The sequence below is a fragment of the Chionomys nivalis genome, chromosome 9 (assembly GCF_950005125.1).
Source record: "Chionomys nivalis chromosome 9, mChiNiv1.1, whole genome shotgun sequence".
Taxonomy (NCBI): domain Eukaryota; kingdom Metazoa; phylum Chordata; class Mammalia; order Rodentia; family Cricetidae; genus Chionomys; species Chionomys nivalis.
Genome location: NC_080094.1, coordinates 2,048,506 through 2,560,000, shown reverse-complemented (window position 1 = coordinate 2,560,000; position 511,495 = coordinate 2,048,506). Strand labels below are relative to the sequence as shown.

General features: G+C 50.2%; 1 protein-coding gene and 1 pseudogene across 2 annotated transcripts; both read left to right on the top strand.

Moving 5' to 3' along the window:
* The first annotated feature begins 40,479 nt into the window (after positions 1 to 40,479).
* Positions 40,480 to 508,489, top strand: Cdh4 (cadherin 4). 2 transcript variants are annotated; one of them, XM_057781837.1, is made up of 16 exons: positions 40,480 to 40,726; positions 42,645 to 42,756; positions 381,350 to 381,576; positions 403,301 to 403,471; positions 450,918 to 451,073; positions 454,438 to 454,582; positions 468,638 to 468,810; positions 482,612 to 482,749; positions 489,789 to 489,974; positions 493,354 to 493,607; positions 494,209 to 494,351; positions 498,259 to 498,492; positions 499,006 to 499,239; positions 501,598 to 501,737; positions 502,257 to 502,421; positions 507,855 to 508,489. In XM_057781837.1, exons 1-16 carry the CDS (start codon positions 40,670 to 40,672, stop codon positions 507,897 to 507,899), a joined length of 2,580 nt encoding a protein of 859 aa, XP_057637820.1. In that variant the 5' UTR covers positions 40,480 to 40,669; the 3' UTR covers positions 507,900 to 508,489. The 2 variants fall into 2 exon arrangements, with proteins under 2 accessions (XP_057637820.1, XP_057637819.1); XM_057781836.1 differs by having other exon boundaries at positions 504,991 to 508,489.
* Positions 400,842 to 402,164, top strand: LOC130881085 (pancreatic progenitor cell differentiation and proliferation factor-like; annotated as a pseudogene).
* Positions 508,490 to 511,495: the final 3,006 nt, after the last annotated feature.

Sequence of the window (511,495 nt, the reverse complement as noted above, 5' to 3'; positions counted from 1 at the left end):
TAGTTGACTCAGTCCTGCAACAGCCCATTTGTGAATGTCTCAACAGCAAGTCTCCTCTTTTTCTCCATTAATGAAGGAACCATCAAGGTTCCAATAAGATACTCAGTGGTCCTCTGCATCCTGGGAGTCTTCCTGAGTTCTGGTGTATGTAAAGGGCCTCAGAGACCCCTCAAAGCTTGGCCAGATATCTGCAGAAAGACAAGTGGAGATGGATCTGGGACATCTGCTTCCAGAATTTTCTCTAAATGCTGTGGGAAAAATTACACCAAGGGTGGACATTATGTTGATTGGAAAAATTACACCAAGGGTGGACATTACGTTGATTGGAACTAGAGGGAGAGCCAATTAAGCGAACAGCCACAGGTCCAAGGTGATGCCAAAAACACGGAGTCCCTGTGAAGGTTTAGAAAGCATCTGGGTGCACCAATGGGACGGGAGATCTGTGAGCCTCAGGTTCTAAGACCGCAGGTGACATGCTGGATAATAGGAAAGCTAGATCTGCAATCTGCACAGTAGGGGGCTGGCTGTTCCACCCCATCCCAGTGACAAGGTGACAAGACGTCAGTGCTGGGAAGCAGCCAGCCCTGTGAGTCTCATCATAGACATGGGGAGTGTGCAGATGCATCACCATCAAGGTCAAGGTGACGAAACGCATCCCTCGTGACCCCACCCACCCTGTGCCTGGACTTGGCTGAACTCACCATTGGGCATCATGGCCTTGAGTATCTCAGCAAAATGAAGGTTTGAGCAGAGGGAAACCCTGTTATTTCTTCAACCTTCAAGTTCTGTGCAGGTGTGAAATTGTGAACCTGCTTCAAGAGGACAAGAAACTGGCATTTAAATACTCCATACAGGATCTTCCCCATCCTGTGCACAAACCAGGGTTCTCCACAGGGACAGAGCAGATAGAAGGGATTAATTGGCTTGACTTTCCTGATTCAGGCTGATGAGTCCAACAATGGCTGTCTGTACATGGGAGAGGCTCCGGACTGGGTAGCTGTTCAGTCCATGAGGCTGGATGCCTCCGGAACCTCTATCTGGTGTGGAAGGCCTGGAGGATTCCTGTAGAGATGCCTCTTAGTCCATGTTGGAAGGCCTGGTGCCATTGAAGGGTGGCAGGCATGGCAGCAGCATAGCAGATATGCTCACCAACAATAGGGGAAGGCTGACAGGTAAAACAGCAACTGTTCCTGCAGACCCCAACAGAAACTTCCATCTACTCTGGGCAGGATCTTCTCCCTTAAGTAAATCCTTCTGGAAAATACTCTCAATAGACACACTCAGAGGCACGTCTCTTAGTGGATTCCAGAGTCACCTGACATCCAAGATGAACCATCACATCACGTTCTCCTGTCCTAGTCCTTATAAGCTAAGTTTTAACGAATTTCTTCCCATATCCATTACAGCATTCATGGGACATGTGTGCCAATGTTTCCAGCCACTTAACTACATGCTGAGACTTTCTCACACTAAATGAACGGTAGGAGCCTGTGAGCAGTATGGGCAGTGTGGGCAGTGTGAGCAGTGTGAGCCTGTGAGCAGTGTGAGCCTGTGAGCAGTGTGAACCTGTGAGCAGTGTGAGCAGTGTGAGCCTATGAGCAGTGTGAACCTGTGAGCAGTGTGAGCAGTGTGAGCCTGTGAGCAGTGTGAACCTGTGAGCAGTGTGAGCCCGTGGGCAGTGTGAGCAGTGTGAGCCCGTGGGCAGTGTGAACAGTGTGAGTAGTGTGAGCAGTGTGAGCCCATGGGCAGTGTGAACAGTGTGAGCAGTATGAGCCTGTGAGCAGTGTGAACCTGTGAGCAGTGTGAGCCCGTGGGCAGTGTGAGCAGTGTGATCAGTGTGAGCAGTGTGAACCTATGAATGGCAGTTACCCTTTGTGACAGGAATTCTGCAGCTGTCCATCACCCACAAGAGGCACAGTGCAGAGGACTTTGTCACTCAATGAATGTTTCCAAAAATGTCACTTAGAACTTAGCACTTATTTTCCATGGAAAAGAATGAGTGTGCACTTTTTCCCTGCTGGAAATTACTATGCCTCTATTCTGTTTCACCGATAACACCTCTGGGCTCTTGGAAACATATTCACTCAGAGATCAAGCCATTGTTCTCATTTGTCCCAATAGAAAACCATAAACTGCCATTGGGTCTGCAGAGCCCCAGCTCAGACAACACTGTTGTCCAGACAACAATGGCAGCCACCAAACTGCCACCCGGACAGCCTGGTCTCTGCTCATACATTTTGGCAGAGGCACTGCCCTCAAATGGGAAGCTTGTCTTGCACCCCCTCCCCCTCCCTCTCCCTCATCCCCACCACCTTCTCATCCTCCCTCCCTCTCTCCCACCTCCCCCCCCCCGTTGTCTCTTACTCTTTCTTTTGCAGACTAATTTACATTCTTTATTTTCCTGCTCCCCAAACACACTCTTGCTTATAGCTTTTCAGCTCCTTCTAATAAACACCAGGTTCACTACTAGGCTTTCAACCTGGTCACGTTTGATTTGGACAGTGGAAAGTGTGGTTCATGGGATGGTATATCAGCCTTTAGCCTGGGACAGTCGTTTAAAACTACCAAGCAGAGCCAGAGGAGGTCATCAAACCACCCCAATCAACGCACAGACACATGGGAAATCAGGACTGTGTGCGTGTGTATGTTGTGTACCTATCCCTATGAAGGAGCACACGTAAAGGCAGATGTATGTGCCTCTGTGTGCACATGTGTATACAGTTCAGACATTGGGTATCTTCCTTGGTTGCTTTCCCATCCCCTATTTTGAAGCAAAGTCCCTCACTGAATCTGGGGCCTGACAGTTCAGCTAAACTGAATGGCAGGAAGTCCATAAGAACTCACACCACCACACCTGTTGGTTTTTTTTTCCTCTAAAATTCCTAAGAGGTTGAACTCAGATCCTCAAGTCCACACAGCCTCCAGGAGCTAATTTTCACGTGCAGCTGAGATTTTGGTGGTCACTTGTTTGTGGCAACAGCAAGTGAAGACAACCTTCCCTGCCACTCACCCTCGGAGGCATGCATTTGCCAATGAGCACGGGTGGTGTGAACCCTAGCCAAGCATGCATGCCGCAGATAAAATGCCCTCCATTTTTCCAAATGGTAATCCGATGCCTGGTCCTAGGTTCTATCTACTCAAACATGAAGAACAGCGTCTCCGCCATTTAATGTATACTCAGTACTGAGGTTACAGTTAAACACATACAAAGAAGATGGCAGTGAGCCGGTGAAGGCCTCTAGACAGCCCGTCGCCAAGACAGTCCACTACCGAGAACCCTTTCTCCAACTGTGACCTAGAGACCCTCCCTGCTCCCGCGCTTAAGTCTCTAGCCATGGCCTGTGACCTCAGGAATTTGGCAGTGTCCCCTCTCAGCACCACATCTCCTAGCCTCACAAGAACAGTTAGGTCCTCTCTGCTCTGGGACCCAGCATGCTCTGGGCTTTGGCTGCCTGTCCTGGTGGTTCACCCATGAAGCAGGGGCGGGTCATTTCTCTAGCCCCCGCAGTGCGTCCTCCCTGGATGGGTCACTCTCACCTCTCCAGCCTCCAGGAGGACCACCAGGTGGGGTCTCACTCTCTTCTCACACCTGCTGTCTGCCCGGAGGTTTGAACTATCCTGTCCAACAGTACCTGAAACGGGGCATGGAGGTTAAGAAAGAACGAGACAGAAGACAGAAGATAGAACCAAGGGCTCTCAGTGAGTACTGCAGCACTGGATTTATTTCTCATCGCCCTTTTATACCCAAAACAGAAGGGGGGAGGGCAAAAGACATCCTTACCATGGTCCAAGGAGCAAACAAGTGTAATCCCTCCCTAATTCTCAGAACACCTAGTAACCAGGCCTTTGGTCAAACATCCTGTTATTTCTCCTTGAGGAGCACAACATCTAGTAGCCACACCTTTGGTCAGACATCCTATTATTTGACCTTGAGGAACAAGAACAAGCTTAAACTTTCTGACCATAAGTCAAGATGGAATGGAGTTCCATGGGCTCCTGCAGAAAACAAAGCCAGAATAAACATCGGTGTCCTCAAGTTCTAGTGTGAGCATTCTCACAGAGAAGTGCCACTGAGTGCTTGAAAGATCTTCACGGGGCAGAGGTGGCACTTTCTAACTCACCCCTGAGACCAGCGTGGCTGGCTCAAAGCCTGACCACAGCACAAGGAAAAAGCTCAGCATGCAGCTTTCTCATGAAGGGTCTTCATGCTGTACATAATACACCAGCCCAACGCAAATGAACCCAGAGGTGCCATGTACGGAAAGGACCAGACACTGTGAGCAGCCAGGCCATCCCTGGAACTCATGGCTGGTTTTGTTTCTGAAGATCAACTATTGAAACACATCAAACCAGTAGGGTGGAAAACCCACAAATCTGTAAGATCATCTCAGTTAACACGGATGCGTCCACCAAGATTTAGCCATCGTGATGAGAACACGCTAGGAAGTAGGAACGGAATGACTCTTCCCTGGCTTGGTAAAGGGCTTCTCAGCCAGTGAGGCTCATTAGGAACCCTGTGAAGGGGACTGAGGCAGCCGCCCTCTGCCCTTACAGCTTCTCCCCATCCTGCACTGGAATATGATGCCAAAGCGATCGAACAAGAAGACCAAATGCGTGACTTGTAGATTGGGAAAAAAATCTCTTCTGGAAGATAACTTAAATTGTATATTCAAATCTTAAGAAACCAAAAATAATAAGAATAATATATAATCCAGTATATATAAAATATAAACTCAGCACCAGACATATATTGCTTTTTATGCAATAATAATAAACACATCAACAGAAAAGTGAGAAAATGTTTCCGTGCTTAATAGCACTGGACTAGTAAAAGACACAAAAATATACTTTACCAAAATCTTTGGATATAAGCATTATGAGTACAACAGAACATTATCAGAAGAAACCAAGATGACCAAGTGAGTAGACCCTTCAATCCCAGATTTGCAGGCTCGCCTTTGCTAGGATGCTGTTGTTCCCAGCACACCAGCTACCAGACTCTAATTCTTTTTTCCTTTAAAACTTGACACTAAAACACAGATGGTCAATTGAGGTACCCAGAATTACCAAGAAAAAACTGTTCTTTTTGAGACAGATAGGAAGTTGAGTGCTTAAGTGGTTACAGTAGATGCTAGACAACCTTAAAACCTGAGCTGGATTCCAGGAAACAGAATGAAGTATGAGGTGAGGTGGTGCCTATCTACAGCTTCCGCGCCCGTGACTGATCACCCACCCAGAAGCTAGTGGGCCAGCTGTCATGCAGGAAACACAAAATGGAAGCAGGACAGGGGACATAAACCTACTCCCAAAACTGTCCTCTGACCTTCCCATGCTCTCTCTCTCTCCCTCTCCCTCTCTCCCTCTCTTACCCCCTCTTTCTCTCTCTCTCTCTCTCACACACACGTGTGCGCACACACACACATGCACGCACACACGCACACATGCACACACTAAATCAGAAAGCTGATAGTGGTCAGCAGAGCCCAGGAGAGTGGTGTAGGACAGAGAAGAAAGGGCATCCTTGGCAAGCATCGCATTTGGCTAGAGGTAGGCTGTGTCCAATAGTAGAGTGGGTTCCACATAGCTAATGGTTGCTCCAAAACCAGTTGAAAAGAAGAAGACAAAGATGGAGGACTCACACTCTCCCCTGTCACAGTTTGGTCCAGAGCTGCAGTCGTCAGGACAGTCAGCACCAGCATTGGGCAGGTTTGCTGGTGGCTCTAGCCCTGCCACAATAGCCAGTTCCCTCCCAGCAGGAGAGTTCAGTGAACAGAACTAAGACAGTACTAAGACAACTGGACACCTGTGCAGGAGAATACATCTGGACTTTTCCATACAATGTATTAAAACATAACTAAATATACAAATTGAAACTGCAAAACCCTGAGGGGAAAAAAGTGGAAATCCTCATAACTTACTCTAGACAGTGATTTCTCAGATTTGATGCAGGAGGAAAAGAAAATTGACAAGAGGAGGCATGAATAAACCCCACATCAAAAACACCCCAAAATTATGCACCAAATGACTACAAGGAAATTGGAAAGGTTGAGAGAGAGAAAGAGAGAGAGAGAGAGATCATGTGTAAGCTGGGACTTGCATCTAGATGATACAAAGAGCTATTATAACTCAATAATAAAAAGGCAAATGATTCAATTTAGAAACTGGCAAACGATATGAATAGACAGATTCTCGAGAGAAGACACATGAATGGGCAACAGCCCATGAAAAGACTCTCGGTGTCTTCAGCCACTAGGGAAATGCCAGTCAACCTCTCAGACAGACGCCAGGTACGCGCAGAGCAGAAGCTAATGAGGAAGACACAAACCTTCGCACAATACTGGTGGGGACTTAAAGCAACAGCCATGGAGAAAGTAGTCCATTTGGCCACTCAAATGGTCAGCCATAGACTTATCATATGAACCAGCCTAATAAGTCCACCCCTAGATACCATATGCAGACATGGGAATGAGAACATTTACCAGTGCAGAGGTGTCCTGTGTTCAGGGCAGTGCTTCTCACGTCAGACAAAAAGTCGGAACAAGAAAACGAAGGAATAAATGGTGTGGGAGGGCCTTCTGTCTATGTGCTGCTTTTATTGGTTAATGAATAAAGAACTAGCTTGGTCTATAGCATGGGAGGAGGAAGGCAGAGACAGAGGAAGAAGCCACAGAGCGGCAAGAGACAGACACTGAGAATTTTACCCGGTAAGCCACAGCCATGTGACGATATACAGATTAATAGAAATGGGTTAAATTAATATGAGTTAGCCAATAAGAAGCTAGAGCTAATGGGCCAAGCAGTGATTTAAATAATACAGTTTCTGTGTGATTATTTCAGGGCTAAGCAGCCAGGAACTAACTAGCGGCCTCCTCCAACAAATAAATCCTAATATAGTCACACGGTATGATAGTCCACGATAAAGGGAGTGAAGAACATATGCCTGCTGCCACACACATGACCTGCCTCAATGTTGCTGTATGACCACATGCATGAAATCTTAAGGAAAGGTTTACCTATTGAAACAAAAAGGGAAGAGGTGTGCCAGAGAGCTGGCGAGCTGTTAGAGCATGCTCTGCTCCTGCACAGGACACAAGTTCAGTTCCCAGCACCATGCTGGAAGGCTAAAATCCCCCATAACTGTAGCTCCAGGATATCCATTGCCCTCTGCTGGTCTCCTTGGGCACTGCACTTAGATACACACACACATGAACAGATATATACACCAATGCACACACACACAAATGTGCACACACTCACACACACACACTTTAAAAATAAAATTCACCTTTAAAAAAGACCGAAGATAGAGTGATGACTGCTGAAGGTTCGGCTTTGGAGCTGCAAAGATGGAAGATGAAGGCTAAAGGGATGTGTAAGTCCTTGAGATAATAAAGCATTTAAAATTGACTATAATGTTGAACTGGAGCTCTAAATCAATTAAAACCACGGAGCTGTACCAGGTAAGTAGGCAGTGTGCTACACCTCGAGGACACTAGAAAAGAGAGATGGGGGCTGTGCTGATATCTGCAGTGGAAGAACTGTGTTGGTATCTAGAATGGAGACCATGTTGCTCTCTCCAGTGAGGACAATGTAGATATCAGGAGTTGGGCTGTGTTGATATCAAGAGTGGGGGCTATGTTGATATCAAGAGTGGGAACTGTGTTGATATCAGGAGTGGGGACTGTGTTGATATCAGGAGTGGGGGCTGTGTTGATATCAGGAGTATGGGCTATGTTGATATCAGGAGGGGGCCTGTGTTGATATCAGGAATGGGGGGGCTATGTTGATATCAGGAGTGGGGTTTATGTTGATATCAGGAGTGGGGACTATGTTGATATCAGGAGTGGGGGCTGTGTTGATATCAGGAGTGGAGGCTGTGTTGATATCAGAAGAGTGGGGACCTAGCTGCTATCATCAATGCTGTTCTTGTCAGTGAGTGTGTACAGCCAATGAGTAGCTTAGTCACCCCTACTTAGCTCCATTTTTCGCTGCTGAAGGATGGAGACCATGGGGATCAAACATGAAGACAGAAGTGGAGCTCATGCCAGCCCCAGCAGTGCCTGTGGGCTCTGAGGCAACGCCATCAACACGGTGGGGTCAGTAGGGCAGGGGTGTCAGTTTATTTATTCATTTTTATGGAACATATGTTCCAGTTTAACAACAACACCCAGACAAATAAAAAAAGCAATTAATAAGTTTAATTGGCCAAATTTCTCTACAGCTCATCCTGATCTCAGATGGAGATTTTAATTAACTAATTAGAAGTGCCATGTGCCATAGTTTTATTAGCAGCCTCTTTAATGAGAAGGCTAACATGGTCCTTGTTACATTTGCTCGTTTGTTTCACTCATCCATCTCAATGCTATTCATTGATAACCACAGAACTCTTAACAGCCGAGTCTTGAATTCATGGGACATTTGAGAAACAAAGAGGATGCAGGGACTCCACCGAGGAACAAGCACGTGGCCAGGTGTATGAGTACAGCCTTCGCTTCACACAGAACATGCCTTCAAGGCAGAGAATGCAGAGCAAGTCGCTGGTGCTAGGAGATCCCTAAAGGATTCGCCTGAGGACTGATAATCCCATAGTGCTAAAAGGGCAGCCCAGAAAGGGCAGCTGGAGCAGAGATGGGTACTGGTCCAGGGCAGGGAGCAGGAGCACCCACTCCAGCCCACTTGGAGGAGTTAGTAATTCGGGGGGTGCTGAGCGAGGTGTACAAATTTAAGGTCGATTTTGTTACACCGTGTATATGTATTTCAACTCTTGTTCAAGGTATTATGTTTATGTAACTCATTTAAAAATGCAATGCATAATAAAGAAATGCAGATTAATGGACAGTCATCTATAATAATCAAACTGTAGTCCATGTTATTTAGGTTTTCTAAATATACAGAGATATATTTCAGTGAGATAATCTTCAACACTTCAAGGACTTACAGAATATGGCATTAAAATGTTTTAAGAACTGAGATTTTTCTTGACAGTGAGACATGTCTGCTTCTGCCAGCACCAATTACTTCAGAGAGGTTGATGGGCACTGAAGAACCTCATTATGGAATTTACCTTCAATGTGACAAAGATAGCCATTTGGGCAAGAAACTGCTCTTGCCTGGACTGTTTGATGGTATGTTAACTTAGGTAATATTATAGCCTTCTGGAATCTTTGATGGAGTTGAAGAATAGATAGTTATAATTTTCCTTAGTTATGATAAAAGATAAATTAAATATAAACTTTAGACTCACAAAGATAGGATAGATGATATTTTCCTTAATTTGCCAAAAGTAAATGCACTAAATATTGTAACTATAATTCTTGCTTGAAACCTGTTTCCTTATATATAACTTTACTAGATTAAAGTTAAAAACCTTCCTTTTTATTTAGACAGAAAAAGGGAGATAATGTTGGATGTACTTTTGTATATGTGCTGCTTTTACTGGTTGATGAACAAAGCTGTTTCGGCCAATGGCTTAGCGGAGAAAAGTCTGTCAGAAAATCTGAACAGAAATATAGAGAGAGTAGGCATAGTCAGAGAGACACCATGTAACTGCGGAAGGAGACAGATACCAGCCAGAACCTTACCCAGTAAACCACAGGCTTGTGGCGATACACAGATTAATAGAAATGGGTTAATTCAGCCGGGCGGTGGTGGCGCACGCCTTTAATCCCAGCACTTGGGAGGCAGAGGCAGGCGGATCTCTGTGAGTTCGAGACCAGCCTGGTCTACAAGAGCTAGTTCCAGGACAGGCTCCAAAACCACAGAGAAACCCTGTCTCGAAAAACCAAAAAAAAAAAAAAAAAAAAGAAATGGGTTAATTCAAGATGTAAGAGCTAGCTAGAAATATGCCTGAGTCATTGGCCAAACAGTGTTGTAATTAATATAGTCTCTGTGTGATTATTAGCCACTAAATGAACATGTACAATTAATTGGCCACCTCCAGCGAGGTGTTCAGGAAGGCATGGTGGAATAAGAGAAAGCTGGTGAACTGAGCACTGCTATGTATCCACAGAAGGCATTCTAAAGATAAAACTTAAAGAAACAGACACGTCTCCCAGTAGCTACAATGCATCTTAGAAAACCTGTTTGAAAACACTTCAGGTTTTTAAGAACATAAAACACAGAGGACTCAAGCGATCACGGGGACTGTCTAGATGAAGCTGATGCAGGGGAATGTCTTGCATTAACTGATGTGGGAAAATCCAGCTTGAAAGTGGGTGGCTCATTCCCCGATTTGGGGCTCTGGATTGCACAGGTGAGGGCCAGCATACACGCACTCATGTATTCATTTTAGATGTGACAGGATTACCTAAAGCCCCTGCCTCAGCGACTTCACTAAAATGATGGGCTATGGCCTGAAAATGTGAGTTAAGATGAACCCTCTCTCCCCTAAGTCAGGGCAGCAGAAGAGAAACCAGGATACCTGGAACTGTGGAGTGAGTTCTTCCCTCAACCATCACATTAGCTTCCTTTGTGTGCACTGGGAACTTCGTCTAAGAGTGTGTCCTTCTTTGTTTTCTGTTGCTGTAACAAGACACTGATCAAAACAAACTTGGAGAAGAAATGGGTTTATTTGGCTTACTTCCAGGTCATGGTCCATCACTATATAAACAAGGGCAGGAATCTGAGAAACTGAAGAGGGACCATGGAGGAAGGGTGCTTACCAGCTTGTCCCTCATGGCTTGCTCAGCTTGCTCTCTTGTACAACCCAAAACCACCATCCCAGGGGTGGCACTGCCCACAGTGGGCTGGGCCCTCCCACATAAATCATCAGTCAAGGAAATACCCCCAGAGACTCCTCAGTTGATGGTTACTCTTCCCAGGCACTCCCTCCTTGTCAAGCAGATAAAACCTAGCCAGCACAGAACTTCCCACTGTTTTTTGGAAGGGACGTGATTCCACTTTGCTTCAGCAGTGGTCAGAATAGCGCTAGCAGGGACAGGTCAAAACCATGTGTGAGGCTGCGGCTGGCAGACAGCCATGCATGCTCAGCCCGCAGTGCTGAAGTTGGGGGTCACAGATACCCAGGGCACGTTTTCCCTCGCAGACCCTCCTCTAAGTCTGACTGGACCAGTTCACTGTTCAGTCCCCTGGAGACTCAGAACTTACTTCACCTAGTGTGGAGGTGGGCGCTATTCAGAGGGAAGTGGCTGTTGGGCTTTTACCACTGTGGAAAGGTTCTGAGTTCCAGCCTTTCTTGCCTGTTCCGGCCACTGCTCTGGGTTCCCAGCAGCCATCGGTGCTGTCATCCAAGGAGAGCTTACTTTCTCCCCGGGAATCATGCATTTTAAAGGAGTGCTTTTCTCATAGACATCTGTGGCTGCTTTTCGTACAGTTTGTCATATCTCGCCCATCACTGCCAGAGGCATCCTTTCTAATAGCTGCATAAAATTCCACATTATAAATGTCCCAATTTTTAATCCTTGATGGATAGATACTCAGTTTGTTTCTGGACTGTTTTGTTTTCTTTTTATACATACTGAAAGCATCTTGGGCATGCATATTCATGAGTCTGTGCTCTCGTTTCTGAAGGATCAGTTCAGATATCAGAACGTCTGCCTCCTGGTTCACATCCACACCCACGTATGTTTTAAGAAGCCACTTACACAGGTATATAGACACGTGGTATCTGACAGCCTCCAGATTTACCCCTCATTTCTACACTTTTTACTTATAAAATCTTATACTTACACACTAGTTGCAAAATGGATACACTACACACTTGAGTACACATGGAGATAGGTACAATGCACATACACACAAACACACACACATAAATACATAGGCACACCCATGTGTACACATGGAAGCACATAAAACATGCATGGACACATTTGTGTGCACACAAACAGACATGCATGTACACACACAAACACATGCAAGCGCACAAAAAGGCACATGTGTACACACACATATGTGCACATTTACACACTATCTCAATGAGCTATTGGGTTACTTCACTGTTAAGCATATTGATGATCAGATCCTTAAAAGCAGACATCCCTGGGTGGGGTGGGTAAGATGTTAAAGCACTTGCCATACAAGTGTGAGGAACAGAGTTCAAATCCCCACCACACCCCCTCAGAAACCTGTGTAGATATCCTGGATAGGTGTGCTGACTTGGCCTCAGAAGGGGAATACGGGATCCCCAAGACAAACTGGCTAATAAGAGTCAGCCTATAGGTTAGAACTAGGTTTGACTGAGAGACCCTGAGCAATCAACAATGTTCTCTCTCTCTCTTCTCTCTCTCTCTCTCTCTCTCTCTCTCTCTCTCTCTCTCTCTCTCTCTCTCACACACACACACACACACACACACACACACACACGAAAAACAGAGGGAAAAAAACAAGCAACCTCTTCTTGCCTAATGGCAACACCATGTAACTCGCTGTGCTTGCCCCCCGTTGACGGTTTGAAGACCTGATCCTATGATCTGAAATGAATTACATAGTCAATTCTTCCAATTGTCTCAATAATTCTTTTTATAACTGTTTTAATTTTTAATCCAGGAAAAAATTCAGGGTAATTAAGGATCAGAAATTCTTTTGGTTGCAAGATTCCTTTAATCCCCTCGAATCCGGAATAGCTCCCTAGACCTCATTTGTATTTCCCGACAAGGCACTGATCTCCTGGTACATCTGAGTAATTAATTTGCAGAGGACCCCTCGATTGTACTTATGTGATCCGATCCTGGACAATCATTTCTCACCATGCAGTGTCCCCTTTGCTGGGCAGCACATTGGGTTTGTGATGCCATCGTGGCCTTTGTTCGTCTCTGAGGCTTGATCAGCGCACTCAGAAGCGTCTGCCTCCCCGCTCATTAAGCTCCCCTTTGCCCTCAGTAATTCGTAAGTGATCCATGACACAGGAGCTCTCTGTGCTGTGGACAACATCTTCAGCAGGCTCCTTCATCCCGTGCTGCGAGCGTCCACTGATGTCCGCGCCTCAGTCAGTTCTGATCACTGTAGCTAGGAAGTGACAACTTAAGATGTATTTCATTCCTCTCCTTCAGTGGCTAATGATTCAAAATTAAAAAGAAAAGAGGTTTTTCATGTTCCTGACTTCAAACTCCTGTTTATTTGAGTGATTAGGAGTTGGCTGGTGGACTGGCTGGCTGAGTGCAGATTATGCTCACAGAAAGTCTTCCCCTATTGATGGAGTCAATACTCACCTTCCTTTCCATGCTAAAACAGCCTTGGGCCTGAATCACTGCCGTCTCAGGAAGAACCCTGCTGTCCCATTGTCCTTCCCCTGTTTCCAGCACTCCCAGTTTGGGAATACACTATCTGCTCCCATGCCCTCTGGGTCTTCCTGCTCTTGCTTTGCAGTCTGGGGATCTCCTGAGTGGGTAACTCCTTTTGGTGTGGAAAGGCTCGTGTGGCCAGCGTATGGTCTTTCTGTAAATCATTCTTCCCTTGACTTGAATGACTGCATCCCACAGACCCTCTCCCGCATTAGGCTGGGTGTGGGCCTCTTCTTGCTCCTGTCTGACTTGCCCGGCACAGTAACAATCCTCTTCTAGCTTCTTGTTCTGGGGTAACTTCACTCACCCCAGTTTCTGGGACAGTAAGGTGATTCCCAAACCAGCACCCAGCCTCCCAGCCTTGCGATGTCACCTTCCTTCTCTGACACCTGATATCTCTATCAAGTCACTGAATTCTGCCCAACTTGACCCACAAATGTCTGGAGAGTGTGCTTTCCTCTCCACCTGCCTCTGCTGACACCAGCACCAGATCTCGTCTCCACAACGGTCCGACATCATACTAGAGTTACCTCTCCAGAAGGCATGAGTCTACAGGTCTGTCCCTTGGGCGCACCACTTTTGCCCATGCGATTGGAACAGCATAGCACCTGCCCAGCTGTCCATGTTCTCTCAAGAGAGCAAGCCGAACCGTCATGTTGATTCCATGGGGGTGGAGAGACCCCTTCAAGGCTCTGTCATGCTTTTTATCATCTTTCAGACAAGACTGAGGCTCCACAGTCTTAGAGGCAGAGTGCTGAGCTGGTAGGCATGAAGAAGAGCCAAACTCTGGAAAGACTACTGTGGGCTCCTTCTCCCTGGGAGATACAAACTTGAATCTTGTCTAACCCACCGTAGATCCCAGCTGCCACCACACAGCACAAGGAAAGTCCCTCTGAGAAGCAGTGGGAATCGTGCTGTGAGTCCGTGTGAATGAAGATGGGTGACATTTTCCCTGCTCACTGGAACTCGCAAGTCCACTAGTCAGTGAGCTCCTGCATCCCCTGGACCAGCCACACTGGGCACCCACAGGACACAGCGTAAGTACTCACATAAGTAAGACACCCATTGCGGGTGTGTGTCTTTGGGACCTTTAACTAATGACTTCCACGTGCCTAATACCAACTGCATGAAGTCACACTTCCTTTATTTAGTCTGGGCTGATTTTCTTTACATTGTACGCAGTGCCTTCCAGACTTGAGGGCTGGGACTTAGAGAATAAACTCTTCCCCCTCCCTTGGTGCCTTCTTGGCTCAGTATATAAAATTCACATCCTCTTCACCTGTTCTGGAAACAGCTCATGTGAGTTTGTCTCCCATGAAGTCATCTGTCTGTTCCATTTCAGATGGTCAGTGGGGCTGATTATGGTGTCCTGTACCGCACTGGGCAGCACCCAAAGTTGCCAGCATTCTAGCAGAATGCTTAGCCAACCCCGGCACTGGCACTTCCGGGTTCCATGACTGCGCATGCGCCATCAAGCGTTCAAGTGTTCAGGCAACTTACATAGCCACCCATGGTCCTCACACCCTATGTGATCTATATGCAGCGTGGTCACATGACTTACGTGTGCGTGGCTATGTAAGCCCCTGTGCGCATGCACTAAACGTCCTTTAAACGCTGGCTGGACACGCCCACTCCATGGTCTCTTCCACCACATTATAGACAAGTGGGCTCCGCTGTGTATCTTGTGATCCACCTGGTAATTTCAGCGGGTATGTAGCTGAAGAGTACATCTCACTCCCTGATATCGACAGAAGTGGAAAGGACACGGGAGACTTATAATGACATCACTCCTCAGATGTATAGAGACTTGTGTATTTACTCTTTTGAACAACCTAGGTTTTCTTAGATCTCTGCCAGTCCTAAGTGCTTACTTGTACATTTAAAGACCAGCCTTAAGAGGCTAGGCAAACTCCCAGCATGCCACTGCTGTGCTGCTCATGGTCACTGAGACAGCACTGGAGGCTTCCTCTGGTCTAGCCAGTATTTTCCCAATTCTATAGTACTTCTGAACCCAGATTCTATAGTACTTCTCACCAGAGAGTAACGCGCACAGCCCAAGGCTTGTTAGAGAAGAGAGACTTCGCTTACCTCCTGTGTTAGAGGCAAAATGCACCGCCTGCAAGCTTGCCCACTCAACAGCCGCCACTGGACACATAAACCATCCCACTGAACACACATAAACGCCAGTGTGGAAGCCCTGGCGGGTGATGAGTCCCTACCTGTTCCCAAGATTTACATTCTAGGTGTGAAAGTCAATAAAAACTAATTAGATGTTTACCTCATTTCCTTGGTAATGACCCTTACATGCCACTAATTGTCAAATTGAATCTATATGCAGACGTTACCTCTACAGGGTCAGGGCTAATTTCTGCATACACAAAGAAACATCACCGTGGTTATTTATACCTGTGGCCAGCCTGCTCTGCGCAGATGCTCGGGAGCTCATTTCCATAGGAGGAGGAGCCGCAGCCGGGCAGGGGAATTAGGTATGCAGCAACCCCTCACAATAATGAGAGCTATGCACCTAATTCCCGGCATCGCTTTAGAATTTGTTTTATTAAATAACGCTGTAATGTTATGTTAAGTAACATTGGCTTCAGCCTCATTAAATAATCCCCTTAACTATCACACTGGAAAGCTAGTATCATTAGACAAACTCCATTTGTCACGGGCTATGATGTGATGGCTACAGAGGACTCTGTGCCGAGGAATTAATAAATAAGGTATCACCACTCCAGCGCCACTGGAGGGGCACAAGACAGCAAGGCAGAGGCTCAAAAATACTCATTCAGAGGGTGCTGTGGTCATTACAGTCGGAAACATCCAAGCAAGCCCAAAGGGGTCGGGTATAAACACGACCTTGCTTCTTGGCAGCTGGCTGAGAAGCCTTGACAGAAGCAACCTGGGGGAGGAAGGGTTTGTCTGAGCTCAGGGTTTGAGGAGATCTCTGTCTGTCATGGTGCGTCATGGCAGCAGGAATGTGTGGCAGACCTGCTCGTTTCATGGTGAAGCAGGAGACAGAGAGATGGGACCAGAGCAAAGTGAGGCCTTCAAAGGCCTGCCTCCCGTGGTCCACTAGCTAGGCCCCATGCCCCAAAAGTTCCATAACCCCAAACAGCACCACTGTCTGGATGTCAAATATCCAAACATGTGAGCCTGGGAGAAAGAGCCCAGGTATAAATCATGACGTTTGACCCTGGCACCATAGGTATATGGCCATCTCATAATGGAAAACACATTCAGTCAGACTGCACAAACCCCTATATTCTGCCCTAACACTGTTCAATGGTGCAACATTGCTTCTGAGAATCAAGGCAAACTCTTCAGTGTGAAGTTCTACAGAATAAAAAAAAAAATCAGTTACAACCCTACCAGTACAGAGTAAACAAGAGGAAAGCAGGAACGGTGGGGTCAAAGCAAGACCCCAAAGGGCAAACATGGACACCTTTAGCTCCGCATCCAATAGTCAGTGTGGAGGAGCAGCCAAGGAACTATTTTCAGCCTTGCCCCTATAACCTCGCTCTTTGAGGCAACTTAGCTCCTCTCAGGCTGCCTTTACTTGGTGCCCTACAGCTTTCCCAACAGACGACCCTCATTCCTAGCATCTCCACCATCCTGGCATCTCCACTGCAACCTAAAGCTTTACCCTGAAAGGTCCACACAACTGCCACTTTGTAAGGAACCCAACCCTGTTATGCATTGACTGCCTCTTCAGTGTTCTTTCTGGAACTTGGTGCAGCCCTCTCTGACCCTGTAAATCTTGTATTCCTGAATAGCCAGTGCCTGGGGGAAATGCCAATTATTTTGCATTCTCAAGAAGCATCCAGAGCCCTCCACATCACTACAGTGGAACAATGATGGTCTCTGCCCTTCACATCACTACAGAGGAGTAGTGACGGTCTCTGCCCTTCGTTTCTCTATGGTGGAGTAGTGTTGGTCTCTGAGTGTCCAGGCAGCTGAACCAAGAAAAGCAATTCACTGCATGGCCCTGTTTGAGCAGAGCCCCCAGAGGCTCTTTCTGTCCACGAATTCCTCTCTCAGGCACTATCCTTTTTAACTTAAGTTTCTCCACTAATGTGTCTGCATTTTATACCTTGGGGCCTCCCGTGTGAAGTGTCTCGCTCTTCTAGAACATTTTCTACTGATCCAGAGCAAAGTGCTGTTTATCTTAATGGTGCTAATTTTCTTTCACATTGACTCTCATTTCGTCCACACCTACCTTGTTCACAGCTGGTATGCTGGTGTGCCTTTACACACGATACATGGTTTCCACATCCTTGTGCTCCTGTCTTGTTCAGAATTATCAGTGTAAATGTGTCTAAAATCAATCAGCAACATCCATGTCACGATCTGGATGCGATGCTGCCTTGAAATTTCTTCTGCCAATCAAAATAACCCAATACTTTTGAATGTCATTAAAAGTTTCAAAACACAGGGAGAATGTAGCCTGATTATTTTGCCAGAATGCTACATGAATGACCTCTGGTCAAATTCTCATCCGAGTCCTTGTTCCCATCCAGAACCTCAAGAGAATAGCCTTTACTCTTCTCCTGCCTCTCTGCACCTGGTCTTCTTCTCAAGTCTCGTCAGAATTGCCTGTTAATCTCTGCTTAAGTACTGTAGAGCCCCCCTAGCCTGTAGCTCCAGACTTTCACAAATTCTTCTCACAAACCATTTCTAACAGTCTCAGAACCACACGGCCAGGTTATTCTTAAGAATGCCCCACTCTTGGTACCAAGAAGCCGTGTAACTTCTCTTGTCATTGACAAGATACTTCACAGCAGCAATTTAAGGAAGGTTTATCTTAGCGGGTGAGCTCCATCAAGCACTGTGGGGAAACCACGGTGATGCTATGATAGCAGAGGCATGGGGATATGGGATGTGTTTGCATGTGTTTGTAGACAAGCTCACCCTTGTATACACACAGAGAAGCCAGAGATCAACCCCAGCTGTCTTCCCCAATTGCTCTCCACTTGTTTTTCAAGATAGAGCCTCCCAGTGAACTTGGAATTCACCGATTTCTAAGCTGGCCGATCACTGAGCGACATATACCCTCCTGTTTCCACCACCTAAGCACTGAGATTTCAGAAGCATGCCACTATACCCAACTCTCTTATGTAAGTGCTGGGGTGCACACTACAGGAGGGTGGGCCTCCCTCCTGCTTCCGAGCATGCTCAAACTGATCTCAAATGACTCCCTTTCTTCACCTTCCTTTTGAGCAAATGATTGTGTGATTTTAGAGAGGCAAACTGGATGCCTAGTTGCTTAAATATGAGTTCAGACCTACCCACCAAGACTGCTTTAGAGTAGAATTTAAACACAGCCAGTCTTTCACCCCACAGCCCAGTTTGAGGGTCACTGAGTTTTAGCATGCCCCCATCAGTTAAAGGTGAGAGTCATCTAAAGCGTGGGAAACTTACTTTGAACTTTTATGCGTCTTGCCTGATCCCTCTTAAAGGGTCTTGTAAAAAGGGACTCAATGTGAGATTGTTCCGCTCCCCAGATGACTGTCCCAGAAGGAAAGATTTTGCTGCCTAAGCGTGAGGGCCTGCGTTTGGTCCCCCAGAACTTACAGCAAAGCAGAGCACCATGGTCTGTGGATCCCAGTTCATCGAGTGTTCTTGGAAGGCCTTATGTGTGTTCACACATGTGTGCACCAGCGTGTACTGTGCATGCATGGTGAGTCTCAGCAGCTATGTGCTTATTACATGATGCAACATGAAAACACACAATTTATGGAAATTGATCTATTCAATAGAACTTTCTAGAATGAAGGTAATGTTCCCTGTCTACCTATGCCAGTATGGTAGTCTCTAGTAATCACACTGGCTAGTGTGGTTGACTTAAATTCAGTCAGTCATAACTGTAAATTAAATTTCATGTAAATTCAAGTGTCCGCTGTGGTTCTTGTGCTAGAGACACGGACTGTAGACTCACATGTGGTCCTGATGCTGGGAGGTCCCTGGTCATGTGGAATGGTCAGTTTTCAGATCGGTTCATCCCAGCCTCCAGGATCTAGAAGAAGAATCCTTCTGTATGAAAATGTGTGTGCCATCCATCATCCTGTCATTTTTTAAAAAGACCTTTAGTCTGGATGTCTTGTATCTGTCACTGGGTACGGTACCTGTCAATTTGTATTACACGGTGTGCCTTCTGCAAGATCCTGCCCCAGGGTAACCAGTCTTGGTGCCTTTTTATTGCACACACAAAATTAGTACAGTGTTAATCACTGTTATCAACTAAAAACATAGTTCACAATAAAAAGGACCTTTGAATGCTTTAGAGCTTACAGCCCCACGTGCAGACAAACGCTGAGGAGCTCCTGCCCAAATTTTCCTCGCCCAAGTGTCACTCTTGGGACCCTGGGAAGAAAGGGCCGCCCGGCACTGTCACCTTAACATGATGAAGACCCTTGAGACATACATTTTCAACTTCGCTTTGGCAGTCACGAACACCCCCAGATACATCAATGCCATAATCTAGGCCAAACGACAGTTTCAGAGGAGGGAGATGAGGTGTATAGATCCATTGACCAATCTCAGCGCTGTGGTCCTCAACCTGATACGCGCACATTTGACAGGTGTTATTTAGAATACTGTCTGGGTTTCTGGGTAGAAGACAGCCATGATTCTCTGCCTGGCTGCGCCACCACTGAAATTAGCCACTCTCGTCCCCGTCCCCCCCCCCCCCCCGCTCCATGTGAGGTCATGGTTTCTGCTCTGGGTACGTATGGGTCCTACTCCAACACCTGCTACGATGTTATTTTATCATTCTCCCAGAGTCAGGGTTGCTGTTGAAATGTAATCTCTCCAAGCGAGCCCCACACGCACAGTGCAGGAGGCTCTTAAATGTTTGCTCAGTTAAGGCTGCGACTGTGCTCCAAGCCAGCTAAAGGGCACAGGGTAAACACAGCAGGCCCTGCACACACACTCCCAGAGGTATCAGGAGCTAGCCTGGGATGCTGCTGTGTGGGGAACAGGAAGCACGTTCTGAGTGGCTGTGTGAGTCAATATTTATTTTGTGGTGAGACTGAGAAGCCAAAGCAACCAGCACTGCCACAAGCTGTGTGCACCTAAGTTCCTAACGAGTGCCCTCCAGAGTCTCCTGGGGGATCGCATCGGGCTCTTTGTGTGTGTCTCCAACGCGCTCCTGCACAAACCACGAGCCATGACACCCTCTGACAGATGTGAGTGCAGGCCAATTGAGGTGGTTCTTCAGCCGGGGTTCCTCTTCTCAAGTAATTCTAGGGTGTGGGTTGTGTCAAGTTGAGAATAAAAACTAGCTAGGACACTGTGTATCAGTCCCAAATGAATTTAAATTATGAACACCAGAGGGTAAGCGAAGGATAGCAACCTTTGGCTTGTCCCTTCTCGGGGATGCTTTGACCTCACGTACCTGGGAACTTGCATGTGGGCCCAGCATGGCAGGGCTGTGGGAAGGGAATGAGGGGGAAGCCAGGGGTTCTGACCCAGGGGCTTAATGGAGTCTCTGCTTTTGAACACCGCCTTGCCTCACCCAAGTCTGTGACGTCTTCAGGGAATCGGAGCAGGACCCTGTGACAAGCAATTCACACTGCAGAGACAGCAGTGCCAGCCAGTCAGGCTGGTTCCCGTCATTCTTCCTGCCCGCCTGTCCTCACATAACGTGTCCCGCAGCCCCTCTTCTCAAGTTCCGCCTGAAAGGCGACACTGGTTCTAGCTTAGTAGGGGTTCATCTTTCTGACGCCGTGGCCGTTCCTGCTGTTTGCTGCTCAGAACATGTTTGGGACCCATGCATCAATTTCAGCCTCAAACTCTGTCTCACACGTACACCGGTAAAATTAAATCAGATCAAGCAGAAATTGCCTTAAAGGGAGTTAATATTCTGACCAAACTCCTGTTCAGCGTGGTCATGCTAACCGGGTCTGCCACGCTTAGCCTATTATCTGGGTCAGACAAACGAACAAGTCAGGCATCCCTTGGGTGTCTTTGGGGGACCGGCCCTAGGAAATCCCATTTACCTTATGGCTCTGGGTTTCAATTTACGGTGGGGTTAGCAGATGCCAAAACAATGAAAGAATAGTGAACGATTTTGAATGGGTGGATGGGTTTAGGAAATTGTCTGTTCGAAATGTGAAAACTGTAGACTGTGCTTGAAGCATTTGAAATGGAGGCCACTGATTTATAGCTAGAAAGTGAGAAACACTCCAAAACCAATAGGAAGGGGTTTGGAGGCGGATTATGAAAATGGGATGGGTGTAAAATTGCTGTTGGAAAGGCAATTGTCGGCTCATGCAGACACCACATGTTAGCTGTGGGGTGGGCTAAATGGTCAGCAGAATAATCCCCTCAAGTAGCATATGTCAATAAAAGTCATGAATATCATACCTTGCATGGCAAAAGGGACTTGCAGGTATAGTTAAGAACCTTGAGGTATGGTATGGGGACATAACTCCATTGGTAAAGATCTTAATGTACGAGCTAGAGGACTCCATTTTATCCCCTGAAGCCACATACGAAAGCCAGGTGTGGGCAATGCTTCTGTAATCCCAGCACCATGAAAGTGGGGAGAGGAGGGCCCCTGGGGCTCACTGGCCAGCCAGACCTGCGCTGTTCAGTGAACCCCAAATCAATGAGAGAACCTATCTCATAAAATGAGGTGGAAAGCTCCTGAGATTGACTTCTATCTTCCTCAGGAGGGGCACATAATCCTCAGGACCGAAGGCTACTCTGTGATATGGGATTCCCCTCTGTATGCTGTGAACACTACTGGCTAATAAAGAAACTGCCTTGGCCTGTTGATAGGGCAAAAGAGTAGAACTAGGCGGGGGGGGACTAAACTGAATGCTGGGAGAAAGGAAGCAAAGTCAGGAGAAGCCATGTAACCCCCACCAAAGAGCTTTACCCAGTAAGCCATAGCCACGTGGCAATACACAGATTAATAGAGATGGGTTCATTTAAGATATGAGTTAGCCAGAAATATGCTTAAACTATAGGCCAAACAGCATTGCAAATAATTTGGTTTCTTTGTGATTATTTCTGCACTGAGCAGCCGGGAACAAACAAGCAGCCTCTGACAGCAACTCTGTCCTCTTCAGGACCATGCAGCAGGAGACCCTGCTGCAGACCCCATCTCTGTTCTGACTTTCTCTCCAGACCTTCTTTGCTTTCTCGCTTTGTTTTTGCTTGTCAGACTATCTCCTTTTGTAAAATGGGGTCTCATACAGCCTAAGCTGGCTTTGAACGATTCTCCTTCTTCTACCTTCCAAGTACTAAGTTTACAGAGCTGTACTACAATATTCTGCTTCTATTTGTGTGTGTGTGTGTGTGTGTGTGAGAGAGAGAGAGAGAGAGAGAGAGAGAGAGAGAGAGAGAGAGAGAGATGAGGGAGCACCCTGGGGCACTTGGGGCTGAGTAACTCCTGTGGTGTGTGTGTGTGTGTGTGTGTGTGTGTGTGTGTGTGTGTGTGTGTGTGTGTGTGTGAAAGAGGGAGAATCCCGGGGCACTTGGGGCTGGGTGACTCCTGTGGTGTGTGTGGGTGTGTGTGTGTGACAGAGAGATGAGGGAGCATCCTGGAGCACCTGGGGCTGGGTGACTCCTGCAGTGTGTGTGTGGGCACACCCTGTGTGCTGTATGAGACACAACAGCAACCTTGGCTTCTACTCCAAGCAACAGGAACATCTACCCTGCGATGGTTAATATTCTCAATTTGACAGGATTTAGAGTCACCCAGGAGACAAGTTTCTAAGCACTCCTGTGAGGAAGTTTCTAGATTGGATTAACAGAGATGAGAAGAACCACCTTAACTGTGAGCGACATCATACCAAGGGCTAGGGTCTTTACACCTTAACTATGGGTGACATCATACCAAGGGCTAGGGTCTTTACACCTTAACTGTGGGTGACATCATACCAAGGGCTAGGGTCTTTACACCTTAACTGTGGGTGACATCATACCAAGGACTAGAATCTTTACACCTTAACTGTGGGTGACATCATACCAAGGGCTAGGGTCTTTACACCTTAACTGTGGGTGACATCATACCGAGGGCTACTGTCCTGACACCTTACCTGTGGGTGACATCATGCCAAAGGCTAGGGTCCTACAATGAATAACAAGGAGAAAACAAGCTGAGTCCCTGCCTTCAGTGTTCTCTACTTCCTGACTGTGGACATGCTGTGACTGCTGCCTCAAGTTCCTGCTGCGGTGATGGACTGTATCTTTCAACTGTGAGCCAAAATGTGTCTCTTCACAGGAGCAAGATAAGTAGCTAATATCCACAGCCCCCAAACAGAACCGGCTCCCTGCAGGCTATCTGCAGCTGCCCTCTACTCTCTAAGTCCTGAATCTTCCTGCATCTGTGCGGGCTGAAGTTGGCCGTGTGAGACCTCAAAGCATCAAGTCCAAACTGAGTGTTGTCACTGTGTGTGGGACACAGCTATAGCTTCTCTGCCCCCTGCTGCCCACCACATCCGAGGGTGTCAGCACTGTCAGGGGCCCCAGCCTGTAGGGAGGGGAGCTGGCTCTCCGTCTGCATATTCTGCGAGTCTCAGAAAGGCCAGACAAGCAAAACAGCTGGACCACGGCCGTGCCATGCCTGCCCAGGCCTGGGATCCTCATCTGAGCCCCTGGGCAGCTTCACTGGAGTGCTTCAGGTACATTAGTCCCACATGCCTGCTGGGACCCTGAACCTTTCCACGCCCAGCACCATCTACTTCTGGCTGTTTCTGGAACCAGGTGTGGTCTAAAGCAGGTTTTCATCTAGGAAGCCTCTCCAGGGTGTACCTAAAAAGTGCAGAACCTGAAGTAATGCCAAGCCTACACAAGCTGGTCATGACATCCCCACCTAGTTCAACCTGGCTCTACCAGGCCAGTATAGCCAAGCCTGGTAGCCTTGTCTAAAGCAGGCTACTATATGTCAACCCAGGACAATGGTCCCACTCAGGCTATACCTGAAACATGAATGTGTCAGCCCAGGACCAACAAGACTAACCCAAATCCACCCAGGTCAGCCCCAAGCCATAGTCCCAACACCTCAAGCCAGGCAGATCAAACCATACCAACTTGCTTGACAGGTCCTTAGCAACAGTATTACCTCATCCCAGGGGTGAGACACCCCAAAGACACAAGCAACCCATCATAATGGTGTGTACGGTCTTGAGTTTCTTATAGCCCATTCTGAGGTGAGGAACACCCAGCTCTCCTAAAGCAAAGGCCCACCAGGCTCCCCGCAAGCTGTCAACTATTTGACAGCCACACTCGCGAGATCATTGTGCTGCCAGCTGCTTGACATGGCTTTCAAACCACCGCTTCATTTCAATAATTATAAAGTTGTCTGGCCTCTGACAAACAAGGAGGAGGCTTTCCCTCAGCAGCCAAGCCTGGGAGGAGGTGACCGGAGTCAAGCCTCGCCCTCCTCTGTGTTTCTACTCCTCCTAATTTGTGTTTGCCCAGAGAGATTGAAATGGGGAGCTCGCAGGCCTGGTGCTCACGCTCCACCCTGTCAATCACAGTGAGGTTCTACACGATTGGATGTGAGTCGAGGTGAATTACTCGGGTTCTGTACTTTGATGGGGAGACACCCGTGGGGAATATAGACCTCCTCTGCGTGTGTGTGCTCACATACATGTTCCCGGAAAGCAGACACTGGCTCCAGCACCCCAGGCCCACAGCCTCTGACTTGTTTTCTGCAGGGCTCTTGAGGCTGCCCTATCAACAGCTGGACACTGGAATTAAAGCCGATGTCTACCTGGGCCTCAAATGGCTACTCTGTAAATGTCAGTAATGACAGCAGGGCCAAGGGGTGGCACGACTCTCGTTATCCCAGCGTGGGATACCTGCTCACCTGGACTTCAGAGCACTGGGTAAATGGCAACACGCCTCGTTCTATCATGGAACAGACCCTACTACATACTGCCGGTGACACACGTGTTCAAGGAGCATGACCTAAGGGGCCTCAAGCTCCTGCTCACACCCTGCCCGGTCCCCTACCGCCGGAGCACCCTTCTATCTACACAATAGGACATAACGGGCTCTGGACCTGCTCTTCTTCACTGCGGACCATCTGGGAGATATGACCAATGACACTGCATGGGTACTGTTCCTCTGTGCCCAGGATAAGGCCTTGTCTGGGGGACCGCTGACCTCAGAGAGCACACTGGGCATCTCTGTCTTTGAAAGGCTCCATCCTGAGGTAGATTCTGTTTCCCAGCTTCCCCTGCTTGTAGGTTTATTTACTAACTAACCACCTGTTCCAGACAGTTGCTTCACTTCCTGTTTGCATAACCCCTGGGGTGGCTAGGGAGTTGGCCAAGGGCCATAGAAGGTGAGAAGGTTCCCAGGGGAGGGGGCTGCTCTTGTCCTGAGGGGAGTTAGGTTCAGCAAGTGCCTCGTGTGATTAATTCCATTTATAACAGAACCAATAACTCATACATTCAAGGCATTCTGTCATGCATACCTGTAAATAGATTGAAAGTTTACTGAAGCATGCTGGGTAAACAAGGTTCGAGTGTCTGCATACCTCCCGGAGGACCTCCAAATTCTTTAGATTTGGGCGATATTTTTTATAATGTATATGAATTGGTGCTACGGAGACCACCTTGCCACCCTGGCCCCCGCCCCCATCACCCCTGAAATTCCATTTACTTTCAATGGCTCTGTGTGACCCGTGCCTGTGAAGGGAAGCACAGGGCCATCGCTCTCCACTGATTTAGTGTCCCCTCCCTGTGGCATACTCCTGTCACATCTATGCAGTGACCTGAGGAGATACTGCTTGGTTCTGCACAAGGTGAGGACCTGAGATGAGGTCACCCTGGCTGAGCAGAAGGGTTCATCCCTAGGAGCACAAAGAATCAAGGGAGAGCTTCCCGCACTGACAATCAGGGTGCGTAAAGGTCCCAGGAAGGAGCCTGAAACTTGAGTCTCATGAGAATAGCAAGTCTTTCATTTCTCTCCCCTTCCCTTCCCTCCCCTTCCCTTTCCTCCCTTTTCCTTCTCTTTCCTTCCCTTCTTCTCCTCTTTCTTTGGATTTATTTTACTTAATGAATAAGAATTTTTTGCCTGCATGTATGTAAGTGCAGTGCAGTGTGTGCGTGCATGCGTGTGTGTGTGTGTGTGTGTTACCTGCAGAAGCCGTAAACAGACATCAGATTGTCCTGGAGCTGGAGTTATAGACAGTCATGAGCCACCAGGTGGGTGCCGATAACTGAACCCGGGTCCTCTGCAAGAGCAGCTAGTGTCCTTAACCACCGATCCTTCTCTCTAGTTCAGTTTTCTTTGAAGGCCTCATCAGTAAGAATGCAAATGGGATACCCTGCACCATTGTGTGCCTTCTGCTGTCAGCTCTGTCTTTCAGACTGTGTCCTGCAGATTCTCTCTCAAGCAACCTATTTGGGAGTTCCCTGAGCTGTTGAAGCAGGACCCCAGGCTCCAGTCTGGGAGCTGAAGTGCTCTAACCCCTTCCACGAGTGCACAGGGCTCTTCCTTCCCAGCTGCTCCTCTCCCAGGTAAGAGACTCTTGGTCTTCTCCTGGGAACTGTACTCCTGGGTGAGTATGATTCGATCAACCAACTCCATCAAACCTCTGGCTGTCTCCCTAGCCTGGCCACACACAACTCTGAATGATCGATCCATTCACTGGTGTAGCAAGGACGGTGGCATCCAGGGAAGCTCCTCTCTAGAACTTTTGCCAAAGCAATTGAATAATCTCTGCTCGCCAGCCATGGGGCTGCTGGGAATGCAGTGCCTAAATGTACAGCTGCAGGTGACCTTCCTGCTACCAGGAGGCAGCCTCATGAAGAACAGAGTCATTACACCCAAGTGCCGAAGGAGTTGAAGCCTACAGGTCAAGAGCAAACAATTGAGTACCAGTTCCAGCCATTCCTGAAGTATAGGCTTGCCTTCACTTTTGGGTTGCCTAAAGTCAATATAGATCTTGGCATTTGAGATACCTAAGCTAAAATGTGTTCTTTCAAAAGCTGGAATGAGTTCGGGTTCACGGTCTTCTGATTGAAAAGCAGTATCATAGTGATGCACCCCAGAGCCCGAATCCCAAGCCTTAGCCAGGCCTTGCCAATCCTTCTGACAATTGCCATGGTTTCCCTGCAAGCCCAAGAGTCAAATTCTAAATTAGTGGTGGGGTTTTTTGTTTTGTTTTTAATTCCCTTGGGTGTTACCCTTAATAAAAAGCAGCCACTCCAAATCAGAGCACTCACTGATCTGGCCATGTGGAGGAAGGATGTCATTTAAAATAAAAGGTTAAGCCTGACATGGTGGCCCACACTTGTAATCTCAAAACTTCAGGAAGATGAGACAGGAGTATTACCTGGAGCTTAACGTGCACCTAGACTGCACAGTGGGTTTCAGGCCAAGTCGAACTACAGAGTTACAAAGCGATACACTGTCTCAAAAGAAAATATAATAAGAGAAATGAAATAAAAACACGGAGGCACCTCCCACCCTATGGGCTTCTCTTTTCGCAGTGATTCCTGCCCAGTGTTTCAGGCCTTCCCTCACCTCGTTTCTCCACAGCTGGCAGAGCTGCCCCTTGGAGCCAGCGAACAAGGTAGTCCACCAACCTTCTGCACCATGGTGCCCTGGGCTTTCTCACCCTTGGCCTTGAATAATATGTGTGAATACACTTGGCTTAGGCTGAGCTATTAATTTTATTTGATTTTACATACCCAAGTCAATGGTATTTTGAACACAACAGGAAAAATCGATATCCATGAATATACATGATTATGTAAACAGCCATGCAAATAGGAGCCTCTGGGGCCTCTGGCCTGCGTTCTGACTATTGGAGACCTCAGGGAAAATAGGAAGGCAGGTTTTAGGCGGCAGTGAAAAATAAAGATGGGCTCTACCCCCTCCCCGTCCCCCTGTGCACAATGCCTGATTACAGTTAAACACCAAAGATCCTGTCTTTATTTACATTACTGTGGCTAGGCTTTCTGCCCACTCTCTACTCATACCAGGTACTCCCGGGCCTTCCCTTTGCTGACTCTGGGCTCCATGTATTCTTTTTCTAGCCCTCCCCTGTGGAGTGGTCACCTTTTCTGCCCCCTTCATCTCGGTGCATTGTGTTTCGTCTCCACCGAGATATTTTCTTATTGCCTTTTTCATCTCTCCCTTGACCCTCCACTGTCCCAGGCTGCCGTTTCTCTGTGAGTTTTCCAGGACTTCTGGGTTTGTCCCATTGTAATAGGAAAAAAGAAACCTCAAAAAGCTCCACGTTTGGGAACTACTCTGCAGAAAGTCCCAGACTCACTTGAGGAAAACCCAGATCTCTGGCAGCCTGTTCCCCACAACCAGTATATGCAACCAGCCCAGTGTCTATTGCCAGGCGGAAGATGATGTGGTCTAGAAACGAGCCTTGGAGACCATGCTAAGTGAAGTAAGCCCACTACTGCCTGATTCTATATGGAGAGCCTACCGGGGGCAGGCTCAGGAGACTGGAAACTAATTGGTGGAGACAAGGCACTGGTGGGGGAGGGGGAGAAGGCAGGTTCAGCAGCAAGTCTAGACTGTGCTAGGTGAGCAAACTCCGCAGACCCACTGTGTGGCTCAGTGCATTTGCCTAGTCTGTGAGCACACAGACCTCTTGCTGTTCCCTGTTCTGACAGACAGGCTGCAGTCATGAAAACCTGTAAGATCATCTCAAAAGGAAGAGACAGAGAGGGTGTGAGGCCATCTAAGGGTGGGCAGCGAGGAGCAGGTACTGACCACACCCCTAGAACTCTGTGCTCAGGAGACATTGTTAGAACATTGCAAACACACTCAGTAGAAGGCCCTGCTCTGCTTGGGCCATATGGTACCTCAATTCACACAATCAGATCACTTCCCACTCTGACAACTTGAGAATGGTTGCACAAAGGATGTGGAACTCCTCTGCCTCTTGTTCTCGCTCTCATTATCTTTCTCTCCCCTTCTGAGCTCAGCCCACACACAGCCACGGAGCTGCCTGAAGTGAGAAGGCTGGACTGAACTGGGCTGGGTAGGCAGCCTGTGCTGAGGAGCGGCAACATGTCCTCTCCAGCACAGAGGGTCCCTCCTAGACCATCCATCCTGGACCTACCTTCTGGGCAGAAGCAGGCACGTTTCTCCCGATCAAGCCTCCTCTTCCCACTGCCTCCACTGTTCAGTGGTTTCTGGGAATGTGACTTATCTGGGTGGCACTTCACTGAAGAGACAACCCCAGAGAGACCCTCCTGGAGTCTGGGATTCTCTCAGTGAGTCAAGACCAAGTGCCTACCTCAAAAGGAAGAACGGGGATAAGGCGAATGGAGCCACTGCACACTCACCAACCCAGTAAGGGGCAGATCATCTCTTCCTTCCCTAAAGCTTATGCTGACTGAAATATTCCAGTCTATTGCACCTCTTGGGTGCTTCAGACCAAGTGAATTGTGCTGGATTTTTTTCTCCCAGTGTTTCATAGTGCTCCCCAGATCACCAAACTACATTTGAACTGGGTAGGGAGGACCATGTTGGTGTGGGAAGTCCTTCTGTATATGTCTTACTTTTATTGGCTAATGAATAAAGAAACTGATTGGACCTGTGGCAGGGCAGAATAGAGCGAAACAGGAATTCCAAGCAGAGATAGAGGAAAAAAGAAGGCAGAGTCAGGGAGATGCCGTGTAGCTGCTGAAGGAGACAGGTGCTGGAACTTTACCAGTAAACCACGGGCCTCGTGGTAAAATACAAAATATAGGAATGGGTTAATTTAAGATGTAAGACTTAGTTAATAAGAAGCCTGAGCTAATAGGCCGAGCAGTGTTTTAATTAATAGAGTTTCTGTGTGATTATTTGCATGTGGGCAGCCGGGAATGAATGAGCAGTCTCCATCAACACCATGTCACACCTCTGAAGTCATTATTGGTAAGAACAAAGTGTGTTTACCTAGAATATGACTTCCTGACAATGATTTACAAATGACAGAGAAAAGTACCTACTGTAGTTGGACACCCAGGAGGGAGGGGACTAACCTGGATGCAGAGCGCTTCATCTGTGCTGACTCTGCAGCTGAATTTCTCAAGTGGGAAAGGTGGGGGTGATCTTGTTTGTTGGTGGCTGAAGCACCATCTTATGAAAGATGTTTTCCAGGACTTGTTGGGGCTCAAGAGACTTGTTGGGGTTTTCGGGGTTCATAGAAGTTCATGGGGGCTCACAGCACAGAGGTGCTCTTTCTTAGTAGGTACCAGGCAGCTTGCTCATCAGTCAGAATTGCTCACCACCAATCTATCTGGCAAGGCAAGAAGCAGAAACTGCACTGAGAAGGTAATAAGCCAGCATTTTATCTGAAGTTTAGATAAAGTAGGGGAGTCTGCATCCCCGAATCCTACTACATCTGTGTTGTGGACTATTAGCCAATCATAGAAAGGAGCCATCAAGCTGTGAAGACATGAAATAAACTCAGATTTGTTTTGCTATGTGAAGGAAGGCAATCAGAAAAGGCTCCACAATCCCATTCCAGCCATATGACATGCTGGAGAGGGGAAATGGCCGAGTCAGCAGAGAGGTCAGAAATTTCCAGGGTTAGGCTAGAAGGAAGCACAAGGATGCTTAGCCAGGGAAACTTAACCTGAGTGATACTATCAGAGTGGCCATACTGTATCCATTCAAATATGGGAGCTCCCTTGTAAAGCCCAGATCTCAGTAACAGTGTAGCCACACTGGTTCCTCTTTTGTTGCAATCTTAATACAGCATGGGAGAGGTTAGTGCTGGGAGGCAGGTTTCACTGGTGAGTGCCCCAGGGCACACCTATGTGAATCCTGGGTAGGGTAGCCAGTCTAATCTCCATACTTTCCAATGATCTTTCTGTAAACCTAAAGCAACTCTAAAAAATAAAGCCTTTGGGAAACACTTTAAAATTATTATTATTTATTTTATGTGCCTGTGTGTATATGCGTGGCACACACACCACATCTCATGTGTGTAGTTCAATGAACAACTTGCAGAAGTCAGTCCTCTTGTTCAGGTCCTCAAAAACCTTTGCCCACTGAGCCGTCTTGCCAGCCCCTTCTGATCTGCCTGCTTCTACCTCCCAAGTACTGGGATTATGAGCATGTTCCACCAGATCCAATTTATGTGGAGCTGGAGATGGAACCTAGGACCTTGGGCATGCAGGGCAAACATCCTACGAATCGAGCTACACCACGGTGGACAGCCTGGGTACTGAGACACACACAGAGACTACGGCGAGTGCCCCGCTCTGTCTGGATCAACCCTGCTTTTCATTCTTTTTCCTTGGTCCTGCAAAGGGTCCAGAATAAGTCACGCTTGTTATGATGCCCTCTGCTGGGACCTTTCCAGGGATGGGGGGGGGCACTCTTCTGTAGTTGTGGAAGTCACCTGGTGTTGGAGACTGCAGACCACCAGACCCTGAATGTCTTGTAAACAACTTGTTTTCCTCTGCTCTGAGCAGCCTGCAGCTGCTCTGAGCACGAGACCTTGATGGCAGGAGAGTGGTTTCTGGTGGGCCTGTGACTGAAAGATCCCGAGAGCTGGGGTGTGGCCAGAGCCCTATATAGACTGCCCCTGAGAACAATAAAGTTGGCATTCTTGTATCAAGGATGATCTCTCTCTCTCTCTCTCTCTCTCTCTCTCTCTCTCTCTGTGTGTGTGTGTGTGTGTGTGTGTGTGTGTGTGTGTGTGTGTGTGTGTGTGTTTAAGTCCCCAGCCTAGTTCCCAGCTCAGGGACCACAGAGCATAGAGCAGACGTTGTGTTTTTACAATCTGGTACCCTCTTACCTGATCCCAACGCCCAGCTCTCTACATAGTGTATCCAGAGCTTGTTGCCTCCCTCACAAATGGTGTGTGTGTGTGTAGGTATACTCGCATGAGCATGTGGGTAGGTGTGGGTGCACATGTGTCCACATATATTAGAAGTCCAGAGGTGACTTCCCATCTTACCTTTTATGACAAGGTGTTCTAGTTTTCTTTCTGTTGCTATGATAAACACCATGGCTAAAAGTAACACAGAGAGAGAAAGGTTTATTTCAACACACAGGTTATAGTCCCATACTGGAGGAAGTCAGGAACTCAAGGAGGAGCTTGAATCAAAAACCATGAAGGAATGCTGCTGCTTTGACGATTCACGCTCAGCTAGCTTTCTTACATAGCCCAGGCCCACCTGCCTAGGGGTGGCGCTGCCCACAGTGGACTGGGTCCTTTGCACCAATTAACAGTCAAAGCCAATCCCCACAGATCAGTTTGATCCCAGATAGTCCCTTCTCAGGTGATTTTAGGTTGTGTCGAGTTGACAGTAAAAGTCATCTGGGACACGGGTCTCTCACTAAAGCTGAAACTCACAGATTCTGCTAGACTAGCTAATCAACATGCCTCCCCGGTGCTGGGATTGCAGGTGTACACCATCACAATGGGCTCCACATGCTGAGTGCTCTAACATGTTCTGGGATTGCAGGTGTACACCATCATGACAGGCTCCACATGCTGGGGTGCTGTAACATGCACTGGGATTGCAGGTGTACACCATCACAATGGGCTCCACATGCTGGGTGCTGTAACATGCTCTGGGATTGCAGGTGTACACCATCACAATGGGCTCCGCATGTTGGGTGCTGTAACATGCTCTGGGATTGCAGGTGTACACCATCACAATGGGCTCCACATGCTGGGTGCTGTAACATGCTCTGGGATTGCAGACGTACACCATCACAATGGGCTCTTCCATGCTGGGTGCTGTAACATGCTGGGATTGCAGGTGTACACCATCACGACGGGCTCCGCATGTTGGGTGCTGTAACATGCTCTGGGATTGCAGGTGTACACCATCATGATGGGCTCTGCGTGCTGGGGCACTGTAACATCCACTGGGATTGCAGGCATACACCATCATGATGGGCTCTGCAACATGCTCTGGGATTGCAGGTGTACACCATCACAGCTGGTTCTACATGCTGGAGCACTGTAACATGCTGGAATTGCAGGTGTACACCATCATGATGGGCTCTGCGTGCTGGGGCGCTATAACATGCTCTGGGATTGCAGGCATACACCATCATGACAGGCTCTGCATGCTGGGGCGCTGTAACATGCACTGGGATTGCAGGCGTACAACATCATGATGGGCTCTGCGTGCTGGGGCGCTGTAACATGCTCTGGGATTGCAGGCATACACCATCATGACAGGCTCTGCATGCTGGGGTGCTGTAACATGCTCTGGGTTTGCAGGTGTACACCATCACAATGGGCCCTTCCATGCTGGGCGCTGTAACACGCACTTCCCTCTGACCACGCTTCCTTCATCATTGTGTGTCTGTGCTGGCTACTCTTATGTCAACTTGACATAAACTAGAGTCACTGGAAAGGAGGAAACCTCAAATGAGAAAATGCCTCCATATGATCTGGCTGTAGGCATTTTCCTAGTTAGTGATTGATGGGGGAGGGGCGAGCCCATTATGAGTCGTGCCATCCCTGGGCTGGAGGTCCCAGGTTCTATCTGAAATCAGGCTGAGTAAACCAAAGGAAGCAATGCAAGCAGCAGCACCCTCTGTGGCATCTGCATCAGTTCCTCCCTCCAGGTTCCTTTCCTGTCTGAGCGCCTGTTGTGACCTCCTTTGGTGAAGAACAGTGGGATGGCAATGTGAACCAAATAACCCTTTCCTCCCTAACCTGCTGTTTGGTCATGGTGTTTCGTCCAGGCTGCAGAAACCCTAACTAAGTCAGTATCTTTCTGCCTTCTGTAGCAAGCATGGCAGACGGCATTGCTTCTTCCATGCTGAGGCAGTGGGATTCTCTAGAGGTCATTATTCTCAGGATGGTGTCAGCTGGTATCGGCTACCTTGGGACATGGCTTGGACTGACAGCCCTTGGGGCTAGGCTCATTCCCCACACTCACCATGAGAGACTGGCTTGGTGCACTGACACCCACCCTTCACTGCTCTCCCCCAGGGATGGTCTCCAGAGCCGGCTGAGGAGGAGCCTCATTACCTCTCCGCCTGCACAGATCTTCTCCATTGCAGTTACTGCAGACCCAGGAAGTGACAGACTCTGGGCAGCTGTTGGGACACTCCTCCCGGAACAGGGTGGCATGACCCAGGCTGAGAATACCTGTGGCTCAGGGCTTCAGTCCTTCCTTGCTGCATAGGATTCATGTTTGAGAGAGGACAAGAATGATCCCAAGTCCAGTAACAAACCTGCTTACAGATATCATGGAGGACTCGTCCCTGCCCCACTGGGAGGACTCACCCCTGCCCCCGCTGGGAGGACTCACCCCTGCCCCGCTGCCTGCCAGTGATGGCTGTGTCCTCTGGCCTTCCTGGGGCTGTAGAAGTCAAGGCGTATCTTTTCAGGCCAGGCCACTTCCACATCCTTTCCATTTTCTCCGTGTCTCGGTTTTTATGGCCACTCTGTCTGCTCGTAATCCTAGCTTCCCCATATTCTTCCTCCCTTTAAATCTGATATCATCCACTTTACTGTTTAATTTCATTTCCTCTCCTTGGATGCTTGTTTTTAATCTTCTCCCTCCCTCACTGTCTCTGGGGTCCCATCCCGCTAGCATTACCAGGAGTCCACCCACCCCATCACTGCAAGGCTCTTTCTTCCAGCCCCTGATTGTGGTTCTTTCGGAAAGGTGCGGTCACACCACCCTTCCCCCACTCCAGGCTGCCTTGCTGACTCCACCTCCTCTCTCAGCTCTTCCTCCAGAACTTAGTCAGATAGGTACTGAGCACTTGCAAGGGGATGCTGCTGAGGACAGCACCGAAGCCTGCAGATAGATGGCCCCACTAGAGACACACGAGAGTGTCCCGGCTGTGTGGGGTGTGTCTCACGGCCTGGCCAGAAGTCCTTGGGCCTTAGATGGTCAGCAGGGAACCTGGATAGAATGTCCAGGCAAGCCAGGGCCAGCGCAGGTCCTGGCGAACAGTAAGGGTGGCCATAGGGTACGGTGACGGAGTGAAAACCTGCCAGAGACCAGGTGTCACAGCACCCCGTGGGCTGTAGAGAAATCATCAAGACCCTAAAGGGACCATCTGCAACAAGACCACCTCAGATCTAGCCTCTCAGCTGACCCCGAAGGAAAGCTGCAGGGATCCAGGGCAGGCAGAGATGACTCCAGTCACTGGCCAGACAGGGCAGAAAGAATTGGAGTGGACTGTAGGGAAAAATCTGACGAGAAAAGATCCGTTTAAAACATTAGAAGTCAGTCATCAACCCACTGAGGGGCTGGAATCTGGGTCACCAACAGCACCGAACCCAAGAAAGACACAACTCTATCCACACAGGAGGCTGGGAGTGGGAGACGGGGTCTAATCCCACAGGGCAGTGTGATAGTACTCTCCACCAGTGACTCCACCCTGGGTCCTCGCCTCCTGCTGAGTGCATCTATACACCAGAAAGGGACTAGCAGACAGAATACAAGGTCACAAGTGAGTGCCCTGGGACATGTGTGTGTCACCATCTCACTGCTGGAACCCCCTTTTCTAACAGCAGACATAAACCTAACAAAGCATGCCCGCGACTCAGGTCACATGGGAGTGACATGTCTCTCCCCGGCAGACCTGTCCACTCTGACATCTGCTCACTCGGACAGCTTTCTTCTGATTTTTTCCCTGTTGAGTTGTCCGCATCCCTTCCCACAGCCCAGCAAACACCACAGCGCTGTGGATAACAGCGTGAGAGTGGACTGAAACATCATGGGGTCCCGGTTCAGGCTCCTTCGCTAGTTCAGTCTTCTGTTTCCTTCTGTGCAAAATGGAATACTGAGGCATGTGTCACGGGGACACAGACACGTTACATCACTGGGAGTGTCGGCCAGGTGGGGATCTGGACTGTCTGAGGAGCGGGTGAGCTCCCTGTGTCTCTCTCCTCTGCGCTCAGATGATGTCGTCTGCAGTGCACAGGAAGGGGCAGGTGTGATAGCCTAGAGCCTGCCAGACACTTTCCTGCCCCAGGGAACTATCGCAGCCAGAATGAGGGTGCTGAGGGGCAGCGTGTAACTTAGGATGGCTTCTGAACTTGTAACTGACTGTAGTCAGGCTGAGTGTGGGGTCGAAGGGAGAGAAGACAGGAACCAGGACTTGCCCACCTTCCCTTTGACTCCTTCAATCTCTGGACCAGGATGGGTCCTGGCTGCTAAGCACCAGACTTTAATCCCACTGCTTCTGGTTGTAGAACTCAGCATGGAACTGGGTGTAGTGGTTCAAATCTGTAATCCCAGCACTGGAGAGGTTAGGCAGGAGGATTGCTGGAAGTTGGAAATGAGTGAGAGAAGATCTGACAACTGCCCATGGTAGGCATGTCCAAGTATTTTTCCTATTGTGGGGCACCAGAATTGCATGAGGTCTCAATTCCAGGCTCGCACAGCAAGGCTAAGCAGGCTGTAAGTGACAATGGATGCTGAAGGGGAAAGAGCGGGCTGAAATATGAAAGCTCAAACAGTACAAGGATGCCTCCTCTCTCTTATTCCCAGGGAAGCTTGGCCAGACAGGTAAGTGATACTACACTTGCAGGCAGAGAGCTACTTATGCTATGCTCACTCCCTCCCCCCTCCCTCTCCATCTCTCTCTTGCTCCTTCCCTTAAGAGTCTTCTGTCCTCTGGGTAAAGAGGTTTTCAGTAGTAGCAGGTAGATTCCATCCCTTCCCATCCTGCCTCAAATATTCTTAACACCATCCCCCAAGGACCTGGCTTTATTTTATGAACACAATTGTTGCTAACTCTGCCTTCCTTACAAGATAGTTTTTTCATTTACCATGGAGGTGCCTAAAAGATGATGGTAAATGCAGGATGGATGAGAAGATGGCTCAGTCATTAGCGTGCTCGCCACAAAAGCTGAGGACCTGTGACTGGATCCCCAGCACCTGCTTAAAAAGACGCCCATGGCAGTATACATCTGTCACCCAGCACTAGAGAGAGGAGACAGGAGGACACCTGTGACTGGCTGGACAGACGGCCTAGCTGAATCACTGAGCGCCAGGTTCCGCCAGAAACCCTGGAGATATCAGCAAAGTGGAAGGCAACTGGGAAAGACACCAGAGCCAACCTCTGTCTCGACACATATGCACCCTCTCACACCTTCTTATACACGTACAAACACCTGCATAAATACGTATGTGTGTATGCGCGTGCGTGCACACACGTGTGCATGTGTGTGCGCGAACACACACAGAGGGAGAGAGACAGAGACAGAGACAGGGAGTGCAAAACGATGAATACAGGTGAAATCAGAGATCTGTGAGCATTTGACTTGCAGAAGCTGAAGCCCTTGCCATACACCCAACAGGTGGGAGATGAAGACGACCCTGCTTGGAAACATCAACAGATTCACAGGCCTTGAAAGCATTCACTCCCACACCCCCTCCCTGAAGTCTTTCCTAAGCTCTCTTAGGAATAAACGTGCACTTCCTAGTAGGGCCCTTTACCCAGGTTCTGAGGTCGCAGTGGCTTCCCCATGCAGGATAGGTAGGCAGTTGCTAGTCAGAACCACACCTTTTACCCACAGAGCTCCAGACAATGGATCCGAGGCCAAGGAAACAGCATCCCAAGGTCTTTGGTCCAGGGCCTTCCACAGAAAGCAACGTCTCTGATTCAAATGTAAGCGTGTGTTGCTGTCCAAGAGGGTGGCTGCTAAATGAGAGGTCTGAGGGTCTAAGATCCTGTTCCCTGGGCAGCACTGGCAGTGCCAGGATCTTCACTCTTTCTCTGCATGCAACAAAGGAAGAGTATTTAGAGTTTTTACTATAGATTTTAGTATGCGCATTAAGAGGAGGAGACGAGCTTATGGGAAAAGATCAGATTGGCTTGCCCCTGCAATTCCCACACTCAGGAGGCTGAGGCAGGAGGATTGCTGCCAGTTTGAATCCAACCTGGGCCTTAAAATAGAAAAAGAAAGGAAAGGAAGAATGGAGGGAGAGAGGGAGGAAAAAGGCAGTGTTGTTGCCCTGTTGCAGACTGAGCCTGGAGAATATGCATTTCCGCTGGGAATCTGCATATTGCCTCTGAAGTAGATAACTTTCCAGTTGGGAGGTGTGTGTGTGTGTGTGCGTGTGTGTGTGTGTGTGTGTGTGTTATCCTGTGGATTTCAGTAGGGAGTACTGGGTGAGGGGTCCAAGAACCTATATTTTTAAGCAAGCTTGTCGTGTGGTCGGCCAGACTGCAAGTGACAGACTAGGCAGGTCCCCGGGAAGAGCTGCTTCCTGTTCACTCTGTCTTAGCATGCCCTCTTCGCTTCACTCAGAACAAGTCTGACAAAGCAATGCTCTCTGCTGGACTCGTACGGGTTACTGCAACGCTTCTGAGCCATGTTCTTGGAAACGTGGGTTCCCACAAGATGCCTCAGCCGACTCCTTGAATAAGCAAGCACATGCCAGGGGTCCTCAGGTCTGCCTGCGAAGGCTGGTAGCCAGCTCCAGTCCATGAACTCGCTAGGCTTCCTTCAGCCTGGCTATAAAATGGGGACCTTTACAACTGCACCGTGGGGTAGACAAATTCATATACGGCTCCTGATTCACAGCAGGGTTGGCTAACTCTGTCAGGAAGTCACGTGCTTGTCTGGAGGACAGAAGCTCTCTGATGCTTAACCATAGGCAAGAGTGAGACGTGCTAAGTCCAGCATTTGAACCTCAGGACCCAGCTGCTTCCTCCAGCCTGCCCTACATTCTTGTCTGCCCAGAACATAAGCTGGAGAGATCAGGGGCTCTTACAGGTGATTGCCTGTTGCTTTGTACCTAGGTTACTGAGAACACAGAGTGGCCCCCAAGATGACATCTCAAGACAACACAGAAAAGAGAAAGGTCAACAAACTGCTCACCTTGGCAGGATGAAGTGTGTTCAGGAAGAAGGCGTGTCTTTAAGGGACAAGTGCACTGGCTACAGAATGGAATTCTCCCATCTCTTCCTGACTGCATTGGGTCTGCATTGGGTAGCTATCCCTCCAGGTCACTGTGTTCCTGCAAGTAACCCCAATAAGCTTACTGGCTCACCAGGCTACACTCAGGTCTTTCTTTGGTCTAGGTACCTCTCTATCTGGGGTGAATGTTTTTTTGTCTCCCCAGCAAAGGCCACAGAGCAGTCTGGACACTACAAGGCTGGCCTCTTTGTGCCCTCACAGGCTAACACTGGCATAAGCTGTGGAGCAGGTCCAGCCTGGCATAGATTGTGCTCTGATACTTGGTGGTACAGCCAAACCCAGCTTCATACCCTTGAACAGAGACTTTCTCATGACCATGAATGTTAGCCAGTAGGCCAGCCAACAGCTTAGGGTAGCAAACACCATTTGGGCGTGGGGAGGAGAGGCGAGGAAGAAAAGATCTAGATCTCCATCCAAGGTGACTCTGACTTTGGGGCAATTTCACCCACTCTTCTCAAGCCAGAACTGTTGTATTCTGGACACAAATTCCCTCAGAAGAAAGACAAGGAACATCTGAACTATCTGAGCAAGCATTCTACTTTTCTCTTCACCGCTCAGCCAAGGGAGGAGTGGGAAAGCCTTCACTCACATTCCAAGCTGCCCTTATTTTTCAATGGGAGCGATATGATCCTTTAAATAAACAAATAAATAAATAACCCGCTGTAAGGGCTGGAAACTGCCCATGCGAAGCAAATGGAGCTGGCCTTCCCAGGAAGTTGACAGGTCTGACAGCCCTGCCTGTTGGAGTGCCTTCCTTTGCGGGGCCTCTGAATTTCTTTCTAGCTTCCTCAGACCTTACTGCATTTTGGCGCACAAACAGGAATGAGGAGGGACCCTTCCAAATCTTGTTGAGTACCTACAGTCAGGCCCACACTCTCAGTTTCCTCTTGGGTTGAAGGGTCAGAGGTGCCCCATCAGCTGGAGAATGACGCCCTCCCTTCTCCTTTCTGTTCGGACTTGTTGGGTGGCCTGGGGGACATCACAAAGGCCTGTGTTGGGGAAGTTAGAAGAGGCAAGGGTTGAGGAAAGTGTCCACTCTCCAGCGTAGGCTCTAGAAAGAAGCTGACCTAAGATCACGGGGCAATCGCAAGGAAATCCCACAATCTACAAAGAACATCTAACTTGGGGACAGAGACCTCAGTACCCTCTTCAGTCCACACAGTCTTTGCTCTTAGAGACCGAGTGTCCTTGGCGACTTCTGCCCAAACGGAGCTCCGGTGTCCCGCGAGACAGAGACCAGAGGGGCAAAGACCAACCAGGCTCGAAGGTTGTTGAGCGAGTGGGCGCGGGAGCGGCTCCTTTAAGGCCCGCGTCAGGCCCGGCCGGAGGGGCGGGGCCTCGGCGGGGCGGCCGCGCGGCTTCACCTGCAGTTCCGAGCGCGCGGAACAGAGGCGCGGGCGGCTGCGAGGCCAGCGGACGCACTGGCCAGAGGGAGCGCGCCGCCGGCCCACTTGGCCTGGCTCCCGGAGCCCGGGCGGCGAGCGCGGGGAGCAGCAGGGCGGGCGCGGGCGGAGCGTTGCCGCGGCGGGGGAAGCCCGGCACCGGGAGAGCGCCAGGGCGGCGCGGCGCAGCGGGGACGATGACCACGGGCTCGGTGCTGCCGCTGCTTCTACTCGGGCTCTCGGGCGCGCTCCGGGTAAGTTGACGCCTCCCTGCTCGCGGGCGGTCCGGGAATCGGTGGGTCTGGCTTGGCTACCCCGGCTTTCTCATCCCGCCGCCCGCGCTGCACGAAGCAGCCTGCGATCGGAGCTAGGAGCTGCGGGGTGGAGCGGGAGGGACCCGGGATGCCATCTCGCTGCCCGATCTGCGCTCCGGGGACGCCCTCCGTGGCATGGAGCTCGCCTCCATCGCCCGGCAGCAGCGCATCCCGAGTTCCAGCCGCACGCCGGGGTCGGGTTCGCTGCGCGGAGCGCTCACCCCGGGTCCCGTGGGTGCCACGGAGCGCGACTGCGGTGGGAGGCGGAGGCGACTACGGGCACGGGGCTGTAGCCGTGGTGTCTGACGGGTCCTCCCGACTTAGAGAGGGACCGGGAAGAGGGCGCAGCGGGAGCGCGAGGCAAGAAGCCCGGGGACCCGAGCTGGATACCCGCGCTATCCCCACAGTGTCTCTGCGCGATCCCCAGCCGACTCGGCTAGGTGGCTAAAGCTCGCTGCGGGGCCTCTTCATGGCTCAGCATCAGCTCCCGCGGCGACCCTGGGCGGAGACCAAGTGGCCCGAACCCCCTCTCGTGGCCGATCGGTCCGGTGGCTTGCTAGCAGCTATGCCGAGGTAATCTCGGCAATGAACCTGGGCCGGGGACCGCCTGCTACGAGGCCACCGGACCAGCGCTGTGCGCGGGGAACACGCCCCGGGGGGACAGAAACTTTCCCGGCCGACTTTTGCCTCCCGCGGGCTGCAAGTGCATTTCGGAGCCGCAATCCCCTGGAATCGATCGCGATTCTGAGTTTTGACCCGAGGAAGATCCATAACCCGCCCAATCTTCTCCCAGCCTCCGGGGCCGGGTTCCGAGCCCGAGCTACAGGCTGCGGGCTGCGGATAGCCTCTTTAGCCGAACCCGGGTGGGCGCCGTTGCGCGCAGCTGGAGGACTCGGCGGGCAGGGAGCTGCGTTCCGCTCCGGTGGCCGGCGAAGCCGAGACTGCAGGATGCCGGTGTGCCCGCGGCTCCCAAAGCTCCATCACCAGGGACAGGGTGCCTGGTGCGTCTTCTCGTCTTCGTAGCGGACTAGATTGGTGGAGACATATGCTTTATCTCCTTTGGTTCCTGGCAGCTTGGGTGGAACCCCCTGCCCACTGTCTTCCGCTCCCTACAGATTGAGAGACTTCCAGAGGAGTGAAAAGCAAACCCTTCTGATTAGTTAGGGGAACCGTCTCTCCTGACTCGGCTTGAAACAGGGGCTTCAGAGAGAACGAGAGTTCACGACATTGGGCGGGTGAACTTACACACACACACACACACACACACACACACACACACAGGAGCACCTTGCAGCCTGGTGGCAGAAGTGGTCACTCCCTTTGCTCAGCTTGGTAACAGCCCTGGAATCTCTTTCATTTTGTCAGCTCCCTTTCTTGGAACCCCACCCCTGTGGCCAGCGGAGGGAGGCCTCAGCTCTCACCTAGCCTAAGGGCAGAGACCTAGCTCTGCAGCCCAGAGAGATGCTCCCCCTCCCTCTCCAGCGGCTTGGCTTTGCCTGTGCTTGAGTGAACTGCTGGTAAAGCCTGCTGTTGCTTGCCCACCTCTCCTCCCTGGCACCTCCTCCTTCCCCTGCCCCCTGTCATATGCCCAAAAGGCCCCTCTAGGCCTCAGTTGACCCTGTGGTTCCCACGGAAGTCAGTGCAGCTGTCTGTCCAGTGTGGGAAGATCACTCCAGCCTGCGCCAAGACATCCTGAAGTCCCCCCAGAGACCTGAGGATCCCAATACCACCTCTGGGTGGAGATGGTGGTTTATCTGCACTTCTCAGTCAGAGGCTTGTGAAGTGGCCGTGACAAATGTGGGCTGGATTAAATTTCTGTGAACTTATTTTGGTTTCACACCTTCCTTTCCATCCCCAGGCCCACCATGAGGATCTTACAATCAGGGAGGCTTGCAAGGCCGGCTTCTCCGAAGAAGACTACACTGCGTTGATCTCCCCGAATGTCCTGGAAGGAGAGAAACTACTCAGAGGTAGAAGAGGGTGTGTCTGTCTGTCTGTCTGTCGTGCGGGGGGTGGGGGGGGCGGTATGAAATGCAAGGCTTGGCTTGCCTTGGAGTCCTGCTCTTTTGCAAAGAGATGGTTGTGAGATCAACGAGTATCCAGTGGGCCAGTTGAGAGGCTCCTTGCAAGTGGTGAATGATCCGGAAGCCTGCCTGTCATTTTGAACTGAGGTGACTCATGTCCTGGGCAACAAATGAGAATTCAGGTGGATCGTTGTCACCCAACGCTGTGCAGGGAGACTTCCTTACCGAGTATTTTTATGTATGAAATGCAAGACTCTTAAATTATCCCCACTTTGAAATACGTGACAAAGCAGATGATGTTGTTGGGAGTGTGGTAAATAAGCCCATAGACGTTCTGCTCACAAATGTGGCATATGGCTTTCACGACTGCCCCTCCGACGACAGGAAAACACACACTGCAGGGAGGGGCATCAGCAAGCTTCTGGAACTGAGGTGTGCAAGGGGCAGAGGGAGATGGCTGGAAAACTCATTGCAAATCTGTTTCCCGTTTCCAGACAAACTAAACTTTCTGTTTGCACAGAGTGGGAGGTAAGAGTCTGGACTCTGAGGTTTTGGTCTTGGAGCCTTTGCTCTTGGACTCAGTCTCCCAGAAGTTTGACCTGACATCATAGAGACAGGAAAAGCGGGCTTTCAGAAAGGGTGTCAAAACCTAATTTCCATGTTAGCTCTGAGGTCTTAAGGTTTTTTATTTCTCCTGGTGTGTTTGTGTTATAGGAAATAGAACAGCTATCTATGAACAGGTGTGCACAGGTGTGTGGAAGCCCTCACCTGCACAGAGTGCTGTTCTAGGCATGTCTGTATGTACTCAAAAGCAGCTGTAAGTTCACTTAAACATAAAATCCTAGACTTAGAACTGCGAGGTTTTTTTTTTCCTTTGTGGAGGAGGAGTTGTGTGGTTCTCAGGTGTGAACCTCGCAGGTGACAGTGCCATCCCATTACCCCATCACAGTGTCAGAAGGTTGCTCCCACCTGCTGGACGTGGCCCCTTCCAGCAGGAGTCAGCCACACTTTATTCCTTACAAATTATGAGCATTCAACTTTTCTGATGTTTTTCATTTTACAAATTGTGAAGCCAAAGCCACTGACTGTTGCTGATCATAAGAAAGAAGGAAGGGAGGGAGGGAGGGAAGAAGGGAAAGAGGGAGGGATGGAGGGAGGGAGGAGGAGGGAAGAAACCCCTTCAGAAGCAGGCTGAGGACTGGAATGGATGTCCGCAATGAGAAACTGTGTTCAGGACATTCCAAGAGCTCTGTGAGTGGTTTGATTCAGAGTTTGATGGGTCCTTTTCCCATGTCCAGCATGGCTCATCCCTACCATGGCTGCATTCTAGACTGTAGCATGAGTAATAAAAACCCAGAGACAGATATTGGGGTTCAACCTGAAGATCAGAAAAGCAAAGCAGGCAAGCCACTAGAGAGCTCTTACCTCCATGAAATCTTCAGACTGAAAGAGAGCAAGTTCCCATCTCCTCCCATCTTACACTCTCTAGTGCTAGGACTAAAGGCGAGCACCACCACCACCCGGCCTCTATGGCTAACTATTGTGGCTGCTGGGATTAAAGGTGTGTGCCACCACTGCCCAGCCTGTATGACTGACTAGTATGGCTGTTTTGAGTTCTGGTCTTCAGGCAAGCTTTATTTATTAAAATACCAATGAAATATCACTACACTGGACTCCACCAGGCTGACATTGAGGCCTGAGGCCTCCCGGGGCTCCTAAGAAACACAAGGAGATCTTGCCACACCCAGTGGCCTACAGTTGAGAGAAAAATGCTATTTGGTAACAAGGAGTGTCTACAACAGGAAAGAAATCTCCATATTTTCACCATGCTTCTCACTGCCGTCATGACTGTGCGCATAGCTAGGCCCTACTCTGTGCTCTGGTCCTCTTAGGTACGGGGGTAATGGCCTGGGTTCACCTAGTGCATCCTGGGTGAATTTCCTACAGCTCAGACCTAGCTCGGGAGAAGTCTGGGGTCTGCGCTCCTTTGCTCCTCCCTGGGGATGGACTGCAGCCGTGGTCACATCACTTCTCCCTCCCTCACACCCTCTCCTCTCTCCCTCTCTTTTTCTCTTTGAGCTTGAGGTGTGAGCTATCCTGAGCAAAGATGTTTTTACATTTTAGAAATCATTTTGCACACGCAGAGGTGAAAACAGAGGCTGGCAATGCACTCCAGCTAGGACAGGCAGCCGTGGCCGGGTGTGCAGAAAACTTTACCACTCTGAGAACACAGTGAGAGTGACTGTCAGGCTCAGAGCTCTGAGCTTCTGGTAGGTGCCGTGCTAAAGAGATAATGACTGCTGATAATTGAGTTATTCCGAGGGAGAGAGCTTAACCTTACTTAATTTGACAAGCAGAGCTTCCCAGTCGTGGTTTTACGGTGAGCACGCCATGAGCTATTATAGGCCGCCCCGTGGCTTCCTCTCGAAGGCTGAGTCAGCTCACAGGCAGTCCTGGACCTCTGTATTCCAGCAGGGGAGATTTGTTACACAGTAATTAACTTGTTTGTGATAAATGGGTGGAGGAAATGTCGTGGCATTTTGTTTTATGTCTAAATGAAAAGCATTTGCATTCTAAAAAAATCCTGCTAATTAGGCTTAAAATAGTTTCCCCCAACAGGGTAACAAGTCCCACGTATAGCAACCCTTTGGAGATGCAGAACAACCATGGACCAAAAGCTGAGTGCTCCTTGGACCCCCACTGTTCCAGGTCTACTTGGCCTTGCGTTTCTCTGATGCCTCTGCTGGTGAACATTGAGTGTTGCCCGCAGTGCAGCCGTGGCTCTGGTTTTTTGTTTTGTTTTCTTTTTTTTTTTTAGAATGATTTGCTTATGATCACTGATGCATGTTAATATCTAAATATGACAGTCGGGTTCCAAGGACTCTCAAGCAGCCTGCTTCACGCCCTGCTTTAGGCTGGGGCAAGTACTTAAGTTAGTGTCTCTTTCTCTGCTCCATGAATTATTAATGGCCAACCTGCCCAGGGAAGCTGTAGGCCGGTGTGATGCCCATGTTGTCCCCCCACGAGAAGGGCAGACTCTGGGTCCCCCCTGCCCAGTCTCACAGTGGAGAACCCCGTGCGTGGGGGAAAGTTTCAGGTGTCTCGGGAGAATAAAGGATGTGTGGATTGGGTCTCCACCACAATCTTGGAGAAAAGTGACTTGGAAGAGCCCCTGTTTGCTATGTAGCAGTAGAACTGGGATCGGTTGGTCATCTGAGTGGGGGGGTCGCTGTGCTGAGTTCAAAGAAGTTAGAAAGAAGGGCTTTGCTGTTAGTGCCACATTTGAAGATTTCCTCCTGGTCTCCATCTCAGCAATATGTGTACCGGCCACACTTGTTCCTTGTCAACCAACTGTCTCTTGATGTGGGATGTCCTTCTGTATATGTGTTGCTTTTATTGGCTAATCAATAAAGCTGTTTCAGCCAATGGTTTGGCAGAACAATGCCAGGTGAGAAATTAGAACAGAGTAGGCAGAATCAAGGGGACACCATGTGACTGCTGAAGGGGAAAGATGCTGGAACCTTACTGGTAGACCACAGTCTCATGGTGATACACAGATTACTAGAAATGGGTTAATTGAAGATGTAAGAGCTAGTCAGGAATATGTCTGAGCTATTGGCCAAACAGTGTTGTAATTAATATAGTTTCTATGTGATTATTTGGGTCTGGTTGGCCAGGAAACAAAAGAACAGTCTCTGCCTTCAGTCTGTCTTACATAGACCTTGATGGCTGCAGAGTTTCCTGGCCTGCCATTCAGTTCTTAATCATGTTTATTATTCCAGCGTGCTTGACCAACAAGCCAAGACCTAGTTGACAGACCCTTCAGTAGATGGGGTCAATTCTACTCATACTACAGTGAGTGCTGAAGCAGGGTCAGGGGCTGGGGCAGTGGATCAGATCCACGCCTATCGCAAGCCTAATCTTTATTCTCATCACACTGCCATCTGATTTGTCAGTTTATTGTCACGTCACCATAGATCAGTTGCTGTGGCTCCGCGTGTTGCATCTGAGTTCAGGGCAGAAGGAAGACACAGAAGGCGCCTCTGCTTCTTTTTCTAGTCTCGGGGAAACTTTTCTTGTAATCCCCGCAAGGGTTCTCATTGGCTACCACCAGATCACGAGGTGTTCTGAGCTGCACGGATTGCACTGTTGTGCCTGATACATGCCCCACAGGACCGACTTGCTGGATGGGCAGCCAACCGGTCTTCTCAGGACAGAGTTGAGAGTCCTGTTTTAGGAAGGAGGAGGGAAAAGATGCTGTGTAAACAGCATGCATTGCCCTGTCGATGGCACTACCCCAGCGCTGGGATCTGTGCCTGAAAAGGAAGTCAGCCCACGAATTATTTGCTGTTTCTCCTCCCCCCCCCCCCCCCCGGTCTGGTCCTCATGTAGCCCAGCGTTGCCTCCAACTCACCATGTAGCTAGGAATGACTCCATCTCTCCCTTCCTCCATCTCCTCCCCTCAAATGCTGAGGACTATGCCTGACCCTTGGCCCATATGCTTATGAGAGGACACCTGGGCAAAGGTCAGGGAAGGTACCTGGGGTCAGTGCCCAAGACACATTGAAGCCTAGCAAACTCAGCCTTTGAGAGGTGCTGTCTTCCTGAGTGGTTTTTAAAGATTTGTGTTTTAAGTGTGTGTGTGTGTGTGTGTGTGTGTGTGTGTGTGTGTGTGTGTGTACTAGGTGCATGCAGTACCTGTGGAGGCCAGAAGAGGGTGTTAGATTCCCTGGAACTGGAGTAAGGACCATTATGAGCCATCATCTGGGTGCTGAGCGCTGAGCCTAGATCTTCTGAAGGAGCAGCAAGTGTTCCTAGCAACTGAGTCATCTCTCCCCAGCCCCTATCTTTCTTTTATAATTCATCAGGAAGTGTCTCTTTGCCCATGTGGTTTGTGGGACCCAACTCACAGTCCACGTGATCCTGACAGGGCAGAAGGCTTGGGCAGGTATGAATGTGCCCACTGCAGGTCCTTTCTGTGCTGAGCCTCTTCAGGAAGCTGAACCTTGCAGGAAGTGAAGGACCTGAAAGTGGCATTCTTGGTCCACACCGCGCAGAGCAGGAGCTGCTAGGGAGGCTGAAATCAAGGCACTGATGGTATGCCTGGAACCCTCGGGCCCCACAGGCTGCCAGGCCACGGCCCTCCTCACCCAGTCTCTGTACTGGCCTAGTTTGCTGACTGTAGGCCCCACTGAAAATATCTATATAGGCTTTCACACCCACATGGCAATGTGGCCTCTTTCTGGTCAGTGGTATTTAATTAGGTTAGGCTTCTGGGAAGGCTAGACTTTTTCATTTTTTTTTTCTGACAAAGGAGAAAAGACTAAACTGGCCAGAAAGTCCCTCTCCTCTCTGGAACACAGACATGGTCTTTGTGGTTGAGTAGCTGTTTTGTGACTGTCAGGGTGGCAGAGCTGACCTGGGCACAGATGCACCGTTGAACCTTGGCAAAGGTGAGACAGGTAAGGTGGAAGGGCCACAGCTGAGTGACTAAGAGCAGTGACTAAGAGCAGCCCCACCCGTGGGCTGACAATAGCGATGGGCACAGGTCATTCAGCCACTCTCTGAGCTGCTGTCCTTGGTTCCTCCACCCAGCTGGAGGCCTGGGCCTCTGCTCCTTTGTGCATTGGGGCTTCCTCCTGGCATATTGGGGTGCAGGAAACACGTTGGGCACACTGATAAATATTTGTTTAAAGAGTGAAACAAATAGCTACCCCTTCTGACTCTTTCTCTAGCCGGAACAGACCCATTAAATGTGTCAGGTCAGGGTCTTCACCCAAGCCCCAGGAGATGCTGGCTCCAGGGGTGTCCTTGGCACCCTGCAGATGCAGAGGCCACATTGGGTGTCTTCCCTGCACACATGAGTTTCTCAACACACCACAGCCCTGACAAGAACAGAGGAGCTGAGGCTGAGGGGACACGGCTCTGAACACCAGGCTGGGCGTGCTGCTCCTGCGGCTTGGGGGAATGTGTCGCTGGCTGCTTCTCTTGGCTGCCACTTCAGGGGTCTCCCCAGAATGTCCGCACTGTCTTTGGGGACAGTCTCAGCAACAGAGTTATTGATTTTCCAACAGCTTTTCTCTGACTCGTGTCTTAAACAAGGCTGTCGTGCAGAATGGGCAGTGGCGCTCTGTAGGAGGTAAAGTATGAGGAACACTGCTTATCCCCGAGTGTGCGGTTCACAGAGCGAGGGTCCTAGCAGCCGAGGAAACAGTACACACACTATCCCATGTATTCTGCCATCAGTCCCTGGCCCTGGGAGATGAATCCCAGAGTCCCACTGCCTGCCAGGAAATAAAGGCTTGATCACGGGAGTGTGGCTCTTTACAACATTCCACACCATGGACAGCGGTTCCCTCCACGCTTTCCTCTTGTCCTCTATCCCTGTGACATGCCGATGTCAGGAGATTGCCATTCTTTGTGACTTCTCAAATCAGCACACCAGTTCTAGGTGGGAAGTGGGGGCATAATGAAGACTGTGTCTTCAGAGCCTGCATTTTGATCCAACCTGAAGATGAAGGACCTTGAGACTTTGTGTCTTAGCAATGCAGTGACTTCAGCTTCTGAGCAGCCTCTGCGTATAGCTTATTAAGTCTCCAGAGAAGCCTATGGCTAGCTAATCATCAACAGAGGATCAGTGAGGCCGATTGGCGGAGTGACTCCTCTTCTCATTTGTCCAGCCCTGTGCTCCTAGCTGCATCTGCTTTCCCTATGACGTCAGAGCAGATGGCATAGGCAGCCCCGAAATGGATGCACAGTCATTTCCCCCATATGTTCAGAAGCCACTGGTAGAATTGACGGTAACCAAGAGATGGTGATTGTCCCTCTGTTCAGACAGCTGCATCATGGAGACTCGGTGTCCAAAGCCCTCAGCAGCCGTCACTCGTGCTCAGACCTCCTCCTACAGTGTGTCCTAACCCTGTCGACCTCTGGACTTGCACAAACAGCTCTGGCTTTGGAAGGTTGGGGTTCGACAATTCTGGGATTCTGGGCAGGTGTCAGACAGTCCTGGAAAGGGGTCTCCCCTGGCTTTCAGATTGTCTTAGCATACAGCATGGAAGGATCTGGGGACATACGTTCCTCATCTCCCACTTGTGTGTCCTTTCTGCTGGGACATTGGGTCCTAGCTGTATATTGACTCCTTCTGTCCTTGTCTCCAGTGTGATCTGAATCATCGTATGGCTCTAGGGTCCGGGTTCTTCCTCTGGTTCCTCCAGGCCCTCCTTGTGTTCCTCAGTGTGAATTTCCTCCATGGTGCCCTCTCTAGCCAATGGCACATATTTTTTTTTTACTTAAAAATATATTTACTTTTATGTGCACGGCTGTTTGTCCTACATGTATGTCTGTGTACCATGTGCATGCCTGATGCCTGCGGAGTCTAGAAGAGAGTGTCAGACCCCCCGGGACTGGAGTTGTAGATAGATGTAAGCCCATGTGGGTGCTAGGAATTGAACCATGGTCCTCTGCAAGAGCTGCCCATGCTCTTAATCTCTGAGCCATCTCTCCGGCCCATGATTTGTGTATCAGCTGCCAAGACATTCAAGGTTTTGTTTTGTTTTGTTCCAGAAATAGTGATTTTCCAATTCTGCCCTGTTGGGTTTGTGAATTTTGCTAAAAGATCACAATGAACTTCGTGCTATCATCTAAATGAACCGTGTGTGATGTACAGGCACCTGCGGTTTCCTCATGATCCTTCATGATCTTAATTTCAGAATGTGGAAATCCCATGAATTCCCCAAATTCGCAAGTGGATATGGGTTAAAAGTGAGGATGGGGTGCCCCTCCCTTTCTCTTTCTTTTTCCCCTTGGAAGTGTGGTTAAGTAAATGGCAGAACTAATCATGAGGTGAGAGCAAGCAGGCAGGCATTCATCTTTCCCAAGAATGTGCCTATTATTCTGACTTCTTGAAGGAGCAATTTTTCCTGTGAGTGAATTTCACTATAAAAAAAAATGCCATGAGCCTAGAGAAGCTTCTGTCTGTGGAGGTGATGAAGTTCTCCCCAGTGCCCTCATGGTATCTGCTTGCTGCTTTATCCCCAGAGGGGCTCTGGCCTACATTGCAAGCCCAGTTTTTTGTTGAAAGGATTTTGCCCAGGCTCTGGGCTGCCCTCTTTCTGCTGCCTCCAGTACTGTCCTGGGGATTCTGCATCCCTCAAGTCCCCTCTTCCAGGCAGCCTGTTACTGGGTGTTTGTTTGTGTGACTTAGTGGGCAGATTTGGTTTTGTAAGCTTCTCATGTTCTTCCACCCCCAGGAGCCCCATTCTTTTTCTATGTCACATGTTCTGTGACCTCATCTCTTCTTCATGATCTCCCCTCTGCTTTCATGGCCTCTGCCCCACTTCACACAGCACACACACACACACACACACACACACTCACAGTAATTAAAAGCTAAGATCTGCATGTAAGAGGGAACTTAAGGTTTTTGCCTGTCTGAAAACAAGCCACCTCACTTAACATAATAATTTCCAAATTCATCGGTTTCTCTGAAATTTTCGTGGTTTCATTTTTCTTTATGGTTGAATAAAATCCCATGGATCATATGTACCACACCTGCCTTGTCTGTTCTTCTATTGATGAACATCTGAGTTGACTTCACTTCCTTGATATCATGAACAGAGAAGCCATGAACATGGATGTGGAAGCACCTCTATGGTAGGATATAGACCATGTGTATATGATGTAGATCCTAGGGTACATGATATAGACCTTCAGGTATGTGGATGTGGATGTGGACCCTTGAGTATATGGATGTAGACCCTTAGGTATATGGATGTAGGCCCTTGAGTATATGATGTATACCCTTGAGTATATGGATGTAGATCCTTGGGTATATGATGTAGACCCTTGGGTATATGATGTAGACCCTTGAGTATATGATGTAGACCCTTAAGTATATGGATGTAGACCCTTGGGTAAATGATGTAGACCCCTGAGTATATGGATGTAGACCCTTGGGTATATGGTGTAGACCCTTGGGTATATGATGTAGACCCTTGGGTATATGATGTAGACCCTTGGGTATAGTTGGGACATAAGTCTATTTTTAGTTTTGTTTTTTTTCTTGAGACCCCCCCCCCCATCTTGGTTGGCATAGTGACTACATCAGTTTGCATTGCCACCAACAGTGAATAAGGGATCCTCTTTTCTTATCTCCTCACCAGCATTTATTTGTTGTCTTTTGTGTTCTTATCCAAACCATAACAGGGGTAGGGCAGGGCAGGGCAGGCTGGGGTGAAGATTCAGTGATCAGTAGTGCTTGCTTCTCTTCCAGAGGTCCCAGGTAGTGCCATTCCTAGCACCCATGTTGGGTGATGCCTTTGTTACTGTTCTATTGCTATGAAGACACACCATGACCAAGGCAGCTAATATAAGAGAAAGCACTCAATTGGAGACTTGCTTACAGTGTCAGAGATTTAGTCCGTTATCATCATGACAGGGAGTATGGTGGCAAAGAGACAGGCACTGGAGCTGAGAGTTACATCCTGATCCATAGGCAGAGAGAGGAAGACAATGGACCTGGCTTGGGCTTTTGAAACCTCAAAGCCCCACACCCATTGACACACTTCCTCCAGCAAAGCCACACCTCCGAATCCTTCTAACCCTATCAAAGGGTACCATTCCTTGGTGTTAAGCATTCAAATATATGAGCCATGGGGGCCGTTCTTATTCGGACTGTTACAGGTGGCTCACAAGCACCCATAACTCCAGCTCCTGCTCCTCTTCTGGTTCCTGAGGGATCTGTACTTATATGCACACACATGCGTGTGAACACACACACACACACACATATATAAGAATAAACAGAATTTTTTTTTTTTTTTGGTTTTTCGAAACAGAGTTTCTCTGTGGTTTTGGAGCCTGTCCTGGAACTAGCTCTTGTAGACCAGGCTGGTCTTGAACTCACAGAGATCCGCCTGCCTCTGCCTCCCAAGTGCTGGGATTAAAGGCGTGTGCCACCACTGCCCAGCTTAAACAGAAATTTTTAAAGAGCACAAAAGACTAGGGATGTAGCTCAGTGGGAAAGCATTTGGCTATCATTGAAAAATGCCCCATGTTCCAGCAGCAACAGTGGCTGAACAAAACACTTATCCAGGCTGTTACCTACAAAGGCCATTTTCTTCCAATGCTTCAGAAGGGGTCAAAGGTGAGGGAAGCCCCTGGTGTCTGGAGAGTGTGCCTTGTGCCTGTATGTCTCCTTGTGTGATTCTGCTTTGCTACCCAGAGATTTCATGTGGTACTACGGGGTACTCAGGTCACAGGCCACAGAATCAGGCTCTGTAGATTTTCTCATTTTACAGATTACATAATTATTATTGTAAGATGATTGGCATGAACATAGAGTTTATTTGCCAGCACTTCTGAGTGTCAGGAGGCAGTCACGGGTCTCAGTGGGCTGAAATGGAGGTGTAGTGGTGGCAGACCGGCTCCTTCTGAAGGCTCCAAGGGAGGATTTTCCAGCTGACAGTGGCCACCGTACCCTCCATCCCCAGCCGGCCAGGTGTCATGTCTGCTCCTGCCATGCTTTGGTCTGCTCCACCCCTCATCTGGTCTAGGACCATCTATGATGACAATGGCCACCAGCATAATGTATGATCATCTCCAACTCCAAAGCCTTTCATTTAGCCAACTGTAAAAGCTCCTTTTACTCCATTAGTGCCCCATGTGGAGGGCCAGGGACCCATAACAATGGCACAACAGCCAGTTCTAGAAGTCTCTCTGGCTGTCACACGTGAGGTCTTGCTGAGCTCCCTGCCCTGGGCAACGGTCCATGTTGACATGCCTGTGGAGGAGACTGAGCCTCTGAAGCCGCCACTGTTGGGAGGCTCTGGGAAAGGCGAGCTCCAGCTTTTACAGCTGCCTGTTTCCTCTGGTCCATCTTCCCCTGGACACCCACAACCAGTCCATATCCTGTGTCCATAGTTAATACTCAGAAGGACAGCTGCATCCCGGTCGCCGGCTGAGAGAGAGAGAGCTGTCACCGAGAGTGTCTCAAGGAAGACCTTGCTCAAAAGTGAAGGACTTCCCACATAATGGCTTTAACTTGGTTCAGATTTGCTGTGTTTTCTTGCTGACAGCGCATGGGGATTTAGGGAGGATTAAGGTAAGCCTTTAGGAACAGATGAATATCCACAGGCTCTTGAGGACTGCCTGTCCCTCACTAATAGTCAGCTGGTCCTTGTGGGGCTTGGGTGCTTTCTGTTTAGGAGAGTGTCACAGGTGAGCCATAGGCATGAGAGGTGGGGAGGTGTTCTTGTCCCCTCGTGGGTGCCTGTTCCATTTGGAATACAAGCTAGTTAACCTCCAGCCCTAGAATACAGGCATTTTGTTGTCCAGAGCATGCACCTGGCTCCTGGGGTCTCTGAGCATTCCAAAGGGAACAGGGCTTGGTTCTGGATTGTTCTAGGAGCCCGTGAATGTGCTCGCGTGTCAGACTGGAGGTGTCGGGTTTCTCGTTCGTGTTACCCAGATGTAAGTTTGAGTAGCACCTGTATGAGTGACTTTTCCAATACTTGGAGACAGTCTACCTTAATAGAGGAAGGGATCATTCTGGCTCGCAGGGGAAGCCTGCCATGCAGCGACATGATGGCGAGAGTAGCTTGGTCCATCATGCTGATGAGGAAGTAGAGACAGAAGAAGGCCAGTGCTCAGCTGTTTTCTCCTGCTCTCCTTTTGTGTGTTACCCCATCCCTACAGACCCATCTGAGGGTGAGCCTGGTGAATGCCCCAGGTCTTTTCCTACCCAATCAAGTCGTTAATCAAAATTAACTTTCCCAAGTCCACCCTTTTGTCAACTTGACACTAAAACTACATCACTTTATGAAATAATATTCCTTCTCTGGTTCCCACAGGCTGGTAGCCATCTCCTACCCCAGGGGGCATCCATTATAGAGTCTAAAACTCCATGGTCTTCCATAGAAGATTTAGCAGCTTAAAGCTTCAGCCTAAAGTCTCTTGAAAAATCAAGGCTGTCTCTCAACTGTGGACCACTAAAGCTTAAACAATCAAACACCAGTTACGCATTTCAAACACATGCACAGAGTAAATGTTCCCACTCTAAAAGGGACGGAAGAGAGCCCAGCAAGGAAAGGGAAGCAAAGAAGGCGAAACACAGGAGGGGAAACACCAAAACATGAAGCTCTGTGTTGGGCATCTGGAGATCATGGCGATCACCTGGGTACCTGCAGACTGGAAAGCCCCACCGCTCCATTTCTGACACCGTCAGCACATGTAGCCACTTTTCTAGTCGGAGAGCTGGACTCACTCCTTGCCTGCAGCTTCCATCCACTGACATCTCATGCTCCTTACATTTCTACCACAGCCATTGTAGCCTAGGCTGCATTTCACCTTCACAGATCCCCAGAACACCCTCTCAGTTTTCACCAGGGAACCCAACCTTGCCACACACTGCATGATGTTGGAAGCTTTCTCAAACATTGTTGCAACCTTCTGTGACCCTGTAACTTTTGCATTTTGCATGTCTGCAAAGCCATCACCATGTGGGCAGTGCTGTTACATTCTGCTGCCTCTGATCCCACAGATAGAGTGGCCCCTGTGTGCCTCCGTGGCTGAACCCTGGAAAACACCTCCTTAGGCAATTGCTTTCAGGCAGGGAGCCCCTTCAACTGATTTGCAGTTCAGGCTTTCTACTTTAAAATTACTCCATTTCCACAGGCTGGAACCTTTGATGGATGGAAGGTTGCCTTGAAGGCACCTTGCCTATTTTTTCAGTACAAAGTGAAGGTTATTTATTGGTTTATTTTTTTGTGTGACAGGTGCTTATGTGTGTTAGTCTGTGTGTTGTACACATACACATTCTTGTGGCAAAAAAATAGAGGGAGCTCTGGAGGTCATAGGGTTAGGTGTCTTCTTCAGTCAGTCTCTATTTTTAATTTCTTTTTTTCTTCCTTCCTTTTTTCTTTTCTTCCTTCAGTCACTCCTTCCTTCCTTTCTCTCTTCTTTTGAGACTGTTTTCCAGTCTGTCTTAGAACTCACTATGTAGAACAAACTGGCCTTTAACTTACAGAGATCCTCCTGACTTCTATAATTAAGGGCATGCACCATTCTGTCCAGCATAAATGTGAAATACTTTTCTTACTGATAAACACTTCAAAAATTTACTGAGGCAGGATCTCACTGTTTAGCCCTGACTGTCCTGGAATTCACTCTGTAGACCAGGTTAGCATTGAACTCACAGAGATCCACCTGCTCCTGCCTCCTGAGTGCTGGGATTAAAGGTGTGTGCTCTTCATTTTATTTTTTGAGATGGAGTCTCTCACTAATTTGGTTGACTGAGAGTGAGCTCCAGGAACCTACCTGTCTCCACCCCTCCTATAGATGGAAGTTTCTGTCCTACCCAGTCCCACAGCTGTTCAATCCCAAAGAAACACACAGAGGCTTATATTACTTATAAATTGTTTGGTCTATTAGCTCGGGCTTATTATTAACTAGCTCTTACAACTTAAATTAACCCATAATTCTTATCAATGTTTAGCCATGTGGCTTGGTACCTTTTCTCAGTAAGTCATTCTCATCTTGCTTCCTCTATGTCTGGCTGGTGACTGCATCTCTCCTTTACTCTTCCCAGAACTCTCCTAGTCTGGTCACCCCACCTATACTTCTTGCCTGGCTACTGACCAATCAATGTTTTATTACACTAATACAAGTGATAAATCTATACAGTGTACAGGAACATTGTCCCACAGCACCCTACCCTGAGTGTTAGGATCATGGGTGTATGCTGTACCCAGCTTTTGTACAAGTGTTGAGAGTCTTGACTGAGGTTTTGTGTGGTGAGCACCTCTCTGATGAGCCATCTCCCGGATCTGAAAGGTTTCTTTTTGGTCACACTAATCTCATTAACAATTATAGTTGCTTTTTCCACATCTGCCTTGGCTGCACCTTTGAATTTGCTCCTGCTCTTCTGCACCAAATTTAACAGTTCCCCTTTTGTCATGTCTTTCTGTTCTCCCCCATTATAGATCTGGCCAAGGGCAGTGAGCAGTAGCTGTGCCGTGTTTCCTCTGCCGAATACTCACGGCCGTTGCTCTTGAACCTAGTGTCACTCAGCTTCTGAGGATGGAAAGACTATAGCTAGATTCTGTGTCAGAATGGCCACCAGCCCAGCCTAGACAGACTCCCCGTTCTCTGAAGCCTTGTGAGCCTACCCTCTTCTGTGTGCCTTTCTCTCAAGTCTGTTCTTCAGAATTCCCACCACAGTGGACCACCAAGCTGTACTTACAGAACGCCATGGTTTCTGGAACCCACAGCTCTGCACTTCTCCAAATTTCCACAAACCAGTTTTGAAGGCCAATGAGCCCTGTGGTCAGAGCACCCGACTTCTTGATCCCTATTTTTTCTATCTTTTTTGCTTTTCTCATAATTTTGGCCAGATTCCCAACAAAAAGCAACTAAAAGGAAAGTTTTGCTTGGGCTCACTTTCAGAGGAATGCAGTCTATTGTAAGGGGAATCAGGACAGGGTTGGGACAGGATTGGGACAGGGACAGTTTAGGTCATAGAAGCAGAAGCTGGCAAAGGCCAATGTCCATCTTGCATTCTCCCTTTCTCCTCTTTATTTGGCTCAGAACCCCAGCCCATGTGCTAGAATCTTACACATACATGCATAGAGATGTATGTGTATGCATGCATATATGTGTGTATATATGTTCCCTGCCCATCATCTTCCTTTGTCACAGGAGACCCTTGAGATAGATATCATGTGATACTGTATTCAGGAATGAACTGTATTCAGGAATGAACTGCTGGGCAAGGCCAAGGCACACTCCCTCTGCTGCTACCTCGTGGAGGTGTGCAGGAGGAAGTATTCATGAAACAAGATTTTTCTCTCCCCAGAATGCTCTACCGTGGAGAAGCAGAAAGGCCTCACTGATGGATGCAGGTTCTTGTTCCTCAGGTCACAGCAGCTGCTCTGGCTGTCTCTGCTCTCCTCCCCTAGAGGAAGAAGCTTAGCCTGGTGGCTGGAGGGAACAGCCACACTGCTTGGGTTCTGGGGACTCAGAGCCAGGAGCAGGGGCAGAGCAGGCAGGGCCCCCTGGTGATGTCAGAGCCAGGAGCAGGGGCAGAGCAGGCAGGGCCCATTGGTGAGCTCAGAGCCAGGAGCAGGGGCAGAGCAGGCAGGGCCCATTGGTGAGCTCAGAGCCAGGAGCAGGGGCAGAGCAGGCAGGGCCCACTGGTGAGCTCAGAGCCAGGAGCAGGGGCAGAGCAGGCAGGGCCCCCTGGTGATGTCAGAGCCAGGTGTGCAGGAACTTATCTCATTTTCCAAGCCATCACCTTGGCATGAAGGGGGAGATGCCTTCTTCCCCTTTTTCTCCCTCAGTGAGGTGTCCACAGACATGCTGGTGGCTCATTGTTGGGGATTCCCTTTGGTGTTTGCTGAAGGAAAACTTTCCCACCCTTTATCACCCCATGCCAGCACCCCTGAGGGATGGGGAGCACAGCTCTGTAGTTCTTTCCCACTGAACTGATCCTCTCACAGCAACTGGGTTGCACCGCCTTCTCCACAGGCAATAGATACCTTATAAACTAGAGTGCAGGACTCGGGTGTGTGTGGATAGACATCCTGGAAGAGCTAGGTTTGAAGTGAGGCCTAGCCTCCACCCCTGCTCTGTGCATGGCTTCAGAACTAGGCTGCTTCCTGCCTGGGGACTGTGGTTCTGACCTCAGGTATTGGCCACACAGTAGCATCTATGTCTCAGCTTTGTGGACCCTCTATGGGGTAGGGTGGCAGGTCCCCTTCTCTGGTTTAAGAATGTGACAAGGTAATACCCGATGCCGTGTGGCGATGTACCTGACCCATGGAAACAGAATTGTACAGGCCTCGTCCTTGTCGCCATTGTCTGTGCAATGCGCAAGTCCTGCCTGATGAATAAGTACTGTTGGACTCTCCTCTCTGTCCAGCAGAATGTCATCCCCTCCCCTGTCTCAGCCCCAGCCTCCATCTTCAAAGTCCCCAAAGTCCCCAGAGCGTTCTCAAAGAGTTCAACTCACTCCCAGATAAGAGAGAGGACACTCGCAGACTGGGAGCCCTTCCCTTCCGTTCTTCCCAGTTGTCTATGGAGGACCCCAAACTCCCACCACAAGCCCACTCTGGAACCTGGGCTCCACACGTGGGCAGATGTCGTCGGAGATGGGCGTTGGCTCATTCTCAGGAGCTCTGTGGTTCTCCTTGAAGACTTTCTCCTTAATGGTCTTTATATGCTCACGTGTGGCCACAGACCTGTTTGGCAAAGGTGTGTTTTTAAAGTTGAATAGATTATGGAGTGACTTATTTAAAGCTCTGCTGCGGGGTTGTGGGTGGGAGAGGCATGTAAGCATTGGTTGCTCACGCCCACTGTTTATAAATAGGACACTGGGATCCCTGAATTGTGTCACGGTTAATTCTGAAGTGCTCAAGGAGCTTGTGGGGTTGGAAGCAAGTTACTACAGAGATCGCCCTACTGTGGGCCCCTGGCTGTTAGCCCCACTGTGAGCCCTTGACTATTTAAAACTAGGCTTTTTCGTTCTTATCTTCCCCCAGTTAACAAAGAAAGGATTATAAAACTTACCTTATCTGATTCTTATATTTTAAGATAAAAACGGAGTGCCATGCAGGCTGAGGGGCATAAAACTGTGATTAGAAGTCTGTAAAATTGTAAGTTATATTTTCTTGAGGAGAGAAAGGTGGTTTCAGTGACTTTCTTTTTCCTTCCTGAAGGAACTAGATAGCTTAAAGGATTGAGCCCCTCAGGAGTGTAAGATATACTTCCATGTGGGGAGAATGGAGTCACAGGCCTGAAAGGTTAATGGGTGGTAAACGCCGATTTTCTACAATCCTGGCTAATAAAAGTAGCTTACAAGACATAAAATGTCATACCGCCAAAAGTATAGAGGACTTGGAGATCCATTCTGAAGCATTGCACCCTTTGAAATCGGTGCACGGAGCATTGATCGTCTTCTGTACGTGGTTGAGGGCTGACACCTCTGGGGGAAGGACCCATCTTCCATAGTGGGGTACACATATGTCTCTGCGGAAATGTAATAGAATCTCTGGATCTCTGGACCTCGAGAATGCATCATGGTGGATCTGGCCACCCGCTTCACCCAGGCTGTCCCAGGTGTCTCTCATGAGCCCCAGGGAGGAGGGTGTTTAAAAGCCCCAGTGTGATCTTGGCAAATTTCAGTTTTTCAATATGATGGCAATAAGAGACTACTGTTGCACTGTACACCACACAGAAAGGAGTCGTTTAGACTGTAATGCCCACATAGACATTCTAGACCTTCCTGGAGGATTTGTATTGATTGGTCTGTGTGCGTGCGCATGTGCACACTCATGTGTGGGTATGTACACGCGCCTGCGTGTACACATACAAAGGTCAGAGGACTGCTCTGTGAAGTCAGTGCTCTCCCTCCACCTTCACGCAGGCTCTGGGCATTGAACTCAGGCCTCCAGGCTTGCGTGTCAAGTGCCTTCCTCGCTGATCCATTTTGCCAGCCCGAGGGTTTAAAGGAAAGCCAGAGAGCGGGAGACTCAAATCCTTTGCCTGTTATTTCCAGGACCTTCATGCCCGTGACTTGTTGGCTTTAATACGGGATTCAAGTTTGAGTGGTCTGAGCAAAGGCCTTTGCATCTTGAGGATATACAAAGAGCCCAGCTAAAAATTAATTGCTCTCTGTGCTAATTTCCGAGAGCCCTCTGGGTCCAGTATCTTCTGCTATATTAAATCGAGCCCATTGACAACAGAGTTCTCTCCAAGTGATGGAAGATGGCCTCTGCATCCAGCTTGCTGAATCAGCGTAACCGGCAGGCCAGTGGGCTGTCTTTGTAATTTCTTTGTGAGCAGGATTAAATTACCCTGCAGGCTGGCATGGAGCCACAGGCCCTGGCTCTGCTGTCTTGGACTAGGAGGAGCCAGCCCAGAAGCACACGTGTCCACTTTTAAATTCTGACAATCTCCTGTGCTCACCTGATGTTGCATCTGTGGCTGTGGCTGCCATCTCCTCTTGTGGTGCTCAAGGCCGCACGAACATAAAATAAGAATTAGATTTTTCGGCACTCTCAAACCGGAGGCCGTGCCTTTCCTTGGATGGGAGAAAAGGAGCCACTAATGAGATGGTTCTGTCACAACTTGGGGGAATTCTGATGTTGCCTTTTCATGACTGAAAATGAAGATGAAGTGTGAGTGACAGCTGTGCTCTGTGCCAAGGTTTGCTTCTGGGGATGGGGTGGGAAGTCAGACTGACCCATTTCTATTTGTATGTGCTGCGCTCAAATAAGGTGGCTCATCTGAGAGAAAGGCTGGGCCAGCTAATGGTTGGCACCAGAACAGGCGCTGGGGAACAGCCAGAAAGAGCAGGACCTTCCCCCTAAAACCATGCCGCTCGTGGCTCTTCCTTGACAGAAGACATCGCGAGAAGAGACCTCTCTCTGGGAGCCTCGGCCCTCTTAGCAGCCGTGGTTGGCCAGCCCGCCAGCACTCAGGATTCTCAAAGCCTTGCCCGTTGTTGGGTTCTGAAAGGAGGAATCCGGAAGGGTATCATTGTCTGGCACTCACGTGGAGCGTTCCCCGGCAGTTTTCTAAGGTTGCACTTCAAGGAGGCACCAATTAATCACTTCTCCCAGCCCCAGAGGAGCCACCGGGCTGCTCCCGCGATAAGGAGGCAGCAGCCACCCTCCGTCTATCCGTTCTTGCCCGCCAGGCAGAAAATCACATTGTCTCCTCCCTTTGAAAGGTACTTATTTTATCAGGAAGGCACCCCCTCCACACAGTTATTGAGGTGTTCTTAGTGTGCCCCCCCTTATCAGGTTTTAGGTAATTTCCTTCCCTCATGCTTAAATGCCAAGTGGGTCAAGCATTTGTCATTGGAAAATGGCATCTTGAATAAGTGTATTGTTTATTGTAGGTGTCCCCAGTCACCCCCAGGAATGGTAAATGCCGATGTTGAGAATCGGCGCGACTCAGGACCCTTGTCTGCGTGTTTTGGATGGAATCCCTGTTCTGAACATCAGCAGGATGGAAGATAAAGACTTATCTATTTATTTCCTAACATATTGCACTGCTAATCTCAACTGCAGTCTCTCTGTGGAACTGCTCTTGGTGAGACTGTGGCCTCTCTTCAGGAAGTTATTTGATTTTTGATGTAAGAAAAAGGATTAATACGGATGGATTTTGATAAGGCTGGCTGTTTGGCATGGCTCAGATACTCTCATCCCGTCCGTATCGCTGACAGTTGGTTCGTTATGCTGGAGCACTGCAGAGTGGCGATACAGGACATGCAGAGATAATTGTAGTTTTGCTATTTAAAAAAATAAGTGTAGTGCTCTACAGTGTTAAAATGATAACCTGTTTAGGGAAACTCTCAGCGCCTGTCCTTTGGTGAAGAAAGGCCTCTTCTAGAAGCTTCACTGGGATCCCATTAATCTATTTTTATTTTTCTGAATGTAATCTCGAGTGCCATTGCTGTCTGAACTCCTAAGCAAGGAGGCCAGAGCGTCTGTGTGTACTTGAGAGATGAATGCACCCACAGAGGTTCCCTGCCTTAGCTTTGTGGTGACCTCAAGCTTTGAACTCAGACGCAGGTGGCTAGACTTGGCACGGGTGGCCTGACCTGTGGTGGACATTTCTTCTTGGTGGTTTCCTCATGTTGGGAGATGGAAGATTTGAGAGTCTCCGAGTGAGCCCTAAGGAAATGTCATTCCATCTTTTCTGCTAACTCCATACCCCCTCCAGGAAGTAAGTGCCATGCTCAGGAAACACATATTCTTCAGAGGCTGGTGTCCCATGAGTCTCTGGTGGGAAATGATGCTACTTCCTTAATTTCCAAGTCAGTTATTTTGATGGGAGAAGCATCCTCAGAGGTTCTGTTGTTTCTGGGATAGCGGTTATACCCGCTAGTCTGTGACAGAAGCACCAAGGTGGACACAGGGCAGGGGCTGTTGGGCAGGAGGAGATGGAGAATTAACAAGTGCACAATATTCACGGAGACATACTTTTCTTTTGTTGTTGTTTATCTTTAGGGTTTTACTGAATAGATGCCCAAGAGTACTAGGAGTTTCTGGATATCAAAGGAATTTCCCTCTGCTAACTAGGAAGTCCACAGACTCTTAGATACTCTACACTCCCACAGATTAAGACCCAAATTCTGTGTTTCAAGACCTTCATGGGGTGTTTCCACACCCTCTCCTTTCTGGTAGGCACTGCCCACTGCCTTCTAGGCACCATCCCTTCACTGTCTGATGAGATAGCTAGGACTTGCTACTTCTTCCCTGTAGTGTTCCTTTGCTTAAAAGATGATTTCTTTACCTGTATTTTTCTTATGTGAATGTTTTCCTGCATTGTATGCATATGAACCATGCATGTGTCTGGTACCCATAGAGGCCAGAAGAGCACATAGGATACCCTGGAACTGGAGTTACAAACAGTTGTAAGGATATCACATGAACGCTAAGAACTGGATCCTCTACAAGAACAGAAAGTGTCTTAACCCTTCAGCCATCTCTCCATTCCCTATCCCACTGTGTTTGCTTCCCCAGTGTGTGTGTGTGTGTGTGTGTGTGTGTGTGTGTGTGTGCGTGTGTGTATACCTTCTGGAGGCCTCTAACTCACGTACCACTTGATTTTGATATTCTGTCTTACTGACTTCCCTTCCCATCTGCCTAAAATAAGTCAATGTATTTTCACCTCTGTTTCCTCATGGTTTTATTAGGTGTGTGATGGTGGAATTTTCTATGCCCGACTTCATGTCTTCCCAAATCGTGGTCTTGCTATTATTTTGCATATGCAGTGTGCACACATGTATGCATTCTGGAAGCAGCTACAGAAGGAGTGTGTGTGTGTGTGTGTGTGTGTGTGTGTGAGAGAGAGAGAGAGAGAGAGAGAGAGAGAGAGAGAGAGAGAGAGAGAGAGAGAGAAGGGAGACAGATGTTCCACTGCACCCACATAAAGCCAAACCATCTTCCCATAAAGGAATCTTTGTGATAATGTAGATGAGCTTTCTCCCACCTCTAGGAATGGGGAGAAGCTGAACTGACAAGCAAGGAAATACGAAAGCATGATAATTGAAGAACGTTGGATGTAAGATGGCCAAGTGAAGTATTTTTCACTTCGCACCTGTATATTAGGGCTTACCAAGTTTATTTATTAAGCTATTATCAAAGCAAAGTAAGATAAGTGGGTCTTAATCTAATGAAATGCCCCTTCGTGGGCGCTGCTATCTTCAGCTATCCGAAGCATAATTGGATAACAGTGACGACGTTTGCATCGAGAGCTTCGGGACTGGGCAGCCCTTCCTCTGTGCGCCTTCTGCATATTGCTGCTCATCCTGAGGCAGGGAAAGGGCCGACTCTCCAAACAGCGGGGTGAGTGCTGGCCCAGGCTGACAGCCCCACCTTCCAGCCCTGCCCACGGCTCTCCTATTCCAGCTAGAGATGCAAGCTCTCTGAAAAAGCACTTCTCTTGCCATTTGGTAAAAACAAACAAAAACAAACAAACAAACACATTTCCTCCATGGCTATTGGCCTGTTTCAAGAACCTGTACTCCAGGCAATCACTCTCCTCGGGGCCATGCAGCCAAGGAGACCCACCTCTAAATGTCTATCTTGTTTATGGTGTTTAACTTATTACCCCTTCCTCGACTCCACCCCGCCTCCTCGGTGGTGCTGTCTTCATTTCCCTCCCGAGTTTCATTTCCCTCCCGAGCATTGGGTGCCTCCACAAAACTGTACTGACCAGCAGGAGCTGAGGCATACACGTGCCCACGCACTTAAATGTCCAGGAGCCAAGCTGCTAAGCTGATAACCTATTATCGATTCATCCCCTCCCTCCTCTCCACTGAGCCAGTTCTCCCTAGCGAGGTAGTGATGTGTTGGTACTGACCGTGGCATAGATGTCCTCGCTGTGGATATCGAAGTGATGTGTTTGTGGGCCAGGGATATTGATTATCGTCATGACCCTCCAGGCTGCATCTTGCATGGCTGGGTGATTTGGGAAACTTCTTTGAGAACCTCTTACTTGATTTGCTGTGCCTCCCCCTCCCACCCCCACCCAGCTTAGCCTCCCTCTAAAGCCTTTTTTAAAAGTGTGTACAATAATTGCACTAAATGAGAATGTGCAAAATGAAAGATAAATTGAGGACATTTGCAAGGAAAATTTGGAGAAAATGGAAGTTCCTGTAAAGCATGTTTCCTTTCTCCGGAGAGCAGTTGAAACCACAGTCTCCTGTCTGATAAACAAGCCCATGGATGCCAAGGGCTCAGAGGAGAATAACACCATCCTGCAGTTCTCCCTGCATGGGCTGGAAATGTTACCTGGAGGGTGCTGCTTTGAGAAAATCGATTTCTTAAGTAAGTTCTACCTTTGGAGCTTTGTGGCCAGAATTCTTTATTTGGTGAGAATCAAGATTTGCTTTTGAAGCCTCTGCCTGTGCAGGCGTGAATTGCTGAAGGGTGGTGGGTATGTGGGAAGGGAGGCAAACTTTCTGAGAGCTTAGGGCACAGACTGGTCCCCATTCTTCCCCTAAATTGTTTCCCATGTCCCTTTGTTGCTGGCGAGGGGGAGTCCCTGGTTCACAACTTACTACTCAGAGCCGCCTGTTGTCTCTTCAGCCTCTTGTCACAGATGTAACTGAATGGTGACCAGAAAACGTTTCACATGAGGACTGAGCACAGGAGATGTGGTGAGGCGTGCTATCCTTCCTGAACAGCTGTTGGCAGAAGCCTTCCCCAATCCTCCCATCCTCTCCACTCTCCCTTTCCCACCAGGGTGAGCTTTGTGCACAGAAGCCCAGTGGGGTCCTGGCACTTGTAGTGACCAGCAAGCTGTGCGTGAACCCCATCCCCTTTCACAAATCCCAGCCACCCATCCTCTCGTTTCTCATCTCTCCTGGTGTTTGCAGTTGACCTGGGGCTGCTGGTGGGGTCCTGTCTTTGGCTTGAGAGCATCTGCTTGTGTTCCTTGCTGTTGTGTAACTGGGAGATCTCCAGGGAGATCTTGCCACACCTCCTAGTCCCTCCCATCCTTTCACACCAGCCTATGGAGAGCCCCTATCCACCCAGAGCTGCTGCTCCTCTGTCCTACGTCGATCCTTACCTGTTGATATGGTAGGGTCTGTGAGCATGCAGCCCATGACTTCAGGCTTGGGGACTAGAGCAGGTGGCTGCAGAGGCTCACCCAGGACTTGGATCCATGTCCTTTCTCTGCTATAAACCCTCCCATTATAGTCCACAGAGGACAATGGAAGGTGATGGCACCTCTTCATCCTGCTGAGTTTGTTCCTTCTGAGCGTGACAGCTCATTTCCAGGGGTTGACTAAGTTCCCCTCCTGGTCCTTCTTGCCTTTGCTTGGTTAGTTTATACTTTCTTCCTGGACATCACTCTTTCCCTGTGAGCTTGGACCCCTGATACAACTATGATGTCAAGAGTCGCTCCCGGGGTCTGAGATTATCTGTTTCTGTCTATTTAGAGCCCTGGAAGTCAGGGGCAAGATCTGTTCCCCCAGAGCCCGCTGGTGCCATTTACTGGAGCTGCTGGTTCCCTGGGTGAAAGTTCTTGGACCCCAGATCTAGTGCAGATTCTTCACAATGTCTCCAGAGTTAGGTTTCAGATGAGGGGTGAGCAGGTAGATGTAAGGTGTGAACTTGCACTGGGAACCTCCTTTCCTGCTAGGATAGCGACTGCCCCTACCCCTGCGGCTGCAATTCCCGGGGATTATAGGTTTGACCTCCCTTCCAGTTCCAAAGAGACATGGGCAGCCTGGCCCTCCGTCTGGAATGTCTCCATCTGTAAGAGTCCCTGAGCTATGCTGTCATGTAGCCCGCCATGAAGGCATAATGACTACATGGAAGCCAATGTTACCACGTGCTTTTGGTGCCTCCTGGAAGGAGCATCGGGAGAGAATGGGACGTCTTAGTCTGAGCCTGGTGTCACAGGGAAGTTGTCCTCTTCCAGTGGGTGACACCAGGCACAGAATAGCACTTGATAGGAGTCAGCCAGGTGGAGAGGGATGGACAGGGGTGCTGCAGGCCTCTGAGGAAGGACTGGAGCATCTACTCCCCTCTGCTGACAGGATTCTCTAGGTGTTGCTTTCCTTGGCTGTGCTGAGTGAGGCTCTCTGGTGAACCCTGGATGGTGGGCAGGATGGGTTCCCAGCAGATGTGTGAAGTGTAACACACAGGGGACAGATGGGTAATGATCAGGAGGACAGCTTGACCTTGAATACTCAATGATGGTGGAATGGAGGATTTGGGACATATTTGGTTTGAATGTAGGCTGTCAGAGTCAGAAGCTATCCAAAACATTTGGCTAATCTCTTCACTTTTCCAAGTAAATACCATGACCCATGCAGAATACAATAGATACCATCATGGCATACACACGACTCTCAACCTGCAGAAAGAGAAAACGTGAGAGCCTTTCTCTCCCTTCCCATGTCCAGGTTAGTGCCAGTGTCTTGGCTCCTGAATGTCCCCTTTCCCAAAAGCAAGCCCTGTTTGAAATAAGGGTATCATTCTGTTTACTGGGCTGTTCCTCAGCACAGTGTTGAAGCGGTGTGTTTCAGCCCTGGGTTATTAACGTGTGGAAAGGTGGAGGTTTCCCCCGATGTGCTCCTGGGGGAGGTAACTAGACAGGCTCTACACAAATGAAGACAGATTCAGGATAGTTGGGCGTCTGGCTTCACCCCAAACACAGCATTGCTGTCTGCTCAGCCCGCCACCCCTGAGCACTTCAGCCATGCCTAAGCTCTTCCTATGATCCAGGTGCATTCTTAAGGCTCGGCCCCTCATTGCTTAGCATGTGAGCAGCATGGCAGGGTTGTCTATGTGTGTGGTTGCTGGAATCTGTTTTTATTTGAAAGGGAATGGAAGCTTCTGAGGCTTGGAACTGAGGATTCCTTGGGACCAGGTAGCCACCCTCTAGAGCCGAGATTGGCATGAGTTTCCATAAAGGGCCAGAGAGTAAGGACCATGGGCTTGTCGGACCAGGTAGGATGGGGCCACTCAGCTCTACAAAGGATGCCACAGAGAATAGATGGTGCATGAGTGACACGGAGGGGGGCCAAGTCTGTGGCAATTGGCCCTGTATCCCACCCTTGAGCTGCTGTTTGTCTCTGAGGATGGAGGGCCTCTCACCGCAGACCTCTTCTGTCCCTCAGCCTTGCGGCTGCTGCTTTCTGTATGTTTGGAGGATGTGGACTCTGAGTGCTAGTACCATTCTGTGCACAGTGCCCCCTCAGTCCTCAGCACAAGTTTGTGAGAGATGCAGAGCAGAGGTCGGAGTGTCCGATGGCACAGTTCAGAGGCAGAACGGACGTTGACCCCTGCCACCCAATAATGGCACTGCCCATTGAAGTTCAGAAGTGGAGCCAGAGGCTGTGGTGCCTGCCGGTGAGCCACAGCTCGGTCAGTGCCATCGGCCTCAGAAGCAGAGGAGGCCAGGACTCGGAACACAGCAGAGAGGCATGCCCAGAGCTGCCCCGCTGATCCCTGCCATGGGAACACTTTCCACAGAGTAGAAGATAATGGTGACACCATGCCAGTGGCCACAGTAATGAGAGATAAAGGAAATGAAACACTGGGAGCCGCTGATGGATAGCGTCTTCCGTCTGCAGTTTAATGATCTGTGAGTGCAAATCTGTAGTTAAGAATGAGCCAATTGCTCACTTCCTCTCTGCTCTGTTCATCCCAGATAAGGAAATGAAGGAAGGCTCCACAGACATGGAGCCCAAAGGTCTCAGATGTCACTGTCCCACCTTATTAGAGGGAGGGATGCCAAGGCCCCGAGAAGTCCATGAGGTTCTGGTGATGTCAACCCCGCCTGCCACCATGACAGTGAGGTGTCACTCTCAGGTACACATGTTTGAACACTTGGTCCCCAGCTGGTGGCACTGTTTTAGGAGGCCCAGGAGCCATTGCAAGTTGGGATACAGCAGGAAGAAATGGATTCCCCAGGGAGTTATGGCCTTGTTTCTGGCGGCTCTGTGTCTCCTGATTCACCCAGATGTGAGCAAGCACCCTCACACTCCTGCTGCAACAGAGACCCCACCCCACCACCTTCCCCTCCATGATGGACGGGACCCCCAGAGAGTAAACTCGAGCAAACTGTTCCTCCCTTCAAGCACCGCTTGTCACAGTTGGGCAGAGCGATGAAGAAGTGATACTCCTGCTCAAGGCGCTGGGCACACTGAGAGCTGATCCCATCTCTGGGCCTCGGTGGGCAGGGAGGTGACTTGGGACCAGTCTCCAGCTGGGGCCAGGTGCCCTGCAAGTGAGTTCTTCCTCCCATGAATGTATACTGTTTTCCTCTCCAGTGCTCCATTTTGTTTCTGTCTCAACCTAGGGCCACATGCATCTTGTTGGCAGGTATGCACAGCTGTGCACTTGTAAGGAAGGGATTCTGGGTGGTAGATGTTGTCCTGACTCAATGGCAGCTGCTTCTAGTGAGGTACGAGTAGACAGAGGGAGACTCTCCCAATTGCAAGTGAACTAACAGATTGGCTCACCCACCCAACCCGCAACCCCTGAGGTCGGTGCTACTCAGATATCCAGATCCAGCCTTATCAAACCAACAGGAAACATCACACCATGGTTACTCTGTTCAGAGCCAGGCCGACCTCCAGTAATTATATCAAGTGCCCAAGAACAAGGTGCAGATGAGGCTGTGGGCCGACTTGTGTGCCCCAGAGGGGTGGGTAGGTGCAGCCCACTTGTGCAATCATCTATACACGCGACTCTATAGAGTCTTCCAGATTGAACGACTCCAAGTTCTACCTACGTGTTCTTGGAATAAGGCTGGGGTGGGTGCAGGGGCATGCCAGTGGTGGTTCGGAGACCAAGAGGGGTCGCCCAGGCCCCCTTGCTCAAGATGGGAAATTACGAGCGAGCAAGCGAGCAAACGTGTCTGCTCGGCAACTTTGGGGAAGCCAGCATATGACAGTGAAGAGCTTTTTAACAGCCCTGCATATTGGTCTGGTTCACAAGGCATTGAAAACCGAAAATAAAACAATGAGGAAGGATGTGTGCCAGCTTGCGGGAAGATCCTTGAATAGCTGATGGGTTCATTTTTGCCTGTTTATGGGTAGATTTCAGAGTCACATCTGCTACTTCTTTGTGAGCTTCGAGACATCCTCCGGGTTGTTTGCTTTTTCAGCTTTCTTTCTTTCTTTCTTTTTATTTTTTGGGTGCTTTGAGATTGGCGTTGGCCTGAGGTTGGGCATCAAGGAGGCCCATTGAAAGAGTGACTAGGTTAACTCCAGGCAATCAGTGGCTTCCAAGAGACCTGTCTCCTGTATGATTTCCTCACGGTACTTGTGAAACATTTGCTCTGCGGAGTGGCCACCCGAGGTGGGGTCACTGATCCCCAGATGTGCAGAGGAACCAACACACTCATGGGCTCCCAGTGCCTCCTCCATCTTGCTTCCTGGCCCCAAAGACATGTACCATCTGTGAGCCTCAACCTTCCCGTCAGCAGACTGGGTGTGTGGCTCATCTAGTACCCAGGTCGCCGAACTTCCACATTGGGCACTCTTCAGGATACCTGGTTGGTGCCCACCATTTGATCTGTGCCAGCCACTTTCTAAAAGAAGGGCACTGCTGGGTTCTGTGGGCCTCTCCAAGCCCAGTTTATTTCTCATGGTAGAATGGCACCATTGGGTGAGTGTACCCCCGCATCAGTCCAGGTGTGGTCGTAGCTGGCACCGGTGGTTCCCCGAAACTGAAGAACTCATCTTACCAGTGAGGTGTGCGGCTCACCTGGGGCCCCTGGTGGCTGCTGAGATGGGGACCCGAGGCACTTCACCCTGTGGGGTGAATATTGGGCAAAGCCCACATAAGGCCTCCCCTGAGAGAAGACTGTGTCTGACTGTGACCTCTGCATTGACTAAGAAGGAGAATCCAGACATCAGAGGTCAGTCCAGGTTCCCAGCAGAAACCTCAGCCCCACGTTGCATAGTTAGGAAGCCATTACTTTCTCGACCTTCTGAGCACAGTGGAGATACGTTTTCCCATGAAATACAAATTTCACACAAAGGAAGAAAATGTTCAGCCACTTGGGTTTCAGAGGAGAATTTTCTGCCTCTATGAATCACTGTATTTGGCTAGGAATAGTGGTTTATCCCTGTCATCCCAAGCATTGAGTAAGCTGAGGCAGAAGGATTGCTGTGAGTTTGAGGCCAGCTTGGACTACATAATAAGTTCCAATTGAGTCTGGACCAGAGTGAGGCCCTGTCTCAAAACAACAACACACAACCATTCTGTTTCCCCAGATACACCTGGTGAAAAGCTCTCTTGTGTTTCATACACACACTGGTTTTACCAAGCACAGTGTGTTCCTGGAGTATTCACTGATGGCATCCAGGAATATCTTCCCATGAAAAATCCCTTTTCATGGGACTGGTCCTATTTTCTGGATGAACTGTACAAATGGGGATTTCTTAGTCTCGTGGTCAAACCCCTGAAGTCCATCTGTGTAATATGCTTTAGCTGAAAAAAATCCGATTGCTTGCTCATACAGCTAACAACTGCACACACTTGGCAGATCATCTTTGGGACTGTGGCTGTTGGCTGCAGAGTGGCCTGCTGTCCACATTTGGGCTGGTCTGGGTCTGGACAGGATTGTCCAGTGGGTGCTGGCAGTAAAGAGCATGGGAGTCAGAGCAGGGAGCATGCGGAACAATCCCTGATCAACAAGGCCATTTGTTCAGCAGCTTCCTGCTATCTGCAGAGACCGCAGACCCTGGTAGCTCGCACCTGGCATCATCGTGCAAAATCTGGCTTTCTGAGGCCGCCGAAGCAGCATCAGACTCAAGTGCAGTGCAGATGAAGGCGCCTGCTCCCGGAGCACGCACGCCCAGCCCCGACTTTTCGGGTGCTTGGAACAATACAAATATAAGCAGTTTCTGCTTTTATCTGTGTCGGAAGGTTCAAGGGTATTCATCGTCCGCAGACAATAATAAAATCATCGTGTTCTCCGGCGGAAGTCACAGGCACTCGCTCCTGGAAAGTAAACTGGGGCAAGGAGCACAGTGGCATACAGAGATCCTATTAGGGAGGACAAAGCCGTTCCTCTTGGAGTGGTTGTGATGGAAAAGGCCTCGGAGCACAGGTCTTCAGGAGGTGCCAGGCAGTTTTGCTCCACAGTCAAATGTGAAGTTTGAAGACTCCACTCCAGCCAATTCGGTCCCTGTCCCCCGACCAGAGTGGTTTTGTCGTGCCTGAGGACAACGGTTGTGTGCCTGGAGCACCTCCCTGGTGCCAGGGGACCATGGGGAAGGCCACTTCCCAAAGACTGACTGGACCTGTCACTCCAGGCTTTATGGAAGCCCTACACTGCCCCCACTGTCCCCAACCACAGAGCTTGCCCCAGGTATAGTAGCCAAGGGATCATGTGGCTATGGCTTTGGGGAGTGCTGTAACCACATATACAGTCTGGACGCCTCCTTGGAAAATGGTAGGCAATCAGTGTGAGTATCCTTACACACGTGGCCTAAGCCTGTGAGACTTGAGATAGATGCCCTCAGGGCTGCACTGGGGAAACTGAGTCTCAAGGACCTCCACCGTGAGGAACAGCTTAGGCATCAGGGCACACGCGAGCCTCAGCCTTGACATCAACTCTGGCTGGAACATTAGGTACAGCTCACTGGGGCCCCAAGTAGATCATCTGTACACTAGAGTGGCCACGGTGTTTTCCAGGAAAATAATGGAGAATGAGCCCGAGATGCCCTCTCTAGGGAGAGACAGCAGGCTTCCTGGAGTGTATCCTGCATGCTATGGTGTGAGAAGCTTCTCTGGCCACTCCACTAGGGTGGTGCCTCTGTGCAGGTGTGACATAATGCAATGTAATCGCTAGTGTGTTTGCACGTATTGATCGTTTGATGAATGGACTGTTACAGGGGTGCGAGGAAGCTACTTCGTTTTCTAAGATGCAATTAAAGCCTTGTTCTGCTCGTGGAAAGGGTTTTAATTTGGTTGTGGGTGGGGTGTGTTTATGGACGTTTCAAGCACAGGCAGTGGAGTCCTTGAGCTGGGTGAAGGGGGTTGAATCCCAAGCTGGCAGCCTGAGACAGTGTGAGGGACCAGTCATATCACAGCAACTGCCTGCTCACCAGGTGTCCACCACCATACGCCTGAGAACCAGCACACGTGACCCTTGACATTCCTTGTCTCCTTAGCGGCGGTCATGAATGCTTTCCTGAGGTGTTGTCCCACAACACCCTGTGGGCTGTGGACCAATCAGAGACCAGAGCTGAGGGATAAAGCATTATGTCATTGGTGCTTGGGCACTATAGAACCATGTGGGAGAGAGCCCAGCCAGAAGAGGTGGAAAACTTGGGAAAACAGAACCAGAGGCTTAGATGAGGCTGAGGGACAAGAAGGAACTGTGTGAGCAAAGCAGGGGGCATTTAAGGTTCAGAGTATACAGGACTGTCACAGCATGTTTAGGATTAGATGGAAAATTTATCTCAACTAGTAAGTGTGCATGTGTGCATGCATGCATGCATGTGTAATGTATGTGTGTGTGTGGCCTTCCATGTGCTAGTCTGCAGTCACTGTTCTCATGGAACTTGCCATTCAAACAGCACGTGTCCTACCCAGGGCTGCCTCTCAACATCTTCTGATCATGAGATTGTAAACTAAACACCCCAATACTGCACACCATAATACCAAAACACAGCAGAAATAAGCGTTACCGCATAGCCCTGGGATCTCTAGTTCATGCCACATGGTTAAAGTGGGTATTTTCACATTGCTTAATTTCTTAAATAGAAAATTCTTTACTGCTGCCAGCTTCAGCAGTGCCGATCATGTGAATGGAAGGCCAGATCCCAAGGGGGCATTTGAGAATGACTTAGAGTGAGTGGAGGAAGATGGTGTACCCTAAACTTCAGGGTACAGACCAAGTCGGGTACGTGGATGGGTGAGTGGATGGTAGAGGGATGGATGATTGAAGGCTTAAGTCACAAACAATCCCACACCAGTTTGGAATTATGCTTAATAGAATGGTTATTTTTTTAAGGGGGAAAAACTTACAGATCACCGTCCCAGACAACAGTCCTCTGCGCAATCAGAAAGGGAGCCTAGTCGCCGGAAGCGGAGCCGGAAGCCAGAGAGCAAGTGGAGGGCAGTGGCAGCTTTTTTAAAGAGAGAGAGACCATGCCCCAATGGGCTGGTATCTCAGCAGCTATTGGCTGAAGGAGCGGAAGGAGCTCCCTCAACAGATGATGAACAGATGGATGATGGGTAGATGATATATGGTTGATGGATATATGGATGATGGGTAGATGATATATGGTTGATGGATATATGGATGATGGATAGATAGATATATGGTTGATGGATATATGGATGATGGGTAGATGATATATGGATGATGGGTAGCTAGGTGGATGATAGAGGGATGGATGATGGACAGATGGATGTATGGATAATGGGTAGATGGTATATGAAGTATGGGTAGGTAGGTGGTGGCTGTTGGATGGATGAAGGGAGAGAAGATAGATGTATACATGTGTGTGTGTATGGGTGGATAGGTAGTTGGACGGTGGGTAGGTAAATGCGGGAGTTTGGGTCAAGGACTGGGTGGGTAGGTGACCCAGTAAAAATGTGAGGACACAGAAGAGGCTGTGTGGATAGATGATGGTGGGCGGATGATGGCTAGAGAGAGGATGGACGCAAAGACATTGATCTGATGGAAGAGACAAAGAGGGGAGTGAGGGGACAGCGGAGGGTGGGTGAGCTTCTTCTTCATATTCTCACTCGGCAAGTTTTCTGAGGCTGTGGGGCAAAAAACAGAGATCAGGACCCTAGATAGTCAGTAAGTCTCTCTCTCTCTCTCTCTCTCTCTCTCTCTCTCTCTCTCTCTCTCTCAACAGAGTCCTACTATTTGGCCTCAACTCTTGGCCTTAAGGTATCCTTCTGCCTCTGAGTATTTGGGCCGCAGTTGGGCACCATTCCATCCAGGGAGATTCATCTTTTTCAAGATTTTTAAATTATGAATATGGAAGTTTTACCTGCCCACGTCTTGCAGCACATGCGTGCATGAGGCTCAGAGGTCAGAAGATAGAGTTGGAACCCCTGGAACTGGAGATGTGGGTGGTTGTGAGCCACCATGTGGGTGCTGGGAGCCAAACACGGGTACTCTGCAAGAGCAGCCAGGGTTTTTAACCACAAAGCATTGCCCCTGTGGCGTGAACAGCCAGCATCATGTACGCATGAAGAAAGGCGTTGCATGGTGAAAGGCATCCCTTCTTAGGTGACTGAGATACCTGCTACGCACTGCAGCTGTATGCATGGCAGACCACTAACTAGCAGGGCCCACTGGCAGGCAAGGGCCAGGCTTCTGCCTGCCCCTTAGCGGCCTTTCCTGGTACCAAGGACAGCGCCTGGCACACAGGTAGACACTGTGTAAAGAAGCAGGCACCTCCTCTTAGATGAGTTCCAGCAGCCCAGAGGGCTCTCCCTGTCCGCCCCCAAAGTGTGATAGAGACATCAGTGCACGTCAGACCCTTTGCTTGGGATTCCCATTTTTTCAGCTTGCTCCGTTAATCTAATAAGTACACGCCCTTGGCTGAACTTTTCACCCGTCCACGGGGACCTGGAATGAATGCATTCTGCGGTGTGGAGGGAATGACAATCAGAAGGCGTCTTGGCTCGTGTTAAAGTATTCTCGCTCTTCTCCTGGGCTGCTGAGTCTGGGCTGGTTCAGGGGCCTGTTTCCGAGACAGGGATGGTTGTGGGTGTCCTAGGAAGCTGCTGTCACTGAGTATTGGCTTCTCTTTCAATGTATGTATGTATGTATGTATGTATGTATGTATGTATGTATGTATATGTCTGTATAAGTGTCTGCCATGTTTGTACAGGTACCCACAGAGGCCAAAAGAGAGTGTCAGAGACCCTGGAACCCGAGTTTACTGGCAGTTGTGAGATGCCAGATGTGGGTGCTGGGAACTGAATTCCAATTCAGAAGAACAGGAAGTGCTCTTACTGCTGAGCCGTCTCTCACACCCCTGGGCGATTTGAGTCCCTAACTGGTACTCGTCAGTGTCAGAAGAGCCGTGTTGCCTCAGGGTGATCTAGGGGAGACAGTTTCCTGTGTCTGTCCAGAGACCACCCAGCTATGTTCACTCAGCGACTCAGCCCTTGTCAACTGTAGGTGTGTTGAGTTCTGCACATATAAGGATTTAAGTAAGCTGAGTGTGTAAAGTGTGAGGATTAAGACATGGGTCTTGGAGCTCGGAGACCTGGGTGCTCAGCAGTCCCTCAGAGATCTGCAGCCCACAGCTCAGCAAGAGGCCGGGCTTCTCCACAGCCCTCTCTCCTGGATCTGTTTTCCAGAAGGTTTTCATGGGTCACATCCTGCTTAGACCCCAGGAAAACAAGGACCACACACCTTTGTGCTTCTTCAGCCCTACTCTGCTAGGTGCCCACGGGTCCCATATTTCATTTGAGAAATAAAACATGGCATCTGACACACTGAGACTTCTGGCACCCGGCACTCTGATTTTATTCTGATCATCACCCTTTCCTCCTGCCAAAATATATTAAAAATAATCTTAACAGTACACAAAGCAAAGAGAATATTTTCCAAGTCAAGCTGCAGCATGGCCTGAAACTGATCGCTGGTGAGAGCCTCCTTTTTTCCTAGTTACGAGAAAAGCAAGTGTGTTTTGTGTGTCTCTGTGTGATAAACAGGGCGGCTTGATGAGATTTGGAAGCTGAAAGAAGAGAGTTCGCTTCTGAAAGAGGCACGCCGCGGCCGAGGTGGCCCTACTTTTCCTGGGAGCATTTTTTAGTGTGACAGCTGAGCTGTTTGTAGCAGAACCCAGAGCCTCTGAACATGACCTTGTTTGGGAGAACAGGACCTCTTTAATGAATCAAGTTCAAGACGAGGCTGGCAGGGTGGACGCTAGAGACAGAGCAAGGAACTCCAAGGTTACCCTCGGGCACCAGGCACTGGGAGAGGCAGGGGAGCCTTCTAGAGCTTTGGGAGGAGCTGGGGTCTGTTGTCTAAGTTGCTGGTTTGTAGCCGTGTCTTACTGGACATGGAGAGGTGAGTCGCTGAAGGAATGGCAATTTCACAATCCGTGAAACAAAGTGTCTCCCACTTCCAACATGCCGCCAACACTGCTAGCAAAGATGTGAATGGAGGGGGTCTGCCCACTACCATCTGCAATGCCAGGGTTGGTACCGGTACCCAGGGGCTCTTACAAGGACATCTTGACATTGTGACCCTCAGGATGAGAGCCAGCTGGGCACACTCACAGCCTCTTGCTCAGGGAGTGAAGACAGAGCTGAGGAAGGCAAGTTCACCAAGCACTGCGGGTTCAGTTAGATTACCTGCAGACTGACTGGCACTGTCTTCCATGACGGCTCCAGATGAAGTCATGAGATGTGATCGAATGTGGGATGAGTTCACACAAAAGGCTGTTTGCTGTTCAGGAAATGTGTTTGTTTATTCCCTCAGCAAACGCTGAGGTGGCTCTCTCGACTGATGAGCATTGGTACAGTACATAGTGGAGATGTTAACCTGGGTGGAGTTCAGGATTACCAGTAGAGTGCAAGACACATGGTTACATATTTGTGAGTGCCCACGGCCAAGGATAGTGCCTCAAAGACAGCTAACAGGACAGGTACTCAGGATGCATGGTCACAGGCTGGGCACCAGGCAGCAGCTATGACTTGAAAGGAATAGCTGAAGAAAAGAGCCACCTGAGGATGGGAAGGGACAGTGGACAGAGGACAGCATGTGCAAACTCCACAGAGTGACCAAGAGTCTTGATGGCATGGGCCACAACTGGGCTCTGGCCTTGTCCGGTGTCTGCAGACTCCAGCTCTGGGTTGGAAGGAGGCTGCCTGTTTTCTCTGAAAGCCACCAGTGGCCCCAGCCACTCACTACCCGTCTCCCTTCCCAGCTGCCCTCTGCCTCCTTCTGTGCTGCTGCCTTCTCTCAATGTGTCTTGTCTACACTCATCCGTGTTAGCCTTTAACTCTTCTCTCCGCATGCCTTGTCTATGCTCATCCGTGTTAGCCTGTATCCCTTCTCTCCGCATGCCTTGTCTATGCTCATCCGTGTTAGCCTGTATCCCGTCTCTCCACGTGCCTTGTCTACACTCATCTGTGTTAGCCTGTATCCCTTCTCTCCATGTGCCTTGTCTATGCTCATCCGTGTTAGCCTGTATCCCTTCTTTCCACGTTCCTTGTCTATGCTCATCCGTGCTAACCTGTATCCCTTCTCTCCACGTGCCTTGTCTATGCTCATCCGTGCTAACCTGCAAGCCCTGCCTCTATCTGCTGCCCCTCTCTGCTCTGCAGCATGCCTGGGCCCACTGCCTAGGTTTTCTCTTGCTCCCCCAGGCTCGGGGTCCTCTGCAAGACTGTGGCAGCCTCCCCCCCCCACCTCCCAGGATGCCATCCCATTTAGATGAGAGAAGAAGGATTTCTGATACAGTCGTTAGAAGGCAGGTACTCGGGAAACAAGCCTGCTTCTTGTGCCGCACTTTGATTAAGATCTTGAACGTTTCTGGGCTGAAAGTCTGTTGTGCAAGTGTAAGGACCTGGGTATAAAGCTGATCGTGGTGGTTATGGTAGTGTGTGCCTGGATCCCCAGCTTGGGGATCAGGTTAAGTTGAGTCCAGCACATCCTTGAAGCTCATTGGCCAGAACAGAAAAATAGATGTGCTTTGGGTTCAGTGACAAACCCTGCCTCAGAAAATGAAGGTGAAGGATCGGACAGTCAGCATCTGGTCTCATTTCCATAGAAACAATACGTAGACAACAGAGACTCACAGATATACATATATACACTCCACACACACAGACAGACAGATACACACACACACATCTATACTAGTCCAAGCCCCAGCAAAGCCAAGGTGCATCTGTAGTTGCTAACTGCCCACTACAGTGGACAACAGGACCCTCCCCCTACTCACATAAGTCTTACGAAAGGCATGGATTTACCCCAACATTGAACTCTAGTAGCCTTCAAAGAAAGGCCCAATATGAGAACAACGTAGCTCCCTGGCTCCCTGGATGGTGGTGTGTCTGTGTGGGTTTCAAAGCACACAGTGGGTGTGTCAGTTTTGGAACTCTGTACTCCAAGCTGGGCCATGGCCACCCTCACCCAAAGAGAAAGAACAGATGTGCACCCAATGGACCCCTAACAGGCCTTACAGGCTCTTCTCTCTGGAGTGAAGGGGACAGCAGTCCCGGCCCTCACATGTTTTCATGGGTGCAGCATTGACCCCTCAATACACACTGATGGACATCTGGGAACAAAGCAGCCACACTGGAAACAAAGGTCCCTTCGGTTTTGGGGAAGTGACCACCAAGGCCGTGCTGTGCCTGGGTAGGTGCCTTCCTTTGTATTTGTGGCACACCTGCCCTGCTGCCTTCCTGCTGGCCTGTCGTGCCCTGCCTCAGCCCCAGACCTCCCGAGAGTTTCCTGCATTTCAAGTTGTTTCCAGCAATTATTCTCAGGCAATAAAATTCATCTCTAAAAATAGGTCGCATAAAGGCCTCGGCTTCTCTTCTAATTAGTGTAAGGATTTATTGAATATACATCATACGTATAGGTCATAATATTATTAAAATTACTATTAAGACTTTACTCATCAAAATCTTTCAGGCAGTGGGGAGACCGGGAGCCCGATGGACCCCGGGAATCGTATCTGCATTAGCAAGATAAAGGACAATTTAGAACGATTACAAAAGCAATGATTTAGGGTACAACATAAAACTCAGCTGAGAACTAATTCGTAATGCCAGCTGCTGCTAAGCTTCTTAATCTTTATCTAGTTCAATTAAAATCTGAATGTTTGGGATTTTCATTAACAACTGGGGGTTTGGAAATCACACACGCTTTTACACTATGCTCTGTTGCTGACTTATGGTGTCCAAAGGTAGAATTAGGTATTATTGAAACTTAGGTCCTTTAAGGATATGACAAGAGAAAGACGAGCTTCTTCAGGTCCCCAGTCAGATCCAATTGACAAAGAAAAGACGCACTTTAAGCAGTGCTGAGGAGTGAGACCTGTGGAGGGCTAGTTTTACAGGGAGCTGTGCTAGGATCTTTCCTTCTGGGGACCTGGTCACATCCCTGAGGGGGCCACCTCAGGGTAGTCTGATCAAGGTAGACCTGATCAAGTCTTCACCAGCAGTATTTGTTGCTTTGCGTGTGGTTGGCCAGAAAGTCAAAAGGATGTGTACCACATATTTTTCCTTGACCTGGGAGGCTGTCTGTTGGCTCAAGCTTTATTCCAGGGAGTAGGAGGGTGCCTTCGCCTCATTGGGAAGTTCTGATGGAAACATATTTTCATGCTTCTCTGTTCATGCCATCCTGAGCTCCAGGTCATACCTGAAGGTAGAGGTAAGAAGCCTGGGCCTGCATGAGGCTCACACACGTCATGGTCTCGATGTGGCCCTTCAATGTAGGGGCCTGAGTGGTGTCCCCCATGATGCCCGTGCCCTGTGACTGTGCCGTCATAAATAGCAGCAGGGACATCTGCAGATGGGGTGAAAGTCGCGGACACTGAGATGCGACACTGTGCTAGTTGTCCCTGTAATGTCCCAAGTCTACTTGCAAAGGCAAGTAGGAAGATCGGAGTTGTAATTGGAACTTAGGAGTCCGTGTTGCCTCTGCACAGACGTCAGTGAGCAGAGAAAGGACTTGGCTCACCCATGCACACTGTGTGAGCATGTGTAGAGGGGAAGTTGCACTCGCCTGTGCACGTTTGCCTGACAGACAAAGGCCAACACCGGGAGTTCTCCCCAACCACTCTCTACCTCATACTGAGGGTCTCTCACTGAAACTGGAGCTCCCTGTCTCAGCCAGGCCGACTGGCAAGCAAGCCCCTGACATGGCCCAGTCTCCTCCTCCCCGAGCTGGAGTTGCAAGCACCTACTTCCATTCCCAGCTTTCACTTAGGTGCAGGGGATCCAAACACAGGTTCCATAATTGAGCGTCAAGCTCCTTATCATCCACTGAGCCATCTTCCCAACTCAGATTGAATCTAAGATGTACTTTATTCAGAGAATGTGGAATCTGAGAAAGCTCCCAGTTAGCACCCCACAAGCAAGCCACCTCCTTTCTTATCTACACCCTGGGGCTTCATAGAGACCAGAATAGAGGTCTACTCGTTCCAGAGGGCGGTTCATTCGGTACCCATCATTCCAAAGTTCCTCAGGTTTTCAGTGTCTGAGCATGGCTTTCCGTAGCCACAGAGGAAGATGTCACTCCTGTCTACACACCATCCTAAAGGCCCATCTTGTTCTTAGTGGCCAGGGTTTATAGGGACATGATAGACGGCTTGCGGTTGTACAAAGATTCCTTCCCTTGTAACCATCCAAGTGTGTGCTCCGTCATTCTACTCCTGGCTTCCCAGGTCCCAACTTGCTGTTCTCCACCGGTGTCTACTGCTCAGGGTATGCAATTCTCCCTTCCAGAGCAGAGGTCTGGGAGCACAGGAGGCCTGTCTTGCCATACATATTCTCTGTGTCTGTTACATGTATATATACACTACACGTGTCTGTGAAATGTGCTTATTAGATGTATATTTATACAACATGAATGTGCTCTATATATTATATGTGTATGTGTGCCTGGTATGCCACGTGCATTATATATACATGGATTGTGCATCTGTGTGTTACATATATATATCACATGTGTGGTGTTGGGTGTATTGTATATATATATATTGGTCATGTATTAAATATGTCTAAGTCATGCATGTATGCTGTGGGTGATACATATGTATGTGTCTCACATGCAGTATCCTATCTGTTCTTCATAAGCTTAGGTGGCATAAGTGTATATGTGTTGTCACATGTTGTATGCTATGTGAGCTGTGTGTTATATATACATATGTATGGTGTGGTACTCTGTGGTGTCTGTATGTTGTTGAATGCTGTGTGTGCCTTATGTGGTATGCATTTTTTATCAGCATCCTCTATTCTGGCCCTGCCAATCTCTGAGCATGACTTACCTGGCTCCACTGAGAAATCTGTTCATCCTGTGACTGCTGTCTCTATGTCCCAGGGAAGGGATGCAGCTTATGAGATACCAAGCGTGGCGTGTCTCTGGGGTCACACCGTGAGGCTGAAGAAGTGCTGCTCCTGAGTGAGAGGGTCTGGGGGTGTGTGTGTGGAAGCCTGCACCTCTGCAGATTCCAGAGATGACGTCACCACCATGCAGGTTCTGGGAGTGGTGTGCACCTTCGAGCTTAGGTAACTACTGGTCACTGTGACTTGGAGCTTGTCACACTGACTTGGGAAGGGGAAGAGAGAAAGAAATGAATGAAAAGGTGCTTCCATGTCCCCAGCAGCTATGACAATGTTTCAGCAAAGGTGTGGGGACCTCAGAGCTGAGGGTCTGATTCCTATCTGTGGACTTGGTCTCTGATCTGAAAATCTGGGCCATGGATTGATCCCCTCACTAGTAAACGCCCTGCCTGTAATTACTTTGAGCTTCACAAGCCTCCTAATATCACCCTTCCTTCTTTCTCAGTTTAATATTTTATGATAGAGCCAGGCACTCTAGTGCAATCCAAAGTCCCAAGACGGGCTGTGCGCTTTAGATCTTGGCTGTCCTTCCAGAACATTCTGAGTGCCGCCCTCCCCCGCTGCTTTGCCACATAGGCTTTCTTCCTCATCTGCTAATTTTGAGTCTTTCAAGGTTGTTCAAAGAATGATTATTGTGGACTTTGACATGACAGATGACATTAGGATCTTACAGGCAGGACGCTCTAGAAGCCTTTAGAGTGTACACGTCAAGTGGCTGGCGAGGCGGTCTGAAGCCTTTGGGAACTCTTCACGGACATGTGAGCACACATCTGAGTGTCCATGGTGGTTCATGATATACAGAACCTGCCCGTGGCACCAGCTCCAGTCAAGCAGGGAGCAGACACTTCCTCTTCGTATCAGTTACCTTTTTCCCACAATGGCAAAATAGCTGACCAGAGCAGCTTAGGAAGGAGAGGAGGCGATGCTGCCCCCTTGACAGGGGAGGCATGGGAGCAGGTGTGGAAGGGGCTGGTGGCATTGTCTCCACAGACGGAATGCAAAGAGCCATGAATGCTGACTCTCAGCTCACTTTCTTCTTCCTATTCAGCCTTGGACTCCAGCCTGTAAGATGGAGCTGTCCATGCTCAGGGTTGAGTCTTTCCACCTCGGTTAACCTGATCCAGATAATCCTTCACAGATGTGCCCAGAGGTTCACCTCCTCCATGGTTCTAGATCCTGCCAAGTTGGCAGTGTTACCATCGCACCTCTCCAGTGGGCCCATGATGGATGGGCTTCACTGTGACTGATGGGCTTCACCATTTTGAATGTTGTGGAGATGGCCCCCACTCACTCTGCATAGGGTTTGTAGCTCAGGCTTGGTAAATCCTCCTTCCCTCTGTGCCAGCGGTTTCCATCTGTGGCTGCACCAGGCTGGGTTTATCCGTGGGCTCTCTGATGAAGGATACTTTGTTGCTGGATGCCTGCTTTCACCCATGGCAGTGTAAATGGGAGCCTCCCACTCAGTGGCCACCCACGAAACTCAGTAGTGGCCCGGTTGAAGATCAGTGCTCCTTGTGGAAATGAAATTAACAGAATTCCAGAAACCTGAGAAAAGGTGGGCACTAGGGTGTGTCCTGTAGACTCTGTGGCCTGGGGAAGACCCAGATATTCTGTATCTTTCCAGGTGACTTGGAGTCTGTGGAGCTCAGTCCCATTCCACATGCTCACGCCATATTGGGTCTGGATCCTAAGTCCTTTGTAGGGAGAGGGAGGCCTGGAGCTGTGAAGCCAGACCTCATCCTTCTCAAAGCACTGAGCAGGCAAGTGTGCCAGCAATTCATCTGTGCCCACCTGCAAACTGGCAAAAACCAGACGGTCAACACAGAAGGCTCTGGAGTTCTTCTGCTGAGTCAGCTACTTCATTACTCGTTGTGCTGAGGATGGCGTAGAATGGAATGAGATGGGCTCTGCGGTGTCATGATTCACACGAGATGTCTTTATATGCAGATGCCACCAGCTCAGGTTCCTTGAGAGTCAGGTGTGGACAGTGAAGTGATGGCTGCAGGTGACAGAGAGGCAGGGTGCTGAGATTTGGGGTTTTGAACTTTGCGGCCAGCATCCCGCCTGGTCCTTAGGTGTCCCTTGCCTGTGTGTGGGAATCTGCTCTGGGTCTTTGGGAAGGCTGAGTCCCAGGAATTAAGGCTTCCTATGCCCCATGTGGAGCAAAAGCCTCGTTGGAATGCTCTCAGGTCTGTCTCTTCCCAGCAGAGTTGACCTCAGCTGGGGTGGCTGTGGATTTTCAGGTCCAGAACACATTTGTGCAGTCTCAAGATGGCGGTGACAGGATATGACATCTGTGGGCGTGAGCCCGTGAGTGCAAGCCTCTGAATCCTCCCCTGGGTAGGCTTGTGAGAGCAGCAGATCAGCCCTCACAGGGCCAGCTGGTGATGGATGCACTCCACTGTGATCTCTATGGAGAGAGGCCTGAGATCAATGACTGAGCTCTGGAGTTGTGGGGGGACACAGGAGTTGAGGTGCACTGGTGATCCGGCAAGAGCCCCAAGTAGAGTGTCACTGTGGGTCCCCCTGGACTCCACCGTGGATCTATGCTCTGTTCAGCTGCCCTCTATGGGGAGGTGGCCTCACCGTCCTCACCCCCACATCGCTGGCAATGCTGCTGAAAAGGCAGGGGCTTGAAAGCAAAGATATTTTTATTTAAAATAAATTAATAAGCAAACAAATAAAAAGTAAGAAAGAGGAAAACAATGAGCAGAATCAGCTTGGGAGTGGAGGAAGAAAAATGACTTGTGACATGAAACAGCCCCAGGTACTTGGCTCCTTTCCTGTTGCTGTCTGAAGGAACATTATGGACTCCATTGTAGCATGGAATTTGGACAGGATGAGGAGGAATCTGTAGATGCTGTTGTTCATTCTCCAGCTCTCTCTTGCATTCTGAGAGCCAGGGCTAGGTATGCTGGGAATAGCAGGGGGAAAAGTCTGTCGTGGCAGACTTGTTATTTGGAGTCACAAGTTTGAGCATGGCTAACATCTGTCTGCCGCAGCTTTAAAAGTCCATGCAGGGACTAGTGAGGTGTCTCAGTGAGTGAGGGCACTTGCTGCCTAGCCTGGTGACTTGAGTTCGATTCCTGGAACCCACATGGTGAAAGGAGAGATTGACTCCTGCTAGACACTTTCTGACCTCGACATGCACCCACGCTGTGGCAAGTTCACACACCACCCCAACATGAGAAAAGACACAAAATAAATAAATATCATAAAATTGTAACAAGATGTTTACTTAAAGTTCATGGGGGAGAAGACTCGGAGGATCTTATGGCTAGAACTGTGTGTCCTCTCTGTCCCTAGCTTGGCTGTCTGCTGCAGGACAAAGGCTTTTGCAAGTTCTCTCTTCCTCGTTCACACAGATTGTCCTGCACGGACCCCAGGACTGGCACTCATGGTCTGAAGGTTCAGATGGCTTGCCCATCTCTAGCTCCAGACCAATCTCAGAGCATCTAGGGGCAAGGCGATGGGCTAGCTGGACCTCTTTTGCCAGCAGGCTCTTTGCTAGAGCCAGGGTGAGGTTTGGATGTACCCATCAAGCCCCCGAGACAGCTCAGATCAGGACCCAGTGAAAGAATTGGTGCCGGGCATCCTGAGTAACAGAAGGAATCCCAGACAGGAATTATCTGTTATCTCACAACACTGGGGACAGAATTTAAGACCTCGGGCTTTCTAGGCAACCACAGTGGAGTGATACCCCACACCGTACCTGGGTTGGAACACACACAGTCAAGTAACCCTCAGGGTCCTGTGTGCTGGGTGAGTCATGTGACTTGCTGAATTCTGAAAGGCTTGAGGTTAGCCCACTAAACACATACCCACATGTGTGTGCACTGTATGTTTAGATGTGCCTGTGTGCATGTCCATGGTAGGTGGGTGGGTTCATATGGAACGTGTGAGGGTCATGTTGTGCGTGGTATGTAGTGGTGTCTGTGTGAGATACATGTGTGTGTATCCTTGTGGGTTCATTCCTCTGTGTGAGCCCAGGAGGACATGCAGAATAAAGCCATACCAAGCAACTGGGCATGGGTGCCTGACTGGTCAGCTGGCTCTTGGAGGCCCCTTTTCCATCTCTTGACCCATCTTAGTGTACTCCCACATGCAACTTCGCTGTGTCTGGAAATTCCCAGCACCGGGTTCTGCTCATCTTTTGTCCAGTTCTGCTTAGAGTCTCTTTCTTTTCTCACAGTACAGTTGGCTCCCTGGCCTGTCACATCCTGTCCTTGTTCATATCACCTTTTAGCCACCCTAAGTGCTGGAGAACACTGAAGTCAGGATCTATGTTTCCTTCCCCAGCTCTCTGTGTTCCACGAAGTTCATTCCGTGTGATGATGTTTACCATCCAAGGTGGAAATGAGCTGCCCCCCCCACAGCGTGTGGGATGGGCAGTGTGCAGGCCTCTCACAACCCCCTCTCCCCCACCCAATGCTGAGTAACACCCACTGGACTGCAGAACTTCTCAGTCCACGTTCTGTTCACACAGCCCTATCCCTTAGGTGATTAGGCCTCCATGCTGGGGCTGGGGTGAGCTAGAAACTTCAGTGTCTGCAGCCCCTCCCCCAGACCCAGAGGCATTTCCTCTCCCTGGGTTTTCCAGAGAAGGCCTTAGTAATGCCATAAAGATGCCTATTTCATTCTGGCTCCACTCCAGCAAGGCTTTCTTGTTTGGATTATGGCAGCCCACCGGTGTTTAAAATCCCATTTGTGCCGTCACTTCTCAATCTCGTGTACTACATGAGCCTGGTTAGCCGTGTCTGATAAGCCAAGCCCCGGTGGTTGACGATACTTTGCGCTGAATTTCCAGCCACTCTGAAGGCAGAGTCCAGCAAATGTTTCGCCAGGAGCAGGCGCACCACCTGCTGAACCACTGGATGTCTTCACTGAGAGGCCCTGTCTCCTTCTTGTGCCCTGGACACTCTTTCCAACCCCGCTTCTCCTGTGGCATAAACCTCTTTAAGGAGCTCCCAAGCCAAGTGAGCAGAGAGGGCTGCTGATTGCAAACTCAGAATGACAAAATGACACAGGCAGAGCAAAGGCTGTCCACTCCAGAAGGGCTTTGCTGAGATGCAGTCAACAAATAAAGATCCTATACATCAGGCCAGGAAGGTGGCTCCGTCCCTGAAAGGTGTTCCGTGCAAATATGAGGGACTAAGGTTGATCCTCAAGACCCGCACTGGGGTAGTGACACACACTGAACCTAGTGCTGTAGAGATGGAGACAGGAGGACACCTGGGCTGAGGTAGAGGTATTGGTAGCCAACAGCAGGCCATCCAGACACCTTGTCACAAAAAACAAGGTGTATAGTAACTCCTGGGGAGGATATGAGGTTATCCTCTGGCCTGCATACGTGTGTGTGCGCACGCACACATGCACATACACACACATATGCACATACATATAATGATATTTGCCTGAATATCAGAAGGGCAAAACTAAGCCACTAGAGGTCAGGCAGTGGTGGCACACACCTTTATTTAATCCCAGGATTTGGGAGACACCGTCAGATGGATCTCTGTGATTTTAAGGCTACCTTGGGCTACACAAGATCAATGCAGAAACAAACCCAGGTGATGGTGCCTCACACCTTTAATCCCAACACTAGGGAGTCACAGGCCTTTAATCCCAGCACTAGAGGGAATATAAAATGGGAAGAGAGAGAGGCTCAGGGCCCAGTCTGCGGTCGCCCAGCCTTGGTAGAGGTAAGACTTCGCTAGTGTCTTGACTACTTTGCTTTTCTGGTTTTCGGGCTGAACCCCAATATCTGACTCTGGGTTTTTATTATTTGTGTGTGCTACACATCCCCAGAAGTGCTAAGTGATGATGGCCCCACCTGAGAAGTTGATAGATCTATGCGATATGGAATAAATGACCTCTTCCACCAAGCTGGCATAGCTTTCATGTTGTTCCCTTGTACGTGTGAGGAGAACATGGAGGCGTGTGGAGAGCATGACATTCTCGCCCAGTCTCCACCTCTTACATCCAAACTCCTCACCCCTCTAGCCGTCGTCCCTCCATTCCCTGCCCCACACCGTGTGACTGCTCCTGCTTCATGGACTTTGACTTGTTGAGATTACACCTGTGGGTGGCATCATGTAGTATCTTTCTCTGTCCTGTTTCACTTAGCATGTCTTCCAGGTTCGTGGTGTCGCTGCAAATAACAGGCTTTCCTTGGTAAAAGGCTGAATACTGTTCCATTGTGATCAGTGAACTTCATCCATCCTCAGGCACCTATGTGGACTCCCTATCTTTGTTTCTTCAGCGGGCATGGGGGTGCACAGGCATCCGAGGTTGGAATTTAATCTCCTTGGAGTATCACCAGTGCTGGGGTCGCGGCTCACACCGAGGAGTGCTGTTTTTAATTTCTGTGGGAAGCTGTATGTCGTTCTCCATAATAACCATGCTACTTTCCATTCCCACCAACCTGTCGTTGCTCAGCTCTTATCTTTTTGATAACAGGCATCCTAACAGGTGTGAGATGAGAGATCTTTGTGTTTTTAATTTGCATTTCCCTGTTAATTAGTGATGCTGAACACTCCCCCTTCCCCCGTGAACTGGTTGGCCATTTCCACATTTTTTTGTTTTGTTTTGTTTTTTGAGAGGCATCTCTTCTGGTTCTTTGCCCATTTTTTAATTGGGTTGTTTGTTCGCTTGCTTGACTCGTTTGCATCTCTCACAAGTGAAAGACTTGACAGTTTCCACTTGCAGCTGAGTGGTGTGCACGGGGCACTTCCCTGGCCCGTGTGCATGGGGGAGCAGACCCCACCTCTTCCAGGAGCACCTCTTCTTCCTGAAGCAGGAGCAGGATGAGGAGAGTAGAGCCTGTGACCCAGATCTAGCGATGGGTCTCCTCAGCTGGCAGGAAGCTCCCTCAGGAGAAGACCCTCTGCAGTGTTGCTGTGCTGGGATAGGAAGCTCAGAGTGGAGGGAGCTACAATGGGGAGGGGGTCAGGGAGACATGCCCTGCCCAAGGCTGGCAGCATGTTCCTGACACTATGGCTGGAAGGTGGGCTCTGTCCACGTGGAGCTGGGGGACACTCACACCCCAGTGAAGATGTCCCTCCATTGTTCCTTTCAACCCCTCCATCTTCCCTTCCTCTCCTGTTCAGAGGACTTGACTGTTGTTTGGGTTGGGATTAGACTGTGTCAGGGAAATTCGGTAAGCAAGATCTGGAAGCTCACTTCCCAAGTAGCACAGGGCTTTCAGGGACCACGGGGATGACTCAGAAGTGCTTGTCACACAAGTGTGACACCCTCCCTTTGATTCCCAGAACACGTGTAGAAGGTGAGTGGTGGGTGAATAGTTCATGTCTTTAATCCCAGAACTAGGGAGGAGGAGGAAGGCAGATCTTCTGAAGTGGAAACTGGCCTGCTCTATATATTATCATAATCCAAGCTGAGCCAAATCTGTGAGCCCCAGGTCAATGCGAGACCCTGTCTCCAAAGAAACAAAATAGAACAACCAAGCTCCGGAGGAACAATAGCTCCACACTAGCATGCATTTATATGCATCGGAACCTACACACACGCTCACACACACACACATACATGTATGTGCACATGTGCATGTACACAGCTGCACACACACATGCATTCAATCTATACAAGCACATAAAAGCACACATATGACATACATGCACATTCACACATGCATGTGCACACAGGTGCACATACACACATGTGCATGCATGTGCACGTGCACGCACACACACACACATCCTGGCAAGAAGGATGCTTTCAGATAGACTTTAGATGGGTCCACATTTTTTAAAACCCACTTTATCAGAAGCTAAGGAAAGGGCAACTGTTTCCTCCATCCTCGCAGTTGGGAAGGGCTCCAGCCCTTGCCGGTGAAGCCTGCCTCTGGGAAGTTTTGTAAGCCAGAGTCTCCGACAAGTTTTAAAGCAGTTTGTCCCCCTTCATCAGGTTCAGGCTGCAGAACAAATGTGCTGCTCCAGCAAAGACAATAGAGGTGGAATAAACCTCTGGCTGGAGGAGGAATGACGCTGTCAGCTCCTTCTTATCGGTTTCCATCTCTCTCCCTTCCCTGCCCACCATCTGCTCGGACTCCGAGCAGGAACCGCTTTGCTTGTTAAAGGGAAAGAGTTGCTTTTCGGCACAATTAATTAAGTAGGCCACCAGTGTTGCTGGCTGATGGGAGTGAGGTTTGATCAAACAGATCAGCTAATTGGTAGCGAAGACACGCTGACCATGTGAAAAAGGCTGCGAGAGGAACTGGCCCACACTGGCTTCAAAGTGCCCAGGTTCCTCTTTGGTGGGGCGTGGGTGGGTCCCGTCCATATCCTTACCTGCAGCCAAGGAACATCCAGCTGTTTGTCTCCTGTTCTGTACAGATGTTGGTCAGATAAGGGCCCTTCTAACTGGAACCAGGCTCCCAAATAACTTATTTTGCAGCCGGGATCCATAGGGCTGGACTGACCAGCCCTGAGCATCATGGGATGCAGCCTTACCTCTCTTCAATTTCCCCTGGGATTTCTGCTTTGATTGACTTAAAAACTGTAAGCATGTGAAAATGAACTTAACCAATCTGTTTCCTCTTCATCTTTTATCTCACAGGAGCATTTTGACGGTCTCCTAGGGAAACCTTGCCCACCGACAGTTTTATTTAGATCATGAATCTGGGTGGCTGGATGCCTGTTGTGGGTTTGCACTCCAGGAAAAAGCAGACAGACGCACACTTGCTTTCTACCCAGGAGGACTTGGGATCCATAGATTCTAACAGGGTGTCTGCCTCGTCTACAGCACAGGCTGGGGGTTTATGAGCTCCAGGAGGGCAAGGGAAGTGTGTGTGACTCGTTTGGGTCTACACCACTAACACCGAGTGCTAGCCATTTGCAAACCTGGTATGCTCCTTCATTTACGTGTCCTTTTCCTTTTCGGTCATTCTTTTGACAAGGACCAGCTCTTCTAGTCTACACAGGCTTGAGGTGGAGGGCTGGACTGAAAGGTCCCTTCCCCCAACCTCCAGCAATGCCATTGAGTGTCTTCACCATGACTGGTTATGGTCAAGGCTGGTCCCACACAGGAATGTAGAGGTACATGAATGTCACACACACACACACACACACACACACACACACACGCACAAGGGGTAGGTCACTACCAGTCCAGAGCTGCTTTGACTGAGCACTGGGCTACACACTTGAAAGCTGTCGATCAAGAGGCTGAGCCTCCTGTCAAATGCTCTTCCTGGGATAACTTTTAAGAAAATGCCTGTGCACCAGCCCTGGGCTCCCTGAGCAAGATATGCTCCTTGGTGCCACCTGGGGTGGGGCTCAGTTTCCACTGAGCCCTGGGAGTGTGCATCTTCCTCTCGCTGCTCTGCCTTGTTCTGAGCACACACCTGCCTCTTCTGCTGACATCCCGAGCATCTCTCATGAGTCACGGTTGGGCCAGGTGCAGGGAATAACTCAGCAGTCTGCATCTTCAGGAGCGGGAGTCCACGCTGGAGGTGCTGAGCAGGCAGCCTCCAAGGAGCACCCAGGTCTGGTTAGGCAGTGACTACAACTGCTTCCATGGGTGTCCCCTGAACCAGAGGCTCTCTACCAAACACTTCTGTCCCCACTACACCCACTCCAAACCAGGGCACACCTGGTGGGGTCCACTTGTCATAAGTGGGTCAGTCTTGCCAGTAACATCTAGCAACGGTCTTAGACAGGGAAAAACCAAACCTCATGTTCTTCATGATGCAGGGGCTCAGAAAGCCTGGGTTCAGCTGCATCTGAACAGGATTGGGAACCAACCAGATGGAGAGGGAGAAAATTGGTCCACGTGAAGGGGGCAGTTTGTAAAAAGGGGCGGTGCTAGGAAATACAGAGGAAGAAAGGGGAACTGAGGAGTCAATGGAAGAAGAGAGGGGGCGGGACCACGATGTTGACACCGCACACAAGGAGGGTGGTGGCGGAGGCACAGGCCCTTGTTACCTTGGTGGCAACAAGAGAAGATGTCTTTCTGCCCTTCTCAGAGACATGTCCTGTGTTCCATGCTCTGTGATCAATTTGACAGCATGCCCTGACTGACTCTCCCCTGACATTTGAGCTCTCTGTGGGGCCTCTGTAAGCACCTGGTTTTACCTTGCATAGATATAAGGTAAACTTTCACAGGGCAGGGGCGGGTGGAGGAGGGGGGCGGGCTCCATGGTCTCATTAGTGGTTGATGGAGGTCAGAGTGCTCCGGCATTTATTTAACTCTGCAAATTAGATCAGTTCATTTCCTGGGAAATAAATGTAGTCTTCTCATTGATCCACGGAGTTGCCCGCTCTACCTAGGAGTGGGGGTAGGGGTAGCTAGCCTTGTTCTGCTGATTCCTATGGCGAGGTCACCTTTTAACAACAGAGAAAGCCTTGATCCTCTCTGCTCTTCTAATGTCCTTAAAACATGGACCTTGGAATGTTAATCTGTTAAATGTCTCCCTAATTAAAAAAATGCAAATTGCATGTTTGTGTGAGCAATAAAGAGAGAGATCGTGGGGGCTCTCCTATGGGGCAGAGTGTGAGAAGACCCACCCGTCGGCCCAGCTGCCACCTGAGGCTTCTTGGAGACTTGGCTTTACCCAACCCAGGGGTGGGGGCCACCATGAAACAGACTAGGTCTTCAGAATATCCCATGAAAGTGCTGCACACCCGTCCCAATTATCAGAGACCCCAGCGAGGCCATGCAGGACAGAGAGAGCAAGCCAACTGTCCTCCATGAGGCAGAGCTGAAATTCCAGTGGTACTCAGGGTTGTTCTAAGCCCACCCACCTGTGCTACACTGCTAACACACCATGCCCACCTCCCCAAATGCTGGCAATGAGAGTTCCAAGGACGGTGCCGCTTTCCACACAGCTTTGACCTCCCTGAAGATCAACCCCATGTCTGTCCCATGTCTTCTCCTCAGTAGGTGTCCTCACTGACTGTCTGCAGCCTGGTAACCCAAGTAGACAGCAAAGGCCAACTCCTGCCCCTCATTCTGACGTCTGCTCAAAGGATTGCACACCTGTCTACCTGCTATGATGGACCCTCCCCTCCCAATCCCTTTCTCTCTTGACTTTTGACGGCAAAGTTCATCCCAAGGAGCATCAGAACACTGAACACAGAATGACACACGATACACGTCATTGGGAGGCTGCCTCTAGTAACTGCCAGTGACTGATGCCCTGGGTCATAGCTTCGGCTGACAACTTGACACAAACGTATAGCCACCTGGGAAGAGAGACCCTCAACTGAAACATTGCCCCCATCAGATTGACATGTGATGTCTCTGGGGCATTTTCTTAATCTCTGACTGATGTAGGAGAGCCAAGCCCACTGTGGGCAATGCCATCCCTAAGCAGATGGGCCTGGTATATATGTGCGTGTGTGTGTGTGTGTATGCCACATTTTGTGTGACACAGAGGCAGGAATGGTTTCCTGTTTTTCCTGGGCTGAGTTCATTCCGAGTGCAGTCAGCAGTACTGGAGACTCTGGGGTCTCTCGATGTCAGGCTAATGAGAACCAGGTCTTGGGAGACATCAGAATGGGAGACTTGTTTGGGGCAAGAGGGAGTTTGGGGCACAAAGGACCCTGGGCCTCCTTGGGTGTTTGTGAGTCGCAGTCTTGGAGTGGCATTGGTACTTTGGGGGGTGGGTGCAGAACAGGCTTTCAGGCAAGACTGGCAAATGACGGCAAAGGGTCCCAGGGAAGTGAGGTCACCATCACTGTTGCAGTAGGTGTGCTGGAGGTCTCTCACTTAGGATCCCCTCCTTCCCGCAGCCATCCCCTCTGCTGTCACCCATTTGTTTTAGGAGGACTATTCCAAGCTCGGACTCTGTGAATGTGGATTGAACAAGTAGACGTCTGTCTGTGTTAATCCATGGGTAGGGCCCAGCATGCAGAGCGGAGGAGCTGCTTAGGGAAGACGTGATTCCTAGGAAATGCCTAGCAGTCGCTCTGATAAATCCAGTGATTTCGGAGCCTGCTGGGATCCCACAGACTGCCTGACCTGGTTTAAGGAGGTCAGTATGGGCTTGTCAGGTACTGGGGAGTCTGACCTCGGACACAGCACCTAATGTGAAGTGGGCGAGCATTTCAAAGATTTCTGGTGTAAAAGAAGCAAAACTCAAGAGGACTGTATGAGATTAAACTCCCTCCAGGAGGCTTCCGGGCATTCAGGGAGTCACTGAGACTCTGCAGTTACCATGACTACTTGGATAAACTGCCACCTGCTATGGGCTGGAGGACCCGGATTAGACCCTTCAGGACAGCTTTTGCTGTGCTGGCTCATAAGAGAGAGTCATAAAAATGACTTGTCTCCATTTCCCTGGAGGAAAGATTCTATTTGATCTCAAGTGGAGCGAAGTCCCAGGTAAATATGAGGCATGTAACTTCTTATGACCCTCATCTCAGTCATCTCTGAGCATTGCCAGGCTCGGATAGAGTGGCCTTGAGGCACAGTGGGAGAGAGGAAAGAGAGAGACGCTTCTGCTTGCCTAAAATGTCATCTCCACAGCACCTGGGTGCCAGGGGCAGGTTTAGTGGCTCTGTGGGCTGGAGGTCCCTCAGCAGCCACGCTCCAGTGGACTTCAGTGGACTCCACACCTCCTAATAGAGCAATTCCACATCAAGGGGAGAGATGAAGGGTGACCTTGGGCTTCTGAGGAGTCGTTTACAGTGATCTTCTAGAAGCAAATGGTTACTTTGAACTCTCATGTCTTCCCTGGAAAATTCATGTGCTCATAAGCCTTAGAAGAAAAGGCAGAATATTTGACTCCATAAAAATTAAAGGCACTGTTGGTCAAAAACATACGATTTAATTTTTACAGAAAGAAAGGGTAACTTAGTGGGAAACATTTAATGTATTTTAAAGTTTCCTTAATAAATAAAGAGTCCTTCCAAAATAAATGAGAACAAGACTAACCATTTAGTTTGTTTGGGGCAGGATGTTAAACAGTGGCTAAGTGATACAGAGCAGAAGGAAAGAAAGGGGGATTTAGGTGATGTATGCCGAAAATTCAAAAATCATACCCGGCATGCTCTTTTACCTATCAGAGTGACAATGGTTATAGTTACAGCCTGAGGTCCTGAGGGGGCAACAGAGATGTGTACATGCAGGTACTCAGTTAAAAAGGTGTGTGTGTGTGTGTGCGTGCTTGTGGAAACAGGGAACACACGCATGGTGAGCATGTGCTCAGAAGACAACCTTAGATGCTGATCCTCAGGCACCTCCACATTGTGTTTGAGGCAGGGTCTCTCCCCATCCTGGAATTTTGCCAGATGGAATAAGCTGACTGGCTTCCAGGCATCTCCCTGTCATTGTTCCCCTGAGCCCCTGCTGGGTCCCGGTGCATGCACAGAAAAGGAGAGCACTGTTTTCTTGGGTGACATAGAGCTTTATTGGTAATGTCCTGTGGGAAAAAACAAGGTCCCCAGACAACACCCACTAGGACCATTTGTGGGCAGCTGGGCATGCTGGGCATGCTGTGCGTGCGTGGGCACAGCTCTTTGCAGAAGACAGTTCACAAGGTTGCTCAGCTCTTCTGTAGTGGGGAGCAGGACGTGAGAGCCTTTTGTTGCTGTTGAGGATTTCGTCTCGTGGGTGGGCCGGCGTGGTGATATTTTGTTTGTGATCTAACAAATAAAGCTTGCCTGAAGATCAGAGTGCAGAGCTAAGCCACTGGTTAGCCATAGAGGCCTGGCAGTGGTGGCACACACCTTTAATCCCACTACCCGGCAGGGGGGCAGGGAAGGCAGCTGGATCTCTGTAAATTTAAGGCCACTCTGGGCTGCATGATATAGATCCAGTCTAAAAGAGAAGCAGAGCCAGGCGGTGACGGCTCACATCTTTAACCCCAGTACTTGAGAGACACACACCTTTAATCCCAGCACTAGGGAGGTGGAGACAGGAAGGGATATGGCTGGACGGAGAGAGGAATACAAGGCAGGAGGAGACAGAGTGCAGGGCATTCAATCTGAGGATTCGTGGAGAAAGAATCTTGCCCACTTTTGTCTGAGGATTCAGTAGAGGTAAAAGGTCTCTCTAGTGGCTGGCTCCTTTACTTCTCTGATCTTTCAGCATCTACCCCGATGTCTGACTCTGGGTTTTTACCATTAAGACCAATTAGAATTTACGTTACAGGTGGGGTTTACCTTTTAACAACTGCTAATACTGGTGGCACTGAAGGAAGACACTTAGCCTTGTCCATGGGGCATGAACTTTTATCAGGACACCTGTCTGGCCTTAGAGAGAGCAAAGCACCTTGATTCTTATAATTCTACAACAGTGAGTACTGCTCCCAGGACGCCTACCTTAGGCTAGAGGAGTGGGTCCCTGAATCCTGGCTCCGTTCCATCCATCTCCTTACAGATGGGAGTTGGGTATGCTGTTGGCTCTGAGAGCCTGCTCCGCCCTTGCTTTGCCATTTCTAAGTGAGAAGAGAAGCCTCTCTCCCCCCACTGCTTTCTTCTTTCCTTCATCCTGTCTTAACTGACAGTTCTCCCCACGGCACAGGGAGCTAAGCTTATATGCTGTCAGAGGACTCTTCTGCCCACATTTCACTGACATGGGCTGCCTTTTGGGGGAGCTGATAGCCCCCAGAGCAGCCTGCCCTTCAGCTGAGGGTGCTTCAAGCTGTGGTGGGCAACTCACTCCAAGAATACTGTGTATCTGGCTTTGGCTGCCTGGAGCTTGCTTCTGGCTCCAAATGGCCATACTTGAAAGTGGTAGACCCTGCCAAGGGACTGAGCAGCACTGCCTGGACTTGTTCACATGTGCCTGAAGACAAAGATGCCTCTAAGGAGCTTTTTGCCCTCTTCTGCCCCAGAAAAACGCCTCCTATTCCCACCATGATCATAGCATAGGCCCCAGCTTGCAAACTTGGTTTTTCTCATGGGAGGCTAGCTATGGAAGTTAACCTGACCCTGAGATGGTGGTCAGGCTCTCATAGCCTCCTGTGATTCAGCAGCTTCTTGGTCTCCTGTGACAAGGATCTTCCGCACTTGTTTGGAACCGTTCCCCAGGGACAACGCAATGAGTGTTCCAACTTCCCTAGAGAGTTCTGGGGTACCTCGGAACACATCTGTAGATCAAGTTTCGAGAAGAAAGGCACACGCATTTCTCAGGATGGTGGGTGCTGTCGAATGCCCAGAGGATGTGCTTCCACGATGTTTTGGGGCCCACATCCTGTAGAGGCAAGTCTTTTGCCAGTGTTCCAACCCAACTGCTTACACAGTGGAGGGTCTTACTGGCCACATGACACCATGTCCTGAGCCCACACAAGCACTTGCCTCACCCTGGTATCCTTTCCATGTGGAGCATGGTAAGAGGAACAAGGTGATGCCTGGGCATCCATGGTTATGTGCCCAGCCAACTAAGCTGGGCTATTATCCTGAAACCGGAAAGTCTCCTAAGTTGCAGGCCAGACTGTGTCCCCAGAAACAGGAATGCACCCTCCTTCTGCCTTGAATACATACAAGAATCCAGTGTTGGTGTGGCTCACCCAGCATGTGAGCATGTGCAAAGCCCCGGGTTCAGTCTCCAGCACCACATGGAATCTGTTATCTTGGGAAGTAAGAAGTGAGAGGGTCACCCAGGAGGCTTCTGATAAGGTGGGGCAGGCCCCAGGGACCTCTTCTTCCCAGGAGGGTGCTTAACTTCGCCTTCCTGCTTGGCTAAGGGATAAAGTTGGATTCTCTCTACATTCTTTTCGGTCTCTCCGTGCTCAGCCACCAGGGCTGCAGCTCCCGCAAGCCTGTCTGGTACAGGGCAGGCAGGCACAGCTTCGCCTCTCTTGCCTGCCCTAGAGGAGGTGGTTTGTAGTTGTTTAGCAGTCACTGGACTCTGACCTGCTACCCATGCCCACTGGGGCTGAGCTCTTCCTTGCTTAGACCCTTAGCTCTACTACTTCTCTCAGGTTGGACTTGCCCTGCTTGTGGGTGTTCCTGTCCCGGTCAAGGGTGTGGATGCATGCAGCATGTCTTCTGTCTTCTTATGTAAGCAGACCACAAGCTATCTCAGGCCTGGGGTCACACAGCTGCCTCCAGGAAGCCTCTCTGCTCAGCCCCTGGAAGCCTCATCCCTTTACAGACGAGTGTCCTGAAGTGTGTGACTCTACACAGAGCCCCTCCTACTCTGAGCTGTGGTGACCCCTGTTGTTGGTTGTTTCTGCTCTTTTGGGGTAGCCCGCCACCAAGTTCTCAAATAAATCATACACAGGCGCTCATTATTTCTTATAAATGCCTGGCCTTAGCTTGGCTTATTTCCAGCCAGCTTTCCTTAACTTAAATTATCCTGACTACCTTTTGCCTCTGGGCTTTTCCCTTTTCTTACTTCTGTGTATCTTACTTTCACTCTTACTGCCATAGCTGGCTGGGTGGCTGGCCCCTAGCATCCTCCTCTCCTTGTTCTCTCTCGCTCATCTTCCTTGTTTCTCCTGTTTATACTCTCTGCCAGCCAGCCCCACCTATCCTTGCTCCTGCCTCACTATTGACAGTGCAGCTCTTTATTAGGACTATCAGGTGTTTCAGACAGGCAAGGAATCACAGCTTCACATAATCAAACAAATGCAGCATAAATGAAAGTCACACACTTTAAAATAATATCCCCCAACAGACCCCTCTTCTATGACCTCACTAGACATTTGCTCAAGGGGAAGACAGGATTTGGAGGCAGTCTCCTCTCCTGCCTTGGCCTTTGGAGAAATGGAAGCTCTTCAGAGGGCGGTTTTTAGCAATTCTAATAAAGGAAGCAAGAATAGACATGTGAACTGCTCTCGTGCATGCATGGGTGTGCGCAACATTCACACGCACACACCCGGGCTGGCAGGTTCTTACACATTCAGACAAACCCAGGTCATCAGACCCCCAGTTTGGGTGCTTCAGTGTGTGGCCCAAAGGTTCTGTGCAGTGGAAGAGGTCACCAGACAATCACAGTTGAGCACGGTCTGGTTTAGGAGGGTAAGGATTGCACGGTGGGAACGTGTGTTTCACAGGTGCTGACAAGCAGGCTTGGGCAGCTGAGGGCAAGATGGAGGCTGGACGAGCTGGAGAGCAGGGTCACGGGCCGCCTCCACCAGCAAAAGTCACATGTGTCCCTGCAGGAAACTGCTCAGATATTCAAAGCAGATACAGCCAGATGGTCAGAGTGGCTCAATGTTGAACGCTAGGCTGCCTCGGACGCCATTGTGGACAGAGATCCCCGGAGCTCTGGTACCACTGTTAACTTGGCACACAGCACATCTTTGAAGTCTGCGTTCCAGAGCTTAGGGATGGGACCACTGGGCTGCAGGTACAGGAGAGCCACTGGGAAGTGATCCAGCTGGAAGGGGTGTTTGGATAACTGGCTGCAGGAGGGAGAATGTACCAACCTTCCCCTCCATGCACTGGGAAGGGCATTCTATCATCCGTCAGGAAGGCGTCCTGTGCCTTATTCAACCAGGGACCTCCTGTCTCCTCACCTGGCCCTGGCCATTCCGTGTCCCTCCTGGGAAGGTGTTTTTTCTCACCTCTTTTCCCTCCAGGGCCCAGATCTGCCACTAGACGAAGGCTCTGCTCACGGGTGCTGGGGTGGCTCAGCTAGTGGGGAGTTTTCGAAAGCCAAGATGCACAGGACGTCTGCCCATCCACACAGAAGCACAGCGTTCTGTTTCCTTCATTCTCAAAGCTCCGTCTTTTCCAAATAGCTTCTTCCCTGCCCACAGCACCACCCCTGTGGCTGGATCTTCCTGCTCCTGTGGATGAGACCTGGGACCCTACTCCAGGAAGGACTCAGCTCTGTCTCAGAAAGGCTGTCTCATCAAGGTGACCTCCTTCCTGAAGCCATGTGCCCTTGAGGGTTCCGTGGCCAATTTAAGAGCCTGGGCCATGTTGAGGATAATGGGGGTCAGGGGTGAACTTGAAGGTTCTCAACGGAGGCTTTCTCAGCCCAGGTTATACAGGGCAGGTGTTTCCTAAGGAGCAGGTAAGTCAGTGATCTGAGCTCTGGGGGTGATGGGCTTTACCCGAGAAGGCAAGATGAGGGAGTCTAGCTGACGCTGGCAGAGCTCCATTGCTGAAGCTTGCAGAGTACCTCCCATGTCAGGCTCACTGACCTGAGCCATGGGGATAGCTGGGTTTTGATGATTTCTTGCTGATAAACGGGAAGCAACTAAAGAGGTCAGGCGCAGCCCAGGTCACATGAGTGTCAAAGTGGAGTCGTATCTTTAACTGTCCTGGCTATTGTGGCAAAACCCTTTAAGATGGATTGCTTTAAACTGGAGAATTCACTGGTCACTGTTACAGTTAACGAGTCAGGGGGCTAGCAGATGCACTGTGGGTGGACTTCCCTCTGCTTCTTACTGGTGCCTTGCTCTTGGGTCTCTGTCACAGTACACAAGGCTTGTACAGTGTGGACAAGGTGGTACTTCCGGGCCTCTGGTAGGAAGCCAGGAAGCCGTGTGTGCTCACATTGGAGTGGAAGCCTGATTCCTGCCAGCTCACCTTTCCCCCTCTCTAGAGAAAAATGACAGAGTAGACTTCATTTGCCTTGTCCCAGGGATGTCTCAGTTCAGGGGACGAGCGTCTGTTGTATGAATAGGTACAATACTGTGATCACCCTGCTACAGGGTTAATGTCACGGAACTGTGGTGTGGGTCAGTACCAGCCCTTGCACAGAGTCAGCAGGAAGAGGGTGTGGGCCATTGGCGGATGTCACCGAATTCAGATTGGTGTCTTTCTGAATGGCCCAAGCAGTTTGAAATAAAGGAACACTGTCTTCAGCCTGCGTAGTCAAGCCACAGTGTTATTGAGGACAAGCGCAGGTAATTATGTTCCCTTTGGTTCAAAGTTTCAGATAAGCTAGACAGGAAGTCTTCGCAGGTTCTACCCACAGGGATCTGATATTTTAAACTTTTAAATGTACCGTTTTAGTGCTACGTGAAAGGTAATGGGTATCAGCACCGTGAGTAAGTTGTGTCGGGTTTGATAACTGCTGTAGAGATCCGTGGGGACCACGGTCACCCCGGTGCTGCACGGTGGCCCTTGAGGGCACTGTCCATGGGACGATAACTAATAATTCACACTGACAAGCTCCGGCCCTCTCTCCGTGTTCCCTGAGGAATCAGCAGGATGTTCAAGCCTGGAAAGGATGGGGACGGTGGGCAGAGTGCAGGAACCAGGCCAGCCCGGGGAAAGGGGAGCGGGTGGCCTAGCTGCTAAAGGATGGTCAGTGGCAATTCTCTGGGACACACTGCAATGACTGACACGTGCCTTGCTTCTGGTTGTCCCGCCTGTTGAAATGGGGCCTCTGAGCAGAGCTGGCCACACTAGCCCGGGACTCCTTCTACTTCTCTGATCTCAGCAGAATGACTGAGATCACAGTGAGGACCTGGTGACAGATGAACCATTATATTATATTATATTATATTATATTATATTATATTATATTATATGTAGAAATCACTCTGCCGCAGTACACGCCTGCACATGGTAAGTGCTTTCTTTCCTTTCTTTTCTCCATCGTCGTGATTTCTTAAACTACAAGCGCCTCACTCATTCAGTTGTTCCTACTGCCACCCCACAAAGCTCTCCTGGGGTGGCCCCAGTCTAATATATGATCTCCTTCAAGTCCTGTAAAGTCTCCTACACAGAAGACCTTGCCGTGGCCGTTGTTCAGTCTCCTCCCATCAACAGCAGACCCACACACAGTAGGTTCTCAGTGTTTTGTGGAGAATCCAGTACCTCCCCTAGCCCAAATCTCTCTATGTCTGACTGGGACCAGCTAATTTTGGTGGACAAAGTATGGGGAGGCTGTATCACATACTTCAGGAGCAGGCTGGCTAATCAGATAATCCCCGAGAGCCTGGGGACACTTTTGTATTTATCCCCTTCTGGAAATATGGAGAAGGGTTGGGAATGTGGTCCTTGCTGTATCTCCTCCGTGGCAGCATCATTCCCCAGGGGAGGCACATTACATCACCTCAGAGTCCCGCAGGAAAGAGCGGTGGATGTTCTAGGAAGAACGGGTCCCAGTGTGGAGGTTCAGGCCACAGTCCAGGTAATCAGCAAGAGTGGATCCACGGGCTTCCATATTCATCCAGGGCTCAGCTCTTGCTCACTGTGAAGTTCACAGCAAGAGTTTGAGAGAAACAGACCTGGGATAGAACCCTGCCTTCACTGTTCCTTATGGCCCTGAACAAGTATGTCCTTTCTGAGTGACAGATCTTTACTATAAAGTGACAGTGGTCTAGACACCGATGTCCCAGAAGTGTCTGAAAGCTAAATGATTATTTTCTCGAGTGTGGTTATCAGAATGTGTTGTTAGGCCATGATGGCATTGATGATGGTTGTAGTGTGGTGGTGGTGGTGGTGGTGGTGGTGATGATGGTGGAGGTGGTGGAGGTTGTAGAGGTGATGGTGGTGGTGATGGAGGTGATGAGATGGTGGTGATGGAGGTGATGGAGGTGGTGAGATGGTGGTGATGGAGGTGGTGAGATGGTGGTGATGGAGGTGATGGAGGTGGTGGAGGTGATGGAGGTGATAAAGGTGGTGAGATGGTGGTGCTGGAGGTTATGATAGTGGAGGTAATGGTGGTGGTAGTGGTGCTGGTGGAGGTGATGGAGGTGATGGTGGAGGCCGTGATAATGGTAGAAGTGGTGGTGACCACAACGAAGATGGTGTTGATGGTGGTGGAGATAGTAGTAATATGATAAGTTGGTGATGATGATCAAGATGATGATGAGTAGGATAATTATGATGAGGACCACAATGAAGATAGCAATACTGATGGGTTTTATGATGGTGATTAAGATAGCAGCAATGATGGTGACTATAGAAATGATGGTGGAACAGTGATCATGGATATGGTAATGATAATGAAGGTAGTGATGAGGATGATGAAAGAATAATGATGATGATTTGTGAAGGTGATAATTATAATGACGTCAGGATAATGGTGACCATAATGGAGACGGTAATCATGATAGTGATGATGATGATGATGATGATGACCGCACTGATGATGGTAAAAGGACGATGACAAGGTAGATGGTAGTGATGGTGGTGAGGATTAGGATGGAGGTGATTATAGGATGATGGTAATGAAGATGATAAAGATGATGTTGTAGTGATGAAGGTGATAGTGAGGATTGTGAAGATTACAATGATGATGCTATTTATGATATCAAGGATAGTGGTGTTAATTATGAGGATGGAGATGATGGTGATGAAGATGATGGTAAGGATGGGGATGAAGGTGGTGATTATGGTGACATCAAGGATAATGGTGACCACAATGCAGGTGATAATGGTGATGGTGTTGTGGTGATGATGGTGATGATGATGATGATAACCATGGTAATAATGGTGGCAGTGATCTGACTTCTGAGTCCAGCCCTGCAATTCCTTGCACATTCACACAAAGAGTCTGGCCAGCATTCACATTCAGAGTCCTTGTCCTTAGCGCACACATGTCGAGTCCCTGTCCAGAAAGCTCTGCCACTCATTCTGCGGTCTTTACGGTCCACATGTTTTCCCACTTATTCCAGCCATGGCTTCCACTTACGGGGTTTTCCACTCTCTCAGCTCACGCCTGTGCCAATGATGTGTACTGCTGTGCACAGACTTGGTGCTTCCTTCTTTCCGTGGTAATTCTGAGAGGTGTGAGTTTCCGCCCTGGGGTTTTTAGTTTTCTGTGACTGCAGGGGGTTAATTAGTTTGGTTTCTTTACAATAGCATTTACAGTTTTCTTATTAACTGGGCAGATGCTCAAAGCCTCCCCTCCTTCTCTGGGATCTTCTGTGCGCCCTGAAGGACAGGGCTTGGTGGTGGGACTGCAAAGTACCAGACCAAGTGGAGCCTGGAAATCCTGGTGTGACCCTTTTTACCTCTGAGGGAGAGGCCTGGGGCTCACTTTGCCCTTTTTGTTTGCTCAAGGAGAGGAATATTAGTCACTGTGAGCCAAGGGCTCAGCTGCAACTCTGCAGACCCAACCTCACACCGCTTTCCGAAGCCCCAGCTATCGGGATCCTTTAAGAAAGGCAGCTGGGGAAAGATTAGGGAGCAGAAAACCAGGGTTTAAAGTAAAGCAAAAAGGACTGGAACCCCCAAGTAGTCTCGGTGCGGCTGGGTGCTGAGTGGAGGTCAAGCAAGAGCACAAGGAAAGGACAGGGCAGCCGACTGGCTCGTCATCTGGGTGGGGACCAGAGAGAGAACACACACGAGGCCGTGGGTAGAGAGCACACCAGAGAACACACACGAGGCCGTGGGTAGAGAGCACACCAGAGAATGCACCAAGAGGCCGTGAGTAGAGAGCACACCAGAGAACACACCATGAGGCTGTGGGTAGAGAACACACCAGAGAACACACCATGAGGCTGTGGGTAGAGAGCACACCAGAGAACACACCATGAGGCTGTGGGTAGAGAGCACACCAGAGAACACACCATGAGGCTGTGGGTAGAGAGCACACCAGAAAACACACACGAGGCCGTGGGTAGAGAGCACACCAGAGAACACATCCAAGGCCGTCGGTCTGTATTCATCTCTTGTCCTCTCTCCTGCTAAACTATAGCCCCCTCCCTGCTTTGTCCTGATCCTCAACCTAGGTTCAGGGGTCCTTCCCTTCCTCTAGTTTTCCCTCACCCTTCAGATGAAGCCGATCCCTATTGACCATTTCGTGTATCCTTGCTCATAATAGCCAACACTGGCCCAGCACAGAGATAAAAATTGAAATTGAAAAGAGAGTCTGCTCAATTATACTAATGGTTCCCAAGAATGCATTTATTCTTTTAAATGTTGAACTATCCTGAGGGCCAAGATGACATTGGGAAGCTGAGCATTCTGGAGAAACCCTCACTGGGTACTTCACATGCCTGCAAGTCCTGCAGAGAAGGGCTGCTTGTAGACCACATGCCCAGTGACACTCATAAACAGGCTCCACGGAGGCCACGCGGGAGAGCTGCTGCAGCGTGTGTCAGCCATAGCAACAAGGACAGGCAGCCAGGGCAAGCCAAATGCCTCCAACGGGACAAGCATAGGAGTTGTGGCATGCCCCTGTGCTGTGGCAGCACTCTGTGAGAGACGTTACCACAACTTCTCCTTGAGAGCTCTGCCAGCGAGGCATGGAAATACTGCATATTCACCTTGACAAAAACCATTTCTGATGTCATCACCCCAAATACTACGTTTTGTTTGTGTTCCAGAGTAGAAAGGGGAGCGTGAAAAGACGTGCAAACTGTTCCAGAGTGGAAGTTTCTGCTGTGGTCAGAGGTACCAGCATTAAGGATACTGGGAAACATATTGATGGCTCCTGAGAGTCCAGGGCAGAGAGAGCCATGTTTAGGAGTATGTGCGTGGAAGTGTGTGTGTGTGTGTGTGTGTGTGTGTGTGTGTGTGCGTGCGTGTGCACATATGCATGTATGTTTCTATAGACCTAGAGCATTTCATAAAGCTGGTCCATTTGTGGGCTTGATGAAGGGATGGCCACAATGATTTTCACCTAAGCCAACATCCGAAAAGAAATAAAAAATTTCTGAATTCAGGTAAAACCAGTGCTAGGCACATGAATATACAGAGGGGACAGGGCTGTGGAAAGTGGCATCCTGACATCGTCTTGCCTTTGGGCTGTCCTACAAAGGGGGCTAACAGGTGTTTCCCTAAGCAGGAATCCCTGCTGGCCACAGCTGACAGTGTGTGTCTTTGCAGGGTCTGTCTTCTGCTGGAATTGAGAAGTACTCACCACTCTGCGCTGGTCAGGTGAATGTGCCCCACACCCCACACAGCAGCCAATGCAGAGGGCGGGGGCGGGAGGCCCTGATGAAGCGCCCCTGTCATGGGTTATTGGCTTGCCCATTCCAAGTGCCACCTCGTTGCTTTCAAGTTCCTTTTATGAACAGGAAGGGTATTACTGTGCATAAGATGAGTTAATTAAGGAATTATAATTCCCAGAAAGCCTCTCTGACATAATTTTAAAACCCAGGTAGGTGTAATCCCATCATTGGGAACTTTAAATGGAACAGGAGGCTTGAGATACCGTTCTGACTGTATGAAACAAATAATCCCACCAGCAAGGCGGGGCTGGGGAGGGAAAGCTGTCTGAGCAGAGGTGCACAGACAAGTAGAGAACAGGCAGGGGCAAGGAAAAGGATGCAGACAGTTCTGAGCCCATGTTACACTGAGGACACTAGGAGACAGTCTTGGGTGAGCATCTGGATGGGTCACCCCGGCCAACCTCACAGCATCAGGACCGATACACATGACTGTCCACCACACAAGGGTGGCCCTGTCTGAGGAGCATAGGGAAAGGCCAGGCACCCATTACCACTGCTGTAGAAACTCCTTCCCAAGGCAGCTCTGTGGACTTTCCAAAAAGGATTCCATGGTGATTTATGCTGAACTTATTCTTGTTCATTATAAAACAATGGCTGGACCAAGCAGGCATGTCTGATTTTTCAACGTTGGAATAGGACATTACTTCACACTTGAGAGCCACAAAATCAGGTTGTTGGGTTTTTTTTGGGCGGGGGGGGGCATGAACCAATCTTGGAATGTTTTAAGTAAGTCTGTGAGTTTGGACTTCACTCATAATCACGCTTGGCAGCGTGGAGTGCACAAGCCGTGGGTTGGTATACCTGGTGGAATGGTCCGCAAACCCAGGAACGGTTTCTTGGCCCCTTGGGTTTGGGTTTAATCCCTGGATAGTGTGCAAAGAATACAGTTGTAGTGTTTGGCCTGCTAAGAGCTGTGTTCATCAAGGCCCCATGAACACGGGTGACTGACTGTTCATCAGAAAGCACGGCTTCCAGGACAGCACAGCAGGACCCTTCTTTCCTTATACAAGCTCTCTGCTAGCCTCATCCGCAACTGTCTTACTAGCAGGGGACATGAGATGAGACTCTGTAACTGGTCAACATGGAGTAGCGGCCACTGCCCGTGGCTCTGAGGATCTTCCTGGTTCACAAGGCAGATGTAGCAAGGAGTTAAAGTATCACACTTCCCTGGGATTTAGATGGAAAGGGGGAAGCCCTGAGCTCTCCACACAGATCCTGCTCAGTCTTGGCATGTTGGCCATTATAACCTCATCTACAGAGTATCCTGTTATAACCTCATCTACAGAGTATCCTGTTATAACCACATCTACAGAGTATCCCTTCAAATGTAAACTTGGGGGAGGAATAAGTAACCCTGGTGACAGAAACACTAGCGTTGTGGCCTAGTATTAAACCAACCTGGGTGTTGCGCAGTAGTCAGAACACAGCACGGCCGTTTGATCGCGGCGTCAGGAAAAGACCACTTGGTTCCAGGCACCACTCAGCTCTTCAGAAAGACAGAGCGAGGAAGGAGCTGGAACTGGAGGTTCTTCGCAGCTCAAGAGTTGGCAGAGGAGAAGACGGCGGGAGACATGATTGCAGAACACAGGCGCTTTCTCCTCAGACGATAAACACCTTTGTTGATTAATTGTCGTGTACTATTAATAGGAAGCTGAGTAATTGGGAGTGATTGGCAGAAGATAGCTGGCCCATCTGCTCACTGCATCCTAATGGCTGCTCGTGAGGCAAAGCGCGTGTGAGGTGATAGGAAACCATACAGGGCCGCAGGCCTTGGAAACACCACCACCACCTCTGCACCTGTCTCATGGGCCGGATCTACGGGTGACAAGCATACGTGAAGCCTGGTTGTTCGGTCCAGGGAGCAGTACTCAGCAAACTTTTCAAAAATAAAGCCTAGGCCATGGTCAACAAGGCCTGGTGACCTGCAGAATATGGCATGTCTGAGCCGAGGAGCTCTGGGTGATTGCAGAATACGGCATGTCTGAGCCGAGGAGCTCTGGGTGACTGCAGAATACGGCATGTCTGAGTCGAGGAGCTCTGGGTGATTGCAGAATACGGCATGTCTGAGCCGAGGAACTCTGGGTGACTGCAGAATACGGCATGTCTGAGCCGAGGCGCTCTGAATGACTGCAGAATACGGCATGTCTGAGCCGAGGAGCTCTGGGTGATTGCAGAATACGGCATGTCTGAGCCGAGGAGCTCTGGGTGATTGCAGAATACGGCATGTCTGAGCCGAGGAGCTCTGGGTGATTGCAGAATACGGCATGTCTGAGCCGAGGAGCTCTGGGTGTTTACTGACTGGGGGAGCGCTGGGCGAGAAGCCAAGACAGGATTCTGACTGTTCATCTGCTAGGTTAGGGAGAGGTGAGCTGCCCTACCAGAAGGGATCACCTCACCCACATGCTCTCTCTCACAGAGCCCACTGATGGTGGGGGAGCCCAGTGAGAGAGGCAAGGAAGTCAAGATAAGACATCTCTATTCCAAAATAACAGGATGCCATTGGGGGCAGATAGAAATAACATCTGTCATGGTTAACGGTCAGCTTGATAGGATATAGAATCAGGAGACAGACCTCCAGGTGTGTCTGTGATGGGATCCCTTGAGTTGGTCTACTTGAATGTAGGCCACACCGTTTTCTGGGCTCGGGCCCTGGACTGAATTTTAAAACAGAAGGCAGAGAGCCAGGCACCAGCCCTATTGCCCCTCGCTCCCTGACTAGATGCCACGTAACCAGCTGCCTCATGATCTCGCCTCCCCGCCACAGTCGTCTGTACTTTAAAATTGTAAACCAAGGTCGTTCCTTCCTTTCTCACAAGGCTTTTTTTTAGAATTTCTATCAGAGCAACAAGAAGGAAAGTAACGAGGACAGCATCTTAAGTAAAAATTGAGCCCCTCCATTTAAACAAAAGGACATGAGGAGGGATGAAAACATCCGTTTGCTTTTGAAATGACCTACCTGTGGCCGAATGAGGTCAGACTGCCTTCTCTGCCCCACAGTGACCCTGTGGGAAATGGCATCTTCATATTTATCTAATCTCTCTGGGCACCATGTCTGGGAGGTTGCAGTCTCATAGTGTCCCGTGGGGGATTCAAAGCCTCTGTGGGCAGAGGATGCTCACAACACAGCTGGAGAAGTGTGCCTTCCTGTCAACCTCCCCTGGAAAGTGGTCCATCCTTGCAGAGTTCTCTTGCTTAGCACATGGACTGTGGATGAGTTGATGACTCTATGCTACAGATGGGGCAATTAGGCACAAAATGATCATGGATTAAGGGAAAGGATTAGTGGCTCTTGCAAAAAAAAAAAAAACCACTTTCATTCAGATTAATTCAAGAGATTGGCTGGAGATCAAGAATATAGAAAGAACGCTGTTGAGTTAGAATCTCTGAGTTAAGTGAGAAGGTAAATATGCGTTCATGCATGTGTGGGTCGTGTTCCAGAACGGAAGACCCAGATCTTGGCCAATGGTTGTCCTGCATCCAGGGAAACAGTTTCTACGTGGCTGAGATGAGCCAGTGGTGGGTGCAGGCAGCTACTCCCCTTTTCCCTCACCCCTGGTCCCATCATTCAACATGGGTGTGGGGAGGTCATCATACAAGAATGGAGGGTCAAGAGCCTGAGTGGCTTAGAGCAGCCTGGGTCTAGCTCACAGACATGCCGCTGCAGGGTGACACCATGTCCTTGTCCTCCTAGGATTTCACACAAGTCACACGGCGGCACAGCTGGATTCGTGCAAGCAAAGTAGAGAGCAAAGTGGGCACAAGAGGGAAACCCTAGCTGCGCCAAGCCGAAGGCAGACGGCACCCTAGAAAAATAGCTGTCACTTGATCTGGTCAAGTCTCGGAGGTGGACTTCGATGGCTCAGGAAATAGGGTAGCAACTGAGACAGGAAGAGGGGGGCCTTAGATGGAGGAACGGCTGGAACTGGGGTCTAGCCCTCCGAAAGAGAAGGGCTCAGCACCTGATCAGAGGTAGAGGTGGCAATCAGGCAGTGGCTCTCAGAGGTCTCAGTAGGCAGCTCCTTGGGGAAGCTGTTCGGGGGTTTTCAGAAGAACAGCAGCAACAGTGTGGGAGTCACACTGCCAAGTGACTCCTCCTGCCGTGTAGCAGGCAGATGATAGCTGCTTCCTGGTCTTGTGCAGTGGGAGCCAAGTTGAGTGGGTGCAGACAGGTTAGCCAGTCCGGTCCCTCTTCACTGTCAAGCAAACCATGGGGCTTTGTTCCTTGCAGGTACATTTGGGAACCCGTACCTCACCATGTAGCCTACAGCTACGTTCACACTCTGTTGCTCCTAAGCCTGGGACTCTCCAAGCTCTATCTGGCTATTTTTCTTTTCCTGTTCCTTCTTTTTGCAGTGCTGGGGATGGAACCAAGGGCCCCACGTGCTAACATGCAGCCTGCTACAGATCTACCGCCCCAGTATATCACAGACCCACTGACTCAGCAGTCATGTGACTTCTGAATGTCCTACCCCATGTGACCATGAACTTGAGAGAACCGCTTGACAGCCCGCCCCTCAGCTGGGAAAGTTCTCATTGTGTGTTAGAGGTGACTAGATTTGGGAATGGCTGCTTGCACACACACTCCACATACTCACAGTCCTTTCTGGTGTCTGGATACAAAGCCTTCTCCTTCTGATTTCTGAAATTTCTTCCTTCGATTTTGCAAAAAAAAAAGAAAAAAAAAAACAGAATAAAGAAAACCCTGTCAACACATTTCTCTCCTCGGGCTTTCCCAAAGAGAAGGGGGAAATGTAGCAGGATGCTGCCTCCCACGGCTCTTCCTGTGGTAACTAAATATAAATATCTGTGACAGATCGCAGAAGGAATCATTAATGACAGCTGTCGGTGTTATTTCAAAGGAATTAGACCTTTGTAGCCCCCTCTAGTAACAAACGTGGAGACAGACATTTGAGGTGATTTTAATTAGTCACCCACCTGGATGCAGACGCTCGCTGAGTCAGGATCAAGGTGCTTACTGGGCAAAATGAACCCAGCTGGAGTGTCTATAGGTTCGGGCTCCTCCCTCTGCCTGGTGACAGCTGCTAGGGTTACTCTTGAAACCCGGACATGGACCTCAACCTTCTAATCTCAGCTGGCTTTAACTGGCAGGAGTGTGGAACCAGAGCTGGGCACCAGGACTAGATGCATAGAGCCCTGGATGCCACCCACCACCCTGTGGTGGCAGAGTCTGCTGGTCAGAAGGATGCATCCCACCTTCTGACATTGTCACGTGATGTCACCTACCGAGCTTACCCCTGACAACTGCATAATCCAGCTACAAAAATAATCACAGAACTAAAAGTCCCATAGTGTTTCAAGTACATTTGTGGTTTTGTGTCACATTCCTAGCTGCCTGGGAGGCGTGAGAGCCGGGCACAGCTGTGGGAGTGCTCAGTCAGGCTGGCACTCTTCAGAATGACAGGAAGACTGAGAATATATGAAGTTTCCACAGGGAGTGCTTTCTACCTGGCACGGTGACCCTGGGACACCATGGCTTCCGATCGCCTGTTTCTGCTGTAATGGCATACCGCTCCCACAGTGAGGCGCGTCAGGAGAGAGTAGAGGGTGGAAGGTTTCCTTGCCAGTGTGTTTTTAATTACATCCAACATCCGTGTATTCAGTTGTCTTGTGGTTGATTCCTTTGAACATCCTCCCCTCGTGGGAGGAGAAAGCGAGAGGTTCCCGGGGTTCAGAAAGCTGAGACAACATACCAGACTCGGGAAACCCATGAAACCACCAGCGTCACAGCCCTTCCCACGGTTATGAAAACAGTGATAATGTGAGGTTTGCAGGAGGGAGCAGGGGAAACTCTGGTGGGAACTCTAGGAATACAGCTTTCCTGATCGTCACCTGTGCTGGGGTGCGCTGCTTGGTGATGTGACTGCCTTTGAGTCGCCCACACTCCTGTAAGTGACTCCTGGTTCACTAGATTTGGGCAGAGTGGTTAGTTTCCTGGATCTGTTGTTTATGCCCTGTAGGGGATGACTAGACAGCTGTTCCCGTCTCTCCTATCATCCAGAAGCTTTGCCTCCGAGAGTCGCGCGACAGTTTGCACACCCTGCACAGGCCTGACCATGCTCCATCCATCCAGCATCTCCGACATTTAGTATTCTCAGCTTTTGGAACTTCAGACATTAGCTTACAGGAGAGAAATTTTTTTGTTTGTTAATTTTTATTTTTCCCATAACTGTTGGGGTAGAGCGCTCAGTGTTTTATATCGACTCTTTATATCCCGGGGGGGCGGGGGAGCTTAGCTCTTGTTCTGTCACCGTGAGAAATACCCTGGCTAAAGAGACCCAAGTGAGAACAGGTTTGCAGCTCACACTTCCTGACTGTGGTCTGTCCTGGTAGCGGGGAAGTCAAGGCAGCTGGAACTTGAAAAACGGGCCACCCCTGAAGGCATGCACACGCCCCCCCCCCTTCTCCACAGGCATGCACGTGGCCAACCTGATCCAGACACTCTGTCATAGAGAACCCTCCTCAGGCAATTCTAGATTGTGTCATGCTGACAATTAAAACTAGCCACCACAGTGGGTGTCTTCTTGTTGATTTGTGGGTGTTCTTTATATATTCCAGACTGTCTCATGTTTCATTTACCTTCTGGCAGTCTGCTGTTTGGTCTTTTCCTGTTCTCCTTAGTTCTTCATCGGAACAATGTCCAATGATCTCACATCCTGTGCATGTATGACCCCCAGTGCAAGAAACAGTGTGTTTCCTACCCTCGCGCTGCATAAACCATTAGGACCCCGGAAACCTCCGTAAACAGAGAGCGCTTGACCCTGCCTGCATGGCATGTAGGACTCCAAGAAGCCTCTGCAGGACTTCAGTACTTCCTCCTCTCCTCCCTCTTCCACACTTGGAGCCAATGAAAGGAGGTTTTCTTGGCGCCATGGTTTCCAGTTCCCAGCATGGTCGTCTCTTGGCAGTCTCCCTAAGCCTGGCCATGCTTCTCTCCAGGGTCAGTTCCAAGTCCTGGCTTATAAAGAGCAGGTCTGATTACCTCCACAGGAGTCAGTGTTAGCCTGGGGGATGGGCAGTCAAGCTTACAGGTGCCACTGCTTGGGGCAGTGAAGGTACCAGAACCACTGGGACCCTGAGGTGGCAGCCCATCTCCCCAAAGAAAGCATCCTGTCTCCTGACTATCATTTCCTCTCCCATTAAAATTAATTTCACAGTCTCTGGCCATGTGCCAGGCCATCACTGATTGCGTAATGGCTGCGACTCTGGCCTGTAAATCCATTTCACCACCGTTATCAAACTCATTACCTTGTAAACCGCCCTAATATACTGCGACTCCTTGGAAGACAGTCTTCCTGTGAGGCAGGATTGTATTCCACAGCCCGAGAGTGGACACTTTTCTAACTAATCACTTCTTGAAGCCTGACTTTTAATACAGGTAAATTCTACTCTTTTCGCCCGCGCCCCACACACCCTCCTTTCTTCCCTCCTCTTTTCCTCCCCACTCCCTTCCTTCTCTCTCACTCTTTCTCTCTCCCCATTCTTCATTCTTTTCTCACCTCTCTCTCCCTTTTATCCCTTTCATCCTCCATCTCCCTCCCTTTACCTCCTCTTCTCCCTCCTTCACCTCCTCCTCCTTCATCCCCTTCCCTCCTTCCTCCCCTTCTCCTCTTCCTGTCCCACACCCCCTTCCCCTCTACTCTGTCCTCTTCCTCCTCCCTTCTTCCACTCTATTCCTCCTCCACGCCCTACAACTCCCTCTCACCCCTCTACCCTCCTTCCCTCTAATCCTCTCCCTTCTCTCCCTCACCTGCTCCCCACTCCCCCTCCTCCTGTGCTGCTTCAGAAACACGTGAGAATGGAAGTCACCCTTTGCCTGGCTGTTTTAGTGAAGTTTATCTCAGGAGCAGATAGAGAAGGAGACTTTCCTCTCCTCGCCAGTGCCTACAAGACCCACCTTCAGTGGGAGGCTACAAAAAGCAAATTGCTTGCAGAAATGTTGCAAATTCTGCAGACCCCACCCTGGACTTCACCAAGGGACAACTTGGTCCTCCAGAAGTGCTTGTCACAGGTAGAGGTAGTATAGGCTCTGTGGGTGGAGCCTAGGCTGCCAATCAACACTGCCACAGGACACCTCAGCTTTCCTTCCAGCCCCAGGACAGATAGACACCCCCCCATTGTGCCCCCAAGTATCACTGGTCCATGGACTGGAACGGTCTTCCTGCAACTGCGGTTGGAACATGATGTCATTAGAAGATTCTCTTGGACTCTGGGCTCAGGTCACGGAGATAGAGAATTCCCAGCCTTGCCTCTTGTCAGTGGCCTGACTCTGGGCATTTCCTGACTATGCCCTCCTAATTGGTGGATCCCATGAGAATCAATGGGCTGATCCCTCCTTAGGGCTTATCCAGGGCACATCCAAATAGAAGTTTCTACTAAGTCCATTATGTGACTCAAAGACAAAGCTCAAGAGAGAAGGTGATCCTCCTCCTTTCTTTCCAGAGCCTAGGCAGGCCCTGGTATCCCTAGAGCCTGATGCCACGTGCATGGATTCCTGTGGCCTGGCTGCCAGGGAGCACTGTAGGTGGACTGACCAGGTGCCCTCATAGCAGGTCATTGTCTGAGCACAACCTTGTCCTCTGTGGGTCCCCTTTGTCCCTTGTCCCAGTGTTCTTTGTTCCGTTCTTTCTCAGACCCTCCATGTCATATTTCTCCAACACTAGGACCATGATCTTGGAGGAGGTGGCAGAGCCCATGAGTATTCCTCTGGCTGCCAGGAGGCTTGCTCCCCACTTCCCTGCTGCGCACCCATTCTTAAGAGCACCTTTCTAATTAGGCATCGTCAGCCACCCTGGGAACCACATGCGTCCCTTTATAGCCCATTTTCTCATGAAGAAACGCAAAGCCAACGCAATTCTTGCTGGCTCTGGGGTTTTGCTTTGCACTCAGCACATCCAACCAAGTCACTGTGGGAATACAATTTCTCCAGTGTGGCCATTTTCACTGTGCAGGGAGGAAAGTGTGCTGTGTGAATTCCTTTTGCAAAGACCCCAAGATTGTTTCTAGACAGTAAGCAGAGAACAAACCTGTCCTGGAGAATCCCAGCACCTCAGATGAGCTCAGCAGAACAAGAACACACACATCCAGGGAGGATAGTTGAGAGAGAATGAGAAAGAGAGAAAGAGAGAGAGAGAGAGAGAGAGAGAGAGAGAGAGAGAGAGAAGAGAGAGAGAGAGAGCACGCGCGCACTTGGGTGTCCAACTGCTTTGGACGGCATCTAAGCCCACAGTCACCCACAGGTTCTTAACATCCTTGCAGCCTAGTTGTGACATGATGGGGCTGACGGAGATGTGGGCACGGTATCCCTCTTGTGGAATTTTAGGAATCCATGACAAACAGAGCTGAAGGCCACAAGCACCAGAGACGGAAACCACCCAGTCTGTCCTGACTTCACACGGGCACACCACACACGTGAGCCATCTGGCATTCTGCTTCAGGAGAAGCATCTGGGGCTGCGTAGGATGCACACAAGGAGAGCCAGCAGCTGGGCACCGAGCAGAGGGAGGCATCACGGACAAGGCTACATATCTGTGTGGACCCTGTCTCTTAGCCTGGCTTCCATCTGTTGACACACACTCAAACCTCCCACAGTCACAAGATCTGAGAAGTGGTAGCCACGTAGGCAGCCATATGAAAAACTGCTTGCCTTCTTCATAGCCCAAAACATAAAGGCCTTGGTGTGGATGAATTAGAAGACTCATGGGATGTTCTAGAGGGTGCTAGAAATGATCAGGGGGTCAGAAGAGCATGCTTGGTTGTTCCAGATGCACAATGTTCATCACAAAGTTAGAAACAGTTTATTCTAGAAGATAAAACATCTTCATTCTACTTTATTGCTTGCTTGGTTTGATGTGGGTTTGTTTGTTTGCTTGCTTTTTTTATTTTGAGGGTCTCTCCTCTCTTCCTCTCCCACTCTCTCTCCCTCCCTCTCTCCTCTCCCCCCCCCCCCCCCGCATTCCATAGTCATGGGGCAATGGAATGGAACAGAACGAGAGTATTTGCAGGACACAGACTCTATGCCAGGTGGAGGGGGGGAGGTTTTCACAGGAAGTGCACCATGGGAAATCCTTGTTATTCCTGTCCACAGATGAATGCCCAATGTCCTAGGGGGCTTCATTTTCCATCCAGCTGCTGCAGCCAAGAGTGGGGCAGCTGGGCCTCAACCTGATCTTTCCTTACCCTGCAGCCACCCTGAGTAGACAGCCACCACCTCAGGCTCCATGAGGACGAAGGCTGCAGCACTGACCTGCCCGCCCAGCTAAGAGAGCAAGCTTCTCAGCCCCTTTGTTTATGGGTTAAGCCAAGCGGAGAAATGCCATGCATCCTCTGCACCTCTATCTGTTCACCGTTAATTGTCTGACTTCATTTTCTTCAAGAGGCAACAAAGGGCAAAAGCCATGCTGTTGCTTTTCTCTTTAGCTGGCTGTAAATACTCAGGCTGAATTTGACTGACAGCGCGATATTATGTTCCCCAAAGCTTGCACCGTATGTGAATATTTTAATTAGGATTGTAACAAGCTATTGAGAAAGTTTGAGCTAAATTGGTTCAGCTGTTTTTGCATTAGTGAAGCATGAAAAGGAATTTTTCATCTATTAGAAAATATTCCTTAAAAAAAAGAAGAACGAAAGCAACTAAAAAAGTCAGCCAGTTTAGGATCGTTGCAGTCAGCAGATTGGATCTGGGTAGGGCTAGACTGGACAGACTTGAAAAGAGGAAAATGAAGTTCGGAGATTGGCTGGCATTTTGCCTCTTCCTGTCAGAGCTGTCTGGAAGAGCAGGTGTGTTGGAAGGGTATGCAAACCCTAGCTGGATGCACCCCTCTGGATAACCCTCAGCCATGATGGAGATTTGCCCCATTTAACACTGATACCCACATGTCCATGTCCACGTCCACGTCCTGCCAGATCTGCGTGGCAGTGGGATCCTGATGGAAGCAAGCCCAGGCTATCAGGGAAGACTGCTAGAAAGTTCTCTCCCACTTTGGGTTTAAATCCTCTTGCTTCTTCCTCCCAGGTTACTAGCCACCAAATTTCCCCTTCTACAGGTCCCTAGGGACCTGACACTGGGGACCGGAACAGAAAGTTGCAGATGTGAGTGAGCCCAGTGTTGGCAATCTTCATGTTTTGCTAAGGAAGAAGTAATGACCCCATGTGACGCCTAATTTCAGACAGGAACAGCACAGGATTCAAATTTTCAGAAAGCTGTGCCAGCCGTGCCAAGCCATAAGCCCTCAGCAAGCCAGGAATCAGCCTGCAGTCCCAGGTCTTGGACTCCGACAGCTGATAGTGACGGTTCTTCCTGTTTGATGGTTTGCTTTCTGATTGCCACTGTCTCCAACAGGTCCTCCACTTGGTGGTCCTTAGTGAGCACTGGGGTTGGGGAAGTATAGTCTCGGCTCACTGCCTTCGGAGGCTTCTGGGTTGCACTGCCTTGTGCAGCCCAACTGCTCCCTGCAGTAGAAAAATCACGCTAACGGCCGTCAAGAGGAATTGTTCTCATTTCCCTTTGTCTGAACGCGGCAACGTTGACAGATTCTTGCAAGCTGATCCACCGAGACCATTTCCCTGCAAAGTTCTCCTCCAGGTGGTCGGTTTGGAATGATGAGTGGGGAGTACCTGCCTTCTCAGCCTCACCCACATACTAGGACTGTGGACTCAGCAGGCCTGTGTCCTCCACCCCCAGTGCCTAGCCTGCACCTGAGCCCAAGTGGCTAACGTATGGTGGGCCTCCTACCCCCAAGACCGCATGGACCCTAGACTTCCCTAGGTGGTCAGTCCATGCCTGATAAGGTGCTGGCTGCACCCCAGCACCCCAGGGCCTCCGTAACTGTTCTATCTGTGTGTGTTAAGCAGAGGCAGGATGACTGTTTCCCATCGGCTCCTTCTCCGTTGCTTCGGAAATTGATTTAAACCCATCAGCACCACACCGTTAATTAGCAAGACCTGAAACCCAGCCAATGGGCACGGGCATGCCCATGTTCATTCCCCAGTTCCTGGGTAGAAAACTCGAGTCTTCCGGTCCACCGGAACTCTTATGCCAGATTCACCTTGAGAACAGATTTGCCTCTGTTTCTATGGGCCGGGCTCAGAAGCTTCAGGCAACAGGGAGCCTGGTCTAGGGCCGAAGACAGTAATTCTTACCAAAGGGAACAATCCCATTAATGCAAAAGGAGGGAGAGAAAGTCTCCATAAAGCTGCACAAAACCTTCTCTCCGCGGGGAGCCATCCTACAGACTGCTTTCCATAAATTTCCACTCAAGGTCTGGTGGGAGGAAGGAGAGGCATTTGCTCCCTAGTGCACCTACATATGCTATAGAACATCCTGAATTAGAGCCTGGGGCACAGTGGGTCTTAAGGAGACACCTCAGTCCTGATACCCTCGTGCCTGTTAATAGTGGGCTGGTTGTTCAGCCAGGAGGCTGAGAGTTCACACAATGAGGCCCGGAAATCTTCCAGCAAAACTCATACCCATCTCTCACTCCTGGGAAGCTGGAGTTCATTATCTCAAAGGAACTTTCAGGGTCTCTGACCTCTCATCTCTGCTCTTTGCTCATACAAGCAGTGAACTCACATGGTCCCACTATAGGAAGACCTTAGGAAGCTGTGTAAACGCGGGGAGTTATTGACTCTTTCATTCCTATTGTAGGAGTTGGGGTCTCCGGTTGTGAGGGTCCCTCAATGGTCAGCCCCACTGTCCCCTACATATCACCTGTGTGTACATCACCTGCCCTAAAGCTGCCGTGAGAAGCACATAGGTCCGAGTTCAGGATCACACTAAGAACATGTGACATCTCCTGTTGTTTATCCAGACAGTGCTCCTGTAGCCCAGGCTAACATCAGGTCACTGTGTAGCCATGAATGGCATCCTCCCTCTCCTTCCTCTCACTCCAAATGCTAGGAGCACAGACGTGTGCCCCCATGCCTGGCTAGCATGTGCCTTTAAAATCCATACCTCCCCACACAGGGATGGCTGGGAATACAAGGTCACTTGGTTCCCACCACCCCCAGAGTGCTAGGTCCCCGAGTACTGGGGTCCAGGCTGTAGTCTTTGTTGAGTCCCACAAAGTGGTAAATGAGGCATGCAGCCCTGCACCCCCAGCCACTTCAGACCCTTGGCTCTTTTCTTCAGTGTCAAGGGATTTAGAGGCGTCCTCTCCATTCCCATACCCTTCGATTTTCCATTTTTCCCAGAGAGAAGGAGGGAAGGGAAACCTCCAAGGATGCGCTCTGCTCTCACTGCATGTCGGAGTCTGCCCTGTGCCTGTGTCAAGATGAAGTGGGTCATGGTGGAGGGTAATACAGAGGAGATGGTGATTCACTAGGATGTGGCTCTTGGAGAAAAAAAACCCAGAGAGAAAAGTCTTTTGTTCTTAAGTTTTAAGGATGATTTTTCTTTTTAATTGTATACATATATGCATCTGCAGATCTGCAGGAGCAGGGCAGTTTGCACATGTGAGTGCAGATGCCCATGGAGGGCGGAGTCATATCCCTGCAGCTGGAGTTGCAGGTAGTTGTGAGCCACCCAACAAGCATTCTGGGACTCAAACTTGGTTCTTCTGCAAGAACAGTTGCAGTTTTAACCACTGGGCCTTCTCTCTAGCCATGAAAAAATTATTTATTTATTGAGAATGAGCTATAATAAACCCAGATGAGATTAGAAGGAGGTACGTATCCTGACAGGAAAGAGAGCAGAGGCCAAATCTTCTGGACCAAACAGCAAATAATAACATAAGATGAGATCGGGAACTCTTGAAAGGAGAGGGGGGCGGGGAGCGGGGCATAAAGGTTTGTGCAGTTTTCGTCTCCTCTCACCAAACCACAAGAGGTAAACAGTCCTTAGACCCAGGAGAGACTGCTGTGACGACCTTCTGTCTGCACATCCAGCACGTGCGGCTTGGGAGCCCAGAGGTTCCAGGGGTAGGGCACGTTGGCTTCCTCTATTAGCAGAGATATGGGTCGGGCACACCTGGAGTTAGGAGATGAGCTGGTGGGTTCTGGATCTGAGAGAGCTTCCACAGTGTAGACAGACACAGATGACAGAGTAAATACACCGTTCTGTGAAGGGTGTTCCTGGAGCAGAAGCCAGTAATGCGAGCTGTTGTCTGCTTTTTTTTTTTTTTTTTTTTGGTTCCTCCTTCCATCACTATTGATTCCTGATGCTTCCTGTGTTCTTGGCGGAGAAGTTGTCCTCAATGTAGAAGTGGGGTTTTGAGGGGAGCCATGGCTTCAACACAATGTGATAGGCAAGATTTAGAGAGAAGCAGCCCTGTGTAGTCCTTCCCTCTCTTTCTAGCCACGCTGAGTATAGGTCTTCTAGGTCCACAGAGCAGCTTCTTCTGGGCTCTAGGGTGTGATTTTCCTGGAAGGTGGATGTAGCTTTAGTTGTCAAAGTCCACAAGTCTATCGCATTTTTGATCTGCTCTGTGTTGGCCATCTGGTCTTCTGAGATGGTGAGTGCTCCACCATTAGTTTCTGGGTATGTGAAGCATGAAGCTAACTAACCCTATCGCCTCTTTGAGTGAGCATTAGCTAAACAATAGGTGACAGAAACAGGCAAGCACAGGGTGTAAGAAGAGAGAGACAGAGACTGAGACAGAGAGAGAGACAGAGAGGGGAAAGGAGGGAGAGAGGGAGGGAGGAAGGGAGAGAGAGAGGGAGAGAGAGAGGGAGGGAGGGAGGAAGGGAGGGAGGGAGGGAGGGAGGGAGAAAGGAGTTGCTATTGTCTGAAACCAAGGAGGAAACCCCATTATTTCCATCACCCATTTCCTAGAATACCAACTGATTATCTCCAGACCCAGGCATGGGGTTCAGGAGACATAGAGGGAGCCTTGGGATATACCTGTCACTCTGCCTTGCTGAGGGACAGCCCAGCATTGGGCTCCTCCCTTTGCCCATGCACTGTTCAAAGCCCAGGGTATCCAGTACAGGGCAAGAAAGCCAGGTACCTACCTTCATAGAGCCCATACTTTCTAGAACCAGAAAGGGGAGCCAACCCAATGCTGGTAGCTCCTAGGGGCAGAAGCTGAGGAGGAAAATGGCCACTGTGTAGAGAAGGATAGGCTGGTCGATTGCCTTCAGCTAAGCAGACCAAGGCCTTTTCAGAGGGAGACATTTGGACTGAGTCTAGAGGGCCAAGGAAAGCCAGGCGAGACACAATTTAGGACAAAAAGTTAAAGAAAAAGGCACAGTAAGTGTCAGGCCTGGAGAAGTACATGCTTGGCGTGTTGGTCTTGTAGGTCATGGAAGGACGGTTGTCAGTGGCGCGGAGAGAGTGGAGGCTTGTCTGGGCTGCGAGGGGAGCTAAGAAAAGAGCACACATTCAACAGGGATCCAGCAATGGAGCCAGTGCCTGAGGGGAAGACAGGTCAGTCCCGGGTCACTGCTGAAGCTAGATGGGGCGAGGCTCCTGAAGCGAGAGACCTATGGTGAGGATCTTGAGGTGTATGCGCTGAGAGAGGCTTTCAGGGTGGAGCTCCAGAGCATGGGTAGGACTGCAGGACATGACGTCAAGGAGCTACAAGTAAAAGAAGGTTCTAGGCAATATGTACCTGATGGAGTCAGAGTCCAGAGACTGTATTACTAACTTTGTGTGAACAGTGAGGCTCTCTGCACACTTGACCACACCCACATCCATCCCTTACTTGGCCCTGAGAGCTTGAAGAAGGGCTTTGGATTCTGCTGTTCTCATAAGGGACATGAAGATGTCCTGGGATTCCTTTCCATCTGCTGTTTTTCATCATCTGGGTGAACCCGCTACCCCTGTGCCCTAGCATCTGGGTTTCTAGTCAATTATGTTTGAGGTTTTTGAGGGTCACTGCTGGACCAAGGTACCCTCATTTCCTCATTCATTCAGCCAGGATTGCTGAGCATCCACTCACCAAGTGCCAAACTTTGGTTTGGGGAAGCCACAAGGGGTCACCAAGAAGCAATAAAGAAGCTGACTCTTCCATTTCTCTACCTCCCCCCCCAATTGATTGCAAATGAAGGAGACCAGTGCTGCGAAGAGATTCTAGGATCCCCCCAAAGTCTCATCTAAGTGAAACAGTCAATAGGAGGGACGGGAGCTTCCTGGGGTGGCCAAAGGGTGAAGCAGATGGAATTTGCCAGAGATGGCACGGTATCCACAAGAGGTGCAACAGGTACAGCTGTACGCATATACATGCCTGCAACTGTGCACATGTATGTGCCTGCAACTGTGCCCATGTACATTCCTGCAGCTGTGCACATGTATGTGCCTGCAACTGTGCACATGTATGTACCTGCAGCTGTGCACATGTACACGCCTGCAACTGTGCACATGTATGTGCCTGCAACTGTGCACATGTACATTCCTGCAGCTGTGCACATGTACATGCCTGCAACTGTACACATGTGCATTCCTGCAGCTGTGCACATGTACATGCCTGCAACTGTGCACATGTATGTGCCTGCAACTGTACACATGTATGTGCCTGCAACTGTACACGTGTATGTGCCTGCAACTGTACACATGTACATGCCAACATGTGGGGTCGGCTGCTCGGAGGAAGAGGGAAACGAGGCCGGTCCTCAGAGCTGGTCATGGAAGGTTGGGTCAGCGAGTGGGGTAGTGAAGCAAGCACTCCACAGGTAGAGTCAGAAGGGTGACAGGCCAGATGCAGAAACCAGGCCTATAAAGGGTACCCAGCTGGAGTCTTCATGGCTTCTTACACCCTCCTGGTGAATAGCCCTCCCGGTGAATAACCCTCCCGTGAATAACCCTCCCCGTGAATAACCACGAACCAATATCCCAGCTGAAACAAGGTCTGCTGGGCCGGCCCCTTCTCCTTTGCCCGCGCTCTTTCGTTGCTCACTTCATTTGGAGTTCATGAGCAGTGGCCTGCCTCTGGGAAAGGCTGTCTCCCAGGGCGACCCATGCACACCTGCTCCAGACACTCACCATAGATCGCAGCAGACAGGGCTCTCACGTGCTTTCAGTCCTGTCTTACTAATACCTAGCGTCCTCTGAGGACTCTCCACACCTTGAGATCCAGCCATGAATATTCATGACACTGCTTGAGCTCAGGCTCCTCCCTGGACAAGCAGGGCTCAGCTTCTTCCTCTACCAGGTACTGTCCTATAGTCAGGAGGAAGGTACCGAGGAAGCAGGGGACTTGTCCTGCCCTACCCCCTTCCTGCCCTTTCCCTGGCTTGCAGGCCAATGTTTCTACAAATGTGTGCTCATGCATTGGGCATGTCATGCTTCACTGAGATCCTGGGACGGGATGCCAGTGTACATCTTGTTCCTAGCGAGCATCCCTTCCAGCTAGGGATGCAGACCATCACCGAGTCAGCAGCTGTATGCTGGGAAGCCAGCTGCCTCAGGGTGCTGTAGTTCAAACCAAGTTTAGAGATCACAGCTTGGTACCACTGTCCCAAACCCATCCTGCCCTGACACCAGCTGAAAAATCTGGACCACAGTGTCATCCAGGTATCAGGACCACAGCCTTCGGGTCCAGAGTCCAGACTGAGCTGGGAATCTTGTTTGACCTGTGGATGTTATTTTTGTTTTTGTGTTGTTGTTTGCCTGAGACAGTTTCAAAGTATTTTATGCAAAGAAAAATATGTATTAAAAAATACATAGAAACAGGGCTACTAGAAGGCCCTGTGCGCCCTGCCCCATCCCTGCCCCGAGGTGAACTCTCACTGGTGCTCACACACTGCGTCTGGTCTGTGACCCTTGTTGAGCTTTTCAAGCATGGAATCACACAACCTGCCTTCTGAATTGGATTTTTACTTTCCGTTCAGAGAGATAGGGTAGAAAAGGATCCCATGCTGACTCGGGAGCCATCTCCTGGCTTCGCCTCCCAGGACGGCCGGAGCACTTATGCAGCTGGAAGCTCTCTTGCTTCAATACCCTCCCCTGTGGGGTAACAAACATTGCTGGTGCTTCTGAGGCTGTAGGAAGAAGGTGTACACTACACTTGGGGTTTTTAAGTTTTATATTCACTCGGCTTCAGCCCGAGGCTGTCAGCTAGTTTTTACTGCTATATGGAGTTCTGCTCTGTAAATACTATCATTATCCGTCCTTCCCTTGGTGGACAATTGGTTTGTCTCCAGTTTGTGCTCTTCTTGAGTGGTGACTGTGCACTTCCACAACAGTTTCTCAATCAAGCCTTTGCACCCAGCATCTGGGAGTCAAATCATGATGGTGGAGTCAACTATTTTCCTGCTTGACATGAATTCCTTCCTCTCCCAGTGCCCCTCTGTGTGTGTGTGTGTGTGTGTGTGTGAGAGAGAGAGAGAGAGAGAGAGAGAGAGAGAGAGAGAGAGGTACATTCATGCACACCTGTGCCCAGACACCCACAAAGGCCAGAATAGGACATCAAGTCCCCAGAGCTGGAGTTACAGGCAGTTACGAGCTACCCTGTGGGTGCTCGGAACCAAACCCAGGTCCTCTGGAAGAGCAGCCAGTGCTCTAAAGTGCTGAGCCATCTCTCCAGCCCTCACTTTATTTTTCTCACTAAAGGGTTTCTAACTGAATCTGGAGCTCATTGATAAATCTAGGCTGGCTGGCCAGTGAACCCCAAGGATCCGCCTCTCTGGATCCCCAATGCTGGAGTTATAGACGCGTGCTCACAACTTTGTGTGTGTTCTGCAGATCGAGTCATCTCCCCAGCCCATTCTCCAGCGTCGTCAGAGACTTCAGGGATGCTGTGCTTTGCAGTTGGGGGGATTTCCCTTTCCTTTCCAAGATGGTAATGAAGTTCCCACCAGTTCATAGTTACTGAGTGTGTTTCTCCCTCTGTCGTTTCTGTTGGGTTCTTTCACTGGCTTCCATGTTGGCATCTCCTTACTGTCCGCATACCTGGACCCAAGTCCTTTATTAGATCTGCGTGCAGTGGCTGCTATCGCCATCAAGCACCCTGTCCTTCCATTAGCATCTTTGTGATGTCTCCAGACAAACATTAGTTCATAATTGAGTGTGAGGAAGCCATTGATCGTGTTTTGTATAGACTGGGATTTTCGTGTCTCATTTCAGAAATCTTCCCTTAAACCAAGGTCATATGAATATTCCACTGCATTTACATCTAAGATTTCTCTTAAAATGAATGATTTTTTTGTACATCTAAGTCCTTTGTCCTTTCAAAATTGTTATGGAAAGAATATGATACAGAAGTCTGGGATCAGAGACAAGGGTCTTTAGCTGTGTCGCTTGGCTGACTGCACAGCAGGGCCATTCCGTGAACCGTCAACATCAGGCACGTGAAGTTCCATATTTACTCCGTGTGTGTGTGTGTGTGTGTGCGTGTGTGTGTGTATGTGTAGGTGTGTGTGTATGTATGTGTGTGTATGTGTGTGTATATATATATGTGTGTGTATGTGTGTGTGTGTGATTGTTGATTTTGATCGTTACTTTGGCTGGAGTAAGAAATACTCAAGACTGTGCAGAGAGGCCTGAGTGAGTGGGAAGATGACCCCAATGCCATCACCATCTCATGGGCTAAATGGGCAACACCACGCCAGCCTTCATCTCCTCCACTTCCCAAACTGCTATGTTGCAGCTGAGAGTCCCTCACACACCCACACTTCCCAGCCATGAGAAAGGGAGGGCAGATAGCGGGTGACCCAGAATGAGCCTCTCTCCCTTCATTTGTTTCTTGTGAACTATTTGGTCACAGCAATTTAAAAAAAGTACCAAATGCCACACATTTCTGATCTTTCCCCCTCAGCCCCGCAGGTGTCAGCGGGAAGCGGCCTCTCCTTGCACTTAGTCTGGATAAAACGTTGGCAGGTTCCCACCCGCTCCCCCCAGTCCATCTGCCCAATTCTCCCATCCTCTGTTCTTCCACAGAAAATTGGAAATGCCTGCTATGAAAACCACCCTGAAGCTTTGATGGGGATTTCTGCGAAACTTTGGTCCAATTAAGGAAGAACTAAACACCTGCCTATTTATGAGCGGGTTATTTCTCAGACCGCACCCGTGTCCTGGGAGTCCCGCTGTACGCGGTTTTCTCTTTGCACACCCCCGGCTGGGGCTCCTCCTGGGTGCTTTGTAAGCACTTCACACATTATTTCCTATTAAATTCATCTTCTCCCTGTTCTGTGGTGTTGAAATGCAGTGGACGCTTGCAAATTTATCATATACCTACCAAGCTGTTCAACTTCTGGTTTCTCATGAGCTGTGATTGCTTGGAGTTTTTCAGCGTGGAAAAATCATAGCATCTATGAGCGATGCTAATCTTAATTATCTCTCTCTAATCACTGGTTCTTCTTTCTTGTTAATTAGTGGATGTTAAATAGAGGTGTAAATTAATAGCGGGTAGCTGTCTTCTCCTTCACTGAAGAGGCGGTGGCTCTGATGGACCATCATCGCGAATGATGTTTGCTGGAAATGTCTTAAGGACACCTCTCGGGAAGTGCGGGAAACCCCGCCAGTCTCACTTGGCTGCAACTTTTTGCCAGGATTTTTCTCTTGTTGAAATAGCTATACAGTTTTTCACTTTAATCTGTGACCGTGGAAATTACGCTCGCAAACACTCTGCAGCTGGACCAAACGTGTGTTGGTGAGAGAAAGTCGGCCTGGCCACGGTAGATGCTTCTTCATTAAACCCTTCCAAGGTCAGGGGTCAAAAGCGGGGCAGCCTTTCATTGTGCCATGGTTTTCTTTTCCTTTTGCTTGGTTTTTGGTACTAAGGCTGACCTTGCTTCAGAGCACAAACCGGTGGTGTGTTTTCCCCTCCCCAGTCTCTGGGAGAACTCACTCAACGCTGAAATGTTGGAGACTGCTGTGGCTGGCATGCTTGTCAACCTCCCCAGCCATCTGGGAAGGGGGGTGTGCACACTCAAACCCACGTGCCCTGTGTGTGAGTAAAGGCTGCCGAACATGGACTTGTCCTTTTGACGGTGGTGGGATCGATAAAATGCATCACTTAATACGCTGGCTGGTTTTGTGCATCAACTTGACACAAGCTGAAGCCATCAGAGGAAGGAGCCTCAGCTGAGGAGATGCCTCCTTGAGATCCAGCTGTAGGGTTCTGTCTCATCTAGTGATCAACAGGGGTAGGGCCATCCCTGGGCTGCTGGTCCTGGGTCCTATAAGAAGGTGGGCTGAGCAAGCCATGGGGAGTAAACCAGTAAGCAGCACCCTCCATGGCCTCTGCATCCGCTCCTGCCTCCAGGTGCCAGCCCTGCTTGGCTCCTGTCCTGACTCCCTCAGTGATGAACAGCAGTGCTGCGGTGCGAGCCACATGAACCTGTCCTCCCCAGCCTGCTTTTTGTCATGGTGTTTCACTGCAGCAATAGAAGCCCTAACTAAGACTCTTAACTATCAAGTCATATTTCATGTGTTTGGTTTTCTTTTGACTTAATGCAACAACAGAACTTTACATATATTGAGTATTCTATCAGAAGTTCTTACACAATTGATTTAATTAACTTTATGTTCTGTGGCCTTGCCAAAAAGTAAAATTATAGAAAATTTAAATAACATAATTAACAGGATCGTTTGTAAATATAAAAATATAAAAAGAATACTGTATTCAATGGAAATTATCTGTGCTACTTGAAAGAATGAGACCATCTATAAATTACTCACCTGTCATCCTAAGCCAATATTAAACATTTGAAAATGATTTTTAATTGTTTCATTAGCTATTTTGATAATATACAAAGGGAATTTCACTGTGAGATTTTCGTGTGCTCTTTTAAAAGAACTCTGCCTGCCCCTAGTGCCCTTGTGGTGCACCTGCCCTTGGCTTCTTGTTCCCTGGACGACATTTGTGCTCGCCACTCCCTCCTCTGTGGCCCCAGACCTGCTGTCCCTATCCTGTGTTCAAAGGTTAATTGAGAAACTGCCCTTGTCAAGGCAGTGGTATCGTCTCGACTGAGAGAGAGGACCGGGAGAGTGACTGGGACCCACCTTGGAGATGACTCTTTCTGGCCCTAGATGTGGACAAACACCAGCACTTGCCTCTCCTCATGCTCTCTGGATAGAAATGGAATCAGAGAATATGCAAGCGAAGTGGGTAGTATGCTCTGGGGGATTGGCTCAAAGCCAAACCCTCCCACCTGTTTCAAGGCTCAAGACGGCACCCATGGTCCATGTTGTTTTCAGACCTTGGCAGAGCTAATGTCACAGAGGCAGGAGAACTGGAAAGCTCTATGGCTCATCTCAGGGGAGGTCCAGCTCTGGGCATGGACCGCCCAAGGAGACTAGGGCAAGTTCATGTCAATATTTTTCTCAATAAAGTTGTATGCCAAGGGTGTGCGCCCAGTGCACTCACAGTTAACAGGGGATGCACCGATGACCAGTACATGAAGGCCAGAGAGGAGCAGCCCTTTGCCACTAGGAAGATGCAGAGGCCTTCAGGGGAGGGAGGTACAGAGACAGGTCCTGAGAGTCAAGCTTAGTGGCTGATTGGGAACACTGAGAACCCTGGTGCTGCTTGGGGATGTGTGCTGTGCTAAGGGCATCTGCCTTCTCTTGGTAAAGACATCGCCAGCCACTGGGTCAGAGTCCAGCCAGAGGGGCCTCCACACAGTGCCCCCCTGTTCCCGGACCATTCAGCCAAAGCTAGGAGAGAGGAGGCTGCTGTCTCAGTGATGAGACCTACGCAGCCACAATAAAAGCCAAGCATAAAGAACTACCCGGTTCAGTGTGAGATGGGGCTGGTGTTTTAGAAGTGCCCATGTACTTTGAGACTCTCCAACTAAGGCTGGAGGTATCTGAAGGAAGGCTGGCGTTGACTCCTTGTGGTAAGAGACTGTCAATGGCTTTGTCTGCACCTATTCAGTTCTCCTGGAAGCCAATCACCTCTACGATGGCCGGGAGTGTCGCCCCAAGTCAGTTCTCTGGGTTTCTGCAGGGAATCCTGCATCCTACGGTGAGCCACATCTTGGCTCAGGGACTTTTAGCACTGTGGTACATGTCAGGGTGAATGCCTGGCACTGTGGTAAAATACCTATAATTCTAGCACTGGGGAGGCTGAGACAGGGGATAGTGATTTTAAGACCATCCTGAATTTCTTAGTGAAATTCTGTCTCAAAAAAAAACGTCAAATAAAAGGAAGAAAGAACAATAGTGAAAGGCAGAGACAGAGAGAGAGACGGAGAGATATACAAAAAGAGAGGGGAGAGAAGAGAGAGAGACCAAGGGAGACAGACAAAGAGAGAGACAGAGGGAGACCAAGGGAAGCACAGAGACAGAGGAAGACCAAGAGAGGGAGAGAAACAGAGACAGAGAGACCAAGGGAGACAGAGACAGAGAGAGAAACAGAGACACAGAGATAGATAAACACAGAGACAGAGTGAGGAGGAGAAGGAGATTAGGAAGACTAGGGAGAGCAAAGAGAAAGTAGAAAATGGCCGGGCAGTGGTGGTGCATGCCTTTAATCCCAGCACTCAAGAGGCAGAGGCAGGCAGATCTCTGTGAGCTCTAGGCCAGCCTGGTCTGCAGAGTAAGTTCCGGGACATTCAGGGCTACACAGAGAAACCCTGTCTCAAAAACTTAAAAAAGAAAATAGATGTGTGCATTAACAGAGCACAGCCATGGACAGATGGAGCTCCGCCAGGAACGAGGGGCCCGGCCCAGGGCTAGTGAGAGCTCGGCCTGGGAAAATCCCTAGGTGGCCCAGTGCACCAGGTACAAAGTCCTCTACCAGAGACTAGCAGGCTGGAGTTGCCCAGGGGAGGGCACAGTCCCAGGGCCAGGGAAGGGCTGGACACCAGGAGAGTCCATCAAGGTGCCTGCAGATGCCTGTTATCCACCAAGAGCCCCAATGTGGGTGAGCGGTCCAGGTGGTTATCTCCACATAAACCTTCTGGGCTTAAGACACAGCCATGAACAAAGCTGATGGTAAGATACTGTCCGAGGGGGAGTGATTAAGCAACAGAACCCTAGCTAATTATAAATGAAACCAATTAACGGAACAAAAGAACTGTGCAGAAAGCTGGGATATGTTCACATGGTGACAGGCTGCGATAGGAGTACCTGGAGCCAGCTCGCTGACTCCCACCGACCCAGTCTCAGAAGCCAGTCAGGATGGGCTTATTTCCTACATTCCCTCGACTTACTTAAGCCAGAGACATGGCTCAGGTGGTAAGGACACTTACTGCAGAAACATGAGGGCCTGAGTTCAAATCCCCAGCACTCAGGTCAAAAGCCAGATGTAGTCAATCATACCTATAACCCCAGCACTGTGGGTGGTGTGAACAGGATGATCCCTGTGGCTTGCTGGCTGCCAGCCTAGCTTCAGGGCCAGAGACACTGTCTCAAGAGAGTAGACTGGACAGCAATAGACCAGGGTACTCACACTACACGCAAGCATGCGCATCACATACAGGTAGATAGATACATAAATATATAAATAAATAAATAAATAAGTAAGTAAATAGAAGTGTTAACTCATAGAAATCATGAACTTCAGCTATTGAATAAATAGGATTCAACAGCCATGCCATGATGACATAGAGGACAAATAGCAAGATTAAAAACCACTATTGAACAGGCATCATACCAATAATCAAATGGGTAAGAAATCCCTATGTGCTTAATGTGTGATGAATTACAGATAACACACAGGTGCATGCACACACACGTGGACACAGGCATGCACACCACATGTGCACACAGTCATGTGCACACACACAGGCATACATACGTACACAAAGGCAGGCACACCACGTGTGCACACACTTTTGTGCAGGCACACTCACACACACCCTTGTGTTCACACTGGAAGGCTCTGGCCGGAGCTTCCTTATTGTGGTTTGAGTCTTAGTCGCCATCCCCCAATCTGTGTGTTGCGTCCTCATCCTCGGGGGACCTGGCATTAGGGGGATTTTATTCTTGAAGGAAGATGCCCGCCTGGTGTTCTCAGATCACGAGAAGACTCCAATAGTAGCTGCCAATCTGGCTGTTGGTTGAAGTGACTAACATTACCACAAAGCAGGTCTTTCCGGGGAGTGTTTAAATACTGATTACATCTTTGGCTTTGTAAATAACTCAATGGTGATTTTTTTACAATATTGCTTTTATGGAGCCTATAATGGGAAGGCGGGATTTTTTTTTCCCCCGTGTCACTTGGATATTAAGCACTTTAATGAAAATGCACAAATGAGTTCTCTATAAAACTTGGTCTGAAGCAAGCTGTGTGGGGTTTAATGCTGTATTAATGTTGTGGGGGTTCCAGGGAGCTGATGAACAAACCTTTTGTCATTGCTAGGGGAGTGGAATAGTGGTGACTGTTTGTCCCGCCTCTCTTTCTTCCCTCTGCCTGTTTGTCCCCCAGGAGCCAAGCTGTGTTGGGCAGTGGTCGCTTAGCAAGGCTTCCTGGGAAGGATGAGAATGCTTGGCCTGGGGGATTTTTTTATTGGGAGCATTGCCTACTTTTTAATTGGCCTTGGTGTTAATGAATGGATTCGTTCTGTTTGGAGCGAGCAGGGCTGGGCGCTGGTGCGTGTAATCTGATTGCAGCCGGGTGCTCAGAGCCCTGCAGAAGGCTCTGGAACAGCCGCGATTGGTTTGGCCCAGGCTGCACCGTGCTGGCAACCACGGGATGCCAGAGGATGGCAGGCGAGAGAGGTGGGCACCTCTGTGTCCACAGGCCTCCTCCCTCTCCCTCAGTCCCTTGGTCATGGGAGCCGATTGTGTTGTGCAGTAGCTGCCAAGGAGACTGTCTTGGGGCTCTGCTGTTTTGGGGGTGGAATAATCCTCCATCAAGCAGGTGAGGACAGGCTGCCTTTCCACTCAGGAACCTGACATACTGTGGATGCTTTTTACCCCACCTACTCTTGAGTCATTGGGAAAAAGATAGAGGCACTAGTGTTCCATGGTCCACTCTCTGGCCCATATCCAAACACCAGCGTTCTCCCCCCAGCATTGGTTTACTCTACAGAGGAGCAGTCACACTTTGAGAGTACCAGGCAGGCTCCTACCATCACGGTCATTGGGACCCGCCTCTGGAGAAGGAGACAGTATTCTCTAACGGGACTCTGGTCACCCACAGCAGCGCTGAATGGAGCAGAATGGAAGACATTGGTAGAAATCCCTCTGTCCTAGATGTGCCGTGTCATTTGGGGCTAAGAAGCACAGAACCTGGACTCGGAGGTGACTTGATATCGTTTTGATCTGGTGACAGACTGGGCTTGGGTTTATATAGAGTACAACTCAAGACCAAAGATTAACTTTCTCTAAAGAGGTTACGTGAGGTGGCAGTGTGCTTTTTTCCCTTGTTGAATCTCTTTCTCCACATCCATGATCTATCCTCTCTCTCTCTCTCTCTCTCTCTCTCTCTCTCTCTCTCTCTCTCCCTCCCTCCCTCCCTCCCTCCCTCCCTCCCTCCCTCCTCCTCCTCTTCCTCCCTCTTCCTACCTCCCTCCATTTCCTCTCTTTCTCTCCTCCTAAAAATCTCACAATCCATTTTTGCTTTGCTGGCATTTTGGCCCCAGAGTTAAACATACAAACCTTTGGCTGACTGATGGGTCCCAGAGGCCCCAGTACCAGGTCTCCCTGATGACCCAATCCTTGTTTGTGACTTGGCTGACTGTTTGGAAGTCAGAGAGTAGTGTCATGGCCCATGTGTCACACTCAAATAAAATGCAGCTGCTTCAGGACAAGGTGCCCAGCCTTCTCTACCCAGTGTGTATCTCCTACGGAAGTTATTGAGGGTGGTGTCCATAAACAGCCTCATGCATCCCTGCTGAGGAACATATGCCTGGGTGGGAAGGGTCGCGTGTAGCATCCACATCCCTCTCCAGATACATTGGGGGGGGGAGCGGGGGCTCTGCTCAGATGGCATCTGCAGATCCAGGTTAATAAATAAACAGCACTTTTGAGACTGGTCCTCAGACCTTGCTGGACCTCGGCACCTCTGAGTGCCCTTGTCTCAGTCCACAACTGTGGTTTCCTGGAGAGGCCTCCAGGCCCAGATCCCACCCCACCCACTCACAGGCAGGCCAGGCACCAGTGTTCACGCCTCAGTAAGGAACACCCAAGCTTGTCCTCGACTTGGCATCCAGGCAGATGTGGCTGCCAGTCGGAAGGGTTAGAGCAGATGGCCCGCACCTGATGCTCAGGCCCTGGAATGCACTACAAGTCTTGGAACGAGGGCAAAGGACTCAGATCTGCGATGTCGCCTGGCTGTCATGAAATCAGCCCGGGGCCACATCCATGCCATTTCTCTCCTTCTTTCTATATGTTTCCTATCTGACTTTTTAAAATTTAGGTATGAACTCTTGGTCACGTTTTTTCCAGAAAAAAATTTCAATTCCAGGCTTAGATTTTAAACACGAGAGAGGAAGAACTGGTTTTCAGGGCTCTTGTTCCAGCGAGTCCCCAATAACTGGCTGTGGGTGCTGGGCTGGTGCTCTTTTGTTCCCATTCCAGCTCAGCCTCAGCAGCCCAGACATTCTCCCTGGCCCTTTTCCTGCCAGGGTGTCAGTTGGCCAATTCCCCCTCTGGAAGCCTCGGGGGCCCAGGAGAGCTCTGGCTACCTGCTCTGCTTTGCATGGGGGACTGAGCAGGGGCAAGCCCTTTCCCTACTCATTTTGAATTCTTAGAGACTTATTCAGGGCCTCCTCCATTGTTCTAAAAACAGCAATGATATTCTTTGTTCTGTGGAGATAATGTGGCCGAGATTCTATTACATTGCCAATAATGAATGGCCCCCTGGGCCTCTCGGGTCCTTTGGACTTAATGGAGAAAAAGCAGCGAATCATACTCTAGGATTCCCGCGTCTGCCCAGCCACACAGACTGAGGAGACAAGGGCAGGTATGCTCCCACTTGCACCAGCTCAGGGTGACCTTGGCCCACCGTGGACAGCAGGGCTGTTCTGTCAGCCGCAGAGCGCAGGGACCCTTCTCCTCTTTGGATGCGATTTGAATGGCTGTCAAGAACACGGGAAAGGGATGTGAAAAACCGTATGGTACATGAGTGCCCCGGACGATTCATTCCCAGTTAGAGAGACAGGTGTGTGGGGACATGTGCAAGCTCTTTGCCCCAGTCCCATTAACTGCACATGACCCTTCCTCTCTCCAGGAAGTAGTGTGATGGTCTTCCAGTCCCAGGCATGAGAGCTCTGATGGAGGACATGTTTGGGGGTGCAGGGCATGTCAGCCAATGCCTAACAGCCCTTAGGCCAGTCCCTAAACTTGGGGTGAGAATGTGATCTCTGCAGCATGCAGCCCATGCTCCCTAACTTCACTACCTCAGAGCACAAAATGGCAAATTGGTGTGTGGAGGTGCTAATGGGGCTTGAGGGGCAGAATCAAGATTTATCCTGCATCTATGTAAGGAGGACTTCAGGGAGAGGGGAGGACCAGCCATCTGTATGAGTCTCATAGACTAGATATTCATTGTCGCAGAGAGGGGTATCTTGTGTTCAGAGAAATCCAAGGAGTCTGAGGAGGTCCTAGGTGATCAACTCGGAGGTAATCCTGCCTGTACTCAGGAGGTGGTCCCTCCACCTGTTTCCTTGTGACTATAGACAAGTCACTGAAGGTGGCTGGGCCAGTTCTGAGCCATACAATGGGTTGGTCATCCCAGAGCTGGTGTTTAAAAGGACACACAGGAATGTTGTGTGATCATAACTGTGATGACAGGGGTGTGAAGGGTGCTGATGGAACTAGCAACAGTAACAGTGGTGCTGGTGCTGATGGAAATGTAATGACCACTAGCAACAACCTGACCACATGCAGGGGAGTACACTGGGCAAGGCCTGCTGTCTGAGTGCGGCAGGACACACCTGGCCCTTTCTTCACTCACACTTTGCCATGTCTAATACCTCTAGCTGGCAGAGTTCTACCGGGTCTGATGCAGATGGGCACACAGGAGACTCCAGAGAGCCTGCTTCACAGATCTTCAAGGCCACCCTTCTCTTCCTAGTCAGTGAGCACTAGACAACCTTGAAGCCATGGATGGTCAAAATCCTGTGTCCACCTGCCCCCAGCATGTGCCATGACTGCTTCCTTTATGTCTGGGTTGCCAGGGAAACTGGGGATTTGGAAGGGACAGTAAGTGATGTCTTTTGCAAACAGGGTTCTGTGATTAGTGGAGGGCTTGTGTCTCCATCTGAATGACGAGAATCAGAGCTTGGGGGAGCGGAACAGAGAAGCAAGGGCTGGGAGGGGCTGGCTAGAGTTGGTTTGATCACTGCTGTAGGAAGCTCCTGACCTCTGGCGCAGCCAGAGGCTCCTGTTCAAGGTCTACATGCTAGCAGATGGTAGTAGAGTTGGATGGCCGAGGAATTCTCTGTGGTCTAGAAGTCTAGCATAATGTATCACTTTATAGATCCAGTACAAAGCCCTTCAATTCCAAGTGTCACTGGCAGCTATCAGGGGTCACTATAATATGAAACAAGATTATCCTATGGTGTCTCTCTGTGGTCAGCTGCTAACTTAGCTTTGTAGCAATCCTGCTGTCTGGAATTTGGTACAAAGAGCATCATAAACCAGATTTCCAGGGAAAGCATCCATCCACTTAAGCTCCTTGCAGAGCAGAAGAGCTTGAGGATGCTTGCCCATCTCAATCACTGACTTGGATTGGCCTTCAGCATTAGGAAGAGGTCCTTCTGTCCGTTAGAAATGGTGACTTTGCAGAGTCGCCTTTGAGGTCTTTGTCTCACTCACTGTAAGTAGGCATGGGCAGAGGTACGGGGTAATTTAGTATAACTACATTAAAGTTTCTTTTTTAAAGAATTAGATTCACAGAAAGGAGGCAAAGACAATATGGTATGTTCCTCTCCCATCGTGACCTCACCATCTGCAGCCCAGCGTTACAGCCTGCACTGACACTGGCACAATCCACAGCCCTAGATACAGATGGCTTTGTGTGTGTGTGTGTGTGTGTGTGTGTGTGTGTGTGTCCTGATGGCTTAACTGGACATCAGAGACCTGTGCCTCAACCACAGCCCTGCTGCAACTTAGCGTTGTTTAACCGTTCTGAGCCCTGGGTCTTAGTGTTCTACCTGTATATAAGAGATGTGAGGACCCCCACCCCACCACCCCACTGCCTCTGCTCCAGGCATTTGAGAACATCCAATGAGATCACAGGACTGGAACTCTGGGCACTTAGGCTCCCTAGTTGATGGCAAAACAGAGTTTACAAATTCCTAGCAGCTCGAGATGCCCCAGTGGATGGAGTTGGAGGCCAGGCAGAATGTACAGAGTGTGTGTGAGCACTGTGACTGCTGCCCGGGGTCTGCTGGGGTCTTGGGAAGGCTCTGGTGTCAATCCCTTCCAGGGAATGAAGCGTACCAGTGTCCTAATTGGCAGTCAGCCCTGCAGAGCAACCCAGCACTCCCTACTGGAAATGGCAACCCCAGTCGCTGGAACAGCTAGAGTCATGGGTTTAAGTTTGAGTTAACTCAGTTCAGGACTCTTCGTCGGCTTAGTTCCAAGGGTCACTAAGGCAAGCCAGAGCCCCATCCTCCCAAATCTGAAGGCAGATGACTGAGCATTCCGCCCCCAGCTACCTCACCTTTCCGGAGTATAGCAGAGAGGGGAGGGCTTGTGCATACTGAAGAGATTTGCTCTTGTCAGTGAACTAATGAAAAGGGAAGTCTTCCTAAAGAGAAATTAGAAAATTCCAGCAGCGTATTTCCCGTCCCCATTGTTTAGCAAACTCTACTGAATTCCCCTGTTGTCGAGTTTCTTTGTGTAAATTCCTCTTGCAAGTCCTAGAAGAGTCACATTTAGAAATGTCAATCGAAAAGAAAAGTCACTCAGGGAAGGAGTGAGCACTCGGAGAGGGGGACGCTGGTCAAGAAGCCCACACGTCGTTGACCTTCATTTCAAGGGGAGACTTACTCAGTTAAGTGTGGAAAATTTTGAGGTGGGCTTTTCATTACCCACACTGGTCTGGCCCCATCCTGGGAAGATGTCCCTGCCACTGTTCACCAGAAGTGACAATACAGGGGGCAGAGACTCGAAAGAAAAGTGTTACTTTGTGTAATGTGTGCTCGGTGACAGCCATTGCCTACTCCACTCCATCACGCCTTCCTGGGGAGGGTGCACGATACTTCAGATCTCATTAAACTATTTATCCATAGCAACTGAGTGACTTTAATGTAGCACATTAAGGTTATACCACCCTGAGCTGGCGAAAAAAAAAAAAAAACCCAATCTATCTCCGTGTGCATAGTGCGTGGCTCGCCACTGTGTCAATGCCTTCATTCCCGCCTCAGTGGTAAGCCGGCCTCATTGGCACATTAATCATACATGTCGCCAGCTCTTGCCATCTTGATGGCACTTCTGGATGGAGTCCTGATAAGATTATCACATCTACATGATCGTGAACAGATGTGCTATGAGGTTTGCGTAAACCTGTCCCTCAAAGGCCCCTGATTCAAAAACCATGCCCTGGCACCTCCTACCTGTGGCTGACAGTCTGCTTTTGCCCCGCCCACCATGTTTGCCCCTCCTTCCATCTTTCAAGATGTTGGTATGTCACAATGACAGGAAGATAATATCTTTTGGGGTGACGGCAGGCGGTTCTAATAAAGAGCTGTCACTCACAGCCCCCAACCCAATCACACAATCTGCATTTTAAAGACCACATGAACTGCTAACGGGCTCGCTCCAGCAGCCGACATGGTTAGTGCAGCGTGAAGATTTTCATCAGCGAGTGCGGGGCAGTCGGGACTTTGGCAAGGATGGTTTTGGGGTTCTACAAAATGGTGTGACTTCTGCCCTGTGTTCTATCGGAAATGCTTCTTTCACACCTGTGGAAGAAGTCTTGTTTGTCCTGGGGAGAGGAAGGCATGGCTACTCTCCTGTCAGGAAAACACTAGAGAATCCTCCTTCATAGTCCAGCAAATATTTAAAAACTCCAACCTGTACAGTATATGATGTTGCTGTGTCTGAATGTGGCAGATGGGAGTTCAGAGTGACATTCTGTGAGAAGGCAAGCCCCATCTTAGGCTGGAGAGTTCATTTAATTAGTTTATTGGTTGCAATGTATATATGTGCTTGCTTGGTTTTCTTCCGTGGGTGGAAGCCAGGGCTAAATGTTAGGGATTTTCTTCAGGTACCCATCAACTTTTTTTTTTAATTTTGCGTGTTTATTCAGTTTTGTGGAGGGATGCGTGCCACTGTACATGTGTGGAGAACAACTTGCAAAAACCAGTTCTTTCCTTCTCCCATGGGGGCTCTGGGGATTGAATTCACATTGTCTATCTTGGTCACAAGCACTCTTACCTGCTAAGCGCTCTCTCTCTCTCTCTCTCTCTCTCTCTCTCTCTCTCTCTCTCTCTCTCTCTCTCTGCCCTAGCTTAATTTTTGGCATAAGGTCTCTCACTGAATGTGGAGCTCACTTCCTTGGCTAGGCTGTCTGACCTGTAAGCCCCAGGAACCCTCCTGGGTATTCCCACACCAGTGCAGGTTTAAGACACAGCCCACTACTCCCAACTTTTATGTAGGTGCCTGGGATCTGAATTCAGGACCTCATGCCTTTGTAAATGTTGTCTCTGAACCTTCTCCCAGCCCCAGGAGCCCTGTAGATTTGAGTAGGAGGGGAAGGAAAGGAAAGATTGGCTTACTCTCCTTTAAAGCCCAGGCCTTGAACAGGCTCTGTGGCTATCAGGACGTGGCAATAGACTCCTGAGATGAGCCGCTGTTTATTATTTTCATACATAATTATTACCAGCACCCAGCCAGGGACTTGGGAGTTCTTGGGGAGAAAACAAATGGAGAAAATTGTACACAATTATTTTGAACTGTTTTTAGGCTATGCAGAAATAATTAGTCCGTCACACACAACTCAACAGTTTGCAATAAACAAAAGCATCTTCTTAGCAAGATGCCTTCATGTTGGAGGAGAAGTGAAATGGGTGGTGGGTGTCCCTGCCCCTAACCGTGCCCAACCATGGCCACCTCAACCCTGGCCAGGATACCTGAGGCTAGACCACCATCTGCTCACAAGGACCCCATTGAAAATCAGAGCCCCTGACCAAGAAGGATGGTGGCAGTTTGCTTTCTTTTGTAAATCCGGCCTTGATGTAGTCAGGTGACAGATAAACCTTTAATCAGGTGGTCTATCCAGAGACTATCACTGGTCACTTTCTTCATTGCTCTGACAACAGAGCCACAAAACCAGCTTAGTGGGGAAAGGGTTTGTTCTGCCTCACAGTTGGAAGGGGCAATCCAGAACCCCTGTGGGGAGAACATTGGTTAAGGCAGCTGTGGCTGCAGGGGTGGGAAGATGCTTGTTCACATCTGGGGGAATCAGGAAACAGAGAAAGAGAGGAAGATGGTACTCAGCTGGGTTCCTTCTCCTTCCCAGTGTGTTGTCTGGGGCCCCAGCCATGGGACACTGTCTCCACCACATTCAGGATGAATCTCCCTCCTCAGTAAATCCCCTCTGTGAATATCCTCACAAACACTCAAAGTTTTGATTCAGTAAATCCTTAGGAAATTCTTAATCCAGACAAGCTAATCATCAACTATTGCTGAGACCTACTTAAAAGGCATCAAAGGAGAAAGACGCCTAACACCTATGGCAAGATAGTGCTTTTGTTTGGAAGCTCAAATGCAAAAATAAAAAATGAGGAATAAAAAGACATTTTTTTTAATGCCTTAAAAAGCATGAAATTGTCCAAAGGGGCCTTTGCGGTGAGCAGTTCAACTTATCTACAGAGATCAGTGTGGCAGGCAGGCTGATGTTAGTCAAAAGAATGCAATTTAGAGTTGATAAGGAATGCAGGGAAATAGCCCAGTGTCTGGAATTTAGGTGTGGCAGCCACACTCCCTCTGGAGGCTGATGAGATGAGGCTGTTACTCCTATGTCTTCCATCCTCTGGTGGCTGTACTGCTCCAGTCTGGTTTACAATCAGGTAGCTCTCCTCCCCCCGGTAGGTGTGATAGTGTTAACTGCCAACTTGACACAACCTAAAGACAGGGAAGAGACTCTCAATGTGACATTGTCCAGATGTTGGCCTGTGGACATGCTTAGAGGAATTACCTTGTTTACACCTGTTAATTAATGTAGGAAGACCTAGCCCACTGTGGGCGACACCATTCCCTATTTTGGGGCCCTGTCTAAGTTTAGATTTTAGAAACCAAGGTCAACAGAAGCTAAGAAGCAAGCAGCAGGCACGCATTCCTTTCCCTCTGCTTTTGACTGTGGACGTGACCAGCTGCTTCACACGCTGGCCACTGTGACGCCCCTGCTGTGAGGGATTGTGACCTGGCATTAGAAGCTGAAATAAACACCTTTCTCCCTAAGTTACTTTTTTGCTGGGGTCTTTTAGCATGGCCGCAAAGATGAGCCCAGAAGAGTAGGTAACCAGGACAAGACACAGACATACAGTTTAGGAAGACAAGTCGCTGTGCAGACAGGAGACTAGACGGTGTCTCTGCAGTCCTAGTACCGGGAGCTGAGAAAGGATAGTCACAAGTTCAAAGCCAGCCTGACCACCATGGTGCAACTCTGTCTGAAGAACAAAACAACAGCAACGTGAAGGGGTAGCTACTGCCATGGGGGTGGCAATTGCAGCTGATAACTGCAGTGAGCAATGGGAGTGGAGACAGGTCTCCCTAGCATGCTTGGGATCCAGGTCAGGCCTGCTCCCTGTCAAGTCTCTCAGGACAGCAGAGTGCTACACCCGCCCAGTGTGGAATCTGCTTTCCTCCAGGCAGCTGTCGATCTAGGAGCTGGGGCTGGTCAGGAGACTGGAGATGTACGTGTGTGTGTATGTGTGTGTGTGTGTGTGTGTGTGTGTGTGTGTGTGTGTGTGTGTGACTTGTTCTGGTAGCCACCATCCTCTCAATACCTGGGAATCTCACAGCTTCAGGTCATGCCTCCTTTTCTCTTCCATTCTATCCTCTTTCCCACAGCTAAGATTTCCTTTGACCTGTCTTCTGTTTCACCGATCCTCTCTTCAGCGGCGTCAGCTCAGATGAATCCCACCTTCACGCTTCCAGTGGAAGTTTCTATGTCCTTTGCAGTGGCTCTCTTTGATTCATTTCTGTAATTGTTTTCCATTCTTCGTAAATATTTCAAGTTTATTAAACAAAAAATCCTTTCAACTTGGTGACAAGAATATCTCAGAAGCCTAGCAGTGATTATAAACTGATATCATGTGCTCTGTGAATCGTAGCACTGTAAACCTAAGTGGAGAAAAAGAAGTGAGTTATCATACTGAAGCCAACAGAAGGACAAGGAGGTGGTTCTAGCTGTCTGAGGTCAGCACTCATTTCAGATCTCAGCACCTTGATACCTTGCATAGACTTTATGCTGAGTTAGAACATGGTAGGAGGCCCCTAAGGCCGGGGGGAGCCTATGACCCCTGAAGATTTATACTACTCATCAGTAAGTATCGGGGCATTGCCAGTTCAGACCTGGGGTTGTCCCGGGACTAGGAGAAGAGGCTAATGTGGCCCATGGCCTTTGGGAACAGCACTCACACTCCCTGTTCCCGGAAGCCATGCTCGCCCAGGCTCTGTAGTTTACAGGGGAAGATGGGGATTACCTTTAAGTAATACAATAAAGGACAGCTTCCCACTCCAATCCTACCTTTCTCCCCTCAGCCAGCCCTTGCTTTTTCTTAAGGGCAAAACAATGGGGTTCATTGTATCAGGCCCCTGAGATTGGAGACAGATGGGTCCTTCCTGTCTCCCTGCTCTTCTTTGTCTAATGCAGTGCACTTAGCTGTCGGTGGTGGATGTTAGTGTAACACTTGCTGTCCTTCCATGGGCACTGAGACCTGGCCAGCAGTCTGGTTCCAGCACTAACTATGGTCCCTCCCATAGCAGGTGCCCAGCCCGAGGAACTTCACAGAGGCTAAGTGTACCCCCTGGAATGTCCTTCCACCACCTTGTCATCCTCTGCCAGGCTCCTGACCTCCCCCTCTGAGCTTAGCATTCATAATGAGTATTGTCACTTGACCAAAATGTTATACGTCACAGTACTTGCTGCCTGCCCTAGCTGCTGCTTTTAGTTGGGGGCGCCACAGTTATGGCCCCCGTCTTGTGTACTCTGGGCCCATGGTCAAGTTTCTCTTGTCAGCCAGCACCCACTCACGACCCCATGCTGAAGCCTGAGTTTCTGTGTGGTGTGGGTTAGTCTTACCTTACTTTGGACTTTCCTCTGAGAGACAGGTCGAGAACTTTCCCTGCTGGTCAAGGCACTCCCAAGGAGACACCCCGGTCTCATGCATGCTCACACTCAGCCCACATGTCTCGCTGGCAGAGGCCTTTCGTCTCCCTCCAAGCAGATCTTCCTGTGAGACACCATGTCTGTGGCACCGGCAACACTGGGACACATTTCTTCTCTGCCCATGTTCTGTCTTGGTTGGCTTAAGTGTGATACATTGGTGTCATTTCATCTAATCCTGTGCACTTCTAATTTTTCATTCAGACTTACATAGTAAAAGTCACGTAATACACAGATACCACAGAGTGTTCTTCCGCAGGTCACCTTCCTCCAGCCTTGGGCATCGGGGCTTGCTCACACCTAGGTAGTCCTGAACCTTCGTGGGTGCAGAGGGGACGGTTTGTCTTTCTCAGGCATAGTCCAAGGACTGGAATGCCTGTCGCCTTACAACACTGCCTGCTCACTGCAGGGGAGTCTGTGATTCCAGCTTCTCCAGCCAAGCTCTGTCTGGTCAGCTTAGGCCTCTCCAGTGCCAGGCCTCTTCCTCCGGGTCCTCCGGTGGATGGGTGGATTTGGGTGGCATGTGATTTTGATATCGCATAAGGATCAACATCTCTTCATACATCATTGGCTATGTTTTACTATGTCATTGGAATCTGAAGTGTCTCCACGGGCACCGTGTTTTGAACATTCAATCCCCCACTTCCAGCATTGTTTTGAAGGTTGAAGAGTCAATCCTTCACAGGCAAGGCCTGGCTGGTGGAAACAGACCACAGCAGTCAGGTCTCCACAGTCATGGCCACCTCTGGTCCTGGTCCAGCATCCTCTGCTCCCAGCCTGACCCTTCCTGTAAGAAGTCTTTGCTGCATGCTCTCAGCACCATGAACCCCATCACCCCTTGCCAACCACAACAGACTGAACCCCCTTTAGAAACCATGAGCCAAAATAAACCTTCTCTCTCTCATATTATTTCTTGTGTGAGTTTTCATTTTGACATATTTGCACTTGCATCTGAGGATGTGTATGTGCTATGTGTTCACATATGTTAATCTGTCACTCTCTATTTTTTGAGGTAAAGTCTTATCTTAGTTAGGGTTTCTATTACTATGAAGAGACAGCATGACCATGGCTGCTCTTATAAAGGAAAACATTTGGTTGGGGTGGCTTACAGGTCAGAGGTTCAGTCCCTTATCATCGTGGTGGGAAACATGGTAGCGTGCAGGCAGACATAGTGCTGGAGAAGGAACTGAAAGTTCTACAGCTTGGTACACAGACAACAGGAAGTGACCTGTCTACTGGGCATAGCTTGAGCATATATGATATCTCAAAGCCTGCCCCCACACTGACACCCTTTTTCCAAAAGGCCACACCTACTTTACCAATAGTGGAGTAATAGTGCCACTCCTAATAGAACCACTCCTTATGAGCCACGCGTTCAAACACATGAGTCTGTTCAAACCACCACAGGTCTCAGACTTTGCAGACCCGACTAGTCTCTGTCCAGCCTATTCATTTCTACCTCCCATACGCTGGGATTCTAGGTAAGCTGCTATGGATATCTGTTTTCTATTTGGGCTCTGAGGAGCCAAACCCCAGTCCTCATGTTTGCATGTCTAATGCTTTATCCACTGAGCCACCCCCAGCCCTGTTAACATCCGTACTGAATCTAGTTCTATAATTTGATCCATAAGTACATCCTGGATGACTTGCAAATATTGTTATTGTTGTTGATGGTGGTAGTGGTTATGGTTGTGGTGGTAATGGTGTGTGTATGTGTTTATTGTATGTGCACCAACACGCATGTGCACACACTCACACATGTGCAGATTTACATACATCCTTTACATTCTTCTATTCTTCTCTTTTCATGTAAAACATCCCCTGGAGCTATTTCAAGGAGTCAAGCTACACCCAAAGCCTACATCTCCCCTTGCCACAGGCCAAACATAACTAATGCTTTATGCTTTCTTTTCACTCTTCACAATTATAAATTACTTTGGTATAAACAGCCTTGACATTAAATCTTCCTGTTAAATCATTACATTTGAATGTTATCCCTTCCAGAGGTGTTTTAAAAACCGAGCGTGTTGAGTCAAAGAACCGGCCGACTGTTTTCCTGCTTCGACGTGGGTTAAGCTGATCAAGGTCTTCGGAGCTGGCTTTTGCTTTTGTTCTCTGCGGAAGAAAATAGCTCTTCCTTAAGTGGGCAGATGTCCTTGGTCATCCCCAGCACCACGGTGGCTGTGCAGCAGTAGGTGACGATTGCAGAGGTGGAGGAAGCAGGGACTATTTCCTCCCTTCCCACCACTGGGCTCCAGGCTGCCTGATGACCAGCAGGGCTGGCCTGTACGCGTCTTGTCACACGCCACCTTATGCCTGGCCAAACTCTCGTAGGCGCCATGAATGACACGCAGATGTGTTAGTTACCTAGGCTACAGGAGTCCATTTGTCAGTGTGACCACAACCTTCTGTTCACACCCGCACCTTGCAGCCTCACCTAGTGCCTGTCACGTGGTAGATGCTTCAGATTAAGTGGCGGTGACTTGATTGACAGATGCATCGAGAAAGATGAAGGCATTATACCATGTCAGTGTTCACATGGGTTCAGGTTTCTTTCCAGGGCCCCACATACATGGCCTTATCTGGAGACATTTCTGTTTGTTATGGCTGGATGTTGGGTACCACTGCCATCCAGTAGGTTCAGGGAGGCCAAGGACACTGCTCAATATCCCACCACACGTGATGGGGCACACACACACACAACACACACACACACACTGTCCCCCTGGAACCATCAACCCAGAAAGCCAGTTTGAGAAACTAATCTAACTCATTAGCTCAACGCTGACTTTTCTTAGTCACAACTTGCCAAGTTCTCTGAGATGATGCAGTAGTTAGAAACTATTTATTTAAAGTGCACCTAGCTACTGTGATGTCAGGAGAAGTCGGCTGTGGCTCTTAGGAAGGACTCTGCCCAGGCACGCTGTTCCATCTGCATCGTGGCTCTATATACAGGAACTTTTTCTTGCCAACTTGAATATCTATCCTTGCTTTCCAGATTGAGAGCATTTGGACACTCCAAGAATGTTCTAGAAAGCGCTCCTGGGATGTGCCCAGTCCCTGAGCTGCCAAATGAGAAAGCACAAGCGTGTGGTGATCTATACAAATCTATACAATCAGGATGCGGAGGACAAGAGGGTACGTGGCTGTGTCCAGGGCCTGGAGCCAGCCAGAGATAGACTGTACCGGCTGGGCACTTTCCAACATGCTGGATCTAACACCTGGAGCAGGAGAATGGCTGGGCACAGCTGGGCCTCACTGGTGACCACCAGCCAAGGCTCTTTCCTCACAGGATAGGGGTGACTGTGCCCTAAGGCCGTGACCTGGCTTTGCTGGCATGAGGGACATTGTCAGAACTGGACACATGTCGCCTTCCCAACACCATCTATACAACACTTCCAGAAAATTCTCTGTGGGGCATGAGGACCCAGCTGTTATGTAATGAAGTCCTTTCTCTAAAAGTGAGAATTGTGTTGATCAACTATGTACCTCATTGCTCATGGGAATGGCCCCCAGTCTGCCTTCTGTGGAAATGAAAGAGGGAGAAGACCGTTCTGTAGATGGATTGAAATCAGAGCGGGGGGACAATGTCCCTCATTACACTCCCTGCACTGGGCAGCTTTCCTGACACATGCTCTTGGGGACACAAAGTAGCTAGAGGGGTCAGGCTCCCACCCTCCTACCACTGTCTTCTGTGGGAAGCTAGCAGTGATGAAGGGTAGGAAGAAGGCCCTTGGTGGCTCCATGCAATAAGGTCATCATGGTCAATGAAGACCGAGGAACACTGCCCATAGGACAGTGGGGTGACCTCTTGACCACTGTAAAGGTTAATACTGACTGTCACCATGGCGTGTTCTAGAATCATCATGGAGACAAATCTCTGGGCATGTCTGTGAGGAAGTTTCTAGATTGGGTTAATGGAGTCGGATCTTTACCCATCCTAACTACAGGTGACATCATTCCCTGGGCTGGGGTCCCGAACTGTCTAAACAGGAAGACCATGGGTTGAGCACGAGCATTCATCGTACTCTGTTCTGACTGTGGACACAGTGTGATCATCTGCCAACTGCCCCTGCTGTCATGACTGCCCGTCACGATGGACTGTACCCTGGATCCTCTTTCTCAAGCCTTTGTCAGGGCTTTTGTCAATAGCAGCGAGAAAATGAACTAATTCAAATGTGTCTGGAGTCTCACGGATACCTAGGGTGTTGTGTGAAATCCCACAGAACTTAACAGAAAGGGTGTCATGTAGGTTGGGACGGGACAAAGCTACTTTGTCTTGACAAACTCACCCCTTGCCTTTGTTATCCTGAAATTCGCTGGCCTCACCGCCAGGATGAGACCCCAGCCTTGTCCCAAAGCAAGGCATGAGCCCGGCTTGCTTTTCTCACAGGTGAGCTTTGCTGTCCACTTCCAGATTCTTCTAAAGGCAGATGTACCTCCCACACTGTCACCTCTGCTCAGTATGCACTGTCACAAGGAGCCGCCAGAACGGAACGTTCCAGACCCTGGCATGATTTTCCAGAGAAGTGAGTTCCTTGAGTATTAAAATTAACCTTTTTTAATAACAAAAATGATACAGTCCATTGAAGTGCAGCTGGATTTATCTTATGACAGGGCTTGTCACAGCCTTGAGTATTCATCGGGTAGTTTTAAAAGTTCATTAAGCTCAGGAGATTAAATATCGCCCTGAGCAGCATCCCATAAAGGGGAAATATGGTCCTATTACTTGGTAAAATGTTGGGCCGTGTTGTTAATCTAACCCCCTCGAGTTCTCATCTTCCAACTCAGAAGACATTTCCCCATGCTGTTAAATCTGACATTTCCCGAGACCCTTAGAATTTCTTACAGCTATCACCAGAAACACAATACCGCGTGTTGATTTCACAGGGCACCCCTCCATCCCTCCCCCCACCCCACTGCTCTTGGAAATGTCAAGTGCATTAGTCTTCCATTTGTCCCGGCTCCACCCATCACTCCACTCGGTAATAACCAGAGGAGGGATGTGGAGGAGCTACAGGGGAAGAGACTTTGGGTAACTGGTGCCCTGAGACATGGCTGAGACTCATTCCTGGGCATCCTCCTTGTCACAGAGGGGTCCATGTGGGAGCACTGCCATGCTGGCGCCTGCTGGCCATCAGTGATTAGCCCCTCTGGTTTTTCTTCTAATTTCTTACACAGCTATTTAGATATGTCTTTGTAGGAGAATATGTTTATTACCTCAGCAACCTGGGCTCACTTTTGCTTCAAAGGGGCCCTGCCACAGAGATAGCACTCTATTACATTATTATTATTATTATTAATCCACATTTATTGAGTTTTTATGTGAATTATTATACTTTTCATCTGGGAAATTTCACCTTTTTAACAAATTATCTTATTTGCATGTGATCATTTTAAAGTTTCATTGAAATATATTAATAAATGCATTAAATAGATTTACTAAATCGAGACTATAACCAAGACCAATAGCTGTAATTTGTAAGAGTCAAATCTTGGAGTTCTTTATAATTTTGGGGGGGTTATTGATTCTTTTTGGATTTCATATCATGCATCCAAAACCCGTTCATCTCTCTGTGTCTTCGTATCTGTCCGCTGCCCTTGCAACATCCCCTCCTCCCCCAAAGAATAAAATTTAAAAAGAAAAACAACCTTGCTGTGGAAGCTGTAGTGTGACGGAGCGAGTCATGCAGTGTGTCCTTCCGTCACACAGTGTGTCCTTCCTTCTTTAGTCCATACATCTTTTCTCGGAACTAAGTGTTCACTGCAGCGAGTCACTGGTCTGGCTCGAGGCCTCTGGCTTCTGCTACATTATCAACGCTGGGCCCTCACTGGGACTCCTCTTGGAGATCCTGTTGCTGCCCTGTGTCATGGAGGTCCTGCAGCTTGGGTCTGCAGGACCAGTCCCTTCATGTATTTTAGCAGTTCATAAATGGGGTGAATGTTGGGGCGCGCCAGCTCATAGCCCTCCAGCTGGGTTGGTCAGCCCACCAGCTCTCCCTCATCCTCAATAACAGGGCAAGTTCTCCAGGCTAACTCACCCACTGCAATGAACAGCAAGAGGTGGGGCCAGCTATCTGCACCCCCACCACCAGGGCCAGCTCTGTTGCCTAGGAGCAATGCAGGGCCCACTCTCCCCAGTGCTACAGCTGGTAAGGGGCAGGAACAGCTCCCCAGCTGTCATGCCCCCAAAGCCAACTCCCCTGCCTGCCACATGCAAAACGGGCCGAAGGAGAGGGGGCATCTTTCCCTCATTCATGCCTGAGACATCACTCACTCGTAACTGTCTCTCACATGGACTCACCTGGGGTAGCAAGGGGCAGAAAATGTGGACCAGCTCCCGGAGTTATCTACATGGTACCCCAGGGACTGACAAGGTTAGAGAGCCCACTCTGAGGTGAGACTGACTGACTGAGGTCTTTACCCAGCATGGTCATTTGCTGGCCAATTTCACTGAGTATATACATCAACCAAGTCCGGCGAGGCAGGTTGTCCAGGGCTGCAGACCAGGACTTGAAAGATCCCCTCAGAAGTCATGTCTAACTGGCCAGCCAGATGTTTGCAAAGTGAAGTGAGATCATATAACATATTGACCTGGCCTAAATCAGAGGTCAGTTTTCAGTAACTATGGCTGTCAATGCCACCAATAGCTTTAAAAAATAAATAAATAAATAAATAAAGGTCTTTTATTGGGTCCTTGGGTCCTTGTCATAGGAAGGGCAATGACTTAAATGATGTTTCAATATTGACACATACAACGTCCAGAGTCGTTTATACACGAAGCCACTATCCAAGGCTAAGTAACATTGGGTGGAGAGGAGTTAAGAACATGACTGAGACTGCACAGTTTGGAGTTTGAACTCAAACCCTGGCTTTCAATAGCCGAGACCACTCCACCAGCCACATCCCACAGCGCCCCCTGGTGAGTGTCTGTGGCACCTGTCTCTTCTGCCATGACGGGCCATCCCTGCCTGGGTATTCCTCTTCCTGGTAGTGGGTCTGTATTGCACCCAGCAGGGTATCAGCCGTCGCCCTCATCCACATCACCATCACCATGGTGATCTCAGATGTAAGGTGTTACATGGTACCACTACAGTCTCAAAAGAACATTGGTCTTTGGATCACGGGCCTGTAAGAGTAACACAGTCACCACCTGCGTGTCACACCACAGCTGAGCTCTGTGAGGTAGGGGGGAAAAGAGGCACTGCTCTCACCCTCCAGGGCGGAAAGTGGTTGTCATTGTCACTTTCTGAAACTCTGGGGATGGAACAAGCTCCCTGTTGTGGAGCCATGCCCCCAGCTGCCTGGAGGGTCGGGGTCCCAAAGGAAGCAGGGCTTCTGCAAGTGTCTTTTTCTCCTAGGTTCTTTCTCCGTACCCATGATCTCCCTGTCCCCCAAGGTGTGTCCTTCCTCTCAGCATCTTCTCTTCTATCTTCGAGGGTCAGGTGATGTCCACCTCTCCAGCAGAGGCTGCCCACACAGCCTGCCTCAAACCCTGTGTGTCCTAACTTTTTGTAGGTCATAATTCCCAGGCTAGGACTGAGCAAGGCTCTGGGTAGACCTGTGTGGCGTGTTATCTCAGGACTGACAGTATCCCTCCAAACATCCCACATATTTGTGGGGTCTGTCCCTGTGTTTTGAGGGACGCCCTTTCTGGCTGTGTGGCTTGTGCTTAAGAGATATCCTGAGCATGCATACTGTTTGCCAAGCACAGAAGAAGAGAAGCCAGCATTTTCTGGTCTTGGATCAAAGTCACTCATGGAGTGATAGAAGCAAAGTGAGCTCTGAACTAGCTGGGGTTCTCCGTGGAAACATCCCCACAGGACACGCGTCCCTGAAGGGAAGGACAACGGAAGAGACCGCTGGGCGCGTGCTGTGGTGGCCTGGCTGCCTGAGCACCAGCCTGTGTGGCTAGAAGAGCCCAGGAGGAAAGGACAGCGCAGTGTGGGCTGAGGCCTGCTGCTGAGAATATTCTCTGGAATAGGGTTTTATCTTTATCTCTGAAAGCCCAGACTAATTAGATGAGGCCCATTCATGGGGTTAGCTAGCTTTTCATTACTGTAACAAAAGGCAGAGAGATCAATTTACAAGGGAAAAAAAAGTTTATCTCACTCAGAGTTGTGTCCATTAACATAACAGAAGGCCCAAGACAATCCTGCTACTAGGAAGTTGTGGCTGCTCTGCTCCTGTGCCTAAACTTAGGGGTTGCAGCTGTGTCCCTGGGGATCACTCTTGGTGTCAGAGAAGTAGCCTGGTGAGGTGGCTACTCCTTACCACTCAATCCCAAGGTACTGAAGCCTCAGTCAGTCTCAGTCCCCAGGCCAGGAACCACAGGGTCCACGGCAGCCGCCGATCTGGAGTCTCTCTGCATCTCTGCCCAGGCCTTCTTTGTAGAACAAGACAGAGTGAGAGCGTTAGTTTCTTTGTTGATTCAGCCTTGCAGACCTAACGACCCCACAACCGCTGTTCCTCATTTCCTGGGCCCTGTGCCAACCATTGCTTTCAGGGCAACAATCTTGTCAGCCAGGCCTATGTCCCATCCTTCTTGGTCACCGTGCGCTGTGCTGTCCCCCGGCTTCTTCAACCCACACTGCTTCCTGGTATGGCTGCATCACACTTGTGAGGGGGGGCTCATTGTGCTGGACAGTGAACCCCAAGTCGTCCACATCCCAGATCCTTCAAGGTTGGCCATGGTTCTCAAGAACTTATGATGTCATACTTCCTAACCGTCTTGTCCACAGACAGGCTGGGGAGGCCAGCTGGCGGCTGTGTGGGTGCTGTTGGGAGCAGGCAAGAGAGAGTCCTCTGACACAATGTCAGCATTGTGCTCCACCTGGAGCACTGGCTCCACTGGACCCGAAACCTGTTCGCTGGATCACAAGAGAGAGCTGGTCATCTGCTTTTGCACTGGCCACTTGGAAATCTCTCTCTCTCTCTCTCTCTCTCTCTCTCTCTCTATATATATATATATATATATATATATATATATATATATATATATCTTTCTCCCTCTCTCTCTTCCTCTCCCTCTCCCTCTTCCTCACTTACAGCCCCACAGATCTTCTTGGGGGAAATTATTTGTCAGACCAAGGGTTCATTTCTTGGGCTTGCTTTACCGCTGGGTATGATTCTGTGGACAAGCCCTGACCACTGCAATTAAGCGGAAATATTAGATGGACCTTCTTCAAAAATGATTTTTTTTTCTATTTTTTCTCCTTCAGTCCATGACACCTTCCCCCCTTAGTAGATGTGGAACACTGAAGAAATGGCTAGTACCTTGGACCATGAAGTAAGCTTGAAGTATACACACACGTGCACATGTGCACATGGCACAATAGAGAGAAAGAGAGAGAGCGCGCACATGCCGAGGAACAGGAACAAGCTGGCTGTGTATCACTCCCAACCACTCTAACTCTCTTGAACTGGCAACTTTTGGGTCTCTTTTAGCTTGATAGGTTTTGGAGTGTGGTAAAATGTATGCCCGAGGCTAGTCCATTCTCCCCCTCCCCCCGTGCTGATAACTACTGTTCCTTGTGGGGATTGGGGGTGTACTGAGTCCCTGGTACTTTGCACCTTGTGGGTAGTCCTCACTCTCCAAAGTATGTGGACAGCTCTCTGGGGGACAGGGCATTCTGCAATGAGCACTTCCTGCCCCCAACGCATATATCAAGGCAACAACCCCAGTACAATCCCATGAGAAAGCCAGACCGCACACCCTCATTCTGCCTGTCCTCAGGTACCGCACTCTGCATTGCCCCAACAGCCATACGCTAGCATAGCCTCTCACCGTTAGATTTCCTGGTCCAAACTCCCCAGAGATCCCCGTTCGTTCCCAGACTCCTCCAGAAGCTCAGTCCTCATGGAAGATAGCAGACATGAAAAGGGCCAAGGGAAACTTGATGTGGCTGGCAGGAGGAACTGCTGGATCTCCCTTTATTTTCCTTCAGCCCCAGTGTTTGACAGGGCGCTGCTCATCAAAAGAAGAAGAAAAAAACAAAAATCCAGAGGTTGCCGCGTGTGCTCTGCAGCTTGTGTGAGTGGCTCCACGTGTTATTCTTAATTAATTATGTTTTATTGAAGCAATTAGGTGACTGACAGCCTCAGTTAAGCGCTAATGAAAAGCTCACATTCCCCCCTTCCTTTCACATACTGTTGGCCACAGAGTGCAGCTCAGACTCCCAGGGGCTGGGGCTGAGGCTGTGACAAGGGTGGGGCTGGGCACCGCATCCCTCAGGAAGAAGCATCCTTGTGCCATCCTTGTGTGTGTGCCCTCTTCTCTGCTGTGCCTGATTGAGCCCACTCCCCAAAGCAAGGACAGCTATCCGAGTCCTGAATGGCGGCGGCGCTTCTCTGGGAAGGGGGGTTAATTGCTTGGATCCTCACACCTTCCGTTCTCCTGCAGGAGGGCAGCACATGGGATTTCAGAGCATCAGATAGATTCCACACTTCTCACTTTTCCTGGCACCTCCGGTGGCAGTGAATGTGCCCTGCACTCATTCCATTTGCATCAGACCCAGGGCTCTGCGTCTGCATTGTGACCCCGCGAGCACCTGACTCCAGAGCTCTGGTTATCCTGACACAGGTGCATGGGGAGGGGAGGAGGCAGGAGATGCCTTGGGCAAGCTGGGGCACTTGTGTTTGTGTAGCCAAATTGCCCAGTCCTTTCTCGACATTTTGTTTTCTGGGGATGATGCAGCAGAGGGAAGGCTGCCTTCCTCTCCTGGTGCTGTTGCACATGGATCAAAGCCTCCCCTAGATGGGTGTTTGTCTTTCTGGGATGGAGACTCTCGGGTACCCAGAGCATCTCTTTCTGCCTGTGGTTCGGGGGATAAAGCCTTTTGCTGCTTAAAAGCATAGGGCTGAACTCTGCCTACCTTTCCTGCGGGTCAAATTCCCACTCCCTATAACATAGTCTTCTTCCACACTGACTGTGCTTATGAACACATGTACACACTTTTACACACTCAAACAGGCACACACACGAACACACTAATACACACACAGGTACACATATGCATAGACTCTTCTCTCTCTCTCTCTCTTCTGTCTCTGTCTGTCTCTCTGTGTCTCTGTCTCTCTCTCTCTCTCTCTCTCTCTCACACACACACACACACACACTCACCCCTACAGACCCAAATGCTACTTGTCACCTAAATCCAGCTTCTTGGTATGGATCAAAGCCTTCATGATCTTCATTCCTGGGGAAGACTTGCCCACTGTTTTCAGAGGTTCCAAGTTCATTTTGTTGGGACAGTTTAGGATCATGAGTGGCTGAAAGCAGAACACTAATCCAGTCTACCAGTGTCTTCTTCAGCCTGTGTGTGGTGGGAAAGAGTTCAAGCACACCCAAGTAGCCCAGGGTCCTCTCCCACCTCAAGGTCCCTGTCCTTTCTTCTGTGATAGTCTGGGATTTAGGATACAGCATTTGGGAGACTTTCCCTCTCTTGGGTGGTTCAGTAGAACTGTCTCTCCTTGGGACATTGCTGGAATAGACATGTTGGGAAGTGGTGGGCACTCCACACTGGGACGTCAGAGGTTTGATGTGTTTGTTTGTTTGTTTGTCCCCTTGTGCAGATCCGCCCTCTCATAATGTGTGTGGAAGGAACTTTCTGATGTTATTAGTGTCCGTGTCTTCTTGGATCCCAGCTGGATGGTTCCAGGCTAAGGAGACCTGCTGGGACATGGAAACCACATGCACGCATGCTTTCCATGTTACTGACCCCAGGCAGGCTTCTCCACTTCTGTCGCTCAGACTGGCCTCAGACTCCTTTCTTCCTGCCTCCATGTTGGGTCCTTCACACATGTGTGGCATCTGGGCTTCTGAAGCCTGTCATGCAGGAACGTGCCGGATGAAAAGTAGGGTCGATGTGCTCGGATTTGTTTGTCTTTTGAGCCCAAACTGAGTTGGCTCATACACACAGGCCCTAGGCCACCATGACATGGCTTGGGACACTTTGTGTAGTAACTGTGAGACGTCATCGTCTTACTGCCAGAGCAGTACTACTGTCTTGAGCTCTCCCCTGCTTGCTACCAGCATAAGGTTTGGTGTCTAGGCAGCTGGAATTGAGGGAGAAGCCACATCCTACCACACTCTGAGAGCAGGGGTCCATGCCTCACCATAGGAAACTGAAACAGGTGACGGTCACCTGAGACCAGTGATGTCCCTTTGGAGAGGTGAGCACACTAGAGAATCAGGGCTTCACTGAATCTGTGCCTCCTTGGTACCAGGCTGGTGCCTCCTTCCTGCATTTGTCTCAGCAGTGCCCATGAAAGAAGGCAGGTGAGAAGCTCTGCCAAGGCAGGTGAGGGGCGAGGGACGCAGTGCACGGCCAAGCATTGCTTAGAAGCCTTGGGTCATTAATCCTGCAGGCTCCGAGAACAAGAGAATATCTTGTATTCTGGTGTTCCCACTGTGGCAGTGACAAAGAGAGACAGAAACACAAGTTGCTCAGAATAGTCAAAGTGTGAATGATTTGCAGAGTGCCAGCCCCTGGGTCTGGCATCTCCAAATGTTCTCTAAAGAGCGAGGTGCCTCACAGAAGTCAAGTGACTTGAGGGTGTGCATCTCAGAGAGGGGCAAAGACCGGAGATTCAGTCAGGACTGACACTGGACTGCCTGGTCAGTATAGACACTGGTTCTCTAGCTCAGGTAGGACAGGTTAGCATTGTAGAGATGCCTGGAAACACAATGCCTTTCCTATGAGCTATTAGAAGAAAGAATATTTGAATTCATCTACCCAGCTATCTTCCTACCCATCAATTCGTCCACCCCCTCACCCACCTACCCATCAATCCGTCCACCCCTTCACCCACCTACATCTCTCTACATACCCACCCACCGATCTATCATGCACCTACCACCTGTCCGTCTCTCTTCCCCTCTACTCACCCACTGATCCACGCATCCATTCATCCCCCATATACCTTCTCATCAATCTGCCAGTCCCTCTACCTCCCTATCCACCCACCCACTTACCCATGCATATATCCACCCATGTATCCATCCTCTCACCACCCACCCACCCACTCACCCATCCATTTTATACAGTATCTAATTATCCATTAACCAGTGTGTTCAGCCACATGTCCATCTGTCCATCCATCCACCTACCCACTAATTCATTTACCGCTCCGTCTACTCAATGATTCATCCACTCCCTGTCCTTGTATCCATCTGTCCATCCACCTACATATCCATACATTCACCAGTCCATCTCTCCATCTACCCAATCATTTGCCCACCATTCATCCACTTATCTACTCACTCATCCACACATCTGACTACTTACATGTTCCCCAATCTGTCCATCCACCCAGCAACCCATTCATCCATCTGTCTGCCCAACAACTCGTGCATCTGTCCATCCTCCCAACCCCACCCTGGCACTGAGGCTGATGAGATCTCTGATTTCACTGCTTGAATGTTCTTGCCACTCCTCCTCTCCATTCCATGCCATCATAGACGTGGGGAGTGTAGCTTTCCAACATGGCCCTTAGTACATCCCCATTGGGTAGCTAACTTTGGGGTCATCTTGTATGACTCAATTTAGAATGGTGTCAGTCTCAAGCATGGACAATGAAGGGCAAGGTGGAACCTGGGAGGCCAGTGGAAACCCAGACTGGGAGACATTACAGTAGCAGAGCTGACTGAGGACATGAGCCCCGATCTGCTGTTCAGTGGGACAGCAAGGTGGCAGAGCTGACTGTGGGCACTGTGGACAAGCAGATCCTAGTCCCTCCTTCAGGAAAACTGTCAGGAAGACTTGTAGCCCATACCTCCAGAGCCTCATATCTGGGTCCATTCCCTTCTCTCTTTCTACCTCCATCTCTTTCTCTTTCCTCCCCTTCCTTCTCTGCCCCCATCTCCATTATTCCTCCCTCCTCCTTTCCATCCTTCTTTATTGCTCCCTCTTCTTCTTCCAACCCTTTTCTTCCCCTCCCCCCTTTCCTCCTGCCTCTGACAAACACTTGGAGGTTTCTCTTCCCCCTAGAGCCAGTTATAAGCAGAGGAACCCAAGCCTAAGCACCAACTACTAAAAATACCACTGGTGGGCACAGGCATGGCAGGTGCTAGATGTGGCCTCTAGAGCACAGCCCTGCCTTGCTGCTGATGACCAGCTCTTAACGTACCCAACTCTGCTCTCGCCAGGATGTGTTATACATTGACATCTATTCAGGCTGTAAATTATCTCCAAAAAGTCCACACATTTGTGGTGACCCAGACACACCCTCCATCCTGACAGAAACACATGCCCTCACATAGGCAGATCCCTATTCTGAAACAGGCAACTGTGGGTCTTCCTAAAGCCCAGCATCATGAAGGGCAGACAAATGATGACATTTCCCTGGGGGGAGGGGCTAGCGTGACAGTGAGAACATGACTGGGGGCTGTCACACCTTGGGGGACACTCACAGAATCCAGATCAGCAATCGTAGGGCACTCTGTACCCCCATCTCTGTGAGCACTGATGCTGTATTAGGGTTTCTAGTGCTGTGAGGAGACACCAGGGCCACGGCATCTCTAATAAAGGAAAATATTTAGCTGAGGTGACAGCCTGCAATTTCAGAGGTTTAGTCCGTTATCATAATGGCAGTACATGGTGGCACGGTAGCAGAAGTGGTGCAGAAGTAGCTCAGAGTTCTGCATCTTGCAGGCAACAGGAAGTTGTCTGAGGGTCACAGGGAGCAAAACTTGAGTGAAGCCCGCCTCCATGGTGACACACTTCCTCCAACAAGGCCACACCTCCTAATGGTGCCACTCCCTTTGAGGGCCATTTTCTTTCAAACTGCCACACACACACAGATGATAGGTATGTCCACACAGTCTTTCATCAAGACCTGAGTTATGGAACACGGAGCAGACTGTCAGAGAATGTGTATCTCCTAGAAGAGCAGGGCATTACATGTGGTCTTTCATGTGTGCTAAATACTCCGCAGATGCTTTGGGAATCAGGGTGTCAAACAGTGGGCAAGCAACTGGTTCACTTTTGAGACAAAAGAGCATCACCGCTGAAAGAGGCAAAGAGGCCTCAGGGTGCAGGTCCTGCCAGAAGTGGGACATGAAGCTCTGTCCAGGCACTAAGTTTTGTGTGCACACTTTTTCTGGAGATTTCGGGTATTAGGAAAGTCAGAGGCCATCTCCCCTCCCACTGGTTGTCATCTGTGAGCTGTCAATTATTTCTCATACCCCAGACTCCGCTCTCTAAGGTCAAAGCAGAACTGTCCTGACATAGCCCAAGGCTCCTCTTTCTTCTCACCCCCTGGAATCCCCACAGCCACCAAAATCAGACCTATTCCTTGTTATGACACAACACAATGATCAAGAATACTTGAGGACAGGAATGACACCAGCCATGTGCAACCTTGTCCTGAATGTTTTAAATTTGACCCAGGCCCTCTCTGCAGGAGCTGCCTTACAACTTCAGCCTTGGGCAATCAGGAGGGCCACACCTGACTTCCCACTCAGGATTCAGATCTATTCCAAGAAGAGTCTGCAGAACCCAGATCTGTTGGGCCAAGGCTGGGGTCACATCTGTCCCTCATAGTCTCTCTGCTTGGGAACACCAAGCTGTTCCTATTCTGTGTGTTCAGTGCTGGGCTGGGCCTCTGTGTAGAGCTGACTTCCTAGCTCCTCAGCTATCACTCCTAGCCTGTGAGCCACCAACCATGGCTGCTGGGACTCACATTCACCATGCAGGGCTCTGGAGCAGGAGTTGAGAGATACAAGTGAACAGCACCACAAGCCTAACGCTACCGCATGCAAGACATGGGTATGAGCCTGGCAGAGGGAATAGAGGGGGCATCCTGGGCATGGCAGCCAGATGGAGACAAGGTTCGGAGAGTCCTTTGGGGCATGCCCAGCTCATCAGAGGAGCATCCAGAGAAGAAAGCTGTAACTATTGCCCTATTAGCCTTGAGACAGACAAGTATGGCTTTTAGTTCTATGATAAGAGAAGCCAGAAACGTCAGCAGCCTGGTCCAGGCTCTCTTGCTAAGAATACATTGTGCTCACCAACTGGACTTACAGCAGGATAACCACTCATGGGTGTACCAAAGCCCCAGGACCACCCTGAAAACTGAGAGTGGCCTCATCAACCTCCAGTAATAAATCAGGGCCTGGCACAGGCCAGGAAAGGCTGACGGCTTCCCTTCAGGGGAGGTTGCTGGGAGCCACACTTCTGGCTAACAAACTGTCTGCAGGTAAAGACCTATGGAAAGGAATAAATTTTATGAAGAAAGCAACCAGGGAAGTAGAAGACTGCAGGGGTGGGGGGCTGTGTCTAGTGACCATTTCCAAGTTCCCTGGGCAGTGGTAGCACGTGTTTTTAATCCCAGCACTTGGGAGGCAGAAGCAGGCGGATCTCAGTGGGTCTGAGGCCAGCCTGGTCTACAGAGCAAGTTCCAGGACAGCCAGGACTCTTTACACAGAGAAACTTTGTCTCGGGAGGAAAAAAGAAGAAAGATAGAAAGTTTCCAATTCTGTGTTCATGTGTTCTTTTAACTCTGACAACAAAAGGACTGATCTCATTCTTTGACAAAGCTAAGTGTTGTAATCTCATGGGTGGGAACTTTGTTTGTCAAATTAAAGTATCTAATGAATCAAAGATGAGACATTGTCTATGCCCTGACATGCCTGAGATTATAGGAGCTGTGACACATCCCCACCCCCATCAGATGGCATCTGCATCATAGGGGTGTATAGGGTGGTAGTGGTCCCTGTGTCTCTGTGTGGAGCTATGGGATCCTGCCTCTTTCTTAGCTGCAAGTTTTAGCTGTGAACAATTGGTGTCATCTGCTGATCATTTTCCTGTCACTGGCATGACTGCAGTAGGTGTCAGGGATTCGTACAGTTTCTCTGCAAAATTCTCATTGAGAATGCAATTATGGATGCAAGTTTGGCCATCCCCAGCTTTTCTAGATCGCAGTATTGCCTGATTCTCAGAGGTGACTCTGGAAACTGACTCATTCAAAGGCAGAGGAAGGCTTGAATCAAGGCACACATGTGAGGCTTCTGGCTGACACTTCAGGCTGGACTGCCTGAGAAGGACAATGTGTATGCATGTGCCGTGTGCTCCTGTGTTGAGTATTTCAAAATACAAGCATGCTTGTCCACAGGGCTCTTTCAAGTCTGTGTGGTCCTGGACTGTGTTAGCGACTTTTGCTATTGGGACTGTGTTCCAGGCAGGTGATGATTTTTGTTAATAATGTTCACGCCACTCATTTGTGACTGAAATGAGCACTCTGTGTGACAGACTCTCTGAGTCTAATTAGGAGGAAGGAAAATCAGGAAGTAAGCATTTTCTGAGCCAGTGTCTTTGAAACAAGAAATTAAAAGCCATGCAGAAGCCCGCCGCATCTCTTCCTGACACGTACTCGGAGATGACAGGCGGCAGGGTCTGCACTCAGATTATGGGGAATCTTTGCACTGCACTGTGCTGGGCGCCTGACTCCGTCCTGCCAAGTCCTGCCTCATGTCACCTCCCCGTGTGCCTCCCCAGCTTGTTTCTCTGCAGGCCTCTTGGACATTCGCAGACCGAAAGCCAGAGGTTTCAGTGATTTTTCTCCTGGGTCTTTGGGCAGTTGGATAAACCTTGACACCACATTCACATGGCTGTCTGCCTACATCTGTTACCTGCAGCAGGTTCCTAACTGAAATGGGTTTGCTGGTTGGCTTGGTCCCACCCAGCCACGTCTCCCACTCCCCCCATCACGTGCCCCTCTCTATGTTATCCTGCTGTTCCATCTAGTGTCTTCACCGGGATCCGGTGTTTGGAGCCTCTAGGCCATGCCATCCTTCTCTGTGCCCTGCCTGGAATGCCTGCTTCAGACCCCCATTTCATGCCCAGTCGGTCCTTATCTATTTCTCTCCTAGCAGCACCCTGCCCTGTGGGCAGCTCATCTCCATAGTAGCAGCAAGTTTAGTTCCAATGCAGCAGAGTAGCCGGGACCAAACTGTCACCCACAAGCAGAGCTTAGGTTACAGAGGAAGGGAACGGGGACAGGAACCAGAGCAAAAGGCCTTGTAAGCACTGGAAAACACCCAAGCAGCTAGGACTTAAGGAGACACAACAGCAGTAAAGGGAGAGTGGTTGTGTAACACTTTCCTTGGTCACTGCTGAGTGCCAGGCTCCATGTCCTCTGTGCTGGAGAACTGGAGACACCAATGCTGAGAGTCTGGGGGGAAGCATAGAGTGGTAGCAGGTATCTGTTTGATAGATAGGTGAATAAGTGGGTAGGGGAGAAACAGAGGATTGGATGAATGGTGGATCGATACATGGGTAGATGGATGAAAGAATGATAGATGGATGGATGGATGGATGGATGGATGGATGGACGGACAGACAATGGGTGGGTGTTTAAACAAATAACTATAGATAGTTGATAGATCAATGGATGGGTAGGTGGATAGATGGATCACAGGATGGATGGATGGATGGATGGACGGACGGACAGACAGACAGACAGACAGACGGACAGACAGACAGACAGTGGGTGGATGTTTAAACAAATAGATATAGGTGGTTGATAGATCAAAGAATGGGTATATAGATGGATGGATAGATGGTTGGATAATGGATGGATGAACAGACATTCAGTGAGTGGATGTTTAAACAGATATAGATGGATGCTATATCAATGGATGGGTAGGTGGATAGATGGATGAATAAATGGATGGACAGTGGGTGGCTATTTAAACAAAGGGATGCTAGATCAATGGATGGGTGATAGGTAAGTGAATGAGTGGATAGGTAGATGGTAACTGGATAGGTGGATGTTGGAGGAGCAGAAGAATACATAGATCTATGTGTAGACGAATAAATGATTGGCTATATAAATGGTAGGTGGGTAGATGGATGAATAAAAGATGGGCAGAGTTTTCCAAAGGTTGTGCCTCTAACTTCCTCTGATCCTGTCTGGATCTAAGTAAGAGGATCCTTGGGAAAATCCCAGAAACTCAGGCTTTCTGAATATCACATGGCCTGAAACCATGCCGCTCACCTGGAGATGACTGGCAAATAGACCCTGGACATGGATATCATGAGCCAGCAGGTTTCCAAAGTCAAGACCTTGGCTCTCTAGGGCCCCCAGGAATGCCCTCTGCTTATCTGCGGGCTGCATGGAGAGGCAAAGGCTGGAGACTCTGCAGCGCCTTTGATTGTTTCTTAACCACCTTCCCTTTCAGGAAGCCCTCTGCTAATTTCACAAATCAAAGATAAGTAGAGAGTGGTTTCTGGGGCACGTCTTAAGGCTCTGCTGCCTGGGGGCGTGCCTGCAGAGCCAGGGGCTTGACTTGGCTCTTCACACCCCACCTCATACCTGAACCTCACAGGGCTTTGAAGTTGCTTCTCTGCCTGGCTGCTCTCCGCCTCAGGCCATTTATAGAGCCAGGGCCCCGTGAAGCTAAAACAGTTTGATGTGTAATTGCAGCAGGAAATGGGAACCTGCTGAGCATGGCGGGATGGAGCGCCTTATCACCCTTTCTGTGCAGGGCCGCGCGCTGCAATTGCCAGCAGATGCGCACCGTAGGCAGAACGGTGACATTTTTCATGGGCTGCCGTGTTCTGAATCAACACTGCAATGGTGCGATTAGAGAAGGAGGAGAGAAACAATCCCAGTCTCGCCAGCAACAGATCCGCCGTCGGCCCTGCCTCCTGCCTTATTACCCGCTGTCTCCTGCGATATGCAAAGTAGCCGCTCCCTCTGCATTACACCCTCACATTACCTGAAAATTGAATTTTATTTGGTGGTCTACATATAATTCATAACGCTCCTCCCGAACGCTCCTCGGGTCTCATTTAGCTAAAAGTGCGTTTTTTATTTCCCACGGGTTAAGAAACAGAAGGAAGCTGGGGCATCTGTGCGCCAGCAAACCCCATGCCTCAGGCAGCCCCTGGAAGGAGAGTGTCCAGGTACCTCTGCCCCTCCGTGGCAAGTGTCTCCTGTCCTCCTTCCCAAGGGACAGGCGCTACCTCTGCCCTACCAGGATGTAGTTGGAGCTGTCCCCGACCTGGCTGTTGCATGTGGACTTCATGCTTCTAATCAGCAATAGATGTGACCACAGAAGCACGCCAGGAGCTGGTCATGGTACCCACCTATAATCCCAGCCCTTGGAAGGGAGAGGCAGGATCAGAACTTCAAGGCCAGCTTCAGCAACATGGTGACTATGAGGCCAGTCTGGATCACATGAGACCATAAACAATAAAACAATAAATATTAACGGTGAAATTCATTTTAATAGTGTTCTGAAAATCAGATGCTGCCCCAGACATACACACACACACACACACACACACCATTATTCCAGATCTACCAGTTATACATTGATATTCTTTACAACTAATTTTGACTTTTGAACTTCCAATGTAAAGGAAAATATTGCTTGGTCAAAGTTACTTTTTAAAAAATAATTTGTTATTTTATAAATTATGTCTATATGTATGGGGCAGGGGATTATACTCATGAGTTCAGGGCCCGTGGAGACCACAATAGGGAATCAGATTCCCTGGAGCTGGAGTTATGTGCAGTTGTAAGCTGGCTGGTGTGGATGCTAGGAACTGAACTCTGGTCCACTGTGAAAGAAGTATGTCCTTCATTTCTTTTAATCAAGTAGCTACACTTATGAAGCTACCACCCCTGTGAAGATAGAACAGGTCCTTTTTCCTATCTGTCCTCAAATGTCCCTGAACTCTCTAGAGTCCCCACCCCTGCCCTGTGGGTTCTCTGTAACGTTACATCAGTGAATGACACAACACTGTCTTCCAGGCATAACATGGTTACTACCACATTAGAGCAGGTACAGTTACACACAGGTAATTTTTTAGGCCCTTCTAAGAAGAAATGACCAGACCTTGGCCTGAGATGCCAGCCTCCCACCCGCCCCACCCCACTTTGCATCAGCTCTGCTAGATTATCTAGAAGGGAAGAAGTTGCCCAAAGGGAGACTCCAGTTACGCAGCTTTGGGGGACTTTTCATCCAGGCTGATGTAGAACTTTCAGATGACCTTTGAGTTATCTATGCTGCTATAAGTTGTTACACGAGTTCTAATTGGTCTTAATAACAAAAACCCAGAGCCTGATATCAGAGTAAATGCTGAAAGATCAGAGAGACAAAGGAGTGAGCCACAGCCAACTCCAACCTTGCTAACTCCTCAGTCAAAAAAGGAGCAAGCTCCTGTCTCCTCCTACCTTATATTTCTCTCTCCGCCCAGCCATATCACTTCCTGTCTGTCTATACAGACCTCCAGACCTCTATGGTTAACTAGTGGCTAGCTCTGCCCTCTGGTCTTCAGGCAAACTTTATTTGTAAGAGCATAAAATGTCACCACGATAACTAACTCAACACCCTCATTGGTTCCCATGCTGAACTAGGGTGGACTCATTCTTTGGTCCCTCACGGATGCCCTACCTGGTGACTAGACATCTATTTGTGCCTTTCTAGATCAGGTCGCACAGCAGCCGTGGACTACTCCTTTGTGCCCAATGGCTCGTCACCTATTCTGCTGCCTACCTATATTTGTTACCTGCTCCTCTGACCATAGATGCTTCAGGTTGCTGACTTGATGTTTTGAAGCTGAAATGTCCCCACTGGCTCATGTTTTGAACATTTTTCTGGCCATTGGTTCTGTTTTGGAAGGCTATTGAACTTTTAGAAGGTGGTACCAACAGGGAGGAAGCAGACGCCTAGGGCAGGCCTTTGGGGATTGTGACCCAGTCCATGTTTCTGGCCCCACTCCCTCTGCTTCCTGGTTTGTGGCATGTGATCCCTGTGCTCTGTGATCACTGCTTCTGCCGGGCTTTCTCCATCATAATGGACGGATTGCTCTGAGGCCATGAGCTAAAATAATGCTTCCTACTGATCCCTCTGAGGCAGTGAGCTAAAATAATGCTTCCTCTAGGAAGCTTGCTCACTGCAGAGAATAAAGCCTCTTTGGGCGTTCATGTCTCAGCCACATTCCTGGCATTTATCCCACTGTGAGAAAATGTCTAGGTGTGATAGCTTCGTTCCCCAGCAGAAAATGGTCAGAGGATTAGCTATGGTTTCCAAACTGCTCAGAGCATGCTCTGTTGCCAGTTCCTTCCCCTCCTCTTTACGCAGTGTGGTCAGGCCTCCCAATGACAGCTTTTCTAGTGAGCGTGTGATGAAGTCTCATCGTCCTTCTAGGCCTCTTTCCTGGGACTTGTGATGCCGGGCACTTCCATGGTCTTCATGCTCTCCTTGGGCACTTGTGTATCTCCTTTGGTGAAATTTTTGTTTCAGGTTTTTAATTCGCTCTTTAAATAATCCTGTTTGTTAGCGATAGAGTGTGTATGAGCTACGTTTCTGTTGCTGTCATAAAACACCATGGCCAGGGCAGCTCAGAGAAGAAAGAGTTTTCATTTGGCTTAAGGTTCCAAAGGGTTAAAGTCCATACTGACAAGGAAGCAGGGCAGCCAGAGCAGGAAGCCCATACCATTTACTGCAAGCACAAAGTAGAGGAAACAAACTGGACACAGACCGAGACTCTAAACTCAAAGTCCACCCCAATGACATGCGCCATGCAGCAAGACCACACCTCCCAAGCGTCTCCAAACAGTGCCTCCAACTGGGAACCAAGTAATTGCCTGAGACTATGGATGCCTTGGTCACTGTTCTGTTGCTGTGAAGAGACACCATGGTCACAGCAACTCTTAGAAAAGAAAGCATTTAATTGGGACTGGCTTACAAAGTCGGAGATTTCCTCCCTAATCATGGCAAGGAGCATGGTGGCACGCAGGCAGACATGTTGCTGGAGAAGTAGCTAAGAGTTCTACATCCAGATCCACAGGCAACAGGAAGTAAGGGCAACTGAGCCTGGCTTGGGCGTTTGAAACCTCAAAGCGCACCCACAGTGACACACTTCCTCCAACAAGGCCACACCTCCTAATCCTTTCAAATAGCGACACTCCCTAAACATTCAAATATATGAATTCAAATAGTGACACTCCCTAAACATTCAAATATATGAACCTATGGGGCCATTCTTACTCAAACCACCACAATGGGTGACAATTCTCATTCAAACTACAAAAAGAGAAAAACACACAGAAAAACAATGATAGAGAAAATGGATGATAGATTAAATGATTGATTGATTGATAGGTACATAATTAAATAGATGATAGATAGATAGATAGATAGATAGATAGATAGATAGATAGATAGATAATAGGTAGAGGATAAATAGATACATAGATTAGATTTGATGATAGATAAATGATAGAGGATAAGGAAATAGAAGATTGACAGATTAGACTATAAATGTAATTATAATAAGTATATATAGTAAGCATGTAGATAAAACAGATAGACAGGTAATAAATAGATATTTTAGAAGGGGAGAGAGAGAGAGGATGCATGAATCTGTTGGATTTTTCTTTAGGTTTTTTTCTTTCATCTGTATTTTGTCTTGGTATTTTCTTAGGACTATTAAAGAGTGGAAGTCCTAACCTGGATAGAATCCGTATCCATTTTTTCCATGGTCCATGCTTTCTGTGCTCTTACTGAGGACACTCTGTCACACTGCAAGCTCACGGCCCTTTTTCTCCGTTCCCACCCCAAGTATCACAGCTGTAGACAGAGACCCAGGGTTTGTGTTCTGTTTGGTGCGTGGAGTGAACTAAAGCCGTGTTCTGTGACTCTTCATTCACCGTGTGGGTGGAAAGTTATTTAGGCCCTGTTAGGAAATCTGTGTCTACCCATAGGTAAACCTGGCCCAGCCTCCTAAAGATGGCTGATCTCTGGGTACCTCATTCCACACTTTGTTCTGGGTGCCTTCCACTGGACACGCCTCCTGTGTGCATGTCCCTCCCTCGGGGAGGTCAGAGACCACCCGGTGTGTACCATCCTATGACTTCCTTTTCAAGATCACTTTGGCTCTTCTAGGGCCTTTTCCATTTCCATATACATTTCAGAATCCTCTTGTCAAATTTAGAAAATAAAACCTGCTGGAATTCTGATTGGGAATGTCAAGATCTCTCTTAAAAATCACTTCAGTTTACACGAAAATGCAACCTGCGGCGGTTTGTGCATGAAGCCTGTGTGTGGATACCTGGGGTGTAGGACTCCAGGGAGAAAGAGAAGAAAGGCTGTGTGTGAGACAGCTTATAGGGCTACAGAGAGCCCTGGGGTAACTGCTGTGCACCCAGAGACCCCATTCTCATGAGTGGCTTGGGTTCCTTGACCCTAAGGTATATGAAAAGGCCTGTTTGGGGGAAGGGTTCCCCAGTGGGTGAGCTGTAAGCATCACAGAGCCCAGCTTGTGGAGCCACATCCCCACCTGTCTAAACCACCGTCCTGACAGCGTCTCTCCTGCCGCCCCCTCCGCCCACCACCACCACCAGGATCACTGTAGTGACGTAAGAGGTGTTGTATTTAGTAGAAAACTGGTCTCCCTTCTAACAATGAGTGCTCATATTGCAGCATAATGTGGCCTATGGTGATGCCAGGCTGCCGTGCTTGCTAATTTGAACTGTTGACTTAACAGTTATGACCTGATTCACCCGGGAAGAGAGTCTTAATGAAGAGCTCTCGAAATCAAGTTGGCCTGTGGGGATGTCTGGGGGGATTGTCTCGGTTGCTAATTGATGTGGGAGGACCAGCCCACTGTGGGCTGCACCATTCCCTAGGCAGGGGATCTCGAGTAGCATAAGAAAGCTAGCCGAGATCAAGCAAGCAAGCTGGCTGAGTATTCCTATCTCTCTGCTCTTGACTGGGCATGATATGACCAGCCGCTTGAGTTCCTGCCCTGATTTCCTTCAGGTCTTATTCAGCTTAACACGTAATGTTAAGCTGAATAAGACCTTTCTCCCCTAAGTGGCTTTTTGTCCTGATGTTTTGATCACAGCCACAGAAATCAACCTAGAACAGCCGCCATCCTAGCTACTCTGATACCCATGTGGCCCACATGTCTAAACACCTGCTAGAACAAATGTCTGTCCAGGAGTTCTGCCCAGTGGATGATGCTAGTATCCATGGTTACTCCACCTCCCGGGTGTCAAAGATCACACCAACCAGTAGTGCCTAGACCTAACTCACCTGGGAGCTTCCTCTTGGATGGTGGCCCAGGTCAGGGCTGGCTCCTACCTGTTTAGTTTCACCAAGTGAGCCTCATTAGATTCTGCATGATCTAATTTAGCCAGGCCCCGTGAAGACATTGTACAAGCTAGTCCCCTCTCTCTGCTATTTGAGAGAATAATACATCCATAGGAGAATTCATTTGCAATGCTAAGCCCCCAGTTAAAGACACCTCCAGGGACCAACGTGGGTAATTTGTGGACCATTCTGATCCATTTATGAGATAGATTGCCATTTGCAGCGCATGGCAAGGCCCCAGCTAGGCTGCTGCAGCGGAGGCATCCGTGTAACCTGGCTCTCCTCTGGGGAGGAGTGGGAACTTCTGGGAGTCCTAAGCAGCAGGAGCTGTGCTGCAAATTGCTTCCGTGGCTTCGGGTCCTGGGAGCAGGTACCTGCCTCGCGTTCATTTAAGCACATTAGCAAACTTCATAAAGGCTTCATTGGCACAGAGGACACTTAATTTCCAGTCCCAGCCCACCTCCTTCTCTGCCGCGGACGGGCTCTCTCCTGAGCGTGACAGCAGGCAGAGGACACCGGGCTAAGCTGCCTCTGATGAGTCCTGGCCAGCAACTTGTGAAGGACCCAAGAGAAGTTTAGCAGGTTTAGCCGCCTACCTGTCCCACTCCTGTCTCTCTCCCCTGCCGGCTTCCTTCCTGGTGGTCCCTGCACCTCTCAGCAGTGACTCTGTGGGTTATTTATAATTTAGGTTCCACAGTGGTGTAAGACAGGTGGAACCACTAGTTCCCACTGGTTCAGCCTTCACTTTTCCTCCAGGCACACAGACGCTGTCACCTGCAGCCACCCCCACCCTCACAGGTGGTGGGGACAATGGGGTTTTCCTTCTGAGGACACAAAGCTGGGAATTGGTGATGACTGTGACCCGCTGGGCACAGGCAATCTCTGCAGACAACAGTTCAGGTCACAGAACACTGAGGTCCCCCAGAGCAGCTGTGTTGTTCCAGATGAGCAGCCAGAAGGCAGGAGAAGAACCTTTGGGGCTCCTGGGGGTGCAGGAGGAGGGTTCAACATAGAGGCCCATATCTTAGACTCCCACTCGGGACTGCAGATCACCGTGGAGATCAATGACCTCTGTGGGGTCGTTGACTCTGGGGTACTGACCTACTCACCAGCATTTCGGGTTCATAGCAAGTTCCACAGAAGAGTGAGGCCACGTTAGATGGAAAACCAGACTCAAAGGTTCTGAGCAGAGCAGGGCAAGGCACAGAACTCTCAGCCTGGGACAAGGCCTTGTTATAGTCAGTTCCATGGGAAGCTTGCTGTCTTCTGGCTCCGTGAGGGTCTCCTGTAATTCAGGTGGCTTTGGCTTTCTTGCCCTTCAGGAATGGATGACTGGTAAGTCTTCTTTTTCACGTGGGTTTGACTTTCCCTGGGAGGTCTAACCAAAGATGGATTCTCAGTGTCCAGAAGCCTGTGTATTCCCTGGGATCACCAGAGGGCCGAGTAGTCTTTAGGACATACCCACAGATGTCATGCACAGGGCTTTGAGAAAGCCAGCTACCCTGGTGGTGTGAACTGAGTATCTCTTGGCCTGGTGCCGGCGCCTGGTACTGTGGACACACAAGGTCTCTGGAGCTCTTCTAGCCTGGCACTCTGGGTGCAGCCCTGCCTGCCTCTGCACTCCCAAGTCTTACCCCAGCTCACCTCTCCCGGTCCTGCCACAGGGCTTGGCACGTGCTGTTCCCTAGGCCTGGGATAGCCATGCAGGGACTGGTAGGCCCTTCCGTCCTTCCTAGCTCAGCTGACCTCCCTTCCTTCGGCACCACCTTGGAGATCCCTCCTGCCCAGTCACTGCACGCCCTGCCACTCTACAGGGAAGGTGACTTGGACCCTAGAGGCCCAGGCTCTAAAGTCACATCTATTTCTGAGGTTAGACACTAATCCTAGGGCCACCCTTGCTTCTGAAGAACAGGCTGCGAACCCCGGAGTTCCCACAGCCCTCTCCAGAGGGTAGTTGTGTGGACCCTGTGGGAGAACTCAGGGACGGTCTAGACTCACTGTTTAGATCACCCGTGGGGGGAGGGGGCTAGGTCTGCACAGGAGGGTGGTGACTCTTGGTCTGCCAGGGGGCTGCTCTGCTGGGCTTTGGCGTCCTGGGTTCCCAGAGGCTCCATTACATAGGCAAGACTGGGTAGCTTTCCTGACAGGGTGGAACCAAATATCAGCCTCTGGAGCCAGGCTGGTTGGGTCTCCAGCTGCCAGCCTGGGGTTAAGTTAGTCTTCCTGTGCCCAGCCCCCATTCCAAAACCCTTGGGGCCAACAGTGAGTCACCTCATTAGCATAACAAAGACACTCCCACTTCTCAGGAAATCTCAAGGGTTTGAAGAAGCTCATGCCAGGACCCAGGAACAGAGAGCAAATTCTTCCGGACACAACAGCAGAGCTGTTTCCTTCTTGCCTGCTCTCCCCTCTAGAGAGCTCAGGAAGGCAGAATCCTGCCTTGCTTTGCCAGTTCTGTGTGTACACTGGCCTACATGCACACATGCACACATTCAATACAAGCACGCCAGACCTACATACATAGGTGTTTACATGCATTCATGTGTAACTACTTACATACATATACTTGAACACAGAGTACATACTTGGACATGCATGCGGTACCTATATCCATGCATGCTTACGTGCTCACATTTGTGTGCATGTGTGCTCCGCCTTGCATGCTCATATATTCCTGCTCATTTGTGTGTATCCCCCTTGACTGCATCCACACCCAGTGGCAGACATAAGGAGCCTGTGGCAGGATGGCGTTCTAGCATTCAAAGGAGGCAACCAGTCCATGTAGGACAGGTCACGCTGGCCAGTGAGGAACATCTGTGGAAACATCTGAGAAACATCTGTGGAAAGAGGACCACTGTGCATCCTGGCCCCTACCCCCCAGCCCCTCCCTTTTCACTTTTTTGTTTGATTTTTGAGACAGGGTCTCACCCTGCATCCCAGGCTGGCCTGGAACTCATGATGTAATTTGAGTTTGTCTGTAACTCACAGCAGTCCTCCTGCCTCAGCCTTTCGTGTGCTGGTTTCACACTTGCACTTCCACACCCAGCTGTATTTCCTTCTCTCTCTCTTTCCAGCAGGGAAATGGCTGTTCGGGATCCCAGGCCCAAGGAAGAAACCTGTCTCTTTATCTTCACGTACTTTTCCCCCCTTCCTGGCATATGTTATTTTCCCCTGGCAAGATACCTGTTTTCTTTGGAACGCTGCTCACAATGATAGCATTTAGTCGCAGAAATAGCAGCTGTCCCCGTCTCCAGTGACACAGCGAAATGCTGTGGCTCACAGAGCACCTAGTTTCCCTCCCCTGGGCTCGGGGCATCCTCACGCTGGGCCCTGATTACTAAATAAGGTATGTAGGCTCCAGGCATTTCATCTGAGAGGGGCTGCAATCAGACCTGCAGCAGCAGGAAGCTTCGGAGAAGAGAGATGTACTGGCTGCCTTTCCAACTGGGTCTTCTTCATGTGCGGAAACTAGGGCCAGGATCCTGTGCTTGCTCTCCAGGTGATGTTCCTAGCTTCCTATGAAACTTAGTGAACACCGTTGAAAGGAACCAAATCTCTAGACACCCCTACAAACCCCCGTGTGGCTCCACCCCTTTGGTTGGTACACCCCGATCACTGTGGGTCCACTGATCTCCCTCTTGGACGGCAGATGATGTGTGATGGTTTGCAAAAGAAGGCTATTTCCAGTCAGAGCAGAAGTCAGCTAACTCTTCCCATGAAAGGTCTCCCAGGCTGCAAATGCCTGGGGGCCGTACTACCTCCACACCACGTTAGACCAGTAGAGGTGAGATATTGTCAGTACCTAAGCAAGGCTTAGGCCCACGATGACTCAGGGATGTGGTTCACCAGGCCTCAGCGAGGTCTTTCTGCAATTCTGATCCAGGCATCCCAAGTCAGGCAAGTCTCCCACCGGTGATCCAAGCGCCATCCATGCCCTGGGATCAAGGAGAGGTCTCACTGTTTTAAAGATCAGCTATGGTCTGGCAAGACGGCTCAGTGGGTAAAGGCACTGATGTCAATCGTCAATCCTGAGCTCCAAGCCATGTGGTGGAAGGAGAGCCTGGCTCAGACAAGTTTTCTGCTTAGGCAATTTGTCCTCTGATTGCCACACTTGTGCTCTGTCACACACACACACGTGCGCACACACACACAAATAAAATACATAACAATTATAGTATCATAACAATCAGCAAACCTACCAGGATGAAAACAGGGCTCCCCAGTGAAATCCGCATTAGAAACTGAAAATCCAAGCAGTGTGCAGTCTTGTGGCGTCCCCTTCTGCAGGAGGCAGGAAGCCTTTCTGTGGATGTCCAACTTCGTGGAGCGTGTTTTGTTCTCCTTGAGAAAGCCTCGTAACTCAATTGGACACATTTCGCCATGAAAGAAGTATTTTACGTGTGGAGCACTTTCTTGAAGATATTTCCCTTTTATCCAGGGTTTGTGGAGGCACAAAATGGCCCGCGGATATAATGAGTTGGCCACAGTCCTTGCTGCGGATGCCGAATAGCACTGTTCATGCGAAATTTGAGAGTCAGAGAGTTGTTTGGGTGGATGAGCTGAGGAAAGTCGCCCCAAAAAAACATGCTATGTGAAAAATGAATGTTCTAGGTGTAAAAAATAATAATAAATTTGGGGAGACTTTGCAACCAGTACTGACAGGAAGATAATTAAGCACCCAGAACTCACCTGGGCAGACATAGGCTCCACTACCGTAGGAAGTGCACGGCACACCCTGTGTGTGCCGGATGAGGCCACCGACACCACTCACACCACGATGGAGAAGCTGCATTTGTTCCATGGTGGGGTGAGGACTCTCTAGAAATTTTCTTGTTTTTCCTCTCAGCCTCACCTGGGGCCTCTGTGTTGACTGCTCTGACAGGATATATTTTTAACTTTTAAAAGACCTGTCTCTTCCCTGAAAAATACTTTGACTTTTTGTCAAAATGGTCAGAACAATCTCCATGCTTGAAGCGGAGTTGATATGAAGATGCAGGGCCTGTCTTCTTAAAGCGAGTGCCCGAGCGGAGTCAATGTGAGATATGGCGGCATGATACACATCGAAGCTGGGAGCCTTTGGACAGATGACCACTCCTGGCTCTGTGCTTACGGTGGAGACGGGGGATGGGCTCCAGCTAGGCTGTTTCTACCTGGAGTTTCTTGTGCTTTTGGCCTGAGTTGACACTTGACCTGGACTTGTCTCAAGCTGTGACTAGCCTGTGTTCATTCATTCACCCTCAGAGGCCCAGCCGCTTCTGTCCACGCTCAGCTAGATGCACTGCTTCCAGGCCTGTCCTAGGGCAGAGCATCATGATAGATAGGCGTTTTGGAGGAAAGATTCTTACCCCCCAGTTGCCAAGAAGCTGAGGGGGGCAAGAAGGAACTGGAAGAGCATGGGCCCAGTGCCCTTCTTCCTCCAACCCAGTCCCACTTCCGGTTCCCACAACTTTCCAATAACACCCTCTGATAACGAATCCACTCGTGGACTAACCCAGTGGTTAGGTCAGAGCCTCCGGGATCTGGTCATTTCCCAAAGCACTGTACTGGGGTCAAGCCTTCAACCACAAATAAGGGATGACATTCGTATCTAAACCTTAGCACTTGGCATTTGTGTACCTGTCTATATTGCAGAGAGCCCACAGCAACCCCAGACATATGCGTGTCCATTACAAAGTGAGGGGCAAGCATGCAAGTGTGGGTTGCCACAAAGGTGACCTCTAAGGGTGGCAAGGAGGCTCAGTGGGCAAAGCAGAGGCAGGGGTGAGTGAGTTCATTAAGGTAATGCAGGGGTGAGTGAGTTTGCTAAGGAAATCGCTGAAACAATGATTGAGTAAAAGCACACATTCAGGAAACAAATATAACCACTCCTGATGGGAGGGTTCTGTGAGACACACTCTGTAGACAGTGGCCCCTCAGCAGCCGGGCACTTTTTGTTGGCAGCTGGCCAGAGGAAATGGTCTCCGTCTGATTTGTCTTCCTCTCTAAATGTTAGCTTGTCATTGCTGCTATCACCGAAATGTTATTAGGTATAAAATACAACATGCCCGTCTTTGATAAAATTTAGTTTGGATTTTCTATATGAAGTACTAAGCAAATATTTGATTTATCAAATTTGCCGTGAACTTCGAATCCCAGTTGCGAGCGGAGTGAATTTGCTGGGAGTCTCCGAGCTGATGGCTCGGTGATGGGGTCTCCTGAGGTTTGGGTCCCTTTGATGCGGCTGGGACTCTAACTTGCCCTAATTCTTGGCTCCCTTGGACCAGAGCAGTTGGGGTTTTCAGCAGGTGCCCTGGTGCCTCTGGTTTCCTTGCTACCTTCCTGAGAGGGACAAGAAATGGGGAGATCTGGCAATCACTTCACATGGCTAAGCACGGCCGGCCATCACGGGATAGTAAGTTCCAGAAGGGTGTAGTTTCAGGGACGGGCCCAGGTCACCACATCTGCAGGCAGAGGGCTCCCACAGAAAGTGCTTAAACAATCAGCAGAGACTTGAGTTCTGAATAGCAGCTTCTTTTGTGTTCAGATGTGGCTTCAGAGATGTTCTCTGTCTCCAGCTTTAGTCTTGGGGTGAAAACGATACAGCTCCTCACCCACTTCAGAGGAAGAAGTGACTTCTTGGAGTTCTCAGATCTCTGCCTTGTGAAAGGCTCCCCCAAAGCTCCTGGGACAACAGGCCTGAAGCGCAGTCTTCAGGAGCAAGCCCTACTGCTGTCCCACCCCCCTTTCTCCCGAGGAAGTAGGGCTGGCGAAGACTGAACCCCACAGTGGGTGCTCCCTGATTTGGAAGATGGTATAGCAAAGCGGGATCCACTGGGGCAGAACTGGCCAAGACTCCAGGTCTCTGGTGAAACTGCCCATTACACCCACTCCAGCTGGGCCAAAGGCCACCGTCTCCCCCTGTCATACTTCTGCTTCTTGGCCCTGCTCTGGATGCCATGTACCTCCTACTTACCAACGGAGTGGAGTTTGGAGATGGGACTCCAGGGAGCGACTGGCTCAGAGGGCTCTACCCTGGCTCATGGCAATAGAGCTCCTGTGGAAGGCCCTGGAAAGTTGCCTTGCCTGTTTGTACCATGTGAGGACCACCGGGAGACACCATCTCACCCTAATCTGCCCACACCCTGATCTTAAACCACCCTGACCTCACCTCCTCTGCAGGATCTGTGTTTGTCTTGCAGTGGGGAGGTTTGAATCCAGGCTTTGTGCCTGTTGGGGAGGGAGTGGGGAAGCCCTACCCCTGTATTCCCAGCCCCTTTTGTCTTCTTTTTCTGCACTGTTGGGTAATGAGCCCGGGGCCTTGCACCTGCCAGTCAAGTGCTCTCCTGACTTCCTGGGTTTTTAGATTTATTTACTTCAGTGTATATATGAGTGTTTTGAAGCGTGTAGGTATGTGCACCTCGTGTGTCCAGTCTCCACAGAGATCAGAAAAGGGGGTAAGATTCCCTGAAACTGGCATTATAGACAGTTGTGAGCCACCATGTGGGTGCCGGGAATTGAGCTCAGATCCTCTGCAAAAGCAGCAAGTGCACTGAACACCCGAGTCGTGTTTTCTTTTTCTTTTTTCTTTTTCACTTGATAGATTTACTTATTTATTTATTTTTATTAATTAATTTATTTATTAAAGATTTCTGTCTCTTCCCCGCCACCGCCTCCCATATCCCTCCCCGTCCCCCAATCAACTCCCCCTCTCTCATCAGCCCTAAGAGCAAGCAGTCAGGGTTCCCTGCCCTGTGGGGAGTCCAAGGACCTCCCACCTCCTTCCAGTTCTATTAAGGTGAGCATCCAAACAGCCTAGGCTCCCACAAAGCCAGTACGTGCAGAAGGATCAAAACCCAGTGCCATTATTCTTGACTTCTCAGCAGTCCTCAATGTCCGCTATGTTCAGTGAGTCCGGTATTATCCCATGCTTTTTCAGACCCAGTCCAGCTGGCCTTGGTGAGTTCCCGAAAGAACATCCCCATTGTCTCAGTATGTGGCCCTGAGTTCCTTGCACGTGCTCTCTCTCCTTCTGCTCCTGGTTTGGACCTTGGGGTTGTAGTCTGGTGCTCCAATGTGGGACTCTGTCTCTGTCTCCTTTCATCGCCTGATGAAGGTTAATATCCAGGAGGATGTCTATATGTTTTTCTTTGGGTTCACCTTCTTATTTAGCTTCTCTAGGATCACGAATTATGTCCTTTATTTATGGCTAGAAACCAAATATGAGTGAGTACATCCCATGTTCCTCTTTTTTGGGTCTGGCTTACCTCACTCAGGATAGTGCCAAGCCGTGTTTTCTATCTCAACTTTACTTCTTATGTTGAGACAAGGTCTCAGTTAAATCGACCAGCTGACTTTGAACTCATTCTGGAACCCAGTTTGGCCTTGAACTTGCCGCCTTTCCACCACAGCCTCTCCAGGAGCTGAGATTTCAGTTCTGGACCACAAGGAACAACTGTTTGGTGTAGAGATGCTCCAGTCTAGGGTGTTTTCTCATAGCATCCAGAGCAGAGTGGACTTCACAGACTCGATCGTTCCATTCGCTGGGCAGACAGCAGACCTCCCTTGCATACTTTACTGGGGGATACGGTCTGAGAAACACACAGGCAGAGAAGAAGCAGTCACGCGGGTTCAGAGGCCACCCTGGTGGCTGAGCGTGTCCTTCAGAAAGACAATGAGCTGATCACACATGACCATCAGGCCTCTCAACACTGGTCCAGCGCACGCTTCGGGAGCAGTCGCCGCTGTCTGCAGGGTCTCTGTTTAGCATGATGAATAGTAGCCGTCCCTGCTAAATTGAGCATTAAAGGAGGATTTGCTCAAGACGTGTTTAATGGAGTCAGTGCGTGTCTCATAAACCCCAATACTAGGCGTAGAGCCTGCCCATATTGCTGTGAGGGCTGTGTGTGTACAGGCTCCAAGCCCCACCAGGCCGATGCTGTGCTCCTCCTCCACACAGACACATCCCCCACATGGGCCCTGTGGAGCTTGTCACTAGTGAAACTTGCTCCTCGCCCTGACACAGAGCCGAATGACCTCGCATTCTCAGCGTTGATCTTCCTGTTATGGAAATGCTGAGGGTTTAAACAGTGAGATATCAGGCCTGCAAAGATGGCTCTGTAGGTCAAGGGCCACAGCGCAAGTATGAAAGTGTGAACTCGGATTCCCAGGACCTATGGAAAAAGCACACTTGGGGCTGAGACAGGCAGATCTCTGGAGCTATCTGGTCAACCAGTCTAGCCAGTCAGATTCTGTGAATGAGCCCAGAAATAAGGTAGGGAGCACCATGACGAGGCACCTGATGTCCACCACTGGTCCCTACACCCATGTACAGACATACAGGAACATATATACATTCATCACACACATCGGTGTGTATGGTTTTGAGACTCCAAGAGGTCAGGCATAATGACTCACACCTATAATCCCCACTCTGAGGGTGAGGCAGGAAGATTGCCATGAATTTGAGCCAAACTTGGCCTGACAATAGGTTCCAGGTCAACCTGTGCTACAGAGCAAGATCTGAAGAGAAAACTCAGGGCAGCGCTTGCAGGAGTCCAGGAGAATCTAAAGGGCGCTGCTATGTGGCACACTCCCAGGTCATGGCTCTGTGGCTTCCATTGAGAAGCAAGGGTACTGACAGGGGATGTGCTGCCCCAGGTCCTTAGATAAAAGGAGTAACAAAGAACTTTATGCAGATAAACACACACTGTGGGAAGGCCCTTTCTCCAGTGTGACCACAAATCTTTCTACTGCAGATTCCTCCGGCTCAGCATCTTTGACATAGAGGGCCAGATGGTTGTCTGTGATGGGGAATGTCTATACTGTGTCACATGTGGCTGCATTCCTGGGTTCCTTCCACTAGAGGGCCTCAAACACTACCCCTCCACATCCCTCACCCCAAGAAATGCTTGTCTCAGCTGTCTCCAGACATGGCCATGTGTCTCCCCAAGCCCGTGGAGAAGTGGAGCTTCAAGTGTGTTTTCTGCCTGTTGACTGATTTTTAATGTATCATGTGCTTGAGAGCCTTATGCCGGAGTGTGAAATGCGCCATTCCTTCCCCAAAGGCCCTGGCACCCTTGACTGCCGCTTGCTTCCTCAGGCACCCTGCGATGGTGCACCTAATGCTCGCTAATTGGGGCAGTAAATATTCCGGAGCCAGCCTTGTGATGCGGGAGTCGTTTGGAAATCAGCTCTGAGACATGGCTGCTATTTTAGGGATCATCACACATCACCTGCTGTTTGGTGTCAAACCCGAGCCGCGGTTCCTTAACACTGATTAATAAATGGCAGGTTGTCAGCCGGCTGCGAACCTGCTTCCAGGAGCCATTGTTCTTTTAAATTAAAACATTTAAACATTTAAATCCGGGGCTGGTTCTGGTGGCTCACTCTAATTGCTCCTTTTGTCTTAGTCTACCTTTCTTCCCGGATCACACAGCTGTCATGCCACGGTGCCTGGAGTTGAGCGCCACAGCCCTTTCCCTGGTCTCCACTGTTACTTTCCTGGGTAAAACTGGAGGCCAGAGGAGACGTCTGGATAGGTTATTAACTCACACAGCGCTGAGAGCTGCCCCTTGAATGAATTTAAATGTGGGCTCAGCCTGCAGACTGGGTGTTCCCTGGCTCTCTGTGTGTATCTATTATCTCCAAGTTCTCGGATATCTCTATATGCGTGTGTGCAGATGTGTTTCCATGCTATGTGTTTATTTATTATCTTGACATGCATGTGTTTATATTTGCCTGTGTGTGTATGTTTGTGTTTGTCTTGCCATATCTGTAAATGTGTTTTTGTGTTTATCTTTATATGCATGTGTGTATGCATGCATGTATCTCTATGCATGTACATATGAATGTGTTTATATTTGTTTATGTGTATATGTCTATATATAAATGTGCTTATTTTTGTATGCATGTGTGTGTGTTTCTGTGTGTATGCCTGAGTATATATGCATCTGTGGATATTTCTATACCTATGTACCTATCCCTGTTCCACGTGTCTTTATGTGCAAATATATAATCTGCGTGTATCTCTACAACTTGTGTGTATGTATTTGCATGTATCTCTGTGTGTTCATGAGTCCATGTCTGTGTGTATTTCTACATGTGTGTATTTATCTATGCCTGCAGATACCTCTTTCCCTATGCATGTATTTATATCCCATGTGTCTCTCTATGCGACTGTGTAATCTGAGTGTATGTCCACACATGCATCAAGGAAGCACTTTCCTTCCCTTCTTGCTCTGGAAAAAAAAATCCCTGTGCTTTTCTCTCTCTCTCTTCCTCTTCCTCTTCTTCTCATGGGAGATCCGTAGTCTAACTTTGGCTTTCTCTGGCTAACCAGGGACATATCTAGTACTAACAGAGGAACAGAATCCAAGGATCTAGTGAGCTAATGAGAAAGTTGAGGCTGTGGAGAGCTGGAGTGACTTTACCTGGCTGCCCTCTGGACATACAGACCACGGTTCCAGTCAGCTCACACAATAAACAGCATTGGTCCCTGTGGTCCATGGAGAGATCCAACTGTCCAGGCAAAGTTCAGAGCTGGCGGCCCTTGAGCCACTCTCTTCCATGTGATGGCTGTGCCATCCTGTGCAAAGAATCCACAGCAGAGATCCTAACAGTGGGGACGTGCCAGTAGCTGAAAGTGGGTACTACTGACCCAGCTGCTCACAGTCAGAAGAGGTGACCACCCTTCCAGAGCCCATTCTGCTGCCTGCAGGCATGGTCTTTCCCTGGCACCTTCCAGACACACCAGCCTCTATTCAGCTGTGCTCTCAACGTTTTTAAAGGAACAGAACCAAGCAGGGGAGCTGGGAGCCTTGCAAAAACAAAACATGTTTCCTGCAGGCCACCCCCCCCACCCCACCCCCGCCCGGAGAACATTTACTCTGGTCTCTCGATAGCACATACTTGGAAATGGAGTTGTGGACTCTGTGCCCTGGCTGACCCTGGGTGTCTGATCAAATGCTTGGCTGTTTTCTCTTTCAGAACCCCAGGCCTTGAGCACCCGGCACCCTTGGGCATCCCACAGTTGGTCACAGTGCAGCAGTCAAGGCAATGACTGACCGGGAGATGTGTGGGGGTGATGATGCTAGGTGTCCTTAAAAAAGGAAAACTATGGAGGCAAGATGACAACCTATGGCAGTTTTTAGGGATGTGGTGCAATTCATGTTTACCCACACTTAAATGTGGTTACAGTGCAGAGATTTTAATCAGGGAAGTTATTTTTGTAGCCAGAACAATTATTACCCAGCTCTTTCCTTATAGAACATGGAAGGTTGCAGTATTGTGCATGCCCCCAAAGATGACTGTGCAGTGCCTTGGAACACTGTCCCCAAGAGCCCCTTGGAGCCACCTACCTGCCATCTAACTTTATAGGCGAGCCGAGCGTCCTCCAGACTCCATTAGGCAGAGACCAGGATTTTAAAATGTATTTATTAAGCCAAATGGCCACCTGCCTCTCTCTGCACAATGTATTTCCATAAATTTACCTTGGTTTTAATTATAGACTCAAAAATAAGTAGGAGGACAAGATTTAATATTACGTGAATAAATATTTGATTAATTGTCTTGCCTACAAAAAAAATTGGTTTTCCAGGAAGAAAGGCCTCACACTTTGATCATGCTCATGTGTGAAATTAAAGCAATTTTCAGACAAATTGAGAGTTGCATTTTAAGACAAATATTTTTATTCTGCTTGTCTTCTCATGGTGTTCCATGTCATCACATGTTTCTGACGGCATGCATGCTCCATAGAACAGATGCTTCTCATGGTGTTCCATGTAATCACATGTTCCTGACAGCATGCATGTTCCATAGAATGGATGCTTCTCATGGTGTTCCATGTCATCAGATGTTCCTGACAGCATACATGTTCCATAGAACGGATGCTTCTCATGGTGTTCCATGTCATCACATGTTCCTGACAGCATGCATACTCCATAGAACGGATGCTTCTCATGGTGTTCCATGTCATCACATGTTCCTGACAGCATGCATACTCCATAGAACGGATGCTCACTGCTCTCTTCCTCCTGACCAGAAGCAAGGGGCTTTCCATTTAACATCATTGAAAAGTACTCCTAAGTGCCCATTCTTCATAGTTTATTCATGTGTCTCACCATGAAGCCGGCTCACAGGACTGAAGCATCAGGGTATGTTATGGTTTGGTGTATGTGGTGTGTCTACACTGTGTGCCCAGAGACATGGCTACAAACCCTCATATAAGCTTGTGTGAATAGCAAGCCTGTGTCAGCTTACTCCAGAATAGTATCTTTGTGTATGTGTGTGTGTGTGTACATGTATGCATTTACTCATAGACTTTAGTAAATATATTAGTTTGGGCCAATTTGTGAGGGGAAACCATTAAAGTATTGTGTCACGCATATTGAAGCTAAACTTTTTTGCAACTTATTTGCTGGTCATTTGATTTTTCCTGGGAGTTAGTTATCTCTTTGGCTTGGTTGTTTGGTTGTTTGTTTCCATCATTCTATTGGCTCTCGTGGAGTTCCTGTCTTTGCTGTCTCAATTGTAGGGCTTCTGTATCCGTGTCTGACGCCAGCTGTTCTGTCTGCTGCCTCCATTTCCTTTTGTGGTGGGCTATCTTTCAGACTCTCCTGGAGTTCCAGAGCCTCGTTTTCTGGCCTCACCCCTGTACTGCTGTGGACTGTGGTGGGCTATCTTTCAGACTCTCCTGGAGTTCCAGAGCCTCGTTTTCTGGTCTCACCCCTGTACCGCTGTGGACTGTGGTGGGCTATCTTTCAGACTCTCCTGGAGTTCCAGAGCCTCGTTTTCTGGTCTCACCCCTGTACCGCTGTGGACTGTGGTGGGCTATCTTTCAGACTCTCCTGGAGTTCCAGAGCCTCGTTTTCTGGTCTCACCCCTGTACCGCTGTGGACTGTGGTGGGCTATCTTTCAGACTCTCCTGGAGTTTCAGAGCCTCGTTTTCTGGTCTCACCCCTGTACCGCTGTGGACTGTGGTGGGCTACCTTTCAGACTCTCCTGGAGTTTCAGAGCCTTGTTTTCTGGTCTCACCCCTGTACCGCTGTGGACTGTGGTAGGCTATCTTTCAGACTCTCCTAGAGTTCCAGAGCCTTGTTTTCTGGTCTCACCCCTGTATTCTGGGCTTTTTCTTCTTCACAGAGACTCCCTCCTTTCCCTCTTCACCCTGATGCGAACCCTGCCTGCCATTCTTTGGCTTCTTTTGAGCTCTCTTCCTCCAACCCTCACTCTCTTCACAGAGTGAGTTTCCCTCTTTGAATCCCAGGACTTTTTCTCTCCTTCTTGCTTCTAGCTGTCCTTCACAGATACCCTCAAGACTCGGTTCCATACAGGAGTCATCTGGGGCTGAACCAACAGAGTCACCCCAGCCCTGCAGGCTTATTTTAGCCCAACAGATCTCTAGGGAGCTGCACCTTCTCCACTTCCTAGGAAGCAGAGCACCGGGAAAGAGGCTTGCCCTTCTGCTTGCTGGGAAGTTGCTCGCCTAAGAGATTTCTATTAAACCCATGCTCATCCCAATCGGAAAGGTATTATGTGAACGTTTAACCAGAGAATGGAGAAAACAAACCAGGACAGCGGCTGCCTGGTACAGCCGCTCCCGCCCTGCGGAGTAATTAATCACACATCATGTCGCAGGTTCCCCAATCTCTGCAATGTGCTTTTTATTTCCATTCGTGTTGGGGTTTGTAAAATAAACACACATTGTATTCTTGGAGAAGATAATGGCTATCTCGGAAAGGACAAAGGCGACTCCGATTCAGGCTTCTCTGCTCCGCGATAGGCGAGAGAGGAATTTCTCATACCACATTATCGCCAGTCTCCTGGCAGGAAATGACTTAAATAGACCCAGCCTCGGAAGCCGTAATTGCGTTAAACCTTGTTCTGATGAACTTTTCCATGTGTGGATGTGCTGTTCCGCCTAATGAATATACAAACAGGCGCCTGAGCACCACAGCTCTCTGTCTGATCTCTGGAAACTCTATTCTTTCCCTCTTTTTTTCCCCTAGACCAATCATCGAGCTTAGTGATGGAGAAATGGCAATAAAAATAATAACAACACAAAATAATAAAACAATTTTTTTTAGATAAAAAGGCCCTGTAATATTTAAATTTCCATTTGGCAAACAGCTGCAGTGACTTGATTATACGTAGGTCACGTTACAGGGCTTCAAGGTCCTGAATATGCAATGTTATTTTCTACTATTTTCCAAAGCTGGGATTCTCATTAACTTCTGTTTTTTTCTGCACCGACTCCAGGGAGGCAGTTGAGGATTGGGTGGCACCTGCTGCCCACATGGTGTACTGTGCCGAGGGACACCAGTGCTTCATCTTCACTGTGTTGAGGGCTCTGGTGCCAGCCAACTCCGTGTTTTTAACCCAAACCAGGGCTGTCCTTGGAGGCCCTTGCATTCATCCCCACTGAGGGCAGGGGACCTTGGAACAAAGGTCACTATAGATGGCAGGGCCAGCTGCTATAGAGCCAAGGACAAGGAAAATTAAAACCGTTAATTTGCATACTCCACTGCCTTCCTGTTCTCCTGGGTCTGGGCCAGACTCCCTCTCTGCACTCAGCAAGGGACTCTACTCCTGATCCCTCTGCTAATAAGGGTTGTCTGTCCATGCCCACAGCCTTGCATCTCACAGCAGAAGCAGAGGGTAGGGCTTCATTACCCACGGGCTCCTTTGCTTACATGGTAATTTTGTACATTCTCTTAAAGAAAGGACTTCATCAACTTCCGCTGCTTTTTAAAATCTATTTGAAAAGTAGCGTGTACTGATGGGAAGAAATGTTAATAAGAATGGCTAGGATGCAACATGAAATCATAACTGTTAGTATTTTGCTCAACAGACAACATTTCTAGCCTTTCCAGCTAAATTGACAAAAGTGACATGTCACCAAATAATTTTGGTTTTCCTCTTCAATTTCTCTATCTGTCCCAGTGATTTCCTGTATCGTGGATAATTGGCTCTACCCTTAAGAGCTCCACAGACTCCGATGTACTCCTCTGTGTTTCAGCTCAACTCCTTAGTTCTCCCTGGTGAGTTCCGTAACCAATTTCCGAAGAGGGTCCTTATCTGAGTAGCATTTTTATATATACCAGCAGGAATTTTTTATTTATTGAAAAAGCACGCCGTTTGCAGCTGGCTGAACACTGTCCCCTGAGACAAGTCCAGACTCTTGCACGTGGTGGGAGCTTGAATTGCAGTTTTTCCTACAGTGCCAGTGCCCTTGCCAGTGGTCAGGGCTGTCCTAGTGGTTGAGGTCAGAATGCAAGCAGCATCTTCCTGGTGAGTTACCAGCACGTTTCTTCATGAGCATCGCATTGTGCATCTCATTGTGGGATTGACAGAGGTGGAAAGAACACATTCTTCTGACCCCTGCTCTGTTCTCTACCAAGCAAGTGGAGTGTGAAGATTCCAGGCCAGCACAGGAGCAGCTGTACATGCGGGAGAGAACCTCAAACCTGGCCCAGACAGGCTGGGGTCGGGAAGGAGGGACGGTAATAATGTTCCATCCGTGAGAGCAGCAGCAGCTGGCCTGCCCCGTTTGGTCACGTGCACACTGTATTACTATCAGCAGCTCCCTTCCCATTGCAGACTAGAAAACAAAAGGAGAGCATGCAGCGGGCAAAGCACCACCAGAGTCCTCCCTCGTACAGAGCTAAGGCACTGGGCATCCCGAGCCAGGGCCGAAGTGAGCCTCCAGCCCCGTGAGTCTGAAGTATTCCCAGACCTGTCACACACCACTGCGTGCACAGCTAATCCCAGCCTGTCACTCAGAGTGCTCAGAGTGGTCTGGGGAGGAAACACGTGAAAAGTCATTATTCACTTAACTGTCCAAACCTAAACTCCACTCCCTAAAGTGCAAACTTTACGGTCAACCGATTCACATGCGTTCTGTGTCCTTCAGCAGTCAGCCCTGGTCCGCCCCCTGTCTGGGGAAGGTTGATCACAGTGGTGGCCAGCAGCACTCAGGCCCCTCTGTGAGCAGGGAGGCTGCCGAGACAGCGTGCTCAGGCAGTAATGAAGTCATCCTATCTTGTCTCTCTGAGAGTCAGTTTACACGTACATTCCCAAGCATCTTCAGAATTTATCTCATGTGTCAGGAAACTGTAGAAGATGATTCCTGATTCCGTGGGTCTGCTATCGATCTTGGTCCCCCATTTAAGGATTCCCTTACACGGCGTGAGGGGGGAGAAGCCAACCTTGAGTAGCTTTACCTGTGCGGTTTGATTTCTGCAAAGATTGCTAATCCTAGCGGGGATTTTTGTAAAAGCCTTCATTCCCCACACACCATGCTTCCATAATTATCGGACACGGCTCGTCGTGTGTGGGTGCATTGTGGAGCGGGTTCGGCAAATTGCTTTAGTTAATGAATTTCAAAGGTGGAGCTGGTCCTTGAAGCATGTCATCGGCTAGGGTCGCCGTTCTTGCACTTGTGGAAGAGCTTTCCAGCATTTTGTGGGGAGGGAAGACGGGGAAAGCAGAAAGAAGGGTACGTATCTGTTTGGCTCACGGCTGATCTGGCAGGAGTTATTCTTTCTAGACACACTAGGGCTCCCTTGCAGACTCTCCAAAGTAAGTAAGCCAGAGGAGTGGCGACTGGCAGGTGACAAGGTGTGTGTTTGGGGGGGGGGTGAGTGACGTTTATCCTGGTTCTTACCTTTTCCTCATCCATCCCTCCATCCCACATCCCTGAGTTCTAACCAATCTGCCTCTGATAACACACCGCAGAAGAAGTGCAAGCAGGTCTCCGTCTCACAACTTCTCAAAAGTTAAACTTGCGACGTGTCTTCTCCCCACTTAGCAGCAGAGAAAAGGGCTTTTTATTAAGGAGCAGATGAAGAAATGAAAAATCAAACTTCCTGGGAAGTAATTATATCGGTTTATAATAAGCCATAAGAATTTGAAAAGAAGGGGGGCAAAGCCAGCCGAGGAATGTATTGAGGATATTAAATTAAGTAATTTTAATGTCACCATTTGATATCCAGGAACACGAACAATTTGTAGTTCTCGAAACTGTCAAGTTGAAGCATCCATCTTTCTGTCGTGGGAAAGGTGGCACGGATGGGGGTTATACATCCCACTGTATAGACAAAAGGAATCTCTAATTGCGCTTCAAAGATGCAGGTTCCTAGAGGGACAGAGCCAAGCAGTTGGGGCTGAGGCTCCTGCTTTCGCTTTTGCCCAATCCTGGACCAGCGCAGCAGCCCCAGGTGACCCGCTAACAGGCGTCTCTCAGATAGACCAGTGCTCTGCCTCCGACCTGAGCATGATTCTCACTGTAAGGAGCAAGGGTGAATGTGAGGAAGAGGTCCCTGTACCACTCAGCCCTTAACAACCACAGTCGTGGAGAACAGATGGAGCTTGCAGGCCACCTACCTGCGACACTGTGGCTCTGAGTTTGGTTTTATTTTTTTAACAGCCAAATACATTGCGTGAGTTTTCCCATGATGAGATGAAGGCTGAGAAGCAGTCAGGTTTGACCTGTGCCACCCCGATGCCGCTCCTCATGGCGCCCATGTCCTCACAGGGTACCTTTCTCCAGGCTTGCTTCACCCACTGCCAGACAGGGGTGTCCAATGTGACACAGACCTTGTGCTCAAGAAGTAAAGTAAATGACACTTCCCTCAGAGGAGAGCAGTGTGATAGGCATGCGCCATCACACAGAGTCGCACATGTGGATCACATAAGTCAGAGATAGCCAGGCATCAACAGAGACCCCTTGAGGCAGGAGAGACAGAAATGTTTTCAACAAGGAACTGCAGAGATGGAAACACCAAATAAGAGGCCTATCACGTTGTCAGGGGTCTGGACAGGACTGGTCTTTGGACAGTCTTTGACTCTGAATCAGGCTGTTCCTTGACCCACAGAGGTCACTGTCGGCTGCTCTCCCTTGTCTGAGAGAGCAGTAGGTCACAAGCCTAGAGATGAGGCTTCTCCATGGAGCAGTGTGAGCAATGTAGGAAGGGTGGGCTCCACTCCAAGAGCAGGTGAGAACCCATTTAAGGCTTTCTTTTTTTAAACATCTTTATTGAGACGAAATTTACATACCATAAAATTCACCCTTTTAATGCGGTTCAGTGGTTTTCAGTGTATTCGCAGTTACGCAACAACCACCACCACCTATTTATAGAACGTCTTCCTCACCCCAAAAGCTCCTATGGAATTTATGTCACGTGTAGATTTGTGTTCCCACCACAACCAAAGTTCCATATTGTTCCCCCTCCTCAGTGAGCATTTCTAAGAAATCGGTATTTGATACACTTTTAATGGAAATGCAATGATATCACGCCCCCTTTCCCTGGAAGAATTCATTATTTAGAGAACTGTCGCATGGAGGTGACAGCTGAGTGATTCTCAGTGTACAAGCACCCATGGAAAACTGATCTGGAACACAGGTGCTGGATCTAGGGCCGTCCCCAGAGGCCCTGCAAAGGACACACCCACTGAGCTCATAGGCACAGGGTAGACTTTAACTCCAGTTAGCATGGTTGTCTGTGCTCAATTCTTTTAGCCAGTAAAGAAGTCCCTGGAAATCCCAGGAGGCCTTCTTTGTTGATATTGCAGTTACCCTCCAGGAAGATTCAATGTAGGATTTTAATCAACCTTGTAGAGATGGGCAAGATTTTTGTATAAAGTAAAGCCAAGATCTGGACTCCATTATAAACTTGCAGGAATTTACAGTGATCCAGTAAAGGTCCAACCAAGACCTGTCTGTGCCTTTTAAGATTCCCTGGCATCTCTTTCTCATGCCTAGAAGATGCAAGTGTCATCCAAGATATTGAAGTAATGAAAATGAAGTATCCAAATTTACAAAACTTTCCTTTGAGGTCCCACCGCTCCCAAGAGATCCTCAAAGACCATATACATTGTCATATATCATACCTATACCGTGGGCCCAGTCTCAGTGAGGTAACTGAAGATTCATACATGTGAGGTTTGGGTGGAATGAAGGAAGATTGGATGGATCAGTGGCTGTCGGATCGACAGATGATGATGGATGGATGCATGGGTGGATGGACTAAGTGGTTGGGGTGTGGCTACATGTGTGGTTAAATTAGTATATGTGTGGATAGCTATGCTGGAGAATTAGTGGATATGTAGATAAATGAATGGATGGATTACTGTAAATATCCATGAATGGGTAGGTTGATGGGTAATTGAACGGATAGATATATGTGTGGATGGATGGATGGATGGATGGATGGATGGATGGATGGATGGATGGATGGTTACATGGATGGGTAGATATATAGATACATGAATGAGTGGATTGGAAGGTGAATGGATAAGTAGATATATAGATGGGTGGATGGATGGAATGAGGAATGGGTAGGTGGATGACTAGATTTATGGACAAACAAGTGTGTGTAGTCAGATGGCTAGATGAATTGGTGAGTTAATGGGTGAATGTATAGATAGATGTTATTAGTGAAGACCCAGTTGTTAGGGAAGTGCAGCAAAGCTTTCGAGACTAAAAGGAGACTTGTGCTGGGGGTAAGCAAGTTAACACACACAGAATAAGAAAGCCGGATGCACAATGGGTCATAAATGGAAACTCAGGGCACAAAGAAGAACCGGTGTTTTAATTTGTCAGCAAATTACTGAATGACGAGAGGTGCTTTGTGCTTGAGTTCTCCTTTCAGGGTGCAAATTTTCCTAAACCGCAAGCACACCTGTATTGACAGTATCCACCCAAAGTAGAGGAGACAAGGAGGACATGAAGGCTGAGAACCAGCTTCTGTGTTGCCATGACCACACAGGGCCTTTGGATGACAGAATTGTCATGAACACCCGCTGTGATGTGGTTGTGCTCCTTTATTCTATTTTCCTGGGAAGGCAGCAACATCTCCAGCCAATTTCTCTGCACAGCGGAGTGGCCTGCTTCCCTATGTGGAGTGAAGGATTGGATCATTTTATCCTTCTGTTAAAGGCGACAACTGAAGAGAAGGAGCCAGGGATGCCTCAAGATACAGACCAGCTGAGAATTTCAGCCCACAAAGATGACACCCAGAGACAGCTGACAGTTGAAGGTGGTGATAGTTAGGACAGTAACGCTGGTTACAACGGTGCCGGCCATGGTGGAGGATAATGCTGATAAAGCTTAGATAGCGGTGGTCGCCATAGATGTGGTGATGGTGGTGGGTGGGGGTTAGTGTTCACAGCAGTGATAGCAGTGGTGATAATGGGGTTAGGGATACTTGTGATGATGATGATGGTAGTGATGGTGGTGACTATGGTGATGGCAATCATGATGATGGTCGAACGAGGTGATAACTATGGTAGCAGTGATGGATTGTGTAGGTTAGTGGGAGTGGCGACAATGGTGATGATGGTAATTGTGTTGGTGATGGTGGTGGTGATGGTGACGGTACTGGTGATGGTGGTGATGGTGGTGAAGCCGGGTGATGACTGCGGTGGTGGTGAGGAGGCGGTGGCAGTGCTGGAAGAACAGTCGTGGCAGGGTCGCTGTGAGCCTCACCTTCTTCACCTACATTTCACGACACAGCTCTGCCTGCTGTTCCTGTTCCTCCGCATCTCTCCCTTTACCCCACTCAGCGGGCTTACTGTGGGTCATCTCTGGAACAACCTCACTCGGACTGTCCACTGGCCACCTACGTTTGATTAAAATCCTCAAGTCATAGTGTCCTGTGGAAGCAGTGTCCCCCGTGGGATAGTGTCCCCTGCCCTACCTTGGTCTTCATGGGCTTCCACTGCTTACTGGGCTGATTTCACGTCTCTCTGCCAGGTTGGTCTTGAGAGAGCTGTTCTGGGCATCACTGTATCCCAGTTTGTGGTGGACAGACATGGAGCTGGGATGAGACATGAAGTTGTGGGGGAAAAGGATTTGTTTGGCTTACACTTCCGCATCACTGTTCATCACAGAAGAAGTCAGGACAGGAACTCAAACAGAGCAGGAACCTGGAGGCAGGAGCAGGCAGATGCAGAGGCCATGGAGAGAGAGTGCCGCTTCCTGGCTTGCTTCTCACAGATGCTCAGTCTGCTGTCCTATAAAACCTAGAACCACCAGCTCAGGGGCGGCACAATCGATAAGAAAATGCTGTACAGATTTGCCTACAGCCCAGTCTTATGGAGGGTTTTTCTCAATTGAGGTCCCATCTCTAATGACTGTAGTCTATGTCAAATGTCATCAAACTAGCCAGCACACCAGGTCTGAACTGAGGTGCCCTTGGGTGGCCCAGGGTAGTGGATTCAGGAGGGGAAAGGATGATGGGGTTTCCTGGGGACCCTCAGGGGCCAAACAGTAGACTGCTGGGCTGCAGGGGCCTCACGTGGGAAGGCATTGTGGGAAAGCCTGGTGCAGTGAGAGAGTGTCTGTTCTGCAGTGAACCAGTGCTCTCCTGACCATTCTCCTGTGAGCTCAGGACTTCCTTCGGTCTCCCCAAGCCCCTGCAGTGCATTCCCCACCCTCACCCCACACCCATCCACTCCTAACATCGAGCTGGCCAGTAGGCCACATTCCCTTTAGAAACAGCCCTGCTTCTCATCTTAGGTGTCAGATGAGAAGCAACTGTGCACCAGGGTCCCAGGGAAAATTTAGGGGTTGGCCCAAGAAGTGGGGATGGGGGCATGAGAGGCTTGCAGTCTGGTGAAAGAACTGGGGTTTGAGGCGGTTCTAGGTCCTGGGACGAGGACCTGGGCTTGGAGAGGAGCCCTAAGAAGGGAGCTACAATCTAGGGAGAGGATGGAGGGGTGCAGAACCATAGGAAGGGTGGACTCTAAGAAGGCAATGGGGTCCGTGGGGTTACAAGGGAGGGACCATATCCTCGGGAGGAGCCCAGAACCTTGGAGCAGGGCCGGTTCTGGAAAGGGGCATCTTTGCTCAAGCTCCTTGGAAGCCGGAAACCCTTGGCTAGGCAGAGGGCTGTGGCTCCTCCCTCCGGCTGGATGCTAGGTACAATTCTGTTCCTGCTCCGAGGAACCCTTGGAAGCCCAGGGAGGGGGCTGGCATTGGGGAGGGGCTTGGTTACTTCTTCCTAGGCTGCTATTCTCTGGAATTGGAGCCTTGTCCTCCTGTGTTATTTCTGCATTTGTGCAGTTGTTCACTTAACCTGCGCGCTGACCTGGAATGGTCCCTGCAGGAGGCACAGGATGTTTGCAGGGGGATCTTATTGGATGAGCGCCCAGCTCTTTCCACTTGGCTAGCGACGGATCAGGAAGATTACTCAGCACATTGCTGCCCAAAGCCCTGGAATACATGGGAGTCACCGGGCCAAAAAGTCACTTTGAAACCCTATGACCAGGTCCATGAAAAATTAAAATGTCCATTAAAAATTGAGCTGACAAAAGAATTGTCACTTTAATTCTCCCTGTTTGGGCTCCAGATTGGAGTCTGTGTACTTAATCATGAAGCCGCCGTGAGGCTCTCTGACAGAGAAGTTGACTAGGAAGGGGTGTTAGCGGGATTAAGGGACAAATCCGAAATTAACCCCGGGCTGGAAGCTCCACCGAGTGGCAGATGAGGTGTGTGCATTGCAGAGGATGTTGGCGCCTCCCTCCAGCCAGGCTGAGCCTTGCTGAGGACCAGAGCTTCCTACCAGAGTCCTGCCGCCTACCCTTCATTTCACTCCCTTCCAATGGTCCTTTGCAACCGTTACCTTTGCTACCGTTAGTCCTCATGGGGCAGCGTCCATCAGTGCATTGCCTCTGAGGACAGAGGAGAGTTCCATAGGCAGACAGCTGGGGATCCGATCGAAATCTACTCTTGTTACAGGCGAGGACTGGTCCAGGGGACACACCCTGAGATCTTCGTGTTCTTGGGTCCTGGAACAGAGACAAGGGCAAGGGACCGTGGTTAGTGAGAGACATAGGGACAATTTATGAAGAAAGAGGGATGCATTCCTGAAAATGAGAAGTGGGTTCAAGAGCTGGGAAAAGTCCCAGACTCAAAGCCAGGGCCCTCTGGGCTGCGACCTTTCATCATGGGTCGTAGATCTGGATTTTCTCCCATCGCTCTGTTTGTCCCTTGCTGGTGTCTAATCCTCCTCTGCATTCTTTTGTGTGTAGGGGGTGTTGTTTCATGTGATGTCCTTGACGCCTCTCTCCCCGCTTCATACCCACATTCCCATTTGCCTGCTTAGCCAGTGACCCATGATTCCTGTGCCTGTTTCTGCCTATATTTCCTGAAAATGACAAAAATCACTTAAATCGACTGTTACTCAGGCTTCTATGTTAAGCTTGTGTCTCTTTCCAGCTGACGTCAGGGTTGAGTGCCCTCTGCCGCCCCCACCGCCGCCTCTGCCGGGAGCCTGAGCTTCCACACCAGACTCCTCCCTGGAGAAGGCTGGGGGGCAGCGTGGAAGAGGACATATCAGAGTCCCTCCCCAGGCCTTTCTTTGGTTCCATTTTTCATTCATGACATTGACTGGCCCTTCCAGATGGTAACAAGGGTCTTCTTTGCTCTGTTGAGGTTCCAAGTCACTCTTAATGAAATGACATAGTAAGGAGAATAGCCAGCACTGTAGAGTGGTGAAGGTGATGTTAGCAGGAGGCCATGGAGGCTGTCGGCAAAGCCAGAGGGTTCTGGAGCAGGAATGCACCAAAGTGCAAGCTGCAGGACCTCTATAAGGGGGTGTCATGAGCCCGCTATGCCAAAAATATAGACAAACTCGCTTGTGTCTTTCCACAGTGTTGGAAGTCACCTAGTAATAAATTCACAAGGAAGAGCTGTTTCAGCGGCAGTAATCTGTCTATAACCTACCTACCTCAGTAGCTCGGTCAAAGCAAATGCAAGTTATTCTATTCCAATTTTAATTACTAGTATTAACTCATAGCACGAGGCACACAGCCAGTCGTTGATATCTTGGGGTTGTCATAAGGCTGCAAGATGAAGAAGTGGCAGCAGAGCGGGCATGGATTCAGGAGTGGGCTGGGAGAGTCTGTACTGATGAAGAGCAGAACCAGTGTGGAGAGGCGGCTGCTGCTGGAGCTGCTTAGTCAGATCTGAGACGGAAGCTTCAGGGTTGAGCTGCCAGGTGAGGGGCGGAACTGGGTGAGAAGGAAACGACAGATCAGTTTCAGAAGTACCAACAGCTGGACAGACAGACAGCCAAGGAGGCCAACTCTATCATAGCAGGGAGTCGAGTCAGACTGAAGTCCCGGAACGGTTGAGAAGTCCCAACAGATCCGTTTTAGAAGTACCAACAGCTGGACAGACAGACAGCCAAGGAGGCCAACTCTATCATAGCAGGAAGTTGAGTCAGACTGAAGTCCTGGAACAATTGAGAAGTCCTCATCCCTTGACACGCACACAGGGAACAGTGGAAGGTTGGTGTGTGAGGTCATGCTGTCTCAGAGCTGGCATCTATCACTGTATCGGGTCAGAAGAGCTAGTTGCCCCCTCTCCTCTCTCTGGTGTGTCCCATAAGTTCTTGATCCCTAATATGATTTAAATACACCCCCAAGTCTCCATTCACCCCAATAAACATGTATGGTGGCACTCTTTCTACTCGCAAAATAAGTCATTCACCATTCTGAGATGGGTGGGTAGTGCCTGGTGGGTGGTGCGGTTTCTGCATCCCCTAGAGTCGAGAGCTGCTTGCAGAATGGTGCCTCTCAAGGCAAGACACAGCCTGAAACCCCGCTACTTTAGACAACATGGAATAACTCAGAGTAGGGCAGGCCTGCTTTCATCAGGGAAGAAAACCTTCAAGGACCAAAGGGAAGAAAATGCCTTGGCTACACAGCATACCCACTCTGTGTCCTGAGACACCCCACCCCCGTCAGTTGGTGGAATGGAGACAGAATTCTTTTTTTTTTTTTTTTTTTGCATTTTTTTTTGTTTTGTTTTGTTTTGTTTTTTGAGACAGGGTTTCTCTGTGGTTTTGGAGCCTGTCCTGGAACTAGCTCTTGTAGACCAGGCTGGTCTCGAACTCACAGAGATCCGCCTGCCTCTGCCTCCCGAGTGCTGGGATTAAAGGCGTGCGCCACCACCGCCCGGCAGAGTTCTTAAAGATGTACATGCACTCGGGATCTCAAGTATGTTATGCCTGCTTGAGTCTGTGGCTAGTTAGGCAGTCAGGAGAGTCTTTCCCCCACCATAAAGTTGACCACCTCATAGGAGACCAAGGCCCACCAAAAGCATTAAGAACCTAGAGGACCCCTATTCCCTGTGGGAGATATTCCAGGAAGGTTGGGAGTTCAGGGAGGTCAAAAGTCAAGAGCCCTGGTGAAACCTCCGTAAGGAAGTCATCTGAGAGGACATGAGTCCCTTAACAGGGAAATGATGATGCTGTGGTCTGAACTGGAACCTCTTGACCTTGCTAAAGGAGCTGTTTCCCTGAGGATGCTGCCCCCAGCATGAGTTCCTGGCCACGGTGACAGAATTAATTTGAATAGGTGCTTTTCTTCTCCAAATTCCCTGGGTTGTTAATGCAGGACTTTCTAGGAGACCGAGTCCAACCGTGCCTGGCTGTGTTACCAGAAGGTTGGGCCAGTTCCCTGCAGCCAGAGGAGACCAGGATTGCCATTTTCACAGAAAGCCTCAGAATGTCCATGTCCTATATAATCATAGTGACCCACACTGGAGTCCAAAAGGGACAGAATAAGAGAGTTTGCAATCTATTCTAGGCTGTCTTCCAGGGGTAGGAGGGAAGTTCCCAAGGCCCACGTAATTCCCGTTGCCCAGTGATGATCCAGTATCAGGCTCCTGACCCAAATATTCTTGCACAGGACCACCTCCGAGAGTCCTGAAAATTGAGGGGCCAAGACATCCTTTTGCCTTTGCAGTGACATGTGTCCCCAAGTAGAACCAAGGCTGCAGAAGGTTAATTGATAGAGGCTGATGCTGGATGCAGAGGTAGGTCTTGGGAGTCAAAGCTTAGAGCTGCCAACAGGACCACAGAGGCCCCGGGGTCCAGCTTTATTAACTTTCCAGCCACTAACTTGGCTGTACCCGCTGTCCTCACAGAGAAAAGCAATCCAGTCTTCAAAAGAGCCGAGTCCAAGTACTTCCCAAGCAAGCCGGACACTCGTGCCAGCGTCTCTGGGGTGGTGCAGGGACAGGCTCACCTTGCACTGTGGCCTTGGAGCTGTGACCAAATTAATTTTCCCTGAGAACAAAGAGGCCTGCCTGAGAACCAAGAGCCCACTGAGAACGGCTCTTTATCCAGAGCGAGCATTTTAACAGAAGAAGCTGAACATGTTGAATTTGGATCCTTTATTAAGCAAGCACAGAGGGTGTGAGAAGGGTCTGGAGATTGAGTGTCTGTGTGTGTCCATGTGTGTTGTATGCATGCTCACATTTAAAACACATGACAGCCGGTCCCAGGTACCTCTCGGGGGGGATTTTGGTCACCCCTTAGAACCCTGGCAAGGGAAGTGAGGCATGTCTCCCTCTGGAAATAGAAAGACACCTGTAGGAGAACCGGGTGGGAATTCTGTACTCATTTATGTGAACCGTGAACCTGCTGTCTACCATGCACAGCACAGCATCCAGGGTGAAGGCCGTCTCTGATGGAATTGCGAGCTGAAGGCAACTTTCCTGATACTGGGGAGAGGGAAGTGTGCATTGCAGTAGGAATGTGAAAGCCTCTTTTTTGTTCTCTTTTTCAAGCGTGCCAGGTATTTCCACACAAAATACACTGGCCCATGATAATGAAGATACCCTTTTTATTATCTTGAAAATTATCAGCCTCAGTGCAGTGAGGTCCTTGATTGACATGTGGTGGCCACTAGAACCCCATGTCTGTTTTGAATTTATCTGGAGTAGATGATCATTTTACCAATGAATCTTCCTCACTAAGGAAGGGTAATTACTGGCCTTGAATTCAGACTCTTCTTTTTTAAGATTTTTTAAAAATTTTTTTGTATAGATGTGTGTCTGTATGTGGAAATGTGCCCATGAGTGCAGGCGTCTATGGAGACCAGCAGAGGGCATTGCCCTAGAGTTATAGGCAAAGTAGTTCGTGGACTTAACCCCTGAACCACCCTCCAGCTGTAAATTCTGAGTCTGTATCCCAGAGGTTTTTGCCCTATTACACATTTGGAGTTTGACTTCTACTCTTGGGCGAGTTTCCTGCTTGCAAAGGTTACTTTGAGTTTTGACCTTAGTGAACTGTTCAAAGGCAGAAGCTAAAACAACAGATCCAGTGTGGCACATCTTCTTGTCGGGTATGAAGCGCGACCCGCTGATATGCTGGCGTTTCTCTGGACAGATTTAGACTTCGGGCCAGTTTCCAGGGGACGGCATCACAGTAAGGACACAAAGAAAGCCTCTTGTTTGGGGTGGGAGGCCCAGGGTCAGATCTTTCCTTTGGAGAGTTCCATCCTGAGGACGCATCAAAGTTCAGCTGCCGTTCGGGCTGGACGGAGTGTGCGTCTCTCCACAGGTGAATTTGTGTTTATCTCTTCCCACGGCTGCCCTCCTGCCCCTGCCACCGCTGAACTGCAATGTGAAATAGGTATTTACAAAGAGCTGGCTTTGGCCCTGATCTGTAACCCCAGCCTCAGACCCGTGCATGCAAGTATTTTTCTAAGCTTCACTCCAGATGTTTGACAATGTGCCGACACAGCTGGATTAGTGCTAGGAAAGCAGGTGATTTTTTTTTTTTACCATCTTGTGAGATAACACCTCCTCCTACAATGACCAAGGATGGACAAGAGCTGGGCACTATCACAAGGCAATAAGCAGCAAAGACCTCCCTAGAAGAAAAGAAGAAACAGTCGGTGACTGGTACCATTCCAGAGTAACTATCCAAGAAGGAAACTTCTGCTTCCTGACAAAGACCCTTTTCTAGCACTCCCATTATGGTGTCCACGCATTAGGGGTGTTTGATTCCCCGTGGAAAGCCTCACCCTCTCTGAGGAGTGGATGGGAGGTGGGGAAAGTGGGAAGAGGGGAGGGAGAGGAACTGGGATTGGTATGTAAAATAAGGAAAGATTATTTCTAAATAAATACATGAGAATTAATCCTTTCCCCGGCTGAGGAGATAGCTCTGTCTGTAAAGTACTTCTTGCACAAACAGGAGGACCTGAGTCCCACCCCCATCACCCCCAGTTAATAAAAAGGCATGGGGCAGACACCTGTAATCTCAGCCCCCAGGGAAGTGGAGGCAGGTGAATTCCTGGGGGCTCACAGGCAGCCAGCCTCACCTGCTTAGTTCCAGGCCCAGGAGAGACCCTGTCTCCAAAAACAAAACAAAACAAAACAAACAAACAAAAAACAGCAGATGGTGAGATGGTGACTCAGGAGCAGTACCCAAGGTGACCTCTGCCTCTCACGTGTGCATGGACATGCGTGCCCTGTAGACGGAGACTGCTCTTTCGTTTCCTGGCCGCTCAGACCCGAATAATCACATAGAAACTATTAATTACAACACTTCTAGGCCAATAGCTTAGGCTTCTTATTAACTATTACATCTTAAATTAACCCATTTCTATTCATCTGTGTATTGTCATGAAGTTGTGGCCTACCAGTAAGTTTCCTTCCAGCATCTGTCTCCTGCAGCAGCTACATGGCATCTCCCTGACTCTGCTACTCTCTATATATCTCTGTTCAGATTTCCTGCCTGGCTGTTTTCTGCTAAGCCATTGGCTGAAGCAGCTTCTTTACTAACCAGTGGTAATAAAACATATTCACAGAAGACAGAGGGAAATCCCACATCAGTGCACTTGCATGAACACACACACATGCACACACACACACACACTCACACACCTCTTAAAAACAAAAGAATTAATATTTTCTACATTGGTTTTTTTTTTTCCTAGATGCTGGAAACATGTATTCAGGTATGAAATTCCTATCTTGATTTTCTTTCCTTCCCCACTGAAGCAGTAGTATTCTCAGTGGTTTTGATACTTTTTCTGCTGTGTGTGCGCTTGCACTGTGCCAGGTTCTTCCATAAACCATTGTGACCAGTGATTTCTGCAATAAGGTTTGGAGAAGAAGGGGGTACTGATTGCTAGGATGGGGAGCGGAGTACCCCTCTTGGGATGGGGTGAGTCCTGATTGCTGACATTTGGCAGTTAGTGTAATACAGTTTTGCGTTGGGATTGAGTCCCCCAACATGACATCGTTGTATGGGAACTTGGGTAGAGGCAAAAACAGCCCACGTTGGCGTCTCTTTAAGTAGACATAATTGACTTGAATAATTCCTGCGAGCATGGGACAGTCGTCTGGTAGTCACGAGGAGTGAGAGGCTGGAGCACCTGCTGCCTCTGTTCGTGTCCTTTAATTCCTAACAGTGGAACTGCATGCATGAGAGGTGGGCAGAGTGAACACTTAGTGACAGGCTCCTACAGGGTCCCAGGAGAGCTGCACTACCCAGCCTGCTGGCTGTGTTCTGGGTCAGGGGCGCCTCAGCACCCTCACATCAGCCACCGTGGTTTTTACTTCCAGAAACGCCTGCTTGCAATGAGGAGGCAGCGTGGGGGGGCTCACAGTTTAACAGCAGACACCATTACTTCATGTTACTTGAGTCCAAGTTGACGTTTGAACTTCTGGTTCATTTAGCAGATTGCTTATAGTTCTCGGGTCTGCGATCTAGCAGTAATCCATGTGGGGAAATGTTCTCTGCATTTGTATGATTTTGCCGAGCGTGGAATGAGTGTGTGTGGCTCTGGATGCAGCAGTATAGAGACGATCACGTTTGGACGCGTTCCCACACCACACGCTGGAACCGCTGAGTCTCTCATTTGCTTATCCTTACAACGCATCTCTCCAGGGGTTTGTTGTGAGAGTGGCATGTGGTTAGGGCCTCCTGGGCTTGCATAGAGGACCCAGACTGCCTTGGTGAGGGCCACAGGGGCTGAGCTGCACCCTGCTGGGGCGTCTGGATTGGGAGGAGCAAGTGCCTGCATGCTGTTCTTTCCTGGTGGCATAGGGAGTTTTCATGCTTTTCTTTCACACAAAAACTAGGTGCCTCCAGGAGCAAATGCCCTTGATTCATGAGGCTCCGGAGATGCAAGATGGGTTTCAGATCATCAGGAAGGCTCATCTTACCTGGGAGGAGGGGGTTTGTAATTGCTGTGGTCTGGGCTAAGACCCCTTTAAAACACAGGACTGCTGCTTCCAGTTCTCTGTGTCTGAAAAGCCCTCTCTTTTATCCCGTTTCCCTTTTTGATACCGCCCAGGGCATCTTCCTGTGCCAGCGGCAAACCCCCTGGAGCCGTCTGTTGTTTCTGCCTCAGTTGGGATTTTACAGCGTCGTGGATTGTTCTGGAACATGATATCAAAGTGGGTGCTGCGGAGCTTGGCAGTGACTTCAGGCTCTCTGCGGCTGGCTGGTGCAGAAGCCTGCTCCGGGAAGGAACTTGATTGCAGAGTTTTAGAAGTATTCAATAGATCATAGCTTTGTTCAGCTCCGAAGTTGGGTGGTAGCAGTCAGTGATGGGTGGCGTGCTGCAGGCAAGGATACTGTCTGCAATGTCGGCTGTGAGAACCCCGACAAAGGTGGGTGTGCGCCTTAAACCTTTCCACAGCTGCTGTGAGCACAAGGTCAACCAAAACACGCTCCAGACAATAGCTGTACCTGTTGACTTTGGAGGAAAACACTCTCCAAACACAGGCCATGTTTAGAGCAGCTTCTGCTACTCGGGCCTCCTTCAAGAGCTGAGGCCAAAAAATATGATTTAAAAAGTTGTATGGGAAGCAGAGGCAGGAAGATCTCTGTGAGTTCAAAGCCAGTCTAGTCTATACAGTGAGTTCCAGGCCAGCCAGAGCTATATAGTTAGACCCTGTCCCAAAAATAAACACAAACCACAAAAGTCAATGTCCAGGAAGGGAGAGGTTCTGAAAGGAGCTGTCTGTCCATCCATCCTTGGCTTAGACATTAGTCTCCCCTTCTACATCCTTCCTAAGGAATTTGCCTGCCTCTCTCTCTCTCTCTCTCTCTCTCTCTCTCTCTCTCTCTCTCTCTCTCTCTCTCTCGTTCTCCTGTCTGTCTCTCTCCACACCCTGTTGGCTCCAGGGCAGCCAAACTGGGCCTCACACAACTTGACAACTTTGCCCGACTTTCCCATCCTCTGTGGTGTCTCTGAATTCTCTTTCATTATAGATATATGTTTTATGAGACTATAATTTGAAGCATGTCCTTCCATTGATTTCTCAGGAAATATCTGCTGTGTGGCTCCCTGTCTGTCTGTGAGGACCATGGCCAAAGGTGAAGTGCCAAGGAGTGCCAGAGCAAACCAGTAAAAAGCTTCTAGGCCATAGTTGTCCTTCTTCCCAGCAGAGACCACTCTGCTGTGCCACCATGCCACCACACTGTGATACCATCGTCACGGCCACGTGGTCATTCCACATGCCACCACACTGTGATACCATCGTCACGGCCACGTGGTCATTCCACATGCCACCACACTGTGATACCATCGTCACGGCCACGTGGTCATTCCACATGCCACCACACAACCATGCCACTAGCATGCAACCACACAGCCACATAGTTACATCGCATGCCACCACACAGACATGCCACTAGCATGTAACCACACAGCCACATAGTTACATTGCATGCCACCACACAACCATGCCACCACACAGTCACACACAGCCACATAACCACAACATGTGCCACCATACAGACATATAGCTCCACCACATGCTACTACATGGCCATGCCACCGTGCCCCCACAGATCCACACATAGATCAGGTAACTTGATGGGTAATAAGAACAGTAAAATGTCAGAGCATTTGTGTGTGTGTACTTAATTCATTTTCCAAAAACATTTTTAAATTTTATGCATATGAGCATTGCCGACAGGCATATCTGTGCACCGTGTGCATGCAGTACCTGTGGACAGCAGAGGAGGGCATCAGATCTCCCGGGACCATCTTCAGGATGGTCATGAACTGCCATCAGGGTGCAAGGAACAGAACCCAGGCTTCCTGTCTGAAACTGCAGCCAGTGCTCTTAACCACTAACCCTCTGCACTAACGCTTTAATTCTTCATTTTCATCTTGTGATGATGATGTATGTGCATGTTCATATGGATGAGCACAGAGGTGCATGCCACAATTCACATGTGGGGTCAGAAGACAACTTCAGGTATGGTCCTCACCACACAACCTGTTTGAAACACAGCCTCTTCCTTGTTGTTTGCCACAGTGTCCACTAGGCGAGCTGTCCTGGGAGTCCAGTATTGTGCTGGGTCCACTCCTGTTGTGTAGGCGTGTCTGGTGTCCTCCTGTGTCCACTCCCGTTGTGTAGGAGTGTCTGGTGTCCTCCTGTGTCCACTCCCATCGTGTAGGAGTGTCTGGTGTCCTCCTGTGTCCACTCCCGTTGTGTAGGAGTGTCTGGTGTCCTCCTGTGTCCACTTCCGTTGTGTAGGAGTGTCTGGTGTCCTCCTGTGTCCACTCCCATCGTGTAGGAGTGTCTGGTGTCCTCCTGTGTCCACTCCCGTTGTGTAGGCGTGTCTGGTGTCCTCCTGTGTCCACTCCCGTTGTGTAGTAGTGTCTGGTGTCCTCCTGTGTCCATTCCCATTGTGTAGGAGTGTCTGGTGTCCTCCTGTGTCCTCTCCCATCGTGTAGGAGTGTCTGGTGTCCTCCTGTGTCCTCTCCTGTTGTGTAGGAGGCTCTGGTGTTCTCCTGTGTCCACTCCCATGTGTAAGAGTTTCTGGTGTTCTCCTGTATCTTGTCCATTCCCACTGTGTAGGAACCTGGGAATATAGGCATGAGCACTGCCTAGTGTGACTTTACTTAGACACTATTATCTGAGCTCAGGATATTGTAGCAAGTACTTTATCCCCTGTGCCATTGCTGTACCCCATGTGGTTAATGCTGGTGAGTTATGGCATGCCTGGTCCTTCTTCGTTAAACTGCTTCAGAGTTCAAAATCATCCTCACAGTTGTTTCTTTGTTTCTGACCAGCTCCAGTCTTCACTCCGCACCTTAGTTCCCCTGAATTCCGATTCTGCAATTATTCTTTCGGTTTTAATCCTATGAGTGCCAAGGCCATGGCAAGATGGTGCCAAAATGAGCTACAAGAAATGCTTCATGCTCTGAAATAAGAGCGGTATTTGAGCAGGTCTGAGTGCAGTCCCTGTTCTGGGGAAGGCAGAAGTCCAGGTTCGTTCTCAGCATCCTTGCCAGCCACACTGAGCTAGAAGTGTGTGTGCTCTGAACCTAACGGTGGTGTACGATCTAAGCTCAGACAGACATGTAACCACTGTGCATTTATTAATATCCTAATGCGAAATTCGATCTTGAGAGTATTTCTATGAGGAGTCCTATGGTTTGCCATTTGATCGCTTAGGAGGCAGACACGGGTAACTGAAGTAATGGAGCCACAGAGAGATACTTGTGGGTGGAAAAGGCCCCAGCCTGGGTTGAGGGGGTGTTCAGAGCGCAGGTGTGCTGCAATACCTTTGTGAGTCCACACAGCTGCACGGGAAGCATCGGGAGCCTGGTCCAGGAAGTCCAGACTCTCTGTTGTGCTGTTTGACAGAGCCTTCCCCAAAACAAATAAAAACCAACGCAGTCTAAATGCAGCTGAAGATAGGATGCTCATCACCCCCAGGCAGGATGACAGAGCTATGGTGAAGTCAGTCCAGCCAGGACAAAGGGATCCACCAGCTGCAGGAGGAATTAAATGCAGGAGCCTGGACTCAGGTGGTAGATAACTCCAGAAGCCCAGAGAGAAGGGAGGTCTAGATCTGGCAAGCAGATTGATGCCTCTCAGTTAAAGGGGCAGAGCCTGGGATGGGGCTGCCTGGAGACAAGAGAGGACAAGCTGAGATGTGTCTTCTCCTGTGTCCTGTGTCCCAGCCCACCAGCCATCCTGTGTCCCTGCCCACCAGCCATCCTCTGTCCCCACCCCCAGCTATCCTGTGTCCCCGCCCACCAGCCATCCTGTGTCCCCCTCCTCCAGCCATCCTGTGTCCCCGCCCACCAGCCGTCCCGTGTCCCCGCCCACCAACCATCCTGTGTCCCTGCCCATCAGTCATCCTGTGTCCCCGCCCCCAAGCCCTCCTGTGTCGTAGTGTAGTGTCCCCCCCACCCCCGCCCACCGACCAGTCTGCAGAGTGTGCATGGAAGAGCCAGTTCCTAGTTCCAGGTAGGGGAAGGCCAGCTCTTAGAGCAGACCAACAAAGGCAGCACAGGTAGGTAGTGAGAATTTACAGTGGTCACACCAAGCATACTCCTGGTGAGTCCTAAACAGAGCTCCCTGTAGGGTGAGATGGTGGATAAGGAAAGTATCCCCAAGCTGGCTAGTTAGGGGGAATATGGTGCTGGTAGGGGACGGCTAAGAACGGGTGTCCAAGGGCCTGGGTGGGCAGGGAGGATCCTGGGCAAACAAGCATGTGACACAGAACTGGAGGGATGCACATAGATCAGACCAGGGATACCAAGGACTCACGAAATAAGGAAATGTGTTTCTGAAGGTCCTGGCTCTGGGGACAGAGAGGAAAGTCCACCTGGGCCTAAAATGAGCTCATAGGTCCACTAGGCCCAGAGCACAAATTCACACCCCCACCTCAACCCCTCAGACTCCCAGGCTGCACCTCCCCACGGGGTGGGCCAGCTGCACCCGAGTTGAAGGCTGAGACAACTCCACCTTCCCCTCCTTCTGTTACCTCCCTTTCTGCATCTCTGTCTCTCCACCAAGCTATCTGTTGTTTCTGGTCTCTGTCCTAGCACACGGGAAAGTGGGCTGTGCCTCCTCTTCCTCTAGCTGACCTCCCGTGCAGGGTGTCCCCACCATTCCTCAGTGTGGCTAGTGACTGGAACAGGAGTCCCACCTCTGTGGATGGGGTGCCTGCAAACAGTTCCCAATTTTGAGGAGTATTTTTGCTCTCTGAAGGATTGGATCCCTGCCAGTCGTGGAGGAAAGCTGTTCCTCGCTTTCATGTAAATTACCTGAAAGACTTCAGTGTAAGGGTGAGTTCCACCCAGAGCCAGTGCTGGGCACTAGACACTGCAGCTGCAAGCTCCTTGCTATGTAAATAACCCAGGATTGCATCAGCCCCTCAGGAGGCATGCTCCTGGGTTGCTCTGTGGAATCCTCAAAGTGTGGTATGGTCTTGGCTGCCCTACTCTGTGGTACCTTCTCCTTCAGCAGAAGGATTAAGGCCAGGAGAGGCACTTGAACCACATGCTGGAAGAGGTTTCTTGCCAGGGGTGTTATCCTACATCCATAACCCCAGCACTTGGTATACTAAGGCAGGAGGATTACTGCAGGTTGGAGGCCAACCTGGGCTCCATAGTGAGTTCCAGGTCAACCTGTTCTGCAGTGATAATGTTCTGTCTCAAAATGAGGAGGCATGTAGAAGAAAGAAGAGGGGGGAGGGGTAAAGGTAGAGAGGAGGAGAAAGGGAAGGGAAGGAAGGAGGAAGGGGAGAAGAGGAAATAGAGTTGACTCAGGACACAATATGATTTCATACTGGAAATGTTTCTAACCTTGCCCCATGTGCATTCCTAAGACCCAAGGTGTTTGAGATAAGGCTAGGGGCATGGTTCACTGCAGGGCTCAGGTCCACTTCCTCTTCCATCAGCTCTGGCAATGTCCCATCCTGTAGCTGTGTGGTCCTGCAGTTAACATGCCTGCCTGTGCTTGAGGTGTTCGGGGGAACTCTGACTTATATAGTAGCAGCACCCAGGTGGTTTCCCGCCCTCCCACTCACTGCTCGTGAAGAGGGGTGCTTGTCTTTCTTCCCAGGACAGCCATGACTCTGTTGCTGGGGATGCTTTCTCAGGCAGGGCATCCCAGCCTCGCAGAAGGTCCATGACTGAGACTCAGCCATACACAGACGTAGAGTACCATTGTCTAAAATGAAACCCCAGCAGTGTCTGTAAGGTTAGCTCAAAGCTGTGTGACAGCCAGGAACAGCTTTCCTCCCATGACTGGCAGGGAGCAGAAATGCTCAGAGAACAAAAATATTCCTCTAAATTGGGAACTGCAAGCAGTCACCCCAAACCACAGAGGTGGGACTCCTGTTCCAGCCACCACGCACACTGCGGAATGGTGGGGACAGCCTGCATGGGAGGTCAGCTAGAGGAAGAGGAGGCACAGCCTGCTGTCCCGTGTGCTAGGACAGAAACAATAGATGGCTGGAGAAGCACCAACAAGAATCAGCCTCACAGTGTCTGCCGGCTGCCAGCTGTCACCATAGATTCTTTTGCCATTGCTTCTGTAAAATGCCCTGACCAAAGCAACCTCAGAAAGAAAGGGTTTGTGCTGGCTTACAGTTTAAGGCTACAATCCACCACGGCTGGGACATCAAGACAATAGGAGCTCGAATAGCTTGTCACATCTCAAGCATAACCGGGAATAGAAATCAGGGAATATTCTTGATCGGCTTCCTTTCTTGATTTTATATAGTCCATGATCCCAGCCTCAGGAATAGTTCTGCCCACAGTGAAGATGGATCTTCCCACAGCAAAGAGCACAATCAGTAACCCCCTATCCCGTCCTGTCCCCCTGGACATACCCAGAGACTCAGCTCCCTGGCAATCCTAGATCCTGTCAAGTTATCTTGTGTCAACCATCCCACTGACTTGGGGACTGCAGTGACCATGTATAGCTGTAGCACTGCTGATGGCCTTTCGCTGATGTCCACATTGGTATGGATGACAGTTCTGGTCACAGAGGGCCAGATCTATATATCACCCAGCACATGACTTCATACCCACCTATTTAGGAATGTGTCTGGGTGACATAGTCTCTAGTCACCTGATGGCAACATATCTGAGAAAAGCAGCTCAAAGGGGAAAGGATACATTTTGACTTACGGTTTCAGAAAGGATACATTTTGACTAACGGTTTCAGAAAGGATACATTTTGACTAACGGTTTCAGAAAGGATACATTTTGACTTACGGTTTCAGAAATTTCTGTTCATGGTCACTTGGCTCTGTTGCTCCGTTGCCTGTGTGTGGGGAGGGAGAACATCCTGGTGCTGGGGGATGGGCAAGGAGTACATAGTTGGGCAGGAATACCTACCTCATACCGGACTGGAGGCAGAGTCAGACAGAGAGGGACCCAAGACAACATGGAGGCCCTGAGGACACACCTCCAGTGACCTACTTGGAGCACAGCTGCACACCCGAAAGTTCCATATCCTTCCAATAATGCCATTGAGTTATGAATCTTGGTGAATGGGTCCACTGGTCAAGTCAGAGCCCTCATGGTCCAGTCTCCTCTCCATGATTGTATCTAGCAGCTGCCAGCCAAGCTTTCCACACATGGGCCTTTGCATGGTGCCCAGGTAAACATAAAAGATATCCATGCCCTCCTCTTTAGATCCAGGGACAACCCAAGATATATTTCCCTTGGAATTCAACTCTGGAATCACAAGTGTATCTAACTTAGTTACAGAAGATGGATGTGGAGATACTGGCAGGAGTGACAACGACCCCAAAGCAGCCACACTAGAAAGTCTCCAACCAGCATGAAGGATGGCTTCCATACACGTTATGCCCAGGTTACAGGGACCCCCAAAAGACCCCCACAGAGACCGAATCCTATATGTAAAAGTAAAGAACCTTTATTCAAGTTTGAACCTGGACGCTCAAAGAGCCTCGAGCTCTGTTGGGGTGGAATTTTTAATCATAGCGAGGTTGGGGTGAGAGATTTCTAAGGCTCAGGATTCCTGACTGACTAGCATTTGTCCAGGAGTGTCTTGGTGAGAGGGGGATGGCTGGGCTAAGGGACATCAGGTGATCCTATCTACAATGGCTGGAACCTTAGGAATTTTCTTTGGAACGTTAGGTACTTTCCCTTTGTGTGGTTCATTCCTGGGTGGTGCCTGGGTGGTCTCATTTTGTGGTCTTTCCTAGAACCATGCAATCTGAAACTCAGGCCTCTGTAGAGCCTGTCATGGTTGGGTCCTACACATGGAGCACCCCCTTTTTATTAACTTCTCCCAGCTATCTCCTCTAGTATTTCCTGAGACCCTGAGGTCACAATTATGTCAGAAATGCATCAGATTGCCAGAAGGAGCAGCAGGAATCCTAACTGAGGGTCTAATGACCCTCCTACCTGATCCTTCCACTAGGGAATGGGCAGAGATTAACAGAGCTGATGGTTTGCAGCAGTCAATACACCTAATCAATCACGATGAACTCTTACAGACAGGGACAGCTGGTGGAATGAAAACGGCAGCTATTTTGCTTAGAGGACCAGTCTCTAACAGGTGACTCTTAATATCCAAACTCCACACATCCACATGTGTTACTCCAGCCTAATACAACAGGGTCCATCATGGTGTGGGTGATTCATTGGACATTTCCCACAGACTGCTGTCTGCCGCTGAGTTACCATTCCACATGCTGGTGAGCCATAGGTGCTATTCCTTCTAATTCTTTCTGGGGGATATTCTCAGTCAGGGTTCCCCCAAAGTTTGCCCATATGATCAGAATTCAGCCTAAGACTGAAAAGAGAAGACCTTCATGCAGCCTGAATCTCTCTGCCTCTCTCCATCTCTCTCTTTTCATCCCTCCCTCCACTCTCCCACTCTTCCCTTTCTCTTCCTCTCTCTGCCTTTTTATTTCTAAGAGCTTACCCCTTTTCTTATTCCAGAATGCCCACTCCGTCTCCTCCTCTGAGGGAGGCCTAGAGTTCTCATTCCTAAATTCCAGTGTAGAGACTCCCCTCAAAGCAAGTGTGACAAGCTTAGGCTCCCTTCCCTTCTTTTCGGCCACTTCTCCCACGTACAGGAAAGGCCTCCGTGGATATGTGGGGTCGGGCACAAGAAGGTCCAGCCATCTCTCAGACTGGCTGCTCCTTGTCAAAGAGGCACACGCCCATGGCAATGCATGCCAGGGTGGGTGAGACGCAGTAATGATGTGCCAAACTCATTCCTTGCCTCCTCCCCAGGATGTTTGTACATCTCAGTGTATGTGTAAGAGGACATCAAAATACATGATGGAGATTTTTTTTTATTTCCAGGGCCCAAATTGCTTCAGCAAATGGTTTTCAAATACAGCAAAATGGTCATAGATTTTTACTTATAAAATGTTCCCTTATGAGATATTTTTTCTGTTTTATGCCTACCCATGGCTTTCTGCTTTTTTCAGAGATGACTCTGTTTTCTTCACTCTTTCTCCTCGTGTGATTTTGCCAACTGACCCTGAGAGAAGGTCTCAATTTCATTTATCAGGGAATGTGGCCCATTTCAGTTGACAGACAAGACCTTGGAAACTCCTCTTCTCTGGCTCCATTTATTAAAAGTTGCCAGGGTTCTCTGTGCCTACCACAATATCCAGAAACTGCAGATGAACAGGGGTGAGGGTCAGTAGGGTTCCCCAAATACCCACCTTATGGTATCAAGAGGAATGAGGCTGGAGGTACACCCACACAAATGTTTCAAAGTGATCATTTATGTTTGTCACCAGCTGACCTCCCCCCCTTTTTATTCATAAGGAAGTTATTAACACAGTCAGTCCATCTTAACTATGCATTTTGATCTTTCTGAAAAAATCTCCAGTCTCAGAGTGGTTCATTCCTGCACTCTAGGGCCAGCTGGATGCCTTCACAGCTGGGCCAGTGGTCTGCCCCTCACCACCACACCCCTGTCACTGACAAGGCCTAGGGTTGCTGAGCTGACCCCATCGTCCCTAAGGGCGAATTTCCTCAGAACAGTCCTGTGATACAAATAACCAATCGGTGTGCACCGCCCACCTGTGTCTGGAGATGGACTCTAGCTCCTGCTGGGAACACAACGCCACCAGTAGCAACAGCACTGCCCTCTACTCTGTCATTACCTGACCACGGTGAGGGGTCTCTGCATTCCTGATGTCCAGTTACAGAAGAATAAACCAGGTTCAGGGTCAGTTTCTGCCTTTTCTGGGTAGCTTGGAAGTGAGGTGTGTGTGGCACGCTGCCCCTCGGCCTTCCCGCTCAAGGCTCATGCTGGGCAGTTCTGCATCTGCTCACCTGACCTTCCCCTCACCGTGTTCCAACAGCACCATCAGTCTACACCCTGGACGCCCGTGTCAGGGTCTGGGCTTCTGTCCCCCTTGTTTATCCCAGCCAGGTGTGCTCTGTGCCCGCACCTTCCTTAGATGGCTTGTTATCAGTGGCTGGCACTAAGCATCCCGGGGAGACAGTCTCAGCTTGCCCCGAGCAAGCTATACTCATCCATTTTTCCTGAACACAGAGGTCTGCTACCCATGCTGCACAACCAGGATTTGGATTCACAGATCATCTGGAGCCAGCTACCCACCAGTCCCCACACCCTCACTTCATGTAACAACATGGCTGAGGTGCCCCATGTCATCTGTCTTCCATGTAGATTTCCATGAGCATCATGATACTGATGTGTCCTGTGGGCGTACACAATGCTTTGGTATGAAAAATTAACGTGGTAGAGCCATTCCCTGCAAAGAAGTAAGATTTCTAGCTATGTAAAATGAACCGACTTCATACTCAGGCTCTAGGTCAAGGAACTGGTGTTTCAGGACAGAGATGGGCACCCTGTCTCTTCACACTAGTGCTAAAGCAAGCACTTCTAGAAGCCTCTGTAGAGAACTGTCCTCATATCCCTTTTAATATGACTGGGTGACAGGAAAGCCCACCCAACCATGTGTCTCTTCGTTCTCCAGCGTCCCCCTCTGGCTGTTCTGAATGTCTTCTGTATACAAAGTAGCATCTTTCCTTATCCTGTTCCACTAGGCCCAATGAGAGGGGCTTACAGAGTGCAGGATGGGGCCCATAGAGCTCTATGAAGTCACAGGAGACTGGTCCCAGAGGTGATGGTAAAGGATGCTCCCAGTGTACCAGCGCAGGGTAACTGCAGAGGGAAGTGGCTCTGCTGCCAAGACGGTAGGTGGACAGTAGCCTGCACCATGGAGCCAGGCTTGGGTCAGCTCCTCTCCCAGTGCAACTTTGGGGGATGTCAACTTCCCCTGCAAGAATAGATGTGTTGACAGTCAACACATTGTCCACTCCCCAGCCCCTGGTTCCTTGGCTCTCCCTCAGCTTAGCAAATCACAATACACATTTCCTTTGATGGCCCATCTCTCCATCAGTCAGTATTGAAAGTCCCGGGAGAGAGTCTCGCTGCCTGACTGTTTTCTGATCTTGAGAGCCCTACAGGGCAGCTCAGAGGTGAGAAGTGGGTGTTAACCCACAGAGGCCTGCACTGCCTTGTCTCCTGTCTGCAATGTTGTGGACAGGGTGGAGAAAGGCGAGTTTCTGATTCACCCTCATTTCTCTCTCCTCCACCCCAGCATGCTGTCGCTGTCCCCTCCCTTCCCCTCAGTCAGTGCACTTAGTTTTGCGATGGTCCCCTACAGCTTTCGCAGCACTGAACACTGGAGGCACAGTGAGTGACAGTTCCCATTGGCCCGTATCTACCAAGCGCTCAGTGACTCTGCTCTTAGCTTGCAGTACCTGATGGCCAGTACTTTCTTGCCAGTTGTGTGTCTTTCTCATTGACGTGTCCATCAAGGCCAATGTTCCATCTGAATCATTTGCTTTCTGACTGCTGGGGTGCAGGGGGACTAAGTATATATCAGGGGTATGCTTATTTTTAAGACAGGGTCTTGTGCAGCCCAGGCTGGTCTACAACTTGCCTTGCAGACAAGGATGACCTTGTCTCGGGATCCTTCTGCTTCTCTTTCCCAGGTACTAGGATTATGGATGTGCATTGGTGCATTGCCATGCCTCTTGATGAAGTTCTGGGAGTGGAATGGGGCTTCCTGCATACCGGGGATGTACTCTATCTGAGCACATTCCTAGCCCCTGAGATGTGGCTTTCCCAAATATCTTCAACTAGTCTGGGGCCTGTTTCCTCATCCTCCCAACGATGCCTTCACAAAGCAGCCATTTCTAATTTTAATGAAATTCAGTTTCTTAATTTCTTCTCTCGCGGTTCACACCTTGGTGCTTTACCTGAGAAGGTATGGCCAGCTCCAAGGTCGTCTCGGATCTCTGCTGTGCTGTGAGGCATTTCATGAGAGTGGACAGGCTAGATCTTGATTTATTTTTCCGTTTGTCCAGTTGTTCCATCACCACTGGTTGGGAAGACAGCCCTTTCCTCTCTGAGGCACCTTGCTCCTTAAATACGCACTGAACTGTGGTGCAGTTCCCTCCAGAAGGGTGAGCGTCTCGTCAGGTCATGGACGGAGCAAGTGTCCTGGGGAGACGAGACCGGAAGAACAAAGTTCAGGATAGAGTCATTGGCAGTCCACATGTCTTCCCGTGAGCACTGTGGGCATAACTTAAATTTAAGCATTGATTTATTTGGTCTTAAACCTGGAGCCATCAGTCCCTCTAAGTGACTTCCTAGGCTGCAGCTGAGGAAGTGGTGTGGGAATGGGACATGGAGATTAGCATTTCTGTTTCACATTTAAGCAGCCTGCTGTCCCTCCATACCTCACAAGAAGCAAGGGAAGGGATGTAGGGCAAGTTGAGAAGGAGCCTTCTAGAGATTAACTCCTCCAATCCACACAATCTTCCAGCCAGACCTCGCTGAACACTACTCCAGAGTTTACAGAGCCCAGCATCTGGTCCCCAGCTGCCACACTCACCCCAGAGGACTGGTCTAAATGCCAATCTCCTGTCACTGGGATATGTCCAGAGTAAGAAACTGAAGCCCAGTCTGGAGTGGTAACTGTGTACGATCTTGAACGCCACAGCTGGCGTTGACCATCCCCAGAGCAGGATCCGGCAACACCTGGGTCTTCTAGAACCTTAGTCAAGATGCTAGCGCTGTCCAGTCAGAGTCCAAAGAAAACAATACATTAGTTGGCTCCATGGGTGAGCAGGTAACCGCCTGAGCAGTGGCAAGCATTCATTCTGCAAGTGGCCATGCCGGTCCATAAAGCTCTAGGTACGGCCAAGCAGCAGATCCGTGATTACGCCATCCCACAGCCTGTCGCTCAAAAAGCACAGAATAGTGTGAAGTCCAGGCAGCTAGCAGCGGTAGCCAGGGTCTACCTTTCTAATGACCAGAGAGGTTTTTAATTTTTTAAAAGAGCATTCCAGAGTAACCTATTTTCCCCCATATCTCCGTAAACAAGTGCTGGGAGCCCACGCGGGGCCCCTGCAGAATGATCTTTCTAAGTGGCTTTGCCCGAAAGACTTCCTGCTGTGTGATTGCTTTAGGATCGGTTCCCTCGGTGTGAATTATGCGTATGGTGCAACCTACACTGTGCTGATTTATTTTAAATTGTAGGATAAGTTTCAAAGTATAAGAGGTGTGAGCCTATAAAAAATGTCATGGGGCCTGACTATAGCAACAGCTCGGGGGCTGGTTAGGGTCTCGGGATAAAGAGACCCACATCTTAGAATGTCATTTCTGACTTTGACAATAGGCTGAGCTTGGGGGGACAGCATGCTAAAAAAAAATTTGGTTAGTGACGAGAAAGAGAGAGAGAGAGAGACCAAAATCAAACTCACCCCCAACCAGTGGCCCAGGAATTCTTTTTCTAGGTTTTACACAGAGGAATGAAAAATGGACAAGAGATTGCTCAAGCAGCCTATTCACAGTGGAGCAAAAACTGGGTGAGCCACGCAGTGGGTGAGCCATGCACTAGGTGAGCCATGCACTGGGTGGGTCACACACTGGGTTCCTCAAACTCTTGGAATCTCACACATATATGAAATAGCAAGCTGAAGCAGAGGTGGCAGAGCACAGCACGGGAAGGGACCTTGAAATGCAAGGAAGAAAGTTGGTGCTGGAAATGCTCATTGAAGAGAACCATTCAAGAGCATTCAGAGAGGAGCAAAGCTGACTGGTAACTTTAAAGTCATCAGATGGACTGGAGAGACAGCCTAGTGGTTAAGAGCACTCATTGCTCTTAAAAGTTCAGGTCCTGGCCTCCACATGGCAAACTCTCAATTGTGCCCTCTTCAGGCCTCCATAGACACTGCACACATGTGGCATACATACATACATACATACATACATACAGCAAAACACTCATACACATAAAGTTGTTTTAAGTTATCCGAGGCCTGGGGATGGAGCTCAGTGAAGTTCCAGGTTCAGTACAAGATGACTGGGGGCGGAGAGAATCCTCAGATGATCCAAGATAAGCTCCAGACTACATCAGCAGGGAGCCTTCGGCTGACACACAGAAGAGGCATGCAGCCATGTACTCTCAGACAAAACATTCAGTCCATGGGCATTTGGCAGTAGGAACCAGCCTCAGCATTGAACCTTGCTGGTGGAAGTAGCAGTGGTCTAGGAGTAGACTTAGAAGCTTCTAGCCCAGCCTTGTTCTTGTCTCACTCTCCACTTCCTGGTCCTCCAAAATGTGAAAAGCTGTCTTTGCCAACCCACGCACACTGCCATGAGCTTACCTGCTTCCCCATGCCTCCTTGCCATGATGGACTGAAGCCCCCGAGACGGTGAGACAAAATAACGCCCCCCCGCCATGTTCTTTGTCACACATTCCATCATAGCAACATAAAAACACACAGATAGCTTGAGACTCAGGTGGGAAATCAGTACCCAGAATCCTCCCAAAACAGGTGTGAAATATCCTGCTGAGTCTCAGCGATGACGATGGAAGTGTCCCAGAGCAAGACATGCAATGCATTAGCTTTCCAAATGAATGGGTGCATTAGAGATAAAAAGTAACCTGACCAACCTAAAACACCCAGGGTCTCAGATGTGTCCATTATCGACAGAGAGGGCTAAAATGGTCCTTCCTTAAGTGGCGCTGCCCTGAGACTCGAGACAGTTACTTAGAATTAGCAGAGCATTGGAAGATGAGGACATGCTCACCAAAGACTTATCCTGCACCATCACCAGCCAGCGCTAAGGTACGAGGAGCAAGTGCAAAATGATAATGTCAGTGTGGCTCTAGACCACTTAGGTTTTGTCTTTGCCAGAAGTGGGACCCAAGCTGGTGTCTGTTGAGTCAGTGCAGTGAGTTGACCCCAGATAGTGACTAGACAAAGAGCCTTGAAGAGGGACAGCCAGCATCAATCCCAGGAATAAGAGACATCTCCTATGGCTTCCTCCTAGTGAGGCCTCCAGGAGAGACCCTTGGAGCCTAGATATACGTTGGCCTTTGTTGAAGTTTATTTCTGAGTCTTGCTTGCAACTGTGTTATGAGAAAGGCAGGACGGCAGAGCAGCAGGTCCAATGCAGATTCAAGTGCATGGGCTTCCGATGGCAACACTTGAATGCACTTGGGGCCATCAGAGTGCCATGGCCCCATCAAATTTGCCATCATTTTCCCATAGCACCAATTTCAATGCCTAGCAACTGCTGAGGTTTTAATAAGACTCTGTAAATATGACCTGTCAGGTTGCAGGCTGCAGGCTGTGCTTACCTTTCCCATGCCTTTGTGAACTGGGCTCACACGGCACACTCACAGCCAAGTGGGCTACGGGACCTTAGGCTTGACACAGGTGACTGACTATATGAGCAGGATTGCACGTGGCTGTCCTTCACCTTCTCACGTCTTCCGAGTCAATGTGGTGCTGACCATGTGACCGGTTACGTGTGACTATTGAGCAGAACACGGTCAGTGACATCAGAAGATATCCCATTCCAGAGCTAAGCTTGGGGAAGAAGGTCGTCGCTTCTTAGAGGGCAAGCCTGGAGATTTCGGCAGCTGAAGGTGGCTCATCTAAAAGAGCAGTTTGAACTGGGTGCCACTGTTCCATCAGGGACTGTCACCAGGTCTGTTGTGTGGCTTTTTGTATATCAACACTGGCGATACTCATACCACACCTTCAGGCACCCACAGACTAAGCAGGCCCTGCCCACAACACATGGCTGCATGAATGTCATGAGACAGATTTATAGCACGGCGCTTAAAATATAGCCAGAATCATTAAGGAAATATAAGATTGCATTCAGAGTAATCAAAGGCTAACAAGGATGGTTGATTGTACTTTAATTGCCTGATGACAGGCGATTTGTTTAAGATTCCAGTGGCCGCACTCCAGGCAAATCTCGCTAATCAGAATTTCTTACCTGTACTGAGTGACAGTTTACCACCCTCCTGCCACTTGAGTCCTTGAGAAGTGCCTTGTCAAAGTATGACAGAATTTTGTCACTGATTCTCAGCATAAGCACGTGGTGTCGCCAGCCCTCGCTTGTTACAGCAATCTGACTTTTCTTCATACCCAGTCACCTGTGGGTACTTCATGTGGAAGAGCCCAGGGGCATCACCCTTGTCTTTAGAAATGTCCTGTGTGGTTAGTCAGGCTGAGAAAGCATGGGCCTGTCATGTTCTGCCCACATGGGTTATTGCTGGACTGTAACTGGGTTCCAGTGCCCCAATGTCATGCCAAGGCAGATCAAAGGACCTCTAATTCTCCAGACCTCCTGTGGATGGGTGTTCTGAGCAGGCTGGATGTGATCAGAGAAGCTGGAAAACTCAGCTGAGAGCCCGCAGAAAGCAGGGGCTGTGGAAAGGGAGGCTATACGGAATGTTGTGTGGAGCTGTGGCATGGGGAGTTTCTGTAAGCTAGGGAATATTAAAGATGCTCCAAATTTGTGAAATGGTAGCAAAAAGATGGCTCAGTGGCTAGAGACACTTGAGTGCAAACTTCATGACCTGAGTTCAAACCCCTGGTTCCCACAAGGGACCAGGAAAAACTGATATCAGAGAGTTGTTCTCTGACCTCTGCACATGCCCACCATGCCATGTGTGCCTGCACACACACACACACATACACACACACACATGCACACACATGCACACATGCATGTGCACATACACAGATTATATGTTTGGCTGTGATGTAGACTCAAGGGATAGCGTGATACTTTACCACGAGTTGCTGCTGTACCTGCTATCTCACTCCATCTATATTGCCCAGTCTTTGATGGGACTGTCGGTGTTTCTATGGTGGGACTGGTAGTGCTAATGTGGGCTCGCGATGATGGTGTTATTAATGCTATATCAGTGGTGGTGATGTGGCGGTGGTGTTTTTGATGGTGATGGTGAATGGGCTGGCGATAGTAATGGTGATATTGCTGCTGTTCTGATGCTGATGTTCATGTCAGTGATGTTTTTAATGTTGTTGCTGCTCCTGCTGATTCTCCTGTTATTGGTAATGATGGTGGTGGCATTTATAGTGTATTGATATTGCTGGTGTTGCTGTTTGTCAGTGATGATGATGTTGATGGTCTTGGTGCTGATCGTGGAATTGATGTCAGTGTGCCTACTGGTGGTGGTATTGATGTTTTGTTTATGTGGGTGTTAGTATTGTTGACAGTGGTGTCAGTGCAATTGATGCTGATGTTGGTGGAGTTCTTGCTGGTGTTTTTTGCATTGCTGATGCTGCCTATAATGGAGTTGATATCAGTGTTGATGGTGTTGGCATTTTGATGCTGATATTAGCATTTTATGATGATATTTATGTTACTAGCACTGATGCTGATGTTAGTGGTGTTCATTTTGGTAGTCAAGGTATTACTGATGCCAGTGTTCATGAGGTTAATATCCATGTTGAGGTGTTGACATTTTTTACTGATATTGATGTTGGTGGTGATGTTAATATTATTGATGTTGATGATCTTTATGTTGCCAGTGCTTGTGGTGGTGGAGTTTTCAGGGGAGCATTCTATGGATTTTTTGACTTTTATAACTATAGCTGCTATGTGTCAGTCATAATTGGCATTGGAGATACTGTGGAGAAAATGTCAGAGGAGATGCCTACCTTGGAGAAGCAGAGGGAGGGCAGGTAAATAGTGACCAAGTCAACACAGAATAGCAACATCAGAAGACAAGAAGCACGTCTGAGTACAAACTGAATACTAAAAATTGACTGGTGTTCGGGAAAGGACAGCAATAAAGCACACAGCTAAAGCTGAGGATGCCTCGCTTGGAGAGGGCATGGGTAAGCCGAAATCCAAATGGAGAGCTTGAACAGACTAAAGATGAACAGACAGGCAACGCCTGCAGCGGGAGAGTTCCCTAGAGCACTGAGGCTTCTCTGCACCAAGAAGCTCTGCCCTGGAGAAAGCAAATGTTGTCTTAGAACCGTGGCTTCCAGGAACCACATAGAGAGGTAGGAAGAAGCAGGCAGAATTATTTACAGTAATGCACTTTACTTAATTCAATATACTAAAACCATATTGCTTCAGTAAGTAATACATGCAAATACTAATGAGCTCCATTGAATCTCTTTTATTTTAATTTTACATCTTGGAAATAAGTGGCTTCTTCCCGCCTGCACATGTCCCAGAGCAGACTCGGGGTGCGCCCAAAGCTTGGGGGACACAGTGCACATTAGAGAGCTGGAGTGTGTGTCTGGGTGAAAAACAGGTACTGTGTCTAGTGTTGACCTTGGGTTTGAGGGACAGATTCCCTGCTCAAGAGTTGGGGAGCTACTCTAAGGTACTGGGGAGCCATCAATCGTGATCTGTGGGGTTGTTCTACCCACCCACCCCCATCCCATAATTGATTCAGTGAATGCTGGGCAAACCTTGTTTGGTTTGGTTTGGGTTGGGTTGGGTTTTACCCAGTCTACCTCATATTACTTTGTGGGCAAGATGGCGCTTAGCACTGACCACCTGGCCACACTTAGGTCTGTGTGACTTTGGTGACATAAAAGTGTCACTGTTGGGTTTCCAGGAAAAAATCCCTGGGAGAGACAGAGTTGCCTTCTGGGAAAGTGAGGGTGGGGCTGAAGAGATGATGGGGTTACCTGCTCGGAGGGTGAATGATGCAAATCTTTGAGTCGGTTTGGAAGGTGGGAGGAGTCAGAAGGGAGAGAAGCCTTGGGTGGGTACAATGGAGGAGCCGCTGTCGGGAGCAGAAATGGTGGCAGGTCAGGGCATGCTGGATGGATTCCATGGAGCGGCCTGCTGGAGAGTTCCTGCTCAGTAGCAGGCATGTGACCAAGCTAGCTATCTAAGTCTGAAGCCTCAAAATTCATCCCGAGGGTCAAATTTCAGCTCAGAAGTGACCCTGGAAACAGATTTCATTTCTCCTTCTTCTGGGAGAAGCTGAGCATCCTGCTCCCAGCTCTGCAGCCCACCTTGCCCTTGCTCCCCTTGTGTGCACTCTGCCTTCCTGATAGACCTGCTTCCCTTCCTGGCTAAGACTCAGGAGCAGCTTTGGGGTTCTCCAAATCTGGCTTATATTAGAGAAGCCCCACCCTCCCTGTGGGTAACACCCCCATCGGTCCATGAAAATCCCCTTTTTTGACAACAAATAAGAAAGAGAAAACCAAGAAGCTAGTGTGGGGAGCACCTCCAGGGCCACCTTGGCCCGGATTTGGTCCCTCTCCTCAGGGTGAGGAACAGTTGTGGCCCTGTGTGTACCCCCCTGCAGGGTACAGGCTTTCACAGACATAGGAAGCCCCAGAGGGTGAGGCCTTTCTGTCCTGGGACCTGGGTGACCAGCATGGTGGTAAAGCTGACCCAGCTTTCAGGCCCCTCAGTTCCTCTCTGTCCTCACTTCTGCACTCGAGTACCCTAGTTTCTCACAACCCCTTCCCTGACCCTCTCCTTTCCTGTCCCCTCCCATGCAGAGAACTGAGCAAGAGTGGGAAACTCTTCAACAGTGTGCTCCCTAAATCTGGAGGTGATACCCTGGGTTCCACTCCCAGTCTCCCTGCCACTTTTCTCCCCTTCTCCCTTCCCTTCCCACCCCAGTACTTTCCCTCTGCTCACTCCTTCCTTTTCCCTCTGCTCCTTGGCTCCCCAGCAGGCTGCTTTTGGGGGGTGACACTAGGGTGAGGATCCAGGCTTCCTCCCACTCTAGAGGGTGTTCCTTTCAAGAGAGGGAGCATCCACTGTAGACTCCTGGGGAGAACTGAGTGTCCTCAGGAGGCTAAGAGAGAACCAGGTCCCTCCGTGTCTGCCCCGCTCCTCCTAAAGTCGCCTGAGCATGAAGCCTAGTGAGACATGCTCCCGGTTTATGTTGTGTTAACAGTGAGCTGGCTAAATTGCCTGGACGAAAATGGGGGTAGGAAGATGACTGAGCACAGGTCATGATGCAGAAGCGGATTCCAGAAGCTCACTGCGGGTGTTCCCTGAGAGCTGAGCTGGCTGGGAACCTGACCTGCTCCTCAGCCTGCCCCTCTGGGCTGTGGCATGGTATGAGGTCACTTCTGGGCTCTGACTCCTGTGACACTCGCTTTTTTAATTCATCCTCTGAGTTTTCTGAAGTTTTGTGTCAAGTGTCGCCTCATCCTTCTTTTCTTTCTGAACTCGAGAACAAAATCTCCACCTCTGTTCTTACATGCTGTGTGCGAATCTCTAAAATCTATAACCTTGAATAGATTTAGAAAATCATACACTGCTGTGAAAGGGAGCCATAAATGAATCTTTATAGTTGAAGTTTTGTCATTTAACAAATGTGCTGTCTCCCCATTATTCCTCACTACTTAACAAACAACTCATGGTGGAACACAGAAGGCTCACTCGAAGAGCCCCCCCTTTCTTTCTTTCAAAAACAGCTATTTCCTTGCAGGTAGTAATTTTGTTTTAAGAAAAGTGGTGTTTAGCACCAAGCTTTTTAATAAAATATGCACGAGAGAATAATTCTTCTAAAACCTTCTGTATCTACAAAAAAATCTATATGTGGGAGAACTTGAATTAATCTCTAATAGATTTTATTACATAGCAGTTAAGAATTTCTCCAACAGACATCCAGTCAAAGACATCCATTTGGGTTAGCCAAGCGCAGCCCAGGGAAGGGGCTTAGTGAGAATGGCCTCAGCTGGCTTTGTTTGCTCTGTTTCTGGCTTACTGGGCAACTGCTTGCTGATGGGAGGGGCTAGGCTGTGGACTGACTGTATCTGTGGGGGGAACCAGGGTTGATCAAAATGTAGAGCTGGGCCTAAGGAAAGAGCTCACTGCAAAAGGCTCGCCCTGCAAGAGGAGGTCACACTAGTGTCACTCCCCAAACCAGCCTGCTGGGGAGCCAAGGAGTATGTGGGGGAGAAAGGGCAGATAGAAAGGGAGGGGAGGGCAGAAGTACTGGGGGTGAGAGGGGCACAGAAATGATGGGTAAAGTTGGGGAGGGAAAGTGGAGAGGGAAGGGTGGTTACAGGGAGACCCAGAAGTGGAGCCTAGGCATTACCTCCAGATTTGGGAGGCATGCTTCGGAGCCAAGGAATACCACAAAGTCACACCACATAGCAAACCTCTTGCAAGAGATTTATTGGGAGGGGAAAATCCCAGGGGAGTGGCTGCCTCTGCTTGGGAGAGAAGCATTGGAGAACTGGGCAGAAGAAGAAGGTTTATATAGCATTTCTTGGGGTTAGGGGAGCTTTCCAGGGTGACCTGGAGTTTGAGGTGGCCTGATCTTGGAGCAAGCTTAGGGATTAGTGAGACTATTTCCTGTAGAGTGGGGCCTGGTTACTTTTCCACCTCAAGGGGCTGGAAACAGCATTTAGGGCCACTAGAGAAGTCTGGGGGACAGTGCCTGGCCATTGGAGCTCTGGGGCGGCAGGAGGGGGTGCTAACCGGTGGAGCTCCTCAGCCGAGGCCTCCTCATTTGCCTCAAGGGGGTCAGGCCTACTCGCCAGATTAGCCTAGGGGGCTGGCAGCCAGAAGCCTCTAGGGGCAGGGCTGATAAGACATCTCTGCCTACAGCAGGAAAAGCCATCCCTTGCCACTGAAGTTGGTGTTAATGACCAACAGATGACACCCGAGGAAGAGCACCTGTGATTGAGCTCACATACATCTTCATGCATGTCATCACATGTTCCCATGCATGCATGCACACACACGCGCGCATGGACACACACACTGCGTGAAGCTAACATCCATCCATCATTTCTTGTTTGATGGACATCTGCCACCTGCTGGGAACAGAGATCTGTTCACACCAGGAAAACTGAGGTTGGTAGAAAGCTCTAAAGAGCCTCGGTGAATGCCAGAAGAAACAGGGACAGAGGTGAAAATGTGGGGCCCACACGGGAAGGAAGCCGAGACACAAGAACACGTGTCTAGCAAATAACCACGTGGTCCCCTCAGATCTGACATAGGTCGTTTGCCTTCGAAGGAAGGGGAGGGGATATCCACTCGTCTGTCCGTTCAAACCATAGCCACATAGTAGGTGTGTGGCTGCCCTAGGAGCAGAGCTGTGAGCAGAAAAGGGGACCAAGTCCATAGCTCATATGCTCTGGATAGAGGCTGGTGAAAGACACCGCACATTAAGACGTATAATGTGCTGGGACTACGGGTGGATGCTACCGTGGTGTGGACTTAACAGTGTCTGTCACTCATTCCCTTTTCTGTACAGGAGGTGGCAGCAGCCTGGGGTTAAGTTCCTGGGTTCTCCAAGAGAGCTCCCTCCAGGAGTGAATAAGCATCGCACCACATGTCCTGAGCAGTTAGAGAGGGTAGAGTGGCCATTTCTGTGATTTTTGTCTTACAGAGCTCACTTCGCAGGACAGAAAGTACCTCAGCTTGCTCAGCTTATCATGACAGGAGAGGCACCATGGGCTGTCCCATACCAACCACACAGAAGGAGTAGCATGTTGAAGGAGGTCGCTTGTTGGTTCCTGGCCACCTGGCTGCTTAGCCCCGAAATCATCACACAGAAACTGTATTGACTAAATCACTGCTTGGCCCAATGGCTCTAGCTTCTTATTGGCTAACACTTACATATTAATTTAACCCATTCTATTAATCTGTATATCACCATAAGGTCGTAGCCTACCAGCAAAGTTTCAGCATGTCTATCTCCGGCTGCAGCTCCATGGCACCTCTCTGACTCTGCCCTCTTTTTCCCAGCATACAGCCTAGCTTTCCCCACCTAGTTCTGTTCTTCCCTGCCATAGGCTCAAAGCAGTTCTTTATTCATTAACCAATAAAAGCAACACACAGACAGAAGGACTCCCTCCACACCAGTAGCAGATATCTGGGACCCACATTAAATACTGTAGCTCAGGTAGCCATGCTTTCACAGCCGAATTCTGTCATTCTTGATGGACACAGCTATGCGTGGGCTCACAGCTACTCACACCAAGGATCTCATGAGCATGGTTGGGCACGGGTCTGGGAAAGCTCATGCCTTACTTTTTACCAGATCCTCTCCCCACTCTTGGCCTCCATTTCCCTACTTAAAAGTCGAATGCTTCTGCATTCTAGCCATGTTAGGTTTCATTCGGGCCATGAGGGAAGCCTCCCCGGCTCACGAGAACACTGGAAATGGGGCTAACGTCTTCCTCTTCAAACAAGTTGTCTTCCTCCATGTTTTTCAGAGTGTACGTGGTATGTGGGGCCACATGGCATGCCGAGCCACAAAGCATTGTTCACGGGTGACCAGTTGTCCCCCTGGGTCCAGACGCTTTAAGCCTTGGCCCCAAGACCAACCGGGGACCTTACTCTGCAGACACATGGCAAGCCCATCACATGGGTCCACACAGGAATACCTGCAGTTCAGGGCAGTCAGGGCTCTGAGACAGCCATCCTGTGAACATGCCACCGCTCCCAGGAGCTGTGAGCAAGGCTTTAGGTGCAGTGATGGAAACCCAGATAGGGGCCTATGCTGACATCATCCAGGCCCAGAATGAACTCCTTCAAGTGACCTTGGCTAAGCTTCCCCAAACCTCAGTGCTGGAGCCAGATCGCAAGCAGGAGCTTTCTATCCTGAGGAGGGCAGAGGGTCAGTGAGGCCTCTACCCAGCACACTCAGAAGGGTGCTGGGCAGCACAGCTTCCATGTCACCAAGTCCTTGACTGAGCCATTAGAATCGTTATTGTTAACGTTTGATGGCTCTTGTTGCTAAGACAACAGCCATCAGAGTGAGAACAGTCACTTCTCTGTCTGATCAGGAACTGCAGGATGCCCTCAGAGAGGGGATGATAGCTGAGCTCTCTGGGGGACCCCTCGGCTTCAGCATGGGTGCGTGCGTCAGTAATCTGTTTACATTACTGTTGCGTTTGTCAAATAATGGAAATATGATGGAGAGTGTTAGGAAATGGAAATTAAATTTTTAATGGGGTATATGGAAGTAATAAAGAAAGGGGTGCACACCGAGGAGGACTTGGACACGGTAATTGCAGATTATAAAGTCATTGCTCACGTTTGCACCTGGAATTGCAGACTGCACTAAAATACGTGATTGGGAGCAGAGCCCACAGGACTCACTCATTAAAATTCTACCTCATGGCACCCGGGAGAAATGTAAACTTGAGGCCCCGTTTCACTGGCATCTTCTCTCTCTCTCTCTCTTTCTCTCTCTCTTTTCTCCCTCTCACTCTCCCTTCCTCCCTCTCTTTGTGTATACTGAGGTAGGAAATGAAGAAGGGTCTACAGACTGCCCACCACAGACTGGAAAAAAAAAGAGCTATGTGTACGCCAGTCAGTGCAGGGATTTGTGACCAAATATGTCTTTTGTTTGCTTCTTTTGTTGTCCAGTGCACAGTTGCTTGTCTCACATTTCTGGACCCCTAGGGGGTAACACATCACAGGGGCAGGATCGTGTGGTCCAGGCTGCTCACCCCATGGTAGCAGAGAGAGTCCATCTTCAAATACCTGATCTAATAATGCCTTGCTTCCTCCAGGCAGGCCCCACGCCTTCAAATTTCCTGAGACTCCCCAAACAGCACCGTCACCTGGCCACCAGGCTAAACATATAAACCCATGGGGACCATTTCACATTCAAATTATAACATTCCACCCCGGCCCAAACAGGTTCGTGATCATCTCATAAAACAAAATGCACTTAAGCCCATCTTCCCGAAATCGCCGAAGACTTAAGGGTTCCACTGGTGTCCAAAACCCCAAGTTGAAAGTCTCTTTTGAGATCCAAAGGAAGCTGTTAGTCGTGGAACTTCATAACACTAGCATCTAACATAGAACGGTTGGGAATGGGGGAATAGGTAGGTTCCAACCAGAACAATATGGTCGCCCACAGAGCAAATGCTACTTTGTAGTGCCATATCCAGCAGCAGGATGAATGGGATCATGATGCAAGCTCCAACAGTCTTGAGTAGACCTAGCCCAACACCCTTGCTATCTGCAGCTCATACGCCCCCCCCCTCTCCTAAACTCTAGGCCTGTGGCTTTACTCCTGACAGAATCTTAAAATCTCACTTTCACAGCTTCACACATGGCCCCTTCAGAGTCTTCAGAAAGTCTCACGCTGCCTCACGTTTCCCGATCCCCCAAACCCTCCTCTCAAATCTGGGCAGACACCTCCATGACCCCATAACTCTGATATCCCCAGACTGGCAAAACTGTCATTAGTGGCTGAGCCTACGGTGTCCCTATGAGCTGTATAAGGTGACCCAGAGCAGCTTCTGGGTTGTAAGGGATGGGGCTGGGCCAGTTTTAGCAGTGTCTCAAGTGTCTTTCCTGCCTTCCAGGTGCAAAGTCCTTGATTTCTTTTTAACTCTGTTACTCCCACTAGCAATCATTCCCTCTTTGTCTAATATTAAATCACTTCTTTTCTGGCTAATCTGAACCTTGTCTTTTCTCCCCCAAGTCTTTTAACTCTGTTTTTTTTTCTATCCAATCTCACTATAAACTTAGCCAAAAGCAGGTAGCAGGAACCATGCCACACTCTGAATGCTCACTGTCTTGAAATTTTATCTGCCCAATTAATCTTCTGTGTTAAAACACAGTCTCACTTAGACAAAATGCTGATGTGGTTTTTGCCTGCACTCTGATTCCTGACCGTCTTCATTCCACCTGAAACCGTATCGTCCAATCATTATTGTCCTCATTTCTGATGGGAGCTAGTTATTCAGAGTTTCCACGAAAGTCATCCATTAAAAGTGAATAGGGGCCAGGCGGCGGTGGCGCATGCCTTTAATCCCAGCACTCAAGAGGCAGAATCAGGCGGATCTCTGTGAGTTCGAGGCCAGCCTGGTCTATAAGAGCTAGTTCCAAGACAGTCTCCAAAGGTACAGAGAAACCCTGTCTCAAAAAAAGTAGGACCCTAGACTTTCTCTAAGCTGCATCTTCAGACGTTGCCAAATGCCCCCCATGATCTAGTCCAAAGATGTCTGCCTTAGCCTCGAGATACAGAATCCAGAGCGAGCCTTGAGTGGGAAACTGCAGGGGGGGTATCAGGCCCAGGAACATGCATATGCATACTCCGGCAGCCACAAGAACTTACCTGGCATGGGAAAGAAGAGAACATTCTTTACCATTCTGGACACTTCGCTGTCTTTGACATGACTGCATCATGTCTCCTGAGTACGGTGTCTCCACTGCATCCACCAGGAACAACACTAATGATGTGGGGGAGTTCTTCCTTATAGGCAGTTAACGCTTTCCAAGGTCCTTCCAGAGTCAGGTCTTCCAAAGCCAGCCCTCACCAGGCTCTGTTGACTTCCGTTCTGTGCTGCAGTGCAGCTGGACTGCAGGTAGCATCACACCCCACAGCTGCGTTCTTCATCCCCACTCACGGTCTCAGCCTTATACTCCTAGTGTAGCTGATCCTTCAGGCTAAGGGAGGAGACCTTTTAGACTGGATATTATTGTGCTGGTCCTTGCAGAAGAGCAGCGGGAAGGTGATGGGGAGAAAGGCCCTGAGGGAAGCAAGATGAATGGAGCTGGAGCTACTTGTGAGATGCTGAAGTCTTTGGCTTTCTCCTCGCTGCTGTTTGCCATTGAATAGGAGGTGAATGATGGGTCTGGGGAGGCCTGACTGAAGTAATCAGATGATGGTGCCTTTGTGTTGGCTCTTTCGCTCTTTCTGAGGCCCAACATTTTTAAGCACTTGTCTTCGCATGGCCCCAAGTATGAACATAGTGTGGAAATTAAAGATGGTGTCAGTCTGGGCATGGTGGTGCACGCCTTTAATCCCAACCCTTGGGAGGCAGAGACAGGTGGGCCTCTGTGAGTTTGAGGCCAGTCTGGACTTCATAGTGATTTCCAGGTCAACTACGGTTACATAGTGAGACCCTGACTCAAAGAACAAAACAAAGGAGTGTCAGGATACTAGTCATTACAGCAAGGCCAGCCCTCACCCGGTAGGGTCAGCGTAGCTTCACATGTCAATGGACACAAACTCCGAATCACCTGGAAGGAGGGAACCTCAACTGAAGGATTTTCTGAATCAGACGGGCCAGTGGAACACTCTGTGGGGCATCTTTTTGATGACGAGTCAGGGGTCAAGCCCACTTGTTGGAGGCACACCAGAGCTGGTGGCCCTGGTTTATATAAGAATTCTGGCTGAAGAACCCCAGCTTAGACCTCTAGCAATAGTGGATAAGTAGCCTGAACTGGCCTACTTCTGTGACCAGATTGGTGCCTGGCCCAGTTGTCATCAGAGAGACATCATCCAGCAACTGATGCAGGCAGATGAAGAGACCCACAGCCAAAGATTAGGCGGAGTTCACGAATCCTGCAGAGGAGGAGAAAGGAGTGTAGGAGTCAGAGGGGTCAAGGATACCACGGGAAGGCTCACACATTCAACTAACCTGTGCTCACAGAGCTCATAGAGACTGAACTGACAAGCGTGGACCTGCATGAGACTGCACACATGCTACAGTTGTGTAGCTTGGTCCTCTTATGGGACTCCTAAAAGTGCGGGTTTGGGCTGTCTCCAAGTCTTTTACTGACTTTTGGAACCCTACTTCTTATACTGGGTCACCTTGCCCAACCTTAATATGTAGGGAGGTGTTTAGTCTTACTGCAACTTGATATGCCATGTTTTATTGATACTCATAGGAGACCTGATCTTTCCTGGATGGAAACGGAAGAGGACAGGATTGGGGGTGGGAAGGGGGGAATGGGGAAGAGAGACTAGGAGGGGAGGATGTGGAGGAAGGCTGAACACAAGTCAGGGGCAGCAAGCCAGTCAGCAGCGTACCTCCTTAGTCTCTGCTTCAAGCTCTCTCTTTGGCTTTTCTTGATAACCAGTTGTAACCTGGAAGTCAAATAAACTCTCTCCTCCCCAAGCTGTTTTTGGTCCTGAAGTTTATGACAGCAACAGGAACTAACTGGGACAGGAATCCAATGGGGAAAACCCTACACTCGACTCACAAAACTTTCCTCTTATTTCTAGGTAAGTGACTCGCTGCTAAAGTTGGGCATACGTGTGTCTATACCGGCTGTCACACCGTCTGTTTCCTGGCTTCAGAGATGTCTGAGTGAAGACCCCATGTACAGTAAGAGACATCCCCTGCAGTGCCTCTACAGGCCAGTGATCCTTGGTCTGTGTGTGAGGAATGTGGGTCTATGACGGCATCTCTTGGTATATTTTGGTTTAACAAATGAATGAAGGGGTAAAGATGAAATAGCTAAAAAGTGAACCACAAAAACAATTGTTGTGATTTTCCTGGAAGCTCTCGTATCACATGGTTAGAGGACTCTGATGGGGTCATGATGGCCCAAATGAGGCAGAACACAGAATTTCGATGTGAACTTAAAAACCTGATCTCCCTTGGAGGAGCTTTTCAATATCTCAGCAGCCCCAGGAATGGGGTTGAGTTCTGACCTTGAGGGTGACGTACACAGGCGTGTTGGCACCCACGCATTCTCCCGTGTCTGTCTCTACTTCCACAAGCTGGTGTCCAGGCACTGCTCCTTGGGCTGTTATGGGTCATTTGGCTTGCCGCAATGGTTTGAGTGGTGTTCACAGTTAAAGGAATTGTTACAAACACTTAGGGGGTCGCGCTGTCTACTGGAAAGAAGTCTGTGAGATGACATTTGTGTGGGTGAGAAGTGTCCCCTTTGTAGCTGGTCGTATGTGAAAACCATAGCTATAGCCCTTGTGTGTCCTGGATTATGAGTAATATTATGATGTTATCTGAAAGAAAAAGCCAAGCCTTCCGGTGCTCCCACAGCCATGTGGGACCCACCTTATGACATGAAAGGCATGTGCAGCCAGAAGGGTCAATGAGAGCCTTGCTCTAGAGATGTATGTCCCACAACCTGAGTGCCAGAGGGCCTTCCCAAGCACTATAGGTGACCACTGTATGGTGCAAGCTTCTCAGTGGTCACAGGCAGGTGCAGTTAAAATAACTGCAGACATCCCAAAATACAGCATCATTGCTTTCTCTTTTCGTTTGTGGGCTGTTGTTGTTCCTGAGAGAATTTAGTCATGCTAGAAATAACTTGTTCCATAAGAATATTCCAGATTGTGTCTTCTAAACTAAAGACATTACCTTAATGAACCACATTCTCGACATTTCTGGAGAAAACACAGGGGAGGGTCCTGTGTGTTTTTTTTTAATTGGTCCATTTATTTCATAACACAGTCATGGTATTATAACTTGGCTTACTGGGACCATCGAGTTCTCTAAAAGATATCTTGGCCCTAATGGTTCCTTCAGTAGTTGGGGAGTCTGGGGAGACCCTAGAGCACCCTAAAACAGAAACACTGACAAGGCTAGAACGTAAGGCCTGGCTGGTATCATGTTACATGGCCTGAATTGGTCTGCAGGGTCCTGGGGTGACAGCTGGCATTGGGAAGGAGGGGTGCAGGTGTGTGTGATGGGGTGGGGGTAGAGTGAGGTGTCCACTCGGGGTCAGGGGGAGGGAGGTGTAGCAGGCAGGCACCCACTAGTGTGTAGCACCAGACTCTACAGTGTGCAGACCTTGTCCCAAATGTGGGAGACGTTCCCACTAGCTCAGACAAAGGGAGGCCACAAAATCCAATGCACTAAACCCCTAGGTTTCTTCTGGTAAAGCAACCAGAGGGTGGTGCTTAACTTTCCAAAAGCTGGGAGAAATACGTTCTGGGTGCTGGGGAGGGTCCTTCCTCACCTCAGGTTTTCCTGAGTCTTAGGAAAGAACATGGTCATGTGTCAGGTGTCATGTGCCGTTCCTGATCTTAGGTTCAAGCTTGGACTGTAGCCTCCGTGAGTCTAAAGTGTGAGGAGCCACATCACACTCCTGGCCGTTTGCTTTCCATCTTGACAGGTCATCTGGTCATGTGATCAGAGCTGTCTTTTATTTCAGTCTTGTGCAGGCCCTGAACTCATGATCAGCAGGTGATTGGCTGTTTGCACTGCTTGTGGCTTACCTTAGCTAGAGACAGCCAACGTGCGCACCCAGGGGTGCAGCCTGGCTTCATTTGCTGTCCGCTTGAGTTCTGAGGGTGAAGGCTCCATGTCCCACTGCTACCCGACAGCCTGTCCTGTGTCCTTGCATCCGATCATGGTACCTCTATCCTGGGAATTGGGATTTTGTTATAAGGGTGACCAGGAGGGCATGCATCCCAGGGTCTCAGGGTTCATGGCCAAGGCAAGATCATTGAGTAGAGCCTATCCTGGGATATCACCGGGATGGGATATTCACAGCGCTGACACCTGAGGTTCTGTCCAAAACATCTGTGACTCCGTCACCTCAGGCTGGCTAGATATTACAGATCCTCTCTCTGAGAGTCTTCTAAACTTGCAACCTCCATGCTTTGTGTTATATTATTCCCCAGGATCCCCAGAGACGCTTTGACACCTGAAACTGATGCCAGGGAAGTCCATAGAATCCATAATTGATTGCCACTGGTGGGGTATTCGTGGTGACATTTGGGTCCTCTTGCTTTAATCTGGAACTAGTAGTTAATCATCTGGGGGGCACTGGGAAGTATCTGGAAGTGGTCTGATGGTCACCATTCTAGGGTGCCTTGCTGGTGAAGGATGCTGTTTGATGCCCTTCGGAAGCAGGACAGCCCCCTAAAACAGCCTCATCGAGACATCAACAGTGTGGGTAGAGACTGGGAAGCCCTAAATGATGCTGGCGGCACCAAGTGACATCTGCAAGTAGAGGCATGTTGTGATCCAGACTTTGACTTACGGTCGCGGGCGGTGGCCGAAACCTCTCCTCACCGCCTCACGCAATCTGCACCCTGTGAGCTTCATGTTAATCTAACTGTTTCACACGGGTCAGTGGAGGCCCAGAGAGCTCGGCGGCACCCCAAATCCCATCCTAACCCTGCAGCCAGTGCTGCAGCCCTTTGCTGAGTTTTATCCAAACCAGAATAAAGCTGGTCAGAGCCCACATGGTACAAAAGTGGCCACTCCTGCTGAGTACATACAAGCAAGGGTATCTAGAGAACCCCAGACTCTGATCCCGCCTCAGATCCCCCTGAACTCTGACCCCTCCTCAGATCCCCCTGAACTCTGACCCCTCCCAGATCCCCCTGAACTCTGACCCCTCCTCAGATCCCCCTGAACTCTGACCTCTCCTTAGATCCCCCTGAACTCTGACCCCTCCCAGATCCCACTGAACTCTGACCTCTCCTTAGATCCCCCTGAACTCTGACCTCCCCTTAGATCCCTGGTGTCAGCAGTGAGCCGGGCATGGGGCCAATGTGGCAGCTGTGTCTGCTTGTCATGTATAAATCTAACTAATGTCCTAATTGGAACCAGTGACACCATTAATTACTCTGGGTCCTCCCCAGAGTCTCTGATGGTGACATCCCCTTGATCCCAACAGAGGCAGTCACAAAACACTGCTCTCACTGTTCTCCATGTTCGCATTGCCCGCTCCTCCCCAAGGGCTTGGCTCAAAAGCATCTGCCTTAAAGTGGCAGAAGACAAAACATCAAGGAAGCCTTGATGAGGCCCATGTAGGGGACAAGGAAGCCCCAGCGAGGCCTGGGTGGGAGACAGGGAAGCCCAGAGAGGCCTGGATTGGGGGCAGTGGTCTTCCTTCACACACTGTCTTACTGCCTAACATTTTTCTTAGGACGTAGGCTTGGGACTGTTTTTCTTGTGGAAACTACTTTTCAATTTGTGGCTGCTCTTCGTTCATATGCTGGAAGGCAGGTCTGTGATGTAAGGATGATAGCCTGAGTGTCTGGGAACACTGGGCCACAGACAGCTGTGTTCAGAGGAGAGTAGAGAGGGCGCTGTGGGAAGCCATGATGGTTGGTGGGGCCGGAACTCAGAGGGTAGAATGCTTGTCCAGCCTCCAGGGACTCTGAGTTCCATTTCGGCACTGCTGGACACCACGGTGCTTGCCTATAATCTCAGCATTTAGGAGGTGAAGGCAGGAGGATCAGAAGTTAAAGATCATCCACAGCTACAAATGGATTTTGAGGCTACATAAGATCCTGTCTCAAAAAGTATAATATCAGGTTGGGAATGAGTCATAGATGAAGAAACCGGAGGCAGCCTCTGCTGGTTATCTTCTGGGATGAGGGCAGGGGAAGCCCTGGAGTACAGTCAAGGGAGCAAGTAACTCGGAGGCAATCCCCCAAGTCCTCGCTTCCCATGCTCCTAAACACACAGAACACAGGGTGTGCCCTGGGCGTTTGTGGTACAAATAACCTTGGTGTCATCCATGTGGACCAAAGAATATATTCCCTGTACCAGGCCACAGGTGGGCTACCAGACATAAGGTGAGAAAAAGACACGGGAAGAAAGAACTACAGACTCCTAACTCAAGGTCTGTGTTTCTGGGAAACCCAGTCCTCACGCCTGGCTTTGGGGGAAATGGATCTAGCCACTGCACAATGGCACGCCTGGATTTGGGAAGATGGGTCTAGCCACAGCACAATGGCACGCCTGGATTTGGGAAGATGGGTCTAGCCACTGCACAACAGCACGCCAAGAGCCACGTGGCACTTCCATCCTTTGCTCTCTCTTCCTCGTTAACCTGGGAAATTCTTTGGAGAGGTCGAGGAGGATTTTCAGAGGCACAGAAGTCTGCCGGGCTAATTAGAAGTCCAGAGACAGCCTCCAAACGTGGAGTTCAAATCACAAGCTGCAATTAAAGTACCATAAAGCGATCTCCCACCGTACAGACTTTAGAATCGTCTGTGCCCCGTATGAATTACGAACGTGAATAGCAGCAAATAGCAAGTGACTTTATGGTCCCCGTTCATGACTAGAACACAGTGGTGTGGGGAGCAAAGAGACGGTGCCTGGCCACAGAAGTGAGCCTTCGCAAGGGGTCTGAGTTAGGAAACTTCTACATTGGAGAGGGTGGAGCAGCGCAGGCCTCTCGTCCTCATGTTGGTGCAGGCAGCCAGCAGAGAGCTCTGGACAATTCTCTGGCCTTATTAAAATCCAATTACAGTAATAGTTTAGCCTCAAATGCGGGACACTGTGAATAAAAGATGAATATTTTAACAGAACAGTCTCACGTGGTCCTCCATCTCCCCACTGGTGATCTGGTTCCAGTTACAGCTGGCTTTCAGGGTTTGTCCGGTAGAGGAATCTGAGAGAAGAAACCTTTGATCTTGCGATGCTGAATCTTTATTGTTATTTTTCTTCCACCCTTACAAAGAGGTGAAGCCTTCATTTGACTCCGTCAGTGTCTGTGTGCGAGGCACACACTAGGCCCCGACAGCTTTGCTCTCAGTGACGTAGACGTCACCGTGCAGGGGTGGGGAAAGTGATGCACAGTGGGTCAGCAGCTGGTGTAAGGTCCACCTGGGTGCTGTGGCCTCAGTGACTCAGGAAGGAGCCCTGGGTCCCCATGGGAGGGCTTGTTGTCAATCCCAACTGCCTCTGGTGGGGTTGGGCAAGGTTAAGCTGCTTTGAGCAGAATAGTGATGCACTGCTCTTAGGGACTTTAGAAAACTCAAGCAAGTGAGACCCAGCTGCCCAGGCAGGAGACCCCACGCAAGGGCTCCCGGGTGCTTTCCCTGGGACTCCATGCAGTACTAGGGAAATAGGGCCACAGTGAGAATTCAGGGTACTCTTTTCTAAGTTACATATTGTGCAACATATTGTGCCTGTTTGGAGGGGGTGTATTTCTTGATTAAGTGCAACAACTAAAAATAAATACACAAAGAGATACTTACAGATAGATACATTTTATCCAACTGTGATGTTTCCAAAGCCTGGATAGCTGTAGGTAGCACCAGTAATTAAGAGGTGGGCAGAGCCAGCCGGATCAGGATGGTGTCTTTGGAGAGCTCGGGGTTCACTTCACTTCTTCAGTATCTATCTTGCCATTGGATACAGATATTTTCAGTTCTTTCAGGGAGCCACATGAGATTGGGACGGCATGGAGAAGAGGGACAGGGAAGTCTGGGTCTGTCCTGGTGCTGGCTTCCTGCAGCCTGAGGAGGTTTAGGGAATGCCAACTGCACAGACAGCCTCTCCTGACTTAGAGACCAGCTTTTGTGTTCCAAACCCAATGGTGGCACACTTCAAAATCGGTGGTATGTGCCACAAAACTCCTCACACTTTCAGCAAATCCCAAAGGTCACCAAAAACAAGGAGAATCTGAGAAACCTTCACAGATAAGAGGTGCCCAAGGAGGTATGAGGACTCCAGATGTGGTGCCAGGCAGATGAGGGACCTCAGAGGAAGGCTAAGCACACGGTGCCATGTGTGGACTGCTGAGAGCCATATCACAGTGATATCTGGTTGTTTGTCGTGACCACCATGGACCATGGAGCTAAGGGGACGTATGGGCAGCAGACGACTTGGCAGGGTGTGAAGGCTTCTCAGTCCTTATAATCCACTGTCCCTCCATAGCGTCTCTGCCATCTCCATAGCTTCTCTACAGATCTGAAATGCTTCTAAAATAAAGCCACATCTTTAAAAGCCTGAACACAATCATTTAAGAGCTCTGCATTAGACGACTGGGGAGAGCTGCGGTACATTATCTCAGCAGTCCACACAGCTGCATCTGTGTGCTGACAGAAGCCACATGGGCTCCACGGGAGCACACGCCATCTCTTCTGTCGTTGAGGGGCATAGACAACCTCCTGGTGACAACAAACCATGCCTGGTCTCCCAGCCAGACATCTGTCTCCAGCCATTGGCATCTGAGGGAACACCATCTCCAACAATATGTAGTATAGTATAGGTATAGTATAATTTATATATATTTATATGCATATATATAGGCTCCTCATATGAGAGAAAGTCCTCCGTATTCATCTTTCTTAGTCTGAAATTCTTCACTTAGCAATGACTTTCAGATTCAACCATTTTCTCCAGTTCTCTTGATTTCATCCCTCCTTATGGCTGGATACTATTCCATACGTACCATTCTTTTTTCTTCCTCGTTCATCTGTTGATGGACATCTAAGTGGTTTTCATTTCTGGGATGTCTTGACTAGTGCATGAGTAACGTGAGTGTGTGGTTGTCTCTGTACGAGCATTCAGAGTCCTTTAAGTAGAGACCCAGGAGTAGTAAAGCTGGTTCTCTGAGACCCTAGGCAACTCCGTCTCTCTGGTTGCAGGTTCACGGTGAGCCACATGAGGGTCCTTCCTGCTCTCCGTAGATGGTGATCTGTGACTCTGAACTGACTTGTGGTGGGGGAGCCACATCTCCCGTCTTCCACCTTCATCTTATTCTCTCCTTTACAGAAGTTCTGGGTGAGCCACTGTGCCTCCAGGGATCTGAGCGATGACCAGAGTCCTAAGGATCAGACCCCTTTCCTGCCACCAGAAAGAGGGTCACCAGCTGCCTGCTGAGGGTCTCCAACCCCTGTATGCTTGATGATACAACAGGCTGCCCAAATCATACAGCAGTGTTTGGGGTACACATGTGTGTGCACGTGATTGCATGCGCCCATGAGCCTGGAGATGAGACCCCAAGAGTACTTACAGAGAGGACATCCAGGGACACTGAGACGTGGCCATCTATACTGACCCTGCCCTTCTCTAAGCTCCCCATTTCCAACCTGAAATAAGCTTCATTTTGTCTGAGGCCAGGAAGGATGAGATGCTAAACGGTGAATCTATTAAAACATTTTTTGCCAAAGCCCTGTGCACATCACGACCCAATTCTCCAACTGCCACTGCACAAAAGACCAAAAGTGGGTCACCAGAGAGATGAACGGGGCTTGGGGGGGCGATCCACAAGCAATCACTTAGAAATGTTTTAGTGGCAGCTTCTGACCATTATCTAAGCAGATGAGAGCAGGCGATTCAGAGGCGCAGCTCAGCTGTCACTACTTAGCACTAACCTGTGACCTGTGGGGGTGATCCTGCGGCAGGTGACAAGAGCTGGCAGCCCACACAGCAGCCTGAAGCTCACAGCAGTGGATATATGGAATGTCAATTTCTGCAAGGAGACTTCTCCACATGTCTGGGTACCGGGGATGCGGATGGATGGAGGTAGTTTTGTTTTGGTAAACTGAAGTTCCCATCAATAGCGTCTGTGGGTCTCATTGTGGGTCAGAACACTGTTTTCCTTTTCCGTTTTTTTAGGACTAACCTGCCAGTTAGAAAGGCTTCGACATAAGCTACACTGGCAGCTAGCACAGAAATTTCAGGGCTTCTTGCCCACTGTCCATCACCTTGTGTCCATCATCTACTCCTCACCACCCACAGTTACCACCACCCACAGTTACCACCCACTGTCCACCCCGTTATCTACCATCCCATCCTATGCCCATTGGCCAGTTCCTACTGCCAGCTGCCTAGTGCCCACTGTTTAGCAACCACTGTCTGTCTCCCACTGCTGTCTTACCACTACCTACCTGATGATGTCACCACTGCTGTCTTACCATCACCCACCTGATGATGTCACTTACTGCTGTCTTACCCCCACCCACCTGATGATGTCACATACTGCTGTCTTACCCCCACCCACCTGATGATGTCACCCACGCTGTCTTACCCCCACCCACCTGATGATGTCACCCTTGTGGTGCTGTCATCTTCCACTGGTCAACCATACAGCCATGGCCAGTATTCTGCCCAGACTGGCATGGCTCTCCTGAGACTGGAATTCTAGCTCTGAGTCTTACCTCCTGCCCCCTCCAGGGCTTGCAGTATGATTGCCTGAGAGAAGATTCAGGACACAGGCCCCTAAGATGTGCAGGGCATGAGGGTGGTCAGGCTAAAGAGTCAAGGGTAGAATATGTGGTGCTGACTTCCTTCCCAGGTCAGAGCTCCCCACCTCCAGGCATGTGCAGCATCTGTAGAGGGCATGGTGCTGCCTCAGAGCCATCTGTGTGTATTAGTTACTCTTCTCATTACTGTAACTAAATACTCGACAGAAGCATCTTCATGAAGGAAGAAACCTTGGCTCACTGCTTTAAAGTTCAGCCCCTCACAACAGTGAAAGCAAGGCCGCAGGAGCCTGATGTAGCTGGTCACATGACACCCACAGTCAGGAAGCAGCTGGTCACATGACATCCACAGCCAGGAAGCAGCTGGTCACATGACATCCTCAGTAGAGAAGCAGCTGATCACATGACATCCACAGTCAGGAAGCAGCTGGTCACATGGCTTTCACAGTCGGGAAGCAGCTGGTCACATGACATCCATAGTCAGAAAGCAGCTGGTCACATGACATTCGCAGTCAGGAAGCAGCTGGTCACATGGCTTTCACAGTCAGGAAGCAGCTGGTCACATGGCTTTCACAGTCGAGAAGCAGCTGGTCACATGACATCCACAGTCAGGAAGCAGCTGGTCACATGACATCCAGTCAGGAAGCATAGCAGAGATGAATGCAGGTGTGAGGCTCACCTCCTTTTTAGATAGCCCAGAACCCCAGCCCAGAGACTGGTGCTGGCCAAATTCAGGGTCACCCTCACAGGGACACCCAGAGATTTGTTTCCATGAAGATGACTAAAACAATGACAATTCTTTGTTAGCCTTTGTTACGAACTGAATGATTCATTGGCCAGTAAAAGGAGCCTCCCGGCTGGGGTTTAAACAAGTTTTAAGGTTTCCTTCAAGGAACACAAGTCAGAAAAAACCACTCCAGAAGATTCAGGTGTGTTCTTTCTGTTTCATTTAGATGGCAGTGTAGATAGTTTCCAAGGCTCTCTCCACCAGGGTGTGTGTGAGAGAGGAAAAGAGAGGGAGAATTCCATGAAGATTCTATATCTCATTAATTTGGCAATCAAGATTCACCATAATACTGGGCCTCCCTATTTCCCTGCAGGTCGTGTGTTCAATGTCTGCCCATTTTACAGCGAGAATCTGAAATACAAAAGCTATAAGGTGGGCAGGGGGGTCAGCTACCTGGGTGGAGCTAGGGTCGACCCTGTATCCTGTGGGTCCCACTGAGGCTTTTCATGTGTAAACTGTAGATCGTGTTTGTCTGCGTCTGACGTACCTTTATGCAAATCTCATCTCTAAAACTACCAGATTTTTCTTCCCTCTTAAAAACAATTTTGAAAATACTGGCTACTGTTGTTTATGCCGTCATGTGGCTGTAATCCTTGTGGTTGACCAGGCCTCTGCACCATGGCTAACAGCCGACCTTGGTCTTGTCACTGGGCCGTGAAGGGCCGTGGGCATTGATTGGATGACCACATCTTCTCTAAAGTCCAGTATTGCCTGGCTCTAAGCTTGGCAGGTAATATATAGACGTAGCCCTCTACTGTAGAGTGGAATTGGGAGCCGGAGATTAATTCTGCCCCCAGGAAACACAGGCGGAATTGTGCTGTGTGCATTCTTGGGAGAAGCCCTAGCCTGTGGTCAGGGGTATGAATAGTCTCAAAGAGGGCTCTTCCGTGACAAGAGTGCATGGCCAGCAGCTACCGAGTGGATGGAGGCCGAGGATATTGCTAGACGCTCAGGACAAATCCCCTCTCCCCATCACGCCCCAGGGAGACGGGTGTGGCTAGGCTCTTCCCCTGAAAGCTGGACACATTTCTCTCCCAGGCTTCCCTAAAGCACCCTACACCGAGCTTGTGAGTGTTTTGAGCTGCTAGAAGAAACTGGAGTGTCTGATTCATGTGAAGTAGGTTCACTTAGACTCGGAACCAGTGGCAGAAAGCTTTAAACCCATCCATGTGGCACTTTGCAAACCTGACTGTTCTTCCCTACTGCCGGCTGCCCACCGCTCCCTGCTCAAAGTCCTGGGCAGCATGTCCGCCATCTGGTTCCCATGACCACTGTCTGTCACTCACTGTCTACCACCCCTGTCCGTCACCTCCACCTACGTCCCCCACCCACTGACTTTTGCCCATCGCTCACTGCTCACTGCCTAGTGTCCAGAGTTGACCACGCACTATCCACCATGCCTTGCCCATTGCCCACCATGTGCTGCCACCACCCTGTGTCCATTATCGATAGTCTCACTCAAAGACTATCGATCCTCCATCCACTGCCCCACCACTACCCACTCTGCACCATCTAGTGAGCATCTCCCCACTGCCAGTCTCCTGTTGTCTGTCATTCTCAGTCCACTACAGACTCTCACTGTCCCCCATTACCACCCACTGTCCATCGTCACTGTCCACCATCACTGCCTACTGTCCATCATCACTGTCCCCCATCAGCCCCACTGTCCATCGTCACTGTCCACCATCACTGCCTACTGTCCATCATCACTGTCCCCCATCACCACCCCCACTGTCCCCCATCACCACCCCCACGGTCCCCCATCACCCCCACTGTCCCCCATCACCACCATGTCCACCACTGTCCATCGTCACTGTCCACCATCACTGCCTACTGTCCATCGTCACTCTCCACCCACCATCACCATCCATGGTCCACTGCCTACCACCTTCTGTCCATCAACCTAAGCCCACTGCCCACTGCCTAGTGTCTGGTCTACCACAGTTGTGTGACTCCCAATGCTCATCCACCGTCCACCTCCCACTGCTCTCTGGCCCCGCCCACAGTTGCCACTGCTCTCTACACCATTTTAGTGACTGCTCTGGAGAGTCACTTGTGGTTGGCCCAGTGGTGACCCGTGGTGGTTGTCAGTCAGATCCTAAACAGACACAGCTATGTAGGCTCACATATGATTCAGGAATACAGAGGAGGTGATGACTGCCCAGAAATAATTCATTTGTGAGTTGCAATGGACAGACAGACAGACGACAGTTCCGCCCCTACAGCAGGGGAGTAGGTATTTCCTCCATTTCCATGCGAGCCTTGAAGATTTCCCAAGGTGTATCCCATACTCCTCATGCAGGTTGCATTACTGCACTGCAGCTTTGGTCTGGACACACGACTTGAGCATATCGCCCTTGCACCGCGCATCACGGATGACTGCTGCCTGCAGCACTCCAGCTCACACCACTGTGTTGAGAACTGCAGTGTCCGTACAGAACAGTTTTCTGCTTCATAGACACAGAATGGTTTAATTACAGAAAACAAACACCTTTAGTATTTCCCCATCATTCTTCAGCATAGTAGTATTAAGTTAGTCTATCTTTGGATTGTTCTGTGTTCAAATGTTTGATTTTTTTTTTAAAAAATGACATTTAAGTGGTTCACTTGAGTTTCTTTTTAAAACATTAAATGAATTTGGCTTGGGATAAGAATAGAATTGCTAATAATTTCTGAGATGGCCTTATGCATAGTTTGCAGAGTTTTTCAGCATTGATGATTATACAATCAAAATATCGATCAACTCTGAAAAGCATGGAAGATGCTCTGTGTGTCTTGCCATATCAAATATTCAGCCACGATTCAATTCTTTGTGTAAAAATAAACAAGCACATACATCTCATTAGTATGCAAATTTGCATTCATCTTTAATAGATGGTAAAATTCTATGTATACCAAAGAATTGTTTGCAAATAAATGTCTTTGATTTACTGTCAGTAAATGTTCAATTTGTGCGGCTGCTTCATATACTTACATGCCCAAGGCTGTGTGAGAATTTCTCAGGTGTGAAGGGGTCATGAGTGCGTAGGAAAGGTCTGAGAAACTCTGCAATGGGTCACCCTGGGGGGACCCTGCCTGGCTGTTCCTTAACCAGGAAGACAACTTGTCACAAACAAGGACCAATAACCTGACCTTCTCCTGAGCATGTGCCCTGAAGCCCACAGTAGGCCAGCTTGACTTACCTCCCACCATCCCAGGTTAACATGGTTCCCTGCAGAGTCCCTCCATCCCGATTGGCCAGATTCTAGCCCCTCCTCCTTTACCAACCTGCAGAGGCATTTGCCCCAAACACAGTTATGTACTGTAGAGGGCCCGCTGGCCTCTCACCTCTGCTCTCAGACACAGCATGACAGGGAGGCCTGCAGACTTACCATCTCCTAAATGGAAGGTCCTCTGTGTTTTTCTGCTTTCTCCATGGCCAGGAACCAGAGCCCGAGCCAACACTCTGCACATCTGCTTGAGTGAGGCTAGTGTTCATCTCTTTGACTCAAAACAAGACACTAGGCTGGCTTCCACCTTACAGACCAGGAAGCTGAAGCTCAGGTCCCATCCAGGGCCTAGGTCTCAGGCGCTCTAATGGAGGGGTTCGCCTTCTTACCACCCTTGAGAACGCTCCCTGGAACCAGTGTCCCTGCATCACGGCAACATGGGAAATAATTCACAAGGTCATTTGGGAGAAAGCCCAACAACTGAGCTATTAAAAATCAACCAGCAGACCCTGGGAGAGCCCAGGCTCTCTGCAATCATAGAGCTGCTGCTTTGGCTTGGGATAAAATGTCAAATGTGGTCTAGCTGGGGAGGGAATTTTCCCTCCCCCCACTCCCACCCCAACAGAGCACAGGCTCCCAACAGCTCATAGGCATGTTCCCCTAACTAGAACATGGACTCCTCTAGGCTTTCGGGCACCATTTCCTGGTCAGAGCACAGTGTGACTCATGGACAGTCTTCTGGCCACAACGTGGGCTCCCTTTAGCTCGGTCCACCTCCTGTTTACTGTGTACTGTAGACCCCATTATCCAAAGCGTGTTGCTCAGAACACCTCGTCTTGACCCGAGCACAGAGCTGCAGCTTCCACTTCCACTTTCAATTCCTCCAAGGGCAGGCCCATTTAGAATTTTCTACTTGTTTTGTATTGTTTAATGGTGTGCACGCCTGATCAACACACAGCTGGTGGCCTTGCAGACAGCGAAGACCCTAGTGTGGCTGGTATAAGACTTGCCCTGAAGAAAGCTGCTCCAAGCCCCTGTGGTCTCCAACCCCTCCCCGTGGGGAACCAAATTTCAGAGCTCTAGCCTTCTAGCGTTAGAATTCAGGTGAACTGGTTCTTTCTTACCTGGCTTCTCCATTACCCTGTTTGCGAGGCGCACGGGCAGCATCATGTGAGACCGTAGCTTCTCACCGTTTTCTCAGTGTTTCCCTCGGAAAACACTGCTGAGCCGTTTGCCAGCCCCAGGGCTTGGAGAGCTGACAGGTACAGTTCTTGGGCTCCTGTGAGAGCCTTGGATGTGCCTTTTAGTGACCCTGAGCTTACATCTCAGGACACATGGTCGTGGGGTACAGCTGCCAGGGCCCAGCACAGGTGAATGCTGAACAGATATTGATGATCAAAAGTCAAGGTGGATTCCTAACCCTGAATTTGCCAAGTGACCGAAACCCTTTGGGCTTCAAAGTGGAAACACACGAGACACCAGCCCTGGTGCTGAAAAGGGGCTCTCAGTCTGAGGAAGCAGTGTGCTCAGGACAGGAAAGACACAGTCAACATGGCCTATGTTCTTAGAAACCTTCCTAAACACACAACATGCTGTCTTTCCTGGAAGTGTCTTTCTACTTTACAGGGAGAAAAACTGAGCATGAAATGTTAAACCAGCAAGCAGAGCTGTAGCATTGCCTGATTCCTGGCTTGGCTCAGAATCTTCCTCTTCTGGAGCAGGTCATAGGCAGATCCCATTCTACTGCTGGCAAACAGAGCCTCCATTCCCAGGGCCTCCAAGACCCACAGCCCCACAGTGTGTCCAGAGAGGTGTGCTCCAGTCTTGGACATGATTAAGATCAGACTGCTCGCTCCCCCTCTTTGGAAAACACAGACAGCCTCTGCCTGACTGCCTCCAGGCTGCGGTGGGTGAGAATAAGCCTGGGAATCGTGGTCCATATTCACGGCAGCTTGACTTCCCGTGCACCATCTTCTGTCGTCCTTGAAAGTGGGGGCCAGGCACGGCTATGCTGTTCTGCCACCTAGGCTCATAGCTGTGCCCTCAAAGCCGTAGACTAGCAAGAGCCTGGAAGAAGGGTTCCTGTAGACTGTGAAAGGATTCTGGGACCTAAGCCCAGGTTTCTACTGGAGGCTGCATCCTGCCCCTTCTGCTGCGGATTAGAGGCAGGTAGATTCTTATCTACGAACTGAATAAAAACATGGGAAGGGCCGCAGCGCCTTTTCTGACACTGAGTGTCACATTCATTAAAGTTTAATTTGATCTTTTTTTAATATCACATTAAGTCAATTCCATCTTGGAATGGAGTGGTTATAGTTAGCATAAATCTGCCCCACACAGCAACTTCATTTATATTAGCTTTTATTTAACTGGGTAAAAGGTAATTTGTTTTTATTAATTGATTCATGTTCCTCCCTCAACTGGGCTAGCCACGAGCCTCAGGCTGCGCACAGGGAGCTGCCCGCCCCCTCCCCACTGCAGGTGGTCGCCCACCCTGGCATCCATGATGATGAGACTGCCAGGCTCAGGCAGCCTGTTATATTGCCTCCTCTAGTTTCAGGGGTCCTTGGCCAATTGATTAGTCAGACTTCATCTGAGGTAAGCAGGGCCCCTTCACACTCCAATTTAAGCTGTGGGGATTGCACACAAAACCAATGGCTTTGGAGCAGAACGCGGGTGTCAGGCCCCACACAACCTGCAGGCAGCTCCCACAGCCAGACCTGAAGTGCTCCCCTCAGCTATCAGCTGCCTGGCACGCTCTGCTCCCTCATCTCTCTTTTGGCCCTCTCCCAAACCACAAATATGGGGCTGTGCCTCAGTTCCACCCTTGGTCATGCATCTTGGTCTTGCTCTGTCCCGAGCCGCAACCACCTGCACAGAAGACTCTGGCAAATGCTGAGGACGCCTCCCTGAACCCAGAACCCACCACACACTCTGAGCAAGGCTTGGGTTTGTAAGCTCCTGCCCGCAGAGCAGGGGGCTCTCAGAGAGGCCCTGCCCTCCATCCCCCTGAATTACAAAGAAGATACCATCACCCCCTTTTGTCCTCTCCTCAAACCTTATGCATGGACCATACAGGAGCCGTTTCCCCTTCCAGTAGCCTGTAGGGAGACCAGGAACTCCTGCCAAACTTCATTTGATGAGTATCTAGGCAAGCAGGCCCAGTGAAAAATATGGGCCTCACACCTCCTTGTTCCAGTTCCTTTTGTGACGAAGGGCTGGTGTGGTGGGCACGAGGAAAGTGTTTGTCATCTCGTAAATGCTGAGTCCTTCTCCATAACAGAAAGACCCCATCATTTTATGTGGAATGGTTACATCTGTGTAGCTGTGTGAGATACATGTGTATTCATGCCTGTTTTGAGATGGGGTCTCTCACTGAACCTGGAGTCCACTGGTTGCCTAGGCTGACTGTCCGTTAAACTCCTGGCATCCTCCCAGCTCAGTCTCCACAGCACTGAGGTTACAGGGCATATGTGGCTTTTTACACGGGTGCCGTGAATGGCCTCACGTTTGCCTGGCAAGCACTGACTGAGCTATCTCCCCAGCCCTAAAATGCCTATAATTGGAAACGTATTTAATGACACTATCTGCTCTAGTCCCTTTGTTCCCATGACAAACATCGCTGACTGGGGCTGAAGAGATGGCTCAGGGGCTAAGAGCACTGGCTGCACTTGCAGAGGACCAGAGTTAGGTTGCCAGTACCCACATCTCTGATCACAAATGTCTAGACTCCAGTCTTGGAGGACCTGATGCCATCTTCTGGCCTGCATGGGTGTTGCTTGCACGCAGTGCACAGACAAAACACCCACACAAATGATAATAACAGCAACAATAATGATAATGACTAGAATATTTTTAAAATATATCTGATAGAAGTGGCTGAAGGGACGGAAGTTCATTTTGGTTCAGGGAATTTGGTCCTTCGTGTCTGTGGGAGACACGGTGTCCTGGAAAGCTCCATTTGTGCTAGCGATGGAGCCTGAGGCCGCCCGTCAGTCTCAGGGGGCTAGCAAGCTCTCAGAGGAGGAAGCAGCTTCAAGGGCTGCTTGCACTTCTGCTTGCTGCACCGGGAGTCTCAAGGGTTCCACAACCTATCCAGTCAGTGCCGCCCTCTGGGGACCGAGTTCTCAGACATATGAAGTTACGAGGGACAATCTGGACTGGAGCTAAACAAATAGCTACTCATGGGCACGCGCCAGGGCGAAGCCGGGCACTTCACTGGTGTTGCCCCCTTCCTTTTAGTTTTAGTTTTTGTTTTTACATACTGGCTACAGTTCAACCCTCTCTTCTCTCCTCCCAGTTCCTCCTCACTATCTCCCCCCTTCCCTCCCATTCCTACCCCCATCCACTCCTCCTCCTCTGTTTCTCTTCAGATATGGGTGGGCCTCTCATGAATATCAGCCAGCCATGGTATATGAAGCTGCAGTAAGGCTAGGCATCTCCTCTCCTACTAAGACTGGATAAGGCAATCCAGTAGGAGGGAAGAGTCCCAGAAGCAGGCAACTGAGTCAGAGACAGCCACCTTCCTCCACCATTAGGAGACCCATAAGAAGACCAAGCTACACAGCTGCAACACATATGCAGAGGGCCTAGGTCAGTCCCATGCAGGCTCCCTGGTTGTCGGTTCAGTCTCTGTGAGCCCCTATGAGCCCAGGTTAGTTGATTCTGTGGGTTTTCTTGTGGTATCCTTGACCCCAATGGCTCCGACAATCCTTCCTCCCCCTCTTCTGCAGGATTCCCCGAGTTCTACCTGACGTTTGGCTGTGGTCCTCTGCGTCTGTTTCCATCAGTTGTTGGGTGAAGCCTCTCTGATGGCAGCTGGGGTAGCAGCAATCTATAAGTACATTAGGATGCCATTAGGAATTAGGAATCACTTCACTGACTTTTATTTTCATCTATCTATCTATCTATCTATCCATCCGTCCATCTATATATCTATCCATCCATCCATCTATGTAATTTATTTATTATTGCTTATTGTGCTTAGTTCTATCCTAGACCCCCGAGTCATCCAACCTCTGGGTCCTGGTCCTCAGGCGGTGTCAGGGGTGGACTTCCTCTCACAGTGTGGGCCTCAGGCTGGACCAGTCATTGGTTGGCTTCTCCCACAATTTCTGTATCAGCCTTACCCCAGCACATCCTGTAGGCAGGATAATTGTGGGTCGAAGGTTGTGTGGCTGGCTTGATGCCTCAATCCCTCCACTGGAAGTCTTGCCTGGTTACGGGAGATAGCCACTTCAAGCTCTGTATCCCTCATTGCTAAGAGGATTATCTAGGGTCAAACATAGATTCCTGGGAGTTCCCATTCCACTAGGTTTATAGCTCATCCCGAAGATGCGCCCCCAATTCCAGTTGTGTCTCCCTCTCCCTCCATCCTCCCCCGACCTTATCCCCAGCATGGTCTCCTATCCAGAGCAAGAACTCTGGTAAATACAACTCCATTATCAATTTAGAGACGAGGACAGGACTTCAGCTTGAACTTGGAGACAAGCTGTCTGTAAGACCTGTGTCTGCTCCATGCTCTACACCTCACCTTCTCCTCCATCCATGACACACACGTCGGCTACATGTAAATACTGAAGCTGTAGCAGGGTGACCCCCAGCCTTGCTTATGCACATGAATACCACGGAATGATAATTGGACAAATGGTTCTCCATGCTTTCCATAATGTCACTTGCCATGTACTCTGTGCTTTAAACCCGTTTCAAAGCTTTTTCATCTCCATTATTCTGTTTAATCCAACTAATTGAACTTGAATCGGAACAAAGAAAAACAATGATAAATTAATTAAATCTCTGCCATTTATCGGGGGCAGAGGAACAGGCAACACAGCTGTGTGGCAGCTGTTGGTGAGTGCCTATTGCAGTGTGACCATGAGGGGGAACAGAAGAGCAAGGGGCCCCACCCTCCCGCTTCTGACGATTTACATAAAAAAGGAAGGAGAAAGGAGAAAATGTGATTAGTTCTTTAATATGAAATTCCTGAGGCTGCTTGTTTTCTGAGGTTTCCTGCTTTACTTCTCTTTCTCTGGCCCTCTTTTTCCAAATCCTTTGCGGTGGCTTCAGAGAACACATGCTGGTGTCAAGTCTTGTCTTGCGAGTGGCAGGGTTTCTCCCAGCTCCCCTGGCTGAGCAGCGGCCTGATGAGCAGGAGTGTCCTGTTCTCCACGGCACTCTCAGTAGCAGGCCTCCCCACCCACAGGATGGCACTGTCTTTGCCTAGCCCAGGTCTAGCCAGATGGGCCTCCTGTTGAGAAGAGTTAACATGGAGATTAGCCTGCCACTGAGTGAGGGGGAAGGGCTGGGCCGTGTGTTCACAGTTCCGTGGGCCTTCCATGCGTGGCTCTGTGGATGGATAGGGCTGGGCCGTGTGTGCACAGTTTCGTGGGCCTTCCATGCGTGGCTCTGTGGAGGGATAGGGCTGGGCTGTGTGTGCACAGTTCCATGGGCCTTCCATGCGTGGCTCTGTGGAGGGAAAGGGCTGGGCCGTGTGTGCACAGTTTCGTGGGCCTTCCATGCGTGGCTCCGTGGAAGGGCAGGGCTGTGCTGTGTGTGTACAGTTCTTCCAATCGGTGCAGATCATTCCGCCTGTTTGCTCAGGTGTTCCCACCCAGCGCCAACCAGAGTCTGCCTCTGCTCATCTAAGCAACATTCCTGTGTCAGTTCTCTGCCCCTACTCTGTGGGTACCCAGCTCTCCCCTCACAAGATGCTATTTCAAAAAGTACAAAGTCCGAGGAAACAGTACCTCAGAGTTGGGGGACAGGAAGCACACCTCCTGTGCTTGACTGGTACCCGCCTCGCCTCTGTTGGTGGGAGGAGTGTGATCTCTACACTCACTGGGCCCTACTGGGCCTCTCCCTTGTGTATGTGAGTGGGGCAGAGACAACTTTCATTGCATCACTTGACTGAGACACACCAGCCAGAGACTCATCCCAGGTTGGCCAAGGTCAAAGGTTCCTTCTTCTTTCATTGGGTACCAAAGAGGAAGGAGGAGCTCTCAGGTGATGCGTGTCAAGCCAAGGCAACTTTCATCCCCGAGCTCCATCATTGGGGCATGCAGGGCTGATGGGGGCGTCTCATCACAGGCTGATGCTTAGCACCTCCCCTCAGATAGATGCTAAGAGCTCGGCGGGGGGGGGAGGTGTTCAAAATCAGTCCATGATACAGGTCTTTGGAGGATTTATATTAACATGCATGGGAAGGTTATGGACATACATGCATGCATACAGCATATACATGTTCGCTTGCACCCATGCAGATAAACCTATGGCATGCACAGCTGCGTGTATTCAGACACAGATTTCTCATTCCTTGATATTTCTCTGGCAAAAGCGGCTGTGTGAGGATTCATCTCATGGGTGAAGTGTTGAGGGGTGGACCTGCAGGGCAGGGAAATGGCAGCCCCTTCAGCTGAAGCACAGCCTTCTGAGGAAGCCTCAGCCAACTGAGCTGAGCCCTGAAGAGGGGGGGCGGCAGCAGAAAGAGTGGGCTTGGGAACAGCTGGGGTACAGGACCCCACCCTTGAGACACGCGAAAAGTGTGCAGTTATTAAATCCAATAGACAAAGTTTGGGGAAGTCGGGTTTTACCTTAAAAGGACAACTCTGTGGAAAGGGGTGTGGGGCCAGGACCAGCCTGTCTGGGCTCCCGAGAGCTGCTGTCTTTGCCTCCTTGAGTCTCAGGAACATCCCTACCTGTGCAAAGGCAGCGGAGCTCACCTGAAGAGTGTCTAGGGCTGTCCCCATGTGACAGCAGGGAGGAGGGGACTGTGTGCTTCCCACTTACAGACTGGCCTCCAGGATTTCTCCAAAGCGTAATCCTGCTCCTTGACTATTCCCTATGATTCTCTGTAATGTTGCTCCTTAAAACTACGGCACAGTCAAGCCTACTCCACGGCCTGGGGCTGCCCTGGTTACTCCCTGTTGAAGCCATGGCATTCGGGCAGTTAGAAGAGAGAGTCTTGCAAAGAAAAACACTTCCCTGCCAGAGGCATCTCCAGAATGGAGTTGTTAGGTGTGGCTGTGTAAGAAGAGGGTTCACCAACTTCTGCCCATGTTGGTGTCCTGCATTTGTGACGCGCCCTTGTTAGCTCCTGCACTGTCCCTGGAGGAGGCTTGGTGAGAGACACGCAGGAGGTTCCAAATGGATGACACCGCCTCCAGGAGCCTTAAAACAGTTCAGACTTGGTGTTTCGGATAGAGATCTGTAAAATTTCATTCCTTTTTCTTACCAGGCCTGCCTCAGCTTTTTGATTGCAACACACAACAGTTATCTACCAAGTTCGTACTTAAGAACCATACAATTAAGTTACAAAAAGTAAATACATAATAAATAAATAAAAATGCAAAAAACCCATAATGATTTAAGTAAGTTTATGCTCTTGTATCGGGCTACATTCTTGAATACATCTTCATGAATACAGGCCGCACACTCCTGTACCACATGTCCCTATATCCCCAGGGACAAATTCATTGATTCAAACAACCTTCAGGTTCCCCAATCTGCCTTTTAACAGAAAATCTAAAAGTGATAAAACTAGAACCTCACACAGAACAGTGGCTCCTCTCCCTCCCCGTCTCCAGAATCTTCCACAAAGACCCTCTTCTTACCATGCAGGTCAGCACCATGTGGAAGCCCACACACATTTCAGAGCCAGGTCTGGATGCTGGGCCCACTCAACTCAGGCACATCGTCCTCGTGGGAGCTCCACTGTGCCTGGGCTAGGATGGCACCTCAGCCAGCACTGGCGGAGCAGGGATCTCTGTCTCCTCCCCATGCCTGTGGGCTCGGCTCTTCTCAGATAACTTAACTAAGTGGGGGCTTTTGACAGGGGAAATGTCAGGGCGACAGAGATCGGCCACAAGGCTAAAGCGCCTTCATGGAATTCTGCTGGACATGTTGAGGCGCTGCAGGATTGGGGGTCTGGTGTGGTCTGCCTGGCCTGCACTCTACAGCGCACAACCCTGTCACTTCTGCTCTCTGGTACATGGTGCTCAGATACGGCTGTGGTACTTGGGAGCATTGCATCTCAGAGCCTCTTCCACCAAAGTGCTTGTCTGTCAGAGGCTAGGGCTTCCTGACATGGAGAGAGAGGAGGGGAGCAAAGGCCAGCTGAGTAGCCACTGTGTGACCCCTGCTGAGTGCCATTCCTGAACCTCAGTATGATCTTCGGTTACCCCATCTTCCGATCAGCTGCTTCCACAAAGGACTGCTGGTCCACGGCCCCTGCAGTTGTCCTGTGCCAGAGACACCACTGGTGTCCCTTGCACATCTCCTGTCTCTCCCCATCCTCAGGTTCTCTTATCCAGCTGCTGAGGTGGGGAAGACCCAGGTGACCCATGTCTCCTGCCCCCCTGCATGCAGGACCTGCATTTCCCAACTAAGATCCACAGCAATTCAATTGTCCCTGCTGGCACTTGAGGGTCAGGGAGGTAACACTCCCTCTATTGCACAGAGAAGCAATACACATTCTTGCCTGGGAACATGTAACATGGACTCCAGCCATGCTGCACCAAAGTCTCCCTATGTCTCGGCTGTCCCCTTCCTGTGGGTCAACCGGACATTCCTGACCTCCCTGTGATATCAGCTCTGCATTAGAGGGGACCTAGAGAAGCCAGCTTTGCCCACGAGGCATCACAGTGCTTTTGGAAACAGGCTCCCCATTGTCAGCTTTCCTTCTGCCAGATGCATCGCCGGCGTCGCCTTTCGTGCCGATGGTGGACTCTTTATGAAATTTAATAAGGACCGTATCCAGGTTGGTTTTCTTTGGGGGGCTGTGACTCTCAGGCATGAAAGGTGGGGTGAGTGGTTTCACTTTCGTTATTACACTTGTCGTATCTCAGAACTTCCTAAATATAGCCTTACATCAAGATAAAAAGGTTTCTGTCAAAATCGAGCGACATGTCAATTTTAATGAGCAACTGAAAAATTAACAAACGCAGCGTTCTAATCTAATTATGTTTCTTCAGAAAGCTCCCTAGAAATTGACTCAGGTCTCATTTGTCGGGCTCTCTGCCACTAAGACTGCGTGGCAACACATAGGAGACTCATCCAGAACCTCCCTGGGCGTCTGACGTGGCCCTTCTGCATTCACAGCCCTTCTAGGACTTTGGTCGTTTGCATGGGCGGCAGCACAGGCACAGAAACATGCTGTGTTCCCACGTCTCCATCTCCGGAGACCCAGCTCCCAGAGAACAGAAGACATGTTTCCATCTCCAGAGACCCAGCTCCCAGAGAACAGAAGACATGTTACCAGCACAGCCACAGAAGCAAGCTGTGTTCCCAAGTCTCCATCTCCGGAGACCCAGCTCCCAGAGAACAGAAGACATGTTTCCATCTCCAGAGACCCAGCTCCCAGAGAACAGAAGACATGTTACCAGCACAGCCACAGAAGCAAGCTGTGTTCCCAAGTCTCCATCTCCGGAGACCTAGCTTCCAGAGAACAGAAGACATGTTACCAGTAGCCGTACACCCGGAACCCTGCCATGCTGACATCACTCTGCAGACATGGCCTGTCTGCTTTCCTAAAAAGACTTTTATTAGCACAGTGTGGTGCCCTCCTCCCACAGCAGCCAGTAGGGCTCTTTTACTGTCCTAAAGCCCCTGTTCAGCATGAGCAAAGTCTTCACGGTCCATGACAGGATGAAGGGACCCTGCCAGTTTGTCACCAAGTACAAGCCTGTGGAGAATCTTCCAGTCCCTGATCTGTCCTCAGAGGTTTTAGTTCTTGTCTTCAGCTGTACGCTGCATCTCTGTGACATGACATTTCACCCTAGCCACAGAGAAAGCCAGCCCGCTACCCAGTCTCAGACTCCTCCTCTTTCCACAGACCGCTGTGGGTCTGTGCTTACAGCACTGAGGTTTGGTTTTGAAGGAGAAGCGGTGGGACGTGCTAGACAGCCTGTAGAGTGGGCACCCTTCTGACACTCGCCATTCCTCCTGGTAGAGATTCTCCTTTGTGTCTGGAGAAGCACACCTAGCATGCCCACCTAGCATGCAGGAAGCCCTGGGACGTAGTCTCCAGCACTGCATACTGTAGGTGTGGTGGCTCATGCTTTTATCCCAGCACGTGGGAGGTGGAAGCAGGAAGATCAGAATTTCAAGGTCATCTTCAGCTATGTAGCAAGTTTGAGGCCTGTGAGACCATGTCCGAAAGGGGAAAATAAAACCCTAATTACTGTTTTGGAGGAAGTGTGGGGTAGGTGGCACAATAAACGAAGAGGAATTTGAAGTTATGGAAGCCGTGGTGGAGCTAGGCCACTCTGAGCATTCAGAAAGCTTTATGAGCAAAGGAAGGACTATGGTCAGGGCCTGGATGGACGGTGTACTGTCATCTCTGCTCTGCCTGGACCACAGTTCCTGCTAGAGTGTGGATGCTCACTTGGTCCCAGCCCTGGTGCCCGTGCCCTGCACTTGGTCAACCCACTTAGGCAGGAGTCTGATGGTTTGGGATGGCTCCCAACACGGGCTAAAACATTTCTTAGTCTAAAGCACAGCTCAGTTTCCCACTATCCTAGCCTAGTCTCAATAAGAAAATCATCCCCAGGGACTGAATTTTGAATCAGTGGGCAGGAAGGAAAACCAGCCTTACAACATGGCAGTGGTTTCCATGGTGAGCTGTTCCGGTGTCACTCCGGAGACCCAGACCTGGGAGCCTAACTCACTATGGTCACATGAACTTGAGAGATCTGGAGGCGATTGGTGCAGGAAAGTCATGTCTATTCTGTCGTTCTTGTCCTTCCTCCAGTTCCTAGTGTGTCGTTTATATCCTGCTTTAACTATCCAAGGACTTATAATAAAGAGGAACTCATAACACAGCTGGCCGTAAACTGGATCACTCAGGTGTGGCTCTTATTACAGATCATTATGATCATATAACCCGTATTAAATCTGAATCTAAGCAGAATCCTTCTCTGGAGGTACTTTGCGAGCATTTTAATAAATTCTGTTTACTGCCGATCCCTGGGTGGATATTGTCTTCATACTTCCATGCACATTTGTAACGCGGGATCCGCAGGAGATACAGACTTCGATTCCTTGAGGACTGGAAGCCTGTTTTCAAGTCAGTGTTCTTTGATGGTGCGAGGTCTTTGCTGCAAGCATTCTCTTTTATTTTAGTTGTATGAACAGCACTCCAGAAGGGTCCTTTCTTAGCATCTTATTCTTGTGCAGCCCGGGGAACTTTGAGAGGGATTAAAGTCACACGTAACCATGTCACACTGTGGCACAGGGAAGCAGCAACCAAAGGGCTAGAACTCTCACACTGTGTCTTGCCCAGCCTTTGCCCTGACACTTCTCCAAAATCCACTAGAACTGGATAAGGGGTGCCCCAGAGCCAGGCAGGGTGCCCCAGAGCCAGGCAGGGTGCCCCAGAGCCAGGCAGGGTGCCCCAGAGAGACACAGAGCCAGGCAGGGTGCCCCAGAGCCAGGCAGGGTGCCCCAGAGCCAGGCAGGGTGCCCCAGAGCCAGGCAGGGTGCCCCAGGGGACAGTGAAGAGGTAAAAACAGCAGGGCCTCGATGCCTTAGTTCTGAAGGTGCTTCATGGTGGCCTTAGGAGTGGATGTTTCTGTTCTACCTAAGAACCAGAGCCAGGAGGCAGGTCCTGCAGGACCCACTGTCCCCAGCCTCACCTGGCATGAGGCAGGAGCCGTAAACATCCAGTGACCTTGGCTTCCAGCTGTTCCTATATGGTGCTCATCCCAACAATGTACTGAGTCCGTGTCTGCACAAGTTGAGCTCCTGTCCCCGTAATCGGTGTCTAGGCCCCCTTACATGAGAGAGCAGAATTGTCCATCTTGACTCCATGGCTGCTGTAGGAGGAGAATGTGACTAGATGCATCATTTAGAACGCAGAACTCAAGCAGATTCCAGCGTCTGCTTAAGTGTTCCCATCTGTAAGTGAGGCTGGCCCAGGACCTCCCTTGATGGTATCAAAAAGTTTGCATGGATTCATAAGAAAGTTCTAAAGTGTCTGATACACTTAGATGTGAGTGGCTGTTAATTTTTTGATGTGTGTGAATATGGAGGAGAAACAGAATGAGAGGCAGAAGGAAAGAGAGAGGTTGGGGGGGCAGAGGTCAAAGTTGGGCACCATCCATCCTGTTTTTAGAAATCTCTCAAGACCTGGAGCTCATAAGAAAGCTGGACTGTCTGCTGGAATTATGAATTATCTGTCTCACAGAGCTTTTTATGTGGGTTCAGGCATCAAACCCAGGTCTTCATGTTTGCAGCACAGTTTGCCGACAGCCGTCTCCATCTCTCGAGACTCACGGACTGTCATTGGGTGAGATGGAGAGAAGGCCAGACTAGCCATGCCACACCCCACGTGGTCGAGGTGGCAGAGGACGGGGGCACACTACAAGTGCTAGCAGAGACCCAGCTGTGGACGTGTGCAGATGCAGCCAAGAAGGGGCCGCGGTGTGTGCAGAACCCCAGGGGTGACGCTGTCAAGTGCAGACTGCTAGAAATTCGCCTCTACACTACCTGGGGAAGCAGAGTTTTCAAAGAAGGATTTAGATAGTGCTGCTCAGGAACGAAGTGAGGATTAGCTGGGATTTTAAAGTTTGTTCTCACCGTGCGCACTGCTCATGTGGGAAGCTCCAGAAGGGTTTGGCCCTGGGTGAGGAATTTCATCTGAGACAAGCGTCAGTGCTCTCTCAGGGGCCGACACCTGCTGAAGCCCCAAGGCTGTGGCCCAGGGTTAGCACTATGGAGCCCTGAGTAGCATGGATAAAATACTGGTGCTGAGAGGACCTGGATGACCACTACCCCATACCCCATGCCCAGGCAGGACACCCTCTACCTCGCAACATTTGGACAGGGCACTTCACACCAGAGCCCCAGTTCTGTGAACACGTGAGTGTGGTGGGTTCTCTCACTGTCCCTACCTCCAGGCAGGACCATACCCAAACCTCTCTTCTGTCCCCTGAGTTCACTGATGCTGCCACCTCCTAAGATATCACCGAGCAGGTATTTCATGGGACAAATGTGGACCTCTGCCCTGCAAAGCAAATAAACAGGATGTTAGAAATACAGAACAGGCTCTGTGGACCACTGCCTGAGGCCTCGACTCCCCAACCCTGGCTGTGAGAAGGAAACAAGGCAGAAGTATTAAGACTGCTGATTCAGGTTTTGAGGCACATCTGGAAGATGCAGATGGGGAAGCTAAGCAGCATCCAGGGCCCTGGGTCTACACATTTATCTGGCTGTACTCATTCTGTCTCTGGAGGTGTTGCTGGTCATTCCTGTCTTCTGACAGGAATCCTACTGCGACCCCTCTGCCATCAAACGACCCTTTTATAGGGGTCGCATATCAGATATTTACATTATAATTTATAACAGTATTAAAATTACAGGTATGGTGCAGCGATGAAATAATTTTATAGTTGGGGTCACCACAACATGGGAAACCGTGTTAAAGGGTGGCAGCATCAGGAAGGCTGAGAACCCCTGGTTTAGGGAGATAAATGGACTGAGCCCTCACCAATCAACTCTATTAACATATTCAGCAGTAGGCAGGCGTGAGATGGTATAACTCAATTTCTATCTTAAATCATTGTTTTAATCTCGCACTTGAATATCATCATTTAATTTGTACATCCAGCTGGAAATATTGATTTTTTGGAGGCATTCATTCTGTGCATTATGTAAAATTCTATTTGCTCTCTGCTGTGGAAATATTACTTTGTGGTTTAAAACAGGATTGAGATTGTTCCATTTTTTTTTCTTCCCCTAGTGTCTCCTGCGGATGTTTCTGTGGATGCTGAGTAGTAACTAGGGCTGAAATTAAAGCGAGGCGTGGGAGAGTGGTTGGGTGGAAGAGGCAGAAACAAAAGCTGTTTCCTTGGTTCCCATGACTATATAAGGCTTGCTCTACACATCCATGTTTAATGCACCCTTTAAGGCTGGTGAATTTGACAGTTACAGGCTCACAGCTATGATCAGGCCCTGACCGGCAGCAGCCTGGAAGACCTCCAGACCAGCTGTCCTCAGGACAGCAAACCTCAAGGATAAATGCTGTGGTTTCGCGTGTTCCCTGCTGTGGGCTTTGCTCTCATTGGACATCTATTTTGAGATCTTTTTCTATACTTGAGCCTCAGGAGTCAACCCCTGAGCCTCACATTCTGGGCAGCTGTAGCCTGACAGCAGCAAAGACCATCATCAGTCCTGAATCTTTTTACGAGCCCCCCCCCCACCTCACTTTAAGGGCTAGTCAGATAGAAGAGCTCCAGCCCCGTTTCAGGCATGTCCATCCTGTGGCCAGGGAGCAACATCCCATAACAGCTGTGAATGGTGTCCAACGCATTTGCAGTTGATGACACCACATTGAGACGTCAGATATTAGACATTCCTGAGTTGGCCATTATGTGAGGTTCTGCTGACTTAGCCTTCCCTCCCAGGGGCAGAGGGGACTGCTCCCACTAGAGCTGAGTGATTTCCACTGTTCCCATTTCCCAGCTGAGGCTCCTGGTCCACTGACGTACTGGCTTTACTGGCAGGTTCCAGTTTTCTGGATGCTAAGCAGGCCCATGGCAGGGTATGCTGAGTCAGCTTGTGGAGGTGTGACCAGCCAAGGAGACTCTCCAGGGGATCCCCCAGGAAAAACGGACTTGTTATCCTCTTGCATCTAAGCAAGTTCATTTCAGTAAAAATTATATAATGCATTAGTGTTTAACCACATTGATTTATTCTCAACACAAATATCCTTGTTCCACAGAAATCATTTGCATCGTGTGTGTGTCGGATATGCAATCAAACATGCACCATTCAGTCGATTCATTCCTTATCAATATGGCTATCCCTTTCAAAGTCAGTCTGTTAAGACACTGTCTACTTGTGAGCCAGCACGCACCCACCAGGACCCTCTTCTCTCAGAGTTCGGGTCCCTAACATAAAGCTGTACCCAAAACCTGGCTCTTACCTTAGGACCATATCATCATGGCTCTGGAGACGGCTCTTTCCGCAAGCCCCACACCCCCATTCCCAGCTCTATACACAGAAAGGAAGGTGCACAGCTGCCCCCTGCCTTATTCCTCACAGGTGCTTCCTGCCCAGGCTGGATCAGATAGGGGCTGGGGGCAGTGCCTACCCACTGTGCCATCTAACAGCCCACGCTTGCTGAGTCACCAGTACAGGCTGAAACTGAAATGCAGGTAGCTTCTGGCATGTTAAGAAGCCTGTCACCTGCCCTGTGGTATGACAAGACCCACTGGACCCACAGTCTCCGACCAGGGTGCTGACTTTGTGTACAGAGACCTCAGACTAGGTTCAGGGCAGCTTTGCTCCAGGCTCTGGCCATCTGGAAGCCTGCTTGCGGGCAGGCGTGGTGAGACTGGCGGGAGAGCGGGCACATCAGGCGCTGAGTGGGATAGCCTGGGCTTCACCTCTGTTGCCCACCGTGCCTGTGGACCCAGAGCAGGACGAGGCACAGAGTGGCTGACCAAGAAGCAGGGTGGGTGGAGAACTGAGAGGAGGGAGAGTGTGGATCCAGAGAAGGTGGATCGAACGACCTTGCCCCTGGCCGGCTGCGTAGTGGGCGCACTACCTGTATTTGAAAACAAAAGCCTCCATGAAAAGATCCACATGGGCTATCCAGACTTGCATTGGGTAGCTGGTGCTGTGCTCCGGAGTGGAAACAAGTTGAGAAGCATTTAAAATTGTCCCTTGGAACTGAGATTTACTGCGGAGACTGCAGAAAATGGGGACAGCATGGTCCCCAGATTCTGATGGCTACTTCCTGGGAAACTCATGCATCTAGCATCACTGAGACCCACAATAAACTCCCTGTCACATAATGCCAATCTCTGAGCTCTGGACCTCTGGTCATAGACGCCTACCTGAGTGTTTGGTGTATAGAACTAGGTTGCTGGGGTTCCCACAGGAACAACTGGGGTGGAGGTCACTTGCCCCAAAGAAGATCCCCAAATCTACAATGAGTACTTCCACTCTGCCTATCTGATGCTGGCACAGAACTTTCCAGAACCTTAAGGATAGATTAAGTGGTAAGGCTGCATGCTGGTTTATTTTGTACCTCTTTGAGGTAAATGACAGAAATGTTGACACCCCTAGGCCCCATGGCGTGGGCCTTGAATGGGGAACTCGGTGCTGTGCAGGAGTGACTGTGACCTTTCATGGTTCTGTTTTGAGCTGTAGCAAAGCACGGGCCACTGCGCTTGAGCCCAGCTCTGTCCAGGCTCTGGAGCCCACGGCATCCTTGGAAGTCCTACATAACCCCCTGGGGTTCCTAGGTTACGTCATGCCACCACAGTTCGGGCGGGAGAAACATTGGAAGACTTCCTGTCAGGAACTCAAATAGCTGGCTAGCTGCTGTCCTACCTGTGCAAAAGAAAAGTTTGGGAAGGGACCTGCTGATGCCTCTCCAGAAAATAATTAAATGCCCGCTGTTCATAGGCTCTGAGCTCATCTGCTCGGTGAGCAATCAAGTGTTGAATTCTCCAACCTCTCTGTCCTGCTGCTAAAGGGGACACGAGCTGAGCATGTGAATTCTCCAGAGTGGGCATAGGCGCCCTCGAGTCTCACTGTAACTGGCCAGCACCCTCCGCCACCCCTTTACGTGTGATTACCCTGTGGAGCATGTCAGAGTTCTCACCATGTGCACTGGTTCATTGTATATATTTAGAAAATGTCACAAGGAACCAAGGACAAAGTACTACTGGGAGTCCCCCATGCAAAATTGACAGGTGTTAATATTTCACCCCACAAGCTCCAGATCCTCGGGTTAAAAGGCATCCCTTGAATCACCTGTCTGTTTTTATTTTTTAAAGGTTTATTTTATTTTTTAACTATGTGTGGGTGTGGGCACATGACTGAGGGGCCTGTGGAGTTCAGGAGATCAGCTCCCCTGCAGCTGGAGTTGCAGGCTGTTTCGAGTCCTCTGCTAGAGAAGTCCTCCCTTAACCATGCACCCCTCTCTCCAGTCCTTGTTTCCTTTCTTCTGGCTGCCCGTGACATCTCTACTCCTGCCCTGCCGCGTATACACAGAGACCATGCCGGGTTCCCACAGAAACTTATTTGAAACTCATAAGTGACATTATCTCCTTGTCTATCACAAGGATTTTTTTTTTCAAGATGATTGCTACTTTTGAGTCTCCTGCATTGCTCTCAGTAGCTGTCCATCAAAGGAACGTGCCTGCCATGACATGCTCCTTTGCTGCTGCCACTTCCTGCGGGGATGCCTACCCCTGCTTTCCTCCTCCAGGGCACCTGGAAGGATCTCCCTGTACTGCCCCTGGACAGTAGGGCTAACCATAAAACTTACCTTCATGGAGAAATGTGAGTGGAAACGGTGCCTGTCCTCAAAGGCCAGCTGAAATCCCGTATTGTGAAGTTCTAGGAGAAAATCAGTCAGAGCAAAGTCCTTAGGCACACTAGTCCACACCCAGGCCGGGCATTGGGTCTAGAGGGCTGCGGGAGTTGCCTAAGCTGGGAAGACAAGGGGGCTGGTGAAGGCTGCTTGTTATTACAGCAGAGCCACCTACCCTGACCAGCTGAGCAGTTCTGATCTCTTGTCAGTGTGGCAAGGCTGACCCTACCTGGGTCTCTCTGAAGTGGCCACCTGAACTCACTAGGTGAGAAACAACTTTGTGGGCCCTGTCCCCAGCAGAGTCCAGCAGGACCTGTGTTCCACATGCTCCCTGTACACGGTAATTTGGGTTCTTCACTCCTGCCGGTCAGAGGCCCAAGTTACTGCCTGGCTTCTGTTAGCTGTGCATCCACTCACACAGCCAAGTTTTCTGTAGCAGCCCTTCTAACGGACAAATGTCCTACTTCCACAATGCTAGGGGTCCCTTTATATTAGTATAAAAAAACTAAAAACATCCCGCACGGGCAGTGTCGGCTTTTATAAACACGTGGAGTATATCTGTTAGCGAGAAGCCTAGACAGGGTTCTCCACGCCTGCGAGTAGATGCAGCGGCAGCGTCCGCCCGCCATGCAGAGCAAGGGCTGCAGTGCAGCGCTGACCCTGTGCACGTGTTCCACAGACTCTCTAATGATGTTTAAAGTTCCTGTGACTTCGAAAGTGACAGTTTCCTTTGTCGGTAGGAGTGGGGATGGCAGCGTTTAGTTGAGTGATAAAAATGTTACGTTCACTAATGTCATTTAGCTCTGCTAATTTCACAACCTTAATAGGATTCATTTGTCACTTACGACATTGCCAAACCAAGCAGTTTTCTTTCTAACTTAGTTATAAAACTTAAAAAGAAAAAAAAAAAGAATGACACAAAACAACAACGCTGATGGCCCCTCTGGTCTGTGGCTGCAGAGACAGGACAAGGGGTTGGAGCAGAGCAACTGTGCAGCAGAAACACCGAGCTGTGAGGGGTCGTCTCTTAAACAAGTGCGTCAGACTCACAGGGAACACAACCCCCCCACCCACACACACTGAAGCTGAGGAGAAGGGCCCAGTGCTGGCCCAGGGTCCTTCCTGCACCAGCAAGGATTCTTCCTCCACACACAACTTCTTCCTGGTCCCTAAGGAGTTTGCCCCCAAACTCTCCACCATGCCCCCAGGCTCTGCAGCTGGTCTCTGCTGGAATGGATCACACCATCCTTTTCAGAGCCTCTTCAACTCCTTCATCCTTCATCCTCTCCAGATCTGTCTGAGGGCATTGCCGGTTCCTGAAGATACTTGGGTGTGGTTGTCACTGTTGTGAGTTGGGGCTCCAGGCATTCAGTCCAGGTGGGGTGCTACAACACACTCTAGATGTCATAGGCAGAGTTGCCCAACTCCAATTGCCACTAGTGCCCCTGAGGCTGAGAACCCCTGTTCGGATGGTGAGTGTGCCTAGGTACTGTGGCTTGTGGAGCCCACTGTCCTCTGCAGTGAGAGCAGCATGTCAAGGGGTCATAGGAAACAGTAGCTGTGATGATTCCTTTGACTGTGTCTGGACTAGAACACCGAGGGCCACAGAGAACACCACCCCCATTCTACACTGCTTCCCTCAGCCCCACTATGCCCCCCCACTTTCCAGAAGACATTGGGGACCAGAGGGGCAGTTTGGGATAATTGTGGGGAACAAGCAATATGAATCTGACTCTGGCCCTATGTAGGACCCCTGCCACCCTATCTGGTCGCAGGAAAGAGGATCTGGTTACTGTTCCCAAGAGATCAGAGTCACACAGGTATAAGCCCTAAACATAGAGAAGGGACCTACCGGTGAGTCTTGGAACTTGACGGGTAAGGTGTAGGCAGAGCCATATTTGCAGACTGAGGATTTAAACGTGCCCGTGCTAAGGAACTGTGGCATCTGCCCTCCAGAGCCTGCCTCAGACAGCAGGAGCCTCTGGGTGCTGCAGGGTCCATGTGCCGGTGTCTCTGGACCATTTTCAGAGCCCAGGGCAGTCCATCAAATGGAATGCTCCACGTGAGCCTTGAGCTCTGCCAAGCAGCTTCGGGAGTACTGTGACCATTTACGGCTCCCACATGAGCATAAGCGTGCTTTTTAAAAAGACCAAGTGGTCTGCAGTGTTAAGAAATTACCTTTAAAATGCTAAAATTATGGCATGTCCAATAAGTGTGCATTTGGGAAGTGGCAGTAAATTCAGCGAATGGCCAATTAGCATTTCAAGCGCCACAAGCCGCTGCACACTGAAACTCTGATGGCTCGTCACCAGAAGTAGACTTTTCCCCAGGGTCACGCCATGGGTTTGTAGTGCCCACCACCCTGGAACTTCCTCCGCAGGGCTGGCTCTGTGTGTCACTGGGCACCGGCCTCTGCATTAGGTCATGTCTGCGCACTCTGGCCCTCCCACTCCATCAGGTCTTGTTCTTGTAAGGCCAGCTGGTGGTATGGGCTCCCTTTTCATGGCCAGTGTAGAAATTCTCCTCTCCTGTCACCCTTCATTGTGCGGCTGCCAGAGCTTGGCAGAAGAAATCAGGGCATTCCTGGGGTGCTGCCATTCACCAGGCATGGTGGGTAGGGGAGCTGTGTGAGTGTGTGTGTGTATGTGTGTGTGTGTGTGTGTGTGTGTGAGAGAGAGAGAGAGAGAGAGAGAGAGAGAGAGAGAGAGAGAAAGTGTGTGATAGAGCATTGTGTGATATTGTGCGTGTGTGTGAGCGCACGTGTGATACAGGAAGAGAGTAAGTGAGAAAGTATGTGATAGAGAGAGCATGTGTGTGATAGTGTGCGTGTGTGTGCGCACGCGTGATACAGGAAGAGAGTGTGTGACAGAGCATGTGTGTGATACAGAGTGTGTAAGAGAGCATGTGTGTGATAGTGTGTGTGTGTGATCTAGAATGAGTGTGTGCTTATGTGGAGGTTGAGAGGTGAGAGAGGGGTGTGTATGCATGTGCAAGAAAGAATGTGCATGTGTGCAAACAGGTGTGCACCTATGTGTCATGTGTAAATGGAGTATGTGTATGCATATATGTAGGCTGCAGTGTGAGGTGTGTACATAATGTCTGCATGTAGTGTGTAAGTACATGTATGTGGGCTTCAGTATGGGGTGTGCCTCTGTGGGTAGTATGTGTGTGCATATATGTGGTATGAGGTATGTATGTGTGTGTGTATTTATGTGTATCTGTTTGTTCATGTATGTGAGCTAGAGTGTGAGTCATGTGTACAATCAGGCTCTTGATCAAACTTATAATTTGTTTGGTACCAAAAAGGAATCCCTCTGCCATGGCAGACGTTCTGCAATCTCCCTCTGCCCACAGGAGAACATCTGCTCTGAAAACAGAGAGGGGTATTTGATGGATGACCCATACCAAGGAAATACTGTAGAACTAGGTCACAGCCAGGGAGCGGCCCACCGAGAGACTTCAGGAGTTCAGGGCCAGGTGGGGGCCTGGGAGATCCCAGCTGGGACCAAGCAGTGCAGGAGGGAGGGTAAAGGGAAGGAGAGAGAAGGGAGGAGGGAGGGAGGAGGTGCCCACCTGGCCAGCACCCTGCTTGCACTGGAAGCACAAGGGACCCCTGTGACAGGAAGGAAGTGTGGACAAAGAGGGCAGGAAGGAGAGCAGCAGGTGCCTGTCAAGATGGCAGGATTAATCCCTCCCACCCAGCTCTGCAACATCTTAAAATCTAATATTTGAACTCAATATTGAGTGAAATTCTTGGGGCAACATTTTATTCAGATGGGTTGTGTACTCATGACATAAAATGTGTATTAAAAAATTAAAATGTGTTACAGAAACATAAATTCTCAGAGTGTCTCAAATAAATTGCCTCTAAAAGCACACATCTCTTAGCAATTCAAATTGAATTTTGAGCGGTCAAAATGAGCAGCCTCTGATATACAGCCCTGCCTCGGAAGGTTTTAGGATCATTAGCGGGTCCTCCAAGCAGAGTCTTGGGGACAAAAATGAAGACAAGAAAAGTCAGGACATGGCAAGAGTTGGCAGGTGACCAGGTGACTAGAACCGTACCTCTGGACCAGTAGGACAGAGGCATGTCCAGAGGGAAGAAGGAGGAGGACCAGGGTTGGAGTGGGCAGGAGCCAGGCGACACACCGGCTTTGGCTCTGGAGCCGGTAGAAGCCACCACCAGGGTGGAAGTGACAGGGCTGGGTACAGGGAAGCAGCAAGGCTGGCGGGGCAGGTCTCCCTGGTGCAAATGAGCTGGCACCGTACCACGCCCGCTTCCTCTGGTTTTGGTGGAAATCTCCGCGCAAGCACTCTGACACCAGGAAGAGCCAGCAGCCGTGGATGTGGAATATGCCACCCGGCGGTTGGTCAGGGCACTGGCGTTCCTTGGGCTGGATAACAGGTGATAAAGGGGGAGCTGGGCCCTGCAGCCTCCCCGCCATTCCATCACAGAGGCTAGGAGCTGGAAGGACCGTGGGCCGCTCCTTGGTGGAGCAAGAAGTGTTAGATGGCATTTAAAGTTGGCCTCACCCTCCCAGACTCTGTCCACAAACAAGATGGGTCCAACAGTGCCACACTGAGTGCTGGGGTGTATGTGTGTGCATGTGTGCGTGTACATCGACACACTTGTATCTTACAGGGCCACACTGAGTTTTGGGGTGTGTGTGCGCGTGTGTGTGTCGTGTGTGCGTGCGTGTGTGTGTGTGTACATCAACACACTTGTATCTTACAGAGCCACACTGAGTGCTGGGGTGTGTGTATGTGTGCCATGTGTGCATGTGTGTGTGCACATGCGTGAGTGCTTGCGCATATGCGTGTGTGTGTATGTGTGTGTGCATGTGTGTGTGCGTGTATACATCAACACACTTGTATGCTTTTGAGAAAGTGTCCATCACTGGCCTAGAACTCAGCGAGTAGGCTAGGCGGGCAGGCAGGCCCTCGGAATCTGCCCATGTGCACCTCCTCAGCCCCAGGATTATAAGATCTCCAGCATCCCTGACTTTTTCATATGGGTTCTGGCCATTGAACTTGGGTCCTCTCGCTTGTGAGGCAACCCACTTCACCTGCCGGACTACCACCCCAGCCTAAACACTGCTTTTCTTCAAATGTAATGACGTTCGGGATTTGGGTGAGCTGCTGAGAAACATGCTTGGCTATAATTTGCATTCTTTGTGGACAAATTTAGCAGTTTTGTGTATGCACTGTGGCCATGCCTGTGTGTGGCCCAGCAGCTGTTTGATCGTTATGTTTATCCACATCTCTAGCTGCACCCAACGCTCTGGAATCCGAGCCGCTGCTCCTGCCTTCGTGGATCTTAGAGCATGTAGGCCCCAGCATTAGGCAGATGATGAGCAGGAGGGCTGGGACCAAGCCCGCAGATCTGGTGTCTGGATGAACTCTTTCTGGGCCAGCTAGTCAGCTCCACTTAGCTCTCTGTTCCCTCAAGTCAAGTGCCAGCTAGCTGTAGAGCCCGGCCCCTTCTTCCGAAGGCCTGTTTCCTGCGAGGCCTTGAAATTATAGCAGCCTGTTATTCTCCCAGACACTCCTTTGCCTCGGATTGATCTTTCTGACTCTCTCTCTGCCTGAGACCATGAAGAACCAGCCTCTGCCTGCTTCCAGAGTTCCCCGTAGCCTGGTCCCATCCTGTCTCCACCCAGTGCCCACTCTCACCACGTGCAGTGACCTCTGTCCACCTTGTGGCCTTTGTACCCACACAGACTCTTCACCTGGGGGCTTTTCTCCTCAGAGCAGCACAGGCTGCAGGTGCCCTGCAGCTCACACACCCTCAGCAGCACGTCTGCCTCCTGCACTCCCTCCAGACAGACTTGCGCCTGCCACCCCATAGCCAAAGATTGTAGTCCCCAGATAGAAAGCAATCATGTGACCAGACCTGTTGGCCACATGGTCTGAAGCTACCTGCAGCCAAGGAGGAGGTGGGGGTGACAGCGAGTGAGTCTTACAAGCAATGGCAGACAGAACCTGGACATTGCCACCTACAGGGATTGGGAACAAATCACTTAACCCACACATGGAGTTTCCTCAAATACAGAAAGCGAGCAGTAGGCACTCCTGGGCTCTTAGGAACAGCTGATGGAAGGGGAGATGAGAAGCTTTAGGCTTGGGTGCGGCTCATAACCAATCAGCAGCTCTTAGCTGGCGGATGTGGGATGACTATATGTGTTTCTGGGCAGAGTGTGTTGAGCTCAATGAACACGCGCTGCAAGGATGGGGTGGTTTGTCCCCCTCGCTCTCTTGACTGAGCCAGTCTTTGTTTTTCCTTTTATCTGATAAATTTTATTGGAGTGTAAAATAATATAAAAAAGCTTGTTACTCACCAGCCCACACCAATGTGTGTTCATGAACTGAGTTTGCGTGTGTAAACTGCACAGGCTGCCCACAGCCTGGATTGCTCTTACTGTCTGTGCATGTGTGAACAGAGCCCTCAGGGGCCACGGTGGGAAGCACTTCCTTACCCACTTCACACTGGGGGAAATGGCCTTGTCTGCAAAATTATGGCCCATTGTAGAATAAAGCACATGCAAAAAAGCCATAGTCATAGCTGTGGCTGGGCCTGTAATTCCATAGCACTCGGGAGGATGAGTCAGGAGAGGGGCAAGTTTAAGGTCAGCCTGGTTGAACTAACAGTGAGACCTTGTATCAAAGTTGAAAACACAAGTCGGCAAGACAGGGTGTCGCTAACATGAAGACAAATACACAGATCCCTAGACCTCAACCCAGGATACAGAACTAAACCTGCACATCTATGGCCAGCTGGCTGTGGGCAAGGGGCCAAAACCACACTGGCAAAAGGATAGCCTCTTTAGCTAACAGTGTCGGGACAAATGAATATCCCTGTGGGAAAGAGTGAAGCTGAGCCCCAACCTCACACTGTACACAAAAGTTACCTCCAGGTAGACCGAGGGCAGGAGTGTAGGAATTAAGAATATGAAAGTGAATGTTGCTGGATGGTGGTTGCACACGCCTTTAATCCCAGCACTCAGGAGGCAGAGGCAGGTGGATCTCTGTGAGTTTGAGATCATTCTGGTTTACAGAGCGAATTCCAGGACATCCAAGGCTGTTATATAACAAAACCCTGTCTCAAACACACACAGAGAGAGAGAGAGAGAGAGAGAGAGAGAGAGAGAGAGAGAGAGAGAGAGGCAGGCAGGCAGGCAGGCAGAGAGAGAAATAGAGAGAGAAGTGTGAAAGTGTTAGAATTAGGCAATGGATTGATGTGGGATTCCCCTCCGTATGCTGTGAATACCATTGGTTAATAAAGAAACTGTCTTGAGCCCGTGATATAGTAGAACAGAGCTAGGAGGGGAAAACTAAACTGAATGCTGGGAGAAAGGAGGCAGAGTCAGTGAGAAGCCATGGAGCCTCCACGGAGATAGATGTACTGAAACTTTGCTGGTAGGCCACGATCTCGTGGTGATGCACAGATTAATGGATATGGGTTAAATTAAGATGTAAGAGTTAGCCAATAAGAAGCTAGAGCTAATGACCAAGCAGTGATTTAAATAATATAGTTTCTGTGTGATTATTTCAGGAGTCTGGGCAGCAGAGAAGCAAACAAGCAACCTCCTATAACAATGGGCAATGACTTCTTAAATACGGCCCAAAGCACAAAAAACCAAAATAACCATTCTCCAAAATTAAAGATATCTGTGCTTCAAAAGATGCCATCAAGAAATCAAAAGGCAAATGAACACACCAGAGAAAGAAATCATTTATAAACATCACCTATGATGAGAGTCTGGAGTCTAAATGTATAAGGAGCCTTGAGAACTTAATTACAGAAAGAACAAATCCTTCACTGAAAATGATAACTAGTTTCAATAGATATTTCTGCAAGCCAGGTGGTGGTAAATGCCTTTAATCCCAGCACTCAAGAGGCAGAGGCAAGCGGATCTCTGTGAGTTCGAGGTCAGCCTGGTCTACAGAGTGAGTTCCAGGACAGGTTCCATAGCTACACAGAGAAACCAGTTGGCTCATGAGCTCCCAGAGACTCTCCTCTCTGTGTAGGATGTAGAGATTATGTATTTGTGACATGTATCCAGGTCATGTGGGTTCTGGGGCGTCTGAACTCACGAGCTCCCAGAGACTCTCCTCTGTGCAGGGTGCTGAGATTACATATCTGTGACATGAGTCCAGGTCACGTGGGTTCTGGGGGTCTGAACTCCTCAGGCTTGCACAGCAAGTGTTTGCTCACTGGTTCCTCTCCCTAACTGCTTTCACGTATTTTATTCACAGAAATATCTTTTGTTTTGTTTTGTTGAAGACAGGGTTTCTCTGTGTTAGAGTCTTGGCTATACTGGAACTCACTTTGTAGACCAGGCTAGCCTCGAACTCACAGATATCCACCTGCCTTTGCCTCCCGAGTGCTGGGATTAAAGGTGTCACCACCACCGCCTGGATGTTGTTGTTTGTTTGTTTGTTTTTCTTCTTTTTTTCTTTTTTGGTTTTGGAAAGACACGCCTGTCTTGAGTTCTTTGTCATCCATCTTCTTGTTTAGGCACCATGAGGGAGGACCTGTGCTCAAACACATGCGAAGGGCCTCTCAGTATGAATCCTGTGTGCCCGTGTGCACACATCTGTGTGTGAGCAGCCAATGCACACACACAGCTACATGTGGTGTGTGCAGATGCTCTCCCAGGATGGGCTGTGTGCATGTATGTACGTGAGCACAAAGCACACAGAGAGCACACCACCCTTATGGTACACAGCGTTAGCTTCTTCACATACGTGGCCTGGTGAGTGACTCCATAAAAGCACGTGGAAGTTATTTTCCGGGTGAAACCGATGCACTCTCTGATTGCTGCAAGAGCATGGAGTGAGGGGCTAAGGCCCCGAGTTCCTCTTAATTTTAATGGATGGCAGAATGGCAGGACCCCGAGACAACAGCCTCATGGCCCTTCAACTAGAGCAGCTGCTCTGGGTGACCTCTTCAGAAAGAGCCACCAACAGTGGCCTAGGCAAGAGGCTCCTGGGTTGGGCTGCCTCTCTAGGTCCTTACTGTCTGCCACCAGATCTCTGGATGTCGTTGTCTGCACTGCCTCACACCTGGAAGACGGGGAGCCCTTTTCCAGCCCCTGATGGTCTCTGGAACCATACGTGCAGAGACCGAGGGGCGTGTGACGTGAGGAATCAGAGCTATTCAAATGCACTGCATAAACAGAAGTATCGTTTGGGATGAGCGGGGCCCACACATGAGTTATGGGCTCGTTAGCACAGTGGAGCACCCTCCTCTCCCGTATTAACTTTATTTAAATCACACAGAGTGTTCGTTTTTAGAAACAGTTTGCACTCGACTTAAGATGCCAAGGGTGCTGCCCCAGGAACAGAGATGCAATCCTGTTTCTAACAAGATTCACACAGTTAGCGCTTGTGTGGCAATTGGGTTGCATTGTACCTGCCCTGTGGGCATAGCACATAGTTTTTGATTGCACATTAAACAGCATTACAGGAAGCCTCGGAGCTATGTGCATTTCTCTCTGTGGGCTCTGAGAACAGACATCTATCCCTGTTCAGAGGCATCCTTGTGGGATTCCCTCAGCATCCCTGCCATGTGGAACACACACCACTTCCTCCCTCTGACTACTGGAGTCTGCCGAGGATGGCTTCTGTCTTGGCCACAGGAATGGATAATTGAGGTTTGCAGTGCTTCCAAGGTTTGGATTTCTCTTAGGAAATAATCTCTACCCCATTTGGGAAGGCCGAGGTAGAGGGTGAGCACTAATCTCATAGGTTTCTCGTGTTTGCTAGAACACAGAACATGGGGCAAGTAGTCCATCTTACAGAAGAGAAGAAAGGAACCATGGAGACAGTGGCTGCTGGGAGTAGAGACGATGACCTCACACAGAATGTGTGACAATCACCACTCCATCCCAAGATGCTTTGTGTGCAGTCATCAGACAGGAGAAGTACCCCTAAACACAAACTGACCAGAGCCCATACACAAGCCCTCCCTGAGCCACAGCTGGAAACTGTGGGACTTGGGAGCCCTCTTCTCCCGACACAGGCACTGCCAAGGGCAGCGATTCCCTTGTCTTCAAGAAATATGTAGTGGAAAGCGTATGCATTCAAATACCACTGTTCGTGGAGCTTCATGTGCAACGCTATAAACTGGTCCCAGACCCTCTGTTGAAGACCCCCTGGCCCTGATGACCACATAGGAGCCCTCCTGAGACACCTGAATGGTGGACTTGCCCTAAGTACAGCCAACTGGCTGGTCTCTACCCTATAGCCACCCATCCTCCTTTGGAAATCTGGTCTTGCTTCAATTTGGGGCCTGATGGAACAGAAATGTCACTGGAAATTGATTTTCAATTTAATCAAAAGGGAAATTTATTTCTAGGTCTTTCCAAATGGAAGGTCACCCTTTGATGAGCTGGTGGGGTTTTTATTAAGTTTTAACCTTCCCAGTGGGCGTTTCTAGTGCTACGGTCCCGGGTGAGTGGCCATCCTGGGAATCCATAAGCTAATAACTAAAAAGGTCAAAATTGGCCCCAGAAAGGAGAGGCGCCTGGAGCTGATGGTGGCCCCAGATCCCCGGCTCCACCTTTGCAGGGCAGCAGACTCTGGATCTAGACAGCCATGCTTCCTGTCTTGGTCCAGATGCTAAACATACACTAAGAAAGTCGTGGGATAAAACTGTTTACAAAATCGCTCACCATCTCAGCTCCAGGGCCTCAGTTCACAGATGTGCAGCGGGCCACGGGGACCCATAGCTTGGTAAGACTTGGTCCAAGACAACAGCAGATCTTGTGAAGGCAAATTCAGTTTGCGGTTCCCCTCCACACAGTGCATCCATTCTCGGTACCGCAGGACCTTGCTCTGCTCACTGTGGACCGCTGTTCTTCTGCACATTAGTTGGATTTCCTAGCCTAATAGCTGCTGCTCAGACAGCTCCGAGGGACGAGAAGAGATAAAATCTAGGAGTAAAACCTCAACTCTTTTATGATCCTGTCAAATTGCATCTTGGTTTTAACAGAACTGCACACTTTCTAGAGGCTGTTGGACCTTGTGGGGTGGAGCGATCCTTTGCACACCCCCTGAAGGTTTGCACTCATGGATGGTTGGCTCAGCTGGAGCCCGAAAGTCTTGTTAAGGGCATTAACGCACAGCTACCTGGGTTTAATCATCAAAGACAAACTCTCGTCATCCCGGGCTGGCGGAGCGTCACTAATTCTAGTTATACGGTAACTGTGTAGCTCTGGGTTTTAGAAATTAGGCCTCTGAGACCCATCAGCTGTGTGGCGTGCCTTCGCTAAATGAATGGCTGTATTATTATCGAGGTAATTCAAAACAAATTTCAAGCTGTGACAATGAAATGGTTTTGATCGTAGGCTGGGGTTGCTGCTGAAATTGCCCATTGGAATGAGAACCGCTATGCCTCAAGTTGGAATTCTGGTTTATTAATTTTACCTACTCATTTTCATTAAATTCTAACAAAATTTTTACCAGTGTGAATAATAGCAGCCTTGGGCCAACTGTGACTACGGGTTAATAATGCGACAGTGTCCCTTTCACCCCACTTAGCTGGTGGTGGCTCTTGATGTAAGATTACTGTCCTCTGTATCTAAGAGGAGAGAGAACTCAGTGCTTCACACCGGTGACTCTGCCCTAGGAAGGAAAAGCTAGATCTCCTAGTCCATCAGTGTCCTCTCCGCATTGTGTGTGTGTGTGGTGTATGTATGTGTGTGTATGTTTATGTCTGTGTATGTGTGTGTTTATATGTGTACGTGTGTATGTACATATGTGCATGTGTGTATGTATGTGGATATGTGTGTGTGAAGGTGCACACGTGTGTAGTGTGCAGGTGCATGTGGCTGTGGAGACCAGAGGTCTACCTCAGGAGTCATGCCTTAGGAGCCATGCTGTGCCTCTTGTCTTGTAAGACAATCATTCACTGGCCTGGAGCCACCAATTTGGCTGGCATGGCTGGTCAGTAAGCCCTGGGATCCACCCACTTCCACCTCCCAGCTGGGGTTACAAGCATGCTTCAGCGTGCCCAGCTTTCTTTACCTGAGTCCTGAGGTTTGAACTCTGATCCTCAGACTTCCAGAGCAAGTACTCCACCAATTGAGCTGTCTCCCAGGCCCCAGCTCTCTCTCTTTCTCTCTTGAAAACCTGTATGCTTGGGGCTGGACAAATGACTCAGTGGTTGAGAGCATGCTCTTCCCTTATAAGTGAAATGGAGTTCTAATCCCAGCACCCACATCAGGCCACTTATGACCACACTGTAACTCCAACTCTAGAGACTTGACACCATTAGCCTCATGAGCAGTGGCACGCACATGTGCACACACATACACACAGACACAAACACAAATAAAAATAATGAAATCCCTTTTTTTTCTTTTGATTTTCATAATGTTGCACCCAGCTGCTCTATCTTTACTATTGTTTGTTGTTCGCATCCAGGGAAAATGCTTCAGAGACGCAGCTTGGGAACCCTTGAAGTCCTTCCTCTCCTTGTGTGTGCTCATAGGCAGAAGGGAGCTGCGAGTCTCTCCCTGGTCATTAGGGGGTCCTCGTCTCTACACTTGAGCTCTGTTTCTGTTTCTTGCTGCACGGTGTAGCAAACCTGTGGGGAGTCGCAAAGTCTGTTTCTGTAACCATGTTTTGGGAACCCCAGAGTGCCGTCTTGCATTCGTGAAGAAAATGGTTCCTGAAAATGGTCACCTGTGGTGTCCAGTATGTTCCCCGCCTTCACTCACTGACTGTCCTCACTAAACACCAACACCGGCAAGAGCAGCAGCCAGCTTAGCTGCCCTCCACACAGGCACACAGCAGCCTCCCCTCACCTCCAGTATTGCTAAAGAGCCACCGACCCAGGGAGAGCTCCACAGGGGCCCCTTGCTGTGTTTGTGGCTGCCAGGAAGCCCCATCCTCTGGATCCCCTCACTGATGAGTCCCCAGCTGTGTTAAGTGGCTTTAAAGGCTAAATTTTTCCTTCTTGCAGGGAAGACCTGTGAGAAACTCAGCAGGAAGGCAGACTCCCCTGCTGCGTGCTCTAAGGAAGAGGGGACCCTTCTGGGTCACCACCAGGAACCAGGATACCAGTGTGAGAGAAAAGGAGAGGGATGTGCAGTCTCTGGTCAGGCAGCTAGGGAAGGCCGTGCTCTGGCTAGGTCTCATCATCCCTCCTCCATGGACTGGCAAGTGATGTCATCAGCCTGTCAGGGTCCTCTCTGATGGCTGAGCAGCGCCCATGGTCAGGCATCAGTGCCCACAGGGAGAGGTGAAGAGCCTCAGTTACTTCCCCTGCAAAGCTCAGAGCACCCACCCCACATCTGAGCTATGGCCCCTCATATCCACCGATGTCCTTGTTACACCGTCAGACTGAGCTCCCAGCAATGCTTGCATGGAGTTCAAATTCCCAGCCTGCAACCCAAGTGCACACGCTTGCTACAGTCATTGTAGACAAAGGAAGAATTCACTTGCTTGAAAATCAGGCAACCAAATTCCCGTCAGCACCATGGACAGAAATCTCCATCCACCCACACTGTCCTGCGAAGACACCTCATGATTATTTTTTAAATTAATAATTTTTAGTTAGAATATAAAGTTTGGGGTTTCGTTGTGGCATTTCAATTCACGTGCATGGCCTTGCTTTGTTCTTATTTACCCCGTCTGATGCCATCCCCACCCCCACTCCACTCTTTTGCCTTCTCTGTCCACACTGCCAGTTCCCACTCCTGCCCTCCTGTGGCACAGACTTCCTTGCCCTCTCTTGTCCCTCTTCCTTTTCTCTTCACCTCTCCCTCCACTCCCATGACGTGTGTGTGTGTGCACGCATGTGTGCACAGTATAAGCCTAAATTCCGTATGTGAGAGAAAGCACATGACATTTGTCTCAGTCTGTCTAATTTAGCTTAGCATGTCAATCTCCAGTTCCATCCACTTTCTTGCAAATGTCATGATGTCATTTTTACATTCTGTATCTCCTTTATCCGTTCATCCATGGGCATCTAGGCTGGTTCTGCATCTAGCCTGTTGTGAATGGTGTTGCCGTAAGCATGGATGGACAAGTCTCTCTGGAGTGTGCAAGCTTAGAATCCTTCAGTTAGAAACCCAGGGGGCACAGCTAGATCCTATGGCGATTCCGTTTTCCTAGATTAAAGAATCTCTGTATTGTTGCACAGTGGTTTCACCAGTTTTCACTCCCAGCAGCAGTGTCTAAGAATCCCCTTTCCCTACCTCCTCATTGATTTCTTGATGATAGCCGCTCTGATTGGGGTAAGATGATATCTCAAAGCAGTTTGAATTTGCATCCCCCTGATGGATAAAAATGTTGAATACTTATCGGCCCTTCATGCTCAATTCATTGGCCCATTTACCGACTGAACAGCTTGCTTTGATGTCTCATTTTTGTGGTTCTTTATAGATTCTAGTTGTTCATTCCTTGTCCCACATAAACTTGGCAAAGGCTTTCCCCGCCACTCCCTGGACTCACTCTTCTCTGATAATTGTTTCCATTGCTATATGAGAGACTTCTGATTCCACAGAATCCCAATTGTAAGTTTTTGGGGTGACTTCCTACATTGTTGGGGTCCCTTTCGGAAATCCCTTGCCTATTCTCACGTCTTGGACTATTTAGAGAAACAGTATAAAGATCGATCTGTAAGTAGGAAAACTCCCTGCTTCCGTCAAGAAGACAGCTGGGGAAGCAGGTGACTTTCAGAGAGGGGAATCTATGGAATAAATCTAAGCCAGACCCTTGAAGGTCCCTATGCGCTCACTGGAGTGCCCCAGAAGTTATTCCATAGATGTCTCTGGATGTCAGTGTGTCTCATTCAGGCTGCCTAGTCTAAGCCCCTGCCTACCTGTTGCTAGCGAGTCCCCACACACACACCTCTAGTGTGAGCTTAGCTATCTGGGAGGTGAGGCTGACAGCACCAGCCTAGCTGTGGATTCTGATAGGGTGGAGATCAGTACGTAGTCCAAAGAGTTCTGGGGTATCCCTCGCAGGCTTCAGCATACCTGTAACACAAACCATCCAGGGTCCCGGCCACTGTCTCATCCTTGAGAACACACAGCAGAAGGAGCCTGGGACATGGCTCTTCTGGAGAGGGTACTAACCCTCTCATTAGCACACCCTGAGACATAGCAGGCTGCTGGGGCTCATGCCCTTCAGACATCATGGTGGACTCTGCAATACAGAAACTCTCTGGCCTCGAGAGCCACCCTGCCCCTGTGGGAGGAATGGGGCAAAGGCTACCTTCCAGACTAGCTATTTCTACCCAGTCAGATGAGCAGACTGGGCACATGGCTCTGAGGTTGGTAATGATCCAACTTTCCATGCCCCTTTGCCCCATGTCCCCACTTGAGGATGAGCCATGAGTGTCCCCAAGGTTTCATTTATGAACCCTGACTTTGCTCACCGTGACTACCCCCGCCTGACCCCCAGCACTTTAGGAGTATTCAGAAAGTGATGTGCTCCTTTCTGCATCACAATAAACACAGAGAATCATTTGTCAATTCTGTTCACATCCCCTAAATGCTATGCACACACATAAACCACATCAGAGCCACTGACTCTGCCATTGCTATGAGATGTGATCGGCTGCTGGAACATGGACCCTTTAGATAGTTTGCTGATCCCTGCATGACACAGCCACCCTCCTCTAGGGGCAGCCCTGCCCACATGGAAAGGATGGGTCAGAGGTCAACCTCACGGCTATTCACACCAAAGAGCCAAATCCGGCTCCTTGTGTATGTTTACAAATAGTTTTATTGGCACACACCCGTGTTCACTTGGCTCTGGGTTGTCTGACTGCCTGTGCTAAAATCACAGGACTGGGCAGTTACAACAAACACCGGTTCATGCACAAAGCTGGAAATATTTACCATCTGGCCCTTTACAGAAAACCTCTGTTAACCCCTGCTTTAACACACAGACATGAAGCCACAGTCATCCCTAAGCATGGATCTTTCCTTCTGTACTTCGAAGTCATCTGTCCCCAGCCATGGAAGCCAGATGTGCCGTTTCTCTAGACTATGGCAGTAACTAGGGAGGCAGCAGCTCCCTCCTGAGATCTTTACCCATTTCATCCACACAGGGAGAAGGGGCGTGCCTGTACACAAAGCTGGGTTCTCACTTCTGGTTGTGCCAGGTGGTGTGGGGACTGGAGGGGCAGGTTGGAGGTGTCTGTGGCACCCCTCAGCCCTCCACAGCAGGGAGGCTGTAATGCAGAATCTGTTGCTCCTGTGGGCTGCAGGAATGGCTCTGATTTATTATTTTAATTAAATGCTTTTGAGCTTTAATTTCAAAAGTTAAATAAGCTGTCTTTGTATGTAAATCAAAGCCTGCAAATTATTGTACATGAACAGGTGCACTGTCATCCGAGGAGAGCAAGCGAGGTGCCCTGCTCCCTGTATCCTAACATCCTGCTGCCGGTGCTGTGGTCGGGCTCTGGGGACTTCAGTTAATGGCTCAGAAAGAAGCCCTTGGGAAAGGAGGCAGGCCCATGGAGCTGCAGTTGTTTGTCGCTCCTAGCTGTCCCCGCAGTGCTGGCATGGTGTCGCTGACCGACGCAGACACAGGAACTGCCCTCAGCCCTGCACAGCTGCAGCTCTGTCCTCACGCTCAACCTCATCTCTTCTGCTCAGCCTGTCCATTGAACTGAGCGCATGGTTTTGTGTATTCTTGAGTGGCCACACGTATGCACAGGATGGCTGGGAGAATTAGCACTGGGGCCCAGGTCAGTAAGCAGCAGTGAGGTCAGCTGCAGCAGATAGACTCTGCAGTGAGGTCAGCTGCAGCAGGTGGACACTGCAGGGTCTGCGCAGGGAGGGGGCTGCGGGTGGACACTGCAGGGAGGGAGGGCTGCGGGTAGACACTGCAAGAAGGGGGGCTGCGGGTAGACACTGCAGGGAGGGAGGGCTGTGGGTAGACACTGCAGGGGGCTGTGGGTGGACACTGCAGGGAGGGAGGGTTGCAGGTGAACACTACGGGTTCTGCGCAGGGAGGGAGGCTGCAGGTAGACACTGTAGGGTCTGCAGAGGGACAGGGGTTGCACAGACAGACCAACGCTCCATCAGGCAAAGAAATGGCAGGTGACTGTCTAGCAGGGAAATCTGGTATCCATGCCCTCCCTACCTGTAGGACACTCAGCCTGAGCAGATGAGGGTCTCTGGGTTGCCTTCCTGCCATCGTGCTCAGTCCCTGCTGTCTCCTACCTATTCAGGAGACCCTTAATTCACCCAGTCTTGGTGATAAGCAACCCCTTTTGAGTGTCCTCCCACAGCCACTGAGCCCCTAGTCTGTCCCTGGACTGCATGGCCCGTCTTGGGGTGACCCATTGAACTATGAATAAGCGCTAGGTAACTCAAGCCTTCCTCTGGAGACTCGAGGGTAAGGTCTCGGCTTTATAGACTCTTTATAGCCTTTATCATCACCAGCTCATGTCCCCATGTTCTCGGTGTCCAGGTTCAAGTGCCCTTGTTGAGGAACACAGGCCCGATGCCATGACAGTCCCCAATGCTGCCACCACACTGACCACCAGCCTCCTTTTAGGGAAAACTAGCAGAATTCAGTGTTTTCTCCTTTCTGTTATTTTTGGTCCTCCCAAAGATCTTGAAAAATTGAAATTGAATTTCTGAGGCTCTGTTCCTAGGCTCAGTCACAGTGAGGAGGAGCTAAAGTAAACACTGATGGCAGGCTAGGAAGACGGCTCACTTGGTAAAACACACGGGGCTCCTGTGTGCTTGCCGTGTGCACGGGAGGCTCCAGGTCTGATCTGCAGCAGCCATGTAGAAGGCCAGGCACAGCACACGGAACTAGGGAGCTGAGAGTGAGCCTACACAGCAAGCTGAGTAGGTGACCCTGGCAACCTGTCTCAGTCCCACAGTGGAAGAGCAGAACCAACCCCTGCGGGTGTCTTCTGACCCCACATGCATGCTGTGGCACACTCATACATGTGCAAGGACTCACACAGTAAACAAACAAATGAGTGGGAATGTTTGAAATAATAATAATTAATTAATGAGGTTGGATGACACCTGAGCAATGACACCCAAGGTTGTCCTCTTGTCCCCACACACCTGTGCACACATGTAGCACACACACACAGTAAATAACCACTCACTTTGTAAAAGTGAGTATTCTACCAGCTGCCTGCCGGCATAGCCTGTATTCCTTTGTGTCTGTATTTCTGCCAGGTTGTCTGCTCTGAGAGAGAGGACCCTGAAACCCCAAGGATCTTGGCACCCACAGGGCTCCGTGAAACTCCAGCAGTGGAGCATAATCACATGACTTTCCCTAAATCACTTCCTCATTCACCCACCATTGCCTGGGAGGCCCTAGGGAGTGGGAACCAGAAGAGGAGACAGTACAGTTAATTCTGCCCCAGGAAGGCATCACTGGGCCCCTGCACAGCTCCATGTTGGACAGCTCTGTAGACTTGACCACTCTGTGTGATTCTGTGCTTCCCGGGTAAACTGGGAACAGATTCTAGGACTATAGCTCGAACTGCGTCTCGCTGTCCTCCCGATGCCTGCTGATACTGATGGGGTAACCGGTTCACCTGCCTTGGGGAAGGGAGGGGTGTAGGGAATTGTATAAATGAGCTCTGTAAGATAAAAAAGAGCCCTGTCCTGAACTCTGTGCCCCTCAATGAAGGAACCAATGCTTCATCCTAAATCCAGTTGTCTCCCAGCATGCCCTAGGCATGCCAGGGAAGGATCCTGCTGTGTGGGTCAGCAGACAAGTTTGTTCCCAGCTAAATCATCAAGAAGCAACGTAAAAATAATGTGAGTTCCCGGCTGACCTGGGGAGCATGAGGAGCTGAGTGGTCTGAGCTGCGCTTGGCTGCGGTGCTACGGCATCACACGCTAGTTACCACAGGGCCTCTAAGAGTGTTGCCCTCAGTGTGTAGTGGCTGGCGTCTAGGTGGATTCTTCTCTCAGAAAATGTCAGCGTGGAGCCCCCCATGTGCTGCGGGAAGATGGGCATGGTACGGTGGGAGTCTTTACACATCCACAAGGATGCAGCAGAGCGTACAGGCAGATTCTGCAGAGCCTTCCTCATCCCTGCCTGGCCTGCCAGCAGCAGCCAGCGCAGCTTGTGTCAGAATCTGGGAAGCAAGAGTTGTGCTCCGTCCTTTTCTGCCAGCGTGTCTGAACCGCAATCTGGATCAAGGTCCTCCTCTCACTGCCCTGTCCTCCACAGAACACAAATGTCCACGAGGATAGTTATGTCCATTGACACTGTAGGTGTGTGGTCACCATCACCTCAGAAAGCATAGTCAAGAGCTAAAGAATGAACAGTGCTGAAATCCAGCCCTGTGAGTGTGTCCACTGGGGCCATTCAGGAGGGAGGGCTGTCAGCTTCAAGGCCACCTGGGAAGGGATGATCAGTAGCAGGTCCAGGTAGGCATCTTACTCCTCCCTGACTCTATGGCCAGAGTGGTTTCCTTAGTTCTTGCACAGCCCAGAAACCTACATAGGGCATCCTTGACTTACATCTACAGGTGTTGTGAAGAACCTGTATGGGCCTCTCTGAAGAAACCAGGGTGCTTCGTAAGCCCATTTATATCAAGGAATATTCTTTTGGATCTGAAAATAACTAAACCACTCACTAGGTTGTTAAAGGAAGTGTTTTCTCCTCCAGCCATGCTCCCTGCCTATTCTCTTTCTCTTGCTTCCTTTCCATTCTCTTCCCCCGTCTTCCAGAACTTTCCAAAGTCACCCCACAGTCCTGCATGGCAGAAGACCCTAAACCACACCACTGGAGTTTCACCTGTGCCCTGCGAGTGGGCATGGTGGGTCTGCCCATGTTGAAAACTGAGACAGAGACAGTTGTGCCTTCCCCAGAGCTGGTACCTTCACCGAGAAGCTAGCCGTAAACTGGAACCAGCGCACATCCTTCTGAAGCCATGGCCTCTGAACAGCAGAGTTGATATGAGAAGCCGGAGGTCTCAGAAGTGAGGGTGGGTCCGTTGCGAGCAGCAGGGGTCTGTGGATAGGCTTCCCAAACCTTCCCCTCTACCCAGCTTCTCCAGGACCCATCTTTCCCAGCCACCTAGCTGCACTGCTGCTGCTCCTCCCACTAGGCACTCACTGAGCCCAGGCACGGCAGGAGACAGCCCCCACTCCCCCAGATCACCTAGCACACACATTGGATTCAGAAGAGTTCCTCAGTGCACCCAGCCAGGGAATGTGTGCCAAGAGCAGCCCCGAGCCCTGCATGGCTAGGCATGGTGGAAAGGCCTACACGTGCGTTCATGTAATAGGGAGCCATGGGCCGCATGCCCGGCCCTCCTGTGGCTGCCAGATCAGTTGTACACACGGCTTAGATTCTCGGGGCTCATCCTGCCTCTCTCCCATTTGTTAACATCATTGAAACCATGAAGGTTTTGTTTAATTATAGAGAAAAATACTTCTATAGCAAAGGGCCAAAACAAGAGCCCCCAAGGCTGCCTGGGCCTACACTCCTCAATTCTGCCCCAGGAGGGAGGCTGCAAGTATTTCTGCTTCAGGGTGTGGTGCTAAAGTTGGGTGCTGCTCCACCTCAGGAAGGTGGGATCCAGGGGGATGCAGGACTCATGGAGAGGCCAACAGCAGGCATCCAAGCAGTGTGACTTAGATGCATCCACTGTCTCCGTCCAGTGGGACAAAAGCAGATGGTAGCTTTGTTGGTAAACAGTCTCTGGGGAAAGAGCAGAGGCAGCCCTCAGAGAGCTCGTTGGCTCGTGCTGCGTTACAAGATAAGCTTCTTGGAAAGAGACTGTAGAGTCAAAACCTTGACATCATATCAATCCATCTCCATCACTGTGGCCATCTTTGTGGAGGATGGCTGAGTGGCCGAGGTAGAAAGGCAAGAGAGAGATGCAGGCACAGTTTCAGGTAGGGTTTGACTATAAGCAGCTATCAGACCCTGGCTTTTCTCCATCACTGCTGCTTCCAGTTGAACTTCCTAGTCAGACTCACCTCTCATTGAAGTCTGCTGGCAATGGACACTCTGGATGTCCCCAAGATTAAGTAAAGTAACAAGGGAGCAAAGATTTCCCCTAACGTTAGCGCAAACTTCAGTATATGAACTGAGGCTCCATCAGTGCCTCATTCCATAAAGATTGGTTGAATGGGCTCCTGTGGGAGCCAAAGGACACAGAACCTTCTGGACTCCACGCATTTAAATGTTAGTAAGCAGCTTGTTAAACCCCAGGAGGAAGAAAAGGAACCAAAAGAAAGAAGCCTGCATGGGAAGAGTGTGGCTCAGAGAGCTGTGGCCTCAGGGCTGTGCATCTGGCCCTCTGCCTGTGTTTATAAATAAAACTTTATTGGAGCACAGCCACATCAGTGTTCTGATGTTTTCTTACAACAGCTGAATGGAGTAACTGCAAGAGCCTCTATACTAAGATACCCCCTGCCTGGACCCTCCCTGGCATGGTGCCCACACCAGCCTTTGACATACAATGAAGGAACCAGATCCAGGCTGAGGGGCACAGATGGAGATGTGTATCTGAGGGGGCTGGCTCTGAGATGTGATGCTCCTTCTAAGATTCGAGTTATGAATGGGAGAGAGGACAAACAAAGGAAGGGATGGAAGAAGGTTTGGAGGAATCTGGAATGTGTGCACCCTGGGCTCCTGGGGACACTGGAGCCTCCTGGGAGTGTGGCCCCAGGGTAGGCTTCAGGTTGGCTTTTCCTGTTTGGGTGTGTGCATGTAACAAGACCTCTTCCTCTTGGTCTACTGCATCCCCTGTGTCTGTTGTGGAGAAGGGAGGAGACACCCACCCAATAAGGCTCATGGCGCCTATGGACCGCATGGATGCAGACACCTGCCTTGGGTTGGAGCCTGGTTGAGTTGGAGAGCTGAGCTGAGTGTAGCCTTTAAATGACAAACACTCTGTGTCTCCATGTTGCTCTAAAGGCTCTGCCAGCCAAAACAACACTTTTTATTTTGTAAAACAAAATGGTGAATTAAATTGAGTATCCTTTGTGGTATTTAAAAAAAAAAAACTGTCAAACAGCTGTGCACTTGAGAGCCTTCCGGTGTCGCCCAGGCAAGCTGTGTCTTTCACAGCTACCTTGAAGCTCAATGTTGGAACTGGAGATGGCTCAGCAGTTAAGAGCACTCATGGCTCTTGCAAAGGACGTGGGCTTGGTTCCCAGCATCCACTTGGTGGCTCCCAACAGCCTGTAACCATCGTTCCAAGGTCTGATGACCTCTTCTGGGATCCAGGGGCATTATATGTACGTGGTGCACACATGTACAAGCAAGTACATACACACACACACACACACAAACATAGATAAATAAATCAGTCTTTAAAAAGAAGGACTCAAGTCATAGCAAAGGCTTGGCTGATACAAAAAAAAAAAAAAGAGCCTGTCAGATTGGTACAAAAAATAAAAACCTATAAAGTCATGGCCAACTTTATCACATGTGTTTTTATTTTATTTTCTAAGTACCTGGATGATGCCTGTCTAACTCAGACCTTTGGTGTTTCAGTAAGAAGCCCCGACCATTGCAGCAGCAGTGCCCATCCAGACAAAAGATCTCTGAACTTCTGAGACGGTTCTTCCAGAGACAAACTAGCCACACAGAACTTCCTGCGGGAGCTGAGACCCTTGCAGCAGAAGTCTGTGGAAGCTCCTGGAAGCTTTGCTTTCAGAGCACCACTCATGAGGGGTGATCCAATGGGAGCTGGTTAAGTAACTGGGAGGTACCAAGCAGATGCCGAAAGAAATAGACACCCTACCCCAACCGTGTTTCCGAGTGATCAGGTCTGGGACCTGACTCCCAGGCAGTGGGGATGAGCAGCATAGAGCCACATGGTAACACAGTGGCTGCTGAATCAGAGGGCATGGGGAGTTGAGCAGCCCACGGGAGAAACATGCCCTCAGCACAGGTTCCCAGCACATTAGCCCCCTCAAAAAAATAAATAAAAACTATAGGCAAGCACATATACCTGATACTCGGGGAACCTGGCACAGCTCCCAAGTGCTAGAACTGGGAGAAGTCAGGGCCTTCAGAAGTGGCAGAAACCGACAGTCTGTGCTAGTTTGGGTGTTTATCGCTGCGATGAAACACTATGACCAAAAACAAGCTGGGGAGGAAAGGGTTTGCTTGGTTTACACTCCCACATCATAGTCCATTACCAAAGGAAGTCAGGACAGGAACTCAAGCAAGGCAGGAAAGGAACCAGGAGGCAGGAGCTAATGCAGAGGCTCATTGCAGGAGGAGTGCTACTTACTGACTTGCTCCCCATGGCTTGCTCAGCTTACTTTCTTATAGAACTCAGGACCACCAGCCCAGGGGTGGTACACCCATGATGGGTTGGGCCCTCCTGCCATCAGTAACTGATTAAGAAAATGTCCTACGGGCTTGCTCCTAGTCCAATCTTATGGAGGCATTTTTTAATTGAAATTTCCTCCTCTCAGATAACTATATTTTGTGCCAAGTTGACATAAAACTAGCCAGCACAGATCACCTGTCCCATACCTCACTCCCAATCGCCAGGAATAGACATCTTGCCATGTGGGTGATGGTTTCAAATGGCACCATTTGGTATCTTTCATCTCTTGCTGTCAGAAAACCAAAGTCCATTTCTGTGAGCTTCAACCACCTGTTGGTAAGGCTGGGTCCCCTGGGGGCTCTAGAGGAAACTTTAAGTCTGTCCTCTCAAGCCTGCTCCTGCTGCAGCATCTCTCTCTCTCTCTCTCTCTCTCTCTCTCTCTCTCTCTCTCTCTCTCTCTCTCCCCCCCCCCCCCATCTCTCTCTGGCTATCCTGCCTCCCTCCTCCAAGGGCCACCGACATCATTTTTGCCCAGTTTTCCCGACATCAGCTCCTCTCCCAAGTCCTTTTTGCCTTCATGGCCATAATCTACCTGCGTTATGTATTTCCGCAACATCTGGAACTGTGCCTTGACACTGACCACCATGGCTGGGTCCCTGAGTGTGCTAGACCAGTTCCTCTGAACTGTTCTTCCCAGGGCATGCCAGTCTGGCACGGGTTCCAGGCTTCTTCTCAAACCCTGCCTGACCCATTTATAAGTCATTTATAAGTTCTCGGTGTTGTGTCTGGCTGGGTTGTGGGTCCTGTGAGCTGCAATCATGTCTGGGTATGCGTACAGGCATCTGAGGCCCAAATCATGGGCCTCTGGTCATTTCTGGCCTCTGCCTACACCTTGCAGAAAATTTCACAGCCTTTTAGCTGTCCTGCTAAGCCATCTCTGATTCAAAACCCAGGAAAGTGGGTCTGTTTGGGTCTCATTTCTGGTGCCAGCCTGTATTAGCTGATCTATAGGTGTGTGTGTGTGTGTGTGTGTGTGTGTGTGTGTGATTTTCAGAGCCCTTTCTATTATGTGCAGTTTCCTGTGGTGTTTTTATTTTGGGGGGAGCTGTTTTGGGTAATGAGGTGATGGACCCATAACCTCACACACTCTGTCACTGAGACACACCTTCCATTTTAATTTTCAGTTGTATATTCAGCAAGTTTTTCTTTCTATTTTGTTAAATTAAATTTTCTAGGATTTTAAAGAATTTTTTATGGGAGCCAGACAGTGGTGGCACATGCCTTTAATCCCAGCATTCAGGAGGCAGAGGCATACAGATCTCTGTGAGTTTGAGGCCAGCCTGGTCTACAGAGTGAGTTCCAGGATAGCCAGGACTACATAGAGAAACCCTGTCTCAAAAAACAAAACAAACAACAAAAGAATCTCTTATGGGATATATGGATCCTGGTGAAGCCTTAGCAATGACAATGATAATTGTATTGCAGGTGGTGATGATGGTGGTGGTGATAACAGAAGCAACGATGGTAATGGTTATAAGGATAGTGATGGTGATGGTGGTGATAACAGAAACGATGGTAGTGATGGTGGTCATGGTAGTGATGATGGTAATGACAGTAATGGTGATGATGGTAGTGATGGTGTTGACAATGACAGTGATCATGGTGATGTTAATGAGGGCAGTTGTGGTTAATAGTGGTGACATGGACAGTGATGTTTATGGTGACAGTGATGATGACAACAGTGATAACAAAATTGATAAGGATGGGGATGTAGCTTAGTTGGTGATACTGCTACTATTGATGATGGTGATGATGCTGATGGTGTGATGGTGATGATGGTGATGGTGGTGGTGATGGTGGTGATGATGGTGGTGATGATGATGTTGATGATGGTGATGCTGATGAGGGTGTGATGGTGATGGTGGTGACAATGGTGTTAATGATGGTTATGCTGATGGTGATGATGGTGGTGGTGGTGATGATGGTGGTGGTGGTGGTGGTGATGATGATGAGGGTGTGATGGTGATGGTGGTGACAATGGTGTTAATGATGGTTATACTGATGGTGATGATGGTGGTGATGGTGGTGATAATGATGGTAGTGGTGGTGATGATGATGATGGTGGTGATGATGATGGTGATGGTGGTGATGCAGTGGTGATGGTGATGGCGATGCAATGGTGATGATGGTGGTGAGACAGGATAATGATGATACTGTTAATGATAATGGTGGTGCAGTGAGGATGTTGATGACTGAAGTGACAGTGACAACAGCTACCCCTCACACTCCAGTGCTGCTGTGCTTCTATGCAACCCTGATGCCTTTCTTACGTTAGCTTGTTTGATGTTCTCTCCAGCTTAGGAAGATGAAGAACTTGTAGAGAGTTTAAAGTGATGTCACCAGGATTCCAAGTCAATGAGTGACAGGGCTGGATCTGACCACCAGACACCTGGCCCCACGGACAACGCTTTTGACCATCACTCTGCATCCTTGGAAATCCACCTGCCCATGAGCAGATATCATACCACCCCCCAGACACAATCAGATAACAGTTCAGAAAGCAACTGGGCTGTTAATGAATGCACTCGTCCATCTAACACCTTAACTGTGCTAACCCTGTGCTAGTCTGTGCTAAGCCTGGGGTTGAGAGTTACAGAACAGATTGCTGAGGGGATGCTTGAGCACAGGAGGGGGGTGTCTCTCCTGACCTCCAGTGATCCACAGTCAGGGCTTAGGGTCAAGACCAGGATTACAGTGGTATTCAGGGCAAGGAACCAAGTCAATAGTAGCCCAGCTACTCAGCTCAGGAGTCTCCATCTGACACAGAGATAGGGAAGTAAATAGAGACGACAGGGAGGGACAGGTGAATGCTCCTGCTGGACCTTACCTAAGTGAGGAAGGTTGGTGACTTAAAGTAGGGTCCCCAGAGTCCTCATCAGGACAAGACAGGTGGACACTTCACGAGTACCTCCTTCTTTATGGATCTGCCATTTCATTTTTCAGTAGCTACTCTGTGGGATTTCAGCTCAGTTTCCAAAGAGGTTAGACCAAGTCACTCCAGATCTGAGGTTAGACCAAGTTTCTCCAGAAAGCAACAATAGGTTATCCTGCAAAATTTCTGTCTGAGGCCACCCATTCACAGCAACACCACAGGCTCCCAGAACTGGGTTCTAGGGACATGGGAGTGAACCCAAGACCACAGCAAAACTACGTTCATCACCTTCCATTCTTGTTGATCTCAATAAACCCAAACTGGGAGACCGAATGGTGTTGTACACTAAGAAAATTCCAGACACTTCATATTGCAGATGTTGGGGACAAATCCCGGGCCTTGTATATGTTAGGCAAGTCCTCTTCCACTGGGCCACATCCCCAGCCCAGGAAAAGCCCCTGTTTGTAACTTGGTCAACAAAATGGGAAAGCAGTGGTAACACCGAAGGGAAGCCGTGGGCAGTGGAACATTCCACATTCCTGTAGCGAGCCATCCTGTGGTCATCAGCTGTGTTCTTGCTTCCTAAAGCAAGGTGGGAGAGGCCACAAGGAGGGCAGAGCTGCCCCATCCCTGCTCACAGCAGGGAACAGAGGAGAGTAGTTCTGGAGCATGGGCCCCATGACCATGACTGGTTCCAGCCATGAGTCAACAGTGCTGACTCCACAGGGGAAACTGAGTCATCCATTGGTTCTGAGGTGCCTGTGGCCTTCTGGGTTCCCAGGGCTATGACCCCCTCCACCCATCCTGTTCCCCAAACCCCTGCCTCTTGTACATTTTGGGGGAGGAGGATGCACAGGGTTCTGTGCCTAAGGTGTGTGGAATGTGTGCATATGTTTGTGCATGTTTGCATGAGTGTGTGCACATGTGTGTGCAGTTGTCCATGCACATGTGTACATGGGGAAGCCAGAGGTTCATGTAAGGTGTCTTGTTCAACCATTCTTCCCTTTTTCACTCAGACAGGTCTCTCTTTGGTCTCAGAGCCAGATAATTTGGCTGTTCCAGCTATCCAGCTCACTCCAGTAATTTTCTGTCTCTGCCTCCCTAAGGCTGGGACTGCAGGCCATTGCCCTGCTGGGTTTTTATGTGGGTTCTGGGGATCCGAACCCTGGTCCTCAGGCTTGCACAGACAGCGCTTCATCCACTGAGCCTTCTCTCCAGCCTCCTTTGTATCTTTTCCTCAACTCTCCCCCAAGAACGCACCGTCCACGGTGGTTGGCAGTTGTTTGGCCTCCCTGATGTGTCCGTCTTTCCCTGGAAGAGCAAAGCAGCCCTTGCACCTCATAAATTTTAACTGCCTTTCGGCTGATGTTCTCTGCGTCTGGATCGTTTTATCAGCCTCGCTTTGATTGTGAGCCCGAGGGCTGAGACCTCATCCCGTTTCATCTCTGAGCAGCTCCAAGCTCACTCTTGGCACGGGGCCTGTAAAAAAACCACGAGGAGATAAATACATGCAAACATCTCTAATTGTTTTACTTACAGGCGCCTGACAATGGATCAGAGATGTGTGTGCTGTGCCACATCAGAGCCCTGTGTGCTGCTTCCTCGCGTGCCTTAATCTGCTCCTTGGGCGTTAGCGATTTGTAGAACATGATTTATTTGCTTAGAATTTTCTTCATGGCTTTGAAACCGTGCGTGGCGTAAGGGGAAAACTTAATCTCTGATTTCCTCGTTAGGGTTTGCCAAGCAGACTTCCTGGGGTCGGCTCTGTTCTGCAGGAACTTTTTGTTGGTGATGATGGTGGTTTGTGTTTGGAGGGAGGGAGCAAGGGAAGAGGGAGATGACAGACAGACAGACAGACAGACAGACGCATTGTACATAGCACTGAGTTGCAGAGGGTTATTGTCATCCAAGCATATGATGTACCCTGAGCATCTTCCCTGACCCCTATAGCCCTGCCTTTCCTCTGACTCCCTCAGCCTCCTTCCTCCCCCAGACACCTTTGCTTGTCACACCATGCAAACATACTTGATTTTATGTATCTACATAAAATCTGAGATCCACACATAAAAGAAAACGTATGGTGTTTCCTTTCCAGGTCCAGCTTGTTTCACTACCTTTATGGTCTCCAGACTCTCTCCTTTTCTGAATACTACATAGTTTTGTTCATTTTTTACGGCCATGTGTACACAGCCCATTTTCTTTATCCACTGCTCCGAAGCGTGATGTCCATGCTGTGGGTGGTGCAGTAGCAAGCGGCAACATCAGCACCTCTGATCCACGTTGACTTTGTGTCTGCTGAGTAGATGGCAGGCATGGATAGTGGGCCATATTTTGAGAAACCTCCATACTGATTTCCGAAGGGATAGATGAGTTTACACTCCCACCAGCGACGTATAGAGAGCTCCTTTCTCCGTGTCTTCTCTAGCATTTGTTAGTATTTGTTTTCTTAACGATGGCCATTCGACTTGGTGTCTGGTTGGTTGGTTGGTGGGTTGGCTGGTCGGTTAGTTGGCTGGGGTTTGGGTTTTTTGAAATAGGGTTTCACTCTGTATTCAGGCTTCCTAAAGCTCACTGTGCAACCCAGACTGGCCTCAACCATGGCTGTTCTTCAGCTTCCACCGCCTGTGCTGGTGTGACATGTGCGAGCCACCATGCCTGCTGTGTTGGTGTGACACATGTGAACCACCATGCCTCCTGCGCTGCTGTAACATGAGTGAGCCACCCTGCCTCCTGTGCTGCTGTAACATGAGTGAACCACCCTGCCTCCTGTGCTGCTGTAACATGAGTGAACCACCCTGCCTCCTGGCTGGTGTGACATGTGAGCCACCCTGCCTCCTGGCTGGTGTGACATGTGAGCCACCCTGCCTCCCATGCTGGTGTGACATGTGTGAACCACCATGCCTGACTCATCTCACGTATGGCAATTTAAAGACTAAGCATTTCTCTTAAGACAAAGCCCAAGTCTTCCTTTTGCCTATGTGTTATTTTAAAACAAAATATTTCCAAACACATTACATATGTGCATACCACACACACAGACACAGACATGAACACACATGCATATGCCAAACACACCCCCATATGCACATGGTACAACACACAGCCATGCACACATGCATAAACACACACATGTGTGCACATGTGCGCATGCACACACACACACACACGCACATACACACCAGCAATGCCCCTAACCTGAGTCTCAGGTTGCTAAGCCAAGGAGCCGCGGTTGAGCCAACCTCATCCTGCACACTTCACCCTGCTTTGTTTAGAATGTTGTCGACGTCCCAATATTTTCCTCAGGAAAGAAATTTTTAGTGAACGCAATATGCTGTGACTCACATAATTTAAGAGGTGACAGCCAGAGGCAGAGGGAACACCCACCAAAAGCAGCTCAAACTCTGTCATTCTGTCCTCCAAACCATGTCACACAGATGCTCCGTGCCAAGAAACATGACGATGCTGAGATTTTAGGGCTGGCATAAACACAGTGTCCAGGGGCCTGAGTCAGGCATGGAGACCTGCATCTTGATCCCCAGTTCTCTGTGGTGCACTCCTGCCCCCGACACCAGTGCTCAGGTACAAGAAACAGAAGGTCCCGGAAGCCTGAATGCCAGTCTCACTAAGTCAGTGAGCTCCAGGCTCAGTAAGAGACCCTATCTCAAAACTTACAGTAGAAGGCAACAGGGAAGACTCAGCATCAACCTCTGGCCTCCACACGCATGTACACAGATGAGTGCATGCACTCTCACACATGTAATGCATGTCTTCACACGCCCCCAGGGAACTTCCTGGTCACCAGGGAGCAGAAAGCCCTGGAGTATCTATCACATGAACAGAAGTTTCAAGCTGAAGGCTATACTGGCTGGAAGGAGACGGTGAGAGTGGGTGGCCGGGAGTGTCACCACCCCTAAGCAACAGACACACGGAGACAGCAGCCCTCTTCCAGCCCATGCTCTCTTGCTCTGCCGTTCCCTAGCTACCCCCAACCTGTGATGTCCTTGCCTGACCTAGGACCCGCTGTGTACCATACTTCTTTAACAATTTACCAAACCGTGACGAGTGTTTGTATATAAAACTTAGTCGGTGGATATTCAGCCAGACGTCAGAACCGAAGCGTTTAGAAAGCAGTGTCTGTCTTAAGATAGCGTAAGGTGCCCACCATGTGCTAACATAAACAGAGCAATTTCTCAGGCTAACTCTGCGTCCCCCAACAAAGCCAGATGAGCGAGAAGGGCTGATGCAGACATACTTTCTGACCTTTCTAATGGCAAGCTGTGCAGAGAGTGCAGGACCCACCCCACTGCTTGCCCTGGGCCTGTTGTCTGGTGGGAATGTGGGGAAAAGTTCCACCCACTCTGCTTTGCAGACTGAGGAGGAGGGTCATATGTCCCCTCCATGGGGATTGTAGGTATTCTCCTGATGTCAGATGCTGACAAGAAGAAGCTCCTTACATCTTTAACATTTTGTGTGTATATGTACATGTGGTGTACATGCGTGAGTATGCACATGCTCACAGGTGTGTGTGCAGTGTGCATGTAGATGTACGCACACATTCATGGAGGCCGTGTGTCTCCCTCAATTGTTCTCTTCTTTCTTTCTTCTTTCTTTCTTTCTTTCTTCCTTCCTTCTTTCTTTCTTATTTATTTATTTATTTATCATATAATTCATTGAAGCAGAGTCTCCTGGTGGGCGCACAGTTCACAGACTCTGGCTAGTCTCGCTAGTCAGTTTCTTTCAGGGGGCCCCTGTATCTGCTCCGTCTGGGGAGACATGATGGCTGGGATTACAGGAGACCATAGACCTGCCTGGATTTTGCAGGAATTCTGAGGATCCACCCCTTATGCTTGGGTAGCAAGCACTGTATCCACTTAACCACCTCTGCAGTCCTGGCAAGACTTGGCTTCTTAAAGGTCGTCTGAGATGTGGCAGTGGAAGCCATGCCAGGAGCTCAGCAGAGGAAGGCACTGGCCTCTCTCCTCCCAGAATGGCCTCTAACCTGAACGTGATGGAGTTGCTCTTGGAACCCTGAGCTCCTGGGTTAGGTGGTTGTCTCCTTGAGCAGCAGCCTAACCACCATACATCAGCACCACCGCGTGCGCCTGAGAAGTTCCTACCGCGTGCGCCTGAAAAGTCCCTATGGATGGGGAAGCCATAGCTTGCCACCCCAGTGTTTCCAAGCCTCTGTAGCTGGACTTTGTTCCTTTGTATAGCAGAATTGCATTATTAGCTCCATATCATAGGCCACAATAACCCCTGGAGCTTGCACCCATGCTACTTCCCTGGCAACGGGGGCCTTGCGGTGTGACTGAGTCAGTGCCTTGAGCTGGGGCGGGGGAGACTTCTGAGCAGATATAATGAGGTCACAGGGTCGGATAAGCAAGAGGGGGTTGGAGAAGGAGATTCTGAGAGAACTCAAGCTGAAGTCAGAGTGATGTGGGACCACAAGACAAGGACCTCAGTAGCCCCTAGAATCTGAAAATGGATAGGAAGTGGACTGCTCCCCAGAAGTCTGGAAAGGAATGCGGACAGGCTGGCCTTGTTCAGAATCCTGTTCTCCAGAACTGTGCTCCAGTGTGGCAGTGTGCAGGTGTGGGCTGCACCCCAAACTCCCTTGATCTGTTCTGACAGCAGAAGGGTGTGTCATGCTTTTCACTGTGTGCTGGGTCACACAAGGCCACGGGGTCCCCTTAGTGGACTCCCAAAGCTGAGCATCTATCCAAGCTGTTTTCCCAAGGCTCAGAGCCCTCCCTGTCCTGCCAGGGATCCTAACCCAGTGTCTGTGGTGTGAGAAGCCTGTGAGGTGAGAGGAAGCCTTGCTCATTAGGGCCCTTCTCTGGGATGGGACATCCATGGCAACCTTTCTTTTGCGTCACACGTGAGCACCAGTTAAGAAATACAGAGGAGTGGATATTTTATGGTTTTCCCAATTTTCAGGGCTGGAATAGATTTTGATCAATTCTTTGTTGGTATGAGAATATTAGATGAAATTCCTACCCTTCCAATATGTCATGAAAAATGGCCTCTGTATATCCCACCAAGGTACCTGTCCACACCATGCATGATGTCATGTGATTTGGTGGACTGTGTTTTTGTGACAAGTTCATGGGGGAGACAGAACTGTGGGGACCAGGCTCTGTCTGTCACATGAGGAGCCTGTGAAGTGGGTGAATGAGAGCCTTCTCAGGCTGGTGTCTGCAAGCTCTTCCCACTGTCGCATCTCCGTCATCTCCTGGGAGGGGATGCTTTAGCGTGTGTGAGCTTTGGCATGTGGTAGTGTCCTTCAGGACTTCTCACCCAGGACAAGCATGTCCCTCAGGACTCAGGGACAAGTGTGGCCAGATTAAGCAATCGCCAACATAGGGAGAAACAGCACGTGTGAGAGCCAGTGCCCCACAGTAGCACAGCTAGCCTGAGGAGGCTGGGATTACATCATGCACGTCAGCCCACCTGCCAGGAGGTGTTGAGTGGAAAGCCTAGGCTTCTCTGCCTGGGCACAGTGACCTTATGCACAATGCCCATGGGAATGAGAGTGGCATGAGCCTCAGACGAGGACCCAGGAGCGGGTGGACCAGAACCTCTGAGCTTTCTCTCCAGTGCAGGGAAAATGATCGTGGCCTTTATTGACACCCTGCTCTCTAGCCAGCAAGTGTCTGCTAAACCTTCCTTCCTGATTCTCCTTGAAAAGTTGGAGAGTGGCTGTCTTGTGTGGAGAGGATTATAAGACCTGAGCCCCACCCTTTCAACCTGAGAGACAGACACAGAGGCCGGGCCACCCCACAGTCAAGGCCAGCACATTTCACAAGTAGATACTGGTTCTCCCTTGATGCAGTAGTCCCCAAGCTTCCTTTTAGTAGAAGATGCACAAGTATAGAAGCTTTTAAACTAATTCCATGGTCAACCCCCTCCCCGAGTCCTGGACAATTGGCTGCATAGCTACATCACCAACCTCTTTCTCTTTTCTAATGAAGCCACCCCTGGGCAAAACTGGCATAGCTTCCCTTGCAGAGCTGGAGCAGGGGCGGGTCTGACAGGTCCCCAGAGGGAGCCAGATCCTGAACCGAAGTGACATGCACACTGGCGTGAGAACCGGGAGAGCAGGAAGGGTTGTTATACTTAAAGAGATTTTCTGTCTGAACAGACTGTCTGACTACCCAAGACGTTTCTCAGAGCTCTCTGGCTCTGGCATCCCAGTAAGAATGAGTTTGGCATGATGATGTGAGAAGGCATGCTGGGTCCCTGGGTAGGGGCCACCCTGCCAGATGGGCGTGTCTGGGAAGCTGCTCTTTTGGGGAATGCCGAGGGGTTGATCTGGGATCGTGGTCTCCAGTAGATCCCTTCCTAGCATGTGCAAGGTCTTCGGTTCGATCCTCGGCACTAAAAATAAAATACTAAGAAGGGTTGAGTGTCACTCTCGGCAGCAAGGACAACCCGGGTCATCCCCGCAGCCCGTTTCTCACATTGTGAACTCTGAAGGCTCACCTTGGTGCTGAGCAAAGCAGTGCCTGCCCCAGGGTGGAGCCTGAAGGAATTCCTCCATGTCACTGTTCCTTGATCCTCCTCTCTTCGATGGAGACCTCAGTGTTGTCTCTGTAATAGGATGCTGTGACACTCCCCAAGGCACCCATGAAGCGACAGCTCAGCCAGCACAGGCTCTGTCACCATTGCGAGCCTCTGGACTCTGTTCTTACTCTGCTCGCTTCATGGTGAGCTCCTGCTCAGGCTTCAGCACCTTGTAAGAGTGACCCTCTTAAGGCAGCTACCCCAACATCCTGGACCAGGCTCTAGTGGCCCTGCTCCAGAGGTGTCCAGGCTGCTTTGGTCGCCTGAATCAGCTCACTGTACCTCACAGCTCTTTGGACAGGCTGCCGAGTAACCTTGAGTATCGCCCTTCCCACCGCCTGTTCAGGCCTGCTCCTGCTGGCTATGCCTCTCTCTGTCTGCCTTCTGTGAGCACCCGTCTCTCCCCAAATGGCTGTAGCATACCTTAGCAACTCGAGCAGAGACTCCGTGGCCTCTCTCTTGGTGCATGCAGCTCAGTCTATGCCGTCTGCTCTGTCAGTGCAGCCTAAGTTTGCCCTCTGAGGGCATCTGCAGACTCAACCCTGCATATGCAGTGAAGCAGGATAGGGGAAGAGTTCAGGGTGGCACAGCCCAGGCCAGAAAACACTCCTGTGTTCTTGTCGGTATGCAGTATGTATGCACACACACACATGTGCACACACACACATACCACACACTTTCACCTCCGCCTGTGTGTGGACATACACAGATAGAATGGGCATTCTCTTTTCAAGCCCAGCAGAAGCCCCACAGTCCCTAAGAGTCACGCTCCTTGTGTTCCAGCAGAGACCACACAGTTAAACGGAATCAGCTCCCGGCTCAACCCACTGATGTCATGCTTTCTTCCCTATTAACTTTTGTGTCCGAAGCCAAGAAGACAATATTTTTATGCCCTGGAGGAAGGCTGCTGAGACAGTAGCTCTCTGGAGAGTGCGTGGCCAGGAGCCTTTGTAGCAGGCGCGAGGCAAACCTAATCATATAAGCGCTCACCCTGGCGGCAGCTGATGCGCCTTCCTTTGCTCCTAATGAGCCTTTCTGGACATTGAGGCTGATCTCCGATGAGTTATTGATACTGATTTCCAGCTTGAATAATTGCACAAGGAGCATTGGACCTGAAATGGGAACGTGTTTGACAGTTGGAGGAATGAGTCTCTGGCCTTGCCCTTCAGCAGATTCCAGGCACTGATGAGATTTGTTTTGGGGTGATTTCCATGCCCTGAGATGGAGATTAGCAGGTTCCCACTCAGTATATCAGAGGAACGTACAGGCAGTGACGGGTGCCCTGAATAGACTCCCCTTGCTCAATGCCGGATCTCAGCGATGCAATTTCCCTCTTTCTGTGTCTGAGCGCACACACACACACACACGTGAAACGCCCCACCCCTATGCCCCCCCACACATCTGTTTATTATTCTCTCAGGTGAGAATTGTTGTCGAACAAATTGTCCTTCAGCCACTTGCATTAGCAAATTATGAAGCTGTGTGTGTGTGTGTGTGTGTGTGTGTGTGTGTGTGTGTGTGTTGTAGTGGGTGTCACCTCCAGGAGACTGGAAAGGAGCCAGCAACCAGGCTGATGTGGGATAAAGGGCTGGGACAAGAGAGAGGCCTGGCCCATCTCTTGCAATCTGCACCTTATCTAAGCAGGCTGAGGTCAAGTTTGTGGGTATGCGAATGGGATTCTTAAAGGTTTGTCACGAGTGGTATCAGACGCTGGGACTCTCCAGGTTCCTGTCATGACTCTTCCATGAAATGCAGCTCCATGGGGGCAGAGAAGGGTACAGGTCTGTAGAGGGAGAAACCCTGTGTTTGATGAAGCCTTGGAGGGTCTCAGGGCATGCGGGCCCCTGAGAAGAAAGTGCAGCGTCCTGCTGCCCAGGGGGAGTGGCCACTGATGGCCATGCTCCCCGACCTTGTCTGTCACTATCTCTCTGGATTCTGTCTTTCTTCCTCTCTACCTCTCTGCTTTTTCCTGGCTCTCCTGTTCTCTTTGACTCTCCGCCCCACCTTCTCTGTGTCTCTCTCCCTCTCTGTCTTCTATGTCACCCTCTCTGACTTTATCACTCATACACAAGCTCCTCTCCATCTCTCTCAGACTCTGCTTTCTCTGTTACTCACCTGCCCTGGACCCCCAGTGACATGCCTTCTGAAAGTGCCACTCACAAAATAGACTTTGTATATGATATTCCCTCTGCTCGATCTCAAATCTGGACCCGGGTTCCAACAGGGGAAAGTTTGAAAGGTGGACTGGTGTGGGGAGGAAGAGGAGGACCTGACAGAGAGTGACCTGGAGTGTGGTGGACCACAAGGGTGACATCCTGGATGACAAGGGCCTGGCAGACAGGTCCATGCCCAGCAGGCCTCCTCAGCCAACCTAACCCTTGGATCCTGTCATCTCTGATTGTCTTCCGGGTACCTGCTGTAGTATCCTGGGAAAGTCATAGTGTTTAGAAATTATTTTTCTGCCTATCCTGTGGGAATCAGGGTCAGAGGTCTAAGACCAGCTGGAATTGAGGGTGGGCAGAGCCACCTGCCTGTCACTAGTGGGAGATGCTGCACATTTCCCAGTCTGTCAATCTTTATGGCCTTGTTTGAACACCAACACTTTGAATCCGCTTTCACCACATGTCCCTGAAATCCAGATGCCAGGCCAAATACACAAACCATGTGGAGAAACAAACCACCCTGTCATGGGGAGACTGGACCCTTGCGTGCGCAGGGCTCCAGGCAGAGCTGTCTCCTGCCAGGAGATGTCAGCCAAGAGGGTTTGCTTCCAGTGTTTGCTGGGTTTTCATTTCATGAAATCAGAATGCATGGCCTTCTGGAATGCAGAGCAGTTCGTCACAACACCCACAAGCATTTTCATACCACTGCAGAAGAGAGGCAGAGACAGAATGTGGTATGTGCCGTGTTTCTGGGGAGGACCTGAGGAAGACATGGGGTTCTGCCCTATCACTCTCCACGGTACCCTTTAAGACAGTCTCTCACTGAACCTGGACCTCACTGTTGCAGTGAGACTGGCTGGCCAGCAAGATCTCATGGTCAGGCTGTCTTCTCTCTCTAGTGTTGAGGTTAATGGCACACAAGGCTGATGTGGGATTCCCCTCTGTATGCTATGAATACCACTGGTGAATAAAAAACTACCTTGGCCTATTGATAGTGCAGAACTTAGGTAGGTGGGGAAAACTAAACTGAATGCTGGAGAAGGGAGGGCGGAGTTGGGGAGAAGCCATGTAGCCGCCAGAGACAGACACCAGAACTTTACTTGGTAAACCACAGCCACATGGCGATACACAGATTAATAGAGATGGGTTAAATTAAGATGTAAGAGTTAGCCAATAAGAAGCTAGAGCTAATGGGCCAAGCAGTGTTTTAAATAATATAGTTTCTGTGTGGTTATTTTGGGGCTGAGCAGCTGGGAACCAAACAAGCGGCCTCCTCACAACAAAAGGCCACGCTTTGCTTTTCTGTAGGAGCTGGGGTCTGAACTTGGGTCCTCATGATTATGCAGCAAATGCTCTTAACCCTTGAGCCAACTTCCCAGACTAATTCATGACTTTAAAAACAATCAGATGTGAAACCTGGCTTGTCATTGCGAAAAGGAAGGTAGCCATCCAGGAAGGAGGTGGTGATGTGGTTGGGCGGGTAAGGAATGACTGACATTTTAGGGAGTTTTGCCAATACGTGGACTCCTAGAAACAGTGGAGTCCTGAGATGAAACAGAACCAGCACTGTGGAACCTGAGCCATGACACGGGCTCCCTTGGACCAGGGATCTCTGCCTGGGCCAGCCTGCTCTCAAAGCCTACCCTGGCTCCTGGCTGAGTTTTCATGCAGTCAGTTCAAAGGTCAGCTGGGAAGGTTTTCGTTAAGAACAGGAAATGAGGACAACGGAACAGACAGGAACTTGCTCGTGAACAGTTTAGAGAACCAAGCCTGCCTGGTTCTGCATGGCTGGGTCCGCTGCCTGCAGGGCATTGCATCCTTGGCACTTAAACACACACTCATAGCTGCCTTCCCCTCATCACCTCTGCTGTCCTCTCCCCACAGCCCTTCTTCCTGGTCCCTTGTTCCTCCAGTCAAAGCAAGGCCTGTCTCTCCCCTTCAGTCTTCCTGCACCTCATGTCAGATGCTGCTGCGTAGACCAGACAGGGCCTGAGAAGCATCGAGTGGCCCGGATGCATGTGCCTTGACACTCCATTTGATGGGCCCGTGCACCGGGTCACTGACGGGAGCTGATCTTTCTACTGTGGAGTGCCTCCGCTTTCCTCTTCTGCCTGGTGCTTCTCATGAGGTTTTATGATAAGCCATCACCCTGTGCCAGCCCTGCCAGCCTCTGTTCAGTGCTGCCTGCCTGTCCCGGGTGAGGGCAGGCTTGTGTTCAAACCCCCCATGTTGGTCTAGGAAGCAGTATCAGTGTGCCCACCCACTATCACCAAATGAAGATATAGCTGTCATTGTCATTGTGAAAACAAAGGAGAGGGCCTGTTCATGGCTAACCACTCACAAATTGTCTTCTCTAGCATCATCCTGGCCTTTTCCTTGGCTACATGGAGCTGCCATGGTGCCAGGCAGTGCCTGCCAGCCACAGCCTTATAGCCGGAGAGTGGTTGTCAGGATCCTGGAGAGAGCTTCCAGCCTGGACTGGAACCTGCTGCTCTTGGTCCTTTGTCCATTCAGCTGTGTTTTATCCTGTGGGGACATTAGACACAGTCTGTGACCGTGGCCTCATTCCCTGTCTGTACCTAGGGAACTCTGCACCCTGTTCCACACTGGTTCACAGTGGGCAGGCGTCTCAATTGCAGAGGTCTCCAGAGACTTTTGCCAAAGGAAGCATCACAAGATCAGCCAACTGCAGGGCAGAGCATGGTCTCCTGGGTCGCAGAGCAGATGTCCACGCTCCATGTGCAGAGCGAAGCCTGGCAGTCAGACCCTCGGAGGCAGCTGCACCATCCGCTGTCTCACACCCACAGCAAGGCATCCGTGCTGAAGCCAGGTTGAGTGACCCTATGTATCTGGGCGTGCAAGGGCAGCTGCACACACAAAGCCCAGGGCCCGGTCCCTCCATCTGCAGCTGAGCAGCAGCCAGTTCCCCAGTCTGGCTTTAGGGATCCTGTGACACTGCAGCAGCATCAGACCCCACCCCGTCTCTCTGTCACCTCCTCCAAGGCAAGTGCAAATGAACACAAGTCTGCTGCTGTTGGTCACACCTGACACCAGTCACTGGAAGATTTGAACTTTCTGCTGTGGGGTCCCCTCCAGGCTCCCTTACCGAGATCATGTGACAGGTCCTCACCTTGCGCTAGCCCAGATAGCCTCTGTCCTGTGCTACAGGTTGTCAGGGTCTTCTTTACCTGGTTGTGTTCGTTTGAGTGTTTATTTTAATGTAGAACTTAAAAGGGTACTTGTAGTGGCCAGCACCCTGCAAATAATATATTCAAATTCAGCTGGAGAGGAGGGACCAGAGCTGGAAGGCCCTGTATAAAAAGTGCGTCTCAGGACTTGTGACAGATCCCTGCGGGATTCCAGGAGACCTGAGTGCCTCTCACCCTGGAAGAGGTGTGGAATAGGCAAGAACGTAGCCACCTCTGATTTCCTCTGCTCAAGTGGTCCGAGGACCCTGCTAGCAGACTCTCCCTGAATCTTCAGTCCTGTACACTCTCCAACATCACTGAAGACACCCAGGCTTCAGTTCTTCACACTCATTCTTTGCAGTGAGTGTGTATGTGTGTGTGTGTGTCTGTCTGTTTTTCTATGTGTCTGTGTGTGTCTATGTACGTGTGTGTATGTATCTGTGTGTGTGTGTGCTCATATGTATGTGGGTACCTGTGCATATGAGTGCACATGTAGGCGGAGGCCCATCAGCCATCACCGTCAGGAACACCATCCACTTCCTTTGAGGCAGAGACTCTCAGCTGGAATTTACCAAAAAGGCTAGGCTGGATGGCCAGCAAGCCCCGTGGATCCACCTACCACTGTCTCTATAATCCAAACTCTGGGATTACAAGAACATGTCATGAAGCCCATAGGTGATGAGGATCAAATTCAAGTCCTCATGCTTGCAAGGCAAGCACTTTGTCAGCTGAGTCATAAACATGCATGCATGCACACACACATACATGCACACACGCATACATGCACACACGCATACATGCACACACGCACGTGCACACGCACACACAGAGCCCAACATGGTTTTCCTTGTAGTCTTGCAAAATTTTCCAGCTATTCTGCATGCTGATTCTGACAGATAACAAGGCCCCATCTGGCTGTCACTGGCTGTCACCTATGGGCTCGTGAGTACAAAGTGGCTTCATCCCATGGTTTAGACCTCAGGGTCTTACTCAAAGGCTCCCTTTGCCTTCACCCCAGTGTGTCAGAGCCTTGGGACTGTTAGTGTTTCATGTGCTGCTCTGAGGTCTTTAGCTGGCTCCATCGTGGTTGGACATGAGTTAGGAGTCACATACATTTCTTGACTCTCTGATTTCCACAGGAGGCTTTTGGGTGCTTGGCCATTTCTTCTGCCTAATGTCCATTGCAGAGAGCACAGCTCTGAAAACGAGGCTGCAGTCATGTCTGTCCACGTATAAATCAAAAAACGACCACAAACCACTGATCACCCTTCTGGGCTGCTGTTCCAGGTGTAATGAGGGTGTCCATTTGCAGCAAACAGACTGCACAGCCCCACCCCTCACATACCTGCTGGGGTTCTTTCTACCTCCTCTCCATCTCTTCTCACCTGTAGGAGTTTCCTTGAGAAGTCAGGAGCCATGGCTTAAGTCTTCCTCTACTCCGTTCTTGGTTTCTGTTCCACACTCCCAACTGCCTTAACAGCCCAAGTCTTCACAAAGCAAGCACTCCTTCTTAGTCCTTCTTAGTCTCCTTTACAAGGAGAGACACCACTGCCCTCCAGGCACAGCAGACCCTGGGCTTTACCCAAGCATCCCAGCAGCTGATCTGAAGACAGAGCAGACATTGTCCCCTCATTACAGAACCCACTGGAGCCTGTTTGCCTGTGTCAGTTGGTAGGAGAACTCTCCAGAGCCAGGCAGCAACATTCGCACCTTTTAATATTTCCTGGGAAGTACAGAAGCGTTCCTTACCCCAGTGTTCTGTCAGCCACTGTCATTTCTAGACTGTCCGTCTCTGTGTGGGTTTTGGGATGTGGAAATGAAAGAAAAATCCAGGAGAAGAGCTTCAAAAGGAAAAAAATCTAGTGAGCTGGCTGCCCAAACCACCAGGGAAATAATTAATTCCAAGATATTAAAAGAACCTCGCAGCTGCGTCCGCTGTCTTCCCGTCTGCTCTGCCGCCTAAGCTCCAGCCTGCAGTCCCCATCAGCCCTTCTCTGGGGCTCGCTTGGCTTCACAACCTTCCACTCTTTGCAGAGTTTCTTTGGCATCCTCGAAGGTCCTGTGGGGGAACTTAGTAGACAAGATTGTCTGAGATCTTTGCGGTTTAGTCTCCTGGGTTGGCAGACATGGCCAGGCCTCTGATTCATCTGTCTCATCCCCACAGAGGCAGGGCAGGGTGCAGAAGCGGGCATGGGACCAGCCGACAGGCCTGTGGAACCATGAGGAAGACTTTTGGCCTTAGTCCCCCGCCCCTGGCATTGGCATCCTAAACCTTTTGGGATTTTCTGAATACTCTGAGTCTTTTGTTACTCATAGCTAGTCCCTTCCTGTCACATCTGAGCTGTTGACTCAGACTGAGGAAGCCAGGCAGCGGCTGGCAGGGTAAGGCTGGTCACCTGGAAAACCAAGAACCTTGAGATATTATCATCAGCCCATGTACTGACTATAGCAAAAGATGGGGTGGTAGAGGATGAACTCCAGGCAAACTCGTGAAGGTGAAATCCAGAGAGTTACCTGGAGTCAATCACGGAGGTGCGGGAAGGTATCCCACCCAAGTAACTGTGGGGTCACAGTGGGTGCCTCTTTCTCTATGAGTCCGTTACGTGTTTGTAGATCTTCCATTACAACAAACCTATAAATTGCTTTCCTGGGTTCCTTGAGTCATTCTAGATAATCATGGATGCTGAGGAGTGGTTTGTCAGAGCCGCCAGGTCATAGCCAGTCAGAAGTGCACGTCGCCTGAGGGGCAGGACTGATCTGAAGCAGGGTCATCTCTAGGAGTAAGCCGAGAATCCGCACCCAGGCAGGTAACTGTGTCAGAACTCAACTGAGTTACATGAAGACAAGCTGGGTGTCGTTTGTGGGAGGTGTTGAGAGAACATTGCGGTAGATGAAATGAGGAGACTGTGGGGGAATAAAAACTGTGCTTCTGTAGATAACCATGACTAACACCATTTCTTAGATGTTAGCCATTGGCTTATCTCAGACTCCCTAAAGACTGGAAACAGAAGCCACTTGCTCAGGTCCCAGCTTCCTCTCACCCCAAGCTCCTTTTCACACGCTGTATCCAGGTTCAGGACAATAGTGAGCTCTACCCACCCAGAACCTCAGGAAACAGGCCCTGAGTCCCACCAGCACAGCACTGGTAGAAGCCCACTTTCGCCATCGTGATGGAAGCCTGTACTTTGAACTAGGTCACTCGTGTTTCACATTTCTTAGTAAGGGAGCAACATTCCATGTTAAAAACATTTGTAATCAGTTAAGCCTCGGAGTGTTCGAGCACAGCTTATTCATGGACTTTTAAGGCTCTTGGGTTCTCATATATATATTTGAATTAATGGCTGGGGGGTAACCAGAATGCTGTCTGACACCTCTGGTGAGTCACAGTCTGGCTTTCCTCTTGTCTCTTTGAAGGATCCCAAGGAAAAACTACAGACCTGGGCCCGTGAGCTCTCGCCATCAGCGGGATTATTAAGTGTAAGGCTTGGGAGTTAGCAGAGTTGATGATTCTGAGACAGAGGACACAAAAATCAGGGCCTCTGGATCCTGCTTCTCTGGGTGTCAGGGTCATGAGGACAGTGCAATTGGGCAGTGGGTCAAACACAAACATTCTGCATTTTAGGGGCCCCATGGGGGAGACCTGTGGAGTGGCCTCGGGTGTGGGAAGAGGATCCGGCTATTACAAAACCAGCATCTATGCCTGGGAAGAGTGAAATCACCTTCTCTCAGAGAGCCACGCAGAGCCGCAGAGGCACTGTGGAATAAAGGGACTTCTCAGCTGGTCCCCTGTCAAGGATCCTATGCCCTTTGCCCTGTTTGTGGGGTTCCTGTCCACAGGGTGCAGACTTCAGTACTATAAAGTGATAGCTAGAACCTGGAGAGCTAGGGAGGAGAGACCCAGAGCCCAGGGGCTCTTCTGTCTAATCTTATCAGGGGCCACTGTTGTCATATGTGCTTGCAAAAAGTCGTATCTAGAGGAGAGTCATCAGCCAGGCTATGGGCTCACAGTGAGACTGGTCCCGCACACAGACATTTCCATAGAAAATCTGAGCTGCCCCTGCTGATGATGATAGACAGATCCCCACAAGTGAATTAGAAGAACCAGACATTTCTCAAGAACAGAACATGTGTTCTTCACACCTCTCAGAACCCCTGAAGATAAGGTCTATAAACCCTGGACAGCAGCCTTTAGCCCCAAAAATCTCCCCATTGGTTACTTTCACCTCTTAACTCTGGGAGTAAGACAGTATCCTGGGATATGAGTTCCCAGTGCACATTTGAGCAATAATAATGGCTCCAAGAGAGAAGTGTCCAGTAAATGTCACATGACCCCATCTGCCCTTCACTGTGGGGCTCTGATAGATGGGTGCTTGCAAGGGGCCCACAGGCCCTCTCACGTTATAGAGTCCAGCTATAGGTATCCTTCCAAGGGCCTGGCTCAGGAAAGAGGGAGGAGATGGGCGTGAGCCAGGTGAGATCTCAAGGCTGAAAGGAGGTGGTCTAGCACCTACCACACAGCTCAGCACAGCGTGGCTTTGCAGCTCCTGTGTCTCTCCGCTTAGGTGAGCCCGTATCATCTGTATCATTGCTTCCTCTTACAGGTGTAGAAACCATCTCCTACACCTGTCCATCCCCAGTAGCTCCAGGACACCCTCTGCTACAGAGACCCAGCCTGGTCAGCCATAGCAGTGCCACTGTGTGTCCTTCTGTCTTTATCCATCATAATGTAGCCACCATAAACAAGGATACTACTCAGAACCCACAAGGGCCACAAGGACCAGACAGGTAAATGGATGGGTGATAATTCAGTGATTAGGTGGGTGGATAGATAGGTGAATTGCTATCATAGATATGAAAATGATAGATAGATAGATAGATAGATATAGATAGATAGATAGATAGATAGATAGATAGATAGATAGATAGATAATAGGTGGATAGATAATAGATAGACAGATAGATGGATAGATGATAGACAGATAGATAGACAGACGGACAGACAGACAGACAGACAGACAGATAGATAGATAGGTGATAGATGACAGACAGAAGATGATAGATAGATAGATAGATAGATAGATAGATAGATAGATAGATAGATAGATAGATGATAGATAGATAGATAGATGACACATACATGATAGATACATAGATAGATACATAGATAGATAGATAGATAGATAGATAGATAGATAGATAGATAGATAGATAGCTGATAGACAGACAGACAGATGATAGATAATAGATAGATGATAGAAGATAGATAATAGACAGACAGACAGATAGATAATAGACAGACAGAGACAAACAGGGAAATAGAGAGTTAAGTGCATCCCCTTGCTGTATACATGGTGAGAACAGAAGTGAGGGCTGCTATTTGCCAATAGATTCCATAATTCATTAACAAAGATGTTAAAATTACTTTAATTACAATCCATTTAATTGAAAACAACATCTTTCATTTCCTTTTGTGTGCCCTCGAGAGGCTCGGTTGGTTAATGGTTCCAAAGACATACAACTCTCCTCCCTGGTGTGCCACGCTGGCTTACCCATGGGAGCCCCTCACTCACTCCTCTAGCCCTTACTGAAGAGCTCAGGCCAGGCAGTGCGGAGTCCTGTGTCTCTGGCTCATCGCCGCCAGAGAATTGTTCTCCCTCTGTGCACTACGGCCCACAGGGTTGTCTGGATTACTGTGTCTCTCCCAAGCACTCAGCAAGCCATGGTCCACACTTCTGCTCCCCCACAACACTGATACTCATTTATGGTGTTCTTGAGACTGCCCGGTTACTGCCGTGAACTGGATAACCCAGAACGTGAAAGGATGGATCTAAGTCTGGACACTGCAGTTCCCAAGGACCCTCCATCGTCAGAACCACCCTGTTGCTCCCCACATGGCTTTGCCAGCGGCTTCCCTGACCGCTGTCTGGCTGATGTCTGAAATCTGTAACTGTCTTCAGCTCAGCCTGCCTTCTCTGCTGACAGAGAACACGCCTCAGAAGAAAGTTCATTAGACTATTGAAACATCTCAACTAATTGCAAAGCCGGTACCCACGCTGTCAAGTTCATATTCCATCTGGACATGAGCATAGTCAGAAAGATTTTTTTGGACAGGTTAATTTGCCTAAACTACCATGCAGTCAATCAGAGTAACGAAGTTGTTGATGTCCGCATCTGTCAGGCGGGCTTTCATCAACACTGCCCTTCCCTGAGAAGCATCCCTTCCCTGGCTTGCAGAAGCTGGCAATGAAACAGAAGCAAGAGCCCAGCTGCAGAGGAAGCGTTCCTGCGATGTGGAGCGCCAAGCAGCTGGGCGTTGTGCTCTGAGGGTGGTTGATAGTTCAGAGTCCTTTCTGGAAGGAAAATGTAGTCATTGAGATTGAAGATGGCTGTAACTGTTCATTCAGATTGATGGTCTTATTTACATTTGTTAATTTTATATTCTTAATTTGTGACAGATGCAAACCCTCTTTGGGATGAAGTGCATGTGCTTCTATCTGAAGATCCTAATACACATAGGTGTTTAATTTAAAAGTAAAAATAGCTTAAGTGTATAAACTATAATTATGGAAACAAGGCTCCCCAGCAGAGCTGCACAGTCCCAGCCGCATGGGAAGCATCTCTGCAGGCCTCCTGCCGCTGGCCGCTGGCCATTTGTAACAATTGATGGAAGTACTGCATCGTGATTGGACCCTGCACTACGGGACAAGCCTCCTCTCCATATCTATCCTTAAGGCCTGCTGCAGCTTGCTTGAAGCAGGAATTGTGCTGGGCATAGGGGTAAGAACTCTATCACAAAGTTCCAGCCCCACAGTTACAAAGTTTGGGGTGCTGGAAGTGATGTGCTTGTGTTGTCTGGCCCCCCTCATGTGCTTAGAGAAGGAAATGTCTAGTAAATAAACCAGGGGGCTACAGGAATTTATATGCTATGGCCACCCCCTCTCTTCAAAAAGTAGAGAACTGTTGTAGGAGCTGCTTGTTTGTCCCAGCCACCCTGAACCAAAATAATCACACAGAAACTATATTAATTAAATCACTCATAAGTTCTAGCTTCTTATTGGCCGACTCTTACATATTAATTTAACCCATTTCTAGTCATCTGTTTATCGCCACGTGGTTGTGGCCTACCGGCTAAAGTTCTAGTGTCTGTCTCCAGCAGGGCTACACAGTGTCTCTCTAACTCTGCCCTTCTTTTTCCCAGCATTCAGTTTAGTTTTCCCCGCCTACCTAAGTTCTGCCCTATCAACAGGCTAAGTCAGTTTCTTTATTCATTAACCAATAAAAGCAACACATAGATAGAAGGACCTCCCACACTAGAGAACCAGAGGACTATGGCAGCACACATCCGTAATTCCATCAGACAAGAGACTGAGGATTCAAGGCCAGCCTGGGCTGCAGAAGGTGACCATGTCTTGATATAAAACTGCAGAAAAGCATAACATAGAGCCACTATTCTCAGAGCTGTTTCGCTGGTAAGGAAGAGACAAGGGAATTTCAGGAAACAAGACCTTCCTTTGCTGGCTGGAAGGGCTAAGAGCAAAATGGGAGGGGAAGGAGGTGACTGTACACAGCCCAAAGCTAGGCTTTGGTGACCTGCGCCCACCAAGTCAACATGAGATGGAAGGCCCCACGGCTGGCCTTGTTTGACAGATGTTTGGGGCCTTGCTGTAGGAGGCTATCCAGAGCTCCATACCAAAGAAGCCTGACAAGAGGGCCAGCCAGCCACTGAAACAGCTCCCTGACCTCTGCACGTGGGATGACGCATTACAGGGTCCTGGGTCTCACCCTTGATGGGTTGATGGGAGGGGATGAATTAGCCCTTAGTCCACAGTCAGGGCTCTGATCTCCTCAGCTGAGCAGACCGTCAGTCTGCCTCGAAGGCTGTTTTCATGTCAGTTAATGGCAGAAAACATTTGGCTTGAAAAGTGATGCCTAGATACTTTACGACAGAGAGCTTTCACTGATCATGGAAGCAGCTTGACTTCCAATTCCTGCCCTGCATTGTGCAATGGAGAGGCCCCAGGGAGCTGACCCGACCATCCCTCTCCTGTAAGGATAAAGGGAAACAGGTCTGTCTGGAGCTGGCAGGATTGGCTATGCAGATCTGATGGGAAGCAAGGGGGTAGGAGCATTTCAGCATCAGTACCTGTGGAGCACCAGCGTGCCAACAATATGAGGCTGAGATCAGTGGTTTAGTTACTTGCCTGCTACATGACTGCAGAATGGCCGAAGCAAAACAGATTCCTATGCCTGTGGCCCAGGCTTCTTTACAGTGTTGGAAAGGGCCTAGACTGGTCACTCAACGTTGTATGTTATGGCCGGAGTCACTCAACATTACCCATTCTGTCCTTAGACGTCTGGGATAACATGTCACCAAAAGACAGCTGCCACTATCCGTGGCTGCTTTCCTGGGTGTGAAGCCCAGTGGTTGCTCCCCAGCTGAAAATGCTAAAGGTGTGGAAGGGGGTTGAAAAGAGTTTCCAGCTGGGGAGCAACCACCCTCTTTGGAGCCTCCTGGCTGGCACAGTCTTCAGGGCAGAGGTCTAGAAAGGGGTGGCTATCGTGCAGACCCAGCACCTCAGCTTCATCCCCTGCACATCTTGGACAAGCACTGTATTCTTTCTGGGGCTGTTTCCTTGTCTACCAGATGAGGCAGTCGCTGTCTTCACTTTGAAGATTGCTGCAAGAATAAAACTAGGCATCCCAAGCAGAGAGTGAATTTCTGGACCTCCCGGGAATCAGGAAGATACAGTCTCTAAGGGACTCACGGAGACAAGTGCAATCAGCCGCGACACGTTCTTCCCAGGGCTCTCCCTAAATGCCAGGCAGTGACTATTGGGCAGACGTTAAATTCAGGCTTCTTGCTTCAGCCCCATTGTAAAGCACTGGGAATGCAGGCCAGGCCAAGCCCAGCCAGGCTCTCTCTCTGTCAGGTGATTGCAGTAGGCATGAAATCTGATTTGCTCTGTCCTCCTCAAATAGAATCCAGGGTGGACAGTGACATCTTCATGGCAAAATTGGGGTAGGGGAGAATCGGCAATCTTTTTTATTTTATTATTTTTTATTGAAAAAAGTTCATACAGTATATTTTGATAATTTTTCCCTTCCCCAAACTCTTCCCAGATCCCTCCCACCTCCCTACCCACCCAACTTTATATTTTTTCTCTCTCTTTCTTTAAAAAAAAAAAAACCAAGAAACACAAAAATGAAAATCAAAACAATCAAGCGAGAGACCAATAAGACAAAAAAAATGCCAAAATTAGGTAAAATGAAATTTAAAAGTCCACAAAAATACCATTGAGTTTGTTTCATGTGGGCATGAGTCCTGCTCTGGAGTGTGGTTGATAGACCCTATTCAGTGACATTCTCTGTGGCTTATATGCCCAGGGACACTGTGCTGCAGAAAATTCATATTCCCTTTACCAGAAGGTATTAATTGCAGATAGTGTCTTTGTTAAAGGTGGGAGCTGCTGTCCACCTCTTCTCAATGGGACTCCATCTGGCTTGAACCCTAACGGTTCTTGTGCCTGCTGCTATGGTCTCTGCGAGTTCATCTGGGTATCAGCCCTTTTGTGTGTGGAATATAGTTTCCTTGGAGTTATCTGTCCACCACCTCCGGGTCTTATAATCTCTTGTCTCCTCTTTCACATAGCTTCCTGAGCCTTAAGGGGAGAGGTTTGAGGAAGACATCCCATTCAGGACCAAGTGCTCCAGTCTCCCACTTCCTGCACATTCTCCATGTGTAGGTCTGTGTTAGTTCCCACCTACTGCAAGAGTATCCTCTGATGTGGGCTGAGCAGATACATGGGCACAGCAGCATGCTTGGAGGAGCTATTTTATTACTGTGATCCCTTAGCAGAATAATACCATTAGGTTTCCCCACTATAAGGCCCATGACAAACTACTCTCAGGTTCTTGGCCACCTTAACAGTGTCGTGTATGAGTTCCACCCAATGAAATGAGCCTCAAATCCAACCAGAAGGTCGTTGATTGCTCACATAATGTTTGTACCATATTTACACCAGTACTTCTCACAGGTAGGTAACAGCTGTAGACCACAGGTTTGTAGCTAGGTCATGATAATGGTCACCTTTCTCCTCCAGGAGCACCAAGAATACCAATCATTAGGGGTGAAACTTCTAGTTAGGCACCAGCTCGACTTGTCCATGTTAGTGGCAGATTCTTGTGTTGTCTTCATCAACAGGACCTTACCCTCAGGTGTAGAGAGCAACCAAACAGCTTTGTCAATAGCCTAAGGTATTTGAGGAGTTCCATGGGGCCCCTTGGACCAACAGTTCAACACAATGTTACCCACTCCTATCAATCACTGGAGGATTTACATGGCAGCGTAAGATATCTATTTGGGGCGTTGTCTCACCTATAATTTGATGACTCTATTTAGATTCTTGTCATAAATGTATAGATTTTAGAAAGCTTCTACAGTAGCAAATTCCATGTGGTTTCTCAAATGGGCCTTTGGTGTTAGTTGCTCCTCCCCCATAGCCCCTCTTTTAGACTTCCCTCCCCTCCCCCTCCCTATATAATCCTCATATTCTAGCTTCCCCTGTGTCTCCATAGCACTCGCTGTAGATTCTTTCCCCTTCATTTGGAAGGTTATCTACTTCCTCTCCACCCCCATTTTGCACCCTCACACTGTTCATTGCTAAGCACCTACCCTCTGTGATTATTTGGACTGTAGTAAATATATGGAAAACTGATAAGCTAACATCCACATATAAGAGAAAGCGTAAGATATCTGCCTTTGGGGGTCCAGGTTACCTCCCTCAGGATGATTTTTGCTAGCTCCATCCATTGTCATAATCTCACTATTCTTAATGGCTGAATAATATTCTATTGTGTGATTGTATCACGTTTTCCTTATCCACTCATCATAATAGCCAGAAACTGGAAACAGCCTAGAATCAAGGTTCTTGATGATTGGACAATGGGAAGGGAAGTGTGTCTACTATGATGGGGTAAAGTCCTCTGGGAAACTGACCAGAGACAGCAGGGGTTACCCTGGGGAGGAGAGGAGGAAGCCCTGAGACATCCTCAAGGAGCTGTGAACATGGTTCTGGTGGGGAGAGATGAGCCTTGCGTGGATGAAAGGACTTGGCACCAGCTGGGAGGGTGGCTCAGGGAGGGTCGCCCCTGCAGGGGCTCTAGGGAGCCCTGTGGTCAGCAGCTCCCTCATATGCAAGACAGCTCACTCCACCCATGCCATCTGCAGAACCTGTAGCTTACGTCACAGTGTACGGCTCCCCTGCTGGCCAGGGACCAGCAATCACAGGTGCCCTTGTGGTGGTCATAGATGGGCAGGAGGGCTCAGCCTGAGTGTGTGCTTCTGCTTCTGAGTCATGGGGCTGGAGGCTTCCAGGTTTGGTTGGTTAGCTGATGAGTTGGTTGGCTTATTTGTCTTGAGAGGAGGTATTGTGTAGCCTGGGCTGACCTGGAACTCACTGCATAGCTGAGGTTGGTCATGCACTCCTGATACCCCTTCGTCTGCCCGCTAAGTGCTGGACTGGCAGATGGACACCACCACACACAGCTACCCTGGGGTTTCTCCAGTCACCTTTTGAGGCTGTCTTTTAGGGAACACTAGGATGAAGCCCACTGGGGGCGGTGTCTAAGTTAGGGTCTGTCTCGAGTGCTACCAGGACCTGTGTAAGATAGAGCCCAGCCCCCAAGGACCCCCAACCCTGCTGAGTCTGCTGGTGGTGGAGAAAGTTACCATGCCAGGTTTGTGTTTCCCTGCGTGTTTAATTAGCACATCCGTCCACCATTCAAATATTTAATGAGGTTGTTTTTTCTCCTCTTGACATCAGGAATTCTGACATTTGCTGAACCAACTTGGTGTCTTAATTAAGGATTCATCTCTATGATTCTTGGTTCCCAAAAGATTGTGCAGGCGCCGAAAGCCTGAGAAGCAGGCCGCGTTAGGGTCAAAAATAACAATCACCAACGTACCGTGAGAACCAGGTGCCAGCAGATCCACACAAACAAACCCAGAAGCCACAGCAACAGCAGCGTTTCTGACGGGAGAAGTGGCATTGTTTGACTCTGTGTGCTGGCTGCTGTGTGCTTGCCTTTTTCTGCAGGAACTGTTCAGGAGCTTGCAGATGACGTGTTCCACAAGACTGGTGTTCTAATAGACTTGAGAGCATCCCCATATACTCTCCTCTAAGCTATAACCAGCGACAGTGACATTGATCCTCTTATCAATCAGGAGGCAAAGACTTGAGGAGAGTGTAACCTCGTGAGGTCCTACTGCTAAGCTGTAGAATGGCCCAGGTCTTCAGAACACCCTCGTAGCCTCAGCTTCTCTTCCCACCTGGCTGAGTTGCCATGGGGACGAGACAGGACAGTGTACACCCAAGCTCATGGTCACTCAGAGAGTGCCATATGAGCATCCACATCCCGCTGCAAGGTTCAGCCACTGGGGCAGTGCTGTGGGGCATCTCCTGCTTCACAGTATTGAGTTCTTCCCATGTGTCATGCAGACTCCTGGGTACAGGGAAACCTGGTCACCAAGACATGTGTTGCCAGTCAAGAAATCAGTGCTTTAGAAACAGGAGGTGGGCTGGAGTGTGTCGACTGCAGAGGAGTTTTCAGGGAACAGGGGACTGAGTAAATGGCTTCTGGTCCCTTTCGCAGAGCGTCTGTGGTACAAAAACACAGGTCCCCAGGTCCCACTGTGATATGTGCAGCATTCTGAGCCCTTGTGCTTGACCTTAGGATGCTCCTGGTGTTAGTTCAGGTGTGTGCATGTATGTGTGTGCGTATGTGTGCACTGATGGTACAAATCAGAAAGAGAGACAACCTAGAAGAGGTGAAGGGTGTGGGCTTTGCTTCACGATGCAGCTCAGAAGTGTCTCTGTAAGGTATAGGCATTCCAGGTAGGTCCCCTGCTGACCACACCCTCATGTGCTGCAACCTTTGTGTGTGTGTTCCCAACCCACAACTGTTGATTGCGGGTCAGCCTGAAGATACCCCAGGTTCTGTGTACAGAGATGGCGCCTGTCACTGCCGATGCCATGACTTAGCTTCCCATCCCCAAGCCTCATGCATCCCGAGTCTGGTATCTTCCCAGCTCCAGCCTGGATCCCCGCTATGACAGCAGTGCCTCGAGAATGACTCCTCTGCCTCAGGTGTCTCCACTGCTAGGGGCTCATTTGGCAGTTTCTACAATGGAACGTGTAATGAGCCCTATGAGTTCATATTCGATCTGTGTCTGTTGAAGGAGAACAAGCTTTCTGCCCTGCTGGGAGCCCACTTCCCCTCTGAGCACAGAAGATCACCATCTGTGGAGCCCTGGGTCCTCCTGTGCCCTGGACCAGGCACCAGGGGTATAAAGCTGCCTCCCTGAGTCCTGTGTGGGATGTTTGTACCCCAGTGAGCAAGCTTGTTGGGGTGTGGCTACCAGGCTCAGGGCCCTTCGCTGGAATAAAACAAAAAATACAATAATGTCTTAGAGCCACACAAAGTTGAGAAGTCAGTACTATAGATAGAACCCCCTCTTTGTATGGCAGACTTCATAAGAGCTCCCAAACAGGGCAGAAACACAGGAGAGGCTGCTACCCTCCCCCACAGCTATTCGCCTTCGAGCGGGATGGGATCTCAGACTTTTCATCTCTCATCACTGTCCCTGGCAATTGCACTGCATACAATAGGAGCTGGCAGTTGCACCGCATACGGAAGGGGCTTGATAAATGTTTAAGGGGTCTGCTGGCACACCCCTCTTATCTGAGGTTTCTTGTACGTTGTCCTGGGTCTCTCTGAAGGGTACAACTGATCCTCAGCACACAGACAGGAGTCAGCTGAGCTGGCTCAGCTGCTGACCCTGAGAGCCACCTGTCCTCTTTACCAGACCCAGGGGCCACTAGGAAGGTGGCTTTTTTGATGCTGGAGAGAAAAGGCCACCATATAAGACACAACGAACGGGAGGGCCCTTTGTGGCCTTCTGTGCCTGTTATACTACCCCAGGAGTGGCCCCCGGGAGCTGCCACCAGGGAGAGCTACACACAAGATGCTCTGGGCTTTCACTGTTGCCAAAAATGAAATAAAAAAAAATAATTAAGAGCTTAGACTCCAAAGGTCGAAGGATTAAAAATCCCCAAGGCAAAAATGAGCCACAATCAAAGAGACCAGGGCTCTTATCTGCCCTCCACACATGCTGTCCTGCCCCATACAGTTGGCTTTAATTATTGCTATTTCTTTTTAAGTTAAAGATGAATTTGAGACAGCAATGAACTTGGAAGGTTTATCTTCCAATTACAGGAAACCTGTTCATAATGATCACTTAGGGTGGCTGTGACTTTCCTCTCCGTCACTGAGGTGGCTGGGAATCACAGGGAAGAACAGAGACCACAGACAGCAAGGGCCACCCCATCCCAGATGAGCCATGACCCTGCCTCATCTGTCCCTGTGGGCAGGGTCTCTACTCCAGGGTATCCTGTCACCTGCACCAAATAGCCAAGTCAACTACTCACAGCACCAGGAATACCAACACCCTGGCCATGGGTCTGCTGAGATCACTAGGGAACCTTCACCCCTTTCCCTGCCCAGCTCAGCCAGCAGAGTGCCCGCTGGACACCAGGGACCCCCTCCCCCCTGTGCTAACTGCCCCATGTTTCCTGCCTTTCTGTACTTTGACGCCGTGGCCATCATGTGTGTGTCCAGGAGGGACTTTGACGTAGAGGGCTTTGTAAAGTACACACCCACCCACCCCCTGGGCCCCAGCGTTCCTGGCGAGCAGAGCCCACAGTCAGGGGAAGGAGGTAAGGACCTAGAGTCCTAGACAGTACATGGTGTGCATGGCCATGGGCAGGTGTTCAGCTTGGCACAGGATAGGCAAGCTTAGACTGGTGGTTCTGACTGGCAGCTGCTAACAAGGGTGCAGCCGTGGGTGCCCGCGGGACCCTCACTGACTGTGGGCCACTGTCTCCACCCTGGTGCCTCTCGCATCCTTGTCTGAAAGGAGCTACGCTTGCCGGAAAGTGGTTCATATGATGATTTGAAATTCCCCAAGAGCCCACGACGCTCTACTCTCATCGGGTTAGAGAGTGCAAGAGCCAACTCACTGATCTGATCGTAGTTCTGTGGTCTGCCCAGGGTTCCTGGAAATCAGATCAAAGCAGAAATGAACAAGTGGGAACAATGGGCAGGAAGGAAAGTGCAGTTATTCATCCAGCAAACACTTTCGGGACCCATGTATACACAGGTGCAAGGCTAAGGGAGACCAAGCCTCCCTCCCTCTTCCAACCGCATGTCTATTTTTCTCTCCCCCCTTTCTCTCACTTTTTAATGATTTAAACTAAGCCCTCCTGGGTTAAATCTTTCTTTCAAGGGCTGTCTCTCTCGCCCATACCCTGTCCCTCATAGCTCTTTCTCAGCATCCACAGTCTGAACCAAACTGTAGTGGCCACCAGACTTACTGTCCGAACTAGGCAGGGCAAGTGCTTTATATCAAACACTGGGTGGAAGGAAAAATCACAGTGATACCAGGGGACACTCCCACAGGAGACAAGCCCACAGTAATGGCTACAGGCGAGAATAGGGTGAGTATTGGCTGTCTCCGCTAGGAAGGACTACAGCCATCTGCCATCTGGCTGAACATTTTCTGAGGCTCAGAAGGTCCTCCTCTCCCTGGCAGAGCCCCTGATGTCCAAAACCTACACAGCACCTTCCAAAGTGCCCACCCCCATAGCTGCAGGGATTCTTTGGTCACAGTGTACTGGGATTTGGAGCCCAGTGGGGAGGTCTGAAGTCAGGGAGCAGGAAGAGGTGTCCTTCCCTCAAGTGCGTGAGCAATGGAGACTTTGGAGCATGTGGAGCTGGAGCAACCTGCCACCACCTGTGGGCTCCAGCCAGCATCCTTGAACTATGGCATCTGCAGCATCTCCCTCCAGCTGGGCCCTCCTCCCTCTTGCCTTTTGTTAGAGAGACAGCACCACCCACTCAGGCCAGGAGAGGCTGAGAGGAAGCCCCTGTACCAGCCTTCCACCATGCCCTTGCTCCCTTCACTTCCTGTCTTAGGGTCTGGACCTCACAGAGACAGCACTGCCCCATCAAGTCCTTATAAAAAATTAGCTGCATTGCTTATCAGTCTTAAGTACCCATGACCTTATAAGAATCACAGTATGTGAGTAACTGCCATGGTTACTGAATTCACATTGGTGCAGAAAACAGGTTCTCCTGTGCTGGGAGACTGGAGGAGCAACTAACTGGTTAGAAACAGGGTGGGAGCAGCTGTGACCAGCTTCACTGGGAACAAAGCTCACGTTCTCATTTCTCCAACTTTCTGAGTCCCTCATCTCCCTGGCCACCTCTGAATTGCCTAAATACATACTCTGTGGGATGCAGAATAATGTTTCCCAGCTGGGCATCAGTAGCAGCCAACTTTATGGGCTTTTAGTTTGGTTGGTTGGTTGTTTCCTCATGAATGAATTTTGGGGCTTTTTTCAAAACCTAAAGTGAGTCTTAGAAGACTATCCACATCTGGGGTCCAGAGAGCCTGATTGCAGAGGCATGCTGCATGGTCCCTTGTCATTGTCTTCTTACTTGTCTGTGAGCTGGTTTTGAATCCTCTTCTTATGACACCAAAGATGTTGCATGGATCACATGCCATGAACCAAAAAATAAATGTGTGATTGTTGCTGGAAGGGCCAAGTTCAGTTCTTGAGGATTCCAACACTGAAGTCAGAGAAAAGAGCAAGAACATTCTCAGGATGCAGGGAGAACCACAAAAGGGCAGAGACCAGAAGCACAGAGGGCATGACCCCACGGAGCGGAGGGAGAGACAGAGAGGGAATAGGCCAGCAGGGTATAAAGGAAGAAAAAGAAAAATACTTCCTCCAAGTGCCAAGTTACCCCACCCAAGAAGTCACAGAAAAGAGTCCCCACTGTGCCAAGGATAGGACTTAAAGCCAAGGGCAAAGAGACTGAAAGAAAGTGAACAGGAAACAGTTAAAGGTGCTGAGGGGAGAGAACAGAGTATTCTGTGGTGAGGAGGCAGACAAGCTTGATCTGGGGGAGCCTCACGTCTAGTGTGGAGACACTGTGAACATGGGAAGAAGGAGAAAGGAAGGAAGGGAAAATAATGGATGGGTATAAATGGATAATTGGATGCATGGTTAAATGAGGTGAATGGATAGAGGACAGATGAATGGATGGATGGATGATGGATGGAAGAGTGGATGGATGATGGATGGATGAGTGGATGGATGATGAATGAATGAGTGGATGGATGATGAATGGATGAGTGGATGGATGATGGATGGATGAGTGGATGGATGGATGAGTGGATGGGTGGGTGGGTAGATGGATGGATGGATGGATGGATGGATGGATGGATGATTAGATGAGGTGAATGGATGGAGGATGGATGGATGAGTGGATGGGTGGGTGGGTGGGTGGGTGGGTGGATGGATGGATGGATAAATGTGTAAGGTTGTGTGGATGAATAGAATGTATAGACATGAATGGGTGGATGCGATGGATGGAAAGATAGATGGCATTATAGATAGATGATAGGATGGATGAGATGATGGATGGGATTGGATGAATAGAAGGATTCATGGACAGATGTAACAAAATGTAAGAAGGTAAGGTCAGAGATGAGAAATTAAATTATAGAATATTCAAAGATACAGGAAAAGAATAGCACCATGGCTGAATGAAGAGGCTAGGCTGGCCCTGCATGTCAGCATTGGTTTGTGTACCTCATGGCCTCACAGGACCCTCATGGCATCATAGTGCCCAGCACTACACTTCAAGGGACAGGTGAAAAGCTTCCTAAGGAACATTGGAGAGAGACACAGTGAGGATAGAGCAGAGCTGGGCATGCCCAGTGACATGGGAACCCGGTGGTCAGCAAGAGGAAGGACTCCATAATTCCCTGTGAAGAACAGAGATCCACACTTGAGTTCAGGTGTGTCGTGTGTACAAACTTTTCCCCTTCCCCATGACCCACCCTGATAGGACCGCTTCAGACATGGTCCACTTGCTGGTTTTGCTGCTAGGTTCAAGCAGAGTTGCGTTCTGTAGAACATGGAAACAGAAGGGACCCAAGCACTGATGGTCTTCAAAGAGTGTCCACAATTTCCCTTATTGCACACAGCATAGAATGGGGGATTGTGCTGCCTCTGGTGGAGGTTCCCCAAGGTGCCGCCAGGCACACTGGTACTGTAATGGAGCAAATCCGAAGGCACTGACACCCGGTGATGTTCACCTGAGGTCAGCCCTGTCTTGGCTGTGAGAAGGAATAAGAGCAGGAGTGGATTAATGAGGGGGCATTGGGACAGGAACCAATCGGACGCCTACCTGAGCAGCACCGTGATGCTCCAAGATGCTTGGCAACCACTCAATGTGGTACTGAGTGGGAGACGGTAAGGAACCAGGGGCTCATAACTTCTGCCGCAGTGGCCTGTGGACTCGGGAGAGCCAGCCACTCCAACTGGGCTCTTCAGAGCTCTCTCAGCAGTGGTCCCCAACAGGATCAGGAGCCAAACTGGCATCTGATAGCCAAGACTGACTCTTCTTGTTAACTTGACTAGTTGGTTGATACCCTTCTGGCAGTTGATTCCCTAGCCGGTTGCCGCTCTGTATTTGCTGGGTATGCTCATGACTCAAGAGCTCACAGGCAGCTTCCAGCCTAGAATGAAACCACCCAAGACACTCTTTTGACAGCAAAAGCCTCCTCGAGGAATGACAAAGACTTTTCTCTGTAGAGCCTCTCTGCTCACACTGAAGTCAGCATGGCAACTGGAGGGAAAGGTGGGGCAAGGCTCTGCTCTCCACACCGGGGCCATCCCTGCAGTGTCGGGGGGGAGAACCATTTGTCTGGTCTCAGCCTCCTCGCACCATCTAAGTTTCTAATGCAGAGCTGCGGGTCGGGAGCTTCTGGGGCTGAGAGCAGCGTCAGCATTTCTAGCCAGCCATGTCATGCCGTCTCTTACATTATGAATACCACTAGGAACAAAAACTTCCCTAGTTATCCAGCAGAGCCACCATGGAGCTGCTATGTCAGAGGCTGAGCCTACCTGCTGGCCTCCCTGTGCCAGAAGCCCTCTGTTCAGAAGCAGTGATGGCTTTCTCATTGGTCTGATCGTGTTGTCTTTGTGGATGGTGCCCATGGGAGAGGGCATGAGGGGAGAGAAAGCAATAGATCTGCCTCCCGTGTGAAGCTCTGGCGTTCAGTGGGAGATTTTGTGATAAAATTCCAGGAAAAGCAGCTAGCATTCTCTCTGGCTAGAGGAATGCATGTGCTCAAAGCCCTTCATGTTGGCGTCCTGGGCCCCATCAGCCAGGTCCGTCTTCCAGCCAGGGGAGATAAAAGCCACATGCCCCTGGAGGGTCACAATACTGATCCCACATGGATCTTGGTGACCAAGCTCATTGCAAACTCATTGCTGACACAGTGTCCCCCAGACCAGTCCAGTTTGCACAGGGACTCACATCCAGATGAGAACATGAGTGTGCAGGGATACGTGCCAATGAAGCTCAGAAAACAGGAGAACAGTCACATCCACAATACCTACCTAGAGACTGGCTATACAGTCCACGCTAGCTGCTGGGATTCATGTCGCCACTGTCTGGAGGAGGGAGGACTCATGAGAGGCTGGAGGAGTGTGAGACACAGTGTCACATGATCAGAGCACATGATCTCAGACAGGTGAGACTCAGTGTGTAGATTCTAGTCTAAGTCAACTGCACTGGGAAGAGACAGTTGCTTCCACAAGGCGGAGTAGAGACGAATCTTCAGGAGTTGACAGGGGGTTGCTGTGGAGAATTTATTAAACATCCTTGAGCACATACGTGGTTCTCCTACTAATAGAAAATTGCTTTCATCCCCCAGAAAACTCAGGGAAGATTAATTAAACATGAGACGCTGATTACTGTCAGAAGAATGCTGGCATTCGGGCCGTGTTTCGGGTCTGTCCTTGGGTGGTTCTCAGTTCTGTTTCTCCTGATAACTCCTTAATACTGACCCAGGTTAGCCAGAGCAGGTGGCTGTCCGCAGAGGGATAGAGCAGCTTCAGGTCTGTCTTTGGGTGGTTCTCAGTTCCGTTTCTCTTGATAACTCCTTAATACTGACCCAGGTTAGCCAGAGCAGGTGGCTGTCTGCAGAGGGATAGAGCAACACAGCTCTCCAAAGAGGGCTTGGTCTGAGTTCCCAAGGAGATGGCTGGCGGCTGCATGGGCGGTGCTATAGATCCAAGGCAGCTCCGTGAAGCATTTGGTTCCTTGAGTATTCAAGCACCTGGTCTTCTCTCTACGAGCTATGAGATGGTAGTAAGAGGACCCCAGTGAATACCTCAGGATTTGAGGAGACCCCCTGGGAAGCAGGAGCCAGCTCACAGGACACGGGCATGAACAGGCTTGGGCATAGCTCGACCCCAGCGCCACAGTCTGACTCCCCGAAGCTGACTCACCTACCCTCAGTGGTCTTTAGGCCTCACTGCCCTCGTTTGTTCTGCTCATTGCGGCTAAACTCAAGCACCATTTATTTCAGCACAGGTTTGGAGCCATCTACTGGGTGCCTGGTGTCAAAGTGAAGGACAAAGAGGCAGGGATTCCCAAACCCACCACATATGCTGTGGTCCTCAGGGCCCCAGTGTATATAGAGGACCTGGAAATATTATATTATTTTTAAATCAGGAAGAAAAGGTCACCTAGTCTACGTTATGATTTTTGCTTTGTGTTTTTTTTTTTGTTTGTTTGTTTGTTTTTCTTGCTTTTGATTTGCTTAGCAGCGGATTATAGTTCTCATGTTTCTGGAGGAAGGTGAAGTACAGCAGGTCGTAGATGCCCTGGTGGGCAGGCTGAGGTCTGGTAAAAAGGTGGGCAGGTGGATAGCAAACGGTAGCTACCTGGGGTGCAGTTCACCAGACTGGGTGGGAGGCCACTGAGGACGATTGTCATAGATGACCAAAGGCAAGGTCTGCCTACAGGGAGAATCTGGGGGTCTATTTGGCATGAGCCAGGAGACGTTGTGGGATGGGAGAGAGGCAGACACTGAAAGGTCCTAAGAATCTGGCATGACCATGGAAACAAAGTCCTCTGCATGGGTCCTGTTGCTGCCATGGTGGGTGACCTTGAGCTTAGGGGTTGAACATGTGGATGTATTTGTCTCCCTGCTCTGCAGCTGGGAGTCTCACAAGGAAGAATGTAACTTGGAGATTTCTCATCCCACCTAGTCCCATGACCACTTTTAAAATAGCCACTCAGAGGCTTAATATTAATTACATACTGTTTGATCCATTAGCTCAGGCTTATTATCTAGCTCTTACAACTTAAATTAACCCATTTCTATTAGTTTATATTTTACCCCAAGGCCCATGACTTGTTACCTCACATCTTGCTTCTCTGGCAGCTATTAGAGTCTCCCAGACTCCACCTTCTTTTTCCCTTTATCTTTGCTTGGATTTCCTGCCTGGCTCTATTCTGCCTGGCTATTGGCCAAATCACCTTCTTTATTAACCAATGGTAATAAACATATTCACAGCATACAGGAGGGCATCTCACATCAGCAGAATCCACCCCAATGCCTTGTTTGAGGTTTAGCTGCCCCTGAGTCCCTCGGCCGTGACGTTTCCTCCATCCTGTAAACCTGCAGTCGCATCATGCTGACCTCTGCTTCTGCCCTGAGTCACCTCTCCATCCTTAATCCCTAACCAGTCCTGAAGACCCCTGTTGCCACCTCTTCATTGCACACCTGTGGAGCCTGAGTATGTCAGAAAAAACACTCCACCACTCTTTCGCCCTCTGTGTTGCACACATGTCAAGGAACATAATGCTGAGTACAAGGGCCCACTTGCCAGCCCAGAGCCTGCCCTTCTGCGTTGGGCAGTGGACTTGGCAAGAATAGTACTTCTGCTTTCTCTTTAGATCTTGGCATGCCTGTTCCCTAGTCCCCTCTCCTCCTTCTGCTGTCTGTGGGACACCATCACTCTACCAGGCTGCCCCTGCGTGACAGGTCCTCAGGAAAAGTGACTGACACTAGGTGGAGAGATGCCCTTGGAGAATCGAGAGAGAAGAGAGAGAGAAAGAGACAGACAGACAGACAGACAGACAGACAGACAGACAGACTTCACTGAGTACAGGAAAGAGTAACAGGCCATGTGCCGGGAGGGATCAGGATGGAAAATTCCTGAGAGGAGCCTGATTGGATGGGGAGGTCTCACGTGACTAAATGGGGTTCTCACAAAGGCAGGGCTGGACACCAAGGGTGAGAACGAGGGTCCTGACTGCACGGCAGGACTTAGTAGGGTCATTGCTAAAATTAGGTGGGGAGGTCAAGATGGAAGTTGCCGAAAGGGGAATCAAGGTATCCCAGCTGAATTCTGATGGATATGTAGTACTCTAGAGCGGCCTCTGGAGGTTGGCGTGGGTAGCACCAGTGGGCATGCAGACAGATCAAACCCATGAAGGGCAGGATCAGGACTCAAGGTCATGTCCAGGCATGCCAGCTCCCAGCCCTTGCTCACTGTCCAGGATGTCTTAGCTCCCAACAGCTCTGCTTTCAGGGCTTCATGATAAGGGAAAGAGCTTTTGACCATGGGGGTCACTGTGGGCGGGCTAGGCACCAGAAGGGGAGGGTTAGAGTGCAGAGGAACTCTGCCCAGGCCCCTCACCGCCTGTGTGTGCAGCCGCCCCAAATTTCAACAGCTGCCCCTCTCTCCGTTGACCTTGATCCTCTGTTTTAAAATACAGAGTGCAGGGTTAGAGGCAGCCAAGAATAGGAACGTGAAGCAGTGATGGTGCAGACAGCCTCCTGTACCCACAGAAGCCTCAGGTAAACAGTCCTGTTTTCTGGGAGCCATGGAGATGAACGTTCTGCAATGAGAATTCCAGACTCCAGATGTGCAGAAACTTCTGTAGTCTCTAGACTTAGGATCCACCAGGAGTCAGTCAAGCATCCCAAAGTGACAGAAAAGTGTTCATGCTGACTGCTTCTGAGGACGGACAGCCAGTCACCAGGCTCTGACTCTCCATCAAGGGCAGAGGGAGATGGGGATCAGGAGTGGTGATGTCGCGTGTTGGCGCAAACCAAAGGTGCAGCTATGACTTCACTAGTTGCCTTGAAGAAGTCAAGATTTTTCAGTTAGGGACATCCTAGTGACATTTGCCCAGAGGGTTTAAGGATAGATTTGTTGTCCTTGAGAGTCCCTCGTTCTGTGCAGAAGAGTTCCCAGTTGCCCTGCCTACCACTAACATTGTGTCAGAGACAGGGGCGGTTCCAGGATGTTACCTTCCTCGGGAGTCTCTGGTCCTGAGGGGCTCTTGAGTCACATTACGGCCACATACCAGTCAGGTGAGCGTGATGGAGCATATATTATTTTTAAATGGAAATGAACATACATGAATAAAAAGCATTCACAAACGAATTAATGTAGAGGTGTGTGCATGTGTGTGTGTGTGTGTAGTATGTGTGTATGTGCGTGTGCATGTGCTTGTGTGTATGTGTCTGTGTGGTGTTAGGGATCAAACCCAGAGCTTCAAGCATGTTTACCAAATGTTGTACTACTGAGATGCACCCTAGTCCCTATATTTGGTTTTCAGAAAACTTGATCCATTTACAAATAGATTTGCAAGATGGAAGCACTGCAGGGATTTTTGTTTGTTTGTTTCTCTTGCTGTTCAAACAGAGCCCTACTATACATCCTGTCAGGCTGCGGTAGCAGAAGCCACAGACTGGGAGGCTTAACAGTACTCATTCAACCTCTTTCATCCATAGAGGGTAGAGGTCTGAGACCAAGGCCCCCACTCCACCCCTGGCCTCTCCCATCGGTGTTCAGGGCACTGCTGTCTCCATGTGCTCACGTGTCCAGAGAGAAAGAGCAGGCCCCATGCAGTCCCTTCCCTTGGGACACCAGTCCTCTGGCAGGAGGGTCTGTCTCACTCAGGAGCCTCCCATGCTTCCTGAGAGATCCATCTAGGAACACAACCACTGCAGTGTTACTACCCTGGGGCTCCTCCTAGCTGGGAGGGAGGGAGGCTGCAGACACAGCCCAGACCTCCCCACCCATCACCCTTCCTCCTCCTCCAAGTATCTCAAGCGTTCCAAACATAGAGCCATGGAGAACTGGGAAATTCTGCCAAACACTTCAGTAAGGCAGTGAATTGGATGGCGGAAGAGAAGCTTCTTCAAGGAATTGGAGCGCATCCAGCCTCAAACATTTTGTTACAACAACATTTTCTGATTCCAAAGTACTGGGGTTAGTTAACTTCTGTGTCAGCTCCAAACTGCAGGTGTGGGCTTAAGGAGGAGGAGGAGGAGGAGGAGGAGGAGGAGGAGGAGGAGGAGGAGGAGGAGGAGGAAGGATGGTCTCCTGGTGCTTGGCCAGTGTTCAGTTCACAGCAGCTTCCTTTCATTACAAACAAGTTAACAGAGCTAAGCAAGAGGCTGGAGGAGGGGAGGAAGGTCTTCTGTCTTCTGTGAGCCCCCCTCCCTGGATGCTTAGGAGCAGGTGGACTCAGCTTGAGCCGGGCACCATAAATCTCCCTGGCATGCAGGGTCCCTGTTGACTCCACCGGTCCAGACCCACACTGGAAGATGGGAACACTCTTCTTCAGGGGGCACCTGGTTGTCTCAGCCCTCCCTTTCTCAGGCATTCATGATTTCCCAAATCTGAGGCGACAGTGAGGATTCCAGAAACATAGACTACATATAGCTGCAAAGAGACAGGCTAGGGGGATAGCTGACAAAAATCTACCTCAAATGAGATAACATGAAGTCATCTAACAGGGAAAGGGCTATATGCATAGAGACACATGCCTATACATGCATGCAGGTATATGCATGCATACATAGGCATACAGATTCATACGTGCATTCACAGACATGAACATCATACATGCAGACTTGAAAATATCTCCTGTTTGACTTTGTGAGACCTGGGAGTTCCGACTATAAAACAGAGGAAGATGTGTTCTGGCTGATTGCGACCTGGGAGGCAGGAGCTTTCTGAAGGTGGAGGAGAGTCCAAGGACAGAGTTCTGTGTCTGTGTGTACGTGGGCATCATGGGGAGTGCACTAGAGAACACAATTACACCCCTGCTTATAGTGAGGAGCGGCAGGCTGCGTTCCTGCCCGGCTCCTGCATCACCTCCTACATCGCCTACTTCTGGAGAAGAGCTTACCCAAGACATGGCAGTCTTGTGGCCCACCTGCAACAAGATTGCAGCCTCCCAGGACAGTTAGACAGCAGTCATTTTTAAAAGTTCATCACCAAAACATGGCCCAGGCTCCGCCTGTCATCTTGGCCACATGATTTAACCTTGTCACCATGCAGTGGGATCCCGTCTCTCAGCTTCAGGTTAGTGTGGGATGTCAAACTAAAGTAAGAAACACCCCAGTTACGAATGCCACTCACTGCAGGTGGGTGGGTCACACATCTCCTCCTGCCATCCTCAGAGGATCACAGACACAGGCAGCACAGCCACCTTCGCTCATGCTCAGTCAGACAGGCAAACATCCTACGTAACAACACAGGAAGATAACCCCTGTCCTGATGCTGCTTGTCCAGCGGGATTTCGGCCACAGTATGGAAGCTGGGTGAATATAGGTGGAGCTCACAGACAGAATCCAGGCCACTGGCAAGGCACCATGGGTAAGACAAGAGCAGTAGACAGGGCTTGGGGGCCACCTACAACCATTCTCTCTACTTGCGTGCCCCTGACATTTGTATCAGCTGTAAGAACCAGCTCCGCTCTCCTGGTGGGGCTTCTCTGTTGGTGTCCAAGGGCTGGTCACTTGGCAGCAAGTATAATCCAACCTCATCTGGGCCCTCTTGACGTCCCAGCTCAAAGCCTGCATCTGTAAGCTGGTGGCCCAGCAAATCAGATTCTAGTCTGTCCTTCATGCTTTCTTTCCAAGTGTCTGTTTCCAAAGTCTTCCCCCTGCAGGCTCTCTGAGAACATTGCTGTGGTGTCGCTGAAGTTGCATCTCCAGGTCGCAATTTGTAAGTTGTCATGGACTTGCTTTAGGAGAGTGACCGATATTTTCACTTGCACTGGGCACGGGAGCTGAGCAGCTCAGTGCTGATCACGTGTGAGATGCAGGGAGAGATAGCAGCGTCTAAGAAGAAGGTTTTGGGTCATGGCTCTTGCTTGTGCGGTGGAGCAGGGCTCAAGATCAGCTTTGGAAGGCCGGGTGAGTGGGAACTGCAGGAGACTTACAGGGAGTGCCCGTCTGTGATGAATTCGCAAGCAAAGCAACACCAGCTTCTAGCAGCTTCTGTGACCCTTCCTGGGCCCCAGGCCTCAGACTCAGTAGGTGTTTCCAGGTCTGTCTGAGTCACTCTGGAAGAATACCTAAAAGTACCTTGTTGGTCTCTGTCTTGCCCAGGAACAGAGGCGTGGCCTGGCTGAGGCTCATGGAAGCCATGGAAATGTCACGGCCATTGTCGATGCCCAGTAGCATGAGACCCAAGACGGGGAAGCTGCCGTTGCCTCGCCTGTGAATGCTGACTCAGGGTGACAACCTCCAGGTGCTCCCTCAAGGGTGCGCATTCCCTGACTGAGCAGCCTTCAGCCAGCCCAGCTTCCCTGCCACCTCTCCTTGCCTCTCATCATATGGGATCATATCAACTCTTTGCTCCCAGTCCGTCAGTGGCTCCGCACCACATTTAGAGCAGAACTTGCCGGTGTGGTCCTCAATGACATAGGCACTGCTGACCCCTTGCTGCACTGGGGCACTTATCTCCAAGTGGACATTGCTTGTGGACCTCAACATAACTTCTCTGGCTTTTTCAATAGTTCCAAGCTCTTCCTGACCCAGAGGTTTGTGGTAATGGGGGTACCACTCTCCTGCACTTGGCCTGAGCACCTTGCTCTTCCTGCCCATTCCCCCTTTGTGAGGCTTAGCCTGACCACCTCCTCCTGAGCTCTGAGCAGATACCTGTTCTGCCCCCTGGTCTCTCATGGCACTGTCTGGCCACATTCACCTCCTCTTTGTTTTTTGCATCCTCCCTGAGCTCATTTGGGGCCTGGGTTTGTTCGCTGATAAGTTCCTAATGTTTGTCTCAAAGCCAGGCCCAGAGCTAGCAGAGCCTACACATTACACAAGCTGCTGTCTGCATCTCTGATGTGTGTGTCCGCATGTGTCCAGATCCACGGAGAACAGATGCAGTGCACTCTGGGAGTGTGTAGCTGCAGCATGTCTTGGGAGCACGGGCCACAATGACTGGCACTGTTTACAGAACTATTGGAATACTACCCAGGAGGAATCGTTAACACATACTTTGTTCTTTTGGAAAGGGCATACTGAGCATCTACGGGGGCTGGGGTGGGAGTGTGCTAACCACTGAGTCTCTCAGAAGATGGAAGAGTAGCCAACACCTTCACCTGCTAGGAAGCCAGACTTTAGCACTGAGATAAAAAGTCACCCACAGGCAGTGTTTACCTTGCATTCCAAGGATTTATTTCTGCCCTTAAATGTAATAATAATAATAATTATAGGCCTTTGGTGGTGGTAATTCACAAATAAGTGGTGTTTTCTAAGTGCTAACAGCTAGCCTCACCCTTCCTACTAGAGGGATTTGGTTCACCGAGACCTTAGCGAGAGTCTTAATCAGCGTAGCCATATGTGGACCATCTGCACAGTTACGCTTGCTTTCACCAGGGCTGACATCACCCCTGACTGAAGGCTGTGCACAGAGGACAGTGGATGACAAGTTTGTGTGCACGAGGGTCATGTGATTGTGCATCCTGACCACAGATGCTGGAACTCACAAACTACCCAGACCCCATGGATATGTGGTCTTCCTGTCACCAAGAGGCACACCCCGTAGGCACAGGGCACCTCCCAGAAGCACAGTGGTACAGCTTGTGTGTCCCCTGAGTCACCCAGAGGCCTGGCCGTGCACTGACCAGCATGTGAGCTCCTAAGATCCCTGTGCTCTCTGCTAGTGGCCCCACCTTCCAGGTAGACTGAGGACCAGAGATGTACCCTACCATAAGGGTGTCCAGTTCATCTCATCTTCCCAAACTTAAAGAAGACCCAACTTTCCAAATCTACACTCATTCTTTTCCAGTGAGTTAGTGAAATCGGGGCCTCTCTGGAGATTCTGTCTCCTTAATAGGCTACAAAATCTCTTTCGGTTCAGTTGGCTTTCACGCTGGTCATGGCAGAGATGAATGTTCCCGGTAAAGGGCTCCGGCTCCGGGAAGAGAGACAGCCCCTCAAACTGTATTGCTGCTGTTGAAGGGGAAGGCAGAACCCCACAGACAGGGGTGATGGACGCTAGTGGCTGGGAGCAACCGTTTCTCCTCAGCCTGTGCTCAGAGGTGACTCATGGAGTTAGGATAGCAGCCTGCCATCACAGAAAAGAAAAGGAACTAGAAAGACCGAGATCCTGGAAACCGCCTTGTAATGTCATTTCTTTAATTATGGGAGAAAATCACCTGCTGTTGTAGGAGGAGATAGACAGGGTTCCTGGCACCACAACCCCGCGTGAAGTGACCTGCGTGGCCTGGCGTGGTCCTTCTTTGAGTCTCCTTGTGATCATGCACGTTTGTGTTGGGGTTCACTATGGCAGCAGGACTGGCCTGCGCAGATTAGTACCTAATGGTCAACATGTAAACCTGGCTGTTTGATGAGCCGTCGTCATGACTGTAATGTCTGAAAGTCGTGATGGGGCCGCAGTCTCTTCAACTGGGATTTTATGGCTTACATTTCAGTTGGATTAGAAATTTTTCAATATTGTAAATAACGTGATAATGAACGCCCTTAATCTTTTTTTCATTTTTCAATTATTTCCTTTGGTAAATTCTTAAAGACTAAGATTGTCAGGTCCCAACTCACAGACATTTACCATGCTTTTAATAAACAGTGAATGCAGTCCTTCAGGGCAATTGATTATACATATTCACCATTAGCATTCAAGAAAATCCATTCAAACCTTTGGGCTTTGAAACTTAATTTTACCCAATTACAGTCGCGGAGATAACACTAGTGACATTCATTCTTTTTTTCCACTGGGAAAAAATGCATTTTCATTCCTCATAATGACAAATAAATTTCAAAAAAGGACAAAATTTTTCGTTGATTAGTTGTGTATGAGAAGCAATGCAGTTTTAAAAACACATTCACACACAAGATTATTTCATCTTGTAATTTATCACTTGGCTTTGTTAATTTGGTAAAGGTGCCGCTCTCCTTCTGGGGTTCTTTGGCATCCGTGTGGTTAAGACATGACCCAATCCCAGTTGACAGGCCTTGTAGGAAGTGGCTGGATGAAGGAGGTCCTGATATGTCCAGACCCTAGTGATGATTCGTCACCTAGTGGGCTGCTGGGAGGTGGTAACCTAGTGGTCCTGGTGGGAGAAGAAGACCGTTTCCAGGTGTGGTCTCTGAAGGCCTCTTCCTCTGTCTCTCTCTGCTTCATGAGTACCCTAAGCCACTCCCCTCCACCATGTCTGCTCCACCATGATGCGCCACCTCATTACAGACCCCAAATCATAAACTCAAGTGATTATAGCCTGAAACCTTGGCAACCGTGCAGCCTTTCCCTTCTTGAAAGTCTTCACCTTGAGTGTTTGGTCACACTAGCAAAGAGCTGACTGATGCCACTGGCACTTGCTCCAAACACTTTTGGGTGAGTAGGGTGGCATCAGGTACCAGGGAGGTGACTTGAACCATGAAAGCAGAGCCTGGGAATCTTCAAGGTCCCCTGCATGGGATCACTACATAGGCTGACTCATAAACCCGTGGGTGAGAGGAAAGACCCAGAAAAGGGACTGGGCCAGCCGGTAGCCATGACAGCGTCTCAGCCAGCAAGTAGGCACATTTCACAGATAGAGTTTTGAGTTGGTTTGAGGTACTCTTCTCTTGCAGTGATAAGGCAGCATGACCAAGGCAACTATAGAAAACAGAGTTAACATTGAGACTGACAGCTCCAGAGGATTAGAGTCCATGATGTGGATAGAGGCAGCTGGTGGGAGGCAGCGAGGGCAATTGCTACAGCTCATGTCTCGAACTTCAAACTGGAAGCAGAGAGCTAACCAGAAATGACCAAGTCTTCTGAAACCCCAAAGCCTACCCCAGTGGCATACTTCCTCCAGTGAGACCATACCTCCTAATCCTCCCCAAACAGCCAATAACTGGGGACCGGCTATTCAAATGATTTATGGGTGGTATCTCATTCAAGTACCACAACCCCCCCCCCCGCCCATTATTTTCCATACATGGGTATTTTGCCTGCTTTTACATCTGTGCACCAAATCCATGCAGTGCCTCAGAGGCCAGAAGAGGGCATCAGATCCCCTGGAAACAGCAGATGGTTGTGAGCCACTATGTGAGTGCTGGGAATTGAACCTGGGAGCAGCCAGTGTTCCTAATTGCTGAGCCACCTCTCCAGCTTCCTTTCCTCTTTCGTGACAGGGTTGCACTAATTGTCCTCCCAGCTCTGACCCTGGAAGCTGTATGACACCCGGCTCCTGGTCATTCCCAAAGTGGTGCTTAATGCCCATCTGAACCTTTGGCTTCCTGCTCTTTTTCTTCACTTATTAAAAGCTATTCTGAAGGACCCAGGGTAAGGCAGAGGAGTGCCTTTCCCAGATTCCCAGCTTAGGAGGCTGCAGAATGGGAATTCAGTGGCTCTTTCAAGGTCCTGTTGTCCAGCTGTGGAAAGAGTGCCGGAGGACTGGGCCGGGTGTTAGCATCACGTTCTGTGTTTCACTAAAGGAAGTCAATGAAGATAAAGATATCCACAGGATCTTTAACAGTGTCAACACAAGGCTCTCTCTGAAGCGAAATGGGCTACACGGGATTTGTGGTAGGCCAAAATCAATAGTGGCAGATCCACACCGGTAAAGGGACCTAATCCTTCCAGAGACTTAACTGATTAGCTGCTCCGAGGCATCCTCCGTGTGCTTAGCCAGGGAACATCCCTGGGAGGAGTGAGATGGCTCCTGGCAGGGGAGGGTGAGCTCAGCGCAGCTTCTCTGTGACCCACTGCTGACCCTTCTGCAGGAGTGGATTAAGGGAGGGCTGTGCGTCCTGTTCCTTCGCAGGATAGCTAGGAACACGGTCCCGGGGTGACTCGGTCAAGGCACAGCGATGCTGGGGTTTACTCAGTTACTGAAGTCCAGCTGCACTTCTCTGTGCAGGAAATATAAAGTCCTCTCACACTTGTCCCCTGGGGTCTCAGCACGGGTGCCGTCCTAGACCGTCTCCTCTTGAGTGCACAGGCGGCTGAGTGAGGGTGTCCCCATTTGGGGGAGGTCTCGCTGAGACCACAGTCTGACATCTTCACTGCCGTAAGGAAATGATTTGGGAAATGCATAAAGAAAGGTGGTCTGTGTGCCTGCAAGCTTTGGAAACTTAAAGTTCGAAGGACCTCACTTCACAGGGACCACACTGTCATGGCAAGAGAAAGCTCACATGGGAAGACATGAGACAGAAGGAGAGAGGGGGGTAACCTTTTCCCGCTTCTAAAAAGGACACACTGGCTTTCCAAAATCAGCAACACTGGTGACCAGGTTCCCAACACACAAAAAAGCCCTCAGGAAGCTCCCAAGCCATTTCTGATCCATAGCAGCTACCAAAGTGTTCCCACTTCAAGCCTGGAGAGAGGAGTGGCCAGCATCACGGCTGTGCAGCACTGCAGCTGATTTTGGCTCACACAAGGGGCTCGTGGGGCAACGTCAAAGAAAGGAAGTTATTTCCACCTGGTGTTCCTATGAGACTTGCTCCACCAACCTTACTCAGGGCAAGACAGACAATCCAGAGGGCATCTGAGGGAGCAAAGGGGCCGGGAAGGAGCCTCTCAACAGGTGAAACTTCAGAGCACCCCAAGTGTCTCTCATACTCAGAGTACCAGTGCATTCGGAGGTGGGGCACAGCCAGAGGATGCCAGGCCTGAGACCAGTTCAGTCTCAGAGCACACACTCCTAGACTAGGCTAGAAGCACTCCTGGAATTCTGGGTAGTGTAGACACTATGCACCCCCTTCTCCTGAGGTTGATGGAGGGAGCCCCTGAAGCTGGCTGTTTGGAGATTAGCGTGGTGCACTGTTTACCCAGGAGCAGCCCTTGGGAGCAGCGTTTCTTGGACCTGTCTCGTTCCTCTAAGACTATTTTGTCCTGAGTGACCAGGTGGGTCATGGTGAGGGCAGAAGCCGTTGCGGAGCTTTGTCCCAGCCTGGCGAGAAGATGGTGCATACACAGCTGCTCAGTAGAACCCCTGGAACAGAGGGTAGCCCTGTCCTCAGGAGCAGATAAACTCTGGGATCAGCAGAGGGTCAAAAGAAGAACAGGGAAACTTCCAGAACTAACACGAGCCAGCTCCCACTTCCAGCCCTGCTGCACATATACTGCCCTCCTCTTGGTTGTTGAAATAAGAGCGGCAGGGCTGCTTCCCACCGCCACCCGGCTAGCTTTACCCGAAATAATTACATGGAAACTGTATTCTTTTAATCACTGCCTGGCCCATTAGTTCCAGCCTCTTATTGGCTAGCTCTTACATATTGATCTAACCCATTTCTAATATTCTATGTAGCACCATGAGCTGGCTTACCAGGGAAGATCTTAACCTGCGTCTGTCTGGAGAGGGAGAATCATGGCGACTCCTGACTCGGCTTCTTTCTCCTAGCCTTCTGTCTGTTTACTCCACCCACCTAAGGGCTGGCCTATAAATGGGCCTAGGCAGTTTCTTTATTATTTAACCAATGACCTTCCTCCATCATTTGGTGATCCTGAAGGAAGCCACCATCAAAGGGCTTACCTGTCTGATGCTTTAGAGTCACGGAAGGGCCTGGACAGGTCCCAGCCTAGGCAGCCCGACCCTCAGGTGACCAGACAGTGAGACACAGTGAAGGCAAAGAAGCTCGGAAGTCCCAGGGAGCCATTCTAAGATTATGATAGTGTGAAGGCGAGATGTCTCCACAGGCTTGTGTGTGCTTTGTGACACAGTCTTCTCACTACAGACCAAAGTACAGCTAGCACCACTGTTGTAATATGAGCGGCAGGGGCTGCGTCCCCGGCACCCAGCCGCCCGCATGGCTAGCTTATGCCCCGAAATAATTACACGGAAACTGTATTCTTTTAATCACTGCCTGGCCCATTAGTTCCAGCCTCTTATTGGCTAGCTCTTACTTATTGATCTAACCCATTTCAAATATTCTGTGTAGTACCACGAGCTGGCTTACCAGGAAAGATCTTAACCTGCGTCTGTCTGGAGTGGGAGAATCATGGCGACTCCTGACTCGGCTCCTTTCTCCCAGCATCCTGTCTGTTTACTCCACCCACCTAAGGGCTGGCCTATAAATGGGCCTAGGCAGTTTCTTTATTATTTAACCAATGACCTTCCTCCATCACACCACATTCCAGCTGGTGAACCAGTAAGTTCTGCTGGGGTTGTTTAAGGCCATATGGGTGAGGAGTTAGAGGAACAGCTCTGTCTCAAAGGCAGTTAAAGTATCAAATGCTCACCCAAGAGTGGGTGACTGCTCACTAACCTAGAAGCCTGAATCACAAGGCACAGGCTGCAGACAGTTCATTGGGGTGGCAAGAACCCTTTCCAGGTGACTCGGTTGGTCTCTGCTTCTTCCAGGGAGCTGGGCTGGTCTAAGAATGTCTCTTTGTAGTTCTCACTGCTTATATATGCTGGGGGAAGAGAAGATTGATGAAACTGTTCCATTTCAGGGACTTCCTGAAGCTAGTGAGTTGTTTACTTCCTGGCATTATGGAGCTTCCCAGTGAAATGGAATGTTTCCCCTCCCCTTAAACCATCCTGTGTTTTAAGGAACTTTCCTCAAAGACGGAAGGTTTTGTTCAGGGGAAACCAATACACAATAATGATTGAACACCTGGCCCTCCGCTGGTGGCACAATGTTGGCATGTTGTGAGAGTTTTAGGCACTGAAGCCTTCCTTGAGGAAGGAACTCACTGGAGGAAGGCCCCAAGGCTTACAAAGCCCAGCCCTGCTTCCTGTCCACCCTCTGATTCCTGTTACACAGGAGTAAGGGGAGATGTTGAGCCATGTGCATCTACACCCACAGCCCTGGAGTTCCTTGCCACCATGCCTCCTTCCTTCCTTGATGGGCAATTTCTTCTCAAGCCAGGAGCCTAAATCAATCCTTCCTCTTTAAGTGGCCTTGGGACAGAGCGTGGACAGGTTCCTCCTTATCTGCAAGGACAATCTCTAAGTGGCTCCTTTGAATGAATGGGAGGGGGCGTCAATCATGTGTCATATCAGACAGTAAGGTGAACACTGAACTCAGAACCCTCCTGGATGCCTCTTTAGCCCAGTCGAGATCTGCAGGGATCTGTGCAGTGAGTGAGCTAGAATGGAGAGATGGGCCTGTCTCCAGGCAAATGCCTGCCTGAAAATGGCAGCCCGTTCCAGAGGCATCGCTAGCCCTGAGGGGACAGGCTGGAGCAGAAAGGAAGCCATCCACCTCCTCCCTGCTCGCTGGGACTGCCTTGTGCTCCCCCCAGACCTATCCGTATTCCACGCAGCTCCTGAACGAACCATTACATCCTAAAAGATCACAAAACTCAAAACTAAGCAATAAAAGTCTCTAGCTGAATCTTTCATTTTAAGGACCCAGCTTGTAGCAGCTTTGTTCCCTCTGTGTTTCCGGGAGTCTCCGTTATGCTAAGCACGTGGTTGTCTCTGTGGGGCAAATGGTGGGCACTGCCAGGGTGGGACATGTGCCACAGAACCCCAGAGGGAGCTCTGCATACACCTAGGAGGACTTGCATCCCGAAGAGCAGGGGAAAGAGTGGCTCTGGTGGCTGTGACACAGGTGTGGACCCTGGCAGAGACACCTCCAGCACTATTTGCCCCGGGGACCGATGTCCCCAGGTGGGGCTTGGGGACACCTTTGGATGATGGGCTGCTCAGTTCCTCTGCACGCACTTCTTGGTGACAATCACTACTGAGGTCTCAGTCACAGCATATCATAGAGACCAGGTGACAGGATAGGGCCCCGCTAGGAGTCATGGAGCTTCTCAGAGCTGAATGAGGCTTAGAACATATTCATATCGCCTCCTAGGACAGTGTTCTCTGGGAGCAGCCCTGCCCAACTCCACTGCATCCTGTGGAGGACCCTTCCCCCCCAGCCCTACCAAAGCTATCCCTCACCTTTCTCTCTCCACATTCCTGAGCTGTTACCTATCTCAGATGAAAAAATAATCAGAGCCATATCAGCCCCATGAGGCTCAGTACTGTGCAGGCTTAACATAAGTAAATTCTCAAATTCGAGGAAACAGTCATACAAAAATTCCTATTTTTCCAAACAGGGAATTGAGTTTCCAACGGTCTCAGATCACAGAGTGGAAATGTCTCTTAGCTTAGGCTTAGACCCCAGCTCTGAAAGTCAGCGAGACCCAGGGGCTACTCAACCTTCATTCTGCACCCTGAGTGCTGCTGTGCCCCAGAGGCGATCTGGCCACCTTCCTCTTTTGTCTGTGCCTGCAGCTCTGCCTGCACCAGAGACAGAGGCCATGCCCCTCCGCACCGCTATCCTGTCTCTGTCACTGTGGACTCTGCTGATTCGAGCGCCCCTGGCCTCCAGCTAGAACAGGGAAGGCCTGTGGGCATGTGTTCTGTCCTCATTAAACAAGCAGCATTTAATAACCATGATTAATTCTCTGTGCTGTTTCTGTAAATCAGACACATTAGACAGAAGTCAGCACACACTGTGATAAAGTCACCAGGCATCTTGATCATTAGAGACTGGCGGTACGAAGATTCTCTGCACCTGATCCGGGCTCCGTCTGCCCTTCCTTCTCTGTAGTTCTGCAGCTAAGCTTCAGGCTGCAGGGTCCCCAGTGCCCGGTGCCCGGCTGTCTCAACATGGGCTTGTGTTTGTAGGGTCCCCAAGGGCCTCGTGGAATTCTCCACTGTTTTATATGTTCTCTTAGCTAGGTGTTAACATTTGTGCCTTAAGTGTCGCACACAGTCTGGCAGGCCGGGCTAGCAGCCCCTTTGTTCCCCCTCTACACCCCCTGCAGGGTGCTGGTACCACAAAGCAGGGAGTGGGTAGAGCAGATGGAATTATGTGGGCGGATCCTGGAGCCAAAAGTGTCTGGTTAGCTGGAGTCCAGGTGGCGGTCAAGAGATAGGCGTGTACCTCTTATCTCAGACATGGAGCCAGTCTCATAAGCGACAGTGGACATCTCTCAACTCTTAGGAGCAAGGTGGGAAGCAGGTGGATGAGTAGCCCCAATAAACCTGCTCACTCAGCCGCTTCCCCACCCTGGTCATCACAGTGAAAATGGCAGCAGCTGTCACTGCCATGTCCTTCCTCTGTGCCAGACTCGATCTCTAGATCGAGTCCCCAGCAGGGACACACCATCAATCTACACAACTCCATGTCTGAGATAAGAGGTACCCACCTATCTCTTGACCGCCACCTGGACTCCAGCTAAACAAACCTTTTGGGCCTATGTGTGCATACGGCTGAGCCATAGGCAGGAATATGGAGGTCCCATGCTGTCCCCTAGACATGACTCCCACAGACCTCTTCTCCTCCCTTCTCCATGCTTAGAGAGCAGAGGCCAGCGCTGGGGAAGCAGATTCAGGCGAGGAATGTGAGCTGTCCCTGCAGAACCCCCATGCTGTCCCCAGACTCTCTTTCTAAGACATGACTGCATGGTGCCCAGCTTGGAGGACACAGTTATTAAAGGATTCCTTGGGGCAAGAAGGGAGGAAGGCTACATGGTCACAGTTCAGTGAGTGTCCACCTTCCCTACCACTGACCGGTGGGAACTGGGGAGCCTGCCACAGAGCAGGAAGCATCTGGGTGACGACAATGATGGATGAAGAAAGCGTATGTGTCAATGGGATGTGTGATGGGGAACAGCTCAGCAGAACCCCGGGGTCCCTGTCCGCAGCAGCGTGATGCTAACACCACAATCACAGCATTCCAGGCATGGCTGCAGTAGAGGCCATTTGGTGACTGCAGCCTTCCAGACATGCAGCTGCTATGGTCTGGATAAGGGTAGATTTCAGTTTAAGTCAGGAAGCTGCTGGCATCGTGGCTTTGGCGTAGTTGTAAAAGCCAAGCCTGGCTGCCTGGGAAGTAGGCGGGGAAACCAGGAAGAGCTGGAGTCATCTTCCAGGCAGGGACTGATTGCCCAGACAGACTGGCGTCCCTGAAGATGGCCAGACAAGGAGGGACACCCCAAGCCAGGAGAGCAGTGTGTGTTGACACCTGTGAGCATCAGGGAAGGAGGCACACAGTTGTGGTACCCAGGATGGGCTCAGGGAACACCAGGGGTCACTGAATAAACAAATCATTCCTACCTTGCAGCCTCTAGTCCCACGGGCCACCCTGACACCCTAGACATTGCTGACTCCAGGCTCAGTGTTGTGCCACGGGGCTGTCGGACAGCGCTGCCTATCCATTAGGGTACCTGCTGTTCTTGCTTCTCCTGCCTGTAGCAGTCACTGGGTTCAGTCTCCACGGCACCACATGGCATCTGTGCCTTCCTCCACAGACGTGGCCTGTTGGGAGGGCGAGTTGGAGGCAAGGTCCCCTCTCTCTCTCCACCCCAAGCCTAACTTCAGGCCCCCTTGTCTCTTGCTGCCCTGCAGAGACTAGGCGGGACACTGGAAGTAGCCAGAAGCAGATTGAGGAGTCTTGGGTCCAGGCAGGGTTGGAAGAGTGTGGGTGCAATAAATCACACCCCAGTCTCTCAAGGAAGGAGGCCACCACAGACACTGCCACCATGGCCCTTCGCAGAGGCCAGCAGGGAGGTCAGACTCAAGAAGGAGTCTTGCTTCCATCCCTCCGCTGGAGCCGTCATTTTTGCCACTGACGCCCAGTGCTCACCTCTGAGATTAAAACTGTCCCGGGTGACTTTGAGGCGTTAAGTAATACCTTTTTTTTATTTTTTTTTAATAAGTCTGAACTTTCAAATTGGCTTAAACAAAGGCATGCTCCCAGAGGGCCATAATGGCTCTGGATGCTAATGCTCCAGGAAACCTGTGTGTGGAGTACCTGCCCCAGGCTGAGGCCGGGAGATCTGCCAGTATCTCTATGCCGTGTGTGACCTCTGGAGGGAGCGGCTCCCAGAACTCATGTTTATCCATCATTGATGAAGTGTGTGCACAGCCAAGGGCAGCCAGTCCACCTTACAATGCACCAGGGTGATACAATGTTGGATTTATTTCTGACCTTCGGTTCTCCGCAAGCAACTGGTAGTCTCATGGGCTACGTTAGAATGAGTCTCAACCTGTGTTGCGCCCTGCATTCTCTGGCGTCTGGGACTCTGTCACAGGCTACCATCTGAGAAATCAACCAGAAAAACAGTGGACAGAATGAGTGGATCCTACAGAGAGGGTGTGCCCGGTCATGGCAGGAGCTGAGAGACCATCTGAGAGCCCTCCCACCCCCCTCCAGCACACGCTGGCCAGTGAACCACTGTTTTCCAGAATGGTGCAAGCAGGTGCTGCCTCCACCCACCTGACAGTTTGTAGCCAAGGTCCTCACCACTGCCTTCCCCCCAGGCAGGCTCTTCTCAATGGTGCTCCACTCCAGGAGGACCATCTAGAGAGGTCCCAGCAGCCCACAGCCAGCGCCAGGCCTCCTGAGTGCCATACCTACCCTGTACCCCTGGCACCATCCCTGGCCTTGGAAAGCCATGTCCTCAGGCAGTAAGGAGTCAAATGGTTATGGATACATCGAGGAGACAGAGTACTGGGAAGGGCACTCAGAGAATTTTGGGATGGGCTGACAGTCATTGACTGGACTGATGTGTGGGCTGACACCCTGTAATATGTACTAACAACACAAAGGCCCAGTGCAGACAAAGCTCTGTGTGCCTAGGCACAGACAAGTCTGAATGAGGGGAGAGGCTAAGCTGAGCCTAGAGGAAGCAGGTAGGCCCTGGCCACAGCAGTCCCTAGAGCATGTTAGAAACTGTTTATTCTGAGACCGCTGGGAGCCATTGCAGGCTTTAGTGGGAGGGCAGAGTGTGAAGTTGACTGAAATTCAGAGGTCTATACTATGGCTCCTATTCCCAAGTCGGAAGGAACTAAAGAGTATCAGAAAAAACAAGGAAAAGGCCTCAGATCCCGACAGAGACCATTCCGTGCATAATGCAACCCCAGAGAAGCCATTTCCCAAGCGGCCCGTCTGCCTCTGTGCAGAGACAACCGTTCTCCCCAAATCTTCCCCTGACACCAGAGAGGAGGGTCCTGCCCCATCTCCCCGCCCCTCAGCTTCGAAAGGCTTAATGAAAACACCTTCCAGTGCAGTGCAGGTGGGATGTGACTTCCCAGTATTAATAAAACATGTGTGGTCAATGAGAGTGACGCCTGAGGACAGGTCAGTGGCAGACCTGAGCTGGGAGGTCCTGGAAGAGCCAGGTCACAAACACCTCAGGCCACTTGCAGCCACCACCCTAAAGCACCCACTCCCTTTCCAGACCCAGCTAACAGAAGGCAGAGTTGGGCAGAGCAACACAGTATGGCCCAAAGTAACCTAGCAAGCAGAAACATGGGTTTAGGAATGTCTGGACCCAGTGGCCTGGGTGACCCCAACAGGAAGATGCTACTGCTTCCCTGAGTTGACTGGGTGCCTGCAGTTCACCACCCCACACGAATCCTCGTTTGCTCCCAGAAACAGCCTCACTGCCATCAAGTGTGACTATCCCTTCCCCCTCGATTCCAGAAAACAGTCACTGTGGCCTGATGACTCCTGACCTGTTCATGAGGGTTTAGGTCCACTCACTGGCTAGGCAAGGATCACATGTCCTCCAATGGAGCCAGGGATGAGCCCAACCAAACGGGCTAAGAAAGGATATAGGATGCTCCTGCAGAACCTGGAGTTACCGTCAGCTTGGCAAGCACCCAACAGAAGAGGCTTGGCATGCAGGCTCGGGCACAGGAGGCTCAAGAAGCCCTTCAGGGTTTCCGTTACCCTGTGGCCATCACAGTGATGTGAAGAAGCCAGGCATGTCTCCCTCTGATGACGTAGGACAAAGCATGAGTGGTGGATTTCGTCTGCAGGGTAGAGAGCTGAGGATGGAGTCACTGCATCTCACCCCCTTCACCAGGAGACAGGCTTCAAGGAGATGAGATGCAGGATTGAACTTAAGTTATCCATGTCTGGTACTAACCGTAGTCCCTTCCCTTAGTGATCTGTGGCCGGATTTCAAATCCAGGTGCAGAGCCAGTATCAAGGTGCTTGTGGTGGAGAGATAGAGGGATAAAAGTGTGATGGATTAGTAGGAGATAGATGGATGATTGATTGACATGTGGGAGGGTAGGTGGGTGGGTGGATGGCAGACGAAAGGATAGATACATGAATGTGTGGGTGGGTGAGGAGAGGATAGTGGGTGGGTGGGTGGATGGATGGATGGATGGATGGATGGATGGATGGATGGATGGGTGGGTGGGTGGGTGGGTGGGTGGATGGATGGGTAGGTGGATGGATGAGTGGATGGGTGGGTGGATGGATGAGTGGATGGGTGGGTGGATGGGTGGATGGATGGATGGATACAGAGAGAAGACTAGTGGGAGAACAAGTAGGTGGATGGTTAAACTGATGGGGGATGATGGCTTGCTACCTGAATGAATGGAAGAAGGAAGGAAGGACAGGTAGATGGGTGGACAGATGGAGAGGTGGTATATCCTCCAGGATACACCAGTGTTCCTTCCATACGTGATAAGAATACTTCCGACCTCCGGAGTGCACCAATAATCAGAAGATTATAGCCCAGGAGATGCAAGCAGAATGATGATGCTCCCATGCTCCTTGTCCTGGATCTGTGACTGTGTGTTAGTGTACCCACTGGTTCTTTAGGACCCTCTGGGCCTCTGTCATGGCTGCAGCTCCTTCTCTGAGGTATTCACCTGAAGGAATATGGACAAAGCTCAGGGCCAGCATCCTCCTCTTATGCCATCTTCCCCGTCTCCTTTGGAAACTCCGCAGAAAAGAGATCATATGGGAGGGAGTTATCCACACAGGCCTGCATCGTGAGTCCCTATGGTGTGAGAGAAGTGTTCACACACGCCTGCATCGTGTGTCCCTGTGGTGTGAGAGGGAGTGGTTCACACACACCTGCATCGTGAGTCCCTGTGGTGCGTATGTGGTCACACAGCCTGCATCATGCATCCCTGTGGTGTCAGAGGGTGTGGTCACACATGCCTGCATCGTGCATCCCTGTGGTGTGTGTGTGGTCACACATGCCTGCATCATGCATTTTTATGGTGAGAGAGGGTGTGGTTCACACATGCCTACATCATGCATTTTTATGGTGAGAGAGGGTGTGGTTCACACATGCCTGCATCATGCATCCCTGTGGTGTGTGTGTGGTCACACACGCCTGCATCATGCATCCCTGTGGTGTGTGTGTGGTCACACACACCTGCATTGTGCATTCCTGTGGTGTGAGAGAGTGTAGTTCACACACTTCTGCATCATGCATCCGTGTGGTGTACATCCCTAGCAAAGAGAGATCTTGAGAAGCCTGGCAAGTCTCAGCTCACACGGGATGCCCAGGTTGGTGTTCCTGTGAGCCCTTGCCAGGGTTTTACTTTGCAGTGTGTAGGGTCAGCCTGCAGCTGCTTCTTCACTGTGCACTGCCCCCACAGGCATGGAGGGTCAGCCTGGCAGCTTCTCTGGGTCATTCTCGTGTCTTCAGTTCATAGTGCTCTCAGGGCATATCCTGAAATAAATTCAGGGCTATGGAACTACCCACCGAGCAAATAGCACTCCCAGGTCACCCCACTGCTAAGAGAAAACTAAGAACGACGGCTCTCTTACGGACCACGTGGCACAGTGGGGCAGAGGCTGGAGAGAATGCCCTTCAGGGAACTCAAGCTCCGTGGCCATCTTGCCCAGCAGTTGCTCAAAGTTTGCAGTTTGAAAGCCTAAGTTATGTCTTAGCAGGAATAAGTGAAGTCCATGGAAGGGCTTGAGCTGAACTGGCTGCAAGCCATGGGTGAGAGGGATGGGCAGCTTCTGGGGTGCAGACACAAGATGCCTTTTCTCCAAGCCCTCTCCAGCCCACGCTGCATTCACATTGGCTCTCCTTGAGACTGCATGGCAGCACAGACATGTCATCTCAACCAGAGCAGAGTAAGGGGCAGCCAGAAGCAGGTGAAGGAGACCCCAAGAGGTGGGTGTGCCTTCTAGAAGGAAGAGTGATGCTACAGAGCTTGGTGGCGTCCTGCCAGACCCCTGATGGGGGGCGTTTGGGTTATGAGGTGAGATTAACTAGAAGGCTGGAAACGGAGTGTAGAAAGAAGAGACTGCAGCCACGGGGAACAGGAGAGGCAATTCCGGGGACCCAGGAGTTGGGTCAGGACAGTCAAGCTCTGAGAGCTATTTGTCCGGACTTAGCTGACAGAGATGGCATATTGCCATCCACGCCTGCTGCCCCTAGCACCCTGAGTTCTTAGGGAGCCAGAGTTAAAAAGATTAACATAACCAGAAAGAGTTCGTTCTAATACTACATTTTACTTAATTCCGTTTGAAATGCCGTCTCAGTGTAGAGCCAGCATAAACTGCCGTTCGTGAGCAATCGACACTCTTGTGAGGTCTGCAGAGCCCCAGTGTGTGCTTCACGCTGCATGACCTCCCAGCTCCGTGAAGATGCTGATGCTGTGTGAGCCTTCCCCTAGGGTGACATGAATGGGTGTCGACCCACCCCAGGCAGGGCACCCACAACCAAGGAAGGTATTCCACCAAAGCCAGCTTGGTGAACCAAAGGGTTTGCTGAAGTCACTTACGGTAGCATGGAGGCCTCAGAGACAGACAAATCATCAAAGAGCCCACCGGAGTCTTATGCATCTCACGAAAGCTGCCGTCCTGGTCCTTTCTGCGCCATATGACTAGGAACCCCATCCCCAGCAACTGCTCGCTGCTCTTACAGCCTTGGGGAGGGGCCTGAGAATCCTATACATTTGTGCTTTTCCCATCTTGTTAGTGTGCTCTCTCCCGAGTCTTGTAGCCTCTGTCCTCCCTCCAAAAGGAAGTGCTTCTATCTGGAGATAGTTGTCTTACAACAGAGCGCTAGCCAGTTTCCGTGGCTCTGGAGCATCGAGTAGCAAGAGGGACAGTGAGACCCCAGACCCCAGTTCAGTGTAAGAGCCACGCTACGGCATGCCACATCCGCCTCTGCCCCCGCGTTTGTTTTCTTTAACCAAGTTTGGCTGGCACACCACCACACCCCTTCAGTGAACTATTGCCTATGGCTCTGACTGAACAGTTTCCAGAGCCCCAGAGTCTGGCAGCCTGAGATGGTCCTGTGAGAACTTTCAGGAGAGACCCGGCTCTCCACTGAGACAAACAGGAGGAGGGGTCGTGGGAGGGTCTGGGCAGGGCTGATGGGCTGCCATCCAAGGTTCTCTCTACATGCCGTCCAACTCCTGGGTGTCCTGTGGTGTAGGGTGGTGGGACAGCTCTACAGCGCCTTCCCTGCTTAGGAGAAGGAAACAGTCATCCCGTTAGAGTCCCGACTTAGCTCAGCTCCCCTCTGACCCCTTAAGTTTGGCGTCAGAACCTCCTTCACAGAGGTTTCCAGGTATCTCTCCCTGCTGTGGCCAGCGCCTGGCTAGAATTCCCTGTTCTTGGGCCCACCCTCCTCATCCTCCTCCTCCAGAGCAGTACAGGCTCCTCTAGATGGAACCAGGATGGAGGCACCGAGAGTTGGAGGCCCGGTTGACCTGTGTGAGAGCCTGAACAGGGCAGGGAAGGAGACCAGACTGTGAGCATGCAGCCCAGGCGAGGGCCCTGGGCACAGCCATGCTGTGCCTAGAGAAGAACACCCAGAGACCGCGCTCAAGGCAGAGAGAGGGCACGTGGGGAGGTGTTCTCATCAGGCACCATCACCACGCTGGCCGTGTGTGGAGAGGAGCCCAGGCACTGCAACTTGGAAAGTTCTCTCAGGCCACCAGGTCATTCGAGCCGGCTGGAGCAAAACAAAAGCCGGGCCCCACCTCTGTGCCAGCTGGGGAGAGAGGCGAGAGTCTTGGCATGGCAGGAAAGGGACGTGTAACCTCCTTCAGATGCATGTGAAGCATTAGCGGCGCCATTCACTCTCCAGGAATGTGCTAAATGAGCAATACCAAGGGAGTGTTGGGAGCAAGCCAGATTTTGTCATTAGGACCTTCCAGCCACACATTGACACAGCAACACCAAGCACACTTTGGGGTTTTGTTAATGTGTGATAGTTGGCACTAACGCGTGGGCTTGAGAACATACAGCTGTCTTTCTTTTTAAAAAAAAAATCAGCAGCACTCCACACATTGTTTGTGCTTCACTAACTCAGGCAGGCGGTTTTTGTACAGGTCCGTCCCAGGTAGATCCAAATGTAGAGAGCTTGTATGACCCATGAGATGGCAGTGGGCCACGGGGAGATACACAGGTGGCAAGGAGGGCAGTGTGCATGCAGTACACGGGTGATAGAGAGTAGACAGTAGATACATGTGTGTGTCCGTGTTAGATACATGCGTGTATCCGTGTTGGATATGTGCTGTGTGCAGGTGAGAACTATGGACACAGGTGTAGATGTGCAGACACAGAGATCATTTTTACAGGCTGAGATTTGTTCAGTCCTTCGGGGATGTTATAGGCAGGAGATACGGATGTCGCACAGTGTGGACTACGACAGACATCCCGACACCCCACCACCAGAACGAACCTCGCTGTCAAGCCCTGCTTACTACTCCTTAGTCATGTGTGCTGTAAGAGCAAGTGACCACAACTAGAAGGCTTCAGCCAGTAGGAATGTAGTCTCTCACAATTGCAAGACCCAAAAATTGAAGGTATTGTTGGGGCACTGAGGGCACCTATTCCAGGTCTCTGTGCAGCTTCTTATGGCTCTGAAAACTCTTGAAATCCCTAGGTATGACAAAGTGCTGCCCATCCTGGCTCTGTTTCCCTGTGCCCTCTTCTCCACCTTCCTGTGTTCTTGTCTTCCCTCCCAAACGTGTTCTCCTTGATTGACAGCCCACCCTGACTCGGTGCATCCCCACTGCTATTGCGTAGTCACATCTGCACATAGGAGGTAGGGAGATGTTCAGCAGGAAAAGTGCTTGTCGTGAAAGCCGAAGAGCCTGCTTGACCCCCTGCAGCCATGCTTTAAACAAGTGCAATGGCGTGCACCTGCGATCCCAACCCTGGTGAGGCAGCGGCAGGAGGATTCCTGGAACTCACTGGCCAAGCAGCCTAGCTGAATGAATCTGTGAGCTACAGGTTCAGAGGGAGGGAGGGGAAGAGGGAGGAGGAGAGAGGAATAGATTACGGAAGACAGTCTCTGGCTTCTATAGATGAGCCCATGTGTGCGCACACACAAGCACACACACACATGCAAGCACACACACAGGCACAATTTCAGCAGTCAAAAACTTAGCAAGCCTCCATACTTGATTTGGACTTCCAGTGGATCCTGCCTTACTGGTGGTGTGAGGACAGGGGTTCCGCTATCTGCAGCAGGACTCACATCTCCTGCAGACCTGTCTGCACCTCCAAGGGTCCGGGTTCTCTTGGAAGGGAAAGCTTGGGGTGTCCCAGTTTTCTTCTTTCTCTTCCCACATACTTCTCCCTGAGGGTAAATGAGCAGCTTCCCAGCGAGGAAGGCACACTTTAAGTTAAGCAGCTTCTGGGAAATGTTCAGCCCATGCCCCATGTCCATTAACAAACCCAGCAATGGTGTCACTGGGGGAGTGTTCGTGGGCCCTCTAATATCCTGAGACTCTTCTCAGCGGGGGAAACACCCACCTCCCATGCTAACAGCTTTTTCCCTCTTTCAGCCACACAAACCTGAGGCATAATTTAATGTGAATTACCTACAAATTGTATACAGTGCTTTGCAGCTAAGAAGCTTTTTGCAGGGCTCGGTATAAATTTTCTCCTTTGTCCAAATCCTACAAAATCCTCTTTCTGAATTGTTAAGATTTTCTGCCATGCATAAAAATGAGGCTTAAATCACCCAAAAGGTGACAGGAATGCATTAGACAACTCTCGGAGCTTCACAGCAGTGCGTGCATTTTAAGGCAAGTCAGCTTCAGGCCTTAACCAAGCGGACAGAGAAGCTCAGCCTTGGCCAGTGAGCAGGAGAATTGTGGCCATGGAGGGAACCTAAATTCCCAATGACAGGCCCAGAGCACAGGCTGCCTCCTACAGGTTTTTCCTGGAAACTCTTCGGAGGCTGAGACGGGTACCCCCGAGCTGTGCATCAGGAAGCCCAGTGGAGATGTCAACAAATAGTCGTTCATCTCACACACCATCAGCCTCCTGGACAGAAGAAAATGACAAAGAGTGTCTTCAAGTTTACATTGAGGGTGGGCATGGTGTGAGCTAGAGAAAGTCCTTCTGGACGTGGCCCCAGGGTCTCAGTCACTAAATGGCTTCAGTACTCTCATCAACATCAGATGACTGAATATCTCTATGGAGGTCCCCACCTTTATGGCAGATGGATAGATGGATGGACAAATGGCATTTGATCTTAGCCAAAATGATGAGAAGTGATGTATGGGTAAATGGATGGATAGATGACACATGAGGATGTGAATGGAGGGTTGGATACATGGGTAAGCTGATGAATGGGTAAATTGTTGGGAGGAAAAATGGATCTGTAAGTGGATAGGTGAATGAATTGGTGAGTGAGTGAGAGGGTGAAAGAATGGATGGGTGGGTGGATGGATGGATGGATGAGTGGATGGATGGATGGATGGATGGATGGATGGATGGATGGATGAGTGGATGGATGGATGGATGGATGGATGGATGGATGGATGGATGGATGAGTGGATGGATGGATGGATGGATGGATGGATGGATGGATGGATGGATGAGTGGATGGATGGATGGATGGATGGATGGATGGATGGATGGATGGATGGGTGGGTGGGTGGGTGGATGGATCAGTGAATGAATAAATCAGTAGATAGATAGATAGATAGATAGATAGATAGATAGATAGATAGATAGATAGATGATAAGTATAAAATATATAGATAATGGGTAGGTGGATGGATGAATCAATGGTGGATCTATTGATAGATGGATGAGTGGGTAAATAGATAAATGGATAAATGGGTAGGTGAGTGAGCGGGTAGCTGAAAAGGTGTGGGTAAATAACTGGGTACATGGCTAGATAGATGGATGAATGGGTGGCTGTGTGAGTAGGTGTATGGATGTGTCTCAAATAAATGGATTAGAGGAAAAGGACTCATTAAAAGACCCATTACTGATAAAACAATGACTGGAGGGAGTGTGGAACTTGCTTGCTACCACCCCTCCCCAGCCCACTCCCTGGAGTATGCCTGGCAGTTCTGGCTTAGTAAAGAGAAAGTTTAGAAAACCCAAGAAGGGGATACCAGAGTACTGTGGGAACTCCTTCAGCCAATGGCCTTTGAGATGCTGGATCACTTTGGACATGGTTTTAGGGTACTATATAAGCAGATGTAGAAATATACGCACCCTCTCTTGGCTGCTGGATTTGGTTCCTGTTCCTCACTCATGCAGAGGACTGTTGACATGTGAGTCTACCCCTAAATAAGGAACCCTTTATTATACTCCATACTGATCTAGCGTGGAACAGCTTTCTCCTGATCATCTACACCAGAGCGCTCTCAGATTTGCAGGTTTACAACATTTGCTCTGGAACAGGGCTTGGGGCATCCATAAAAGAGTCTCTAGATAGCACACCTGGTGGCTCACCCTACCAGCTTTACTCTTTCTTTGGGAAAATGCCCCACAAGAAAACAAGTGTAAAAGCACACTGTGAAGAGTCCCCCTTGGCTACTTTTCAAAAAACCTAACACCTTCCTATAAAGATAAAAATGACAGACTAGAGTCTATTAAAGTAAACATAAAGTCACCATGTCATTCGGGGCTGGCAACAGGAGCTCGCTTCATATGACTTTGACACAATATTTTCTTGCAGAAATGTGTTGGTGTGAATTTATACTCGGGAACAAACGTGCAGGGAGTGACTAAGTACACACAGCTGTATTTCCACATCGACGCAGCACAGGGCATATGATAAATCTTGAGGTCCATATGTTTGTCTTATAAAACTCTGATCTTTGCAAATAGAAAGAACAGATGTCTGAGTGGCAGAGAAGTAATCACCAGAGGCAAGAATGTGTTTTGGAGACTGTCTGCAGACAAAAGTTGTGTCCAGCGTGCTCTTCCGTACCCCAGCAGAGCCTCAGAGCTGTCGCTATGCACCTTGAGCCTTCACCTGGAAAGCGGTAGGCAGATGCCCCCAGGGGTGCACCCTAGCGGGTTAAGACTGGGGCTCATACTAAGCCACTAGTCCCTGCTGTCTCAGAGACCCTAAGACTGGGGATCATGTTTGTAGTCTATCATGTGCCAAAGTAGTGAAATGCATCTTCTCTATGTTGAAAAAGTGGTGGCAAAATTAAACTTTACATTGTGTTTGTCTTTACCCGGGTGTAAAAGCCAGTGGTGCTAAAGCCGTGGCTCAGTGGTTAAGAGAACTGTCTGCTCTTCCAGAGAACCCAGGTTCGATTCCCAGCACCCACAGGGAGGCTCACAACTCTCAGTAACTCCAGTTCTGTGGGATCTGGTAGCATCTTCGAGCCTCTGTGGGCACTGTACATACATGGTGCATAGACATGCATGCAGAGAAAACGTCCACATATATTAAGAGGTAATGCAATTCAGGTACAATTTATTGTCCTCTCTCCTTGAGTCATCCTTGGACTATGACTGAACCGTTGCATGTGCAGTGTCTCCTGCCTGCGTCTGGTGTGGGTGGGGCTTGCCTGACTCAGCCTTAGCAGAGAGCTGTAGGAGTCAGGTCCTCTCATAACCTAGATTCAGAATATTCGCATTGCCTGTTTGAGGACAGCCACGCTGTCCTCACAGTCTCATCGTCCCCAGCTGGCCTGGCCGTCACTAATTCATTTCTTGTCTGTCTGTTTTTCTTTTTGTCTCAGAGCTTTGTCTCTTCTGAATATTTCATACAGATGGGTCATACAGCATGTGGATTTTACGCCTGACTTCTCTCAGTGATGTGTCTGAGGTCTATCTGTGTTGTTTCTGATGAGACATTGCCCCTCTGGGTCTTCTGGTTTTCAGTCATCCCCTGCTCACCTGTCTCTCAGGATGTCTTCGTCTTGTGACCAGTGTGCAAAGTGGGGTGATGGGACCCCCACAGGCCTACCACTGGCACTGAGAAACAAGTCTGGCACCAAGCCATTTTCCTGTGCTAGCCCCATGATTAACTCTTGAGGCATGGCATCCCTCATATGGAGTGTGCCTCTTGCCAGTCCATGCTGGTCTCTCAGGATGCTCTTGCCTGGCCATTGTAGGTCTTGTCACAGTGACCATCTTGCTTCTAGCTGAGCCCTTTTTCCTGATGGGAGTTACCCTCACCTATCTGCTTTTCTGACTTGGGGCATCAAGACGTCTATGCTCTTAGAACCACAAGACTCCAGTCCTCACAGAATGACCACCTAGCAGATGGCTGTGCCTCCACCTGCCTCCAGAAGTCTGGAGCCCCTCGTATCCCTTATGTATACTTCTCCCTGCTAACTGCAGGCAGGACACTCCAGCCCGGGAAGTCCTGCACATGGCGCCCTCATCCACTGACATCCCAGATGGCCTCCTCTTCCCAAGCCCTCACCCTCCCCTCATCAGAGGACATTTACACAACTCCTGACGAGTCTGGTACACACTACAACACCCTCAGATGCCCGGGCACGGTGAACGCCCAGCACCGTCAGACACACAGATAGACTGGGGGAGTCTGCATGGATCCATGCATCTGTATCTCTGCCACGTCTGGCCAGCCTTTCCTAAAGGGATCCGAATTTCTGTGTCACTCCTGGAGCTCTGCAAACTGCTTGAGTTAGATGGCAGCCAGTGTGCTGGGAGAGTCATCTGTCAGGCACACCTGTGTGTGCGTGTGTATGACAGCATGTCCAGGGACAAGCAGCCATCCCAGAATGAGTGTGTCTGGATATGTGTGTGTGCACATGTGTGGGCATGAGTGTGTATGTGATGGGAGGTCCAGGGGTAAGCAGGAGCTCCTGAGTATGTATACATTTGTGGATAGTCCGTGTGCAAGGATGCGTGTGCACGTATGTGTGCGTGTGCAGATGGTGAGAACTCCAGAAGTAAGTAGGCGCTCCTGAGTGTGTGTTCACCTGTGCACATGTGTATGAGTTTTTGTGTGCGCATAGACACTAACAGGGTGATTAGCTCCCTACAGAATCTCCTCAAGCAAGACACAGATTTTCCCCAAAGCTACCAGTGTCGTCCATTTCCACTATGTTCTCTCCATAGGTTCCACTCCCTCCATGGAGAAGGTGTCTGTCAAAGCTGGAATTTGGGTGGCATGGCAACCACAAGATGCCCCTCCTACCCACCCTGACCAGCCCCAGTATGTTTGACAGGCCACACTGAAGCAGCCCGTACCTTCCCAGCATCTAGCTCCCTTATTTTTATTTCTGTAACCCGAGGGGCCAAAATGGATGGTCTTTTCTTTTTTTGATGTGATTTGTGAATAACAGTTTGTTGAGGAGGCGTGTCCCCTCATCAGTAGCTGTCCCCAGTAGCTGCTGGATGTTCGTCTGGAGGAGTGGAGTCATGTGACAGGGAGGATACTCTGATATACGGAAACACCCAAATGGTGCGGCCTCCTCCATCTGAGCACTGTGGTTTGCTGACTCAAGCAGAGGCTCTATTGGCGATTTGTTTTAATTCTGAAAAACAAGCCAGGGAGATATTTTAAGAGCAGCTTAAAGCACAAAGAGATTTTTTTTAAAAATAGACTTGGCAGTGTAAAATAGGCCAGGCTCCCTCCCAGCACACGAGCAACAGGAAGATCATCTGATCCCAGGTGGATCTTTGGAACTGCTCATTGGAGGGAAATCTCAACAGGTAGCGTTTGCCGCAGAAACACTTACTGGTCCGCACATAGTCTACGAGGCAACATTTCCTTTTAAAAACACAGAAACGCAATCATGGTCCAGAACCCAGGAGTCTGGGGCTTGGATATCTTATTGTGTGAATCTTTTCATGGAAGGAATTAAGTCACTTTAGTCAAGGTCTGTAAATTAGTTATTTACCATGGATCCTATTAGCGCAGGTGTCCATAGATGGATGACAACGTCGGTGGAACACAGGGCAGCCCTGAGGCGAGACAAGAGCAGCTTGACATACAACCGTCTCACATTCTCTGTGAGACTTCCATCACCTCCAGGACTGGAGCTCAACCCTAGCCCCTAACACTGGGAAGACTGTCTGTGTGTCACCTCCAGGGTTGGAGCTCAACCCTAGCCCCTAACACTGGGAAGACTGTCTGTATGTGACAGCTACGTGTGCAGTTTGGGGAATAATGTTCAGAAAGCAATCTGTGCATGATCACCAAACGTGCAGTTTTTAAGGTATTTCCAGTCCTGGCTGATGAGTGCTGGACATGGAGCTGGGGACATAGAGGGACCACCATGCCTCATTCAGAGCATGGTTTAAAAGTGAGTTTGTTAAGCAAGTTAGTTATTTCAGTGGGTTTAATAAGCTAAATGCCTTCGTTATGTCATTAAGTTAGACTAGGAAGCTTTAGTTAGTTAGTTAGTTAGTTAGTTAGTTAGTTAGTTAGTTGTTAAGTTTGCACATTCAGTTAGTTCCATCTGATGCAGCAGCCACAGATGTGTTAGCTGGGAGGTGGACAAAACTGGCTGAGATGGAGCAGGACATCCACCCCTCTCGTAGCCACAACCACAGACCAAAGCTGCCTGAGCGTCCACGGCTTCTGCTAAGCTAGACTGCTAGATTTCTGGGGGGTCAGAGGCAGGATCCCCAGTGTCCCCGTTCAGCTGGTCTGCTCCCAGCCTCACAGGTCAGCAGAGCTCACGAGTGAGGTTAGATTTCCCACCCCCACCCCGACCCCCAGCCCGTGCCTTTGCCTCTCCACAGTCTCACCAGCCAGGCCTGAGTAGACAGTGTCGGTGCTAGGGAAGCTTCTGCCATCACCATTGGTAGATCAGGGTGGAAGCCAAAGCAACCTCGCCCCTTCTTGGCAAGATTTGTCCAGTCTGCAGCACCTACTCCCTCAGTCTCCACTATAAGGAAGATGGTTGTGTATGGTGACTTCTTGCAGAAGTCTGTGGAAACTGAGGCACAGAGCAAACCAACACTCAGCATGTTTGAGCTTCTCCTCCTGCCCACAAGGAGCTGGGCTGTGGGCTTCAAGCCTGCCATATTTCCTCCAGAGTGCTACCTCTTACCAAAACTGTGGTCGGGCTGTGACACACGCCTAGGTCTTCACATCACTTCCAGGATCAAGAGCTTCCAAGGAATCGGCTCAGCTTTTAAATTTCAGTTCCTTTGTCTTCTAGCAAAAGTCACACGTACAATGCAGAAAGATTGCAAGCCCACAACTGTAGGAAAATGTTCTGGTAGCTGAACCACTAGGGAAGGGCACCCCTGTGAGAGTCCTTTGTATAGAGGAAAAACTGTGTGCATGTCGTATGCAATGATCTTCCCAGATTGAAATTATACCACCTCCCCTACCAGCTTTCTCTCCTGGTGTACCACGAGAGGATACCCCTGCCCTTCGCTGGGTGAACTTCTCCTGTGTGTGGATGCGGACACATACCGCGCGGCTTTATCAGAACAATGGCGGTAGGGGCACTCATAGAATCACAGGATCATGTGACTGGCTGTGGGAACTAGTGGTAGTGGGTATCTACAGTGACTAGAGCTGAGTGAGGTCTGGGAAGCTGGGACCAAGCGCTCACAGTGTTGGGTACCAGGGCAGCTGTGTCCTCTGCCAGAGCCTCCTTTCTTTCTGAGCAACGCCCTGTGTTTCTTTGCCAGCCCTGGGCAAGCTGTGGGGAGTTTTTGGTGGTTCTCCCTTGGGGGTTTTGCCATCACAGCCCCTGACATAGATGACTTAAGCAGAAAATGGGGTGAAGATCCAGAGGTGGGGAGATCACAGCAGAGGAGCTCAATTCATAGAACAACTGGCCAAAAAGCTGAGCAGTGGAAGGCTGATATTCTCTGGCTGCCCTTTTATTTCATTCAGGCCACACGCCTAGGGATGGTACCGCCCATGCTCAGGCCCAGTCTTCCTGTTCATCTCCCAGGAGACACCATCACAGGCACACAAGCAGTAAACCACATTCTGTTAGCTACCTCTAAATCTAGTCACGCTAGCCACAAAGATTACCACTGTACATCAGACCCAGCAATGGAGTTGCTCTGAGTCCAAGCCTTGCATGGTTTCTAGACTTGCAGCCCTTTCTCTGTTAAGAGGAATATACAGAATGGTCTGGAGAGCCAGAGAGATGGCTCAGTGTAAAGCACCAAGCCTGATGACCTGAAGTCAATCCATAGGCATCATATAGTGTAAGGAGAAAGCTGACTCTCAGAATTTGTCCCCGGTCTCCACACTAACACACATTGGACAAACGCATGCCCAATGTAATAAAAAGGTGCTTTAAAGAATGGCATGTGTGGCTGGAGAGATGGCTCAGCAGTTAAGAGCTCTGGCTGCTCTTCCAGGGGACCCAGGTTCAGTTCCCGGAACCCACAGGTGGATAACAACCATCTGTAACTCCAGTTCCAGAGGACCTGATGCCGCTTCTGACAATGCAGCATGTGATTCACAGACATGATGCATGCAGGCAAAAATACCCATGCGTACACAGCATAAAGATAAATTAACTTTTAAATTAAAATCAGAAGATGTTCTGCTAAAGCACGGGACCATTTCCTCTTGAGGCACACTGCTTCCAACAGCTCAGTGAGTGGATGGTGGCCTGATCTGTCTTCCGTTTGTCGCTTCCAGGCCAAATCTCTCAAAGTCCTTTCATGTGTGTCCCCAACTCAGAACCCTCCAAATGTGGAGAGTAGCAGCCCAGGAAGACAAGGAAATCAACACACATTTGACTGTGAGAGTACTTGTGTGTTACATAAGTGCAAACATCAGGGTATGCATTTATGTACACATGTCTGTGTTCAGGTCAGGCATGCAGATGTGTGTATGTCTGTGCACAGACACAGATCTTAGGTGTGCATACACAAGGGTGCACTTATAGACACACAGGCGAGAGGTGTATAATGAATGTATCTGTATGCATACAGATAACAGTTATTGTGTATACATACAATATACATATAGTTGTACATGAATATTCGAAGATTTAGACATTAAGTATATGTATGTGTGTGCATGTGTATGTAGGTTTAAATATAAGGTATGCATAGGTAGATGTTGCTGTGTTTGTGCATAAGTTCAGATGGGTATTTGTGCACATATGTACAGATTTAGACATTAAGTGTATTTATGTGTGTGTGTAGGTATAGATAGTCTATTGGGTATATAAAATCATTTACTTATTTATCTGCATTTGTATGTGTGGGGATGCACACACAGCATCCAAGAAAGGGTAATTAGTGCCCTCCTCTATCCATCTCTGCCTATTCCTTTGAGACAAGGTATCTCTCTCCACGAACCTGGAGCTAAATCAGAAGAGAGTGATCCCCATTGATCTTCTTGTCCCCAGGCTCCAGGCATGCACAGACTGCCTGACTGTTGTACAGGTGCTGGACTCCACACTCTAGTGCTCATGGTCGCACACAAAGCACTCTTAACCAATGAGCTGTCTCTCCAGCCCTAGGAATATAAAATGTTAGACTTTGTCTCTATACAAGGAAATTTCTGAACATAAAGTCTAATGAGAGGTAAAGGGGTATGGAGTAGGGGTGTGTGTTGTATTGAGGGGTGTGCAATCTGTGGAGGCATGAGTGGGCATGGGGAGTAAGTGGGTGTGAAGTGTGGGTAGGTTATGTGTTGTGGGGTTTTGTTTACTTTAGCACTGATGTCCTTAGATTCAATTAAGGAATGTATGGGAGAAACAGTTACTTACTTCCAGAGGCGTTGATACATTTTCTTTCCGTCCTGCACAGTGTTGTCCTGAGAGGGAGGCACAGACCCGAGGCTAATCTTGCTTTAGGTTAAAGGAGAAAAATCAGAGGAGGAAAAAGCTGAGTGTCTACACTCCTGTGCCTGTGCTGTGTGGGTGTGCGAGCCTGTGCTGTGTGGGTGTGCGAGCCTGTGCTGTGGGTGTGCGAGCCTGCATCCTGTGGGTGTGTGAACCTGTGCTGTGTGGGTGTGCAAGCCTGTGCTGTGTGGGTGTGTGAGCCTGTGCTGTGTGGGTGTGCGAGCCTGCGTCATGTGGGTGTGTGAACCTGTGCTGTGTGGGTGTGCGAGCCTGTGCTGTGTGGGTGTGCGAGCCTGTGCTGTGTGGGTGTGCGAGCCTGCATCCTGTGGGTGTGTGAACCTGTGCTGTGTGGGTGTGCAAGCCTGTGCTGTGTGGGTGTGTGAGCCTGTGCTGTGTGGGTGTGAGAGCCTGCGTCATGTGGGTGTGTGAACCTGTGCTGTGTGGGTGTGTGAGCCTGTGCTATGTGGGTGTGTGCCTGTGTTGTGTGGGTGTGCAAGCCTGTGTCCTGTGGGTGTGTGAGCCTGTGCTGTGTGGGTGTACAAGCCTGCGTCATGTGGGTGTGTGAACCTGTGCTGTGTGGGTGTGTGAGCCTGTGCTATGTGGGTGTGTGCCTGTGTTGTGTGGGTGTGCAAGCCTGCGTCCTGTGGGTGTATGAGCCTGTGCTGTGTGGGTGTGCGAGCCTGTGCTGTGTGGGTGTGTGAGCCTGCGTCCTGTGGGTGTGCAAGCCTGCGTCCTGTGGGTGTGTGAGCCTGTGTCCTGTGGGTGTGTGAACCTGTGCTGTATGGGTGTGTGAGCCTGTGCTATGTGGGTGTGTGCCTGTGTTGTGTGGGTGTGCAAGCCTGTGTCCTGTGGGTGTGTGAGCCTGTGCTGTGTGGGTGTGCGAGCCTGCGTCATGTGGGTGTGTGAACCTGTGCTGTGTGGGTGTGTGAGCCTGTGCTGTGTGGGTGTGTGCCTGTGTTGTGTGGGTGTGCAAGCCTGCGTCCTGTGGGTGTGTGAGCCTGTGCTGTGTGGGTGTGCGAGCCTGTGCTGTGTGGGTGTGTGAGCCTGCATCCTGTGGGTGTGCAAGCCTGCGTCCTGTGGGTGTGTGAGCCTGTGTCCTGTGGGTGTGTGAACCTGTGCTGTATGGGTGTGTGAGCCTGTGCTGTGTGGGTGTGTGCCTGTGTTGTGTGGGTGTGCAAGCCTGCGTCCTGTGGGTGTGCGAGCCTGTTGCTGTGTGGGTGTGCAAGCCTGCGTCCTGTGGGTGTGTGACCCTGTGCTGTGTGGGTGTGTGACCCTGTGCTCTGTGGGTGTGTGAGCCTGCGAGCCTGCATCCTGTGGGTCTGTGAGCCTGTGCTGTGTGGGTGTGTGAGCCTGTGCTGTGTGGGTGTGTGACCCTGTGCTGTATGGGTATGCAAGCCTGCGTCCTGTGGGTGTGTGAACCTGTGTCGTGTGGGTGTGCAAGCCTGTGTCCTGTGGGTGTGTGAGCCTGTGCTGTGGGTGTGTGAGCCTGTGTTGTGTGGGTGTGTGAGTCTGTGCTGCTGTGGGTGTGTGAGCCTGTGCTCTGGGTGTGTGAGCCTGTGCTGTGGGTTTGTGAGCCTGTGCTGTGTTTGAGCCTGTGCTCCTGTGAGCGTGTGAGCCTTGCTGTGTGGGTGTGTGAGCCTGTGCTGTGGGTGTGTGAGCCTGTGCTGTGAGTGTGTGAGCCTGTGCTGTGTGGGTGTGTAAGCCTGTGCTGCTATGGGTGTGCAAGCCTGTGCATCTTTGGGTGTGTGAGCCTGTGCTGTGGGTTATGAGTCTGTGCTGTGGGTGTGTGAGCCTGTGCTGTGTGGGTGTGTGAGCCTGTGCTGTGTGGGGTGAGCCTGTGCTGTGTGGGTGTGTGAGCCTGTGCTGTGTGGGTGTGTGAGCCTGTGCTCCTGTGAGCGTGTGAGCCACACTTCTTAATAAGCATTTATCGATCGAGCAGGAAGTTTTCTCATATCTGCATCCGTGTCTTCAAGTCCCAGGGTGCTGTAGGGTTGGGGCAGGGTGTGTTTAAAAGGACTCTCCACCATCGCCCGAGCCCATCTATGCTGTGTGACTCAATTTGCAGCCACTTACATACATCTCTGCAGCAATTGATCAGAAAAATTGATTTAGATTCTATTTTAATACCCCATTTTCTACCAGCATTGAGTGTCTTTTGCAAATACCAGCAAGGATCTTGTAAATACCTGTGTGGATTTTGTCAAAAGTTAGCACTTTTTTTTTCTGAAAGCCTTTGAGCTAATAGTGTACTAAAAGAGTTTTGGGTTGTAAGTTGTTTTTTTCCCCCTCAGTGATCCAATTAAAATGATCCATGAGCGTGAGTATCCAAGAGGGAGTTTGGGGAAAACACCATTTGGACTTTGAATGGTTCGTTTGGGAGAGGCAGAAGTTCCATCAGCCCATCACCCGACTGACTGTTTACTGCTAAGCCTGGTGGCTGCCATGGTGACAGTCACTGCTGGACCTACCAGAATATGGTAGGATGCTTTGATCAAAAGTTAGCACATGTTCCCAGTGATGGGATGAGGCAAGTTAAGGAGGATGTTGGCCCGTCCCTGGTCTAACCCTTCACACAAGGTGATAATAGAAAGGTGAGCTTGTGGCAAAGGAAATGAGGAGCTGGAAATACTGAAACCATCTCGCCAGCCAGTCAAAATGGAAGGGAGATGCCTCCTAGATCCTGCTTTCGGATGCCAGAGTCTAGACAATGAACTCACTGAGAGCAAAGCAGAGACAGATCCAGGATCGGTGTCAACACAGGTCCAGCCCTGGGTCCACATGAGAGTATCCTATTGGCATCCCAGGATGATGAGCCACTACCCTCCCCAGGCAGTGAAGGAGATCCAAGCAGTTTCCTGCCTTGCACGGGCATCCATGTCAGTAGGGGATGCTCAGGAAACAGAAGGAAGTGGAATGTCACAGACTCAGCCCACCAAAGAGCCAGAGTAAGGCCTGTCGCGCCTTCGGAGACTGACAGCAAGTCCTCCATCCCTTCAGCGCCTAACATATGGCACAAAGACGGGTATGAAAGATGAATTTCTCTGGATAGGTGCAGAAAATCTGTGTGGTGTTCTTATCGCTTGGCTGCATGGTGAGATGGAAGCAGCCGTTTCTGAGAGCAGAATTTTAATGCCTCAGGGCCCAGCCTCCAGATTGGCCATGATAATGTAGGACTAATACCTGCTTAGTGGTGAGTGCAGGAGATGTGGGAGGCCTCACGGGGAGACATCTCAGGCAGCTGCGCCTAACCTTTGACACAGCAACATGCCATCATCACCTACAAGGTACCTGTTCAAGAACTACTTGACTAAGATTTTTAAAAATGTTTTAAGGAAAGCTTTTCTGTTGGGCCCCATTCATAGCCATCGTGGATCACATGCATGCCATGGATTGAACACATCTGGACAGAGAAAGCCAACAACAAAGGGGCATTGATTGGTCAGGGACCAGCCAGCCTGAATTAGCAGAGCCCTGGAAGCCTATTTCCCTCTAAACATGGCTGGCGGCATACAACCAGCCCATAATCTCTTCCTCCTGCAATCCCTCTGGAGGACTAGGCCTGCCCTAGTGAGTCCAGATGTGGGGAAAGGAAAAAGGAGGTGGGCAGTTGCCAGGCAGGTTCCCTGCTTGGCCTTCTCCACGGTCCCTAACTTGCTAGGAACCACAATGTACCACAACTCAGCTCCAAAGGGCTCTGTGGGGGCTCTCAGCTCTCCAATCTTCAGCCCCAATCGGGCTGTTTCCCCTTCTCCCTGAACCCAGAGTCAGTGGTGGCCCTGAGCATGACACAGGATGGATATGAAGAATGAGGCTGAGGACGTATGTAGCTCTGCCCCGCACTCACAGGGTCCACTGAGTGCCTTGAAGAAACATAAAGAAAGGAAATGAGAAGCTCCCCCGTGCACGCACACAGTCAAAGAATAAGATCCATTCCCACATGAGGATGCTCAGAAGCTTACATTGGGAGAGGCGTGAGCACAGAGCCTGCTGTCCACAGCTTTGGAGCACCCACTGTCCTCGGTACCCCTTACGAGGAATAGAAGTGTGAACAGTGCTCCTGCTGAGATGGGTAGAGTACCCATGAGGGTGCCCAGCACACCTAAGCACCAGCAGTACATAGACAAGCTCACTGTTTGCAATGCTATTCCAAGGGAAAGGCCCTTCCAGTCTTCCTTGTAAGAAAATGGCCAGTGGATCCTGCAAGGGCTGTCATATCAAATTCTTCCTACATGGCCTTAACTGGAAAAAGGTGATTCCTTGTCCCCCTTCTCTCCTGCCATAGTTTGTATGGGAAGTTAATTAAAACTCTGTGGTGGCAGCCAGGCACACTGAATTTCTTAAGTCTCCAAGTTTAATTGAGATGGTCATCTCTCCTTGGTAAAGGTCATGTGACTGAAAGGCATATGGTAGATGAGGAGACAATGTCTGGTGTGCAGTCTGAGGTGCTGGAGCAGAGGGATACACTGTTCCAGTCTGAGGTGCTGGAGCAGAGGCATACGCTGTTACAGTCCGTGCACACACAGGTGTCCCAGAGTCATTGCAAACCCATGGTGCCAGGCAACTACAGTCTTGTTCCCGCATGACTTGTAGCTGTAGTCACTGTGACCAGGTCAGCCACACAGAGAGAAATGCTATCTCCCTATAAGCGGGGGTCCCCACGAGCTCTATTGCCAGCAGAGAAATGAAGTGAGAAAGGAAGAAAATTGGGTTCAGCACAACTTAGTTAGCCAGGCTGGTTCAAACTCCTGGAGTCTGGCCTCAAGTACTGTATTTTCTACACATTTAGACATAGTACAACTTTGGAAAAGGGCTTTCTCATCACAATTATCATAATAAATAATTATAATTAAGGCATGACTTTATCAAAACTCCTTTGCAAAGCAGGTCTCTTCTGCTAAGCACTTGTGACCTTTCATAAGAATGGGTTCTGTTGGCTGGGAAACCATGTGACCTCTCATAAGAATGGGTTCTGTTGACTGGGGAAGCAGGCTCAGGATAAGGGTCTAGGGAGAAAGGGTTTGTAATAAGCCTAGTACTAAACTTCTTTGCAAAGTACATAAGACCTCTTTCATAAGAATGGGTTCTACTGACTGAGAAACAGTGCTCAGGAGTCTGGGGGTTGGGTGAAGGTGGTTCCACAGACTGACAAAGATTGTTAGATCGTTAACACATCCACTCCCAGCCTTCTGGATGGAAAAGCTGTGTCCTTCCCTTCTGACAAAGAGAAAAGATTATGTGTGTAACAGTCCTGGTCTCTCTGTTGGCATCTGTGAGCAGGTGGACTATAGCACAAATTCTAATTGCTCTTTTTTTTTAATGTGTCTAATGATTTTATTTTATTTTATTTTTGGCATTTGAAACACATTCCTTTACTCAATGTGGGTGGGGAAAGCTCCGTGTAATTAATTAAGAGATGAGAAAAGAATACAACATGGAGACATTGATGCTGCTGGTACAAGAACCAGATCTGTTGTTGCCCATCCACTGTGGGTACAGACAAGAGCTCTGACTTTAGTCCTTTCCTTTCTGTGCTCAGATCCTAATTACTTTAAGTCTTGGAAAACCTGCCTTATTACTTTTTCTTTGTTCTTTTTTCTCCTTTTTGAAATTTTATTTATTTTTTTAATTAATTTATTTATTTATTAAAGAGTTCTGTCTCCTCCCCACCACCACCTCCCATTTCCCTCCCCCTCCCCCAATTAAGTCCCCCTCCCTCCTCAGCCCTAAGAGCAATCAGGGTTCCCTGCCCTGTGGGAAGTCCAAGGACCACCCACCTACATCCCGGTCTAGTAAGGTGAGCATCCAAACTGCCTAGGCTCCCACAAAGCCAGTACGTGCAGTAGGATCAAAAACCCATTGCCATTGTTCTTGAGTTCTCAGTAGTCCTCATTGTCCGCTATGTTCAGCGAGTCCAACTTCCTTAGCAATCAGGGAAATGCAAATCAAGACAACTTTAAGATACCATCTTACACCTGTCAGAATGGCTAAAATAAAAAACACCAATGATAGCCTTTGCTGGAGAGGTTGTGGAGAAAGGGGTACACTCATCCATTGCTGGTGGGAATGCAAACTTTTACAACCACTTTGGAAAGCAGTGTGGCGGTTTCTCAGGAAATTCGGGATCAACCTACCTATAATTGCTCTTAATAATAAAAATTCAGGGTCAGATATAGAGGTTAATGCTGAAGATCAGAGAAGCAGAACCGCCAGCCACTAACTCTTACCTCCACCTCAGACCGAAGGGGCAATCATGTCCTCACAAATCCTCAGACAGAATTCTGTCTCATGAAACCTCAGACTGAATCCTCGGACTGCCTCTGGGCTCCTGTCCCCTCCTGCTTTATATTCCTCTCCCTACTCGACCATACCACTCCTGTCTCTACTTCCCTAGTGCTGGGATTAAAGGCATGGGATCCCAAGTGCTGGGATCACCTTGGTGTGAGCTCTGCTTTCTCTTTTAGACAGATCCAATCTCATATAGCCCAGGGTAGCCTTGAACTCACAGAGATTCGTCTGCCTCGGTTTCCCCTCTGCCTCTGTCTCCGAGCACTGGGATTAAAGGTGTGTGCCACCACTGCCTGGTTAACTAGTAGCTTAGTTCTTCACTCGCTCTTCAGGCAAGCTTTATTTGCTACATTACAAACAAAGCTACAATGGACCTGTGCCCTCTGCACTTACATGGGAGACCGCTCTGCCCTGTGGTAGTGCTCAACTCTTGAGCAGGAGCACCACACAGTGAGGCAACAAAGCAGCAGGCCTTCCATGTTCCAGGTTCCCAGCAAACCAGACATCCCCAGCGCCGCTTTCTAAGTCTCCTTTGCAGCCTGAGGACGCACAGCCCAACTGGACCTTGGTGACAGCAGTGGTTTCCATTGCCTTTGTGATTGTTTTATGAAGGTCAAGGGTCATTAGACATCAAAAAAATAGAGCAGAGATGAATTATAGGAAAAAAGGCTGGAGATGAAGCCTACAGAGGAGCTGATGCCCGGAGAGGCTGCTGCAGACCACACCCTGTCCCCAGAATGCAGTGGGAACCCTTCCCTCCTGCCTGGCTGCTCTGCAGGGTGCTGATGGCAAGGACTGAAGGTCCTGCTTCTTTGAAAACAAAGGGCAAGGGTGGGAATCTGGTTCAGCCTGGATCAAGGGACTTGTGGGTGTACCTTAGCTGTCTCTGTAGCTGTCTCTTTGAGTCTTGCCCTGGTGGATACCTGGGTTCTCCTCCACCACAGGTGAGTTTGGGAGCATGGGTGTGGTTGTCTTCATTCAAAGGGCCAGAAAATATCCCTTCTTGCTAGAGTAACCAGTTCCATGGATGCAAATCTTGTGAGCCGGGCCCTGGGTACTGAGATGCATAGCTGTGAGCAGGCCAGTGATAGGCTAGAGACAAAGTGAGGTGAGCCAGCAGTGTAAGCCAAGCTTTAGCTGGGCGGCATCAGGTGTTCTAGCACATAGAGCCTTGGCCCGACAGGAGCAGGGATGAGGCCTCCACTATTCACATGGGTAATACAGACAGACCAGTGGGATGTGTTTTGGAGAACACAGCAAGAGTAACACTCCCTCTTACAGCCAGCTCCCCTGGATGCAGTACAGATGTGTTCCGATTGTATCACCAGCCTGGTGGCATGATAGTGGTGCCGTTATTTTCCTTTACGGGGAAGCTGAATGTGCATCCTTGGTTTAGAGCCACAGACGTGCAAGGGAGGCAAAGTCACAGCTTGTAATTGTACACGGTTTTATTTATCGGCACAAACACTACTTGAGCTGCAGCTTCAGGAGCGCTCCGTAAATCCAATTATGAATAGTGCTTTCTTCAGAAAAGATACAGGTTTTTTTGTGTCTAGTTTATGGTGTTGTGCTTTTTCTCCTCCAAAGTACTTTGAAGGGTTTTTGCAATTAATCTGCCGTTCTATTTGATTGAAACGTGGAGTTTTTGACCTGTGCCACCTTCCTGCAAAGCAGACAGAGCCTGGTGTGTCTAACAGTCTGCCTTGGGGAGGTGCATGCTGAGTTCCCAGGGGCCATCAAATGCCGTGAACACAGCGTTCATGCTGCTCCTGAATGGGAGGGATGCTGGCACAAGCTGAGCCCCTTCTTTTCCTCCAACTTCGAGCTGAAGGCCACTCTGTGTGCGGCTAGCATCCTAGAACTCCCGTTCTAGTGTGGAAACACGGGAAATAAACAGCGCATGGGTAAAGTGGCAGCAAACATCCTGAGAAGATGAGTGTGCTGTGGATTTCCACAAAGGAGGGCATAGGGTGGCTGGAATTAGGGTTCCACTAGGCTTTGCAGCATGAAATGGACAGGAGAAGACTGATTCCCAAGGCTCGGGAGAAATCTGCAGAGAACCAAGTCCAACTGTCGGTGGCCATCTGGTAGACCCCAAGAAAGCTTGTGTGTCTTGGTTTGGCCCTTGTTGACACTTTAGTACCAGAGCAGAGACTGTGCAGTCGCTCACCCTACCCCTCCCTGCCTCTTAACCCCACTCCCCAACTCGTCCTTTTCGTTTTAATTTTAAGCACTCTGGGTTTTTACAGTATTTACTCAGAGATACTCCACCTTGTATTTTTCATTTGGAGATATTAGTAATGACCTTTCAGAACTTCCAATTAAACTTGGCAATAAACGGAAAGGTGAGTGGGAGGGGAGAGGGCAAACTGAGGGTACTGTAGTCAGTGCCGCTCTTGGGAGATGGGCCTGGACCTGAGAGGGTCGGGAACTGATTCCTGTCCTCAAGTGGGCAAACACCTTGGGTAGGAAGGCGGGGTGTGCATGCCTCCTTTTGGCCTCTTCCCAGACTAATGGGTGTGGTGTGGTGCCTCTCCTCTGCATCTAGAAAAAGATCCGTCTCTCTGCATGCCTTGTCAGTGCACCCCAAAAGTGGGGAGCAGCCAGCTCATGAGTGTTCTAACCAGAATGTTCAATTCAGTGTGGAAGCCACACGGAGGGAGAAAGAGGGCTGTCTAGGAGGTCGTGGTCACCTTCCATCTGCATCTGTTGTCTGGATAAACAATCTTAAAACTTCAGATGAAATAAGAACTGTTTGTTTTGTTTTGCCCTACCTTGCTCTGCCTTGCCTGTCGCTTTAGGAGCTCTGGCCTCTCTTATATCTTGACTCTCACCACACACACACAGACACACACACACACACACATGAGACAGACAGAGCGAGAGAGTCCAATGAAAAGCGGACACTGCTGATATGTGGGTGCTAAGGCCACACTCCTCCAGCCAATGCGGCAAATGGTGTGTGTGACTCCCCTGAGAGCATCTTCTCTGTAGCATGACGCACAGCCCTGGAGTCCAATGTTTACATTTTGGCTCCTGTACAAACCAGGCCACTCCAGGGCTGACCCCACAATGCTGCAAGGGCTACAGGTGCTCCAGAAGTCTCCAGGAAGCATTGCTCCCCCTCCTACACTGCTAGCTCAGGGCTGTTTAGAGAGCAGCAGCAGCTATGCTCCCTCCCACCACTTCAAAAAACCCCAAGGGCGGGGTGCTAGATGGGAAAAGTAGACCCATTGTGGTTTTGCCTGGCGGCTCCCAGCCCTAGCTACCCATGCATATAAGCTCCAGCAGGCTGCTTGCTCTCCTGACAAAACCTCTGAGCCGGAACCTGGTGAAGGTTTAAATTGGGAGTTGAGGGAGCTGGGACCAGCCAGAAGCTCTGGTTGGTTGCAAGGCGCTGGCTGGGCTCTTCTGCGTGCGCATTGTGTCAACAGTGAAAAATTACATCACTAACAGCCAAGTCAAATACCCTAGTTGTGTCAAGATTCCCTCGATGTGATGTGAGGACTGAAAGCCTCCTGAAAATGCCACACACGATGCTGCCAGTCTCTCTAGACGGGCACTAGCTGTGCTCCCCACATTTGCATACAGCATTGGCATCCCTGCTCCTCCTTCTGGGCACAGCAGCCATCCCTCCCCACTGGGCTCATGCTCACAGCGTGGCAAACACAGAGGCCAGTAGAGAGGGGCCCTCCTGCCTTCTCTCAGATCTTCTCTCTCTCTCTCTCCTCTGTGGTCCCTGGGCCTTGAGCCGTGTTTGCACAGTAATCAAGCTATCTTTGGAGTATGTTTGTTGGAGGGGGCTTAACAGAACCAGTGGGGATTTGGGACTCAAAGAGCCCCATCTGTCCCTAGACACCACCCCAGAAACCCTCACTGCTGGCCAAAAACTGCTGTTTGCCTTACTGTGGGAAAGCCGCACATCCTATGGTAACACTGTGGATTGTAATGAGCAAGATGGCCAGAATGCATAGACCAAAGAATGTTTTTCAGAAACAGATGGCAGGGAAGAAGAGCAGCTGGGACCACCCGACCAGGTAGCAGCTGAGTTCCCCAAGGACATTGTAAGGACAGGGATGTAGGATTTTCCAGCAGAGGTGAAGCAGGCTTGCTTTGTGGTTCTCCACAACTACACAGCAATTGCACCAGCTCCCTGCCATTTGGTGACACCCAAACTGAGTCCCCACAGCTGCCGTGATTGTGACCCACTAGTACCCTCGGGATCTCGGGAGCATCTCAGGCACTGAGTTTGAATCTGCACGATCTAGTGAGATGTGGGTCTCTGCAACATGGAGACCTGTGGCCTGGCTGCAGGTCACGGGAAGGAAACTAGAAAGGGCCAGGCTATAGGGGGCTGTGGTTCTGTGGGAACTGGAGCAGTAAGGCCCGAGTTAGCAAAGAGCCTCCCTGGGCTGACTGACAGGCCTGTGTGGAGGTGCCTTCCACAGAGGTTTCTCTTGGTTGTTCCCTTTCTTCCTCAAGATATCAGCGCTTCTGGAAGTGCTGCTAAGTGTATACACACAGCGCTCTCCCAACCTTCTGCAGAGGGTCTCCCAGAGCTCAGCCTCCCCTCGCCCAAAACCCCCAGCTCTGGCAGTTGCACACAGTTCCCAGCTGTGGACATAATGGTGGATTGTGTGGCCCATGATGGGATGGCCCTGGACCCCATCAGAGATGACAAATGCTCCCTTGACAACCCCCTAGAGCCCCAAGAGGGAGGAAGGAGTAGGCCGGATGGACAAGGTATCTCTGACCTTGTCCATCCTTCAAGCTTACCCAGCGTCCATTCCTGTCTGGACCACAGCCCAGCCCACAGGGGTGGGCAGAGTTAGGACCTACAGGAGCCACGCAGAGGAAGCAAGTGGTCGCCATCAGGGCAGACGGAGAGTGGAGAAGTGTGTGGAGGAGCGTGGAGGAGCAGGAAAAGGGAAACTCCTCCCAGAGCAGAGTTTCAGGCTCTCCCTCCAAGTAGCCGTGAATACCTGTCCATAGGAAAGACCTTGTATAGCGATGTGATGCCCAGCATCAGAAATAACAAGTCACTTGCATTCCAGTGATGCAGAAACACTAAGCATTTGCCGCCTTGCTGCTCTGCCGCTCAGAAATTTACCTTATCCAGATCAAGCTGGTCCCAAAGGCTCTGCCAGCCAGTTACAGACCTGCTTTCCGTGATAACTCACAGCGTTGGCAGGTAGCCTCCATCCTTCCACCGTGGACTCTCATGGGCTCCCGATGGGCCTCAGACTGGGCATTCGTGGGGCTGCCCATCACAAAGGTCACTGGCAGTAAATGTCAGTCTGGGGGGTCCTGGCCACACAGGGAGGCACTCCTTACTCTCACCCCCTCCTCTGAGGACCTGTTCCCTTTCCCCTGGGTCAGGCTCCTCCTGGGCCCTGACCTAACCCGTGTGTGTGTGTGTGTGTGTGTGTGTGTGTGTGTGTGTGTTCCCACAGTGGTGACCATGGTATACATGTGGATTCAGGGGAAGCCTGAGACCGGCCCTCGTGTGTGCCCAGACCTAGAGGGCACAGCAGAACCTCTGCACAGCAGCACCAAGTATACATTTCAGCCTTACCCAGTGTTTGCCCAGATTCCATCCCAACACACTTCAGTCTCTTCTATCTCTAACTGGATTGGGATGCAGTCCTCTTTCCCAACCTGGGTCCCCTTGATTTGGACTGGAGCCACCATACACCATCTTCTCCATCCTGGGGATGTGGGGGACAGACCCCATTATTCTGACCATGAAAGCCTCAGTGAAGGCGCTGGACCTCTGTTGGCCCGTGTCCTTCCAGCCACGCTCAGCCTTCAGCCACACACCCCCGCACACCACCACCATAGCCTGAGGGGTTACAGTATTTTATATCAGTACCAATGAGTAGTGGAAGTCAGACAAAGGCTGGTCTCCAACAGATGGGCCGGATGGCCAAGCCGATCCTGGTTCTGCCGGCGGCAAGCTCCACTGGCATCCAGTCAGCCTCCACCTGGCACATGGCAGAGTCAGAGTCAGGGCTCAGGAAATGGAGAGAAGACACAGGCTAAGTTATTAGACCATAGCACCCAGAGGGCATGCCGATCACTCCAGAGCTCTCCTGTCTGAGAGCAGTGCCAGGAATGGGGCCCCCCACTTCCCAGTGGCCAGGTTTTCCAATCCCTAGTCACAAGATGTGCAGAGGTGGGTGGTGCCTGTGAAGGGAGGTGCTCGCTTATCAGGGGCAGTGCTGTAGCCAAGGCTCACCGCTCACCACCTTTAGAGAGCCCAGAATAGCGGGTAGAGCGGGAGGCTAGTGGGTAGAGCGGGAGGCGGCGGGGGGGGGGTGTCCTTATTTCTCTCCGCAGATGGCACAGCTAATTATTCTCATTTGCGTAGCACCTTACACCTCTGTAGACTTTTTCAGAATGTTGGGAAACAGACGATGGCGTCTGTTTTTGCAGCCATACGAGGGCTTTTTTCATTAGCAAGATAAGGCTGGACCATCTGTGTGCTTCAGTGTAAAGTTTGCCACCAGCCGTGCGCTGGAAACTTTAGACAAAAGCCAAGGACGATGCTTCCAGTTGGCCAAAGACAGACAGCTCTCAACTCCCCCCAGATGCGAGGAAGAGTCCTGGGATTCAAAACCTATAGTGGGTGGACCCGTGGAGGGGTTGTAGAGCCCAGTCGATGGGTGAGCACTCCCTCAGTGCTCCGCCCCTCCCCCATTAGCCTTGACTGGGTGGTTTCCCAAGTTCAGGTTCACACTGTCCAGAAAAAAGCTCATAGCTGGAAGTCCCATGCTAGACACTCCTAAGTCGTCAAAGTAATGAGTACAGGAAACTGCCCAGTTGTAGGCACATATGCCAACCTCCCCACCCAAGGCTCAGGGACATCGTGGAAGTGGGCCAGGAAGAATGGAAGAGCCAGAGGATGGGAGGAGGCTGTGAGACCCAGGCTTCTGGACTCACACCCACTGTGGTCACCTGTGCAATAGCAAACCGATAAAATTCCCACCAGGATGGGAGAGGAGCCCCACGGCCCACCCTTGGCCAACGGGATATTGGCAGTTGCTGAGGGAGGAGAGTTGCCTCCTTCTGGAGCACGGCCTGCGGTGGGGTGCGCTGAGGGAGGAGTCACTCTCCTTGGGAGCACGGCCTGCGGTGGGGTTGCTGAGGGTCTGTGCCATGGCCCTCTCTAGCGTGCCTTATCAGGGTTAAAGCAATGAAGACTGGCCAGTTGAACTCTGTCCAGCCAAGGAGACCTCCAGAGGGTTGGGCCTGGTGAGGACCCCTGAGGGCAAGTGAATGCAGAGAGGGATGAGTAAGAGCAGATGGGGTGGGTCTACACCCACACAGATGTGTCCTACTATGATCAGGTCCTGAGCTGTGGCTTATATTTTTCTCTGTGAATATGATCAAGATTTGTCCAAACAAAACCCCAAATAACTCCAAACTCCCAGTCATGTGTTGTTTTCAGATGGGAAGGCATTTCAACTGAAGGGAGTTAGGTGAGGGATTGCCCAAGTCAGACTGGCCTTGGGCATGCAATGGTGTTTTTAGGTGAAGCAGGAGAACTCAGCGCATGGTGGGGAACACTACTGTGTGGGCAGTTGGTCCCATGTGGGGAGCACCACTGTGTGGGCACATGGTCCCGTGTGGGGAGCACCACTGTGTGGGCACATGGTCCCATGTGAGGAGCACCACTGTGTGGGCAGATGGTTCCGTGTGGGGAGCACCACTGTGTGGGCAGTTGGTCCCGTGTGGGGAGCACCACTGTGTGGGCAGTTGGTCCCGTGTGGGGAGCACCACTGTGTGGGCACATGGTCCCGTGTGGGGAGCACCACTGTGTGGGCAGATGGTCCCGTGTGGGGAGCACCACTGTGTGGGCAGATGGTCCCGTGTGGGGAGCACCACTGTGTGGGCAGTTGGTCCCGTGTGGGGAGCACCACTGTGTGGGCACATGGTCCCGTGTGGGGAGCACCACTGTGTGGGCAGTTGGTCCCGTGTGGGGAGCACCACTGTGTGGGCACATGGTCCCGTGTGGGGAGCACCACTGTGTGGGCAGATGGTCCCGTGTGGGGAGCACCACTGTGTGGGCAGATGGTCCCGTGTGGGGAGCACCACTGTGTGGGCAGTTGGTCCCGTGTGGGGAGCACCACTGTGTGGGCACATGGTCCCGTGTGGGGAGCACCACTGTGTGGGCACATGGTCCCGTGTGGGGAGCACCACTGTGTGGGCAGTTGGTCCCGTGTGGGGAGCACCACTGTATGGGCAGATGGTCCTGTGTGGGGAGCACCACTCTGCGAGGAGATGGTCCTCTGTGGGGAGCACCACTCTGTGAGCAGCTTGTCCAGGGCTGTATAGGAAAGTGCCATCCCTTTCTCCTCGGCTTTTGCATCAAGTTGTTTGAGCTCCTGCCCTGATATCCCTCAGTGATGAGCTGTAACCTGTGAGCTGAAATGCACCCCTTTCTTCTTAGGTTGCTTTTGGTCAGAATGTTTTATCACAGCAAGGGAATATAGCTGGAACAGTTCCGAAGCTTGACTATGGTTCTGACCTGTTTCTGTCAGGACTGCCCATGAGCATGTGGGCCTTGTCTTGACAACTCCTGTTCATAGAGAAAGATGTAAGCCATGACTCAGTACCTGACCACAGGACACATCTGTGTCATGCACCCTCCTTACCAAGTCTTCCAAGATCCCTACCAGTCACAGAGACCGGGGCAGTGTTTAATCCTTGCTTTCAAAAACATAAGCTGTTTTATCTAAAAGAGAATAGAGAATATACAGAAACATCAGCAATGCCACAAGCAGCTGCGTGGAATGACCAGCGTGTCCTGATAACTGTACCAATGTTATTTGCTTCATGACTAGAACAGTCAGAAACACAGATATGCAAATATTCCATGGTGGGATATGGCATTTTCTGGGTATGTGCCCAGGACTACATAGGTGGGCAAGCAAGGGAATGAGACAGGCATAGATGTCCAGCAACAGGTAAAGAGATGGTGGAAATGTGATTCGTATGCAAAAGGAAATTTATTCAAGTGTAAAGAAAAGTGAAATCTGCAGGGAGAGATGAGCTTGTAAAATGTAGTAAGCAAAGTGACTCAGAATGGAAATACAGATGTGTTCTTCCTCATGCAGTTTACCCTGGCCTGTGGACCCCAATCACTCGCACGTGTGTGTGTGTGCACGTGTGCATTCATGTCCGTGTGCCCATGTGTGTGTGTGTGCGTGAGTGTATATGTGTGCGTGCGTGTGTGCGCGTGCATGCGTGTGTGTGTGCGTGTGCGCATTCATGTCCGTGTGCCCATGTGTGTGTGTGTGTGAGTGTATATGTGTGCGTGTGTGTGCGTGCATGCGTGTGTGTGCGAGTGTGTGTGTGTGTGCACGTGTGTAGCAAGTGTGGGTACAGTGTAACATTTATAACAGAGACTGAGAAAAGGCGATATCAGGGGATGAGGGTGCAGGGTAAAGGACACATGGGTCCTGAGAGTCAATAGGAAACTAATTTTCATTTTTCTAATTTGACTCCATCATGGTTTCTTTTTCTTTTATTCATGATGGATAAGTGAATCCAATTTTCCAAATATTGAAGTACCTAGAGCCATGAAACAAAACACGCATAAACCACGCAGTTGGATACTAAAGGTGGGAAACCCTGAGCAGAGCTCTGTGGCCTCAGTGGCAGCGTTCGGGACTGGAAAAGTGTCTGGCGGGCTCCCCTGAATCATCTACGGGATGCTCTTATTTGTGAGCTAACTAGAATCAAGTGTTACTTTGAAGATTTGTCTCTATTATTTTTAATTATGCATCTGCGTGTGGGTATATGCATTTGAGTGCAGATGCCCCTGAACCTGGAAGCATTGGATCCCCCGGAAACTCGAGTTCAGGGCAGTTTAGATCCTCCTGGTGTGGGTTCTGGGAATGGAACTCAGGTCCTCTGGAAGAGCAGTACATCCTCTTAACTGCTGAGCCATCTTTCCACCCCATAAAGTGTTGTTTTTAATAATAGAAAAATATGTAGTTTCTTTCTTTCCTCCCATCCCAAAGAGATCATTTCTCCTTCATCTTTAAGTCATTCCTCTAAATAATGGCTACGCCAAATCCCAAAACCCGTTAGAGCTGTGAATTCTAAATGTAGGCAGCTGTGTTTGGGCTGCCCTCACCATAAAGCCTCTCCCAGAAGATAAGGAAAGCCAGTGAGGGGGGGGCACCCCAACATGTCTGGGAGTGTCTGACAAGGGGCTGCCTCTCTGGTTTACTTCCAGAAGAAGACGCGGGTACTGAGGGCTTCTGTTCTGCTGGATGTGGAGATTGTGAAGTGGGTAGGAAAGCACCTCACTTTCCTAAAAGGCAGGAAAAGTGTGGATGCTGCTCTGGGCTCCCTCTGGGTTCAGACCGTTGCCCCGGAGCCTTCTGTGGCTCCTGCGTGTCTCAGCAGCTGAAACAGAGGCACTGAACGCTGACCTTGGAGGGGCAGATGCCTCAGCTGTCACCCCAGCAGCATCCGGGGTCTGCGGGTCACTCCTGCAGGCAGGATCTGACTTGTGTGTTCCGAGGGGTTCACCACGTGTCCTGTACCAGCACCACAGGCTCTTGTGCTGGGTTCGGCTCCCAGGAACAGGCAGAGGTTGATTAGTGATGTCAGCCAGGGAGACAAGCTGAGCTGTGGTTCTGCAGTTGTACCTTCTGTAATACATTCCCGTTCCCTACGCTGCGGCCTGCTTCCCTCCCCAAGTGATTGCAAAATCTGCAGGAAGCTCACCTTCCTCCTTGACCCATTCAAATCCACAAGATTCCAAATTAGAGGTGTGTTCCCCTGGGTTCAGTTGTCACAGACACCTTTGTGAGCCCAGAAGGTGACATCAGCATGCCAGTCTCTCTCACCACCATGAGTCGATAAATCAAACTGTGCCAGCTATAGGCTTTTGCCTGGTAGCTTTTGGATGCTGTGCTAGATGAGACATGGTCAGAGAAACTTAGCAAGGCCACACAGCTTGGCCCACTAGCTCCAAGCCCTGGACTCCTGCAGAGCAGCACACTGTACTCCTTGACCACATCCTGTCATCGAGGCACGTAACAGGTGCACACTGAGGTGAAGCCCAAGAGAAAGACAAACATGTACTGTGCTCTCCCCACAAGTCTTTCTCAGTCGCCAAGGGGATCCAGGCAAAAGGTCACCTTCCTCTGAAAGAGCGTGTTCCTTTTATGTAAAACCTGGAATCTCCTTCATTGCTCTCTAACGTGCACTCAGCTGGGGCTTCAGAGTCACTGGGAGCAAATGGTTCATTCGGATGGGGACGGGATGATAGACTGAGTAGGTGGGTGGGGCCAAGTGGCAGAGCAGGGAGTCTGAGCAGCCTCCTCCACCAGAAATCACTGGAGGAAGAAAATAAAATCTCTCCTGCTCCACTGACCTTTCTGCGAGTTTTAATTTGTACCCAGGAGTAAATCGTCACTAAGTCTTAGGCGTCTTCAGTGCTGGCCTAAGAAGCCAGTCTGTTGAGATCTTGTGTTGAAATCTTCCTAGATAATCACCTTGCAGAAGCTCTTCATTTGCATAACAGACATCACAGGAAGGTTCCCCACAGGCGTGATTGCCAGCCAGCTCTCTGCTGTTTTTCTCTGGACAGGAGGGAGGTGTTGGTCTTTGAGGACACTTGGGGATCAAGTCAAGGACCACAGAAGACATGTTTCCATTTTTTCCAAGTTGACTTCAATAGCCAGCTTTTACCCAATCCCAAAGTCAGCCCCCAGCATAGAGCTTAAAGAAGTTAGCATCCGCAGAGGCATAGTCCTGCAAAACAGTCCTTTCCCCTGCTGCGGAGACTGGATGGCCAGCACTTGCCTAGTCTCCTTTAGAGAAACGGCATGTAGTAGCAATCGTGGGTGGAAGTAGCCTTTGAACTGGACCCTCCTGGCTGGGGAAAACAGGAAAAGGACTGTAGAGAAATGTGCAGTCCACCCCACCCTTCCTCTGACCCAAGGATGGGATAAGGAAGCCCACAGCCTCCAACTCAGAGCCCTGCAGCCTCAGAGAGATGGAAGGCCCTGGGGTTTCGGTTTAGCAGCTGAAGAACCTCAGCTCTCTTCTGGCTGGGGGGAGCATCTGACCAGGAAGATTGTCTCTGGACACGGGGCTTGGGGGTCGCTCCGTGACTGCTTTCTTCTGTGAAAAAGACAACACAGGCAGAAGGCATGGTGTACCTCCCAGTGCTGTGCATGGTCTGTCTCTGGACAGCATGGGCAGCCCTGGTCCTTACCACTACACATGCCACTGTGTCCCCAGCATAGCCGCCGGGGCTGGCTTCACCTTCCCACTTCCTGTGAGTTAGGTGTGGCCATTGACCCTGCTTTTCCTGCCAAACTGGGAGAGAAGCAAGGTGTGTTGCTCCACCCGCAGTGGTCGGGACAACAACATCCAACCCAGAGAGCCTGTTGCTTGAGCACGTGCTCTTTAGAAGCAGGATGAGGTTGGAGATGGGCAACCCAAACCTCTGCAGCTGCTTCCCTTGGGGGTGACCCATGTGGAGGGCAAAGATGATGGAGAAGTCATGGGGGGACTGTGGTTTTTTGTCTGTGGGAGGTGGGCTTCATTTTAATAACTGACATTCTCATCACATCTCTGGGACACTATATCCACATCTCAAATGCCCGGTCCTATGTAAATGTTAGGGTCCCATGCTGGAAGGGGGTTCAGAGGGTCTTACATGTGGTCCTGTTTCTTCTAAAGAACTGCCCTGTGGTGTTCCTGATGGCCTCTGGTCTCTGTGGGACTGGTCCCTCTGTCTGGGGACAAAGGGATTCGTATTCAGGCATGGCTCCATCAAGAGACCGGCCCAAGCAGCCTTCCTGGAGCTTTCCCAGAAGCTGGTGCTGTGAGATCCCTAACAAATCCACCATTCGCAGTCCCGGGTCCCTAGGCACTAGACCTCCTGAGAGTATGTCTGCTCTTGGCTCATGGTAGGGTCCACCTTGGCCCCTTAGGGACCAAGTAGCCTAGACACCATCTGTACAGAAAGGTTTATTCATTCCTTGGTGTCCAGGCACCCGAGTGTGTGCTTGTCCCAAGAGGTCTCCGTGTACCTTGAAATTATGCGTTATGTGTACCAGAGGAAAGAGGTCTCCTGTAGAGAACCCAGCAGAGGGTGCCAGGGCAGAGCAGGAGAGTGAGAGATGGGGGAGCCATGTTTGCATTTCCTGAGCCGCTTCTTGTTGATTCTTGGAAAATGGCTAGCAGCCAGTGTGGGCGCCTTGACTGCGGAGCCCAGATGGCAAAGTTCAGGCTCATATTTGGATTCATCCCTAAAGCTGACAAAGAGCCAGGCTTAGGCTGCCTCTGCCTGGGGAGCTCTGCCCCCAACACACACTCATCTGCCTGCCGAGCTTCCAGATAGGCACAGAATCCCCGTTTCTTCCTCACGCACTGTTAGGAGCTGTTCTTCCGACCTCCTATCTGAATGGGACATGTGACACACAGAATGTGCCCCTACCGCGAGTGACACATTCACTTCTAGTGATGATGGCCAGGACTAGGGACAGTGACTCCAGGCCTTCCCGGGCTTCAACTCTCCTGGCTTCCCAAACATCCGCAGGACCTCTCTCCATGAGAGTTTAAGAAGGGCCTGTGCCTCCTCCAGCCAGCCGTAAGGCAGAAGCCAGAGCAGGAAGAAAACGCAGAACAGGAAACAGCCCAGCAGCTCCCTAAATGGAGAGAAGCAAGAGAGGGGAGAGCAGGGACCTGGGACCCATCACCTACCCTCCAGGAACAGAACGGGAGTGAGGGAGGGGCGCGCCGGACAAGAAAGAGTCGTCTCTCTACCTGGGCCTAATTACAAATGATTTCATTAGCCCCATCCTGGTGCACAAGCCGCTAATGAGAGAGAGGTTGGCAGCTCTAAATATAGCCCGCTCATCCTGTCCCTGGCTTTAAAGACACAGCCCCAGTGGGGCCGCTGGGCCCCAGCTGTCAACTCCAAGATCTTCCTCACCTCCTCCAGTGTGTGATCAGAGCCTTCGGAGGAGATGGCAGCCCTGCCCCTGGTCGTTGAGAATGAGAGAATGTGCTCCATGCCCTCTGCTCCCACGGCACCACACTCACTGAGGCTGCTGGTATACTGGGTGAGGCAGACACCGTGATAGGTGACTTACGGCTCCTAGGGGAGCCCCTGCCTGGCTGGTGTATGGCAGAGGCCGTGTTTCACAACTGTTGTATGCCCATCTATAAAACAGGGAGGGGCTGGGGAGATGGCTCCGTCAGTAAAGTACTTCTGAGGATCTGAGTTCAATCCCCAGAAACCGCATTTCCAAAACAAAAGCTGGATATAGCGATATGTGTTTGTGATCCCAGTTCTGGGGATGGAGAGACAGCCTGGCCTGCTTGTTGAGTTCTAAGTCCATGAGAAACTTTGTCTCAAAAAAAGAGGGAGTGAGCCGAGTCTAAGGAACAGTTCCCAAGGTTGCTCTCTGACTTCCACATGCATGCACACAAGACACATATACACAAACACGCATGTACACCTGCATGTGCACATATGTACATGTATACAGGAGCACCACTGCAGGTGTGGAGGTGTTGGTATAGGCTCAGGTGGAGCTCACAAATCAGAGAGATGTACCAGCATGTGTCAGTGTGTGCCATCATGTGCCAGCATGTGCCAGCCTGATATGCCAGTGTGTGCCAGCGTGTGCCAGCATGTGCCTAGGGTGTTCCCACTTGAGAGATGTCCTCTAGCTTCTGTCCCAGCATCCCCTGCCTAGCTGATGCTTCCTGGAGGCAGAAGCTGCATTTGAAGTTTGGATGGTGCCTATGTAAAAGGAGAATGGCAATGCTCCTATGATAACTGCCGCGGGACTGAGCGGGTGTGTATACTGTGGTCCACTCTAGTCTGGCACATAATTCCAGCCGACTGTACCAGAGCTGCTGATGTCATCATCACAACCACCTTGTCTTTTGTCAGTCTCTGTCAGTCATCACCATCACCCCTGTCTGTCAGCGGCAGCAGCAGCAGCAGCAGCAGCAGCAGAATAACCATGGTCAGTCGTCATTATCACCATCATTATCAGTCATCACACCTGTCAATCACCATCACCATCATCATGACCCCATCAGTTGTCATCATCATCAGCCCTGACATCATCATCCTCATCACACCTGCCTCTCATCATCATCACTGCCCTTCTTACATTGTCATTATCCATCACAAGGGCTAAAGAGGGACATGTTAGTTCACACTTGCCCAGATTAGAAAGGGTACACATTCCCAGCAGCACCTGAGGCCCACCATAGAAAGGTCCAGAACCAGGGGGCCATGACGTAGAGAACACTCTCTCGATAATGTGAGTGCCACTTGCTCCAGGAGACCCCTGGGCCCCATGCAGCACGCTTACCCCAAGCACCATTGTCAAGGAAGGTGTGCAGAACTTAGCAGAGTTGCCCACAAACCCAACCGTGACCTTGCAAAACTTCCCAAGCATGCTGTCATGCCCTGTTTTCGGTGGGCTGAGGCAGAAGCATGAGCAGACATCTCTGTCTAGTTTCCTTACAAAGCTCCTTCTGGAAGTTTCTAAAACAAAACAGAAAGGTGGGAAGCAAGACTAGATGGGCAGAGCCACAATAACTGCAGATGGCGTGAATTTGTTTTGTTTTATTTTTAAATTGTCTTTGTTGAGCTATATATTTTTCTCCACTCCCCTCCCCTTCTAGCATCTTCCATATTCCCCATGCTCCCAATTTACTCAAGAGATCTCATCTTTTTCTACTTCCCATGTACATTAGATCCATGTATGTCTCTCTTAGGGTTCTCTTTGTTGTCTAGGCTCTCTGGGATTGTGAATTGTAGGCTGGTTTTTCTTTGTTTTATGTCTAAATGCCACTTATGAGTCTTTCTGGGTCTGTGTTACCTCAATCAATATGATGTTTTCTAGCTCTATCCATTTGCCTGCAAATTTCAAGATGTTGTTATCTTTTTCTGTTGTGTAGTACTCCATTGTGTAAATGAACCACATTTTCCTTATCCATTCTTCGGTCGAAGGTCATTTAGGTTGCTTACGGGTCCTGGCTATGACAAACAATACTGCTTTGTACATAGTTGAGCACATGTCCTTGTGGCACGATTGAGCATCCTTCAATGGCATCAATTTGAATCACCTGAGAAGTCAAGGTTCTAGAGTCAGCAGGGGCTTCGGGGAGGAGGGGGAGGGTCAGGCACCCTGGGAGAGTTCTGCCTGGGTGTTCACTGATGTGGGCACCATGTTCACCACATCAGTGAACAGCTCTGACCCCATTCCCTCTTCTGAGATGTGCCTGTTCCCATGTAAGTTTGTGAGGGTTCACAGGATGATAGTCTCTGAGCGCCCAGCAGGACGTAGGGTGTATGGATGAGAGAATATCCAGGAAATGTAAGCCGTATCGGTTAGCCCATGCAATGTTACCTTCAAGGAGAAAAAAGCCCTTCTCTGAAGAATCCTACAATCCATCCTGTTTCCCTGGAGAATCCAAGGGACTCCACAGTCTTGAATGGGAGCAGTGGTGGCAGCCGGGCTTCCTCTCCAGAGTCCTGGGGAATTCCACCTCCCAAGCTGACATTGGCTACTCCATTATTACCCAGGGCCCTCCTACCTTCTGAGGCTCCGGCAACCCCTGGCCAGTATGAGAAGGGCATCGATGTCTAGGCCAGCATCCATGGGAAAGTTGAGTATCGATTCTCTAGGTGCTGGGAACAGCAAGGAAGAAGAGGTTGTGGTGTACCCTGGACCAGAAAGCTCTCAGTGAACCAGAGTGTCTGTGGCTAGGTTAGAGAATTCATTAGATTTCTTCAGTTAAGAGCCACTGTGTTCCACCCTAATGAGGCACTGGTGCGATTTATTAATGAGGTGCCCATGGCTCAGTTTCTCTTACCGCTTGGAAAAGCCACTCGGAATGAACAGCCCTAAATGACTACCTCCTGCACCCACGCTGCATTGCCCAGTACAGCAGCACGGTGATACACATAAACAAAGGACTGCGGTTAATGCAAGAAGCCAGAGCCCCTCTCCTACTGCAGAAGTCCCTCCCCTTCCCAGGGAAGAAGTCTGTCTCCTGCCTGGTGAAACCTACCTAACTCAGGGCAGTTCTAGACAAAGCTCAAACTCCTCAGGAAGCCATGGATAGCTCAGGTCCCGACCTTACCTAAGCTGCTTTCTCAGTCCTGATTTCTGAAGCCATGAATATTAAATAAAGACTCGGGGAGTCTAATGGAGCTGGTGCCACACTGAGGGTACGGGCGCTAGGAGACGGGCACACACTCCACTTGGGCGACTTCGTGGACAGAAAGAGCGTTCTGAAATTTCCCATCAGTGAGAGATGTAAAGTCATCGTGTGACCCGCCCAGCAGGTCCTAAGTTACTCCAGGATCTTGAAGAGGCACTATCTGAAAGACATGGGGGGGGAGGGGGAACGGATGCCAAGCAGTATTCCTTGTCAAGGCATCCCGTTTATTGAAGCAACTTTGATGTCTTATATACTCCTCAGTGAGGAGCTCGGGCAGGGGGGAACTGAGGAAGGGGGAAGGGGGGAAGGAAAGGAGGGGCTCGGTAGCTAGGCAGCTAAGCGGGGCAGTTACAAGATCAGTGGCTAGAGCACTTGCTGTTAGTGATAAGCAGCAAAGAAGACACTCTGAGGTGCCGTCTGAAGCTTGAATCTCCAAGGTCAGAATACAGTGTCTTAGATAACTTTAAGTTTTTCTGTCTCAAGATTTCCACCTCAAGGCCCTGTGAGACGTGAGAAAGGAGAAGCCTGAAATGGCTCCTGACAATCCTGGTGTGAGATTACTGTGACCCTGCCCGGGTCCATCGCACACAAGTCCACAGCCGGTGTGCAGGGTTTCTCATGCCCTGAAAGCCCTGGCTTTTCTGGAAACTAGGTGTTGGTTGAGTAAGCAGAGGATGTCTGTCTTTGGTACATTTGACTTTGCAGAGTCGACCACGTGTGTGGAATGGCAGGAAAAGGAGCCCCCTCCTGCCCTGCCCAGCTGGTCTATTACTCAAGTCTTCTACCGTGATCACTGTGATTGACAGCACAGGTTGACACACTGGTATTAAGTAGTTTGCTGTCTGGCATGTGTCCACATAATACTGTTGCTCAGAATTCCCTGGGACTTCTCCATGTCCACTTGTCCATTCTCTTTCCTCGCCAGCCCTTACAAGCCTGATTTCCTACCGTGCCACACAGTACCCTAAAAAGTTGGGATTGCTTAGTGCACCATCTTCTCAGCCTCCACTAGTATCCTGCATCCAAACTCCATCCAATAGCCATAGTCAAAGCAAGAGAAGTTGGAGTTTGTGCATTCTTTCTTTCTCCTTGTTCTTTCTCAAACACCTAGCAAGGCAGCTGCTGCCAACCCTGAGCCCATCAGAAGCCTGGCCCCTTTCTGAAAATGCTCCTTACCTGTGTCATCTCTCAGTACTCTGCTCATACCTTGCCTATTGGGGGCCTGAGAGCCACACATCTCCTCTGCCCTCCAGAACAGATCTCCACAAAGCTTCAGTTGGTGATTCTAGCCTCTCCAAGGGACGATGAGTTTTCTGGGGAAGAAATTCTTTTATGCTCATCCTCATCCTGGGCTGGTCATGGGACCTGTGTGAATGTTTAATAACATTCATTGTATAAGATTGGTACCCAGGTTACAGATCCAAGTACAGCCAGGACTTGAACTCCAAAGTCATCTTTCCATGTTGCCCTTACTGTGTGCCAAACGTAACGTATAGTCTAAAAATCTTTACTAACACCATTTTTAAGATAGGGAACCGACGGTGGGGTGGGGGACAGATACGGAGAAGACATGAGGGAGGCAGGGCTGGAAAACTGGCTCAGCAGTAACCCAAATTCAGTTCCCAGCGTCCATGGGTAGATCACAACCTCCCATAACTCCAGTTCCATGGAGTCCACCCCACTCCCTCCCCAGCACAGGGCTAGCCTGGCTCAAGGCATCCCTTGGTGAGGTCAGCAGACCAAACTACACTTTCTAGAAACCGCTTCCTGGTTTCCTCAGCATATGGCCACCTCAGGATCCTGCTGAACAAGATAAAACCAGAACGAATAAAGTTAGCCCCAGCCCTGTACTAGACCTGCAAGCTGGGGTCCACTAGAGTCCAGGGGCACATGACTAGCGTGTGCAGAGCCACAGCAGGCCGACTGCTCCCGAACTGGTGCACATGACCCCCTGCGGCAAATAGCAAACAGCACCTCCAGACTCTACAGGCCACTTGGGGGAAACCGAGAGAAGCGGGACCTTTGGCCCAGACATTACAATGGAGATGCCGCACACTGTCACGGGCAGGAGGGGACGGGTGGCTCCTAAGAGGCGTGTGGCATACCTATGTGTGGTTAAAGTGTACACAGAAGAAAACATCCGGGTGGACTTTGTAGAAAGTAATCCTTCATGCAAACTAGCTGCCAGTGTCAACATACCTGCTATGCTCACTGCACTCCATCGTGAGAGGGATCTGTTGACTGTTGACGCTCCGACGGGAAAGGCAGGGCGGGGAGGTCGTGGGACCCCCACCTGAGATTCTGGCAGATTCCTTCTGCCCTGCCCTTCCATCTGTATGTACTTCTACCCTAGGTGCCCATGGCCTTGGGGTCTCAGGCACTGCTAGAATAATAGGCTGGGAAAGGTGAACAGATGGGAGTGGGTTCTCCGTCTGAAATTAAAATTTAAATGAAATTTATGCCCTGGCGATGCTGAAGCAGGCATGGGCAGCTCATATATGGCGGTTCTGTTGAACTTGTCCATATTGGGTTTCCTGCTCTAAGCTGATGAGGACGATTGACCAGGTCTTTTTCTCAAGAGGGCACCAGATCTCATTACAGAGAGTTGTAAGCCACCATGTGGTTGCTGGGAATTGGACTCAGGACCTTTAGAAGAATAACCAGTGCTCCTAACTGCTAAGCCATCTCTCTAGCCTGGGTTCTCTATCTATGCTGGGTAAAAGTTTTCCAGTGTGGCTCCTTTGAGGCTACCCACAGTCTACAGAAAAACCATCACTCATGTTCCGTAAGCAAGCCCAACTCACTGGTCCCCAGTTTGGTGGAATGATACTGTAGTTTGTCACTGGGGCTTCGTAAGGAGTGGGTAGATCCATCCTCCTGGGGAAGGAATTCTCAAATCAGACCCATGCAGGGGCCACAGAAGCCTGCCTGAAGCTCCAGTGACACCCTATCCATTTCCAGGCTAGGTTGGTGGTAATCAGAGAAGCAACCTCTGCCCCAATAATAACCTTAGCTCTACTCCACCAGACCCCTTGTAACAAAACCCAACAGAATTCTGTTCCCAACCCCCCTGCTTCTCCAATCTGAGGAGACTCTGTGCCCAGTGACTTGGCATTCCAGGGCATCAGTATGCCTCACTGCCCTCAGACATCTCAGCACAGAAGGAGGGAGCCCCATCTCTGCATGGACCTGCACCTGGGAGCCAGGGATGCAGGCTGGAGCAAGCTGCGGGCAGAGAGCCTGCTAACGGGTGCTGGGCTCTGACTTCACAGTTCCCCAGCTGCACACGGCTCCTCACCTAATGATGGGTGTTCTGGCCACACATTCCAGCGGGTACAAGACAAACATGCAGGTGGAAGAAAACCAAGCCGGGGTGGGGCCAGCAGTACGTGACCCATGCCAGACTAACTGTTCAAGTCTCATTAAGAAAGAGCATTGATGGTTCCCAGTGGGTGCCTTATTGCCAGTAGCAACAGTTCACGTAACCGCACATCCACAAGGTTACCCCCACTCATCACACTCAACGAAGCACCGTCCGTGATCATCCCCATCTCAGAGCCTTTGCTCTGCTGTCCCTTCTCAGGACAGTTCCTCTGACACTGAGGAGAGACAAACACTGCCTCTGTGCTGCCCGCCTCTGACCTCCTCGTTGTCCTGGCCACCGAGGTTTTGTTTACACTCTGTCTCGTCTGTATGTTCTCCTCGGCACACCAAGATCCACCTGGGCAACCTTGGAGTCTGCCTGTTCACACCTAGAACCCTTGCTGAATGGTAGGGAGACCCTGAGCCATTGTGGGAGGGCGGGCTGAAGGAGCGAGAAAGGCTGGCTCTGAGAGCTGAACAGCAGGCATGAAGCTTGTGCGTCCCTCGGCAAGGATCCAGCCACACGCTCCCCTCCAGCTCGGTTGATCTTTCCCAACTCACCTAACAAGGGAAATAATAAAACAAGGTGTTCGCAGACACAGCACAATTCTGCAGCACTCTGTCTTGGGGAGATGCAGTCTGCTGCCCCCGTGAATGCCAGGCCACCTGCAAGTGTGTGCCACCCCAGCTCCACCCAAAGAGGCAGCAATTAAAAGTGACAAGGGCAAAGGGTTAAAGACAGCCAGCCTCCTGATAAGAGCAGAGCTTCCTTCTGCTGCACAAGGTGACTGGGATGCATGGTGCACTAGATGCATCTGCAGACGTGTCTGCAAGCATGGCTGCACCTGTGCTGCTGGGTCTGCGGGCACGAGAGAGGTGTAGGGTAGCATTTTAAACAAAGGGATCTGAACCCGTCTGGAAGAGGAATGGTGCTCAGCTGTTGAGGACCCGTGATGAGGGCTGTGCGTTCGTGTTCAGGGAGCGCTAGACTGCCGGGTTTCGGAGCTGGTGACTATGGGAGCCACTTCTACACAACAGGGCTTTGAAAGGCGCTCTGACGGGTGAGGCTTGGCCCTTGGTGTAACTTAGGAGTTGCACACGATGCCAGCAGCAGCCCAAGACATCAGCTTGCTGTGCGCTTTACTGCTTGAGCCTTAGACAGATTATCAAAGTGTCCTGAAGTCAGGTGCAATGCTCAGTAGTGCATACCCGTAATGCCAACACTCGGGGGGCTGAAGCAAGCGCATCTCTGTGTGTTTGTCACCAGGTTGGGCTAAATAGTGAGACCTTATCTCAAAAGATAAAAAAATTTAAAAAGTTCTAATATGGAAGAGAAGAAGGTATTTGTGAGGGCTTGGCCCTGAAGTAGGCTGCAGGGATTCGATGCAGCTTGGGCTCTACTGACCAATGACTCCTGTCCACAGGTCCTTTTCGTCAGTGGGACTCTGCACTGCCTTTTAGCCCTGGCCACTCTGGCTGCAGCTGTTCCTTTAACTGTAACTGAACCCTGCAGTTTGTTCTTCACACACAGGGTCGCACAGAGCACACAGGACTCCAGTGCCTGCTGGAATTCGTGATCTGTGCCCTGATGCAGCCCAAAGGGCTTTCTTCATCAACTCCCCATGCCCCCCCACCACTCCACAGAGTTCCCTGCCACCACCCATGGAGGGGTTAAGAGTCAGTCCCCAGTGTTGTCAAGTTTCATTGATTTTACTAGGAATTGGCTTTTAGAACACACAGGGGCTTATCTTGGTATTTTGTACTGATCATATCACAACCCAGCCACTGTCATTTTTATCTCTATTGGTAACAGTTGGGGGTCAGCAATGGGTCCACTCGATCTGTTGCTGGTTTTAATTTGTATATGTCTGAGGCAGTTTGCTAATTTCTTTACATTTGAAAAAAGAAAAGAAAAAACAGTTTGTTCATCCGTGGAAAAGTAAACAGTGCCAGGGAGCCACAATCCAACCCTTTGGTCCCCCAGAGAAATGGGGACCTGCAGTCCTTGTCATCTGGAGAGGAAGAAACAGGGACTTGCAGTCCTTGTTGTCTGGAGAGAAAGAATTCAGTTAGGAGATGCAGATAGGCTAAGCAGGAGTTCATTTGGTAAAGCCCTCCAGGGCAAGCTGCCCCCAGGTGGAGAGCAGTCCCCTGGGCTCTTCATTCTGATTTTACTACATTTGCTCATGAATTTGCTTGTTTGTTTATGGGAGGGGCAGCACAGGCTGCGGTGTCAGTCGGGAAACAGCTTCCAGGAATTGGTTCTGTCCTTCGGACCTATGGATGCCAGGGACCAAACTCAGGTCATCGGGCTTCGTGGTGGTGCCTTCATCCAGTGAGCGGTCTCACCAGTCTATGCTGGGCAGGGTCAAGCCCACAATACAATAAAGTTATAATGATATCAAATTATTTGAGGACCCAGACCCTTTGACAGAGGAAAGTGTGGGAAAGTGTTGCCTTAGCCCTCATATAGTGCAAACCACCTAATTTCAGCTTCAAGGATGCTTAGTCACAGGGACACACCCTGATCCTCAGAAGACCCAGCCAGGTTCTCGACACTGGCCGCTCTGTCACCTGGCAGTCTTGTTATGTTTAAAAACATTTTCGAGTCAGGCATAATGGTGCACATCTTTAATCCCAGCTCTTGGAAGGCAGAGGCAGGCAGATCTCTGAATTCAAAGCCACAGGTGTACAAAGAGAGTTCCAGGATAGCCAGGGCTACGTACAGAGAACCTGTCTCAAAAATAATTATTATTATTAATAATAATAATAAAATAAAAGCATATTCATATTAAGCCCGCAAGCAGGAGGAACCAGCGACTGGGGAGACGTCTCTAGTGAGTGATTTGAGACAAGGGAACTCACATGTTATTTATAATTTCAAGGCAGGCAACAATAAAAGGTGAAACATGCAGGAAAAACACTTTATCAAACGTAAGTGCAAGTCCCTTCTTTTAGTTTCTAGAATAAATAGTAATTAAATCATGTAAGCTGTGACAGTGAAATTGCTTATAAAACCAACCCTCCCACCATAATTGCTTAGATACCCACATTTTTATAAATACTGGGTAACTTTATCCATTGCTTTTATCAGCAGAATGTGACACCAGCTGTTGGTGCTTCATAATTTACCACGGAGCTGGGTGACAGTCACAGAAGCTCGAGTCTAAAAAATGCACTAACGTGGGCCAGACGAATGTGCAGTCCTGGGACGTCTCTCTCTGCAGTGGAGTTGGAAGTGGCTGCAGCTCTGGGGCATCGGGAGGGGCTGACAATTTGGTTGCCTAATTAATGTTTTGGAAGCAAAACGACACGGTACCCAGCAGCGTCAACGGGTTTTGTTAACTGTGTGACTAACCAAGGAAGTCTGTGACTGAGCCAGGCCTGTCACCCTACCTCTGCCCCCAGCAGGACACAGGTGCCTGACAGTGTCAGATGTCACTAAGTCACGGAAGGGCCAGCCATGCAGATCCCATTTCCAGAATGTTCCTGTTGTGGGGGAACAGCCCTGACGCACCAGCTTTCTCCGGCTCCCTTATTAAACTTAGCCTTCTTGGACACAGGAACAGAGCCAAAGACCTAGGCGTCTGCACTGCACAGGCAGAGACTGGTGGGTGGAGACTCCTGCTCCCACTGAGCCGCACAGGGCATGCAGAAACCGTGGCAGGAGTGGACTGCTTCCACCTGGGTTTGAGGGTGGGAGGCTCATCAATCCTTTTTCCTGCTCTCCAGCTACTTCTGGAGGACAAAGGAGAGCCTGCCTAGTGAGGTCTTTACGGTCTCAGGGCTACTTGGGGAGCACATGTACCTGTTGTTGCAGCCTGCTTCCTGGCCTTCCTGACCGTCTTCTCTCCTCTTACAGTCAAGTTCAGCAGCTGCTTGGGTACCAAAGGGACGCAGTATGAGACCGACAGCTTGGACTTCAAAGTCGGGGCGGATGGGACAGTCTTTGCCACCCGGGAGCTGAAGATCCCCTCAGAGCAGGTGGCCTTCACTGTGACGGCGCGGGAACGCCAGACTGCTGAGCAGTGGGACGCCATGGTGCGGCTGCTGGTAGCCCAGACTTCATCCCCACACTCTGGACACAAGGTAAGAGGAGGCAGTGCAAGCAGGAAAGCCTCGGTCCAGAGCCCGGGTGTCCCCTCCCCTGGGGTCCCAGGCAGAGCCTTTGCCTGACTCCTAGATCAGGAATGACAGTGCTTTGTCTGTGCCCATTAAAGGCGTGGCATCACCCCTGCCTCCACACCGTTCTGAGGTACTAGAGTCGCCCTTGTGGGTGAGGCATCTGAGAGGCACAACGGGCCCTGAGCTCAGTCTACTAAACTGCCACCACCATGACCTTCTCCGTTGCCTTTTGAATGAGTCGCTCACACTTCTCCCTGGCCCTGTAAACTACAAGTGCTGTCTGCAGCCCGGGCTCTCAGAGTGCTGGGCCTACTGGGAGTTTTCAAGACCAGGGGGGTTGGCAAGCAAAGCAGATCAACCACGAGGCTGGGAAACCAGGGTAGGACTAATTCAGAGCTACGGAGAGAGAGATGGGGGGGCAAGACAAAAAGGAGAGAGGACAACAGAGAGGAAGAAAGTGAGATGGGGGAGAAGGGGAGAAAGGAGAGGAGACAGCTGAGAGGGGCGGGCAAATGAGGAGGGGGAGAGGGGACGGGTAGATGAGGAGGGGAGGGGTAAGCAAGGAGGGTGGTACAGGATGAAGGGAAGAAGAGAGAGAGAAAAGAGGTGGAGGTGGGAACGGATAGAGGGCTAGAGAGAGGGGAAAGGGAACAGTGGGGGAGGGAGTGGGTCAGCTGATGGAGGGTCAGGAAGGTAAAGAGATGGGGAGTTCTCCTGTGATGTCTGCCGTCTGTGTACCGTCTCCTTCCCCCAGCTGTATCCCCAGGAGATAAATGGGGCATGGGGCCGCAAGGGCACCTCCCCTGTCCTGGTCCTGAGATCACTCGCGCACTGCCCAACGGTCTGACAAGCAGTTCCCATGACGCCCCACATCCTCTCTGTTTCACTCTTGTTTGTGCTGGGAAGCCTAGATGGCTGCATCAGCCTCAAAGCAACCGAGCTGGGGCTAGCAGAGAACCTGCAGCCTGGGGTGCCTGCAGTAGGGAGACACTGAGAACACCCAAACAACTAGAAAGGAGAGCAGGACAGGTCGGTCCCTCAAACTGTGCAGTATAAGGCAGTCTCGGGCTGGGCCACTGCATGGGGGCACTCCCAGGAAATGCCTACAAGGCCTGAAGTTAGTTGAACAAAGATAACCACATTCTTTTATGTGGGTTTGCCCAGAGCCTTACATAACTGAATGTTCCTTTGAAGGCTCTCAGCGGGAGAAAATCTGCACATTTCCAAAACCCCACCTGACCAAGGAAACCTTTGTAGAACAGCCGGCAGGGCAGATGTGCCAAGGAACCCACTTTGGTTTTGATCTTTCTTGTATCCAAGTGGGAACAGAACCTTGGGAGGGTATTCTTTCCCCACCAGTGTGGGAAAGTAGGGTCACAAGCATCCTCCTGTGTGAGGGAGCCAAGCATTTTAACACATTACTAGTACACACCACACACATGCGTGCGTGCGCGCACACACATGCACACCCACACCACACACACACAGACACACACACAGACACACAGACACATACGCACGCGCACTCACACACACAGACACACACGCACACAGGCACGCACAAACACGCACTAGACACACACGCACACCCTTCTTTCCCTGCCTATGGATGCTGAAGACTCTAGGACAGGCAGGTGTGGCCACTCCCTCTTCCCCGTGTGTTCTTCATGAACATCCCCTGTACCAGGACTTGACGCTCCCCCTCTGTATTTGTTACTCTTCTTGCTTTGATTTAAAATGTCTGAGAAGAAGACAAACCTATGGCTCACAGTTCAGGAGGAGGGAAAGCCGTGAGAGCAGGAAGGCAAGGCTGGTGGTCACATTTCATCCACACTCAGAAAGCAGAAAGAGGCAGATCGTGGTCCTTGGGCCCCCTTTCTCCTTTTTATTCAGTCACAAGGTAGTGCTCCCCACCCATGGGGCGGTGCTCCCCAGCCATGGTTGATGGTCCCCAGCCGTGAGTGCTGCTTCCCAGCCATGGGGTGATGCTCCCCAGCCATGGGTAATGCTCCCCAGCCGTGAGTGCTGCTCCCCAGCCGTGGGGTGTTGCTCCCCAGCCATAGATGATACTCCCCAGCTGTGGGTGTTTCTCCCCAGCCATGGGTGATACTCCCCAGCCGTGGGTGATGCTCCCCGGCCGTGGGGTGTTGCTCCCCAGTCGTGGAGTGGTATTGCCACAGTTGGGGTGGATCTTCCCATCTCAGCTAACACAATCTGGAAAGTTCCTTACAGACGTGCACAGACGCCGTCTCCTCAGGGATTCCAGATCGTGTCAAACTGGCGATCAATATTAATCATCACAGCTGTGGCTTCCTGAGCCGAGCAGCTCCAGGCTCTGGATTGTGAAGCCGAAATTGTACCTGGTGATCAAAAAACGGACTTCTTATAGCCCATCGGAGGCTTGGGGTGAAATTACTGACTGAGACTAGATTAACGCTTTTTGTTAAGGCCATCAGTGAGGGGAGCTCTGATGCGTTGCTGCAGTTAGCGGCTTCGAGCACTCCCGCTAGCATGGAGAGGGACCAACAAACACAGTGAGGGACACAAAATTCATGTCCCAGGTCAGCGAGCCTGTGAGCCCCGTCGTCCCTGACCCATGACGTCTGACTGCAGGTGACAGCAGTCTCTCCGGTCTTCCACTGAGTTTCACGTCTCTCTTGCGGCCAAAGGCCCTGACCTGACTCTAAAGTCCATTCAGACCCCGCTCTGATGGACCCAACTAGATCTCAGTTTATCATCCCAAGGACAGAGGGTGTCATTGTCTGTACTCTCTAGGTACAGCTGAGCCTGGCAGAAAAAAAGCTAGGATTCTCCCGTTGGTCCTGGGAATCTCAGGGTTGATTGTCCTGAAACAGAACAGTGATGTCATCGACATCCTGTCCTGGAGGTGAAAGTACACCATCAGGTTCTGTGACCTAAGGAGGTCACACAGTAGCCTTCGTTCCTGTCGGTGGTGCGTCCCAGCCTCAGCAGTCCTGTGCTCAACACTGTCACTGCTTCTCCTCCCAGGGCAGAGCAGGGGCTGGGGAAGGAGGAGGAGCTGACCCCAGGGAGTAACTGGGACTGTGGGGTCTGAGTCGAAACGCTGAGACACACGTCAGCACACTGTCAGTCTAGCAGTGAATCAGGGTGACCCCTGTTCTTGGTGTTCCTGTCTGCCCGCCAAAGCAAAAGCAGGGTTCCTCCAGAGACGATTTTAGTTCAAGCCTTAAATCAAGTCGCCTTTCACATACAGCATCTAGCACTCACGTGAAAATAACCAGACCCTTAAAATGGAAAAGACAAAATTAATGAGAATCCAGGAACGCAGAAGGTCGTAGACCAGAAAGCTGCAGAAATGGACCCGTGCTGTGTTTATTGTGTCCACAACATTGAGTAAAAACTTTGGAAAAAAAAAAAAAAACTTTGGAAAAGAGTGGGAAAATTTGGAACTGAAAAATATAAGCAAGACCAAAACTTTTTAGGCTGGATATTGGCAATTAGACACCAATGAAGAGAGAATTCATAAAGCAGGTATTCGGACTGAAGCGTGATGGTCTAGCAGGAGAAAGTTCCGGCAGGAGTGAGTTTGGACCATGGGAGGAGGAGGTTACACAGAGCAGCAGGAAGTTCTGCTCGGATGACGGTGGGGAACTGTCCCACCTGGACACAGATCTGCAGACACCACATGAGGAAAGGTGTTAAAGGGTTGGAGCATTAGGAAGGTTGAGAACCACTTTTCTGGAGCATTCTGGGATCCAGTTTTAGTGAGGTTGATCATTCCTTACCCAGAATGCTTGGGGCCAGAGGGTTTCAGACTTCTTCAGATTTTAGAATATTTGCTTAAGCCTACAGTGAGGCCTCTTTAGAACACAACCCAAGGCTAAATACAGAATTTATATGTTTCATTGTCATTTTGTGCACTTAGCCTGGAGCTGTGTGCATGCGTGTGTGTGTGTGCGTGCATGTGTGCATGAGTGTGTATATGCATGCATGTGTGTCTTAACTGTGACATATCACATGAGATCAGGTGTGGAATTTTCCACTTTGTGTGTCGTAATGGTGCTCAAACCATCTCAGAGCTTGGATTTTTTGATAAGATGATCAACTTACATTATATTTTGATAAGATTACAAATAAACACTTGTTCTAGGGACTGGAGAGATGGCTCCATGGTTAAAAGCACTTGATACTCTTGCAGAGGACCCAAGTTCAGTTCCCAGTACCCATATGGTCACTCATGGCTCCCAGCAACTCTAGTTCCAGGGGATCCAACCCCCCTTCAGGCCTTCGCAGGCACTGCACACATGTAGTGCATGTATGTATTTGCAGCAAAACACTTAAACACCCATAATATGAACGAATATTTTAAAAATTTAACAAATAAAACCTTCCTTTAGAATACTCTACAGTCTTTGAAAATGACTGAGAGTCATAAGATTGTGTATGCGTGTGTGTCTATGTGTTCGAAGATAATAAATTCAAGAAAGGAGAAAGAAAAACACAGAACAGATGGGCTAATATATTTCTCTTGGAGTAAGATGGTATGCTTACAAATATATCGGTAATTATAAAAACGAAGACATGTTAACATACAAATAAAAGAAAACATGTTGACAGATTGAATAAGTAAAAACCCTGCTAGGTGCAGCTTGCTAAATACACATCTTGAAAATGTAAGAATGGAGACAGGTTGAAAGTAAAATCCTAGAGGGGAAAACCTGTGTAAATAACAAGCAGAAGAAAGCTGGAGGCAGCTCTGTTGACATCAGACAAACAGACTCACGTGAAGGGGGATATGTCCCAGCCACAAGCAGACACACAAGACCTGGAGTGGCGGTGCACATGTGTGACTTCACCAGCTCAGAACAAAGTTAACAGAAGAAAAGGGAGGAATAACAAGAAAGGGTGCGATTCATTGTAAACGTTAACAAGCATCCATCTGTGAGTAACAGACTCACAAGCTACCGCGAGGAAACAGAAGGGGAAGACACAATCAGGAAGCTCAGCCTCGTAACGAGAAGTTTGTAACTCGGAGCCCACTGCTGCTAAGGGCCCCTGAATTACCAGAAGATTGGACTACAGACAGACCAGCTCCCAATATTTAACCCAAAAGGTCTCACCATAGTTGCAAGATTTAAAGTTCAAAGAGATGTGGTTGTAGGGTTTTTTCGGTTTTTTTTGTTTGTTTGTTTGTAATGCCAGAGCAATTAAGCTAAAAATCAGTAGCAGTGAAGATAACTGGGAAATCCCCATAGCTTTGTAAGTCAAGTGAGATCTTTGTTCTTTTCCCTGGGGAAGAACAGAACTGAAATGTAAGTTAGAGAGGAGGCTGACTGCATAGAAAAACTAGTCCAGCAAAACCAGGTGGATGGGCTTGATGGGCGGTGGAATAAAGAAAGGAACTCGCCTACTAAGTACCCATCCCTAGAAATCACCAAAAGGGCAGGAAATGAAGCCCAGGTGAAAGAGATAAATAGCAAAGAGTGAGACAGAGAGACAACACAGGAAATCAGAACGTCATGGAATCAATGACCAAACTTGGTCATAAATGATAAAACTGATCACTCTGGGTAAGGAAAAAGACAGAAAGGCAAATAACCAACTCTAGGGTAAAAAGACGGTGCTAAGCGATCGTGTGGACACCAGGAATTGCGTGAGGGGAGTATTACGATTTTTGCCAAAAGCATTGAGAGCCAATAAACACAGAGTTTACCAAAACTAACGTGATAAAAATAAAACCTCTGATCTGTGTTATTACACTTGATGTTAGCCAAAGGCGAAGAAACAACCAAATTTATTTATTGCTATAAACAAAATTAAAATCTATGTCAAGGAAACATTTCAACTCTGCTAGTAGGTTCTGCCTTAGCTAGGAGGAGATATTAATATTAATTTCACATGAACTTATCTGAAAGTTAAATGAGAAGGTTAGTCCTGTAAACCCTAACAGGGAGCGTGTCTCAAACCAGCAAAATCATTGCCCAAGTGAACAGGACTCTGGAACTCAGCATGAGTTGTCCAGGCAGAACATTGTCTTTCCTGATAAAAAGCCTTTTCCGAAACCAGCAAAACCATGCCCCAAATCAAAATCCAAAGCTTTTGGAATGTATGATAGAAAAGATAATCATGGATCAACGCTGTCCATAAATTTATATAAGCAAAACATTAAACTTTAATCTAGCTATGTTTACATAGATTGATAAATCTCGACTGAGTTGTACTTATCATGAGAGTATAAGATTAGCTTATTCTGTGCAGTTCATAGAAAGATTAAAAGATTGTATAATCCTCTACATAGCAATTACTAAAAGTTAACTTCTCTTCCAGATACTAGGAATTTTTGGGTTATTAGGAAAGGAAGTGACCCTACAGAGGCTTACAAAAGGGATCTACCAACTCAACAGTAGCCATCCGATCAGCTGTTGAAACAGGGAAAGGGGGCTCTCACCTCATGCACTGACGGTCCAAGCCAATGTGATAAAACAAGAAAAAGAAATCAAAATAAATAAGGCTGGCCCTGAAATGTAAAACCTAAAGGGGTGATAGGTAAGTTCCTGGGACGGATGGGTGAGACTAGCTGGGTGTGGAGAAATTGTCTCTGTGTGCCAACAACGGACTTCCGTGAGTCTGAACGCCACTCAGAGTGCACGTCATTTATTGAGACAAGTTTAGAGATCTTAAATTCCTGGAAGACTTCAGGTCGTGAGGTTACTAATTCCACATTGTGCTTAACTGAATCCCTACCTCCACTCAGTAAATGAGAGTTGTACCCCTACTGTCTCCAGTCACTGCCAAAGATTCCTTGGGGACAAAACTGACCTCATTCAAGAAGCCACGGTTAAAGTGGCTTCAGGAGCAAAGACTCTGAGAGAAAAAAGGGCAGAATAATATTCCCAGAAGAAAAAGCTTACATTGCTTATTTATGGTGTGTATGGGCACACACGTGCCGCAGCACACACGGTGAGGTCAGAGTTTGTGGAAGTTCTCTCCTACCGTGTAGAGTCTGGGGCTGTCAGGCCGGGCAGCACAGCAAGGAAGAGCCTTTTCCTGCTCGGTTCCCAGCCTGGATATTGAGCGTCAATAGACTCCAGCAGCAGAGTAAATTCACTAGCTACAGAGGGTCTGAAGAAGAAGCGGCCACCTGCAAAGCACAGCCCGTGAGTGCTAAAGTCCCAAGGCAGCTCTCACAGAAAGGGGCATTGAAGTAGATTCCTCAAGGACTGTTGCCTACAGACTCCCACATGCATACATACAATGTGTGTGTGTGTGTGTGTGTGTGTGTGTGTGTTATACATATGATTCCAGGAATCAAAACGAGGGCCTTCTCCCATTGAGTCACACACTAGGCCTGTATTTTTAATGAATGTATTTTAAGTGGTTGCACAAGTTCCTATACAATATATTCAAGTTCACCTCCTGACCTGAAATGTTTAAAAACTTTACTCTGTGACCTGGATGAAAAATTGTGTTGTCCCTACTTAATAAGGTGGAGAACAATCAAGGAAGGCACTGATGTTGATCTCTGGTCTATACACACATGCACATACATGACACATATGTATTACCCACACTGCACACCTGCACACACCTATACTACACACATACAGATATACCCACTCACACTATATCCACATATACACACTGCACAGAAATATACAGGTACAGACACTACACATATAAACTACACACACATACACTGCACAAGCATGCTACACACACATTATACATACAACACTACACAAATGCACACCTAGGACATACACGTCACACACACATACACTACAAACATATACATTGCATGCATAAACACAGTACACCTAAACACATGCACATACAAACACATACATGTGCATGCACTAAACCAGACACATATGCACCACATACACATGACATATGCATATGTACATAAATATATATAGTAGATGTGATACCAGAAATTAAAACACTAATACACACACATGCACACACAGAGACACCAAACAACATACATATACACATATATAACACACAGTACATAAGCACACATATATATTACATATACACTATGCATTTGCACACATATGCTACATGCATACTACACGGACATGCACTGAACACAAGTACACGATACATGAACACACTACATGCATGTACACACATATGTTACACTTGCCCACAGACATACATGCATATGCAACACACATGTACACTTAAAAATGCCCGTGTCGAGGGCTTCCCAGCAGGGCTTGAAGAAAGTGAATTTCCATGGAGATGTCCCCTAAGCAAAAGTCCCATTATAGAAGGTTCTAGAGAGGGAAATGTCTGTAAAACCGAGTCCACAGAATGTTTAAGTTCTGGGGATGCTCTCGCGGAAAGGGGATTTTGAACAAATTCCTCAAGGACTGCTGCCGAGGGACCCCCTAATTTCTCGGTTCTGTTCATTTCATTTCCCTTCCGCGCCCAGCTCCTCCCCGTTCATTATTTTAGTGACTCTCCGTGGCTCTGGGTAAAACCGACAGCTTTACAGTTAGATGAACCATAAAAATTTGGCAACTTCTCTCCTCCCCCCAACCCCCAGCTGCTATTACGGGCCGCCTTTCTGTGTGTGATGCGTGCGGTGCTCAAATCTGGAAGAACGTCCTTTTGTGCAGCCTTGCAGGAAAGCCGATAGCAATTCAATTAGAAAATGCAAATGAGGTCACATATTTCCCAGAGGAGCGATGAGATGCCCCTGAGGAATCCGAGCGACGTGCGGCCTCGCGGTAAATACTGAAGATGAAGCTTACCTCGCTGTTGTCGTCTGCCCGGCTGCTACTGTGCTTGAATGTGGCAATGGGGCCTGTGGGTACAGTTTGCCAAAAAGACACTGTTGTTTATGAAACTAATATTGGGCCTTCTGGCCCGTCAGCACTTTTGAAGAATCTGCTCGCAGGCAACTGGGAGCTACCCCGGGTTCCAGCTACAAGGGATCAGTCGTGTCCCAGCCTACTGCCGTAGAAGGCGATCCCATGTGTAGGTGGATTTTGCAGTGGGGTTGGATCCACAGGGATGGGTGACGCTGTTAAAAGGGGGAATTTCAGACACAGACACAGAGGGAAAACTTTGTCAGCAGATGAGAACAAGGGTAGAGTGTGTCTACACCCCCGGCATTGCCAAAGACTGTCAGCATGCCAGGAGCCAGATAGGCAAGAAGTCAGTCCTTCAGCCTCGCCCAGCCCCTTGATCTTGGACTCTGGCCTCCCACTGAAAGAGAGTAAACCTCTGCTGGTTTAGGAATTCATCTCTGAGCCCATACTCCTTTGTTCTGCAGCCTGTGATGTTACTGCAAGGGGCATGGTGGTCCATAACCTCCGTCCCAGGTCTATCACCCTGTCCCCTGGGTCCACCCCCTTATTCATCCTCAGGCCCAGCACTCTCTCTCTCCCTGGTCCATTGCCCTCCCATTTGTGGCTCACTGCCACATCCACATGGTTCATCACCACTTTCTGTCCCCGCCCCCTCCCATGTCACAGTTGGTTACCCCATCCTGCAAATTAGGAGTTTTGTTCTTGTTTCTGCCACTGAGGCTCCCATGTTGCCTGTGAGAAAATGGAAAGGGGAGCTCTTGCTAGGAATTAGTTCCAACTGTTCCCAGAGGCCATTGACAGAGTCCTTGTAGTCCTAAGAAGAAGCTGTGGCCCTTGTAGGCCCTGCCCTCAATCAGTTCTGGAAGACTGGCATTCTGAAACCTAATCTAGACACTTAGAAGTTCACAGACTCTTACTAGAAGAGGCCTTGGGATGTAGACAGGGATTGCACTTTTGTTACCAGATGCCCAGACCCAATCACACAGAAACTATATTAATTACAACACTGTTTGGCCTATTAGCTCAGGCTTTTCTTATTAACTCTTACATCTTTTTTATTAATTTTTATTAAACTCTACTTTTTCTTTGCTCCCCACTCTGCCTCTTCCCTCCCTTTCAACCCTCTCCCAAGGTCCCCATGCTCCCAATTTACTCTGGAGATCTTGTCTTTTTCTACTTCCCATGTAGATTAGATCTATGTATGTCTCTCTTAGGGTTCCCATTGTTGTCTAAATTCTCTGGGATTGTGATTTGTTGGCTGGTTTTCTTTGCTTTATGTTTAAAAAACCACTTATGAGTGAGTACATGTGATAATTGTCTTTCTGTGTCTGGGTTACCTCATTCAAAATGATGTTTTCTAGCTCCATCCATTTTCCTGCAAAATTCAAGATGTTATTTTTTCCTGCTGTGTAGTACTCCATTGTGTAAATGTACCCCACATCAGACTCTTACATCTTAAATTAACCCATTTCTACTATTTTACCACAAAGCTCATGGTTTGATACCTCTTGCTTCTTGGACGGCTACATGGCATCTTCCTGACTCACAGCATACAGAGGAGAATCCCACATCATTGGGATCCTAGAACATTGAGGCTGCAGTGACCCAGGTCTTTGCATATGAGACGTGTGTGCAAGAGAAGCCTGGAGTGTGCCTTCAGAAGCCACCAGAGGCGTTAGGTGGTGTGTAGGTCATGAAGCTTGTGTCCCAGAAAACAGTGAAAGATGACCCTCAAGAAGACTGGAAAATACCAATTCCAGAGACAGTAAGCTGCAGTAGTAGTGCAAGTTGTGAGAACTGTCACTATCCTTGGTGTCTCCCAAGAGAGGGCCTGTGAACTCAGACCACACCATGGCTCCACCATTCCACAGGTCTGGGCTCCATGCCTGAGAACTGAGAGAGGCTCGTGGTCTCTGGCCCATGGGTCTCTCATGACTGCCGGCCAGTGTTGTTGGAAAAAAAAAAAAACTTATAGGAAATGGATATGGATGGATATGGGTAAAACCACAGCCCAGAGCGCCAGGCCCCACTTGGCAGTAGTAAGATCCATCCGTGTCATAACCCTGTGTGACCCGTGATATTGGGTCACTATGCTGTGAGGGACACAGGAGATGGACTTGCATGTGTGTCCTCAGCCCCTCCCAGCCACTGCACTGTGACAGCCACAGCCATTCAGCCCAGCACTGACCACGGCACTATCTCCAAGTCAGTGCAAACCATGAACTTCTGAGATTCAAACTTAGGTGACATTTGCAGAATTGAACAGTTTATAATCCTTTGGTTTGTGGTGCGTGGCACGAGGGACAGGAGGTCTGAGGACTTGCCTCCGCGCCAGGCTCAGTCATAGGTGCGGTTCATCCTTCAGCCACCTGCCAGTCACTCACGGTCATCAGGTCAGCTCCTGTAATTGCCATAGGCCCAGGGACAAGGTAACTGTGTCAAGAGTCTGCCGAGATGCCGCCATCCTGCTCCTTACCTGGCCCACGACAGTGTAGGCCAGTCTACAAAGGAAGGATGATGGCGTTCATCCGGTCACTCTGAAGACACAGAGACACACAGTGATGGCCCCTGAGTCTGGACTGTGGTCCCTGCTGGGCAGAGTGACCTGAGCATCCTACCCAGGGGACGCCTACGGAGAAGATGCAGGCCCACATCACTGTCTCTCACAGTGTTGCTCATCTGTGGTTTCTCATTCGAGGGTGTGTGTGTGTGTGTGTGTGTGTTCATAGATGTGACCTCAGAGAGCCTGGAAGAGCCTCCAAGGGAGAAAGGTGACCATCCCTGCCTCAGCCTCCAGGGAAGCAAGGATTACAGGCCTCTACCTTAAGTCTTTTGATGGCTCTCTTCTATTTCTCTGTCTTCTGATTTTTGTGGCTTCCCCAGAACTTTAGATTCAACCTGTTTCAATAAGGAAAGTGATGTGGGTTTCCCACCTCTGCCAAGCCTGGTGTTGTTTTTAACTGAGAGAGATTAGATAATTAGGTTTCTCCCCTCCCCCTTTTTCTCCCTCCTCTCCCTTTGCCCCCCTTCCCTCCTCCCCCTCCTAGCGGAGCACTGAGCTCTGTACATTTCTTTGCCTCTTCCTTTTCAGTGTAGCTCTGGAAAGGTTCCATTTTGCTTGCCTGCAAGCACACACATTTAAAATATTTAACTAGGCTTCTGTCCGCAGCCTGCTAGCTGGTTTCCATAGTAGCCAAGGAACAGCTAAGGCAGAAGAAAATGGCATTTAACAAACACAAAACAACAGAAAGATAGCCTCACTCACAGACAGAGCAAGCAGCTATTGCACACACACACACACGCACGCACACACACGCACCTTTGCACAGATTCCCTTTGAAAAGGGCCCAGGTAGGTGATCAATGCAGTCCTTGCCTCGGAAGTCCAATGTAACTTAGAACCAGGAGATGTTAAAATTCCACTGAGATGTGCAAAGAAGGTTTCCTGGGCAAGGCAGGGTGGTATTTTGCCATCATATCTATCTGGAAGGACAGTTTGGACTCAGAGCTTCAGGGTAAGATACCTACTGTGCACAGGATATTGACTGGGGCAGCTTTTAATTCACTCATGACCATAATGTAGAATGGTGGAATCTGAGAACTGGAGGCCTGGGGTCGGAGCTCAGATTGTGTCCCTACGTTGCCACTCTCTGTGAGTGCCACCACCCTGGGCACTGCAGACGCCACCCATCCTGCTTCTTCCCTCCGTGGCTCCTGCAGGTCTTGGGTGGAGTGCAGAGAGGGAGTCCATGGGCAGCCTTTCCTCAGAGATACCACGCAGAGCCCAGCTGTTGTGTCCACTACCTGGTGCTGCGTGTCCTGCCTGACACGTGGCTCTGCACTCATCTGTGGGTCTTAGGTCACAGGTAGCCTTGCTGGGAGTCCTTGTTGGCACTCCCCGGGACAGATGGCACTTTTCTTTGGAATCGACTCCCAGATGGACACCTTGGAGAGCAATGCGCATGTATGGTCTGGGATAGATTGGCATCGTTTTCACTTTCCACACCAGAAGGAGAGCAATTATTGATTTACTTGGGGACCATATTGTCTCATCTTCCCCTATTTCAATGTAAGTCGAGTTCATTCTTAATGCAGAAGTGGTGCTTCCTTTCAACTATAGATCCATATCCGGTTAGCAACCTCACAATGCTAGACTTTAAGATACAAATTATTTGTGTGACCCGGCATGGAGCGTGGTTCCATATTTACCTGTGTTTTGGAGGGAGCCGGGCTATTGAATTATGATCCCAGTGACACTGTGGGTGCCCAGCTGCATGTAGAGCTGCAGGTGTTGGGAGCTGAAACTGTGTGACAGCAAAGGCAGCTGGGTAAGAGGACGGAGATGCTAGTTGAGCAACTGATGACAGCTGGATGCTGGAGAGGCCAGGGGAGGAGGTAGAAAGGGCTCTGGAGATCCCAGAAGCTTCCCTACTGTGCCTGGGGCCACAGCTGGAGGCCTTCCCCTCCCACATAGAGCCTGATGCAAGTGAAATCCTCCAGTTGCTATGACTCTACTGAGCATGTGGTCCTACGCTGAAGGGCTGTGTCTGGCGGTGGAACCCAGGGAAAAGCCCATGCTCTTCTGGCCATAGGAAGGCCACATGACTTTAGTGCCACCCTTCATCCCTCACCACACACACCTAGAGTTGGGAGTTGCTGTGCCCAGTCCTCAGCCACCATTTAGCAGAGGCTGTAAGATGAGTCCACGGAGCTCCTGTGGTACACCCTGTGCCATGCTACAGCTGTGGAAGGAAGACACAATTGCCGGGTTATATGGCTGGAGGGTTTTTAAAAATTATTATAACTGTGCCTAGCATTTCTATGTTATGTGTGCATGTGTGTGCTGGTGTGTGCATGTGGAGATTACAGGACAACTTTGTGGAATGAGTCCCCCCCCTCCATCTTTACACGGGCCTGGAGAGAGTCCGTCCCCCTCCATCTTTACACGGGTCGGGGGAATCTATCCCAGGTCTCTAGGATTGCGCAGCAAGTGCTCTACCAACTGAAACATCTCGCTGGCCCCTTAGACACCTTTCCATGGCAATGGTCATGAGCCCCCTGTAGCGTGAATAACAAAACCCCAGGGACAGAAATTGGGATTCAACCCAAAAACCAGAAAAACCAAACCACCCATTTTATATTCCCTCTAGTGCTGGGATTGAGGGCGTGTGACTCCCTAGTACTGGGATTAAGGGTGTGAGCCACCACCTGGATCTGTTTCTGCAATGATCTTGAGTAGCCCAGGGTGGCCTTGAACTCACAGAGATCCATTTGCCTGTTTCCAAATCCTGGGATTAAAGGTCTGTGCCACCATTGCCTGGCCTCTAGTAATTTCAACTTTGCCTCTGGATTTCAGGCACGATTTATTTATTAAAATGCAATAATGCAGTGACTTGGCTTTCCTGGTTTTGAGTTTGAACCCCAATTTCTGTCTCTGGGTTTTATCATTTGTGCTTCAGCCCCCAGTGTCTTCACAGAAAGAAATTCTCTGATCTCAGGTCTCCCCCGTCAGTCAGCTTTCCCTGCTCATCACAGCTCTGTCTGCAGATGGTCCTCACCTCTGATCTCATTTATTACTTTTGTGATGTGCGTGAAAGCCGGGGCCTCGTGTGCTAAGAAAGCGCCCTACCACAGAGTACATCCTATAGCTCCACTAGGAGAGCTCTGCCACGGAACCACATCCCAGTAGCTGCACTAGGAGAGCTCTGCCACGGAACCACATCCCAGTAGCTGCACTAGGAGAGCTCTGCCACGGAACCACATCCCAGTAGCTGCACTAGGAGAGCTCTGCCACGGAACCACATCCCAGTAGCTGCACTAGGAGAGCTCTGCCACGGAACCACATCCCAGTAGCTGCACTAGGAGAGCTCTGCCACGGAACCACATCCCAGTAGCTGCACTAGGAGAGCTCTGCCACGAAGTACATCCCAGTAGCTGCACTAGGAGAGCTCTGCCACGGAACCACATCCCAGTAGCTGCACTAGGAGAGCTCTGCCACGGAACCACATCCCAGTAGCTGCACTAGGAGAGCTCTGCCACGGAACCACATCCCAGTAGCTGCACTAGGAGAGCTCTGCCACGGAACCACATCCCAGTAGCTGCACTAGGAGAGCTCTGCCACGGAACCACATCCCAGTAGCTGCACTAGGAGAGCTCTGCCACGGAACCACATCCCAGTAGCTGCACTAGGAGAGCTCTGCCACGGAACCACATCCCAGTAGCTGCACTAGGAGAGCTCTGCCACGGAACCACATCCCAGTAGCTGCACTAGGAGAGCTCTGCCACGGAACCACATCCCAGTAGCTGCACTAGGAGAGCTCTGCCACGGAACCACATCCCAGTAGCTGCACTAGGAGAGCTCTGCCACGGAACCACATCCCAGTAGCTGCACTAGGAGAGCTCTGCCACGAAGTACATCCCAGTAGCTGCACTAGGAGAGCTCTGCCACGGAACCACATCCCAGTAGCTGCACTAGGAGAGCTCTGCCACGGAACCACATCCCAGTAGCTGCACTAGGAGAGCTCTGCCACGGAACCACATCCCAGTAGCTGCACTAGGAGAGCTCTGCCACGGAACCACATCCCAGTAGCTGCACTAGGAGAGCTCTGCCACGGAACCACATCCCAGTAGCTGCACTAGGAGAGCTCTGCCACGGAACCACATCCCAGTAGCTGCACTAGGAGAGCTCTGCCACGGAACCACATCCCAGTAGCTGCACTAGGAGAGCTCTGCCACGGAACCACATCCCAGTAGCTGCACTAGGAGAGCTCTGCCACGGAACCACATCCCAGTAGCTGCACTAGGAGAGCTCTGCCACGGAACCACATCCCAGTAGCTGCACTAGGAGAGCTCTGCCACGGAACCACATCCCAGTAGCTGCACTAGGAGAGCTCTGCCACAGAGCTACATCCCAGTAGCTGCACTAGGAGAGCTCTGCCACAGAGCTACATCCCAGTAGCTGCGCTTTTTTCACTTTTCATTTGCTACAGGACTTCACTAAGACCTCAGATGGCTGTTAAACTTCCAGTCCTCCTGCCTCAGATTAGGAAGTAGCTGAGACTGCAGGCACCACACACTTCCTCCTCTGCCTTTACCATTGCAGGAGAGAAACCTTGGCTGGAGGGGGGGGCTTACACAAGTGTGCTTAGGCAAAAAGGCAGATCCCAGGTTTGTTACTATCAGCAATATTTACTCTTTCTTTCCTGATGGAATTTCCTGACCAGAAGACCTAGAGGAAGAAAATGGGGTAGCAAAAATACCCGCTCTCTGTCTTTCCCACACACACACTCCCTTTATTCTGTGCCCAGTCAGTGCCTACTATCTGTTTATGAAAATTAGAACTTTGGGTGCCTTGTGGAGACCGTGTGTCAGCATTAGGGGGTTCACAGGGTTGTACTGCCAACCAGAGACTTTCCCGAAGAGTCACATGGGTAACAAAAGCTGATGATTGCATCTCACGAGGTGAGGTTGGCAGTGTGACACCCTGACTTAAGAGGCTGTGTCCCAGGACCCTGCTGTGTGTCCTTTAAAAGTGGTGTGACCGCTTCTATAAGCTGCTTTTATTGAGTCAGGAAGACTCAGACATATGCCCTTTTCTCAAAATTGGAAAGCATTTAAGGTGTTAAAGAGACATCCACGTGGTCACCCAGAGCCAGTTACTGGGGAGCTGGGAGAGCATCAAGGTTGTGATGGGTCGCCCACCTCTGAGGTCAGGCAATCCAACAGCCCAGCATGCAGAGCTGGCATCTGGGAACCTTGAAGAAATCTTGTATTTCCGCTGTTCTAAAATGTGACACCTTCTCTGGGCAACAATGGGAAATTCTGTCCCTCAAGGGATTCTGCACAAACATCAAGGAGCCCAAATCAGTAGTCCAGTGCCTGGCACCCAGTGCTGACTGGGAGGTGGATAAGGTGGTTCCATCTGGGAACATCTATTTTCTAGGTCTTCTCAGTGTCCCTGTGCCCACACAGCCTTTGTACAACTCTTCACAGTGCTGGGGCTGTGTACACTCAGTTAAGAGTCTGCACTGGGAGCTTCGCTGTGTGAGACCCACACGGGCTTCAGGGAACCATGCGAAGTCCAGAGGCCTCAGATAATCTGCCAGATCTCTGCACCGCCATCAAAGGGAAATTTAGAAAATATTGATCAATAGCTACTTGTAAACCAGTTCCCGCCCACTGCAAACTGGTTCCCGCCCACTACAAACCAAGATGATCAGGACCTACCTGTACACACCTGGGGCAGGTGTTCAGGTGCTTCCGGTCACAGGTGCACCCTGTCACTCACACTGCCCCGTGCGCCTCACCTGAGTGTTGCACAATTCACTGACTTTAAAACCCAGGCTCCTGCATGATTCCTCAGAAAGATGAGCAGGCTTGGCAGTGGGAACCGTGAGGAAAGGTCACTTCCCGCATTGTATTCTAACTCTGACACTTGATTGTCTTTAAAATAAAGTACAATGAGCGGAGCGTGGTGGCCCAGACCTTTAATCCCAGTGCTTGGGAGGCAGAAGCAAGCAGATCTCTGTGAGTTTGAGGCCAGACTGGTCTATGTAGCAAGCTCCAATCCAGCCAAGACTACAGAGTGAGACCCTGTCTCCAAAAAAAAAAAAAAAAAAAGTGATTATTTAAAACCTGCCCCAGATCAGTGTTGAATTATTCATTCGCCACTTGTGAATGGAGCCTGCAGGGAACTGACCCAGCTTCTTGCTAATGCAGAGCAGCCCTGGGGACCTCTCGGAGAAGCCACAGTCAATTACCTTCATGGTCCTGCTCAGAGAACAGTTCTCCTTTGGGGGAGTAAGGCCTGGGCGGGACAGAACTCAGGGACAGGGGTGTGGGGTGACTGCACGGCCACTGTGGCCATTGCTTCCATCATCTCCTAACACAGCTGCCAGTGAGCGGAAGCCTCTGCCTTCCAGGGGAAATCCTCAGGCCTCCATTGCATGCCTCCCTCTTAACCTTTTAAATCCACTTCTCACCTCTCTCCTGAAATGGCAACCTATGTGGCCTCAAGCTTGAGCATCTTGCCAAGGCCCACAAAGGAGAGGGAAAGAAAGGTGCTTGTATTTGAGATGGATTCAGGAAGTGTACCAAGAGGGACCCAAGACCAGCTGATATGGAAGGACTGCCAGTCCCCCATCCCACCTCCTCTCAAGATAAAACACACATGTATGCATACACACACACATATGCATGCACACACAGTATAAAGGACAGGGGTACACATCCCACCAGTGGATCCTGCCATCACTCAACTCATGAGAGCACAGGATGCTGTTTGTCTTTAAAAGGCAGATGATATGGCGGAGTTGTTAAACACTTTCCTTGTATGCATGAGGACCTAAGGCTAATCTCAGAATTCAAATTTGAAAGGAAGAGGAAGAAGGAAAAAGAAGAGAAGGAAAAGAGGAAGAAGAGGAAGGGGCAAACGTGGTGATGAAGCACCCGTGATCCCAACACTTCTGAGGCAGAAACTGGAGGATCACAAGTTCAAGGCCAGCCTGGGCTACAAGAAAGCCTAGCTCGAGGAAAGATAGAAGAGGGAGGGAGGACAGGAGTGGGTGAGGAAGTCCAACAGCTGTAGAGCCGTGAGACTGAACAGCTGGTTCCTTGGAGAAGCATGATCATAGGCTGACCTGGTTTCTACATAATCCGCTGCCTCTTCAGCCTGAGCAAGGAAGCAAGGGTTCAGGACAAGTGGGTCTTAGAATCTGGGATCAAAATGAGGGGAAATGTCCCGACTGCAGTAAACTCCTCTCAGACTCCCCTAAGGCAGAGAGAGGCGGGGCAGGGCTAGCTATAAGACTCTAGGGCAGTGGTTCTCAACCTTCTTAATGCTACGACCCTTTAACACAGTTCCTCATGTTGTGGGGCACCATGATGCTGTCACTGTTATGAATCATAAATACCTGACGTGTAGAATACCTGGTATGTGACCCTGCGGGGATCACCACCCATAGGTTGAGAACTGCTCTAGAGGAAAGCGGGTCCCTGCTCCGGGGGTGCTACAAGCCTGATTTCTCCTCTCTCATCACCCGCTCACCTTCCAGCGCCCCTGAGTCCAGCAACCAGGGCCATGGTGAGGCTTTCCTCTTGAAGCTGTATATCTGGTGGCCACACTGGCTGCAAGCAAGGCTTCAGTTTGGCAGCTGCTGCTTTAAGAAAAGCTGAGGTCAGCAAGAGCGTGAGGAGGTAAATGTGAGACAGCTGGTCCAGGCAGACACTCAAGACAGAAATACAGAACCAGGCAAGGCGTGGCCTGCAGAGGAATCCAGGCGCGTGTCCACGTGCACACACACCTGCCTATGTATGTGTGTCAGGTGCGCAAACACAGAGTCTCACACAGGTGTGTGGGTGCACTCTGCAATGCTTAGGAACAGCGACGAAGCTCACCTCTCCTTACCCATGACCAGCCACCGTCATGAAGAAACAGAGAGAAGAGAATCAAGTCCACGATAGGGAGAATGTGCTAGGGAAGGAGAAGCATCATCTAGAACAAGCAGATTTCCACGTCCGCGTTCCGCAAGGGCCCACATGTCTGGGAGAACATGCCTTTCCCACCAGGCTGGCCGCTAATTGCCTTCGACGGTTTTCTCCCAGGCAGAAGCCTGCGCAGGTCTGGCATTGACGTTCACCAGATTTTGTTATTACATTCGTCTCGCAGCTCTAAAACAGTAGCAAATATGTGCAATTTATTTAAACAACACTGGGGAAATTAACGCCGCACAAAAGCTTCCTCAGCAAATGAAGATAAAGCTGGGTTTTTAAGCGGGTGTGTGAGAGGCTCTTGGAGCTTCCAGTCTACAATGTGGCTTTGGCAGCAGCAGCTACCATGAAAGAGACTCAGCTGTGTGAGGTAGCCTGGTGGGCTCTGCCTCACCACACACTCAGAGACTGGGGACAAGTCCCAGAGGCTGTCCTTCGGGAGAGGTCCAGTTGCTCACATCTGGCCAACTCAGCAGATATGCTCTGGATGAGGACAGTCTAGCAGGTCCGGTGGCCGCAGAGCTGTGGTTTCAGCTGTTCTGGGGTCAGAGGCGTGAAGATCACAAGGCCAAAACCTGACTGAGCTATAGAGTGAGCTCCTCTCTTAAGATGAGGAAGAGGAAGGAGAAAGGGAAGAAGAGAGGAAGATGGGCGCAAATCGTATGCAGGTCGTGGGATGGACGCTTCCCGTGGGTTATTCTTGCAAATGGTGCCAGAGCCTAGTGCCCCACGCATTACCACCCGTGATTGTGTGCCCAGACCCATGAGGAGGTGCCATGGTGTCTTCCCAAGGTCTCTGCAGCTTGCCGGCCCTGAAGGGTGGCAGCAATCCCTTCCAGCAACTCACTAGTGTCTACCCATGACTACTACGGGTCAAGCCAGCTCCTTGTCCAGCAACAGCTGCTGCGGAAGTGCCAAGTGCACCCCCCCACCCCAGGACGCAGTGCCTCACCCCCAACACCGGGCCTCCTGAGACTGACCCTGGTCACTGGTGGGCCAGCTTCTTTTTCGGGAAGTCTACCCTCCCATTCATGACCACAGTGTTGGAGTCTCCTGAGCAGTGAGTCCATGTTTATAAAGTTGCGGGGATGGCCCCAGTTAAACCAGCTTCTGACTCACTGACTTATTCTCTCCCTGCAGCTCGGTAGAATCCCCCTAGGCCTCCAGAAGCCCGATCACCCGTGGCCTGGCTCCTGAAACCATGAAGCAGCAGCCAGTCTTCCATCCTTGCCAGGCCAACACGAAGACCCCGTCCTGACCTAGCAAACCCAACTTCAGTGGTGCTAGGCCAGAGCCCCACCCATCCACCCCACCCTGTAAACTAGGAAGGTTGCAGTTAGAGCCCTTGCTTAGCACGCACAAGGCCTGAGTTCATCAGGTGAGCCGGCACCTGGGACTTGTGAGCCTTGCCACGAACACGTGTGTCTGAGAACCAACAATGTCCTTCACCCAAGGACACAATAGAAGCATCCAGCATGGCCCGGAGCTGGCCAGGCATGGTACTGAGGAACAGGTGTCTCTAACAAGCCCCTTAGTGTAAGCTGCAGGTGTGGGGCCAGCCTGAAATGCAAGCCCTGCCCCCTCCAGCTGCCAGCAGATTTAAAAGCCAACCGGGGAGCAGGGAGACTTCTCTGGGACTTCCATGGGAATATGTATCTCCTCAACCCCACTGCACATCCCAGTGAATGCCACTCCACAGGACTCAGGACTCCAGAAGTGAGAGCTGGCACTCGGGAGGCTGAGGCAGGAACATGGCTGTAAGTTCAAATGAGTTTCAAATCAGCTGGGACTACAACATTTAAAGGTGTCCGTCCACAGGATGGATGCTCAGGCTTTCTGTCTGTCTTCAGCTGACTCTGAGGCTGTCTGTCTGTCCATAGGGGGTGCTAATCCACGGAGCAAGTGCACAGGTTCATCCACATTGAAGATGAACTTTACCTTATTGGTTTGGCAGGGGAAGGGTGTGTATGTCGCTTTAATTTGTGTTCTTGATTCATAGAAGATGTCTACATGTTTATAGATGTTTGGTGCCTATTGTGGCATGTTCGGCACATAGCAATGTGTGTTCTTATTATGAGAGAAATTATTGATTTAAAAAAGATGTTTATATAGGGGCTAGCAACCCTTTGTGAGATCTCTTTCAGATTCGGTTGCTTAGCACAAAGATGTGGGTTCCAAAAGAATTTAAAAACCAAAGAAACCCCTTCGCTGTGGTCCACTAAGGTGCTATGTGGACTCCTTTTTGTGGTTTCCACTTCTAATTCCACAAAAAAGACTTTCACCCTTTTCCCAGTGTCCCCCACTCTTCCACACCAATAGGGGAGGGCACAGACACTCCTAACAGGGGCCTTTGTGTAAAAACCTGACCTGATATCTCTCACTCTTCTCCCTCAGAAAGGAAAGACAGCGGCCCTGGACCCCTCTCAGTCCCCGAAGGACACACTGCTGCCGTGGCCCCAGCACCAGAGCTCCGGAGGGCTGAGGAGGCAGAAGCGTGACTGGGTCATCCCGCCCATCAACGTGCCAGAGAACTCCCGCGGGCCCTTCCCCCAGCAGCTCGTCAGGGTAAGTGGACCCGGCTGTTCTTAAGGCAGTCTGGACCCTCCAGAACCAGGGCAGGTTCTGAGGTGTGGGAGGCACTGTGCAGTAAAGAAACTGGCGAAATGTGGAGTCAAGGCCACTCTGACGGGATGTTCTGCCGACCGGCCTCTCGGGTTGCAGCGACTGCTCTTCAGAATTATTTGCAGCGCCCTGTCCTGTGTGTGGACGCTGGCGTGGTTCAGGTTGTTCTTTGGCCTCTAACGCCTGTCTGTGATCTGATTGTGTTTTCCCCTTACACATCTGTGATGACAGTCACGTGATGAAATGCAGGGATATGATCAAGGAGAAGCCCCATGAAAATGAGGGTTCTGGGCTTTGCAAGAGTCACGGAAGGCCAGAGTATGTGGAAAGAGGCGTCTGTTCTCAGGCTGGCTCTATTGTTCGTTCCTTTCCTTGTAGACCAGAGTTGTGTGTTTAGTGTGCAGATATCATCAGAGCTCCCCGCCAGCTCTTCATCACTACTGTCAGCCCCAGGGGGTTTCCTAGTCTATCCTAGAGGGGCAGGGGATTTATAGTAGAAACGCTGGCATTGGTGCTGAGACACACACCCAGGGACACTCGGTGGCAATGACCTCTGCTTCTGCGCACACTCACCACAGGGGGTGTGAGGCTTTCCTGGAGCTGCCTGAGTCAGAACCAGACCTTGGCCCGGGAGAGGAGGCTGTCCAGGAGGGAAACCCCACGGGGGAGCCTCTGCTCCAGGCTACTGACTCACCCACTGTCCACAATGGCTCCTAAGATGATGCTAAGGGCAGCCCTGTGGTCCTCACTCTGTGCACAAGCCTCAGCCTCTCCAGATGGTGGCTGCTTCTGGCAATCACCGCAATGTCACCTACTGAAGGGTTTTCCCCAAGTCTTTCCTTTTTATTATAAATCAATTTGTTCTGAGAGGGCTTTCATCCAGCCATGCTGTATTGCACGCCACGTGCAAGGTGGCTATGAACATGGCTGCCGACACAGAAGTCGCCTCCATGAGAGCCTAGCCCATGGGGACAGCAGTGTGTCTTAGAGATGCACCAAGGCCCTGCAGAGAGAGCCTCCTGAGCCTCATCCGGTGCAGAGGAAAATGCAAGGGGGGGTGGGGAGAAAGAGATGCCTGAGCCACCCTTGCTTTTCCGAGATGACCCCGTCTGCAAATCTCAAAGTATTTCTAGGACATGGGCATGAACTGAGTGGGACCCAGGCAGCATATGAACAGGAGTTGTGGCTATGTGCCCATCAAACCAAATTCTTGAAAATAAGCAGCAAGCAGAAGCTCGATTGAAAACTCCCAGTCAGTCATCCCCAGCCTCCAGGAAGCTCTGCTCCAAGCTGTTCCCATGGGCAGTGAGTGACAGGTGAGCTGAGGGCTCTGGTCTGCTCACATCCAAAGGGAATGTCTGGGAACAGGCAGTGGGGAAGGATCAGGAGCACTGTAGCATCCCCAAATCCTTGGCTCCACTCTTATTCTACAGACAGACTGGAAAAACATAACAAGACCATAGGATGCCCTTATGGGCAGAGCCATACTGCAGAAAGTGCTACCTGTATACCACCATGGGGGCAGGGGGCAGCTGTCCTCTGCTGGGCCTGAGACCCGAACGGATGTGTCAGTGGTCAGGGATGGCCAGGCATGGTTAGAACTGAGGGAGTGGCCACTTACTCCTACCAGCAGAGACCTGGGTCCACTGTCAGCTGGAGACCTTTCTTCTCAAGGCGTGACTATTAGAGTTGAGCTCATGGCATGTCACAGATGCTGTGTGTGTGGCTTTCCATAGGGATGGCTGCATAGCAGGGGCATTTTCCTCTCCTGGTCACACAGACGGGGGAAAGTGTGTCTGGACGCAGCAGAAGCTGCCAGGTGGGCAGTGCCAGCTGGTGAGGCTTGCAAGTTGAGTTCCTAACTGGCAAGGAGAACAAAGAAACCATGGTTCGACTGTACACACAGCAGCCTGCCTCATATACACAGCATGCAAGCCTACACACACATGAACACATGGCAACCCACTTCATATATACACACATGCACACATACGAAACCTAATTCATACATACCATCCCACTACCTACAGATACATGTAAACATACACACACAGCCCACTTTATACATACATGTATGACCCATGCACACAAGCCCGTTTCAAACATCTACACCTGCTTACACAACTCACTTTGTGCACACGTGTGTGCACACCAGCCCACTACATGCATCCATGCACTCACACACACATCACTCCATCTACACAACCACATCTGCACCGTGTTCTCTTTTTCTGTTCCCGACTCTCACAGGGTGCAGACAGCAACTCTGGGTCTACTCTGCGTTGTTCTATCCACAGGAAGCCTGTGAGTTTTCTGTCAGTGCTCCAGGGCAGTGCTCCAAAAGCCCACATCAGAGCGTGAATGCAGCTTGATGGGTGGGCAGCAGAGCTGACACACTCCGAGGTTCAGCTGGGATTAGCTAGTTCCGTGCTCGTTAAGGCATTTCATTCTGATAAAATATGTTAAATGAAAACGTGGGTGGGAGAAGAGGCAGAATGTTCTTCCAAACCCCAGTTAATTGTCGGCGTTTTCCTTGGAAGGAATAGTGTCTCTTCATAAGTGCTCACTCTGCTGCACAGGGGACAGATCACTGGTGTGTCCAGGAAAGCCTGGTGAGAACAGTGGAGCTAGGAGACTAAGCCATGCAGGTGCACAGTAGGAGCTGAGCCGTGGGGGTCCACATGAACTGAGTCACACCAGTCCATGGTGGAGCATGGGCTGAGCCACACAGGTCCATGGCAAAGCATGTGGGGCCATGGTGGAGCGTGACTCCCATCAACAGGGCTGCTGAGCCCTGTAGGCTTGTAGCAATGTATGGCATGATCTTACTGGTTCCACCCCACGGAGCTAGCCCACAGCATCAGTTCAGGGTACATGAGGAGTGGCAGTGACCTTGGGGAGACATTACCCATAAGTCCCAGCCATCTTTTATCCTCAGATGGAGGATGTGTGGTTTAGAACAGAGTGTACTCAGAACCCCTTGTTTATGCGTTCCCAGTTTGGCTCTGTTGAGAGGGAGTGAGTGGGCCCCTTAGGAGGTGGCAGGCAGGGAGAGGTATTCAAGAGGTGGCCGACACTAGCATCCTCCAGACCACACTGGGCTATGAGTAAACAGTCTCCAACATCACACACTTTGTGCCACCAAGACCTAAAGTCATAGAGTCCATTGGTCACAGACAGAAACCTCCAAAACCAGGAGCTGAAGTAAACCTTGCATCTTTATGGGTCAGTTATCAGGTGTTTGTTACAGCAACAGGAGGCTGACTAGCACAGAGGAGGGAACCATTAACAGCCCCTGAGCCACCCTGATAGCTCCCAGAGGAACTGTGGGACAGGGTATGGTCCCTAGTCAGGTCCCAGTGCTGGCCTGAACAGCATGGGGTATCCCTTTTCCTTTTTTGGAGATTTGAAAGGAAGAATAGAGAATTCTCCCTTCCGTGGCAATCCAGAAGCACCAGCCATCAGCTTCCTGCTTGTCCCTCCCGATTGGGTTCCCTGTCTCCGGCGGTGCTGAAGGCGCCTAACGGGATGTCAGCACAGGCTTTGAAAGCTGCTCGCTGCTCTAATGTGCTCATGAAGTTTGACTGCTGGCAAGATCCAGGGAGGCTAAAACAGGACTTGTAGAAAGAGGTCGACTCCGCAGCTGAATCTAATGAAAATTCAGAATTCGTTAACTGGGGAGGTTGTCTGCGGCGGCACAAATTGACTGGAGACAAGGAGGAGGAAAGTAGTGGTCTTGGGGACAAGTGGTTTAATTTTGGGAACTGATATTTGAGGAGACAGGAAGCCGCCCTGCAAAGCAGTCCGTGGGGCCCCTGCTAGAAAGGGGGCCCCAGAAATAGCTGCAGAGGAGACTGGAGGAAGCTGCCACAAATGCACTCCGAGCAGGGACTGTGCCCAGCAGGTGACAAAGGCAGCATCTGCAGCAGAGGGCTCACAAGCAGCAGTGGCGGAACTTCACAGAGGTCACCTGACCCAATGATGACAGCCACGGGTAGCTTAACCAGTCAGAGGCTGAGGGTTCTTCTCCCGTTTCATGTGTATAATGTGCACGTGTGTGGGCATACTTGGGTGGGTGCATATGCACATGTGACCATTTAAAAACTAAAAAGGCAGAAGGGGAACTGGGAAGACGCTCAGCGGTCAACACCAACTGCTCCTGCAGAGGAACCAGATTCTGTTCCCAGCACCCATATGGAGGATCCCATAATCATCTATAGCTCCTGTCCCATGGGATCTTGATGCCCTCTTGTGAACTCTCACATGGGAAAACACACACATACACAGTGAGAGAGAGTGAGAGAGGATAAATGGATGGATGGATAGACAGACAGACAGACAGGTGGGTAGATGGACAGTTAGATTTTTTTAAAGGCAGAAAAAGCATGGAAGGCATGGTAGGGGCCAGGGGGAGACAGAAAGAGAAAGGAGCGGGGAAGAAGGACGGGATGGAGGAAATGCTAGTGCAACCATGAGCATAGCACACAGAGAGACTCCACCAAATGAGGTCTGTATCTGAGTTTGTCTAGCAAGAGACAAACTTTTATGTATTTGAAGATGGGGTGAGTTTCCCTTTTACACCCAGAACTGACTGTTTAGCAACTGCAGGGGATTGGATAATGTAGACAGAGAAAGGGAGACTGATTGGTTCTTCCCACAAGAACCCCTCCGTAACAGGTTTGAAAGCCCCACTGAACAGTTCCCTCCAGCAGGAAAGAGCACACCAGGTCTTTGTCTTGAACGAGCAGGAAGTCAGCCATCTTGAATATGTCAGTCTACCTACAGCCTCTTCTGTCTGTTTTGACTCCTCCTCCCTCTGTTCCTCTTCCAGTTTCACTTCCTCAGGGAGCTCATCTCTGAAGTCATCCTGGGTATCAAGTGGCCTCTAGTGTATTTCCTTGGTTACCAACAAGCCTGAGAGTTGGCTCTTCATTTAGCCTGGGGAGGTTCCCACTGAGGAGACGCCACCCTGCGGGCCACTCCCTATCTCCTGAGATGCCCCACTTCTCACCCAGCAGAGCTTAAGTTCCCAAAGAGATAGGACACCCTCAGACCCAACACTGCAGACAGAGCAGATGTTTCTGAGGACTTATGAGGTGGCCAGATAGTTATAGGACCCCAGGCTGCCCATTTTCATGGCCAGTCCACAGTCATCAGAAAGAGTGTCAACTTGATGACCATCACCTTAGGAGTTCTCTGGGTCCTAAATCATCTCTTACTAGCTGTTGTGGCTTAAAGTGATGTGTTTGTGTGTCCAGTTGACAAGGGATGGACTTGTGTTAATTAATCTCTACTGTTAACTCAATTAGACTAAAAATATCCAGTGCTCTAGTGAGGTTGTCTGTGAGGGAGTTTCCAGAGAGGCTCAGCTGCCCTGAATTTGGGCAGAACCATCCACAAGCTGGGATACTGACCTGAATAAAAAGGAGAAAAAGATCTGACACCAATATTCCCCTTCTCTTGACCTTAGTCTGCTAAGATGCACGTAAGCAGGCCAAGCTCCTGTCACCGCCATGACAGACTGTCCCTCTCAAACCCAGAACCAAAACAAACCCTTCTCTAAATTGCATTTGTGAGATATTTGGTCACAAAGAGAAAAGGGAACTAACATACTAACACTCCTACAGATGATAAACTGGGGAAATTCACTTGAAAGTGTCCCGTAGAGATATACTGGAGACCTTAGAGAGAAAACAGTCCTAGGGAAGAGTGTGTTCGTGTGGCCTCTCTGGTTCTGCAGCAAAGACTGGACACAGCCCTCCTCATTGCGGAGTCTCTAGAGCAGTGTTTCTCAACCTGTGGGCTGCGACCCCACAGGGGTCACATATCAGATATTTACATTATGATTATAACAGTAGCAAAATTACAGTTATGTAATTTTGTAAATAATTTTATGGTTGGGGGTCACCACAGCATGAGGAGCTGTCCTCAAGAGTGGCAGCGTTAGGGAGGCTGAGAACCACTGCCCAGAGGAGGTCAGCAGGCAGCAAGGGTGGAGCATGACACCACGCAGCTGGGTGGACCTGCAGTCCAGACGGGAATGCCCCATGCACCTCTCCCCCAAACAGCACCTGCAGACTGGACCTCTGGGAGGGGTGAACAGGGGGCCAGAGTCGAACACATGCTGTAACTGTCACTCAGCAGGAGGGACGCACTGCAAGGATGGCTGAAACTGCAATCCCCAGAGACACAGCCCAGTCCCGAAGGAAACCGACACTCTCACGGTGTGTCCCCTTTCACACCGTGTCCCCTGGTCCAGGTAGGAGTTCCCTGCGAGCCTCGGGATGAGGAGGAGGAAGTAATTCTAAAGAGCACCTCAGCGGACAGGACAGGACGGTCCCCCACAAGCATCCCTGTAATTACACAGTGTTCCGGTTCTGCTGTCCTCACCGAATCCCCGGGGACACGAAGAAAGCAGGGTCTCCCACCTCAGCTGCCCTGTGTTCTGTGATTGAATCGGCCATGTGAAAGCACTAAGCAGGCCTTTGTATGCGCGGTCCTGTCTGAGCAGAAAATGTTCTCTCTCCTGCTTGCCTTAGTGGCTATATTGATACCGCAGAAAGCTCCTTATGAAATGACAGCAAAATCAAATTGCCGCAAGTGCTCAGATAATTTATTGGAGAATATTCAATTAGAATACATTAATATTTTAGATTTCCATCATCAATCTACTGTCAGCGATTTAAAGCCATTACTGAACTGCTGGCTGGAGAGGGTGCATTTAGGTGAGGGTAGAGGCACCTACCCAATTGGGCTCTGTCGTGGCTGGCAGCAGTATGAGAGGCTCACAGCGCTGGACCAGCTCTAGGGTTGAGGCCAGATGTGGTCAGGATGCTGGGCAGTGGGGTTCCTGCCACTCTAGGTCGCTCAGAGGGAAGGAGAGTAGTGGGGCTCTATGGGATGTGGTCAGTTCCAGGTGACCTCAGATCTTAGTGGATCTCCCGAGACAGCAGGGCCACTGGAGGCTTCTTTCATGGTGTTAAGGAGTTTCAGGTCTCAGGCTCTGGGAGGGCTTGAGGGAGGTGGTCACCTACCATCACTGCTTAACAATGCTGGGCATCACCACTTAGCCAGGGGCCTGCAAAGGTCATGTGGTAGAGCCGGCTTCAGAGTCGTCATGGCTTTCTTCACATTTGGGAGGACAAGGGGTCACTGATGACAGACTGTGACTTGAAAAAATATCACCAACCAGAGGTGACAGGTAACATCCACCCTCCTCTAGGTGGCCAGGAAGGAGCCCAGCAAGTCCTGTGGGGACAGAGGGTGTAGGCTCTCCTCTACCACTAGTGACAGGGGGAGTCCCACCACACTAGTTCTGTGTCCGTGGAGGAACGCTGCAGCAGGGCAGATGGTCTCGCTAGCAAGAGTGGAGGGCAAGCAGGCAAACAGCAAAGTTTCCTTCTCCCATGTCCTTCTATCCGGCTGCCCCCAGAGATGCCACCCATGCGTAGGGTGGGTCTTCCCACATTCAAATACTGTGATCAAGAAGATCCCTCACAGCTGTGCCCAGCATCCAGCTGGAGTCGAGTGGAAGACAGGGAAGGCAAACCCTCCCTCACAACCTGGCCTGGGATAGAGGTGACCAAGCATCTCACCCTGTGGATCTGAGGTCAGGCAGCCTTGTTCTAAGCCAGCAGCCCAGCTGCATGACTGTAGATGTCGGGTGTCTCATTGTGGCTGAGCTATGCCTTGGCACCTCCATGCCAGGCATCTGGGGTGACCACTGGGAAGCTAGGAGCAGTTGTGGGGGCGTGGGCTCTGCTCCTGCTGCACATCCATCCTGCACGGCTGGGTGTGTGACACACCATCTCTTATCATTGTGACCAAATACCTGGCAGTAAGCAGCTGGAGGGTAGGGGAGTTCATTCTGGCTGGCAGTTGTCAGAGTACAGGTCACAGTGACTGGAGCTCGGAGCAGCTGGTCACATTGTGGAGGGTAGGAGAGTTCATTCTGGCTCACAATTGTGAGGGTGTGGGTGGTCAGGGTAGCTGGAGCTCAAAGCAGCTGGTCACATTGCAGGACAGTTCATTCTGGCTCACAGTTTTGAGTGTGCATGGTCATGGTGGCTGGAGCTCGAAGCAGCTGGTCACATTGTGAAGGGTAGGGGAGTTCATTCTGGCTCACAGTTTTGAGGGTACATGGTCACGGTGGCTGGAGCTCGGAGCAACTGGCCACACTGCGTCCACAGTCAGGATGTAAAGAGTACAACATGCTGATGCTCCCCCACACACACTTCTCATTCCTCTTCAGTCCAGGACCTCAGCCCACGGAAAGGTGCCACCCACAGTCAGTGTAGATCTTCCTCCTCAGCCAGTCCTCTCTGAAAATTCCCTCACAGATACTCCCAGAGCTGTGTCTCCTGAGTGATTCCAAACCCAGGTTGGCAGTGAAGGTTGAGCGTTGCACTGTCCCTGTGCCTCAGTTTCTCCCCTGGTCCCATGGGTTCTCAACAACTCTCATCTCAGACAGCGGCTGCTCATTGGGCCATGCATGGATCTTTGGCTTGTGCAAACCTACCTGCTCCTTTGCCAGCTACTTCACACAATTCCACAGCCACGTGAGAGCCCACAGACCAGTGTGTGTGGACTCCTTAGGAGGAGATGCTGGCACGGAGCTCAGCACAGAGGCCACAGAACAAATGCTACCTTGCTCAGTCCATCCCTGGAGGGTTGGTACTCATGAACAGAGGCTGTGAGTATTCCAGGGGCCAGGGGCTGTGGATAAACTGCTTCCTCCTCCTTTGAAGAGGAGGGCAGGCTTGGCAGTGGTCCTTTTTGTGGTCACATACACAGGCAGAGACTGTCCAGCTAGTCCACAATGTTCTTTGTATCTTGCCCATCTTCTCTCCCTCTCTCTCTTATTAACTTGCTCAATGCTTCATTTCAAAGCTGTAGTCAATAAAAATTAGCCTCTGCTGACCTGGCCTCATTCCGCAGCAGAGGGCCAGGGGTGACAGCTACTTTATGGCAGTCAGCGTCCCTAGGGATCTCACTAAGCTCTGGTCTCTCTTAATGCAAATTTAAAAAGCTTCTAATATATGTTAAATAAATATCAGCCACTTGTCAGAGCCGTGGTTATTAAGGATTAATTTTATAGCTGTTACATTTCTGATCAACTGTTACTTATAATTAGCCCCTATAAATGTTTCTAAATAATCAGATAATATTTGAATAGCTTAAATACACTATCTTGTTCCATTAATTAGGAACTTACATTTAAACAGTTGGAAATGTGGAGTCTTGTTGTGGAGGGGTCTCATAGCTGGCTGGTGTGTGTGTATATATGCATGCACATATGTGTGTGCATGTGTCCCAGAAATGAAAAAGAAACTACATTTGTTTCATGGGATAGATGGTGATTATATGTGTCTGTGTACATGTATGTGTTCATGTGTATGTATGTGTGAGCATGTAAGAGTGGAGGCTACAGGTTGAATGAAGGTATGCACCTCCTTCATTCACTCTCCTTGGTTTGATATAGTCTCCCACTGCACCGGGAGCTCACCAGTTTGGCTAGGATGTCTGGCTAGTGAGGCCCAGGGCTGTTCCTGTCTCCACCCTACTCCTGACACACACCCAGCTCTGGGGTTACAAGCAGCTGCTGTCACACCAGGATTTTTCAAGGGTACTGGGCATTGACCTTTGGTCTTCCTATTTGCATGGCAATGATGCTACCCAGCCCTAGAGGCTGGTTCTTAACCCCATGGACAGCTGAGGATGCAGCCAAGTCTTCAACAACCCTAGCAGGAATCTCTTATTATTGTGTATATGCGTGCATCCATGCACACAGGTACTGCAGTGTGTCTGGGGAGGTGAGCGGACAGCTTTACGAAGTCAGTTCTCTCCTTCCGTCATGAGTTCTGGGTTCAGACCCATATGATAAACCCTTCTAGTACCTCTGTCCACTAAGACATTGACCAGCCTTCTGGAAAGCTAGAAAGACTGACACTTAGGAGTTTCTTTTTCCCCGAGGAAGCATGTTGTGAGAGGAGTCCACTTGTTTGTTCCCGGCCACTCAGCCCCAAAACAACCACACAGAAACTGAATTAAACCACTCTAGCTTCTTATTGGCTAGGTCTTACATCTGAATTTAACCCATTTCTATTAATCTGTGTATTGCCATATGGCTGTGGCTTACTGGGTAAAGTTCTGTCCGGCATCCTGCATCTGTCTCCAGTGGGGCTCCATGGCTTCTCTGACTCCGCCTTCTTTCTCCCAGCATTCAATTTAGTTTTCCCCGCCTAGCTCTGTTCTGCCCTGCTATATGCTCAAAGCAGTTTCTTTATTCATTAACCAATAAAAGCAACATATATACAGAGGGACTTCCCACATCAGAAGCATTTGCTGTTTTTGACACAAGCTGTCGTGTAACCAAGGCTGGCTTCCACCTCACCTTGGAACAAAGGTGACCTTTAACTCCTGATCTGCCTGCTTCTACCTCCGGCATGCTCTAGGATTACAGGTGTGTGCCGCCATATCCAGCTTATGCACCGCTGGGCAGGGATTCCAGGGCGTCATGCATGCTAATCAGACATACTCTGTCATCTGAGCTGCATCCCCTGTCCCCAGAACCTTCTTCATGTACAGTTTTAACCTAGAATCTCACCTGACATCTACGGTTAGCTGAGTGGCCCCGTGTGGGTTCAGGAGTCCAAGGGCCACACATTCTCCCTTAGGGTTGAAAGCCAAAGTGTCTTCCATGGAATCAGGATTGTAGCACTTAGTTCACTGTCTTATGGCACTGTCTGGGACCGTGGAGTCTTTAGGAGGTGTTGCTGGGGTGCTGCCTCTGGAGCCATTCTTTCTGTGTCCTGACTGTGGTTGCGGCTGCCCCATCATGTCTTCCTGCTGTGACGGACTGAAGTCCTCCGAGAGGCCATGATTAGGCCCCTCTTCTCCCTCTGCCAGGTGATATGTCAGAGCAAATGTATCACATTTGCTGCCCTGGGGACATAGAACCTGAGCCTGCACACTGGGGTGGGTGTGGACATTGAGTCTGGGTCATCCCGGTTCCTTGCAGCATCCCTCCTCCAACCTCGGTGAGCCTGGATCGCCCTACACAGTGTGCAGAGTAGACGTGGGCCCTTTAAGTCTCTCACAGTGTGCAGAGTAGATGTGGGCCCTTTAAGTCTCTGAGGTCCGAGGCAGCCTCCTGTGTTGCTTCCCTCCACTCTCCTGCGCATGCTCCCTGCTCACACTTACTCTCTGACATTCCTGAAGTTCAGAAGTTTGAGATCAGGTCCATTGGCCAGAACGAAGGCTCTAGCAGGCCATACCCCTCAGAAGGATAAAGGGGCTATCATATTCCTATTCTCCCCAGTTCCCAGAAGCCCCTGCACCCTCCCTCTGAGCTCCGTCCTTCCTCCCAGGCCCACAGCTCAGCATCACCCAGCCACCCTCCACACCATCACCTTGTGGTTCGTTTCTCCATCTAAATCTCTTCTCCTCACAGAGAGACCCCATGATGGCTTCTGGAACCCCCTAGAGGACTCTAGATGCCCTCAACTGGCCACAGCTATGACCCCTTCTCTGAGGACAGTAACATTCACAGGTGTCAGGTTTAGCGCCTGGACAGTTGGTGTCCTTCTATTGCTGGCCACCTTGCTCCAGGGACAGAGCTGTGGCCCCTCACAACCATAGTCAGCACAAACATGGTTCCATCTGGTCTCTGCCTGTTTCAAGGAGGCTCTTAACCTTCCTCATCTCTTGTAAGTAAGGGTGCTTCTAACAACCGGTATCTACGCCGTGTGCTTTGCTGGGAACTTGAAACCCTCCCTGCCTGGTTAAGCCCAGCTGCAGCCTGGCGTGAGGCAGTACACACTGGCCATGTTGTTCCCAAGGGGGCAGCAGCTCAGAGAGCCTACCAATGTCAAACCAAAGAGATGTCATTGCCCACACAGAGGCAATGACACACCATCCTGGGCAGGGGAGGGTTAAAGGCAGTGGCTGGAGGAAGTCCCCAGACAATTCAGCTTTCCCCACCTCTGGAACTCTGCTTTGCAACCACCACAGTCCAGCAGGTGGCCTTTGCGGGAACAAGTGACACTTCTCCCTGTCATTCTCACGGCCATCCTTTGTGGGGTATTCACAGATGACTGCAGCTCAGAGACATTTCCTCCTAATTCTGCTTGTCACGGGCCTGGCTCTTGGTGGTGGGCAGCTGGCAGGAATGGGTGTATCCAGAATCACTGACTTGATGGCTCTGGACAGTCAAGGAACCTTCCCCTTTGTCACTACCCACCTCCTGCTTGCACACACCCCCCACCTGCCCACAGGTGGCTTACCATGGCTCACCTGTGAGTTGTCCAGTCTCTCCTGCAGTATGATGCTACCATGTGCCCATGAACTGCGCCCAGACCTCCTCTGCAGGGCTCAGACAGCTCTGACCTTCTTCTGAATATGTTCAAATCATGAGGCACCAGATAGGAACTTGGCATGCTTGGCACAACCCATCCAAGCTGGCAATTAACAGTGCCACAGAGAGAGACATAGCCAGAGCACCTGTCCAAACCAATTTCCCTGAGCTTGGTTATTTGAAAGTCTAAAAAATCCCTAACACTAAGAAGCAGGCAGTGTTTAAATTTACGTTTGGTTCCCAGATGAGACCTTCTGGTTCAGCTGCTCGACTTTATTTGGAAATATGAACGGTAACTTGATTACATGTTAAGGAAGCTGCGGCTGGGGGATTTCCATCAATATCTTTTTTCCTCCGAATTCCTCCTCTTGAGGCTGGAATCCATTCAATTCCGAAGCAGGGTTCCAACACTGTGTGTGCAGAGCTGATGACAGGGGCCAGGATGAGCTCCCTTGGGCTGATGCCGTAAGTCCTAGGTGAGGCGACCCAGACTGGGAATTCCAGAGGCTGTGGTGGATGCCAACTTTATTTCTAGCTCCCAACCCAATTGCTAGGCCATTAAGCTGTCAAAACATGGAAGTCCATTATAAGAAAAACTTCCCATCCCAGAAGATTTGTGGCTTAGAATACTCAGAGCTAAAACTCACCCACCCACTCTCTGGAAAATGAAGGCCATGTGAAACTAGAATCTGCCTTCTGCCTCCTCCAGGAGGCATCATAGACATGGCAGAGTCAGGGATGGGGGTGTGGGTAGGAACTCTAGACAGAAATGGATGTTTTGTGCTATTTACCACCCCCCCCCACCCCGTATCTTCTGGCAGGGGAGTGGCCACGCCATGACCAACCTTACCAAAAGAGGTCCGTTTTCTCCAAGGGGGTGTGTTTCTCGTAGGATGGAAAATGTCAGGCTGGGTCTTCTTTGAGTCTAGGAAGCCACAGTCTGTGCAGAAACCAGCCTGCCAGCCAGGCTGCCTGAGATGCACTGTGGAGGCTGGAATGGAGAATAGCCCCTGTGTTGAGCGCCTGTGGGGCGTGGCTCTGCAGAGACACCCCCATGTGTGAGCTAGTTTTGCCCAGATATGTCAGGAGGCAGGTGTCGCCAGGTGCATGGGGCAGATGAGGAAATAGAGAACTGAGGTTGGGTCGGCAGGATGGGAGACAGAGCTCCACAGGCCCCAACCCACAAAGGGCGTGTCCACGGGCCCCACCCACAAGACAAGAGAGGGCATGTCCACAGGTCCCAACCCACAGAGGGCGTGTCCCCATGAAATGCTCAACCTTGGAACCACTGAGCACTTTCTCTTCCTGTTGGGCAACATCTGGTGCACGCCTTTAATCCCAGCACTCAGGAGGCAGAGGCAGGCGGATCTCTGTGAGTTCGAGACCAGCCTGGTCTACAAGGGCTAGTTCCAGGACAGACTCCAAAGCCACAGAGAAACCCTGTCTTGAAAAAACAAAAAAAAAAAAAAAAAAGTGAAAAATCCTTGACAATATTTTTCCAGGAAGCAGCTTCTATTCCAGCTAAACAGCAGAAGGAAAGGCCCTGGGACCGTGATTCCACCACGGTCACAACACCGTGGCCCATTTCAGTGAGGGGTGGACACCAGAGTGTCCACGTGGTGCTGGGTCCCCATCCTGAAGGAGACAAAGCCGACAACACACAGGGCAGAGTCAGTGCCTGCCTCGTTCAATAGTAGGCCACATGAGGGGGCTTCTTGCCCGCCAACAGGATAGCTGTGCAGGCCCACATTGTACAAGGTGTGCACCAAGATAAAAGGGAGGGAAAGTGATCTCATGCCCATTTGAGAACCTGGGGAATGTTCCAGGCTCGCTCGCTAGAGAGATGCACGTGAGCATCCATGCATCACTGACACATACACCCGTCTGAGCTGGCAGCAGGCTGTGGATGGGTCCTTGCTGTGACTGTCAGCACTGCTCAGACCCTGAGGACACCACCTCCTCTTAAGTGTGGGGGCATGGGAAGGAACCTTGGTACAGTAAGGGCTTCTGTGTGGCAAGTCCCCGTCTCCACATCATGAACGGCAGTGGTGACTTGGCATCTTGGTACCTGCTCCTGTCCCTAGGCAGAATGTCACGGCCCCTTGGCTCTCAGAGAGGGCTGAGGACCACTTGGTATGTTCCTGGGTGTTTCTCCAATGCACAGAGCAGAGGCATGCAGAAGAGCAGGCTCCACCATCCACGACTCCATTTTCAAGAGAGCAGATCTTTTTTTAACTACCAAGGAGCCCTCTAATAGTGGTTGCTAAGAAACTGCTGCAGTTGGTGATTTTGCAAACGTCTCGCTCATTCCCTGATCTTCCAGTTTACAGCCCAGAGCCCCCACCTGCTTGACAGTTCAACAGCAGAGCTGTGGATCAGCTTGCGGGGAGGAACAGTCTGTAAGGTGGATGCCCTTAGGAGAAGCCCAGCAATGCTGGACGCAAAGAGGATGCAGGAATCCCGGGCTGACTTCTGTTGCCACAGCATCCCCATGCCCTGGCCAGCTGATACCATGAGTGGGGAGAATTGGAGCTGAGGTTTTACTGTCAGCCTTTGGTAGCAGGGCATCTGGGTACCCCCAAACGTTGTGATCTAAGGCTCTTGAAGTTCAACTCATTGGATCAAAAAGTCCCCATCTTTTCTCTCTCTCCTGAGGAATGAAGCCTCCATCTCACCCCCACCGATATTTAGGCCCTCTCATTAGAGGGAAGGGTGGGCATCAACAGGTCTTTCCTAACCAAGTGCAACCTTAGTGATATAAGCATGAGGGGGAGAGATGACTGAGAAGGGCTCCTCAGTCCAACCCATGTGGTGAAGCCAGCCTGATTAGATGTCACCTCCAGGGATGACAAACTGCACAGTGGTGTAGGGACCACGGCCCTGGCAAGAAACAGGTATAAAGTTGGGGTTAGGATGTCAAAGGTTGAAGATCATTGCTCCTCAGCCGGTTCTTGAGGAAGACTTCGCTTTCAGACTCTCCAGCCATCTTCTCCAGCTGTTCTCCACAGGGCAGAAACGGTAGCTCTGAACACAGCACCCCACTCTCCGGCATGCACACAATTACAGCCCAGGGCCCCACACCCCTGCCAACACACAATCACAACTCAGGGCTCTGCTCTCCTGCAGACACACAATCACAACCCAGGGCCCCGCTCCCCTGCAGACACACAATCACAGCCCAGAGCCACGCTCCTCTACAGGCACACAATTACAACCCAGGGTCCCACTCCCCTGCAGACACACAATCACAGCCCAGGGCCCTGCTCCCCTGCAGACATACAATCATCACTAATGCATGTAGTCAGGACGGGGAAACATCATACTCCCATTTCATGTTTAGGACAAACACTCCATTTAATCCCTGGAGGTGTCTCTCAGCCAGCCACTCTTAGGACTCCTTTGGAATTCAAGCAGAATGTATGCAGAAGGCATGAACATGACTTGAAGCAGACCCGGTGCCCCCCTGCACCTCGAGGGACTCCCTGCAAACACTCTCCCTCTTGATGTTCTCAGCCGCCTCTGGCCTTTCAAGTGTGTCTTGTTACCACCTCACTTGCATGCCTGCCTGTGCCCAGAATGCCCTACGTTAGCTGGCACCAGTGACAGGCACCCTCTCCCACACCTACTTCTGCCACCTGCAGTTAGATCCTATGCATTGCCAATGCCCTGTAACTTAAGTAGGCTCGCGTTTTAAACCAAACAGCCTGATGATTAAGGATAATTTATGTGGCCATTGATCAACAAAACATGCCATCAGTTAAGTGAGAAAAAAATCTAATAAATGCAGTGATGGCTAAATGATGTCAGTGTCATAGATGGGTGTAGAAAATCCCAGGGAACTCAATGATGTCATTGTCTTAGATGGGTGTAGAAAATCCCAGGGAACTCAATGATGTCATTGTCTTAGATGGGTGTATGACCATCTACCAAACAGAGGAGAAAATCCCAGGGAACTCTGTTGACAGAAGTTTCTGTCCCGCCTGGTCCCACAGCCATTCAGTCCCAAAGAAATACACAGAGGTTGACATTAATTGTAAACTGGTTGGCCTATTAGCTCAGGCTTCTTATTAACTCTTATAACTTATATTAGCCCATAATTCTTGCCTGTGTTAGCCACGTGGCTTGGTACCTTTATCACTGAGGTGTTCTCATCTTGCTTCCTCTGTGTCGACTGTAGACTGAACCTTTCCTCTTCCTAGAATTCTCCTGTTATGTTCACCCTGCCTATACTTCCTGCCTGGCTACTGGCCAATCAGCATTTTATTAAAACAATACAGGACCATTGTGCCACAGCAGAACTCAGTGATGTCATTGTCATAGATGGGTGTGTGTTCATCCACCAAACAGAGGAGAAAATCCCAGGGAACTCAAACACAAGAGACTCCTGCAACGCCTCGGACATTCCATTGTCAGGATCCAGTGGCCACGAGACCTTAAATTTAGACTAAATTACTTCCTTCTTCCAAGGAGTACTGTGATAAGCTCCTGAACACACGAGCTGTCAACCCAGCCACAGGCATTCTGAAACAGGTGGGATGTGACCGTAAGCTCAGGAATCTAATTAATCTGTAGTATTAGATGTTGGAGCAAATTGCAGATGACACCAGGAAGATGGCTTGCCTGTTATCTGCACGGTTTACATAGCTAAAACCAACTCCCCAAACGGGGTGGGGGGGAGGATCTGATGCAGGTGCCACTCTGTACAGGATCATTGTCCCAACGTGCAGGGTGATTAGACATAATTATAGCGTCTCAAACATGACCCTGGGACTCATTAGTGCCTTGCCTCGGGGGAGGAAGGACACTGAGAGTCCACAAGGATATCCCTGGGATGAAAGGAGGTGCAGGAAGCCAGAACTGGGGACCAGGGTTTCAATGGCATGAGAGGTTTTGGTTGAGAGCAGGCATATTTTCTAATTCAGGTGGTTGCTTTTACTAAATAAAAGCAGCATCTATCATACATATAAACATCACCGTCCCTGGGTCCTGAGATGAGGCAGGGGACAGCCAAGGCAGTGGAAGGGTGGCTGCCTCATTCAGGGTAGGGCAGAGGCTGACAGGCTCTGTGCTGAAGGGGGGCAGTCTGGGGCGGGCTCTAACAGACAGTGCTATCCTGCACACCCATAAAGTCCTGCGGGCATCCAAAGGAAGGGGATGAGCTCTCCGACACCTGGGCTGGTGGTGGCTGGTGCTTAGAAGGCTAGAGACCAAGATGGGTCTCACAGAGAGCACAAGGAGCCACAGGAGAAATGGGCATGTGGGTTGTCGATACTGTACCACAGACCTTGAGATGTTCTTCAGTTAAGAGTCGACCCACAAGCCCTTTCCCCACCATTATCCTGACCTAGTTTCTCAGACTCAGACTCAAAATCTAATCCAGTGTGTTCCCCCTTTGCACCAAGAAGTGAGTCCATCAAAACTCAACAGTGAGCCAGGGGGAGGCAGGGAGACACACGCATACAGAGAGCAGAGACAGAGACACTGGGACACAGAGAAATGGAGAGATGCGAACAAAGACACAGAGTGCTCCCACAAGGCATGGGGTCTCTGTGTCCCCACCCTGGCTCTCCCTACCCCTGACTCCCTAGCCAAACAGCAGTGACTCCAGAAGAGAAAAGCAAGTGTAGGCTTGTAGATCATTCCCCACAGCTAGTCCTGCCGGTAGTAGAGTGTAGCCCATAGGACTCAAGAGTTTCCAAGGACCCCAGACACCTCGGGCATCACAGCCCACCCAGAGAATTGCCAGGTGCTGCCACCTTCCCGGCTCATGCTGTTGTGTTTACAACACCAAGATCTAGGAAGGAACTGATGGCATGAATCAGGTGCCCATGGCCAGCAAGGAGGAGGACGCCGAGCTGATGGTTGGCTAACCCACCAGGCAGCCACTCTGGAAAGCTCACATCAGAAGTCATATTTTTAAAAACATGGGCGTCCTCCAACTCACAGCGCAAAGAAAACACAAGCTCAGCTGGTGCTAAACTCCAGGTGGGAGTGGAGATCGCTGGGGGAGGTAGACGTCCAAGGCCTGAAGTTCCTTTTTCTGAGATAATTAGTGCCAGTCACTGACATGGAAACAGTTGAATTAAATGCCCAATCCTCGGCTTATGTGGACAACCCACCCAGAAGGGACGTGGTGACCACCATTCCCCTGCAATGAAGATCAAACTTTTAGCAACCTGAAGCGAGGAAAGGCCAATAAATATTTAGCTTCTGTCTTTCTGATGGGAAAAGGAGCCTCGCTGTAGAGCAGTGAGCAGAGTTGATGGAACCAGCCAGTCAGAAATAGAAAAACAAATCAAAAGCTGCCTATTCCACAGTCCACCAGGTCCCCAGAGCTCAGGGACCCACCTCACTTTGATGCATAGAAGCCATTACCCCATAAATATGCCAGCTACTCCGGCATCAAGGGCCCCTCCCACAGCAGCCAGCTGGTTTTTAAACTTCCAATCTGGGGCTGCACCCGGAGCCATGGAAAGGGCTCGCACCTCCTCCCTCGGTGCTTTCTTCAGACCCCTTCACCCCCAGATGACACCATTGTACCTGCTTAGGATAACACCTAAGATTTACCGGGTTTTCACCAAAGCAGAGCTGAGCTTGAAGTGAAGCTGCAGGGCCAGGCGCTGGGTACCTGAGCCTTTGAGATTTCAGCAGCCCCCACCCGGCTTCAGGAACAGGCTCACCACCCAGGGACATGAGTCTGAGCAGGCCTCTATCTCCCTGTCTCCTCCCCAAAGTGGCCTCTCTTTCTAGTCACACTGTCCCAAAAGGCCTCAGGGAGGGATGAGCTCTTGACTCGGGTGGGTAGCCTGCCACTCCTCCCTATGGCCATCACCTGTTGAGTGGCAGGAGATAATAGCTCAGCAGCAGCCAGGTTTCTTTGCAGACAGCAGATACTAGGATTCGGACATGTGTGTGTCTTATAATTTGCATTTGTGCAAAACATTTCCAGCCTTTTGTGGCTCCTCAGCACGTGAGGAGCAGGGAAACCCTGAGTAGTGTTTCTGTTCCAGCCAGGAGCAGGTTGGCTATGCTCGCAGAAATATCAATGAATTACCGAGGCCTGGTAACAAACATGGCACCGCAGTAGGGTCCCTGGGAGAAGCAAGCATCAGGAGCCTGGCTGGAGGACACGGGTGCCCCCCCCACCCCGGGCTCTGAGAGTCAGACATCAACACATTCCACTGAGAGAAAGCCTATCCTCTGTGCCTTTAGATAGAGAGGACTTCTAACTACCACTGCAGATTTCAAAGAGAATGCCTAAGGACCCCTGAACCCCCTAGTTCTGGAATTAGCAGTGTAAACAAGGCTGGGGGAGGGTGTTTACAGAGCACCACAAGCTCCCTGCAGCTCCTCAGAGCCCCAGATTCGCTCTCACCAGCCCCTCATTAATGAGCCAGGCATCTCATCTCCCCACCCCAGCAGGCACCAAGAGAGTCATGTAGGTCCTCGCTCTCCCAGAAGACTGTTGGCAATAATAACACATAGGTGCTGGGTGCTGTATGCACCCCCATGGCCCCCCACTTGTCCTCTGAGCCCAGGACATGCAGATGGCAGGAAAGGTGGGCTGTCTGAACATCAGCCTCCTTCCCACAGGTGAGGAAGCTGAGCTCAGAGGGGCCTAACCTCAGTCATGCAGCCTGGGCCAGAGTGTGGCACCAAGCTGGCAAACTGCACTCTCGGTGCCTCTGCTGCAACTCCAGTTCCCATTCAGAATGGCCTCTTTCGGGCCCTCCCGGTTATTTTGTATCCGCCTTGTTTCTATTGTCCTTTGCGATGTCTCTTCAAAGGGACTCATACTAGCTGCTAGGATGCCACACAACCTCCCTGGCTCACCCAGTTAACAGCCATTGCTCTGACATCAGCTCTAGCCCCAGGAGTCCATGTGGCAGTGTGGTTCCTGGCTCACTGCATTCTCCAGAGTCACCCCCAGCATAACCAGCAGCCAGGGCTCAGGCAGAGTTTGGTGCAAAAATGGCTTAGAAGTGATCACATATATGGAGACCACAGCTCCACCTCTGCCAGGGGCTTTTGCATCCAGGTCAGAGCCTAGCCTGGGAAAACCCCATGGAAATTAAAGAGTGGCTGGCCTCACACACCAAACTGTGCGCTCTCTCTCTCTCTCTCTCTCTCTCTCTCTCTCTCTCTCTCTCTCTCTCTCTCTCTCTCTCACACACACACACACACACACACACACACACACTGGGCTCTCACCCCCACACTGGGCACCATGGATAGTAAGGCAGGAAGAGCCTACTCAGAGGATGAAAAAGGCCTCAGCACCAAGTCCAGCTATCAGCTTCAATCACTGGGTCATATCTGTGAGATGAGCATAGCAGTGGCCACTGAGAAGGTCCCACAGCTGCCTCATGCCTTCATGCCATCCTAACTCTGCTTGTTCTGGGGAGCCCCTATCTCTGCACCCTCCTGCAGTGGGGCAGCTGGGATTATAGGAGGCCACCACACCTGCCTGGCTTTTAGGTAATTCTGAGGATCCACTCCTTACGCTTGGGGAGCAAGCGCTTTTTCCACTGAGCTACCTCTGCAGTCCTGGTGAGGGCTGACTTAAAGGTCGGCTGAGATGTGGCAACAGAAGCCATGTTGGAAGCTATGCTGGCTAGTTTTACGTCAACTTGACGCAAACTAGCACTGAGAGGAGGGAGCCTCAGCTGAGGAAAGGCCGCCATAATATCCAGCTGTAGGGCGTTTTCTTAATTAGTGATTAATGTGGGAGGTCCCAGCCCATTTTGCGTGGTGCCACCCCTGGGCTAGTGGTCCTGGGTTTTATAAGAAAGCAGGCTGAGCAAGCCTGTAAACAGCACCCTTCTGCGGCCTCTGCATCCGCTCCTGCCTCTAGGTTCCTGCCCTGCATGAGTTCCTGCCCTCACTACTTCTGATGATGAGCCCTATACAGAAGTGTGAGTGAAAAACCCTTTTCTCCCCAAGTTGCTTTTAGTCATGGTGTTTCATCACAGCAATAGTAACCCTAAGATACCGTCTTATGCTGCAGGAACCCCAACCCTGTGACACCCGCCTGCCCTGCTCCTGGACTCTAGGAAGCACCAAGTGTCTTGCCTCTATGACCCTAAGTTGCAAATAAGGAATTCCCAGCCCTTCCATCAAGGACAGTCAGCTTGGTCTTACAGCAGCCCAGAGCCTCAGTGTTCAATGCGATGCTGAAAACTGTGAAGGACTGAGGCTGCCTTAATGGTGTTCATGGTTTATGTGGCAGGCTGCTGGGGTGGCAGAGGAGGTAGGGTAAAAGGGGCTTTTAGTAAATGACTATGATGTCTCTTTCAACCCAGATGCCATGATTCCAGCTCTGCAAACAGCCATGAAACACAATAGCAGGCCCCAAGGGGGTCACTGCCTTGGAGGTCACAGGCCGTGGGTTTTAAGTCTTGTGTCCAGGCGGTGTTTGTTCAGGATCAGTAACGGCTCCCATGACATTCCCTGCATTCACCAAACTGTTTCTTGAAGCGATGGGAGCTGCTGACCCAGCCTTGACCACATTTGTCCCAGGGAGGCTCCAAAAGAAGACAGCAAAAAGCAGCCTGGCCCTTGGGCCCCCAGAGTATAAGCTGAGTGCTGAGCCCTCCTGGTGAACCCCTCCCCAGAGCCTAAGGACTTGCTGCCCTGAGTCTTCAGGGCAGAGACAGGATGTGCGGGAGATCTGGTTCCCAGTTCTGGGCAGGGCTGAGGGGTTCCAGCTGGATTTAAAGTGAGCAGGAATCTGGGTCTTCTGACTTTAAATTACTGAAACTTCTAATCCAAGATTATCAAATGCAAAATGCGCCCCAGCCAGGAAGGAAGGCTAGGACTCTGCGATTCAGAGCCCATTATCTGGTCCCAGGTTATCCCTGCTGCCTGTGATCTGCGATGCCCACCACACATTCATTAAACCCTCTGCCTCTCTCTCTTCCTTCACAAAAGGAAGTTAAGTAAGCAATTTCACTTGGCCTTGGCACAGAGGAGCTTAAGGTCCTCTCAAACCCAGGGAAGCTCGGAAGCAAACCGGGAAGGCTCCAGGTGGTCCCTGGCACTTGCTCCTGGGTCAGGTCTGCGGAAGTAAATGTCCCATGAGATGGTGGAGCCCCTGAGGGTGTGACTGGAACATCTACCCACAGGAGCCTAGAGGAATGGGAATGCAGGAAGCAAGGGTTTCTTCCCTAAACAAAACTCCCCTCACCTGATTTACCTTCAGCTTGTAGGAGTGGTGTTTTCCTGGTGTGTCCGTGCGGGGTGGGGGCCAGTGAAAGCTTAGAGAGCTTTCTCGCTTGCTCTCAGATATTCTAAATAGAGGTGACTCTGGAGCTCCGGAGGCTGAGTTCAGCTGAAATGCTAAGGTACAAAGCAATGGAAAAGGCTATTTTCCACTTGCTTAACCACCAAACTTATTTTATGTTAGGAAATGTTAATTCTTATAATAACAGAGGCACGTGTTTGCCAGCTGGTGCCTCCAAAGGCAGGAACCCACCTCCATTTAGACTGGGGCTTCTCTCAATGGCAGGACTCATCCAGCTGGTACCCAGCTGTGACCCACTGGCTTCTTAGGGAGAGGCTATGGATGGAGAAGGGGTCTGTTGGAGTCTGAGGGAGTGTCGGGAGGGGGCTCACTGGCAGAAGTCCAGCAGATCTCTTAGTCCCTTCCAGGCCACCGACACCGCTCCTCGGGAGACCCCTGTCCAAGGCCCTGATACCCTCACAGGCTGCCCTGAGTTGAGGGCACACAGTGGGGACTTTCAGGGTCAAGCGTTTATTTGTAGCCCAGTTCTTTCTCCTACCCTGTCCCATGGGTAGCTGGATATTACAGTGGTACCAGGAGCAGGACAGGTCCAGCAGGTTCAGGCAGTGGCCAGCGCTTAGAGCATGGGGCCCCACCCTACTCAGACTAGGGCACACAGCACTGTCCCTCTCAGTAAGACACTGTTTGAGTCCTTATGAGGATTCTGTGCGTTTACATGTGTGTGTGCATACTCACATATGTGCACATGTGTATACAGGTATGCTTGCCTATGTGGACATGAATGTGTATGTGTGTGTGCACACACGTGTGTAGAGGTATACCTGCCTGTGCAGGCATGCATGGAATAGAAGTCGGTGTCAGGATATCTTCCTCAGTTGCTTCTTTATGGGCTTTTTTTCTTCGTTTTTTTTTTCATTTGTTTATTGATTTTGTATGCATCGTGTATGTTTGGGCATGTGCGGCAGTAGGTATAATTTGTAGAAGTTTTACTGAATGTCTGAGTCTCAAGCCCTTCCTGCTGAGCCACCTTGTCAACCCCCTGCCTTAGTTTTTGAGACCTGGTCTCTCCCTGAGCCCATTTTGGGACATTTCAGATGGACTAGCTGTTTGTAAGTCTGGCATCTGCCTGTCCCCGTCACTCTACTCCCCTGTACTGGATTACAGGTTCGTGTTATCACACTCAGCTTTTAGTGAACCCTGGAGATCTGAATTCAGGTCCTTTAGCATGCTTGGGAAACATTTACCCACTGAGCCTCTCTCTCCCCCCCCCCCCCCCCCCCCGCTGTAATCTGCCCGTCTGTGCGAACGCACCTCTCCACCTGGCCTTCCACCCTTCTCCACACACAAAGCCTGAGATGTCAAGTTCTGGCCTCCCATCATATCCAGGCTGCTACCTCAGGGCTCTGCTTACCAGACCCTAAACCCACCTTTACGGCACGCTACTCCTGCACCCCAGCTGGCCTCTCCCTCATACAAACAGCCCCGCCATGCTCACTTTCTCCGGTCCTGACTGTACACTCCTGGTGTCCAAGGTTGACCACACCCGTCCACGTCTGACTCCTCAGACTAGCCGCTCGCTGGCAGTGTGTGCAGTGGCCACATACCTGGCTGACAACTGACCAGCATGCCCTACTCTCACTGCAGAGAATGGGTGCTAGTGCCTTAGAAGGTAGGCGCTGGAGAATTGTGGGCTGTCCGGACCATCTCCCAGTTGGCCATCAGGATCCAGTGAGGAGTACCAGGAAGCAGGAGGCATGCTGAGCTCTGCACCCCCAGACTCCAGTGACCACTGTATCCCAGGCACTTGGGTAGACAGCTTACAGCACACGGCCACAGGAGGAGGCTATGGTCCTTACCCACCCCGCACTGCCTCCCTGCCCCAGCACTCAGTCTGAGGAGCCTTCCAGGCTCAAACTCTACAAAGCAGGAAAGTACCATGTGGGTCCTTCACGAGCTTAGGACTGTGAGCCTTGGGACCAGAACAACAGAAAGGAACCTACAGATATTCCCCACCCCCACCCTGCACAGTCTATCCCTGACACAGGACCCCTAACGACTCAAGGCAGCAGTGGGCTCATCTGCCTGTCACTCTTCCAGCCTGGCCTGTGGGGCTGCTAAAGACGAACAAGTTGGACCTGCTGGGGGGAGCTGGACCTTCCTGCCATGGACATCTTAGCAAGAGCCATGGTGCGGCCCCCAGATGTCTCCTAGTGCCTGCCTCCGATGGAAGATCCGCCTGTGTGCCTCTGGGGTTGTTCCTGCAGTCCTTATCTTTCTCTGAGATCTGCATCTTGTGTCTGCCCTTCCCTGAGAGGGTTCCTCTGGGGCAGTATGTGCACTAAGCAGGGAGGGATCCAGATTAGCAGGCAGGAAGGACCAACGGAGGCCCGGCTAAGCTTCCCCTTGAGGGAAAAGACCAGGAGAGAGAGAATGAGCTCTGTAGCCCGGGTTTCAGGTGTGGTCACGGCCCATCGCTCATGCCGCCCAAGGAGCGCTTAAAATGCATTTGCATGCTGCAGCCTCCCTTGGTTTGTGATTTATCATGTCTCCCCAAATACATCATTAAGATGATCACATGCATTTAGGAAAGCGGCCAGGCTGAAGCCCAACATTCACTCCGCAGTGCCAGCCCCCAGCGCTGTTTTGCTGTGATTTAGTGCCGTGTGCATCCGTCAGGAGAAAGCATCACTTTAAGGACCACGTGGGGTTTCCTCCCTCCACTGCTGATTCGTATAATTTATATGAAGGCTCCGAGCCCCCCACCAGGCTGGGACAACTTGCAATACACATAATTACAAACCCTTCTTCCAGCGTCCTGTGCTGCATGAAGACATTTGGAAAAGAGCTATTTTAGTAGGTGAAATGCATATTCTCTGGGGAGCTGGCCAGATAGCTGCTAGCCTGTGGCTCTCAGGGACCCATGCAGCCAGCCAATGGGAGATACGAAAGGACAGAGTGAGGCTACCAGTTTTTACGATGACTTTGAGCAGGGTGCAGACCAGATTTTGGAGTAAGACATGCTACTATTGTACCATGAGCCTCCCAGAGACAGTCTTTGGAAAATGGCTTTGGATAAGGTCCCCCGCCTCTGCCATTGACCAACAAAACTGTCCCAGGCCAGCTTGGAGGGAAGGCCTTCCTTGCCTAGGATCATGTTCTATGGGGAGAAGTCACTTGTCCAGGGGAGAAATGAGGCCATCATGACAAGGTCTGGTATAACCCTTCTAATCGGCCAGTGTTTGTAGGCCACGTGCTCACCTACCATGCATGCTCAACATCACATAAAATCAAGCATGGCGGTGCATGCCTGTAACCTCACAGCCCTCAGGAAGTGAGTGTGGGGAGATCAGGAGTCCAGGCTCATCCTCATCTACAAGCTGAGTTTGAAACCAGCCTGGGCTACATGATGCGCAGTCTCAAAAAATGAGGGGGGCAGAAGAGATGACTCATGGTTAAGAGCACTGGTTGCTCTTTGAGAGGTTCAGTTCCCAGCATCCACACAGCAACTCACAAGCCAGGGGATCTGATGCCCTCTTCTGGACTCCATGGGCACCGGGCAAACATGTGGCACACAGACATGTATCAAGGCAAAACTCCATACATATAAAATAAAATTTCTAAATAGTAATTAAAAAGAAAATGTTTCCATACCCCAGGCTCATCTGAACATACACTGCAGTTTTTCGGGTGGGGGAGGGGCAGTGGCTGCTGGGAGAGAAACAGAGCGGGTTGGTCCCACACCCCTCACCAGCCCCAACACCCTGATGCATCCAGAGGACAGGCTGTGGCAAGGGGAGGGGGATCGGCCAGGGCTGTGGGGAGCAGGTCCAATCTCACAGATCAGGAGACAAGTGTCATCTCCATTCCTTGAACTTGGAATCTGGTCTTCTCTGTGCTGCCTGCATGGCCCCTTGCACAGATCCGATCAGGGTAAAGAAGCCATCTTGCTGTTTAGGGAGGGAGAATCCTACAGTTTCATCTCAGTTACATTTGCAAACATTTCATACCATCCACACCGCTGAGCACATATCCCTTAAACACCACCAATGGGAAGTGGGACCCAGGTTATACCAGCACCTGCCCTTAGGACCTCACAGCCAAACTCATTGGCCTGGCAGCATCAGGCACAGATGCCAGGTGCCAGTGCCATTTTCTTGCTCCCTGAGCACAGGAAAAGGGGAAGTGGACTCTTCCTCGTGGTACAGGATATGAAATTTGCCATAGCAAACATATCTAAGTGCATGCCCCCGTGGCTCTCATTATGACACACCTACGACCACTGTCTTCGGGGATCCTCATGCCCCTTCCCTGACACTATCCTCACTGAATATAGCCCCCTGGCCCCAGGAAGCACCGCCCTGCTTTCTGACCCCAGTAGGGGCCTCACATAATGGAACCCACGGTGTCCATCCTTGGCTCATTCACAAGAAGCAGGTATCAGTTTCCTCCTGTCTTCAGACACCATTGGTTCACTGCTGAGGCTGTGTCTATCAGTCTGTTTGCTGATAGACTGTGTCTCTGTCTTGGCTGTTGTGAATGACACCATTTGCATTGTATCTGTGTGCAACCTCTTAAGGTGGTAAGTGCAGGGCTTGGGAGATGGCTTGCCCAGGAATGTGCTAGCATGAGAACCAAGTCCAAATCTCTACCACCCAGGTGAAAACTGCCAAGCATGGCCGTGCATGCTTGTAATCCCAGAGCTCTGGACTGGAGACAGGCAGCTCCCTAGGGCTCTCTGAGCAGCCAGCCTAAACTAATCATCAAATTCCATGTCTTACTGAGAGATCTTGTCTCGGAAAACAAGGTGAGACACCTCCAAGGAATGACACCTGCAGCTGCCCTTGGGCCTCCACATGTACCCATGCACGTACACACATACATGCATACAGTGTATATGGGAACATGTGAGTTGTGGCTACCTCCTTAGACAGTGTAAAGCCAGGTTAGGAAGGGCTGAGAGGGTAATGTGAAATCACCATGTAGAAGTGTCTAGGTGGGTCCCCATCCACAGTGAGCACTGGCCGTGGGGATAAGACTGGGGCAGAGGAAGATGCTGACGTGGGTGTTGGCCCGAGGCAGATGTGAGACCGGAACTGATGCTGGGGATAAAGCTGATTGGATCAGAACCTGATGTGATACTGGTGCTGGTGTGGGGCTAGAATATCATGTGGGGCTCGTGCTGATCCAGAATTGGTATTGACCTGTAACTGGGGCTGATGGCCAAGACAGGGCTCATGCTGGGCTGGGCTGGGCTGGCTGGAATTGGACCATTGTAGCCACAGGAGCAGATGAAGCACAGTTTGTAGCACTGTTGATGACATCTTTTGAGATCTCAGAGTCATGCTGTGCCACACACACGTGCACACACACACACCTGTGCACACTGCTGTGCTCTACCTGGGTTCTCAGAGCCATGCTGTGCCACACACACACACACACACACACACACACACACTGCTATGCTCTACCTGGTAACGTCCTCTGAACTGAGCTGAGCTTGAGTTCACCTAAGAGGTTATTGCAAGCTCTTGGCCATGTGCAGATGAGGAGGAAGTGACCCCATGCACTTGGTGTCACACAAAGTCCAGGCTGCTTTTCCCATTGTAATATTTCTTAGTTTTTTTAATACATAGAAATTAAATAAAAAGAGGGTTTTTCCTCACTTGGCCTATGGTGGCCTTGCATTTTGTTATTAACAACTTACTTGTTTGCTGCTACTGCACCGTCAGTGCCTGCACCCGGGAACCTGGTACCGGGCAATTAGCTGGAAATGTTGGTGCCCGCAGAATTCTTCCTGTCTTGAGACCTCTGTCGTCTGTTCCTCTTGGCATGGTTCTCACCCTGTTGTGTTCAGCGTGACAATGGAATTCCTGATGGCAGCAACAGTGGGGATAGCCATTCTCATAGGACAGGGAGGGTGCCGTGTGCCAGGGTGAGGTGGTGAGAGAGGTGGCTGATATGCCCACCACTCCCACGTCGCTGCAGCAGAGGTGACTCAGGCATGGGTCACTGTCAATCTCCAAAGTATTTAGTGGGGCTTCCTCAGTGCACTGCAGACACTGTCAATCTCCAGAGTATTCAGAGGGGCTTCCTTAGTGCACCGCACAGTGTGGGGACTGGGGTGCTGGGCTCCAGCCTCGGTGAACACATCTCTCAGAAGAAACCGGAGGCTAGCTTCCCTGAAACCCCACCTCATCCAAGGAGGGTTACACAGGAACCCTTCTAGCCAGAGGTCAACTTCTGTCAAGCATGACCCACCGGAGGCCACTGGGTTTGTCAGGGTGGTCAGCTACCTCATTGCTTGTCCCCACTGATGAGGGCCTGGGTCAGACCTCAGACACAGAGAAAGCCTTTCACCCCTCCCCCAGCATTGTTGAAAACAACACCACCAGAGCAGGTTAAAGGTCACATGTCACCTGCTCAGCGGTCCAGCCTCTATAGAGTAAAAGGGTAGCAGGAGTCCCAGCTCCTCAGAAAAGTGGCAGAGACCCCGCAAGCTTACAGAGACTTACTACAAGCTTTGTAGTTTTTGGTGGCTGCAGGGCAGGCAGGGGACCCAGCATGGATCTGTAGGCCACCCTGAGGAATCCTCTCCCAACTGGGGAAAGCAGACCTTTCTGTCTTATCCAGGCTTCCGTTGATTGGGTGAGACCCACTCCATGCCACATCTGGGAAGGGCAGTGGCTCTACTCGGTGTCACCAGGTGTGAATGCCGATCTCAGGCGAAAGTGGCCTCACAGAAACAGCAGCACAGGGTTGGGCCGTATGCCTGAGAACCATGGCCCAACAGCAGAAACCTACCGTCCCTGGAAGGGGCCAAGCCCTGGGCCTGTGGAAACCTAGTCGAGAGGCCTGCCTCCAGCCATTCATCCTGCTCCTTCAGGAAGGTTGTTGCCCTGACTGTGAGTATTTTCCCAGCCCAGGGTCCACACATAAGCTTGTGGGGTCCTGCCAAATGTCACCCCAGGATGACTTGATGACAGCATGGAGCCCAGAGTGAGTATTTGGGGACCTCTGAGTCTGGCTGGCTGCCCATGGCTGGCCTATTCCTCCCAAGTTCAGTATAAGAAAGAGCACTTTCATGAACCACGAGTGTCAGAAAGGACTGTAGCCAGCTGGCAAGAATCAGAAATAGAAACCCAGGCATGGAAGAGGGGGACGGGGTCACAAGGGCCTCTGCACCATCTGACAGGCTATCAGGAGGAGGTGCACTGGAGGCCAGAGATGTCTGGAGAGAGAAGGGTGTCCCCAGGGCAGCCTGTCCATCTGCTTGAGTGAGCCAAGGAGACAGGCCACCATGCTGGGGCAAGCTGGGCAGGAGGTCAGGCAGTGCCTGCCAAGGACCCTACAGTCTGCAGTTGTCAGATGCACATCCTCTTTGTCCTGTCCAAGTCTGGGATCCATCACAGGCTGAACACACTTGAGCGGAAATGTCCAGGCCATTTCTCCAGCCCTGACCTGAGATCCCAGAACCTGGTCAGCCGAATGGTTACAGGGAAAAGAGGAGACGGCTCTGGAATCGTGTGGAGGCAGGATGGATTCTCAGGCAGCCAGCGCCCGACAATACTAGTCTGGCCCTACAAGACCAACATTCCTCTACTGAACCAGGCCAGGATGGTTGGCACTGTGGAGCTGAGGTTGCTGGAGTGGGGGCCTCCTGCTGAGGCTCAAGGGCCAAGGCCAGCTGCTCGTGAGACATGAGGAAGAAGTAGGACTTATATGTCCTTCAAAGGGGCTGCTTCTGCACTGCCCCCAGATAATTGTCTTGAGTCAGATTTGCCAGGTGCCTCAGTTTTTCAGAGAACCACTCCTACAAATTCCTAAGCTAAATCCAGTCTTTGAAAGCTGACTTGATCGGCCATCAGCATGTCCGGAAGAGGAAGCAAAGGCAGCCTTTCTGTGGCACTGCCTGCCAGGCCCATTACTCTGTTCCTGCACAGGCTGACAGGCGTGGAGCCCTCCTGGGCTCCAGAAGATGCGTGAGGTCTCTCCACACCTGCCCACGATTTAGCCAACAGACGCCACCCAATGGTCTCTGGGCTACCCTTAGACTCCTTCCGTGCCATAAGAGCACACATCAGCCTCTGAGGTGCAGGCCCCTGTCCCCCCGGGTCTGCATGTTGTCTCTTAAAAGCAAGAATGGGAGGCCAAAGAGTTGCGTTAGAGGTTATATCATGAACCAGCAAGGTGAAGGGCCTGGTCGCCAGCAGGGGCTGTAAAAGAACATCCTGGCCTTTGACCTGCATGGCCTCCTCATGGCCGTATTTGCTATCCATGTACCTGGGAAATATGTCCTGCGGGTCGTCACACACTAGGAATACAAAAAAAAGAAAAAAAAAAAAAGCAAAGTTTAGTTACTCACAGGGGTTTGACATTGGGCACTGATGACATCAGATTCAGTGCCCATATCTGTCTTAATAAATGTCAAGTCTCAGCTGTAGAAATATTGAAAAAACAATTTTGTGTGCTTGCACAGGTACGCCTGCCTGTGTCCTTGGCGATCTATCAACTTTCCACCATGGCTAGGAAACACAATGGTTGTCTATCTCTTCTTCCTCTCGGTGATGGTGGCGAAAACAGATAGATGATGGAGATGGTGGTGGTGATGAGAAAGAAGAAGGTGATAAGGCAGTGGTACTGATGGGGACATGATGATGATAAGGATGCAGATGATGGTGATGTGGATAGAGATGATAGTGGTGAGAAAGAAGAAGGTGATAAGGCAGTGGTACTGATGGGGACATGATGATGATAAGGATGCAGATAATGGTGATATGGATAGAGATGATGGTGGTGAGAAAGAAGAAGGTGATAAGGCAGTGGTACTGATGGGGACGTGATGATGATAAGGATGCAGATGATGGTGATGTGGATAGAGATGATGGTGGTGATGAGAAAGAAGGTGATAAGGCAGTGGTACTGATGGAAACATGATGATGATAAGGATGCGGATGATGGTGATGTGGATAGAGATGATGGTGGTGATGATGGCAGTGGTGGTGAGGAAGGTGTGATGGAGACAGTGGTACTACTGGTGATGTGGATGGAAATGACGGTGATGATAATGGTGTATGACTAAAGATGGTAATGGTATTAAGGAAGATGGTGATACAGGCTTGGTGATGGCACTGATAGTGATGATGGGGTTGGTGATGTGGGGAAGGAGATCGTGGTGGTGGTGTGGATGGAAATAATGATGATGGCCGTGGGAAGGAAGACAACATACGCATAGTGGTGGTACTGATGGTGTCATGGGTGGTGATGGTGGTGGGGGTGATGTGGGTAAAGAAGAGTTGGTGGTAGTATGGATGTGGATGGAGATGGCAGATGCTCACACAGGCAATGGCAGTGGTACTGGGGATCATGTGGATGGAGATTATGGTGATGGGGTAAATAAGAAGATGACAGTCATGCGAGGTGGTGGTGGTGAACGCCTTTAACCCCAGCACTCAGGAGGCAGAGGCAGTGGATCTCTGTGAGTTTGAGGCCAGCCTGGTCTACAAGAGCTAGTTCCAGGACAGGCTCCAAAGCTACGGAGAAACCCTGTCTCGAAAAACCAAAAAAAAAAAAAAAAAAAAAGATGGTTAATGAGTGTGGATAAGACAACATGAACACGCATGTGATGTGACATAGAGCATAGAGGAGGGAGAGAGAGCTGCAAGCGCCATCCCTGGATGTGACATGGAGGAGGGAGAGCTGCAAGTGCCGTCCCTGGATGTGACATGGAGGAGGGAGAGCTGCAAGTGCCATCCCTGGATGTGACGTAGAGGAGGGATCATCTTGATCATCTTCTTTGCACGCACTGCAGATGTCTTTGCTTTAACTCTCTTGATAGTTTTACTCAGGAGCTGTCTCGAGTCCCTCTTCATAAATGAAGAGGTGACGAATTCATAAGTTAAACGTGTCCAGGGTTCTCTAAAAAGAGACAAAATGAGGACTTTAACTAGAGCTGTTTGATCCCAGACTCAGGACTGAAACCTTTGATCTTTGCCGTGCCTTTGTGCGCTTAGTATACCCAGTGAATTTCTCTGCCCCTGGAGTCCGCCGAGCTATCTGGAGGCTTAAGAATGTTGCCAGCCTGTGTTGATGCGATAGAAAACAAGATGCCATTCTCTGCTAAGTACATTTCACACCCAGCACTGCCTCGTCTATAAATACCAGGCTGTGAAAGTGTGTGGTGGGCAGCTCTCGTGTGTAAAGACACGCTTTATCAGAAACTGGGAACTCGCAACATCTTGAGTCTCAAGAAGGAATTGCTGGAGGGAGCAGAGTCACCCAGGAACATTGCTTCCTTGGCCATAGTTAAGGGTGTCTGCTTGTTTTCTTTTTGCCTGTGATGTTTCCACAAGGTGTTGGAAGCAGTGTATTCCCCCGGAAAACATCTCACTGTCCCCTACAGCTTTAGGATGATGTCTCTCTACTGTGCCCACTTCCCTCTGAGACATAGTGTTCTCCTATCCTGTATCATCTTTCAAAGGCGTTCCCAGTGCGTCCCTGTCTGGGGCAGGTTGCTGGGTGGGTGGGGTGGCTGGAAATGCACAACAGCTCTTGAGCTTTGCAAAGATGGAGAAAAATACAAAAGGGTGTTCCCCCTTCCCACTATACCAGTACCAGAAGCATGTAGATGAGGGTAGTGAGGAAGGGAGACCTCAAAGCAGAGGGGCCCTGGAGAACGTCACTGCTGAGTCACAGGTCTCCCGTCACCTCCATCCCTGCGTCAAACTGTCTGCTGTGGGGAGAAGCTGTGTGTCCATGCTCGTATTTCTAATACTGGCCTCGACTGTTTATCTGGAATTCACCATCAGGAAAACTGGGGGGAAAGCTCTTCATAGGAAATCAGAATTGGTATCAAACAAGAGAGGTAGGTCACAGGTCACCCGATATTTAATACAGGGGGATCCTTTGATCAAGGCCTATGTTGTCTACAGTGTATAGATGGAAGTTTCTGTTCTGCCCGGCCCCACAACTGTTTGGTCCCAAGTAAACACACAGCAGTCAGTATTGTGCCATAAAATGTTTGACCTATTGTTCTGGCTTATTACTAACTAGCTCTTACAATTAACCCATTACTAACTAGCTCTTACAATTAACCCATAATTCTTATCTATGCTCACCCACCTGGCTTGTTACCATTTCTCAGTGAGGCATTCTCATCTTGCTTCCTCTACATCTGGCTGATGACTACGTCTCTGTCTTTCCTCTTCCCAGAATCCTCCTAGTCTGGTCATCCTGCTTATACCTCCTGCCTGGCTACTGGCCAATCATCATTTTATTAAACAATATACAAGAGCCTTATCCCACAGCTTTTCCCTCTTTTTTTTTTTCAAAACAAGAACCCTGAATCTAATCTCCTTTGTTTAGCTTTTTTCTTGACCATTATCCATAACAACTTGTAATGAACACTCTAAACAAAGTCAAGCATCCATAATCCATTTTGGGGGTGCGGAATGTAGGTGTAGCTTTCTAGGTTACTTCCTTCTGGTTGGGGGCACAGGTAATCTTTGGGGAGAAAAATTAGAATTATCAAATCCTGATTGGAGTATTCTGTGAGACTGGACCACCTCAACCAGTCACCTTGAAGCTGTTCTGGATGCAGAATTCAGAGGAAACTGCAACAGAGGCTCTCTGAGACGTTGGATCATCTGGACCATCCGCTCCTATCAGATTTTTCAAGGGATCTTCCTCAATCAAGCCTGATTTTTTCTTAACCCAGAATGAATCCATAGCCTCTCATTTCCTGTGGAAATAAAAGCAGAACCTCTTTCCCAAAGTAATATTTTTAACTTAAATTTTGACGTCAAGGCATTTATAAAATATATAGGTTGGTTTAATCCACCAGCATTTATAACCAATGTCTTTTAGCAGCTGTTGCTCCTTCTCAGCAGTCAAACAATTCAAAGACAACACAATATGATACACTATCCAGATTCTCTGTGTATTTTCCATCTTCACATGGCTTTTTTTATTACTCTAGTTTTTTAAGGGCTTTTCTATCCTTTTCCTTTCTCTCCCAAGCCTATATATATTTTTAAACACACTGTAAACCATTTAGAGATTTTTTTTCTCATCTGAATCTGTCTTTACTGTATCTTTTTCTGGCCACATGAGTCTTTAATCTGCTAAACCGCGTGGCTAGGATTAAGGTGGCAGCTTTGACGACTGACTCCACACCATGCCTTGGCTTCCTGAGAGTTTAGCTTTGTAGTGGAGGTACTGGTGGGAGCCAAGTTATTGCCAGAACTCTGTGGAGTTTCTAGGTCCATGCCACCATCAAGAAGCATGCTGCCAGCTGCTCATAAACACCATTTCAGTGTTTGGTAGCAGGGCCTCTTAAAAGAGCCGCACAGTTTTTGCTGCTAATGCTGAGTCAGGAAGCCTCTCTTAAAGGAGCTGCACCTCTGCTTGCCTCTAACAAACAGAGCCCACCCAAGAAAATGCTGCTACCAAGCTACTATGTTTGACTCTGTTCTTTTGTGTCTAAAATCCCTTTCCAAGCTCTCTCAGGTTTATGTGGATGCAGTTGCCAAACTTTGGGTGCCATTTGTAGGGGAAATTTCTGTCCCACCTGGTCCCATGGCCATTCAGTCCCAAAGAAACACATAGAGGCTTATATTATTTATAAAATGTTTGGCCTATTTCTCAGGATTATTACTAACTAGCTCTTACAACTTAAATTAACCCGTAATTCTTATCTATGTTTAGCCACGTGGTTTATTGCCTTTTCTCAGTAAGACGTTCTCATCTTGCTTCCTCTGTATCTATCTGGCTTGCAACTGCATCTCTGTCTTTCCTCTTCCCAGAATTCTCCTAGTCTGGTCACTCCACCTATACTTCCTGCCTTCCTACTGACCAATCAGCATTTTATTAAACCATTATGTGTGACAAATCTTTACAGTGGACAAGAACATTATTCCATAGCAACAGTGCTGTCCCCATTAGTCTACAAAGGGAGACTGGGATTCACGGTAGTGCACACCTGTTATCCTGCACTCACAGAGTAGAGTCACAGTGGTGCACACCTGTAATCCTGCACTCACAGAGTAGGGTCACGGTGGTGCACACCTGTAATCCTGCACTCACAGAGTAGGGTCACGGTGGTGCACACCTGTAATCCTGCACTCACAGGATAGAGTCATGGTGGTGCACACCTGTAATCCAGCCCTCAGGAAGTAGAGTCAGGAGGCCAGTCTGTACATCATAGCAAGACTTGTGTCAGAAAAAAAGCAAAGAGAGCTGGGGAGATGGCTTTGTTGGTAAAAATGCTTGCTTCTGGGCAAGTGTGAAGACCTGAGTTCAGGTCCTAGTACTGACGTACAGAATCAAGCATAATAGCACGTGCCATGGTCCCAGAGCTGGAGAACTACAGACAGCTTGGTAGGTTACTATGGTTTGCTGGCTGACCAGACTAGCTAAATCATTGGATCTCAGCTCAATAACAGACTGTCTCAAAAAATAAGGTAGAGGAAGATTAAAGAAGACACCCAATGTCAGTCTCTAGCCTCCACGTGCATGCACATACATGTGTACCCACGCACACACAACACAAGCAAAATAGAAGAATGCATAACTAGTACTAATTATCTAAGAACCAGAATGGCCTCTACCTGTGTGTCTTCAAATAGACAGACAGACAGATGCTACTTGTGGGAGGACACACCCTGCACTGGGGAGCCAGAGTAAAATATGCTAAATATGCTTGCTGAGTTCAGCTTTAATGTTTTGTTTTTTGCTTATCAAGTTGTTTTTTGTTGTAATTCATGCGGCAGGGCTGCGTCTCCGGCACCCGGCCGCCCACATGGCTAGCTTATGCCCTGAAATAATTAGACGGAAACTGTATTCTTTTAATCACTGCCTGGCCCATTAGTTCCAACCTCTTATTGGCTAGCTTTTACATATTGATCTAACCCATTTCTAATATTCTGTGTAGTACCACGAGCTGGCTTACCAGGAAAGATCTTAACCTGCGTCTGTCTGGAGTGGGAGAATCATGGCGACTCCTGACTTGGCTTCTTTCTCCCAGCATTCTGTCTGTTTACTCCACCCACCTAAGGGCTGGCCTATAAATGGGCCAAGGCAGTTTCTTTATTAAATGAAAGTAACTCGTCCATCAGTTTTTAAAATTGTATCTTTAGAAGACACTCCTGAAAACTAAAGGCAAAGGACCAGCAAGTCCTGACCCTGCCACACAGCAGGCAACATTTGAGTGATTCAAGTCATGATGATTTGCATGTATGCCTGTGTATGCCCTAAGACTGAAGGAAAGCCTTGTGAACACAAACACACAAGCTTGATCCCCAGAACCCACACAGCCAGTATAGTGGAATGTGCTTGTAATCCCAGTGCTGGTAAGGAAGAAACAGTGGATCCGTGGAGCTAACTGGCCAGGCAAACCTAGCCAGCTCAATCAGCTCCAGGTCAGTGAGAAACCATGTCTCAAAATAACAAGATGGGTGGTGGCTGAGGAACGATGCGAGGAGCTGTCCTGTGTTCCTACTGTTCTGCCCAGTCCTGTAGCCATTCAGTCCCAAAGAAATACACAGAGACCTACATTAGTTATAAATTGGTTGGCCTATTAGCTCAGGCTTATTATTAACTAACTTTTACATCTTAATTTAACCCATAATTCTTGTCTGTGTTAGCCACGTGGCTTGGTAGCTTTTATCAGTGAGGCATTCTCATCTTGCTTCCTCTGTGTCTGGGTGATGACTGCAGATTGAGCCTTTCCTCTTCTCAGAAGTCTCCTATTCTGGTCACCACTCCTATACTTCCTGCCTGGCTACTGGCCAATCAGTATTAAACCAATACAAGTGACAAATCTTTATAGGGTACAAGGCCATTGTCCCACAGTACTACTGGCTAGGGAGGGCAAGGCACTTTGTCTCCCAATAGGGGAACGACAATAACCCAAAGATGACTGGGCCTCTGTGTACCAGCAGACCAGGCACACACATGACCACACTGACATCTCACTGTCATTAATAAAGCCTGCCCAGTCTCCCACTAGAAATTAAGAGAGCCTGGCCTTATTAATTTGGTACAACCTAAAGGGTATCTCTGGGAGCATCTCATTCCCTCTTCCCCACCAAGAAAATTTTGTAAGAACATATTTATGGCTTTCATTAATATTCATATGACTTTGAGGGGTTTTCCCATGATTTATGAAACTCAGTAACTGTGAACAGCGTGCACAATAGCCGCTGTGTTCTACCCAGAATGCCGGTCTCTCCTGTTCATGTCACATGCTGGACTTTCTGCTACAGGATCCTAAGTGAAAATAAGTGAAGGCTCAGTTTCATTGTGCATGGGGAATACTTCATGAAATACAAGAAACACTTCAAATCCTTCAATAATGTTCAAAACTCAAGGAAGAGTGGGGGCAGGGTGGGACCCACAGTCTGTGCCATTTAGTTGCTAAGAGCAGTTCTAACAGCCAACTGAGTCCAGCAGCTTGCAAAGTTTCTCCTTTGGCAATTTCATAATTGTCTGTGATGTATTTTGGTCATTTTCACCCTCCCCATTACTCTCTCATCCCCCGCCTACCAAACATCTTCTCCACAAGGCCCCATCTTCCTTGCATATCTTTTTGTTTAGTTGGCTGGTTAGTTGGATGGTTATTTGGCTGATTCATTGGTTGGTTAGTTCACTGGTTAGTTGGCTGATTGTTGGTTGGTTAGTTTGCTGGTTAGTTGGCTGATTGGTCAGCTGGTTAGTTGGCTGGTTAGTTGGATGGTTAGTTGGATGGTTAGCTGGATGGTTAACTGGCTGGTTAGTTGGATGGTTAGTTGGCTAAATGGTTGGTTTTTCTGTCATCATTTCTATGACTCAGTAGGGTTTCTTACATGAGTGTGAGTAGAACAATGTGGTGGTTTAAATAAAAATGGGCCCCATAGGTTCAGAAAGAAAGGCGCTATTAAGAAATGTGTGGCCTTGTTGGAGTAGCTATGGCCTTGTTGGGAGAAGTGTGTCACTGTGGAGGTGAGCATTGAGGTCTCAGATGTTCAAGCTATACCCACTGTGGTGGTCTCTTCCTGCTGCTGGAGGATTCAGATATAGAACTCTGTGCTCCTTCTCCAGCACCATGTCTGCCTGCACGCTGCCATGCTCCCCACCATGATGATAGTAGACTGAACCTCTGAACTGTAAGCCAGCCCCAATTAAATGTCTTCCTTTTAAGAGTTACCGTGGTCATGGTGTCTTGTCACAGCAATAGAAACCCTAACTAAGAAAGGTAGTCCCTGGATCATAGGCAATTAACATTGACTTCTGAAGAAAATGGCCCCTCTCCCCCAGCAACCATCAAGTGCTAAGGGCCCCTCAGGGAGGGGTGTGGCCTCATTAGCTCCTCCCCATCCCTGATGAGATGTGGAAGGCTGGAAGTCTTGAAGGTAGCTGCCCCTGCTAACAGCATCTCACAGCATTCTCCCCGTCCTCCACCTATGTTCCTTCTGTCCCCTCTCCCACAGGGTTCGCCCAGCACTGAAGTAGGTGACGCAGATGGCCTGTTTAGGGCTGAGCACTCCACAACCAGCAAAGATCTCTTCAGTGAGCTGCTGCAGCAGGCTCTGGGGGTCTCACATAAATAGGGCTGCGATTTCACAATCACTCCCCAAAACAATTAAAATGAAACTCTGCCTCATTTTAATGAAGCAAAGACAAAATCGGGCTTTGACAGACAATTACCTGAATTGTCCAGGACCCACGTCTGCGGAACTGGCTAGAGCAAGTGACGGCTATTGCTTGAGTCTCTGGTGGAGAGAAGTAACCCTGTGAGATGAAGAGCTAGCTCAGTCTTTTCGTCTATGTGTAGGGTTCTGGGTCCCAGCAAGGAGAAGGCTCTGCCTCCTTTCTGCTATAGAGGTTTGTGTACCTGGGCAACAGGTGTAACTTGAGTAGACCCCTTTCATATCCAGTGCCTTGGGTTCTATCCCTAACACCATAAATAAAGTTAATGTGACCGCTAAGCAGGACCTGGGAACTCTGCCCTAGGTCCTTGTCACAAATGAAGTCTTTGCCCTCAGTGGCCACATATGCAGTGCAGGTTAGATGGTGACCTGAAAGCCTGGCATTCTGGAATATTCTAATGGTCTTTTGAGGACTTTTTAAAATATTTATTTACTTATTTTATAGTCCAACCATAATTTCCCTTCCCTCCTTGCCTCCCAGTCCCTCTCACCACCTCCCCTCTGCCTCCCATCCACCCCAATCCACTACTCCATTTCTGTTCAGAAAAGGGCAGGCCTCCCATGGATATCAACAAAACATGGTATGTCAAATTGCAGTAAGACTAAGCACCTCCCTTGTATTAAAGCTGGACAAGACAACCCAGTATGAGGAATAGGTTACCCAAAGCCACCAAAAGAGTCAGAGGCAGCCCCGGCTCCCACTGTTAGGGGTCCCACAGGAGGACCAAGCTACACAGCTGTCAGATATATGTAGAGGGCCTAGGTCAGTCCCATGCAGGCTCCCTGACTGTCAGTTCAGTCTCTGTGAGCTCCCATGAGCCCAGGTTAGGTGACTCCGTGGGTTTTTTTGTGATGTCCTTGGCCCCTCTGGCTCCTACAATCCTCCTCCCTCTCTTCAGCAGGATTCCCTAGGATTGGCCTCTTTGGCTGTGGGTCTCTTTTGAGGACTTCTGAAGGGCTAAAGATACCTGGGCATCTAGCTCCCCCTCAGGGTGGGTCACCAAGCTGGTGTTAGAGCAGATGACCAGGCTGCTGCATCCTGATATGGACACATTAAGTAGGAAGGTGTGATCCAAACTGGAATGAGCCCTGAGATAGCACTAGATTTGAGGGAAGCTGCTGGAGCTGCTCCTGTCCACTGGGGCAGTGAACAAGAGTGGGGCACCCACAGCGTATGTACTTCTGTCTTCAGCTATGGGTCCCAAGCAGTCTCCAGACCAGGCTCCCATGAGCTGGGGCCCGTGTGCTGTGCCCTGTGTGCTGTGCCCTGTGTGCTGTGCCCTGTGTGCTGTGCCCTGTGTGCTGGGGCCCGTGTGCTGGGGCCCGTGTGCTGTGCCCTGTGTGCTGGGGCCCGTGTGCTGGGGCCCGTGTGCTGTGCCCTGTGTGCTGGGGCCCGTGTGCTGGGGCCCGTGTGCTGTGCCCTGTGTGCTGTGCCCTGTGTGCTGTGCCCTGTGTGCTGTGCCCTGTGTGCTGGGGCCCGTGTGCTGGGGCCCGTGTGCTGTGCCCTGTGTGCTGGGGCCCGTGTGCTGGGGCCCGTGTGCTGTGCCCTGTGTGCTGTGCCCTGTGTGCTGGGGCCCGTGTGCTGGGGCCCGTGTGCTGTACCCTGTGTGCTGGGGCCCGTGTGCTGGGGCCCGTGTGCTGTGTCTCCCCCTCCACTCTTGCATTCCCTGTCTTTGTTCTCCATGCAATAATGGTTCACAGAGGCCCCAGCCCCACTCTGACCTCAACAAGTTTCAGGTTGTATAGACTTTCTCTCCCTACCTCTCTACAGCCTGCCCACTCCCCATCCTCTGGACCACAGGATGGCCAGTTATCCTGGGGGGAAAAGCCTTTCTGGGCTTCCCTACAAGAATGGCGAATGACCTGGCCATCTCATCTGTCTGCCCTACCCTTGGGCTGTGACTTCAGGTTTCATTTGCTCATCTAGTAATTATAAAGCACCTGCTGCATACACCTTCCAGGTCCAGATGTGCGACTTTGGGAGACAGGCTGCCCTATAGGATTCCCGAGGCCCGGCCAGCTGTGTGAAGCATCATTGATGCTGGATGCCAGTGAGGCAAGGCAGGAGAACATAGGGGCGGAGCCGTCTGGGAAAGGCAGAAGACCAAGAAAACCTGACTCTGTCAGCTGTGGGATCAAGTTCAGGCACCAAGAACATTTGAGTTTTATGTGCACACGGCTGAGACCACAGGAAGCTGCAAATGTGTTTAGATGTAAACATCTTCTTACCTCTGGGCTTCAGTGAGAGACAGATTTTAAAAGAAAATTGCCTTTTTTGGCCAGCTACTATCTTACTGGCTGCAGTCACGGCCAAGAATAAATCCACCGGTCTCCATCCTGGCACATGGGCAGAGGGACGGGGGAGGCACAGCTGTCATGACTCGGAGCCCTTCACTCGAAGAAGAAGCAGGAGCTACTTGCTGCAGGCCATGCAGACTCCCAGCAGGGAACAAAAATGAGAAATTGCAACCTGTCCTCCTGGGAAAATCTCTGGATTTAATATGGTGCAAGGAGAAAGCACAGAAACACTTCACCAGAGATCCTTGGCCTGCTGGACAGGCTTGATCCTGAGGATTATCTGAGCAGCTTTCGAAATGCCAGGGCAGGGACCAGGGAGGCCTGAGTGACAGCCATTAGCCACGGAATATCCAACTCCTTCAGAGGCCAGTGCCCAGAGAAGAGGCCAGTGTGTGGGTATGGAGGCCTGTATGAACTTCCGTGTTTTGATGTGTTTGCATGGATCTTACTATGTGTGTGTTTGAGCTTGCATGTCTGTATATGTGTGATTCTATGTGTGTATTGTGTGACGTGTATGCATATTATGTTTCTGCATCTATGTGTACTGTATCTGTATCCGTAACTAGCTGTGGATGAGAACAAATGAGCCCAGTTTGGGTGTGATGTTCTCTAGCTACTCTTGCCCCTTGCTCCCCACATCCTCACCGACAGCCTTTGTCCAGATTTATAACTGTGGGGTGTCACCTTGTGGAACATCTCCTGTCCCCTGACAAGTGACTGTGTCCTCCTGCTGTCGCCATAGGGCCTGGCGACACCTCACCCTAGGCTGAGGGCCTTTTCTGAATGGTCCTTTCTCTGTCCCTTCTTCCCTCCCTCTCCCCCGCCCTCTTATACACACATCTGCAATCCAGATGTGATCCTGCCCCCATTGCTTCCTCACTTGAATACACTGCGAATAACCCTAGGTGTCAGCAACTGGAAGCCACATGGTGAATCTTTCCAGCTTCAACTTCATTTGAGCAAGGCAAATACTTGATGTGGGAGGATCTGGAGCCTCCCCGCTTCCATCCTTTCCTGAGGACAGAGCGGCCAGCTACAACCGTCCCCAGGTGAACACAGACTCCGGCGCGGCGGCGTCGTACATTATTTTAATGCAGACATCACTTTAAACTAGTCTTTTGCCATCTGTTCTGTCCTCCAATAACAAACACAAAGGAGCCCATGGCTCCTCAGCAGGGGGCGGGTGGAAGGGCTGTCTGAGCTCCCACTCCCCACTCCACAGCTATGCAATGCTTTCCTCATTCTCCAGACACAAATCACAGGGAAGTGCTCTCCCCTGGCCTGCCGGCTTCCTTCACACAGTATTTCTTCTCCACAAGGTAAACTATGAAAGAATCAGAGTCCAAGGTCTGTGCAAAGAGTCCCTGGCCACAGGGCTCAGTGACTCAGGGCTGCTGTGTTTCAGAAAGCGCTTTTGAGTGGCCCAGAAAATGACCAAAACACAATAAATTTCCTTAAAAACAAACAAAGAAGCAGAAAAACCTGAACTATGTAGTGGGTTCTTTTCAGCGCAGCTGTAACTAAATGCTCCTGTAGCCAGAAGGATGGATCAGTAGCCACACGCTAAGCAGCAGCATCTGTCCTGGGGCGACTAGAGACAGGTGCCACTCACTGGCACCAGAGGGCTCCCCTTCATCCAGTGCTACTAGGCCAGCATCACTCAAGACGTGACTGCTAAGTTTAAAATCTCTGGTTAATGGGAGGGACTTCCACCGCCAGGGATGTAATAAGCCAATCAAACCGAATTAATAAATACAGGTTTAATCTGAGCAAAGCATTCTCAGGACTGTTCTGAACCCCACCCTCAGGGTGCCAAACAGTGGGTCCCTCCCCTGGAGTTGCCTCAGTCCAGACTCCATCCCTGAAAAAGCTTGTTTTTGGAACCTCAAAGCCCACCCCCAGTGACACACTTCCTCTAACAAGGCCACACCTTTTAATCCTTCTAATCCTATCAGACAGTTCCACTTCCTAGTAACCAAGCGTTCAAATATATGAGCCTATGGGAGCCATTCTTATTCAAAACACCACATTCTACTCCGTGGTCCCCATAGGCTTCTAGCTATATCAAACAATGTGCATTCAGTCCAACTTCAAAGGTCCCCATAGTCTATCACAGTCTCAACACTGTTTAAAAGTCCAAAGTTCAAAGTCTCTGAGACCCAAGGCTGTCTTATCTGTTCTTATACCCAGATCTATGGAGTCCTCCATACACCAACAAAGAGACTGAGTCCCATATGTAAAAGCAAAGAGCCTTTATTCTTACACAAGTTCACAAACTCGGACTCTCCATGTGTTCAATATACTGGTGCCATTGGAGAGCCCTGAGCTCAATTGGGGTGGGGTTTTTATAATAGCAGAGGTTGGGGTGAGGGATTTCTAAGGTTCAGAACCCCTAATTGGCTGACATTTGTCTAGGGGTGTCCTGGTGAAAAGCGATGGGTGTGTGCTGGCAGGCGATCCTATCTACAATGGTTGGAACATTAAGAATTTCCTTTGGATGGGTGGAACATGGGTGGTCTCGGTTTGTGGTCTTTCTTGGAACCAGGTATTGTCTTAGGATAAACTGAGACTTAGGCCTTCCTGTTGGTCTATAGGGCCTGTCTTGGCAGGTGTGTACCAAGCTGCCCTGGGTCCTACAACTGTAACTCCAGTAAAAACAAAATCAAAAAGCAGATCACACTTCCAATGGCACAGAACATACATTACCATTCCAAAAGGGAGGAAACAGAGCATTATAAGGAAATACTGAACCAAAGCAAGAGCAAAAACCAGCTGGGCAAACTCCAAACTCTGCATCTCCAAGTCTAATGTCAAAGCAATCTTCCCATCTTCAGTTCCTATCAGTTTTGCTTTCTCTCTTGGGCTGGCTCCACATATGGTGTGTAGTTCTCTTTGGCAGGGATCACACCACCCTGGCATCTCCAACAATCCAGGCTTCACCTTCACAGAGTCACACAATAGCCTCCCTGAGCTCCCATGCAGGGACACCCCTGACGCATGCTTGGCCTCAGCGACTCTCCTGAACCTTGGTGGGAGACCCCACAACCCCTCTCTTGTGTTCACACCTTTAGAGCCAGAACCACTTGGCCGAAGTTGTCAAGTTCAGCTGCCTTCTGGAGCTGGAACTTGCCTCCTGATTCAATTACATTCCAATCAGCTTTCTGTTGTTGACGGCTCCTTTCACTGTCCTTTAAAGCCTTTTAACAAGTTGGAAGCTTAGCTGTGTGGGGTTGTGCCCTGAGGTCACCACTCCCTTTTCTCCTTTTAGCGTTGAACAGTCTTTCCTTTTAAATGTTTTATCTCCTTGAGCACTGGAACTCTGTCTTCTACATTTCACTTCCTGGTGCTCTTTTCTCTTCAATTGTGCATTTTGCATTTTTTTTCTTTACTCTGTTGCTCCTCATTGCAGATCTACCTAAGAGTGACCACTAATAGCCACATAACACAGGCAATACTAGGCAGTCATGAAATCTCTTCCAAGGCCAAACTCTCTGTAATGAGGTCTGGCGCCCTCTTGAGGAAGAGACCTGGTCATCCTCATCAACTTAGATCATGAAACCCAATATGGACAAATGCAACAGAACCATCATATACGGACTGCCCACGCATGCTTCAGCATTGCCAGGGCATAAGTTGCTGTGGGAACTCCTTCAGCTAATGGCCTTTAGGATACCAGCCCACTTTGTGCATGATCTCATGTACTATAAATGCAGTGTGTGGTTCTCTTGGCTGCTGAATTTGATTCCAGTTCCCAGCACACACAGAGGACTGCAGATCCCTCTTCTTTTTGTAAGTTTATCCCCAGATAAATAAACCTTTGTTATACTCCATTTCGGGCTATTGTGGAACTTTTTTGTATGCCAACAAAATGGCGCCCAGTGTGGGGTAACTACATCAACATAAAACCTGAGAGAGTTCAGGAAGGAATTCTAGACACAAAAGAATAGAGTTCTTCTTAGCTTCTTAGCATAACTTCTTAGTAGCAGCATTTTTCTCAGGTGGACTCTGTTTGCAATGATATGGGATTCCCTTCTGTATGCTGTGAATATGTTTTATTACCATTGGTTAATAATAAAGCTATTTCGGCCAATGGCTTAGCAGAATATAGTCAGGCTGGAAGATAGATATATAGGGAGAGAATAGGCAGAGTCAGAGAGATGCCATGTAGCTGCCAAAGGAGAAAGACGTTAGAACAGAACCTTACCCGGTAAGCCACAGCCTTGTGGCAATACATAGATCTTAAATTAACCCATTTCTATTAATCTAAGAGTTAGTTAATAAGAAACCTGAGCTACTAGGCTAAACAGTGTTGTAATTAATACAGTTTCTGTGTGATTATTCGGGTCTGGGCAGCCAGGAAACAAAAAAAAATCAGTCTTATTCTACAATAAATTTCATTCAATTCAATTTTATACTACATCACAGCTTGGCACGGAACTTAAAATATTGAGGGCCAGGGATGTAGTTCAGTTTGTGGAGTGTTTGCCTAACATGCATGAAGCCATGGGTTCAGTTCTCAGCACTGTATAAACTAGACTTAACAACTCATGTCTGTCATTCCAGGATCTAAGAGGATCAAGAATTCAAAATCATTCTCAGTTACATAGCAGATTTGAACTCACCTGAGCTACCTGAACTCCTGCCTCAAAATAATCATCATCATCAATCTTGAAATGTTATACCTTGTACCTCCCTGTTACCTGATGTGCCCCTGGACATGAAGTTGGTTGTAGCCAGAGACTGCTCATTCATTTCCCAACCACCCAGACCCAAAGAATCATACAGCAACTATATTAATTACAACACTGTTTGGCCAATAGCTTATGTATTTCTAACTAACTCTTACATCTTAAACTAACCCATTTCTATTAATCTGTGAATCACTATGAGGTTGTAGCCTACCAGTAAGGTTCTGGCTGGCAGCTGGCATCTCTCTCCTTCGGCAGCTACATGGCATCTCTCCGACTCTGCCTACTTTCTGTCTCTGTCTCTGTTTGGATGTCCTGCCTGGACTTACTCTACTAAGCCATTAGCCAAAACAGCTTCCTTAATAACCAATGGTAATAAAACATATTCATAGCATATAGAAGGGAATCCCACATCAGTTAGTGGCACTCAGTAACCCCCTGCCCATTGGTTGCCCTTCTGCTATCAGTGGTTGCTGTCTGAGCCCATTGTATCTCCGATTCTTGGCATCTTCAAAGGATTGAGGAACCATACATGAATACCAAAGTAGCAAGGACTTTTATTCAGAAGAGAAAGTGCAAGATAAACACAGGCAGGGAGTGGCAGGTGTGAGCCAGGGCGCTCAGGAGTCCATATATTCCTGGAGACTCTGGGTCCTTGAGGAAGAGACATTGGTTGGTTGTAGGGTGGGGTATGAGTGGTTTCTGCTCTGATAAACTTTTGACTGATATATGGAAACTTGAGCCTTTTGTGCTAACATGGAATATTTTCATCATATGCATAGGCATTAGATGGTAAATAGGAATTTTTCTCTAAAAAATCACACTAGGACACGGGTTACCTTATTGTACATACACCTAAAGCCTATTCAGACTGGATCAGCTCTTTTCCTCTGGGCTATGGTTAACCACCATAGGGAAGTGACGTTCTTAGGGCAGAGTGACTGGCTGCTTTGCTGGGGAAGAGACAAGTGTGTTCTATATGAGAGAGATGTTGCTAAGCCGTTGCAGCTGTATTCGTGCTGGTCTAAGAGTGTGGCCAGGCGTCGGGCCCGCAAGACGTCAGGATGAGTGTGTCAGCCCCACCCCTGCAGCAGGCTCATGACTCCATCCTTGTGTCTTTCAGATCAGATCTGACAAGGACAATGACATTCCCATCCGGTACAGCATCACGGGTGTGGGAGCCGACCAGCCCCCTATGGAGGTCTTCAGCATTGACTCCATGTCTGGCAGGATGTATGTCACCCGGCCCATGGACCGAGAGGAAAGAGCCTCTTACCATGTAAGTATCCATATATGGGACATAGCAATAAGGGGTAGTCGATAGACTGTCCACCCTTCCACAGCCTTCCACCCTGGTAGGTGTCAGCAGTGAGGCTCACTTCCGTCTGGCCACAGGGTCCTAAGCACAGGAGGACCTTGGCACCTACCAGATCAGACAGATTTACTCAACAGAATCATCAAAACATGACTGTCAGGCCCAACCCCAGCACTTACACGCCAGAGTGAGCTTTAATTCTACACGCTGTCTCTCTGAGAGCCTCTAAGACAACAGCCGCACAGAAAGGAGGAACAGTCAGAAAAGAGAGGCTGTAGGGTCTTAGCCTCCTCCTTGCCCCACTGGCACTGGACATGAGGGGAGAGCCAGGTCCTTACCTCTCTCTGGAGTGATGGCCAAGAGACACTCTGTCTGGTTCCCTGGGCTTTGCTCCAGCACCTGCGAGGGCCAAGTCCAGCACTTGACCTCTGGGAGCCTTGGGTGAGCCACTGAGGCCACCCTGGACTCAGGTCTCTCCCCAGCATGAAGAGATCTCAGCTGTGACATGGTTATAATGACATCCACCATATCAGGTGGATAGATCAGAGGTGTGGTCAGGGTGTTGTGTGTGCCTGTGGCTAAATGCCAAGATGTTGAATGCCCAACGCTCTGACCATCATCTGAGAACAAAGGCGGGGTTCTCAGTTTCTGTCCCCTGCCGTCATATTAATTGCCGAGGCTTCTTGCTTCAGCTCTGTGCTGATTGCAGGCTGACCCTTCTGTTCCTCGGTCTGATGGCCATTTGTTCAGGACTGGTCATCCATCTCTCCTCTCCAGAAGGAGGCTCCATGTGCGTACCCACACTATATCCTCAGACCAAGACAGAGCCTGGCCCTGAAGCTGCTTACTGCCCATCTGCGTAGATGCGGGGATTACAGGAGGTTGGGTCTGTCACTGGCAATGGTTACCAACCCCAACCAACCCCCAAAGAGTCTTGAGGAGCAGGGTGGTGTGCCCAAAGGGCTGGCAAAGCAACCTCAGGAGAACCACAAAAGTCTCCTGCCCCGAGATAGCTACCTGGGCCAATAGCTGCAGTTTGTAGTCCCCAGAGCAGGAGCTGCTGCCCTTCCCATGGCTTCTGTGGAAGAGCTGAGACACAAGAGTGACCTGGTCAGACTCAGCACCAGTCCTTCAGATGCCCCTCTTCAGAGACACTTCATGGTCCTTCCAGACACCCCCTGATCTACTTCATGTCTCATCTCTCTGTTCATCCGCTCACACTTACATACAGCTTCCCATCCGCTCACCATCCGGTCACCCACCTATCCATCTGCCCATCCAGGTAAATATCTAACTGCTTACTCATACCCTCTGCCCATCCAACCATCTACTTATTCTGGTTACCACCCATGCTCCTCCCACCAATCCTTCCACACATCTGCCCATCTATTTACCTATGCACCAACCCACCATCTACTCATCCATCCATCCACCCACTTGTCCATCCTAACCACACATCCATCCTTCCATACAAGATTTACTTCTTGAGCATTTGACATATGTTTGTTCCCGTGTTAGGTGCTGGGAAAGCTCAGAAGTGAAGACAGATCTGCAGTAGGGGCAACCCACAAGAGGATGGGCAGGAATCTGGGATTAAAGACAGCACAGCACGTCCCCAGGGTCCTGGTCAGCTTGGTTCTCCATCCAGTCCTCCCTGTCAACCTCCTCCTGCATGAACCCCTTCAGCCTACCAAGACCCCAGCTCAGTGCTGTAGAAGTCCTGGCCACAGGGACAGGGCCTTCCACACAATTCTCACCGTCTCAGCCCACCACACGCTGCCACTGTACACACGCAGAACCAAGGACAATCTACCAAGGCTACTGGTTCCCAAGATAGGCTTCAGTCCACATTCAACACGCCTCTCCAATGGGCTCAGGATGTGCCCCTTGGCTCCAATAGAGACATGGGTGGAAAGACTTAGGGAGAGATAGGCACGGAATGAGATGGAAACAGATGCGAAAAGAGACAGTGAGGCAGGGAGGTAGGCACAAAGAGACACACAGGGGGCACAGAAAGAAGCACTTAGACACAGAGAGATGAGGAACAGAGAAAGGCGTAGAGACATCGTGGGAGAGAGAAAGAAATAGGCAACTTTACAACACACAGCAGACAGAACTCACCCCAGGTCTGCATCTCGGGCAAAAGGGGAACAACCCCTCCCTGACTTGAGAGCTCCTATCATGCTTTTCTATTTTTAACCGAGCTTGGGCCTAAGCATCTCTAGTGCTACAGTGGCGTGAGGAGCAGGATAGACGCTCAAGGCACTCCTGGACACCAGGGCACGCAAACAGCCTGCTGCAGAACCCCGCTGAGTGCCGCGTGCCCGGGGCGCTCACACAGGAACCCCCCAGCCCTCACCCAAGAGGACTCCTTTCCTCGCCATCTCCCTGACTCTAGTTCTCCCGTGCTCAGCCTCAGAGCTGTCCCGCTGCGGATCCCAGCCAGCTACTCTCCATGCTTCTGGAAAGGGCCTTTCCTGAGTTGCTTGTCAATTGCCAGGACAGAAATGTCTGGAAAGGAGCCTTCTAGCTCCACCTTTGAGGCTGGTCCAGGTGAAGGAACTGGAGGCCAAGGCTGCTGCCCTAGGGGTGACATTCCCTGGGATGAATGGTCCCCAAGCCCTTTCTGATGCTGCATACCTCAGTCAGCCTTGTGCATGGACTCTAGACCCTGCCCCCCAGGGACTTCAGGAGCATTTTTCTTGGCTGACATATTCCCAACACCCCACTCAGTTCCAGGCTCTGCCCTTGAAACTGGACAATCTTGAAATGAGATCTGTAGAAAGGGGATACAGGCTGTAGGAGTCCCCAACGATCCAGGACCTTCACCCTACAGGGGAAGCTGAGGTTCCTCTGGAGTTTCTGAACCTCTCCAAAGATGTGTGTAGAACCCCACATTCATCTCCCCATGAGCAGAAGGAAACCCCAAGGACTTGGGATAGTGTCAGGATGGACTTCCACCATCTGTCCTCAGATTGAATGCTGTCTCTACAAAATCTCAGACTGAATCCTGAGCTCTTGTCTCCTCCTGCCCAGCCATATCACGTCCCTACTACTGGAATTGAAGGTGTGAGCCACCACTTGGCTCTGTTTCTCTTTTTTGACTAATTCAATCTGACTAGTCCAGGGTGACCTTGAACTCACAGAGATGTGAGTGCTGGGATTAAAGGTGTACACCACCACTGTCTGACCTCTATGGTTGACTAATGCAGCTAGCTCTGTGCTCTCATCTTCAGGCAAGCTTTATTTGTTAAAGCACAAACATACATCACCACAAATCATTCCCCTGAATGTGGCTGCCTGATCTGATGTGTCTGTTGCTTCGTAGCTTCGAGCCCACGCGGTGGACATGAACGGCAACAAGGTGGAGAATCCTATTGATCTGTATATCTATGTCATCGACATGAACGACAACCGTCCCGACTTCATCAACCAGGTCTACAACGGCTCTGTGGATGAGGGCTCCAAGCCAGGTAAGGCTTGGCAGATGTGTTGGCTTTGTTTCTTGGGAGCCCCATACATTCCACAGGACCCACACATGGGGTTGGAACACTGTGCAAGTCTTTTCAACCCTCGTCCTCGCACACCTCAGGGTATCAAGACACTGCAGAGAGTGGACGCTGTAGCAACAGGGAATAGCCTGGTGGACCTCACGCCTTGGTGCAGAAGGAGAAGGGAAGAGGGGACTATTGAGAAAGAAACGTTGGACCGTAGCCAAGGGAGCAAACTTTTTACCAGACTAGAATTGGTATGAAAGTTTTAAGAAAGAATAGACATGGAGGATGAAAAGACAGAAGAGTGGACAGACCGAGGAGTGGGGACATTTTATAGCAATTAAGAGAAGTTACCTGGCCACTGTTCGTCTGCGTGGGATCACATCTGAATAGGTAGGAGGAGATGTTCACTATCTTGTAGTTAATGTTTGGGGGGGGGGCGAGTGTGAACATGGGTGTCCCGTGTGAGTACACACGTACGAGTGTGTATGTGGAGGGCAGAGGCTAACCTTGGGTATTGTTCTTCATGTTACCACCTACCCTGTTTCTGAGACAGGGTCTCATTCATTCAGAAATCTCTGCACTGGCTAGAGTGGCTGGCACAAGCCTTGGGGGTGCATCTGTCTGTGCCTCTCCAGCTCTGAGGCTTTTATCATGTGCCTGGTTATTTTACATGGGTTCTAGGGCCGGACACAGGTCCTCATGCCTGCAAGGCAAACATGTCACCAGCTGAGCATCTAAGGCAGTAAATGGTGCAACACCACTTGTCCTCTAGAAAACCATCTGGGCTGAGACCCGGAAGTCATTAGGAGTAAGACTCTAATTGTTTGTATCCTGGGTCAGGCTCCAAGAAGTTAGGCTTAGACTGTTAGAGCAGGAGATTTTGCCATGGCCTTTGGTCTTTTTGTCTCTGTGGTAACATGCATGTAGACTAGGCGCTGAAGTGCAGGAGAGGGGACCATGTGTTAGAAAAGAACCTAAGAAAGGAAGAAGCTGTGCCAACCTGAGTCAGGAAACCAGGCCAGAGACCCAGGCCCATCAAACAAGCAGACCCTTCTCCCAGCCCAGAAGGTGAGGCCCTGTGTCAAGGCCCTCTGTCCCCCTGAGAACTGACCCGCGAGCCTGTCTTCCCACAGACCCGCGGGACACATGGCTTTACCTCACTATGAGTCCGGTCTCAATATCTCTGCATTCCTCAGGTATTGACAATGTGCCACTCACCAGTTAGCAGTGAGGTCCAGGCAGCTATGTATGGGGGTCACAACACAGGCACCACATTCCGAACCCTGCTGGAAGCCTACGTGGAGGTGCAGGTGCTAGCCAGCCCCACACCTATAGATCCACTAGCTTAAATCAGATTTAATAGATTTAATAGGCTTAATAGATTTAAGCCTAGGGATTAACAAATTCCGACGTGATCCCACCGAGCTGTCTCCTGTGTTGAGGACTGGGAGGACATTGTTGGACAAGCTTTCCCCTGGGATGGGTAGAAGGGATGAGGCCATGGAAGCCTCGGATGAAGATGCCAGGCAAAGCCATTTTAAAACCCGTGACACCCAGGTAAGCTTGAAGTTCAAACAGACAGCAAGCCACTCCACGTGGGCTATCTCAGACACTTACATGAAAAACAGCAAGCAGTCCACGTGGGCTATCTCAGACACTTACATGAAAACAGCAAGCAGTCCACGTGGGCTATCTCAGACACTTACATGAAAACAGCAAGCAGTCCACGTGGGCTATCTCAGACACTTACATGAAAACAGCAAGCACTCCACGTGGGCTATCTCAGACACTTACATGAAAACAGCAAGCAGTCCACGTGGGCTATCTCAGACACTTACATGAAAACAGCAAGCACTCCACGTGGGCTATCTCAGACACTTACATGGAAACAGTTCCCTTGTTATTTTCCCTCACCCTGCTGTCCTGCACTTTCCCTGCCAGTCCTAGCCCTGGCGCTCTGCAGAGTACCGGGCAAAACAGGCGCAGTTTCTGCTAGGAAATCAGTGTAAGCAGAGCCAGGGCAAAATGTCCTCCACGAAGCCACCTGCTCCCCTGGCTCTGTGGGCCCCATGAGGGGCCAGCATCGTCTGGCTAGGGCAGAAGGGCGAACATTTATCACACTCTCCTCCACGGGTGGAGGTTGTCATTGCTCCGTCTCTGGGGACTGCTCTTCGAGTGATTGTCTTTCAGGACCGTGAGACGCTGTGAGTCCAGTGTCACCGGAGGGAACAGGATGTAACATTATTTCTGCGGAACCTTAGGCAGCTCATCCCAAGGCAGTCTCTTGAGGGACGGGGTAGGCGGTGGGCGGGCAAATTAGCTACAAGCAACGGAAGAAAACGAATGAGGGCTGCCAAGGGCACCTCTTGGAGGGGCTGGAGGGAGGCACAGGTTCAGCTGTGGTGTGTTTTTGTTAGCTCAGAGGCAGGCGGCCTTCGTCCAAGACCTAGGACTTATCTAAAGAGCCTGAGGGTATCCTCGTCTTTTTCTCTCAAATCAGGCTTCCAAACCTTCTTTTAAAGCAAACAGAAAAAAGAATAATGATGATAATAATAATAATAACCAGCATGTGTAGCTGGCATTGACTCTTAGGGCAACAAAACCAGTGTGTCACCACACTGCCTCTCAGAAAGCCCCATAGCCATGGGGCCAGCAGATCGACAGTGGGTCCTTCCCAGAGCTGGCCAGGCAAGGGAAGCCCTCACAGCTTTAAACCCTGCTCCCGGGACACTCACAGCAAGGATTGTGTACGTCCTGAGTGACCTTCAGGGCTCCTGGGACTTCAGAATCCATCTCTGGTCCCTGGCGGAGTCACGTGTTCAGACCAGCTGTGGGATGCGGCCTGATGATGTCACTTTAACCCAGCATCTCCCTCCTCCCTGGACCCCAACCAAGGGCGAGGGTGAGGATATGGCATCCCTTCCTATAGCACAGTCCCTGGACCCTGGAAATTGTCTGCAATTTCTCCTCCTCCATCGTAAATTACAATAATGGAAGGGTCTTTGTAGAGAAAGGGAAGCTGCTGCCGGAAATTAGTCATTATTCTCTGGAAAGATGGGCTAATGAGAGGTTTCGGATGTGTGTCCTAATGGGAAACAAATGGGTGAGGATTAAATATTGACTAAGCTGTGGGAGAACGCTAAAGGGCGGGGTTCGTGCAGGGCCACTCGTGAGCAGCCTGGGGTCCCATGTGCAGCCTGTGCACCTCACTTTCCTCCATACCCCAGTCTTCTCTCAATTGCACGAGTTCACTAGAAATGCCTTCTCATCTAAATTATGAGCTTGTGTCTGTGTTTGTGCATCGGATCCTATGCAGTTTTGCCACACATGTGGCTCTGTGACCCCTGCCATCAAGACACAAAAGACCTAGTACGATGTAAGTGTGCACTGCCCTCCAGGGCTCACGGAACCTCTGGGATAAGGAACCTGTGGGAGAAGTGGCTCACTGAGGACAGGCCTCAAGCCCTGATAGTCCAATCCCAGTTCCTGCCTGCTCCCTGTTTCACGGGGCCAGGACTCCCCGCAGCGCTTCCTCCTGCTTCTGCCCCTCTCGGGTGATACCCCCAACTGTGAGCTGAATTAACTCTTCTTCCTCTGAGTTGCTTCCTGACTGGCCGCTTCAGAGGACTCCTCCCAGTGCCCCTTTGTAGACACATACCTTGCCCCATCCCACACCCACCCGGGTCCCTCACCCTGGCAAGCGCTGTCCTGTTCCCTCTGGGGCTGGCGCTTTTACCCAGCATGAGGCTCTGGAGGTTCGTCCGGGCCATCACATGGGTCCCAGGGCAGAGGTCCATGGTCTAAGCAACAGACATGCCACGGTTTGCCAGCTGGCTGCCCTCTGAGAAGTGCCAGGGTGATATAAGATGCTGAGAGGAAACACATATGTAGAATGTTGGAAAACACACAGCTTCACTTCTCTGGGTTGAGGGTCTGTAGATGCACTTCCAGCTCATATACCGTAGTAGCTCCGCGATAAAAATCCCTGAGAAAATCACCTTATATGTAGGGAAGATTTAACTAGGCTCACCACTTCAGGGCATTCAGCCCATGCTTGGCTGCCTCCAAGGCTGTGGTCAGGCTGAGACATCATACTGTCAGAGCATGGCAGGGGGATGCAGTTCACCTCACTGCAGCTGAGGACAGCGATGGGGCGGAAGAAGTAGCCAAGTACAAAACAGACCCCTCAAACACACCCCAGTGACATAGCTTCCCCCAGTCAGACCCCACCTCTGGTTCCCACCACCGATACTAACGACAAAGCCTTCCCGCCAGGAGCTCACTAGGGAATGGATCCACTGGCTGGGTCAAAACCCTCATGATCTGATAGCCTCTCGAGGATCAGATTTGCCTGCTGGGGACCAAGCCTTTTGGAATACTTCATAGCAAGCCATAGTGAGGTGTCACCAACTCCCCATTGCACCCTCACGCTGAGGACCTGCCCTTTAGCTCAGGGGGCTTTAGAGGACATTGGTATAGCAGGTTGTGAGCAGCGGGCAACTTTGTAAGACACTTCCGTGCCCTTCCTCAAGGAGCCGTCCCGTGCTACGCCTGCCATGTTGAGTGACAAAGCACCTCTGTGTGTCCTCGCCAGCCTCTGCACTAGACAGTGGGAGGGGGGGTGCACAGCGATACTCGCTGCAGTCTGAGAGCGTGCTTCCCTAATGACAAGCGACAAGCGGCATCTCGTCCCGTGTCTCTCACCATCTGTGCACCCTCTGCGGTGACCGCACGTGTCTCTGTCCGCCTCCTAATTAGATTGTTCTCAGAGGTGCTTTGAGAACCCCTCTCCACACTGCCCACAGGCCTGTGCCTGTGTGTGGCTTGCACATTCTTCCCTGCTCTGTGGCTTGTTTTCCCAGGCCTTTGGTGAGCAAAGTCTCAACTCTTGATGAAGTCTTCTCAAGAACGGGGCTTTGGTATTGCAAGAATTCCTCCCATGCCCTGCCTTCTGAAACTCTTCCCATGCCGTTCTATGGAGTTTTGTGGGTTTATACTATATGCCAGGTCCACAATTCATAGTGAGTCTATTTTCGTACAGGATGAGAGATTTATGTCTAGGTTCTGTTCATGGCTCTCTTGCTCATTGCCCTCAGCACTACCTGTCCAAAATCCAAAATCCACAGCTCACAGGCCAGCCATCACGTGGATGGGGAGTTGTGCTGCTCCAGCCTTTCTTGTATCTGCCCATTGACCCACTACTATGGTAACTGTAGTTGTGGGTGTTGGGATGGATAGTATCTGAGTTTTCTCTCCTGGGGGTGGGATAGTGCACCCCAACCCACACGACACCCCAGGGGTCTGCTTATCCAGCTCTACTACCGTGCACCTGCCACATGGCCCTGGTGGGGCCCAGAACAAGCTTTTCTTCTTCTATGCTGATAAAATGAAAATATGAGCACCCACTCTGTGGACCAGGATGTTAGGCAGGAGCATTCTCATGTGGGGCATCAACAGGTAGTGACTTAGGACACTGCTGTTTATTCTTACACAAAGCAAAGAAAACCAGCCCACAAATCCCAACCCCAGAGAACCTAGACAACAATGAGGGCCCTAAGAGAAAGACATACATGGATCTAATAGAAAAAGACAAGATCTCCTGAGTAAATTGGGAGCATGGGGACCATGGGAGAGGACTGAAGGGGAGGGGAGAGGAAGGGAAGGGAGCAGAGAAAAATATAGAGCGCAATAAAAATCAATTAAAAAAACTACTAGTTGGTGGGCTGGAGAGATAACTCAGAGGTTAAGAGCACTGGCTGCTCTTCCAAAGGTCCTGAGAGCAATTCCCAGCAACCACATGGTGGCTCACAACCATCTATAATGAGATCTGGTGCCCTCTTCTGATGTGCAGCCAGAACACTGCATACATATTAAATAACTAAGTCTTTAATAAATAAATAATACTAGTTGGTTTTCCTGGCCTCACCACATTGCTTTTACTGGATTTAATTTCTCTTCAGAAATGTAGGGAGACTCATTTAAAAGCAGCTGACCTTGCTACTGTGTACCAGTCACCCTTACAGCGCCCACGTCAGGAGCCCTTGCCCTTTGTCACCCAGTGAGCTGCTTAGCGGCCATTTTTCCCCTCAGATGCATGTCCTTCTGAAGATGCAAACTCCCTACCATCTAGGAATGAGTGACAGGAGCTTCCAGGCCTGGGAGGGGAGGAGTGTCCGTGGTAACAGCAGCATCCATGCCTGGGAGGTGTGTTCGTGGTAAGAGCAGCATCCATGCCTGGGAGGTGTGTTCGTGGTAAGAGCAACATCCGGGCCTGGGAGGTGTGTTCGTGGTAACAGCAGCATCCAGGCCTGGGAGGTGTGTCCGTGGTAACAGCAGCATCCAGGCCTGGGAGGTGTGTCCGTGGTAACAGCAGCATCCAGGCCTGGGAGGTGTGTCCGTGGTAACAGCAGCATCTAGGCCTGGGAGGTGTGTTCGTGGTAACAGCAGCATCTAGGCCTGGGAGGTGTGTCCGTGGTAACAGCAGCATCCAGGCCTGGGAGGTGTGTCCTTGGTAGCAGCAGCATCTAGGCCTGGGAGGTATGTTCGTGGTAACAGCAGCATCTAGGCCTGGGAGGTGTGTCCGTGGTAACAGCAGCATCTAGGCCTGGGAGGTGTGTCCGTGGTAACAACAGCATCTAGGCCTGGGAGGTGTGTCCGTGGTAACAACAGCATCTAGGCCTGGGAGGTGTGTCCGTGGTAACAGCAGCATCTAGGCCTGGGAGGTGTGTCCGTGGTAACAGCAGCATCCAGGCCTGGGAAGTGTGTCCGTGGTAACAGCAGCATCCAGGCCTGGGAGGTGTGTTCATGGTAACAGCAGCATCCAGGCCTGGGAGGGGTTTGTGGGCTTCTTCCCCGATGTGGCAAAAGCCACTTCAGGAAGAAGGGGTCACCCCGACTCACAGCTTAAGGTACGGTTCATCGTTGCAAGGAAGGCACATGGAGGGGGCTCTGTTGTGATAAGAGCAAGCAGCAAGGACTCCTCAAATCTCTGGAACAGGAGGCAGAGACCAGAAAGGAAGTAGGGTCAGAAGGGGTCTCAGACTATAAAATACCTCAAGGCCTCCCCTCTGTGACTCATGTCCCCCAAATAGGCTCTACCTCAAAAAGTTTCCACAGTCTTTCAAAATAGCACCATCGAGTAAGGAATAAGTGTTCCAACACAGGAGAGACTCAGGCAGTTCCCACTCAGACCAGGGCAGATCACACACCAGGGTTCAGGTCTCACCCAGGCCTGGGGGGGGGGACAGTTCACACTCACACAATGACAGATCACACACCAGGGTTCAGGTCTCACCCAGGCCTGTGGGGGGACAGTTCACACTCACACAATGACAGATCACACACTAGGGTTCAGGTCTCACCCAGGCCTGGGGGGGGACAGTTCACACTCACACAATGACAGATCACACACTAGGGTTCAGGTCTCACCCAGGCCTGGGGGGGGGGGCAGTTCACACTCACACAATGACAGCACCCTGTTAACTAAGCCCCTTTCCCCAGAATCACCTTGGCCATGCACCCATCTCCTTTCTTTTTTAAAAAAATATATGTGTGTGCAATACACGTGTGCTCATATGCATGCATGTTTGTTCCTGTACATGTATGCAGATATGTACATGCTAAAGTGTGACCGTGGCAATCAGAGGACAACCTCAGGCCTCATCTTCTCTTTCCAAAGCAGGATCTTCCTCTGTGTTTGCCAGGGTAGCTATGCCATGATATGGGGATTTGTTTCCCTGTTCTCACGTCCATCTCCCCGTGGGAGTACTGGGATGACAGAACTGGGCCTTACTGCCTTTGACTTTCATGTAAACCCTGGGGATTCTAACTCAGGTCCTCATGCTTGTGCAGGAAGCTCCTCCCCCACCTCATGGCCATCTCCTCTCTGGAGTATCCCCAGCTTGGCCACAGACTTGATCGCTACCATGCTTCTGGCCAGAAAGCCCACAGCCAACCTAAGCGTCATTTCTCAAACTGCCCAAGCAGAGATGCCTCTTGACCTCTCGGTCAGCTGTTTTAACTCACTGCACACCCTGACCCCTTGTATCAGTGCGGAGACCCGCACTATAAATCCTGAAATTGATGTCACTTAAAAAAAATTAAACAGCAGAAGAATCTACAAGTTGGGAGTGCGGTGAGCGAAACCCTCGTCCGTACAAGGCGGGACTCAGGCTTGACTAGATTATTCTATTAGCAAAGCCCCCGTATTTATTTATTTCATTTCTGTGCTGGTGGAAGTCCCCCTAGATTAATGCCACGGCCTGATGCACAGATGGCATCAGATACTTGAAAGTCATCTGAATATTAAGAATTTAAATCTTTAGCCTCAGTGATTTGAGCAGAAAGCCAATTATGGGGCTGAATTAGTTTTCAAATTAAACTGCAATTTAAGGCTTGTGAAATTAATCCTTTAAGGCGTGTGGCAGCGTAGTACATGGGTTCCAAGGAGGAGCAGAGCTGGGAGTCCTCAGGGCTCTCCCACTGCCTGCCAGTTTAGAGGAGAGATGTCGTCACCCCCAGGTGAGAGGCAGACCACCCCTAGCCCAGAGGGGAAATGGCTGGTTCGACTTACCTGACTCTGCTCATGGGAAAGATCCATGTCTTTCTCCAGGAGGGGGGAAGGCGGAGGCCTCCAGAGAAAGCTCTGGAAAAGCAGCTCCCTTCTCATCCTTTGCCGAGCACCCAGGTCAGCACAGATGTGGCTCAGGTGGGTGCTCCCCACACGGTCCATGGGGGCACACAGCCCTGCCATTCTGCTGTGGTCTGACTTTGCAGTGGGGCGAACGCTGATTAGCGAGTGGCAGGGAGTTCACAGTCATCCGTGTGGCCTCAGGCTTCACCCAGTGGGAGAAGGAAGGGTCAACTGGGGACACTGGGCGCTGTCTCACCTGCTCACAGCACAAGACGGAGGCATGGCCTCGAAGCTCTGCTGTATCCCCTGGAATGGCATTGAACTCAGAACCCAGCTCAGTCTTCTGCACATCAAGACATGAGGCACCAAAGACGGAACACAGCCACAAGTAGAGGCAGGGCACGGCCAGGTTCAGATCTGGGGCTGAGGAAGACCCATCGAGCTCTGAGCCCGGCCTGACCTCTGAAGGCACACGTCACACAGTGGTCACAGCCTCCTGTGATTTGGCCCTGCAGTCGGTGTCAAGCCTGTCCCATCTTCCATGCGCTCCCACAGAACCTCAGAGCATGGCCTATTACAAGGAAAATGGGTCCGCTCTGCAAACATTGCTAGTCACAGCAAATCCAAGACGGAAAGGGGAAAGACACAGGACGCACCGGTGAGGACAGAGGCAGAGTTTGGAGGAGTGGGGCCATGAGCCAAGGACTCCTGGGCCTGGTGAACACCTCCAGCAACTGGAAAGCTTCTGAGGTCTCAGAAAGAAGAGTGACCTGCGCTCTGGGAGTAAACGCTTGTGTGACCCCCTCAGGGACACTTCGCTACAGTGATCCCAAGAGACAAACACTGGAAATCCAGTGCTTCCCCTTCCTCCTCTGGAACCTTCCAAGTAATGGGCCTCCATCCACGCATTGCTAGGCATTGTCTGAGAAGTTCCCAGGACATGGATGGCAAACTCAGAGTTCCCTGGCCTACCCACCAAATCTGGAGGGTAGGGAAAGTTCCCAGCAGGGTAGGTGTGCTGTCCCGTGGGTGTGGCTGGTCAGCTGGACTCTTCAGCCCTCCAGGTCCTAACTACCCTTGTGGTTTTTGTGTCCCTAGACAAAACACTTTTTGTTTTTTGGGTATTTTTTCGAGACAGGGTTTCTCTGTAGCCTTTTGGAGCCTATCCCGGAACTCACTCTGTAGACCAGGCTGGCCTCGAACTCATAGAGCTTGGCCTGTCTCTGCCTCCTGAGTACTAGAATTAAAGGTGTGTGACTTCTTGAAGACACTCTAAATAAAATAACTACAGGACAAGACAAGCCAGTGCCAGGAATCCGGAGCCCTACTGATGACACTGTCTGACCACTAGTCCTGTCCCCAGGACAGAGGGGACAGAGCCGGACCCTTAGCAAGTACCGCAGAGACTACAGATGAATGTGGAACATTCTCTGCGTCCTCCCTCAGCACTCTCTCCGGATGCCTCTCACACCCCAGCTGAGTAGGATCCAGGCACAGCAATCAGCCTGCAAATAAATGCAAGCAAAAGTCAAGAGTCTGGAGAAAAATGTGCCCTACCTATGGTTCCCCCCCAGGCCACTGGCAGCAGCCATAACTCAGGACATGGCCTTCCAGCACACGCCAAGGCCAGGCATCTGTCTGTGGGATTCAAGGGTCCTGCATAGCAATAAATTCACCCACTTCCCTGCTGAGACCAATAAATCCAGCCAACTGAATGCTCTGTAACTCAGCTGTGCAGATTCTCTGGGGAAGCAAGAGCACGCCGTGCCGCGAAGGGTCATCGTGACATTCCTACTTTAGTCCCAAGATCCAGGAGATTGTGGTGTGAACTCAGTCACTCTGGAGACATGAGACAGCCACAGGCAAGCCAGCAGCGAGCTCCTTTCTGGGCTACATAGCCAGCGACGGCTGTCACCCCAACTCCACATCCCAAGCCCTCTGGTGGCAAAGATGTCTTATGGGTGCCTGGAGAGATGCCATCTTTGAGATGCTGATGCAGCCAGCCACTGTTCCAAGCCTTCTAGACCTTTCTCAGTGCTGTGTGACTAATGATACTAGCTGCTTCTATGGTGGTATGTTTACAAATGAACACATTTGCGAAGCTCCGGGAAGGGCTGTTGTTAGCATCAGGACTGGGTCTCTGGCATTAGCTATGCTCACAGCACGGCCATGAGGCAGCGCAGACCCAGCCCTCCCTGTGATGAGAGGAAGTCTCCCTCCTGCTCCCACAGCCTTGGCCCAGCCTGTGTCCTGGCCCTCTCTGCTGAAGTCTCCTCCACCACCTGGCTGACTGTGTGTGGCTTTTCTACATGGCCCTTGGGCTCCATCCTGGCCTCCATGGACACACCTTCCACAGTCCCCAGAGGGGACTGGAGAGGTGGCCACCCTCTCTAGCTCTCCACTTCTTGGCGCTCTCCCTGTCTGTCCGTCCGACTTCCCATGCACCCTGCAGTGACCCCTTTCAGTCCTTTGCACCCTCCTCCTTGGGGTTTGGGTGCATGGGTGTGACCTGAGCTCATGGCCACCCCTGGGTACAGAGGGGGATGCAGGACAGTTGTGCAGGGTTCTACACATAGCTGTGGGAGGCAGAGGCAGGGGAGGGCCCGGCATTAAATAGCAGAATAGACTGAGGCAGAGGAGAAGCCACTGGGCACAGAGTTCTGAGCCTGTGCAGAACCCAGAAAAGAGTGGATGTGGGTCAGAGGGAGAGAGGAAACCTCCAGGAAGTCCCAGATCTCAGGGGGGAACAAAAGGGCCAGAATAGAGGCCCCGAAGTCACAGAAAGACTGGTGGCGGTGGATTCATATGATTGGGAGAACAAGGAGGTGCAGGTGAGGTGTGACCTTCATCTCTGTGGGAGGAAGCTCTTCTGTGTTGGCACACTGAGAGGAAGGAGTGAGAGAGCCAAGAAGGGAGTTAGGGCAGCCACCTTGAAAGCATGCGGAGCAGGCTGAGACTTGTAGGAAGAGAATAACGGCAGAGGATGCCCAAGGGCCTGCCCCTCAGACTGTCAGAAACGGTCAGGGTCCTGCTGAGAGGACAATACAGGGGCCGCTGGGGTCTAGGACGAGGCTACTTCCCCAGGCAGGGCTGCTTTCCAGGCTTCAGAAGGACCCTCCTTCTCCTCCTCCTCCTCCTCCTTCTCCCTCCCCTTCACTTCCTCCTCCCCCTCCTCATCCTCCTCTTCTTCCTCCTCCTCTCCCCCTTTTCCTCCCCCCTCATCCTCCTCCTCTTTCTCCTTCGCCGCTGCCTCCTCTTCCTCCTCTTCTTCCTCCCCCCTCCTCCTCCTTCTGCATCTTTCAGAAAGACAAACTAAAACTGCTGAGTCCTTGCTCTGCTCCAGGGCTGGGAACGCTCCTGGGTCGTTTCCATGGTAACCCGTGGACCTGCTTCTTCCTTTTGGCTCAAAGTGTTCAAGCCTGGAGCATTCTCACCTCACGCTAAGGGCTAGCCGTGAACACAGCCAGGCCTCGCGATTTCCAGATGTGGTTTAGGCTCTAAAAACCTCTGTCTTCCTCAGTAACGTCAGTGCCCACGCCCCTCTCTGCTGGCCTCTCCCCTCTCCCTGCTTTCCCCATTCTCTTCCCCCTCCCTTCCCCTCCTTCTCCCCACCCCTCACACACATGTTTTATCTTCTGATGCCCAAGTGGCAGTCCCTCACTCTTAAAAAGGAATCTCCAGATCTTACCTAGCACGCCACACTCCTTCCGCAGCTGTTACAGATTGTGTGGTCGACCGGTCCAGTTCTCTATGTCTGTGGTCCCGGGTCCCGTTCTCTCTCCTCTGTGTCTGTGGTCCCGGGTCCCGTTCTCTCTCCTCTGTGTCTGTGGTCCCGGGTCCCGTTCTCTCTCCTCTATGTCTGTGGTCACGGGTCCCGTTCTCTATGTTAGAAGTTGTTTCAAAGCCCAGAGTTGGCTTCAGTGGACCCAGTGTAGAAGCGTGTTTTCCGTTTCACCATGGAACTCGTGAGTGTCCTAAGAGCCCTCCCCCAGCATCTCCAGTCTTCTCTATTCCTCACGCACACATGCCCTAGTTTATGAAACCAGTACTCTGTTATGAGCTTATTAAACAAACTGCTTCCCTGCCCTCCTGGATATGAGCTTCACAACTTGAGGATACGTCTTCCAGCTGTCTATTCTGAGGTCACTGCTGACCCAGCCCATCACATGGGCTACCCCCGCTCTGTTCCTCCCACAGGCAGAACTCTCCCCCGGGGTCTTTGCTTCTTGGGCCTGGGTCATCATCCTCTCCTGTCCCAGTTCCTTCTCTCTAGCAAGGACTTACCTGCCTCCTCTGCAAGCCACATTTTTGCCACTTTGTTTTGTGTGACAGCCTTACGGTGCAGCCCAAGCTGGCCTAGGACTCGGCCAGTCTCAATCTGTGGCAGTCCTCCAGGTTCAGCCTCCTGGATGCTGAGCTCACAGGAGTATGCCACTGGTCATGGCCAAGTCCACCTTCTTGCTCCGTTAATCCACGTGTCCCTTGACTATGGCCTCCCTTCTCTAGGGAGCACGATCAGTTTTCAGCTCAGTCTCTGCCTGTTGTGTTGTATTTCTCAGTAATCGTGAAGAGGCGGGGATAACGTTTTTCTGGCTGACCTCTCCATAAAACTAAGCACATGGCATGATGCCTGGCATGCCGAAAGCGTTCAGTTAATAGTGGAGACTGGCTCTTCTCGATCACACAGTGGAGTAGTATTCGGTCATAAAAAGGAGGGAGGTTCAGAACCTCTAGGCTCAGGGAAAGAAGCCAGACACAAAAGGCCACCGATGATGGAACATCATTTACATGAATTGCCTGGAATAGGCAAATCTGGAGAAACAGAAAGCAGGCAGGAGGCTGGGAGAAAGGACAGAGTGACAGGTGGCCTTCTGCGATTGGGTGGTAGAGACAGTTATTTTCAGTTTCATGAGGCTGTCAAAACCTTGGCCTTGTTTTCTTCAACGGCAAAGTTTATATTTCAATAACAGCATCTTTATGGAGTCCCTCCATTTATACCTCAGCAGCAAGGCTTCACGCAGGATCAGTTGGTACCCAGTGAGCAGCCTTGCATTGGGAGTTACTCATCACCAACCTCAGGTCCCGTGGCTCAGGGCATTGGCAGTCCTAACTCGGGTCTATTCTGCTGCCAGTTCCCCCAGAAGTGAAAAAGCATTTCTTCTTCCAGGTCTACTCTGCCCTCTGCAGAACAAGGAAAAATTCAGAAAGTCAGGGGAATGGGTAGCTTAAGAGGACTCTCTCAGGTGCTGTAGGCAGGTGAGGAGGTTTGCCGTTGAGGTACCTCAGACACATGGCAGCAGCTAGGCCACAGCGTGGTAAAAGATACTGCATCGAGAGCCCTGGGATCGACTGGAGATGTCTGCCCTGGGTGTCCCCATCTGACCCCATGTCTGTTCCAGGTACATACGTGATGACCGTGACAGCCAATGACGCCGATGATAGCACTACGGCCAACGGCATGGTGCGGTACCGGATTGTCACCCAGACACCCCAGAGCCCCTCCCAGAACATGTTCACCATCAACAGTGAAACCGGGGACATCGTGACAGTGGCAGCAGGCCTGGACCGGGAGGTGAGATGGACCGTGGGCCTCATGGGAACAGCAAGCGCGACGATCCAAATGTACAGTTAGGAAGTCAGGGATCCGGGTGGTGTTCAGCGTCGGCTCCTGCCTGTGTTGCAGGGAGACAGACCCAACGCAGCGCTCACCCCGCTGCTTTGGGCAAGTAGCCAGATGAACACCCCCTGAAATCCCCCAGAGCAGGCCAAGTGGTGTAGCAACACCTCGGGGACTCAGAAAAGCCAGGATGAACCCCCTTGTTCTCGGGATCCCGCCAGCATTGTACTCCAGATCTAAGGTCCTTGGAAGCCTGCCTCCCTGAGCTGTCTAGACATGCTCAACCACAAGTGAGTAACTATGTGCCCCCCCAGGACCTAACATGCACAAGAGGGTGTTCCTGGGAGCCCCACTGAGCACAAAGGCACCCACAACCGCGGGGCTCCTTTGTGGAAATGTGGCTGCAGCTTCCTAGCTGTACTCTGTCTTGGTGGCCGGGCTGTCCCCATCTCAAGTTTCTGAAAGCTCCACAGCCTCAGCCTCAGTCTCTGGGCCTGCAGGGACTTCACCACAAGCCTGGGCTGCTCAGCTGTGACTAGCGGCTTGTGGTGACATGCCATGGGAACAAGCTGGCAAGGAAGTAGCTGGTCTCCTCCCTAGGAGTTCTCACATCTTAGGGGGTCTGACAGGTCTGAGAGCTAAGGGGCACCTGAGGCCTTCAATTCCCATCTTGACTCTAAAGCTCAGAGGTCTCTGGAAAACTCAAACTACCCCGGCCATCTAAGTTGTAAGAGGCAGTGCACAGGGTGGTACTTGGACAGTGACCCTTTGTAGCTATGTGACACGGAAGGAAGGGGTAATGGCCTTGGAGACCATATGGGTTGGATCTGACTGAGGTGTGGTCTTTGCTGACTGTGTGACCATGAGCTTGTAAGAGGGCCAGTACAGGACCTTTCTTCTGCAAAAGTATGACAATGCTGGCCTTTGGGCTCTAAGGGTCAGAGGTGTGTATGTATGTGTGTGTGTGTGCGCATGTGTGTGTGTGAGTTTGATGAAGACAGAAATATTAGGAGGTGTCCTCATGCCGTATGCAGCTGGGGCTGGCATTTGGGGTACACGGCTGAGCTTCCCTTAGACATCCAAGCTGACCCAGTGCTTCTCCAAGGACAAACTGAGCCCAGCATGGACGGGCACAATGGAGCAAACCTCAGCCTCTGTATTTTCCTCCTCCCCTGGGGCTGGTTGGGGACACTGTGGCAACCAGCTTCCTTCCTCAATTACTTCAATTGCTAATGTTCAGTTCCAGCAAATTTCTCTTCTCTCCACCATTCCCATCTCATTCTCAAGAAAACAGAACCAAACAGCAAACAGAGCAAATGAGTAGGAGTAAACTAGGGGGCTGCCCTCGAAAGGACGCAACTGGCTTCAGGGTGTGAGAGCCAGGGATAAGCACTAGATTAAATTCCAAACAGAAATTATTGCATTTAGCAGGCTGTCTTTAGCTAGGAGGATCTGGCCTTCCTTATGTTCAGAGAGAGCAGAAAGGGTAACCATGACAAGGCCCCAATAATCAGGGATGGGGATAGCACAGAGGAGACCCCTCCAGGTATGGGGGCTAGAGAAGAAGGCCCCTGTGGGCACATCAGTAGACATTGTCACAAGAAGGACAACAGGGCACCAAGGAAAGACTGTAACACAGAGGGAGAGGATGACACAGCCCGCCCCATTGTGAGCGCTGGCACCTTCTACAGAGGGGAGAGGACCACACAGCCCGCCCCATTGTGAGCGCTGGCACCTTCTAGAGGGGAGAGGACCACACATCGCGCCCCATCATGTGCCCCATTGTGAGCACTGAGCATCTCTCCATGTCCCACACTGTTGCTCAGGCCCTGACTCCATTGCTGCTCCAGGGAGGAAGCAGGAAGCTGTGTGTGCCTGGGGAGCAGTGCCTGAGAGGGCTCAGAACAGTAGGGTCCCTCAACACACCCTTCTGTGTTACCAACTCCCAGGGACTGGTCCCCAGGATCCAGGCATAGAAAGTCATGTCTAGAAAGGCCTCCAGTTGCAGTGAGAGCAAGGCCATCTGGGGTCATAGGTGCCCAGACTCCTGGGCCTTCCCCTGGCCACACGTGTCCCTCAGGCTAGGTCCAGAACACCAGCTTCTGTGCCAACCTTCCCATGGATCACCGGGCCTTGACACCTTGTGACCTGGAGGTAGGGCCGGTATCCAGGACACCTTCTGAGCCACAAAAAGTTCTTCTATTTCATCGCCACATAACCCAGTCTCTTCCCTTGGAGAAGCTGCCCCTGTGCGCCCAGCACCAAGTCCTCACCGGGTTGAGGACTCAAAGACTTGGCTCAATCAAGGGACTTGTGAGTTTAGCCTGAGACATTGAGATGTAACTTAGCCACTCCCACCTGGTAGAGATGTGCTATCTGGGAAAGAGGAAGCAGGCTTTGTGCCCTTGGCAAGGCCCTGGTGTGTTAATGGGCCATGGCTGCTGGAGGGCTCTGTGGTGCTCAACCCCTTCCTTCCTTATCTCCCCCACACCCCTTCCTCCTACTCTTCCCTTCCCTTTTTCCATTCTCTCCATCTTCTGTCCTCCTCCTTCCTCCTCCCTCATCCCTCTTCTCCCTCCTCCTCGTTCCTTCTTCCCAGTGGAAGGGACCTCCCTGGGGGTGAGGCCTCCAGAATGTTCTTGCTTAGGTTCTCAGCCTCTGGGGTGGGGGCTACCGGTAAGCATAGTCTCTGGAGGGAGTGCTCACAGACATGCTTTTCTGGCACGGGTGTATGCCCTGTGCTCTGAGGGCAGAGCCCTGTAGGATACCTGGCTGGAGGTGCTACCTTCCGGCTTCTAGTGAAGGCCACTATGTACCCTAGCCTCATACAGACACATCACAGCACATACGGCTAACTGTCTCCAGGCATTTGTGAACTGTGAAGCAGGTAGTGGCAATGGTAGCACAGGACACAGCCAGAGCCAAGGCACTACCTGGCCCAAGAAGCCATTTGTCACCACAGAAGCGTCAGGCTATGTGACAGGCCATGGAGGGTCATTTCGACACCACACCCACCACCCCTGCTCCAGCTAGGCATCAACACGGCCAAATCTAAAGGACCACACCAAGGCTCCTCCTCGTCATCTCTCCTGGCTTAGGGGAGGGTACCACGGACAGGACCCACTTCCTGCTCAAGGCAGCGAGCTATCCTTATGACGTGGGAAACCCACAGGCATGGTTGCTGTGCATCTAATTAGGAGAGCTGTATGAAGTGAGCACTGCTACATGATTAAATGTCAGGAGAAACTCAGAAGGGCTCAAGTGGCTCTCGGGTCCCTGCCCCACCTGCTAATCCCGCTCATCTTCCCACGTTCCCTAATTAGAATATTTATGGCCTAATAAGAAGATTGAGCGCCACTCCTAGCTGCTCTGAAGGTGAGAGCCAGGCTTTGGAAGCAGCAGGGGGTTTTGATTGCTTAGCTTCATGATTAGCATCTAGCCATACTGTGTTCACACGTGCCATACTGTCCTCCGTGAGGCTGATTTCACTGTCACGGGCTCCATCCAGTTCAGGTCCCACCACATGGTGACCATCAGCTGGTCATTTTCCTCAGTCTCAAACTTCTCAACATGGTGGGCCAGGTTAATTACCCCGGGGTTGGAAAAGACCCCGAGGAAATGCAGACCAGCCCCCTCCTGTACTTATTTAAACTCATGTCAGAAAGAAAGTGCTCTGTTCCCTCCAAAACAGGAGGAAAGAGTGAAGGGCTGTCAGCTGCCCGGTCTCTGCTTTCCACTGACCAAATGTCTCCTGACTCAAGAGTGGGGTGCACGCAGGCATGGGCCCCTCGTTCTCTCGGGCCACATGGAGCACAGCTCCCAGGGTCCCAGCCAGGCTGTGCAATTGGATCCAAGCAGAAACGAGCTTTTTCTGCGGTGACATCGATTGTTTTTTCTTATCACAAAGGCTACTTCTCTTTGATAGAAAGGAAGGAAATAGGAGGCATGGTGTGAGGCATGCTATAGCCTTCCCCGAGCCTCGGGTGCTTGCCTGTCCCCTGTGTTCCTGCAAATGATCCTTGAAGCCACTGTGGCACTGAGTGGCATTGCCCATGACAGTGAAAGAACCCTTTCAGCTTTTCCCTACACACCAGGGTCTATCCTCTGCCTTCACAGACTCCCCTGTACCCCTTCCCTTTTCTCTGTCCCCATTGGTGCGCAGCAGACAGCACAGAGGTCACACGGGTGTTTTAATTGACATCATGAAGCTCCTGAGTTATAGACAGGACAGGGTACCTAAGGGTCCAGAGACAAGACACCCCCAGGCCCAGTCAGCTCTGCTGCAGAGCCACCGTTCATAGCTCTTTGGCCACTCACTATGCCCTCCTCTATTGCCACGTGCAAAAGTCAACACACTAAGGAAAGGCAGCTGTCCCTTCCTGTGGCCTCTTGTGACTGTGAGCATCCCTTGAGGATACCCTGCAAACATCTTCAGCCTGATGATTGGTGACAGGTCCCCACCTGAGCCCAGGACAACTGCTGGTCAGAGTGTGAACACCGAGCCCAGATCAGATGCTGGTCAGAGTACAGGCAATTGTGACAGGCTGGAGCCACCAGGGCATCACCTCCCTGTGGACAGGCCAACTGGCATGCCTACAGCCTGAGGTTCTCACATTGCCAAGCACCGTAAGCTCTGAAGAGCGGCAGGAGAGTCATAACCCACAGCTATCTGGCCTCAGAGTAGACAGGGGCCAGGAGTCAGAGGGGAAGGCCAGCCCAGGGTCTAAGGGACAAATAATGCACCAGAGACCAGGTCCCTAAATGACAGGGAAGGCTGAGCTATGGGGCATACTGAGCTGCAGGTCCCCAGAGCTACACCTACCCAGAGGATCCAGAGAACCCTTGTACCCATGAGCCTGCAGGCTCCCAGGCCACATACAGACGGGGTGTCATCTTGGCTCTCAGCACCCTCATAGTGGAGAGGAGGGAAGGGTAGAAAGTCAGCTGGGAAGGAGTCCCCAGCAGCTGGGAGCTAAATCACCAAACTGGGCTGGATCAGTATCAAAGAGACAGGGGTAGCTCTGTGGGATGACTGCACCATGGCCCCCCTCCTCAGTCAGACATGTTGAGGATCATGACCCAGCCTGCAGGGGGCTACTTCAACTCCATCCAAGGTCCTTCCTACCCTAGGACCCCCATTGCCAATGAGTCAACTGCTGTCCAACTTCCCTCAGAGCCCACCAGGTTGGCACAGATGGGGACAGACAGACCTGACATCACCAAATAAAAGAGCCAACCCAAGATGCAGGCCAGCAGAAACTCTCTGGGCCAGGATGAAGGAGAGACCCCAGCAGCTTGAGGCCCAGGATCTCTGGAGTCACAGGCTAACCAGAGCCCTGGTCACAGTCACTTAGCATCCATGGTGGACTGGATGGTGGCCCCAGACATCCATCTGCACCCAGTATCTGGAGGCCAGAAGCTTCATTACCCCTTAGGACCTGGAAAGGCCGTCTGGACTTGGGTGCACATAGATCTACAAACTGGCCTCCAGTACGAATCATGTGGAGGAAGATTTGAGGCAGACACAAGGAAGACAGCTACCAGGCAGTGGGTGAAAGGGAAGCAGAAAGAGGTCTGAGGAAGAGAAGGATCACAGAAGGAGGGAAAGTGAGACCAGATCACGTAATGGAGTCAGCACAGGAGGACAGGAGGACATTTGTTATTACCGTGTCCCACACTAGAAACACTGCCACTTAATCTACCATAAAAGCTGCCCAGAAAGCCATGATGTGGGCTTATCTCACTCTGGGTTTCTGAAGCCCCCCCCCCCCGCAACCTGCTCAGGCATAAACAATACTCCAGCTACATGCCAGAAAGCAGGCAGCACAGTGGTGAGTACACCCCAAAACTATCTCCACAGCCTGCTGAGTTCACCCCAAAACTATCTCCACAGCCCTGTTGCCACAGACCAAATCCCTGCCAAGAGGTGGCAGCCCCATCTCTCAGGGCTATTTCTCTGGCATCTGGCATCTGCCAGTTTGGGAGCTTTTCTGTGCCTTTTTGTTCTTCCCAGATGACCCACCTGAGCCGGCCTTGCAGGAAACAGGTTTTCCTTAAGAGAATCTGGCTCTCTTCGGGCTGACGAGGGAGGGGGACTTGATTGGGAGAGGGGGAGGGAAATGGGAGGCGGTGGCGGGGAGGAGGCAGAAATCTTTAATAAATAAATAAATTTTTAAAAAAAGACAAAAAAATAATCTGGCTTGCGGACATGAAGGACAAAGATGGAGAGTTACACTTCAAGCAGTTACTAACCATGACAAACTGTGTGTGGGTGTGTTTGTGTGGGGTGTATATAATGTGGGAGGAGTGTAGTGGGGGGTGTCTGTGGGTGTGGTGTGGTGTGTGTGTTGCCTCTGCCGTGGCTGCATAAGGCCATCAGACAGCACTAGAGAGAGGCAGGACAAATTGCCCATGTAAAGGCGTTGGTTGCCATGTGGGGCCCAAGAGGAAGCTCTGCAGAGCATTGTAGAGACAGAAGAGCCTCTCTCTGGCCGTCTCAGGGAAAGAGAGCCTACTTGCTTTGTGGACTTTTTGCAGTACTGGAAACTAACCCCAGGGCCTTGCCTGTGCTGGACCAGAGCTCCACCACGAAACTGTGCCCCAAATCAGGAGTTTTCATCACTGGCTCTGCAGGAAGACATCCTAGCAGAGCAGTATATGGTGATGGATGCACGCTCAGGGCAGGGCTGCCTGCAGGACGCCACCCCCAACAGACCCAGAAACATCCAGGCACTTCCAAAAATACCCACAAATATTCAGACATGTCCACAAAACCCAGTGACGTTCAGACATGTCCAAAGATGTACAGGACACATTCAGAAACGTGTGACATGTCATCGGCAAGGACATCTGCGGGGGGAAGGGGGAGTAAAGTGCCCTTTCACAATGTTTCCAGAACTTTCCAGACACTGTCTCCCTACAACCTCCACTTGGCAGCAACTCAGAAGAAACAAGGCCAGAGAAAGCTTGACACTCTCCTTCCCTTTCCAAAGATAGAAATAAAACCACAGAGACTGTCTCAGCTGTCTTCCCAACTCCACACAGGACAAATTCATCAGACACCCACAGAGCCACCAACCAAACCCTGGGGACCCAGCAGCTCTAGCAGTAGGCCCTACCATTGCTCTTATGTCCAGCCACACCCACCCTTGGAGCCTGGAGGGACCTGAAGCCACACCCCTACCCTTGGAGCCTGGAAGAGCCTGCAGTGCAGAAGAGGCCTGAGCACCAAGGAGACTGCGCTGGTCCGGCTCATGACCTGCTGAGGGGTCACATTATTCAGACCAGGCTGACAAGGAACCCTGGAGAGCCTGGGGCAGGTTTCAACAGGGGGTCCTGGGTGGAAGCCGGGATAGACCACTAGATTACCAGAGCAGAGCCCCTCCTTGAGCCACACCCACCTTGCTTGCTCGGAGAGCCCCATGTTTTCTTGCCTATTTTCCCCTCCTCTGACCTCTTCTTTCAAGGGCCACCAGAGGGCAAGGGCATGAGGTCAGAGAGATCACCATGGAGGCCCACTCAAGAAGTAGGAAGGCCCATGGTGTGACCTTCATGAACTCCTGTGTGTGAAGGGATGGTGATAGATCCAGACAGGTTGGTCTCAGTCCCAAGTTCAGGGCTCCCAAAGACAAGAGGCAGGACAGAGCTTAGCTTAGCCCAGGATCACCCAGTCGCAGCTGAGGATCACTGTTACAACCGATCACCTAGCCATAGCCCCTATCACCCAGCCCCAGCCCCAACCCACGATCACCGGGTCACAGCTGAGGATCACTATTACAGCCCATCACCCAGCCCCAGCCCACGATCACCTGCCACAGCCACAGCCCACGATCACCCCAGCCCTAGCCCCAGCCCCATCCCACGATCACCCAGTCACAGCCCACGTGCCAAGCCCAGCCTGTGCCTGCTTTGAAAGTGAGCTGCAGCAGCACATAGCCACACTCTCTCCTGCACCATCCACACTGCTTCACCATTCCAGACACTGAGACCTTTCCTTGACCTTCCCCTGTGGCCGTCACCAGATGTAGGTGCAGAGTAGCCACACCTGTACCAGGCTTTCCACATCCCTGTCACAGCAGGGCCTCCTCCTTCCACGCTGAGGCTTCACAGCACCCATTGATCCGATGTGAGGTCTCAGACAGGCAACCAGAGACAGATACGGCCACAGATGGACGCTGGATCTATTTGTTATCTTTGAACTTTGCCAGTATTTAAGTAAAAGGTTTTGTACACAAATCCTCTGTATCCCTTTAGCAGTAGAGGCTCTCATCTCAGGGCATGCTTCTCTGGAGGGACTGGGAGGCCAGGAGTGTCTGCAGCTCCTAGGATACCAGCCCCAGGCTAGGTCACGTAGCATCAAGTGTACCCTGCTGCTTGCTTTCTGGGGTGCTCCCAGCTACTATCCCCAGTATGAAAAGGGGAGTATCAGAACACCATGGTCTCCAGACTGGAGCAGAGCAGAAGGTGTCCCTTCGGTGGTACATGTCCAGGCAGCAAACTCCCTGGGTCCCACGATCCCACCCGCACAGAAAGCTCGCCCTATGGGTAGCTCTTTTCTTTTCCAGGTCTCACCCCAGACCACACCCTGGGTCAAAGCCACACAGAACAGACAGGTGACCCCCGCTCGGCTGTTCTCTGAGCCCGGTTGAGTCGAGCCTGCTTCCATCTCCATCTGTGCACACCACACACACACACACACGCACACACGCACACACACGCACACACACACACACCACCTCTCCTAGTGCCTTAGCAGAACCATTCCCTCTGTTGGCAACAGTCTCCCCCAAGCATATTAACTGGAGGGGGTTAATTCAATTAGCTCCCCATGCATACTCTCCTCTGTCCATGCTTGCACAGCCCTGAAGGGATTGTTTTCCCTTATTTACCGCCTGCCTCCTTCCTAGAACCCTGCTTCTCAAACAATGTCCCCTTGGGATATTACTACACTGCTGACATCTGTGATGGATTCCTAACACCCCATGGGCAGAGTTTATGATACTGCCCAGCACCCCCACAGAGTATGGGACATTCAGCAACAGAGTGTGACCTGGCCACAAATGTCATTTAGGAAAAGCTGTCCTAGAGTCAGCCTGGGAAAGACAGGACCCCCAAGGTGGGTAATCCACAGCCTCAAGGAGGAGGAAGAAGGGGAAAGTGAAGGAGTGCGGTGTTCAGCCTGCAATTTCAGTCAGCAGCCTGGAGGAGGCGCCTGAGAGCTGGAGGGGGTTGCCAGAAATGGCTGCAAAGGCACCCGTATTCCTCAGCCCTCTGGGCTTGAAGCAGGGACACTCCTGCCACCCCGCCTCATTGCTTGCAGAGTCCAGAAGACTGCAATTGCTGTGGGAGGTGCCCAGTAGAGAAGAGAGGTAGGAAGAGGAAGAGGGACAGAGTGGCCGGTGAGAGCAGAGCATCTGACTCCATCTATCCTGACCCAGCCTGAGGCCTGCTAGGCTGTGCTGACGCCACCCTGTTTCAGCCTGAAGCCCACTAGCTTATTGGCTTCCCCCGGCAGCAGTAGGGGGGTGCTGTACACACCCCGCTGAGAAGAGTTGCATTTTTCTCTGCTTTCAATGCAGCAGAAAGAGCTGCTGGCTGGAAGGAAAGAGCCCCCTCTGCAGGTGGGAGCTCCTGAGTGGCTCTGTAGCACCCCCTGGGGGAAGAGTAGAGAATCACCACCCAGGGAGGGCTGCAACAGGCAATGCTGGAGTCTGGGCAAGAAACAAGAAACATCCTTGATTGAGCAGCTAGAAGCTTCAGGCAGCACGGGGAGGGGATTGTTTTAAAAAGTTAATAGCAGTAGTAGCAATTACATGGGGTGTGCGTGTGTGTACGCACAAGTGAGTGCAGGGACACCTGTAGAGGTCAGAGGAGTTCAAGCCCCTGGAGCTGGAGTGAGACACCTGATGTAGGTTTTAGGAATCAAACTCAGGTTCTCTGCAAGGAGCAGCACACGCTCTTAACCACTGAGCCATCTCTACTCACATCCTAGAGTGAGGGGCTAGGGAAGCCCAGATTTCAGGGACTACAGCGGTCAATGGAGGTCTGCCCAGGACACTGGCCATGCTGAGGTGGGGAGCTGGGGCCACCCTTACTGGGAGCTCTGCTAGTGACCTAGGCTCTGCACTTAGACAGCTTCTTAGTGCTGAGTCGTCACCAAGAGTCGACCCGGACACCCTGTGAGATGTGCACACAGTTTCCCCACTCCACCCACAGACAAGGAAACCTCAGTAACTAGCACATGGCGAAAGACTCCCCTACACTGTTGACCATCAGTCTTGGGGCCCAGGGCCACTGAAGACCCGTGAGCCAGGCAGTCCTGCACACAGGAATTGCCTCCTTCTGGCTCTGGGATGCAGCAGCATAGGTTGGGCAACCTGCAGAGGGGCAGGACCGCTCCATGACAGAATCTAGCCTGCTGGAAGGGTCACCCTGAGGCTCTATGGAAGCCTGGGACCTCCAACAGCATCCCCCCAGCAACCATGGAGGACAGTGGACAGAGTCCCCTCAGGGTCCTAAGAAACAGGGTGGCTGAGAGAGCAGAGTAGTGTAGCCTTCTGCGGGTTCTGTCTGCTTTGGCTTCCCCACCCCCATAGGCAGCAGCAGAAGGGAGGAGGGCTGTGTGCACCCCACTGTCTCGGGTACACACGTACAGTCTAGTGCCGATACCTTGAGCTGTAATTTACATGCTGGAGAATTCACCCTCTTGGTGTGCTCGGCTCATACAGGGCTGCACACCCATCACTTCTGCCTAGCTCCAGGGCCCTCACATCACCCCTAAAAGAGGCCCTATGGTGCTAGTGTCGCCCCCACTTATCCTTTTCTCCTGTCCCAGCAGGCAGCCCCTGCTGTCTGTGGACTTGCCCAATGTGAACCCCTCCTTGTGGCTGTGGGCCTATTTTCACCTGGCACAATGGCTTTGGGGTTCATCTGGGTGTAGCAAGTATCAAAACGCTTTACCCTTTTATGGATGAGTAACATTCTATCATGTGGACACACCACGTTTCAAGTACCTGTCGTGAGCTGGTTGGCTTTTGTGGTTAGTGCTGTGTGCACACTGGCGTACACCATCTATGTGGATGGTGCCATGTGCACACTGGTGTACACCGTCTGTGTGGATGGGGCCACGTGCACACTGGCGTACACCATCTGTGTGGATGGGGCCGTGTGCACACTGGCGTACACCATTTGTGTGAAAACCTGTTCTCAGCCTTTAGATCCACATCCAGAAATGGGGTTTCCAGGTTGCCTGCCAACCTGAGGTCCAGCTTTTCACTATTCCCACAGTGCTTGCCCCTCTGCCTTACCTGCATGTGGCCCCTTCATATACTCTTGAGCACGGAGCAGTCTTTAGATGCTGAGCAACAAGAGGACGGCCTCAGCTGTCCCACTTCACAGTGTCTGGGGAGGCAAAGGTTCCAGCAGTGACCAGAGGGGAAGCCCAAGGGGGGGGGGGCACTGGAAACCACGGGAGCTGGCACAGAACAGACCTGACCAGAGCAGAGTGCCCAGCGATGGCTTTGACCTCAAAGGAGTATGTAGGGATTTGGGGGTTCTGTGTTTGGGCTCTGGGTTTTAATTCATCCCGCCCCCATACTGACCACCTCAGAGAGCCCAGAATAAGTAGGGGGCAATGCTTACAGCCTTGTGGGTAAGACAGTCTCAGCACTCACTGGTGCAGCACTGAGGGGAAGGTGGGAGCTCCCAGATGTGGGCTCAGCAGACCTACAGAACACAGCTAGGTGGACAACAGCGGGTATGCTGGGGAAGCTGCACAGGCGCTTTCTAGGGCAGGCCAACAGATGCATTATTGATGGATGTTCTGCAGAGTTTGCATGCCGGGCTGAGGGAGGTGAGTGAAAGCCCTGGGGATGGCTGCTTTCTAGTTGTCTTCCTGCTCTCAAACTTGAAAACGGTTAAATCACTTTCTTAATGAATTCACTGCAGCTGCATTGCTGACACAACTCCAGAGGCACCTGCCCTGTTCTCTGTACCCACTGGGAACTGGGGAGGGGGTGCCACAGGAAAGCAATTGGCCAGTAGGGTGACCCTGAACACAGCATGCCCACTGTACCCAGCACCTCCTTCTATCTCCATGGAGGGATAATACAGGGGCAGAGACTACCAAACTGAGACCCACGTGGGCTCAGAGGCAGGCAGAAGACCCTAGAGAGCCCGGCTGCCCTGCTTCTTCTGAGTCCCTCCAGTATTTCTCCCATCTTGCAGGACCAGCTTCCCTCCCAGGTCCTGCAGTCCACAAGCAAGTTCAGCTCCCCCTCTAGTGGCAGGCTGATGTACACACACATGCACACTATACACATATGCAGAGACCTACAGGTGTGTACACACATGAATACACACATACACATGCATACAGGTTACACATATTCCTACATTTCCATAGGCATTGATGTGCACGCAAACACATGTTCATGTATAATAAGCATATGCTTCTGTTTCTGTTTATCTTTATCCAATGCCACATGTGGGCAGCACTGTAGTGCTGAGCTTGGCCCATGATTTATCCCTCTCCAGCTGACAGGTTGGCTGTGTCTGGGACAAAGAGAGGAACAGGAAGGGATATAGATGGAAGGAGTGAGAGGGGAGGAAAGGAAGAACAGATGGAGAGAAGGGAAGAATGGGTATAGGATGGGTGGATAGTTGGAGGTATCGGTGGAGCATGAATGGGTAGATGGAGGATGAATGGGTAGATGAAGGATGATGGAGGATGAATGGGTAGATGGAGGGATGATGGAGGATGAATGAGTAGATGGAGGGCTAGTGGAGCATGAATGGGTAGATGGAGAGATGGTGGAGGATGAATGGGTAGATGAGGGATGATGGAGGATGAATGGGTAGATGGAGGGATGGTGGAGGATGAATGGGTAGATGGAGGGATGGTGGAGGATGAATGGGTAGATGGAGGGATGGTGGAGGATGAATGGGTACATGAGGGATGGTAGATGAACAGAGGAATTCTGTGACCTGTTTGCTGCCTATAACTTTTCTGGAGCCAATATATGGAACTCACACACACTTCTCTGTGTCACAAGGTGGGACCCACCCTTTTCTAACCTTTTAGGAGAGCAGAACTGGAGATTGAACCCATTTTGAGTTCCCAGTGGTGCCAGTGAGAGGTGACAGGGTCCTCACAGAGCTGCCCCCTCCCAGAACTAGTCAAAGGCTGCCATTCCCACAGCATGATACCCTCTGGTCAGCAGAGTGGTCAGTGCCTCTGCCTCTCAGCGCTGGCAGTGAGCAGGGGAGGGTCATGTGACTCCCTCAGTGCGTGATGCGGCACACCATCGTCCTTTGCTCGCCTTTCAGAGAGCACAGCTGCATCCAGCTGCTCCCCTCTCCTCCATGTGGAACTGGAGACCCCCCCTCCCCACGGCTGTGTCCTGCCATGTGCTAACCTGGCATTCCTTCCCCGTGCAGTCCTAGCCTTCTGTTCAGCTCTGCTCCCACAGCGACATCCCTTAGCCTGGCCTTTCATCTGCAGACTGTCCACTCTGAAGACGGTGCAGGTTCCTCTGAACCTTAACCTGCCCCGTCTGCCTCAACACCAAAACTGACTGTGCCCACTGAGATACAAATACGGTTGCCCTCCTTCTGCCACAGCCGCCTACCACAAGGCAACAGCAGGTTCCACAGCCCCAGGAAGTCCCAGGCAGCCCGTGCCAAGGGTGACCCCACTGAGGAAGCCTCCATTCCCCATCTACCGAACCCAAACTGACCTGTTGTCTTTCCCCTCCAGAAAGTCCAGCAGTACACGGTCATCGTCCAGGCCACTGACATGGAAGGAAACCTTAACTACGGTCTCTCGAACACAGCCACTGCCATCATCACAGTGACAGACGTAAATGACAACCCTCCGGAATTTACCACGAGCACAGTGAGTACCGTACATCCTCGCAGAGAGCCAGCCCCAAACTGCCGCCTCCCTCTGGGTGGTGGGGGAAGAGCTGGATGGGTCGTGCAGAGGAGGGCCTGGTAAGCCCCAGGATTATATGGCTGGCTGGCACCTTGCTGAGATAAAGCTCTAGAGAAGGTGGCCTTCCAGGTTGTCACATGTTTGGGGAGCCCATATGACTGTGTAGTGTGTACTTGCTTGCCAGATGCCCAGCTGGGCCCTGGTTATGGGCATGTGTGTCTTTGATGCAAAGATCCCCTTCCTACCTTGGTCCTCAAAAGACAGTGGCTGGCCCCGTGTGGTTCCCACTCCCAGACAAGGAAATTGGTAAAGACTGGGCTAGACCCTGGACACTGGGACCTTAGAAGTCAAGGACGCATGCTGAACATACATGTATCCACCCAACCATGGAATAGAAAGTCCACTATGAGCCTTCAACCATAGGTCTGAGGAACAGACCCTCCCCCGCCCTGGGAGAGAATATTCTGGAGACGAAACTGTAAATCACATGACCCCGATCTCCCCTAGCATCCACCTCCATGACACCCAAGTCCACGAATGGGTGAACAGTTCTGTGACCCAAGTGGTCCCCGCCCCTCGGTGAACACACAGTCCAGCCCAACCCTGAAGAAATAGCAGGCTGCAGGTGTCTGGCCGGGATGTGCAGAGGGAAAGGTCAGAAGGTCACTCTCAGACTGAAGAGGGCCATGTGTCCTTAATAGTAACAAGGGCTTTACCAGGCACACAGGTGAACACTCCCATCAGGCCCCTACCAGTGAATAACAGAGACCCGGTGGTGGGCCAGGACGTGGGGCTCAGGCCCACAGGGAGCAGCTGGGACTGAACCCTGAAAGTGGCTGCCACGCGGAGATGAGAGAGAGGAAACCCGTTTGCCTAAGGTGAAGGCGCCTAGAAGGCTGGTGCCCGGGCAGGAGCATGACCACCACCCCGCCCAACCCCGAGTCCTAGACTCTTGGATCATAGCACCATCTAGTGGCCAAATAGTAGATGGCACCAACAGGCGCTGCTCAGGACCTCTGTAGACAGCGTGAGTCCATTCCCTCACAACCAACAGGGCAGGAGAAGGGAGAAGTAGAGGGTTTGGCCAGGCTGCTGGGAAGAGAGAGCCAGGCTGCAGGGAGAGCCACTGACCCTACAAGTGACATCCGTGGCACAACCAGCCTCCTGCCCTAGACAGGCTTCTAGACATGCCCTAGACAGGCATGGTGGTCAGCGCTCAGCTTGGCAACTGCCTTCGGTGACAGTGCAGGAACTCCCAGCTGGCAGCTGGGAGAGACAGCTGGTGCCAGGCCCACCCTGGCACCACCCCTGGTCTAGACCATGCTTTGCTGCAGCCACTGCAGAAGGGCAGGGAAAGCGCCCAGGGTGGCCTTGTCAGGGGCAGAGCCAGTACAACTGTCCACAGACACAAACCCGCTTGTCTCGTGATAAAACACCATGACCAAACACAACGTGGGGAGGAAAGGGTTAATTTAGCTCACACATTCTGATCACCACTGCAGATTCACAGTTTCTGCCCAAGGGAAGTGAACCTGGAGGCAGGAACTGAAGCAAAGACAATGGGGGAATGCTGTTTACTGGCTTGCTCCTCATGGCTTGCTCAGTTTGCTTTCTTTGAGCATCCAGGACCACCAGCCAAGGGGTGGTCCCCAGAATGGACTGGACCCTCCAATATCAGCCATTAATCAAGAAAATGCCTACAGGTAATATGATGGAGGTGTTCCCTCAAATGAGGTTCTTCTTTCCAAATAACTCTAGCTTGTGTTAAGTTAGTGGAAAAAATAAGGACAATGCTAAGCCAGGCATCAACCCTGTGGGGGCCCAGGATAATCACAGGGTGCTCAGACTCTGTAAGTCAGGGCTACACCCTTATGCCCATTCCAGACTGCTGGAGTACAGATACTGGGGTGCAGGAACCACACAGCTCTCCTGACAACGGCGCCCCCTCTTACCTTCAGAAAGCAGCCTTGGAACAATATGGTCACCATAAGAAGCAGGCCAGAGGGAAGTCACAAGAGTTCAGCTTTGGGTTCATTCCCAGTAGAGGAGACAGAACACCACAGTGGCCGGAGGAGTTTTGAGGAGCATGCCTGCGGGAGGAGGGTTTCATCAAAGACTGAGGACATTGTCCAGAGCGTCAAAGGGCAGTATGTGGCTCTCAGGGACCCAGCCTGCCTCCCAGTCCTGCACAAGCCCAGTTCTCCACATCTGGACACATGGTCCACGCCCACTTTGCTCATTCCCAGAGCTCCGAGAAGTTACGCAGGTTGGAAAGGTCGGGAGAGCCCACAGATACCCTGCCTCAGAGACAGAGCCAGCAAGCCCTCCTCCTGTGGGAAGTGGATGAATCCTGTCTCGAACAACCTATGAGATCATACGGGGTCAGACTCAGCAGGACCCAGGCTGGCAGCTCTGACTCCAGGTGAAGCCTCAGCTCTTGCTGTGCTGCTGCCCGGCGTTCCACAGCTCGGCTCGAGGGTGACCACGGCCACAGTGAGAAAGCACTAACAGTCACTGGCTCCCAGTGCCCTCCCACGATAGCTCCAGGGGTGTTCCCCCACCTGACCTCAGCAGGAGGCATTCTGCAGATGGACCGGTTTCACCCAGCATCTGAGCTCTGTCTGGTCTGGACCACCACCTCCAATCTACCTGAACTTCATCTTCTCGGCATGTGCATCAGCCATGCTACAACGCCCCATGCCGTCTGTGAGAGGACGGAAGCTCTGAGGAGAGCGGTGCCTCTCTTTACGCTGGGACACAGAAGAAACCATTATGACCCCAGTCAGCACAGGCAGCCAGAGGGTCACAGCTGGAGCACAATGGCAGGAAGCTTATTTCAGGGGTTGGTCCTGCCTCTATGAAACCCATGAAGGAAGATGGAGACTCCGGCTTCCCTGGGGCATGGAGGGCAAGCAGGGAGGGCAGTCTGAAGTCCCGTGAATACAAAACACTTTTCCACACGAGCTCCACAGCCCGTCTTCGGTGTGCCCTCCACAGACATCTATACACACTTGGGCTCCAGCAGCCCTCGCCAGGCCCCATCCAGATGAGTGGCAGGCAGGTGCCCCGGGACACTGTCTTTGCTTTACAGTGGGAGTGTGCAGGCAGGTTGGCCACACACCACACATGGGCTATTTTTGTGAAGCTTAATCAAGAACAATCAGGCAGAGCTAAAAAAGATGCAGGGACTTGCCAGCTCCAATTCCTATTCTTAAGTGTTAATTAAAAGTTATTTTTCTTCTTGCTCCTGTGCAGCTGCAGTGCCCCCTGGAGGACAAAGCCCATAGCTCGTCCAGGGCCACCCTGCCATCAGCACTCCCCTCCAGAGTGATGCAGGACTAACCAGGGTGGAAAACAACCTCCAGACAATACCCCAGGAGCCTGCAACCTACCCCATGCACAGATCCCAGTGGGCTCAGAGGGACACTGAGACCCAGCAACTGTGGTCTTCCCACCCACTCTTCTCACTGTGTGACCTTGGCTGAGGTCCAGACATCTCTGAGCCCAGGACGCTTTCCACATTTGACATCCGTGTGTGATGGGTAGTGAGGCTGGGCCGTCGCTGGTCCTGGGAACCTTGCACTTGAACAGTAAGCACAGGCTCTACCTGCAGATGAGAGCAGTCCTAGCCCAGCCCAGCCTTTAGCAGTAAAAGGCAGGAGCAGTCACCAAAGCTCTCTACACTGAACCTCCACTGGTAAAGAAGGAAGGCAGAGCCACGCAGGCCCGGCCTATGCAACCCAACTACAGGGACGTTTGCTGTCTTCCTGTACAAGATGGCCAGTCCCCTCACAGGTGTGAATGACACTACGTTAAATGACGGAAAGGAGGCAGTAAGGTCATGATGTTCCCATAGGTCACCTCCCAGCAGGACAAGGGACAGCGCCCAGAAGGACAGTGTCCATCTGAAGAGCCCTTGGCCAGGCTATGCCGTGCACAGGGTGCTGGCTCTCTGTCACCATGACAATGAGGTCATTGGTGTACAACGAGGAAAAATCTATTTCAGCTCATGTTTTCTGAGGTACTGTGAACCTGTGTTGGGGCCACAAAGTATGGGAGGTGGGGAGCATGAAGCAGAAGAAACTGCTCAATTGGTCATCAGGAAACAAAGATAGACGGAAAGGGGTCAGGGTCTCCACAACCTCCTCAAGAGCACAACCCTGTGACCTGACTCCCTCCTACAACCCATACCTACCTGCTATGGTCTCTGCCCTGCCCCCAACACTGCCACAGACTAGGGACCAAGTCTTCAACACCTGGGACCTCAAAAGATTCTTATCCAAATCAGAGCAGGAGCAGCGATCAAAGGCAGAAGGCTCACTCACCTGGCCAGAGATGACTTCCCCAGAGGCAGGAGTCCACTGAGCACAAGAGCCAAGGATCAGTGCCTGTAGGTGCCAAAGGTCTTCTAAAGGCACCTCCCCCAGTAACCTGGGGTATACATGTAACTGATACACCCTAACACATGTGCCACTGGGGACTGTCCTTCACAAGGGTGCCACACAGGCTGGGTTAGGACAGTTCCCAGCCTCATGCTGACACCTCCTCAGACAGGTATAGGCTGGGGCACTGGGGCTAAGGACATCAACATATAAATTTAGGGGACATGCCAAATGGATCAAAGACCTCAACATAAAGCCAGCCACACTGAACCTCATAGAAGAGAAAGTGGGAAGTACACTTGAACACAATGACACAGGGAACCACTTCCGAAATAGAACCCCAGTAGCACAGACACTGAAACAATTAATAAATGGGGCCTCCTGAAACTGAAAAGCTTCTGTAAAGCAAAGGACATGGTCAACAAGACAAAACGACAGCCTACAGAATGGGAAAAGATCTTCACTGACCCCACATCAGACAGAGGTCTGATCTCCAAAATATACAAAGAACTCAAGAAATTTGACATCAAAAGAACAAATAATCTAATAAATGAAGTACAGATCTAAACAGAGAACTCACAACAGGGGAATCTAAAATGGCTGAAAGACACTTAAGAAAGTGTTCAACATCCTTAGTCATCAGAGAAATGCAAATCAAAACAACTCTGAGATTCCATCTTACACCTGAAAGAATGGCCAAGATCAAAAACACTGATGACAACTTATGCTGGAGAGGTTGTGGGGAAAAGGGAACACTTCTGCATTGCTGGTGGGAATGCAAGCTGGTACAACCCCTTTGGATGTCAGTGTGGCGATTTCTCAGAAAATTAGGAAACAACCTTCCTCAAGACCCAGTAATACCACTTTTGGGTATATATCCAAATCGTGCGACAAGGACATGCACTCAACTATGTTCATAGCAGCACTGTTTGTCATAGCCAGAACCTGGAAACAATCTAAATGCCCCTCCACCGAAGAATGGATAAGGAAAATGTGGTTCATTTACACAATGAAGTACTACACAGTAGAAAAAGATAATGACAGCTTGAAATTTGCTGGCAAATGGATGGAGCTAGAAAACATCATTTTGAGTGAGGTAACCCAGACCCAGAAAGACAATTATCACATGTACTCACTGATAAGTGGTTTTTAAACATAAAGCAAAGAAAACCAGCCTACAAATCACAATACCAGAGAACCTAGACAATAATGAGGACCCTAAGAGAGACTTACATGGATCTAATCTACATGGGAAGTAGAAAAGGACAAGATTTCCTGAGTAAATTGGGAGCATGGGGACCATGAGAGAGGGTTGAAGGGGAGGAGCGAGGAAGGGAGGGGAGCAGAGAAAAATGTAGAGCTCAATAAAATCAATAAAAAAAAGAAAACAATGTTGAATGATACCAATCTGTCTACTTTGGGAAACTTTGACTTTAAAATAAAATATTATTTTAAATAAAAAAAAATAGGGGCCATGACTCAGCCTGCAACACTGCCCCCCAAGCCACTGTGATCTCCCTCAGAGGAAAGCTCCCCATGTCGTGGCGCAGGGACACTCAGACGCTGCGGCAACCCTACTGCTGACTCGGAATGTCAGTGACAGGAGTGGGCTCTCACTGTGGAGGTCACCAGCAACGACAGCCTCTCCCAGCCACACAGAGGAGCCAGGGAGCCCAGTGAGAAGTCAGAGCCTGGACACATGTGCCCACGACTCGGGTCTGCTGTCCTCTCTGGGATTGCTTTGTGCCCCTCAGTTCTAAATGATCAAGAGGAAGATTTGAAAGTAGGACCCTCTGGAAGCGGGCTGTGCCAGCTTACTTCCCTCATACCCCTAGCGCTTCCTAGGGAACCCTCTGCAGTCTGGGGCCTCGTTGCTCCAGGGCAGCTCACAGAGCAGCCCTGGGGGGCACTGTAGGGGCATCCTTTAGGATAGGCATGGTGGGTTCCCATCGGAACCTGAATTGATGAGACAGTTGTGCATCTTGCCAAGGTGAATCTCAAGACAGCAGAGAATGTGAGCTCAGAGCTGCTGAGAACAGAACCTAGAAGCCAGCCCAGCAGTGGCCACAGCTGGCAGGGGACAGAATTTTTAAGGCAGACACACCCCTTCCCCCACTCCGAGTGGGGCCATGGGGTCTTCGCAGGTGCACACTGCAACCTCACTGTACCTTAGCAGTAGAGAGGTGATCACTTCCGTGTTTAGTCACTGGCCACAGGTGCTGACCCCCAGCCACCTGGAGCAGTGACCTGATGGTGGCAGCAGCCAGGACAGGCTTCTCTCAGATACTCTTGCGGATGCCACGTAGACTCCTGCTTCCTCCGCTCTCCATTGTGCATCCATCCTAGCCTCTTGCCATTCATCTACCACACATGTGAGAAAAGCTGGGGTGTAGGAGGGGAGCCTGTGCCAGAGCTTGCATAGGTAAGGCTTGTCCTGGGGAGATGGGAGCAGGTGGGAGCCTCTGGCCAGGGCACTCTGTCACCAGTCAATACCAGCTGACCCACCACTTAGGATACCTACTCCAGAGCAGTGACCCTGCTACTCCCCAGCACTGGCTGGGTCCAGGGAGGACCCAGGTTCTATGTGAGGCCCTGATGTTCTTTCTTACACTTCGCAGTTTGCAGGAGAGGTCCCAGAGAACCGTGTGGAGACAGTAGTAGCCAATCTCACAGTACTGGACAGAGATCAGCCTCACTCACCCAACTGGAACGCAGTTTACCGAATCATCAGTGGGGACCCCTCAGGGCACTTCAGTGTCCGCACAGACCCTGTCACCAATGAGGGCATGGTCACCGTGGTGAAGGTGAGTGACTCTGGAGACAACCTCCACAGGGTCTCTCCTAGCTCAGGCTGGTCTCAAGCTTGTGCAGTCAAGGCTGTCCTTGAACTCCTGATCCTCCTGCCTCCACCTCCCACCCACCATTTTCCACTGGAAAGGAGAAACAGTAAAGTTTAGATTCTGGCCTCCGTGTCCTCGCTGGCCTTTTCTTCTGAACGAGAGTCTCCTTCATGTTAGGCCGTGCACACACCTTAGGGTACAGCGCTCAGAGAGCAGGATGTGGTAAGACCCTCCTCTCTGGCTTGATTCTAGGACCCACCTCTCCAGGGTGTATTTGGGTCTCACCTTTGAGCCAAGAGTCATTGTGGGGAGCATGTCACCTTTGTGGGTATGCCCAGCACCCTAATTGAAACTGTCAGAACAAATTTCCTATTGGTTTCCACATTACAGGTGTGTTTTATCTTACCTGCCTGTGGATTTTATTGGCCATAGTCTTTCTAGAAAGACTGATGTTTTAGGGCATCACATACCACGTGGTTCCATGTCCCGGCAGGGACATGGGCCAATAAACACAGAGAGACCATTCCCTCTGCAGTTCTATGGAGCCGCTTGTTAAAGCAAACTGGCCTGACCTCTGTCTGGCACTTCCAGGAGGGGCTCCTGGCATTGGCAGTCACTGGTTATACTACAAAAAGACCTTGTCACAATGCAGTACCAGTTTTGGGAGCGTGGTGGCACCTGGGGTTTAAGGGTCCCCAGGAGCCAAGACTAGGCCTGGGGGAAGCTCACTATTTCTGGCCTAAACGCCCCTGTGAGACCTTTCAAGAGAGGGGTCCAGTCCAGGGACCCTGTAGGCACAGGCCCTATAAGTGCACCTGTACAGTGTCCAGCAACACCGTACAAGCTGGGCAGAGATAGAGCAAGTGAGGGACCAGCCTGGTCCCACGTGTACAACTGACTTCTCCAGCAATACCTGGGTCTAAGGAAGCAGAAGCACAGGCCTAGCCATGCCCCAGGACCTGGGGGCAGTGACAGACAGATGTCATCCTGTGCCACAAAGAGATAAGATCATTCTCAGGGCTTGGGGAAAGGGGGGCTCGCCAAGGTCACCATTGGGGATCCAGCAGCCTCTCTGGCACCCCCTCTAGACACCAGTGCCTGTTTCCATCCCATGCCCAGTGGCACTACCAATTACCTAGTCTTTAATACCGTTCCATGAATAGATACTTCACGTCATAGCACACTAGGACACCGTGGTTCAGGGCGCCAAGGATGGGCGCTTACAAAATCCAGAGAGAGGCTGGATTTAGATCCACTTAACCACAGACTCAGGCAGGAGCCAGGCCCAGCACAGGGGTTGGCACCAGAAGTGGGGAGCTCACTCCCCCAGCAAAGCTGTTCCCTAGACAGAGCTCATGCAGACCCAGGGAAGCCCAATAAGAGGCAGGGAGCCATGTGACCTGCCATGTGAATGCCCCAGGGACTGTCAGGCTTCCTTTTCTACCTACCTTTGCCCTGTTGAAAAAGCTGAGTCAGATGGCTGTGGATGTTCCCACACTGGGGACTGGTGGCATCTGAGCGAGTGTCCTACCCTGTTCTCTCGAGCTTCCTTTGAGGAAAGAATTAGCCAGGAAGGGTCCTCCAGGGTGAGGCCCGTGGCTACGAAGCTGTGGTATGTGGCTGTCTGGCTTAAGGTCATCCGAGTCTGGCCTGTGGACTCAGGTGGTGACAGGCTGACCTCCCATAGAGCGACAGCAAGCTGCAGGGCAGTGAACTCTGTATCATCGTCTGCTGATGTAATTCAAGGTCCAGATTTTCCTCAAAAGGACCACTTGACATCTCATAGTCTAGCACTTGCCTAAGTTCCAACCAGGTGCAGCGGCCTTTCTCAAAGCAGCTTCAGTGCCCTCTTCCCCAGGACCCAGTGCCTGTTTCTAGAACTTGTGACTGTCCCAGCTGGCAGCAGGGTCTCTGTAGGTGTGACAGGGTTGAGAGTCTCTGGGTCAGCCCAGTGCAACCTCAGAGGTCTTTAAGAGAGGGAGCAGAAAAGTCAGAGAGTGTCTTAGTTGGGGTTCTGTTGCAGTGATAAACACCATGACCGAAAGTAACTTGGGGAGGGAAGGGTTTACTTCAGCTTACATGTCCCAAGCAGATCACGGAGGGAAGTCAGAGCAGGAACCCGGAGACAGGAGCTGATGTGGAGGCCATGGAGGAGAGCTGCTTCCTGGCTTGTGCCCCATAGCTTGCTCAGCCACTTTCTTACAGCACCTGCTCAGGGGTGGCCCACCCCACCCACCGAGAGCTGGGTCCTCCCCCATGATTCACCCATCAGGAAAATGTAGCACAAGCCAGCTTAGCGGCTGCATTTTTTCAATTGAGGTACTCTCTCCTAAAAGGACTCTGGCTCGTGTCGAGGTGACCTAACACCATCACAGAGAGAGAAGGGAGAGGCAGAGCCGGTGGAGGCAGGAAGCCACAGCTGGCTCTGGAGAGGTACTAGACCCCACACACCCTCTCCAGAGTGGAAACATGAGGCGGGAGTCTCTGGAGGGAACTGGCCCTGCTGTTGGACTCTAACCCAGGCACAGACATTTTACGTCTAACCCCAGAACTGCATTCAGATTACGTTAAGTCTCCAACTGGGGACACATAATTAGTAAGGAATACAAGGAAATACTACATGAGTAAAGGCTTAAACATCGCTGCTTGGCTGGGCACTGTGAGGTTCTGAGAACTTCTCCCTTCATCTTCCAACTGACCTCAAGTTTGCAGTCTTCCTGTCTCGGCCTCCTGAACACAGGGTTTCAGGCGTGTACCCGTGCCCAGCAGAAGCAGTGTGGGGTCAGGGAGACACGTGTGCTGCTCACGCATGAGGAGGTCAGAGGACAACCTGCAGGAGTTGGTTCTCTCCTCCAGCCATGTGGATTCTGCAGGGCACACTCATCGTCAGACACAGCGGCAGATACCTTTACTTACCGACCCATCTTACTCGCCCTAAAACCAAAGCCAACCTTTGGCCACCATTACTCTCGGTCCTCGGTTGTATTTGCTGAGCTTCCTGCGGCTGCAGTGACTCTCAAGACCCTCAGCACATCTGTCCCTGCAAGCCCACACAGTAATTAAGGAATTGTTATTGAGAAGTCATGAAGTCAGGCATGGAGATACACACCCGTAATCCCAACACTTGGGAAGCCAAGGCCCATGCCTCAGAAGCCAGCCCCTGCCTCACCAAGGCATGGGGCTACTGGCTAGTTTCATCCCAACCCTCCTCTCCTCGTATTGGCCAGAACCCAGAATAAGCCAGAAACAAGAGTCTGATGTTGAGGGACAACAAGACTGGGCAGTGTGGATAGCCAGCCCACGCCCACTCAGGAAGCCCCGGTTCACCTGTCCCTTCTTCCAGGCAGTGGACTATGAGCTGAATCGCGCCTTCATGCTGACCGTAATGGTGTCCAACCAGGCGCCCCTGGCCAGCGGGATCCAGATGTCTTTCCAGTCCACAGCAGGGGTGACCATCTCTGTCACTGATGTCAACGAGGCCCCCTACTTTCCCTCCAACCACAAACTGATCCGCTTGGAAGAGGGTGTGCCTACCGGCACTGCACTCACCACTTTTTCCGCGGTGGACCCTGACCGGTTCATGCAGCAAGCTGTGAGGTGAGTCTTCAATGTGACCTGGCCTTGTCTGACCCTCAAAGTGGGGTCCAGTTCTCTGTGCTACACAAAAGAGTCCCACAATGCCCTAAGAAGCCTGAAAACCAGAAAGCCCAGCAGAGAGAGGAAGGACAATGGGTACTATATCCAGACCTGAGGCACTGGCTTAGTCTAGGAGCAACCCACCCCAGGAAGTCACGAAATAGGACAACCTTGGGCATGGTAGGCACTGTCACCATGTCCAGGCTAACAAGGGAAACGGGAGCTATGGAGTCAGGGCAGGCCATAGCTTCACTTGAGCAAGGCACTTACCTTCTCTATCCCTCAGAATACCCCCCTGTAAAATGTAGATGATGAGAACACAGCCTCCGAGAGTCCTCCAGAAGCTGAGACCACCCACCACAGGGACATGAGGCTCTGTTGTGGCCTGTCCTTCCCTGTGGGAGGGACACAGAGGGGCGTGAAACCTCCAGGCACTCTGAGGGAACAGCAACGCCACTGTGCTATGATCCAGGATGCTGAGGCTTGACCCTAGCATGCATGCAGGGCTGTCCGGATGAAGGGCACCGGGGCCCTTACCTTGCCTCTGGCTTCCTGTCCATAGGTACTCGAAGCTGTCTGATCCTGCCAACTGGCTGAACATCAACACATCCAATGGGCAGATCACCACGGCCGCAGTCCTGGACCGAGAGTCACTCTACACCAAGAACAATGTATACGAGGCCACCTTCCTGGCTGCTGACAATGGTGTGTCCCACTGTGACCCATGTCCTGGGGTTATAGGCAGGGGGAGGGGTAGTGGTGGGGGGGCCAGCAGCACCCAGAGGGAAGTCTGTGCAGGCAGTCATGAACTGACAACTTTGTCACCCAACGCTGCCCTCATCCTGCTCCCTTCCATCATCCGAACTTCAGTTACTCCACCTAAGAACCTGCTTGCCCCTTTGACCATGTTTCCACACCGTGATCCCATGGTCCTTCATTCATGACTCCAGAGTAGTCAGGAACCTGGGAATGCAATGGCTGATGGCTGCCCTAGCTTCTCAGCTTCCCCACCTATACCTAGGTAATGACAACAGATCTGCAGTTCTCCACACTGTTAGCTGGCATCCTACTCAGGAAAAGCAAGAAGGCCTGTGTCCACCCTAGACCTGTGACACTGAGTCAGAGCAGGGCTGAGAGCCCTGGGGGCAAGGGAGGGCACTGGGCAGGCGCTGGACAGACACTGGGCAGGCGCTGGACAGACGCTGGGCAGGCGCTGGAGAGACGCTGGGCAGGCGCTGGAGAGACGCTGGGCAGGCACTGGAGAGACGCTGGGCAGGCGCTGGGCAGGCGCTGGGCAGGCACTGGAGACACTGGGCAGGCACTGGAGGCACTGGACAGATGCTGGACAGATGCTGGGCAGGCACTTGGGCAGACGCTGGACAGACGCTGGACAGACGCTGGGCAGGCACTGGACAGACACTGGGCAGGCACTGGACAGACGCTGGGCAGGCACTGGAGACACTGGACAGACGTATGCTGGGCAGGCGCTGGACAGATGCTGGGCAGGCACTTGGGCAGATGCTGGACAGACTCTGGGCAGGCGGCACAGAGAAAGAGCTGAGAAATGGAGCAGAAGGTTGATGTTTCACGCTGAAGAAGTCAGTGCAGGTTCTTGTAGATGGATTTTTCTTTGGGCTACCAGCTCACCAAAAAAAAAAAAAAAAAAGAAAGAAAAAAGACATGGAGATTTATACTAATTATGAAAGCTCAGCCTTAGCTTAGGCCTGTTTCTAACTAGCTTGATAACTTAAATTAACCCATTTCTACTCATTTACTTTCTGCCTCGTGGCGTTATTAACTCATCTCCATAGTGCCCTTCCTGCTTGCTCTGTGTCTCCTGGCTTCTCCACCTTCTTCCCAGCATCCTCTCTGCCTGGAAATCCTGACTAGCCACTGGCTGTCCAGCTTTTTATTAAACCAATCAGAGTGACACATCTTCACAGTGTACAAAAAGATTATTCTACAACATTTCCCCTTTTTGTCGAAATAAAAAGGGACGGTCTTAACTCTAACATAGTAAAACTAAATACAATGAGAACAATTATCAGGTATTGTCTAAAGAGAAAGGAAAGGTATTAACATTAACAAATGAAACTATATACAATAAGAACAATTATCAATTAATAATTACATTCACAATGTCTAGTCCATTTGTATTTGGCAAATTTAGAGAAAATACTCCATTATCTATCCTATTTTTATGACTCTGAGGTTTTGGACCTAATTTACTTTCTATGAGAACTAAGGAAAACTAACTATAACCATCTAGTCTTCAACCCCATTGAAGACCTGAGGATATAATATTACCTGGGTAAACAGGAAGTGCAGAGCAAGCAATTTCCAAAACTAAGAGAAATAACAGAAACAGTTGGCTGCCTGGGCCCAAGGTTCCCCTGTAACGCTGGGGATAACACAGATATTCTACAGGCCTAAAATATCTGACAGACCTTTCTGTGAAGTAGGAATTTTTGAAGGACTGCCTTACGTGTCTTGGCAAAGTTCAGCAGTTACTTTCTTTTGTATCTTGCTTGTCCAATTTGGGCATCATACTGAAGTACAATTAATAAAAGCTCAGGACAGATATTGGGGTTCAACCTGAAGATCTGAAAATCAAAGCAGCCAGCCACTGGCTCTTACCTCGACATCAGTCTGAAATGGCGATCCTGCCTACAGGAATCTCAGAATGAGACTGAGTCTGAGAGCTGTCTCCTCCCATTTTGTATTCCTCTCTAGGGCTGGGATTAAAGGTGTGTACCACCCAGTTTCTATGGCAAACTAGTTTGGCTACTGGGATTAAAGGTGTGTGTTACCACTACCTGGTCTGTAAGGCTGACTAGCGAGTCTGTTTTACTCTGTGATAGTCAGGCAAGTTTTATTTATTAAAATACAATTGAAATGACACTATACCATACTGCCAGCAGTCAATACAAGGGCAACTTCTTTGTCCAGTATCTAACTTTTGCTACAAAGAAAGAAAACTCTGTATAGAGTTTCTTTGATGCCCATCATCTTCTTGGTGCTGCCAGGAGCAGACATATCTCATTGTCATGAAAAACCTTATGTTATTAAGACAGCTTAAATGTCATATTCTGTAAGTCTCTGAAATATTTGAAGACCATCTATCTATTCAAAATATTCCTCTGTTTGAACTTGAAAACATACCTAACATGACTATAAATTTGATTGTTATAGATGACTATCAACCTATGTTTCTTTAATATCCTAAATAGTTTTCAAAGACTAAAACCTTACATAACCTTCTAAAGTGAGCTGCATAGGTGCAATACCTTAGACAGGAGTAGGAAGATACATACACTGTAACAATAACCTTAAATTTGTATCAATATACAAAAATCCATGCCAATGTAAAATATTTGAGACCAGTAGTTGTTCAAAAGTAGACTCGATAATCCACCCCTTATCCCATCATTTCTATACTATGTCCCCTCCCCCCATTTTCATTTCAGAAAGAGATCCCTGAATCTAATATCCTTTGTTTAGATGCTGACTATGACCAGTAACAACTTGTAACCAACCCCCCTAAGTGATAACAAACATCCATAACCCACCGAACGACCAGAAACCAGCCAGCCCACCTCTTGGTAATGTGGGTGTTGTGTCTGATTGTGTGAGACTAATCTTTAAACTACTGTGGCATGTCAGCCACCGGCACAGCTTAGCTTAGTGCATGGCACTGCCACACCGCGCTGGAGGCTGGCTCCAGCCCGCCTGACAGACTGCAAGACTAGAAAAACACATCTGGCTACTAGAAAAACACATCTGGCTACTAGAAAAACACATCTGGCTCCTTGTCCAGAGCTTTTCTTAGCTTTCTCCGGCCCTGTGTTTGGATATTCGAGCCCCATGTTGGATGCCATTTGTAGACAGATTTTTCTTTGGGTGACCAGCTTACAAAAAATGACATGGAGACTTATTAATTATGAGAGCTTGGTCATAGCTTAGGCTTGTTTTTAACTAGCTCTTATAATTTAACCCATTTTTATTCACTTACTTTTCGTCTCGTGGCTTTATTACCTCATCTCCATCGTGTCCATCCTACTTGTTCTGCATCTCCTGGTGTTTCTGCCTTTTCTTCCCAGCATCCTCTCTGTCCAGAAATCCTGCCAAAGCTGTTCCCATAGCAAATGACAGCCAGAGAAACTCCAACCTAACCCGACTGGCTGCCCCCAGGTCCCGTAGTCCTTGTCATCCACAGAGAGATGGCTCAATAGTTAAGAGTGACTGGCTGCTCTTTCAGAGGACCCAGGTTCAATTCCCAGCACCCACATGGAAACTCACAACCATCTGTTACTCTAGTTCCAGGGGATCCAACACCTGCTTCTGGCTCTGTGAGCAATTCACAGATGTGATTCTGAGACATACATGCAGACAACATGAACACAGAAAACAAGCAAAAAAATAAATAAATCTCAAAAAAAAGATTTTTAATATGCTATACGGACAGCCCTTGGTGAGCACCCAGCCCTTGTTCAGAGAAGATCACCTGGAATTTTTCAACAGAAGGTTACAAGGTGGAGAAGGAATTCCGGTCAGCGTGTAGGTGTGTGTCTTGCTGGGGCCTTCACACATCTGTCTGTCCTCTGTCCTACAGGGATCCCCCCTGCCAGTGGCACTGGGACCCTGCAGATCTACCTCATTGACATCAACGACAATGCACCACAGCTGCTGCCCAAGGAGGCACAGATCTGCGAGAGGCCAGGCCTCAACGCCATCAACATCACTGCAGCTGACGCAGACATGGACCCCAACATCGGCCCCTACGTCTTTGAGTTGCCCTTCATCCCCACCACAGTGAGGAAGAACTGGACCATCACCCGCCTAAATGGTGAGCCCACCTGCAGGGCCCTGGCCAGGCAGAGCCAGGATCAAGGATGTGGCCCAGGATGCATCACCAAGGAGCAGTGAACCACACAGATGGGGAACAGCCCCCGCTCTCCCAGAGAGTTCACACACAAGGCTGGGGATATGGCCCTGTGTACTCCCGTCCCCCACCACAAACCCATTCATTTCTTCCTAGTGTCTGGCTGTTTTTTAGACAGAGCCTAGCTTGGACCATGCTGGCAGTCACTGTGGGTGGACTAGCCCCTGGAGGCAGCACCCTCTTAGGAGGTACTCCTTGCTGTTACCCCTAGGACAGGGTGACCTCATTCTCAGGTGGGGCCTGTGTGTACCTGTGAGTATGCACATGTGTTGTGTATACATATGAGTGCATGATGTATGTGCATGATTATGTGTATGTGTGAGAGAGATTTTCATGCTAACTCGGTGACTGCCTACGGAAGTCTTCCTTGGGAAGGAGAGCCGATCACTGGCTCACCGTTGCTGTTCCTCACTCCAGGTGACTACGCCCAGCTCAGTTTGCGCATTCTGTACCTGGAGGCAGGGGTCTATGACGTCCCTATCATCGTCACGGACTCTGGAAACCCTCCCCTGTCCAACACGTCCATCATAAAAGTCAAGGTGTGCCCGTGTGATGAGAATGGTGACTGCACCACCATCGGTGCCGTGGCTGCAGCCGGCCTGGGCACGGGCGCCATCGTGGCTATCCTCATCTGCATCGTGATCCTGCTAAGTGAGTGCGGGCTTCGTGGGCGCGGGCACTCTGTCCCACAGGCAGCCAGGACAGAATGAGATCCAAGCCTCTCTACAGCCACTTCCTATCTATCCCTGAAGTCCAGCAACACTGTCCGCACGGGCTACGAAAGCAGGATCTCCCACCTCGTCACTCTAGCCCAGATGGAGGGCCAGCCTGCCCACATCTGGTCCATCATTGAACTCTGCCTCCCAAAGGCCCCTGAGCCCCCAGGCTGGCCCCCTCCTGGGCCTCCAGTATCTGCAGGCCACTCTCAAGTGGACACGGCAGGAGTGACAGTTCCCACTCCAGCCCTTGTCTCCCCATGGCTCCCTGAACAGATTCAGGGCTCTGGGGAACAGGAAGGATGCCCAGAAATGACCCTGAGGTGCCATCTTCCCCCCGGACAGCTGACCTGGTCCACAGTAGCACAGAGACCACAATAGCAGCTGTGACAGAGGGCCAACATCCCCTCTCCTAATCACACTGAGCTAAAGGGTCTCCACCATGTAGAGGAAAGGACTAAAGACCCAACATCAGGACCCCAGCTTAGACCAGAATGAACCACATCACAACCATTCCGTCTCTTCCAGTCCAGATCCAGGGGTCCCTCTAATGGCATCTGGATCCAAGGCCTTTCACCAGACAGTCAGTGTGGTGTCTTCCTTAGGTGGGATCAGAAACAGCCCCTATGTGGGGCTGGGCCTGCGTTTTCCTCTGAAGACATGAGGGACAAGGCTAGAGAACACAACAGTAGACAGTACCCAAGTGGGAGTGAACGGACCTACAAGCCAGAGAGAGCCTGGATCCCTCTCCAGGCTGCTGGGTGTACCAGGCCAGGGATCCGGGTACCCCTGTGGCCCAGAGAGTGGGGCTTAGGGGGGCATGTCCCTTCTCCCACAAGCTCCCTCCAGTTGATATATCTGAGACCCCAGCTGCACAGCTGACTCTGGCCACTTGATCTGGTGGAGAGCGGTTCAAGGATTCTGGTTTCTGCTTAGATGCTCACAGGTGGGAGCTCCCTGGCTCTCGCTCGAGTTCCCTATCCACAACCTGGACCACATCAAGAGGTCCCCTGGCTACCACCTCCTCCTATGTTTGAAAGAAATACTATCTGTCACTTGCAGGGTCTGGCCTCCAAGCTAGCTGCAGTCTTTTCTTATCACAGCACTTCATCAAGTTGACCAGCCCACAACAGTCTGCCGCCCTTCCCACACTCCCCACTTCCCTCTCCCTACTGATACTCACCCTCCCCCACCCCCCTCCCCTTCTTTTCATGGCTAACTATGGAGAGATGGCGGGGGCAACAGGAAGCAGACTAGAGACTACACCTTCATGAGGATCCCAAGGCCCTATTCCTGTGGTATTCACAGGAGCCCTGCCCTCAGAACTCAGACAGGAGCAGAGACCTATCAGGAAGGAGCATGCAAAAGCTGAGACTCCCAGGGGTCCAGGGCTAAGCAGAGTGACACAGGATGTGGAGCCGAGGCAGGTGGCAAAGCAGGCACATCCACAGTGTGGTAGAGAGGTGACATAATTCCTCATTTTGCACCTGAGTTCTTTGTGTAAAAGAACCCTAGGGATTGCTCCCCAGTCAGCCTTCCTTCCTGGGTAAGCTACCCCTTAGCCCAGAGTATTCCCTGGGAGTAGCCTGGGGCCTCCGGAGGTATGGATGATGATGGTCTCCTCTCAGCCCTGAGGCCCTTTCTGGGTTCCCCCCTCCCTAGTCTCCTTCCACCATGAGAGCATCACCTTATCATGGCTCCTGCCTAGAAATATGGTACCCTGAAACCGTCCCCATTGCCTTCTGAACACAAAGCCTCACCTTCCCAGTTTTGAAGAATACTGGTCACCCTCTACCTTTGTCCTTCTGACATTTAGGTAGGGATACCTGTGCTCAGTCAGCCACCTCCATGAAGGAAGAAATGGATCCAGTGGGCCATTTACACCCTCAGATTCCACATCTGTGTATGCAGTCAGTTGCAGATAAAGTATTCACAGAAAGAATTGCACAGCAGGGGGTGGAGAGAGCCGACTCTGTAGTAAGAGCAATTACTGCAAAAGTCTATGGGCCTGAGTTCAAATTTCTAGAATCCCCAGGTATAACTGTGCACATATCTGTAACTCCACTGTAGGGTGAAAGGACAGGGTATAGCTACGCACATACCTACCTGCTAATGTAGATGAGCACAGAATACACATGCATCCAACCACCCTATGCTCATGATATGCCTGGGCATGCATGCTTGCATACACACAAAGCCATGCATGCACACACGTGTTACACCTGGGCACATATGTGCACAGACACGCCCACATATGCATACAGTGCTCACAATGCAGCCCCTCTTCTCGTAGCCATGGTCCTGTTGTTCGTTGTGTGGATGAAGCGGAGGGAAAAGGAACGACACACAAAGCAGCTGCTCATCGACCCTGAGGACGATGTGCGTGACAACATCCTAAAGTACGACGAGGAAGGAGGCGGCGAGGAGGACCAGGTGAGCCCCAGGTCTCAGCAGACTATGCAGACTCTATCAGCATCCTCCTCCCATGCTCCTCCCTCTCCAACCACCTCGCCATGGCTGTCCTGGAGGAAACAGGCAGAGTCTTCTGGGGATGCCAACACCTACCTCCTGGATTCTCCCAGTGGGGGGCTCTCTGACCAGAGTGGGTGATCTACACAGAGCTAGCTAGTAGCTGCAAGGAGGACCCAGCCCTTTCCCATCAGCTCTAAGGGTGCAAGCAGGCAGCGCAAGGCTGCTGAGCTGCAGGCAGGAAAGGTCACCTGCCAGGAGGGAGTCCCCGGCCTCGCCAAGGCCGCTGGCAGACATAGACTCCATGGCTAGATAAGTGGATTGCGTGGAAGGGACAGGCCTGGGGGCTGGAATAGGACACTTAAGTGTGCTTGGAGACTGGCACGGTGGCACCCTCTGGGCAGGTGACAAACTGAAAAGGTTGCCCTGCCCGTTACCTCCCCGCACTCCAGTTCCCCTGACTCACTTGGCCTCAATCCCCAGGACTATGACCTCAGCCAGCTACAACAGCCGGAAGCCATGGAACATGTGCTGAGCAAGGCCCCTGGTGTGCGGCGGGTGGACGAACGACCAGTAGGTGCCGAGCCCCAGTACCCAGTCAGGCCTGTGGTGCCCCACCCAGGTGACATCGGAGACTTCATCAATGAGGTATGAACCTCGGGAGGACCTGAGCAAGGAGTCCCCTTTCAAAGGAAACCCTACACTCAGAGCTCTATAGGCCAGAGGTGGCCAGGCCTCCTGCTGTGTGGCTGACTTGGTGCCTCTGAGGAGGCCTAAGGTTCCCAGTTGCTCAGGGAGAATTGGGACCATTCAGGCCCCTTTGCCTGCAGTAAGGGTAACAGAAGGAAGAACTAGTCCCAGGAGAAACAGCAAAGGCAGCGATACAGCTTTTGGACACACAAAGCCAGTGCAGCTGGGAATAGCCTTCCCACCCACACCGGAACCCTGGTACCCAAGAAAACTGACCTGCATGTCTCTCCTCAACCACCTCTGACCCGTCCCCATCACAACACAAAGGTGGGAGTCCACGCACCCCACAGAGCCCTTCTTGCCTTCAGCATTAGGCTGTATTAAAGACCTAACAAAACCTCCACACCTTATAGAAGCTTGGTCTCTTAAAATTGAGCCAGGAAAGGCTCAGGCTGCACGTCACGCCACCCTATCTCTTATAAAGGTTTTGAAAGGGAAACAAATGGCTGTCTGACAGCAGAGCTTTGGCTGGTGGTGGCTGGATCTGCAGCGGGAGATCTCTGGCTCAATAAACCAGGGAACTCGTCATCTACCTTCCAGGCTGGAGCAGCTGTAGGGCAGAAAGGGGATGCGGGGAAGAGAATGAGAAGTTCCCTTTTGGGGTACATGGTTAGCCACTGCTAGGAGTAACCAAGAAACATTGAGCTTCAACATGTCAGATGACCTCTTAAAGCCAGCCATCCTTACGAGCAGTAACACTGGGAGAGGAGAATCTAGAAAACCTGTTACTATACTTCTGGAAAGCAAATTACTTTTCTATCAGGAAATGTTGTTGTTCAACCAAACGTGTCCCTGGCTAACACCTCTGTCCACCTTCTTCTGCAGTGAAGCAAAAAGAAACAGGGAGAGCAGCTTCCCTGGGGTTCCATCTGTGACCCCGCCTAACCACTAGCAAGCGAGTGGGAGTGGGTGGGTTGTGGCTTGACTCCCAGGTCCTTAAGACTCGTTGTATTTGAAGTGGGGTCAGCAACACTTATACTTCAGCCAGTGGCTGATTCTCTTACATGATAACCCAGGCTGTCAGTCAGCAAACATCCAGAAGTTTCCTCAGAACATTCACAGGAGGAGATATCACCAAGGTCCGAAGTTACCTGAAAGCCATTTCTTAGGGTTTTTATTGCTGTGAAGAGACACCATGACCACAGTGACTCTTGTAAAGAGTTTAATTGGGGTGGCTTGTTTCAGAGGTTCAGTCCATTATCATCATGGTGGGGAGCATGGAGGCATGCAGGCAGACATGATACTGGAGGGGAAACTGAGACATAGGAAGTCAACTAAGACACTGGGTGGATCCTGAGCATAGGAAACCTCCAAGCCCGCCCTCACAGTAATACACTTCCTCTAACAAGGCCATACCTACCCAACAAAGACGCACCTCCTAATGGTGCCACTCCCTAGGAGCCTACAGGAGGTGATTACATTCAGACCACACAGCCACTGACACTCAGACAATACCATGAGCAACAAGATGTTTAGACCCTGCAAAGCAGGCTCCACCAACCCCCAACCTACAGTCCACAGCCCATTGTCAGGTCACTCAGAAGAAATTACAGAGAGTAAAGACACAGACTATGAGAATCACATTCTCTTCCCAGGGCAGAGGTGGGGGAAAGCGCACTTAGGAGAACAGGCAAAGCATTCAGGATGCAATGGAGGATGAGAAAGAATGAATGAAAAATAATAAAACTCCCAACAGAAGAAGGAAAGGATGGGGGAGAATAAAAAGTAAATAGTAAAAAGCGAAGAAAAAGATGAGGAGAAAAAGAATTAAGAGTGTGAAGGCTGAGGGACAGGCTCAAGGGGTAGAGTCCTGGCCTCAGAGCACAAGGCTCTAGGTTCAATCCCTAGCTCTGCAGAGAATTGAACATGGTGACTCAGTCATGAACCCCACAATGAGATTCAACCCCCTGGGCTGAATAAACTCATCATCTCACCCGACCCATACCACAACTCTAACTCTAACCCAACTCTGCTTAACCCTACCACGTTCCAACCCTAACACCACACACAGCCCAGTCAGTACCCACCTCATTCTTGATGGGGCTGCCAGTGGCTCTGAGCTTCCTGGCCCTACACTCCGTGCCTTTTTTTCTCAGATTTATATATTTTATTTTATGTGTATGGTGCTTCCCCCGCGTATGTCTGTGCAGTGTATACACAAGGTCAGAAGATGGGGCGAGTCCCCTAGAACTGGGGTTAGAGATGGTTGTGAGTTGCCGTACGGGTACTGCACGGGCAGCAAGTGCTCTTTACCACCGAGCCATCTCTAGCCCTGTGCTCTCACACACACTTATTGTTTGGTCCTTGGAAACACCCTGCAGACAAACATATGCAGCAATTACTGAGTACCTACTGTATGCAAGATCCTGCCCTCCTCCCACCTGCTTGGATGGGTCTTCCTCTATCTGTAAGACCACGGGCTCACAGCACACACTCCACCCTAACCCCTCATCTCTATGATCTCCAGGGACTTCGAGCTGCTGACAATGACCCCACAGCACCCCCCTATGACTCTCTGCTAGTCTTCGACTATGAGGGCAGTGGTTCTACCGCAGGCTCCGTCAGTTCCCTGAACTCCTCCAGCTCCGGGGATCAAGATTATGACTACTTGAATGACTGGGGGCCCCGGTTCAAGAAGCTGGCGGACATGTATGGGGGTGGCGAGGAGGACTAGCCAACCTCACCCCTCCCGCCAACATGAGGACACTCGAGGCCGAGCAGCGGGACTGAGCCAAGGCACTGGATTTGTCCTGGTGTCAAGAGGCCCCTCCCCACTGCCATCCCCCAAGTGGAACTGTGCAGTGAGAACATAGGCCACCAGGCGCCCACCACCACTGCGGCATCTCAGTAGCCACGTACCGCAAAGGGAGAGCCAGAGGCACAGCCCTAACTTGAATTTCTTACAACAAAAGCACTGTTAAAATAAAAAAAAAAAAACAAAAACAAAAACAAAAGTGCCTTTTGGTACACGTGACAGATTCCCTAACTCAGGAGTGACTGAAAGAGGAGACAGCCCGAGGCCCCAACTCTGCCCACAGCCCTGACCCCATCTGGTCTCCTCTGGAGGCAACACACAAGGAGTGGGAGAGAATATGTCTTTTTTTAAAAAGTCTTTTATTAAGAAAAAAAGGGGGGATGGCTTATTTGCAAAAATAGTATGGGGTCCAGATGGCCACAGCTTTTGTCATGCCCGGTCAGTGTCTCCTGGGCCCTTTGGGCTCTCCAAGGCTGCTAAGTGAGGACCAGACTTTCCGGTGCCAAGAAGCACTGGGCTAGCCCAACCCCATCAGCAGAGACTTCTGTGTGGACTCGGCTTTCATCTGAACTCATGTCCTGCCCACCGAGATACTGTAAATAGCAGGGGTGGGTGCGATGCCAAGGGGCCACCCCAGTTGATCCTCGCCCCTGCACTTGGCCACTGCCCTGTCCACCAGAAAGCTACTCTGGACCAGCTGTCACCCCAGTACCACCAAATGGCTTTAGTCCAGGACAGCGTGTTGTTCAGAAGCCACAGCATCCTGACAAACCCTGGCAATGCCCTTCACGAGGGATCCCGGTGAAGGCACAGCAATCACAGCGCCCCTCAACGGAACCCCCAAATGCTCTCAACACACTCCCCAGGCTGTGCAGACAGCAGAGAGCAGAGCCTGTCAGACAGTGGCAGCTGCTGGGCCTCCTTGGGCCCATTTAGCCCAAGCTCCTGCCTGGTGCCAAGAACTACTATAGATGTCAGGACCTATTCTAAGTGGCCGGTGAGAGGTTCTCTTACTGTGCCCACGTGACCACAGATGCTCTGGCTTGGACCCACGTTTCCATTGTTCTTTGGATCTGGCATTGCACTTTCCATGGGTAGCTTGACGCAGGGCAGGCTGGGCAGGGTGACCACGTCTGTAGGACAGAGAATAGGCTACAGACAAGGACTGTGAGACATGGATGGCAAAACTGCCTTTTTCACCAGAGGGGAAAACAGGCCTAGGACATTCACATGTCTGGGCCCAAAGGAGCCCTGGGATGGGGCAGAAAGGCCGCACTGGAGGGGCACCCTGTGTGGTCAGCTTCTTGGCTCCCCAAGAAAGAGGCTGAGAGCACTGGTAGCCTGGTGTCTAGGCCTCCTTTGGGAGACAACGGAAGTCCCAGCATTGATGAAAAATAAGTCCCTCCCGGATCCCCAGCCTATACCTACTACTAGGGACCAAGATGACTTCGAAAGGGCTGGGGGTACCCAGGAGATAGCATGTGCCCAGCCAATGGTCTCTAAGTCATGGTTCCTCATGGCCTCTGGCTTTATACTATGGCTAGTTTCACCCCCTTCTCCAGACTGCTTTGGATGCACCAGAGTGAACTCATAGGTGCTGAACTTATGGGTATGACCCATTGGATGTCAGGGTTCTTTCCCAAACCAAACCTGTCCCCACTCTGAACTCCTAGACCTGAGCTGACCATACATCCAGCTGTGTCCATACGTCCAGCTGTGTCCATTCTCACTGCCCCTATGGCTGCCCGAGGAGGGAGGATGGACAGGGGCCTCTGCAGCTTCCTGGGAATCATCTTCCCTACAGTCAGCCAGGCCAACAGAGCTAATGGAAGGCCAGGGGTGGGGAGATAAACTCTCCTATGCAAATTGCTCGGGGTCGGCAGCCAGTGAGGGTGGTACTGAGCTTGGCATGGCCACTGGTAGGATGACTATGGGTCAGGGCTGGGGGAATGAGAAGAATTTTCTGGGTTTGATTTTGGGAAACTCAAGGACCGCGAATGCTCTATTGGAAGTGTGCATATGATTGAGAAGTGTGCACATGACATGGTGTCATGGACTCCCCTGAAGTCCCAAGGCTTTCTTGGAGCCCTGGGACAGGAGGGACCAAATCTATCAGCTCTGGAAGAATGTCTCATCTGCCTCCACCTCCCTCTGACCCCCCCCCGCACAGGCCTCTGTCACTGCCAGGCCCCTGCAGGAATGTCCATGGGGTTCCCTAAGAGCCAGACAGCTTACCCCTTTCACCCAACACCCCCAATTAGCCCCTGGGGCTAGAGAAAGATAGGGTCCACGCATCTCCAGATTCATCTTGGAACTCTGTTCCAAGGCCAACAAGTTAGCATTAGCAAAGCAGACAGTGTCCAATGTTTCCCTCCCATAGCTTGTAGATACGACGCGTCTGTGGTCAGGGCCCAGCCAAACGAGGCTGGTGGCCAGCTCTGTGTAGTACGAGGATGTGGTTTAGTTCCTCTAGGGAGAAACCTGCACTGCTGAGCGGCTTGGAAGAACACCTGGGCACAATCAGCCTCGTCACACCTGACTCCCAGCCAGCAGCTTTTCTCTCTCATGTCTTTCAGCCCATCCAAAATGCTGGGCCTCCTGCCGCCAAAGTGTCTGAGTAATGGCCAGTTGTCAGGCCCTCAGAGATGCATCAGTTTCCCCAGAGTGAGTACATGATCCATTGAGAGTGACACCTCTGTGCTCTCTAAGGTAAACGGGGAGGGGAAGTTCCCACTTCCACCCAAGCTGAAAGGCAAAACCAAAAACTCAAGATAGAATCGCCCTGCACAGAGAGCCAGGTACGGTACCGAGCCAGCTCTGCCCCCAGCTGGCCAGTGGAAACCACCTCCGTATACACCTGGAACGCATCTTGCTTTTTTCTTCCTCTCCTTTTTTTCATTATGGTTTATTTTGTTGCATGTTTATTTTTGAAAATGGACAAATGTGTAGCAGCCCGCATGACCGTGGTTGTTTTGGGAAAGGTACCAGAGTATGACGTGTTCACACTGCAGCTGAGCATCGTGCGGTGAGACAGATGTTCCGACTTTTTTGTAATCGTCAACAGCACAAATATTTTGTATTGTCGTTTGTATCATTTTGTATCGAAACAAAAAGGAAAAAAAAAGGGAACGAGTCAATGTTTCCAATGTGTTTTTAGTGCCAGGTGGTCTTGGTTCCGAAGGGAACAGGAGTTTTGCGGAATTGTCGTGTCCTGGAGAGGAGTTGGGCGTTAGCACGCTGCTCCAAAGGAGTAAATAAAATCCCCTTTTAAGTAGTCTGCCTCCGACTTGCTTGTGTTTTTCCATTCATTTTGGGATCTGACAGAACTCAGGGCCATGGGCAGGACCTGAGGGCAGCTGGTGCCAGAAGTGAGACCTTGTCACACACAGCGGCTTACTGGATACCTGCTGTGTCAAAACTTGGGCACTGTTCTGGGCTCAGAAAAGAAGTACAACCAGGCCCACTCCTCGCACGCTGAGGCCCTCGTGTCCTCTGCGTATTTTAGGAGTTCAGGTTATAAATCAAATGCATAAAGTTTGCTCATCAACAAACACAACTTGGCGACACCACCGAAAGGCAGATGTAGATTGAGAGCAGGTTTTTTATGTTTTATTTTATGGATACTGGGAATCAAACCCAATCCAGGGCCTCTCCTATGCTAGGCAAGTGCTCTACCACTGAGCCATATCCCATGCCCTAAATTTAAAATTCTCACAGTCAACGTGTGGCATGCAAGAGTGAACTGGGCTAGGCCTTTGGCCTCCGTACCACTCTGCCTTCCTACCCTAGCACTGACTGACGGGCAGGGAAGCATGGTACTTAGTCTGCATGTGGCCTCTTTGCCTAAGCATTCCTTCCCCCAAAACCCCTTGGAGTTTTAGACAGGTCCACTTTGTAAAAATAAGAATAAAAAAGGAAAGAAAAAAGAAAGAAAGCTAAGGTGTCTTTAGATGGAGCTTGTATAGGCTAGGGGACCAGGCTGAGGCGATCTGGGACCCACAGTGGACTGAAGGAGGGATTGCATGGTCCCCGGGTACTGTGGATTCATGCCACTGTCATGGGGCACAGCCAAGTCTGTCCAAGAGTCCCACACACAGACACTTGCATGTGTACATATGTGCACATACATGGACACGTGCCTGTATGTAAACATATATGTACATGCACATGCCTGCTCACAGGCATACGTAGGTGTGTATGTAGACTGAGACTGCGTGTTGGTTTCCCGGCCACCCAGACCTGAATAATCACACAGAAACTATATTAATTGCAACATTGTTTGGCCAATAGCTTAGGCATATTCCTAGCTAGCTCTTACATATTAAATTAGCCCATTTCTAGTAGTCTGTGCATCACCACAAGGCTGTGGCCTACCAGTAAGGTTCCAGTATCTTTCTCCTTCAGTAGCTAGGTGGTATCTCTCTGACTCCACCTTCTTTCCTCCTCCATCTCTGCTTGGATTTCCTTACTATGTTCTGCGCTGCCATAGGCCAAAGCAGCTTCTTTATTAACCATGATAATAAAACATATTCACAGCATAGAGGGGCATTCCACACCATGTGTGCATACACGTGCATAAACAGGCCCCAGCCACTGGCATTTTTCAGTGCAACCCATCCTAGCTATTATTGGCATCATAGGAAGCACAAACCAGAGAATCACTCACAGCTGATGCCTTGAACGGCTTCACTTTGAGTTCACCTTGCACCTGTGAGTCCTCCCGCCTCTGCCTCCCTCCTCCCAGCCTGTTTCTAGGCCCTCATTTCCCCCTCAGCTCTATTTACTGGCACTTCTTTTCCTCCGCTCTTCCTCCTTCCTGTCACTGCCTTGTCCCAGGCAGGATGTGGCAGGATCTATGTCTCCAGTCAGAACTGAACACTACTGGAGTTGGAAGCTCCACTGTGCTGGGAACAGGAGGACCACACGTCATGTCCGTACCACAGACCTATTATTGGGAGCAAGATGGCTGAATGCCCTGCTCTCTGCAGACATAGGTCAGCATCAGCCAGCTTTCTACCATCTGGAGTTGTCACTCTTGGTCTCCAGAGGGCAACTTAGGGAGCCATGTCCAGGCCTTGTTCTCTATAGCTTCCAGAGCATTCTGGCATGATGTTCTATGCATGGGGATGTTCTAACCATCTTGACAGACTCCAGATCCATCCCAGAACTCTAGAAGCTGCCCTGCCTCACTGGTGGGGGGCAGAGCAAGGACAGAGATAAATCCACCCATATCAGGCGCTTCTGCCAGTCCCACAGAACCAGACACAGGAGGTTGGAGGCTGAGAGAGGAAGAGAAGCATATGACCTCCCTGGGGCCCTTGGTGGCCAGGCAGGGGTAGGGCCAGCAGATATTCCTGACAGCTTCCAGTTCTAAGTGACGCCCACAGAGTTCACTGGAGCCACAAGTTCAGGATCTGTTCCCACACAGCACAGAGGCGCCAGGCCTACTCTTGGAACTGTGAGAAGTTTCAGGAACTCTGTTATAGCAGCACAAAGGCATCAGCACAGGGCCCAGAACACACACACACACATACCCGCACTCACCAGCCTGCAGCCAGAGCGCCATGTGGATGTCACGCCAAAATGTGGGGACTCCCGTGCGCAGTCAAATCCAGGAAACAAAGTTCCAACAGCCATGGCCTACCTGGCACGGTCTCCTTGTTCGGCGTCATTTTCTTCCCCACCTCAAAACCAGCCAGAGAGCCAGGTGCTGGGGCCATCATTGGAGGTCACCTATCCTCGTGTACCTGCTGTTTGTTCCGGCCCACGGCTGGCAGCCTCTCGGGACTCTGAGAGGGTTTTCTCCTCTCCTGCTCTCTGTCTCCATCTTTCTCCACTTAAGCACAGCGCTAAGTGGCCACCTTCTGTGTGTCCTCAGTTTGGCGTTTCTTTGCCCCAAAAGGATCTCCCCCCACAGAAATATTTATGCCAAAGCATCAGCAAGTATCCTTACCTGGAGCAAGCAAGCAAGCATGTGTCCCGGATCTCTGGAGACAAGATGCCCTCTTGGCTATCCAAGTGACAAAACTGCCCCCAGGCCACCAGTGGCTGCATCCAGAGGTGAAGGGTGTTGTGGGCTGGACCAGGGTTTCCCAAGATAAATCTGCTTAGATGTGAGCTCATGCTGTGGTCCAAGCTTCCTGTGTGTGTGTCAAACCTCAGAGTCTCCCTGGCAATACAAAGAAATGACTGCTGTTGGGAGCAGTGAGACCCCAGA

What these genes read in the sequence shown, in the direction of transcription:
- Cdh4 (XM_057781836.1), top strand. Translation starts at nt 40,670, where the DNA reads ATGACCACGGGCTCGGTGCTGCCGCTGCTTCTACTCGGGCTCTCGGGC. An exon ending in GCATGGTCACCGTGGTGAAG is followed by an intron (nt 489,975 to 493,353) that starts GTGAGTGACTCT and finishes CCCTTCTTCCAG; the next exon opens with GCAGTGGACTATGAGCTGAA. An exon ending in CTGCATCGTGATCCTGCTAA is followed by an intron (nt 499,240 to 501,597) that starts GTGAGTGCGGGC and finishes CTCTTCTCGTAG; the next exon opens with CCATGGTCCTGTTGTTCGTT.